Below are 461183 nucleotides of genomic sequence, written 5' to 3'. Positions count from 1 at the left end.
ATGCATTTTCATTGTGGATATCCTGAAAACCAGATTGGCTATAGGGGCCCCAGGACAGGTTTGGGAAGCCTTGCCTTTAGGGTTTCTTTGAGGTCTTCTGCAATAGTCCAGAAAGAAAACACGGACACACAGTGGCTGCTATTCAAAATTAAAATCATTTTACTAAAAACTTGATTGCAGGTAGAAGAGAGTATACTTTGGAATTCAATATAGAAACTATTAAATATTAAATAATATTAAATATTAAAGAAACTAAAGCCACTCCTGCTATACAGAGACTTCCGCATGGTACTTCAAGCCATCATACTTCCCAAACTGGACTACTGTAACTCCCTCCTACTAGGCCTACCAGCATGCACCACCAAACCACTTCAGATGGTCCTAAATGCCTCTGCAAGAATCCTCTCAAACGCCAAAAAAAGAGACCACATCACTCCAATCCTTCATTACCTCCACTGGCTTCCGATTAAATACAGGATCCAATTCAAGTCCATAATGATGATACACAAGGCACTACACAACATAGCTCCTCTCAACTTAACGTTTCAAATTCAGCTACACACCTCCATGAAACCGACGCGAAGTGCGTATCAGAACAGACTAATCACCCAACCGGCTAAATCCTCCCTGAGGAAACGCGCGCTTTCCACAGCGGGCCCTTCACTATGGAACTCGCTACCTCCAGACCTCCGCCTTGAACCTGACCACGCTACATTCAAAAAGAAACTTAAGACTTGGTTGTTTAAACAAGCATTCCCAGAAAGCTAAAAGCAGGAAGAAAGTCATGTTTCAGACTATTCGCTCTCTCCCCATCCCACAGCATATAACTTCACAAAGAGACCAGTTGAAATAATCGGGTCATTTATTTATCTTATACCTTTATAATCATATATATTATATTCAATCATGTTAGAACCTTATAACCACGCTATTTATTTATTAGGTATTATTTATTAACTGTCAGCAACATATACTAATTCGTTAATTTAATTAATATGTTCAATGTTTATGTTCAATGTCCAATGTTCAATGTTAATTAATATGTTCAATGTTCAATGTAAACCGCTAAATGAAGCGATAGTTCTTGTTTCTTGTAAACCGGGGTGATATGTATTTTATACAGGAACCTCCGGTATATAAACCCTATAAATAAATAAATAAATAATATAGAAACAAAGTTCCAGAAAAAAATCACAGACACTGGCCTCAATGTAATAAGACATGAGTAAAAAAATGTATGCTGAACTTCAAACACTTAGTTTATTCATTCAGTAAATTAATGAATCAGGAAAGATGCACAAAACATTATTTATGCACGTTGTTGTGTGCTGAAAATAGGATCAGTGCACATAAGAGTTTTACTCCTAAAAGTTGTGTGTACAAAACAGGAGTTGGGAACATAAAAGTTGTGCTCATAAACAGGGTATTATGACCATAAAGCACATTGAAAATCAAATCCAAAGGTTAGGGGCGCAAACATTGTGCTCTTAAATTGTGCACATAAACAGGAGCAGAGCACAAAAAATGTTTTATGCACATAAAACACAATTTGTCCACAAAACTTTTATCTGTGTATAAAACATATAGTCATGTTTTATGTGTATAAATCCCAAACTACAGAACTGAACTGCATCATGAACTACATGTTCAGCCTCACAAACTAACACCAGCCCCAGCAACTTTACTCCATCTCTGACCAGGAGTACATTTCCACCTTTAAGGAAACATGGGTTAAGTTTATGTCCCTTCTCTGCACTGGGGAGGCAGAGCTAATGCCTTCATTAATATGGGATTTGCATGAAGGCAAATATGGGATTAATATGGGATTTGCATGAAGGCACATTTGTGCACAGCTTGCTCTGGTGCTGATGTAATAAACTGAGCTGTAAAACAGTGCTAAAATTCAGTGCACAATTTCTTAATACACAAGCTAATTTTTTTTTTAGCTCTTGCTGCAGTAAGCTAATATTATGTTAATGCATCAGGTATTAAAAAATGCACACAAACCAGAAAATAAACACATAGAAAAGGCCTAATTGCTATTCCAGTCCCTTATCTCACAGACAGCCTGCAGGGAACAGAAGTGGAGAAGTGAAGGATGAAGCAGATGGCAGAGAGAAGAGACACTGCTCCTTAATCAAGCCCCTCTCCTTCTGTCCTAAAGGAAATGGAAGGGAAGGGGTGAAGAGGGAGTTGAATATGCAAGCAGTCAAAATGCTTGATCCCTCAAAAATCTCTACCAAAGATTTTGATTATAATTCCTGGATGAAGTGATGCTCCCTTTAGAAGAATTTAATTTTTATTCAAAAGGTACTTGCAACTACATAAATAGCCAGCTGGAAGTCTACAACTGCTAGTGTCCCACAGCTGGCAAAGATACCTTGACGATTGGTGCTGCTGCTCACACGTTTCAGACTTGTGCTAATTCAGTCCTTTTTTGTATCTGTTACCAATATCTAATATAGCCAATTTATGCATACATATTTTTCTGTGCAATTAACAGCAAGACAAAGTGCTGATGCTGAAGGAAGTTCCAGCATACATAAGCTCATATTCCTGGAAAAGATGACAAGGACTTTCTCAAGGAAACATAAAAAGAATGGCTGCATTCTATTTCAATTCAAAAGTGACATTTCTCAAGTTAAAACTTTGTACATGTTAATTGATTTTTGCTCTTCCTAAATTTTGTATTTTAAAGTTTCACATTGTTTTTACATAATATTTATTCAATAAATTAGGATTTATTTTTTTTTTGCATAGTGAGAAATGTGAAACCAATCAAAATTGTGGAAATTTGCTATATAATTGTGGCATAATTTTGAAAAATCTGCTCCACAATTTGCTGCTGCTTGCCACAGAAACTTGATAATTCTGCTGCAGGAAAACTGGCAGCTCTGATTATAAATGTGCACCAACCACAGAGGCAGATCCACTGTGGAAGCCAAGGTGATACCAGCTGATTGTTACAGGATCAGTGATGTGCTGCCAGTTTGCTATCAAGTGGATCTCACCAGCTCTGTTTCATTTGGTAAGGCATGCTTTGTTTTCACAAGTTATCTGACCCTTTACAAACATTCTCTATATCAAAAACAAATTATATACACACACATAGAATATATAACGACTTTAATTCTGAAAATTTATATTCCTGTCACAGGATTCTTGGCAAACTAACGTTTTACTGGATCATTATAGGAAATGTATAAAAATATTATACCTTAGCTTTGGACACCAAATAGGTCTCTTCCTCAGATGACAATACTTTTGCATAAAACTCCCTCCTCCAGAATTATACAAACAATGATATTATAGTTATTGTTCTATCTACTTAACCCTCCTCAACTAGGTCACCTGACCATTTTCCACTACTCTTCCAAGTTTTTATATCCCTGTTACATGTAACTTTATATTTCCCTCTGTTTCAATATAGTTATCCCCATTGTTATGTGTAAACCGATGTGATATGTCTATGAACGTCGGTATATAAAAGTTCTTAAATAAATAAAATAAATTAAACTTACCGGTATATTGATCCAATAAAAGCTATTACAGCCAACAGAGAATCCAGTTTGTTTGTTTGTTTGTTTGTTTGTTTATTTATTTATTTATTTATTTATTTATTTATTTAATAGCTTTTATATACCGACGAACGTTGGGAACATCTCGTCGGTTTACAGAGAACAGAACTGAGCAACAGGCTTTACAATTATCATATAATTATATAAGGAACATTAAAAAACATACAATTAACAGTGTAGAATATACAAGGAACATTAAAAACATACAATTAACAGAGTAGAATATACAATAAATAATTAACTAAGTGGTATGCATGATAGAGGTTATCCATCTAAACGGGGGGGGGGGCAAAGAAATTCTGATAAATAGGAAGGATATCAACATTTGTAGGCGGCATATAAACACATGTTTGGGAATAACAATTTCTTATGTACAATATGCTGTCCTGGTAATTTCACTTTATGGGGTGTAGGGGAGATGGGAGAGTGTCAGGTGAAGTGGAGAGGGTGTGGATAGGAGGTGGAAAGGATGGGGGGGGTGAGGGAAGAGGAGGGAGGTAATGAGTTGGAGGGGGGGGTGCTAGTGACTGTGTGCATGTTAGGTGTATGAGTGTTTGAAGAACCAGGTCTTCAGGTTTTGCCTGAATATTTTTGGGCAGGTTTCTTGGCGGAGGGAGGTAGGTAGTTTATTCCAGAGTAAAGGACCTGCTAGGGAGAGGGCCCTTTCGCTTGTGGTGAGAAGTTTAGTAAGCCTAGGTGATGGGGCGTGTAATGTTGCTAGATATTGTTTTCTAGTGGGTCTATTGCTGTTGTGAAAGGAGAGGTGTTCTTTGTACCAGTTCATGTTCTGGTTGTGAAGAGATTTGTGTATTAAAGTGAGGGCTTTGAAGGTAATTCTAGATGCTACGGGTAACCAATGTAGATGTTTGAGTACCGGGGTTATGTGATCATTTTTGTGGGTGTTGGTGAGTATTCGGGCAGCTGCATTTTGGAGGAGTTGTAAAGGCTGTATGGTGTTTTTAGGCAGGCCTAAAAGCAAGGAGTTGCAGTAATCTATTTTTGATAGGATGAGTGCTTGTAATATATTGGAAGTTTACTCCAGAAGCCAAAAAAAAACAGCACCAAAGCGAAAGAATGATGGCAGCTGCTCTGCTGCTAAAACAGATATTCTGCCTGGGGAGGTGGCAAAGGTGGTGGCAGAAGCAGGACAGGATGGGGAAATGCTGGGAGGGAGGAAGGGGTAGACAGGCATATTCTGGGGATAAAGGAGAGGGTTAACAGGTGAGAAGATACTAGGGCTGGCGGGATTTAACAGACAGAGGAGAGGATGCTAGGAGAGGGGAGTCATGTGAGACAGAGAGAGGGAGACAACAAGTTTCACAAGGTCCTCCTCTAAACAGGTTTTCTTTGTGTTTTGACAACCTGTGAGCTAATGCTGACAAGCAGCTGACCGAACTCTAGTTATCTGGCTTCCAATTAAAGCACTAAAAACCCACCAGATGATTTCAGAGCCATTTTAAGGTGGTTGCAAACTGGTACGACTGCAGAGACCTAAAGATTGGCCTGGATGAGAGATGGGGGATGCGTCTCTCTTTCTTTCCCTGTTACCATCTTTCTATTTCCATGTTTCAAACCTCCCCTCCTTTTAGTACCCTGTGCCCTGGCCTATGTTTCATTACCTAACAAAGCAAGGTGTGCCACCAAAGTAGGTGGTGTTCCAATTATATCTTCAAGGTAGCAATTTATTTAAAGCTTCAAAATCAGTCTCGTAGAACACAGTCCCCCCAGACGGCTGCGTCAGGAGGGACCCAATGGAAACAAAAATCCATACGGTTGAAAACATCTTTACAAAAACAGAACTAAACAATCAGAACAGCAGCAACCAACACTGAGAAAAATGCATGTTTTATCGCTAATTAGAGTGCATTCTAAGGTAAAATATATTGGTTACACATGAGTAATGTAAATAGAGTCGAGGTGCCCTAGAGAACAAGAGAACAATGAAAACAATAAGCACAGATGGCACAAATTTTCAGAGAAGTAAGGGTATTATATAAAAACTGAGAAGGACGGCTACTTCAACTATATGATATCCTTACGTTTTCTTTGAGGTCCTTTGATGTTCCTACTTACAGGCTTTTCTCCTCTTTCTCAGTATTGGTGGGTTTGTATCATGGGACTCTTCCAGAATTGGACACTGAATTTTGGCGGGCTTTTTCCATCATCCTTTTAAACACTTCCACTTCTCAGCAGTTTCCTGATCAATATTCTGACTTTGTAACAAATAAGTGGGAATAAGAACATAAGATATGCCATACTGGGTCAGACAAAGGGTCCATCAAGTCCAGTGTCCTGTTTCCAGCCATGGCCAATCCAAGTCACAAGTTCCTGGCAAGTACCCAAACATTAAATAAATCTTAAACTACTATTGCTTGATTAATAGCAGTTTATGGACATCTCCTCTAGAAACTTAACCCAAACCTTTTTTAAACCCAATTACACTAACTGCTGTAACCACATCCTCCGGCAATGAATTCCAGAGCTTAACTATGCGCTGAGTGAAAAACGATTTACTTTGATTTGTTTTAAATGAGCTACTTGCTAACTTCATGGAGTGCCCCTAGTCTTTCTATTATCTGAGGGAGTAAATAACTGATTTACATTAACTTGTTCAAGTCCTTTCATGATTTTGTAGACTTCTATCATATCCCCACCTCAGTCGTCTCTTCTCCAAACTGTGCAGCCCTAACTTCTTTAGCCTTTCCTCAAAGGGCATCTGTTCCATGCCACTTATCATTTTGGTTGCCCTTCTCTGCACTTTCTCCATTGCAACTATATCTTTTCTGAGATGCAGCGACCAGAATTGCACCCAGTATTCAAGATGCACTCTCACCATAGAGCAATACAGAGGCATTATGACATCCATCGTTTTATTTGCCATTCCCTTCCTAATAATTCCTAACATTCTGTTTGCTTTTCTGATCGCCACAGCACACTGAGCTGACGATTTCAATGTATTATCCACTATGACATGTAGATCTCTTTCCTGGTTGATAACTCCTAATGTGGAGCCTAACATCATGTAACCACAGCAAGGGTTATATTTCCCTATATGCATCACCTGTTATGATCCCTCTTGTGGCTGCCTCTCAGGAGGCATCTTACCTTTTCCTTTGGAGGCCGCTCTGAAGCCAGGGCCTCGCTTGAGCAAGTGTCCAGGATTTGCTCCAGGGCCTGGGAGGCCTCGTTGTTCCAGGGGCCTGCCTGAGGCTGCTTGTGTTTACTATTGTGGGCGGGGAGGGGGCCCCCTTAAAGAAAAAGGGAGAAAAAGGACAACTAAAGAGAGGGAAGGAGTATTCGCATTTCTCCAGCGCCCCCTAGCGAAGGCGCTGGAGACAAGTAACAATGGGACAGAGGGAGGGAAGGGGGGGGGGGGGGTGAGAAAAAACAAAAGGCCACTAGATGGGATGTGGCCGATGTACCTCACTCACCACGTGCCTCTAGTCCTGCTGAAGGATACCTCTAGTCCTGCTGAGGGATGCCTACCTGCTGGGGACCTGGAGAAGCCCACCGTCTGGGAGGTCACCACAACTGTTTTCCTGCCATGAGGCGCCTTTGTCGGAGCACTGGCCACCTCCGAAAACCTGGCGTCGCGATGAAACAACTGAAATGAGGGGGAAGGGAGGGGGAAGGGCCGACAGCCTCGAGGTAGGGGGCCCGCAGAATCCGCCAACAGGGCGGGGGATGGGGCAAGGGAAAAGGGGGGGCTGCCGACCAAAATAAGGGAGGGGGGATCCCTACTGAGACCAGGGAAGGGGGGGGGCCTTCACCCCCAACGCTGTGTTCCTTAGCGGGGGGTGAGGGGAGGGAGGGACACCCAAAACGTGCACAAAGCAAAGCATAATCCAACACAACGAACTCAAATCTTAAGGATTAACTCAAAAAGGGGAGGGAGGGGAGGGGAGCAGAGCACTCCGTCCACTGCCCACCAGCGGGCAAATTCCTCTACCCGCTGGGTGGACAGCGCTCTGAAGTGCTCCGCCTCCAGCCGGGCGTGCACCGTGGCCCGGAAGAGGACCTCGCATTCGAGGGACCGCCCCTCGGCCAACATCTCCTGTCGCGACCGCCAGACTGAGGATCTGGCGGCGGACAGGAGATAGTTGACGAGGTCGTCCCTCTGGCACAGAGGTCCCCTCCGAGGCGCGCGCCTGTAGATGAGGAGGTGCGGGGAGAAATTTAACCAAAAGCCCAAAAACAAATCCTTCAAAAAGGCTAGGAAGGGGGTCAGCCTGGGACACTGAAGCCCCAGGTGGAAAACGTCCTCCTCCTGCCCGCAGCCGAATGGACAGGAGGGGTCCTCCCGGAACGCCCGCGCCTTGAACCGGCCGGTGGCCACGGCTCCATGCGCCAACCTCCAGGAGCGGTCACCCTTGTAGCCGGGGATCATCTCGGAATAAAATGACCCCCAGCTGGGGCCGCTCCCGACCCCGCTCCTCGGTCCCAATACCTCCCACCAGGGAGTGTCGGGCCTCGGAGCGAGGGCGAGGCGGTGCACGTATGCACCACCAGCCGGCTCAGGACTCTCCGGGACACGGTCAGGAAGTCCGCTATGGGCAATTCCCACAGTCTGCTAAGGCTGTGGGCGCAAGGAGGAGCGTCAGCTTTGCGAGGGGGTCCAGACTGGTTGGCAAACCTGGGCCCTATGATCAGCGCCGGGGGACCAGGGGGTGCGGTCGGGCGGGGATCCCCTGGCTGCCGCGGGGCCCCCTCACTCCTGGCTCTGGCTAGAAGTCGGAGAGCGGCGGGCTCCTTCCGCACGAGGAGCCCAACGACGTGGGGCGGGGTGTATAGCAGGTCCCCGACCCTGGTCACCCGGGCACCGACCAGGTAGCGTCGCAGGTCGGCGTTTCCCTCCAGCTCCCCCAAACCAAGAGCGCAGTTATGCAGGAGGGGCTCCCCCAGGAGGTCACCCGGCCTGCTCGGCAGACCCCTGGTCAGTCCCAAGCTTTCAGCGCTTCGCGGTAGAATCCCGGCAGCTGCCCGAGCCTCCGGGGGGTGAAGCCGCTCGGGTCGAGGACCAACAGCTGCCAGTCGTACCACAGGTTGCCCGTCTGGCGGAAATAGTGCGTCGCCAGTGGGCACCATCGCGGAGCGGGGTCCGCGTACAAGTATCTCTGCAGGGCCTGGAGGCGGAAGGTGTGTACCTGAGACTTCAGGCACACAACTCCCTGACCTCCCTCCCCCTGCGGGAGAGTTAGGACTCCGGCGGAGACCCAGTGCTTCCTGCCGCCCCAGAAGAAGTCCAGCAGCTTCCTCTGGGTGCGGGCGAGGAACTCCTGGGTCGGGCTCAAGGCGGTGAGGCGGTGGTACAGCATACTCGCCAGCAGCTGGTTCACCACCAAGGCCCGACTGCGGAAGGACACCAGTCGAAGCAGACCCCCCCCACGCCCGAGGCGAGCTTCAAGTTTCTCACCGAGCTCGCTCCAGTTGACAGTGGCGGTGGCTTCCGCGACGGAAAGGTGGACTCCCAGATACTTCAGGGTCTCCCTGCCCTGACCAGGGAGAGCGTCCACCCTCTGCGGTCCTACCAGAAGGCCGGAGCTCTTGGCCCAGTTGACCCTGGCCAAGGATGTGGTGGAATAGACCTGCTGGCAGTCTCGCACCTTCTCCAGGTCAACCGGGTCCTGAACCGTCAAGAGCACGTCGTCAGCGTAGGCCGAAAGGGTGACCCGCAGCTCGGGCTCTCTCAGCACCAGGCCGGTGAGCCGCCTGCGCAAAAGGCACAGGAACGGCTCGATGGCCAGGGCGTAGAGCTGGCCCGAGAGGGGGCACCCTTGACGCACTCTGCGCCTGAACGCCAGGGGCGCCGCCAGGGACCAGTTGATTTTGACGAGGCACTCTGCCTTCGAGTACAAGAGGCGAAGGTACCCCATGAACCCGGGGCCGAAGCCGAACGCTCGCAAAGTACCCATGAGATAGTCGTGATCCACCCTGTCGAAGGCCTTCTCCTGATCGAGGGACAAAAAGGCCGCCGACAGATCGGACCTACGCACCTGGTGGATAAGATCCCGGACTTAAAAGATGTTATCAAAAATGGTGCGTCCAGGGATTGTGTAGGTCTGGTCGGGGTGGATCACCTCCGCCAGCACGGAAGCCAGCCGCAGCGAAAGCACCTTGGCCAGAATCTTGTAATCCGTGCAGAGCAGGGAGACGGGCCGCCAGTTCTTGAGGCAGCGCAGGTCCCCCTTCTTGGGCAAAAGGGTGAGCACCGGGCGCCTGCAAGAAAGGGGAAGGCAGCCCGTCTCAAGGGCTTCGTTTAGGACCCGCAGGAGATCGGGTCCCAGGACGTCAAAAAAGAAAGAGACTAACTCGATGGTGAGCCCGTTGATGCCCGGGGACTTCCCTCTTGGCATCCGGCCCAGAGCCTCGCTCAGGTCTCCTAGGCCCAGGGGTTGGTCGAGCCAGGCTCGGCTGACCTCGCTCACCACCAGAAGGCCCTCCCACAGGGTTTGACAAGCGTTCGGATCGACGGGGTCCGGGGAGAAAAGAGCCGAGTAGAAATCGCGGATCTCCGTCCGGATCCTGCCCGGCTCCTCGAAGGGGGTCCCGTTGGCAGCCAGCAGGCACACTATCTGCTTCTGTTTGCCCTTCCGCCTCTCCAGCCCGTAGAAGAAGGGTGTGCCGCGGTCCATCTCCCGCAGGGATCTGGACGCGTGACCTCACGTAGGCCCTGCCGCTCTTCGAGGTGACGCAGGGCCGCCTTCTTCTCCTCGTACTCTCGAAGCAGAGCCTGCTCGCCGCCTCCCGGTCCCCGAGCGTCGCCGAGGCGCTCTTCCAACTCCATCACCTCCCCCGAGAGGCGACGGAGCGTCCAGCGCTCTTCGGTGTTCATGCCCCTGGCGCGTTCTTGACAGAGAACCCGGAGGCGGACCTTGCCCACGTCCCACCACTGAGCGAGGGAAAGGAAGTCCGCCTCCCGGCAGCGCCAGTCCACCCAGAACTCCCGCACCGCCACCACCAACTCCTCGTCCTGCAGGAGCGAGTTGTTGAAGTGCCAGTGGGTCGACCTGGGCTGCGCGGGGTTGAGCACGACCCTGAGAACCACCATGTGATGATCCGAGAGGGCGGCCGGCACCACCGTGCACTCCGTGGCCCGGCGCATCAGCCAACGGGACAGATACCACCGGTCGATGCGAGAGCAACGCACGTGCCCCTGCACCACCCGAAGCCAGGTGAAGCTGGAGCAGGCGTCCAGGTGCTGCTCACGCCAGACATCCGCCAAATCCAGACGCAGGACGGCCTCCCGGAGGAGACCCGCCTGCGCGGACCTGCCCTCGCTGGTGCCCTTCCTATCAAGCGGGCCGAGGGTGAGGTTGAAGTCCCCCCCGAGCACCACTTCCTCGTCGGGGTCCGAGTCCAGAAAGGAGGACAACCGGCGATAGAATACATTCTGCGTGGCCCACTGGCAGGGGGCGTACACGTTATCGCAATTGAGCACCGTGTCGCGACTCCCCTCCGCCCGCAGCCTCACGTGCAGTATCCTGCCCGGCACGACAGCCTCGACACCCAGCACCTCCATCTGCGAGACCTTCGAAATCAAGACTGCCACCCCGCCAGCCACTCCCGAGGCGTGACTGAAGGCCATCTCGCCGTCCCACTCCAGTCGCCAGGCCGCTTCGGCGTCCGGAGTGGTGTGGGTTTCCTGTAAAAAGGTCACCGAGTACTCGCCGCGCTTGAGGGCGGAAAGGACCCAATGCCTGAGGAACCCGGTCTGGCAGCCATTGGCATTAAAGGTGCAGAACGTGAAAACCATTCTCTGTCAAGAGGGGGTTTCAGGCGATACGCGCATGACCGGCCCCATCACAGAGCCGGCCGGAGCGTGCACGGTTTGTAGTGACCTGCGATGATGAAGAAGCTCTCCTCGCCGGGGCGGGAGACGGTCGGGGAGCGGTACAGCTGCCCTTTCCGCGTCTCCCCCCCCCCGACTGAACCAGGATGAAGCATCCTCCATGACGATGGGAGGGTTTTTAGAGCTGACGACGACGACGGGGGAGAGCGGGGGCCGAGAGGCCAGCGAGTCCCGTGCCGACGCGCGGCCCTCTTTCCTCAGCCACACGTCCACTCACACTTGCCCCTCTCCCCCTCCTCCTTGCTGCGGAATCCCCAGGAGCCGACCCCGCGGGGGACCGGGACCTGTTCCCACGCGTTTCGGAATGAGCTCTCCAGGACCGAGAGCTCTTCCGGCGGTTCCTCCGGGAGGAGGACGACGACTGACTGTCCTCACCCTCCCTCCCGCCCCCCGCACGACTGGGTGCCGGGCCACCCGGGGCAGGGAAGGAGGAACGGGGAGGGTGAACGAAAGAGAGGAGGGAAGGGATGGGGGAAAGCAGGGGACCGAGAGGGGCGGGGGTGGGAGGGAGGGGAGTGGAAGGGAGGCGGGAGATGATGGGAAGAGGGGGACGGATGGGGGTCCTGGGGACGGGAGTGGAAGGGAGAGGAGAGACGGGAGGGGGAGGGCAGGAAAGCGGGGTCTGGAGGATGGGGGCAGAAGAGAACGGAGCGGGGCCGACGGCCGCCCACTCTGAGGAGGAAGAAGGGGACGGAGGTGGAAGGGAGAGGGGGAGAGGAAGGGGTAGGAGGGGAGGGGGTGGAGAATCCCCGTCAGCAGCTCAGCCAGGGACGGGCCGGAGGGCTCCGCGACCCGCTCGGGAACCCGTGGAGACGGGACCCCTACCGGGGGCGGAAGCCCGGCCGGTCCCGCGCCCTGCGGAGCCGGGGCAGGGAGGGAAGGGGAAGGGTCAGGGGGCACTGAGGCTTCCTACACGGCCGGAGGTTCCTTCGCCTGGCCCACCGGGCTGTCCCCCTCTGCCTGGACAGGAGGGGGAACTGAGGTGGAGACAGGTGGCCCAGTGGGGGGCGGCGGAGGGGGCTCCTCGGCCGGGGGTAGTGCCGGCGAGAGTGGATCGGGGGGGGGGGGGGTACTGAGGCCTCCACGGCCAGAGGTTCCTCCGCCTGGCCCACCGAGCTGTCCCCCTCTGCATGGACGAGAGGGGGAACCGAGGTGGAGACAGCGGGCCCGGTAAGGGGCGGCAGAGGGGGCTCCTCGGCCGGGGGCGGCACTGGTGATGGCGGGGGTTCACCCGCCTCCTGCTGGTCAGGAGGGGGTAGCGGCGGTGGCGGGGACTTTTGCTCAGGGGACGGGGGAGGGGGAATTTCCACGGAGGGCGGGGATAATCCTAACTCTCCCTCGCCCTCGGATCCCACCTGGAGCCCGCCTGACGGGACCCCGGTGTTTTCCACGCTTCCTGGGGAGGTCCTGCCTTCTTCTTGGCCCTCGGGGCTAATCCCCGGGGCTGGCTCCAACTCCCCGCCCGGGACGTCGGGCCGAGGCGCCGAGGGCCCATCCCCCTCGCTCAAGGCCTCCACGGCGACGACGACGACCGTATTGTCGACCGGTGGCGGTCTCGAGGAAGGGGGAGGGGGTGCCTCGGACGCCCCGCGGGCAGGGCGGGGTTCCCCTGAGCTGGCTGGGGGTGACAGGGAGAGGGCGGGCTCCGCTCCCGGGCTCCTCCTCGTCCGAGGAGGGGCCCGGCCCGGCTCTTTCCTAAGTGTACCACTTTGTACTTATCCACATTAATTTAATTTGCTATTTGCATGCCCATTCTCCCAGTTTTGCAAGATACTCTTGAAATTTCTCACAATCCTCTTGTGATCTAACAACTTGAATGATTTTCTGTCATCGGCAAATTTGAACACCTCACTTGTTCCCATTTCCAGGTGGTGTAGATAATGTATTTAAAAGTAGTGGCCCCAGCACGGATCCCATGGGTACTCCACTATTCATCTTTCTCCACTGGGAAAATTTAACATTTAGTCCTACTCTGTTTTCTATCTTTTAATCAGTGTAAAATCCACAATAGGACACTGTCTCCTGTCACTTTTTAATTTCCTAAGTCTTTCATGAGGGTCTTTTTCAAATGCTTTCTGGAAATGTATTTATTTCAATTTATATACCGGTGTTGAAAGGAAATCATACCGGTTTACATTCTAAAACAATAAGTTTCATAAAAAAAACCCAATAAAACATTCATAAAGGTATTAAAATCCAATATAAAATAACAGCATCAGTAAAGATACTAACAACAGTGGTAATCTAGCCAATTTCCTTGTCCTTCATTATTTTGCTCTCTAAATGCGAGATTAAAATAAATGTTTTTAATTTCTTTTTTAAAACTTGAAAAGATTGGATCTAATATCAGATCGCTTGGTAGCTCATTCCATATACAAGGGCCAGCCAAAGACAGAGCTTGTTCACATACTTTACCGGTAAGTGTGCTAGTTTTGGTGATGGAATTGCTAGTTGTCCTTGGTACTCTGCTCTTAAACTACGTTGTGTCATCTCTAGCCGGAGCGAGGCATTAAACCATTTGTTTTTAACATTAAAAATAGCTTTATGAATTAAACATAGACACTTAAACTGAACTCTAAAACAGTGGTTCTCAACCTTTTTCCCATCGTGACACACCTGACAGGCTACGCTCACATGTGTGACACACTGCTCATCACAATTCACGGCGGAAATAAAAAGTAAAGGTCCTGTAATTATTTTTATTGTTTAAAATGACAAAGAAAAGATACGTATTCTGTCTGAACAGAAACTGCATAAATAGTAAACATCCCACACCAAAACAGCACCAATTTCCAGCACTTAAACAGTAACTACCTTACCTAAGAAAAGGCAACACTGAAAATATTACACCAGGCCTTAAGACACCAATACATCTCCTATTAGGAAAACGGACCAAGTCAGGCTGCTATAGAGCCCTACACAGAAACTACACACCAGCAGAAAACCTCACCTAAATCACACGCGTTGACCCTCACCTAACAAGGAATAAAGAGACCAAAACGCATAACTAGAAGCATGCAGAAAAAACTGAATTGGCAACAAGCCAGAGTCTCTGTATGCAGTGCAACAAAGGAAAAAAAGAAACATCACCCATCCTTATAAAACAAATCAAGAAATATAAAATCAGTAGCAGTAAAACCATACTAACAAAAATAACAGATTATTTCGAAACAGCTGATGAGTGGAATATCCAATAATTAAAAACTCATATAAAAAATTCTAGATACCAATAAAATATTTCAAAATAGCAGACACAAAGACCAAGTAATGAAAAATAAGGATACAAAATGTTTTTTCCTCTGCATACCTGGGAACGTTTGATATCCAGGTCTCCTGAGATTGTTTTGAATTAGCAGGAGGAGGGGTGGTTTGCTTGGAACTTTCTCCCCTCTCTCAGTTACATACCAGCGCTCTCTCTCACACTGGCTCTCAATTACACACCTATACACACATGCTCTCAGTCACTCACATATACACATGCTTTTTCTCTCACTTATATAGGCTCTTAATTACACATTTACACACATGCTGTCTATCTTTTCACGCTTACACACACAGGCTTTCAATCACACACATACATGCTGTCTTTTTCTCTCACACACAGACTCTCATTCACATGCTTACAAACATGCTCTCTTTCTCTCATTTACACACAGGCTCTCAATCACATACTCACATGCTCCCTCACCTAAACCAGCTCTCAATCACACACAGACACACATGGTCTCTCTTTCTCTCACTTTCACACAGGTTGTCAATCAAATACTCAGATGCTCCCTCACCTAAACCAGCTCTCAATCACACACAGACACACATGGTCTCTCTTTCTCTCACTTTCACACAGGTTGTCAATCAAATACTCAGATGCTCCCTCACCTAAACCAGCTTTCAATCACACACAGACACATGCTCTCTCTCTTACTTATACACCCAGGCTCTTAATCATACATACACATGATCTCTCTCACACACAAAGGATCTCAATCATACACACATACTCTTTCACACAAACAGGTTTTCCATCACAAACTTACACATATAGGTTCCCAATTGTAAACTTACAGTCATGCTCTCTCTCTCACAGGCAGGCTCTCAATCACACTCATACTCTCTTTCACATATACAGGCTCTCAATCATTCACATACATGCTATCTCACACACTCACATATACACACAGGATCCCAAACACACATGCTTGCTTGCTCATTCACTCTCTCTCCCTCCCTCCCCGGAACTAGAGGCAGCAGCAGCCTCCTCCCAACCCTAACCTCCTTCATTTTCAGCCCTGGCAGAGCAAGGAGTCCCATCGGCCGCGGGGGTTGATGTTCTTCATTTTTCTGCGCGCTGCGCCTGTCTTCTGTTCTTCGGGCCAACGCTGACCACAGTAGCATGGTCTCTTCTTCTCGCGCACGCACCCGTTGCTCACCACTTCCTCTTCGCGGGGGGAGGGGAGGGGGCAGAAAGAAGAGACCATGCCGGTGCTGCTGACGCCACCTGTTCTGCCCGGGCTGACAGCATTTTAAGTCCGGGCGGAGGAGGACCGGGGAGCAGCCGGGTCAGCGGGGTACCGGGAAGTGTGGCGACACACCTGCATGTTCTTGGCGACACACTGGTTGAGAACCACTGCTCTAAAGGTACTTGAAGTCAATGTAATATGATCATACTTTTTCAAACTGAATAAAACCCTCACAGCTGCATTTTGCAATAATTGCAATGGTCGAAGAGTGCATTGTGGGAGACCTAAAAAGAGAGCATTCCAATAGTCTATTTTTGCAAACAGTAAGGACTGCAAGACAGATCAAAAGTCCTGTTCATGTAAAAACGGTTTTAATCTTTCTAAAATTTGTAATTTATAAAAAACATCTTTCGTAATGTTTGCTATTGATTTCTTCATGTTGAGCTCGCTGTCTAAAAAAAAATCTCAAGGTTTCTCACTTCCAAGGTCAGACTAAAATCTCAACTGGTTCATCTTTATCCATGTTTATTTACGCCCTCAAATAAAAGGGAGCAGATTGGTGAGGCAAGTCTGTCCTTTGCTAAATCCATGTTGGCTTTGTCCCATTTAACTATTCCTTAACTTTATATTCAGCAATTTTGCTTTTTAAGATAGTTTCTACCATTTTGCCTGGCACAAACATGTCTTACTGATTTGTGATTTCCTGGATCACCCCTTGATCCCTATTTAAACATTGGTATTACATTGGCAACCCTCCAGGCCTCAGGTTCTATAGACAATTTTAATGATAGCTTATAAATTACTAATAGCAGGTCCACAATTTTATTTTTCAGTTCTTTCAGCACTCTGGCATGTTATATCATTTATTTATTTATTTATTTATTTAGGATTTTTATATACCGACCTTCTTAATACAAGTATCAAATCAGGTCGGTTTCCAAAGAACAAAACTGTCGCGGTTAAGGCGTTACAATAAACAGAGTTTCTGAACATAGGAACATCAATAAATATTACATAGGCAACAGTAACTCGACAAAGTAACGTGGATAAATATGGGTACTGGCTAAATAGGGGTAGTGTAACTTGGGATATACAGTTAATAGAATAATGTGTAGATGGGCGCAAACATGAGTAGTGCAAGAGCTCGACGAACTAATGCATCAACAGAAGAGTGTATTCAATACAGGTGGACTGTCCAGATCATGGGTGGTCGAGGAGCTTGTGGTGGACTATTTTGTTCTTTGACCGGTGTCAGAATGTTCTTGTGATACTGGATAGGCTTGCCGGAAGAGCCATGTTTTTAGGTTTTTCTTAAAAGTTAGATGGCAAGTCTCTTGGCGTAGATCCGGCGGTAATAAGTTCCAAAGAGTGGGCCCGGCTGTGGAGAGTGCTCGTTTTGTAAGTGAAGTTTTCATCGGTCCAGGTGATTTGCTACTACTCTTTTGCCATATTACATCATACAGGTACACTGAGATTTGTTTCAGTTCTGCTGAATCATCACCTCTGAATATCATTTCTGGCAAGGGTATATTTCTTACATCTTCCTCAGTCAAGACTGAAGCAAAGAATTCATTTAGTCTCTCTCCTATGGCTTTATCATCCCTAAGTGCCTCTTTTACCCCTTGATCATTTATTTTATTTTATTTATTTATTTAAGGTTTTTATATACCGGCAATCATGAGGACATATCTTGCTGGTTTACATGAAACGGGGTGCATTAAATACATCAAACTAAAACTGTGGTGATCGAAGGAAACAATTACAATTAACAAGGGTCACAGAACTTGGAGAAGAAGGAAGAGATAGGAAAGAATAACTGGTTAGACAAAATACAAATTAAATTAATTAAATACTATGTACAAATGGTATTGTTAATGGTTGAATGTTTTGGGGAGTCCTTGGATTATCCAACTGATAATTAGATGGATAACTGATAATTATCCATCTAATTATCCAACTGAGTCCCTCGCAGACTTTTTACTTTGAATATTCCTGAAAGTTTTTATGAGTTTTTGCTTCCATGGCAAGCTTCTTTTCCAATTCTCTTTGCCTTATCAATACTTTCCATTTAACTTGTCAGTGCTTACACTATTTCCTGTTTTCTTCATTTGGATCTCTTTTGTTAAGGTGTGTGAACCCTTGTGCTGTGGTTCGACTGGCACTGCCCAGCTGGTGACCCAGCTGGTCTCCCACTGACAGGAGGCAGACTCTCAGGGACCAGAACTGAGCTTCACCTATACCAGCCTCTTCCCCCACAGGTTGAGCCATTGGGTTCTAAGGCCAGCTGGACTTAGGCAAGAGTCCCTCTCCTTTTACCCACATAGCTAGTCAATTAGCCTTCCTTCCACCTTTTCTAAATCATGAATACATCTGATCTGGGCTACCAAGATGGTATTTTTAAACAATCTCCACCCCTGATTTAAACTCAACCTTTGCAGCTGCTCCTTTTAATATTTCCTAATCATTTTCCTCATTTTATTATAGTCAGCTTTTTGAAAATGAAATGCTGTCACAATAGATTTCTTTAGTGCCCTCCCTCCAGTTATCGAATCAAATTGGATCATGTTGTTAACACTCTTGCCAAGTGGCTCCAACACTGTTACCTCTCGCACCAAATCTTGTGTTCCACTAAGGATTAGGTCTAAAATATTTTCCCCCCTTTTTGGTTGTTGTACTAGCTGCTCCATGAAGCAGTCATTTATTTCATCTAGGAAATTTACCTCTCTAGCATGTCCTGATGGGACATTCACTGTCAATACTGGGGTAACTGAAATCACCCATTATTACTGTGCTACTGATTATGTTAGCTTCCTTAATTTCTTTTAGTATTTCATAGTCTGTTGGTTCACTCTGGCCAGGTGGACGGAAAAAGCAAGTTTGCTTACCGTAAACGATGTTTCCGTAGATAGCAGGATGAATTAGCCATGCTGTCATGGGATCTGTCAATCAGGCCCGGGAGGTGGAGCTTGTCAAAGCAGAGTACAGAGCTTTGCTCTCTGCGGCTGTGCGTGTGTTCCCGCGCAGGAAAGTAACTGAATCTCCTCAGTCTGTGATTAAGCTGTAGTGTAGTCGAAGACTTGGTGACTGCCAGGGAGGAGGGTGGGTCAGCATGGCTAATTCATCCTGCTATCTACGGAAATATCGTTTAAGGAAAGCAAACTTGCTTTTTCCCGTCGATAGCAGGGCTGAATTAGCCATGCTGTCATGGGAGTCCCAAGCTCCCAATCACGTGATTTATGATATGTGTGTTTGCACGTGATCTTTGACAGTGTGGCAGTCACCGTGGACAGGAGGATAGAGATTGCAGTATTGCTTGCCCTATCTTCGCATCAGTGGCTGCTTGTTGGTCAAGGCAGTAGTGAGATGTGAAGGTATGCAGTGATGACCATGTAGCTGCCTTGCAAATGTCTATGGGTTGCACATTCTTCAGGTGTGCCAAGGAGGCTGCTACTGCTCTGACTTGGTGAGCTTTAGGAGTAGAATGTAATTGTAAATTCTGTTTGTCATAACAGAATTTGATGCATTGCGCTATCCAGCTGGAGATGGTGCGTTTAGCCACTGGTAATCCAGGTGCCTTCGGGTCAAAGGAAACAAAGAGTTGAGAAACACGGGAGTCCGAGTTTGTTCTTTCTTTGTAGTGTGTTAAAGCTCTTTTACAATCTAGTGTATGCAGTAGTTTTTCCCTATCGTTTGCGTGCGGTTTAGGGAAAAAAGTTGGTAATTCCATTGTCTGATTGAGATGGAATGGGGTAACTACTTTCGGTAGGAAGGAAGGGTGAGTTCGGAGAACTACCTTCTGTTGATGAAATTGCAAGTATGGAGGATAATGGACCAAAGCCTGTAACTCACTAACTCTTCTTGCTGAAGTTACTGCAACCAGGAATACCACCTTCCATGTGAGGTATTTAATGTGCGCTGAGACCATGGGTTCAAATGGGAAGAGCATGAGCTGTTCCAAGATTATGTTGAGGTTCCATGGAACTGGAGGTTTGGATACCGGAGGACGAATGTGCGTTAACCCCTTCATGAAACGAGTCAGTAATGGGTGATTGGATATAGGCATCTCATTGATTGGTCTATGATAGGCACCTATGGCGCTGAGGTGAACTCTGATGGATGATGTTGCTAGTCCAGCTACATATAGTGTATGAAGATAATCAATAAGCAACTCCGGTGAACAGTCCAATGGTGGTACACCTTTGGAAGTGCACCAGGCAGAGTAACGTTTCCATTTATAGTTATCATTTTTCCTGGTTGATAGTTTCCTGGATTCTAACAAAATGAGTTGTGCTGAAGTGGAAACTCCTTGTTCTATTAGAAGGAGCCTCTCAATCTCCAAGCTGTCAAGTGTAGAGATGAGTGAAGCGGGTGTAGAAGTGTCCCTTGGTCTTGGCAGAGAAGATCTTGTCGATTCGGTAATGGAATTGGATCTTTGATGGATAGACGAAGCAGGAAACTGTACCATGGCTGCCTCGGCCAGGCCAGGGCTATGAGTATCAGTTGAGCTTTGTCCGCTATACACTTCTGAATTGTTCTTGTTATGAGAGGTATGGGCGGAAAGGCATACAAAAGGCCTGTCGTCCACGGAATGAGGAAGGCATCTTGAGCGATCCTGAATTTGCTTGGTCTTATCGAGCAGAATTTGGGAACCTGAGCATTGATCTCTGTTGCAAAGAGATCTATCGAAGGTGTCCCCCACTGCAGAAATATTTCCTGGACTATTTCTGTGTTGAATGTCCATTCGTGGGGATGAAAGTTGCAGCTTAGTCTGTCCTCTCTTGTGTTTGCAACTCCCGGTAGTTAAGTTGCTTGGAGATGTATGGAATTCTGGTGAGCGTGTTCGAAAATTATCAAGGTCTCCTTGCAAAGGGACCATGAACCGGACCCTCCTTGTTTGTTGATGTAAAACATCGCTACTTGGTTGTCCGTGTAGATCATGACCCTGCGTCCTTTTAGGTGATCTTGGAATACTCGTAATGCATTGCGAATCGCTCTGAGTTCCAATAAATTTATTTGCAGATTTTGTTCCGAGATTGTCCATAACCCTTGTGTTTCGTAAATCTCGAGGTGTGCACCCCAACCCTTGTGAGACGCATCTGTGGTTAGGACTGCGTTGTGAGGAGGAGGGCTGAATAACGCTCCTTTGGACAGGGTGGAGTGTAGGAGCCACCATGTTATATCTTTTTTCATTTCGTAGGTTAGCGATACCTTCTGCGTCAATGGTTGTGAATGCTGTTTCCATTGGCGTTTTAGTCCCCATTGCAGGCGTCTCATGTGTAGCCTGGTGTTGGGAACCGTGAAAATCGCCGCCACCATGTGACCCAGGACTACCAAAACTTGTCTCGCTGACGGTCTCTGAGTAAGGTTCAATGTATGTAGAAGATGATGGAAGTGTGATATTCTGTCTTCTGGGAGGTATGCTCTGTTGCACGTAGTATCTAGGCGTGTGCCTATGAACTGTAACTGTTGTGTCGATTGTAGGTGTGATTTCTGAAAATTGATCACCAACCCTAGTTCTTGTATACAGTGTATCACCTGATGGAGGTGATCCAGTAAGATGTTTGGAGTTGGCCCAAGTATGAGCCAATCGTCCAGATATGGAAAGATGGTTATACCTTGTTTCCTGAGATGAGCCACCACCACTATCATGCATTTGGTGAATACCCTGGGTGCAGCCAAAAGTCCAAAGGGAAGAACTTTGTACTGGTAGTGTTAATGTCGGTAGCGAAAACAGGTAATGCCACGAGGATGGATGGATTGGAATGTGTGTGTAAGCATCCTTCAGGTCGATGGAGCACATCCAATCGTTGGTTTGAATGAGAGGAAGAATTGACTTCAACGACCCCATTTTGAATTTTTCCTTGGTGAGAAATTTATTCAATTCCCTTAGGTCTAGTATGGGGTGAAGGCCCCCGGACTTCTTGGGTATGAGGAAGTACGGGGAATAAAATGCTGCTGATTTGGAGTGTGGGTAAATTTGTCGAATTGCTTGTTTGAGAAGCAAAGCAATTTCTTCCCCCAGTTGTGGATGGGACTTGTGAATCTTGAGTGTGGAAAGATGAGGCAATATGGGTTTTGTGACAAATTGGAGTTGGTAACCGTGACGTACTATCTCCAAAACCCATTGATCTGATGTTATTCTTTCCCAGGCTTCCAGGCAAGAACGAATTCTGCCTGGAGGGGCTTGATATTGTGGTGGTGGCTGAGTAACTAAAAAGACGAAGTCGCTTTCGCTGTAGTAGCTGGCTGTTGTGCCTGCTGTTTCTGATTGCGTGGTTTGCCTCTACGTTGATTTGATGTATTTTGTTGTGGAGCAGGACGCTGGTAAGAAGGCTATGGTTGGGTTCAGAAAGATTGATAAGATCTATAGGGTCTTCTGGCATATGATTGCCTACGAAGAGATCCCATATAATGACGTGCAGTTGAATAAATAGGGTGTGAGATTAATGACTGTACTGCTAGAGCTTCTTCTTTCAATTTACTTACTGCGTCCTGTAATTTGTCTCCGAACAGGTTATCTCCTGTACATGGGAGATTTGTTAGTTTCTCATGCAAGTCTTCACGTATCGAACTTGAACGTAACCATGCCAGTCTGCGGGCTGCAATGGCTTTTGCCGATGCCCTAGATGATGTTTCATGTGCTTCGTAGATTGACCTCAAAAGGTATTTGATCCGCCATTGTGGAATGTATACCCTTCATAGCTTGCATGCACTTATAGAGGTATTGTACCATGTAGAATTGATGTTGCATAATTTGTGCAGTCAACATCGAGTTATAGTATATTTTTCTGCCAAACTCATCTAAATATTTGTTGTCTTTCCCTGGTGGGTAAGAGGAATGCGACTTTGTTTTCTTGAATCTTTGCATCGCAGACTCTACCACAATTGAAGCGTGAGGTAACTGTGGTAGAGTGTATAGAGATGCTTTTCTCATACGAAATTTTGTGTCTGTTTTCCTGGAAACGGCTGGAATTGCATAAGGCATATCCCAGGACTTTTGTAAGACTGAATGCAGGATCTCTTGTGGCAGAAGAGATGTTGGTTCCCCCGGAGTATCAAAAACCTTTAGAAGACCTAGGGTTTCTGCTCTAGGGTCTGCTTCTTTTGTACCTCTAGATGCAGTATTGTACCCAATTTTTCTAGGAATTTTGGGTATGTAAGGTCTTCCGGAGGGGAGTATGGTTCTTGTGGTTGTTCCTGCGGATCAGACAGAAATCCCATAGATGATAATGGGGATGTTTGTATTGAAGGAGAATCAAAAGATGTTTCCTGTGTATGAGCTGGCGAGGTTGGTTGGCTGTGTATGAGTTGGCGAGGTTGGTTGGTTTATGATTGGAGACGTCGGCGGTTCAACCGACGGTTCTCTATTAGGTTGTGTTTTGTGTTCCGGTGAACTGTCATTAGCAATGTTAGTCATTCTGAATGATGACTGAAGCGTTTCATAAAACCCTGCTAAAGACTGAGACAATTGAAAAAATGCCTCTCTTGTATGAGGGGGCATTGTCATACGATCATCTTGTTCTCCTGAGACACCTGTTTTAGGGTGCCTTGAGTTATTTTGAGGTGAAGTTGAATGATATGTTCCTCAAATCTTCTGAATCTGTAGTAGTGGAAGAGGAAACAACCTGTATTACCTCTCTTTTTGAGAAGGTATTGGAAGGTAGCCTATGAGATGATTTAGAAGTCGAAGGACTTATTTCCCATGTAGCACTTCTCTTTGCCAATTTTTTATGGTAAGAGCGGCGTGCGTGCTTATGGTATTCATTAGATGACAAGTTTGTATGACTTTTGCTTGATGACAGTTCTGTGGTATCAGCTCCAGAAGAAGAACTTTGTGAAGGAGAACGTCGTCGTTTCAATTCGTTCCTTAGTACGTGAGTTGAGTAGTTATGCCATCTATGCGCGGATTCATTTTTATGCGCAGATGTAGATTTATGCGCTGATGGAGATTTGTGCGCGGCTGTATCTTTGTGCGTGGCTGAAGAAGTATGCGCGGCTGAAGATTTATGAGCGAATGTAGATTTATGCGCGGATGTAGCTTTATGCGCATGTTTTTCAAATTCTGTGCGCGCAAGGGTTACAGGCTCCGATGTCTTCGGCGCCGTGCGCATAGATGCTAGTGAAGTCGGCGCCGTACGCACAGATTTCAACGGCGCCGTGTGCATGCGTGATCTGCGCGGTGGCTTCTTCTGCGCCGATCGCTGCTCCTGCGCCAATACTTTTTTAAGCGCAGACAGCGCCGTATGCGCAGGAGGTGTTGGCGCCGAGATCCCTGGCACCGATCTGGTAAGTTGCGGCTCTACAGGCACTGCGGATTTCTTAGAATCCATTGGCCTTCGTCGTTTCGCACTCCCTATACCTCTCATGGAGGACTGAGGATCTGGCGACAAATTTCTCTTTTTTGATGGAGCCGATGAAGTTAACGGGCCAGGCGATGAATGAGCCTTCGACGGGTCCCTTGAGGCAAAAAGTTCCTGAAGCCTATAGGCCCTTTGTTTCAGTGCTCTAGGTGACATTTTAGAGCAAAAATCACAATCTTCCCTATTGTGATCTGGTCCTAGACATCTGTAACATCGGTCGTGTCCGTCGGTGACCGACATTACTTTACCACAACGACAGGGTTTAAACCCCGATTTTGACATTTTAAATTTCAGCACTGAGGAGAGGACAGCTCCGCGTGCGTTCCCACTCGCGGAAAAAACAGACTGAGGAGATTCTGTTACTTTCCTGCGCGGGAACACACGTGCAGCCGCAGAGAGCAAAGCTCTGTACTCTGCTTTGACAAGCTCCGCCTCCCGGGCCTGATTGACAGATCCCATGACAGCATGGCTAATTCAGCCCTGCTATCGACAGGAAATATATCCTCTCTGCTATTTTATTTCCCTTTTCACCTGGAATTTCTATCCATAAAAATTCAATATTGCATTTTGTTTCCTGCAGAACTTTTATCCTGTTTGATTCCATGCCACCCTTCCACCAATTTGATCCATCCTGACATTTCGATATAATTTGTACCCGGGTATGACAGTGTCACATCAGTTATCCTCCTTCCACTAGGTCTTTGAGATGCCAATATCTACCTCTTCATCCAGCACTATACCCTTGAACTCTCATTTTTTGGACTTCTAGCATTTGTGTACACACATTTCAAAATATGTTTTTGTTTGTCTTAACCTGCTTGTCAGTTCACAGTGGTAATCTGGAATCTTTCTATTGTCTGCTCTTTACTTAAAGGCACCTGGTCCACTTCAGCATTTATTGCAACCTCCCCACTGCGAAGCCGTAATTTCCTTGTTCTCTTAGCATCCTTCAAACATATATCATTCTGAACCATGTGCTTGTGAGCGACTGACGGCTTTGCCCCATCATCTATTTTGAAAGCTGTACTCTTTCCTTTTTAAAGGTTAGTGCCAGCAGCTTGGTTCCACTCTGGTTAAGGTGAGGCTCATCCTCTTGCCTTATATATATGTATAAAGCACAACACACTCAGCAAAAATTGGTATATGCCAACCAGCTTGCGCTAGCAACCATCATAACATTTGTTTGTGACATTGATCTAGGTTTGATTATTTACACAATTCATTTATTAGAACAAGGGTGGCTTACTCAGTGGGGGTAATTTTGTAACTGTCCACATAAATTCAGTTAATTACTTATAGACTTTACATCGATTTTCAAAGGGAAAAGTATGCGTGTCCGTTTCCTTTGAAAATTCTCTAAGAAAATCTGCTCACATCTACACCTGGTAATCTGTGCAGAAAAGCAAGTTTGCTTAATGTAAACGGTGTTTCCGTAGATAGCAGGATGAATTAGCCATGCTGTCTCGGAAGCATCACAACCCCAAGTAGGCGGAGTTTCCTCAGTTAGTCACAGAGCTTTGACTCTGTGCAGCTGCGTGGTGGTGTTCCCGCGCAATTCCCTCTCCTCTTCAGTTTCTTTGTAGCTAAGCGAGAGGTAATAAACAGAACGTGTCCTTTGTGGGACTGTCTAGGGAGGAGGGAGGGATCGCATGGTTAATTCATCCTGCTATCTACGGAAACACCGTTTACGATAAGCAAACTTGCTTTTTCCTGATGATAGCAGGGCTGAATTAGCCATGCTGTCTGGGAGTCCCAAGCTCCCGGGTTGTGTCCATGTTTATATGTCTTTGAATGTTATTACACAACCCTTGCGGTAGTAGACAGTCTCATCCGTTTTGAAGTGTGGATAAGACCGCAGTGCTATAGACAATAGTGAGATGTAACGGTATGGATAGACGACCAAGTTGCCGCCTTGCAGATATCTATTAACGAAACTTTGTTCAAGTGGGCAACTGATGCTGCTGTGGCGCGTATCTGGTGCGCCTGAGGCCTGCTTTGGAGTTTGATAGAACGTTTGTTGTAACAAAATAGAATGCATTGTGATGACTAACTGGCAATAGTTCTCTTTGAGACAGATTGACCAGGATCATTTGGATTAAAGGAAAGGAAGAGTTGACAAGGCCTCATGGTGGATTGAGTCCTTTGTTTATAGTAAGCTAAAGCTCTTTTACAGTCTAGGTAATGTAGCTTTTCTCGTTCATTGTTATGAGGTTTTGGCATGAAGATAGGTAATGATTTGATTAAGATAAAACATAGAGACCACCTTAGCAGGAAGGTGGGGTGAGGGCGAAGGGTTACTTTGTCGTGGTAGAAATCTAAATAAGGGGAGTAGTGAACTAAGACCTGCAATTCATTGACTCTTCTTGCTGATGTGAAAGCTACTAGGAAGACTGTTTCCAACAGGCCGATACAGAAAAACGCGCGGGAGGGCTGGCGAGTGCCCGCTCTCCCAGCACACGCACAGGCCACTCTCCTGGGCGTGTGATTCAGGAGGGTGGCCTATGCAAATTAGGGCCCGCGGTAAAAGGAGGCGCTAGGGACACTAGTGCGTCCCTAGCGCCTCCTTTTTGACAGGAACGGCGGATGTCAGCGGGTTTGACAGCCGACGCTCAATTTTGCCGGCGTCCGTTCTCAAACCTGCTGACAGCCACGGGTTCGGAAAACGGACGCCGGCATAATTGAGCGTCTGTCTTCCGACCCGATTTTTAATTTTTTTTTTTACTTTTGGGGCCTCTGACTTAATATCGCTATGATATTAAGTCGGAGGGTGTACTGTATAAGGGGTAAAGCTAGCGCATCGAAAACGCATGTCCAAACCTGGGCTAACAGTGCGCTCCACCGGAGCAGAGAGCTATGCTGGATATGCGTGAAGTATCAATTTTTCTTCTCCCCTGCCGTTGAAGCAGAGAGCTATGCTGGATATGCGTGAAGTATCAGTTTTTCTTCTCCCCTGCCGTTGAAGCAGAGAGCTATGCTGGATATGCATTGAAAGTGAAGTATCAGGCTTATTTGGTTTGGGGTAGTAACCGCCGTAACAAGCCAGCTACTCCCCGCTTTGTGAGTGCAAATCCTTTTTTCCACATTTCCTCTTGCTGTTGAAGCTTAGAGCGATGTTGGAGTCACAGTAACCATGTGTATGTTTATTGAATAAGGGTATTATCTCCAGGCAGTAGCCGTCATTCTGGCGAGCCACCCACTCTTCATTGACGGCCTCTTGACTTTATGGATCCACAGTGTTTATCCCACGCCCCTTTGAAGTCCTTCACAGTTCTGGTCTTCACCACTTCCTCCGGAAGGGCATTCCAGGCATTCACCACCCTCTCTGTGAAGAAATACTTCCTGACATTGGTTCTGAATCTTCCTCCCTGGAGCTTCAAATCGTGACCCCTGGTTCTGCAGATTTTTTTCCTACGGAAAAGGTTTGTCGTTGTCTTTGGATCATTAAAATCTTTCAAGTATCTGAAAGTCTGTATCATATCACCTCTGCTCCTCCTTTCCTCCAGGGTGTACATATTTAGATTCTTCAATCTCTCCTCATAAGTCATTTGATGAAGACCTTCCACCTTTTTGGTCGCCCTTCTCTGGACCGCCTCCATCTTGTCTCTGTCTCTTCGGAGATACGGTCTCCAGAACTGAACACAATACTCCAGGTGAGGTCTCACCAAGGACCTGTACAAGGGGATAATCACTTCCCTTTTCTTACTCGATATTCCTGGAGGAGATATTACTCGATATTCTTGGAGGAGAAGTCCATTAATGGCTATTAATCAATTATACTTAGGGAATAGCCACTGCTATTAATTGCATCAGTAGCATGGGTTCTTCTTAGTGTTTGGGTAATTGCCAGGTTCTTGTGGCCTGGTTTTTGGCCTCTGTTGGAAACAGGATGCTGGGCTTGATGGACCCTTGGTCTGTCCCAGCACGGCAATTTCTTATGTTCTTATTCCTCTCTCTATGCAGCCCAGCATTCTTCTGGCTTTAGCTATCGCCTTGTCACATTGTTTCGCTGACTTCAGATCATTAGACACCATCACCCCAAGGTCTCTCTCCTGCTCCGTGCACATCAGCCTTTCTCCCCCCATCGAATACAGTTCATTCGGATTTCCACTCCCCATATGCATGACTCTGCACTTCTTGGCATTGAATCTCAGCTGCCATATCTTCGACCACTCTTCCATCTTCCTTAAATCCCGTCTCATTCTCTCCACTCCTTCTGGCGTGTCCACTCTGTTGCAGATCTTAGTGTCATCCGCAAAAAGACATACCTTACCTTCTATCCCTTCCGCAATGTCGCTCACAAAGATATTGAAAAGGATCGCTCCCAACACCGATCCCTGCGGTACACCGCTTAAAACCGCTCTCTCTTCAGAGAGAGTTCCATTTACCATCACACATTGTCTTCTGTCCGTCAACCAGTTTGCAATCCAGGCCACCACCTTGGCACTCACTCCTAAGCTTCTCATTTTATTCACCAGTCTCCTGTGCGGGACAGTGTCAAAAGATTTGCTGAAATCCAAGTAGATGACATCGAGTGCTCTTCCTTGATCCAATTCCTTGGTTACCCAGTCAAAAAAGTCAATCAGATTTGTCTGACAGGATCTTCCAATGGTGATTCCATGCTGCCTCTGGTCCAGCAATTCTCTCGACTGTAGATAGTTCACTATTCTCTCTTTCAACAGTGACTCCATTACTTTTCCCACCACCGAAGTGAGGCTAACCGGTCTGTAGTTACCAGCCTCTTCTCTGTTCCCACTCTTGTGAAGCGGGACCACCACCGCTCTCCTCCAATCATTCGGCACCACTCCCGTTTCTAGGGATCTATTGAACAGGTCACACAGTGGGACCCGCCAGCACATCTCTGAGCTCCCTCAGTATTCTGGGATGAACTTCATCAGGCCCCATGGCTTTGTCCACTTTCAGTTTCACCAGCTCTTCCCATACATTTTCTACTGTAAATGGAGTTACATCTACTCCATTCCCCTCCAGTTTCTTGTTAACTAGTGACGGTCCTTCTCCAGGGTCCTCTTTAGTGAACACAGAACTGAAGTATTCGTTTAATATTTCTGCCATTTCTTCGTCTCTCTCCACACATTGATCCTTTCCACCTTTCAATTTCAATATACCACTTTGAACTTTTCTCTTTTCACTGATGTATCTGAAAAATGTTTTGTTACCACTTTACCTCTTTGGCAATCCTCTCTTCCGCTTGACTTTTTGCCATCTTGATTAATTTCTTTGTCTCCCTCAGTTCTACCAGATATTCTTCTTTGTGCTCCTCCTTTTGCGATCTTTTATATTTCTTGAACGCTGTTCTTTTAGCCTTTATTTTGTCAGCCACCTCCTTTGAGAACCAGATAGGTTTCATTTTTCTTTTGCTTTTCTTTACTTTTCTAACATATAGATTAGTTGCCTTGGTAATTGCTCCTTTTAGATTGGTCCACTGTTGATCCACATCTCTCTCGTTCTCCCAGCCTTTTAGTTCTTCCTCCAGGTACTTCCCCATTTCATCAAAGTCTGTGTTTTTGAACATCAAAACTTGGGTTTTTGTGCTTCTTTTCCGTGTCCTTTTTGTGATATTAAACCATACCGTTTGATGATCACTGGTGCTGAGGTGGGCACCCACCTGGACGTCTGAGACATTATCTCCATTAGTGAGCACTAAGTCGAGTATAGCTCCTTCTCTCGTGGGTTCCATTACCATTTGTTTGAACAAAGCTACTTGCAGGGCATCTACTATTTCTCTACTATTATTAGATTCTGCAGATGGGATTCTCCAGTCTACATCTGGCATATTAAAGTCTCCAATGATCACCACTTCTCCTTTCTTTGCTATCCTGTGGATGTCTTCAACCAGATCTCTGTCCAGCTCTTCCTTTTGGTTTGGAGGCCTGGTTTGTTCATGGCACAGATGGTTTTGGCATCGATGGTCGGAGTCGAAGCATGCTCTTCATGAATCTGGAGATCAACAGATGATTAGAAATTGGTAGATCGTTATGAGGGTAATGAAACGCTGCTATAGCGCTATGTACTCGGACTGATGTGGTGGCTAAACCTACTTCGTAAAGTGTGTGAAGATACTATAGCAGCTGAGTGGCAGTGGTTGAGAATGGATCTATATTTCTTAGCTTACAGCACTTCTGTTAGCGATGCCATTTTCCAGCATAGTTACGTCTGGTTGAAGGTTTCCTGGATGCCATAAGGATATCTTCCATCTGCATAGGTAAGCCTAGGTGGTTTAATATTTGCCTTTCAATCTCCACACTGTGAGATGAAGGGATTGATGCATTGGATGGAGGAGAGAGCCTCCTTCCTGTGTTAAAGGTTGGGGATGATTCCCCAGTGGTATTGGTGGGCGTGTGGAAAGTCGCATGGTTGTCTTGGCCATGCTGGGGCGATGAGGATCATGTCCGCTATATCTTGAATGCATTTCTGAATTGTTCGTGAAATCAGTGGAATGGGAGGGTAGGCGTACATTAACCTTGGTGTCCATGGAATGAGAAAGGCATCTAGAGCATATCGAAGTTTGCTGGGATAGATTGAGCCAAAGGTCTGAGTCTGTCAGTTGAGTTCCATGGTGAAAATGTCTATTGTGGGGAATCCCCACTGTTGGAAAACTGTTAAGGCCACTTCTGGATTTAATGTCCATTCGTGTGGCTGACGATCCACCGACAGCCGCCGCTTCTGTCAAAAAGGAGGCGCTAGGGACGCGCTAGTGTCCCTAGCGCCTTTTACCACGGGCCCTCATTTAAATATTTTTTTTTTCTGTATTGCACGCCCAGGACAGCAGCAGCTCGCCGGCTCTCCCGTGGATTTTTCTGTATCAGCCCGTTAGTCTCTACTCTGAGAGCACGCTGCCATCCTCCTAGACTCCCATCCACAGCCGGAGAATGCTGGCGAACAGATACGAATGCTGCAATCATCTCAATGATCCAAAGCACTGCACTTCCCGGCTTTTACAATCTTTGAAGACTGGCGTGACATAACAGCTTTAGAATATCAACATGCTGATGTGCATATCTCCTCCATAAATGGGAAATTAAAGACAAGCCACAGTACGGTTGTGACCACGCACCTCAAACACTAGCCAATACAGCGAGCCACTGCATTCCTTCCGAGATGGAAGAGCAAAACCGCACGAACTTTGTGGTTGACAGATATACCTTCGCATTGATATTTAGCACACATATAGGTGACCTCAGTTTAAGGATTTTTAATCTGACACAGTTTTAGGAATACGTCAAGAATTTCCAATAAATGATTCCAAATCAGAGTTGTCAGTTTAAACCTTCATCCTTTTTCAGTCTGTCCACAATGAAGAAACTGCAAAGTGCAACTAAACCACATTCTTCCTCTCTTTTAGAGAATATAAAATACATCCTAGCAATCTCAATCTGAAAGCGTTCTAGGCTAAAGAAACCTTTGCCCCTAACCCCTACACCTAATGCTGCGCTCCACCTGCTCCCACGACAATCTGCAGCCGCAATTTGTGACGTCACAACCGCGCGCGAGAGATAGCGATCCTCTTCTCTTTTCCGCTTTTCCAACTGCTCCACGCCAGTGGCGTCAGTAAGCGACGTCAGTTAGCGGCTCGCGATAGTTTGTTTTGGAGGAGGGCGCGGGAAGCTTTAGGTGCTGGGGCCACGGCGCGATCTGGGAAAGTGCAATGCAGAGGTACAAAAGAGGGATCGGGGATTTCGGGAGTGTAGCCTTTTATGGTTGCAGCGTGGTGCATAGAAGCGTTTTGTGTTCGAACGTATTTCAGTTGCTTGCTCAGAGTTGAGCCGTTTTGTATTTCTGCCTGCTTGTGTACTTTGGATTGCTGAGCTCAGTTCGATTGCACTTTTCTTGCATGGCAGATCGTATAACAGCTTTTGCTCTTTCTTCATCTCTACCAACTAGGAGACCTCTTCAGGAAGTCCCTGCTGCCAGCAGCAACATGGTGACTAACTTCACTTGGGCTTGGGACCCACTCAAGAGCAAGGATCTGCTGTCGGGGATGGGGGTGTCCGACATGGAGAACCTCCCCCTGGACATTATCCGCAGCAGATCCCCGACTCAGAAACGGCAGAAGGTCCACGAGAAGGAGAAAGATCAGTTTTTTGTAATAGCACGGAGGCCCAAGCCAAGCAGGGAGCCTATCCCAGGTACTAGTCTGTACTGCAGAGGAGGGGAGAATTTAAATTCATGTTTGAAATGCGTAGAAATCGGGTGTGTTTGGTATTTGGGATTAGGGAGCAAGTAGCAAACAGATATATGTGAAATAACACAGGCCCCCTCCCTCGCTGTCATATTACCGAGGACTGCACTTATGGATTTTACTGCTTTTTAATATGTATTGATGTTTATAGTTTAATCATGTCTGTGTTTATGATGTAAGCTGTTAGAAATGACTTCTCCAGTGATTATTTATTTAAGAGCTTTTGGTTCTTTCCACGTGACTTCAGATAAGTGCTCAACAGCAGTCAAGCCAAGGAACTTGCAGGCCGATACAGTAAGGACGCGTAAGAAAGAGTGCGGCAGTGCCGGGCGCACCCTCGTTTGCCACGCACACAGTTTGGATCACATACTGCTCGATACAGTATTCAAATGAGATGCAAATGCAAGCCGCGTCCATGAAGCGGTAGGCATGCGCATTCCATTTTACTGTATAGAATGGTATACAGCGCCTATACAGTATCCTGGGTGCGCTGGTACCTGTCATTTCAAATGTCATTCCACCAGGAAAGTGGATGGTTCTCCTACAGACCCTGCTGCCTTGAGCGCCCGGTGCCAGCAAGCCCCAGCAGCCGGCGATCGGCAGCAGGGAGCGCAACAAAGCACCTGTGCGCGCAGCTCCGATTTTCCGCCTCCTTCGTACGGGCAAGAGAGAGATGAAATTTCACGGGCAAACTTTCCCCCAGCAGCAGAAGAGCGTCCATGGGTGCCGGTCTCCCGTGCGGGCGCGCTGGGCTGCCTTGAGCGCCCGCCTGTACATCTAATTTGGGCGCTCAAGGCAGCGAAGGTGCATGAACGCACGCTGTGACCTCGGACGTCCAGCTGGGCTCTCAGTCCCGACGTGCGTTCATGCACCTTCGCTGCCTTGAGCGCCCAAATTGGATGTACAGGCGTAACAGGCATGCGTTCATGCATCCTTCGCTGGTGGGGGCTGCTGGAAGCCGCCCCATATGGGGAGCGCCCGATCCTCCCCGGGCTGCTGGAAGCTGCTCTCGCCGCCGGCTTCCCCTGGGAGGCAGGGGAGCCACGGTGCGCGCCTCGGGAGGAGGCGAGAGAGGACTGGGGCTGCTCCAGAGCTGTTAGCGTGCCCGCACGGGAGACCGGCACCCATGGACGCCCTTCTGCTGCTGAGGGCTTGCGTGGCCGTGGCCAGGACAGGTGGTGGGGGCAAATTTCGTCCCTCTTGCCCGTCTGAAGGAGGCGGAAAATCGGAGCTGCTCACACAGGTGCTTTGTTGCGCTCCCTGCTGCCGATCGCCGGCTGCTGGGGCTTGTCTGACTGACGCTTGTCAAGCTGGCAATCCCCGATGCCCGAGCGTAATACAGGAATGATTTTCGCCCTGCGCCTTGCATTATTTTTTGTAATAATTTTTCCCCCTTGTGCGAGAAGCATTTTTTTTCTGTGGATTGGGTTGGTTTGGGACTGAGCGGCTAAGTTCACCACATTAACGCCAAGGTCAGGGTAGGCGGTAAATTTGCAGGTTAAGGACGCGGCAAAATAGCTGGTTAAAAAGGCGATAATCTGGGCGCACGTTACTGTATCGGAGAGAATAGCTAATCCGATCATTAACATATCATATACATGCCGCGGCGGAAAGGGATACGCGTCGATTTCAAGAAGCGGTAAGGACGCGTAAAACCGGATACTGAATCGCGGGTTAGACATACGCGTCCAAATTGTGCGTACAAAGCGGTTAGAAACAGGGTAACCGCGGCCGCGCTTTACTGTATCGGCCTGTTACCGTTCCATGCTAGTGCACTTTCTAAAAACTTCTCCGATGACTATTATCCCACTAAAACTGCACTGCACCGCACCATTTATTGTTTGACTTATTTTTCCATTTGGCACAATTTCTGGTGGTCACTTCCACAGGCACAGGCAAAAATACAGACTATAAATACCGGAACTCTGAAACTATGAGTGACAAAGAATAGCGGAGGCAGATTAATTTCCTCGTTGTCTTTGCCTTGCTCTGCTCGTGCTGCATACTATTTCAGGGGAGGAGGGGGGGAAAGTTCGAAGACAACAGGGGATGTTTGTATTTTGCATTGATTGTTTAATATCATTAGTGTGAACCATGCTAAAATCCAATAAAGAAATATTAACAAAAAAAATTCTCTCAAATCTCGGGCAACTTCCACTGATGTAATATTAGCATTATCAAATTGCAAACAAAAGGGAGCTTAAAATTTTATCTGCATACATTCAGAACTCAGTTCCTTCTTAACTAAAAACATAAAAGGGGACATGTACATATTGAACAGCACCGCTAACAGGCAAGAGCTATGGGAATTCCAGAGCGCAAAGGCGTCCAGTCTGAGCATCTAACACCTATCCTTACTTGTACATGCTCAGTTAAAAAAAAAAGATGAAAACCACCTCCCACTGCAGCCACGAATCCCAATATCAGAAAGTTGCTGAAGCAAAATAGGATGGGATAAGGAATCAAATGCCGCAAAGACATAAAAAAACAGTACTGAATGTTTTCTGATCGAATTCGATCTGACTTGACAATAGTATTAACTCAATACTATTCTCAATGCAAAATCCACTCTGAAAAATCACTAAGAATATTATTTTCCTCTAAGAACAATGTTACTTGTCCTAAGACTATTTTTTTCAATGACTTTATCAATCGATGGTATAATCGACATAGGCTGATAATTCGATGGATCCAAGTATGGCTTAGAGGGTGACTTCTGGATTGGGAAAACTATAGCTCTCTTAAACTGATCAGGAAAAATAACTTTCTTACATCGAAAGATTCAGTAATTTAGTCAGAGGGTCTATAAAACTTGTCAATCAGGCTATAAAGTAGCCAAAAGGACAAGCGTCTAACAGACTGCATGATGCTTTTTAATTTTGCAATTGTCACTATTAAACCTCTGTAGTAGCTACACAATCAAACACCATTTAGCATCAACAGTATTTTCAAAATTAGGAGCTGATAAAATATACAATTCTGATGCAGTAGAGGACACGATTTTTCAAAATTTTTTTTTTTCAAATTTTATGTTTATTGATTTTTAAATAATTACAAAACATTTCCATCTTTGTACAGAAATCAAGCATTATGCAGTTATCATAATAAAATATTTCAAGAAATCAAAAATCTTATTTAGTTCCCAAATATTTTTAGGGGGAAAGGGTACTTAGGAAATTATGTTGGAAGCTTGATTATACAATTTTTCCAAACAAATAATCAAGGAAACAGTCCCAATAACTTGCACTCGTCATACCCATTTTACTATGCTAGGTAGTTGAACCATCAGTGGGCCGTTGATGTTATCATCGCCCTTCTATGGGAATTGAGCCAACGCTTTCAGTTGTTCAGGGATTAAGAACACATAGGTATTACTATTATATTTGATGATACACTTACAGGGGTATCTAAGCTGATATATAGCTCCCAACTCTCTAGTTTCTTGGCACAATGCCAGGAAACCCTTCCTCCTTTCCTGCGTGGTCTTTGCCAGATCAGGAAATATCTGGACAAATTGGCCCATAAAGTTGATCCCCATGTATTGGAAATAGTTCCTCATAATTATACTCCTATCTTGTTCATAAATAAAAGAAATCAGAGTAGCTCTTTTGATGATATTAGCAGTAGAGGATTCAAGAAAGTCAGATTCCCTAAATCCATTTGATTCCGAATCATCCTTTCTCTGGGACAAGTAAAAGGCAAGAAATAAACTTTATTGAAGGATGGAATATCTTCAAAGGGAATCTGTAATTAAGGTATCTTCGCAAAGTTACTCTTAGTTGTTCCCCCCCCCACTATTTTGGGGAAGTTTAACAACCTTAAGTTAAGCCTTCTCAACCGATTTCTCCTAAAGCTCTGTTTTTTTATTCAAGATAATACAGTCCTGAATTGTAGCAGTCTGTACCCTCTATAACTTTCATTTGATTTTCAAGTAATTGTATTTTATTGGATTGCTCAGTCATTCTTTTATCCTGTTCAAAGGTTGCTATTTCCAACCTTGCTGAGATCTGAGTAATTTGATTCATACAACCTTGTAGGGCCAAATTTTGATGGGCTAATCAATTCCCATAGGGAAATCCAATGTTACCACAGCGGATTTACTAGGAGGAGTCAGCTCAACCCGTTGTTCTTTTACTGTCGGGGAAAAAGCAACGAAGAAACAGTTGAAGTAGGAATCAATACAGGCTTACCATTGCTGGTATCGCCTGATTTTAGAATGTCCACCGACATCAGGGCTTGTACCTCCTCCTTGTGTTGTTTCTCCTCCTTTCTATACCGGCCGTTACTTGCTCCCCTCCACGGCTGCATCTGGGCCTGTGGGATCCTGGCATCTCCGTTGCAGTTTCCACCGGCAGTTTGTCGAAATTGCTTGTGGAATCCTAGGTGTGGGGAGGGCTCAGTGAAAGATCCCCAGGTAAGGTGGCTGCTTCCTTGCCTTCCTCACCAGCTGGGCACGGCTCCTCCCAATTTTGGTAGACGCGAGCGCACTCGGCGATGGTTCTTTGCCTTGAGGGAAGTAGAGAGTTAGAGGGATGTACTCTCACTTTCCCCTTTCTTTTTGGGGGCATGTTAGGCAGTGAATTTCATCCTTAGTAAGAAACTTCTGCAGGAGCTCCTCCCCTGGTTGCATCAATCCAATTTTTTTTTTTTTTTCAATTTTGTCTGACTCATCACCGCTGAAAGCCATCTCCGGAACTGGTATCTCCCCAACATCCTCATTAGTAAACACGGAAGCAAAGAATTAATTTAGTCTTTCTGCAGTGGCCTTATCTTCCCTAAGAGCCCTTTTAACCCCTTGATCATCTAATGGTCCTACGGACTCCCTCACAGGTTTCTTGCTTTGGATATATTTAAAAAAGTTTTTATTATGAGTTTTTGCCTCTATGGCCAACTTCATTTCAAATTCTCTCTTTCCTAGCGTGAGGCAGATGGACTCAGGACCAATGGGGTATAGTGTACTCCTGTTAGCAGTTGGAGATGGATCAGATTTCAATCTGACGTCGGCTCCTAGTACAAATACCCCTGCAGGAAGTGCAGCTCTTCAGTATTTTCCGTCTCCATAGCAGTTAGGGACTATCTGCACGCTCTCGCAGCGTTTGAACCAAATCCAAAAAAGAAAACCAAAATTAAAGGGGAAAACCTACCTGAAGACGAGCCCCGCTCTCCTGCGGTGATACCCTCGGGTCCCTCCCCCAGTTGAGATTCCCGAGGTGATTTCCGTGGTCCCTCGGAGGTGAGCCTCGGTCCGGCGGCTGAATCGCGGCGAGAACCTAGCCCCCGATCCTCGGGCGCGGAGGAGAGGCAGCGGGTGCACCCCTCGAGCGCGGTGGTGAAGGTATTTGCCCTCTCACCCCGCAGCCAGAGACCGCCCGGAATGAAACCGGGAAGCGCCGAAGACAAGGTAAGGTAGAAATCTTCTGTTTGAATCCGGTCTCCGAGGATCGAGGAGGAGGCACAGGTCACCTATCGGAACCAGTGCCACCGGGTTGATCTGCCCTAGCAGGGCCAGACCCCGGCTATTTCCAAGGGTCTGCTCTCGTGGAGACCCCTCCGAGGAGGTCGCCATATTACCCGCTCGCTGCGGCCGCCCCGCCATTCGATCCCAGCGCACAACCCGAGCTAAGCGCACAAAAATCCTTGTGCGCATAAAACTTACGCGCACATAAAACCTTGCGTGCATAAGTTGCATGTACAGAGCCGGGCGTATATCTAAACGGCTAGGCGCCTATCTGCGCGCACATCTCAGGCGCAATTGAGGGGCCTTACGCGTCCACAGACATGGCACTTCCAGAAACAGGAATAAAAACTCAAGGCCTCTGCCCTACATGCCACATCAGAGCCACACAGAGTGAGGAGGCCCTGGAGGACCCAGGTCAGGGCCAGTCCCACCCAGGGCTCAGTGATAGCTCCTCAGGGGGTACCCCGGACCTAGCAGGCCTCAGTGGGTCCGCCCCACAGACGGGGACCCCCAGGGAACCTGCGCCCCTCAACTTAGACCCAGCGTCGATATCTTGTGGTGGAGTTATTCAAGGGGGATTCACGCCTTTGTCAAAATGCAAACTGAACCTCTGGCTGATCAGCCACATGCTCCACCGAAGGACCCTCATGCCCCAGGACCCTCAAGGCCTAGGGACAGGCTCCCACCACCCAGAAGCCCCACCTACGGGGACACTGATTTCTCCGAAGAGAAAGTCGAGCCCCTGGAGGAGGGGGGAACTCCCCTCGGGGACAGAGCCACACCGAAACATGAGACACTTCTTCACAAAGGACGAGCTCCCGGACCTCGTATCCCAATGTCTAATGGAACTCGCTATCCCGGGCCAAGGCACCTCGGGGGAACCTAGAACGAACCACCCTGCTGGAGGGCCTTCGCCAGACGTCTCTCCATTTTCCTCTCTTACAGGCAGCACAACAGCTAATTGACCTAGAATGGAATGCTCCGGAGTCCACATTCAAAGGGGGACAAGCTTTGTCAGCCATGTACCCCCTGGACCCAGCGACCAAGGAGCTTCTGGCATGCCCTAGAGAATGGATTACAGAAGGGTCTGACCTTCAACTCCATCAAGGTACAAGTGGCAGCATTGTCATGCTACGGCTCCGGGAGCGAGGGTGACAGCATAGCCTCGCACCCAGATGTATCACGCTTCCTGAAAGGAGTCAAACACATCCGCCCACCACTAAAGTGGCCAGTACCTCTATGGAACCTCAACCTCGTCTTGGAGTTCCTAGCGGGATCCGTCTTCAGACCCCTCCAAGGCCCGTCCCTCCATCTGTTAACCTTAAAGACTGTGTTCTTGCTGGCCATGTGTTCGGCCCGCCGCATCTCGGAACTACAAGCACTGTCCTGCCGTGAGCCTTTCTTCAGACTCACCCCGGGGTCCATCCAACTACGCATGGTGCCCTCCTTCCTCCCCAAAGTGGTCTCACACTTCCACCTTAACCAAACCATCTCACTACCAACGATGGATGGCTTGAATTCGGAAGAAGCCCGTAGTCTACGCCACCTCAACATCGGCTGACTCCTATCCAGATACCTGGAAATGTCGGAACCAGTACGAAAGACGGACCACCTTTTCGTCCTTCACAGCGGAAAGAGGCAAGGAGAAGCGGCCTCGCGGGCAACCATTGCCCGCTGGGTCAAAGAAGTCATCAAGGCAGCCTACGTAGAAGCTGGAAAACCACCACCTCTACAGGTCAAGGCCCATTCTACCAGAGCCCAGGTTGTATCCTGGGCAGAAACTAGAATGCTCTCACCTGCCGAGATTTGCAGGGTGGCAACGTGGTCCTCTATCCATACTTTCTCCAGATTCTACCATCTGGATGTGCAGGCTCAGGAGAACACGGCATTTGCAAGGGCAATTCTAAGTGGACCACGGGCAGCCTCCACCCGGTTCGGGAGTAGCTTTTGAACTCAGGACCAATGGGATGTATATCTGCTACCACGCTAGGAAAATGGAGAAATTATTACCTGATAATTTTGTTTTCCTTAGTGTAGACAGATGGACTCAGCACCCCCACCCTTGGCTGCCGTTATACATGGTTTTTTGTCAATGAATCAAGGGTAAGCCATGTTTTCATCTACCTAGGGCATCCACCCTGCCGGGTGTTGACAGATGGACTCAGCATCCCACCCTTGGCTGCCGTTATACATGGTTTTTTGTCAATGAATCAAGGGTAAGCCATGTTTTCATCTACCTAGGGCATCCACCCTGCCGGGTGTTGACGCTTTCCAGTTGAGTACACTGGCGGTCTCCAGCTATAGTCAATCAACCAGTTCACGTTAATCAAGTTAATCAAGTTAATCAAGTTTTAAACGTTCTAACAAGTTATGAAGTTATTTAAGTTAATCATATTATTAAGTTAATCAATCAGTCAGTCACACAATGCTTTTCGAGGAGAATACTGAAGAGCTGCACTTCCTGCAGGGGTATATGTACTTGGAGCTGACATCAGATTGAAATCTTATCCGTCTCCAACTGCTAACAGGAGTACACTATACCCCATTGGTCCTGAGTCCATCTGTCTACACTAAGGAAAATGAAATTATCAGGTAAGTAATTTCTTCTCCGTTTGCCTGTCTTATCAATGTTTTAACACTTGACAATGCTTATGTTTTATCCTATTTTCTTCAATGGATCCTTCTTCCAATTTTTGAAGGATGTTTTTTGGCTAAAATAGCCTCTTTCACCTCACCTTTTAACCATGACGGTAATCGTTTTGCCTTCCTTCCACCTTTCTTAATGTGTGGAATACATATGGACTGGGCCTCTAGGATTGTATTTTTAAACAATGTCCAAGCCTGTTGAACACTTTTAACCTTTGCATCTGCATCTTTCCGGTTTTTTTTTATTTTCCTCATTTTATCTAAGTTTCCCTTTTGAAAGATTTGCTTATTGTCCCCCTTCCATTTATTAGTTTAATTTGATCATGTTATGATTGTTGCCAAGTGACCCCACCACCATTACCTCTCTCACCAAATCCTGCATTCCACTAAGAATTAAATCTAAAATAGCTCCCTCTCTTGTTGGTTCCTGAACCAATTGCTCCATGAAGCAATCATTTATTACATCCAGGAACTTTATGTCTCTAGCAAGTTCTGATGTTACATTTACCCAATCAATATTGGGGTAATTGAAATCTAATATAAACAATATCTCTTAATTCAAAGACACCACGATCAGTGTAACATCAAAACAAACAACGTGGTTCAAAATATTTTTCTTGTTTGAAATGCTGCGATACTATATATTGCTGTATATTATATCAAAGAAATTTTTTTGAAGTTAGGGACCATCATCCCACCCGCTGTGCTTCCAATTTAGAACTTGTGTATTTTGCACTTTATCGGGTCATCTTTAATCATCGGTCCAAATGATCCAACATCCAAACATGCAAATTTTAACTTTTTATAACTTTTTAAACTTTTGTAAAAGATATGAAAGGTATAACTTCCCTTTGGAGTCAGTAGTCCGCGCGCGTTTCGCAACACTGCTGCTTCAGAGACATACGCTTTTTGACTCTCTGATCCCGCACTCCCATGCGTTTTACAGATGGGACGGTAAACAATGCTTCTTCAATAGTACTTCTATTGGAATTGCCAAAAATTACTATAACAACTTGCTGGGAACCGTAGGTCCACTGTTATTTCGGACCCGACGCCATTCCTCCGTGCAAAAGTTTATTTGGCGGTGGTAATTGAAATCTCCCATTATTATTGCACTGCCAAATTGGTTTGCTGCCCTGATTTCTCTTAGCATTTCATCATCTGTCTGACCATTAATCCTTTTTTAGATCATGAGGCACTGGAATCTGTGGCTTATGCACTGCTACTCTCGCTACTTAATCTTTACAGTGCATTGTTTCTGGCTCTCCTAGTTAGATCTTGTACGAAAATTGCGAGTGATTCAAAATATGACAGCAAGGTTAGTGACAGGCGGGAGCAGTTCATTGGCTCCCAGTTGCAGAGAAATGCAAATTTAAAATTTTGACATTGGCCTTTAAGAGCAGACGAGACATTGGCGCAAAACAGTTGGAAAATCGGGATCATGGATATGGCTCAAGTAGAAGTTTGCGCTCGGCAAATAAACATCTGTTACAGATTCCCGTAGTTAAGATCTTTCACCATGTGTGTTTGTGGAGCAGATTATTCTCTTCATCTGTCCCAAAATTTTGGAACAAACATCCATTGAATATAAGGGAAGAAATAGATCTTTTAAAGTTCTGAAAAATGTTAAAAACATGGTTAATGAGAAATCTGCTTGGTTAATAATATAAGAACATAAGAAAATGCCATACTGGGTCAGACCAAGGGTCCATCAAGCCTAGCATCCTGTTTCCAACAGTGGCCAATCCAGGCCATAAGAACCTGGCAAGTACCCAAAAACTAAGTCCATTCCATGTAAACCATTGCTAATGGCAGTGGCTATTCTCTAAGTGAACTTAATAGCAGGTAATGGACTTCTCCTCCAAGAACTTATCTAATCCTTTTTTAAACACAGCTATACTAACTGCACTAACCACATCCTCTGGCAACAAATTCCAGAGTTTAATTGTGCGTTGAGTAAAAAATAACTTTCTCCGATTAGTTTAAATGCCCCCTAGTCTTTCTACTATCCGAAAGAGTAAATAACCGATTCACATCTACCCGTTCTAGACCTCTCATGATTTTAAACACCTCTATCATATCCCCCCTCAGTCGTCTCTTCTCCAAGCTCAAAAGTCCTAACCTCTTTAGTCTTTCCTATAGGGGAGTTTGTACCATTTCCCTTATCATTTTGGTTCCCTGCTCTGTACCTTCTCCATCGCAATTATATCTTTTTTGAGATGCGGCGACCAGAATTGTACACAATATTCAAGGTGCGGTTTCACCATGGAGAGATACAGAGGCATTATAACATTTTACGTTTTATTCACCATTCCCTTTCTAATAATTCCCACATTCTGTTGCTTTTTTGACTGCCGCAGCCACACTGTACTGACGATTTCAATGTGTTATCCACTATGACACCTAGATCTCTTTCTTGGGTTGTAGCACCTAATATGGAACCCAACATTGTGTAATTATAGCATGGGTTATTTTTCCCTATATGCATCACCTTGCACTTATCCACATTAAATTTCATCTGCCATTTGGATGCCCATTTTTCCAGTCTCACAAAGTCTTCCTGCAATTTATCACAATCTGCTTGTGATTTAACTACTCTGAACAATTTTGTGTCATCTGCAAATTTGATTATCTCACTCGTCGTATTCTTTCCAGATCATTTATAAATATATTGAAAGTAAGGGTCCCAATACAGATCCCTGAGGCACTCCACTGTCCACTCCCTTTCACTGAGAAAATTGCCCATTTAATCCTACTCTCTGTTTCCCTGTCTTTTAGCCAGTTTGCAATCCACGAAAGGACATCGCCACCTATCCCATGACTTTTTACTTTTCCTAGAAGCCTCTCATGAGGAACTTTGTCAAAAGCCTTCTGAAAATCCAAGTATACTATATCTACCAGTTCACCTTTATCCACATGTTAACTCCTTCAAAAAAGTGAGCAGATTTGTGAGGCAAGACTTGCCCTGGGTAAAGCCATGCTGACTTTGTTCCATTAACTAATGGATTTCATGGTCCCCTCCCCCATTTAATTAATGAATATTGTTTTATTGTATAAATCAATTTTAATGTTGTACATTGCCTAGAAAGATTCCCTGTACTTATCTGGATCAGTCCAGACACCTGGGTTTCATCTCCCCCTATCCAGCAGATGGAGACAAGAGGAAAAAAACCTCGCTGACACTGCATCTAAGCAACCATGCCACCTGCAGTTCGTCAGTATTTCTATGTCCTCCAGCTGATGGCAGGGCTGTTAATCCTGCAATTCTACAATTGGCTAATTTTTTTTTAGCTAATATTTTTCTTTGAGCCTTCCTCCCGGGGTTTTTTTTGTTTGTTTTTAGAATCCTTAGGATTCTTTCCTGTCCGGTTGAGGCTGCCAAGCCAAGGGTTGGTACCGTTGTGTGTGCTTGGTCTGGGTGCCATGAGGTGTAAATCTGGTTGTCCGGATCCCTCCTTCATGAGGCCGCTGAGGCAGCTGCAGGCTCTTTACATACTATTTTACAAGAATTTTTGGCTATTTTTGCCTATTTTCAGGGCAGGTTGTTCATTTTTAACTAAAGCTAATTAAACCACCCCCCCCCCCCCCCAAAAAAAACCCCAACAAAAACCAACTGTGTTTGCACCGGAGCACTGCTCTACAGACGAGTGACTTCCCCCCCCTTAGGTAGGAGCTTTTGTGGGGCTCTGGCTGTTGTTTTGGGGGACCTTTTCTTCTGTCGTGGTGAGTATTTCAGAGAGAGGATTTTAATTTATCTCTACCTTATGGCTCGCGGAAGGGCATGCGTTCATACTGGCTGATTCTTCCCGGCTTAATAGGTCGGGGTATGCACTAACTGTGCCGACTGTGGGGAGGGTTTTGTCTGTGGCTCCCTTCTCCCGCTAAAAGCGTTTAGTATCGTTGTCTTTTGGACCGGCTGTTAACTTCTTTTTTACCTCACCCGGCCGGTGTAGGATCGGCAGCCATTTTGGATTTTGCCACAGCAGTTTCCCGTGTCGGGGGAGGGTCCTCCATCTCTGTCCTCCGGCCTATTCCGGGTTGAGGAACGGGCAGGGAGGGCTAGAATGGGAGGGAAGATCTGTTTTTGCTTGTCTTCAACCAGACCATGCTGGTTTTGATGCAGGGAGGCTTTTCTCTACAGACTTTGTTTTGTTACTTCATGATGCCTATATGGCTAGACAGAAAGCGGCTTGAGGGACTACACAGCCACAGATTCCACCAGTCCAGCCCCACTGAGGGTCCTTTGGGGTGGGGGTGTTCTAGGAGGGTCTCTTATGCCTGGTAATAGGGTTCCCTTAGCACAGGGCCTTGATTTTTCGCCTGCAGGGTGATTCAGCTAGGGTGGTTGACTCCGGAGGACGCTATCATAGCTCCTGGTGGTAATGGCTAATCTCCCCTGGTGGCTCCAGTTATTCCGTCTACTGAGGATGTGGATCAAGGGGATGACCTGGTCTCTTTTATTCATGAGGCAGAGGATCCTAAGGTGGTTCGCCTTTTAAAAGGGGAAGAGCTGGGAGGTTTTGCTTCCTTGGCTTACCCAGGTTCTTGGGGTTAAAATCCTCAGGAGAACCAGGATATGGACAGCGAGGACCCGTACTAGGTGCCTATCTGAGATCCTCCAACTTCTTTCCCTTACCACAAGTTGGTTAGGAAGTTAGTAGAAGAGGAATGGGGGACTCCTGATTCTGGTTTAAATGTTGGCAGAGCCATGGGAAACTTTACCCTCTACCAGAACAGGATTTAGAATTTTTTTTCTGTCTCGAAAGTAGATGCAGCGGTGTCTGCTGTGACTAAGCGCACCACGTTCCGGTTATTGGTTCGGCTGCTTTAAAAGATGTACAAGATCGTAAGATGAAGTTAAACCTTAAAAGGATTTTTGAGGTGGCATCCCTGGGTTTGCGTGAAGCGCTTTGTTCACGTTTCTTGCAGCGTGCTTGTCTCCGGTGGGTATAGCAGCTTCAAGGTAATTTGTCTCAATCAGGTGTGGACATGGATAGGGCTGAGCGTGTGGAAGCAGCTGTGGCTTACAGTGCGGATGCCCTTTATGATTTGGTGCGTACTTCCTCCAGAGTAATGGCATCAGCTGTGGCCGCCTGAAGGTTGCTTTGGCTTTGCAATTGGGCGGCGGATGTTTCCTCTAAGGCACAATTGGCATCCTTGCCTTTCAAAGGTAAGTTCTTGTTTGGCGAGGATCTAGAGCAGCTGATCCAGTCTCTTGGAGACAATAAAGTCCTCAGATTACCTGAGGATAAACCTAAGGGTAAGAGATTTTTTCAATCAAGGTCTTGTTTTCACTCCGACAGAAGATTGCGGCCTACCCGTGGTATGCCGGGACATAGAGACAATATTTTTCGTGGGGGCAAGCATGGTGACAATCCTTTCGTGGAGCCAGAAGGTCCTTTAGGGGATCCTCTGGTGGCTCCTCAGCAGGAGGTAAGTCTACCCAATGATGCCAGGCTGGTCCACTCCGTCGTTCCTATTATAGGAGGTCACTTAACGGCACTACGACGAGTGGGCCAAGATCACTCGGGACCAGTGGGTTCTCAATGAGATAAGAAACAGTTACGTTTTAGAATTTTCTCATCCCGTACGGGAGCTTTTTCTAATTTCCTCATTCAGCTATCCGGTCAAGCGGGCAGCGGTACAACTGACTCTAGACCGGTTATGTTGATTAAGTGCAGTAGTACCAGTTCCCAGAGCGGAGCTCCGTCAGGGGATATACTCCATTATTTTCTGGTCCTCAAAAAGGAGGGCTCGTTTCGGTCGATACTCCATTTTAAAGAAGGTCCATGCAAAATTCAAGGTGCCACAATTAAGGATAGAAACCCTTAGGTCAGTCATAGTAGCTTTATGCAAAGGAGAATTCCTGGCTTCTTTGGATCTCATGGAGGCTTATCTACATCATTCCCATCCATCAGGACTCTCAGCATTTTCTCCGCTTCATGATTCTGGGTCAACGTTTTCAGTTTCAGGCTCTTCCGTTTGGTCTTGCCATGGCTCCGCGGACTTTCACCAAGGTGATGGTGGTGGTAGTGGTGGTGGCAGCTTTCCTTCGAAAGGAGGGTATTCTAGCTGACCCATATTTGGATGATTGGTTGATCAGAGCCAAGTCAGAGTCCCTATGCCGCAAGTTAGTTCATCGAGTTCTCTGTCATACAGTCCCTAGGTTGGGTAGTGAATCACGACAAGTCAGCTATCACCAATACAAACTTTGGAGTATTTAAGAGGTTGGTTCGATACTCTTATAGGCAGAGTCTTTCTCTCTCAAGATCGAACCTTGAAACTTCAGGCCCAGATCCGCCGCTTTTTGCAGTTGCAGGTACCCAGGTCTGGGACTACTTACAAGTACTCGGCTCGATGGCCTCCATGCTGGACTTGGTTCCCTGGCTTTTTTCCATATGAGACCACTACAGACGCATTGTTGTCCCGCTGGAAGTCAGTATCGGAAGAATATCCTATCCGCTTCCTCTCGAGGGTTTGCCGAGAGACAGTCTGTCATGGTGGCTTTAGATAGGGAGTGGACCTCTACGTTCTTGACTGGATGGTGGTTACTACCGATGCCAGTCTCTCTGGATGGGGAGCAGTTTGTCAGTCCCATTCGGTTCAGGGATCCTGATCCAACAAACAGTCTACGTGGTCTATTAACTGTCTAGAGACCAGGGTGGTTCGCTTGGCCTTGGAGTTTCTGCCATTACTACGGAATCATCCGGTTTGAGTTCTATCTGACAACGCTATAACAGTAGCATAAATAATTTGTCAGGGCGGAACCAAAAGCAAGCAGGTGGCTCTAGAGGCGCAGAGGTTGTGCTCTGGGCGGAACGAAATCTAGAGAGATTAGCAGCATCCACATCGCAGGAACAGAGAATGTTCAAGCGGATTCTTGAGTCGCACACACTTGGATCCAGGTGAATGGGAAACTCAGAAACTACCATGCAGTTTATTCGAGATTGTTGGGGTCTATCTCACGTTGACCTTATGGTGACCTCTCGGAATGCCAAGGCCTTCGGATTCTTCAGTCGCTGAAGACAGTACGGGGCCAAAGGGGTCGATGCTCTGGTTCTACCATGGCCTCAGGGAGTTCTACTATGTGTTTCCTCCGTGGCCGCTGGTGGGCAAGGTTCTAACGTCGCATAGAAAAGCATTGCGGAGAAGTAATTCTGGTGGCTCCGGAGTGGCCTCTGTGTCCGTAGTTTGCGGATCTGGTTAACCTGGCGGTGGACAGCCCGCCTCGCTTCGGTCACCTGACGTGTCTTCTTCGACAGGGTCCTATATTTTTCGACAGGCTGCTCGCTTTTGTCTAGCGGCAATGGCTGTTGAGAGGAGGTGTTTGAAAAGGAAAAGTTACCTGGACTCTGTAGTCACCACTTATTACAGTCTAGAAGGAAGTCTTCTAATCTCTCTTATGTTCGGGTATGGAAGATTTTTGAGTCCTGGTATTCCGTCAGGGGAATTCGCCCTCTTAGGGCCTTAATTCCTGAAATATTATCTTTCTTACAGGATGGCTTCACCAAGGGCTTATCTCTTAGTTCTGGGCTCTCTCCATGGCAAAATTGAAAGTTCTTCTATTTCGTCTCATCCGGATGTGGTTCGTTTTCTTAGAGGTACAATGAATCTTTGTCCTCCAGTTCGTAAATCTTGTCCGTCCTGGAATCTTAATCTAGTTCTTAAAGCTCTGTGTTGAACCTCCCTTCGAGCCACTCCGAAGGGCTACGTTAAAGGATTTGACACTTAAGGTAATTTTTCTTGTCGCCATTTGTTCGGCTAGAAGAATTTCTGAGTTACAGGCGTTACCTTGTCGAGATCCTTTCCTTCAGATTTCGGAATCTGGAGTTTCTTTACGGATGGTACCTTCCTTTTTACTAAAGGTGGTTTCAGCGTTCCATGTCAATCAGTCAGTGGAACTTCCGGCTTTTCCTAACTTACCGGCGTTGGATCCTAATGCAAGGGAGCTCAAACATCCAGATGTTTGGAGAGCTTTATTGCGTTACCTCAAGATTACTAATGACTTTAGAGGTCCGATCATCTCTTCGTGCTGTGGAGTGGTCCCAATAGAGGCTCCAAGGCTTCCAAAGTCTCTATTGCACGATGGTTGAAGGAGGCTATTTCTTCCGCTTATATTACATGGGGTCGTCCAGTTCTGGAAGGCTTGCGTGCTCACTTCACACGTTCGCAAGCGGCCTCGTGGGCGGAATCTCAACTTGTTTCCCCACAGGAAATTTGCAGAGCAGCGACTTGGAAGTCGCTGCATACTTTTGCAAGGCACTATCGCTTAGATGTCAGGGCTCTGGCAAACCCTTCCTTTGGTGAGGAGTGTTTTGCAAGCGGGACTCTCCAGGTCCCACCCTGGGTAAGGGCTTTGGTACATCCCAGGTGTCTGGACTGATCCGGATACGTACAGGGAAAGGAAAATTGGTTCTTGCGTGCTAATTTTCGTTCCTGTAGTACCATGGATCAGTCCAGAGCCCGCCCAATTAGAAGGGGGTTATATTAAGGGGAGAATCGTCTGCTCAGCTGTAAGATTGATCTCTGTTGCATTCCATGTTTTGTTAATTGTTTAATGGTTCCATATTTTTTGCTATTATATGCTTTGATATAGATATATACTGACGAACTGCAGGTGGCACGGTTGCTTAGATACGGTGTCAGCGAGGATTTTTTCTCTGTCTCCATCTGCTGATAGGGGGAGATGAACCCAGGTGTCTGGACTGATCCGTGGTATTACAGGAACGAAAATTAGCAGGTAAGAACCAGTTTTCCTTTTTATCAGTTAGGCGATTGATAAATAATTTTTAAATAAATATATGTGTATCCCTAAAATAAAGGGTCAAATATAGTGTGCAAATGCTATTTTTTTAAATGAAGAATAGTCCTTGATAAATTGCTAGGGAACACAGTAGTAGGAAGTAAATGGATTTCCTAATACCTTTTTCTGGACTTGTATGTGTGTGTATTTCAGATTTTTCATGGAGTAATCTTCCAGATGAGCTAACTGCTAGGCATCTTCTCGTATTTACCCCTAACTGATCTGCTGAAAGTGTCTCAAGTCTGTAAACGATGGCATCGCCTTTCGTAAGTGATTCATCCATTTGTTATTTCAGTGGTGTGCAATGGTTCTGCCTTCTCCATGATACCTACAGTAGCCCAGATACCAGGTCTGGGTCCTCCATGCCAACAGGCAGAGACAGAACAAATAGGCAGAGGGACCTCTTTTTCTATGTATAGCTGTAACTGGCTCCTCTGCTCTTGTTGCCTCACCAGCAGTGGAGATAAAGGTAGTTTCCTAGTGGCAGAAGGCTTGGGATGTTGCCAGATGTGTTGGAATCGCAACTGAGGCTGGTGCAGCATATTTTATAGTACATCTATGCATCTTTCTGTGTTTTTGCAAGACTTTGGCATACACTTGAACTGATTCTAGCAACCATAACTGACTTGGTTGAAAGCCATGAGTGGGCAATACATACGAATGTATTTTAATTTGATCATGTCATGTTTTATTGTCTAGTTGTAAACCGATATGATGTCCCCACGAATACTGGTATACAAAAGTGAATGAATAAATACATTCGCACATTTTTTCTAATGTTCAGACAGACTGCAACACTGCAGATTGCAGTGTAGCCATTGTTTCAGTGTCTTGTCACAGGCTATAATCCTGGAGGTAATAGTATAGCCGTCCTGCATGTCTGCTCCCATGATTACTGTGCCAGAATACAGAGGATAGCAGCACTGTAACCACGTCACTTTCAATGTCACTTTAGAGGAGAGAGATTGGAAGCCGGACGGTTGTGTGCTGTTGCCATGGAACCTCTGCAAGGAGTTTGTGTAAGAACTAACATACACAGTCGGACCAAGGGTCAATCAAGCCCAGTATCCTGTTTCTGTCAGTGACCAATCTAGGTCACGAGTACCTGGCAAGATCCCAAATAGTAGATAGATCCCATGCTGCTTACGCCAAGGGATAAGCAGAGGTTTTCCCCAAGTCTACCTAGTTAATAGTTTATGGATTTTTCCTCCAGGAACTTATCCAAACATCTTATGAACTCAGCTATGTTAACTGCCTTTACCACATCCTCTGCCAATGAGTTCCAGAGCTGTTTTTTTAAAATGAAAAATAATCCTTGATAAATTGCTACTTACTATCTTCATGAAGTGTCCCTTAGTCTTTTTGTATTTTTTGAAAGAGTAAATAGCTGATTCGCATTTACTCATTCCACTGCACTCATTATTTATAAACCTCTCTTACATCTCTCCTCAGGCCGTCGCTTCTCTAGGCTTAAGGGTCCTAATTCCTTTAAACCTTTCTTCTTAAGGGAGCCGTTCAGACCCTTTATTATTTTGGTCACTCATCTCTATACCTTTTCTAATTGCGCTATTTCTGTATGTTTTTTGAGATGTGGTGACCAGAATTGCACATAGTACTCTAGGGAGCTTGCCCATCCCACAGGCAGCCCCAGAATTGTCCTCACAAGGTCTGATTGGTGTTCCCTATAGATTTAGTAAAGTGAGTGAAGCTCAGGAGGAGGTGGCTTTACATCTTTTTTTTTTTTCCCCTAGCAGCCTGGAACATTGTGCTCTGCTGCTCTTCCATAGAATCCCGAGAGAGTGTCAAAGTGGATGCAGCATGTCAAGGGTTTCAGTAGCTCATTTACCTGGCTACAGATGCGGGGAAGAGTAGATGGGAAGCTCGTCCATGGAGCCTTCAAATCGAGGCACCTTACTCTTCCTTAACGGAGCTGAGAATGACCATGTACCAGCTGCAAATGAGCTAGGGCTTCAGTTCCAAAAAATGTATTTGGAAAGCAGTATAGTTTGGGATGGACTAGTGGGAGAATCTGTGCGCTGTCTGCAGTGAGCCAGTGCACATTTACAGTCTAGAGTATGTAGTTTCCTATCATTATCATTGTGACGAGGTTTTGGATGAAATGTAGGTAAGGTGATAGTCTGGTTAATATGGAAACTGGAGATCACCTTTGGAAGAAATTTCGGTTGTGTCCGTAAGGTCACTTTGTCATGATGAAATTGAAGATGATGAGGGTAGTGAACCAGGGCTTGTAGTTCACTTATCCGTCTCGCTGAAGTTTAATGCCACCAAAAAGAGTACCTTCCACGAAAGGTAACGAAGGTGACAAGTTTCTAAAGGTTCGAACGGTGGAAGCATGAGCTGTTCAAGAACTGTGTTAATATCCCATGGCACCGGTGGTTTCTGTAAAGGTGGACATAGGTGCAGTACTCCTTTTATGAATCTCGAAACTAAAGAACGACATGAAGTAGGTTCTCCATTAAGAGGAATGTGGTAAGCTGCAATAGCGCTTAAATGTACCCATAAAGAGGAAGTGGTGAGTCTGTCACTGTATAGCAAGATGAAGGTACGAAAGTTGTTGTTCTGGTGAGCAAGTGAATGGGTCTGTTCCTGTGGATAACACCAGGAGTTATAGCGAATTCTATTTTCTCTGGTAATTGAGCCTTGTGGAAAGTTTCCTTGAGGATAGTAATATGTCCTGGAGAGCTGGAGATATGTTCAAATGTTGGTATGTGAGCCTCTCAATCTCCATGCCATGAGGTGTAGGGAAGAGTGGAGGGGATGTAGCAGTGATCCGTTGTCTAAGAAGGCGATCGCTGTCTCCTAGAGGCATTGGATCGCAATTTGATAGGCGTAGGAGGTAGCTGTACCATGGCTGTCTTGGCCATGCCGGCGCTATGAGTATTAGATATCCACTTGGTCTTAGATACACCTCTGAATCATTCGAGCGATGAGAGGTATCTGAGGAAATGCGTACAATAGATTGTGTCCAACTGATTAAAAAGACATCTGGAGTGAGACTGTGTGGGCTCGGGTAAATGGAGCTAAAGGTCTTTAGTTTTGTGTTGACTTCTGTTGCAAAGAGGTCTATGGATAGGAGACCCCAAATCGAGAATATGTGGCTGGTCACTTCTGGGTTTAGCTCCCATTCGTGGGGGTGAAAAAATCCTGTCTCTCTTGAATTGTGAATGCCTGGCGGATAAGTCGCCTGTAGGGAGATGAGCCTGTTAAGAAGGCAATGAATGAATATTTCTGCAGTGGGCCCATTCCAGAATCTGAACTGTTTCCTTGCATAGGTTCCATGAACTGGACCCTCCTTCTTTGTTGATGTAAAACATTGTAACTTGATTGTCTGTGTGAATCATTACAATTCTTTACCGAAGGAAGTTTTCGAAGGGCGTAACGTACCGCTCGCAGTTCCAAAAGATTTATGTGCAGTGTCTGTTCATATGAAGTCCACTGACCTTGTGTCTGTAAGTGGTTCAAGTGTGCTCCCCATCCTGTGAGGGATGCATCTGTGATTAGTATGATCTGATGCGTAATGGGCGTAAGGGGGAGCCCGCTTGCAGTGTTTAGAAGTATCCACCACTCCAGATCCTGTTTCATGCTGTTGGTTAATGAGATGGGGGTCGACAATGGTTGGAGAAATTGGTCCCATTGATGTTTCAACCCCATCGGAGGTGGCGCATATGGAGGCGCGTATTTGGAACCACATAAACTGGATGCAGCCATATGTCAAAGAACAGTGAGGACCTGGCGCGCTGGCACAGTCGTAGTGCGAAGAGGTTGTATCTACCGTTGAGAGAGTTAATGCCCTCTGATGAGGCAGGAATGCCTGGTCTTGGATTGTGTCTATGAGAGCTCCTATGAACTGTAAAGTCTGAGTGGGTTCCAGATTTGATTTTTTGTAGTTGATGAGAAGACCAAGATTGTCTAGGCACGAAATCGTTCGAAGAAGATTGTCTCGTAATAGTGCTTGATTGCCTGCTTCTGTGTTAAGTGATAGTCCTTTGTTCTGTTAAAATCTTACTGGTCAAGATAATTAACACATCTGTGGCTGTGTTGATGTAAAAACTCCTGAGAATAGTGCCTGAAGCTCCTGCCGTTGGTTTCTTCTTTGTGACCCAATGAATAGGCCTCACCTTTCTGGTGCTAGCTTGCCTGCCTGACCAACTGAAGTTTGCAAGCCATTCTCAGCAAGTCATTTTGAGTTCATTCAGCCAAAGCAGGCTAAGGAAATCCGAGGATTCTGGGGGGGGTGTTCTTTCACCATGTTGGTTTTCTGTTCAGGCTCACTCATCAACTATCAGACAGTCGTCTAGATAAGGGAATATCTGCACCCCTGTAGTCGAAGGTGTGCCACCACCACTGCTAGGCATTTGGTGAATACTCTTGGGGCAGAGGAAAGGCCAAATGGAAGGACTTTGTATTGGAAGTGTTGATTTTCCATCTGGAAACACAGGTAACATCTGGAATTGGGATGCATTGGTATGTGTGCATATGCATCTTTCAGGTCCAGTGAACACATCCAATCCCTAGGTTGAAGAAAGGGGAGAATGGATTTGAGAAGTCATCTTGAATTTCTCCATTTGAAGATATTTGTTGAGTGAACGGAGGTCTAAGATTAGGCGTAGTCCTCCTGATTTCTTGGGAATTAGGAATATTGGGAGTAAAACCCTAGATGTTTCTCTGGGTAAGGTATCTTCTGAATACAATTGTTTTGTAAGATAAGCTGTATTTCTTGCAGAAGATGAGATTTGTGAGATGCGAAAGCTATTTGGTGTGGAAGGGTGGGAAGGGAGGAGAAATGGAGAGAATATCTGTCTGGTATTATGGATAGTACCCATTGATCCGATGTTATCTTGGTCCAAGCTGGAAGAAAATTGGATAATCTCCCCCCCCCCCCCCCCCCCCCCCCGGTGGTAGTGGTGGCAGAACAACCTTTAAAAAAACTTGATGTGGGTTTTGCTGGCTGACTAACAGTTTGTCTAGGTTGATGGGGGTTTCTTGCACGCTGACGAGATGCTGGTGGTTGATATGGTTGTTGCCTTGGTGGATAATACGTTTGAAGTTTATAATATGGTTTATAAGATTTGAAAAATGGTTTCCTGTAAGAAGCAGGAGCAGTGTATTGACGTTGAGTTGTGGTGGAATGCTGAGGTGCTGTAAAAGAAAGGACCGCCGTTTTTTGTTCCTTAAGCTTTGTAATGGTAGCTGTAAACTGGTCCCCAAACAAATTATCCGGGCGACAAGGTAAATTTGCGAGCTTGTCGTGGACGTCATCACGAATAGCATTAGAGCGTAACCACGCAAGACATCGTGTTGCTAAGGCATTTGCTGAAGATTTAGCTAATATATCGAAGCCCTCATGCACCGATCTTAAAAGGTGTCTTATCCCTTCTTCCAAGTTATAATATGGAATAGGTAATGTCATCTGGAGATGCTTGTTGTAGGTGTGGTTTTAGTGCCTGTAAGCTCTCAAATAAGTATTGGGCTATATAAAACTGATGATTTTGTATCCTGGCATTGAGCATTGCAGATTGGAAGGATTACTTAGCAAATTCATCTAGGGACTTATTTTCTTGTTGGAGGAGTGTTAGAATGTATCTTTGCCTTCCGAGCTTTCTGCATCACAGATTCAACCATGACTGATTGGTGTGGAAGTTGAATTGCAGCATGAAAGGCAGAATCCTTCATCCGGTATTTGAGATCCACTTTCCGAGATGTTGGAGTGGATAAAGGATTGTCCCATGCTTTTTCCATTAAAGTTCTTAAAACCTCGTGTTGTGACAAAGCCACTGGCTCATTGGGAACATCAAATATTTTTAGGATGCCCAACATTTCTTGTCGGGGGTCCGGGATCCTCTTGGTTTCAACGTTCAATATCTGACCAACTTTCTCAATAAATTGAGAATATGAGAGGTCCTCCGGAGGGGAAGAAGGTTGTGGAGGTAAGTCTGGTGGATCAGAGGGGTAACCCGTTGATGAGTTTGAGCTAGTATCTGAATCCGAAATGTCCTTTGTAATTGGTAACTGAAGGTGGGAGGCTTTTTGGCGCTGTACTAGGTAATGCTGGATCTTCCGGAACAGATAATGGTTGTTGTGGAAGACCAGTAGGTGGTACTGTGGATGTTGCTACCGACTGTAACAATTGATTAAGAATGGTGATCTGAGACATTGCTTGTGTTGCTAATGCCGACGAAGATGGTTGTTGAGATGGTGCGGGCCTTAATGGTGGTTGTGAAGGCAAAACATTTCCTGGAATCTGTGTACCAATGGATGATACAGAAGCAGAAGACTATGATCCAGATGATAGAGATGTGTCCGAAAGGCGTATTGTTGATAACTTGCCCTCTGATTTACCAGCAAAGGTGTTGAAACTTGTTTCTTCCCTTTATGACCAGAATGATGCTTCTTTGGAAGTTTAGGAGTTGGCTGCATCAGGGGAACCCCCAGTGCATTGACAGGAGTGGGTTGCATCGCAGATGCGTCGCTTGAAGCAGATTGCATTGCAATATTGTCTATGCGTCAACGTCGAATGCGTCTGATGCGTTGGGGTCGATGCTTCTTTGATGCAGTATGAGGTTTGCGTTGATGCTTCAATGCTTCGACACGTCAGTAAGACCACGCTTCAATATGGCGTCGGCTCTCTTATCTCCAAAGCGTTGATGCGTTGATGTAGTCGAATGTGTCAGTGAAGCACGCAGCCACGTTGCCACCGATGCATCCCCCGCTCCTTGAACCGATTCTCGGCTAGCAGTCACAGCAAGGTGTCCTGACCTGGGGGAGTCAACTGAAGAAGCTCTCCTCGATGACGGGTACTTCTGTCTTCGCTTAGGACCTGGAGAGGAGCGAACAGAGGCTTCAGAAGTGGTATAAGAGCCTGAAGCTCTGGACTGCAAGTCTTGGATCTTTGCAGCTCGCTGTCTTTGAGCTCGTGGGGACTTGCATCTGCAGTCCATACAGTTCTTTTGATCATGAAGAGGTCCGAGACAGAGGTAACAAGATGAATGGCCATCTGTGGCCAACATAATTTTGCCACATGAGCAAAATTTAAAACCTGGATGAGGCATAGCTCAGCAGATCTCCGAGATGTTAAAAACTGCTGGTTTTTTGTGATCTTTTCTTTAACTTTTGTCAAATTTAGTCAAACTTTTTCCTCACAATTTTCAGTTTCTCTCAGGAGAGAGGAGCTCCGTGAGGCTAACTGTCACACGGAAAAAATCTGACTGAGGAGCCTGAGGCAATACTGGCAACATGCAGGAGGGAGCTCCTAGCTGAAAGATTTTACTAGACTTACAGCTCCGCCACCTAGTGGCACGGAAGACGTACCCAGACAGCATGGCTAATTCAGATGCTTAGCTACGTGAAAATGCATAATCATCAAAAGCAAATCCATGATGCTGGAAGCAAGCAAAGTGCTGCAGTGGGCATATCGGTGATTTGTGTCTCAGGTTCACTAAATGCCAAGGTTGACTATTTTGAGAAGGAACAAAGTCTGCCAAGACTTTGCGGCAGTATAAAGCAGAGTATGTCAGAAATGGGGAATGTTGGGGATGAATTTAATAGCATACAAACAAAATAGTGGGCACTCGAAGATCCCAAAGCATTGTCAATGGGCACAGTGGAAGCTGGGGCAGATTGGCCTCCATCTTCCCTCTTGTTCCCTTAATCCTGAAGGTGTTAAAGATCCTCGATGCAGAAGTGCACCTATTAATTAGATAGAGAGGTCTTGGTAGCAGCTGTTGTCAGTGTATCTGTAGCTTAGCTGTGGCGTTTACTTGCAAGAAGAGGCTGTCTATCTGATTACTGTTTCATCTCCAGGGAGACCATCCCTAATGCACATTAATTGGAAGGCAGAAATTAAGATGTAAGGGTTCTCGCAATGTTACAGTCGCGAGAGAACTTGCCATCAGTCTTGCCTATTTTGAGGGTATCTTCATCCTATTGTGAATAATATCATGGCTCCTTATAATGCATAAGATCTGTTCCTGATTTGTTAAAGGTTTGAAGAAAAAGGTTTAATTGTAAGTATGCATGGGGTGTGGAGATCGTCTCTTAGGGTAAACTTGAGTGAAGTGGGGTAATGAGATGAAAACAAAGGAACAGGGCGCATCTTTTCATTTGTTTTGTATCCTTGCAACATTGTTTGAACGAGGTGTTACTATGTTCTGCAGCTGGGGAAGAATTTGCAATGGAGGCTGAGAAGTTGGACGTGGCAGTTTATAGGAAGAGGGGCCATGTGGAGTTTTTTTGTTTGTTTTTTGTTCTGTCTCCACCTGCAGGCAGGATGGGCAAAATTCCAGTTAATAGGTGAGCAGCTTTCCTTTTGCTGTCTAAGGCTTTAATTTTGTCAGCATGTCCCACTCTAGCCAGTAAATGTCTGATGCAGAAGCCTCAGTTAACACGTACTGGCCTTGGCAATGCTTGGTGGTGCTGCAGCAGGACGGTTTAAATAATTTTAACGGTGCAGAATTTTCATCCTGTGAAAACACCGTTGGCATTTGCAACTCTCCGACACGCACGGAGATCTCTCCCCGAAGTGTGCTCAGCATGCTGACCTTGCTGTCTCTCTTCTGCCCTCCAGGTTTGACGAGTCGCTCTGGCACAGCCTGGACGTGTCGGGCAAGACCTTGCTCTCAGGAGTGCTAGGTCAGGTGCTCTCTGCTGGCATCGTTGCCTTGCGTTGCCCGAGGGCTTGTGTTGGGGACCCTTTATTTAAGAACTCCAGGTAAGAAGATCCAAATGTCAGTCATCCCTACAGTGATCAAATACCTTGCTCCATGCCCAGTGCTTGCAGGCTGAACCCTGTGTTCTTGCTGTTAGTGTCTAGTCATCTTCTGTCCCCTTCTGCCACATCTTATGGCAGAGGGGACCTTTGCTGTTATATTGTCTCCCTGGTTACCAGTTGTCACAAGCTTAGAGTAACCGTCTTGGCTAAGTCGTTTGGGGGGGGGGGGGGCGCTTGGTGGGTAATTTTCAAAGGCATTTGCATGTATAGAATCCAGTTTGAGGCACATAAATGGCTGTTCTAAAACTGACCTGGGCTTAGTGCGGGTAAAAGAACGTGAGGAACTCGTTTTTGCACATAGTTTTATGCGCACTGAGAAAAGGCATTTTGGGAGGAGGCGCAATGTGCAGAAGTGTCCAGATGCAAGTTACGCCCAATCCCGAAGAGGAGTTGTAACGTCGCACGTGTGAATGTGTGCATGTTCTCTGCCGACTGCTGGGGAATTTTCAGAGCTTCCTCGGTGAAGTCGGTGCGTACATTGACTTTACTGCTGTGTGGGCCATGCCTGCTGTGGATCACCCTGCCGGATGCAGTTGCTTCTCTGTGCTTTCAGTGTGAAGCAGCTCTGCAATGGGGAATGCTCTTGCGCCAACTCTTACTGGGGCATCTCTCTTCTGTTTGGCAGCAGTTTATCTGTATTTTTTTTTTTTTATTAGAGATTTCATTAACAATAAATGAAATAATAAGGAACATAGAAATAAATTAAGGAAACAAGATGAGAATATCTTTAATACAACAATAAATAATATACCTGTTTCAGTCCATGTTAAATGGGGGCCATCAAACACATTAAATACAGATAATACGAATTGGAGTATACTGCTTTATTTTTTCTAAACCCTCTAACCAACTGTCTTACCCCTAATAAAAGTCTCAAGGTGTAAAGGGTCAGTAAACACAAATCTCATCCCTTGAAAGGTAACCAAACATTTACATGGATATCTAAGAAACAAAAGTAGCTCCTAATTCAATAATTCTATTTTTAACTGTAAAAATTGCTTCTGATCACCTTGCATTATTCGGGAAACATCAGACTGAACATATGCTGACCACAGAACAACCTATCTTTATAAGTGCAAAATTTCTGAAAAATAAGATTCTTATCCTGCTCTAGTGCACATGAAACAAGGAGAGTAACTCTAGAGGAAATAACATCAATAGAAAATTCTGAAAAGTCAGAGAGATTGAGATTCTCTACCACTAGAGAGTCTGCAGCTCCTTCATCCACTGTTACTACTCTCTTGCCTTTAGGAATGTATTAAATATTTGATGATTGAGGTCATTTATTTTCAGGAATAGCCGAAATTTCTACTAAATACCTTTTGAATAATTCAAAAGCAGAAAGTAATCTTGTCTGAGGAAAATTTGAAAAGCTAAGTTTTTTCCTCCAAACTGACTTTCTAAATTTTCTATGAGCAATATTAGTAGCTTGCAGCATACTCTGTTGAGATTTCACATTGGAAATTGACTCATCTGCAGCTTTCAAATGTAAATCCTGCCCTTGTAATTTAACTCTAGTATGTTCAGTTATTTTATATAACTACAACATTGACATGGATAAAGACTTGTCAACCCGAGTACCATCTGCCAGATGTCCAACAAAGTAATGTCCCTAGTATCAGAGGGATCGCCCGACGTATCTGAAAAAGACAGAATAGCAGGTAAAGGAGACCTTCCAACCAGAGTCAGGGCCACATCCACAATAGGAACTGGTACCAAATCCACAGTCATAGGTGAATTGACAAAGGAAGGAACATTACCAATGAGTTGAGCATCAGGTCCACTCAGCTCTCGTGGGGGGGGGGGGGGGGGGGTCTCCACCTGTTCCCTGTTGTAGAGGGGGTAGATTCATGCGAAGACTTGAGGAGGCCCCCAAAATCAAAGAGGATTCCCCATCACAGTCCAATGTGGCTTCCTCAATTTGCCAGGTTAGATGTCGATCCATCGGCCCGTGGATGGTGGAGGGTGTTAAGAAGAACTTAGCCTTCGGTTTCTTCCCCATAAGAAAAGAAGCACCCAAGAAAGAAATCCATGCTAAAGGCACGCGGCTTCAGTAGTGTGCTAGTGGCTGCATACAACTACTGCTCAAAAAATATAGGTAGGCAGGTAGGAACTCCCACTGACATCAGCGCCTCTGTAATGGTATGTAGGTAGGGGAGGGGAATCTCACCCACTGGCTCCTGGCTCTCCTCTCGATCCCCCTCAAGATGCTACTGCCACCTGGATGATATAGGCAGGCAGGCAGGAACTCCCACTGACGTCAGCACCTCTGTGATGGTATGTAGGCAGGGGAGGGGGAATCTCACCCACTGGCTCCTAGCTGTCCTCTCGATCCCCCTCAAGATGCTACTGCTGCCTGGATGATATAGGTAGGCAGCCAGGCAAACAGAAACTCCCACTGACGTTAGCACTTCTGCGATGGTACATAGGCAGGGAAGGGGAATCTCACCACCGGCTCCTGGCTCTCCTCTCATTCCTCCCCATTTGTGTATTTTTATTTTTGTAAGGCAGCAGGATGCTTACCCAATCTGGACAAATCCTAGTCCAGATCTAAGAGCCAGCTGCAAAATATAAGCATTGGAAGGAAGATGAGAGCAGCAGAAGCATCGGGAGCAAGGATGGGCAGGAATGAGACAAGGGAGTGACAGCATGGGCAGGGAGGGCAAACTGGAGAGAGGCAGCATAGAGAGGACTGGCAGGAAGGAGACAAAAATATTGACAATATTATATAGCAATCAATGCTATACGCGAAGCTTTTTGGGTCACCGTGATTCAAACTGTGTACTATAGCACATTTTAAATACAAAATGATTAAACCTTATTGTTTTTTTCTAATTTCCTGTGTTTGGAGTGTTTCTCTGTTTTGTTACTTGTTTCCTTCTCTTCCTTTCTGGTGATAAGGAAGTGCTGCAGGTAAGGCGAGGTTTGTTCAGACTGACTTAGTGGCCAGACTGGGACTTCCCCAGTCCTTGTTTCCTTTCGCTGTATTCCAGTGCTTCTCAACTCAGTCCTCGGGGCACACCGGTGATTGTGGGCAGGTTCTCAGGCTGGCGTGGCCCACTGGGAGGAGGTGGTGGTATCTGATGTGAAGAGTTTCAGTTTAGAGCTTGAGAGAAATTCCAAGCAAGCTGAGATTTCCTCCTCACTTGTGACGTTGGATGCCAGTGTCTGCCCAGTTGTATATAATTAGGTTCTCCTGTTTTGTGGGAGGTGGTATAAAGTTTTGTTTTTTTTAAATAAAAAAATCTGGAAGAATGCTCCAAGCGGTGAAAATTGAGCATGAATACAACAATAAAAACAAGCCTGAAAGTTCTACCTTCCTTCTTATGGTTGGAAACTGTCAGACAGGTTAGTAGAGCTGTAGATGTGTTAGCACACAGCTCAGACAAGCAGATTTGTGGTCCCACCCATACCCTGATCCCTGCTCCTCTCTTCCTCCATCTCTTCAGTTTGATCCCTAGTCCCTGTTTCTCCTTTCCCCTCTCCTCTTCAGGACTCTTCCTGGATTTTCATCTGCTGCTGGCCACACTTGTGCTTAAGTCATTTTTTCTGCTCCCAAAGTTCTTCATGTCCTGGACAGCTGCTCCTCTTGCCTACTCCTAGTTATGGTTCTACAGATCAGACATCAAAACCAGTATTTCCCTGTATGTACCCAGATCAGTCTAGACTCTTGTGTTTTGCCTTCATTCCAGCAGATGGAGCAGAGAAAGTTTTGCTGATGCTGCCACATAACCTGGTGTGCCACCTGCAGTCTCTCAGTATTTCTGTCTCCAGCAGATTAAAACATGCCAAACTGAATCAGACCAAGGGTCCATCAAGCCCAGCATCCCGTCTCCAACAGTGGCCAATCCAAGCTACAAGTACCTAGCAAGCACCCAAAAACTAAGTATATCCAATTCTACTGATGCTAGTAATATCAGTGGCTATTTTCTAAGTCAACTTAATAGCAGGTAATGGACTTCTCCTCCAAGAACTTATCTAAAACTTTTTTAAACCCAGCTACACTAACTGAACTAACCACATCCTTTGGCAACAAATTCCAGAGTTTAATTGTGCGTTGAGTGAAAAAGAACTTTCTCAGATTAATTTTAAATGTGCTACATGCTAACTTCATGGAGTGCCCCCTAGTCCTTCTATTATCCGAAAGAGTAAATAACTGATTCACATTTACCCATTCTAGACCTCTCATGATTTTAAACACCTCTATCATATCCCCCTCTCAGCCATCTCTTCTCCAAGCTGAACAGTCCTAACCTCCATTCCCTTTATCATTTTGGTCACCCTTCTCTGTACCTTCTCCATCGCAACTATATCTTTTTTGAGATGCGGCGACCAGAATTGTACAAGGTATTCAAGGTGCGGTCTCACCATGGAGCGATACAGAGGCATTTATGGCATTTTCCGTTTTATTCACTATTCCCTTCCTAATAATTCCTAACATTGTTTGCTTTTTGATTGCCGCAGCACACTGAGCCGATGATTTCAATGTATTATCCACTATTATCCATTATGACGCCTAGATCTTTTTCCTGGGTGGTGGCTCCTAATATGGAACCTAACATCATGTAACTATGTCAATACCTGCAGTCTAGAAATGAATTAAAAAAAAAAAAAAAAAGAGAGAGAAATAGAGAAGAGTATTTGGAAGATTTCCTCCCAGGAGATTGGCAGGTCCTGGTTGGACCATCCCTCCTGGTGCTGAGGTGGTAGAGCAGGGGGTTGAGGACCCTTATATAGCACGGTCTTTTTGCCGCTAGTCAGCTGGTGGAGCCAGTTCCTCTCCCCCAAGAGGACTTGCGGAGTTTGCTGCTCTTTTTCATAGGAAGTGACTTTAAAGTTAACTTTTTAATTTTTTCCCTAGCATGTAGATAGATGAACTCAGGATCAGTGTGTTTTTGCTCCCCTGCCAGCAGATGGAGACGGAGCAAGCTGACATCACAATATATATATAACCCCAGCCTGCCAGTATTCTCCGTTTCCAACAGATGGTGGATGTGCATCTCCCTATGGGGATTGCTTTGAGCTTTTTGAAAGGAGAAATTTGAAATTTTTAAGTTTAGGAAAAGAAAACCCTGCTCTCATACCTAAAGGTCCCTCCCCCAGTTGAGAATTTGAGACTATTGCCTTGGTCCGGTAGCTGGGTTTCCCACCTTTATTTATGTATGTATTTATTTATTTAACTTTTTTTTTTTTTTTATACTGATGTTCGTTGGGAACATCTCATCGGTTTACAATGAACAAAATGCAGCAACAAGCTTTACAGAGAAAATGGAACTGAAAAGGGGGGGTAGGGAGGAGGGGTGGGGCGATCTGGAGGAATAAATTAAACATTAACAATTAACAAAGCATATAGATGAGAATAAAGCTATTTACAGGAGGGAATAAAATAAGATGTGCATAGATGTGGAATGAAGGGAGAACCGTTGTCAGAGCAGTTTCATCTGTCACTACCTCTTACGGAGATTGTCAGGTCCAGTCTCTCATGGTGGCTTGGTCAGGACCAGTTAGGTTGCGGAGTAGACTTGGAGTTCCGAATTGAATAATATTTACCACTGATGTCAGTCTGTCTGGATGGGAGCTGTATGCCAGACTCAGTCAGCGCAGGGCCAGTGGTCAGCAGAAGAGGTGTTATGGTCTATCAATCAGTTAGAGACGAGCGGTGAGGTTGCATTGTGTGCTTTTCTACCTCTCTCTTGCGTGGATGGCCAGTAGGATCTTGTAGGACAATGCAAGGACGGTGGCTTACATCAACCGAAAAGGTGGTGCCAAAAGTTGGCTCAGGAAGCCCAGGTGTTAATTCGCTGGGCAGAGAAGCATCTGACGTTATTGGCAGCATCTCACATAGCTGGGATAGACAATGTGCAGGCAGATTTTCTCAGTTGACAACAGCTGGATCTCAGGGAGTGGGAGATGTCTGAGGAAGCAATGCATCTTATCCGTTGCAGATGGGGCATGCCCCACATGGACTTGATGGAGACTCAGCGAAATACCAAGGCAGTCGCAGAAGAGAACACGGAGCAGAAGGGGTTGATGCCTTGGTGCGTCCATGGCCGTGGGATATTCTCCTGTATGTGTTTCCGCTGTGGCTGCTTGTGGACAAAATATTGCGGTGAGTAGAGATTTATGTGGGAGAAGTGATTCTAGTGGTACCAGAGTGGTCACAGCGGCCATGGTTTGCAGATCTGGTCAATCTAGTGGTGGATGGGCCGTTGCGGCTCAGTCATCTACCAAAGCTTCTTCACCAAGGTCCCATATTTTCAGATCAGGCAGCACTTTTGTCTCACGGCTTAGCTTTTGAGAGGAAGCGTTTAAGATGGAAAAGGTACTCTGAGGATGTCATTTCCACTCTGCAGCAAGCTAGGAAGATTTCCACATCCTTAGTGTATGTGAGGCTCTGAAGAATTTTTGAGTTTTGGTGCGCAGAGCAGGGGGTTGAGCCTCCTCGGGCGTCCGTGACACACATTTTGAACTTCTTGCAAAAAGGGTTGGTGAAGGGTTTAGTCTTTAACTCCCTCCGAGTTCAGGTGGCGGTGGTGGGCGGTCTTTTGAGGCAAGGTGCAAGGAATGACCTTTAGCTGAACATCCTAATGTAGTTCATTTTCTCCGGGAGGTGAACATTTTGTGTCCTCTGGGGCGGAAGTTGTGTCCCTCTTGGAGCCTTAACTTGGTCCTTAAGGGGATGTGTGCGGCTCCGTTTGAGCCTTTAAGAAGGACAACTATGAAAGATCTCACTTTAAAGGTTTTTTTCTGGTGGCAATTTGTTCTGCTAGAAGGATTTTGGAACTTCGGCTTTGTCATGTAGAGATCCTTTTTTGAGAATTACGGATTCTGAAGTCTCATTGTGTGTGGTTCGTTCTTTCCTTCCAAAGGTGTTTTTGTCATTCCACTTGAGTTAATTGCTAAAGCTTCCGACCTTCCCATATCTGGATGCGGCAGCACCTCATGTGAGAGAGTTGAGACTCTTGGATGTAAAGCGGACATTATTGCGGTATCTTTATTTTATTTAAAAGATTTTATATAACACAAATACATACACAAAGTAGATCTATGCGGTTTACAAATTTAAAAGGAACATACATAGCAATAAAAACAAAAAAAATGACACAACATTTGAGCAATTCACATACAAAAATGGTAGCAGAATCAAAAGGAGGAGAATCGGTAGTAGAGGTTTGGTGCTAAGTTAGGTTTGTGGGTTAGGAAATGCTTGTGAAAAGAGGTTTTAATTGTTTGTTTGAAATCATGTTTTGTGGTTAGTTGAAGAATATAGTTGGGTAGAGAATTCCACAGTTTGGGTTTTGCAACAGAGAAAGTGTGGTGGGGGGGTTAGATTCAGTCTAGCATTTTTAACTGTGGGGATTTGTAGATAGTTTTTGTTGGCAGATCTTAAATGACAGGGAAGTTGGAAGATTCGAAGAGTAGAATATAGCCATATTAATGAACAGTTGTGTAACAAAGTATGAATTAACATTAGGATTTTATATTCAATTTGTTGTTGGATGGGTAACCAGTGTAGTTATATGAGAATGGGAATTATGTGATTTCTGTGTGGATTATTGGTATGAAATCTTGCACAGTTTTGAACCAATTGGAGTGGATGTAATGTGTAATCAGGAAGGCCTATGTAGAGGGAATTGCAATAGTCTAGAAAATGGTAACGGTTTGAGGTTTTTGAGTAAATGAATTTTGTAGAAACACGATTTTGTAACAGATGCAATATTTGTTGATATTGACAATTTGGAATCTATAAAGACGCCTAGGTTGCGAGCGTGGGTGCGTATGGATATGTGGCAATTGTCAAAAATAAATTCAGGTAGGCGGGGTGCAGGTGGAGTCTGGAATAGTGGATAGGTGTACAATTTCAGTTTTTGCTGCATTGAGAATGAGACAATTATGCATTAACCAAATGTTTATTGTTTGGAGGTAGAGTGTGGCTAGGAGAAGGTATGTTTCCATGAATTATCATAGGGGAGGATAAATTGAATGTCTTCTGCGTAAATTTTATAGTTTATGTTGAGACTTGATAGAAGGTGGCATAGTGGAAGGAGGTATATGTTAAACAAAATGGCAGAAAGTGCAGATCCTTGCGGTACCCCAGAATCAGTATAGTACCAGTCAGAACAATATTGTTTGAGATTTATTTGCTGAGGACGATGATGTAAAAAGGATTTAAACCAGTCTAAAACTTTACCAGTGTTACCAATATTTTCTAAATTGTTTCAGAGAATGATGTGGTTTAGGGTGTCAAAAGCTACGGCGATATCCAAGAGGATGAGGATGTAATCCATATTGGAATCAAAGCCTCATATTATAGTGTCAAAGGATGAAAGAAGAGTTTCGGTACTGTGACCCTTCCTAAAACTGTGCTGATTCGGGTGTAAAATGTTATTGTCTTCGATGTATTCATTTAGTTGATGTAGGATGATAGATTCGAGTAATTTAGCCGGGGTGGTGAGAGATGCAATTGGACGGTAGTTACTTAAGAGGTTAACATCGGTTGTCTTTTTCTTGGGAATAGGGAGAATTGAGGTCTGTTTGAGTGAGGTCGGAAAAATGCCTGCATTCAAAGATGAGTTGATTAATTGGGTTATGGAAGGGGCCAGTGATTCACGGACATCTCGTAGCAATTTGCCAGGACAGGGATTGAAAGGGCTATTTGAAATTTTTATTTTTGAAAGGATTTGAGTAATTGTGTCTTCTGAAATGGTGGAAAATTCGGACCAAGAGTAGGATGGAGAAGTTTGGTTATTATTCAGAATAGGCAGGTGGTTGAATTTTGATGATAGATTTAAAATTTTGTCTTCAAAGTTGTTCGCAATATTGTTACAAAAGAAATTTGAGAGTGCTCCAACTGGTCAAGAATTTCACAATGTTAAGTAACACATGGGGAGAGCGCCTGCTCTCCTGTGCGAGCGATTTAGTATTCAAATGAGGGCCCGTGGTAAAAAGAGGCACTAGGGACACTAGCGCATCCCTAGAGCCTCTTTTTTGACAGGAGTGACGGCTGTCAGCGGGTTTGACAGCCGACGCTCAATTTTGCCGGTGTCGGTTCTCAAACCCGCTGACAGCCACAGGTTCGGAAACCGGATGCCGGCAAAATTGAGCGTCCGGTTTTCAAGCCGCGGGCTGATTTAAAATTTTTTTTTTTTTAATTTTTAATTATTTTTTACTTTTGGGACCTCGGACTTAATATCTCCATGATATTAAGTCGGAGGGTGTACAGAAAAGCAGTTTTTACTTTCCCGGTGCCGGCAGAAATTAACGCCTATCTTTGAGTAGGCGCTAATTTCTGAAAGTAAAATATGCGGCTTGGCTGCACATTTTACTTACTGAATCACGCGGGAATAACTAATAGGGCCATCAACATGCATTTGCATGTTGCGGGCGCTATTAGTTTCGGGGAGGTTGGACGCCCGTTTTCGATGTGCTATTACCCCTTACTGAATAAGGGGTAAAGTGCGTCAAACACGCGTCCAAATGCGGGTTAACAGTGTGCTCCGCTGGAGCGCACTATACTGCATCAGCCTGACATTGCTATTACCATCTACAGCAGAGATTGTTTTTGCAAAGTAACATTTTTTTGCTTAAATTAATTTGGTTTTTATATTGGTTGAGGCATGTGTAATAGGCGTTTTTCCGCTTGGGGATTGGGTTTTTACACCACCGTCATTCGAGGTGGCGTAGTTTAAATTTTAAATGACGTAATTCTAGAGTGTACCATGGAGTGTGGTCACGTGAGCCTGAGAAGCAGAGTTTCTCAGGTGCTAAAGTATTATATGAATTGGACAGTGTGTTAGACCAATTTTCAAATTCATGGTATCTTAAGTTCCCTGTACGTACCCGGATCAGTCTAGACAGTGGGTTGAGCCTCCTGTCCAGCAGAGGGAGACAGAGAAAAACTGAAAAGGTATCCTATATCAGGACAGTACTCACCCTGCATCCCTTCAGTATTTCTCTGCCTCCCAGCAGAGGCAGGCAGTTGAACCTGCGGTTCCCTAGCTTTCTCTGTTTTCCCCACTGTGGTGATTTCTTTCTTTCTCCTTCTGATTGTTTCCAGGATCAAGCAAGTATTGATTAATTTCTATATGTAAAAAAAAAAAGAATTTGAAGGAAATCAAACTTCTTGTCTATGTGAGACAGCTCTGTCTCACAGCTCTTACGTGGTCCCAGGGGGGATTTTCCCCTTGAGTACTCAGTCTGGGACCCCTCTTCCCGGTGACCACTTGCCTGGCTTAAAGGGGTGATACTGGTGGTCCAGTCACTCCCCCTTTTCGCGCCTGCCTCAGGTCTTTTAGCAGAGAGGCTCCCATTCCTCTGCTCGTTTCTTTGAAGAAAAAAAAAAAAAAAAAAAGACCATCGGAGGCACAGCTTACCCATACTTTTCATTGCAGTCTCCAGCAAGGTAAGCAGCCAGGGAAGTGATTACTAGTGGTCCAGTCCCTCTCTTCTCTCGTGAGTGTCTGAGCACTGTGTAAAAAAAAAAACAACAAAAAAAAGTTTTTTCTTTTTTGGTCAGCTGCAAGCCAGGACCCCTGCCCACCTGAATCGCCGTGTTTTTGACCGATTTTGTGTTTTGTGAGCTGTTCCCCCCCCCCCCCCCCCCCCACCATGCCGTGGCCATCCTGGTGTATAGCATGTGAGGAATCGGCCGCGCGGTTTTCTTGGACTGGGATTTGCTCGAGGTGCCTTCCAGAGGGGTGGGGGGGTGGACAGCTCTTTTTTTCAGGGTCTGCAGTAACAGCCAAGCCTTGTGGGGCTCAAAAATGTCAGGCTCCGCAGGAGCTCAGAGCTGATCCTTTCTCCCTTAGTGCAGGGACGGCAGCCATCTTAAGCACAAGTGCTGCAGCTCAGGCAAGTGCTGTGGGGGAGGGGGAGCTTCCTCCAACATTGATTCCATTCCCTGTAAATCCTGATGAGAATGCAGATCAGGATCAGGTTTTTTTTTTACAGGAGGACCCTGCTTTTCCAGGATATCAGGATGTTGATTCTGATTCCTTTTCTTCTCCCCTGCCGTTGAAGCAGAGAGCTATGCTGTATATGCATTGAAAGTAAAGTATCTGGCTTATTTAGTTTGGGGTAGTAACCGCCGTAACAAGCAAGCTACTCCCCGCTTTTTGTGAATGCAAATCCTTTTTTTCCACACTTCCTCTTGCCATTGAAGCTTAGAGCAATGTTGGAGTCGCATTAACTGTGTGTATGTTTATTGAATAAGGGTATAATCTCCAGGTAGTAGCCGTCATTTCCGTGAGCCACCCACTCTTCATTCATGTCCTCTAGACTTGATGGATCCACAGTGTTTATCCTACTCCCCCTTTGAAGTCCTTCACAGTTCTGGTCTTCACCACTTCCTCCGGAAGGGCATTCCAGGCATCCATCACCCTCTCCGTGAAGAAATACGTCTTGACATTGGTTCTGAGTCTTCCTCCTTGGAGCTTCAACTCGTGACCCCTGGTTCTGCTGATTTTTTTCCGACGGAAAAGGTTTGTCGTAGTCTTTGGATCGTTAAAACCTTTCAAGTATCTGAAAGTTTGAATCATATCACCCCTGCTCCTCCTTTCTTCCAGGGTGTACATATTTAGATTCTTCAATCTCTCCTCATAAGTCATTCAATGAAGACCCTCCACCTTTCTGGTCGCCCTTCTCTGGACCGCTTCCAGCTTGTCTCTGACTCTTTGGAGATACGGTCTCCAGAACTGAGCACATTACTCCAGGTGAGGCCTCACCAAGGACCTGTACAAGGGGATCATCACTTCCCTTTTCTTACTTGATATTTCTCTCTCTATGCAGCCCAGCATTCTTCTGGCTTTAGCTATCGCCTTGTCACATTGTTTCGCTGACTTCAGATCATTAGACACCATCATCCCAAGGTCTCTCTCCTGCTCCGTGCACATCAGCCTTCCCCCCCCCCCCCCATCGAATACAGGTCATTCGGATTTCCACTTCCCATATGCATGACTTTGCACTTCTTGGCATTGAATCTCAGCTGCCATATCTTCGACCACTCTTCCAGCTTCCTTAAATCCCGTCTCATTCTCTCCACTCCTTCCGGCGTGTCCACTCTATTGCAGATCTTTGTGTCGTCCGCAAAAAGACAAATTGTACCTTCTATCCCATCCGCAATGTCGCTCACAAAGATATTGAACAGGATCGGTCCCAACACCGATCCTTGCGGTACACCGCTTAAAACCGCTCTCTTTTCAGAGAGAGTTCCATTTACCATCACACATTTACTATAGAATGGTGCAAAAAAGGGGGACATAAGGCTTCATTCAAAATTCACCTTAGAGTGGTGGTTGAAGGAAGCAATAGGTGTGGCGTACATCTGTCAAGGTCGTCCTATCCCTGAGGGTTTAAGGGCCCACTCTACTCTATCACAAGCAGCGTCTTGGGTCGAATGTCAGCAGGTATCGCCACAAGAGATTTTTAGGGCAGCTTCTTGGAAGTCATTGCAAACGTTCACCAGGCATTATTGTTTGGATGTCCAGGCTCCAGAGGCCATGGGCTTTTGTGAAAGTGTACTTCGAGCGGGACTCTCGCAGTCCCACCCTGTTTAGGGAAGCTTGAGTACATCCCAGAAATCTGGACAGATCTGGGTACATATAGGGAAAGGAAAATTGGTTCTTGCCTGCTAATTTTCGTTCCTGTAGTACTATAGATCAGTCCAGAGTCCCGCCCAGTTGATGTGGGGAGAATTAGAGAGCCTGCTTGATCTATTATTGTAAATAGGCTGAAGAAGGGCAGAGGTTTCATTTAGTTTCTCATGTTATTAAGGTTGGAAAGACTTTTTCATTATAAGGTTCCACTTCCTACTGCTCGTTCAGGGAATGTGATTAGGTTGTTTGTGGTTGTGTTCATTGGTATCTTGGCTTGGGTCCAGGTCAGTACTGAGGGATTGCAGGTGGCACACCAGGTTATGTGGCAGTGTCAGCAAAACTTTCTCTGTCTCCATCTGCTGGAAGAGGCAAAACCCAGGAGTCTGGATTGATCTGTGGTACTACAGGAATGAAAACTAGCAGGTAAGAACCAATTTTCTTTTGGCTTTCTACCCTAGAGATGGTTGCATGTAACTTTCTCATACAATTACATAATATGTTGAGCAGAAAAGTTTTGTATACATTCAAATTATGACCAGAACTCAGATTATTCTGTTTGTAAAGTGTGCACATTCTTTTGAATTATATATGTTAGGAATTCAAACCAGGGGGCTGCAGGCTTTAAAAAAAATTTTTTTGAAGGCATTGTCATTTCACACAGTTGTTCTTCCTGTCATAGACCTCTCAGAGTGCAACATATTGATCTGTCCAACTGCACCATAAGCGTTGCCGCACTGCAGAGCATTCTTTGTTGTTGCCACAGAATACAGAATCTCAGCTTGGAAGGGTTGGTGCTTTCTGATGAGATCATCAGGTAAGTGTCCACGGTCAGGTAGAGAAAGCCATGTAGGATCTCCATAGGAGACGAGAACAAATAAAGGGAAGGCTACACAAACAGCAAAGCATGAAAATAAAACTCCTTTCCCTTGGGATTGAAATCTCTTGCATAGTTTGGTCATATTCTGATGATTGACCCAAAAATGTCATTGAGGGCAACCAGCTTGGTTTCCATGAGCCACAAAATCCCATGATGCACTACAGGCGATATCAGAGTTCAGAGCCACAGGAGCTGCATATGAATATGGGCACAGGTGGAGCGCACACTAGAGACAGGAATGGATTTGGTGCAGCAATTGATGGAAGCCAGGCTATAATATTGAAAAAGGAGAAATCTATCTTTCTTCCAAAGGGAGGATATAATCTGCAAAGTACTTTAGTACAAGTGACAGGAATGATTGTGTCTGCCTGCTCTGAAGCAATATGAGTTACTATAATTTTATCAAAGGCTGCCCATGACCAGCAAGGCCCTGGAGGGAGGGGGAAGTGCCTGAAACGGAGCCAAGAGCGGCAAAACACCAGGAGAAAAAAAAGAGGGGATTCCATTTAGTGTTCCACAAGCAGATCTCTCAGAGCTTGATTCTGAAAATTAAGGAAATTAATGGGAATATAGTCTCGGTTAATGCCAGTATACAGAATAGATTCGTTCAGTTTTATAAGGAGCTATACACTACTGAATAAGAAATATTAGTTTCTGATATTGATAGCTATCTGGCGGAGATATCCCTACCCGTTCTTTCAGAGGAACAAAACAATAAACTCTATGACTTGATTACCCAGACAGAAATTTATGCAGCTATAGCTTCTCTTAAAAGTAACAAGGCCCTGGGTCTGGATGGCTATACAGGCCTCTTTTTTATTAAAAAAAATTTGGAGATCTTCTCATTCCGTATCTGCAGAAACTGTATAATGAATTACTGCTTACACCTGTACTGCCCCCAACCATGCAACTGGCAGGGGTAACAATTCTACTGAAATCTGGCAAGGATAAGTTAGTGTGCGGTTCCTATCAACCCATCTCTTTATTGAATATAGACCTAAAAATCTTAGCGAAAATCCTGGCTGGTAGATTGAATTGTGTACTTATTTATTTATTTAAAAAATGTTATATACTGACATTAGTATGGAACATCATTCTGGTTTACATAATAACTGCGAGCAGGTGGAAATTACAATGAACAGGATGTGGGGAGGGGAGAAAAAAAAACCAAACAAAGAGGCCGAAGGGGCTGGAAGAAGAACGAATACATATAAATTTAAATAAATTATGTGGAGACAGTAGAACAATAAATAAGTGGAACAAGGTAACAGTATTATACAATGAATTCAATACTTCCTGACTTTGTTCTATATGAACTATCAGGATTTGTGCCAGGACATCAGGCAGAAGATAACATCTGTAAAATTGTTAAGTGGATGGGACCCCAGCGGTGCTACTAGCAATTGACGCAGAAAAAGCTTTTGACAGCATACATTGGGGATTTTTGTTGAGGGTCCTGCAGAAAGTAGGTCTAGGCCAAAATTTTCAAACCTGGCTGCATCCCCTCAAGCATGCATTAAAGTTAACGGCTCTTATTCGGCTGCATTTGAATTAGGAAGGGGCACACGTCAGGGTTGTCCCCTATCCCTATTGCTGTTTGCCATTTTTATGGAACCCCTAGCAACAGCAGTTCGATGCAATGGGGGACATCAGGGGACTCAACGGGGGAAATGCTCAATTTAAGATAATTTTTGCGGATGATATTTTATTCTCCAAAGCAAATCCACAGCTTTCACTACTGGTATTAATTCAGGAAATGCACCAGTTGAGCACAGTTTCTGGCTTCAAAGTCAACATGAGTAAATTCGAGATCTTAAATATATCCTTGCCCAGGCAAGAGATGAAATGTTTAAAAGCAGATTTCCCTCTCACATGGGCAGCCCATCATATTAGGTATTTAGGTATTCAATTATGCACTGATTGAAAACAGTTATATAGTATAAATTATCTTCCCTTATTAGAAAAAACGGCCAAAGATTTAGATATTTGGACCTCATACCAGCTCTCTTGGCTAGGTAGAATAGCAGTTTTAAAAATGACAGTATTACCTAAATGGCTATACTTGTTCCAAACCCTACTAGTGGATATCCCCGTAAAAATGTTCAAAGCCCTGCATGCTAAGGCCTTCCACTTCATATGGAAGAGACGGCTGCCGTGCCTGAATAGACAGGTTATGTTCTTATTGAAGCAAAAAGAAAGGCTGGCGGTTCCAAACTTCACTCACTATTTTGAGCCGCACAGCTTAAGGCAGTTTATGAATGGTCCTCTCACTCACCCAGCAAACAATGGATCTATATAGAAGTTGCAGACCCAAATAGTTCTTTATATACCAAGTTCTGGGGTATGAGTTGCAGAGGCGTCTGTAATGTAGACTACAATCCTTTTACAAGCTTGACTTTAAAAATTTGGAAGAGGTGGAGATGTGCTTTCAGGACCTGGCTGGTACACCCCTTTGCTGCCATTGGATCTATATAAGGATTTTCAACCAGTACCCAAATCTGGGGGGGTTCTTCAACTCTTAGATTTTTAGGGGGATGTGGTGTTGCGGCCAACTAATCGAGGACAACAATGATCTCCTTCGAGGAAGCATGGGTGAAGTTTGACTTGCCCATTGGTGAACAGTATAGGTATTTACAATTTACACATTGTTTGACGAGGCCACAACTATGGAAGCATAGGGAAAAGGACTCCCTTTGAAGATATGTGCTTCAAACAAAAAACTACTAAAGGTCTTATTTCTAAGATTTACACATGGGTCATGCCGCAGCAACTTCCTCGCTTTAAGCATCAGATCAGATAGGAGACAGACTGGGTGGGGGTATAAATGGTCAGAGAAGCAATGGCTTAGTTGCTATAAAGCTATAGCGAAGAGTTCTGTCTCTGCTAGTGTAGTAGCGACTAATTATATATGACCCCAACCAGATTAAATAAGATCTTCCCTGATCAATCCAATCAATGCTGGCGAAAGTGTAATCAGGAGGGGACATTCTATCATGTATGGTGGATGTGTCCAAAGATTACTCCCTTCTGGAGATTGGTAACAACGGTGCTCTCTGAGTTAATAGAACTGAACATCCTATTTGTATCTGAGATTTTCCTTTTATCTACGAGTAGCTACCCAGAAGAGTGGCCTAGAGACCAGTTCGCTCTAGTTAACCATATACTGTGTGGGGCCCATCAGGTACTGGCAGCCTACTGGAAATGTGAATGTCTTCCTACGAAAGAGTCATTAATCAGTAGATTGTGGCAAGTTCATTATTGGTCATACCTCACTGCCATACAGAGGGATACTGTTGCTCGTCATGTACGGATATGGGAACCTTTTCTGAGATGGTATAAACAATAGGATCATGCTATAGCTAATCGAGCTAAACCATAAGGGGATCAGAGTATGATTAGTAAGAGCTGAAATCTGTCTTATCGCGTTGATTTCTATATGGTACATGTGATGGTCTTTATGCTGTTAGCAGTGTCTTCATGGCCTTACATTCTCTCACACCTCAGGTTGATTTCTGAATGGATAAATGAGGAAAAAGGATTGATGTTAGTAATTTTATAAGTGCTTTGGCCTGAATGTGCTAATTGTTGATGATAGCGAAATGATGTTATCTGAAGGCTAATGCATATGTTGTCACTGTTATGCTAACATTAATAAAAAATTTAAATATAAAAAAAACCCATTTGTATACTTATTGTGATACATCAGCAGAGGTGGGGAGGGAATGTTTACAAAACTTGGCTCCAGCCAAAACATGTGAGGAGCCAGAAACAATTATTTTTTGGCTTATAGTTTTACCTTTTTTATTTTCCTCATTTATCTTTCTTTTCTTGCTTTTACTGTTTTACTTTTCATTGCTGTCCCCTTCCTGTCCATGTTTCCATCCAGTTTCTCTTCCCCCTCCCCATGCCTTTCTCCTCTCCTTCTACATCCAGCCAATATGTCCTCCTGCCTTGGCTCCTCTTGGTGGCCAAACACCAGGGGGCTGTCCCCAGCCCAGCAGCCGGTGCCAAGAGCCAAATTGTACGTTTTCTGGCAACTGGAAAGCTTCCACCCTTGTGTATTAGTATATGAAGAAGTAATGCATAATCTCTATACCCCTCCTGCTCCCAAAACCTCAAATTTGAATTGTGGGTTATAACCTGTTTCCTCTGACCAGTGTGTTGCTGGATCATGACGTGTGTGATACTCTCTCAGTTGCAGGACTGTGGACATGAAACTTTAAAAAAACCCAATAAAACTGCAAGATTTTTGTAGAAAAAGATCAATCTGTAGGTATGAGGTTGCAGTGCAGGGAAATGTAACTGATGGCCATACTGGGGGCTGGGAGGAAGACTTCATTGCTGCAGAGATGGCTATAGACAGTGGCATTTGTTCCCTACCCTGGATCATCACACAGAGTTGCTGTTAGACAGTGAGAAGAGGCTGGGACTTGGGAAGGAGGTGATGAGACACCCATGACTTTATTTCAGCCTGACTTGCTATGTAACAATCACAATTACGAATAATTACAAACAAGCTATGTTACCGTAAAATCCTGGCACTTGTTTAGTGATAGAATCTTCCTAATTACCTATATTAATATTGGTGCCTTCCTGTAAACCGTTATAATGGTACTTAACTTAATAGAAAAGTTTTAAAATAAATAAATAATAAATAAATAAATAACAGTTTAAAGGCTGCTGCCACTGTGAACTTGACAATTTGTCAACGTATTTTGTCTTTTCAGATCTATTGCTCAGAATTTAGATCTGGTACGATTAAACCTCTCTGGATGTTCTGGTTTCTCTGCAGTGGCGCTGGAAGAAATGTTGAAGAAATGTAACAGGTGAGGCGAGGTTTAATTAGATTGATTCCCTGTGACTGCCCTGTCTAATAAACCTGGAAATGCTTTCATAAGCTCAAAAATTTGTTCCTAGAGTAAATCTGTTTTTCTCCAAGGACAAGCAGAATGATAGTCCTCACACATGGGTGACATCATCAGATAGAGCCCGATGCAGACAACGTATGTCAAAGCATACCCTATACCATGCATCCACACAGGGTCCCTCTTCAGTTTCCTTTTTACCACGGAGATATGAGCCTAATGGTTTGACTGAGGTCCAAACTTGGCTTTTTGCCTTGTGGAAAACTTTGTTTTTTGCAAAAATTTTTTCCCTGTACGTACCCGGATCAGTCCAGACAGTGGGTTGAGCCTCCTGTCCAGCAGAGGGAGACAGAAAAACTGAAAAGGTATCCTATATCAGGACAGTGCTCACCCTGTGTCCCTTCAGTATTTCTCTGCCTCCCAGCAGAGGCAGGCAGTTGAACCTGCGGTTCCCTAACTTTCTCTGTTTTCCACACTGTGGTGATTTCTTTCTTTCTCCTTCTGATTGATTCCAGGATCAAGCAAGTATTGATAAATTTCTATATGTAAAAAAAAAAAAGAATTTGAAGGAAATCAAACTTCTTGTCTATGTGAGACAGCTCTGTCTCACAGCTCTTACAGGGTCCCAGGGGGGATTTTCCACTTGAGTACTCAGCCTGGGACCCCTTTTCCCGGTGACCTCTTGCCTGGCTTAAAGGGATGATACTGGTGGTCTAGTCACTCCTCTTTTAGCAGAGAGGCTCCCATTCCTCTGCTCGTTTCTTTGAGAAAAAAAAAAATAAGACCATCAGAGGCACAGCTTACCCACGCTTTTCATTGCAGGCTCCAGCAAGGTAAGCAGCTGGGGAAGTGATTACTGGTGGTCCAGTCCCTCTCTTCACCCGTGTGTGTCTGAGCGCTGTGTAAAAAAAAAACAAAAACAAAAAACAATTTTTCTTTTTTGGTCAGCTGCAATCCAGGACCCCTGCCCACCTGAATCGCCGCGTTTTTGGCCGATTTCGTGTTTTGTGAGCTGTTTTTTCCCCCCACCATGCTGCAGCCATCCTGGTGTATAGCATGTGAGGAATCGGCTGCGGAGTTTTCTAGGACTGGGATTTGCTCGAGGTGTCTTCCAGGGGCGGTGGGCAGCTCTTTTTCAGGGTCTGCAGCAAAAGCCAAGTCTTTTTCAGGGTCTGCAGCAACAGCCAACGCTCAAAAACGTCAGGCTCCGCAAGAGCTCAGACCTGGTCCTTCCTCCCTCAGTGCAGGGAAGGCAGCAATCTTAAGCACGTCTTAAGCACATGTCATGCAGCTCAGGCAAGGGCTGTGGGGGAGGGGGAGCTTCCTCCAACATTGTATCCAGTCCCTGCAACTCCTGATGAGAATGCAGCTCAGGATCAGGTTTTTTTTTACAGGAGGACCCTGCTTTTTCAGATCAGGATGTTGATTCTGATTCCTTTTCTTTAGATTTTGTCCTCCTTATGCATAAAGCTTTTTTCCCTGTACATACCCGGATCAATCCAGACTGTGGGTTGAGCCTCCTTTCCAGCAGGTGGAGACAGACTAAAACTGAAAGGATATCCTATATGAGGATAGAGCCTATCCTGTAACCCTTCAGTATTTGTCTGTCTCCAGCAGGTGCAGCACGTCTCCCTTCGGTCTCCTGATCTAGGCTAGTCAGCCTTCTTTCTCTTCCTTCCTTCTGGGATCAAGCAAGTACTTATTCCTTAGGGATTTTGTAGTTGTTTTCTTCCTGTTATTCCATCATACTGCTTACCTTCTTTCCAAGGCTGCCATGTGCATGACTGCGAAAAAGTCCTCCATGCTGTGGACTGTAAAAGGGCTTTAGCATATTACAAGAAACAAATTCAGCCACATCGTTGAACCTCCCAACTGTTCATCTCATACGAATCCAAACACTAGGAGTAGTGGTCACCAAGCATACCGAGGTCAATATTCAAAGTGCATCCAGTGCTATTTAGCCAGATAAGTGGGAATTATGCAGCTAAGTAGTGGCCACTGAATATGCGCCCACATTCAGTGGCCACCAATTAGCTGTTTAAGTCCCTTATATGGCTAAAACGTTAGCCGTATAAATTGTGAGCGGTCAGATCAGAGCGGATTTGGACTTATCCACGTAAGTTGTATGGCTAAGCTGGATGTGCCGTGGTTGCTTCTAATTGTACATCTTCGAAAAGTACCTATCAAGGATATCTGCAAAGCGGCAACTTAGTCTTCAGTTCACACATTTACACCCCACTACTGTCTTGATAACCTCTCAAAGACTGACAGTAAATTTGGACAAACAGTTTAGCAAAATCTGTTTTTACTGTAGTCTATACTCCACAATGGGGCCAGGTTGCTTATTAAGTAAATGCTCCTCAGCTTGAGACTCCCCCCATAGTCTGCTGATTGATTGAAAAAAACAAGTTTACTTCCTGTAAATTGTGTTTTTTGTTGATTAGCAGGATGAATTAGTCATAGAATAATCACCTGCCTCCCTGGAGATCAGACTACATAGCTAGAATTTAGATAGGATGTAGACTGAGGTAGCTCATGAGACAACACCCATGTGGGAATTCTGCACATGCTCAGTAAAGTTCAAAGCTCTACTAGCTTGTAGAGATGGGTATGTTTGGTGCAGCCAGATGATGTCACCCAGATGGCTAATTCATCCTGCTGTTTATGGAAAATATCATTTACGGTAAGCAAACTTGCTGACTCATGTCACCTTTTGATATTTAAAGTGGAACATTTATTCAGAGTCAGATAATATGCAGCTTGAGGTTCGTGCAAGTTTGAGGCCTCATTAGCCAGCAATATTTCCTCTTCACAGCCATGTCAAACTTAGCTGGAGCCCTGCAGCCTATGGGAGAGCAGTTCTGCAGGTCTGATTTATGTACTTTGCTGACTCATGCTTCCCTTTCCTGATTTTGGTTTTCCTTAAATGTGTTTCTCTTTTGTGCTTCTCTTAGATTGGAAGAGCTGAACTTGTCCTGGTGTGACTTCACGGCAGATCATGTTAACGTTGCAGTGCATCACATTCCTACCTGCATAAGGCAGCTAAATCTGAGCGGCTACAGACAGAACCTGCTGATATCAGGTAAAATACCCTTCATGATCACTTCATGAACCACAGAGATGGGATGCATACATCGTCCTCATCCCCAAAACCTTCTGTTTTGGGGAGGATCAGACATTTTTGCAGTTCTGTATTCCTGTTTTAGTTTGCATCTCTACCATTCCTTCCCTCATCAATAATCTCCCAAGAGTTACTGCACAGTAAATATAGGAAAACCTGAAAAGCCTCCGATCGTAATTATTCAAGCAAGGGCAGACTGTTGTCATCTTAAGAGGCTTTTGATTGGCTAAACAGAAATAAGCTGTTAGGGGTTAGCATTGTAAAGCTCTTGTCTACATTCACACAGTTTAAAGCTGCCTTATGCGGTAAGACCCAGAAAACACAAGGCAAAAGACTGAGTGGATACAGCTGCCGGGAAGGATTTATTCTTTTTTTGTCTCCATAGTTCTTCCTTTCTCCTTTTTCTTCTGGCTCATTTGGAACCAGTGCTGGCATTTTGTCACCAGGAGCCTTCATTCCCAAGTGCCTGGGGATTTCCCCCCTATTTTCATAGACCCTCCCACTGTTCCTAGTCTGATCATTGCAGGAGCAGTCCTGATGGCGGGGAGCCAGGCGTCAGGGCTGCTTCCAGAACATGTGCATCTTCGGCTGTAAATTCAGTTACCAGGTGTCACCCTTAACAATGATCATGGCTCTTCCCCCACCGCCCCGCTTCTGGCTGTGAACACTGCCCCTGCAGTGTGAAAGACCCAACCCGGGAATCGAACCAGAAACTACCGAGGCTCCAGCATGGGCCCCCACCCTACTGGGAAGGATTTAAAAGGAGCAAAGTGATATGCATTTGTTTCGGCCTCCCTTCTCTTGTTCAGTGCCGTGCTGGGACATGCACACCATACTTTAAAGTTCAAACATTTCAGATGGAAGCGAAGGATGGGTGAAAGCTTTCGCAGGCACTGCGTTGGCTAAAACTGGTTGACTGGATTCCTCCTGATTCAGAGATGATAACCTGGAGCACCGGGAAATGAGTTTCCAGTAAGACTCGAGAGCTTGTACTATTGTATGGGCCCAGAAGACCTTTTGACGGCTGACTTTGTCTTTCTAGATCTCAGTGCACTAGTGGGAAGATGTCTGAACCTCATCTGTTTAGATTTAAGGTAAGAATTTCAGTATTATGGGTAAAGCATATTTTTGTAATTAGAGGGCTAGAAATTGGATTTTTTTAAAAATATAATTTAATGAGCCCCACCTGCCTTCCCCCACTCCAAATACTTTGTGGTCCACTTCTATTGGCAGTAATAAAAATGGCACAGCTGGCACCAGTGATCTTGAATGGAGAGGATTAAAAGAGAAATTCTAAGAAACAAATGCCCCTTTAATCCATTAATATTTCACAATGAGCAATTGAAGGAGGTCTCAAGAAAACATAAGTGTCTTCTAAAGAAACCTCAATGGATCCACCCAGTATTAAGACCAATGCTGCCCTGGGGATACCCCTGAAAATTCACCATGTTGCACTCATGGCTGGAAAGAGGAAAATCCCCCGGCAGGTCACTAGTTTCACATGTTCAACTTATTACAATATGACTTTTCTTCCTGTCTGCCTCTAAGGGCACATGGAGAGTAGAGCGTGTCTGACCCAGGCCCTGCTTATCGAGGGCAGATCATGGTCCTCACCTTGTTCTTCTATGCACTGTGATCTGTTTTAATGGGTTGGGGCACACACTATTATGGAAGTCATGAACTGACAATTTCCTTTCCTTTGCTTATTGATCTTTCTAATTTTGCATTCCTGTACCACTGTTGGTGCTTGGTGGTAATCAGCATTCAGTTGCCCTGAGAATCATTTCCTTCTGCCTGGTCATAATGCAAAAGTTCTGCTGGAATAAACTTCAGATGGGAGCTGGTTGGTTCATGTGTGCATGTCATGCCACTTATCATGATGTAGCCAATAATTAAAATTTCCATCAGAATAGCCCAGTCAATGAGAGAGATCCTTTCAGCACACAAATTCAGCCAGAAGGGCTAATCACATGCCTCTAGCTTCTATTCCTCTGTTATGAAATCTTCTCAAACTGCAAAATTTAACTTTGGCTTGCTGGGTAAATAATATATAACTACACCTCTAAAGAAGAATCGGCAAACCAAGCTGTCCTAAAACAAGGTGTCAAGCAATTGTATTTGCATATGGTTCAGGATCTGGGTTTGGGTTATTTAGCTGGTAAGAAAGTTTCTTTATCTAAGATAAGTTGTATTTGTTTTTCCCTAAGAACTGGGCAGACCATTACAAGGTTGCACATGATCAGCTAAGATGTTACAGTCTAAAATGAATTAATACTTCAGTTGGGATGATAGGAAGGGTAATTTTATTACATGGGTAAAGCCCATGTATACCTTTAAACATGCAAATTTCACCCCAAATTTTCAAAGCGAACTTATGAGCATGAATTCGCTTTGAAAATTTGTGGGTAATTGGCCCGTTACATAAAATTACACCTCTTCAGAGGACATAACTTGTGTGGGTTAACTTGCACATATAGAGGTAGATATTCCAAAGATAGCTGGCTAAGGAAGTTAGCCAGATAAACATATGTGGCTAACATGGCCAAGATATTCAGTCGTACCACTGAATATACCCGGACAATTTTTAGTAGCAGGTCTAACTTATCTGGCTAATTGAGCTGGATAAGGTTGAATATTTTCTCTTATCTGATGAAGTTAGCTGAATAAGTAGCTCCTCCCCATTAAGCCCCATTCCACCCACCAGCTACAAGTATCTAGATAGTTAACTAGCTAAGTAGTTGCTGCTGAACATGGCCGAATATTCATACCCGACTACTTATCCGAAGAAGTCCTATCTTATCTAGCTAAGTGTTGCTAAATATCAGCCTCATGTTTTTTTAAAATTAAGTGTGTACATAAGTTCCAACTCCATCTCCTGTCGCGCTTTTGTGCAGTTCACGTAAAAGTACATGCAAAACTGGTTAACGCACATACCTAAACATGCAAAGAGCACTGGATATTTTCTAAACAACCATTTACGGGCACAGGAATGGCTTTGAAAATTCCGTCCTTAATCTTACTGTTCCGAAGTTGAAAAGGCTATAGGTATTTCTTCTGTTTTAGCTGAGATTTCTGGATTCTTCGTTAAAGAGCTCAAATAAATGTTGCAATAAATTCCTTTCAGAGTCTTCAGAAAATCTCATTTGCTCTAAACCAGTGTTCTAAGGTAATGTGTGTTTTAGTTGATATTACTGTGGTTAGGAGAATTAGTAAATTCCGAGTGTTTCCCGTTCTCTGCCCATCTCTTGACTTTGCAGTGGTGATAACATGTGATACTTTTACCATTACCAAACATTATTTTACCCCCTAATACTGCTAGTATGGTAATAAGTGGCTTTGCAAATGAAACATACAAACGATGGCAGAAAAGGATCAAATGGTCCATCCAGTCTGCCCAGCAAACTTATGGTTGCCGCACACATTACCCCTATGCTTATCAGTTTCCCAAATCGTAAAAGTCAGGGCTCTCATTGGTTATTGGCTGAATCCAATTGCTGTTGAAGCAGAGAGTAATGATGGAGTTGCATTATCAGTATGTAAGCTTATTGGTTAAGGGTAGTAAATGCTGCACCAGCAAGTTACCCCCATGTTTGTTTCCCCAGACCATAAAAGTTGGGGCCTTCGTTGGTTGCTGTCTGAATCCCATTTCGCTTCTCCCCTGCCGTTGAAGCAGAGAGCACATATGGAGTTGCATTAACAGTATGTAGGCTTATTAGTTAAGGGTAGTAACCGCCGCAACAGCAAGTTACCCCATGCATACTTTTCTTCATTTCCATCCTCTAGTTTTAGGGATTCACAGTGTTTATCCCATGCCCCTATGAATTATTTTACTATTTTAGTCTTCACCACCTTCTCCGGAACAGCATTCCAGGCATCCATTACCCTCTCCATGCAGAAATATTTCCTGAGTTGTCCTCCCTGAAGTTTAATTTCTTGACCCCTAGTTCTACTGATTTATTTCCAACAGAAAAAGTTGTGCGTTATTAAAACCTTTCAGGTAGCTGACAGTCTGTATCATATCTTTCCTGGACCTCCTCTCTTCTAGGCAATACATATTCAGATCCTACAGCCTCTCCTCATAGGTCTTCTAATACAGACCCCACACTATTTTTGTCGCTTTTCTCTGGATTGCCTCCATCCTGTCTTTATCCCTCTTCAGGTATGGACTCCAGAACTGAACACAGTACTCAAAATGAGGTCTCACCAAGAACCTGTACGAGGATATTATCACCTACTTTTTCTTACTGGTTATTCCTCTCTATGCAGCCCAGCATTCTTCTGACTTTAACTATCACCTTGTCACATTTTCACCATCTTAAGATCTCCAGACATTATTACCCCAAGATCTCTCTCCTGGTCAGTACACATCAGTCTTGCATCCCCTATCACATATGGTTCTTTTGGATTTCTGTACCCCAGATACATGACTGCACTTCTTGGCATTGAATCCCAGCTGCCAAATCTTCGACCACTCTTCCAGCTTTCTTAAATCTCTCTTCATTTTGTCTACTCCTTCAAGCTTGTCCACTCTATTGCAGGTCTTAGTATCATCCGCAAATAGGCAAATTTTAACTTCTATCCCTTCCGCAATGTTACTCAGAAAGATATTGAACAGAACCAGTCCTAACAGTGATCCCTGTGGTACTCCACTTAACACAGTTCCATTTACAATTACACGCTGTCTCCTATCAGTCAACCAATTTGTAATCCACACCACCACCTTGGCGTTCACTCCCAAACTTCTTGTTTTATTCACAAGCCTCCTGTGTGGGACCTTCTCAAAAACTTTGCTGAAATCCAAATAGATCACATCTAGTGCTCTTCCTTGATCCAATTCTTTAGTCACCCAATCAAAACAAATCAATCAGATTTGGCTGGCAGCACCTTCCTCTTGTGAATCCATGCTGCCTCTGGTCCGGCAATCCACCGGTTGCTGGACTACAGGCAGCAATCAGTAGGTTGCTGGACCTGAGGCAGCATGGAATCACATTTGCTTTGCAAATGCATATATAGCAGCTCATTTCTTAGTGACCAGTTAGATGAATCCAGAACAAGTGGGTTATGCACCTTTGCCAGCAGATGGAGATGAAGCAAGCTAGCGTCACAGTATATATACCCCTGCAGTGACAGCTTGCCAGTATTCTCCACCTCCAGCAGATGGTGGACATGCATCTCCCCACTGGGGATTGCTTCGATTTGAAAAGGAGAAATAAGGAAAATTAATTCATCCTGCTCTCCTGCGGTCCTCCCCCAGTTGAGAATTCCTGAGGTGATTTCCATGGTCCCTCAGAGGTGTTCCTTGGTCCAGTAGCTGGTTTTCAGCTGGCGTAGACTTAGCTGTTTAAACAGCTAAAAGGCAAGGGGTGCAGGAAGCAGAGTGCGGCGGTGACAGCACGTGCCCTCTCTCCCCGCAGCTGAAGACAGTATCTGTACTCAGCCAGGTAAGGCTGAGCTCAGGTAAGTTTAAAAAAAAAAATATAATAAAAATACAGAGAGGATTTTTTTTGTAGGGTTTCCTCTTTCCCCTGGTCTCCATGCTCTGTGCGCCATTCTGATGTTCGTCCCGCTCCGTGGAAGGTTGAGGGATGTGGGCAGCCTGGCAGGTTGAGCAGTCTCTGTAGGTTAGGCCCAGCTTTGAAGCTTTTTTGCTGCGCGACACTTGGTAGACCTCAAGGGCATTTTGTGCACTTTCTTTAGGTTCCCTCTGCAGGATTGTCTGTTCAGTGTGTGTATCTAAGTATGTGTCCAATTTTTGGATGCTTAGGCAGGCCTCATAGTCTGTGTGTCCAAATTAAGTGGCGCCTTAAGTGGCTGTCCGCTTACCTGTGCACACAAGTTGAGCTTTGTTGTGTGCTTAAGTTTTTATGGCGTCTATCCTAGGGGTACCTAAGTCTTGGATGCCTAGGCATTGGGACGCCTAGGTGTGAGACGCCTCAGGGTTGGATGCCTGATTCCCTGTACGTACCTGGATCAGTCCAGACCGTGGGTTATGTCCCCAATCCAGCAGATGGAGTCAGCCAAAGCTTTGAGGGGGCGTATCCATAAGTAGAACTACCCCCTCTGCAGGAGTTCAGTATCTTCTGACTCCAGCAGATGCGAGTAGGGAATTTGGAGTGCTCCCAATTCAGCATAAGCTTTTACCTTTGTCTTTGGCTGATTTTTCTTGGGCTATTGCCTATTTATTTTGAATCAGGTTTGAATCAAGTTTGTTTAAAAAAAAAAAAAAAAAAAAAATATTTGATTGGGTTAATTAACTAATTGAGGGGTTCAACTTTGGGGAGGCGTGGCTTACCCTCTGTTTGTGTCTTCTCTTTTCTATTCTACAGACTGGGTAAGTTGGTGTTTCTTTTGCCTTTCAGCTCCCCAAAAAAACCCCTGGTACCTCGCGGAGGCCGGCAGCACCGGCCTCTCCGCGCTTGCCACACTGACAGCGGCCATCTTGAGCGCCTCGTGGGCGGCTCGAGAAGGCAGGCAGGCAGATTTTTGTTTTTGGCGGGTAGTGCGGCCAGGAGGGCCCCCCCCGCACCGTCTTACTCCTCACGTCGGCGGGCAGTGCAGGCCATCGGGCCCCCCCGCGGCGGCAGCGTTTCGACTCGCGGGACCCCGAGCCTCACTTTTTTATTCTTTTTTGAGAACTTTCGTTTTTCGCGGTTTTTTTCGGCGATACGATGCCGCGGCCGACGCGCTGCGCGGCTTGCGGCGAACCGGGGTCCCGCATCTCCAGGGAGGGCATCTGTGCCCGGTGCCTTCCCAGGGGGGAAGGCACCTCACAGCCTGTCGCCGATTTCTCTTTTCTCGCTCCTCTGCCCGGGCGCCGGGGGCGGGCCCCTCCCCCAGGCCTGGCGGGAACGGCGGCCATCTTGAACACTCGGCGCCCCGAAGTATCTCAGGAGAGGTCGACTGACAGGGAGTCGGAACCGGATTCGCCCCCGACCTTGCTGCCGGAGCAAGGCCCGCAGGGGCGGGAGAGCGCGGACGTGCCCCCCTCCAGAGCCCCCGCGGCGAGACCGGGGTTTTCCCCGGAGTTTGTCCTGCTTATGCACACGGCATACCTGCAGGGTCTGGATGCACCGGTGGACCCCCCCCTGCCAAGACATGCCGGACCTCGCCTTCGGCTCAGGCCCCCCCGTTGCGGCGGGAGCGGGGGCCCCGCGCCTTCCCGCACGTGCTCGGGTTTCGCCAGCGACAGGGGGAGCAGCGCCGGACCCAGTGGACCCTGACCCGGACGTCATGGATCTGGGGCAAGGGGACGCCACGACGGAGGGGGACGACCCGCGTACGCTGCGCCTCTTCCAGAGGGAAGAGCTGGACGAGCTCATTCCACGCATCATTCAGGAGCTGGATCTGGATCCGCCGCCTGACCCGCCTGCTCCAGTAGCGCCGGCGGTGGTCACATCCTCGAAGAAAGGAGATCTGGTCCTGGCGGCCCTGCGCCCGAGGGCGCGGGCTTTTCCCATTCACGACTCGTTCCTGCAGCTCCTCACGAGGGAATGGGATACCCCCGAAGCGTCTCTGAAGGTGGGTCGTGCCATGGAACGGCTGTACCCGCTACCACAAGATTTCCTGGACCTCATCAAGGTTCCGAGAGTTGACTCCGCAGTCTCGGCGGTCACGAAGAGGACGACAATACCGGTGACAGGGGGCACGGCCTTGCGGGATACGCAAGATCGCAAATTGGAGATCTTCCTGAAAAGAGTCTTCGAGGTCTCTGCGCTGGGTATGAGAGCAGCGATGTGCAGTTCACTCGCCCAGCGGGCAAGCCTCCTGTGGGTTCAACAACTTCTCACCTCCCAGGATCTGCCAGCGGCGGAGGCCGCCCAGGCGGACAGGTTAGAAGCTGCAGTGGCGTACGGGGCGGATGCCTCGTATGACCTGTTCCGCGTCCAGGCAAGGGCTATGGTCTCGGTGGTGGCGGCCAGGCGGCTGCTGTGGCTTCGCAACTGGGCGGCAGATACGTCTTCCAAGTCGAGTCTGGGCTCCCTGCCCTTCAGGGGTAAGTTCCTCTTTGGGGAAGATCTGGACCAGCTCATCAAGTCGCTGGGGGAAAATGCGGTTCACCGCCTCCCGGAGGATAGATATCGCCCTTCCCGGGCGTTCGCTTCGTCCCGGACTAGAGCCAGAGCGCAGCGGCGTTACAGGAACTACAGGCCGGGGGGCTCCAGGCCGCCCGCTCCCCGGTCCCAGCCCTGGTCGCGCTCCTTTCGCGGCCGCAGGCCCGCGCGCCCCGCTCTCGGGACAGGTAACCCCTCCCCCAAGTCCTCACAATGATGCCAGAGGCGCCCACTCCGCCGTCCCCAGGATCGGGGGGCGGCTGAAGTTTATCTACAGGGAGTGGGCGCGGATTACCTCAGACCAGTGGGTCTTGGACACCGTAAAGCAGGGTTACGCATTGGAATTTGTCCGGCCACCGAAAAGTCGTTTCGTATTTTCCCCTTGTGGCTCGGCCCTCAAGCGGCAAGTGGTTCAGTCAACGCTGAACAGGCTTCAGGAGATAGGCGCTATTGCGCCCGTGCCCTTCGGAGAGGTGGGCTTGGGCCACTATTCAATCTACTTCGTTGTGCCAAAGAAGGACGGGTCCTTTCGGCCCATTCTGGATCTCAAGGAGGTCAACAAGTCCCTCCGAGTGCTCCGTTTTCGCATGGAAACGCTGCGGTCGGTGATCGCAGCAGTGCATCGGGGGGAGTTCCTTGCCTCCTTGGACCTCACGGAGGCTTACTTACACATCCCCATTCGGCCGGATCATCATCGTCTTCTGCGATTCAAGATACTGGACCAGCACTTCCAGTTCATAGCTCTCCCGTTCGGACTGGCGACGGCACCACGTACCTTCACCAAGATCATGATAGTCGTGGCTGCGGCTCTCCGGAGGGAGGGTATCTTGGTTCATCCCTATCTAGACGATTGGCTCATTTGCGCGAAGTCGTTCACCCAAGGCCAGGCAGCCGTGTCCAGGGTGGTACAGTTCCTGCATTCCCTGGGATGGGTGGTGAACTTTTCCAAGAGCTCCCTCGTACCCTCACAGCGCTTGGATTTCTTGGGGGCGACCTTCGACACCCGGCTGGGCAAGGTCTTCTTGCGACAGGACAAAGCGCTCTCTTTGCGGGATCACATACGACGATTCTCTGCGTTACTGGAACCCACCTCCTGGGATTACCTGCAACTCCTGGGGGTGATGGGATCCACCATCGATATGGTCCCCTGGGCGTTTGCGCATTTCCGGCCCCTACAGTGGGCGCTCCTCTCCCGTTGGAAGCCGGTCTCGCAGGACTACCAGATGATTCTGCCACTTCCTCAGAAGGCCAGGGACAGTCTGAGCTGGTGGTTGGATCCGGCGAACCTAGCCCGAGGAGTGTCCCTCGACTTACCGGATTGGGTGGTGGTAACCACCGATGCCAGTCTAGCGGGCTGGGGCGCGGTCTGCGATCGCAGCGCCACGCAAGGAACGTGGTCGGCGGCGGAGGCGACGTGGTCCATCAACCGTCTGGAGACCAGGGCGGTCAGGCTCGCCCTGCGGCACTTTCTCCCGCTCCTCCGAAACCGCGAGGTCAGAGTGCTATCGGACAACGCGACCACCGTGGCCTACATCAATCGCCAAGGAGGCACGCGCAGCCCACAGGTCGCGCTGGAAGCAGCGCTGCTCATGCAATGGGCGGAGCATCATCTCGTCCGGCTGGCAGCGTCACACATCGCCGGAGTGGACAATGTTCAAGCGGACTTCCTCAGTCGCCAACGGCTGGATCCCGGGGAGTGGTCTCTGTCCGACGAGGCGATGCAGCTCCTCGTCCATCGGTGGGGGGCCCCCCACCTAGATCTGATGGCATCCGCTCTAAACGCCAAGGCTCCCCGCTTCTTCAGCCGGCGAAGAGAACGCGGTGCGGAGGGGGTGGACACCCTGGCACTCCCATGGCCGGCACATCTGCTGCTCTACGCATTTCCGCCGTGGCCCCTAGTGGGACGGATGCTCCGCAGAATAGAAGGGCATCCGGGGGCTGTGATCTTCGTCGTCCCGGAATGGCCCAGGCGACCCTGATTCGCGGACCTGCTGCAGCTGGTGGTCGACGGCCCGGTCAGGCTGGGGCACCTACCCTTCCTCTTACACCAGGGCCCGGTATTTTTCGAGCAGGCAGAACTCTTCTGTCTTGCGGCCTGGCTTTTGAGAGGCGACGCCTCCGGCGCAGGGGCTACCCGGAGGCGGTAATATCCACGCTGCTGCGGGCGCGCAAGACGTCCACGTCGGTGGCCTACGTTCGCGTCTGGAAGGTGTTCGAGCTGTGGTGCGCCAGCCAGGACACCAGCCCCACGACGGCTTCGGTCCCTCAGATCCTTCAGTTCCTGCAAGACGGGGTGGACAAGGGACTAGCCTACAACTCGGTGAGAGTCCAAGTTGCCGCTCTTGGTTCGTTGTTGCGTGATAGAGGTTCTCTCTTGCAGCACACGGACATTGCTCGGTTCCTCAAGGGTGTCAAGCACCTCCGGCCTCCGCTACGGGATCCTTGTCCCTCCTGGAGTCTCAACCTGGTGCTGCGGGCCCTGTCGGGGCCTACGTTCGAGCCTTTGCGCACCGCGACACTCAAGGATCTCACTCTCAAGGCGGTATTTCTGGTGGCGATCTGTTCCGCTCGGCGTATATCAGAGCTACAAGCGCTGTCGTGCAGGGAACCCTACCTCCGGTTCTCCGACTCTGGGGTCTCGATCCGCACCGTTCCTTCCTTCCTACCGAAGGTGGTCTCTGCTTTTCATGTGAACCAGACGGTGGAGTTGCCGTCCTTCTCCGCCTACGAGCCGAAGTCTCTCCGACTCTTGGATGTTCAACGCACGCTGCGTATATATCTGGAGGCTACCAACGAGTTCCGGGCTTCCGACCATCTGTTTGTCCTTTGGTCCGGTCCGAAGAAAGGCTCCCAGGCCTCCAAGACAACCATTGCGAGATGGCTGAAGGCGGGTATTGCCGCTTCCTATGTTGGGGCGGGGCGGATGCCTCCGCCTGGCATTGTAGCGCATTCTACAAGGTCTCAGGCGGCCTCCTGGGCGGAGGTTCGCTCGGTCTCATCCCAGGAGATCTGTCGGGCGGCTACCTGGAAGTCGTTGCACACGTTCGCGAGGCATTACCGCCTACACCTCGCCTCTTCAGTCACGGGACATTTTGGTGAACAGGTTCTCCGAGCAGGCCTCGCAGGACCCCACCCGATTTAGGGAAGCTTGGGTACATCCCACGGTCTGGACTGATCCAGGTACGTACAGGGAAAAGAAAATTATTACTTACCTGCTAATTTTCGTTCCTGTAGTACCATGGATCAGTCCAGACGCCCACCGCTTTTGGGTTTCTACTCCTGCTTCACCTTGCTCGTGGGAACGGTAAGGGTATCTGTACTTCACCACTTGTCAGTTTTTCACTGTTGTCCCAGCGCCTCACAAGTTGACTTGTTGTCTCTGCAGCCTCCTACACGTTGTAGGACGCCCACTGTTAGTCTGTTGTTACAGTTCCATGGCTGGTTGTTGCCAATTTTCTATAAACTTGATTCAATGAGGGGGTTCGGGTTTTTCTACTCGGGCTTTGATATACTCGATACTGAACTCCTGCAGAGGGGGTAGTTCTACTTATGGATACGCCCCCTCAAAGCTTTGGCTGACTCCATCTGCTGGATTGGGGACATAACCCACGGTCTGGACTGATCCATGGTACTACAGGAACGAAAATTAGCAGGTAAGTAATAATTTTCTTTTTGTGGACGCCTAGAATTTTGAATGTCTTACAAAAAAAAAAAAAAAAAAGCTAGACATATGCTTCTGGTCGCTCATCAGCTTGCTGCTGGTCTAATGGCGCCTATATCTAGGAAACCTAAGCGCCTTTTCTCTTTGTACTGCCTATCATATTTGGGCAAATCAGTCTGGAGTGTCCGCTGACTTCGGCCGCTGCTGTTTGGAGGCTCAGGGAGATTTATTTTCCTCTGATTTCACTAGGCCTGGTCCTTCCCAGCACGATGTAGGTCTGGGTAAAGACTATTCAGGTGGGTACCTGATTTTGGACCTCCCCTAACTGATTTATCAGCAGGGGATGGTGGCTCAATAAGTGCACCTCAGGTACCTCCTAGTAGAATTCTCCAGGGATTGCAATCTTTTCTTCAGGCACAGTCCTCAGCCCTGTCTAATGTACCTAGGGCAGAATTGCAAGTAGGAACCTTGCCTGGACCTGCTGTTAAGTGCCAGAGTCCTGCTAGAGTGGAACTTTCTGATAGAGATCCAGATGGCATGAATGATGACGCCGATCCTGACTCTTTTGAGGATGGTGAAATTCCTCCTGGACTAGAACCGAATAGGACTATTTGACAGTTCTTTCATAGAGATGAACTACCTGCTGTGTTTTTCCAGACCTTGAAATTGCTCAGGGTTCCTGGGGCAGATTCCATATCTGAGCCAAAGAGAAATCCCATTTTGGTTTCCTTGTTGCATCCGTCGGTTGCAGGCGGCTGCTTGGGCAAGATGGCTGCCTCCAGTGCCGAGTGCCTCAGCGTCTCCAGCTCAGCATGGGTGTCCCAGTCCGCCATGCTCATTCCCGTGGCCTCCTAGAGCGCGCGCATGTTGCCTACACTCAAATACACGTCATGGCGGGAACCTCGGGGGTGTCCCCACTGCATGACGTCAATACCTTCGGGTATTTAAAGCTTCCACTTCGCTACCATCATTGAGTTAGCAAGGACTTCGGTTTAGCTACTCTGACCGCTCTAAGCTGCACGCTTAGACGCCTCGCTACCCTCTGGGGATCTCGCTCCTTACGAAGCTCTAGGCACCCGCTCCTCGGGGGCCTCTCGCTTCCAACCACCCTTCGGGGTTTCTACTAACGAGACAACCGCTCCTCTGAGGTCTCTCTCTTGCTCTTCTATTTTTATTCAGGATCTCCTGGACTACCAGGTACTCGCTCCTCAAGAGCCTGTGTCAGTCTGTGTATTCTGCACCACGGACCTTCTGTCCTACCATCTCTACTGCCAGGAAGACGTCTGCACTACGCTCCTGTGAGTACCTCTACAATCCGGTGCTCCAACTCCACCCACCAGGCTTGGCCTTACCCGCACTGCGGGTTCCCATCTATCTTGAACATCTGGGTGAGATTTCTACATCTGAGACTGTCTGAACTTATTGGCACCTTGCGGACTTCAGTGCCTTGCCTTCCTGCTTCATACCATCTATCTGCAGCAGTACAATAAAGCTTTCTATCTACTACGTGTCTGCTATCTGAGTTTAGCCTATTGCTGTGGTTCCCCACGGGGCCCCTCCCTGTGGGAGGGTCATCTCCACAGCGACTAAGGGTCCACACGATGCCACAAACTCAACACTTGTGTAAAGCAATGATGGAGGCCATTCAAGAATTGATTTTGAGTGGGGCACCCCAGAGGCTAGTTTCAAAGGGGGTCAGATTTTGGAAGGCTTGTACCCCTTGTATCCAGTGGTAAGAGAGCGATTTCCAAAAGTAGATGCATTTGTGTGTGCAGTCTCTAAGAGGAACACTATTCCCACGGAAGGAGGAACGGCCTTGAAGAATGATCATGATAGAAGGATTGAAACTATCCTTAAGCAGGCATTTGAAGCCGTGACAATGACTTTGTAAATGGTTTCTTGTTGTTCCCTGGTGGCTCACTCTTGTTTACTTCTCTGTCAAGAGTTACGGAGCCAGCGGTCGCCTTTTTGGTAGATGCAGACTGCGATTTAGTCCGCACTTCAGCCAGAGTAGCTTCGGTAATAGTGGACAGGTGTCAGTTATAGTTGAGAATTTGGTCAGCTGATGCAACCTCCAAGGCTAATCTTACGAAATTGCTCTTTAAAGGCTCACTCTTGTTTGGAAGCGAGTTGGAAAAACTGACCAGTAAGTGGGGCAAATCACCGGTTCTTCGATTTTTGGAGGATAAGAAGTAAACGCCACGCTCCTTTAGCATGAGAGGTCGTACAAGGGGATCTAAGAGTTTTCGACCCTTTAGAGGAGCAACCTTCAGAAGACTCGACCTTTTGGTAGGTCTCTGTCCTTTCGTCCCAGACAGACCAGAAGGGGCATGGGTTTGGTTAGTGGATCCTCCCAATGAAGGTTTGCCAATCCACCCATGGAAACAGGAGATAGGGGGATGCCTCTCCTATTTGAGGTGGGTTGAAGTTATCTCGGATCAATGGATCCTAGAGGTGATACGAGAAGGATATTCACTGGAGTTTCGCAGTATACCTCGGGACCTATTCAGATTCTTTCCTTGCCACTCCCTGTAGAAGAAGCAGGCAGTGGAGGATACATTGGCAAGGCTTCTCAGTTTGAGGGCTGGGATTCCACCGTTCATATCTCAAGAAAATACAGGGTGATATTCAATTTTTCATTGTGCCCAAGAAAGAGGGATCGTTTTGCCCATCCTGGATTTCAAACGTATCGGTCGTCATCTGCAGGTGATACATGTTGGCATGGAGACCTTGCGCTCGGTGATAATGGCTGTACAGTTGGGAGAATTTCTGACCCCTTTGGTCTTGTCTGAAGCATATCTTCATATTCCCATTCGACTAGAGCATCAGCGCTTTCTGCGTTCACAGTTCTGGGACGCCATTATCAATTTTGGGCACCGCCTTTTGGTCTGGCCACTGCTCCAAGGACCTTTTCCAAGGTAATGGTGGTAGTTGCGGCAGAATTGAGAGAGGATGGGATAGTAGTATACCTGTATTTGGAAGACTGGCTGATTTGAAGACAAGTTGCTGGAAGAGAGCCACCTGGTGACCCACAAGGTGATCTCCCTGTTGCAGGAGCTCAGTTGGGTGATGAACCTGGCCAAGAGCAGTCTTCAGCCGTTTGAATACCTTTGGGTTCGTTTGACATGAAGCAGGGCAAGGTTTTCCTGCCAGAAGCTCATATTCAGAAGTTGATGGCACGGCTATGCCTATTGATAAACAGTCTGCTCTTGACGGTATGATCCTATCTGCAGGTACTTGGTTTAATGGCGGTAACCCTAGAAGTGGGTGACAGCGCATAAGCGTCCTCTTCAGCGCTCACTGTTGTCTCGGTGGAACCTGCAGTTTCTGGACTATTCAGTTCAGCTCCACCTGTTGATGGAGGTCTCCTCCCGACTGCAGTGGTGGCTACAGCTGGATCATCTAAGGAAGTGAATTTCTCTAGCACCACCGGACTGGCCAATACTGAAGACAGATGTGAGCCTCCATGGTTGGGGAGCTCACTATCAGCTGATGGTGCAAGGGTGCTGGAATACAGGAGAGACTCTCTGAAACATCAATCATTTGGAAGCCAGGGCAATCCAGCTAGCATGTTTACAGTTTGGCGACAGACTGCAAAGTTGAGCGGTCTGGATAATATTGGACAATGTAACTACTGTGGCTTACATCAATCAGCAGGGAGGAATCGAGAGCCATCAAGTGTTGCAGGAAATAGATCAATTTATAGAGTGGGCAGAAGTGCATCTCCAGATGATCTCAGCCTCGTGCATAGGAAAAAACAATGTAAGCGAAGACTTCTCAGTAGGGAGAGTCTGGACCCAGGAGAACGTGCATTGTTGGACGAGGCGTTTCAGCTGATTCTGGATCGCTGGGGTCTCCCATTCCTAGACCTGTTGGCGATGTCTCAAAATGCAAAAGTTCCATGATCCTTCAGTTGCAGGAGAGATCTGAAGTTATTGGGGATCGGTGCTGTAGTGGAGAAGTAGCTAGAAGTCAAGTTGCTGTATTCCTTTGCTCCATGGCCCATGTTGGGCAGATTGATTAAAAAAAAAAATCAAACGCCACAGAGGGTAGGTGCTCTTGGTTGCTCCGGATTGGCCTAGGACACCATGGTATGCGGATCTGTGGCAGCTCCTGGTGGATTTGCCCCTTTGACTCCTGGCGCACAGGAACTTGTTGCGACAGGGACTGGTTCTTCACGAAGTTCTGACTCTATTTTGTCCTGCAGTATGACCCTTGAAAGGGCTCGCTTGCTGAAACGTGGATACTAGGTGACCGTGTTTTCCACCTTGCTAAGAGCTAGAAAGTTATCTACTTTCTTGGCCTATGTGTGGGTTTAGCAGGTGTTTAAGGCCTGGTATGAAAATCAAGGTGCTCTTCCTGCTTCGGCCAAAATCCCATTCATTTTGGAATTTTTGCAGGATGGTTTGAATAAAGGCTTGGCTGTTGATTGCTTAAAGGTAGAAGTAGCGGCCTTTGCCTAAATTCAAGGGTCAAGTGAATGGAGATTTCTTATCTGCTTATCCTGATGTGGCCCATTTCCAGTAAGAAGTGAAACATCCTTGTCCTCCTTTGTGGTTTCCGGTGCCCTTATGGAGTTTTAATTTGGTGTTGTATTTCTTGGCAGGCCATATGTTTAGTCCACTGGTACCCTGTCCTTGCAGTTACTGACCTTTAAAAACATTTTTTTTTCTTGGGGCAATATGTTCTGCGCATAGGGTTAAGAACATAAGAAATTGCCATGCTGGGTCAGACCAAGGATCCATCAAGCCCAGCATCCTGTTTCCAACAGAGGCCAAACCAGGCCACAAGAACCTGGCAATTACCCAAAAACCAAGAAGATCCCATGCTACTGATGCAATTAATAGCAGTGGCTATTACCTAAGTAAACTTGATTAATAGCCGTTAATGGACTTCTCCTCCAAGAACTTATCCAAACCTTTTTTGAACCCAGTTACACTAACTGTACTAACCACATCCTCTGGCAACAAATTCCAGAGCTTAATTGTGCAATGAGTGAAATAATTTTCTCCGATTAGTCTTAAATGTGCTACTTGCTAACTTCATGGAATGCCCCCTAGTCCTTCTATTATCCGAAAGTGTAAATAACCAATTCACATCTATTCATTCAAGACGTCTCATGATCATAAAGACCTCTATCATATCCCCCCTCAGCCATCTCTTCTCCAAGCTGAACAGCCCGAACCTCTTCAGCCTTTCCTCATAGGGGAGCTGTTCCATCCCCTTTATCATTTTGGTTGCCCTTCTCTGGACCTTCTCAATCGCAACTATATCTTTTTTGAGATGTGGTGACCAGAACTGTACACAGTATTCAAGGTGTGGTCTCACCATGGAGTGATACAGAGGCATTGACATTTTCCATTTTTTTAACCATTCCCTTCCTAATAATTCCTAACATTCTGTTTGCTTTTTTGATTGCTGCAGTACACTGAGCCGATGATTTTAAAGTATTCACTATGATGCCTAGATCTTTTTCCTGGGTGGTAGTTCCTAATATGGAACCTAACATCATGTAACTACAGCAAGGGTTATTTTTCCCTATATGTAACACCTTGCACTTGTCCAAATTAAATGTCATCTGAACTGCAGGAATTTTCTTGCCAGGAGCCTTTCCTCTGGGTGACTCCAGGGGCGGTAAAACTACATACTGTTCCTTCTTTTTTACCAAAGGTGGTCACTGACTTTCACTTGAATTAGTCCATCTCCCTACCATCACTGGACAGAGAGATGAAGAGGTGTATCATGTGTTCTGATTCTTGGATGTCAAGAGACATATCGTCCCAGAACTAGACTCATTCACGCATTTCATAATCACGTTAACCAGATGTCTGATGCCGCTACTCTTAATTGTATTTCTTGGTCTCATATTCCCAATCGTTAAATTTACAGCATGCTACACCAATACCTTTTAAGTCAGATGTAACCTCAGCTTTGAAGTCTACAAACCTTGAAGATGTAACCGTTAGTTCTTGTAGATTTAAACATTATTCTGAAGATGTAAACTTAGATTTTGAAAACTGTAATCTGTAAGCATTTGTATTTATTGTAAGAATTTGTATTTATTATTTAGCTATTTACATTGATCTGTTACCACTTGGTCCTGTTCTCTCCTTTACCTCAAGTTCTAAGTTCCTACAAAGTTAGCCTTGTTGTTTTATACCCACTTGTTTGATGTAATTTTCCAATATTGGTTCTGTGTAAACCAAAGTGGTATGTACTAGTACATGAACTCCGGTATATAAAAGCCTTTAAATAAATAAAATAAATATTGTAAGGTATCTGGAGGTCACTAAGCCTTATGGAAGATGGATCGCCTGTTTGTCCTTGTCCTTGGTACTAGGCAGGGAGAGCCGGCCTCGTGGACTACCATAGCTCACTGGATTAAGGAGTTAGTTACGGCTGCATTCGTTGCTGCTGGGAAGCAGTTATCTAGTCCAGGGATCATTCCACAAGGGCTCAGGCAGTGTCATGGGTGGAAGTGAAATTGTCTCCCATCGACATTTGCCGAGCTGTGATATGGTCCTCGTTAAATACCTTTTCCAGGTATTATCGTCTGGATGCTCAGGCCCAGGAAGACGCAGCCTTTGCAATTTTGACTGGACCGTGGGCAGCCTCCCGCCCTATTCGGGAGTAGCTTGGGTAAATCCCACTTATTATTTATTTTATTTATTTATTGTGTTTTGTATAACGTCATTCGGTTTCGCCATCAGAACGGTTTACAGTAATTGGGAAAAGTTAGATAAACATCATTAACAACGTATTGTCATAAAGTCTGTTTACAGTTTAGGGATTTGTTAGTTATTACATACAACATGTTCTAATAAAGCATAGGTGGGGTTACAAACTAAGGTAGAAAGGTAGATATGTAACTGGGAGGAGTTATATACTTAGGTCAGTAAAAAAACAGGTTTTCCAGTTTCACGGTATACTTAAGAGGTTGATAGATATACGATTTGAGGTTAGTTGCAAAATGTCTTAGAGTTTTGAATGGTGTTAGTTATTTTGTTGGTCGTGAGATGGAGGTTTCTTCTTGATGTTGAGTTGCGTGGGTGTCTGGCAGTGTGGTTGATTGAGTGAGTTTGAGTAGGCTCTGATGAAAAGCCAGCTTTTCAGCTCTTTTTTGAAGGTTTTTATGTTTGGTTGAGTTCTTTTTTCTATTGATATTGAGTTCCATAGTGTGGGGCTGGCAATGGATATGGCTCTCTCACGGGTTGTGTTTAGTTGTGTGGTTCTGGCATGAGGGATTTTGAGGAGGCCTTTATTCGTTGAGCATAGGTTCCGTTTTGGAGCGTGGATTTCGATGGTTTTGCTTAGCCAGTTGGTTTGATGTCCTATGATTAGTTTATGCAGAATTGTTAGTACTTTGTAGTCTGTTCAGTATTTTATTGGGAGCCAGTGTAGTGAGATGAGAGTTGGGGTAATGTGTTCATGTTTTTTTGTTCCTGTTAGAATTCTGGCGGCTGTGTTCTGTAGGATTTAGAGCGGGCAGATGGTTGCGAGTGGTAGGCCAAGTAGAAGATGAGTAGTTGCAGGACTGTTCTGAAATCATCCTGTGCAAGGAAGGGCTTAAGATGTCTGAGTTAAGTAGTTTGTGATATCCTTCCTTTATCTTGTTAGGTATAATGATTTTGAATGATAGTTCGTTGTCTATGGTGATTCCTAGGTTTCGAGCATGCGTGTCAGGAGAGATAGGAAAATTAGTTCTTACCTATTAATTTTTGTTACTGTAGTACCAAGGATCAGTAAGGGAGGCATAACCCAGCAGTCTGGACTGATCCTGGTACGTACAGGGAATAATGTTTTTGGGTTTTCCATTTTGAGTGGTTGCATGGGAGAGTTGATTTTTTTTTTTTTTTTTTGTCTAGGATGATTATTTCGGTTTTGTCTGTTTATTATGAGTTTTAGGTCAGTTAAATGCTGTTTGATTTCTGTAAGATAAATGGTTGTTCTATTGTATGTTTCTTCTAACGAATTCTGTATAGGGACCAGTATGTGTATATCGTCAGCGTATAGGAAGTGGGTCAGACCAAGGCGTTCTAGTGTGTGACAGATTGGGAGAAGGAAGCGTGTTGCTGATAGGGCAGATCCTTGTGGAACTCCTGTGTTGAGGTTTACTTTATTCGAAAGGGTGTTGTTGAACATTACTTGGAAATTTCTATGTGATAGATAGGATGTGAACCATTGTAGGGTTTTACCCGTGGCTCCTATTTCAGATAGTCTGTTGAGGAGGATGGAATGGTTGACTGTATCAGAGGCGGCCGATAGATTCAGGAGGATTAATAGATAGCTTTGTTCCTTGTCGAATCCTCTGAGTACTGTCATTTAGTGGAAGGAGTAGTGATTCTGTGCTTAAGTTTTTCCTGAATCCAAATTGTGAGGGGTGTGAAGTATGTTGTTCATATCGAGGTAGTCAGAGAGTTTGGAATGGACGATTTTTTCTATAATTTTTGCAATGAACGGTAAGTTGGATATAGGACGGTAGTTTTGTATGTTCTCCGGGTCTAGGTTGCTCTTTTTTATTAATGGTTTAATGATTGCTGATTTTAAGCATTCCGGGTGTGTTTACCTTCGGTGAGGGAGAGGTTAACTATGTCTGTTTTGGTTATTGAGTTTTCGATCAGTTTGTTTGTATGGGGATACTGTCACTGGGATGGTTTGCTGGATTCATTTTTTTAATTATTTTTTTGGATTTCCAGCGAGGAGGTGAGGTCAAAGTGAGACCAGGTTGTTGGCAGTTTCTGTGACATTTTTGAGGTTTGGGTGTGTGTGTTGGTGGTGGTGTTTATTAGTTTTTTGATTTTTTTCGGTGAAGAATTCTGCAAATTCGTTGCTTTTGTTTGTGCTGGATGGTATTCTTAGTTCGTTTGATGGTTTGGTGAGGTTTTGTACGATGGTGAATAGCATTCTGGGATTATCCACTCGTTCTGGATTCATCTGACTGGACGCTAAGAAATGAGAAATTACTACTTACCTGATAATTTCCTTTTCTTTAGGACAGTCTGATGAATCCAGCTTCCCTCCCTTGGCTGCTGAATTGTAGTGTGGTCCTCCTGCGTGGCCATGTTTTACAAGGATTACTGGTAAGTGTTAGTCTAGTCCCTAGATTAGTGTTAATACATTCTTGTCTGAACTCAGTATTGCCTGTTGGCTGAGTATTGAAATGTTTATCTGCTTTTAATCAGATTTTGCTAATCTGTTCACAGTTGCTTTAGAAGAGAATACTAGCAGGCTGATATCACTGCAGGGATATATATATATATATATATATATATATATATATATATATATACTGTGACGTCAGTTTGCGCCATCTCCATCTGCTGGTAGAAGTACATGACCCATTTGTTCTGGATTCATCTGACTGTCCTAAAGAAAAGGAAATTATCAGGTAAGTAGTAATTTCCCATTACTAGACAATTTAACGTTAATAAAATAATACGGGCATAAGATGTTAAGTGGGAGGCCGGCACCATTTTTTTCAAGGACATTGAAGGGTCTGGAGCCTAGAAGGTGCTCCGAGCCCTACTAGGTTGCCAGGATTTTACACATATGTCCAGGGGGTTGGTGTTTGGGCTGGTCTGGAGCCAAGGGGGTTGAATTTTGATAAAGGGGCAGGTTTGGCAAGGGAGGGGAGGGATCTGTGCCTTGCATGTTAAAACACATATTTACATTTTATTCACTTTGGAGCTGCCTCTAGAGCTGGTGGGATGGGTGGAAGAGGGTGATCTCACAAGACCCCAAGTTGTGTTTTGTTTTTTTTTTCCACATGTTTGGGAGGGATGGGGTTTTGTTTGGATCATCCTGACCCTTTAACAAGATGGCAGCCCCAGGCAACTAACCTGTGGTATTTTACTGCCTGAGAAGATAGCAGGTGGTTTCCTAAGCTGCAGTACTAAATTTAGTAAATAGACCCCTCGGTCTGGTCAAGTCACTTCATTTTACAAATTGAAGTGAGTATCCTGAGAATGGGGCTTGAATGGACTTTGGTTCAGGAGTCAGATGAATGTGTCCATTTTCTTTACCCTGATAAAGAATGATGTCCTGGATGTAACTCTTGGTACTACTTGCTTTTTTTCTTTCTTTCTTTTATTGCGCTTGTGGGAGACCCTTGCATAAAAAAGTCACTGCTGAAGAACAGACCCAGAGGAGACAAATGGCACAAAATTGCAGCAATGTCTGGTGTCGTCATGCCCATGTTTTTCACTCTGTGCACTGAAGGAATCTCATAAAACATTCATGCCGATATCCCATGCATCCGTTACTGGTTAGTGATGGTGCATCCGCTCTCTTCTTCTTCAGAGAGAAATTGGGTGCTGTGCCCTGGGCAGCATGCGCTATGGCTTTTTCTACTCAGTCCTATTTGGAAGGATTGTATGTGTATTTTTTAGGAACATGGAAGTTGCTGTCAAAGCTCACAGGACACATCTGAGCTGTCCATTTTCCCCTACCTGCTGCAGTACCACAGTCCCTATGTGATCGGTAGCTTTTCCCCTACTTCCCAACCACTAAAGATGTCCTGTGGTTTTTGGAAATCTTTTATTAGTTTTCTTGTGTCACTGTCTCACCACCCCACCTCTTGAAGCTATGTCCTGCTTCCTTTAACTTTTCTGTGAAGTTAATCTTGAGTCTGTCGCCATCCAGAATCCTATGACTATTGGCGAGGGAGTGTTGGAATAATGGGCTGGAAACAAGAGTTCATATCCAGCTTCTACTGGCACTCCCTGTGACCTTGAGAAGGTCACTTAATTTCCTTTTAGCTGAAGTACCTTCTTAGATGGTAAGCCCTTTGGGACAAGGACCCCACTGTGCTTGCATCTAATTTGTTAAGCAGTTTGATTTAGGGCACTGCATAAATACCACAGTAAAAAAAAAATAATTTTTTTTTTCTCATTTCATGCAGTGACAGTGTAATGCTCACTTCAGAGTGTTTCTCAGACCTCTGGCAGCTCGTCCACCTCCAGGACTTGTCCCTCAGCCGATGCTACCAGATATCTCCTGCTACCTTGCTGTGAGTATCCGACATCTTGTTGGCAGACCTCACAGCTTAGCACTTAGTGGGATTTCCATGGGGGTTTTCCTAAGCTGCTGCTTGCCTGGTCGTACATTGGAGTAGAGATGTGAAACTTTTGCTGCTAACATTTGTCAAAATATTAAAACATTCTGGCTCACAAGGCATGCTGCCTTCAGAATAATTATATGAAAATGCATCAGTTTAAAGATGAGATATTCCTCATTCTAGCTTTGAAATTAGTTTTCAGTCATTGCAAAAATAGTGACTTACTAGATGTGCACTTGGTCTGCTTTCACACATATTTAAAGTAGTTGTATGAGAAACATATAACAAGCTAGAACAGTTTCATAAATTTGGAAATCCATTAGACTTTTGTTTAACTCAAACATAATCCTGATGTAATTTAATTTGATATAACATTTATGTTCAGATTTGAATATGTATCCCCAGATGAATTAATATTTTGTTCATTAATTGATAGTTTGTTATATTAATGTGAAAATAATACAATTATTTGAAGTAAAAAAAAAAAAAAAAAGGCCCAAGGGGTATGGCTATAGGCACAGAGCAGGAAAAGGCCCTTAAAGTAGAAGTGAGATTGTACCACTGAAATGAAATGTGACTTCCCAAAGCTTGCTAAGTAAAAACCAGCAGCTGTATACTTGAATTTCAGGAGTTGGGTGCTTGTGCCATGACAGAGTCTCTGATGTCACAATATTATGTAAAAACCCGTGAAGTGAAAAATATAAATAGTACACACAAAGGGGTAGATTTTAAAAAGCCTGTGTGCATAAATCAGGTTCCCTGCACGTACCCGGATCAGTCCAGACTCCTGGGTTTATTCATCTCTGTCAGCAGATGGAGACAGAGAAAAGTCTCGCTGCTTGAAAGCCCTGGTACCACCTGCAGTAGCTCAGTATTTCTCTGTCTCCAGCAGATGGCTGGTGCATAAACCTGCAGTCCTTCTTTACCCTTGCTTTTTTATAGATTTTTCGGGTGAGCCTTCCTGCCAGGGGACTGGTTCTTTGTGGGAAACATTCCCTGTTTGGTCGAGGTGGACCAGTTGAGGTCCAGTTTGTTCCATGGGGTGTACATCTGGTGGTCCAGATCCCTCCCCTCATGAGGCTGGCCATGCGGCTTTCAGCCCATCATTTCTTTCAGGGTTTTTTTCTCTCCTTTTTGTTTGGGGGCTGATTTGAGCTGGACAGCTCCTTTCAGCTCTAGGAGAGAAGCTTCCCTCTCATTTTTTGTTAGGTTTGTTAAAGTTAAAAAAAAAAAAAAAAAAAGTAAAGAAAGAAGTCAGCTGCTGGTAAGGCTCCGAGACTCCATATTCTTACAGATTTGCAGGCACTGAACATCAGAGTGAAGCCAGTATAAGGGGAGTTTGACACAAGTGAAAAAAAACCCTCTTCTGTCGGCTAGAGGGAAAGACGAGGGTAGTGGTGAATGTGGGGATGAAAAAGGGTAGTGGTGAATGTGGGGATGAAAAAGGGTAGTGGTGAACGGGGATGAAAAAGAGGAACGCAAGAATAGCAGGTAGTTGAGTGGAGAGGGAGGTAAGAGGATCACATGGGATGAGAAGGTGAGGATCATATGGGGGCAGCGGGAGTGAAAGGATGGGGATGAAAGAGGATCATGCAGTGTTGGGGGGCTGAGAGAGAATCGGGAGGAAGAGAAGTGTGGTGGAGAGAGGGACATGGAAGAAGAGTTGTGTGAAATTTGATTTGGTGTGCTGTGAAATTAAAAAAATAAAAATAAATTGAGAACCACTGTTTAAGACCAGGAAATTACAGTATTTTATTTAATTATTTATTTGCGGGTATATACTGTCCTTCCAAACTTGATCAGAGCGGTTTACATGATTAGCACATACATATATAACACATAGAGAATAAAAACACATTTTAACTACAAACACAAAACAGTGATAACAGGGGATCAAAAAACCTATAAGCAACTCAATTGACCTCAGTAGAAGGGGCCATGATCTGTACCGGACTTCCTGTGTCCTCAGGATCTGCAGCCAGCTTTGTAAGTTATGTGCTCCAGTGCTGCAGGTGGCGTTCAAAAGGAGGGAAGTAAGTTCTCATGCTGAATGCCAGTGTATTTGCTGGTTTTGTGTGCTTCCTCTCTCTGAGGTGGGAGAGCTTTAATTGTTGCTTGGAAATGAGCTAGAACCAACTGGTAACCCTCTGTGGTAGACATAGGGCAGGTAATTTTATAAAAATGTACACATGCAGGTAAATTCTACATGTACCTTTTATATGCGGACTTTACTCCTGAATACTCAAAGTGAAGTTAAAGGCCTAAATTTGCTTGAAAATGTGCAGGTAATTGGCCCTGTACGTATACAGATTTAATTCTCACAAAGTTACATCTGTTCATCAGAGGGCGTGACTTGTGCAGATTAACCTATATGTGTACTTCTTAAAATCAGAGTGTGCGCGGTAACGTCTAACTGCATCCCTGGTTTCTTTAAAAGTACGCGCATAACTGGGTTACACATCTCCTTTCCTAGCGTGTAGCAGATGGACTCAGGACCAATGGGTATAGTGTACTCCTGATAGCAGTTGGAGACGGATCAGATTTCAGTCTGACGTCAGCCCTAGTACATATACCCCTGCAGGAAGTGCAGCTCTTCAGTATTTTCCGTCTCCATAGCAGTTAGTGACTCTATGCATGCTAGCACAGTGTTAGAGTAAATTTTATCAAAGACATCCAAATTAAGAAGAAATCTTACCTCTACAGACGAGCCCCACTCTCCTGCGGTGACACCCGTTGGGTCCCTCCCCCAGTCGAGATTCCCGAAGTGATTTTTGCGATCCCTCGGAGGTAAGCCTCGGTCTGGCGGCCGACCGTCGTTGGGGACCTAGCCCCTGACATCGGGTGAGGCTGAGAGGCAGCGGCTGCAACCTCGAGCGCGGTGGTGAAGGTATTTTCCCTCCCCCCCCCCCCCCCCCATAGCCGGAGACCGCCCGGAACGAAACCGGGAAGCACCGAGACAAGGTAAGGTAGAAATCCATTTAAAAGTCTCCAGTCTCCAAGCTCGAGGAGATGTACAGGTCGCCAGCCAGGACCGGTGCCACTGGGTTGATCTGCCCTAGCAGGGCTAGACCCCAGTCAGAGCCGAGGGCCCTTCCATGTGGAGACCCTCCGAGGTGGTTGCCATATTGTCCATGTGGTCGCCGTAACCATTTTGGCCCTGTTCGCCGTCTCAATCCGTGTGCACAGAGGCGAGCCGTGCACACAACGTCGCACGCACAAGTGCTGGGCGCACAAGCGAAGTGCTTAGCCACGTGCTCACTGTGCTGGGCGCATAATTTCGCCCCGTGCACACAACTACGTGCACATCGCTCTGCATGCGCGCACCAAACCTATGGTCGCATCTTCGACGGCACAGCTGTATTGTACGCGCACAAACCATGGCACTGCCTGAAAATAAACTCAAAGCTCAGGGCCTTTGCCCAGCATGCCACATTAGAGCTGCACAGCATGAGGAGGCCACGGCCCTGTGTATACAGTGCAAAGAGGCCCTAGGGGACCCAATTCATGGCCCTCCCCAGCTGGTACCGGACCCCAGCCTCTCGAGCGGTATGCCGGACCTAGCATCACATAGCGGGGACCCCCCCCTCAAACGGGGCTCCCCAGGGACACGGTGCCCCCTAGTCTAGATCCAGCCTCTTATCTCCTGGTTGAAATTCTTCAAAGTTCTGCATACCTTCGTCCACATGCAACTGGGACCTCCTACAATGCAGTCACAGGCCCCACCAAAGGACCTCAACATGCCAGGACCCTCTATGCCCAGGGACGTGATCCCACTGCCCAGAAGCCCCACCTTCGGGGACACAGACATCTCAGATGAGGAGTCAGAACCCCTGGAGGAAGGGGGAGCTCCCTCCGGGGACAGAACCCCATTGAACCATGAGACGCTTCTTCACCAAGGACGAACTTCCAGAACACAGCTTAAAAGAGCTTGCCATCCCGGGCACAAGTGCCTCAGGGGAACCTAAGCTGAACCCACTTTTGGAGGGACTTTGTCAGACCTCCCGCCATTTCCCACTATTACAAGCTGTCCAGCAACTAATTGACCTGGAATGGGAGGCCCCAGAAACCACGTTCAAAGGGGGCCGGGCTCTGGCAGCCATGTACCCTCTGGACCCTGCCACCAAAGATCTCCTGGCATGTCCGAAAGTGGATACCATGGTCTGTGCGGTCTCGAAGCACACTACTATCCCGGTGGAGGGAGGATCAGCACTCAAGGATGCTCAAGACAGACGTCTTGAATCTATCCTCAAACAGTTCTTTGACGTCTCCGCTATGTTTTTACAGATCACTGCCTGCTGTGCCATGGTGACACGCGCCTGCTTAGCACAGACCAGGAACAACACTCCTGGGGAAGCCCTGGAACCAGCCGTATCATTCCTCGTGGACGTCGCTTTGGATCTGGTATGCACAGCAGCTAGAGGAGTCTCATCCGCCGTGGCAGCCAGAAGACAAATCTGGCTCCGAAACTGGTCAGCCGACACATCCTCCAAAACGAGACTCACAAGGGATGCCTTTCAAGGGAACAATCCTGATCGGAAGCGAACTAGAGAAACTAGCCAACAAGTGGGGCGAGTCCCCACTGCCGCGGCTACCGGAGGACAGGAATAAGAGAAACCAGCGATCCTTCCCCCGACCCTCCGGGGGCAGAGGATCACAGCGCTTCAACCCATATAGAAGCTCATATCAAGCGGCCCGCACAATAAAAGGGGAGCCAGCTCGGGCCCAGGCCCCAGTCGCACCCCACAATGAAGATCAGCCAACCCATCCAAAGGAAGAAGCCATAGGGGGCAGACTGGCCCTATTCTACCAAAGATGGGTCGAGATAACTTCAGACAAGTGGGCCGTATCCATCATTCGAGAGGGATATTACCTGGATTTTCACCACCCCCTGGACAAGTTTGTGGAATCTCCCTGCCACGACCCTTCCAAGAGAATGGCAGTGGAGCAACACTGACCAGATTACTAGCCTTAGAGGCTATAACACCGGTGCCTCCACAACAAATAAATACTGGCCATTATTCCATCTATTTTATCGTTCCAAAGAAGGAAGGAACGTTCAGACCTATCCTGGACCTCAAGGCGGTCAACCGTTACCTGAAGATTCCCTGCTTCCGCATGGGTACCCTACGCTCAGTAATAAGGGCGATAAAACCAGGAGAGTCCCTTACCTCCCTGGATCAGTCGGAAGCCTACCTACACATTTCCATCCATCAAGAGCATCAGCGTTTTCTACGCTTCTCGATCCTGGACTGTCACTACCAGTTCCGGGCACTACCTTTCGGATTAGCCACTGCACCCCGGACGTTCACCAAAATCATAGTGGTGGTGGCAGCAACACTGAGGAAGGAAGGAATCCGCGTGCACCCTTATCTAGAGGTTTTACTGCCTGGATGTTCAGGCTCGGGAGGACACAGCATTTGCAAGGGCAGTACTAAGTGGGTCACGGGCAGCCTCCCACCCGGTTTGGGAGTAGCTTTTATACATCCCATTGGTCCTGAGTCCATCTGCTACGCGCTAGGAAGTGGAGAAATTACTTACCTGATAATTTTGTTTTTCTTAGTGTAGACAGATGGACTCAGCATCCTACCCACGGCTGCCGTTACTCATGGAATTCTCGGGGGACATCCCCGGGAGTGAGTGAATTCATGGGTAAGCCATGCTTTCCTTCATCTAGGACACCCATCCTACCGGGTGTCGATGTTTCTCGGTTGAGGGCACTGGCGGTCTCCAGCAATAGCCAATTCAACCAGTTCAAATTAATCAAATTAACCAAGTTATAAAGTTAATCATGTTTTTCAAATTAGTCTGTCACCCATATATCCACAATGCTTTTTGAGGAGAATACTGAAGAGCTGCACTTCCTGCAGGGGTATATGTACTAGGGCTGATGTCAGATTGAAATCTGATCCGTCTCCAACTGCTATCAGGAGTACACTATACCCATTGGTCCTGAGTCCATCTGTCTACACTAAGGAGAACGAAATTATCAGGTAAGTAATTTTACGCGTGCAGAGCCCCAGGCTTTGGTCTAACAACCATTTCTGCACATAAAACACAATTTTATGCATGCACTGGCTTTAAAAATTCAGTTCTTAGACCTGTTAGTATTCCTGTGAGTGCTTGCAAACCCTGAGAAATGTACAACAAAAGCTAATTGAGTCTCTTGTACTCATGGACATATGAGGCCTTATCCAGTGGCACCCTAAGAAATTGCTCTTGTGGTAAAGGTGCTTCAGCTTGGGGTATTCATTCAAGCCTTGCTGGTGGATAGCTTTCGAACACCCATTAATATATATATACATGTATTTTATATATGTGGGGCATCCTGCTGAGCTACAGCTGCTAGTGCTCCTCCAGGGGTGCTCTTAGCTGTATGTATCCACTCTGCAGCCTACTGTAGGAGCACTAGCAACTGTAGCTCAGTAGGATGCCAGAGCACCACTAGGAACAGAACAAGAATGGCCTCTGTGCACACACCTACTCGATTTCCGAGGAAATGTATTGGTTACAATGTTAAGAGACTGATTATTTTCATGGACACATAGAAAGATGGATCATTTAGTTCTCACTCGTTGTACTGTCTGATACACATGTTTATCTAATTGGCCGTTAAGAATCTGCAGTGACAGAGTGTAATGCTATACACCTGCAGGGAGTGGGGATTGCACCTTGTCTGAGTGGGCACCAGGTGAAAGGGTCTGTGTAAATGACTTGGGAAGGGCAGCAGCATGTGTGGGGTGAGGGAAGGAGAAACCTGGAGCGGGGCATGTGGCCTGCGCAGCTCCTCAGCCTGGCTGCACTGTCACTCCAGGTCCCACTGTTTTTGTGGTTTTTTTTTTTATGTCGCACTTGCATGTTCATTGGCTGTTGGATGTACAAGTTGATTACTTTTCAGTGTGGTGATTAAAAATTTGGTCTTTCCCCTTCGTTCTCAGCGATCTGGGAGAGATGCACGCTCTAAAGAACCTCAGTGTGTTTGGAATTGTGCCGGACAGTTCGTTGCAGCTCCTGATGGAGAGCCTTCCTCGCATAAAGATCAACTGCTCCCCTTTCACGAGCATCGCCAGACCAACCATGGGCAGCAAGAAGAGCAATGACATTTGGGGCATCCGGTGCAGACTGAGCCTCCGGCCTTAGGATATCCGCCTTGTGAGCCGGGGGACCCGGCAGGTTCCTTTTTTGTTTTAAGATGCCTTTCTCTTCTTTTTTTGGGCCATTGATGGAGATGTTTGAACACTGGAGCTCCTCTTTAGAACCGTACATGTGTGGCTTGGGATTAGTAAATTATGTTGAATCCAGGCAATCTTTTCAGATATACTGGCCTGGCATTTGTAAAGAACTGTTTTTTATTTTAAAATAATTTGACCAAAATCATTGCAAATGTAGGGGGAGGGATTTTTTTTTTTTTTGAGTGGGGGGAAGTAATAGAGAAACAAAGCAGCAATCCTCTATATAATGCCCAGCCGCTGCCCTGGTATTGGAGGGAATTACAGTTCATAGGCATTCTTCTGTGCAAGAATGTCGCATTCGGAGGAAGCATCCGTTCGTCTGTGAGCTCATATTAGAAGGGAAAGCCAACCGAATGAGCTTGTATCTGCCACTTTGGATGACTAGAACATCATCAATGAAAGTTTGTCAGAGAGTCTTTTGGCTTTGATTTATGTTAACTTTAGTTTTTTCTCCGTGTGCGATAATGTTCTTTGGTGCATAAAAACCCGTTCTTGCGCCAGGAAAGGGTGTAGTAGTATGCGGTAGGTAGCAGAGAAGGTCTGTACTTTTTAGGTTGGTTTCTAAAGAAGCTGTATATAAGAATGTCGCACCCTCCTTTGTGCAGGCCCGGTGTCATGTAATAGTTAGAAAGATACCTTTTCAATTTGAACTCTGCGATATTTCTCTTCTGCATTTGCCCAGCGGTGGTAGGGGCTGAGTGTCATCAAAAGGAAAGTGCCTTGTAATTTTAAGGTAAAGAAGGTTACTGTAACCACTTGCCGTGTGATCTTGGACACAGCTTTTATTTAAGAATCTGTTTCTCTCTCTCTCTCTTTTTTTTTTTCCTTTATTGATTCCGGTATTGCTGTCATAGCAGGACCAGGCTTTCTGATATCACTTCAGGAATTTCATGCACTCAGTAACAGCAGAAGCCAAGTTTATACTATTGCAGTGCCAAATGAAAGGTTAAAAATACAATTTGTTTAAACAGATATTTCCAAAATCATATCCTCTAGTGGGTAAGTGATCACTGTAGTGATGAACAGTAATGTTACGTGAAAATCTGCAGTAGTTCTGCTTCAACAGTTTCTGATGGCTACAGTCTGATTTTTGCCATGCAAAAACTCTGGTAGACAATTTCCTCCTTCTGTCGGGCTTCCAGCTCAGCTGGGGCCAAGGCTGGGCTTTCGTTTGCAACTACTTGGGACAGTTTCCCCCTCTTTTTATATCCCTTCTTCCAGTTCCACCCAGCCTTCGCAGGAATTGGGCTAGGGCTCTTGCAGCGGGGCACAGTTGTACCACCATAGAAACATAAGACAGAGGGTGTCTATGTAATTATAAGCCACTAATTGAGTGTAATCAGAACAGTAGGTGAGGAACACCAAGGCTGCCGTTCACAGGGACCCTTTGGTGATGACTGGCACTGCGCCAGTTACCTTTCAGAGCACAAAGATGAAGGGTTGAGTTCTGTAGCTAGTATCTCTGCCATTTGTTGATGCTTTTGTTAGATGTGGATTAAGGTTAGTATGTAGCCCCCCTCCTCCCAAAGACATTGACTGGAAATTGATGAGAGACATGCTTGGGGTTTGGATCTTAACTGCTCCAGACTTCTCACAGGCTAATATCAGCTGATGGCAGACAGACGCCTAAGGTCTGGTTAGAAGACAGAGGATGTCCGTTCGGATCCAGGGCTTCCTCTGGTGGTTTGGCTGCGCTCCTTTGGTTTCTATGAGAAGCTGTGCCAGAGTACACAGTAAATCTATTGTAAAAGGACCAAGCTCTAGAAATATGAAATTTATGAGGGTGTGCGAGGACTGGACCATTACAACTCCCTCCACGGGATGGGACTAGGACTGGCTGAAGGTGTCCCTTTGAGCCTGGAGCCATGCGGTAGTCCTGTATGATGCTCATTACTTGCCGCATGGCACAAGAATCCAGCATCCTTTACATGCTTACAGGTGTCATGAATGTAGTCCTTTTAAAAACAAACAAACACATTTTCTCATGTTTGTGGATAGACTGTTGTTTTTTGGTTATTTTAAAATGTTATTGGACTATAAAAAAAAAAAAAAAAAATTCAGTAGTGAATTTGCTCTTTTTTTAAAAATAACTTTTTGTTTTCAGAGTCAGTCACCAGAGTTAGAAACCACACAAAGATTTCAACTGTGTAAGTGTACAAACAATAATGTGTACCATTTGATCAATTCCATTGCCCCCATGCTGGTACTGAATATTTCTTGGGGCCAGAGCACCCCCATAATCTCTCTGACCTTTAGTGAGCTCCAGCAGTTGAGTTTGTAAGTGGAAGTTGTTTACTTTGAGGTAGTTGGGGAAATGAGTAATAGTCTCCAGCGGAGACTTCCTATTCCATTATTTTTCAAGGAGAAGAGCAAGTCCAGCCATCTTTTTGAGGATTCCCCAATGCTGCTTAAACTCAAGAGTGTGGTTCAGCTGAGCCTTAGTTTTGGGTAAAGAAAAACATTTCCTGGTGTTTAAATTTTAAGTTTTCTCAAGTATTGTGATTTTTTTCTTTTTTTAATTAAAATAGTGACACCAGTTTTTTCTCTCTTAAAGAAAAGCTGTGTGGAAGGGCAGCTATTTTTAGATTCGATTCTTGCCAGTAAAATGTCCTCCTCTGATGCTTTGTCAGTATTTTCTGTACAGCCAGGCTGGTTTGTGTGCCATTCATTTTACTGACCTCCTCAGGCTAGTTCCCTGTTTATAAAATCTTGCTTTGCACTCAGGCAGCCCAGTCCATACCGGTGGGGTTATGCACTTCTAACAGCAGATGGAGAAAACTGACTTGCTGATGTCACAGACATATAGCTTTGCCCTGACATCAGCCTGCCAGTATTCTCCATCTCCAGCAGATGGCGGGCATGCATCTCCCTAGTGGGGATTGCGCATGTTTTAAAAAAAAAAAAAAAAGAAGAAGAAAGGAAGAGGTTGAACTCCTGAGGTGACACCAGGCTGGTCTCTCCCGCAGTTGAGCCTCAATGCCTGGCCAGGCTTAGCTTAAAAAAAAAATAGAATGTTGGAGGACAAGGGAGAGTGCAGTGGTGAACACTTGTGAATTCTCCCCCCCATAGCCACTGACCCAATCTTGCTTTCAGCCGGGGAAGGGCGGAGCTCAGATAATAGAGTAAGGAGGGAAGTGATAAGCCCCCTTTTTCCTTCCCAGGCCATTTCTTTCCCTTGGCGCTAAAGAAGACTCCCCTCTCCACTCCAGGGAGTTAGTGGAGAGTGGAGGCATCTTGAGTCTGGGGGTAAAGCAGCATTTACTTCGAGGTGCCGCATCATTGGCCTTGTTGGTCGGCCGTGTGGTGGAAGACTAGGCCACAGGGAAGTGAGCTTAGGCTGCGGTGGGTGTTGTTTTCCTGCGCATGGGTATGCATAGTGCAGCTGTGACTCAGAGTAGGCGCATATGTACATGAGCATGTTTGCACACAAGCCCGTGGCCTAAATTTGAGCATGTAATTGCACTGGTGTGCATGCGGAATACCGCGTGGACAGGAGAGTGGCCTTGTGGTGACAGATAATGGTGCTGGGGCTAAAAAAGTCTAAGTGCCTTTCTGTTTGTATGGCTTGCCATATAAAGGCAATCCAGCCATTGCTTTCACTTCACCTGTACCAGTGCTATTTGGAGGCTCAAGGTGATTTGCCTCCCAAGGATTTTGCTACTGTTGGGGCATCCCCCCTACCGTTATAAGTCTTGGTGCAGGAGGACACAGGAAGCAATACAGTGGACAGTTCCCCTTTCCCCTTCTTCCTGATGAGAGGGACATCCCCGGGAGAGGGTACAGAGAGTGTCATGTTCGTTCCTTTGGGCCCTGGTATGGATACATCCTCCTCTTGGGTGGCGTTTTTCCAGGGGTTACAGATTTTTCTGAAAGGGCATCTAACTGAGGCAAAGCAGCCCGTAAGGAGATGACGCAACATAGATCTTCCTACTTGATGTCCAAGTTGGGCAAGCTTCGTGAAGAGGTTGTCATGACCCAGTCAGATGATTCCGGTGGCGACTCGGATTCTGCCTGACTTGGAGCCACATAGGACTCTCCACTTCTTTCACGAGGATGAGTTACCGGGTCTGTTGACTCAGACCCTGAAAATGCTTGGCGTAGACAAAGGTGACGCTATGGGATTGCAAAAGAAAGATCCCATCTTGGTTACCTTGCGTAAGGTATCCTATTTCTTTCCACTCTTGGAACCAGTGCAAGAGCTAATTGATCTTGAGTGGAACGCTCCGGAAGCGAGTTTTAAAGGTGGGTGTTCCTTGGTGGGCCTGTACCCCTTGGATCCAAAGGCAAGAAAGTAGTTGTGATTCCTGAAGGTTGGCGCCTTGGTATGCGCTGTCACCAAGTGAACCACTATCCCGGTCAAAGGGGGAGCAACACTGAAAGATGCCCAAGATAGAAGAATTGAGGCCATTTTCAAAGTAGGTGTTTGAAGCAATGTCAATTTGTAAATAACTTGTTGCTGCTGCCTGGTGGCACAATCAAGTTTGCATCTCACTCGGGCAACTCAAGGAGTAGGAACAGATAGTGGGCCGGCGATGGAACCAGGAGCCGCATTTTGAGCTGGATGCAAGCTGTGACTTGACGCATTTGGCAGCTGGAAGTGTGGCTTCCGTGATAGCGGCAAGATGCCCACTGTGGCTGCGAAACTGGTCAACAGATATGATTTGTAAGTCAAATTGACAAGGTAACGCTTTAAGGGTTCTTTCTTGTTTGGAGTGAGTTGGAGAAGATAGCGAGTCAATGGGGAGAATCCAAGATTCCCTTATCCTTCTGCTCCACCCGTCAGGAACCAATGGGTTTAGTCCATTTACCTAACCACTGGAGACAGAATTCTTTTAATAACATCACTAATAGCATATATACTTAGCCCAGAACCAATATTGTCAATGTTTTCTGTCTCCAGTTCCTCAAGTGACTGTTGAGCTTTAGCACACATCCTTTTTTGTTTTACAGTTGAGAAGGCTAAGGAAACCATTATTGAGAGTAATTCTGGTTGAATTTGGCCAAGCTCCAGCAGTCACTATTATATGCAGTGAAGTGTGCCATTTAATCAGGAGGCAAATTTGGCCAAGTTCCTGCAGTCTCTTACCTACAGTGAAGTGTGCCGTTTAATCAGCAGGCAAAAGGGGATTGACTTTAAGCTTCGCTACAAGGAGGTAAGAAGGCTGGTAAACTCCTTAGTAAAAAAAAAAAAAGCCCTTACTAAACAGGAAAGTTGTAATTACTTAGGGGTTGATGTAATAAACTTGCATAGAAAGCAGGATGCAAGGCTGTTTCAAAGAGTGGGCCCAAATGATGTCAGATCATTGGGTTTGGACATCATAAAGAATGGTTACAAATCGGAGATAGCCAAACCCATAAAAAGATGTTTTGTAATCTCCCTGCCTTTTATCTTCAAGGAAAGTTGTTGCAATTCAATCTACCTTAAGCAAGCTGGGAATGCTAGAGACTATTCATACAGTTCCAAAAGCAGAAGAAAAACAGGGCACTTATTCAATAAACTTGTTATTCCTAAGAAAATGGAACATTCAGGCCAATATTAGATTTAATGACAGTAAACTGCAGCTTGATTATACCTCTTTTCCATATGGCAACTCTATGATCTATAATTACTTCAGTACGAAAAGGTGGGTTTCTAACATCGCTAGATTGAAAAGAGGCCTATTTTCATATTCCGTTAAGGGAATGCAGTCAGAAATGTCTTCGATTTAGCATAATAGGAAGACATTACCAATTCAAAGCCTTGCCATTTGGTCTAGTGACGGCACCAAGGACGTTTTCAAAGGTAATGGTCATTGTGGCTGCATTCTTTAGAAGAGAGGGAATCAAGGTGCATCCATATTTGGATGATTGGCTGATAAGGAGCAAGTCCTTTGCATAGAGTGTGGAGGATACAAATCTGGTGGTTGTTACTACAGCGACTAGGCTGGATCATCAATTTTTCAAAAAGCAATATTCAGCCAACGTAACAATTGTAACATTTAGGGGTAATAGTCAATACTGAATTAGGTCAGGTGTCATTAACACCAAAAAAGATTGAATATCCAGGTAATTAAATTGTGGGTGCAGCAAGCCCCAAAAGCATGGGGTTACCTGCAACTACTAGGTATTATGGCTTGTACTCTGGAGTTGGCTCTCTGGGCTAGAGCGCATATGAGACCTTTACAGTTAGCCCTTTTAACAAGATGGAAGGCCCAAACTCAGGGTTACAAAGAACAGTTACCTCTATTGGAGGAAATAGGTAAAGGTCAGTCTAAAATGGTGGGCTTGAATAGAAAATCTTCAAAGGGGGATTCCTTTCAAGGATCCAGAGTGGATTTTGTTAATGATAGATGCCAATGTACAAGATTGGGGTGCCCATTGCAAGGGTCAATATGCTCAGGGTCTTTGGAAAAATTAAGAGATTTCATAATCAATCGTCTAGAGATGAGGGCAATAAGATTGGCATTATTTCATTTCCAGTCTATGGTCAAAGGGAGGTCAATAATGTAACTGCTGTAGCCTATGTGAACAAACAAGGCAGTGCACGAAGACAGGGCACATACAAAGAAACAAGTCTTCTGTTTGCATAGGCAGAAAAAAAATCTAATTCAATTAGCAGGTTGAGACAATGTTCAAGTTGATTTTCTAAGCAGAGATATGCTAGAGCCCGGAGCATGGGAGTTGAGCCCTTTGGCTTATCAGGAGATAGTGTCAAAATGGGGAGAACCATACATGGATTTAATGGTAACCTATAGGAACAGGAAGGTAGAAAAACTTTACAGTCTACACGGAGTTCAGAAGCAAGGCTTTAGATGCCTTAGTTCAGAAATGGCCGAAAGGGAAAATGATGTATGTGTTTCCACCATGGCCGATTTATAGTATGCACAATCTATACTAATAAACGAAGCTTGACCGACGTGCCGCAAATGCGCAGTAGAGACCAGCTCTACCGCGCATGTGCGGGCGAGCACGTCAGTCTGAGCCAGCGTCAGAAAAAAAGAAAAAACAATGGCGGCGTCCAGTGGCAGCGGCAGCGGCGTTGGGTGGCGGCGTCCGGTGGTAGCGGCGGCGGGTGGCAGCGGCATGGCGGCATCCAGCGGCGGCGGCGGCGTTGGGTGGTGGCAGCGTCCGGTGGTAGCGGCGGCGGCGGGAGGCAGCGGCGGCGGCATTGGGTGGCGGCGGCGGCGTCCGGTGGTAGCGGCATGGCGGCGTCCAGCGGCGGCGGCGTTGGGTGGCGTGGCGTCCGGTGGCGGCGGGTGGCAGCGGGGGCGGCGGCAGCGAGGGAGGACAGAGAGAGGGAGGGACTGAGTGAGAGGGGAGGAGAGAGAGGGAGTGGGGACTGAGTGAGAGGGAGAGAGGGAGTGGGACTGAGTGAGTGGGAGGGGAGGGAGATAGAGAGGGAGTGGGACTGAGGGAGGGAGTGGGACATAGAGGGAGGGGAGGGGAGGGAGTGGGACTGAGGGAGAGTGGGACAGAGTGAGAGGAGGGGGGGAGAGGGAGAGTGAGAGGGAGGGAGAGAGGGGGGAGGGAGGGAGACTGAGAGGGAGGGACTGAGTGAGAGGAGAGGGAGGAGTGGGTGGGAGGTAGGGGGTGGAGGGGAGAGAGAATGAGGGGGAGGTGAGAGACAGAGGGATGTAGCCCTTTTTAACGGGTGGCAGCGAGGGAGGAGAGAGAGAGGGAGGGACTGACAGAGAGAGTGAGGGACTGAGTGAGAGGGGAGGAGAGAGAGGGAGTGGGGAGGGAGTGGGACTGAGGGAGTGACTGAGGGAGAGTGAGAGGAGGGAGAGAGGGGGAGGGAGGGAGTGAGACTGAGTGGGAGGGAGGGACTGAGTGGGAGGAGAGGGAGGAGTGGGTGAGAGGGAGGGAGGTAGGGGGTGGAGGGGAGAGAGAATGAGGGGGAGGTGAGAGACAGAGGGATGTAGCCCGTTTTAACGGGCTTAACGGCTTGTAAAGAAGATAAAGAAAGGAGTACAGGTGATTCTAGTAGCTCCGGATTGGTCAAGGAGACCATGATACGTGGACTTAATAAGGTTACAGGAAGACCTTCCACTAAGGTTACCAAGGGTCAGGGACCTTCTACATCAAGGACCTGGCTTATGAACGCAAGGCGTTAATAAAAAAAAAAAAAAAAAAAAAAAGAAGTTATTCAACACCTGTAATTAGCACAATGTTAAGATCTAAAATAAGATCAACTTTGATGACATATTGGAATTTGATGAATTTTTGAGCTGTTTTGTAGAGAGAATTCTATTTCACAGTTACATGCTCAGATAGGAAATATTCTAGATTTTTTACAGAATGGTTTGGAGAAAGGATTATCCTTAAATGTGTTAAAGGTTCAGGTGGTGGCTATTTCAGCCTTTAGAGGGAAAGTTAAGGGTCTATCTATAGCTATGCATAAGGATATTTCTCGCTTTTATAAAGTGGGGTGAAACGTATTCGTCTACCAGAGAAGCCTATAGTTCCATAGTGGAGTTTGAGTTTGGTTTTATAGGTCTTATTTAAAGTCCCTTTCAAACATTTAATTGAAGTAACTGTAAAGGATTTGACCTTAAACACTTCTAGTAGCAATAACATCAGCAAGATGAGTTTTTGAATTGCAAGCATCATGTAGGGAACCATTTCTGTATTTTAGCAAGGAAGCAGTAGTATTCAATCCTGTTCCTTCCTTTCTGCCTAAGGCGGTTTTGGTCATTCATTTAAATCAGAAAATTGTACTACCAGTGTTTAACAAGAAACATTGTAGAGGACATAGCAAGAGCTTGAGAAGTTTAGACATGAAACGTAGTCTAAAACAGTATTTGGAAGTTACAAGTGAGTTCTGAAAGTCAGATCGCTTATTTGTATTTTTTGGAGGATCTCGTAAAGGGGATGCAGCTTCCAACGCAACAATTGCAGGGGGAATAAGGCGGCAATAAATTCAGCATACTTACTACAATGTGAAAAACCTACAGACTACAAAATCACAGTCTGCTTCTTGGGCAGAATTTGGTGCAGTTAGTCCTAGTGAAATTTGTAATGGTGCAACGTGGACATCTTTAAATCCATTTCCAAAGCATTACAGACTGGATGTTTTCACAAGACAGGAGGCTAATTTCGGGTCTAATGTCTTGCAAACAGGTTTGAAATTGGTCTCACCCTAAATGAATGGGCTTTGGTACTTCCCATTGGTTCCTGACTGGTGGTGCAGAAGGATAAGGAAGGAGAAATTATGACTTAGATGTTAATTTCCTTTCCTTTACTTCTGCGACACCAGTCCGGGAAATCCTCCCGTGGAGTAAACGTTTTCTTAATTATAGTTCACACAATATTTATGTTCTTGAAGGAAATCAGAAAATAATATTTTAAATATTACAATATATTGTTATACTAAAAATAGGTTTTAAAAAAATATGTAAGTTATTTTGTTTTCTGTTTTTCTGGCGTTGACTATTTTTGTTTCCCAATTATTTTTTAATTGAAGGTAGTGTTGTGAGTGTGACGGGCGTTTGAGAGTGTGAGCCACTGTGCTGCAGTGCGATCTTCACAACCATGGGGCTGGCCATGGTCCAGGCCCCTTGAGAGCGAACACATCCAGGCACGGGTTGACTGAAACAGGAATACCCTTGTTTTGGAACAAGGAACATACTTGGCTTGGAACAGGAACACTTGGATGTCCAGTACGCACCAGGAAGGGAGACCCAGCAACGCTATGCTAGTCCCTGGGGTAGCCCTCCAGCCACTCCGAAAGCCCTTTCGGACTTGCTTTTTGGGAACAGCTTGTGTGTCAGGACAGACTAAAAGCGAGGGCAGAAGATGACTCTGGAGACTTGGACATGAAGGCACTGAAGACTTGGAAACATGAAGAAGCTCTGGGAGAGCCCTGCGCAGCCCCAAACTGGCTGTGGACCACACCAGTAGCGGCAAAGACTCTGCACTTGGAACTTAATGAAGACTTGGCATCGGGACTTGGAACATGACAAAGGCTCTGAGGAGGTCCGGCACTGCTGCGCGCTCTGCACAACTTGTGGGCTGGTCACAGACCATGACAATAGCAATGCAGGCATTGGATTCAGGAATAAGGCGGAAGCTGGAACAAGAATTCAGGAACTCAGACTCTGGTATTCAGGACTAGGGACAGGACCTCACAATTCAGGAACTTGGAACAAGGCTGTAAAAGCAAGGGACTTCTGGAGACTTGGACCAGCAATGAAGATTCTGTTGACTCCAGACAGGAATCAGGAAGACTTTGAATTAGGAACACATCATGGGAGTCAGGAATGAAGATGCTGAAGACAGGACCCAGGAACATTCACAAGGAACGAGGAAACAGCAAAGATCTTGAAGGTGCTAGCAAACCATTGCGAAAGCAACAAGGAACTGACTGAACCCTTTTATGGGGCTGAAAGAAGATTGTAGTCAGGTGGGGCCGCGGGGCTTTTCCCACCAAGGTCCCTTTAAATCTTGAAGAGATTTGCATGTGCTTAGGTACGCCAGCAGTAGCAGGAGCTGTTGTGGCATTCCAAGCTGCAAGGATGGCAGAAGCGGTGCAGTCGCACAGAAAGACAAGGTGGTGACAGCGGCACAAGGCTGTGCTGGGAGACAGAAGCAGCACCCTCCAGCATTGGGAGTCTATGGCATCTGGGAGTCGGGAGGTGAGTGAGCCGCTCGCAGGCCTGACCCACGAGCGGAATCACAAGAAGTTGCAAATATTCTGTTAATATGCCATTCAAAATTATATAATTATTTTAAAGAATTTTATATTTTTGGAATTAAAGATTTGGCAGTAGTACACTGATAATACCGGTTCTGTACTAAGTATATATATCATTAAAAGAACTCTGTCTTCAGTGGATGAATGAGTGGACTAAACCCATTGGTTCCTGACTGGGGTCGCAGAAATGAGAGGAAATTAACAAGTAAATTGTAATCTCTCTTTCTAAGCTTGCTGGAGGAGAAGAAAGCAGTATCATGTTCTTTTGGGGTGAGAGGCCACTCCAGGGATTCTTGTTGTCTTCGCCATTTCAAAGGGGCGGCAAATCAGAAGTCGCGTCCCTTCAGCAGATTTCAGTCCTTTCGGCCTAAAAAGCCAATTAAGGACGTGGGCTCTGGGACTGCAGCATCTCTATCTTCACAATGAATATGCGAGGCCTCACCTATCTGTTCCGAAGACAGGTGAAACATAGAAACATAGAAATGACGGCAGAAGAAGACCAAACGGCCCATCCAGTCTGCCCAGCAAGCTTCACACATTTTTTTCTCTCATACTTATCTGTTTCTCTTAGCTCTTGGTTCTATTTCCCTTCCACCCCCACCATTAATGTAGAAAGCAGTGATGGAGCTGCATCCAAGTGAAATATCTAGCTTGATTAGTTAGGGGTAGTGGATGTCTATCTCGCTTTTATCTCAAGTAGGCCCAAATTACAATGAACCACTGGATCCTGGATGTAATAAGAAATGACTATGCTCTAGAATTTTTCCAAATTTCTCTGGATGCCTTTATGGTCTCTCCATGCAACTCTTTAATGAAGAGAGTGGCAGCAGAGGCTAAGTTATTGAAGCTGTTAGACCTCAGGGTTGTGATTCCAGTTCCCAGATCGCAAAAAAATAAGGGGCAATATTCAATTTTGTCCTTCCCAAGAAGGAAGAGGGTTCCTTCTGATCGATACTGGATTTGCATCCAGCATTTGCAAATGATGCACTTCAGGATGGAAACTTTAAGCTCCGTAATTATGGCAATACAGAAAGGGGAATTCCTCACATCTCTCGATCTGACAGAAGCCTATCTACATATCCCTGTTCTTCAGGAGCATCAGCGGTTCCTTTGTTTTGCCATTCTAGGATGCCATTATTAGTTTCAAGCCCTACTGTTCGGTCTGTCTACAAGTCTGTTCGGTCTGTCTACAAGTCCTACAGAGACCCTGCTTCTAGTGGCAATGGATTGACCACGAGACCGTGGTGTGCAGACCTCCAACGACTTCTAGTGGACAGTACTATGAGGCTGCTAGTCAGGGAGGAATTTCTGCATCGGGGCCAAGTCATTTTTATCTTACGATTTGGCCCTTGAGAAAGCTTGTCTGCTGAAGTGTGGATATTCTCCGGCAGTGATATCTACATTGATTTGTGCTAGAAAGTTTTCTACCTATCTGGCTTATATTAGGTTTTGGACAGTATTCAAGAGCTAGTGTGGGGTGAGAGGTTCTCACCCCTTTTAAAGTAGATATTTCAGATTTTGGAATTTTTGCAGGAGGGTTTTGTTAAGGGCTTAGCCTTTAGTCCTAAACACCCTTAAGGTGCAGGTGGCAGCTCTCGCATGCTATAGTAGGTGGATTAATGATAGGTCCTTGTCCTCCCATACAGATGTAATTAGGTTTCTGAAGTGAGTCAAGCATCTATGTCCTGCCTTGCGCCCACTGGTGCCTCTTTGGGACCTTAATCTGGTATTGAGATTTTTGGCAAGTCCTACTTTTCGGCTGCTGCGTGATCTCTCCATACAGCTGCTTACTTTGAAAAAGTTTTTTTCTGGTGGCAGTCTTTTTGGTGAAGCATATTTCTGAGCTACAGGCTGTTTCTTGTTGTGAGTCATTTTTACGAATAACTCCGGGTGCGGTTCAGCTCAGGACTGTATCTTCCTTTTTGTTGAAGGTGGGATAGGAGTTCCATTTGAATCAGCCTATTTCCCTGCCCATACTGGACAGGGATCAAGATGAGCAGTATTCTGTTGTTGTATGCCTTAGATGTAAAGCAGCACCTGATGCAGTACTTGAAGGATACTCTCTCCTTGAGGAAGACTTACTGTTTTTTCTCCATGGTTGAGGTAGACAAGGAGAACAGAGGTTGTGGGTGATAGTAGCTCGTTGGGTTAAAAAGGTCACCACGGCTGGCAATGTGGATTCAGATTGTTCTGCTGCCTAGGTAGGTAACGGGGCATTCTCCTAGAGCACAGGTGCTCTCATGGGTGGAGATTCAGTTGTCTCCTGTCTAGATTTGCCAGGCAGCAGTGTGGTCATCCTTACATACTTTCTCCAAGCAATACTGCTTGGAAGTTAAGGTCCAAGAGGATGTGACCTTAGCGAGGAATATGTTGATGGGAGTGCAAGCAGCCCCCCACCTGTTTAAGGAGTAGAATTGGTACTATCACACCGGTGTGGCTTGGCCTGCCTGAGTACAGAGGAAAGTGAAATTACTTCTTACCTGGAAGGCAGGCCAATCCACAACGCACCCTGGGCTGCCTTCTTGGGTTTGTTCCTTGTTCAGGGACAATGCAGAATGTTCTTTGTTATGAGTGATTTGAAAGTCTGGTAAGTGAAAAACCAGCTCCTAAGGTCTGTTGATGTTCAATTTTTACTGAGCTCTGTACTTCCCAGTTGGCTGGAAGTAATGATCCATTGGCTGTTCCCTGTACGTACCAGGATCAATCCAGACGGTGGGTTATGTCCCCCGTCCAGCAGATGGAGTCAGACCAGAGCTCGAAGGTGTCACTAGATAGACCAGAACACCCTCTGCTGGAGCTCAGTATCTTTCTGACTCCAGCAGATGAGAGTTGGGGGACCCAGTAGCTCCCCCAGGGTGACAGGGTTTTAATATTTCTTCTCCTTTCTCTTACTTGTTCCTGTCAGCTTGTGTTTTAGACATCTTGGATCAGTAAAGTTGACTAAAGTTTAAAAAAAAAAAAAGTTCAATTTTTTTAAAGGAGGCATGTTTCTACTTGTGCTGCCTCTCTCTCGCTTTCTACCGTACCTCTCTCCTTCGGTACAGAGGGTAAGTTTCAGATTTTTCTTTCTTCACAGGTACAGGTTCTGCTTGGGGGTTCCGTGGATGCTGGTGGCGCTGGTCTCTCCACGCAGCTTTGAGGTTCCCGCGGCCCGATAGCTCTCACACTGGTTGCTCCTTTGGAAGGGGTCCCTCCCCCCCGAAGACTAGACTTCTCCGGCGGGTTGTGCAGGCCGCTCCGGGCCCCCCTGTGGCACTCCTCCGCATCTTAGGCCCCCCCCCCCCGAGGCGTCTTGCAGCCGGCGAATTTATGCCGTGGCAGTCTATTTGCGCTGCCTGCGGCGAGCAGGGGGTGCATTTTTCAAAGGAGGGGGTGTGTGACCGGTGCCTCCCGGAAGGGGAAGGCACCTCGCGGTCTGTGACCCTCCCTGCTCCCCAGCGCGGGCCGGCCACGTCGCTGCCAATGGCGGGAACGGCGGCCATCTTAGGAGTGCACCCTGAGGAACTTAAGTTCTCAGCAGGAGATGGGATCTCCAGGGAGTCTTCTCAATCAAGTTTGCCCCCGGAGGGGATTTTGCACGTTCACAGCCCACAGGAGGTTCCCTCCTCAGGGACTCCCAGCCCCGCGGCGTTTTTCTCCCCGGAATTCATCTTATTGATGCACAATGCGTATCTTCAGGGACGGGGGGGCCTGGGGGGATCTCCCTCGGGACCCCCTTCCCCCAAAATTCCTAGGATTTCTTCCTCAGGTCAGCAGGACCTTGGGTCTGGTTCGGGAGTCACGGTCTTGCCACCCCGGCGCACCACGGGGGCGGCCTCACAGACAGGGGATGACTCCCCGGATCCTCCGGAATTGCACGCGGACGGCCAGACGGATGGGGACGATCCACGTGCCTTACGGATTTTTCATAAGGAAGAACTGGATGAGCTTATTCACCATATCATCCAGGAGCTAGATCCGGACCCTCCGGCTCCAGTGGCTCCGGCCGTCGTTACGTCCTCGCGAAAAGGGGATCCTGTCCTTGCCGCGCTCCGACCTAGGGCGAAGGCTTTCCCCATACATGAGTCTTTCCTCCAGCTCCTCACCAGGGAATGGGACGCGCCTGAAGCATCCTTGAAGGTCACCCGTGCCATGGAGAAGCTGTATCTGCTCCCGGAGGATTTTTTGGATCTCAGAGTTCCCAAGGTGGTTTCAGCGGTTACGAAGAGGACAACCATCCCAGTTACGGGCGGCACAGCCTTACGGGATACACAGGATCGCAAACTAGAGGGTTTCCTCAAGCGTGTCTTTGAAGTCTCCGCCCTAGGGATGCGTGCTGTAATGTGCAGTTCGCTGGCACAGCGGGCCAGTCTACTCTGGGTGCAACAACTCCTCACTTCCCAGGATCTGCCTCCCGAAGAGGCTGCCCAGGCGGACCGTCTGGAGTCGGCCATAGCGTACGGGGGCAGATGCTCTGTACGATCTCTTTCGAGTGATGGCGAGATCCATGGTCTCAGTGGTTGCCGCTTGTCGACTCCTCTGGCTCTGTAACTGGGCGGCGGATGCTTCCTCCAAGTCGAGCCTTGGCTCTCTCCCGTTCCGAGGCAAGTTCCTCTTTGGGGAGGACCTGGATCAGATAATCAAGTCTCTAGGGGAAAATTCGGTCCATCGGCTTCCGGAAGATAGACAGCGTTCCTTTTAATCTTTTCCTTCCGGCAGAACCAGAGCCCGGGCTCAGAGACGCTACAGGGCCTCCCGACAGCCTGGTTCTCTATCAACTCCGTCCAGGGCCCAGCCCTGGTCGCGTTCCTTTCGTGGGCGGAGAAGGTGCAGGGCAGGGGAATCCGCCCGCAAAGTCCACACAATGATGCCAGAGTAGCCCACTCCTCCATGCCCCGCATCGGGGGACATCTCACGGAATTCTACGAGGAGTGGGTAAATATCTCCACGGACCAGTGGGTACTGGACACCATAAGGGACGGCTACGCTTTGGAATTTGTCCGTCCCCCAAGGGACAGGTTTCTCTTCTCCCCCTGTGGTTCAGACCTCAAGAGGATGGCCGTTCAACAAACGCTCGACCGATTACAGGATATAGGGGCTTTAGTTCCCGTCCCTTATGGCGAGGTGGGCTTGGGACACTATTCCATTTACTTCGTCGTTCCAAAGAAAGACGGTTCCTTTCGGCCTATCCTGGACTTGAAAGTGGTAAACCGGTCCCTGAGGGTCAGTCGTTTCCGAATGGAGACCCTTCGCTCTGTGATTGCCGCGGTGCACAAGGGGGAGTTCCTGGCTTCCCTGGACCTGACGGAAGCGTACCTGCACATCCCCATACTTCCGGCGCACCGGCGGTACCTTCGTTTCAAGATCCTCGGTCAGCATTTTCAATTCAGGGCTTTACCCTTCTGCCTGGCGACCGCGCCTCGGACCTTCACCAAGATAATGGTCGTGGTGGCAGCAGCTCTTCGCAAGGAGGGAATCCTAGTACATTCCTATCTGGACGACTGGCTGATTCGCGCGAAGTCCTTCTCTCACGGGCAGGTCTCAGTGGTCAGAGTCGTACAAGTTCTCCGATCCCTGGGCTGGGTGGTGAACCTCTCCAAGAGTTCCCTAGTGCCCTCGCAACGCCTGGACTTCTTGGGAGCGAGTTTCGACACTCAGCTGGGCATGGTGTTCTTACGCCCGAACAAGGCCCAATCCTTGAGGGAGCATGTGCTTCGGTTTGCAGCCCTGGCAGAGCCCACCGCTTGGAATTATCTACAGCTTCTGGGAGTGACCATTGCAGGCGTCTCTTCTGTCCCGGTGGAAACCAGTCTCGCAGGAGTTTCAGGTGATTCTTCTCCTCCCATCGATTGCCAGGGAAAGTCTGAATTGGTGGTTGGTGCCGTCGCACCTGGCTCGCGGTGTCTCGCTCGAGGTGCCCAATTGGGTGGTGGTGACCACCGATGCCAGTCTCGTGGGATGGGGCGCCGTCTGCGAACGAAGCGCCACGCAGGGGACATGGACGCCAGCGGAGGCAAGGTGGCCGATCAATCGCCTGGAAACAAGAGCAGTGCGCCTCGCTCTTCAGCGTTTTCTGCCCCTGGTTCGGCACAGGGAGGTACGGATTCTCTCCGACAATGCAACCACCATGGCCTACATCAATCGACAAGGGGGAACAAGAAGCAAGCATGTCTCTCTCGAGTCAACGCTCCTGATGGAGTGGGCAGAAAGTCATCTCATTCGAATCGCAGCCTCCCACATTGCCGGGGTGGACAACGTTCAGGCGGATAACCTGAGTCGTCAACAGCTGGATCCCGGGGAATGGGCGCTCTCCGACGGGGCGATGCGGCTTCTCGTCCGCCGTTGGGGGCCCCCGTGCCTGGATCTGATGGCAACCCCCCCCTCAACACCAAGGCGCCGCGCTTCTTCAGTCGCAGGAGAGAGCGGGGCGCGGAGGGGGTGGATGCTCTAGGCCTTCCGTGGCCTTCAGATCGGCTGCTCTACGTCTTTCCACCTTGGCCCCTGGTGGGAAAGGTCCTTCGCAGAATAGAGCGCCATCGAGGTCCGGTGATTCTCGTGGCCCCGTCGGCCATGGTTCGCAGACCTTCTGCAGATGACAGTGGACAGCCCAGTGAGACTGGGTCATCTTCCTCGTGTGCTGCACCAGGGCCCGGTATTTTTCAAGCAGGCAGAACTCTTCTGTCTTGCGGCCTGGCTTTTGAACGGCGCCGCCTCCGTCGCAGGGGCTACCCAGAAGCAGTGATCTCAACCATGCTGCGGTCCCGTAAGCCTTCCACATCAGTGGCCAATGTCCGAGTCTGGAAGGTCTTTGAACTTTGGTCCTCCAATCAAGGGACTCGCCCTACGGAGGCGACAGTGCCAATTATCTTCCCGTTTCTACAGGATGGCCTGGATAAGGGCCTCGCCTATAATTCACTCCGTGTCCAGGTGGCAGCCCTGAACGTCCTGGTGCAAAAGGACAGTGCTCTCCCTCTTCAGCCGGATATCGCACGCTTTCTAAAGGGGGTCAAACACCTGCGACCACCGGTCAGGGTCCCTTTTCCTTCCTGGAGCCTCAACCTGGTTCTACGGATGTTGTCAGCCGCACCTTTTGAACCTCTTCGTGGGGCTACCATTAAGGATCTTACGCTCAAGACGGTCTCTCTCGTTGCCATCTGTTCCGCTCGCCGCATCTTGGAGCTACAAGCTTTATCCTGCAGGGAACCGTATCTTCGTTTCTCGGACTCGGGAGTTTCCCTGTGCACGGTACCCTCCTTCATCCCGAAGGTGGTGTCGTCCTTCCACTTGAATCAGACAGTGGAACTACCGGCCTTTGCTCTAGAGGAACCACGGTCTCTCCATCATTTAGACGTCAAACGTTCTCTGCTCCATTACCTAGAGGTTACCAATGACTTTCGGATCTCCGACCATTTGTTTGTGCTATGGTCTGGCCCGAAGAAAGGGTCACCGGCCTCGAAGACGACAATTGCGCGTTGGATAAAGGACGCTATTTCAGCGTCTTATACCGCAGCGGGTCAGGCTCCGCCACAGGGGTTTTCAGCACACTCCATGCGCTCGCAGGCGGCGTCCTGGGCGGAGTCGCGCTCTGTTTCTTCCCAGGAAATTTGTCGTGCGACAACGTGGAAATCACTGTACACCTTCTCCATACATTATCGGATACACTTGGCGCCGGAGACCTCGGGGCACTTTGGTGCTCAGGTACTCCGAGCAGGTCTCTCAGGAACCCACCCGGATTAGGGAAGCTTGGGTACATCCCACCGTCTGGATTGATCCTGGTACGTACAGGGAAAAGAAAATTATTCCTTACCTGCTAATTTTCGTTCCTGTAGTACCATGGATCAATTCAGACGCCCACCACTCTGGGATTTTGGCCTCTGCTCGGGTTCTTACGTGTAGCTGTCTGTCTGTCTGTCCGTCTTCCTTTTCTTCTTCAATGCGTACTTATTGTTGTTCACAGCTCCTCACAAGTTGGCTGTTTGTAGCCCTGTTGGCTAGTTTTATAGTTTCTTATATATTTCTGTTCCTTCATGTTAAGGACTTTGATCCAAAATGTCTCTTGCTCTTTTTGGGCTTTGCTATTCGTGATACTGAGCTCCAGCAGAGGGTGTTCTGGTCTATCTAGTGACACCTTCGAGCTCTGGTCTGACTCCATCTGCTGGACGGGGGACATAACCCACCGTCTGGATTGATCCATGGTACTACAGGAACGAAAATTAGCAGGTAAGGAATAATTTTCTTTTAATAGTCATGGTTCAAGAATAATCAATTTGTCCACAGTTTGGCATTTGTAGAGATACTGGCAGGCTGATGTTGGGGCAGGGCTATATGTCTGACATTAGCAAGTCAGTTTTCTCCATCTGCTGGTAGGAGTGCATATCCCACTGGTGTGGATTGGCCTGTCTTCCTAGGAAGAAAGGAAGTTATCAGGTAAGAAATAATTTCACTTTCTAGATTAGACCTGGTCAGTTTTAGTTGAGCTGTTTTTATTGTGCAAAATTGAAAAGGTGTGTGCATCATGGAGTACACACAATCTCCAAAGCCATTCTCATTGCCTCCAGACTTTAAAGAATGCTTAAAGCTGCACTTTCCTGTACATACCCAGATCAGTCCAGACTAGTGGGTTATGCACTCCTACCAGCAGATGGAGTCAGAGAGCAAAGCTTCGAGGCACTGATATCCCATATATGCCACCTGCAGCTCATCAGTAGTTCTCTGACTCCAGCAGCTGATGGTCGTGTATACCTGCAGCTCTGTGAGAGATGGATTTTTCTTGCTCCCTGAAGTGCTAGGTTCAGTGTCTGGGCCATCCCTCAGGTAGAGCCGGGCGGTGCTAGCCTGTGAGGTTCCAGGTCCCCTGATAGCCAGGGGACTGGTTCCCTTAGCGACCCGAACGCTCCCCCTCAGTGTCTGCGGTACAGGGGAGTAGCCTCTTTGGGATTTTTTTCTATTATTCTTAGGTTAGGCTTTATTTTTTTCTATTACTAGAAGTTAAAGTTTTTGTCTTTGTCCACGAGAGGGAGAATGCATCTCTGGGCCGAGAGTGCTGACTCCGAATGAGGGAGCAGTAATTGTCCACTTTGTGGTTCTGAGGGGAAGCAAAGAGGTCTATGTGGGGATAACCCCATTGCTGGAAAAGAGAGGTCGCTACCAGTGGGTTGAGCAACCACTCGTGTGGTTGGAAGACACGGCTCAGCTGGTCTGCCAAGACATTGTCCACCCCCGGCAAGTAGGTGGCCCTGAGGTACTTCGAACGGGAGAGGGCTTCTGCCCAAATCTGTGCAGCTTCCTGACAGAGAAGGAAGGAGCCTGTGCCTCCCTGCTTGTTGATGTACCACATGGCCACCTGGTTGTCTGTCTGAATCAAGATTATGTGATTTGAGAGGTAATCTTGAAACGCCCTGAGAGCATATCGGATTGCTCGAAGCTCCAGGAAATTTATCTGGTGTTTGGCTTCCTCTGGAGACCAGGATCCTTGAGTTTGTAGACTGTGTACATGGGCTCCCCAGCCGACATTGGAGGCATCGGTGGTGAGAATTATTTGAGGATCTGGTGGGTGAAAGGGCAAGCCTTGTAGGAGGTTGGATTGATTTGTCCACCAGGTTAGGGACAAACGGAGTGCATCGGTGATGCGGACAATGGTCGACAGAGGCTAAGTGGCTTGAGTCCATTGTGATTTCAGAGTCCATTGCATGACTCTCATGGCCAGACGGGCCATTGGAGTCACAGAAGACGCCATGTGTCCCAGCAGAATCAGGAATTGATGAGCTGTTGCTGTGCGTTGAGTCTGCAAGTGGCAAGCTAGGGCCACAAGGGTTTGGACTCGTTGATGAGGAAGGAAGGCTTTTGCCTGTAAAGTGTCCAAGTCTGCCCCAATGAAGGATAAGGTTTGAGATGGGACTAAGTAGGATTTCTCGTAATTGACAAGAAACCCTAGAGAAATTAGAGTTTGAATGGTCAGGGAGGACCGAGCGATTTGCTGGGTTGGGGTCCTGATTAACCAATTGTCCAAGTAGGGGTAGACGTGGACACATTCCTTCCTGAGAAACGCTGCAACCACCACGAGACATTTGATGAAAACTCATGGTGCAGATGCTAGGCCAAATGGGAGCACTCAATATTGATAGTGGTTTTGGCCTACTAGAAACCGGAGGTATTTGCGGTGAGCCTGAGCTATCGCAATGTGGGTATAAGCGTCCTCTCTTTGCAGCAGAGGGAGAAGCGAGCCCAGGGTTACCATCTTGAACTTCTCTCTGTGAAGGTACTTGTTGAGGGCCCGTAGGTCCAGAATTGGACGAAGTCCTCCTGACGTTTTTGGGATTAGAAAGTACCTGGAATAGAACCCCAGTCCTTGTTGTAAGAGAGGAACAGGTTCTATAGCGTTTGAGTGGAGGAGAAGGGAAACTTCCTGCTCTAGAAGAACAGAGTGATCGGTATGTTTCCACGCTTGCAGAGTGGAGAATCCGAAGGAAGAGTTAGGAAGTTTAGGTGGTAACCCTGTGCAATTATTGCTAGCACCCATTGATCGGTGGTGATGAGATGCCATTTTCTTGTAAAGTGGCTTAATCAACCTCCTACTGGTATGCTTGGTAGAGGGATTAGGCATCTGTTCTCTAAGTGGTAGTCAACACCCCGACGCAGGTCCTGGCTGTGGAGCTGCTGCAGGCTGAGGTTTATGATAAGGCCTCGTTGACCTGGATTTAGTTGGTGGGGGATAATACTTCCGTGGACGGAAGAAGGACTTTTTAGTGTCCTTCTTAAATGGTTGTTTAGAAGGGAAGTCAGAAGGAATCGATGAGAGCTGTTTAAGGATCTCATGATGATCCTTTAATTCAGCAACTATTTGCTGAATTTGCTCACCAAACAAATTATCCCCTAAACAGGGCAGGTCAGAGAGCCTGTCCTGAACTTCTGGACGAAGATCAGAAGACTTAAGCCAAGCCCAGCGTCTTGCTGAGATGGCCGTAGCAGACACCCTAGTAGAAGCATCGAAGATGTCATAAGCTGTTCTTATCTCATGCGTCCCGGCTTCAACTCCCTTAGTTACCAGGGCTTGAAGTTGTTGTTGGAATTGTTCTGGTAGGGTATCTGAAAAGTCCTGTATCTGCTTGAAAATGACCCTATTGTATAGAGTCATGTACAGCTGATAAGAAGCTATCCTGGAAATGAGCATGGCCCCTTGGTATACTCTTCTGCCTATACTATCTAGGAACCTGTTTTCCTTAGTAGGAGGTATAGAGGAGTATGGCTTCATCCTTTTAACTTTTTTTTTGAGCTGACTTTACCACTACAGAGTGGTGGTCTAGCTGAGGTTTTGAAAGCCAGGTGCCGACTGTACAAGGTAAGTAGTCAGCTTTTTTGTTTACTGGAGCAACAGATCCAGGAGTTTCCCAATTTTTCTTTAGAAGGTCCAGAAAAACCTGATGAATTGGAATGGAGGTGATGACTTTAGGGGCATCCAGAAATTGGAGTAGCTCCATCATCTGGTGCCTGTCATCTTGCTCCGACTGAAGCTGAAAAGGGGACCAATTCCGACATTTCCTTCACAAAATTGATGAGAGGTCCTCTGGGGGAGAACGCTTTCTGCTTTCAGCAGGAGAGGGTGGTGAAGGTAAATCATCGGTGTCTGTGGAGGTATCATCACCCCAGGTGTCATAAGGAGCAGGTAGCTGGCCTGTAGAACCATGAGGGGGTTGGATACCCGAAGGTCCCGGTTGAGGCTCCGAGAAACTCAAAGGAATCACCGGGGGCATCGAGAATACTTTCAGAGGCATCGGTGCCGGCATCAAAGGCATCTGTGGAGCTGATGTGTGTATCGCCCCCGAGGAATGTATTGGTGGCGAGGGACGACACGGCATCGGTGGAACAACTCCCGGAGGAATTAGATACGGTGTTTCTCCACCAGATGAGATTGCCATCGGAGAGCGCACCGGTGCTGTCTGTGACCCAGGTATCACTAGTGGAAGGGCGGTCATGAGCGCTTCCATCTGGGCAAGCAGCGGTGCCAGCGCTGCTGGAATCGGGTCAGTGACCGGGTCCACTCTCGGTGCCGGAATCAATGCCGAAGGAATCTGGAACAGTTGCATCGCCTTGTCGATGGCCTCCTGGACCAGCCGGTCCAGTTCTTCCCGGAGACCTGGGGTAACAAGACCCTGCTCCGCGGAAGAGGGAGGCTGAGCCGGAGGGACCACCGTCACCGGTGGAATCGCGGCTCACAAACCCCGATTGGGTGAGGGTTTCCTCGGTGTCTCAGAGACAGAAGTGGACGGTGCTGCTTCTGATCGAGACTTCTTTGGTGGAGGCTCGGTCGGTACCGAGGTAGATGACTTCGATTCCTCGACAGTCTGAGACTTGCGATGTCGATGACGATGCTTTTCCCTCCGATCCCCTCGATCATCGGGCGAAGGGATGGGAGTCTATGGCCGTGGAGACGTCGATGGCAGGCAGTCACCGGGAGGTTGTTGACGATGGTGTGACTTTGACGGTGCCGGTTCCGAGGACGTCGATGCGATGGACGGCGGAGTGTGAGCATGGAAGAGGAGTCCCATCTTCTCCATTCTGGCTTTGCGACCTTTTGGTGTCATAAGGGCACATTTGGTGCAAGTCAGGACATCATGCTCACTGCCTAAACACATTACACAGACTCTGAGAGGGTCTGTGATGGACATGGTGCGCGAACAGTCTGGGCACCGACGGAACCCTGACGCCATGGCCATTGACCAAAAATTTAGCCGCGGGATGGTCGACGGCCAGCAGGCCGCGAGGGCCAAAGTCGACAGTAATAGACGGAAAAAGACGGCAAAAACTTACCGGACACCGCGGGCTAAACTTAGAGGAGGGACCCCTGTGGGGCGAATTTTACTTCAAAGAAGTCCGTGCAGAAATTCCTGTCAGGAATGTGGTAAGAGCTCCTTAACCGCGTGGCTACTGCTGCACGGAAAAAAGAAGACTGAAGGGGGACCCCTACTGGCTGCAGGGTTGGTGCCATGCTGGGCATGCCCAATAGGGGCCAGTCAAAGTTCTGGAAACTTTGACAGAAGTTTTCCGTGATTGGGCTCCATCCTGATGATGTCACCCATTTGTGAGGACTACCATCCTGCTTGTCCTGTGAGAAATTTGAGTAATTAATTCATCAGCTGTTTTGAAACTTTTTATTAGCATGGTTTACTATTTATTGCTTTATATATTTTCTTTAGATTTGTTTTTCCATTGTGGTACTGCATACAGCACCTGGCTTCTTGTGGTTTCCAGTTCAGTTTGTCTACATGTTCATATTTATATTTTATTCTGCATTTGGTGAGGGTCTTTCAGGATTCCACCTGTGTATCCCAGATAATGTATGCTGCTAGCATATAGTTTCTGTACAGAGATCTGTAACAGTTTGGCTTGTTTTATTTTCCTTGTGTATTAGGGCCTGCTCTGATTTGAGTTTTGCCTTTTCATAGGCAGGGTGACCTGTTTAGGTGCTGGCAGTTAGTGCGGTTTCGATATGGGAGGCTTACTATATTGTAATGGCAATTCCATTTGTGTCAAGCCCACCCCCAACACATAATTCACTTAAGGTGATATGGGTTCCATGTGTCGTCTTTGGGCTAGAGTAGGGGGTGACTAAACTGAGCTGCAGCCTCCCTTCTGTTCTTGCAATTTGGATGGGGGGTGTTTATTCTAAAGAATCGGTGGGAAGGAGCGGGGGAGGTGCACAAATGCATTGGCCACCAGGCACCCGGAAAGCCTTCCTATGCCACTGCTGCCGTGCTAGCAAAGTAATCTTATTGACTTTGATATGTTCAATCTCCCCTAGTCACAAGCGTGGGAACCTCTGCCCCTGTCAGACTGTGAAGTCATTTATGGACAGTCTCTGGTTCTAATAGCCAGGATTGGTGTCACCTGGATATTTGAGAGACTGGGGGTATTACCTCCAACAGAAAAAATAGTATTGGCCATTTTGTGCTGTGGTGGGTTAATCAGTCTTATTTTGCTCCCCCCCCCCTTTTTTTTGTTGTTGTTAATTTATGGTAATGTAAAGGAATTTGGTTTATTTACTGCAAGTTATTTGAAATGCTAATTAAAATAAACATTCCAACAGACAAAAAAAAGAAAATTACTCAGTTAAATATTTTTTGCAGTGTAAAATTGGTCAAATGACAAGACATGGGCAGAACAGCTACAAATGTTGGCTTTTATTGAAATTTCAAGTATCTTAACTCAAAGCATACTGCTATACAAAAACAATGGCAAGTACAAAGTTTAACAAGTGTTGAATCTTCCCCCTCCACTTGTTTCATAATCTGTTCTTAATCATATGTTTGCTGTTAATGAAAATGTAAATTTACATATAAAAAAAAAGCAATGAGCAGGTGCTGGAGAAACTCAAGCACTCAACCCACTTGTTAATATCACCCCATCATAAAGCAAGAGGCACTGAAATCTGCATAGCAGAAGCTCTGCAAGGTTGAACCTCATCGCCCAGTGAAAGTTCACAGCTTTTACTTTGGCAGCCACTTTTTCACAGCATGTGCTATTCTAAGGGGATGCAACTAAGCACAGAGAGACATTTACTTCTAGTAGTAGTCATTACCAGGATTCACCACCTTCAACTGTTAACAAGTACTTGACCTTCAGCTGAGAAATTGATTTATAGATGTTCAGAGCTTCTGCATGCACTTTGATTTGAAGGTGTGACTACATGGTGGTTTTGCTTTTTCCATTTCTGTATCACGAAGTTGCTGGAACGAAACCCATGCATGGTGACCAACTGTAACTGATCAGTTCTTGGTGTCAAAATGAATCCCAAAACAAAGCCACCTTCCCATCACTGTTCCAGAACCACTGGGACCAGCTGCAAACACAGCAGACTTGGCAAAAAAAAAAAAAAGAGAGGGAGGGGGTAGGGTGATCAGATGGCAAAGTCTAGCTCCCACCGATTCTGCACTCATGGCCCTCAGCAAGAACAGGGTAGTGTTATCTTTTCTCAATGTCCAAGCCACACTACTTATTCACCAAGACTATGGGCAAATTTTAAAATCATTTAGAAAAAACCCGTAAAATATATTAAAAGAAAAAAAAAATCTTGCTGTAACTCTCAATCCATGCCCAACAATTTAATTCCATTTATGCAGCCACCACCAACTCTTTCACTTCCAATGTAGAATTAAGGAACTTAAAACCATTCTAAATTACTTTCGCTGGGGTAGATGGCCTTGCAGCATATTTATAGCACCTGGATTACCTGAAAGCATCCAAACAGGATAGGGAAGAAGCAATAGTTATCAATAGCCAATTTCAACTGCACAACCTGAAGAAAGGGAAAAAGTAATTTGGCCAGGGTGATGGAAAGTCAGGGCTAGGACACTGGGAGATCTTGAACTAAAGACCAAGATTTAATTAGTTCACAACCCAACTCCTACCCCCTGAGACGGACCCCAATATTCTTTACTGATTCCCTGGATTCCCTTTTCAGTCTGGCTAAGGCTGCCTCTTAACATTGTTTGCATAAAAAGTAGGGGAAAGGAGAAATTGCAATGAGTTTCACACTGGTGTACAAACGGATTCAAGTTCAGCAAATGATATAGGTTTCCTCTTCTGCATATGGCAATATATTATCTGTGCATTTTATTTTTTACTCAATACTACCAAAAAGTTAAGATTTAGGATTTTTTTTTTTTTTTATCTTAGTCTAGAAAAAATGTGTTTACAATGCATATATGTACATCTCCCTCTAGAAAACTGGGAAGGAGTCCTTCTCAAGGTAAGCTAGCTCACACTCTACTTCAGTGTTTAAAAAAACAGGATGGACCTGTTTACCTACCTGTACAATAAACCACCATAAAATCTAAGCAAGAAAGTTTCAGAAGAGTGACTGTCTCACTGACATACTTCTGAAAAAATCTTTCCTCTATTTTACTACCATTTTATTTCTAAACCCCTGTTTTGCAGAAGACCTATCAAGCTCTTGGCTCAACATTATTCCAACATGTTCAGAGATCCTATGCAACAATGATGCCTGGGGTGGCTAGGCCCTCCCCCTTACACACAGCAAAGCCAAATTAAAGTATTACAAATTAAAAGATAGGTTTTAAGACCTGCGCGCATGTTATAAAATTGGCTACCTGTGGGCACGATTTTACATTCATGCGTGCATGTGCATCCTGTTTCGATCACGTAAGGGGAGGGGGATTTTAGTAAGTACGCGCGGTGACATGATAGTCCCGATTCCCTCTTCCCTCCCAGTTCACCTGGAATCGCTGCAGCTAGGGCTTTTAAACTTAGCCCTCCAGTTATCAGAGGAAAATGTGACTAACTTGCAAAGAAAAGAATCATGTTATTTGCAATGCTGCTGTCTCTCCCATTTTGTTGCAATGGCATTAGCTGGCTCACCCATGCCCCAGGGGAGTCTAAACACTGGTCTGTCACATAATGCCACGTCTGTGAGACACGGGCTTTAGAAATAAAACAGATGAGCCAGAACAAAATCGGACTATTATAAACATTCTCCATTTTCATTACAATTTTTAACATTCTAATATTCTTCCTAAAAATGTGACTATACACTTTCTTCCATATTTCAAATACCAAATGGTTCAATAAATGTACAGTTGAAGCCCCTAAATCTAACACCAGCTAATTAAACACAAGTCAAAGCCTGAGATTAGCTTTCTCTACTTGTAAGCAGCTCTATAGGCACTGCCTGTATAATGTTTGCTATCCTAATACCATGCAAGAGGAATGGGCTCAATTTCTGAGAATTGTCTTCTACATGTAATCATGAGGTAATCAAAGAAAAATATTTAAGTATAAAGTTTTAACTAGGTCAGTCATCCCATGGCACGTAGTCTCACCAACATTAAGCTGCATTTCTTTTCTGTTAAGTCTAAATTAGCATTACCAGTTAAGGTAACTGAGGGAAAAGGTAGGTTTGGTGTAGTAATTATTGGTATGGTAAAATGTTTTTTTTTAATAATTTGAGTTACTCCAGTATAGAAAGAGAAGATTAACCAGAAAAACTCCAGAATACTGAGTGTAAAGTGCTACCAAATGAGAGAGAGAGATAAAGAGCAGCCTCAATCAAATAAAGTTTATCCATTTAAGATGGTGTATAAAGAAACTCATACCCTGAAAACACAAAAATTAAAAACCCTGCTTGGCCAAAAATCAAGCTACTAAAAAGTAATGCTAGACTTCACAAATCTCTTCTCTTTAATAAGGTTGATATAAATATCCGAAAGAGCAAAACAGTTTTAAAAACTTATTAAGATACTCAGGAAATAATCTCAACATATGTTTCTGTTTATTAGGACACTTTAGCTTCTATGAACTTTAAGGTGAATTCTTAAAAAAAAAAAAAAAAAAAAAAAAAAAAAGGGGGGGGGGGGGGGGGGGGGGAATAAGCCAGTATAGAATAGGGGTGTGCGTTCGGTCCCTACGTATTGGCAATCCGCAACGGATGTGGCCATATTCGCTGTATTCGTGGGGAAGCGAAATGTATCGCGATTCCCCACGAACACACGAATCTTCGCCGAATTATTCGGCCGCCTAAAGAAACCAATTTAAACAAACCCCCCACCCTCCTGACCCCCCCAAGACTTACCAAAACTCCCTGGTGGTCCAGCGGGGGGGTCCGGGAGCCATCATGGTAGGAGCACAAGATGGCGCCGATGGCCATGTGACAGGGGCTGACCAATGGCACCAGTAGCCCCTGTGACATAGTAGGTCAAAGGCTATCTGCGCCATTTTGAAACCGGCACCGAGGGTGTGAGTGCAGAGGATGGCTCCCGGACCCCCCGGGAGTTTTGGTAAGTCTTGGGGGGGTGTAGTTAATTTAATTTTAGCCAGGGAACGAATAGAAATAGACGTATTAACGTATCGGGGGCGCCATACAGCCGATGCAACGTATCTGCCCCCCGACGAATCCCGAATGCAACGTATGGCGTCCCTCTGCACATCCCTAGTATAGAATATAAAAGATTTTATTTTCAGTTTGGGGTAAAGGCAGTTGCTGCTCTATTTAGTGGGCTTTACAGTACATACTAAACTGCATTTCACCAATAGAGAAATCTGAGGCATGACATTAAATATTAAAAATTGGTCTCTAAAGGTGGTTCCTAACAGCTCTGAAGTGTACATAGGGATCTTTTCAAAGTACTACACTGAATTAAAAATTTTTTTTGGCTATATTGGATATTTTTGAAGGATAAATAAAGCAAAGGGTTTTGTGACTTCTACACTACCTCTTAATGTAAAATCAAAATCAGGCCATGAAAATTGGCTGTGGAGGGACGGGGGGACCATTAGTATCAACTGGAACTGTAGTTAGACTTTGCACATTATGGCAATTGAATCCAAATACAAAAAAGCTATAATACTTGCTACCTTTTGCTTGCACACCAATGAAAGATGAAGAGAAACCTCCCATTCCTCCCCCAATACAGTTGAACTGACTGAAAAATTGTTTCAGCTGGGACCAGAATCAGCAGCTCTACTGATTCAGCTGTAAATTGACCAATACACCTATTAATGGGACACGTAGAGATGTTGTTAAAGTGTGGGGAAAAACAGGTTCAATTAACAAAAACCAATACTGGAAAAATAAAGTAAATGTGCAGAAACAGAAAAGGACTGTTTGATACAGACTAACATGCTGCCAACTATAGCAGTGCAGTTGGTGTCCTGTACCTCACAGTCCCAGGCTCAGCACCGTCCCGTGACCTGTTGGGCCCTCCCAGCATGGCTCCTGGTGTTCTGCATAAGGGCTGCAACACTAGATGCAAGGGGCCAGTGCCTAGGACTTCCTGTGGCACAGATTGATGATATCAACACTGCTCAAACATAAAAGGAAGCTCACTCCTCTGGGTAGATGCCTGATCCTTTGTTCGAGTGTCTAACTGTGCCTGATCCTACCAGTTGATACCCTGCCTAGTTCCTGACCTTGCTTCAGTCTGCCCTGATCTTTGCTCATCTCCTATTTCTGCCTCACATTGCATTGTGCTTTGGCCATCAGTCAGTGTCCTGGGGACCACTCTTCCAGGTCTATGACACAAATTATTTAATAAGTAAATTTCACTTTCCTTCTTTCCCCTCCCCCATTACCTAATGAATAATAAAAAGGCAGACCAGGAGGAAAAAAGTGAACATGAAATGAAGGAAACCTGTCAAGCCAGGCCCATAACCAATTATGCTTTAAAAAAAAAAAAAAAAGTCAGGGTGTTACCAATGTTTCTCTCATTTCTGACTCTGTAGGAATGGCTAATAGCCTAATCTGGTCAGTAATCTCTGGGTTACATAGTGTAAACCCTACATTGGTCACTAAACTATCAGGTTCAGAGATTACTTGAGCATAAAGCGCCCTGAACAGCATGAAACTGTCCAGACTAGGCCACCTGTAAGCACAGTTCTGCACTACTTCAGAAGTAAAACAGTATAAATCTGAAGGACAGGGAAACCTACATATACTTGTTGGATCACCTGATGACTAAGGTTGGCTATTAGACAGCAGCCAGATATGCTCTGTTAGCCCAGGCAAGTAACTTTGCCCAAGACAGTCAGTTCATAGAGACAGATATTGTCATTTATTTCTGTGGCATTCAAGTACCCATAAGTTATGCAGCTAAAATTACTGGTAAAAAGATGAAAGGGATTTATAAAATCATCTCCAGAATGAAGCATGAAACTAAAATGTACGCACCTATCACCTCAGTGTGGCAACGGGACAGCTTGAAGACAAAGTTTGGAATTAAGCAGATATTGCATGTGAAATTCAAAATCTCTTTAAATATGTGTGCAAAGTCAACACTGTAACTTCTGTGTAGAAGTACAAACACTTGGCACTAGTTTGTGTGTTTGGTTGACCTTAGTCTTCAGCTTCCAACAAAAATACTATACAATATCCAAGCCTAATTTGTTTAATTTGAACATGTCGTCCTGTGTTTTGTAAAGCAATACAATGCTGCTTGCAGCTCCATGGTTACATTAAAGGTTCAGTGGTCTGGTTCAAACTTTTTGCAGTACATATAAGATGATCCACTGCTCACATTGCTTCTGCCGCCCCAGCTCAAGGATGGGAAGGTTGCCTCAGACTCTCTTAGTCAGAATGCTTCCTTCTACACGATGAGAAAACCACTACTTAAATGTCAAAAGAATAGTGCTGTGCACTGCAGTCTCGAGCTTTCTCCACCTCTGCATTTCACAGTTTTCATGGGATTTATCCAGCAAATTCCATCATTCATCTAGGAGCACGGTGCAAAGTGCATCATCTGTGTCCATCATTATGGAAGCTATTGCTCCATCATTGAACTCAAATGAGGTTCCTCCATCCACCACCATACAAGCATCCCAACAACGAGAGCGAAGGGAAATCCTGAGAACAGAAGAGGAAATACATTTTAGGTTTATAATTTATAAGATAATGCAGCACCAAGGTTATTTAATCTTTGCTCATATTAATGCTAAGTACAAGATGGACAAATGTGATCCCTAAAAATTGGAAACAGGTCTGAATTTTAGAATAACCAAAATATAATAATTTACCTGGAATCATAAACTCTATTTGCAACTATGTCTGATCAATATTTTTTTTTATATCCTGAAAGCAAGACCTATTTGTGATTCTTGAGGACTAGAGATGCCCATCTTTGGAATAAGTCATCTAGTGTGGGTAATTTTTTGATAAAAGGTAAACACACAGATGTGAAGACTGTGTGATCCAAGATACCACTAAGAGCCAAATTAATCCTTTCTTGACCTTCAAAAGAAGACACATTGTAGTGTAGGCTGCTACTAGAAGCCATCTGTAATTCTGCTTGTGTGTGATCCTTAGGTTACCATTCGCCTAGGCCTCCATTTACCCAATGGTAAGTTGACAGTAAGAGTGGCGCTTCTCCATTCCCTTCCTCTGGAAAATTTTCCAGTAGTCTCTCAGTAACAAAAAGATATATAACCAGAACATTATTCATCCTAGAACTGGCTTACATTCTTATATGTTATGTTCTTAAGTAGTAAACTTATAAATAATAAAAATACTAGAATGTGGTGGTTTCCAATAAATAATTTTGGATTTAAATATTGCATCTATGTATTTTGTTATCCCTTATGCATGCAGCCTGAATAGCAGCCTGGTCTGATAACTGAAGTTACATTTTTTTTTTTATCAAAGAATTCTAGCATTTGCTGTTTTCTTTTATTAGTACTAAAAGGCAGGACTACAAAGCCTAGGATATTCTAAGATAACAACTCATACACACACTGGCCCAGATGACTTGAAGTTAACAGGCAGGAATGTCAAGGGCCATCTCTGCCTGAACTGATCTAACTTTCAAACCTTTAAAATGGTCAAACATTTATGCAAGCATCTTGCTTTGGTACATCCTCATTTCAAGATTTTTTTTTTTGTTTTATTAAAACCACATTACATCTCCCTTAGTTTGCTATATAACAAGTGTGCTGAGAAAAATATGGATAATCAATTCAGATGTCAGCAAACATTTTTCCCCGCAGCGGACCACCTACACTTTGTTCTCACTTACTTGGAGGAGAAGCCTCTTTGGCGGCTGCTTGAGAAAACCCGGTTTGCGATGGGTTCTCGTATACTGAATAGCATCTTTGGCTCTTCGGGACTGTAGAGCAGAGAGTCATTGTATGCCTTGTCACTAGAAGAACAAACAACTTTAAGGAACATTTTCAAGGTCAAAGGTGCACAGCACGTCAGAACTATCACAATGGCATTTGAGCTAGTTAGATTCCTTCTTTAGGAGAAACACAAAAAAACTGACAGTTGGGCAATATAACTGAAGAGTTAAGTAAGGGAAAAGGGGAGTAAAATTTTAGACATTTATACCTATATAAAAATCTCTGAATGGATTTTAGTGGTATCTCTCTACATTCAAGCTTCACAGCACATAAAATTAACTCCACAAATAAAGTATTTAACAGCATATTTAAAAAAAAAAAAAAAGACTATTGACCCTTTCAGCAGCAAGGTCTTTACAACATCCATATCAAAGGAATTCTGCAAGTTTGCACATGGGAGTGGTCTGTTTCAATACAATTTTAGCACAATAACATAGCAGAGTTGTTTACTTGTAACAGGTGTTCTCCGAGGACAGCAGGATGTCTGTCCTCACACATGGGTGACATCATCCAATGGAGCCCTTTATCCTATACACTGTTAGTTTTACTGTTGGTAGGAGGCAGTATACAATCTGTAGACAGCCTATCTAATCAGGCTCATATCTTTTACACATGTCAAAGTTGTCTTCAGTTTCAAAATCTACCTTTATCTTAATTATATTAGTGCATACAATTGAACAGTTTGCATCATCACTATGAAAAGCAAGTTAAATGTGATCTCCTGGTGCTGTTCAACTGAATGTTTATTTGCGAAGGCACTTCAAAATGCAAATAAAGAAAGAATATACAAGTTTGCCTCAATGAAGGTGATACCTTTTTGAAGGAAAAGGAGCTTTTGCATTTTTTGACACAACGAGCATGTCCTTAATTTTGGGAAATACAAGCAAGGAGCAACATTTGAATTGGATGGACTGCCAGAGGAACACCATCATAAATATTTGGGTTGTTGTAGGCTATAAAGGCAACCGCAAATTGTTTTATAATTGGGATGTTTTAGGATTGTGATGAATGTATGAGGTTGCATGGAAGGGATATGAATGAGGGAAGTTGGGGGTTGGGGAAAAATTTGAGATATTTTGATATAAGCGATGATGCAAACTTTAACTGTATGCACTAAAATAAGAATATGGAGTAAAAATAAGGTAGATTTTGAAATTGAAGACAACTTTGTGACGTGTAAAAAAGATATGAGCATGATTAGATAGTTTTACTATCTGTAGACCAGCCTATCATCCAATGGAGCCCAGCACGGAAAACTTATGTCAAAGTTTCTAGAAACTTTGACTGAGCCTCAGAGCATGCCTATGGCATGCATTAAAACTATGTACCCACACAGGGTCCCTTTTCAGTCTAATTTAGCTAACAAAACACAAAGTAGAAACCCAATTCCATGGTGAGGTGGGTAGGTCTTATTAGGACTGCCATCCTACTGTCCTCAGAGAACACCGTTACAGTTAAGCAATTCTACTTTTTCCAAGGACAAGAAGGAATGGCAGTCCTCACACAGGGTGAATCCCTAGCCACAGGCAGTCCCCAACAAAAAGGGGAACAAAAAACCAATGTCAACAGGTCACCAAAATATTTTTGTTGTCAACAGGCCTTTTTTATATGTATGCCCTAAGAAGGGCAGCCTGGAACAAAATAACATGCCCTAGGTGGGAACAGAGTTCGGAGGACAGACTGGCCAAACTTGCTGTTGTGTAGACCATCCCTATCCAAACAGTAGTGTGATGTGAAGGAGTGGAGTGAATGCCTCGTCACAATCTTAGAGATCTGTATGGAGATTGATCATAAGTAAACCAACTACACTGCCATGACATGGTCCACCAGATTCAAGCCTGCCTGGATGTAACAAAGGAGATGCAATCTGCCAGTGAATTGCAGAGTGTTTGACAATGGCAATTCCCAGCTTGTTCTGAACAAAGGAAACAAAAAGCTGGGTGGACTTTCTATTGGGGGCTGTCCACTCCAAATAGGCAGCCAAGAGCTTGTTCACCTTGGTGAGATTGAGGCTTGAGGAAAAATGTTGGAAGGGCAATTGCCTGGTGAAGATGGAATTCAGACACCACCTTAGGCAAGAATTTAGGGTACATATGCAAAACTACCCTATCATGCAAAAATAGGGTGTACAAGATAGATAAGTTATTTAAGGCCTGAAACTCACTGACCTTCAGCGTGAAGTGACCACCACCAAAAAATATGATCTTCCAGGTCAGGTACTTCAGCTCACAGGAACATAGAGGCTCAAAGGGAGCTTTCATCAGCTGGGACAAAACCACACTGAGGTCCCACAACACAGCAGGAGGTTTGATTGTAAGCTTGAAATGAAGCAGATCCCACATGAAATATACAACTAAAGGCTGAACAGAAATAGGCTTACCTTCTACATGGTCTTAAGACCAGCTTTAGAGAGACATAGAAGGTAGTCAAGCAGTTTTTGTGTAGAGCAGAAGGGATCTTATGCCTAGCAATCATTCCACACAGCAAACCTCCTCCACTGCAATCCATAGGACATTCTAGTGGAAGGCTTTCTGGAAGCCATTAGGACATGAGAAATTCCTTGAAAGGCCAAGTGGTTGCAGAATCAGCCTCTCAATATCCAAGCAGTGAGCGAGAGGGACCGGAGATTAGGGTGGTACAACCTGCCTTGAGCCTGAGTGATGAGATCTAGAGAAAACCCCAATCTGAACAGTTCCTGAATGAACATTTCCTATAGGAGTGGAAACCAGATCTGTCTCAGCCAATGAGGGGCTATGAGCATCATGGTCCCCCCCTGTTCTCCCAGAGCTTCAATAAAGTCTTTAATATCAGAGGAACTGGAGAATACATGTACAGAAGTCCCTAGCCCCACTGAAGAGTGAAAGCATCTGGGGCTAGCTTGCTGTGCACGCCCTGTGTGTGCAGTAGAAGAGAGGGACCTTTCTGTTTCAAACAGCCAATTTCATATCCACCTCCAGGATGTCCCAGGAGGTGGAAGATTCACAATTTGCTACTCCATGATCCAGGGACCATTTGTGGAGTCTTTAGGACCGACAATCTGTCCACCAAGCTGTTTGCCACACTGGCCAGATAGGTGGCCCAAGTCTACAACTGGACTGTCCCATGACACAAGAGGTACGAGCCTGAATCTCCCTGCTTGTTGATTTAATACATTACCACTTGATTTGTCCTGCTCCAAGCAGACACTCTGTTGGACAGCCAATCTGAAAGCCCATAAAGCATACCAAATTGCCTGGAGCTCCAGGAAGTTTATCTGGTCCTGAGGTTATGGGTGGACCAGAAGCCCTGGGCGCAAAGCCTATCTACATGAGCCCCTCAACCCAAGTTGGAAGCATCTGTGGCTGGGACCATCTGAATTGAAGAAATCTGGATGGGAACTCCCTGAGCCAGACTGGAATTGTCCCAAAGTGATCTGGATGCAGTGTCGAAGATCCTGAGTGGCTTGTAGCCACTGCAACCTCAAGGTTTGTTGGGCTCTTCTTATGTACAGATGTGCCAAGGGAGTAACATGAACGGTTGTGACCATGTGGTCCAACAACTTCAACATATGCCAAGCTGATGTCTGCTGACTCTCTTCTATTTCTTCCATTATGGCCATCAAGGTGGTGGCCTACTGCTGTGAGAGGAAGAATCTGGTCTGAGTCATGTCTTGCAGATCTCCAACTGAGGTGAGTGACTGAGATGAAACTTGGAGTAACTGACAAAGAACCGAAGTAACTCCAGCACCTAGATGGTCATGCACATTGATTCCTTGGCTCCTGCCTGAGATGGGCTCTTAACCAATCATCCAGATAAGGAAATACGTGCACCCCTAGCCTGTGTAAGTGCACTGCTACCACAGCTAAGCATTTCATGAAGACCTACGAGGCAGATAAGAGCCCAAACTCCAGAATGCAGTGCTGGAGGTGCCCGTTTCCCATGATGAATCTGAGCTACTTCCTGTGATGAGAGAATCTCTCAAAGTGAATGTAGTTATCCTTTAGATTGAGAGCATAGCCATGATCACTTCCTTTTTTTTCTCTATTATTTAAGTGAGCCTCTCCCTATGCATCCCAGCAATCTTCTGACTCTAGTCACCACGTTGTTAAACTGTTTCGCTATATCTTGAGATCATCAGACACTATCTCCCCCAAATCTCTCTCCTGTCAAGTAAACATTGGCTTCTCACCTACGGTCTCATATTGCTCCTTTGGATTTCTGAACCCCCAAAGGCATGATTCTGCACTTTTTTTGCATTGAATCTTAACTGCCAACCATTTGATCACTCAAGTTTTCTTAAATCACTTATTTTGGCTATTCTTTCAGTTGTATAGCAAACAAAAATTTGTATAAATTTTATAAAGATTTCAGTCTATTGTAGATAGACTGCAACTCTCTTACAACCCAAAGTATGGAGAGCTGCTTTACCCCTTCTGGGCATGTGGCCCAGGGAAGAATGTTGGCAAGACAGCTTGACACAGTGGGAGACTAATTGCAGCAATCCCTGCATGAATCTGACAAATAACTAAAGGCTATATAGAAACAGAATTTTCTTCTACATAGCAATAGTCAATTTCAGGGAAGTGAACCCTAAAATGATTTTTTTTAGGTCAGACTTCGCTACAAAGAAGTCCTTTAAGTAGTTTTTGTGTGGAACAAGTAAGAGAATCTATAGCCCTACTCTCACACCAAATAGCAAACTCATTTAAAACCATATGGTCTCTTAGTGGATTCCTTTCTAGAATACAGAAAGACTTGAGATCTGAAAAATCAAGTGATCAAGTTACATACCCTTCAACATCTATGCCAAAAGATTTAGAGATTGGATATAGCGTAGCACAGTGATCCCTGGATTTGCATGATTAAGATTGGTGAGAATGCAAACATGATTGGTTTCCTGAAGGATGGTGTGGATATATTAAAAAAAAAAAAAAAGTTATGAGTTTTTGCCTCTACAGCCAACTTCATTTTAAATTCTCTTTTAGCCTGTCCTATCTATATTTTTCACTTAAATTTTCAATGCTTATACTTTTTCCTATTTTCTTCAGATGGATCATCTTCCAATTTTTGAAGGATTGTTTTTGGCTAAAGGTCTTTCATATCACCTTTTAACCATGCTGGTAATCGTTTTGCCTTCCTTCCACCTTTCTTAATGAATGGCATATATCTGGACTGAGCTTCTAATATGGTATTTTTAAACAATGTCCACACCTGTTGTATACTTTTAAACCTTTTCAGCTGCACTTTTCAATTTTTTTTCTATTTTCCTCATTTTATCAAAGTTTCCCCTTAATAAAATTACTTCTTCCCTTTTGTCAGAAATTTCCAGTCCCAGAGTAGCAGCAGCAGCAAACTTTAGATGGCACTAATGTAAAGTTTACTGCTGCTGCTCTGGGACTGAAATTTCTTACAAAAGGGAATTAATAGCTTTATTTGCACATAAGAGTCAAAAAAAGGACTATTATAGGATTATCACAGGACTGATGAGTAAATGTGACCAGGGAGAAACATGTACAAAAAAGTTTGTCACTTACGAGTGGTATGATGGTCCTTAAGCAGCTAGTATTGCATACATTGTGTCTACACTGATTTGATTTTTTTTGCTGAATGCTTTCTTCTATATATAGTGTATCCACTTGCTATGTATTCAGCTATTTGACTACCTCATAGAGACATGCCATAGAAATCACATGCACTGTGGAGGTCATAAGATGTAGTAATCTCAACATGGATCAAGCTGATATCTGATGACTGCATTCTCTCCCCCAATGCAGCCACAATCTCAGACTATGTTCATGGCCCAAGCTGCATCTAGATGAGCCCTAGTGAACTCCAATTGAGGTGATTGGTTCAGATAAGATGTAGGCTAATTGATGACTAACCCTAGTGACTCCAGCACCCAGGTGGCAACATGCATGGATTCATTTACCCCTGACTGACTAATCAAGAACACATACCAGTTATTCAGACACAGAATTCACAAACCCCAAATTTTTCATAAGTCAGTTCAAACAGCTAGGCATCTGGCAAAAATTAGTGGAGCTGATGCCAAGCCATACTACTACAAGTAGTATGTAGTACTGGAGATGTAGTGCTCCTAGCAAATATGAAATATACCCAAGTCACAGGATATAGTCTATGTGGCTGTGGGCCTCCCGCTCACAGTCAAGCAACTAACAGCTGGATTTAGGGCCCAAGATTGCAAAGTTCCAGAAGACATCTAGCTGAGGGCTACTAACTGCCAATTCCCCTCTCAGCCACTGTACATAGTAAGTTAAATTAGAACATATTACTATTAGAAAAGTTATTATGTAAAGCAAGTTATATGTACTCAGTTAATAAGTTAATCTGTTATACTGTATCATGTCATTATAAAGCCTGCCTTAGACATCCTGTTGTATGTAAACCGGCGTGATATGTCAAATCGAATATCGGTAAAGAAAAATAAATAACTGAGTTGGCAGGGGATATAAAATAGGAGAAAATTCCTGGGTAGTTGCAAATAAAAGGCTCATGGTGCCAGATCTTGTACTGAATGAGCTAGAATTCCAAAAGGAGCAGAGTGACCTTGCCATGCACCAAAAATGTTTAAACTCTTCAACCTCCTCCACTCTCCCTGCCCCAGTCCCCGTCCCCCCACCCCACCCCAAAAATTAAAATGGTGGGTTCTTCTAGAATAAGGACTGGAACACTGCTTTGAATGAGTGGCTTTATAGGGATTTGAGTTCTTTCGATTTTTTTTGTGAATTCTTATGTCCTATTGACAGGAGAGAGGGCCCAGGGAAGCATCACTTGAAGAAGAGACTACTTCTTCAGGAATCCACTCTGGTGTCTTGCGCTGAAATCAGCTCAAGATGTTTCTACATCTTTGTGTAAATATGGCAGCAGAGGTGGTCTGAAATATGGCATATGAATCTTATGACATCCAACACTTCTTTCAGCTCATTTTTAAAGAGATTGTCCTTGAAGCATGGCACATTAGCAAGCCTTCCCTGAACATGAAACTCATAGCCATTACAATATGAGTGTCTATGGCCACTGTAGAGGCTCTTGATGCCTATCGGAACTAGATATTTATCGCATTCTTTGCTTTTCACCTTAAAAAGAAATAAAATTAATCTTATAATCTTGACGATTGCCTGGTAACTTGCCTGTCTGGTGAGAAGGTGGAAGACCTCACGCGTCACCTAGATAGGATTATAGACAGTGCTGGGGAGGAGCCGGCTGACATGGTACATGTGGGCACTAACAACATAGGAAAATGTGGGTGAGAGGTTCTGGAAGCCAAATTTAGGATTTTAGGTAGGAAGCTGAAATCCAGAACTTCCAGGGTGGCATTCCCTGAAATGCTTCCTGTTCCACGTGCAGGTCCCCAGAGGCAGGCAGGCAGAGCTCCGGAGTCTCAATGCGTAGGAGGAGACGATGGTGCAGGGAATAAGGATTCAGTTTTGGAAGGAACTGGGGATACTTTTGGGGAAGGGGGGGGAGGGAGACTTTTCCACACTAACTTTCAAAAAGGAGATAGAGCAGCTTTTAAACTAGAAAAAGGGGGAAAGCCAACAGTCACTCAGCAGTGCATGGTTCAGAGGAAAGTATCCTTGAAGGATACTAATGAAACAGGAGAGTTAGGGCATCCCAACAGAGAGGTTCCAATAAAAGCAAACGTAGTCCACGTGCCTATATGTAAAAAATTACCTGAGCTAAGATTTCCAAATTATCCCCTATCAACTGAAAAGCAGGTTGTTAAAACAAGCAAAAACCACACTTTGAAATGTCTGTATGCCAATGCCAGAAGTCTAAGAAGTAAGATAGGAGAGTTAGAGTGTAGAGCAGCAAATGATGAGATAGACTTAATTGGCATCACAGAGACTTGATGGAAGGATGATAACCAATGAGATAGTGCTATATCAGGGTACAAATTATATCGCAATGATAGGGAGGATCAATTTGGTATGGGTGTGACACTTTATGTCTGGGAGAGTATAGAGTCCAACAGGATAAAGATCATACAAGAGACTAAATGCTCAGCAGAATCTATATGGGTAGAAATCCCATGTATAGTGATAGGCATATACTACCATCCATCTGGACAAAATAGTCAGACAGATCAAATACTAAGAGAAATCAGAGAAGCTGACATTTGTATTTTCTGTTCTCAAGGTATGAAAACTTACCTTGAGAACAGAAAATTCTCTGTTAAAATAGGAAAATCAGAATCCACACACTTCCCCCTCACCTAGGGAGTCCCCCAAGGCTCCTCCCTCTCGTCCACCCTCTTTAACATATACCTCCTGCCCTTATGCCAGCTTCTCTCCGAACTCTGCCTTAAATTCTACATCTACGCAGATGATGTACAAGTCATCATACCTATTCAAGATTCCATTAACGCCATGCTAAAATACTGGGAGAAATGCCTCTCTTCCATCAACTCCTTACTCACTAATCTCCATCTTGCACTAAATTCATCAAAACACGAACTACACCTCATCCACAACCATCAAACGCACAAGCTCTCACCTACTGACTACTCAGCCAACTTGGGTGTATTAATTGATCAAAACCTAAGAAAAACATATCAACTCTGTCTTAAAAGAAGGATTCTACAAGCTAAATATCATAAAAAAAACTGAAACCCTTACTCCACACCCACGATCTCAGAACAGTTATTCAAGCCTCCCTCTCAACCAAATTAGATTAATGTAATTCCTTGTATTTAGGCCTCCCCTACTCCACAATCAGACCCCTGCAAATGCTGCAGAATGCCACTGCTAGAATCATGAACGCACGTAAATCAGACCATATCACACCCCTATTAAAAGACCTCCATTGGCTCCCTATCCCTTCATGTATCCTTTTCAAGATCCTCACCATAATCCATATTCAAAAACAACTCATCCTGGCTCAACGAACCCCTACGACTCAATCATCCCGCCCAACCAGAGCAATCCGCAAAGGCACTCTGCACATCCCACCACTTAAAAGTGCCCACCTCACCTCGGGACCACACCCTATCAACTGCTGGACCCACTCGATGGAATGCCCTGCTCACCAGCCTCCGCCTAGAACCCTGCCCCTTCAAATTAAAAAAAAATGCTCAAGACCTGGCTCTTCCATCAGGCTTACCCTGACTAGACTTTAGCATGCCCCCACTTTGCCAATTGTGGACCCCGTCTCTACCAATTACCTACCAGTTACCTCTCTGTTATTCCTTATTTAACAGCTTTCTTACTAATTTGTTTTAATTACTTTTCAGTTATACCTCTGTTACCTATCAGTTATCCTACTAAATTGTTAACTTTCTAGTTTGATTTTCAGGCTCCCTTATAGCCTCCCTGTACTGTAACAACCTCTGTTGTACAAATTTCCACCAGTTGTCCCAGTTCCCCCCGCTCCCTGTTCTTTGTACCTTTCCAAACTAGAGTTTTAATGTAAACCGACATGATGTGCCTACTAATGTCGGTATAGAAAAACTTAAATAAATAAATAAATTTGGCAGTGCAATTACCCCAATATTGACTGGGTAAATGTAACATCAGGACTTGCTAGAGACAAAGTTCCTGAATGTAATAGATGACTGCTTCATTGAGCAATTGGTTCAGGAACCAAACGAGAGAGGGAGCTATTTTAGATTTAATTCTTAGTGGAACGTAGGATCTGGTGAGAGGTAACTGTGGTAGGGCCACTTGGCAATAGTGATCATAACATGATCAAATTTAAACTAATAACTAGAAGGGGGACAATAAGTAAATCTACAGCTCTAATACTAAATTTTCAAAAGGGAAACTTTGATAAAATGAGGAAAATAGAAAAAAAACTGAAAGGTGCAGCTGCAAAGGTTAAGTGTGTTCAACAGGCATGGACATTGTTTAAAAATACAATCTTAGACGTGCAGTCCAGATGTATTCCACGCATTAATAAAGGTGGAAAGAAGGCAAAACAATTACTGGCATGATTAAAACGTGAGGTGAAAGAGGCTATTTTAGCCAAAAAAATATCCTTCAAAAATAGAAGGATCCATCTGAAGAAACTAGAATAAAGCATAAGCACTGTCAAGTTAAGTGTAAAACATTGATAAGACAAGCGAAGAGAGAATTTGAAATGCAGTTGACCGTAGAGGCAAAAAAACTCATAATAAAAATTTTTAAAATATATCCGAAGCAAGAAACCTGTGAGGGAGTCGGTTAGACCGTTAGATGACAGAGGGGTTAAAGGGGCTCTTAGGGAAGATAGGCCATTGCAGAAAAACTAAATTAATTCTTTGCTTCCGTGTTTTCTAATAAGGATGTTGGGGAGATACCAGTTCCGGAGATGGTTTTCAGGGGTGATGAGTCAGACGAACTGAACCAAATCACTGTGAACCTGGAAGATGTAGTAGGCCAGATTGACATACGAAAGAGTAGCAAATCACCTGGACCAGATGGTATGCATCCCAGGGTACTGAAGGAACTAAAAAATGAAATTTCTGATCTATTAGTTAAAATTTGTACCTGTCATTAAAATCATCAATTTTACCTGAAGACTGGAGGGTGGCCAATGTAACCCCAATATTTAAAAAGAGCTCCAAGGGCGATCCGGGAAACTATAGACCAGTGAGCCTGACTTCAGTGCTGGGAAAAACAGTGGAAACTATTCTAAAGATCAAAATCGTAGAGCATATAGAAAGACTTGGTTTAATGGAACACAGTCAACATGAATTTATCCAAGGGAAGTCTTGCCTCACAAATCTGCTTCATTTTTTTTTTTTGAAGGGGTTAATAAACATAAGGATAAAGGTGAACCAGTACATGTAGTGATTTGTCAAACGCCTTCTGAAAATCCAAAGTCCCTCATGAGAGACTTCTAAGAAAACTAAAAAGTCATGGGATAGGAGGCTGCGTCATTTTGTGGATTACATATGATTAAAAGGAAACAGATTAGGATTAAATGTTCAATTTTCTCAATGGAAAAGGGTAAGCAGTAGAGTGCCTCAGGGATCTGTACTTGGACCAGTGCTTTTCAATATATTTATAAATGATCTGGAACGGAATAAGATGAGTGAGGTTATCAAATTTGCGGATAGAAAATTATTCAGCGTAGGTTAAATCACAAGCAGATTGTGATACATTACAGGAAGACCTTGCGAGACTGGAAAATTGGGCATCCAAATGGCAGATGAAATTTAAGGTGGACAAGTGCAAGGTGCTGCATATAGGGAAAAATAACCCTTGCTGTAATTACACAATGCTAGGTTCCATATTAGGAGCTACCACCCAGGAAAAAGATCTAGGCATCATAGTGGATAATACTTTGAAATCGTCGGCTCAGTGTGCTGCAGAATGTTAGGAATTATTACGAAGGGAATGGTTAATAAATCAGAAAATGTCATAATGCCTCCGTATCGCTCCATTGTGAGACTGCATTTTGAATACTGTGTACAATTCTGGTTGCCGCATCTCAAAAAAGATATATTTGCGATGGAGAAGGTACAGAGAAGGGCGACCAAAACGATAAAGGGGATGGAACAGTTCCTCTATGAGGAAAGGCTAATGAGGTTAGGGCTGTTCAGCTTGGAGAAGAGAAGGCTGAGGGGGGATATGATAGAGGTCTTTAAAATCATGAGAGGTCTTCAACGAGTAGATGTGAATCAGTTATTTACACTTTCAGATAATAGAAGGACTAGGGAGCACTCCATGAAGTTAGCAAGTAGCACATTTAAGACTAATCGGAGAAAAGTCTCACACTCAACGCACAATTAAGCTCTGGAATTAGTTGCCAGAGGATGTGTTTAGTACAGTTAGTGTAGCTGGGTTCAAAAAAGGTTTGGATAAGGTCTTGGAGGAGAAGTCCATTAACTGCTTTTAATCAAGCTGACTTAGGGAATAGCCTCTGCTATTACTGGCATCAGTAGCATGGGATCTTCTTGGTGTTTGGGTACTTGCCAAGTTCTTACGGCCTGGTTTAGCCTCTGTTGGAAACAGGATGCTGGGCTTGATAGACCCTTGGTCTGACCCAGCATGGCAATTTCTTATGTTCTTAAGGAGATAGTCAACAAATTCTTCAGCATCTTCATAAATGGTATGCAAGTATTTGACCACAAAGAGTTGGTAAGACACTATATAGGGGATTGTGGCATAGCATTCTGATAAATCAAACTTCCCAATAAGCTCCAAGGTCTTAGTTTCATAACCTAGGGGCACCAATGGCATGGGTCTTAGAAATACTGGTCATTTTGAGGGCAGATTTGAGAACTATACTATGATGTGGCGGCTGTGACTAGTCAAATCCCATAACTGCCTATGATAGAGATAGAGACAAGTGCTGAGTCTCTTGTGCTATGACAAAGTAATACCCTTTATCAAAAGAAGCAAAAACAAACAACCCCCCCCCCACCTCTTACTTTGTTTGCTAATTACATTTATACATAACAAGTGGTAGACTTCTTTGTAAATGACTGGCATTTTCAGGGCCCATTTCAGCTTGTGATGCTCAATAGGACAGAATTGTGCGTGCTATGTCTGCCAATGTGCTGGTGACATTTGTATGAAAAAGAACATAACCGCAGTAATCAAAACTGCTTGGAAAATACTATAGGTAAGTGCTAAAGAAATTAAATTTAAAAATGTAAAAAGATACTAACCTTTTTCAATCAACTTCCTGTCCAATGGAACTTTCAAATTCTCTTGTATTTTAGCTGTAAATAAGAAGGCAGTATTATCATAAAATGTTTGTTTTCTTACAAAGGAAGCATGCTTGCAATAGTTTGATACTCACCAATCTTGAGCACCTCATCCACTGCCTGAAATGCCATTTTGTTAATATTGTAGGACCTAAAGAAACAAACAGTAAGATTCGTATTTCTAATTCCAAAATTCAGAGAGTCTCTTTCTGGTATAATAAAAAGCTAAGAACACTGCTTAGGCAAAAGTTCCTCCTTTGGGTGGCTGGTGGGTGTGAAGATTGCCTGGTAACATGTCTGCCTGGTGCGGATAGCGGACCTCACACGTCACCTATATTAGATTTTAGACAGTGCTGGGGGAGGAGCCAGCTGTTGAGATACATGTGGGCAGCAACATAGGAAAATGAGGGAGGGAGGTTCTGGAAGCCAAATTTAGGGTTTTAGGTACAGGGAACATTTCAGAGAACGCTCCCTGTACCTGTTCCATACTCAAGTCAGAGGCAAGAGCAGCTCTGGAGTCTGAATGCATGAATGAGATGATGGTACAAGGAAGAGGGATTCAGTTTTGTCAGGAACTGGGGAACGTTGGGGGAGGGGGGGGGGGCAGTCTTTTCTAAACAAACGGGCTCCACCTTAACCAGGGTGGAACCAGGCTGTTAGCGCTAAATTTTGAAAAGGAGATTGTTCTAGTTTAAAAACTGCTGTAAGGGGAAAGTGACAGTCACTCAGCAGTGTTTGGTTTGGAGGGAGGTCTTTAATTACTTGGCACACATCAAACTCCGTAATTTGTTAAGCCTCTCCCTCGCTTCCCCAGATAACGTCAGAAGATTTATACACTCTAAATATTTTTCACTAGCCTGCATAAAATTTGCATTTCAAAATCATACAACTTCATAGAACTGCATACCGGTAAATCTTTTACTAATTTCCGCTGTTGTGTACAAAAATTTACCAGATCTTAAATCTTTTGAATCGTCTTTTCTCTCAACCTCCTTGCGAGCACTTGCCCTGCCTTATTACCAAACTCAAAGTGCCTCTGTTTAAGTAAGTCCAATTGAAAGGCTATTTTGGCTAAATCCAATTCGTGCAATTCCTTTCTAGCTTCCTCCAGTTTCTGCAACCTATGGTGCTCCAGGGACCTCTTGTGACTCAGTTCAAGTTTAGCAATCTTTTGCACAAGCAAAATTCTTCCTCTCCTTTTTGAGGAATAAGACTCGCAAGATCAATTTACCCTAGTCTCTCCACTTTCAGGACACTCCCAGAGAGTGCCAAATGTTACCTCCTCTGAGCTATTGATAAGACATATTCTCATATATGTTCTGTAAGAAATTCATTAAATGTTTTATCATCTAAAAGCCTATTGTTTAATCGCCAATAACTTACCCCCTCATCTCTACTATTCATTTGCAGACACACCCAAACTGGAGCATGATCTGACCACGTCATGTTCCCTAGATCCGCTTCACCTATATGGCTCACTAACGCTTTATCTATTAAATAATCTAATCGAGAATATGACTTGTGAGTTTAAGAGAAATATGTAACATTCTGAACTGGATTTCTCAGCCTCCAAAATCAACCAAACCACGGGCCACAATCAGGTTTTTAAGAGATTGCCTATGTTTCTTCGTCCGCCCAGTCCCCGAGCCTATGTTGTCTATATAAGGGTACCTTGTAATGTTAAAAATCACCCCCGATAATAAGGTGCCCCTGTCCACTGCTCCAGGAACTTTGAAATGTTGTCTAGGGAAGGTCCTTGATTGGAACTGGAAGCATACAAGTTAAACATTGTATACAGCTCATCAGCCATGAGGACCTTAAGAAGAATATATCTACCCTCAACATAGCCCGAATATCTACCACCAGAGAACGAGAGAATATGCCCACCCTGCGAAGGAAAATGTTTTTATCTGCTAATTTTCATTCCTGTAGTACCACAGATCAGTCCAGACTCCTTGGTTTTGCATCCCTGCCAGCAGAGAGAGTCAAAGTTTCACAGATGCTGTACTTAACATGTCCCTATGCATTGACCTGTATCCAAGCCAAGATAAGAATCCAAACTATAAGTACTAATTTTACCTCCCAACGAACAGAAGGCCGGTGATGTAACCAACTGAAAACAGATCCATAAAGAGGATAAAGAACAAAACAAAAAAAAAAAGCATGGTACTCTCAATAAAACTGCAACATATACACAGCAGAACGAGTGGAAGACTCTCCCTTCCTCAAGACTGGGTGGGTCTCTGGACTGATCTGTGGTATTACAGAAACAAAAATAAGAAGTTAAGAACCAAACATTTTTCATTCCCTGTACAAACCCAGATCAGTCCAGACTCCTGGGATGTACCTAAGCACCTGGGTAGAGACCCAAGAGTCCCCTGGAGCACCATCAGGGTCTATATCATCCATGTCCCCTTGAGGATTCCTGGGTGCTGAAAACAGATCCAGGCCCCTGCAAACACCCTTCATTCATCTCTTCTTTCAGAGAATTGCCTCTTCCATGGTGAACCAGGACCTGGATTCTACTCGCCCCCCCCCCCCCCCCCCCCCCCCCCCCCCCCACTAGCTTTGCACCCAACTGCCCTTTTGGCCAAATACACCTTCTGTATTAACAGGAAAATTAGTGGAAAAAAGCTGGGAATCCTCCTCATCCCTCCCCCCCCCCCCCCCCCCCCCAGGGGAAAAATCACCTGCACCCAAATCTGCAGGATCAAGAGAAAAATCCACCCCTTCAGAGTCACTTCTGGTTCCTGAAAACACAATAACTGTAGGGGAAAGCATTGGAGTGGATCTCCCTACTGGTTGCGCTGCCATCGCCTTTACTGTGCTTGACAAAATGGCCACCATTCCAGCGCCCAAAATCGCCTCCCTCGCTGAAGGGCCAGAGTCTCGGGATGCTGCAGCCAGTCCAGGTGCAGGGAGAGAAGTACCAGAGGAGACCTTCCCTACTTTTACACACCCGGAGCAAAGCCCTTGCCTATTAAGCCTGCCATGTGATCCCCCACAGGAGCAGCAAGAAATGCTGCGTGCCACACCTCATGCTCTGAAGTCACCTGAAGCAGAAGAACCTGTGCGTGATAAAAGTTAATCTCATTGGTGAGCCTGTCTGGTGTTTCCATCTGCCAGTGAACTCTCACCTGCTTGGCAAGCACAGCATGGCAAAGACAGAAAATTCTGGTTTATTTTTTTTTTTAAACTTCAATAGCAAACAAAAATTAAGGAATTTTCCCTTGTTCAGCTGGGTACATGCAGAGCCATCAGACAGGACCACCGCTACCTCATGGGGGATGAGGGATTTGAACTACCAATTGTCCACCCCATGACACCACCGGATGAGTTAACAGAAGAGTCACCAAACACCTGCTCATCCACCTCTAAATCAGAGGGGGTGGCCCCTCTAGGACTTCACAACCCCCACGAGAGGATAAGGAAAAGTTCTCTGTTTTACTCTTTTTTTTTTTAGATCTCTCCAGACTGCAGGATTTTGCACATCTATCATCTGCTGGAGACAGAAAAATGTTGAGGGGCTGCAGGTGGCACATGATTTTAAATACAGTGTCAGTGAAACTTTGTCACCATCTGCTGGCAGGGATGCAAAACCCAAGAGTCTGAACTGATTTGGGTACCTACACGAAATACTTGCTACCTCTAATCGCCAATGAAAATTATTGTTGTGAAAACGCCTTGCCCCATAATGGTTATTCCTTGCGCTTAGTCAACTGTAATTCCTGACAAAATACCACATTGGCTTTGAGCGTAGACATTTCCCAAAAAAACAATGAGAAATTACTACTTAACCGATAATTTCCTTTAATTTAGGTCAGTCAGATGAATCCAGAACAAGTGGATTATGCACCTCTACCAGCAGATGGAGACGGAGCAAAGTGATGTCACAGTATATATATTTCTGCAGTGACATCAGCCTGCCAGTATTGTAGTCAAAAGCAACTGTGGACAGACTAGCGACTTGATAAAAAAAAAAAAAACAAACCAAAAAGATAACCATTTCAATACTCAGTCAACACTGAGCTCAGACAAGAATGTAATAACACTAGTCTAGGGACTGGAGTAATGCTTACCAGTAATTCCTGTAATACGGAGGCACACAGGAAAATCAATATCCAATCATTCGGCAGCCAAGCGAGGGAAGATAGATTTATCTGACTGTCCTAAAGAATAGGAAATTATCAGGTAAGTAGTGATTTCTCATTTCTTAGCATCCATTCAGATGAATCCAGAAGAAGTGGGACGTACCCAAGCTACTCCCAAATAGAGTGGGAAGCTGCCCGAGGTCCAGTCAATGGAGACAACAATCTAACTACTGCCCATGACACTGCCTGACCCCCTAGTGGAATGAGCCCTAACCTGACTAAGTAACAGCTTCCAAGCATCCACAAATGCAGTCGTGACTACCTCCTTAATCCAGCGAGCTATTGTAGGCTGGCTCTCCCTGTCTAGTACCGCCAAGAAGATCAGGCTTCTGCAAAGACTTAGTAACCTTTAGATACCTGACAATACGTCTCTTGACATCCAAGGGTTTCTCCAGGCAGTTTGTCACCGTTTCAAGTTGCGTAGTCTCCAAGCCAGCTGCTCATTATATCTGCCGCCTTTTTTTTTTTTTAACGCATAAGGTCACCTCACTGATTGTGAAACAGACCAAAAGGGAATTGCCATCTATATTTTATATTATTGTTATGGAGCTGCTTAACTATGTCCCTGAATTTCCTCCTTTGACAAATGGTGGTCAAGGCCAAATCTTGATATATCTGAATCCTATTACCTTTCCAAAATTAGTGGCCAGCTTTCCTAGCCACATTTGCCACTTTTTCCTTTAGCAAGAATCTGTGAACACAGGCAACGATGTCTTGGGGCTGATTATTGTAAGGCCGCCCCAGGGATCTGTGGGTTCTTTCCAATTTGATCACAGGCGCTACCTCTGTTCTTCCATCCAAACTCAGCACAGGTGCTAGCTACTACTTGAAAGCAGTCCAAAATTGCAGAATCCTCTGGCCCTCCCCTAATTCTCAAATTCGCCCATAGAGATCTATTCTCCATGTCCTCCAGAGAGGATGATAGCTTGTTTTCCATCAGCTCTTTCTAAGCCTCCCTCCAGTGTTTCATATCAGAGGCCTGCATATCCAGATGGGATTCTGACTCCTCCACCCAGAAGCCACAGATCGGAGACATCGCTCCTCATTTCAGCCATCTCCCCAATTTCTTTTTTGAGGCCCGCCACATCAAGATCAAGGAACCAGGCAAGAAATTTCGCACGCAGTGTGCCGTCCTCAGTCACATCGCCGCAATCGCAGCCTATCTCTGCAGCTTCTTGTTCCTGCGCCATTTTCTCTTTGGGCCCGATGACGCCAGCTGCTGCAGCACATGTAAATAAGCATTTCAAATCTACTCGTTTTTTTCTGACACACAATCCACACTTCAGACTCCAGCTAGATAAGCATCCCAGCTGTAATAGAAACGGTCCAGGTGCTAGATAAAATGGGGATTATAGCAGATTCAGGAATAGAGCCTCAGACATAAGCAAACATCTCACCCAATGATGTCACTTCCCCACTAAGGCCCTTTCAATTGGGAGGAATGCTTGGTCTCAAACTGAATCTATCCATGCTCCTAAGGATGGGAGTGAGGCTTCATTTGGTGAAGCTGATCAGAAAATCCAGGGGCTGTAGGAGTTGGTTGGTTTTCTCCAGGAAGTTCAAAATTCCCAACTGGTAGGAGAAGACATAGACCCCCATCCAGTGCAGTTAAGCTGCTACCACTGCCAGGCACTTGGTGAACACCCTTAGAAGCACTTAAATGCTGTTGAGGGAACATGACAGCAGAAAAAAAGAATTGCAATGAAGCAGAAGAATTAAAGAAACAGACATATGAATCCCGCTGGATAATTTTCTGTATAAGTGGAAGTTCGGACAAAATTGGACTGAAGGGATCACAAGGCAGCATGCGTGCAGAAATCGCCATGCATACTCAGCTTTTACTGAGATCTGAAAAGATGGGTCCCGTTTGGTGCCTTGAATGTCGTCACCTGCACATGTCATGATTGCTCAATGGAAAAATAACCTTTCCCTGTTTACTCATTCTATCGCACTCAAGATTTTATAGACCTCTCAGCCATCTCTTCTCCATGTTAGAGAGCCTAACCTGTTTAGTTTGTCCTCATAGGGGAACTATTCCACCCCTTTTATCATTTTGGTAATCTTTCTCTGTACCTTTTCAAATTTCTCTATATTTGTTTTGAGATGGATTGACCAGAACTGCACGATACTCAAAATGTGATTGCACTATGGATCAATTCAGAGGCATTACAATATTTTCTGTTTTATTTTCATTCTTTTCCTAATAACATTCTTTTCACTTTTTTCTTTTTTTTTTTTTTAGACATTACAGCATATTGGGCCAACAATTTCAAAATATTACCTACATTGACTGTTCTAGAATTGCCCATGCTTGGGACAAATATAATCCAGTGGGAGCACAGAGGAAAGGATCACCTTGCTGGTGGCTGAAAATAATCAGTAAGTAGTGCTTGGGGAAATTTTTAAAACTTAAAAGTGGAAATAAAATTATTGGGGTATATTTAGTGCGTTTATGTGTCTGTATTGAATAGCTAGTCAGAAAGGCAGGCAAAAACAGAAGTTTGTGTTTCCCAAAACTCCCACCCCTCTCCAAGCTCATCCTTTAATTTATAGACAGGTGACACTTTCACACACAAAAAAAAAAAAAATAAATAAAAATCTGCCTTTTAATTTAAATTCAGAAATTAAACTCTTGATAAGGTGTAGGGAATCATTCCCTTGTAGGTCACTACCAGAAATATAGTGAATACACCAATACATGTATACACCAATACATGTAAAGGACCCTAATTGTATGCAGTCCTACTCCCACAGCAACCTAAAACTTAACTAGGAACTGAACAAATTTAAGATGAAGGCAGCAGTCCAGCAGCAACAGGGGTGCCTCCCAGTCTTCTGCATAGAGTGTCACATGTATGATTTTTACCCGCCTTTGAGAAATTGTACGTGTGCATCTGATGCAAGGAGCTCCTGTCTCAGGGAACGAGTCCAATCTCTGGAGGCTAGAGTGGCAGACCTGGAGGAGATGAGGCAGACTGGAGTTTGGGACTTGGCTATGATGTCCCTGAAAGTCTCATGTTTATATCTCTCTGTCTGGCAGCCCAGGTGCTGCCTTGGAGGAAGAAGGTCTCATGATCAGAGAGCATCAACCTGGTGCAGCAGGAAATAATCCTGTTGCTAGTACCTGCTCTCCAGGTGGTGCATTGTCCTCTTGCACAGAGGATGTGTCTCCCAGAGCTACTGCCCAAGAGGGAAGGTTAGGTCGGTCATTACAGTTGGTGATTCAATTATTAGGAATGTAGACAGCTGGGTGGCTGGTGGACATGAGGATAGCCTGGTAACATGCCTACCTGGTGTGAAGTTGGCGGACCTCACATGTCACCTAGGTAGGATTTTAGACAGTGCTGGGTAGGAGCCAGTAGTCGTGGCACACAAGCACGAACGACATAGGAAAATGTGGGAGGGAGGTTCTGGAAGCCAAATTTAGACTCTTAGGTAGAAAGCTGAAAACCAGAACCTCAAGGGTAGCATTCTCTGAAATGCTCCCTGTTCCACGCGCAGGTCCCCAGAGGCAGGCAGAGCTCCGGAATCTCAATGCATGGATGAGACGATGGTACAAGGAAGAGGGATTCAGTTTTGTAAGGAGCTAGGGAAATTTGGGGGGGGGGGACGACAACTCTTTTCTGAAGGGATGGGCTCCACTTTAATCAGGGTGGAGTCAGACTGCTGGCACTAACCTTTAAAAAGGAGAGAGAGCAGCTTTTAAACTAAATCAAAGGGGAAAGCTGACAGTCGCTCAGCAGTGTATGGTTTGGAGGGGAGGTATCTTCGAAGGATACAAAAAGAAAATTATTCCTTACCTGCTAATTTTCGTTCCTGTAATACCATGGATCATTCCAGACGATGGGTTATGTTCCCTGTCCAGCAGATGGAGTCAGAACAGATTTCTGGGGGGAGGTGCTACATTACCTCACCACCCACGTCAGCATCCCCAGTCTCTAGCCTAGCAAAGCCAAGCCCAAGAGGAAGAGAGGGATCAAGTAACTGTATTGAAGTAAACATTAAAATTTTAATTGTTAAAGAACCAGAATGATAACCTCAACAGAGAAAACTTGCTAACACATAAATATTGAACAAAACAACTCTGAGTGCTAGAAGGAGCAGAAAAATGAGAAGAGCACAGTCGAGCAGAGATAGCCCACCCTAATTAAAACTTTCAATAGTAATGGGAGGGTGTCTGGAATGATCCATGGTATTACAGGAACGAAAATTAGCAGGTAAGGAATAATTTTCTTTTCCCTGTACATACCAGGATCATTCCAGACGATGGGATGTACCCAAGCTTCCCTCCTATGGGCGGGCCGTGGATAGCCCTGCTCGGATGACTCGATCCCCAAAAGAACCGTCTGATGGTGTGGAAACATCCAGACGATAATGCCTTGCGAAAGTATGGAGAGACTTCCACGTCGCCGCTCTGCAAATCTCCTGGACTGAAACAGAGCTAGACTCTGCCCATGACGCCGCCTGTGCGCGAAGGGAATGGGCCTTAACCCCCAAAGGAGGTTGCTTACCGACCCCAATATAAGCCGAAGCAATTGTCCCCTTCAGCCAGCGAGCAATAGACGTTTTGGATGCCATGTGACCCTTCCTGGGGCCCGACCAGAGAACGAAGAGATGGTCGGAAAGACGAAACTCATTGGTAACTTCCAAATAACGCATCAGGCATCGCTTTACATCCAAAAGACGTAAATCCCTGGGTTCGTTTGATTTGAAGGAAGGCAACTCAACTGACTGATTGAGATGGAAGGCCGAAACCACTTTAGGAAGAAAAGATGGGACCGTGCGGAGGGACACACCATCATCTGAAAAACGGAGATACGGTTCTCGACAGGATAGCGCCTGTAGTTCTGAAATGCGTCGCGCTGAACAGATTGCCACCAAGAAGATAGTTTTAAAAGTCAGATCCTTAAGAGAGGAAAATCTTAAGGGTTCAAAAGGTGAACCGCTAAGTGCTCGTAAAACTAAGTTCAGATTCCAGGACGGACAAGGAGGACGTAACGGAGGCTTCAAGTGACGCACCCCTTTAAGGAAGCGACCCACATCCGGATGAGAGGAGAGACGCGATCCTTCGCCACTATATGAGGGCGCCCAAAGCCGCGACCTGTACTCAAAGTGAGTTGTAAGAGAGACCGAGATCTAGTCCTTCCTGAAGGAAGGAGAGAATTTGCGATACAGAAGCATTGGTGGGCTGAATGTCGTGAGATCCGCACCAATTTTCGAAGACCTTCCAAACTCTTATATAAGTGACTGAAGTAGATCTCTTACGAGCAAGCAATAGAGTCGAAATGACCTCCTCCTGGTAGCCTCTGTACCTCAGTTTGCGCCTCTCAAAAGCCAGGCCGCTAGACAGAAGCGATCGGCCTGCTGTAAAAATATGGGTCCCTGCCGGAGTAGGCGTGGAATGTGGCTGAGACGTAGAGGGCCTTCCATGGTCAGGAGAAGAAGATCCGCAAACCACGGTCGATGAGGCCACTCCGGCGCCACGAGGACCACTGGACCGTGGTGATTCTCGATTCTTCGAATCACTTTTCCCACAAGAGGCCACGGTGGAAAGACATAAAGAAGGATGTTCCGCGGCCAAGGCAGGGCTAGAGCATCGATTCCTTCTGCGCCGTGTTCTCTTCTGCGGCTGAAGAAACGCGGAGTCTTTGCATTGCTCGCTGTGGCCATGAGATCCAGGTGGGGAGGACCCCATCGGGAGATTATCAAATCCATCGCCTCCCCCGAGAGTTCCCATTCTCCGGGATCCAGGCGTTGACGACTTAGGAAGTCCGCCTGTATATTGTCTACTCCCGCAATGTGGGAGGCTGCCAAACGCAACAGATGCCTTTCCGCCCAGAGCATTAATTTGTCCGCTTCCAAGGATACTTGAAGACTTCGTGTGCCCCCCTGTCTGTTGATGTAGGACACCGTGGTCGCATTGTCGGAAAGGACCCTGACAGCTCTGTGAAGCAACCGAGGAAGGAACCCTTTTAACGCCAGACGTACCACTCTGGTCTCCAGACGATTGATGGGCCACCGGGCTTGTTCCACCGTCCATTGACCTTGTAGAGAGCTCTCCTGACAGACCGCCCCCCATCCTGATAGACTGGCATCCGTGGTGACCACTATCCATTCTGGTATGTCCAGAGAGACTCCCTGAGCTAGGTTTCGGTATTCTAGCCACCAGTGAAGACTGTGGACGGTATCCATCGGAATTGGGAGTACCATCTGGTAGTCTTGTGAGGACGGCTTCCATCTGGAGAGCAGAGACCTTTGAAGAGGGCGGAGGTGGGCAAAGGCCCAAGGAACAAGATCGATAGTGGAGGCCATCGTGCCCAGGAGCTGAAGGTAATCCCATGCTGTGGGTTCTTGAAGATCCAAGAATCGGAGAACCTGATCGCGAAGGGACTGAGCCCTTTCTTTTTTGAGGAATACCATGCCCTGTTTCGTGTCGAAATGTGCCCCCAGGAATTCCAGGGACTGGGAAGGAACTAGGTGACTCTTGGCATAGTTGACAATCCACCCGAGAGACCGGAGCATGCGGAGTACTATACTGACCATCCGGCAACCCTGGTCCCATGACTTCGCTCGTATGAGCCAATCGTCTAGGTAAGGGTGTACCAGAACGCCCTGCCGGCGCAATGCAGCTGCCACCACTACCATGATTTTCGTGAAGACTCGTGGAGCCGTCGCCAGACCGAAAGGTAAGGCCCGGAACTGAAAATGTTGACCTAAGATCTTGAATCTTAGGTAGCGCTGATGATCCTTGAGAATAGGAATATGCAAGTAGGCCTCGGTGAGATCCAAGGAAGCTAGAAATTCTCCTCGATGTACCGCTGCTAGAACCGACCGAAGAGTCTCCATGCGAAAACGGGGAACTCAAAGAGACCTGTTCACCATCTTGAGGTCCAGGATGGGACGAAAAGTACCCTCCTTCTTTGGGACAACAAAATAGATGGAGTAATGACCTCGACCCCAATCGTAGGGAGGAACTGGTGATATCGCTCCCAGTGCGGAAAGTCGGTCGAGAGTGGAAGCGACAGCTTCTTGCTTGTAACTGGATCCGCAAGGAGAGAAAAGGAACCTGTCTCTGGGAGGATGGACAAAATCCAATGCATAGCCGTGCTTTAGAATATCCAGGACCCACTGGTCCGATGTAATTTGGACCCACTCGCTGTAAAAGAGAGAGATCCGGCCCCCCAGCCGGGGAACCGGGTCGTGGGTCCGACTGGCATCATTGGTTTGTCTTGAAGGAGGAGGAATTAGAGGAACCCCATCCCTGACCCTCCCTGCCGGGACGGCGCCCTCGAAAGGGCCGGTTCCAGGAACCTGAACGTGAGGATGGGTTCCGAGGAGCTTGTTGACGAGTGTTTCGTGTCCTCCGCTGATTCCTGTATCGAGATCTGGAAGAAGAGTAGGAAAACCTTGAGGATCGTGGACGATCTTCCGGAAGCTTATGCACTGAATTCTCATTCAATGATTTAATGATCTGATCCAAGTCTTCTCCAAAAAGAAACTTACCCTTGAAGGGAAGGGATCCCAGGCGCGTTTTAGAGGATGCGTCCGCCGACCAGTTTCGCAGCCAGAGTAGGCGTCGAGCTGAGACTGCTGCTACCATGGAACGGGCGAGGACTCTGAGTAGGTCATAAAAAGCATCCGCCCCATATGCCATCACGGCCTCCAGCCGATCCGCCTGTAGGGCCTCAGCATCTGGTAACTCCTGTGAGGTAAGCAACTGCTGTACCCAGCGCAGACCTGCTCTCTGTGCAAGAGCACTGCAAATGGACGCTCGCATACCTAGTGCGGAAACTTCAAAAATCCTTTTGAGGAAGACTTCCAATTTTCTATCCTGAGTGTCCTTCAGAGCCGTACCTCCCGTGACCGGTATGGTAGTGTGTTTGGTCACTGCTGATACTGCCGAGTCCACGGCAGGAACTTTGAGGATGTCCAGAAAATCCTGTGGGAGTGGATAGAGCTTCTCCATAGCTCTACTAACTCTGAGGGTGGCCTCAGGAGTATCCCACTCACGGGAAATGAGTTGGAGGAAAGAAGGATGGGTGGGAAAAGCCTTGGCCAAAGGTCTTAGACCAGCAAGGAGAGGGTCACCCTTCCTAATGTTTGGTTGTGGACCAACCGGCTCTGGTGGAGGGTCGATGTCCATTTCCGTCAAAATATGAGGAATCAGGTCCTCTAATTCCTCAGAATGAAAAATGCGTAAGGTCCTTGGATCATCTCCCTCCAGATGGGAAAGCAGAGTGGGATCATCTCCCGACGGATCTGCCAAAGGGTCCCCCTCTGGACACCCAGCCAGGGCTGGAGGATCTTTGGAAGGTTGAGGTGGACCCGCAGAGGGAGAAGAAGTCCCTTGAGAGGGGGACCCCCCTAGACGGGCCAACTTCGGAGGAGGGGGAACAGGAATGTCCGAAGAGGCATCTCTAAAATGAAGAAAAGCTTTGTGCATTAAAACAATAAACTCCGGAGAAAAAGCAGAGAAACCTTCGGAAGGGGCCCCCGAGGCTTCACCCTCCCGGTGTCCAGAGTCTGCCAAGTTCCGCTGAGTCCTCGGAGGGGGTGGCGGAATAAGCGGGGAATCCTCTTCTGATAACCCCGCTTCGGAGTCTGACATTAAAATGGCCGCCGCTTCTGTGCTGATCGGGAGCGGGGCGTGTCGTTTTCTTGAGTCGCGGTCAGAAGTTCTCTCGGCGTCCCCCTCAGTCGGGCATGTTTCCCCATCAGGGAGGCAGTCCGAACAACGCCCCTCCCTGGCGATTTTAACTCCCTGCCGGCCGCAGGCTATACAAGCCGCCGGGCGCGGCATTGAAAAAGGCTGAGGGGAGAGGGGGAGGGGCGAACAAGAGCGGCAAAAATTGCCTCGCGCTGAGGAAAACTGCAAAAGGTGAAGAAAAAACTCCCCCCTGTCGACCCGAAGGACTGCCGAGGAATCTCCTTCCCGGCAGCCGGCGGCCCCGGGGAATGAAACTTCGCGGGACCGCGGGTCAACTAGAGAGCGTTGTGGAGGGAGGAGGGGGAAGTGTGGGGAGAGGCTGGACCACCAGCATGCACCCTCGGACGAAATTTCGACGACAAAACACGCTGAGGTAACCTGCAACTTAATAAACAAAGAAAACACCTACCCCAGCCGAATACAAAAAACGGGAGAGAAGAAAAGAAAGAGAAAGAAGGCTTGTAAGCAAGCCCCGGTGAGGTAAATAACCGTCACTCCACCCGTAAGTTTTGTTAAAGAAAAATTTTTTTTTTTTTTTTTTTAATTTTCCAATTAAAGAAATTAGAAACAAAATATATATCTTTTACTTGATCCCTTATAAAGAAAATTAGAGAGAAAGGTAATAACTAAGGTAAAGTTGTGGGGAACTCAGGTTCCCCCACCCGCATCTGCTGGAGTCAGAAAGATACTGGGGATGCTGACGTGGGTGGTGAGGTAATGTAGCACCTCCCCCCAGAAATCTGTTCTGACTCCATCTGCTGGACAGGGAACATAACCCATCGTCTGGAATGATCCTGGTATGTACAGGGAATGAAGCATTAGAGTTAGGGTATCCCAACAGAGAGGTTCCAATAATAAGAAAAGTAGTCCAAGTGCCCAGAATAAAACTCACCTGAGCTAAAAGATTCCAATTTATCCCTGTCAACTGAAATGCAGAACGTTAATACAAACAAAAAACATACTTTGAAATGCTTGTATGCTAATGCCAGATGTCTAAGAAGTAAGATGGGAGAATTAGAATGTATAGCAGTGAAAGATGACAAATTGGCAACTCAGAGATATGGTGGAAAGAGGATAACCAATGGGATAATGCTATACCAGGGTACAAATTATAGCACAATGACAGAGAGAAGCACCTTGGTGGCAGGGTGGTGCTTTATGTCCAGGATTGCATAGAGTCCAAGAGGATAAATATCCTGCATGAGACTAAATGCACAATTGAATCTTGCATGTTGGGTAAGAGTATAGTGATGGGAGTATACTACCATCCACCTGGCCAAGATGGTGAGACGGACAGTGAAATACTAAGAGAAATTAGGGAAGCTAATCAGATTGGTAATGCAGTAACAATATTGGGGTATTTGAAATCTCCCATTGACTGGATAAGTGAAACATCAGGATGTGCTAGAAAGATAAAGTTCCCGGATGGAATAAATGACAGTTTTATGTTGAATTAATGAATGGAAGGGGGACAGTAAGTAAATCCATGGCTGTAGCACTAAACTTTCAAAAGGGAAACTTTGATAAATTGAGAAAAAGTTAAAAAAAATTTAAATTAAAAGCTGCAGCTACAAAGGTAAAAAGTGTGCAACAGGCATGGACATTGATAAATATCATCCTAGAAGCACAATCCATAAGTATTCCTCGCATTAAAGGTCAAGCAATTGCCAGCATAGCTAAAAAGTGAGGTGAAAGAGGCTATTTTAGCCAAAAGATCTTCATTCAAAAATTGGAAAAGGATCCAGCAGAAGAAAATAGGATTAAACATAAGCATTGGCAAGTTAAATGTAAGACATTGATAAGACAGGCTAAAAGAGAATTTGAAAAAAAGTTGGCCGTAGAGGCAAAAACTAGCAATAAAAAAACTTTTAAAAATATATCTAAAGCAGAAAGCCTGCGAGGGAGTCGGTTGGACAGTTAGATGATCGAGGGGTTAAAGGGGCACTTAGGGAAGATAAGGCCATGGCAGAAAGATTAAACAATTTCTTTGCTTCGGTGTTTACTGAAGAGGATGTTGGGGAGATACCCATTCTGGAGATGGTTTTCAAGGGTGACTCATATGAATTCAACCAAATCACGGTGATCCTAGAAGATTTGGTAGGCCAGTTTAGCCAACTGAAGAGTTTACTTAGGGAATAGCCACTGCTATTAATTGCAACAGTAGCATGGGATCTTCTTGGTGTTTGGGTAGTTGCCAGGTTCTTGTGGCCTGGTTTGGCCTCTGTTGGAAACAGGATGCTGGGCTTGATGGACCCTTGGTCTGACCCAGCATGGCAATTTCTTATGTTCTTAAGTCACCTGGACAGGATGGCATACACCCCAGGGTTCTGAAAGAACTAAAAAATGAAATTTCAGACTTATTTCAATTAATTTGAATCCTATCATTAAAATCATCCATTGTACCTGAAGAATGGAAGAAGGCCAGTGTAACCCCAATATTTAAAAAGGGCTCCAGGGGTGATCCAGGAAACTATAGACCAGTAAGCCTGCCTTCAGTGCAGGGAAAAGTCATGGAAACTGTTATAAAGAATAAAATCACAAAACATTTAGACATGTTTTAATGGGACACAGCAAGCATGGATTTATCCAAGGGAAGTCTTGCCTCACAAATCTCTTTTTTATTTTTGAAGGGGTGAGCAACATGGACAAAGGTGAATCAGTAGATGTGGTGTATTTGGATTTTCCAAAGGCATTCAACAAAGTCCCGCATGAGAGGCTTTTAAGAAAACTAAAGTCATAGGATTTTTATTTATTTATTTACGGTTTTTTTGTATACCATCATTCGTAAAACACATCACGACGTAAAACATATCACGACGGATATAAAATCATAAAAGCAAATCAACATAAAACAAACAATACTTAAAATACATTAATGTTTCTAATATCAAATAAAATTAGTTAATAAAACATAAGAGAATAAAATTGCATTTCCTCATACTAGCTATTCCTTTTCTCAAGGTGATCAGTATAGGTCTGCTCGAAGAGCCATGTCTTTAAAGCTTTCTTAAAAAGCTTTTTCTTAAAAGCTTTAAACTCCGATTCTAGACGTAATTCGAGCGGCATTGTGTTCCAGATACATGGACCAGCAATTGAGATGGACCTATCTCGGACAAGTATAAGATGAGCTGAGTTTACAGATGGAATTTGCAGGATAGGAGGCGATGTCCTTTTGTGGATTGCAAGCTGGTTAAAAGACAGGAAACAGAGTAGGATTAAAAGGTCTGTTTTCACAGTGGAAAAAGGTAAAAGTGGAGTGCCTCAGGGATCTGTACTTGGACCGGTGCTTTTTAATATATTTATAAATGATCTGGACAGGGGTACGAGTGAGGTGATCAAATTTGCGGATGATCAAATTATGCAGAGTAGTTAAATCTCAAGTGGAATATGATAAATTGCAGGAGGACCTTGCAAGACTGGAAGATTGGGCTTCCAAATGGCAGATGAAATTTAACATGGACAAGTGCAAAGGGATGCATATAGGAAAAAATAACCCTTACTGTAGTTACACAATGTTAGGTTCTATCTTAGGAGTTACCACCCAGGAAAGATATCTAGACATCATTGTGGATAATATATTGAAATCACTGACTCTGTGCTGTGGTGATCAAAAAAACAAACAATGTTAGGAATTAAGAGGGGCATGGCAAATAAAACGATGATGTCATAATGCCCCTGTATTGCTCCATGGTGAAAACAGCATCTTGAATACTGTGTGCAGTTCTGGTCACCACATTTCAAAAAAGAAATAGTTGCACTAGAGAAAGTGCAGAGAAGGGCAACCAAAATAAGTGGCACAGAATGGTTAGCCTATGAGGTAAGGCTAAGGAAGTTAGGGCAGTTCAGTTTAGAGAAGAGACAACTGAGGGGGGATATGATAGAGGTCTATAAAATCATGAAAGGACTTGATCAAGTTAAATTGTTTATTTACTCTCTCAGATAACAGAAGGACTAGGGGGCACTCCATGAAGTTAGCAAGTAGCTCATTTAAAACAAATCGAAGAAAATTCTTTCAGTCAGCACATAGTTAAGCTCTGGAATTCACTGCCAGAGGATGTGGTTACAGCAGTTAGCTGGATTTTAAAAAGGTTCGAATAAGTTCCTAGAGAAAAAATCCAGAAACTGCTATTAATTATTAAACAATAGTAGCTTGAGATTTAATGTTTGGGTACTTGCCAGGTACTTGTGACTTGGATTGGCTGCTGTTGGAAATGGGATACTCGACTTGATGGACCCTTGGTCTGACCCAGTATGGTAATTGTTAAGTTCTTATGTTACATTTGCAACTACTCCATTTTTTTTTTTTTTAAAGTTAAATGTTACTGCAGCAGCTTTCCTTAATGTCTTCCCTTCACTGATGTTAAATTATGATTACGCTGCCAAACACCAGTTACTTCTTGCACCAAATCATGCATCACAATGAGGATTAGATCTATAGTGGTCTCCCCTCTTGTCGGTTGCAGGACCAGCTGCTCCATATAGGAGTCATTTATGGTATTTCATACAGGAACACCGGTATAAGAAAATCTATAAATAAATAAATCTAGAAATATTGCCTCCTTAGCAAGTCCTGATGAGACATTTACCCTATCAGTATTGGGGTGATTTCTCATTATTACTATGTTGACCAATTTGTTAAGTTTCCTTATTTCTGTTAGCATTTCACTGTTTCTCTTCATCCTGGCCATCCTCTCCATCACACAGGGAAATCTAATCTATAGAAATTTCACAGTGCACTTTGTCTCCTGCAGACTTTTATCCTGATTGATTTTATGCCATCCTTAACATATAGTGCCACCCCCTCCACCAATTTGAACTATTTTGATATAAATGTTACCTTTTATCAGTGTCCTATTGGTTATTCTTCTTCCACCAGGTCTCCGAGATGCCTATTATGTCTACATCTTCATTCAGTGCCATACATTCCAATTCTATCTTATTTTTCAGATTTCTGGATTTCAAATTCAGACAATTCAAAGTATGTTTTATAATTGTGTTTACAGCCTGCCTAGTAGTTGAAATGGATATCTTGGAATCATTTCTCTGTATGCTAGTTAAAAGCACCTAGACTACTACTACTTCTAACACAACCGCTCTATCAAGATATTCTATCTTCACTATTATGACAGTATCCATTCAAGATCCCTCACCCCAAACCAAGGCTCCCAAATGACTGTCTGCTTTTCCTCATGATCTTGTTTAAAAGCTACTCTAATCTCCTTTTCAAAATGTTAGCAGCAGCTAGGTTTTGGAGCCCATCTTTTCACAATAGGCTCACTCGTCTCCAAAAATGTTGCCCAGCTGGTAATAAGCCTAAAGCCCTCTTCCCTGCACCCTCGTCTCACTCATGCGTTAAGACTCCAGAGTTCTGGATTTCAACTTTCTACATTTGGCTTCCCAAACCTCCCCTTCTCTACCTTCCTATGTCATTGGTGCCCACATGTTCCATTGACAGCGAGCTCCTCCCCAGCACTATTTAATATCCTATCAAGTTCACACAAGTCCATCTTTGCACCAGATAGGCATCAAAAGATCTTCATGCCCACCGTCATCCAGCTATCTATAGTCCTAATGATTGAATTACCCACTATAGCTGCCATTCTAACCTTTTCCTCCTAGGCATATGCCCCTGGAGATGCATCTTCAGTGCAACACCTGGAGGGCAGATTCTAGCTACAATATTTCCTGCCTCACCAGGGCGGTTCTCTCCTTCTAGGTGACCTTGTTCCTCCAAGACAGAGCAGGGGTTGCCAGAATGGCAGTGGGACTGCTCTATTATGTCCCTGAAGATCTTCTGTGTTTGACTCCTGGACCCAACTGCAGTTCCTTGGGTGGGCTGAAGCTGGGGATGCTGCATTTACAGGCCCCAGATGAAGGCAAGGGCAGAGAGAATTGCCATCATTGCCCAACAATGACATCTAACAGCCACACACTGGGTAATACATGCACCTGGCTCCAGAAGGAGTTACTGTCTGTAGACCCTAGTCAAGAATGGTTGATGCATTGGCTGGAGGGCTGAAATATGAGAAGAAACCCTGAATACTTGTGAATGAAGACTCATAGTACCACAGCCACAGTACAGGCCGTGCCAGGCCAAGAAAGGAAATATTTAACATGAGCTGCTTCCAAGTGTGCAGACAGAACTGTAGAGTAGGAGTTTGATTTTATCTGGAAACCACAGAGGCATTTTCAAAGGGACACATTAAAATTCTCCTTTCAGTAAAAGCAGTCGTTAGGAGTCAAGTTATTACAGTATACCTGGCAGGTGCACAATAACTTTAAAAATCAACTGAAAATTGTTTTCCAAAGTCTGGTAAATGATAACGTTAACGGTTCCATTGCTCTCACTTGTGACCACACAAAAAGGCTTTTTTAAAATTAAATTTATTACTTATGAACAGAAACTTCACAGAAAAATCATTTTACATCTGACAGGAAATACTCATAAGGAATAAGAGGACCCTTCCCCTCCTCCTACCCCTAACCAATACTTCAATTTCAACTTCTTAAAAGTATACAGAGCAAAATAAAAACCAAAACAGAATGGAACTCAAAACCAAATAAGCATAAAATAAAAACAAGTACGGATCACACGCTAAATCTCCCTTTCGTTACCATATTCCGCCAAAAAATCTGCCCAAAGTCCTGTGTTTAATTGCGCTAAGCTTACCCAAACTGAACACTTGCTCCCGGTATTGCTGAACCACTTCCAGTATTGGTGCAGACCTCTTCTTCCAACAAAAGGCAACCTCACAATGAGCTGCTAAAAAGATCTGTTGTATGAGAGGCCTAGGACACTGGTAGGCCCAGCAACACACACTTAAGGAGGGGCAACCCTACTTCTCCCCAGTAACAGAACCCATCCATGACAAGCGCTCAGCCCAAAGGCCACGTATGCATTGAACATTCCCAATACATACACTTCTCCCCACATCCCCTCCAATACCTATCATCAGGATGTGGGGACATTTTACAGAGCCTTTCTGAAGTAAGGTACCTTCATAGTAGCACCTTATAACCATTTTCTATTAAAGATAAAACAGAACACTTCCCAATATTCATAAAGGATAATTCCCACACTTTTTTTCACTTCAAGGATCCCCAAGATCAGCTTCCCATGTCTTTTATATGGCTAAGTTTCTCCTTTAGGTCTTGATTTAGTAGAGCAGGGCTTCCCAAACTTTTAGCCAATGTGACTCCATTTTAGCATGTGAAAATTCACTCGACCCCAGAGGACAACCAAACCTAATTTGCGGGGGGTGTAGTTTGCCTCCAAAATTCCCTCCACTCACCATTCCTGCACTCCAACTGATCCCCTCTCTTAACCTCCATCCCCGTCCAGATGGCCTCTCAACCTTTGCCCCTCCAGCTGATCCCCTCTTACATCCCTCAGTTCCTCTACCCTTCCCAGCCTAACCTCTCACTCACCCACTCTAGCTTTTTACATCCTCCCCACTAAATCTCTCACCTCCAAGCCATTTTTGTAACCCCAATTGATTATCTGGCATCCCTTCTTCTCTTTTCTCACATACCCCCCCCCCCCCCAGTTGATTCTCTCACCCCTAGCTCCTCTCTTGCATCCCCCCTCTCACCTTCCACAGCCAATCCCTCTCCCACTGATCCAACCCTCAAACCCTTCTTGTATCTGATCCCTCCCTTCAAACAGCCCCCATCCACACATCCCCTTGACTAGGATCACAAGCGACATTTTCCTTTAGGCCTCAAGCGATAAATGGAAGACAACTAGTGGGAAGAGAGAGTAGGCTGATGACAGGAGCAACATTTTCCTCTTAGGTAAGTTTAGTGATGGGAGAGGATAGAGAAGAAGTAGTGACAACCTGCACACTCTTCCCCAATGGCTGGTCCAATGCCTGATGTTGATTTGCCTGATGTTGATTTGCAACTGGCAGCAGCATTAGTAATGAAAGTCAGCACAGGATCTGTGAGCCAGTAAAAGCTCACAGGCCCTGCAGTGGCCCCAGTCCCTCCTCACACATGGCTTCCTGTTAATGTGAAAACTCAAGCACGGCGGGACCATTGCAGGACCTGAGAGTGCATGCTAGCTCAGGGATCCCATGCTGATTTCCACTACTTCTGCTGCTGGTGATGTCTGGAGAGGACTGCCCTTTGAGGCATTTGTGACCCCATTTGGGGTCCCGACCCACAGTTTGGGAAGCTCTGTAGTAGAGGATAAATTCTAGAAATACAGCCTTTAGCTTTGTTGGCTGACGCACAAAGGTCCTCTGAGTTTTGACCCTATTGAGATCATTAGTAATGGCAGGTTGTCAACATAATGTTTAATATGAGAACCAATCACAAAATTTGTTACATTTTTTTCTTGTAGTGATTCAAAAGTTTGCACAGATCTGCCCCTCCCCCCCCCCCAAAAAAAAACCCCAAAACAAAATCAAAAAAACCCCAACATGCTCCATCCTCATAATTCCCTATGCCTTCCAACACCTCAGCATGGAAGTGATTAAGCCTGGTTGAAGGTCCTTATTGTGAAATTAAGGTGAACAATAACAATCTCTTTTCCCCACCATGCATTCTTTCCACCTCACAGAAAGGCTTCTATGACTGCATAAACTTTGACTTGCACAGTGGATTCAGTGAGTTCCAACAAAAGAAATCTCCTTGGAGAAGGGCTGAAGAGTCCAGTTCTCTCCATTATCCCCAGAACCTGGCAAAGAGGTACCCCAAGCCTGGTCAGTAGCTGGCACTCCAGGCCCTACTGGTTTGAGATGCAGGAACCAAAGCTCAGCTGTTTAAACCTGCATTTCCTGCACAGATTCTGAACTAACCGGCCAGCTCCAGCAACGTCTCTTTAAATTAGTGCCATAACAGTGGTGATTTGGCATGCACAGCAGTTTATAACCACCAGCGTTACGTTTTGCTGTGCAATGCTACCCCAGTCAGATGCATGTTGCAAGAGCAACCACAAAGGCTTTTTTTTTTTTTTTAATACATAAAAGCAGCCAGATCAAGTGGATAAGTTCATAAACAGTCCAACCACATGTTTAAAACTGACTCTCCTGCCACCTCGTTCCAGCATGCATCAGGTAATTCATCTCCACTGCCGTGCGAGTGCCTGCATTGTAAGGCTACATTTGTAGAGTTTGGGGTTTGGGTTTTTTTTTTTTAAAGATATGTTAGCATGTCTAGCCCTCCCGAACAGAAGCTAACAAATATTCCAGCAATGAAGGTTTAGTGGGAGTTTCTGGTGAGCAATTAGAGACAGCAGGGTTCTTCCCCCAAAGGGGATGGGCAGAGGGGGATTGCAAACAGTGCCTCCACCAGGGACGGGGAGGAGAGCTCTAGGAGTTGGTGTGTTGCGTTTTGTTGGAAGCTGAGAAGAGCAAGCAAGCACCCGTGCCCTAGCTCGGGCTTCAGTTTTGGGTCTGTAGGAGAGAAAAGATCTCTTTTGCAAGTGGCAGACTATCAGAAGGCAGTGGGAAGATTGGTCTTCAGCCAGCCAGTTTGAATACTTTTGAGAAACTGCATGAAACACTTGCGTTTTTCCTGGCAGGCTAAGCAGAGAAAAAAAAAAACATTGGGGAGAAACTGTATGGTGTCCAGTGTTTTGAGAAGGTTTAAGCAGCATAAGAAGTGCAGCTGCACAAGCATATTTGACGGTTCTGAAAGAACAGCAAGCTATTTTCCCATTTCTGATATTGAGGAATTTTATCATTGCAGGTCTCTTGTATATTCTGCAACTTTTAACTTTTTTTTTTTTTTAATAGTAAAAACTTTCCTTCTGTTCTGGAATACAATTTTTGGAGTAGACATTTTTTGGACTGTGCAAACCTTAGTGGCCCTGCAGGTTGAATTCTGCCCCCAATCTACAGAACCCTGGTCCCCCACCCTGCACAGAGTGATCTAGTGCTCCACAGGACTGGAAAGTGTGTTCCCCTCCTCTCCCGAGGGGGCAAAGTGCCTACTGCATATCCATTTGCTGTTCCAAAGCCCATTCTTTTTCCACCAAGTAATGTTTCCATGTTAAAGGGAGGTGCTTCTGGATGAAACTTCTCTCCAGTTTGTTAGCTTGGGAACTTATTTTGAGATTCATAATGAAGTCTTGACCTACTGGAACAGAGGGCACTAATCAGTACCATCTCTATGGGTAGAAGTGTGTCCACCTGGTTCTTTAACCTCCACAGCCATGAACAAGTTAGGTTTTTACAGTTTCTTCATGAAAGGAAAAAAAAAAAACCAAAAACAAACAAAGGCCAAAACCCCTGTAGTATGCAATGAAAATTAAAAACCACAGAACTGGAAGAAAATGGTATATCTGGCCAAGCTAGCTTATAGATGAAGATATTCTGATTTTGTTAACTGTTTCTGTGCAGGTAGTGATACCATTGAATACTTATTTTTTATTCTACCTTTTTTCAGTACTTCAAAGCGGATTACATTCAAGTACTGTAGGTAGTGAAAAAGCTGTTATAGTACATGGGGCTTCTGAGACCATACAGGTCCCTTCTTCAGGTATGTTACACCTAGCAAGTCTCCCGTTTTTTCAAGGGCTACTAAAACTGCACTCTCAAGGCACGTAGTTCAGTTTATCAGCTTCTTTCTTATAGTGTGCCTAGGAGGGATCCCTCAGAAATCATGTCTAGTATAGTTTAAAAAAAAAAAAAAAGGGTCTCCCCATTACAAAGAATGTAATATCTAAGAACAGAACAAAATGTAATACCAAAAGGGCTAGTAAACTGATGCTAGGACCAGAATGCAAAGAGTCCAGGGGCTCACCAGGCTTTCGATCCAGTCCCTGTGCACACGTTCAGTCCAGAGCTCTTCTGCTTTTCCCAAGGACCATCATCCACTGAAATCTCATAATAAGAGGCCCTATGAAGCGAGAAGGTAAAACGGGGTTTGCAGGATTTATAGTTCACCCTAAATAAGACAGAACATATTCCTGCATCAGCTGTGCAGTACTCAGATGGGCTTCAGGCTTCCAACACAGCAGAGAAACTATCAACAGTTCTAGAAGTACAGGCAACAGCAAGCTGGGTCAGCAAGGAATGTAAGGTTGATAAAGAGGACAGGCTACTGTTTCTCCTTCACCCAAAATCTCGTCAAGAACCAACAGGTGAAAGATACTGCAAGCAAAAAAACACTCTGCCTTTTGGGGGCTACATCTCTCTGATATAATTAGAACAAGATATACTGAATTAGATGTTATGTGTAACTAGATCCTCACTTACTGTATGGGGCATGGATAACACAATAAGTGAGAATCTAGTTAAACATAACATCTAATTCAATGTACCTTGCTCTAATTATATCAGAGAATCGTAGCCCCCAAAAAGCAGAGAGTTTTGCTTGCAGTATTTTTCAAGATGCTCCAATTTGTCTTAAGAAAATTTGGAAGGGGGGTTGTTGGGTTAAGCTCTACAAGCAAATATCCTTAGATAAAGCAAACGTAGAGCAGTTTATAAGATTGCTCAGTTGGTTAATGCCCCTTACTGGATTTCTAAACCCACTGTGGGAAGCAGCATAGCAGATAGAATCTTCCACTGTACATAGAGAAAACTTCTTACTATACAAACATTAAAATTCACATTTAATAATCTTTTAGGTGAGGTGTAAGTCATGGGTACACTCCAATTAATAGGCGATATGTACAATGCCTATTAATTGGAGTGTACCCAATTTGATATTCTGCTTTCTTCCATGAGTGGCCTCAAGGCAGACTGCGAACATTTTAACGAATAGTTAATAATACATTGATCAAAGGTAATTTACAATCACAATCACAACTGAATCACATTTACAATGAATAGCATTGGGAGGCCAGGGTGTATAACTTATAATCCTTACTTCACGGTTCAGGTAGATAAGTCGGAAAGACCAAGTGGCTTTAAGGGAAGGTATGACCACAGTGCCATGCCTTAGCTCTTTTTCTGAAAGTGACGTACAACAGCTTGAGGCGTAGGGGTAGTGGTAGCAGTACCTGGTTCCATATTTTTGGAGCATAACAAATGAAGGCACAAAGTCTAGCTCAGGGGTGGCCAACTCTGGCCCTAGAGAGCCACAAACAGGCCAGCTTTTCAGGATAGCCACAATGAATATGCACGAGATAGATTTGCAAACAACAGAAGCACTACATGAAAATCTCTCTCATGCATATTCATTGTGGCTATCCGGAAAAGCTGGCATGTTTGTGGCTCTCTAGGACTGGAGCTGCCTCCCCTGGTCTAGCTGAAACTAGAAGAGGAGAGGAGAGAAAAGCCTCACCCTGCACAAACATGAACTGTCAGAATCATTTGCCTCATGGTCTTCTCATTCAAGGTTACTTGTAATAATTATTATGCAATAAGAGATGCCCATACATTATACCTATTACAGGAAACAAGCTTACCAGTTCTAGAAGCTGTGTAACTGATGTAGTTTGTAACATTTCTTTAGTCTAGGTGTAACCCTGGTGATACTGAGCATTAACTTTTATAATACAGCTGGAGGCTTAGAATTCAGGCTATCATGTACATTCCTGGCCATTAACAGTCAGGGGGCATCTAAGCCACCCATGACTAATCCAGCAGTCAATCAGAAATAGCCAGCATACAGCAAATGTTCCATTCATTTACAGTACACAGCTGTTAAGAGTGTTCCTTTTTACCAGTTACCCTACAGAATTGTAAAATCATTGTAATAATGAAAACAATTAAACCTCAATTACTTCTTACTCAGAAAAGAGATTGGCACATGCTACTCACAGCATGGTTTTGCTTTCTCTATGCTCCATTGTGTGCAATAATTCACTATTAAAAAAGCAGTATAGAGATAGGATGCAGCTCGGATTGCCTATGGTTCATGTAGTAAAATGAGAGTACGTGAGCCACCTTCTACTGCTATAAGTCAGGAAGCCACAAACCAGCAAGGGATGTGCTGAAGGGCCTCCCATGGGCACCTGGCCCTTTTATGTTATAACAAAAGAATGGCTGAGCTCGAGGAGCAGATCAGGCAAGGGCCCTATGATAAAACACACTGGTTAGGAAGCAAGCTCTTTGACATGAAAATCGACAGCACATCACTGCACACCAGCCTCCGGCACTGATAAAATTAAAGGCCATGAAATGCCCAATAGCTGTTGCAGCACACACCGAAACCTTCCTTTAAAAGAAAACCAATTTTACAAAGATATAAAAAAGTTTTGTTATTGTCATATGATGGTGTGTAATGAAAGCATCATTCATGCTGAACTAATATTATGGTAAAATTGTCTTAATACACATAAATAAATAAAACTAACCACCAAACAAACCACACCTGACAACTGGCAGCTCAAAAAATAAAATTCTAAATATGAGAATGGTTCCCACTGCTCAATTTGTCACATTCTTTTCACAGTAATAAATCTGGGGCCACATTAATTCCTAGACATCAGCTCATTACATACACTTTTCAGCGTGTACCTTTGCATAACACAAAATCAGCACATTAAATCGTACAGCCATGCCATGTACCTGGATGAAAGAGACTCTCCAATGAAGACTTCGTTTAGCGCCCTGATGGGTAAAAGATATGGTCCTGAAACCTCTGCAGTCGCTGCAGGTAATGACAGAAAAAGCCAAGACATGTGAAAACTGCTCCTTACCAAATGAGACACCTAAAACACCTGACTGAAGCCTGACCTGCAAACATGCATTGCAAACAAGCCACATCTATAACAGCCTTTAAGAAAAACAAGATAGAGGGGGCAACTTTCAAAAGCCATTTCCTCATGTAAAAGGGCATTTGGGTGCAGGTAAAAGTATGCACACTGAGCGGAGGTGGGATTAGGGCCTAATGAAAGAGTATCCACAGAAATCTCTACAGTTGCCTTTTCCCCCAGGCACACTTTCCCTTTGGGAACTGGTGCAAAGCCTACAGGTAAAGGCACTCATGCACTTTGCATCAAAAAAACCTCACAGCTTTGAAAACACCCTCCTCCCCCAATGTACGTCGGCTATTTCATTTTAGAATGCTTCTATAAGAGGTTTTTGGACTTGATCTAATCCATTTTCAATGTTTCTGCTGACTAAAAATACAATTGCAATACTGGATTTCATTTCATTATCTTTATAGATCACTTTTTAATAAGCAAAAATTGAGGCATGTCAGGCTTTAAAATATACAACAAAATACAGCACACGGATTAACTGAAATAAAATAAATATAAAAATATCATGGAAATGTGTGTATCTGCACATACTGTTCGTAAAAAAGACTCACGAACTGTCAAGATAATCAATAAGGTTACAAAGCCTGTCTGAAGAGCCAGGTTTTGGGACTGTGCCTAAAATGAAACAAAAAAGCAGCTAGTCAAATCTCTAAAGACAAGACCACAATCATGGAGCAGCCACCAAAAAAGCCGTCTCTTGCAGGTCCCACTGATGGAATGGACAGTAATGGTTTTTTGAGCAGACCTTAAACACATGCCTTTAGTCATGAAGGACCAATTAGTTCTTCAAATATTCTGGGCACAGATCACACAGTGCTTTAAAAAACTGAAGTGAGAAGTCTGAACTGGTTCTGATAATATACCAGCAATCAGCGCAAGTCTCTTGGCACAGGCGCTTTGTTGTCTCTATCACTGGAATTAGTAAGAAATCTCACTGCTGAGTTTTGACCCCACTGCAGCCACCTGAGATGCTTTCAGGGAAATCAACAAACTGAATACAGCAGTCTTGTGTGGGCCATCCCTATTTATTATTTAATTAAAAAAAAAGTGTTCACTTAATTATCAAAGCAGCTCTAAGTGAAGTACAATAAAATCAAACAGGAAACAAAGCAGACAAACCAATACAAACCACCTATACATACAATCCAAATCCGTACAAAATAAATCTTCATTACCTTTTTGCTCTACCTTTAAAATAAGAGATTTGGGGAAGCACTTACAAACAAGCTCCTGCCACTTCACACCCTTTCCCCCGCCCACCCCAGATCTGCTTTTCTTACATAGCATTCCTAAGGCACAAATCCAAGGTTCTTCAATTAAGTGGTAAGCAATACATTTTACAATTCTTTACCAAGACAAATCAGCATAATGATTATTCAATATAAAATTGTGTTGCCTTAGTTTTAAGTAGGGCTTCTATTCTTAGGTGTTTATAAATTGTAAGTTTAGGTTTGGTTTTTTTTTTTTTTTAGTACAGGCTCTTTGAGAGAACCCAAAATCAGAGTTTATTGGCATTTTCACAGTGCAAGTTCTATAGCTTTTCTAGTTGAATTAAATACATACATTTGTACAATATGAATTACTACATCCGGGCAACTACACATGCTCTCTAAAACTTTATTTCACACAGAGAGAGCGCATGTAAAAATAAAGATTAGTATGTAGTAATTCATATCAAATGCAGTGGATTGAGTTGTCTGTGTTTTATACATAATGTGATTTAAAAGTTTGGCAGATTATAATGTAGAGATATGCAACGTTTTGGCTGCAATTTTGTTCTCAAGTAAGTGTAATATAAAAAAAAGCTTGAGAATCCGTGGTATCCCGGATGTAGGTAACCATAAAGTTTATTCAAAATGCCCGGATTTATTCAAAATGCCCGGATTTAGTGCGTCAGACTTAAACTGTGTATTGCACTGGTTGAAAGGGGTTTAAAAACTTGAGGTATAGCAGTGCAGAGAAACACAGCATTTTGATGACAACGTTCTTTTTTGAATAACGGTGAACAACTTAGCGAAAATTGATAAAATTTATGGGTACGTATTACTTGGAGAACTGTCTTCACTTTAATGTTTGGTAACGTTATGTTTGTTTTCCAATATATATTTACTGCATTTGTAGAATATAACAAACTGTTTGGGGAACGCCGTGAACGGGTAGCTGTAGGCAATTGAAGCTACGCCACAAAGCACGAAGATGCAGTATGTGAAAAGTGCAGCTTGGTTTAAATGATCTGGATGAAGGAAGTATGGGTAAAGTCTATATGAATGGTAATTAATTGTTATTCTTGTGTCTGTATTTTTATGTAATATGATGTGAATCTTCCGTGATTTTGGTATAAAAGTTCCAGCATTGTAAACTGATGGGAGAAGTATTAAGGTCTTTTTGAACATTGTTTTGCAATATTTTACATGTAGGTAAAAAATTTTTTGATGACTTCACAGTGAAAACAGGACCTATGGATACGTGAATCAGTATGTTAAAAAATTTTCTTTGCAAGAGAAGTCCCTGAAGAAGCCCTGGAATACAGGGGGAAACGAGGCTCTCGTCGGATCGTATTGAGGAATACATTAGAGAAACACTGGATTGGGTTTGGAAGATCTGTTTAAAATATTGAACCAATTGGACTTAAAATAAGGGAATGGTGGGTTGTAAAGTATACTGATCCATTGTATTTGTTTAGCAATACATAAGGAAACAAGTGAATGTTATAAGGCAATGTAATTATTGTCAAAATAGGAGAATGTTAATGTTTTTACATTTGTATGTTTTAGTGTGAATGAGAGTAAGATGATATTGGGTTAAAGCATGTAAGTGTGGTATGGGTATGAATGGTGTGTGAAGAGTAGTTTGTATGGGGTGATTTTTTAATGATGTTTCACATAGGTCCAGTGTAACTGGATAATAAAGTATTAGATTCAATTGGATTCAGACATGGTTTTGATGGTTATTGAATTACCTCCATTTTCCTATGATAGTATTTCCTAAGTTTTGGAGGGTATGCACAATGATTGTTTACTTGAAATAAGGCTGCAGAGAAATTTGAAAATATTCAAATCTAACCTGAAAACTTGGCTCTTTAAACAAGCTTTTTATAAAGATAAAAAGAGAAGGAGAAAAACAGTTGACTGATAAGGACTCACAGAGAAAACAGTTGGTTTTTTTTTTAACTTACAAGTGCATTTTAATGTTAAATTTGAACTGCTTAACAATTTCCTAACAAACAGATAAGCTTAACTTAAACAAATAGTTTATTGTACTAAAATGTTACCATACTATGATGGCACATGTTTAATTTGTAATCTATACCACTCATTTTTCTTTATCATTCCTTTCTGTAAACTGTTGTGATGGTTATCTAACTTAACGACGGTATAGAAGAGTTTTTTAAAATTAAATCTGCATACAATTACAGACCATAACTCTTGTTCAGAGAGTGACAGGACTTAGGTCATCAAGACCATGAAAAGTTTTCCCCTATGTTTATTGAGATAGGCTCCTATGAACTCTGTAGATCCAAAAGTTAATTTAATATGTAGTCATACGGCAACTCCACTGTTCTGTTAAATGTATTATTCCAATACAAAGTAGGGGTCCCCCAACACGGACCCAGTGTTTCACCCACTGGCTGCATCGGGAGGGCCAACACCGTGAAATCAAGTGTTCTTCTCAATATGTGGGAAAAAAAGTTAATATGAATAACGAGAAATGCAGAGTAACTTTTTAAAGTGCAGCACTAGCTCGTGTGGTGTTGGATTTTTGCAAATTGATGATGAATTCTAAGGATTGAAGTATTCTCTTCATATCAAGAGTAGAAGAACAAACTATAGATGGGCTCAACTTGATATGAGCCGGTTATTTAGGCAGGGAAGACAAATATGCCGAGACTACTGCAAAAGCATTTCATGAAAATGAGTTACTGAAAGACTGAAAGGGAGAACTTGATAATCATTCTGTATGGTAAAACAAAAATGTCCTGTAATTTTTGTGATTTGGAATATGCAATGATGCATCACTGAGTTCTAAAGTAGACAACCAGTCACTGACATCCAATTGCATGAGGATACACTTATTTTTCAGATAATTGATGTTCCCAAGCTCCAGGACAAGGCCGAGACTCCTGTCATTTTTTAGAATTAGAAAGTACTTAAAGTAGTTCTACTGCACTGACTGAAAATGGATTGATAATTCTTGTAAACATAGCAAATGGTGGCAGATAAAGATCCAAATGGTCCATTCAGTCTGCCCAAGAAAATGTTAGGGCTATAACTGCTGCTCCATGCAGGTTACCCCCATGCAGAAATGTTACATCTAAATTTACCACAGATCACCCCATTTCTTCATTTCCATCCTATAGCCACTAGTGATCCTCTGTTTATCTCATACCCTTTTGAACTCCATTACCATTTTTGCCTTCACCACTTCTAGGAGATGAATGCATGGAATACCCATTCTTTCTGTGAAGAAATACTTCCTGACATTGCTCCTGAGTTCTACAGCTTCTTTTCCATCATAAGAGAGGTTTGATTCCTGTTCTTTCAAGTAGTTAAAATATGTATATCTCCTCCATCTCTCCTCCAGAGAATACATATTTAGGACCTCCCATCTCAATTCTTTCGGTGCAGACCCCACACCATTTTGGTTGTCTCTCTCTGGACCACTTCTATCCTGTTGATCTTTTTTGAGACAGTCTCCAGAACTGAAGGTGAGGCCTGAATACATCACCACCACTTTTTCCTGCTGGTTAAGCAAGTTTGTTTACTGTAAACAGGGTTCTCAGTCGACAGCAAGATGAATTAGCAGTACAGGTGGGTGACATCAGAAGGCACCAAATGGACCCATCTCTCAGAGCTCAGTAAAAGCTTGAGAATGCATGGTGGTTCTCATGCATGCGCTCTCTCACAATGCCCTCTGTCAATTTTAGAGCATAGCAAGCTTTAGCAAGGTAACTGACACTCCAGGAAGGCAAGCAGGAAATAAGCATGACATTCATCCTGCTGTCCACACAGAACTTTATTTACACATTAGCCAACTTGCTTTTCTGTTGACAAGCAAGGCTGAATGAGCTATGATGTGTGGAAAGGCCCAAACTGTTTACACAGTGAAGCAAGTGAATAAAGCAATCTGGCCCCACTGGTGGAGCATGGCCTACTGGGTGAACAGGTTGCACAAAACTGCTTGTCCAAAATTACTGTTGTCCCTTGCATGCTGTCCAGACATTAGTGGGATATGAAGGTATACATAGGACAACCAAGTCACATCTTTGCAGATGTTTTCAAAATAAAGTCAGCCCTTAGGTGTGCCACTGAGTCGCCATGGCTCTTACTTGAGCCTTCAGAGAGAATGTGATTTCTAGTCCAGCTGGCACACAACATGTGCAATGCAGTTTGCTAGCCAATTTGACAGAGTTTTTTTGACAACTGCCACTCCCAGTCTATGAGGATCAAAGGCAACAAACTGAAGCCTTTTGATGAAGCAAAGTCCTTTTCAAATAGTAGGTTAAGGCCCTCTTACAGTCCAATGAATAAAACCTTATCACCTTCATGAATATGCGGCTTTGGAAAGAAAGCAAGAAGAACAATGGCTTGGTTTATGTGAAAAGACAACACCACTTTAGGAAGGAATGTAGGATACGTGCGAAAGAACACCCCCCCCCCCCCCCCCCCTTTTATCATGGAAGAACTGGAGATAAGGTGAGTAGTGCACCAAAGCTTGTAGCTCACTGACCCATCGAGCAGATGTGACTGTCACACTAGAGACAACACGTTCCACATGAGGAACTTCAAAGAAATCAACTCCAAAGGGTCAAATGGAGGCTTCACAAGTTGGGTCAAAATTACCTTAAAGTCCCAAAGCACTAGAGGCTTAGAGTGCCACAATCCTTTCATAAATTTGGATACCAAAGCATGTGTAGAAACTGAAGCATCTTCAGAGAATGTGCAGAATCCTGACAAACAAAAAGGAAAACAAGTAGCAAAGCAGGGCCCATAGGCTGCATGCGCACAAGTCCAGAGATCCAGAGTGGCACTAAACTGAAAATTTCTTCAGTTTGAAGTTGTAAGCCTTCCACAAAAGCTTCTTGGCTGAGATCACGATATCTTTCACTTTTTTAGGAGGAAGCATGAAAAACTATCATGCATTCAACATCCATGCCATAAAAGGGCAAGAGTCAGCAGATTTGGATGTCAGAGATGACATCCTACCCAGAGTGAGGAGGGATGGGGATGTGCCCATATCCAGTGAAATTGAAGGATGTTCCTATAACCTGAAGAGAAAGAGGAATTGCACTTGTCTTAAAGGTCAGGCTAGAGAAATGAGAATCGTTCTCACACAATTCCACAGTACTTTCTGAATTGTCCTTGCAATTAACAGGATCGTAAAGTAGGCATATAGAAGATCTGCATCCCAATGTAGCAGAAAAGCATTGGGAGCTGAGCTTGAGCTACTTGAAAGAAGGGAACAAAAAAAAACAAACAAACCCACAAACACTTTCGAGTTTTTTATTTTTTGCTCTTTGCAATTAAGAAAATTATCAGATGACCCCAAAGGTTGAACAGACTGCCCGCCACACCTACTTATATGGCAACCACTTGTGAGAAAGGAGGACTTGACTGAAGGGAGTCTGCCGGAATGTTTTGGGATCTTGGAAGTTATGTCGCTTGAAGATTAGCTCTGTTGTGGATAGCTCATATCCAGATTCAGAAAGCTTCTTGACAAAAGACTAAAGGAACCAGTTACTCTTACTTGTTTATGTATAACACAGCAAACTGTTTGAATCAAGAATCTCTTTCCTGCTAGAAGATAAAAGAAAGCTTTCAATGTATTCTGGATGGCACATTGCGCAAAGTTGATTTCAAGACAACACTCAACTAAGGACCATATTCCCTGGGTTTGAGCCATATCTGTATAAGCTCCTCACTCTCTAGTGGAGGCACTGGTGGACAGTCACTTAAGGAGATGGCATTCTTAGATGAAGCCCAACACCCAGAACTAAAGGCTTCAATCACCAAAGAGCTGACTTCATTCTAGCTGACACAATGAAGAAGTCTAATGGTTGTCACAGCTGATCCCCCTGGCACGGAAGGCCCCACTGTATATATGTCTCTCATATGCAATTGAGTGACTAGGACGACGAACTGCTGCTGCCATGTGTCCCAAGATGATAATGAATGATCCTGACAACTTAATTCCACTGCAGTAGGGTCTATAACAGCACTAGGACCCTTTCATATGGAAAGCAGAGTTGCTTACCTGTAACAGGTGTTCTCACAGGACAGCAGGATGTTAGTCCTCACATATGGGTGACATGAGGAGGATGGAGCCCAATCACGGAACACTTTTGTCAAAGTTTCCAGAACTTTGACTGGCACCTACTGGGCATGCCCAGCATAGCATCAACCCTGCAGCCAGCAGGGGTCCCCCTTCAGACTCGTCTTTAGTAAAAGTACATGCGAAAAATAAAATAAATTGTAAGTGAACCTAACTCCGCGGGGTGGCGGGCGGGTTTTGAGAGGACTAACATCCTGCTGTCCTGTGAGAACACCTGATACAGGTAAGCAACTCTGCTTTCTCACAGGACAAGCGGGATGGTAGTCCTCATATATGGGTGAGTATAGAGCTGAGGATGCCTGAGCATTGCACCAAATGTACCCAAAGACATGCAACAGGCACAAGAATTGGGGTGGAATTTGGTAGAGGGCATCCTGAACCTTATTACCGGGTTGGTGGAAGGATGTTGGTACCTCAGTTTGCAAATAAGTTGCACAGCACAGACTGGCCGAAGATGGAATCTTGTCTGCCAGCCTTGTCTAAACAATAATGGGCTGCGAAGGTGTGGAGAGAACTCCAGGTAGCAGCCTTACAGATGTCAGCAAGCAGCACCGAGTGTAGGTGTGCTACTGAAGTTGCCATGGCCCTGACAGAGTGTGCTTTAACACGGTCTTGAAGCGGAATGCCTGCCTGTTGGTAACAAAAGGAAATACAGTCCGCTAACCAGGAGGAGAGAGTCTGCTTACCCACAGGTTTGCCCAATTTGATGGGATCAAAGGAAACAAACAATTGGGTGCCTTCCTGTGGGCAATTGTACGGTCTAGATAAAATGCTAGAGCACGTTTACAGTCAAGGGTATGCAGAGCCTGTTCTCCTGGATTTGATTGGGGCCTGGGAAAGAAAGTGGGTAGTATAATGGATTGATTGATATGAAACTCCAATACTACCTTAGGCAAAAACTTAGGGTAGTACTCCGCACTCACCCTATCATGCAGAAGTTTAGTGAAAGGCGGGTAGGTAACTAAGGCCTGTAAATCACTAACCCTGCAAGCAGAAGTGATCGCCAAAAGAAAAATCACTTTCCAAGTGAGACAGCAGAGATCACAGGATTGGAGAGGCTCAAACAGCGGTTTCATGAGCCTTCACAAAACCATGTTGCAGTCCTAAGAAGGGGCCGGAGGGCGCAGTGGAGGTTTAAGATGAAGCAAGCCCTTCAAAATGTGTGTGACAAGGGGTTGTACTGAAATGGGTACATCCCCCACACCTTTATGGAAGGCGGCTACTGCAATGACATGTACCCTGATAGACGAAGTTTGGAGGCCTGACTCTGACAGGTGCCAGAGATAGTCCAGAAACCTCGGTGTGGGACAAGTGAAGGGATCGATGGACATGAAGTACACCATCCCGTAAACCTGTTCCATTTATGATAAGGCTGCCTCGTGGAAGGCTTTTGTGAAGCTACTAGGACATGGGAAACTGGCTCTGAAAGGTTAAGAGATTGAAGTATTAACCTTTCAACATCCAGGCAGTCAGGGAGAGGGCCTGGAGGTTGGGGCGACGTAGGCATCCGTCATTCTGAGTGATCAGAAACTGGTCCTTCCCCAGAGGAATGGCCGGTGTACTGATAGGTCGTGAAGAATTGGAAACCAGACCTGGCGTGGCCAATGAGGGGCTATGAGAATCATTAGCCCCCTGTCCCTTCGCAACGTCACGAGAGTCTTTGAAATGAGTGGAAGTGGAAGGTACCCATAAAGGAGACTGCTGGCCCACGAGAGGGAGAAAGCATCTCTGGGGTGGCAGTGTTGGCTGTGAGTGAGAGAGCAGAAGTTCCCTACTTTGTGGTTGTGAATTGATGCAAAGAGGTCTATGTGAGAGTAACCCCAACGTTGGAATATTGAGTCCGTTACAGTGGGGTTGAGGGACCACTCGTGCGGTTGAAAAGTGCGACTCAGCCTGTCCGCCAACACATTGTCCACTCCCGGCAAGTAGGTGGCCCTGAGGTACATCGAGTGGGAAAGGGCTTCCGCCCATATCTGTGCAGCTTCCTGACACAGGAGGTAGGAGCCCGTTCCCCCTTGCTTGTTGATGTACCACATGGCCATCCGGTTGTCTGTTTGAATCAGGATGACCTGGTTGGAAAGGTGATCCTGAAAAGCCCTGAGAGCATATCTGATTGCACGAAGCTCCAGGAAATGTATCTGGTGTTTGGCTTCCTCTGGAGACCAGATGCCCTGAGTTTGCAGGTTTCCAACATGTGCTCCCCGGATGAGGTTGGAGGCATCTGTTGTCAAGCTTATTTGAGGTTCTGGAATCTGAAATGGAAGGCCCTGTACCAGATTGGATTGGTTTGTCCACCAAGCTAGCGATAGCCGGAGCTGTTTGGTGATGCAGATTGCGGAGGATGTTGGCTGAGAAGACTGAGTCCACTGCATTACTCTCATGAGGAGGCGAGCCATAGGAGTGACATGCACCGTGGAGGCCATATGACCCAATGATATCAGGAAGTGACTTGCAGTTGAATGTTGTCGAGGCTGCAGCTGAAGGGCCAGAGAAGCGAGAGTGAGAGCTCTATCCTGAGGCAGGAAAGCTTTCACTTTTAGAGAGTGTCCAAGTCGGCCCCTATGAACAATAGAGTTTGCGAAGGAACTAGCCTAGATTTTTGATAGTTTATGAGAAACCTTAGGGAGATCAGGGAATGCAAAGTGAGGCGAAGGGACATTAGTGCACCTTGCCGAGATCAGCCATTCGTCGAGATAGGAGTCAGTGTCCATGTCTATCCCTGAGGTAGGCTGCTACCACCACGAGACACTTGGTGAAGACGTGTGGGGCAGATGCTAGCTCGAAAGGTAACACTTGATATTGGAAGTGTTTTGGGCCTACTAGGAATCGCAGGAATCTGCAATGTGACGGAGTGATTGAAATGTGCATGTAGGCATCCTGAAGGTCTAGAGAGCAGAGCCAGGTCTCCCCTTTGAAGAAGGGGAAGTAGAGAACCCAAGGTCACCATCTTGAACTTTTCTCTTTGTAGGTATTTGTTCAGAGTGCGAAGATCCAATATTGGGCACACCCCACCTGACTTTTTTGGTATCAGGAAATACCTGGAAAAGAACCCTTGCCCCTGTTCTGAGAGGGGCACTGGTTCTATTGCTTGGAACTGGAGGAGGAGGGAGACTTCTTGGTCCAAGAGTGGTGAATGATCGGATGTTCCCCACGTCAGTCGAGGCAAGGAATCCGGTGGGACAGACAAAGTTAAGGTGGTAACCTTTGGACACTACTGCAAGTACCCACTGATCTGTGGTGACTGTGTGCCATAGGCTGGAGAAGTGGCTCAACCGGCCGCCGACCGGAATGGTTGGAAGTACTGCTCTCTAGAAAGGAGTCAAAAACCTGCCGCTGCACCTGGTTGAGTGGCTGGCTGAGAGTTCTGCCCTCTATGCTGCCTAGGATGGCCTTTTTGGTAAGGCTTAGAAGGCCAATCCCTGGATGCTGGGGGATAGTATCTCCTCTGCCGGTAGAATTGTCTCTTAGAATCCCTCTTAAAAGATCTTTTGGATGAAGAAGAGGAATCAGAAGGCAGTAAGGAGAGCTGGCACAGAGTCTGTTGGTGATCCTTGAGCTGTACGCCACTGCTTCTTGAATCTTTTCACCGAAAAGATTATCCCCCGCACAGGGCAAATCAGCTCATCTGTCTTGCACCTCTGGTCTGAGGTCTGAAGATTTCAGCCAAGCCCATCTCCTTGCACTGATACCGGCTGCTGTCACCCTGGAAGCGGTGTCAAAGATGTCATACGCTGATCGTACTTCATGCTTGCCAGCATCTAAGCCCTTTTGTGCTAGGGCATGAAGTTGGTCCTTGAACTGCAAAGGTAAGGCCTCAGCAAAGTCTTGAATCTTCGTGAACAAGGCCCTATTATATTGGGTCATGTAGAGTTGGTAGGATGCAATGCGAGAGATGAGCATTGATCCATGGAATACCCGTCTTCCAAATGCATCCAGGAACTTCTGATCTTTCTCTGGGGAAATGGATGAATGAGGTTTGGAGCATCTGGCCCTCTTCTGGGCTGACTCTACAACCACAGAGTGATGATACAACTGAGTTTTTTGAAGCCAGGGGCTGACTGAACTAAGTAGGTGGCATCTGCTTTTCGGTTAACAGGTGCCACCGAGTAAGGTTGCTCCTAGTTCCTCTTCAAAAGGATGTCATGAATAGGGATGGACAAGATTTCCTTTGGAGCATTGAGAAATTGTAGAAGCTCTAGCATCTGGTGTCTAGAGTCCTCTTCTGTCTGAAGCTGGAATGGGACTCTTTCAGACATCTCCTTTACAAAATTAATAAAGGACAGGTCCTCTGGAGGAGAACACTTCCTTTCATCAGGAGGGGAGAACTGAGAAGGTAGATCATCAGAATCCTCTGACGAATTGTCGGTCCAAGGATTATAAGGGTTATCACCAGCTCCCAAATGCTCTTCAGAAGGAAGTAACGGAGTTATTCCTGAAGGCCCTGGCCTGGGCATCGATGGTCCCAAAGGTGGAATGAAGAGCGGAGTTTCTTCATCTACTTCTGATGACAAGGGAATCAGCGAGGAAGGAGTCTGGTCCTCTGGCGAAACACGGGAAAAACACGGAACGATGGCAACGAGCATCGATGCAAGATGGGCCTCGAATCACCACCACAGGAGAACTGACTGCGAAAGGAAACTTACCCGAATGCCAAAAACTCTACTGGGGCATTACAGGGAGGCACCAAGAGGGTCCTGGCAATGGACTGAAAAAAAGACAGCGAAAAACTGCAATAAGAAAAAGTTTTTCATGAGGCAAAAAGCCAAAAGTTTTAGAACTCAATCAAAATTGCGAGGCTCACACTCTGTAGAAAGAGAGACACTGAAGAGGGACCTCACATGGACACGTGGTATAGGGCATACTGAGCATGCTCAGTGTGCCTAGTCAAAGTTTCTAGAAACTTTGATGCAAGTTTTCCGCATCAGGCTCTATCTGATGTCACCCATGTGTGAGGTCTACCATCCTGCTTATCCTCAGAGAAACACTTGTTTCTCCTCCAAGGCAACATCTCACAAAGATGACAGAGTCTTCCTCACTGAGCTCCCCAACTGTAGTCAAAGGCTTGCCTGAATGTCAAGGGCTATCCTCTATGGCCGATAAGTCTACCCCCAGTATAGAGCTGGGGGGCACCCATTTTGGATGGAAGAGGCATCAGAATCCCTCTTCTGTCTTCAGGGAGGAAAAGAAGTTCTACAACTCAGTAATTCAGTTCACCAACTGTTGAAATCTTTGGGCTGATGTTGGGAAGAGACATCCTCTGAGACCAAAATAAGGTCCTCATCTGGTTATTGAAGAGCTTAAATGCTTGGCGCTAAAGAAAATGAGGGCTCTGAAATACGCCACACCAATTTTGCAGGGCTCCGCTGTCAAGGCTATGGCCTCCTTGCTGGCAGAATGACCTCTGGTGTGTCTTGCTTCAATCCATAGGAATAATGGAAGGAATTGGGGCTGTTTCCAGCATTCTGCACTGAAGCAACTAACAGTTCTAGATGCACAGGGATCAAGGAGGTTGGGAATGGTATTCCAGCACCGTATAGAATGAGGAGACTTTGGGTGCAGCAACAACCATTAACAGTACCAGAGGGCCCCCAACCATGGTGCCTTGTAATTATTTCCTCTTCAGCTCCAAAGAGCTATGCCTCAAGGACAAGCCCTGCTTAGGCGCCGAAGATCATGTCTTTATCACTTTATCACAGAGCTGCCAGCACAGAAAAAGGGGGCATCTTCATCAAAGTATTGATGGGAGGAACAGCAAGAACATAAGGAGGCCTCACTTCAAGAAGAGGAGCAGCTCCAATGTCCAGGCTAGAGGATGTATTCCTTGACAATCATCTGAAGGATCCTACTTTTTCCAGGCCAGATAATACTGGTCCCTGGAAGTGGAGTAGCAGCCTAGTGGTAAGAGAAGCAGCTACGAACCAGGGAAACCAGGGTTCAAAACCTGTTGCTGCACCTTATGACTTTGGGCAAGTCACTTCACACTCTGGTGCCTCAAGTACAAACAAATTGTAAGCTCTCTGGCGATAAGGAAATACCTACAGTGCCTGAATGCAATCCGCTTTGAAGTGCCGAAAAGCAGAAAAATAAAACAAAAAATTCTATGGCAATTGTAGCAGCTTACCACTTTGTGGTCTGGGCACAAGCACCTATAGCAGATCTCACAGCTTCAGTGATGGCCATCTAGCACCCAGAGTTAAAAGAATTGAAGTTGATCACTGGCTTCTTCTTGGGACTCTCGCCAGAATTTGTGCAACTCCATATTATCTCTACCTCTAAATAGATATATCTCTCTATATAGATATATATATAGATTATATATATAAAATTTGTGGAACTCCCATCATATATATACATTTTTTATTTTATTTTTTTTAGTAGCACTGAGTACTGTTGAAGGGCTGCCTAGGCAGACAGAAAAATTTATGAAAACTAATTTGAGAGGGTCACATGTCCATGCGGAAGCTCAAGAGAATCTGAAGGGTTCACGAGGCAGAGCGTGTGGGAATCACTGCACATGCTTAGTAAAGCTTTTCACTGAACTCAGATAGGTCTGTTTGGCGCCATCAGACGTGTCAGAGCTAGTTCAGCCCTGCTTGTCGATGGAGAACTATAGTGGGAAAAATAAAGTTATTTAGCTGCATAACTAGAAAAAAAAACCAAAAAAAACTTTAAGCAGCCATGGATCCCAAAGAGCAAGTCTGACAAGGCCAACAGAAAAAGCCTAACAAAGTAGTTGCAGGGCTGCTACAAATGTGGGAAGCCCCATGCATTCTTAGTAAAAACTTCAAGATTTTACCACATAGTTTTAAAATACGTGCTGACTGGCTTCAAACATGTTCATGTGTCCCAGTTCGATAGATGAACCACTTGCCTTCAGAGGCTAACCCAAATTTTGTTCCATGAATGAAATAAATAAATAAAAAAAAGCCGCCCAACCAGCATAAAAACAGATCTTAATTTTATTTCAGTTACTAATGGAATAAATAGCTTTTCTAATTTGCTTTAAAAGAAAAGAAATTTAGTACACATCCAGGAAAAAAGTTAACTTTTTATGCATACACTTGACTTTTCATTATAAAGTGGCAGAAGAAGGGTACAGAATAAGACCTCCATCTCACACTTTATCCGGTAGTTTGCACACAAAATTCTTGGGAGACTGTGGAACTAATGTATGGACTGGAGAGGGGGAAATCCTCTTTATTGTACTTGCCTAAACCACATACCCTTCCATCCATGGCTCTTTAGTTTATAAAAAAAAAAAAAAAAAGTTTAAAAAGGAGAAAAATGCTTTCCAAAACAAAGAAAATACAAGCGTTCAAAAGTGAATGACAACAATTGTGTATCTTCAACTTACTATGCTCATGGAGAATCAAATGAGCCCTGCTATGCTGTTCCAGGCTTAGCTGCTGTTCATGCAAATCCACAGGGGTGAGATTTATACCAGTTCCTTCAAGATAGATCCGGATTCGCTGACGCCACTGCCACCTGATATCAATATAAGAGAATAAATTTCCAGCCACAATGATTTAGATATAATGTTAAATTAGGCTATGCTTTGTACACTTAGCTGGTTTACACATAGGAGAATAATGAGGCACGGGCTGTGAGTTATTTACAGTAGTGAAAATTTATTTTGAACACTTTACCCATGTAAACCTAAGTATTCTGATTTTACATTTTAAGCAACTGAAATTAAAGATTTTCAGTGTCATTTACCTTTGACTTGGTTAAGTAGAATGTTTAATCTGCCAAAATCTAGTCAATGCTAATACAGTAAAGTGTATTATCTAGACGTTTATGGCATGACAGCAGCTGCAGAAAGCAGCATAGGAGTTTGCAGAGTTTTCACAATAGATAAGAAAAAATCCATCAACCATGAGTTTTTATTTATTTTTAATAAAGACAAAATCGGGGATGGATCCAGTTTCTTGGTACAGCACAATCTGCACATGGAGGATACTGAGGATCAAAGAAATAAGAACATGCCATACTGGGTCAGACTGAAGGCCCGTCAAGCCCAGTATCCTGTTTCCAACAGTGGCCAATCCAGGTCACAAGTATTTGGCGGGATCCCAATCAATAGATAGATCCCATGCTGCAAACACCCAGGAATAAATCAGTGATTTTTCACAAGTCTATCTGGTTAGTAATAGTTTATAAAAATTTTCCAAACCCCCCCCTTTTTTTTTTTTTAAACTCAGCTACGCTGCCTTTATCACATCCTCTGGTAATGAATTCCAGAGCTTAATTGTGCACAGAGTGAAAACATTTTCTCCAATTTGTTTTAAATGTTCTACTTGCTAATTTATGGAGTATTCTGGGAAGACTAGATGGATCATTGGTCCTTTTCTGCTGTCATTTCAAATTTTCTATTTATATCCTCTAGCTTTACATTTTGTGAAACAGTAAATAACAGATTCACATTTACCCGTTCTATTCCATTCATGATTTTAGAGACTTCTACCATATCTCTTCGCCCCCACAAGCATCTCTTCCCTAAGCTGAACTTCTCTAAGATGAACTACCCTAATCTCTATAGCCTTTCCATTCCCTTTATCATTTTGGTTGCCCTTCTCTGTACCTTTTGCGGTTCGAATATATCTTTGAGATGTGGCAACCAGAACTGTACAGTGTACTATAGGTGCAGCCTCACCATGGAGTGACAGGGTATTATGACGTCCTCCATTTTACTCTCCAGTCCTTTCCTAATAATACCTAACATTCTAATTGCTTTTTTTTTTTTTTTTTTTTAAAACACCGCAGCACACTGAGCTGACAATTTCAATGTATTGTCCACGATTATGCCCACATCCTTTTTCCAGGTGGTAACACCTAATATGGAGCCTAACATTGTGTAACTATAGTATGGGTTATTTTTCCCCATGTGCAACAATTTGCACTTGTCCACCTTAAATTTCATCTGCCATTTGGATACCCAGTCTCAAAGTCTCGCAAAGTCCTCCTGCAATTTCTCACAATATGCTTGCAATATAACAACTTGGAATAATTTTGTGCCATCTGCAAATTTGATCACTTCACTCGTACCCTTTTTCAGATCATTCATAAAATATATTAAAAGGCACCGGTCCTAGTATGGATCCTCTAGGCACACCACCGAGAAAACAAACCATTTAATCCTACTCTCCATTTCCTATCTTTTAACCCAGTTTGCAATCCATAATAGGACACTGCCTCCTACCCCATGACTCTTTGTTTTTCTTAGGAGTCTCTCAGGAGAGCCCTTTTTCAAACTCCTTCTGAAAATCCAAATACACCATATCCACCAGCTCACCACTATGCACATGTTTATTAACCCCGTCAAAATATATATCAGACTGGTGAAGCAAAACTTCCTTTGTGTAAACCCATGTTGGCTATGTCCCTCTAAACCATGTCTTTCTATATGTTCTGTGATTTTATTCTTTAGAATAGTTTCTATGATTATTCCCAGCACTGAAGTCAGAACACCAGTCTATACTTTCCCAGGACAGCCTGAAGCCCTTTTTAAATATAGATATCACATTGGCCACCTTCCAGTCTTCAGGTACAATAAACTATTAATGATAGATTACAAATTACTAGTAATAAATCTGCAATTTCGTTTGAGTTCTTTCAGAACTCTGGGGTGTAAACCATCGGTCCAGGCAATTTACTACCCTTTAGTTTGTCAATCTGCTCTATTATATCATCCATGTTTAGTGTGATTTGTTTCAGTTCTTTCAAATCATCACTATTAAACATTGTTTCTGGCATGGGCATCTCCTCAATATCCTCTTCAGTAAACACAGCAATAAAATAATTTAGTTTTTCCATTATGGCCTTGTCTTCCCTAAGTGCTCCTTTTACTCTTAATCTTCTTAATGGTCCAACTGACTCCATCACAGACTTCAGTTTTTGAAAAAAAAGTTCTTTTGGCTAAAATAGCTTCTTTCACTTCACCTTTTAACCATGCTGGCGATCAACCTCTTCTAATGCATAGAATACATCTGGTCTGGGCTTCCAAGATGGTATTTTTAAACAATTATTATTTTTAATCTTTATAGATGAAACTTTTTTTTCTAAATACTTTCCTTATTTTAACAAAGTTTCCCTTTTGAAAATTAAATGCTAGAGCAGTAGATTTAATGTCCTTCCTCCAGTCATTAAGTTAAATTGGATCACATTATGATCACAGATGCTGAACAGCACCATTACCTCTTACACTAAATCCTGTGTTCTGTTAGGAATTAGGTCTAAAATGGCTCTCCTTGTTGCTTCCCAGGCCAACTGCTCCATGAAGCTGTCATTCGTTACATCTAGAAAAAAAAAAACCTTACCTCTCTAGTATGTCCTGATTTGAACCTTCCCCATCAATTTTGGGGTAAGAGAAATCTCCCATTATTATTGTGCTGCCAAAATTTGTTAGCTTCATTAATTACATAAGAACATAAGAAATTGCCATGCTGGGTCAGACCAAGGGTCCATCACGCCCAGCATCCTGTTTCCAACAGAGGCCAAAAGAACCTGGCAATTACCCAAACACTAAGAAGATCCCATGCTACTGATGCAATTAATAGCAGTGGCTTTTCCCTAATGGATTTCTCCTCCAAGAACTTATCCAAACCTTTTTTGAACCCAGCTACACTAACTGCACTAACCACTTCCTCTGGCAAATTCCAGAGCTTTATTGTGTGCTGAGTAAAAAATAATTTTCTCCGATTAGTCTTAAATGTGCTACTTGCTAACTTCATGGAATGCCCCCTAGTCCTTCTATTATTCGAAAGTGTAAATAACCGATTCATATCTACTCGTTCAAGACCTCTCATGATCTTAAAGACCTCTATCATATCCCCCCCCTCAGCCATCTCTTCTCCAAGCTTAACAGCCCTAACCCCTTCAGCCTTTCCTCATAGGGAAGCTGTTCCATCCCCTTTATCATTTTGGTTGTCCTTCTCTGTACCTTCTCCATTGCAACTATATCTTTGAGATGCAGTGACCAGAATTGTACACAGTATTCAAGGTGCGGTCTCATCATGGAGCGATATAGAGGCATTATGACATTTTCCGTTTTATTAACCATTCCCTTCCTAATAATTCCTAAAATTCTGTTTGCTTTTTTGACTGCTGCAGCACATTGAGTCGACAATTTTAAAGTATTATCCACTATAATGCCTAGATCTTTTTCCTGGGTGGTAGTTCCTAATATAGAACCTAATATCATATAATTACAACAAGGGTTATTTCCCTATATGCAACACCTTGCACTTGTCCACATTAAATTTCATCTACCATTTGGATGCCCAATCTTCCAGTCTTACAAGGTCCTCCTGTAATGTATCACAATCCGCTTATGATTTAGCTACTCTGAATAATTTTGTATCATCCGCAAATTTGATAACCTCACTCGTCGTATTCCTTTCCAGATCATTTATATATATATATATATTGAAAAGCACCGGTCCAAGTACAGATCCCTGAGGCACTCCACTGTTTACCCTTTTCCACTGAGAAAATTGACCATTTAATCCTACTCTCTGTTTCCTGCCTTTTAACCAGTTTGTAATCCATTTCAACATCCATCTGTTCATTTTGACCAGGTGGAGAGTAGTATATCCCCATGGCTATACTCTTCCCAATCATACATGAATTTTCACCCAGAAAGATTCTGTATATTTAGTCTCTTGCAGGATCATGTTGTATTCTATGCCATCTGTAACACAGAACAACCCCCCCCCCCCAACACACACCAAGCTGATCCACCCTATCATTGTGATATAATTTGTACCTTGGTATAGCTTTGTCCCATTGGTTACCCTTCTACCAAGTCTCGTGATATGCCAATTATGACTACCTCTTCATTCAGTGCTATACATTCTAAGTCTCCCATCTTACTTTTTAGACTTCTGGGATTAGCATTCAGACAATGCAGGGTATTTTTTTTTTTATTTGTACACACAATTTCCTTCACAGTTAACAGCGATAGTTTGGAATATTAACTCAGGTGGTTCTTTACTTATAGGCACATAGGTTCCAATAAAAGCAAAAATAGCCCATTTCTTTAGTTTCCTTTGAAGATACTTCCCCCGAACCATGCACTGCTGAATGACTGCCTACCTTCACCCCATTTTCTAGTTTAAAATCTGCTCTCTCTCCAACAGCCTGATTCTACCCTGGTCAAGGATAAGCCCATCACTTTGGAAAAAGGTTCCCCAGTTCTTAAATATTAAAGCCCTCTTCCCTGAGCCACTGTCTCATCAAAAAGGCAAGAATAAAAGAGGAACTGTTTACAAGGGAAGAAGGCTCGTATCCCGCTGACATGGTTGAGAGAGGGCTGGGGGCAGGGAGGTATGAGGATTCCGGACTTGGCTTTTATAATTTGGCAGAGAATTTGAAGATCATCCGGGGTTGGATATTAGGCCATTCGCCCTATGTTAACATCGCTGCTGAGCAAGTGTTGGTGGCACCCCTAGGGCCTTCCAGTTTCTCTGCAGAATCTGGAGTTGCTGGAATCAATTAGGCGCACCTGGCTCCGTATTACCAGAATGCTGGGTGTTCCCCATGTGTGTGCTTATCTGGTGCCCATTCGGGGTAATTCCACCTTTCCCCCTGGCTTACACTCACAGGCCTTTAGACTCTGGGCAGATAAGGGTGTCACTCAGCTTGGGCACATGCTGGATGGGGAGGGGGAAGACGCTCACCTTTCCGGCCCTGAGGGATTTATATAGTTTACCTAGCTCCCAAGTGTTCGCGTATTTACAGATACGACACTACATCCACTCGATCCTCCCCGAGGCCCGTCAGTCGACAGTTTTCCAGGCACTGGATAGGCTTCTTTTATTTGACAAGCCTGGTCCTGTGTCATTATCTTTGTATCACAAGGGACTTAGGAAACTGATATGGCCGGATGCATGTGCTATATTAGCGGAGTGTTGGAGCAGGGAAGGTGTAATAGCCCTGGCTCCTTCCACTCTGTCTTCTTGTTTTGGCCACATATCAGTGGTGACAACTAATATGTACCATCAGGAAATGCAGTTTAAATTTTTACATAGAGCATATATTACTCCTAATATTATGTTTCTGGCTAAGTTATCAACATCAGCAACCTGTGTCAAATGTCAGGTGGCTACTGGGACACTATTTAATCTGTTCTGCGAGTGCCCCCTGATTAAAGCCTTTTGGAGATACATAGCCCGGTATTTGGCGGACCTTTTGGATATGGACATTCAGATCTCTCTAGAAGTCTCTCTTCGATTGCATTTCCCCATTGACTATTTGGGGTGTTGGACCTAGTTTGCTCGTCAGTAAAGCTGGCTTGGTGGGGAAACATCTCAGTCTCGTTCATTGGAAGGGATCCGACGCACCTACATATTGGCTGTGGCAGAACGGTTTGTATCGCATGATGTCCATGGATCATATGATCTCTGGAGCGTCCCCAATATACCGGCGCCATTTTCTGCAGATCTGGGACTTATCTTCACTCATTGCTGCATCGTTCCCGCAGTCTTATTTGAATGCCTGACCAGTCTTTGTATCTATATGGCACGTCCTTATAAGCTTTTCTGGTATAATCGGGTTAGCCTGGGGGAGGGGAGGTCAGCTTAATTGTTGTATTGTATGCAAAAAATGCTGTCTGTGATGTGATGACCTGCAGGGTAGCAGATTACCTGCTCTGCAGGAGGTTCTGTTGTATTCAATACAATAAAAACCGTTGAAACTAAAAGAGGAACTGTTTATTCACTTTCCCCATCAATACACATTTTTGAATTTTTTTTGTCCCTGATGCAGAACATATGCATAGTACTGACAAACATTAATACTTTAATGCAGTATGGCACAATGTTGTCTGACAACACATAAAAATTATAAAGATTGAGTGAATAAAAGAAATTATTAAAATATTCAAAACTCGATCAATAAACCCCAATCTAGGAGAGTGATATCAAAGCATAAAATTTCTAAAGTTTTAAATCTGTCTCCTGCTGACAATGGGCTTCATACAGTCTCAGACAGAAGCACAAAATATCAAATCATTTATCAAACTCTTTTACTATATAAAATCATTAAATATATTAGAAAATTCAGAGAAATCAATACCAAAAAATGAAAACTTAAATCTCCTGTGCTATATCATTTGGAGACAAGTTTGGAAGAATACTTGCGTTATAACAACCCTACATGGACCATGTTTTGGCACAGTTGTTACCTGCCATGTTTCAACCCAAACCGGGTGCATCATGTAGTATATTTGTGTGTGACTCCTGATGAAAGCAATAACTGTGCCGAAACATGGCCCATGTTGGGCTATTGTAACGCGAGTATTCTTCCAAGCTTGAGAGTGGAATTGATACAGCACAGGAGATACGTTTTTCATTTTTTGGTATTCTTGATTTGTGTGAATTTTGTAATAAAATATATTTTATATACTGAAAGGTATATAGCAAAGGAGTTTAGTAAATGATTTGATACTTTATGCTTCTAAGACTGTCTGAAGTCCACTGCAGGCAGGAGACAGATTTAAAACTTTAGCACTTTTATGCTTTGATACCACTCTCCTAGATTGGGGTTGATTGATTGAGTTTTGAATACATTTTAAGAATTTCATTTTCTTGTTTACCTCATTCTTTGTGTTTTTAAATTGAGAGGCATTTGCTCTTTTAATTTAATATAGAGGTAACTGACAACACATTGCATTAACTAGAAATCATTTTTCAGATTCTTCTAGTTGCAGTAAATTGTTGTGCCATATGACATGACTGTGTCCGATTTGCAGTTTTAACAGAAATTGCTATCATACAGTTACATTTCATTACTGCAACATACAATATAAATATTATCACTTGTTGTGAGACTTGAGGTGTTCCATCCTAGACTGAAGTTATGCAGCATAAAGAAATGCACTGCCCCCCATTTCTAATACAAAAGCCTGTATGTAAATCCTTAAAATAGGTTAACACTGTTTAAACAAAGTGACAGCAGCTGAAATTCCAACATTGGGACCTGTAATCAGGATGTATGTGCAGAAAACATGCTTTGCACGCAAAAAGCACATTTTCTGTGCATAAATGCTTTTTGCGCTGAAAATTGTGGGTATGTAAATCATATTTTATGCACACAAATCATGTTTTGTGTGCATAAAAGTCTTAAGCGCACAAAACATGAGTTGTATGTGCATAAATCACAGTTGACAGAAATGCTCCCCGACCTTTAAAATGTTCACTCAGCCTGTGCAGAGTGTACATTTTCCAGTCAGTGCACTTTTTTTTTTTTTTTTTTAGACTCGCAATGTTATTAGTATACCAATAGCTTACTGCATCAGGAACTTAAAACATTTTTTTTAAACCTGTGCGTTAAACTGCGTGCTGGGTTTCAGCACACTGTTTTAATCCACGTTACTGCAGCAGGCTCCAAGTTAGCCAGATAAGTTAGACCTGCTATTGAGCAGGTCTACAATTAGCTGGATAAACGTATCCGGCTAACTCAGTTATCCGGGTATATTCAGCAGCACAGTCACGCCACTGAATATCCTGGACAAGTTAGCTAGTTAAGTTTATCTGGCTAATTTGCTTAGCCAGATAGTGACTGAATATTGACCTCTGTATTCAAATCACTTCTTTGTTCTGGTTCGATGATGGCATTTCACCTGCAGAACACATTAAAAAGGATGCTTTAAATGACAACAAAATCCTACCTGAACTCACCACGATAGAGTTTCTGCAGTGCTTCAGGAAAAGCATATGTGTATCGCACAGGCAGACAGAGATGGCCTTCAGACCTTTTTTGTGGGTGGGAAAAGGAAACTATTATCAGTCTTCAAAGCACAGTGCGCATGAACACAGGAAGAAGCAATGAAGAGCAAAACTTGTCACCAGAAGTTACTCAGACCTCATAAGGCAATTTCTGGAATTAAAAAAGAAAAGTTACTGAGCAGCAAGCGAGTGGCATGAGACTTTTACAATGCTATGTTCCACGTCATGTATATCCATGACAGAGTTTAAACCAAACCAAAAAGTATCGAGGCAAGCATAGCCCACATGTTATCAGTCTACCCTACTTGTGTTGTCTAGAAGCTAACCATAGAGGTGATTTGTTTACTTTAGATTTAGCTTGCACCTTTTCATTGATTGCTCAGAGCGAGTTACTGTACCTGAATTTATTAGTGCTATATCCCTGCTCATCAATTTTAATCCTACTCTTCCTGCATTAGATTCAGTTCTCCAAGGAAACTGCCTCCTGGGGAACCTGGTTTTCCTTAATGATACTAATAAATAAATACTTAATGAGCGAGCCACCAGAAAGGGTCACCAAGCCCCTGCTCATCCACCTCAAAACAGGGAGGATAGCTCCACCAAGACCTCAAAACTCCCTGGGAGGATCAGCAATCTTCTATTCTTCCTTTATTTTATTTCTCTCTCCAGACTGCAGTTTTGACATCATCTACCATCTGCTGGAGATGGAGAAATACTGAGGGGCTGCAGGAGGCACATTAGGTTATGTACAGTATCAGTGAAATTTCTCTGTCTCCATCTGCTGGCAGGGATGCAAAACCCAGGATCTGGACTGATCTGGGTATAAACAGGAAAAGTGAGGTTTTACTTGCATTTAAAACATGCTTATGCAAAGGAAAAATACAACACTATGAATGGATACCACATAGATAGATAAAACAAAAACACAGGCTTATAACACTTAATATCATGTCAATGAAATGTGATCTATTTGTGCTGTATACACCATTGTTTTGATGCTGAACAGTTTTAATCATTCTGCTCACAATGTATACACCACAGTCTGTTCTCACTTCCCTCACACCCCTTTGACAGCACAAGGAGTCTGGGCAGAGGATAGAAGAGAGGAGATAGTCTGGGCAGAGGACAGAAAGGAGACCCACTTGTGGCCCTTTAGTGTATTCTTTTTAGTATGAGTCATTCATAAAAACGTTCAGCAGGGCCGGAAACTAAATGCCACCAGACCAGAAATTCATATATGCAATAATCCGCACTGTAGCATACAGTACCAAACACTAAAACCAGAAGTTAATCCATGACAATTTTAAATACATAATATTTATTTAAAAACATTTCTATACCGTCTTTCAAAAGCGAATAGCTGACCAAAACGGTTTACAATAAAATATAAAAAATAAAGAGTTTTTTAAAAAATATAAATAAAATAATAAAATAGTATCAACTAAATTAAGTAAATAAAAATAAAATAAACTGAAAACAATAAAAGCTATAAAGCAAAAATAGTAGAAGTAGGAAATTCATTAAACCCTAAATCTAGTAATTAAATAGACAATAGCAGGAAAAAGAAGGGACTATCCCTTACTGTCAATGTCTGGTCTGCTAACTCATAGCACTTAGGACCTGTGGGCACTATTGCTCATGAAGTGCAACCAAGAACAGCAGATTCAACAAAGTTGCATAATACTTTCTGTCCTCAAACCTTCTGTAGAGTACCGGTAGTCATCCTACCGTGTAATGCATATCACAAAAGTGTTCTTTAATACCATTAATTCATTTAATATACTAATAGGTCCTGTACAGGCAAGCAAGGGCACCCACACCATCTCCGGAAAGTCTGTCCTGACTGCTCTGAGCTAATAGAACTGGAATTGACAATATTGATAGAAAGGAGAGACTTGACAAAAAACGAACATATTTAGTACGCTACAATAAGATATCAGAAAGTTGCATCTTCCATAAAATGACAAAATGAGATGAATTAGCACAATTTTGAAACTTGGGGGTAGAAGCGCCAGTTGTCAAGGCTTCACCCTGGATATCAAACTTGTGCCAATTCATCTCCTTTTTGTGCCCATTACCAATATGTTCGATAAATGTGCACACATTTTTCTCTATAAAAACGAGAAGCTCACACATTGGAAGTCATATAAAGCTAGAGGAAGGTTAAAAAAAAGAATGTGAGTCTTGTTCACTGAAAGGTTGGTGATCACCGGGGAACACTTCCAGGAAAAGTGCTAGAAGTCAAAACAGTAATGAAATTCATACAGATTTGGGAAAGCAAAAAGGGACCAGAGACCTAGTAAAATTGGCAGCACAGACAGCAGGTATAAAATAGACATATCGGACAGACCAATTCATTTATTTATTTTATTTAGATTTTTATATTCTGCTTTTCACACTTTTTTCAGCATTTCAAAGCGGATTACTTTCAGGTACTGTAAGGGAGAGGGTGATCATGGGCATTTAAGCGAGGATTCAAATGGAGCCCTATTACAATCTAACAGGCCGATACAGTACAGTGCGCTCCGCTGTCAGTGTCTCTTCTTCCCTCCTCCTGGAGCAAGGCTGCTTTTCGCGCCCTGCTCCGGGAGGAGGGGAGAGAGATGACAGCGGCGAAGCAACTTACTTTTGCATCCGATCGGACCCGACTTCCTGGTATCTGTCATTTCAAATGACATTTGAAATGACAGATAGCAAATGTTGCTTACCTGATGTAACAGGTGTTCTCACAGGACAGCAGGATGTTAGTCCTCACAAATGGGTGACATCGAGGATGGAGCCCACCACGGAAAACTTCTGTCAAAGTTTAAACAGAACTTTGACTGGCCCCTACTGGGCATGCCCAGCAAGGCACTGACCCTGCAGCCAGCAGGGGTCTCCCTTCAGTCTGATTTTCAAAGCTACAGGCAGTGCCTAGAAAGTAAAAACAAAACGAACCCAACACCGCGGGGTGGCGGGCGGGTTTCGTGAGGACTAACATCCTGCTGTCCTGTGAGAACACCTGTTACATCAGGTAAGCAACATTTGCTTTCTCACAGGACAAGCAGGATGGTTGTCCTCACAAATGGGTGAGTACCGAGCTGAGGATGTCCTGACTTGCACCAAATGCACCCAACGACGTGCAACAGGCAGTACAAGTGGGGTGGAATTTGGGAAAGGGCATCCGCACCCTACCGGGAAGGTGGAAGGGTGTTGGTACATCAGGTTGGAAAAAGGTTACGCAAGACAGATTGGCCGAAGATGGAGTCCTGTCTTCCAGCTTTGTCCAAACAATAGTGGGCTGCAAAGGTATGGAGAGAACTCCAGGTTGCAGCCCTGCAGATGTCAGGAAGCGGCACCGATCGAAGGTGTGCCACTGACGTAGCCATGGCCCTCACAGAGTGTGCTTTGACACGGTCTTGGAAAGGAATGCCAGCCTGCTCATAGCAGAAAGAAATGCAGTCCGCCAACCAGGAGGAAAGAGCCTGCTTACCCACAGGTTGTCCTAACTTGTTAGGATGGAAAGAGACGAATAATTGAGTGCTCTTCCTGTGAGAAACTGTACGGTCTAGGTAAAAGGCTAGAGCTCGTTTACAGTCTAGGGTATGCAGGGTCTGTTCTCCAGAGTTGGAGTGGGGCCTGGGAAAAAAGATAGGTAGTATGATGGATTGATTGATATGAAACTCAGAAACTACCTTAGGTAAAAATTTAGGGTGAGTGCGGAGTACCGCCCGGTCCTGCAGGAGTTTAGTGTAAGGCGGATAGGTAACTAGGGCCTGTAATTCACTAACCCTGCGAGCTGAAGTGATAGCCAAAAGGAATAACACTTTCCATGTGAGATACTTTAACTCACAGGAGTGCAGAGGTTCGAAAGGAGGTTTCATTAGACGACCAAGAACCAGATTAAGGTCCCAGGATGGGGCCGGAGGCCGTAAGGGTGGCTTCAGATGGAGCAAGCCTTTAAGAAAACGTGTTACTAGGGGTTGTACTGAAATAGGGACACCCTGTACACCTTTATGGAAGGCGGCTACCGCACTGACATGCATCCTAATGGAAGAGGTTTTAAGACCTGATTCAGAGAGATGCCATAAATAGTCCAAGAATTTGGAAATTGGACAGGAAAGGGGATCAAGGGACTGAGAAGTGCACCATGATGTGTACCTTTTCCATTTGTATGAGTAAGACTTTCTTGTGGAAGGCTTTCGTGAAGCTATCAGGACTCGAGAAACGGAATCTGAAAGGTTGAAAGGCTGAAGGACTAACCTTTCAACATCCATGCCGTCAGGGACAAGGCTTGGAGGTTGGGATGGAGGAGGCATCCGTCGTTTTGAGTGAGCAGATGCGGGTCCTTTCCCAGAGGAATGTGCCTGCGGATGGAGAGATCCTGGAGTATTGGAAACCATACTTGGCGTGGCCAGTAAGGTGCTATCAGGATCATGGTTCCTCCGTCCTGGCGTAGCTTCACGAGAGTCTTTGACACAAGAGGAAGTGGAGGGAATGCATAGAGCAGACCGGTTGTCCACTTGAGGGAGAATGCATCCCTCGGCCGAGAGTTCTGGCTCCGAATGAGAGAGCAGTAATCGTCCACTTTGTGGTTCTGAGGGGACGCAAAGAGGTCTATGCGGGGAGAACCCCACTTGTGAAACAGAGAGGTCGCTACCAGAGGATCGAGTGACCACTCGTGCGGTCGGAAGACACGGCTCAGCCGGTCTGCCAATACATTGTCTACTCCCGGCAGGTAAGTGGCCCTGAGGTACATAGAGTGGGAGAGGGCTTCCGCCCAGATCTGCGCAGCTTCCTGACACAGAAGGAAGGAGCCTGTGCCTCCCTGCTTGTTTATGTACCACATGGCCACTTGGTTGTCCGTCTGGATTAAGATTATCTGATGAAAGAGATGATCTTTGAAAGTGCGGAGCGCATAGCGGATTGCTCGAAGTTCCAGGAAATTGATCTGGTGTTCGGCTTCCTCGTTGGACCATAACCCTTGGGTTTGAAAATTGTCCACATGGGCCCCCCAACCGATGTGGGAAGCGTCGGTGGTTAGGATAACTTGCGGATCCGGTGGAAGAAAGGGTAAGCCCTGAAGGAGGTTGACCTGAGTCGTCCACCAAGTTAAGGATAGGCGCAGCGCTTGTGTGACTGTGATTATGGAGGACAGAGGCTGAAAAGCTTGAATCCATTGTTGTCGTAGAGTCCATTGTGTTACCCTCATGGCTAGTCTGGTCATGGGAGTGACTTGAACCGAGGATGCCATGTGTCCTAGGAGAACTAGGAATTGGCGAGCTGTGGCAGTGTCTTGAGACTGGAGCTGGTGAGCTAGGGACATGAGAGTTTGGACCCGTTGTAGCGGAAGGTAGGCCTTTGCCTGTAAGGTGTCCAAGTCTGCCCCAATGAAAGATAAGGTTTGAGATGGGACGAAGCAAGATTTCTCGTAATTGACAAGAAACCCTAAGGAAAGGAGTGTGTTGATTGTCAATTGTAGGGAGGACCGGGCAATCTGAGGGGTGGAGGCCCTGATCAGCCAGTCGTCCAGATAGGGGTATACGTGGACACCTTCCTTCCTGAGGAATGCTGCTACAACTACGAGGCATTTGGTGAAGACCCGTGGAGCAGATGCCAGACCGAAAGGCAGTACTCGGTATTGATAATGGTCGCGGCCTACGAGAAACCGCAGATATTTGCGATGGGATTGTGTTATCGCAATATGGGTATAAGCTTCCTTGAGGTCGAGGGAGCATAGCCAATCCCCTTTCTGCAGCAGAGGGAGCAACGTGCCCAGGGTTACCATCTTGAATTTTTCTTTTTGAAGGTACTTGTTGAGGGCTCGAAGGTCTAAAATTGGACGTAGCCCTCCTGATTTCTTTGGAATTAGGAAGTATCTGGAATAGAATCCCTTGCCTCGTTGAGAGGGAGGAACGAGTTCTATAGCATTTGATTGCAGAAGAAGAGATACTTCCTGTTGTAATTGAGCCAAATGGCTGGATAGACTCCACGCTTGAAGCGGCGGGGAGTCTGCCGGAAGAGTTATGAAATTGAGGTGGTAACCCTGTGCGATAATCGCCAGTACCCACTGGTCTGAGGTAATCCGTATCCAATGCTGTAGAAAGTGGCACAGACGACCCCCTACAGGGATGTGGGGGAGTGGGATATGGCATGTGCTCCGAGTCGGGAAGTCAAAGGCCTGCCGCAGGCCCGGGGGGTGGGGCTACAGCAGGTCTTTGTTTCCGAGGTTGGCGTGGCTGAGGTCTGGTGGAGGATCGAGCCGGACGAGGCCTAGTCGACGGAGGGTAATAACGACGTGGCCGAAAGAATGACTTTTTGGAGTCCTTCTTAGGTGGTGGTTTGGAGGATACCTCAGATGGAACAGACGAAAGTTGTTTCAACGTCTCGTGGTGATCCTTCAATTCCGCCACAATTTGTTGAATCTGTTCTCCGAACAGATTATCCCCTAAGCAGGGTAAATCGGCTAGACGATCCTGAACCTCTGGGCGAAGGTTGGATGATTTTAACCAAGCCCAACGTCTGGCTGAGATGGCAGTAGCTGAGACTTTCGTGGAAGCATCGAAGATATCGTAGGCCGTTCGGATCTCGTGCTTCCCAGCTTCAAATCCTTTGTGAAGGAGGGCTTGAAGCTGTGGCTGGTATTGGTCCGGTAAGGTGTCAGCGTAGTCCTGCATTTGTTTAAGGATAGCTCTGTTGTACTGAGTCATATAAAGTTGGTATGAAGCTATACGAGATATCAACATAGCCCCATGATACACTTTCCTTCCCACACTATCAAGAAATTGGTTGTCCTTGATAGGGGGAGTGGAAGAGTGTGGCTTTAAACGCTTGGCTTTCTTTTGCGCAGACTCAACTACAACAGAGCGATGATCCAGTTGAGACTTCTGAAATCCTGGTGCTGACTGAACGAGGTAGGTTGAGTCAGCTTTTTTATTGACTGGTGACACAGATGAAGGTGATTCCCAGTTTTTCTTTAAAAGATCCAGAAATACTTGGTGAATGGGGATGGAAGCGATGATCTTGGGGGCATCCAGAAATTGGAGCAGCTCCATCATTTGGTGCCTGTCATCGGTCTCAGATTGCAGCTGAAAAGGCACAACTTCTGACATCTCCTTTACAAAATTTATAAAGGAGAGATCTTCAGGAGGAGATCGTTTTCTACTCTCTGTAGGAGATGGTGGGGATGGTAAATCTGTATCTGAAGATGAATCATCACCCCAGGTATCATAAGGATCATGTAAGGTTTGCTGTCCTGAAGGACCTGGTAGAGGATCCAAAGGCATCGATGGAACCGGTGCTGCAAGCGGAACAGTGAACGGCATCGAGGGCTTCGGGGCCACCGATGGAATCGGTGCCGATCTTGGAATCGATGGAGCCGAAGGATAAATCGGTGGAAAGGTATGTGAAGGCACCGATGGAACGACACCGGACGGAGGAATCCGGAACGGTGTTTCTCCTGTCGATGAATGTCCTTCCGGAGATGATGGTGTAGTCGGTGCTAATGAAATCACCGATGGAAGGGCGCGCATAAGTGCCTCCATACGATTTAGTATCGGTGCCAACGCTTCCACTATAGGCTCGGTGGTCGGTTCCATCCTCGGTGGCAGAGTCGGTGCTGAGGTCGGTGCCTGAGGCGGTGCCGGAATCGGTGCCGGAGGCGGTGCCGGTGGAGGCTGGAATCTTCGCATCGCATTCTCGATGGCCTCCTGGACCAGCCGGTCCAGTTCTGCCCGGAGACCAGGGGTAAGCATACCCGGCTCGACGGGAGAGGGAGGCTGAGGCAGGGCCGGAGGGACCACCGTAACCGGTGGGATCACGGCCCCCGCACCCCGGGAGGGTGAGGGTTTCCTCGGTGCCTGCGAACGAGACGTGGACGGTGCCAGGTCCGACCGAGGCTTTTTCTTCGGTGGCTCGGCCTGTTCAGAGGTCGATGGTTGCGGATCCTCGACGGGCCGAGACTTGTGCCGTCGATGGCGATGCTTATCCTTCCGATCTCCTCGGTCATCCGGGGAGGGGACAGGAGTCGACGGCCGAGAAGTCATCGATGGTGGACGGTCACCGGCGGGTTGGCGATGGTGGTGCAACTTCGACGGTGCCGGTTCCGATGACGTCGATGCTATCGATGGCGTTGGGGTGGGTGCATGGAAGAGGAGCCCCATCTTCTCCATCCTGGCCTTGCGACCCTTAGGTGTCATTAAGGCACATTTGGTGCAAGTCAGGACATCATGCTCACTACCCAAACATAAAACACAAACCCTATGGGGGTCAGTGATGGACATAGTCCGGGTACAATCCGGACATCGACGGAACCCCGTCGCCATGGCTTAAGGCCAAATTTAGGCGCGGGCTCAGTAAGTTCCCACAGGCCTCAAGGGCCAAAATCGACGGCCGCCGATTAAAAAAGGGAAAAAACTTACCGGTTTCCGCGAAAGTGACAAAAATTTGTCGAAGGGAGACCCCTGAGGGGCAAATTTTCTTCGGATAGAAAAATACCGAATTCCTGTCAGGAACGTGGTTAGAGAGCTCCTTTCACCGCGTGGCAACTGCTGCGCGGAAAAAAGAAGACTGAAGGGAGACCCCTGCTGGCTGCAGGGTCAGTGCCTTGCTGGGCATGCCCAGTAGGGGCCAGTCAAAGTTCTGTTTAAACTTTGACAGAAGTTTTCCGTGGTGGGCTCCATCCTCGATGTCACCCATTTGTGAGGACAACCATCCTGCTTGTCCTGTGAGAAACCAGCGTGGCGTGAAGCCTTAGGCCCGCGTACCCAGGATACTGTATAGGCGCTCTATCCAGTAAAATGGGTTGCGCGGGCCTAAGGCTTCACGGACGCGGTTTACATTTACATAAAATTAGTGTTCAGGATCGAGCGGTAGGTGAGCTGCACTGTGCGTGCGGCAACCGCAGGTGCCCTGGGCACTAACGCAGCTCTTCCTACCGCTCGGTACTGGATAGACCTGACTGTGTTTTTATGTGAGGTTCTTAATCTTTTGTTTTTATTTAATTATATGTAATTGGTCTGTTTTTTAGTTATTTTAATTATTTTATGATTTCTTATGTATTTATGATTTATTCTATTTATATATGTTTACTTGTAGCCCCTGAGGCAGCCACTGGAATGTGGCGAAACTTGGCCTGAGTCGGGCATTTTTAATGAACACGTCTCCACCCAATAAAGATTTCCTTGGGCATTTATTTCTTTGTTGTAACCTAAGTCAGTGCAGCCCTGGGTGAAATGCACAAGGGTTTTTCTCACGAGCTAAGAAACTCATTGACTATTTAAAACATAGACACTAATTACAAATAAAAAAGGCACAGGTGTGGATACTGTTTATTGCCTCAACATGTGTGTGTCAACTTGAGCATATGTTATCAGCCCAAACATTTAAAAAGGTATGTAAACTTTTGAACAGGACCATTTTATTTTCTTTATTGCTATGGTCTGTTTAATGATTGTGCTATTCTGTGATACATTAAAAATAAGACATGTTTTGTCTGATCACTCATGTTTGCTTAAAATGCTACACATCTTACAAATTCTGCAGGGGTATGTAAACTTATAAGCACAACTGTCACAAAAAAGAGAGAAGTTGAACTCTTATTCAAATGGAGGCCCATAAGCACATTCAATGCATTATTAAAACTCCAAAGTGGCAATGGTTTTCATATTTTAAGTCCTTGCAGATGATTCTTTAATGATTCTCAACAAGTGACACAAAAGCAAATACCAATTGAATCTCTGACACAAACCCCAGTGCATTAAAGATTCAGATCTAAGTCCAGGTCCTGAGCAAAAACAAAATAAAAACCAAAACCTGACAGACTCTGAGGCTCTGAAATGCCTCGAAACACAGAAAACAGCAGCAGACATAATACAGAAGAGGATGACAGAGAAAGTCCAGCTGGCCAATCCAGATTGCCCAGTTAATCCTGTCCACACTGCCGGCCATACAAAACCTCTCTCTAGGATAGTTTGTCTTCATTTGTACTCCATCTTTGGTAGATTAAAATACAAGCTCTGCCACTTAGCTTACACCCAGCATGCCACCCTTCCCATCTCTATTAAAAAAAAAAAAAAAAAAAAAAGCTGTGAAATATTTTAAACAGCTACCCATGCCAGTGCAGCTGTTGCCCAATCATCTGATCTCCTAGGTCCCCCTCAACAGCCTGCTAGAAAGACCTGGCTATGTGAGCACTGAAGAAGTGATTTGTGAGACTGCTGGTCAGCAAAGATTAAGAAGAAAAATCAAATTTTGAGGAGAGGCAATCATGTGTCCATGTTGATGCACAGATGAAGAGAAAAAAAAAAAAAGGCTGACGAGAATTCTAGAATGGCCGTTCATGCGGGAAGCCCCACCCATGCCCAGTAGGCCAAAAAACTATTGACTTTGAGGGACAGCTCTGCCTTGTGTGCCGTAGAAGACATCATCCAATGAGCATGGCTAATTTAGCCTATTTAGTGATGTAAAAAAAAAATTTGAGATTTTTTTTTTTTTTTTTAAGAAAACAAGCCACAAACTTTAATCATCACTGATTAGACAAACTATTTGGGAGTGTCGCTCTTCTCAATCTGGTAAGATCACAATCTTCTTGTGCTTGCTCCTTCCTCCTCTCCTTTACTTTTTTCTAAATGACTGGTTTACACTGTCCTTTTTCTGAAAACATGACACCTTTTTTCTGGTTTCAGCTTCTACAGAGCTTATAGATATTTTATTTATTTAAAGGTTTTTTTTATATAACCGCAAAATAGTCAGGGGATGACTTTCTGAGCGGTTTACAATGATAAAAACATACATAATTAAAAATACTAGTCATTCATTCTTATTTGTACAGCAGAAGTAAACAGTGACATAGAATTTTAAATCTTCATTCTCTGTGCATGATAATCAATTTACTGAAGCTTATAATACCAGTTAACAGATCTGTTTTCAATTGTTTTTTGAATTCCTTTATATTTTGAGTTAATTTAATTTCTTCCGGAATAGAGTTCCAAAGTCGGGGACCTGCAACTGAAAACGCTCGTTCATGTGTCATATCAAGTCTTGCCATCTTTAGTATTGGAACCTCAAGAATACATTTATCCATTGATCTTAATTGTCTAGTTGGTTTGTAAATCCTGAGAAGAGAACAAAGCCATTCAGAATTGTGATTGCATAGTAGATTGTGTATTATTGTCAAGATTTAATAGGAAATTTGATAATGGATGGGAAGCCAATGAAGTTGTTGTACTGTTGGAGTTATATGGTCTTTACGTGATAAATTATATAGAGTACGTGCTGCAGAATTTTGAATAAATTGTAGTGGACGTATTGTAATATTGGGAAGACATAAATATAAGGCATTACAGTAGTCTAAACTAGTCAGTCTAAGCTACAGTAGTCTAAGTTAGTCAGCCTGAACTACTGATCGAAAATAGATTGGAAAAAGTAGTGGTTTTAATTTTTTTTTTTTTTTTTTTAACATATGGAGTTTGAAAAATGAGTTTTTCCACTAATGTTGATATATTGGATGTCATAGATAGTTTGGAATCTGATAACACCTACATTTTTTGCATAGGCTTTTAATTTCGATTGTGTGGTCATTGAATACGAAGTTTTTCGGAGGTTGAAAAATTGATTTTTATTGATGTTGGGTAGAGATGCAATAATGAGAAAGTTTGCTTCCAAGAATTAATATATGGGACTAAGAATTGAATGAAAGGAAGATTTAAACCAGATAGAAGATGGCATACAGCTGTAGACTTCACCAAACTTGTGTTTCCTAGCAACTCTTCCTCCTTTCAGCCAGGGGTATTTCATTCTTTACAAGAAATTTACAGTCAAGTTTTTCCCTTACAAAGTTTTTTTTTATATTTTCTCATATTTTTTTAAGTTGACCTTTAGGTTCAATCTCCAGATCCATGAAATGGTCAAAATGAATTTCTTAATATTCAACTCAAGATTTCTAACATATGTTCTGGCAAAGGCTACACATCTTACCTGGTTCCTGTTTTGGCTAAGTTTAACAGTCTATGGAATTCCAAATGTTGGATCGCATTAAAAAGTTTAGATTTCTTTTAAAAAGTTTTTTGTTTTTTTTACACTAAATCAAGCATTTTATTAAGGACTTCAGCATTGACTCTTAAACAATGTGGCAGCTTAAATTTTATTTTGTCTTTTGTTTTTATATGTTCTTTTTATGAATGTTTTATTTTCTGCTTGTTCATCACTTATGCCTTATGTTAAGTAATTAATACATTTTAATAAATGATAAATAACTTTATTCTGTATTTTTCCCCAATATATTTTGCTTGAACACTCCTGTTTAATCCCTCCCACCCCTAGAGTTTTTCCTTCTTAAATATTTCTTCCAAGGATTTAGGATAACTGAAGTGCCAATCCCTCAACATGTTTATTAGTCACAATTAGCAAAGTGTCCTTTATTCAGTACAATTGTGGAGCTTATGCCCCAAGGTCTATCATTTGGAGAATTAAAGATGATCTAATTTGCCTTCAGCTGTCTACCATGAATAAGGAGCTAATGCATCTGAAAGACTATACAGAGTTCAAATAACCTCCCCTTCCTTGCAGTATCCAGAATCTCTCTCCTAACTGAGGATTCAGAAACCCAGGTTTACAATGGGCTCTGGTAGCACTAAAAATTGCTTTTGTGGGATTGCTAGTCAGCGAAGATTGAGAAAAATTTTTTTTTTAAAGAGAGACAATTGATGCACCAGTGTTGATGCGTGGATGAAAAAAAAAAAAAAAGACTAAGGAGAATTCTAGAAAAGAAAATTAGGTCTTACCTTAGTTAATTTTCGTTCCTGTAGTACCACGGATCAGTCCAGACTCCTGGGTTATGCCCCCCCTCTAGCAGATGGAGACAGAAGTTTACAAACAAAACTCCGCCTTATCTAGGCTGGTGCCACCTACAGTCTGGCAGTCTTACTTAATGTCAAAGCAGATGAAGCCCCAAAATTAACACAAATGAACTATATACAGTAATCAACCAACCAAAACTAGTGGCTCAACTATCCCCCAAGCGGGACCCGAACCAGAGAAAATTGAAGAAACCGATACAAAACGGAAAGATAGGAAACCCCACCGTCTCGCTATCAGACTCACCTTCATCACAGCAGACTCGACGGGTGGGACTCTGGACTGATCCGTGGTACTACAGGAACGAAAATTAACTAAGGTAAGACCTAATTTTCTTTTCCCTGTACGTACCCGGATCAGTCCAGACTCCTGGGATGTACCAGAGCTACTTTAAACAGGGTGGGAACCGGAGAGTCCCGCTCAAAGTACCCCAGACCCGAAACTGCCGTTACCTGATGCATGAACATCCAGGCGATAATGACGAGCAAAGGTATGCAATGACTTCCAGGTCGCCGCTCTACAAATATCCTCTGCGGAAACCTGGCTGCACTCCGCCCAGGAGGCTGCTTGAGAACGCGTAGAATGAGCCTTCAGGCCCACTGGAACAGACTTGCCCTGGAGCAAATACGCGGAACCAATTGCCTCCTTCAACCAACGGGCAATTGTAGTCCTGGAAGCCGCTTGGCCGCGCCGTGGACCGCCCCACAGGACAAAAAAGGTGATCCATCCTACGAAAGGGGTTCGTTACCTCTAGGTAACGTAACAGGGCTCTTTTCACATCCAGCCTCCGCAAGTCTCTATAATTTGGAAGAGACGTATCAGCTTCCGACAACGAAGGCAGATCCACCGTCTGATATAGATGAAAAGTAGATACCACCTTAGGCAAGAAGGAAGGCACAGTACGAAGCGACACTCCCGAATCCGTAATTCTCCAAAAAGGGTTCCCGACCCGACAATGCTTGAAGCTCCGATACCCGTCCTGCGGACGCAACAGCCACTAGAAAGACCACCTTCAGCGTGAGATCCTTCACGGTAGCTCCGCGGGCAGGCTCGAAGGGCACGGAGCATAAAGCCTTGAGAACCAGATTCAAACTCCGGGATGGACACGAAAAACGGAACGGAGGACGCAATTGCTTAGCCCCTCGGAGGAAACGAATGACATCCGGGTGCGAAGACAAGGCCATTCCTTGGACCTGTCCTCGCAGCAAACCAAGGGCCGCCACCTGCACCCTAAGCGAACTGCAAGACAAGCCCTTAGCCAAACCATCTTGTAGAAAACACAACACCTCGGGCACCGAGGCCTGCGCTGGCCGAATATCCTGCGCCAGGCACCACGACTCAAAGATCGACCATACACGCACACCCACCAGAGACGTGGAAGGCTTGCGCGACAGCAACAGAGTCGTGACCACCGCATCCGAGTATCCCCGTTTCTTCAACCTATGCCTCTCAAAAGCCATGCCGCTAGACAAAAACATCCGACCTGGTCGAAACAAACGGGACCCTGATGCAGACTGTCCGGCACATATGGAAACCGAAGAGGAGCTTCCACCCTCAAGTTCTGAGACCCGCGAACCACGCCGACGCGGCCATTCGGGGCGCGACTAGAATTATAGCGACGGATGAAGCTCTATGCGCCTCAGCGTGCGTCCGATAAGGGGCCACGGAGGGAAGACATAAAGGAGTACCCCTGTCGGCCAAGGCAACGCGAGGGCGTCGACCCCTTCCGCCCCCGTTTCCCGGCGGCGGGCAAAGAATCGCGGGGCCTTGGCATTTTTCTTTTTTCTTTTTTTTTTTTTTTTGAACGTCGCCATCAGATCTAGAACCGGTGTTCCCCACCTGGCACAGATGCTCTGAAACAATGGCTATTCGCACAGGAAGCAGTGTGCATGCCCAGTAGTCACAAGACCTGCGACACGGACACCCAGTTCCCCCAACTTTAAAGCATCCTAAGTATCTGTCCCCACTCCTAAAGAGAATTCAGACATCCAGGATTCAGAATCCCAGGAATAACTGAATTACAGTGCTCATAGTCCTGGCAACAAAATCCCAGAAATAAGGCCCTAATGGTGGAGGCAGACTTGAACAATGTTACTGTTCAGATGTAGTTCACCCATTCTCATGCTTGGGATACAGCCATCCCGGGCTATAACTTCTAAAGAAAAGGCAGAGGATAGAAAAGTGGGAGGAGCAGCTCTTATATCCAAGCAACTGAATTGCAAAGGATGTGAGGTAGAGAAAAAGCATTAGGGACTTTCCTAAAAAAAGAAAAGATGGTGCTTCCATTTTTACTGGTGTGATCTACAGGCCACCAACTGAAACAGAACTGGACAGAGAACTCAAAGATCTACAAGGTTGGAAAGAAGGGAGACATGTTGCTTGTTGGAGATTTTAATCTGCCATGGAGCGATACAGAGGCATTATGACATTTTCCGTTCTATTAACCATTCCCTTCCTAATAATTCCTAACATTCTATTTGCTTTTTTGACTGCTGCAGCACACTGAGCCGACGATTTTGAAGTATTATCCACTATGATGCCTAGATCTTTTTCCTGGGTAGTAGCTCCTAATATGGAACCTAACATCATGTAACTACAGCAAGGGTTATTTTTCCCTATATGCAACACCTTGCACTTGTCCACATTAAATTTCATCTGCCATTTGGATGCCCAATCTTCCAGTCTTGCAAGGTCTTCCTGTAATGTATCACAGTCTGCTTGTGATTTAACTACTCTGAATAATTTTGTATCATCCGCAAATTTGATAACCTCACTCGTCGTATTCCTTTCCAGATTTATATATATATTGAAAAGCACCGGTCCAAGTACAAATCCCTGAGGCACTCCACTGTGAAAATTGACCATTTAATCCTACTCTCTGTTTCCTATCTTTTAACCAGTTTGTAATCCACGAAAGGACATCGCCTCCTATCCCATGACTTTTTAGTTTTTGTAGAAGCCTCTCATGAGGGACTTGTCAAACGCCTTCTGAAAATCCAAATATACTACATCTACTGGTTCACCTTTATCCACATGTTTATTAACCCCTTCAAAAAAATGAAGCAGATTTGTTAGGCAAGACTTCCCTTGGGTAAATCCATGTTGACTGTGTCCCATTAAATCATGTCTTTCTATATGCTCTACGATTTTGATCTTGAGAATAGTTTCTACTATTTTTCCCAGCACTGAAGTCAGGCTCACTGGACTAGAGTTACCCGGATCACCCCTGGATCCTTTTTTAAATATTGGGGTTACATTGGCCACCCTCCAGTCTTCAGGTACAATGGATGATTTTAATGATAGTTTACAAATTTTAACTAAAGAGTAGCAGCGCGGTTCACGGCGCTGTGACCATAACCAGGGGAAAAGCAGGGGAGCGGGATTGACAGAATAGAAATAAGGGGAGGTTAGAAGGTTCGAGAAAGAGTAGCAGGATAGCAACAGGGGGAGGAGTTCAGGAGCAACCGTTGGAGTATTCAAACCCAGGTTCCGGATAGGGTAGAAAGGTAGCGAATCAGAGGCAGTTGGGGCAGAAGCGGGACAGACAGCAGAGGGAAAGGAGCTCACCAAGTTTGTCCCACCCGCCCGCGTCTAAAAATGTTCATGGTTACGTTTATTTGTCGCAGTTTCGCGGAACACCCGAGCCTGGTTGGATGTATTGTGAGGAGGAGGAGTTGGAGGGGGCAGAGGGGGAGGACCCTGTGTAGTCTGAGGGGCTGCTACATGGGAAAACCGGAGAACCATGGAGTGTAGGTTCTCGGTGGAGCTTGCTCTCGTGGGGTGGAAGCAGAGCGAGCATAAGGGGGGGGGGGGGAAAGGAGGGGGCGTTGTGGGAAGATATTTTTTGTTTACTTGTTAATGTTAAGAAGGCTCGGGTGGTGGTAATAATAAACTGCGGTCTATTTTAACGTCATTGCGGTGTCTGAGTGGTTATTTGGGAGGGGGGTAAGGTACAGAGCGAGCCTAAGTCTTTTCTCCCTGAGTTATAGATCAGAATGTTGAGATTACTACCTGATAATCTCCTTTTCCTTAGTGTAGACAGATGGACTCAGAACAAATGGGATAGTATCCGCGTGCTAGCAGTTTGAGACGGATCTGACGTCAGCACGGGGGTGTATATATCCCCACAGGAAGCATAGCTATTCAGTAATCTTCCTTGCAAAAGCTGTTATAGGTGTGTGTACTGATGCTCAGTGAAAAAGTGAAACAGGATTCCCCTGACCGATTGATAGTAGCTGGAGACCGCCAGCATTCCCAACCGGAAGGCGTGGACACCTGGTAGAGTGTATGCTCTTATGGAAACAGATGACATGGCTTGTACGCAGGCAGTGGGGCGGGATGCTGAGTCCATCTGTCTACACTAAGGAAAAGGAGATTATCAGGTAGTAATCTCAACATTTCCTGGCGTGTAGCCAGATGGACTCAGAACAAATGGGATGTACAAAAGCTTTACTCCCAGCCTGGGCGGGAGGCTGCCTGAGGCCCATGTAGTACCGCCCTCGCAAATGCTGAGTCCTCCCTGGCCTGGACATCCAGACGGTAGAACCTGGAGAAGGTATGGAGGGAGGACCACGTCGCCGCTTTACAGATTTCCGCAGGCGATAGCATCCTGGATTCTGCCCAAGATGCTGCTTGTGCTCTGGTAGAATGAGCCTTGACTTGTAGAGGCAGAGACTTCCCAGCCTCTACGTACGCTGCTCTGACAACTTCTTTAATCCAGCGGGCGATGGTGGGCCGCGAGGCCGCTTCACCTTGCTTCTTCCCGCTGTACAGGACGAACAGATGGTCCGTCTTTCGTAGGTCTTGTGTAAGTTCTAAATATCTGGGCAGCAATCTGCCAATGTCGAGATGGCGTAATAAACGCCCTTCTTCAGATTTCTTCAGACCCGCCGTGGTAGGCAAGGATATGGTTTGATTAAGATGAAACTGTGAAACCACCTTAGGTAGAAAGGAGGGAACCGTACGAAGATGGATAGCCTCCGGAGTGATTCTGAGAAAGGGATCACGGCAGGACAATGCTTGTAGTTCTGAGATGCAGCGGGCTGAACATACAGCCAGCAAGAACACCATCTTCAAGGTTAGAGAACGAAGAGACAGGCCCCGAAGGGGTCTGAAGGTGGATCCCACGAGGAAATCCAAAACAAGGTTGAGGTTCCACAAAGGCACAGGCCACTTCAGTGGCGGACGAATATGCTTGACTCCTTGCAGGAAGCGAGAAACATCTGGGTGCTTGGCGATGGTCTTGCCATCCCTCCTGGGACCATAGCAAGCCAGCGCAGCCACCTGAACCTTGATGGAGCTGAGGGAGAGACCCTTCTGAAGTCCATCCTGCAGGAAATCCAACACAATAGGGATTGTGGTTGCATGTGGATTGGTGCCGTGAGCTTCGCACCATGCTTCAAATACTCTCCAGATCCGGATGTATGTGAGGGATGTGGAAAACTTGCGAGCTCGGAGGAGGGTATCAATCACGGGCTCCGAGTAACCCCTCTTCTTTAATCTAGCCCTCTCAAGGGCCATACCGTAAGAGAGAATTGAGCCGGATCCTCGTGAAGAATGGGACCTTGATGGAGAAGGTCCCGGAGAGGAGGCAGGGGAAGAGGCTCCCCTGCCAGTAGTCTTCTCATGTCCGCGTACCAGGGTCTTCTTGGCCAGTCTGGCGCCAATAGAAGAACTAGGCCCCGGTGTCTCTGAATCTTGCGGATGACAGCGCCTAGCAGAGGCCACGGAGGAAAGGAGTACAGTAGAGTCCCTGGAGGCCATGGCTGAACCAGGGCATCGATTCCGTGTGAGAACGGGTTGCGCTTGCGGCTGAAGTATCTGGGTACTTGAGCGTTGGACTTGTCCGCCAGTAAATCCATGTCCGGAATCCCCCAATGATCCACAATCATCTGGAAGGCCGTGGGGGAGAGCTGCCACTCTTCCGGATTTAGGCTCTCTCTGCTGAGGAAGTCTGCTGTGGTAATGTCCTTCCCGGCAATGTGGACGGCGGAGATGTCCTGAAGATTCACCTCTGCCCAAGTCATCAGAGGGACGATCTCCAGAGATACCTGTCGGCTTCTGGTTCCGCCCTGACGGTTGATGTATGCCACCGTGGTGGCGTTGTCGGACATCACTCTGACTGCTCTTTTCTTCAGTCTGTGAGCAAATCGAAGGCATGCCAATCGGACTGCCCGGGCCTCTAGACGGTTGATGTTCCACGCTGACTCTTCTTTGTTCCACCGCCCTTGTGCGGTGAGTTCTTTGCAGTGTGCTCCCCAGCTGTTCAGGCTGGCATCTGTGGTGAGCAAGATCCACGTGGGTGAGGACATCTTCGACCCCCTGTTCATGTGGTTGGACTGCAACCACCACCGCAACTGGGTCCGCACTCTGGCTGGTAGAGGTAGGCGCGTGGAGTAGTTCCGTAGACGGGGGCTCCAGCGAGAGAGCAGGGCGTGTTGTAGAGGTCTCATATGGGCCCTCGCCCAAGGTACCACTTCCAGGGTGGATGCCATGAGACCAAGAACCTGCAGATAATCCCAGGCTGTGGGCTGACTGGCTCCCATCAGATACTGGATACGCTGCTGAAGTTTCAACTTTCTCTTGGTTGTGAGACTGACCGTGTCTGCCCGGGTGTCGAACAGTACTCCCACGTATTCCAGTGACTGGGAGGGCTGAAGGCAGCTCTTGCTGAGGTTGATTACCCAGCCCAAGCTTTCCAGAAGGGCTATCACTCTGTCGGTTGTCCGAAGGCTCTCCTCTCGTGATTTCGCCCTGATCAGCCAGTCGTCTAGGTAGGGATGGACCAGTATTCCTTCCCGCCTGAGTGCCGCCGCTACCACTACTACCACCTTGGTGAATGTCCGTGGCGACGTTGCCAACCCGAAAGGCAGAGCCCGAAACTAGAAGTGGCGGCCGAGAACCTTGAAGTGTAGGTAGCGCTGATGATCCGGATGGATCGGGATATGCAGGTATGCCTCTGACAGGTCTAATGCCGTGAGGAATTCTCCTGGCTGTACTGCGGCCTTGACGGAGCGTAGAGTTTCCATGCGAAACCTCGGTACCCTTAAGTATTGATTGACTGACTTGAGGTCCAGGACAGGCCGAAAGGTACCCCCTTTCTTGGGTACCATGAAATAAATGGAATAATGTCCAGAATTCACTTCCCAGGCAGGTACTGGGATGATGGCTTTCAAGGACAGGAGCCTCGCCAGGGTAGCTTCCAATGCTGCCTTCTTGTGTATGGGACAGGAAGATTCCACAAACTTGTCCGGAGGGAGATGATGAAAGTCCAGATAATATCCCTCCTGGATAACGGCGAGGACCCACTGGTCCGATGTAATCTCAACCCATCTGGGGTAGAAGAGGGTTAACCTGCCCCCTATGGCTCCGTCCCCCAGATGAATCGGCGGATTCTCATTGGGAGGCGCGGCCGGGGCCCGAGCCCGGGCCCGCTCCCCTCTTGCGCTGCTTGGTCCGAAAGGACTGATTCCTGGCCGGAAGACGTGGTGCCTGGTAGCGACCCCTGTAAGGAACGAAATGCTGGGAACTCCTGCCCCTGGAGGGCCTTGGAAAGGCGCGCTGGCCCCTTCTGAACCGATCTTCCGGCAATCTGGGCACTGGAGAGGCACCCCATGCACTGGCCAGTTTATCAAGGTCGCTGCCAAATAGAAAAGAGCCCTTAAAGGGCAATCTGGTGAGGCGTGTCTTAGAAGGCGCATCAGCCGACCATCTCCGGATCCAGAGCTGCCTCCTGGCAGCTACGGAGGATGAAATCCCTTTAGCTGTTGTCCGGACCAGGTCAGATGCCGCATCTGTAAGGAACGAAAGAGCGGATTCCATGTCCGCCGCTGGAGCATTGTTTCTAACCTGTGACAAACAGGCACGCGTCACTACCGTGCAGCAGGTGGCGATCCGCAAAGATAAAGCTGCCACCTCAAAGGCCTGTCTCAGAATGGTGTCCAGTCGCCGGTCATGAGGCTCCCTGAGGGCCGTCCCCCCTTCAACTGGAATGGTAGTGCGCTTGACCACAGCGCTAATCAAGGCGTCCACCTGAGGGCACGCCAGCAGGTCCTGGATAGCCGGTGCCAATGGGTACATGTTCTTCAGGGCCCGACCCCCTTTGAAGGCAGCCGCTGGCGCCGCCCATTCTAAATCGATCAGTTGTTGTGCCGCTTGTAAGATTGGAAAATGGCGGGCTGTAGGATGAAGACCTTCCAGCAGGGGGTTCTGCGCAGAGGGTACCGAAGCGCTGGGACCTGTAATATCCAATTCCGCCAAGCACTGAGACACCAGGTCGGAGAGATCCTCTTTAGGGAAGAACCGCCTCATGGTTCTATATGGCTCAGTCCCTGGGGGAAGGTCCCCCTCGTCCGGGAGTTCGGACTCGTCCTGTGAGACCTCCTGGTCTGACTGATCCGGACTGTCCAGCAGCGGGAAGTCCTGCTCGCGATAAGGGCGTGAGGGTCCAGGAGCCGCCCCCGCAGCAGCAGTTGCAGCAGCCGCCGCAGGCGCAGCCACCGCAGGAACTACAGGGCCTGGACGGGAAGCCGTTTGCATCTGTACGAAGGCATGAATCCCCATAAAGAGATCCACCCAGGAAATGGAAGCAGCCTCTAATCGCCGGGGTACAAGCTCCCCCGGGATTCCTGATTGGTTGAGACTGCCCCCTAACTCCGGGGTAGCCCCTAGGGAACTGTCCACAAATCGTGGCTGAGACCGGTCCTGGCCTGAGGGCCGCACAGCCTCCGCACATTGGGCACATAGAGAGTCTGGCTCATCACTGCGCGTGGCCCTGAGGTGGCATGCAGAGCAGAGGCCAAGGGCTGCAATGCCTGAAGCAGGCGGTGCCGTCGCTGAAGACTCTGCAGTGTTCTGATCCATTGAACAATATGCGCTGAATGCGACAGGCGCTCAATAAAAGGATGCGGTAGCAAGAGGCGCTTAATACAACAGGCGCTCAACAGTAATATGCGGCAGCAATAGGCGCTTAATACAGCAGGCGCACAGCAACAATATGCGGCAGCAATAGGTGCTTAATACAACCGGCGCTCAACGTGTGCACAGCAATAGGCGGCCAAGAAACCAGCTCAATGGTATGCAATAGGCACTCAGCAATATGCAGTTAGCAATATACACTCAATGGCCTTCAATAGGCTTTCAGTAATAAGCGGTTAGTCATATACGCTCAATTGTCATCCAATAGTCGTTCTGTAATAAGCGGTCAGCAATATACGCTCAATGTGCATTCAATAGGCTTTCAGCAATAAGCGGTCAGCAGTATATGCACAATTTACATTCAATAGGCTTTCAGCAATAAGCGGTCAGCAATATATGCTCAATTAGTATTCAATAGGCTGTCAGCAATAAGCGGTCAGCAATATATGCGCAATTAGTATTCAATAGGCTTTCAGCAATAGGCGGTCAGCCATATACGCTCAATATGCATTCAAAAGGCTTTCAGCAATAGGCGGTCAGCAATATACGCTCAAATTGCATTCAATAGGCTCTCAGCAATATGCGGCTAGCGATATACGCTCAGTGGCATTAAATAGGCGCTCAGCAAGTCACCGAAACAAAGCCATATACGCCAAAGGAGGAAGAAATCCGCGCCTATTACGGGCGCAGAGTACCTGAGCAAGGCCCCACAATGGCGTCCTCCACGGCGTGCCACGCCGCCGATCCTCTGCGCTTCGGAGACCCGTAGGAAGAGATGTACTCCTTACCAGCTTCGGCGCTTCCCGGTTGAACACAGGCGGTCTCCGGCTGCGGGGGAAGGGACCACCTCACCACCGCAATTGAGGATATGCACCCGCTACCTCGTCCACGCCGGGACCAAGAGCCTCGTATGCCTCACCCGAACTGCGTCCGGGGGCTGTGTCACTGTCACGCTTCGGCAGGACCGAGGACTTTCACCGCCGGGGGAGCACGGCAATCACCCCGGGAGCTCGCTGGGGGAGGAACCCTTGGGTATCTACCGCAGGAGCGCGGGGCTCTAAGTCGAATAGACAGGAAAAACAAAGTAGAATCTAGAATGAGAAGAAAAAGAGAAAAATTAAAGTAGTCTTGGAAAGCACGCTCAACTAGCGTACAGGCACTCCAAACTGCTTTGGAGACGGAAATTACTGAATAGCTACGCTTCCTGTGGGGATATATACACCCCCGTGCTGACGTCAGATCCATCTCCAACTGCTAGCACGCGGATACTATCCCATTTGTTCTGAGTCCATCTGGCTACACGCCAGGAAAATTTCATTTTTGAGTTCCTTCAGAACCCTAGCATGCATACCATCTGGTCCAGGTGATTTGCTACTCTTTAGTTTGTCAATCTGGCCTACTACATCTTATCCTACTTCATCCTACTACAATCTGGCCTACTACATGTTCCAGGGTCACAGTGATTTCATTCAGGAAGAGTGTGATATTCGATCTAGTGCTCACTAATAGTGATAAAGTCTCTAATGTTCGGGTAGGGGTTCACCTGAGCACCAGTGATCAGACTGTATGGTTCAATTTTGCAAATAGGATACAGAGTAATCATACAAAGACCAGAGTTTTGAATCTCAAAAATATTGACTGTCAAAATGGTGACTTATCTGGAGGAAGGAAGACTGGAGAAAAAGGGCAAGGTCAAACAACAGTGAGCCAAATTAAAAAGGAGCTATTACAAAGGCAACAAATCTATAGGTTTGAAAAGTAAACAAGAGTAAGAGATAAAAGAAACTGGTTTGGTTCTCTAAGGAGGTGGCTGAAAAAAAATAAAAGCAAAAAGAACCAAATTCAAGAAGTATCAAGGATCCCCAACAAAAGGAACACAGGGCAGAATCTGTTAAAATTGAAGGAGATAAAGAAAAAGAAAGCAAAAAAGATCAAGCAGAAGAAAGGATTGTCAGAGGTAAAGCGAGGTGATGAAACATTTTTCAGATATACTGTATTGGCGAAAGAAGGGAGGCCAGAATTGGTATAGTGAATTGAAAGGAGATAAGGAGAAATGTATGGAGAGAAATGGCAGAAATATTAAACAAATACTTCAGTTCAGTGTTCACTAATGACTACCCTGGAGAAGGACAGTTGTTGGTTGAGAAGACCATAGATGGGGATGGAGTAGACGAAATTCCATTTACAGAAGAGAATACATGGTAAGAGCTAGGCAAATTGAAGTGGACAAGGCATGGGGCCGGATGAGACATCGCAGTATACTGAATGAGCTCAGAGATGTGCTGGTGGATCTGCTGAAGGATTTGTTCAATAGACCTCTGAAAATGAAAGGGATTGGAGAAGAACTGTGGTGGTCCCACTTCACAAAAGTGGTAGCAGAGAGGAGGCTGGAAACTAGAGACCGGTTAGAGTACCTTGGTGGTGGGAAAATTAATGGGGACTCTGCTGAAGGGAAAAAAAATAATCTACAATCCAGTGGGTTGTTGGACTTTAGGCAGCACGGATTTACCAGGGGAAGGTGCTGTCAGAGAAATCTGATTGATTTTTTTTTTTAATTGGGCGACTAGAGAATTGGATTCAGGAACAGCGCTCATTGTGATCTACTTGGATTTCAGCAAAGCTTTTGATACAGTCCTGCACAGACAGCTTGCGAATAAGATGAGAAGCTTGGGAGTAAGCACCAAGTTGATGGCATAGATTGCAACGGTAAATGGAACCTACTCTGAAGAGAGAACTGTGTTAAGTAGAGTACCACAGGGGTCTATGTTGGGACCGTTTCTGTTGAATATCTTTGTGAGCGACATTGTGGAAGGGATAGAAGGTACGGTTTTCTATTTGCAGATAATACTAAGATATGCAACAGAGTGGACATGCCTGAAGGAGTAGAGAGAATGAAATGTGATTTAAGAAAGCTTGAAGAGTGATCCAAAACTTGGCAGCTGGGATTCAATGCCGAGAAGTGCAGACTCATGCAATATGGAATGCGATAATCCAAAAGAACTCTATGTGATTGGGGGTGTGGGGGTGTGAAAGACTGATGTGCATAGATCAAGAGAGGGATCTTAGAGTAAGTGTCTGGTAATCTGAAGATGGCGAAGCAATGTGACAAAGTGACAACTAAAGTCAGAAGAATATTGGGCTGTACATAGAGGAATAACCAGTAAGGTGATAATGCTCTTGTACAGCTCCTTGGCAAAGCCTCACCTGGAGTACTGTGTTCAGTTCTGGAGCCCATATCTCAAAAAGGATAGACACAGGATGGAGGCATTCCAGAGAAGGGAGACCAAAATGGTGTGGGGTCTGTACTGGACAATGTACGAGGAGAGGCTGAAGGATCTGGCTCCTCCTAAAAGCCTTCCCACCAGAAACTTAGCCCCATGCCCCTGCTCAGAAATGAATCTTCCCCAGTCCGCCGTCAACCACCCCTGTGGTTCCCCTTGTAAAGTAACTGTACATATTTAATCCTCTATACCAGCGGTTCTCAACCTGTGGGTCGCGACCCCGGCGGGGGTCGAACGACCAAAACGCAGGGGTCACCTAAAGCAGGTCCCCAACCACTGGTCCGCGGACCAGTACCGGGCCGTTGGGGTTTTTTGCCGGTCCGCGGTGCCGCGGCTGCTGCGGGGAGGCGGGGCGCAGGGCCGGCGGAAGCACTAGGCGAACTAGGCGGTCGCCTAGGGCGCCAGCTTCCCGGGGGCGGCACTGCCCCGGTAAAATTGAGAGAGCCGCGCTTTCAAGCATGTGAGTCCTTTGCTGTCAGCCCGGGCGGAACGCGGCAGGACAGCTGGAGTCAGCGGCACCGGGCGTGCTCTCTTCTTCCCGCCCCCCCCCCCACGGTCCGGAAGAGGAAGTGGAGAGCATCGGGTGCCTGCGCGGGAAGAAGAGACCACACTAGTGTGGTCTCTTCTTCCGCGCAGGCACCCGATGCTCACCACTTCCTCTTCCGGGCCGCGGGGGAGAAGAGAGCACGCTGGGCACGACTGGAGTCAGCCGGGTGCCTGCGCGGGAGTCATCGGGTGTCAGCCGGGTGCCTGCGCTGGAGTCATCGGGTGCCTGCGCGGGAGTCATCGGGTGTCAGCCGGGTGCCTGCGCGGGAGTCTTCCCGCGCAGGCACCCGATGCTCTCCACTTCCTCTTCCGGGCCGCGGGAAGAAGAGAGCACGCCAGTGCCACTGAGTCAGCGGCACCGGCGTGCTCTCTTCTTCCCGCGGCCCGGAAGAGGAAGTGGAGAGCATCGGGTGCCTGCGCGGGAAGAAGAGGCCACGCTAGTGTCCGACGGGAAGAAGACTGCAGCGCGGCTCGGAGGAAAATGGAGTTTCAACCGCGGCCGATGGGACTCCGCCTCCGCGAGGGCTGAAAATGAAGAGGTTAGCGTTGGGAGGAGGCTGCTGCCGCCGCGAGTTCCCGGGGTGGGGGAGAGAGATAGTGAATGAGCGAGCAAGCATGTGTGTTTGAGATCCTGTGTGTGTGAGTGAGAGATTGCATGTATGTGAATGATTGAGAGCCTGTGTATGTGAAAGAGAGTATGTCTGTGATTGAGAGCCTGTGTATGTGAAAGAGAGTATGTCTGTGATTGAGAGCCTGTATATGTGAAAGAGAGTATGTCTGTGATTGAGAGCCTGCCTGTGAGAGAGAGAGAGAGAGAGCATGAATGTAAGTTTACCATTGGGAACCTGTATGTGTAAGTTTGTGTGAGAGTATGTGTGTATGATTGAGATCCTTTGTGTGTGAGAGAAATCATGTGTATGTATGATTAAGAGCCTGTGTGTATAAGTAAGAGAGAGATCATGTGTGTCTGTGTCTGATTGACAGCTGGTTTAGGTGATGGAGCATGTGAGTATGTGATTGACAGCCTGTGTTTAAATGAGAGAGAGAGATCATGTGTGTCTGTGTGTGATTGAGAGCCGATTTAGGTGACTGAGCATGTGAGTATGTGATTGAGAGCCTGTGTGTAAATGAGAGAAAGAGAGGACATGTTTGTAAGCATGTGAATGAGAGTCTATGTGTGAGAGAAAAAGATAGCATGTATTTATGTGATTGAAAGCCTGTGTGTGTGTGTAAGCGTGAAAAGATAGACAGCATGTGTGTAAATGTGTAATTAAGAGCCTATATAAGTGAGAGAAAAAGCATGTGTATATGTGAGTACTGAGAGCATGTGTGTATAGGTGTGTCATTGAGAGCCAGTGTGAGAGAGAGCGCTGGTATGTGACTGAGAGAGGAGAAAGTTCCAAGCAAACCACCCCACCTCCTGCTAATTCAGAACAATCTCAGGACACCTGGATATCAAATGTTCCCAGGTATGCAGAGCAAAAAAAATTTTGTATCCTTATTATTTTTCATTACTGGGTCTTTGTGTCTGCTATTTTGAAATATTTTGTTGGTATCTGGAAATGTTTTATATGAGTTTTTAATTATTGGATATTCCACTCATCAGCTGTTTCGAAATATGTTCTTTTTGTTAGTACAGTTTTACTGCTGATGATTTTATATTTCTTGATTTGTTTTATAAGGATGGGTGATGTTTCTTTTTTCCTTTGTTACACTGCATACAGAGACTCTGGCTTGTTGCAGTTTCCAATTCAGTTTTTTCTGCATGCTTCTTGTTATGCGTTTTGGTCTCTTTATTCTATGTTAGGTGAGGGACAGCACGTGATTCAGGTGAGGTTTTCTGCTGGCGTGTTGTTTCTGTGTAGGACTCTATAGCAGCCTGACTTGGTCCGTTTTCCTAATAGGAGATGTATTGGTGTCTTAAGGCCTGGTGTAATATTTTCAGAGACTTATTGTACTTTAAATGTGTGATCTTACATAAAATGCACACATTTACTTGTATTTAGTTTTAAACATATTGTATGGCTCTCATGGAATTACATTTTAAAATATGTGGCGTTTATGGCTCTCTCAGCCAAAAAGGTTCCTGACCCCTGGTATAGAGCTTAGCCACTACTGCTGCTTCTGGTGTGTACTACAGCCTGCATGAAAGAAGAGTAAGAGAGCTGCTGGAGGGGGTAGAAGAGGCGCTTCAGCAGAAGAGGAGCAGCGGGGCCGGGAAGACTAGGGCCACTGCAGAGCCCATCCTGTGGCAACCCGTAAAGAAGAGGCCCAGAGGTGAGAGAGAGGTGTGTGCGAGTATGAGATGAGTTGAGAGACTGTGTGTGTTTGCAGAGACAGCATGTGAGAGCCTCTGTGTGTGTGAAAGAGACAGCATGTAAGAGTGAGAGCCTGTGCTTGAGCAAGGCAGCATGTGGGGGTGTGAGAGAGCCTGTGTGTGAGACTCAGACAGCCTGTGCCAGTGAGAGCCTGTGTATGTGTGTGTGAGAGAGAAATGCATGTGAGAATGAGAACCTGACTGTGTGTTTGAGGGAAGAAGACAGGTGGAGAGAAAAGAAATAGAAAAAAAAGGCAATATAAAAGGAAATGGCAAAAAATTAGAAAGGGAAGCAGATGTAAAAAAAAAATAAATTACTTTTTACTGATTGGCACATGTAATCTTTGGGAATGTGCAAGAGTAGCACTTTCTCTATGGCGGATCTCACAATGTACGAGATCAACATGGAGGAAGTGGAAACCCACGGGGCCTGCACAGAGGAGGCAGCAGAATGGGCTTCAGTGCCAATAGCAGCAATGAGTGCCTCCCCAATAGCCACGTGGCAGCAGTGGCAGTAATTAGATTAATTGTTTGACTCAGCTGGAGGTGACAAAGTATGAAGTGGGATGTGAAATCAGCTTGATCTGGTGGAGAATTAGGATTGCTGTTACACATGAACTGTATTTGGCAAACATAAAGGGAGCCAGGATAATCAATTGATGCCTGCAGCTGAGGACTGATTCATTATGACTCATGTAGAAATTAGTGCATTTTCCAGATTAGTCTGCATAACACAATTCTCAACATTCAGCATTATTTCTGCTGCATAGAGTTTTATCTGAGAGGCTCTGAGGTTGTGAGGGAGCCAGTAAGAGAGCATGAGTGTGTATGAGAAAATCCAGGGGAGTAAGAGTGTGTGTGGGGGGGGGGGGGGGGGAGAGAGTGTCTTACACCCTGAGAGTGTATCAGTGTCTGTGAGAGTGAGAGGTTATGGTGGGTATAAGAGCATGAATGTGTAAGTATGTGACAGTGTATGTGTGAGAGAGAATGGACATGTGAGTGTATGTGTGAGAGAGAGAGGATAACCTCCTAATCCTCGACAATATCAGGGTGACTGGAAATCAAGAGCTCCCATGTATGGACAGCAGGGGCTTTTTTAAAATCCTTATTAGTTTTAATTATTGTGTGTTATTTGATATATGTGCTGTTTTGAAATATTATTGGTGTTTGGGAAATTATAAAAATGTATATGATTTTAATTAATAGAAATTCTATTTATCAGTAATTTTAAAATATTCTTTTATTAGTATGGTTTTACTATTATAACTGATGCTTTATGTTTCTTAATTTTATTGTTTTATGAGGAATGGTGGTTCTGTTTATAAATGTCATAATAAATAAGTATGCACTAAAATATAACCCCGCCCCCATATGACCAAAGCCCCACCCTCACCCCACCCTCACCCCGCCCTCGCGGGGCGAGGGGTCACCGCAACATGAGGAACTGTATTTCGGGGTCACGGCATTAGAAAGGTTGAGAACCACTGCTCTATACCACCCCATCCCTCTCTCTATCTTCTCCAACTCACATGTTTAATATTATTTCTCTAAGTTACTATGTAAATTAACCTTTCAAAGTTAATATGTAAATCTTCCTAAATTATTTAAGTTACAATGCTACAATGTAAAATAAGCAGCTTCTGCCTTATTTCTGTTCAGTTACATGTAAACCGATGTGATATCTCGATCGAATGTTGGCATATAAAAACAAATAAATACCCTAGAAGAGAGAGAAGGGCAGTGGAGATAGGTATCTGAAGGTCTGTATCTAAGAGATTTTGATGACACACTAACTTAGAACCTTTTCTGTTGGAAAGAAAACTGAACTAAGGGTCACAAAATGAAACTCCAGGGGGACAACTCAGAACCAACATCAGGAATTATTTCTTCACAGCGAGCGTGGTGGATGCCTGGAATGCCCTTCCAGAGGAGGAGGTGAAGACAAAAAAACAGTCAAAGAATTCAAAGGAGCATGGGATAAATAGTGTAGATCTCTAAAGGCTAGAGGATGTAAATGAGAAAAGCACACAGGGGTGTAACTTGTTTGTGCAGCGGTTAATACCCTAAGCAGAAGGCACAGAGATTACTACTCTTAAACCAATATGATCTGATGCTTTTAATACAACAAACATTGCTCCTCACTTAGAAGGCAGGGGGGGGAAACGAGGAACTAGATTCAGACAACAATCAAGGGTCCAGACTTCCACAATCTGGGTTACTAATAAGCAGGCATAAGGGAAAAAGCATAGGACTGCTTCTATGGCCAAGTCCATAAGCAAAGCACTTCAATCAGCAATGTCTGAATTTTCAAAAAAGCTCTTCACCCAGTAAAAAAAAAAAAAAAAAAAAAAGTTGCTAGCTGCAATTTTTATGATTTATCATAAGGCTTGGAGACAACTGCATGGAGTGGCAGTTACTACCTTAAGAAGCTTGCTGGGCAGAATGGATGGACCATTTGGTCCTTGTCTTCCGTCCTTTATATGTTTTAATGCTCTTCATTGTAACTAACACACTTTATACTTCAATTACAAGGAGAATCACATTAAAGGACATTTGCATTTTGGTAGAAGAGCAAAATTGGTGTAGGCACAACAATAACTCCAGAGCGCAACAGCAGTACAGAAGCAAGAAGCTCAGAAAAGACCAATTCCAAGGAAAGAATCTTAAAGGAGAGGCAGAAAAAAACCTGCTACAGTGGCTCATAACCCACTTTCACACACGGTGCAGTTCTGCCCTCTCTTGGGAACCATGCTGCAGTCTTTACAAAGGGACCCCTGTGTGGGGCCTTCTACCATGGTGCAACTGGAAGATAGGAACGACTGACTGAGCTCTTTGTGCGAGTACAAAATGTCTGTGAAGGGACCTGAAGCCCCCAAACACTAATTTCCAAGGGCCAGGCATATTTTTAATTTTCTTTAAAGTTAGTTCAGATTCTATATAGAAACATAGAAATGACGGCAGAAAAAGGCCAATCGGCCCATTCAGTCTGCCCAGCAAGCTCCCACACTTATTTTCCCATACTTATCTGTTTCACCAACCACCAAGTTCAGGGCCCTTGTTGGTAACTGTTTGATTCAAATTTCCTGTTGGAGTTGCATCAAAGGTGAGCATAAGGCTTAATGGTTAAGGGTAGTAACCACCGCATCAAGCAAGTTACCCCAATGCTTGTTTACCCAGACTGCATAGATCAATGTCTTGTTGGATGTTGTCTGAATGTAAATCCTCTTTTCCACATTTCCCCCTGCCATTGAAGCAGAGAGCAACGCTGTATATGCATTCAAAGTGATTCAAAGAGACAGCTCTTGCCAGGTGGGTCCTTAACAGCAGCTCCAGAGACCCATGTAAAATAGACCTTCCCTGTGTTACCTATAGAGACCTCCAGGAACACACAAAGACCTTCCCAGGCTCAGCAGTGTCCTGCCCACAAGCACAGACCTCTACCTTGGAGCAGACTGGACTGTGCTGTTAATGATGCAGGGTCCCTGCCAGTGTTTGTCCTTTTCCATCACAGAGCAACACTTATTCTGGCATTTATATAGCACCCTAAGCCAGAACACTTCAAATAAATTATATACAGGTGAGAGGAGTCCATTTCCAAGATAGGTTACAATCTAATTGGGTACCTGAGGCAATGGGAGGTAAGTGACTTGGCCCACATTACAGTAAGAGTCAAAAACAAGATTTGAACATAGTTCTCTCTAAGCTGAGCACATGAGCAATTGCTTATACATTTCAAAGCAATTTATATAGCACACATTTTTCTTTGTGCTATATACAGAAATACAATACTAATACTGGCACTCAAAAATTGTTGGTTTATAAAAATTGTTGCTCACATGAAAAAAAAAAATAAAATTTGCACACACCTCCTTGCAGGGAACATTTGAATCCAGGTTTCCTGGCTCCTAGTTAAAATTATTCCACTAACTAGACTAGTGCTGCTCAAAGCAATATGGTCATTCCCTGCTGAGATCAAAGCAAAAAAACTGGAAGGAAAAAAACAGTGCTGCTGTTGATCACAAACTGAAGCAGAAGTCAATGTTTTGCTCCCTGCTGGACTCCAGTAGTAGCCCAGTGCAGTACATTTCCCAGGCATACCAATTTGAAGAAACGTAACAGAATTTTCCAGTTTCCAATACAGACCCAAAATAAGGCTACTGTATTTCCACGACAATAACCCGCCCACGTATATAACCCGCCCACACACATAACCCGCAGGTTTTCAAGATTTATGTAAGAAAGTTTTAATATACCCCGCCTCCTCATATAACCCGCAACGCCCGATTACCGTTATATTCAACGACGAAGCCATACCGATCGCCCCATTATAACCAATCGTCGTTATATGTTTTGTTAAATATGCTACCTTTTACCTTTAAGGTTTTTTGGGAGCAATCACGATATAGTGTGCAACTAAGACATACAAATAAACAAAAGATCGAAACCGGGAGAATTCATAATCAAATGGTTACCCATTCATAATCGGTAACCATTACTTAAGCGCTGTTTCATCATTTGACCTAAAGCCCAACCGTTGGCCTAACAAAGTCACATGCTTTTCCTTAGAAAATAGTGGGAACCGTTGATACGTACCCTTTAGCAAAAGCTCAGGTCGTCGCGTACCCCTTCCTAGGTGATCTTTTTTTACGTAGAGTCCATCAAATAAAAGCATCATGCTTTTAATCAAATTACATCATGAAAAAGAGCGCAGCAAAAGTACAGACGTACAGACTAACCAGACTTACGTCCCAACATTGCTGGATCTGCAGAGCTGAATCAGGAAATTTTTGCTCAGTGGACGTTGCTGAGAGAGTGGAGCAAACAGTATGCCGGCTGCAATTGACAGAGTGAGCTATATATAGCGGCTGCCAAGGGGCTTACGCTGCAACGCTGCACCCAATAGCGTTGCTTAACTATTGCGCGCGTGGTGTAGTATGTGTCGATCGAGTTTAGTTCACAAAGTTCTTCGCACCGCCGCTGAATTCTAAGAGGTATGTTTAGTTTCGTTGCACTTGAATAAATTATAAAAAATGAACAATATGACTTTAAAATTCTACTGACAAATTAAAATTTCTCAGAAATGTTAAAGATTATTAAATACTTAAAAATTCTAATTACAAATAATTTTTTCTTTAGAGAACCATGCCTAAGCGAAAGTCATACACGGCCGAATTCAAACTTAATGTAGTTGCACGTGCTGAAGCAACCAACAACAGATCAGCTGCCCGAGAATTTGAAGTTGACGAAAAGTCTATAAGAGAATGGAGAAAAGATAAGGCTGCATTAGAGAAAATGAATCCGAGAAAACGCGCCAGACGAGGTCATGGAGCGAAATGGCCGCATTTAGAGGAAGACCTAAAGAACTGGGTTTTAGAAAGGAGAGTGAATAACCTAGCCATTTCTACATTGGCCATCCAAATAAAAGCTAGGCTTATTGCCGTAGAACGAAATATACCCGATTTCAAATGTGGCTTAACCTGGGTGGCCAGATTTATGAAACGGAACAATTTATCCGTGCGTATGCGCACAACAGTTGGACAACATTTACCGAATGATTGGGAGCAACTAGTCACTAATTTTAGAGATTTCACAATTGAGAGCATTAGAGAACGTGGAATTTTGCCTTCTGAAATAATTAATATGGATGAAGTTCCGATGGCCTTTGACATTCCTGCTACGAGGTCAGTCGCTGAAAAAGGAATTAAAACGGTGGCCATATCGACTACCGGTCATGAGCGGACCTGCTTTACTGTGGTTCTGGCATGTACCGCAAACGGTATAAAACTTAAACCAATGGTTATATTCAAACGAGTCACGATGCCCCCGCGAAAAATTTCCACCTGGTGTATTCGTACACTGCAACAGAAAAGGTTGGATGGACAATGAAGTCATGCTGTTATGGATAGATAAATGTTTTCGAACCCGACCTGGCGGATTCTTCTCGAAGAAATCATTGGTAGTATTTGACAGCATGGCAGCACACAAGTGCGAAAACGTTAAAAAAAAATTGAACGGACTTGGGGCCCATGTTTCTGTTATCCCTGGTGGTTTAACTTCTAAACTGCAGCCACTTGATATTGCAGTAAACCATCCGTTTAAAACCTATGTTCGTGCCGAATGGGACAAATGGATGCAGTCTGGGACTCATAGTTTTACACCGGCTGGTCGTTTACGCCGTGCAACCCATGCAGAGGCCTGCAGCTGGGTGCTTAATGCATGGAACAAAATCTCTCCTGATACTGTCCAGAATGGATTTAAAAAGGCGGGCATCATTGTTGACGAAAAAGAAGACGCTTCAGACCTAAGCTCGGCAGACGAAGATGACGACGATCTGATAGAAGATGCTGTGACGGCCGAACGACTGCAGACCGTTTTAGCCGCCCTTAATGATGATTCAGGCGATGATGACTTCGAGGGGTTTTCTTCAGCTAGTGAAGAAGAGGACAATTAAAGTCTTTTAAATTAATTGCTAGTTATAGGACAAGTATTTTATAAAGTTTAATTTAGGTTGCTTATTTAGGGCTCTTTTATATTGATGTATAAGAACTGGAGATTTATTTAAAAATTATTCATATTTTGACTTTGTTTATTACTACTGTTCGGAGTTGAATGCGTTTATAATATGAAAATGTTTTCTAATTAAATGTTTTCTTTTTATTTTAATATTGCCATTTGTTCAATTTTCATACAAACATTCTGTACACTAACGCTTTACCTATAAATGCGCTATATAACGTAATTACTATTAACTTCCCGTAGGGCTTCCGCTAAGTGATAAGATTCACAATCTGTATTAAAAGTAGTGAAGTAATAAAGTAACAAAATACCATATAACTTTGTTTTAATAAATAAAAATTACAAATAATGCAGCAGATTCTGAACAACAAAGATAAGAATCTGAAACAATAATGTTAAACAATAACAATAAAGTTGATTCATGCTTGTTTACCGATATACTGGTACGTCTCCCTTTGGTTAGGTATTCTGTTAGTCGTTTTCATGTAAAATTTTTTCTGGATAACCCGCCCACGTTTATACCCCGCGGAGGCATGCGGGGTAGGTAAAAACGCACATTACCCGCGGGTTATATGCGTGGAAATACGGTACTCAAAAACTCTGGGGAGGCAGACATTGCCAGGGGTCTTAATTACCCACAAACTTCATGTCTTAATTTAGTTAGCCTAAGAAAAGAGCCCAAAATGATACTGCATAAGTCCAGTTGGCAATCCTGCAGCTTCATGTAACTAAAGTTAATCAAGATAGGTTCTCTTTACAAAACGTGTGTGCTTCTTTAAAAAGATTTCAGCTTTCCTACCTTTCTGGGTCAGTGTTTATACCAATAACTGGTTTGGACCTGTCCAAAACCTTACTGGCAGCCAGCAGCATTGTGCCATCACCTAGAGGGAAACAACAACCTACATCACCTGACTGCTTCTCTTTCACACCAAAGTATTCACATACTAAAATAAGAAAAGCACTTCAAGCAAAGAATCTCATAGAAACATCCCTTAGTAGGTCACACAGTGCAATACTTATCATTCACACACAACCCACAAGGCAGGTTTGACAACTAAACTAGAGCAAGTGTCCCTGCACCACACTCCCAGATCAGTTTTGCCCAAAAAAAACAAAAAACACCATACACACAACATATATACACACACACACACACACACTTCTAGCATACAACTGTCCCATTTCTTAAAACATTCCTTCTGCATTCCTGAACTCATAAGAAATATGGAAAAACAAAGTTGAGCAGCTACTTTTGAACTAATCTCAACTTTTCCTGAACTATTTGGTGTACAAACCCTTTTTCTGCTGACCACATAAAGGGGAAGAGAGGCAGACGTATTTGTAACCTGTATGACAGCATTACATCCAGAGAGGATTCCAAGGAGATATACAAGCCCAGGAACTCCAATACATATGCAGTCACTAAATGAGAACCCGTTTTAAGGTTCGGCTCTAACTGGGAGGAGAAGTCCATTACCTGCTATTGGAGGAGAAGTCCATTAACTGCTATTAAGTTCACTTAGAGAATAGCCACTGCCATTAGCAATGGTTACATGGAATAGACTTAGTTTTTGGGTACTTGCCAGGTTCTTATGGCCTGGATTGGCCACTGTTGGAAACAGGATGCTGGGCTTGATGGACCCTTGGTCTGACCCAGTATGGCATTTTCTTATGTTCTTATGGGTAGTCTGAAGGTGAGGGCAGTAAATGTTATCAGTCCTAACTCCCCTATTGGCAATGAAAGCTCTCTAATGCTGGTCACTGCTAGAAGCAGATCTTTTGAAATGAAAGGTTATTTGCATTCCATACGGAGCTTGTAAAAAACAGATATTACCATCAAGGGGACATGATTTAGGTGCACGGGGATCCATAGTCATCGGTAAGTTTTAGTTCCCCCCCAGAATCTGTAAACCCTATGGGCCCAATTTATCAGACTAAATTTCACTCACAGACAGGACAGAAGATCACCTTGATAGATTAGGACCCATGCACTCTGTCTATTGGATTTGCAAACCTAACAAAAAAAAACCCAACATATATTTAACCAAGACTTAATCCTTGTTTACCTCCTGCTGATATAATGGCATCTGCCCACCGAACTGTTTCTTCATCATATTCTCTTCGTTTCACTAACTGAACATCAATTCCTTCCTTCCTGAAAGAAAAGCAGATATATTAATGAAAACCCATTCCCAAGAATGGAGGATTTTGGCCAGCCTTGCACAGACACTGGAATCCTCTATTCAGTAGCATGCTCCCCTCATTTTGTATGGACTGAATGTAGCAGTTAAGTTCTGCAATTAGACGTTAGAGATGGGCAACTATAAGGTATTCTCTTGCATATGGCAAAATGTTCAGGAGTTAAATAATGGCAATGACAGGAAAGAACGCCCGGTGGAAGCTGCAGTTTTGCTCCTCCTCCACTGAAGGAGTGCAGAAAACAGTGGCTCACTGTACAGAGCAGTGTTTAGGTCACAGTCACAATAGCACTGTGGCTTGCCCTGGAAGAGATGTGCACACTGACCTAAAGAAGTCAACAGCACTCCAGCATTTGAGGAATGTTAAATCTGGGAGGTAGGATGTTTGGGTGGATGATGGTAGCCCACCTGTGTACTTTCAAAAACTAATAATGATCAGGAGATATGGATGGTACTAATAAGGAAATGAGGTGTACATATTCTTATACATGTAGTTAGCAAATATTAGTCATACCTATATATGAAACAGAATTTAACTGAATGCATGCAGTTAATGTCAATTTTTCAAAATATTTAAAAATCAGAACGATTTGCAAGGTTCAAAGAATCAAAATAATTTTGAAGACAGAAGTAAAACAATAGATTGTGCCACACTACAGACACACATAATAGACTGGCCCTGCTCCATTGAGCCTGCAATTTAGGCAAGACAGAGACAAAATAAATACATAAATACACACACACACTTTCAGGTAAAGCAAGTTTACTTATCATAAACAGAGTTCTCCATAAGACAGTGGGATGAATTAGCTTTGACACATTAGTTAAGTCATTCGACAGCACCAAACAAACCCATCTGTCTAGCTGAGTAAAGTTGTGTCACAGAGGATCTGTGGGTGTTCCCATGTGCACGCTGCCTCATGAGCCCCTCACTCGATTGTAGAGCTCAGCTTCATGACTAATTCATCCTGTCTTAGAGAATTCCATCTACAGTAAGTCAACTTGCTTTCGCCGTCAACAAGCAGGGCTGAATTAGCAATGACGTGGGAAGTCCCAAGCTGAGGGCTACAAGCAACCCTAACCCCTCCCCCCCCCACCCCCGCAGGGTGGACTACTAGGTGAACAGGCTGTACAGAACTGCTTGCCCAAAGCTTCTGTTGCTTCTTCAGATATTGCTCAGACAGTAATGGGTCGTGGAAGTGGGAACTGATGACCAAGTTGCAGCTTTGCAGATATCTTCAATGGACATTGCTCTTAGAAGAGCCAATGAGGTAGCCAAGGCTCTTACTTGATGAGCCTTGACAGAGTGAGAGCTGGAGGCAAGCCAGAACATAGCAGTATATGTCTGTCTGTTACAGTATACAGTCTGCTAGCCAGTTAGACAAAATGCATTTGGCAATAGCTACTCCCACTCCATTAGATTCGTATGAAATGAAAAGTCAAGAAATTGATGAATCTGAGTTCTTGACCTCAATGAAGAAGTTGGTGATCAGGGCGGGAACACTCCCAGAACATGCTGCCATCCTCAGAATGGCTAGATTCCTCCACAGACAGGGATGGTGTGCCCAACTGATGAGGTCTAGTTCCCACTATTTGGACCTCTGTGCAAGCTCCCAAGGTATGGAGGAGCAGACCCCCCCCCCCCCCCTCCCTTGGGGGAAAACATCCAACATTCTGGACAAGAGAGATTGAAGGATGCCTTCCTTGTCACTGGCTGTCAACCAAGTAAAGAAAATCTTCATCAATTTAGCCACATGGTTGTGTCCTTTGATTCAGATTCAAGGGAAAAAGAAAATACACACACACACACACCCTCCTCTGAAACTAGTGCAGGGTCATCCTTCTGAGACACACATACCAGATTCCAGGAAGAGACTCCCTTCTTTAACTGCACTGGTGGCCGCAGAGACCAGAGGCACAAAGGAGTATATTAGCTCAGGTATCTCCAAATGAAGCCCATGGGTGCTTCATTTGGAGATGACAGAGAAGCACCATGGGTGCTTCATTTGGATGACAGAGAAGGGATTCAGACTGAGGAGGTCTCACAGAGTTAAGGGCACTGATGTCTGTTCCTGCACTGAATGCGTCAAGTGCGGCAACTGTGCCTGCTTCAGCACCAACAACCTCTGCTTTGGCTGAGCATATGGCTCCAACAAATGGTGTTTCTTTTGTGCCAATGAGGCTCATGAAAAGAGGGAAGTGGCCTGCAGGTGTCTCACTGGCTCCAGTACTCTGTGCCTCCGTATCTTGCTTAACCCCTGAACTATGGCAAATCCAGCACCTGGTGCCACAGTTGGGAGAGCTCCTGCTCAACTCAGCACAGAAGGAGTTCGAAGAAGCCCCACTAGAAGAAAAAGGAACAGCTCAAGCTTTTCACCAACCTGCAAAGTTCCTCCATTTTCTAGGCCCTTTCCTCAGGAATCTTAATGACATCTGACCACAGTCATAGCTGTGAGCTGAATCGTGATCAAATCCCAGGCATCTGTAACAGATGTGGCCATCTTTCAGCCACAAATGCAGTCCTTGAGCCATCGGAAGTGGTCTTCTTGGAGCCTGACATCTCAAATTATTCCGGATTTTGCTTTTTTTTTGTGTAGCCCTGAAAAATTCTGTCAAGGGGCTGCCAAGGCAGCGAGGCAATTCAAAAAGATTTAGTTTAAGAAACGTCTTCAGATAGTTGAAAAAAGACAAGAAGTAGAGAGAAAAAGGGCATGCACATGGGAACTCCTGCACATGCTCAATGGTAACATTTTTACTAGCTAGAGAGATGGATCTCAGTGCTGTCAGATGATGCCACCCATGTGTCATTAGTTCAGCCCTGCTTGTCAGAGAACAATGAAGGTATAAAAAAGGAAATAATACTTCTCCTCCCTTTGTTCTCACAAGTTAATTGAACAACAGTGTAAGGAATCACTTTATCTAACATGGTGAATCTGTTAGAAATTAAATCTTTGCCACGTGGACGCCTTCGCCTGCCCCACCGCCGGACCCGACCGCAGGACCACACTACAGGACTCACCTAAGGACCGCCGAGGCCCGCCCCAAGACCCGCCTCCCCTGCGACGTCAGCAGAAGAGCCGGGTAGGCTCTTTAAAATTAGTCTGCCCTTCCTCCGGCGTCGCGCGACTAAGGGGCAGGAGCCTTAGTGCACCCCTACGGCTACTCTTGTTGCTCCGTCTGCCTTCGCTCCCTTCAAAGCCTACAATCACTCTGCTGTCACACTCCGGAGAAGGCCCCCCCCCCCCCCCCCCCCCCAAACCTTCCTTCAAACTCTACCTACAAGATTAAGCCCGGTCCCCTCCAACACACGGTCCCTACAAAGGGCTCAGGCATTCGGCACCTTTCTGCCACAAGATTCATAATATATTAGACACCTACTGCCTGAAAATTGCTGTGTCTATCACCACGACCAGACCCTCCTGCGTCTGGACAACCCCCCAACAATACCTGCATGTGCTCCTACCCAACCAATTTACCAGCCACCAGACAGGACCGCCATCAAAAGGACAAAACCAACTCCAAGAAGCAGCGTCTGTTTAATATAATAAAGGCTCGTGCATTCGGCACACACCTACCGGGGTAAGAGCAGAGACCCAGCTAGATATATAATTGCTCATATTATCCACTTTCACACCTTTCTTGTACTCCTCTTAAACATGTGCAACCACCCCATTCCCATTCTCAGACGCCATCACCCCTATTCCAGCAGACATTCTCTCACAGACGATAACCATCTCGCACGGCAATTACTACCCATCAAGCTCACCCCACTCACACAACTCTTAGGCCTCACAGCCCTCTCTATATTGCTCTTTAATGCACAGTCTATAACCAAGAAAATCCCCATCCTCTGCGACCTACTCCAAGATGAAGCGCCAGACATATGCACTATCACTGAGTCCTGGCTCAAGGACACAGACACTGTCCTCCTCAATCAACTTCCCAAACATAGATATGATATATTCTCCATCCCCAGACCCAAAAAAAAAAAAAAAAAAAAAAAAAAAAAGAGGGTGGTGGGCTTCTCCTTGCCACAAAAAAAAAAAAGAACTGAAACTAATCATACCACCCCAAAATTCGAAATAGGACTTTTCAAATCCCAACTACAACTATGTATAGTCTACATACCGCCAGGTATCCTTGAGAAAAACCCCTCCCCCATCATAGAATTCCTCACGCAAAACATTGATTAATCACCTCTCCGGCCATCATCATGGGCGACTTCAATATACATGTCGATGCCACGCCACTCTCTCCTGCTTGTGAACACTCCTATCAACCCTCAAGGCATTAGGCCTCAATCAAATCCTCACAAACCCCACTCACAAAGCTGGTCATACCCTTGACCTCATTTTCATAAACGACTCCATCTCCGCTGGTGCCACCTCCTACACACCCATACCCTGGGTCTAACCACCACATCATCAAAACTACCATCTCTCTCCAATATACCTCCCCACCAATACACAAAATTTGCAACACAATCCAATTCCATAAATCATGCTCCAGAGACGACATTACTACTGCCCTCAACAATGACCTACATAAATTAGACCTGACCAACACCTGCACAGCCAGCACTTCTTGGAACGCACTCACTAGCAACATCGCTGAGCAACATTGCCCCCTTCTCTTTAAAACAATCAACCACTCCAAATCCTCCAAAAAGCCCTGGTATACCTCTGACCTAAAAAATATGAAACATACTCTGAAAAAACTTGAAAAAATCTGGTGCAAAGACCCCTCTCCCATCCAACTAACCATGTACAAAATGGCACTACATACCTACCATAAACTAATTCTCAAAACGAAAAGAGATTTCCATGCAAAAAAATCCATGACCTCCAATTTAACTCAAACGCCCTCTTTAGCTATGTCGCTGAAATGACAAAGATCACCCCCCCCCCCCCGCCCATTCCAGATGAAGATGCAATAACCAAAAGTGAAGAAATAGCACAATACTTTCATGACAAAATTGCAAAAAATACTGACACGCTTCCCCACAACCCCACCCTCCACCAAGACTATACCACTCTCCCACAATGCAACTCTCAACAGCTTTGAATATACTACCACCACTGAAATCAAATCCATCCTTAAAAAAATAACTTGCCACACACCCCAGCGATGCCATCCCCACCAAAATACTCTTGACAATCCCAGAAATCATAGCACCCCCCCTTGCCAAAATCAACCGTTCCCTATCACTAGGTGAAGTCCCCCTCCCTTAAACTAGCCATCATCAAACCCATACTTAAACCCAAATCCGACCCTGCCATTCTTGCCAATTACCGCCCCATCTCCAACCTCCCCTTTCTAGCAAAAATCTTAGAAAAAGTAACACACACACAACTTTCTGACTTCCTAGAAAAACACAATATCCTCTCACCACATCAATTTGGCTTTCACAAGCACCACAGCACCAAAACACTGCTACTCACGCTAACAGTCACTCCTCACAGGAGTGGACAAAGGCCACTCCTATATACTCGCAATGCTCGACATATCAGCCGCCTTTGACACTATAAATCACTGCACCCTCTTAAACCGCCTGAAAGAAATAGGCATCTCTGACATGCCTCTACTCTGGTTTGAGTCATACCTCAAAAATAGACAATATAAAGTCAACTTTAAGAACAAGGAATCTCAAATGCATAACTTAACCCATGGTGTCCCACAAGGATCGGCCCTCTCATCAACTCTTTTCAATATATATATGCTTCCTCTCTGCCATCTCCTAGCTGAACTTGGCCTCACGTATTTTATGTGTGCGGATGATGTGCAAATAATCATCCCCATCGCTGACTCCATATCCAATGCCCTCAGAACATGGGATAATGCACTTAACCATTAGTACTCTTCTCACAAGCATCAATCTTGCCCTCAACACAGATAAAACAGAACTCTTGATTATCTCGCCACTGCGTAATCACACTAATACCACAGCCCCCTCTACACAACACATTAGAAACCTCGGAGTCACCTTTGACATCCAATTAAACTTTAAAAAACATATAAATACAATAAAAGACATTTCAAATTACACACACTTAAGAAATTAAAACCTCTCCTTCATCAAGGTGACTTTCGCACCGTCCTACAATCACTAATCCTAACAAAAATAGACTATTGAAATTCACTCCTCCTTGGCCTCCCTAAATCAACCGTTCTCCCCCTCCAAATGCGACTGCACGAATACCTACCAACATATCACACCCATCCTCAAGGAACTGCACTGGCTCCCCATCGCTGAACGGATAATACACAAAATACTAACCTTAATACATAAAACACTTCATACTGAAGAAATGCAATGGCTCAACAAGTCTCTATTTCCATAAACCCTCTAGGACACCTAGATCGCAACATGCTGCCATTTTACACATGCCATCGCATTTATTTATTTATTTATTTATCTATCTATCTTTATACCGACTTTCAAATCCATTTCAAGGCGGTTTACAATAAATTGAGTTGCAGTAGCAGCCTCAGATACATCAAATTAAAAAAAACATATTAAATCATCTTACATCATCAATAAACAATTAACCAACCATTTTACATACACCATAATAGAACCTCCATTACTTTCCTATTGTTCAGCCCTTCATCCTAATATTCATTTCCTTGTCTCTCCCCCTTCTATTCTACTCTAATACTCATACATTTACCCTCCTCCACAATCAATAATCCATCTGGATTTCCCCTTTTAGCCCTTTACCCACCTTCTTATATCTACTAAATCTATATATTTAAAGAATTGATTCAGTTAAGTCACAAAAGCCTGTTCAAATAGCCAGGTTTTTATTTGTTTCCTCTCGCCACGCTTCTACAAAAGAACGTACTATCTCCATAGCTGGACCTGCAACCTGAACGCCGTGCCCCCCGATCTGCGGCAAGAAACTTGCATAAAGAAATTCAAGCAAAAAGTTAACATGGCTCTTCATGCAAGCCTTCCCCCAATAAAAAGCTACCTACACACCACACAGTAAACAGCCCTCCCTGGCTATTTACCCCTTTACACCACTCTCAACCCTGTACATTGTCTTCAATATTTTAATACCTCCTACATGATTTTATAGTTTATTCTCCCCATTTTGTTCATTACCCCTGCCCTCCCCTTTTCCTTCCGCTCTTCCTCTTCTATTTTGTTCCCTTATTTACCTAGTTTTTACACAATTATGACTACTCTACCCTTGTTCACCACTTCTCCTTTACGTTAACCGTTTTTTTTTTGGTTCATCAACTACTATTGTAAAGCACTGTTGCTAATTTCAAGTTGTCTGTAAACTGATGTGATGTTATTAAACGAACATCGGTATAGAAAAACCTATAAATAAATAAATAAAAAATATGGGGTGGGGGGCGGGGTGAGAGGAGGACTGGATTACAAAAAGTTTGTTTTGTTTTAACTATTCCTGCACTTCAGATTGTTTTGTTCCTAAGATATACAAGGCTACAATATAAATTGAAGCAACCTCTAGACATATATACTACATTCTGATTTTTCTGGTTTTGTTTGTGGAGATTTTATATTTTCTTTAGCATGCTAATCACAGGTCCTGCCAAATCACTCAATCTGCAATTCATCCAACACCATGAATATCAGCAATCTACAAATACATTTCTGGAGCCTGAAACAGTTACCAATGTCACAAACCAGGGCACTCCTTAGGACTCACATGGACATTCGTGTCTGAACATGGAAGGATTTTCGAAGGCAAAGCAAGACCTAATTGCCAACCTGTGCATTGAATGGGGGTGTCAATTTCTGTGCCTAAAAGCAATCACCCCCTCATACCAGAAATGGAGCTAGCCATTGAAAGGCCTCACAAATAATAAGGAAGCATCATATGTGATAAGCCCAGTAGGTATCATCATCAACAGAACTTCACTTACTGAAAACATTAAGGCTGTGTCAGTCAATTTAGAAAGAATTAATTGCATCTTTTCATATACCATAAGAACATTTTACTTTCACTAATTTATTTCTAAATTATCTGGAAAAGGGAGTGATAAGCAAAATTTGTAGATGACAAAATTATCACTCGTTAAATCACAAGCTGACTGTGAAAAATTGCAAGACAACTTTGTGAGACTGGGGGACTAGGCATCTAAAAAGGCAGATTAAATTTAATGTTGACAGGTGCAAAGTGATGCATAGAAGAAAAAAATAATCAAAACCAGTGTTTCCCAAACCTTTTCATGCCCAAAGCACATCTACATGAACAAAATGTGTGGGACATCAACTTCCATGGACCAGGCAGTAAAAACATGGAGAACTCTCATACAGCCAAAAGAAGTGCTAAGAAGGCACTGAAAGTCCTACCAGTCTTTCAAATTTTAGAACAAAGGGAAAGAGGAGGCAAAGAGACACATGAATCAGTCGCAATGGACAAGCTTCTTCTATACGCAAGTGCAGAAGAAGGAAGAAGACTGTGCAGTATGGGCAGCTAGTTCAGTTACCTTGGCTGCAGAATGCGGCTACCAAGCTACTTCAATGCTGTGGCTCCCAACCAAGAGTGAGTCACATCCAGGGCTCAGTGCATGATCTCCCCGTCTCACTCAGCCTGGGGATAAGACAGAGGTTAAGACAATGTGGGAAAGATGGAGGTCTTGAGTACAATGCATGTGCTGCACCAAGTGGTTCCCAGCTATCCTTGCCCTGCATGCTGCTCATTAATTACCACACTCTAGGGGCTTATGATGTAGTTAGCAATAGCAGCATTCATATTTACATATTTTCTTAGAAAGGAATTTGTACAAGTTTAAGAGCCACCACTGATGTCTCTTGATTCTGCAAGCTTCTAAGAGCAGAGTCCAGGTGCTGGCCCGGATCTGAGCATCAGGTAGTGATGACTTTTCTGCAGCACATCTGATCAGGTCTGAAGGCACACCAGTGCACCATAGTACACTGGTTGGGAAACACTAATCCAAACTATAAGTACATGATGCTGAATTCTGTATTAGGTGTCATCATCCAGCAAAAGGATCTTGGGTGTCATTGTGGACAATACTTTGAAATCCTCAGCTCGGTGTGTAGCAGTAAAAAAAAAAAAAAAAAAAGCAAACAATTAGGGTCAATTATCAAAATGTGTTATGGCGTTAACGCACGCGATAACACATTAACACATGCGATAAGAATATTAAAGCACAGCGTGAATGCAAGTTTTTGGGAGGGGCGAGATCAGGGAGGAGTTTGAGATTTAGTAAAATGAGGGGCAGTATCGCATCATGCAATAGCATAACGCATGCTATTGCACGGTTTTAAACACCAGAAATAACTACACCTTTTTTCCTGGCATTAGGCTGTGCAATATGCCCGAAATGGTCGTAAGACAATTTGCAATAAATTTTTTTAATTGTATTTTGGCCATTTCTGGGCTTGGGAAGGGAGAGGGGGAGAAGGAGTGAAGTAGAGAGAGCCTCTGGGGAGGTCCTGGCAGTATGCAACTATTTATCTCTCTATAGGACCACCATCTAATAGGTTGAGGTGAGGAGTTTGTGGTGCTTTAGGGTTTAGAGGACAAGTTTATCATGTAGAGTGAGACGTACACAATATTAAAGATGCAGTCACAACATGGATAGATACAGATATTTTTCTGTTTGGTGTTCTATTCCTTTCCATTTAATACCTAATATTCCCCTAGATTTATCAAAATGCATTAACACATTGATAACGCCCACATTAAGAAAAAGGGTCGCGTTTAGGGAATTTTAGAATTACCGTACCAAGTGGTAACTTACCACTTCGCATCTGTAGTATCGCATTGTGCAGTAAACTTAGCCCTCATAGTAGTGAGGTCTTTAGATCTTTATAGGAGGTCCATCTAATAGGTCGAGGTAAGGTGTTGGTGGTGGTTTAGGGGCCAGTTTCTCATATGGAATGAGACGTACAAACAGCACAGTACCCCTTGGTGAAGATTTGATGTCATTTGGAGTGAGGAAAGTATAGCATTTCATGTTTGTGAGACTATGTTATCTCACCCTAGCTTGATGGTACCCTGTTATAGAGTCCATCAAGTTAGGGTGAGAGAACATAGTAGAAATTTCATCTTTGTGAGACTTAATTGGCATCACAGAGACTTGGTGGAAGGAGGATAACCAATGGGACAGTGCTATATCAGGGTACAAATTATCTCTCAATGATAGGGAGGATCAACTTGGTGGGAGTGTGGCACTTTATATCTGGAGGGTATAGAGTCCAACAGGATAAAGATCTTTTAAAAGAGTAAATGCTCAGTAGAATCTATATGGGTAGAAATCCCATGCGTGTTGGGTAAGAGTATAGTGATAGGAATATACTACTGTCTACCTGGACAAAATGGTCAGACAGATGATGAAATGCTAAGAGAAATCAAGGAAGCTAACCAATTTGGTACTGCAGTAATAATGGGAGATTTCAATTACCCCAATATTGACTGTGTAAATGTAACATCAGAACATGCTAGAGAAAGTTCCTGGATGTAATAAATGACTGCTTCATGGAGCAATTGGTTAAGGAACTAAACAAGAGGGAGCTATTTTAGATTTAATTCTTAGTGGAACGCAGGCTTTGGTGAGAGAGGTAACGGTGGTGGGGCCATTTGGCAATAGGGATCATAAGATCAAATTTAAACTAATAACTGGAAGGGGGACAATAAGTAAATCTACAGCTCTAACACTAAATTTTCAAAAGGAAAACTTTGATAAAATGAGGAAAATAGAAATACAGTAAACTGAAAGGTGCAGCTGCAAAGATTAAAAAGTGTTCAACAGGCACATTGTTTAAAAATATAATCCTAGACGCACAGTCCAGATGTATTCCACGCATTAAGAAAGGCAAAACGATTACAGGCATGGTTAAAAGGTGAGGTGAAAGAGGCTATTTTAGCCAAAAAAACATCCTTCAAAAATTGGAAGAAGGATCCATCTGAAGAAGATAACTTGACAATGCTTATGCTTTTTCCTAAGTGTTAAATAAACACTGATAAGACAGATGAAGAGAGCATTTGAAATTAAGTTGGCCGTAGAGGTAAAAACTCATAATAAAAACTTTAAAAAATATATCCAAAGCAAGAAATCTGTGAGGGAGTCGGTTGGACAGTTAGATGACCAAGGGATTAAAGGGGCTCTTAAGGAAGATAAGACAGTTGCAGAAAAACTAAATGAATTCTTTGCTTCTGTATTTACTAATGAGGATGTTGGGGAGATACCAGTTCCGGAGATGGTTTTCAAGAGTGATGAGTCAGATGAACTGAACCAAATCATTGTGAACCTGGAAGATGTAGTAGGCCAAATTGACAAACTAAAGGGTAGCAAATCACCTGGAACAGACGGTATGTATCTTAGGGTGCTGAAGGAACTAAAAAATGAAATTTCAGATCTATTAGTTAAAATTTGTAACCTATCATTAAAATCATCCATTGTACCTGAAGACTGGAGGGTGGCCAATGTAACCCCAATATTTAAAAAGGGCTCCAGGGGCGATCCAGAAAACTATAGGCTAGTGAGCCTGACTTCAGTGCCAGGAAAAATAGTGGAAGCTATTCTAAAGATCAAAATCACATAGCATATAGAAAGATTTGGTTTAATGGAACACAGTCAACATGGATTTACCCAAGGGAAGTCTTGCCTCACAAATTTTTTTTTTTTAAAGGGTTAATAAACATGTGGATAAAGGTGAACCGGTACATGTAGTGCATTTGGATTTTCAGAAGGTTTTTGACAAAGTCCCTCATGAGAGGCTTTTAAGAAAACTAAAGTCATGGGAGAGGTGGTGACGTCCTTTCGTGGATTACAAACTGGTTGAAGGACAGGAAACAGAGAATAGGATTAAATGGTCAATTTTCTCAGTGGAAAAGGGTAAAACAGTGGAGTGCCTCAAGGATCTGTGCTTGGACAGTGCTTTTCAATATATTTATAAATGATTTGGAAAGGAACATGAGTGAGGTTATCAAATTTGCAGATGATACAAAATTATTCAGAGTAGTTAAATCACAAGCCCTTAAATAATGCAGAACAACTTAAAGAGGAAGTGGATCTCGCACGTTTACTTTGCTTCAGGTACCACTAAAAGTAAAGGTGTTGCTATCTTAATAAATAAAAATGTTTCCTTTAAAAAGGAAAAATTGACTGTGGATTGAGTAGGGAGATTCATTATCTTGCTTGGGGGAACTATTTTCTCAAAAAAAAATCACTTATGTCTGTGTATACACCCAACCAACCAATATGACCATTGTTTTTTTCAGTAAAACAGATAGCTCAACTTTTCCGCATGGGTAGTGTTCCTATAGTTCTAGGTGGAAATTTAAATTATATTGCAGATTTGGAACTCGACAGACAGCCATAAAGGAAAGGTAGTTCACTGGGCTCAAATAAAGGTGTACCCTTTTTATGTTCACATTTAAACCTCCCTGATTTGTGGAGAATTTTGAACCCAAACTGCCCAGAACTATACACATCATGCTAGGGCTCATGATACTAGTACCCATATTGATTATATTTTAATCTCTGAATCAGTGTTTAGTAAAGTAAATACCTAGAAAATTGAAAATATAGTTATATCAGATCTTAGCCCTGTCTCCTGAATGCTTTTAAGTGGTATGACTGATGTTAAAACTTCCATATGGAGGATGCCATCTTAGTGTCAGATAAAGATTTTCCTGATATTTTAGTGAAATATTGGCAGGACTATGAAAAGCACAATGTTATTCATAAAGAAGACCCTATACTATATTGGGAGGCAGAGAAAGCTGTGATGAGAGGTAACATTACTAGCTATGTAATTGGGAAAGAGAGGAAACTAAATGCGGAGATTCTGGATTTACATAAACAAGTCAAAAGTAAAAATCTAAATTTGGATACAGATGCCTTCTATGTCACAAACAGGATTATTTGATTGCTAAACAGAAACTGAATGTCTTTCTTCACTGTAAGGCTGGTTATTCGTTTCAATCACTTAAGATCACTTATCTTTATGGCAACAAATCTAATAAGTTATTATCCAATGTAATTAAGGCACAACAGGACTCTACATATATATCTCAGATATTAGAGACCAAGGAGGGCATATTATCACTTCTCCTGCAAAAATGTTTGATATTTAGAGATTTTTATGCCGCATTATATATTCAGCTAATCCTGAGAATCCAGTTCCAAGGGAGAAGTTTATGAAAGAAGTCAGTCTCCCTTGAATATCCAAAATTTGATATCACTGTTACTATTTGGCTTTACATGATGTACGACAGGTTTACATGAAAGACATTATAAAGTGTTGAAAGATCTTATTGTAGAGTATATATGTAATTTATTTGAAAAAACATTGTGTAAAAAAAAAAAAAAAAAAGTGTCTCCAAGCCCAAATCCATTCAAATTGTGATTGCTGTATTATCTAAACCAGGAAGGAATCTTTAGCTAGCTCCTATAGGCAGATTTCACTGTTGAATCAAGATGTTAAAATCTATGCTGCAGTAAGACTGCTTTGTACATGGTAGAAAATACAGTATTCGTAACTATTGCTAACTTTGGAACACTGTCACAAGTAAGAGACCACCTTTTGGTAGGATCTGATGCTGAAAAGACCTTCGATAGGGTCTCCTGGACTTTTAAGGCTACTTTGAAGGCTGTGGAACTATCTGGTCGTAGGTGTGATTGTATTTGTGCTTTATATTCTAAACCCACCACACAAATTCTAATAAATGGACTTCTTTCAGACAAATTCGACTTAGCAAAAGACTAGGCAGGGCTGCCCACTGTCCCCTCTTATTTGTGTTAACATTGGAAGCCCTGGTATACCATTTGACTAATCATCCTCAAAATTACTGGTATTGGAAAAGGTTCTGCGTTTGCAGACGATACCCTGATACTCCTTTCGAATGCAAAGACTTCAGCCTGCAGCATTAAACTTATTTGAAGTGTTTGGATCTTTTTCAGTGTTGAAACTTAACTTGGATAAATCGGCGGCATTAAATGTGATAGGTAATCTGTGTAGTAGATGGCCTGATTTTCCTCTTAAGGGGAGAAATCATTCTCTCAAATATATGGGCATTCAGATTCATATACCACCACCGAGATAAATCACTGTCTATATTATGCCCATCCTGAGGACTTTCCAGAGAAAAATATCTGCCTCGTTTAATTTTCCTCTTTACTTGCAGGGGCGTATAGTGTTAATAAAAATGGTGTTACTGCCTAAGCTTCTATGTGTTTTGCAAATGCTCCCCATTGTTCTTCAATCACAACATTAGTATTTTATACAGAGCTGGTTCCCGATTTGGAAGGGGAAAAAAACCTAGGATCTCTTTGGTTAAGTTGATGCTTTCGCAAGAGGAAGGGGTTTAAACTTCCTAATTTCAAATTCTATAATATGCCCTGTCTACTGATGTCCATGGGTAATTGGTTTTTCAATACTAATTTATATACAGATATAGATTATGAGAAACAGTTGTTGAACCCTCTCAATTTGCATCTTTATCTACATCAGAAGAGATTGTGTACAGCAAGAAGTGCAAAAAACAGGAGGAAAAAGCTACCCTCTCTCACTAACTAAATAATGTTGGGAGATATCCCATATTTTATCACTGAAAGCACAGAGTAATAGCCAAAAAAGTATGCAGTCAAATACTGACAGGCCCCAAAAACATTGTCACAGTGGAAGAGAAGAAACTGTGGCCAGATTAACTTTAAAACAGCACTGAAGGATATTTTATCTAGATCTGCCTGTTTGCAAGTGGCTGTGTAAACAGGACCAAGGCAGAGGGACAATGCAGCAGCTAAGCCCTAAAGCAGGAATTATGGACAGACCAAGCAAGTCCCGAGGTTAGAAAGACCCCCACCTTGGAAGAAGGGGGAGCAGTTTGAGAAGGAGAAAAAAAAAAAGCACTCTTGGCATACATACATGGCAGTACTCCCCCCCCCCCCCCAAAAGAAATGGGGAGGGGAAAAAGACCTGCAATGCAACAGGACCCCCCTGGAGAAATGGGGAGGGGGGAAAGACCTGCGATGGGGCAAAGACCCTCCACCCAGCACATGATTATGCATGAGCTTATGCATATTTATCAGTATACATAAGTACTGGAAAGTATAAGACGGGGGCGGGCAAATAAAGAGAAAAAGTAGGGGACCCTGAGAGCAAGCTTTAAACCAGTAGAGAAACCCCTGAAACAAAAAGGAACCAGACGAGCGAAAGGGGAGCCCGAAATAGACCAGCTCCCCCTGCTATTGAGGAGGGAGAAGTCTGGGGAGAGGAGACTGGAGAAAGGAGATACCCTACTTAGGTGCGGAGAGTGACATGGACAAAGCCAGAAGCAAGCCTTCTCTCCTGCCCACATTCTCCATACAGCATCTGCTTCAGAGGTGAACAGAGAGATATCGCCTGAATTTGGGACTAAGGGTAAGTTTGTTATTGCTTATGGCTGTTTCCACAATTTTTCCTGGCACTGAAGTCAGGCTCACTGGTCTATATTTTCCCGGATCACCCCTGGATCCCTTTTTAAATATAGGGGTTACACTGGCCATCTTCCAATCTGGGGACCAGAGACATTGCGTTTGCAGATGGTCTAAATGAGCTCCCCAGCCCTTGCGAGATGCATCGGTGGTAAGAACTATGTTGTGGGAGGGTGTAGTGAACAATGCTCCCTTCTTGAGAGTTGGTTCCTTGAGCCACCACGCTATATCTTGCAGCATGGATTGAGTCAGCGTCACTCGGGATGTTAAGGCCTGTGAGTGCTGTTTCCACTTCGCTTGAGTCCCCATTGTCGTCTACGCATGTGCAGTTGCGTGTTCGGAACAGTATGAATGGCTGCCATGTGACCAAGGATGATGAGGACCTGTCGCGCTGAAGGTTGTTTGAGCAATTGGATAGAGCGGAAGAGTTGCCGCATCTCTAGTCTCCAATCCTTTGGCAGGAAAGCTCTGTTGCGGATTGTATTCCGATGCGCCCCAATGAATTGAAGAGATTGCATCGGAGTCAGACTGGATTTCTGGTAGTTTACTGGTGAAGGCAGTCGTTGAGAATCTGTGGTGTGGACGCCACTATGAGCCAGTCATCCAGATAAGGACAGATGTTGATGCCTGTCGAAGATATGCCACAACCACTGCCACGCACTTGGTGAAAACCCTGGGGGCTACTGAGACTCCAAAGGGTATACTCTGTATTGGAAGTGCTGTTCCCGAAACTGGAAAGACAGGTACCACCACAAGGAATGGTGGATAGGAATATGGTTGTAAGCATCTTTCAAATCTATTGAACACATCCAGGCCTTGAGTGAAGAAGTAGTAAGATGGTTTTTAGGGACACTATTTTGAACTTTTCCTTGACTAGGTGTTTGTTCAACTCTCGTAGATCCAAAATTGGTCGCTGCCCACCTGTTTTCTTGGGAATCAGGAAATAAGGTGAATAGAATCCCTTGTTTCGAGCATGTATGGGAATTCGCTGGATCGCTCATTGATGAAGTAGGGACGAAATTTCCTGTGCCAACTGAGCTTGCTGGCCTGGAATTCGATTGGGCATTAGGTGGGGTAGATTGGGTTTGTTGCTGAAACGAAGCTGGTATCCCTGTCTTACGATTTCTAGAACCCATAAGTCTGTAGTTATTTTCTCCCAACATGGCAGGCATAATGTGATCCTCCCTGGGGGGTGCAGTGGTAGTGATGATGGCGATTGTATTAAAAGATGGGGTAGCCTTGGTCACCGGTTGAGGCTGCTGTGCTTGAGTTCTGTGGCCTTGCTCTACCCCTTCTCGCTTGAAGAGATTTGGGGTGCTGCTCTTTGCGGTGGGTTGTACGGAGTAGGCGAAACTGTTGATATTGTTGCCTGTGGTTGGCAGAGTAATATCTTTGTTGTGTGGCAAAGGATGTTTGTGTCAACGATTGGACAGCCACTGCCTGGTCTTTCAAGTTTACAACAGTTTCTTGAAACTTTTCCCCAAAAAGATTGTCGCCTCTGCAGGGTAAATTCGCTAGACGTTCACGAAGGTCTTCCCTAATGGCGCTGGAGCGGAGCCAGGCCATTCGGCGGGCGGCAATGGCCAATGCGGATGTGCGAGTCGACGACTCGAACACTGTTCGGAGCATGTGCTGAATGCCTTCCTCTAGGTTTTGTATCGGTTGAGTTGTGGATGGTGACTCTGGAGTGGGTAATGCCGCCTTTAACGTCTGCAGATTTTCGTATAGATATTGGACCAGGTAGAATTGATGTTGGCTGATTCTGGAGGATAGCATAGACGATTGATACGACCTTTTTCCAAAAACTCATCTAGGATTCGTTGGTCCTTTCCTGGAGGTGCCGACGCGTGCATTTTAGACCGCTTGGCTCGCTACATTGCAGATTCCACAACCAACGAAGAGTGTGGCAGTTGTGGTGTAGAATAGAATTGTGACTTCTGCATCCTAAATTTAAGGTCTGTCTTTTTTTGAGACCGGTGGAATAGTGTAGGGTGTTTCCCACGATTTCTCCAGGACTGAATCCAATACCTTGTGGGATGGTAGTGAAGCGGGTTCAGCTGGTATGTCGAATATCTTAAGTAGTCAGAGCATTTCCGATCGAGGGTCCTGTAGTTTTTGGACCTGCAGGTTGAGAACTCCCCCCCATCTTATCCAGGAATTTTGGATGAGAGGTCTTCTGGGGGTGAGTATGGTTCTGGTGGATCCTCCGGTGGATCCAATGGGTACCCCGTTGATGATGTGGGAGGGGAATCTGAGTCCTTCCTGTTTGGCGATTGGGCCTTGTTCAGTTCCACGGTCGTTTATCGGGCTGGAACTAGTGAAGATGGGTTCCTTAGTTGTTCCGGCGAAGAGGGTGGGCGAAGTGACGGTTGTGTGCTTCCTGCGGGAGATGAAGGAAGCTGAAACGTGGATTGTAACGTTTCAAAAGAGTCCCGACAGGGCCATTGATAATTGGGAAAAACGCCTCTCGGGTTTGTGTCTGCATCTGCGGTTTTCCCTGTGTTGCCGATTGAGGCGGCGATGGATCTCCCTTTCCCAAGTCAATCTTCCTTTTCTTTCAGACCGGTTGTTGTGATGATGTTTCATCCAACCCTTGAGTTGGATGAGATTCTGGTGAATCATGGTTGGACCTCCGTCGTGGGGAAAAGGAGGAGGAGGACGCAAGTCTGACGTACTCCTCTTCCAATTGCGGTGTCGATTAACGATGAACCTCGCTTCTCGGGGACATGGATTGGTCTGAGAGGCGTGACCCAGAAAACCTCTTGCTCGTATGGTGTGAGGGAAAACCCACTCCCTTTCCCGTGGATGGAGAAGAGAGCAGGTTGCTCTCAACCGACTTCATCCGGTGCTTTCCTTGCCGTTTTCCACTTGCCGAGTGGGTCTCCCTTCTGGAGACCCGAGTAGAGATGTGTCTCGAGTTGCAGTGCAGATGTTGGTTGAATCTGCCTAGCTATTTTATGCATCGATTTAGATGTCTGTGACATCAATGGTTTTGTGCGCGATGTCAATGCTTTATGCGGATTTGACGAAGCTTGCGTTGTATCCAATGTTCGATGCATCGATCCCAACGCTTTCTGTCGTGCCATCGACTTCTTCTGCATCAACATCGATCCCCTTGCGCCAGACACACCCTGTGTCTGCTTCGACGTTTTGTGCGTCGATATAGAGTGTTGACGCATGCGCCGTGGAAGGCGTCTAAGTGCATTGATCCCGGCGCCGGTGAAGGTGTGCGCCTTGATTTCTTTTCCAACTGGCGCGGAAGTGTGGACGTTGACGCCCCTGCGGAGGTATTAGACGCAGTCCTATACGAGTCGCCCGCTCCGTGCATCCTAGACTCTTGTTGTGGCCTCTGCAGATTATGCTCCATCGAGTCGTGGCTATCACTGCCTTGACTCCGGGCTTAGCCTCCTTAGATGGATGCTCCAGACCTGGAGGTGAAGGGTTTTACGGATGCTGCCCTCCTTACCTTCGGGGTCTTGTGCTTCATGGGACCCGGTGACAAGGGAGCCTCAGATGGTGGTGCATATGACTCAGATTGCATCCCTCGGAGGGCTTCGACCTTTTGGGCCCTCTGATGCCTGGCTCTCAGTGACATCCTGCCACAGTATTTGCATGTGGCCTGTTGGTGATCGGGTCCGAGGCACCGATAGCAGCAATCATATCCATCTGTGATGGATATGATTTTGCCACAGTCGCAGGGTTTGACCCCCGAAGGCCACGGACCTGGTTTTTCAGCCATAATTATTTCTGTTTTTGTACAGCTGTGAGGAGAATGAAGTCCCATGTGCGATCCCACACGCGGAAAAAAACAAACTGAAGAGAGACTGTTTTTCTGCGTGGGAAGGCACGCGCAGCCGCACAGAGCGAAGCTCTGTATTCTACTCAGAAGCTCCACCTCCTGGGCCCTGATGGACAGTTTCCATGACAGCATGGCTAATTCAGCCCTGCTATCAATGGGAAATCATTCAATGCTACACCCTAATTCTCCCATCTTACTTCTTAGACTTCTGGCATTAGCATACAAAAATTTCAAAGAGTTTTTTGTTTCTGTTATTAACATTCTGCTTTTCAGTTGTCAGGGATAAATTGGAATCTTAACTCAGGTGAGTTTTTAAATTAGAGGTACTTAGATTACTTTTGTTATTAGTGAAACCTCTCTGTTGGGATCCCTTAGTTCTAATGCTTCATAAGTATCCTTTGAAGATATCTCCCTCCGAACCAAGTGCTGCTGAGCTAATGTTGGCTTTGCCCTTTATTCTAGTTTAAACGTTGTTCTCCTTTTTAAAGGAGAACGCCACCAGCCTGGTCCACTCTGGTTAAGGTGGAGCCCATCCCTTCGGAAAAGGCTCCCCCGTCCCCAGTTCCTTATAAAACTGAATCCCTCTTCCTTGCACCATCATCTCATCCATGCATTGAGACTCTGCCTATCTCTGGGGACCTATGCATGGAACAGGGAGTATTTCAGAGAATGCTACCCTGGAGGTTCTGAATTTCAGCTTTCTACCTAACAGCCTAAATTTGGCTTCCAGAATCTCTCTCCCACATTTTCCTATGTCATTTGCGCCCACATGTATAACAGCCAGCTCCTCCCCAGCACAGTCTAAAATCCTACCTAGGTGACGTATGAGATCCGCCACCTTCGCACCAGGTAGGCATGTTATCAGGTGATCTTCACGCCCACCAGCCACCCAGCTATCTACATTCCTAATAATCGAATCACCAACTATGACAGCCGACCTGACCCTTCCCTCCTTGGGAGACACATCCTCAGTGCAAGAGGACAATGCACCTCCTGGAGAGCAGGTTTCTTGCTACAGGATCATTTCCTGCTGTACCAGGTTGATGCTCCCCGATCATGAGACCTTCCACCTCCAAGACAGCACCAGGGATGCCAGACTGGAGTTGGGACTTGGCTACTATGTCCCTGAAGGTCCCATCTATATACCTGTCTGCCTCAGCTCCTCCAGGTCTGCCACTCTAGCCTCCAGAGATCGGACTCGTTCTCTGAGAAACAAGAGCTCTTTGCATCACATGCACACATACAACTTCTCATCGGTGGGTAAAAAAAAATCATACATGTTACATTCAATGCAAAAAGACTGGGAGTCCCCCCCTCTTGCTGCTGGACTACTACCTTCATCTTAAGTTTGTTCAGTTCCTAGTTAAGTTTTAGGTTGCTATAGGTGTAGGATTCCATACAATTAGGGTCCTTTAAATTTCTTAGTGTATTTACTATATATCTGGTAGTAACCTACAAAGGAATGATCAAACTTTGGATAAAGTATGCGGAATTTCTGAGTTTAAATTAAAAGGCTGATTTTTTATTTTCAAGTGTGAAAACACCACCTGTCTATAAATTAGAGGATGAGCTAGGGGTGGGCGAAGAGTTGTGGGAGGGTTTGGAAATACAACACACACAAAATTCTGTTTGTTGCCTGACTTTCTGACTACCCTATTTAAAACAAAACACTAAATAAAAGTACCCCAATACTTTTAAGTTTTAAAAGTTTCTCCAAGCAGTACTTACTGATTCTTTCAAGCCACCAGCAAGGTAATCCTCTCCTCTCAGTGCTCCCCACTGGATCGTGCAATGAATTCCAGAGTTTAACTACACGCTGAGTGAAAAAGAATTTTCTTTGATTTGTTCTAAAATGAGCTACTTGCCAACTTCATGGAGTGCCCCCTAGTTCTATTATCTGAGAGAGTAAATAACCAATTTACATTAACTTGTTCAAGTCCTTTCATGATTTTATAGACCTCTATCATATTTCCCCCTCAGTCATCTCTTCTCCAAACTGAACAGCCCTAATTTCTTTAGCTTTTCATCATAAGGCAGCAGTTCCAAGCCCCTTATTTTGGTCGCCTTTCTCTGCACTTTCTCCAATGCAACTATATCTTTTTTTGAGATGCAGCAACCAGAATCGCACACATTATTCAAGATGCAGTCTCACCATAGAACGATACAGAGGCATTTTGACAACCATTGTTTTATTTACCATTCCCTTAATTCCTAATATGGTTTGCTTTTTTGATCGCTGCAGCACACCGAGCTGATGATTTCAATGTATTATCCATTATGACACCAAGATATCTTTCCTGGGTGATAACTCCTAAGACAGAACTTAACATTGTGTAACTACAGCAAGGGTTATTTTTCCCTATATGCACCACTTTGAGCTTCCAAATGGCAGATAAAATGTAACATGGACAAGTGCAATCTTCCAGTCTCACAAAGGTCCTCCTGCAATTTATCACATTCTACTTGTGATTTAACTACTCTGCATAATTGTGTCATCCGCAAGTGTGATCACCTCACTCATTGTACTCCTTTCCATATCATTTATAAATATATTAAAAAGCACCACTCCAAGTTCAGATCCCTGAGGCACTCCACTGTTTACCTTTTTCCACTGTGAAAACAGACCATTTAATCCTATTCTCTATTTCCTTTTAACCAACTTGCAATCCACAAATACTTTTTAGTTTTCTTAGAAGCTTCTCCTACGGGACTTTGTCAAACGCCTTCTGAAAATCCAAACACACCACATCTACTGGTTCACCTTTGCCCACGTTTGATTATTCACCCCTTCAAAAAACCATAAGAGATTTGTGAGGCAAGACTTCCCTTGGGTAAATCCATGCTAACATGTCCCATTAAACCATGTCTATCTAAATATTTTGTGATTTTATTCTTTAACAGTTCCCATGAATTTTCCCAGCACTGAAGTCGAGCTCACCGGTCTATAGTTTCCAGGGTCACCATTGGCCATCTTCCAATCATCAGATACACCAGATTTTAATGATAGGTTACAAATTAATTGAAATACGTCTGTCGTTTCATTTTTTTTAGTTATTTCAGAACCCTGGGTTTATGCCATCCAGTCCAAGTGATTTATTACACTTCAGTTTGTCAAGCTGGCCTACCACATCTTCCAGGTTTACCATTTGGTTCAGTTCATCTGAATCATCATCCCTGAAAACCATATCTCCCCAACATCCTCTTCAGTGAACACCAAAGCAAAGAAATTATTTAATCTTTCCGCATTGGCCTTATCGTCCCTAAGTGCCCCTTTAACCCATCAATCATCTTTGTATTGTAATTCCAGAAGTCTAAGAAATAAGATGGGAGAATTAGTGTGTATAGCAATGAATAATGACATACTTAAATTGGTATCTCAGGAACATGGTGGAAAGAGAATAATCAATGGGATAGTTCTATACCAGGGTACAAATTATATCGCAGAGACAGAGAGGAGCATCTTGGTGGTGGGGTGCTGCTTTATGTCTGGGATGGCATAGAGTCCAACAGGATGAAGATCCTGCATGAGACTAAATGCACAATCTAAATCTTTATGGGTAGACACCCCTTGTATGTTAGGGAAGAATATAGTGATAGGAGTATACTACCGTCCACCTGGCCAAGATGGTGAGATGGATAGTGAAATGCTAAGATTAATTAGAGAAGATAACTAAACTGGTAGAGCAGTAATAATGAGAGATTTCAACTACTCCAATATTGACTGGGTAAGTGAAACATCAAGGCATGTTAGAGAGATAAAGTTCCTGGATGGAATAAGAGTTTTATGGAGCAATCTGTTCAGGAACTGATGAGAGGGAGCAATTATAGATCTAGTTCTCAGTGGTACACAAGATTTGGTGAGAGATGTAACTGGTGGAGCCACTTGGCAATAGTGATCATAATATAATCAAATTTGAATTAATTACTAGAAGGGGTCAGTAAGTAAATTCACAGCTCTAGCACTAAACTTTCAAAAGGGAAATTTTTGATAAAGAGAGAAAAATAGTTTAAAAAAAAAAAGAAAGGTGCAGCTACAAAAGGTATAAATGTGCAACAGGCGTGGACATTGTAAAAAAAAACAAACCCCAAAAAAACCACACCTAGAAGCACAGTCCATATGTATTCCTTGCATTAAGAAAGGTGGAAGGAAGGTCAAATGATTGCCAGCATGGCTAAAAAGTGAGGTGAAAGATGCTATTTTAGCCAAAAGATCTTCATTCAAAAATTGGAAGAAGGATCCATTAAGAAGAAAATAGGATTAGGCATAAGTATTGGCAAGTTTAAATGTAAGACATTGATAAGACAGGCTAAGAGAGAATTTGAAAAGAAGTTGGCTGTAGAGGAAAAATCTCTCACAATAACTTTTAAATATGCCCGAAGAGGAAAGCCTTTGAGGGAGTCTGTTGGACCATTAGTTGATCGATGGGTTAAAGGGTCACTTAGGGAAGATAAGGCCAATGTGGAAAGATTAAATAATTTCTTTGCTTTGGTGTTCACTGAAGAGGATGTTGGGGAGATACCCATTCCAGAGATGGTTTTCAGGGATGATGATTAAGATGAACTGAACCAAATCATGGTAAACCTGGAAGATGAGGTAGGCCAGATTGACAAACTGAAGAGTAGTAAATCACTTAGACCGGATGGCATAAACCCAAGGTTCTTACACATCAGAATCGTGAATCACGATCACACTCCCCCCCCCCCCTTTGTCTGCTGGTTTGATGACCAATTCTTCACAGCTCACTAAGGATTGTAGTGCCTCATTGAGTAGCTGATAAATTATAAAACATCTTTGATTGCTTAAAAAACACAAACACCAAATTTTTGAAGATCAATATATGGGGGTCTATAAGAGAGGGTTACCTGTCTCAATTCTTTAGAATTAAGCACATTTGTTCTTCGAAGAAAGAGTTTGAGGAACAAGCGTATATGCTGACAGATTTAAAAATTGGGGATATCCCTCTAAAGTGATAAGACAAGCCTATAAGAGAGCGAAGTATAGTGACTGGGCACAGCTTCTACAATACCGGGGCCGAAGAGAGCAGGACCGGTTAGTTTATGTACTGCAACAAAGTACTGCATCTGCAGCCATAATGGCCTCAGTTTAAACACATTGGCATGTGTTAGTATTTCACAATGCCTTTAAGGAGTTGCCCTTGTTTGCGACCACGTGGGGTCCTAATATCCGCGATATGGTAGTAAAAGCAAGTGTGAAGAACAACAACGCTATGGCTCTTTTGGGAGGGGGACATCGGAAATGTGGTTTGTGTACAGTATGTGACAACACGATTGAAGGAGAAATGTGGGTGGATCCAAATACCAGTCGAAGAGTGAGGCATAATCATCTGACAGATTGTATATCCAGTAATGTAATTTACATAGTCGTATGCAGGACGAACAAAAAGCTGTTAAATTACAAATGATGGAACATAGGTCTAGAATTAATAAAGTCCTGTCGGCCCTGTTGGAGGGTCATGGTATGGAACAAGGACACAATTTTGCTGATTTAATGTGGACAGTGATTGACATCGTGGTGATCACTACTGGTTTTGCAGATACAGCATCGCTTCTCAATTACAGAGAACAACTTTGGATTCATAAGTTGAATATAAAAGCCCTGGCAGGATTGAATGACCAGGTTGACTGGCTATCATTGCTTTGATGTTCCGATTGATGCGGCAGGTTTAAAAAGGGAAGCACATGATGTTGTCCCTTTAAAAAAAAAAAGGGCGCTGTGAATGGGAACTTAGGTTTGCCATTTTTCAAGACGGTTGTTGCAGCGTTAAGCGATTAAGAAGAAATACGAAGGAAGAATTGATGGAATAGTGTATTGGTGAGCTGAGAGGTGGTGTGGGTAAGCGGTTTCCCCTGAAGATGTTTCGAAACCTGGCCATGTCAGGCTAAAACGTTACCATGAATGATTTTTCTCAGCGGCTCAGTTTACAACAAAGATTGAGTACCTTGCGACTGGTTAAGAACTACTAAGATCACTAGATTGAGCTAAGTACTTTGCAAGTCATGAAGAACATAAAAATGGGAAGTAATGAAAAGTTTTGCTTTCTAAACACTACGGGACGGTGCTAAGTACTAGTGTGTTATAAATGAGAAGTGGTTAACAACTAAAGAAAAAAAAAACTTGTTTAATGCCTTCACAGTGATTTTTTTAAGTTTTTGAGAAAATAAATAAAGAAATAGTAAGGTGGTCGGTGCTTTGTTTATGATTAAAAACAAAAGTAAGGGTAACCTGGATGGTACTCTTTGATGTTTATGAAACAACCACTGTCCATCACAAAACATTTTTTTGAAAAACTATTTTTGTCTAGATATAAGATTTTTGAATTTTTTTTATCTCTGGTTTAGAGACACAAGTCTTAAAGAAAAAAGAAAACAAGAAGAAAAGAAAAATACAGATATGTGGGTGTAGGTTTATGGATGTTGCAGTACTCAGATACCAGCAAAAAAAAAAAAAAAAAAAAAAAAAAAAGCAGCCCTGGTCTGCCATAAGGCAGCATGCTCACACCATTCCTTATTTAATATTTACACCAATGAGTCAGTCAGTCAATCCAGACACCAAGGGGTCGAATTTTCCCCAAAGTCACTGAACGGATAATATAGCCAGCTAAGTTACCCACTTTTCTTTAGTAAGGTTTCATATGAATTCAAGAAGACACAGAACAAGCACAGAGGATTCCCTGAAGGAGAGGAAGGGATTAAAAAGAAGAACAGGAGATGGACAAAATGGATGGGCCATTTGGTCTTTATCTGCTGACATTACTATGTTTCAACTGAAACTTTTCTAATTCTAGCTGATTCAAATCTAACTGGACTACCATTTGTGCAACTAAGGTTACCTGCCTAACTTAGCAGTTCAGGTAGAAAATCAGCACTAACCAGCTACTCATAAAGCTGCCATGGGAATGCCCCTGGACTAGTCTCTTCTTCTTGGCTGAATATAGCCACCTTGTGAATTCAAGTGATTAAAATTTAGCATTTCAATGGGATGGGGGGGGGGGGGGGGGGGAACGACATGTTGGACCTTCCATAGATTACTATTAATAGTCTCTTACTATTATTGCATATCTAAGAGACCTATGACCATATTTTAAACTGTGGGCACAGTTGGGCTGAAAGTCCAACATTAAGCTTGTCTCTTCTATAGTGCTGTCCAACTTACATGAAGGTCTCGTCAAAAAATATCTATATTGTGTGTAGCAGAATTTACTTATGATTGACAGTTTTATTACCATCATAGAACCTCTCAGCTCATCTCTGGGAGCACATGGCTTCATTTAGCCAAGGCATGACTGCAAGTAACATCAGCAGCTAATGAGACTACAAGTAGCAGAGACTTTCTTCAGGGTTAAAAAGAACCCTAGGCAACCTGGCACAGCTTCAATGTGCTATAGGAAGAAGGAGCAGATATACAGACTGTTACACTACATCTATAGTTACCTCCTATTTAATACTACATTCAATAATTCAAGCCCCCTTTTGTCCTTTATCAAAACAGAGCTGGCCCAAGTAATTGGATCTCACGTTAACTTCTCTCCAATGCTTTGTTTGCTGGGTTACTGGGAAATAGTCCCAGCATCAAACCATATTAAAAACTTAACTGACTAGTTCAAACAAACATGTTCAGCATACAATAACTTTTGGAAGTTAAAAACTGAAGATAGATTACTGAAGAGATAAGGTTGCTGAAAAACTGTGGTAACTGAAAAGTTTACATACACATCTAAAGGAAAGACACTTATAAAATATGGGTCCCATGCTGGATAAAATGGAAACAGCAAGTTTAAAAACAGGAATATATCCTTTTGTCATCTATATTTAATAATTATCCTTCTCCACCTCTTGGGGTTTTTTTTGTAATGCATGTAATGAATAAACATTCTGATTAATTGTTTATGACTCCGGAGCAGTATTCTGATCTTATGATATATAAGAAAATAAAGCAATGTAAATTAATATATGTGGACCTTATATTAGCTGCATGTTCTTAAAGAATTTTAAAAAATGCATTAATTTAAATGACTTGGGAAAGCAACCAAGAGGGAGGGAGAGAAATAGGCTTCTTTTAATTTTCGTTGAGACAAGCACAAATCTTTAGTGATGGGGAAGCGAGGATATAGCTGAAGATCGAGAAAGGTCTGCAGTATTACAGCAGAAAGTGAGAATTGGTAGATGAAATAGGCCTTTAAATCATGCTCTACTACATTATGTTTCTAAACAGTGATGCAAAAGTATTATGGTTGCAGTTAGTTCACATAAACATGTAGAATTAAGGGTCCACCAACATATTGTAGGAGACTCCTTTTTATTGGACTAACTCAATGTATTTGTGATTAGCTTTAGCGAGAACTGCTTCCTTCATCAGGTCAGCACATTGTTCTGGATTTAGCAGGCCTAGGACATCCTGTTACATGTTGAAGCACCAGAAACTAGGGAAAACCACCAGTGCTGCGACGGCAATTCTGGCCAGTCAAAGCTACATGGAGGTTAATTTTTGTCTGGACATGCCATCTGGAGTCTGGGGAGGGGGGAAACAAAAAAAAACTTAACAGGATTTGAAATGCAATTTCTAATCTGCAGCTTAAAAAATTTAGCTCCATGGAGCAGAGAGACTGTCTCCTACACTGCCCGAGACATCTAGTAGCGCTAAAGAAATAAGCAGTAGTAGCTGTCAGCAAGAGACAAACTATAGTGACTGATGCCCCCAACACAGTAAAGTAAAAGCAATGAGCAGCTTCTTACCTCAAGCTATGTACAATGTGCTCCACATTCTTTGAATGGATATTATGCCTCTCCAGCAGGCCGTTGTAACTGGATCCCTTCAGGGCAAGCTGAAGAATAAGCAGAGTAAGACATGTGAGGAGAAACACAACCAATATTCATGATAAACATACAAACGCCAACTAGAACAAGGCAAAAACGGATATACTCAACGTGCAGGCTAAGGGGTGGCTTTTCAGGTTTAATGGACACTTTTAGAACGGTTCCGTTAGCCTGCGGATATACTTATAAGATTTTAAAATCTGTTTAGTCAAGTTTTCAGATAAATGCACTGACCATTGTAGCCACTTTTTAAACTTTCTTGTAAGTTTCCTGGCTCTCTCTCTTTCAATCCTATTCAAATCTCTTTGCCCTAATTCACTTAATTTTCATAATTTTTTGAAATCAAAATGGGGAGGGGGGAGGGGACACCTTTTATGATGGTAATGCTTTATTTTCAAAACATACTCCAGTTTTCAGTTCACACCACATGTTCTTGTAAAGATTACTGTAAATGATCAAAAGTGCCATTTGCCAGAGGACATCAGTGTGTTCTTTCATGCTGTAACATGAGAAGTTAGCTTCCTAGTACTGCAGTATTACCTTAAAAAAAAAAAAAAAAAAAGACCGATTTTTAAGAAACCTAAGTTTGGTTTCAAAATTCACTATGTTGTGATAAAGAGTGAAAGCAGAATTGCTTACCTGTAAAAGGTGTTCTCAGAGGACAGCATGTCAGTCCTCATACATGGGAGGCATCATCTGATGGAGCCCGGCACAGAAAAGAAAAAACAACACTTATGTCAAAGTTTCTAGAACTTTGACTGCCTCACTGAGCATGCTCCAGCATGAAATATACCACATTTATTCTTAATTGATATTTTTTTTATGTACACCTGAATTCTTATTGACTGTAAAGCTTGTTGCTGATTTATTGTTTATTGTAAACCGAGGTGATGTTATTAACGTGCCGCGGTATATAAAAAATCACGAAATAAATAAATAAAATAAATCTATGCGGGGGTCCCCTCAGTCTTATAACATAGAATTAAGAAGAAAATAAAGAACAAACCCTTAATGTGGAAACCCATTTCCACTGGGGGGGGGGGGGGGGGGGGGGGGGGGGGTTTACATCCTGCTATCCTTGGAGAACATCTGTTACAGGTAAGTAATTCTGCTTTCTCGGAGGATGAGCAAGATCACAGCCGCACACATGGATGAATCCCTAGCTACATGCTGCCTTCCCCCCTCAACAGAAAAGGGGACCAGCAAAACAAGTGCACAGCAATAATGGGGGTTTTTTGGGTAACAGGAGAGGCACAGCTGAACAGAAGGAATGGGCCCTAAGCGGAACAGAGATGGGTTCTAATCCTCAAAGAAGTTCCAATGGTTTAGAACAGAAATGGGTTCTAAGCCTCCAACCTGCTGTTATGTTGGCCATCCCTATCCAAACAGTAATGAGATGTGAATGAGTGGATGGAACTCCATGTTGCAACCCTATAGTTCTCCTCCATGGGGATTGCTCACAAGTGGGCCACCGATGTTGCCATGGCTCAAATAGTGAGCCTTGACAGGACCTCCAAGATGCAATCTCACCTGAGCATAACAGAAGGAGATGCAGTTTGCTAGCCAACTGGAAAGTGTCTGCTTGATAAAGCGATCCCCAACCTGTTCTGATCAAAAGAAACAAAAAGCTGGGAGGACTGTCTATGGACTTCTGTCCGCTGCAGATAGAAGACGAAGGCTCTCTTGCAGTCCAAACCATGCAGGTGCAAATGGAATCTAAGAAAAAGAATGTTGGCAGAATGATGGACTGGTTAAGATGGAAATCAGACACCACCTGAGGTAGTAACTTAGTGTGGTCTTGCACACACACCCTATCATTAACAAAACAAAACAAAAAAAAAAAAACCCCAACTTAGTATAAGGTGGATAAGTCACCAAAGCCTAGAGCTTGCTGACCCTGCATGCTTAAGTGACCACCACCAAACATAAGACCTTCCAAGTCTGGTATTTCAGCTCAAAACGGAACACAGTGGCTCAAAAAAGGAGCTTTCATCAAGATCTCGTTGAGATCCCAGAATATAGCAGGAAGCCTTAGGGAAGGCTTCAACTGAAGCATCCCCCATATGAAACATACAACTATAAGCTGTACAGAGATGAGCTTTACACCAGCGATTCTCAACCAGTGTCCCACTGCCCCAGTTGTGTTTCCCTTCTCTCCAGGGGCGGATTGGCCTATCGGGGGATAGGCCAATCCACCCCTGCAAGTGGACCTATCCCCCAATCGGGGGATAGGTCCACTTGCATTGGACCGGTGGGCCAATGCAAGTGGTTGCAGAGTGACTCTGCATGCCACTGCCAGAGTGGAGGCCAGGCTTATTGGGCCAAACAATAAGAGACGAGACTCCACGTGACAGAGGAAACGTGAGAGAGCAGTCAGGGAGGTGACTGGTGTGTGTGAGTGACTGGTTGTGGGCCCTAAGGAAGAAGACCGTGAGGACAGAGCTTCAGCAGCCATTGCTGCTTCTGGCGAGTGCTATTGGCCTGCAAGGGAAAGGAGTAGGAGAGTTGCTGGAGAGAGTAAGTAAGGTGGCTTTTTAAGGTTTATTTTTCTTGATTTACTGCCATTTTAATTATTGGGTATTATGTGTCTGCTGTTTTGAATTATTGTATTGATATTTGGTCAATTTAATAATTTTATGAGTTTTTTAATTGTTGGATGTTATTCTGTTCATCAGCTATTTTGTAACATTTATTAGTATAGCTTTACAATTAAGAACATAAGAAAATGCCATACTGGGTCAGACCAAGGGTCCATCAAGCCCAGCATCCTGCCTCCAACAGCGGCCAATCCAGGCCACAAGAACCTGGCAAGTACCCAAAAACCAAGTCTATTCCATGTAACCATTGCTAATGGCAGTAGCTATTCTCTAAGTGAACTTAATAGCAGGTAATGGACTTCTCCTCCAAGAACTTATCCAATCCTTTTTTTAAACACAGCTATACTAACTGCACGAACCACATTCTCTGGCAACAAATTCCAGAGTTTAATTGTGCGTTGAGTAAAAAAGAACTTTCTCCGATTAGTTTTAAATGTGCCCCATGCTAACTTCATGGAGTGTCCCCTAGTCCTTCTACTATCCGAAAGAGTAAATAACCGATTCACATCTACCCGTTCTAGACCTCTCATGATTTTAAACACCTCTATCATATCCCCCCTCAGTCGTCTCTTCTCCAAGCTGAAAAGTCCTAACCTCTTTAGTCTTTCCTCATAGGGGAGTTGTTCCATTCCCCTTATCATTTTGGTAGCCCTTCTCTGTACCTTCTCCATCGCAATTATATCTTTTTTGAGATGCGGCGACCAGAATTGTACACAGTATTCAAGGTGCGGTCTCACCATGGAGCGATACAGAGGCATTATGACATTTTCCGTTTTATTCATCATTCCTTTTCTAATAATTCCCAACATTCTGTTTGCTTTTTTGACTGCCGCAGCACACTGAACCGACGATTTCAATGTGTTATCCACTATGACACCTAGATCTCTTTCTTGGGTTGTAGCACCTGATATGGAACCCAACATCGTGTAATTATAGCATGGGTTATTTTTCCCTATATGCATCACCTTGCACTTATCCACATTAAATTTCATCTGTCATTTGGATGCCCAATTTTCCAGTCTCACAAGGTCTTCCTGCAATTTATCACAATCTGCTTGTGATTTAACTACTCTGCACAATTTTGTGTCATCTGCAAATTTGATTATCTCACTTGTCGTATTTCTTTCCAGATCATTTATAAATATATTGAACAGTAAGGGTCCCAATACAGATCCCTGAGGCACTCCACTGTCCACTCCCTTCCACTGAGAAAATTGCCCATTTAATCCTACTCTCTGTTTCCTGTCTTTTATTTCTGTGTGGGGATCTACAGCAGCTTGGCTTATTCTGTTTTCCTATTAAGAGGTGTTTTAGTGTTTAGGGCCTGGTTTAATATTTGTAGTGTTGCTTTTTCATAGATAGATAAGAGTTGTTACTGTTTGAGTGTGTTCCATAATACAGATGTAACTTTGTGTGGATTATTGCAGATCCTGGGACTATGTTAGGTGCTGTATTTCTCTTTTCACCAAGAAAGCCACACTGCATTCAGTGAAAACCTGGTTTTCCATTCCAGTTTGTCTCCATATTTATAATTTGTGATCTTTCTGTACTTGAAGGTCAGTTCTGTGTATGTGATAAAGGTGAGGAATTTTACTAGCATGTAGGCATTTGTATCAATCTTATTTGTTATGTTTTCTCAATAGGACATGCATTAGTGGTAAGTTACTGTCTTTTCATAAGGAGGGCTATTGTGCCTGGTAGTAAAGGGAGTTTGTTTTGCTTTTACTGAAATGTCATCAGAACCAGAATATCTTTCTGGATGAGGAGTTGTATGGGTAATGCCCTAGTTCTGCTCTGCACCCATTGTTGAGGGTTGAAGTGGCTCCTGAGGATGCAGAGTGTATGTTTACACTTAGCCCCATGAAGGTCACATGTTCAGTGTGTTTCACATGAGAACCATCTGTTAGGTGTGTCCTGACCGAAAAATGTTTGTGAACCACTGCTCTACACCATGAGGATATGTGCCAACTGCACTTAGAAGAACTCTAATGGAGTTGGTTTTGAGACCATCTTCAAAGAGGTGTAGAAGGTAGTCAAGCAGTTTTATTGTAGATCAAGAGAAAATATCTAGGGCCTTTTGCTCACACCTTCGCCACGTCAGTCTATAAGACTTTCTGATGGATGGCTTTCTAGACACTATTATGACACAAGACATATCATCCAAGAGATGGAGGTGGTGTAGAATCAACCTCTCAATATCCAAGCTGAAGGCGACAGAACCTAAGGACTGGGAGATTACAACCTGCCCCAATCCTGGAAGATGAGATCAAGAAGTCCCCAGTCTGATCATTTTCCTAATGGATAACTCCCAAAGGGATGGAAACCAGACCTGCCTCAGCCAATGGGGGAGCTATGAGGATCATAGTCCCCTCATCCTCCCTGAGCAAAGTCTTTGCCACCAGCAGAACTGGAGGATCCACATACAGGAGACTTTTGCCCCAATGAAGGGCAAAGGTGTCTGAGGCTAGCTTGCCCTTCACTGGAACTTTCCTGTTTCAAGGAGCTGCAGACAGACAGATTCACCTTCGAACTTCCCCAGAGGCAGAAGATCTGATTCACTACCCCTTGGTCCAGAGACCATTCTGGGGTCTCCAGGAACAACTCACTGTCCACTATCCCATTCTCCAAATGGCCAAATGCATAGCTCTGAGCCCCATCAAGTGGGCAAGGGCCCAGGACCTCATCTAGACCACCTCTTGACACAGGAGCTAAGAGCCCGCACCTCACTGCTTGTTGACGCAGTACATCGCCACTTGGTTGCCCATCTGGATCAATACATTTTTTTAGATAGCTGATCTCTGAAAGCCCACAGAGCATACCAGATCATCTGGAGCTCCAGGAAGTTGATTTGATAGAGACTTTCCTGGGCAGTCATAGCCATGGTTAAGGCAATTTGGAAGGATACCCCTCATTGCAGGTTGGAATTTTCCCACCACCAGGACAAGGAGTCCCAGAGAGACAGAATGATTCGCATACAGTCTTGTAGATCCTGAGTGGCCTGAAGCCACTGAGATCATAAGGTCATTGGGCGCTTCACAGATGCATGCGTGCCCAGAGAGTAACGTGTACTGTGGCGGCCATGTAGCCCAACAATTTCAACATGTACCAAGCAGGTACCTGCTGGCTCTGTTGAATCTCTGCTGTGATGGACATCAGTGTAATGGTCCGATGCTGTGGTAAGAAAGCCTTGGCCCTGTTAGACACAGCTCCTACAAAGTCCAATTGAGATGACGGCCCAAGATGGGACTTGGGGCAGGCGACAACGAACCCTATCAACTCCAACATTCCTTATTGAGTGGCACTTTTAACCAGCCAGTCATCCAGATAGGGGAAAGCGGACTTCAATCTGTGAATGTGCACCACCACAGTGGCCAGGCATTTGGTAAAGACCCACAGGGCAGATGCAATTCCAAAAAAATGGCAAGATGCGGTACTGGAAGTGCTGTTTCCCCACCACAAATCAAAAGATACTTCTGGGGGCTAGGGAAGATCTCGAAGTGAGTGTATGGGTCCTTCAAAATCAAGAGAGCATAGCCAGTCCCTTTTTTGCAGGAAGAGGATCAAGGTGCCCAGAGAAACCATTTAGAACTTCTCTTTTTAGAAATATGTTTAAAGCCCTTAGATCTAGGATGGGACGGAGTCCCCTTGTTTTCTTTGGAACCAGGAAGCACCAGGAGTAGAATCTCTGCCCTGGTGGAATGGGCTGACCACTCTGGCCATAAAAAAGGGAAGAGAGCTCAGATAAAGGCACTCCTGATATACTACCAGTCCCCAAAATAGACTCGGGGGGGGGGGGGGGGGGGGGGCTCTCAAGAGGTTTAATTTGTACCTTCCATGGACACTGGCAAGGACCCACTGGTCCAAGGTTATACTAGGCCACTGGTTCACATAGAACCATAGCCTTCCCTCAACCGGAAGTTCCATCGCCACAGATGGGGAAGACTTGGCTATGCTCCTTTTGATCTAGTTAAAACCTCGTCCCAGGAGTTGACCGAGGCACTGGCTGGGAATATGGAGGTCTCCATTGCCTTGGACAGCTACAAGAGGGCCTGTTGCTGCTGATATGGCAGAGGTGGCAGAAAACAGTATCTCCTCGGATGGGGGAAAAAACCAAACAAACAAAAAAAAACAAACAGACTTCCTGTGGCTAGACCTCTAAGGTCTCCTGGATGAGGTGGACAGGTTCTGACTACCAGGGGAGAGCTGCTAAAGTGTCGCATGGTGGTCCTGAATTTGGGCCACCACGTCCATCTTATCTCCAAAAATCATTTTCTCCTGTGCACGGCATGTCAGCAAGTCATTCCTGCACCTCCTGACAGAGATCAGAGGCCCGCACTAGGTGAGACTGCAAGCGCCAATTCCTACTGCAGAGACCATTGATGCCATCTCAAAATCATCATAGGTCAAACAGACCCTGTGTTCCTCGCATTCGAAACCCTTGTGCACCAGTGACTGAAGAGCGTCCTATTGCTGAGGCAGCTACTCAGCCACTTCTTGCACCTGCTTCCTGATGTGGACAGGCCGCTATGTGGAAGATGATCATAGCACCCTCACACACCTTTCTCCCAAGATTATCCACAGCCCTCTGATCTTTCCCCAGGTGTGCCAAGGAATGGGTCAGAGCGTGCTTGGCTTTTTTAAGAGTGGATTTGACTACAAACGATTGGTGTGGCAGCTGTTACTTATTGAATCCGAGAGCTTCTGGACGAGATATATTATGCCTGCCTTCCTATTTATGGGAGGTACCGAAAATGGGTCAACCCACATCCTCATTAGTAACTCCATAAGGATTTCATGCACTGGGACTGCCACGATCTCCTTAGGCTCTTCCATTTGTAACTGAAATGGGCTGGCTTCTGCCATCAACCTGATAAAACCTGCAAAGGAGAGGTCTTCCGGAGAAGACTTCCTTCTGTTGTCCAGAGATGGGACTGAGGGGGGGGGGGGGGGGGGGGGGGGGGGGGGAGACCATCAAATGCATCGGGACCTAAATCATATGAGGAACCATCCCCCTAGGAATCGTAAGGGTCCTTTGTGCTCACTGTCGTAGGCAGGGGATGGGCCCTAAGGTGCTCAGTCCCTGGCCAGCAGTATGGGAAACTGGCACCTGGCTATGTTGGCCTGGACACCAAGGCAGTCCCTGTCACCAGAGGAGCTTCCTCCGTTGAGGAACACCACAAGATCGGTCAGCGGTGGCCCCGATGCCCTGCTGGGTATCAATGCCGCCCTGTGTTCAGACACTGGTGAAGACGTCTAACACAGACACCGTGCATGGATTCGAACAATGGCTCTAGGAGGGATGGTGCCGGGTCTGGTGCCGTTTGTGCCCCCCCCCCCCCCCGGCAAGGCCCTACAAAGCCCTCTACACATGCTTCTCCAGCTCCTCAAAGATCACCAATGCCAGGACTAACTGGTATCCAGGAGGCGTGACCAAATTCTCTTCGGAGGACTGATAGCTAACACTGGGACCAGTGGAGGCTGTGGTGAACTCCTGGGATCCATGAAGGACTGGTGCTCCTCACCATGGTGGGGGGGGGGGGGGTGCTTTGGGGCTTCACAGCCAACCAAAGCTGGTAAATCAACGGGGACCAATACAGATGCTCTGGCTTCCCTCAATGCTCATAAAAATAAATAAATACAATCTATATTTCCCCGATGCTCAGGCTGAAGACAACAACCCCCAATAACTGATGTAAAAGAGGGGTGCAATGGCCTATCTCCAGCAACCCTAAAGCCATCAACGCTGACAGGCGATGGCCCTGCTGATGTCTATGCCTCTGAAGCCAATGCATGTGTCTCGCCCGATCCGAAAAGCCAGACCATTTTGTCGAGCTGGGCCTGGCATCCTTTCTGGGTCATCTGGGCACACCTGCTGAAATCCCAGACATCATGCAATACCCCCAGGCAGAGGATACATCTATCATGAGGGTCCGTGATAAACATAGTCCTCGTGCACTGGGGGCACCACTTAAAAATTGGTTGATGTCCCTTTCCAATCGCAACAACATGTCACGTCTAAAATCGATGGCGGTGGCCATTACTGGCCAGCAGGCACCAAACACTGTTACCCTGGGGGGGGGGAGGGAGAGAGATCAACTGTGAAAGGAAGTTTACCAAATCAAAAACCCCTGACTGAGAAAGGGAGAACATGGGGGACCCCCATGTCATCCGTGTGATCCCAACGTATCAAAATTACTGCGGAAAAAATACCAAAAAAAAAAAAAAGGCTGAACTTCACTGCGAGATACTGGGCTCCATGGAAGAGAGACTGAGGGGACTCCACGTGGACACATGGTATATACTGCATTCCAGAGCATGCTCAGAAAGACTCTGTCAAAGTTCTAGAAACTTTGACATAGGTTTTCTGTGATGGGCTCCATCAGATGATATCATCCATGTGTGAGGACTGCCATCCTGCTTGTCCTTGGAGAATCACAGTAGCTGCTGATGGATAAAGTGTACATGGCCCCCCACATTTGCTCAACCCATTGGATATAGTCCTAGGTCGATTTCAGGTCATTTCTTTCTGTCCTCGTTACCATAGCCCTCTGCAGGAGTGGAAAATACTTTTTTAAATCTTGATGTCAGCCAAAAGTTTTAGAAGCCAGGGAAAAAAAATATTTCCTTGTAACCTTTAGTTTTGGTCCATTTTTCAGCCTTTTTTTTTTCCTTTTAAGATTTTTCTTAAATTTAGTCTGGGTTGTTTTTTTTTTTTTTTTGCTTTCTTGCTTGATTTGAGATCTTTAGGGTTTATTTTGATCTAATTTGATTTTCTGGTTCAGCTGATTTATTCAGATTGATTATGGTGGGACTGGTCAATCACGTGACCCTCAGAACCCAAATGTAAATATGACAATTCATGCAAGGCACAAAGAACTGGAGTATAATGAAAATTTATTTTTATTTATTAATTTATTTTTATTTTTTTTTAACACAAAACAAGTTATATCCCTTATATATTCCAATAAAGCATTATTTATTTTTTTTATTTTTTATACCGACATTCGATCGAAATATCACATCGGTTTACAGGAAACTGAGAGATAGGGCAGGGTCCGCCCTATTTACATTATAACATGGTAACTTAACTATTTACAAGGAATATTATAACTATTTTACATTATAACATGATAATATTCACAATACATGGTAAGCATTTAGTTATGTTTTAAGTAACAAGAGGGATTTAAGTAACAAGAGGGATTAGATATTTGAGAATAGGGGGGGGGCGGGATAAATAGTTTAACCAAAATAGAATATATGTACAGGTTTCAGGATTGCTAGTATAAATAGTGTATAAATACTGGTTTCGGGATTGCTAGAAGGTGAGGCAGTGGGGAGGGTGGACGTAGGACGGGAGTAGTGTAAGGGGGGGGGAGCAGGGGGTAGGACGGGGAGGGTAGTGTTCGGGAGGGTTATGTGTCAGGTGGAAAGGCTTTTGTAAACAGCCATGTTTTGAGATGCAAGAAATAATTCAGAAAAAGGAAAGAGCTAGGAATAAGACAAGGGGTAGCAAAAGAGCCAAGAAAACAGGCAAGTTGATATTCTGAGTACTGAATCCCAAAGATACATACAACAGCCTTCCAACTTGCTCCAAGTGCTACTAGATGTATATAGTGCTGTTAAGTGCTGTTAAGTGTATGTAGTGGTGTTAAGTGCTCAGAATCAATACCTCCTTCCCCCAAGAACTTGCAATCTAATAGGCTAATGTACTGAAGTGTGCAGAACTGTGCTATTTGTTTTAGTGCTTGCTATTTTGCTATCAGGACTTATGTGCAAATATACCTGGTAACTGGGATGTAGCTTGTTTTATCCAGTTTAATGTGCACCATTAGGCCATTATGCATGCTAAAATTGCTTTCTGCAGTTCTGCGAACTATAATATATCTGCCTCTAAGTGAGTATCTGAGACCAAGAAAAATAAAATGATTTGCCCAAAAGTCACAAGTAGCATCAGTGGTGGAAATGGGATTTGAATTCTGCTTTTCCTGTTTCCTAGCCCAGTGGCTCTAACCACTAGGCCAGGGCTTCCCAAACTGTTGTTCATTGTGACCTCATTTTAGCAATTGAAAATTCACATGACCTAAGAGATCAAACAAACTAGCTGGGGTGCAGTCCCCCTTCAACAATCACTCCATTCTCACCCTCCCGCTGATCCTCTCAACCTTCACCGCCTCCAAAAGACCTGCTCTCTCAACTTGCACCCTTCCAGCTGATCCCTTCTCTCAAATTCTCTCTCTTTTTCCTTGTTGTCATGAGAGGGATGGGGCGACATCTAAGATCCTCACTTGTGCCTCTTTTGGCTGCCTCCAGTTTACTCACTCAGATTCCTTGGGATCCCAGAGTGTCTGGAGTGGTACATCATTTTGGGGCCATTGGGAGGAGTAGAGGTTTCCTTGCCTTCTCTGGGTCTCCCATTAAACATTATGAATTCATTCAAGCCTTGTTACAATCTTTGTTTCTCTTTCATACACTTGTGCTGAGATATTCTGCAAATATTTATTTATTTTATTTGTACGTTTTTATATACCAAAGTTTAGCTAGATGCTTTCACTCCGGTTTACATTTGAAATATATTACATTTGTAGAGGTCATTAGTAAAAAGATAAAACATGACAGTAAACTGGTATATCTATGCGCTTTGAGTTACATAAAAACGGTACAGCTTGTTGTAATGTCTTTCCAGATGCATGCAGCCCTCTAATATTCCATTTTGTTCTCCTTCATGAAATTTTATTCCCTCTACAGATGCTTGATCAGATCAGCCTCTAATCATCTCTCTATGTAGAAAAAAAAAGCTACTGAAGATCACACTTTGTGGAGGCATCAAAATTGTGTATTCTCCCGATGGCCTCTGTTGGGGCCCCACTGGATTTCCAGTGGCCTCTTCCACCATTCTGCTTTCTCTTGCTCACCTGGCTGCTAAGGCCTACGGATTACACCCACACATTTGAGTGCACCCTTCCAGCTGATCCCTGTAAATAGATTTTATCTTGATACCACAAGTGTTACACAATGAATATACATTTTGATTGTTGCATGTTATAGTTAAAAAAAAACAACAAAAAAAACCACACACCACAGTTAAGAGGTCATACCAATATTTGGGATTCCAGAGATAACTGAAAGTGATAAGAGATGCACTTTACAGGTCATGTGATACAACAGGTTGGGAAAGCCTTGGGGACAGACCACAAGCATCAGGCTTTACTGAACATTTTAACCAGGTCCTGAAAAATCAGTTGGCTAAACTGATTCATGAAACTTCTCTGAAATAGGCTGATGCCATTTCTTTGATCCTTATGAGTATGAGAAACATGCCACATTGCATGCATGAACTTACTCATGAGAATCTCATAGGAAGGCCCATGGCAATGCTTTTCATGTCTTAAGCTACCGGTTGTCAGACTTTGCTCAAAATGAAATTTTACATTGTGTTTCCCAGAGGGTCAAAAAGATTTATCAAAAGATTTCTACAATCTTCCAAGAACCCATCTAATCAAGCTTCCCTAGACATACAGTTTGGTGACTGTGAACTTAAGGTATTTCAGCAAAAGAACTCTCTGCTTTCTAGGTGGAAAGGCCCATAACAAGTACTGTTGGTAAGCTATTTAGCATTGAGCTTACAAGATCACTTGGTATATGTCAGCAAGAAGGCCTATGATCTAAGATCAGTGATGATGCTAGACGGAAGTGAGGCATACCTGAATCTAACTGGGAAAGAGCTACTGAAACCCAGTGAAGTAAAGGCATCATCTAGTTTACACTGATCCCCTGTCATACCCAGGCATCTCCTGGAGTCAGGATGATGCAGTTCCAGCTATTGCTACTGGTTCTTCTGCCTCCTCATGAAGATCAGAATGTCTAAATTCCTTTGACTCAGACCATCCCATCAGGTCTCAACCTTCAAACTACTGCATTTGTACCCCTCTTCCTGGCATCCACACTACCCAATCAATCAATCTTACCCTAATATAACCTTGGGGTGAGTTCTTCAGCAGATAGAGGACTAAAGAAACCAGTACCAGTTTCATTGAACCCAATGACACTGACTTGGCTATTGCCCACAAGATTGATTAGTGTTTCTATTTCATTAGTGATTCCACCAAGCAACTACATTGTTTCAAAAAGGTAGTTATGGATGTGCAAATTGAAGCCTCACTCTCCCTTCTGGATGGACTAAAAATTACACCTGCAGTAAGTGGTTATTATCAGATGCCAATAGGTGGACCTCACCTTCCATTCTCTGCTCTCATCCCAATTGATATCTATCAGAATCCTGACTTTTAGTTTGCATCCCTTGAGAGCACCAAACTATGTTTTTGCCTAATACTACCACGGCTATTTATAATTGCACTATCCAGGCTAACATTTCCCTTCAACCCCTTTCCGAGAGTCCAGTACCATCCTGACATTCATCCATATGGACAAGTCCAAAAAAAAAAAAAAAAGGAAGAATTACTCCTCTCAACCCTGGTGGATTTCACACGTTCATACACATCTTCCCTGGCCTAGGAGTTTATGAACTTGAAGCTTTTGTACTCAGCCTTTCCTCACCAGTAGAACAGATTATAAATTAGATCAGCATGGCCATTTTTGTCTTACAGAAAGACGTGTCATCTTTAGTAAGAATGGTTCTGAACAACTGAATGGCACCTGACATTTTATTAACTTGAGACACCCCATTATTTTCCTATTAGCACCTTTTGCTGTACATATATTGACCAAAATGGGGTTATTCAAAATTCTCTCATTACATTGAAAGATCTTGCAGATCAAGCCCATGATTTGAGTACAAACTGTGGTGGGAGAAGAGGAAGTTAGATTGGAATTTTCTGGGAATTGGTTTATGGTTTAGAGCAGCGCTTCTCAACCAGTGTGTCGCAACACAACAGTGTGTCTCCAAACACCGGCAGGTGTGTAGCATCTCCCGGTGTCCCACTGCCCCATTGTACTTTCCTTCTCCTTTTTCCAGCCCCCAAGGGCCAATTGGAAGCTTCATTTCTTCCTACACCCACTGCACAATGGGAAGCCTCCATTCTGTCTGCCCCCACGCAGGCCAATTGGAAGCCTCCTCCTTTTACCTGGTGGGAGTAGGAAGAAAGGAGGAAGCCTTTGATTGGCCGGTGAGGCAGGCATCGCATAGCCCGGGGGTGGGAGGAATGGCAGTGTTGAACCCTGACCAAGCAAGGCTGCCACGGGAGCCCATCCCAGTGGCGGCGAAAACAGAAGGCCCACCAGAGTAAAGCCATGCTGGAACTGGAGCCCATCCCTGCAGTAAAGGAAGAAGTTTTTGGTAAGAGCTGGTGTGTCTGAGGGTGTGCATGGAAGCCAGGGTGAGAGAGCTGGTGTGTGTGTGTGGTGTGAATGGGTGAGAGAGCATGTGTGTGTGATTGAGAGCTTGTATATAAGAGAGCATGAGTGTGATTGAGAGAGAGAGAGAGAGACTGTCAGAGAGGCGATGTGTTTCTGTGTGAGAAAGAGAGATTGGTCAGGAAGATGACTGGTGTGAGAGAGACAATGGTGGGGTCTAATTGGGGTGTGAGAGTGACTGGTTGTGGGCGCTAAGGAAGAGGACAGAGCTTCAGCAGCCCTTGCTGCTTCTGGTGAGTGCTATTGGCCTGGAAGGGAAAGGAGTAGGAGAGTTGCTGGAGAGGGTAAGTAAAGGTGGCTTTTAAAATTTATTTTTCTTGATTGCATAATACCCAATAATTAAAATGGCAGTCAATGTCTGCTGTTTTGAAACATTTTATTGATATTTGGACATGTTTTAAAATTTATGAGTTTTTTTTTTTAATTGTTGGATATTATTCTGTTCAGCAGCTGTTTTGTAACATTTTTAGTATAGCTTTACAATTATTTCTGTGTTAGTATAGCTTTACAATTATTTCTGTGTGGGGCTCTATAGCAGCTTGGCTTATTCTGTTTTCCCAATAGGAAATGTATTAGTGTTTAGGGCCTGGTTTAATAGTTGTATTTCTTAGATGGGATTGTCACTGAGTGTGTTCCATAATACAGGTGTAACTTTGTGCAGATTAGTTTGTGTGCATTATTGCAGATCCTGGGACTATGTTAGGTGCTATATTTCTCTTTCCATTTCTCCAGGTTCGCACTGCATGCAGAGTGGCTTTTTTGGTTTTCCATTCCAGTTTCTGTCTCCATATTTATAATTTGTGGGTTTCTGTTCTTGGTGAAGGTCAGTTCTGGGTGTGTGACCGAGGTGAGGTATTTTACTAGTATGTAGGCATTTGTATCAATCTTATTTGTTGTGTTATCTCAATAGGATATATATGCATTTGTGGTAAATTACTGTCTTTTCATAAGGAAGGCTATTGTGCCTAGTAGTAAAGGGAGTTTGTTTTGCTTTTACAGAGCTGTCATCAGAACCAGAATATCTTTTTTGTATGACGAATTGCACAGGGTAATGCCCTAGATCTGCTCTGCACTCATTGCTGGGGGTTGAGAGGATTCTTGTGGATGCAGAGTGCATGTTTACATTTAGCCCTGTGATGGTCACATGTTCAGTGTGTCACGCATGTGAGAACCATCTGTTAGGTGTGTCTCGGACAAAAAAAAAAAAAGTTGAGAACCACTAGTTTAGAGGACTGGGAAAGAAAATTGCTTATTTTTAATTACTGTAGGATTAGTTTGATATTAGTAGGTTGTTTTGCTGTGCTATGCTTTTTATATCTGCAGACAGTACGCATCGACTGCAACCACCCCCCTATTATGGCCAAGACTTCATATTCCTACCCACAACCTAATAGAGGATTCCATCTTCACCTCTGAATCTGAAATAGAGGGCCTTCATGACTATTTTGGAGGGGGATGCAGGTTGAACTTCCTAAGGATTATTAGAGTCGTCAGTACTAATGCATGAACAGGGTGGGATTGTCGGATTCAAAGGGAATTTCTAGTTAGATTCTATAGTGTAGTGATGCATTATGACTGGCAATACTGAAGCTATGCAAAAGGGCTTAATATCCCTTCATGTAGTGCAGTCATGACTTAACACAGTACATGAGAAAGCAGGCTAAAGAGCAAAGCATAGAAGAGTTGTAAAACTAGATTGGTTTTAGCAAGTAAATATTAATATTCACTAGTTTAATAATCATGATAATAGGTAAGAAACTTGACATTTGTTAGTTCTCTGAAATTAACCCTGTATGGAGCAAAAGCATAAATACATAATATAAAAGTTGATATTTTAACTGCATAGGTTAGAATTGCTTATCCTATCTGCCAAGTCAACTTTCTGTGTATATACGTAGTTTAAATAAATGAGGAACTTATAAACTGCAGCAGTTTTTGGCGAGACTTATTTTTCACTCTAATGGAGTGTCAATATCCAAGCAGGTGCCACCTTTCTCACTCACTACTGAACTTTCTAAACGAAAAAAGGGGAAGCCCTGTCCCTACAGCATCTGGCATTATATTCAGCAATGATAGTTTCTGCTCTTGACCTACTGAATACATTCTTCCCAAACAAGAATCTAGCACAACAGGTTTGTTCTGCATTTTTGGGCTGAATCAGAAGACTAGTTGGGCCTCAAAGTCCTCATTTTCTGTCACTTTCTATACTTATGTTATCTTCACATTATTAGCTGAGAAGTCTAACTACCAAAGTGCTCATTTGTATTTATTTCTCCCCCTGATATTATCTATGTAGTAGATTACTCAGAAATTTCCACTAAGTTTATACTTTCACGAGATGTATTTCCCATCTGTATCGGCCTATTAGTGGGATTGTGGGGCCACTATGGCTAATTTTATTACTGTGCTCTCTGACCATGGAACGTATACAATGGGTACCGGCGTTTTGTCTGGTTTTAAGAGACATCTCTCCTGAAAGGGAAGGCAGACAAATTAGAATTATGTTCCCAGGCTAGGACTGGGCAAGTCTAAGCAGCTGACATTAGCTAGTTTAAACGTTAGATTTAATTGCTCAAAGTTTTTTGTTTGACTGAACTCAGGTTGAGCTGCATATTTTGGCCATAACAAAGAGCTGTCAATAAAGGACGAAACTTCTATCCCAAAGTACGTCCACCTAGATGCAATTATTTCTCCGGTCATAGAGTGAAAGGAAAAGGAGATGTGGTTTTTGTTGTAAGTGACTTCTTGGGTTCCTGCTTAGGTGGTACTCAGGTTATCCGGAATGAAATGTTACATAAGAACATGCCATACTGGGTCAGACCAAGGGTCCATCAAGCCCAGCATTCTGTTTCCAACAGTGGCCAATCTAGGCCATAAGAGCCTGGCAAGTACCCAAAAACTAAGTCTATCCCATGTTACTGTTGCTAGTAATAGCAGTGGCTGTTTTCTAAGTCAACTTAATAGCAGGTATTGACTTCTCCTCCAAGATCCTATGTTTATTAAGTTGTGAGTCTCAAGCTTTTGTTTGTTTACTAGGCCTCCCTAAAAAATGCCTAGTCTACATTTCAGGACCTATCCCAACTAATTTTGACTAAGACTTGATAGAAATGACCTTATACATGGCAATTTTAAAATTTTCCTCCAGCACAAGATTCCAGCGATTTGGTTACATCTTTTATCTTTTCTAATATTGCAGGGCTATTAAATTATTCAACCCCCTACATATGTGAAAGTAATATTTTAGATTAGATTTTTTTTTTATATATCAGAAATGATTTTATTGTAAGATAAAAAGTTTATCTGTATCACTCGGGTGGGGTGGTCAGATCACTTTATTTTCATTTGTGATTATTATGCAGCACCCAATTTTATTAAATTCTCAGTTAATTTTTAGATATAGGCACAAAAAAAAAAGATCTGACAGCTATTTTAAATGTATCTGATACAATTGATGGCTGCAGCAGTGAATCTGACAGTTCCAATCAAAGACAGACAGGGTAGAGATCTTGAATCTTCCGCTTTGTATATTAAAGATTAAGTGGTGGAAAGTTAGAAAACTTTCAGAGGGCTGCTCGGCATAAGAAGGATGATAAACTATAAAAACTTCATTTACCTTTCCATTCTTTATCCAAGTTACTGTTCTCCGTGTCTCCTATTAATGCATTTTGACTAGAACAGTGTTTCCCAACTGGCGTGCTGTGACTGACCTGCAGATGTGCCATGAGGAGACTAGGCACCAGCAGTCTTCCATTTTTCTCCCTTCTTCATCTGCATGTTCTTCTGCCAGCAGAGGGCGCTGGAAAACAGCACCTGCTAGCTCACTCTTGCAAGACCTACTGGCCTCATGTTGTTATTGCAGAGGCAAGGCAGCAGAGGAGGAAACAGCAGCAGGTAAGTGCTCTCAGATTTGTGCTGGCTCTGGGGGTGTGGGAAGGGAAGGTGATGATACCGGGGAGAGGGAAGATTAAGAATGATGTCAGAGGGGTGGAGGGTAAGGAAAGAAAAAAAAAAAAAGTTGTGATGCCAGGAGGTTGAGGGAGAAGGAAAGAAGGAAACGAGGTGAGGTCATGAGAAAGGGAAGAGAAGGTGGTGATAATGCCATATGGGTGGAAGGAGAGGGATGGTAATGATGATGCTAGGGGGGTTGAAGGAAGAGAAAAGAAGGCAATGATGCTAGGGGTGGGAGGGGATGGAGGAAAGAGTGATGATAGCAAAAGGTAGTGGGAGAGAGAAAGTTATGATGCCAGACATGGGGTGACAGGGAAGTGAAGATGACTGAAGATAGAAGTGTGGCACAATGAAATGAACCCTGTACCGGGAATGCCATGACACAAAAGTTGGAGGGGGAAATCACTGGACTAGAACTAAGACTAAAGCATTTTCCATAATAGGACCTACTTATAAGGAATTCTATACCGCTGGAGATTCAAGGGGAAGAAGATTAAAGTTTCATGAGAGTTAAAATGTATCATTAAAATGGAAAGCTTTATGATTGTATATTACGTAAGCTTATGTGCGTGTATGTATCATACTTGTGGAATGATGTTAAAATATTATGTATGTGAATTATAATCCGCAATGAATATAAAAAATAGAAGGCTATCATCCAAAAGATTAAAGATGCTAAGTGGAATTATAAAGGCACTAATTAGTCAGGCCTAGAGTCAGCCAAAGGCATAATTTACAGCAGTTAATGAATGGATAAAGCCAAAGTCATGATTACCGTTATGAGAACAGATGCCAAGTTGCAATGTGTTTGCCTTATATTATAAGAATAAGCTTGAAGTTATTCATAATGAGTTACTTAATGGCTCTTCTGAAACATCTTCAGCTATACAGACTTCACAAATCAATGTGACAGCATTTGATCTGGTTTCTTGTGATGAGCTCACTAGGACAGTTAGTCAAATGAAACTTAGCTCATGTTGTCCTGATCCCCGTCTTTCCTTTCTGGTTAAAGTAAGTTTAAATGTATTAGAGTATTTATGTAATACTAACGGTACCCGGCCATGTGTTGCAGTAGCAGAGTCAGGTTCTTTACCCTCCCTCCCCCTTGCTCATTTACCTCAGTCCCTCATCCTCCTCCCCCTTGGTCACTCCCCCCCCCCTTTCCCTCCCCTGTCCCCACTCCAACTCTCTCCCCTCACACTCACCTCTCCTCCGCCTACCCTTCAGATCAGAAAACCTTTGTCTTTCTATTTCTGTGGGAACCCCCCCACCCCAAAAAAAAACCCCAATCCCAACCCTTTAAATCAAATAATTACCCCCCACCCTCCTGCCCCCTCCCAAGACCTGGGAAATTAAAATTGTTGGTGCTACATGTGGTCTGTCCCTGGGCGTCTGTGCGCGTTATGTAGCCAAAAAGGGGAGTGCCTAACCAAATTTGCACTTCCAAATTTGTTTTGTGGTCTGGGGAGGGCTATTTTGGTGCATTCCTGAGATCGTGCAAGTTTAGTGTATATATCTGTGTGTGAACCTCCCCCTTCCCCCAAAAAACAACCCTATGAGAAAAGTTCTTTTAAACTAACCACCCTACACTCTCCTGCCCCTTCCCCCAGCCCTGAGAAAAACAGTAGCCCCCCCCTGCCCCCCCCCAGAGTTGCTGAATGAATGAAACCTGCCCCCCCCTCGTGACCCCTCCCCAAGATGTTCGCAATAAATTCATTACCACCCCCCACCCTCCAGACCTGATAAAAATGTCAGTCGGTGGAGCGGGCGTTCAGAAGCGGTCCGGGAGTGATGTATTGGCGTTGGTCCGTCGGCTGCAAGCACTGAAACGGGTTCTGACGGCCCTTTGCCCTTATTATATCAGTGGGGTGGAGCAATGGCAGCGGTAGGTCCTCTGAATAGTAAGGGCAAAGGTCCGCCGGCTGCCAGTCCTGAAAATGGCGCCGAGGGGCCCTCGCCCTTACTATGTCACATGGGCTACTGCCGCCATTGGTGTCCCCGAGTGGCATAGTAAGGGAAAGGGCCGTCGGCGCCATGTTGATTGCTGGCAGCCGACGGCCGTAGTACAGGAGATGTGTCCCGGACCAGACCTGGCCCCCCGCTGGAGCCTCCCGGACTTCTGTCAGGTTGTGTGTGTGTTGTGAGGGCCTGGGAAGTAAATCAATTTGGCATGTGTGTGGGGGGTGTGAGGAGGGTGGTGGGTGTATTTTATCTGTAAAGGAAATGGTTATCTTCCGGCGAAAAAAGTGCGCGAATGTGTTAAAATGGAAGTGAAACGTGGACCTGGACTGGCGAAATGATTAGTGTAGCCTGTGTTAGTGTAAGGTGTAACAGTTGGCGCTTACGTCCAGCAGATGTTGCTCTTTTCTCGAAACAATTTTTAAACCTATTTTACCTGTCACAGGTGTGACATATCTGTAATGTAAGTACAGAAGAACCTTCCTGTATGCGAAATGAAGGTTGTGTCCAAATTTGAAAGCAATCGGTTCAGTGGTTTCTGAGATTAGCGATTTTGTCCAAACTATTTAACATTTTTATTTATATAGATTGTGCATACCTCACTGCCCTTAGGAAAGTTTCCAGGAGCACCGAAGACGACCATTATCCATCCATTAAGAAAGAAATCTGATGCATCTCAAGTTGTTAATTTCCATCCCAACTCAAACCTGCCTTATCTATGTAAAATTACTGAAAAAAGACAGTTATAGTTTAATTGTAGCCATGGTTAGAAGAATGTTACTTTAATATGATCATTAGTCAGGATTTCAGAAATCATAGTACCAAGACCTCTCTTTGCATTGGTGGATGATTTAAGATAAGGGCTAGGAGGGTTGGATTCAGTCTTTGCATCCTTACAATTAACTGCTGCTTTGATATCCTCAATCATGGTTTTTTGTTAAACCAATTGAAGGAAATTGGTATCAAAGGCATTTCCCTCCTTGGGTTTGCATTTTTTTTTTTTTTGGGAAAAAGAACTTTGAGATTGAAATTAGGGTCATCTCTTTCAGAGCCTTGAGAATTGTATTGGTGGGCACCCAGGGCTCAATCTTGTCTCCCCTTCTGTTTAATGTTTATATCCATCCTTTATGTCCTGAGACTGATATGCTCCGCTTCAGCAAGGGTTTAAAACTTTTTTTTTTTTTTTTTTTTTTTTTAAACTTTGGCCTTCCCTAAAGCTTCGTTCTAGTGTATGGCCTTTATCTTGATTATCTGGGTTCCTTACTATCTACATAATGCAGGATGTATTTAGAGTGTAAGCAAGCAAGTAGTTTTATGTTGTCAGTGAAATGTTGATATTATGTATGTTTTGTAATATGCTGAGCATGGTGGATCAGCGGAATATAAATGGTTGAAATAAATAAGTTATGCAAATAGAACATTGCACTTACAGTTTAAAAATTCATGCAGATGATCTTCAATTATACTATGAGAATGGTTCTTTGCATCTGGATGCTACTGAGACTGTGCCATGGATTGTGAGAGGCTGTATCCTGGTAAATGACTAATAAATTAAGAGTAAATCCATCTAAAGACAAGAGGTTTTATGGATTAGGAAGACAGTTTTAAAAGAAGATATTAAAATCCCCATACAGCAGGAGGTTCAAATATTAGATGTAGTGTTGGATTCTGAGCTGAACTTTCAAGCACAAATTTGAAAAGTGGGGCAGTCCTGGTTTTTTATACCTTCGAGAGATCCAAAATATTTGACCTTTTGTCATCTCGAGACAATTTGGCTTCACTAATTCTTGCTAAATCACCAGTTGATTAGATTTTTGCAATACAGTCTATGCTGGTGTGACCAAGGTCCAACTCCATAGATTAGAGTTTATCAAAAATACTACCGCTCATATTCTCTTGGGTCTAAGGGCCAAATCAGAATTCTTCATACTGGTTACCTATTTCTCAGAGAACTGAATTAAAATTCTTAATGTTAAAGGCATTGCATGGACTGGCCCCCAAAGTTTGTTTTTAACTCTAGCTTTTTAATAGAAATATTTATGATATTGGATATTTAATTGGGATTTCAGAAATGGTTCCAAATTTTGTTTTATACTAGTATGGGGAGAGGTGTATACACATCTCCCTTACCCCCACCCTAAGTGTGTGTGCTTTGAAGGGGTTGGTATGATTGATTTGGGGGGGGGGCTACGTAGTACCATTCTCCTCCTGCATTCTCTACTCTGTCCCCGTCCCCCCCCAGGGGGTGTGGGTATCTATGTTATAGGGTTGATGTGTATGTTGGGAGCACCCACTTCCCATTCCACTCCTCCTCCACTGTGTGGGTGGGTGGGGGTGGCATCCTTCCCCCTCATGCATGTAGGTGGGGGTAAGAAAAAGGTTGGCGATTATTACTTTCATTTATATACCATGCTTTCATGTAAGGCTCTAGATGGATTACAAGACATTTAAAATTAAATTTAAAAAAAAAATCCACAATAAAATCTAGCATAAAGAAAAAACCAAACATGACAAGAAAACAAATCAAATCACATCACCTTTCTGAAGCTGCTTTAAAATCCTACCACTTCTCTGCAGTAAATGCACTTCCCATAGACTGTCGTATGTTTCTCTTAAACAGACTGTAAGCTCCATAGATCAGGGACTGTCTCCTATGTGCATCTTATCTGTACAGCACTGCATGTGTCTATTGCTTTAGAAATAACTAGAAGATTTACTAAAATCTTTTAGAATTAGTTCTGTGTCATTCTATTAAAAATTGCTAGTCAGTTTTTCTGTACATAAATCTGAAGCTTGGAGCATTTATGCATTTATAACAACTGCACCTATTGCTTTACTGTCATTGCCGGATCCTCCACATTCTTTCAATAACAGATTTTACACCTTTGTCATCTCACAGCTCCTAGACATATTCCTCCTAGCAATCCAGAATAGCTTTGTCTCCATTATAGATCTGGGTTTTTTTTTTTTATGTAGCCTGCTGAACCATAACATCTTATTGTTGCTAATATCTGTATTCTGAAAAATCTCAGTCTCCTCAGCCTTACTGCATTTCCATCTGCCTTCTCTGTTCAACGTATATTGCCTTAGAGTCATGGTTAGCTTTCTTTCTCTCAGCCATCAAATAGAGTATGTATGTCGCCCATTTCTTCCTTTGTCTTTATTTTGGAAGACCTTCTTCTGTGCTTGTTATATTATCTTGAAACTGCTGCTCCATTGTTATTCCGAGCGTTATTTTGAAATTTATTAAAGGAAACATACAGAATAGTCACAGAAAATATAGTTTCATTTCAATGTTGGCTCTCAGTAAGTCCAATTGTAAATTCTTTGCATTTCTTCAGCTGGACTTTCACATAGCATAGGAAAAAAAAATGCATGATTACTGGTACACTCAGTACTCAGATATCCCCTAACCTGAATTACAGCATTGCTTAATTATAGCAATAAATCGGTATTGTTGCTGGACTCTACCAAATCTGCGGGCATATTGGGGAATTATAAAAAGCATGTGCTTGTCAACACCTGTTAATGCTCTCTATTAGGTTCATCTGCTGGCAGGACAGACTAATGCTCCATATCAAGGATTTGGGAACCAGGCTAAACCCTCAGTACAAATGGTGATTTAGGTGATTTGAGGGAACAAACTATTTATTCCAGGGCCAGTAACCATGATCCTAAGGAATCAAAGTGGCTCACAGGCCCTTGACAAGAGGTTGCTGGAAACAGGTGCCCTCAGCAACTCGAAGGTTACTTAGCCCCATGCCACAGAACTGATGCTGCCAGTGTGCTAACCTATATCTGGTTTTACACCTGTTCCATCAGTCTTGCCTATGCACATTCAGACCAAGGCCAGATCTGCTGCTATTCTTCAGACTGGCACCTTGGCTGGCTCTCAAACATTACTCACCATCTGGAAAGGGCCTGAAGTTCAGTGCATCTGGGAACCTGAATTGTGTACCATTCTAACCGTCTTTCATTGATTAAAAAACTAAAATGACAAGATCACATGTCCCACTGCATCAATTTTTGCATTTAAATCATCCATAACAACTTTCTATGAATTACATTATTTAACTGTCAAAATGCTTACAAAAAAACCCCACACACACTTGTCTCTGTCTTGCTCAGAATGATCCATTCTAGGTACATATAAACTTATAGAAGTGACCTATTACTCGTCTTGCATCACCTCCCTCTCCTCAACCTTTTCTACATGAGGCTCCTCCATGCAGCCCAGCAGCAATGACTTGTTCATGTCAAGGGACTAGCCCACCTTTGTATGCCACTATTTCTGATGTATTAAGGCAGTACAAAAATCACATTAACTTTGATTTGTCATTTTAAAAGGGAAAGCATAGGCTGGCCCGGTGCCTCAGTACTGCACTGGTATGTGGAGGACCTGGCTTTAATTCCCTGGTCAACTTTTATTGGAGATGCTGTGGAGACAGCATTCACAGCTCCTGGGATAAGAGAGATACTAGACCATCTCTAAAGGTGGTTATCTAGTTGGCCGGACTTAGGAATCATGCACAATGGGTTCTAGGAGGAGCCGCAGTCTGTGATCCCTGGCCAAAGACAGTCATTGCAATAGTTGGGTTAGTTGGAGGTAGTAGCATAAACACCAGAGTGGCTCCTGCAGTACAAGGAAGCAAGGGGCCCACTTGAAGTGGATCTCCCCCCCAGCCTGCTGTGGGGCCCCCATTATCAAAACAGTCACTTGGGGGTTCTTAATTTGAACTTATTCCCCTAGGTAGGAGGGATTTAAAAAAAAGGAAGGAGGAGCAAAATCCAGATAGCTGCAAAAAAAAAAAAAAAAAAAAAAAAAAAGTTAAATGATGCTATAGTCCAACAGAGGCTGGTTCTGGCTGAGCTAGAAGTCCAAGGAAAAAGTAGAATACTGCCAGGACAAATGCCAGCGGCAGATTTTCACTTTGCATCGCTTCCTGTTTTCCTGTTCTGTATTGCTAATGAGCAAGTTGTAATAACACGATCACGAGTTGAAAGAAATAAGCTTTAAGGGAGAAGGAGATGTTGACTCAAATAACAGGGAAAATGGATGCATGGAACAGGCAGCCAGCAGATTTGGCAGAAACAAAAAAAACAGTAACAGAATTTAAGAGAACATGGGGGCAAGCATAAAATTCCTAACTGCAAAAAAAGTGAAGGAAAGGCCAGAAAATCAACTGAAGTCTAAGCCACTACACCAGAAATAAAACTGGGCAGACCAGATGGGCCTAAAAGTCTATCTGCCATAATCTATGGTGGTAAGAGGGTGACACTCAAACCAGGGCTGTTGAAAGGAGCAGAGGTGATCTCCGAGCTAGTACTCCACCCTGGACCTTTGAGTCAGTCTGCACGCATGCAAAACCAAAAATGAAGGGGGTACAAAAAGCAACTCCTGTCTGGACCATCATTTTGTCCAGGGACTACCATGAGCTCAATTCATGCATCTGGCCAAGAGAACAAAAAAGCTTAAGCTGACCAATCCATTTCCAGCAAACAGAAACTGACAGCAGAAATTGCTCAGAAAAATGGAGAAGATAATCTGGAATGTACCAAGAAGGGACCTGCTAATCATTTTGTAAAACATGAGGCAACCGAATAGAAATCTTTCAACATGCTATGTCAAAATAGCCATACAAATATAAACAGCACAAGACCCATCTAGTCAGCTCCAGTACTACATAGTAACATATTAATGATGGCAGAAAAAGACCAAATGGTCCACCTAGTCTGAAAGCTCGCTTCTTATGGCAATAACCGCTGCTCTGTGCAGGTTATCTCCACACCTTATGTTAAGGGCAGTAATATTAAAAATCAATACCAAGCAACTGTCAAACCCATAACAAAATTACTGCTAGCAACATTTTTATAGAGTGAGCAGCCTTCCTGATAATTCGTACAATGCTGCTGCTTGAACATACTCTGCTTTTGGACTTGGCTGTACAAGCAGTCCTGCGCTTTTTCCTAGTGTCTGCATATCAGCATCCTAGACCATAAAAGTCAGGGCCCAGCACTGGTTGACATCTGAATCCAATCCCCCCCCTCCCCCCCCCCCCCCCCCAAAGTGGAGAGAGCTGCTGCAGTTGCATCAAAGTCATGTAAGCTAAATTGTTAAGGGTAGTAATCCCCATGCCTTTCCATTAGGGACAGAAGTTGTCATTCCATGCACCCTTTTCTTAATTTCCAACTCTAGTATTTATGGATCCACAATGTTTATCCCATGACTTTTTTAAATTCGTTTACTGTTTTGGTCTTCACACCTTTTCCAGAAGGGCTGCATTCCAGGCATCCACCACCCTCTCAGTGAATAAATATTTCCTAACATTGGTTCTAAGTCACCCCCACCTGAAGTTTCATGTTGTGACCTCTAGTTCTACTGTTTGCTTTACTCCAGAAAAGGTTCAAGGAACATGCATTATTAAAACCATTCAGGTATCTGAAGGCCTATATCATCTCTCTCCTGCACCTCCTCTTTTCCAGGATATACAATACATATTCAGATCCTTCAGCCTCTTATCATAGGTCTTCTGGTACAGACCCCACACTATTTTGTTTACCCTTCTCTGGACCGCTTTTGTCCTGCTCTATCCTTTTTCAGATACAGTCTCCAGAACCGAACACAGGACTCCAAAAGGAATTATCACTTTTTTTTTTTTCTTACTGGTTATTCCTCTCTCTATGCAGCCCAGCATTCTTCTGGCTTTAGCTATCGCCTTGCCACATTGCTTCACCGCCTTCAGATCAGACACAAATCACCCCAAAGTCCCTCTCCCAGTCCACGTACATTAGTCTTTCATACCCCATCACATACAGATCTTTTGGATTAATCGCACCCCATATGTATGACTCTACTTCTTGGCACTGAATCCCAGCTGCCAAGTTTTCAAGCTCTCTTAAATCACTTTTTATTCTCACACTCCTGCAGGTGTGTCCACTCTGTTGCAGATCTTAATATTATCCGCAAACACAAAAAAAAAACAAAAACAAAAACAAAAACACAACTTACCTTCTATCCATTCCACAATGTTGCTCACCAAAATATTGAACAGAATTGATCCCAATACCAATCCCTGTGGCACTCCACTTAACACTGTTCTCTCTTCAGAGTTTGTTCCATTTACCATTACATGCCGTCTCCTGTCAATCAGTTTGTGGTCCACTACACCACCTTGGCACAGAGTTCCAGGCTTCTCATTTTATTCACGAGGCTCTTATGTGGAACCATATCAAAAGCTTTGCTGAAATCCAAATCCAGCGATCTGCCTTGGTCCAATTCTCTAGTCATTCAATTAAAAAAAAAAAAAAATCTGATTTATCCAACAGGATCTTCCTCTGGTGAATCAATGCTGCCTTGGGTCCAGCAATCCTCCAGATTGGAGCTAATTCACTATCCTTTCCTTCAGCAGCATCTCCATTCATTTTCCCACCACTGGTCTGTAGTTTCCAGCCTCCTCTCTGCTACCACACAGCACCACTCCCGTTTCCAGGGATCTATTGAATAGGTCTTTCAGCGGATCCACCAGAACATCTGAGCTCCCTCGGTATCGCGTCTGGCCCCCATGGCCTTATGCACTTTCAGTTTTCCTAGCTCTTCCCATATATTCTCTGCTGTAAACTGTTTCATATGGTCTTCTCAACCCACAATGGTCCTTCTCCGGGGTTTTCTTTCATGAATACTGAACTGAAGTATTTGTTTAATATTTCGGCCATTTCTTAGTTACTCTTCACACATTGCTCCTTGTCACCTTTCAATTTCACTATTCTTCTTCCAGCCTCCTCTCTCTCATATCTGAAAAAATATTTTGTCACCTCACTTTACCTCTTTGGAATTCCTTTCCTCCACTGCAATGCCCATGCCTGCTGTGGTCCACTAACAGATCTATGTCCCATTAGAGCACATTTTCTCACCAGAAGTTCCCTCCAATTGAATTTTAAGCTAGAAAATTCTAGGCAGATCAAACTGTCCAATTTCAGTTCATCCTTGCTAAAGAGCTCACGCTGTGTTCTGTCATATTTATTGATCTGAATAATAAGAACAAAGATTTTGATCACTTCTTGATATAAATGTTGCTGGTACTGCACATGTATTTTCCTTTAGTTTTTTCTCATGCATATTGTGAAAAATTCAATAAAAAAAGATTGTTTATAAACAAAGTTGTATTCATTTATTAAACTGGATATTGTATGTCATAATATGTTAATTATGAATGTTTGACTTGTACACTGCTGTGATCTTTGGAACAGCAGTAGATAAATGCAATACATAAAGAGAAGCCTCATTTTCTGTGTCATATCATTAAGATTCAGGAGTGCTTTGGAAATTTCTTCTATGATAAATCTGATAAATGATAAAACTTAATCAACTTGCTGACAAAAAGTTCTTTTCTAATTTAATAAATAAAGTACAAAAAATAAACAGGATATCAAGATATCACATATCTTAATGTTTATATAATGAAATAAGATCCATGATCAAAACAAATACAAAAAAAAAAAAGATAAATATTCAGTCTCCTGTGTTTCCTTTCCCACCTCCCAACCCATTCTCCCTCCCCGATATGGGCAATCCCCTTATAGCCACTACGATGCGTGTACAACTGTCTACAATAGGTCAATGTTTTGCACTCCGATCCTGACTCCAGAGCTTCCCTACAAGTAATGTATGGTGCCCAAGATTTTTTAAACTTCATAACTTGTATCATGTATATATTATACATTAACCTTACACCACCATGCTAATTCAAAATCTTGCTGCACTTAAAGTGTATAAAATCAAACACCCATCTTTCTCATCCAATTCAATCTCCATGGTCACCAATAAGAGTTAGGGTGACAAACTCCAATAACCAGTAATCTCATATTAGGTCAATAATCATATCCCAATATCTACCCACCTTTGGGCATTCCCAGCATATATGTAGAAGTGTCCTTTCCCTCCACATCTACACCAGCAGAGAGCCAAGACATATGGAAACATTTTATTCAATTTAAACAGAATCAAATACCACCTATAAAGAACCTTATATCCATTTTCTAAAATTTGTGATGAAACAGAACACCTCCCCATCATTTGAAAACACAAATCTCATATCTTCTATTGTATCTCCAAAATTGTGTTCCCAAGCCAAGATTGTCTGTAACAATCCTAGAGCGAACAATGCTAACTGTAAATAAAGGGAACCTATCTTTTTCCTCCAATAAGTGTTTAGGACATAACTCTTCAAATGAGCAAATATCTCCTCTGTCCTAGATCTATTCCAGTCTCTCAAGTCCCAGGTCTAGCCAGCACGATATCATTGCACTCTCGGTTCCTGGAAGGAAATCTCTATTAGAAATAAAAGAGGTTTGAAGCCAAAACTGTTTATTCCCTAGTAAAGGCTTTCTATATTTTGTCCAAATCGCTAATGTTAATTGGGTAAAATTTGCTGTAAGAGCTGAAAATAGTCAAAACTTAGTTTTTCCAGGTTTATTTTGTTTATCCTGTTTATTTTGACCAGTAACAGCAGTACATACCTCTAATTTTCCTGCTGAAATGGTCCAGAAATGTTTATCATGAACCTGCTTCTTTCTCCCCTCAATATTCTGTTACTCAAGGACTGATGTAATAAAGTGTACTCAGCAGAGTACACTTTATTACACAATTGTGTGCAAATTTTACTGCCAACGCAAAGGATTTTACACCAAAACTTGCTTATACAACAACCAGGCCAATCCAATAAATCAGAGCAGAAAAACAGGCACTCAGTGTTGAGCACCCGCTTTCCTAACCCACACCCAGTCACCTCTCCTGGGCACAGGATCAAATATTTAAATTAGGGGTAACTCTGCCAAGGAAGTGCTAGGGACAAATGTGTGCCCCTAGTGCCTCCTCAGCAGTAGGCACCCAGGAGAAGTCAGCTGTCAGTGGGCTAGGAAAAACAGATGTTCAATTTTATGAGCATCTGTTTTCCTAACTTGTGCACAGCCAAAGGTTAGGAAAATGGACGCTCATTAATTGAGCATCCCTTTTCCTATCCTGACCACCAGCAAAAATGTTTTTGCATGTGATTATCGCCATTAGTTTTGCAAGGGGGTGGGGGTTTGGAACACATTTTGGACACACTAATCCCCTTACAAAATAAGGGGCTGTGGACATGGTCCAAAACCCGGATCCAACCATGGGTTAAACGGTGCGATCGACTAATGCACTGTATTGGATCAGCCTGAACGTGCATACAGGTTACTTTACTCCCATACAAATCCCAAGCTAATGAAGGCATTGGCTATTACCCTCCTTCTCCCCCCCCCCCCCAAATCAGAGAGGTTCGCTGATTTACTTCCTGTATTCTTAGCACTGGAAACTTTACTCCACATGGGACTAGGTGTTAAGTTTCCAGGGCTAATGTTAGTCTACTCTATAGGAAGAAGCTAGAATTCCAGTGACGGAACCTGTAGTCAGGATTTTATCCACAGAGAGCATTTTTTGTACCCATATCTTCTGCACATAAATCATGATTTTATGCATGTTAAGCATTTTTAATGCACATTTTCGGGTCTAAACACTTTTTAATTTCTAATGTGCTAGCTTACTACATGAGAAATTTTAAAAAACTTTTATCATATGTATTTAAGAAAACTGCGCTGAATTTCAGTTTTAAGGGTCAGCTAATTACTTTGCCTTCTCTGAGCTATGTAAACTCACGGATACACTGCCCATGTGTAAATGCCCAGAAAACCTTGAGCTGCTCATCAATTTGAAGAGCCAGTTTCAGCTTAACCAAAAAAAAAAAAAAAAAAGTCATTTTTCTGCTTTGACCTAAACATTTATAGTCTATTGCAAACCCCCGAGCCGGACTCACCAGCTCCTTGAGGTCCTGCTCCGAGAGCCCCGCGTACCGGTAGCGTTGTTGCTCGAACTCGTAGCGGGTGGTTTTGGTCACCACAGCCACCTTGGAAGGCCGGAAGGCGGTCGCCTGCTGCGGCTGCAGCAGCTCCTGCTGCTGGCCGGGGCGCCCCTGCTGCGTCATTATGCGCCGTGCCCCGGGGAAAAGCGAGGGAGGGCGGGGGGCGGCAATCGCCGCGGCACACTTACAACAAAACAATCGGCGGTAAGAGATCATGGTCCCGAAAGTGTGGGGGGGCGAAGGGAGGGACAAAACCCCCCAACAAGTCCTCCGCCTGCTCGGCACACTTCCTTCTATTTGACGCCCCCTTGCGTGATGACGCTATTACAGGGCGTTGATTGACGTTACCGCCTGAGAGATGGGTGTTTTCTAGACCCTCCAATAGGAAATTAGGGCGATAAGATAGCGAGGGGGCCAAAAAAAAAACGGAGATGCAGGTAGGAGGGCGGGGCCTATTCGGAAGGGAGAACTTGCGCCTGCCGTTTGAACTTTGGAGTCAGGGATGAGCGGTGGTGATGGTAGTGGTACTTGGGATCCTTGCTGCATTCTGTTTCATGTTTGTATAAAGGAGAGACGTAAAAAGGAGAGACGTAAAAAGAGAAAGTGGAGTAGAGGGACCTGCCAAAAACCTAAACAAGTTTATAGGCAGGTTTCATACAGTGCCGGATTTAAGATTTTCAAAACCAGATATCACCTCAACATAATTTTCAAGAAATATTTCTAATATATTGTAATAAAGAGAAAAAAATCTCTAAGTGATTCAAATAAGTTCAATCCAATTTTCTATCCACCATCACAGTGGAGAAAATTTTTTGGGAAAGATGAGGAAGGTTTCATATAACTTCATGGCATTGCATCCAGCAATGTATACTGTTTCTAATCATAAACCAACCTCCTCCAACCCGTGATTAATTTTTGTATTTTTAGCGTGATAAATTTAATGAAAAAAATGACTTAAAAATATTTCCTTGAAGTGTAGCTTTAAATCCTTTACCCTCAGTGGGGTTTACACTCAAAACGGTTCCAGCACAATTCTGAATGGACGCTGAAAGGAAGTTATCAATTTGACTAGGGGAAAACCCCGTCACTCTTTTACATCCAAGAAATTCGTTGATCAAAAAATGATTCTTGATGAACGGCGAACAAACATTCTACAATTTTGCTAAGCTGACAGCTCATCACATGTTCGTGTCTGGAACCTTTCGTAGAAAATTCATTACATGATTGAGATATCATTAACCTCACATTTTTAAACAAACGCAAATAATTCTCAATGAACGCCGATGCTGAATCTTTGAAGATTTTATGAGGGGAACTTCCCCGTTACTTATCTATACACGATCAAACTTTTGGCTCCATGTCCCTATCCCGACAAGGCCTCGTTTCGAATCGTGGATTCTTCATCAGGGGACAGTAATTTTCAATCCTCTGTTTGAAGGCTTTACGGCGTCTTCACCAATTTCCACTCGCCACATACATGGTCGCCATTGTTAAATCTAAAACCACAGGTAGCGTCTCTCTTTTTATTCACATCGGGCTCCTTCAAATTCGACCAATCACTGAAGAACCCTTTACAACGTCATTACGTCGGTGCTACGGAGAGACCTGATCTCACAACAAGGTGTTCCATTCCAATTCTTCATTTAATCCCTTAGGGGATTGCGTACCCAAAGTGAAAATCCAGTAAGCTTCTCTCAATTCCAACAAATGTTTACGGTCACCACCGCGAGGAGAGATGGTTACATGATCAATAATAGTCCATTTTATTTGAGAAAATACATGATCATTCTGTACACAATGTGCAACTATAGGAGCAGTCAGCACACGCATCTGTACTCGAGATTTATGCTCATTCAATCTGGTTTTTATATTCCGGGTTGTTCTTCCAATGTATACTTTAGGGCAACTGCACCATAAAGCGTATACTACATACCTGGAATTACAAGAAGTGTGAGTTCTTCTCTTAATCTTGTATCCAGACACTGGATCTTGCCATTCTTGACCCTCTATGCATGTGTTACAATGGTTACATTGATTACATTTAAAGTGATTACATTTAAAGTGACCAGTAATGTCATTACTCAATGATGTAAATGACTGAGCATGTACTAAATAGTCCTTAATGTTATTGCCCCTAGAAGTAACAATCCAGCATAGCTCTCTGTTTCAACAGCAGGGGAGAAAGTCTGATACTTCACGTTCAACGCATATCCAGCATAGCTCTCTGCTTCAACGGCAGGGAAGAAAGTCTGATACTTCACTTCCAACGCATAGCCATCATAGCTCTCTGCTTCAACGGCAGGGGAGAAAGTCTGATACTTCACGTTCAACGCATATCCAGCATAGCTCTCTGCTTCAACGGCAGGGGAGAAAGTCTGATACTTCACTTCCAACGCATATCCAGCATAGCTCTCTGCTTCAACGGCAGGGGAGAAAGTCTGATACTTCGCTTTCAACCCATATCCAGCATAGCTCTCTGCTTCAACGGCAGGGGAGAAAGTCTGATACTTCACTTCAATGCATAGCCAGCATAGCTCTCTGCTTCAATGGCAGGGGAGAAAGTCTGTTACTTCACTTTCAACGCATAGCCAGCATAGCTCTCTGCTTCAACGGCAGGGGAGAAAGTCTGTTACTTCACTTTCAAAGCATAGCCAGTATAGCTCTCTGCTTCAACGGCAGGGGAGAAAGTCTGATACTTGGGTTGTCTGCGGACTATTTTCTGGAAGATATTAATTACCGCATTAAAGATGAATTAACAGCCCATGAGCTCCCTGATACCTTGGAATCCCTCATTGATGTTGCAGGACAAATTGATTGTCGTCTGCATGAGCGCTCACAAGAAATAAAGGGTCCCAAGAAGATGACACCGAGAGTTCCACGTCCTCGTCCTGCACCAGTTACACAGACCACTTCCATACCCAGTACAGAAGAGGAAAAACCCATGCAATTAGGCCGCAGCCATCTAACAGCCAAGGAGAGGTGTTATCGTAAAAGGTTAGGCCTCTGTATATATTGTGGACAGCCTGGCCATGCAGTCCCCTCCTGTCCTATCTGTCCGGGAAATTCACAGACCTAGGATCCGCCAAAGGACTCCTCCTAGGTTTAACCTCTCCATCTCCTCCACTGACTCTCCCAGTCTCCATCATATCGAATACACTTGAATTCCACACATAAGCTATAGTGGACTCCAGTGCCGGGGGAAACTTAGACAACTCGTAGAGCACCTACGAATTCCCACTGTCCGGACACCTATGCCACTGCTGTTATCTTCCATACACGGCGAGCCACTTCCTGGTGAGGTCACTTATTCTACTCAATCCATTCATCTCCACATGGGGTCGCTCCACTCGGAGACCATCTCCTTCCTGGTTTTGGATAAAGCTATTCACCCGGTTGTACTTGGAATACCCTGGTTACAGACACACTCACCCCAGTTTGACTGGAACATGGAACTATCCCAATGGGGAAGAAACTGTCACAGGAGGTGTCTGTAAGAAGTCACCCCCATACTGTGCCTAACCACAACCACCTCACTTCCGGGCCTACCTCAGCAATATTCATCCTTCCAGGACGTATTCTCTAAAAAGGCAGCAGATACTCTGCCCCCTCACTGGTCCTTTGACTGTGCCATTAATTTAGTACCTAATTCCGAACCTCCCAGAGGAAGGGTGTACCCACTTTCTCTGTCAGAGACCCAGGCTATGTCAGCCTATATTCAAGAGAACTTGGTGAAGGGCTTCGTTAGGCCTTCTAAATCTCCAGCCGGGGCCGGATTCTTTTTTGTGGGTAAGAAGGATGGATCCCTTCGCCCATGTATAGACTACCGCGGACTAAATTAGATCACCTTGAAGGACCGCTACCCATTGCCACTGATTTAAAACTTTTTGATTGGCTCCAAGTGGCCAAAATATTCACAAAGCTGGACCTCAGAGGTGCATAAAACTTGGTCCACATACACATGATATTTTCAGGGACATGTTGTACAGTTGTGTGGTAGTATATCTCGATGACATACTGGTCTTCTCCAAAACCTACAGAACCATCAAGTAGACGTTGCCAACGTTCTCCAAAGACTCAGGGATAATCAACTATACGCCAAATTAGAGAAATGCTCCTTCCATCAGGAATCCGTTCCATTTCTTGGCTATGTGGTATCCAGCCGGGGTTTCCAAATTGACCCACAAAGGACCAAAAGTATCCGGGACTGGCCCCAACCTACTGGTCTTAAGGCGTTGCATAGATTTCTCGGATTCACGAACTACTACAGGTCCTTCATTCATCACTGCTCCACCTTGACCGCGCCTCTTACAGCCATGACGTGGAAGGGAACCAATCCCTCTAATTGGTCTGAAGACGCCATTGTCGCCTTCCAGAAACTTAAAGAAGCATTTATCCAGGAACCACATCTACACTATCCCAATCTCCGACGACCATTCATTGTTGAGGTAGATGCTTCGGACATCAGAGTTGGTGCTATCCTTAGTCAACACAGTGACACCCATACACTACATCCTTGCTTCTTCTCTCGGCGGTTCTCCCCTGCCGAGCAGAATTATGGGATAGGAGACCAGGACCTACTTGCCATCAAATTGGCGTTCGAAGAATGGTGCCCATGGCTCGAAGGTGCACAACACCAGATAACGGTCTACACTGACCATATTTCAGAATATGATGAATGAGATGTTCAGAGACATGCTCTACAGTTGCATTGTGGTCTATCTGGACGACATCCTGATATTTTCACAGGACCTCCAGAGCCATCACCAGGACGTCGCCAACGTCCTGCAATGCCTACGGGACAACCAGTTATATGCCAAGCTGGAGAAATGTGCTTTCAACCAAGAGTCTGTCCCTTTTCTAGGCTATGTGGTCTTGAGCCAGGGTTTCCAGATGGATCCGCAGAAGACCAAGAGTATTCGCGATTGGCCTCAACCAACGGGCTTTAAGGCACTCCGAAGATTTCTTAGTTTTACGAACTATTACAGGTCATTCATCCATCATTATTCTACACTAACCGCCCCACTCACAGCCATGACTCATAAGGGAGCAAATCCCTCTCAGTGGTCAACCGAGGCCGTGACCACCTTCCAGAAGCTCAAGGAGGCGTTCCTACAAGAACCATGCTTGCATTATCTTGACCCCCGATGACCCTTCATCGTCGAACTGGACGCTTCGGATGGCGGTGTTGGTGCGGTTCTCAGCCAGCATTCAGCCAATCACACCTTGCACCTGTGCTCTTTCTTCTCCCGACATTTCTCCCCGGCTGAGCATAATTATGGAATTGGGGACAAGGAATTACTGGCGATTAAACTGGCCTTCGAGGATTGGTGTTCCTGGTTCGAGGGAGTGCAGCACCAGATCACGGTATATACTGACCACAAGAACCTTGAGTACCTGCACCATGTTCAAGCCTTAATCACAGACAGGCCCGCTGGTCCCTCTTTTTTACTCAGTTCCACTTCCTACTACGATACCGGCCAGCCAATAAGAACGCTCGAGGCAACGCACTCTCTCGTTCATTCACCACTGAAGATGTTCCGGATGTTCCACAGCACAACATTGATCCAACTAAAGTTCTCCTTTCCACCACACTCACAGTGCCATCTGGGAAGATGATGGTTCCTCGACCACTTCAAAAGAAAATCCTCCGCTGGGCTCATGATTCCTTGCTGGCAGGCCACCCCGGACAAGCTAGAACTCTTTCCACTCTCAAGAGATTCTATTGGTGGTCAACTATGAAGAAAGATGCTCAAGCATATGTGGAATCATGTCCCACTTGCGCTTGTCAGAAGCCAACGGTGGGCCATCCTTGGGGTCTCCTACAACCTCTTCCTGCACCCAGTGAGCCGTGAGCCATAAGAGTATAGTGATAGGAGTATACTACCGTCCACCTGGACAAAATGGTCAGACAGATGATGAAATGCTAAGAGAAATCAGGGAAGCAAACCAATTTGGCAGTGCAATAATAATGGGAGATTTCAATTACCCCAATATTGACTGGGTAAATGTATCATCAGGACTTGCTAGAGACATAAAGTTCCTGGATGTAATAAATGATTGCTTCATGGAGCAATTGGTTCAGGAACCAACAAGAGAAGGAGCTATTTTAGATTTAATTCTTAGTGGAACGCAGGACTTGGTGAGAGAGGTAACGGTGGTGGGGCCACTTGGGAACAGTGATCATAACATGATCAAATTTAAACTAATAATTGGAAGGGGGACAATAAGTAAATCTGCAGCTCTAATACTAAACTTTCAAAAGGGAAACTTTGATAAAATGAGGAAAATAGTTAGAAAAAAACTGAAACATGCAGCTGCAAAGGTTAAAAGTGTTCAACAGGCTTGGACATTGTTTAAAAATACAATCCTAGAGGTGCAGTCCATATGTATTCCATGCATTAAGAAAGGTGGAAGGAAGGCAAAACGATTACCGTCATGGTTAAAAGGTGAGGTGAAAGAGGCTATTTTAGCCAAAAAAACATCCTTCAAAATTGGAAGAAGGATCCATCTGAAGAAAATAGGATAAAACATAAGCATTGTCAAGTTAAGTATAAAACATTGATAAGACAGGCGAAGAGAGAATTTGAAATGAAGTTGGCCATAGAGGCAAAAACTCATAATAAAACTTTTTAAAATATATCCAAAGCAAGAAACCTGTGAGGTAGTCAGTTGAACCATTAGATGACCGAGGGGTTAAAGGGGCTCTTAGGGAAGATAAGGCCATTGCAGAAAGACTAAATGAATTCTTTGCTTCCGTGTTTACTAATGAGAATGTTGGGGAGATACCAGTTCCAGAGATGGTTTTCAGCGGTGATGAGTCAGACAAACTGAACGAAATCACTGTGAACCTGGAAGATGTAGTAGGCCAGATTGACAAACTAAAGAGTAGCAAATCACCTGGACCGGATGGTATATATCCTATGGTATTGAAGGAACTCAAAAATGAAATTTCTGATCTATTAGTTAAAATTTGTAACCTATCATTACAATCATCCATTGTACCTGAAGACTGGAGGGTGGCCAATGTAACCCCAATATTTATTTAATTTATTTATTTATTTATTTAACATTTTTCTATACCGAACTTCATGACAAGCTTCATATCAGGCCAGTTTACAAGGACCCAGGGGCAATCCAGGTAACTATAGACCAGTGAGCCTGACTTCAGTGCCTGGAAAAATAGTAGAAACTATTCTCAAGATCAAAATCGTAGAGCATATAGAAAGACATGATTTAATGAGACACAGTCAACATGGATTTACCCAAGGGAAGTCTTGCCTAACAAATCTGCTTCATTTTTTTGAAGGAGTTAATAAACATGTGGATAAAGCCGAACCGGTAAATGTAGTGTATTTGGATTTTCAGAAGGTGTTTGACAAAATCCCTCATGAGAGGCTTCTACGAAAACTAAAAAGTCATGGGATAGGAGGCGATGTCCTTTCATGGATTACAAACTGTTAAAAGACAGGAAACAGGAGGACGAACGAGCAGGAGAGAGGGAGCAGGAGACGCAACTCACATCTCTGGACCCGGGGAAAGGACCTTCCCCGATTACCAGCGCGTCCACAGCGTCGGAGGGTGAGGCAGGAGGCGGGATCGGAAGCAGCCTTAAAAATCGGCCACCCAGCACTCCCTAACCCGAGGACGAACGAGCAGGAGAGAGGGAGCAGGAGACGCAACTCACATCTCTGGACCCGGAGAAAGGACCTTCCCCGATTACCAGCGCGTCCACAGCGTCGGAGGGTGAGGCAGGAGGCGGGACCGGAAGCGGCCTTAAAGATCAGCTAGCGCGTGGCACGCAGCAGAGCCAGCGTGCCGCTGAAGCCGCACGCACGCAGAAGCACGCTTTGCCGGGCTTCGCCGGATTCGCCGGACTTCGCTTTCGATCCAAGTAAGACTTCTTCTTTCTCCTGCTTGTTTGGGGACATCTAGTTTCAATATAAATCTAGCTTAGAGGTGAAACTTTTCTTGTGCGTGTTTAAGGGCAAAATGCCCCCAAAACGGAAGGGAAGAGTACGAGTTTTTCCTGCTCTTCCGGTACCATCATCTCTCCAGCAACAAGAAATTACAAGTTTCATGGCCTCGCCTATATTAAAAATTAAAGGTACCGAAGACTCTGGTGAGCCGGAGGATCAGGGAGGATCCACTGTGCCTGCAGAGGAGGCATCCTTGAGCCCTAACACCGGGCTACCACCTGAGCAAAGAGTACGGGGAAGTCTCCCTGAGGTTGGGGACCCTACTTCTGTAACCCTAAATTCAATAAGGGAGACAGAAGGAAAACCCCAGGAAAATCTTTCAGGTAGACAGGAAGATTCCTTGTCTACCAGTATCATACCAGGTATTCTCACCCATCCAGCTCTTGTAACGATGGACACACTGTGGGACATGTTGGCAGGAACTATGTCAAGTATTAAGAAACTGGAAGGGAAAGTTGATTTATTATGTGAAAAAAATCAACAGGAATATTCAACAACGCAGAAACAAATTAAAGACTCTGAAGAGAGGATAAAATATTTGGAAACACAAGAAAAGAAATCTTTGGATTTTAAGGCTATGGTGGTTAAGGATAAGGAAGTGCTGTCTAGGAGGATAGAGATACTAGAAAATAATGCTAAGCGATTAAATTTAAGAATTTTGAATTTTCCAAGAGTAGTTGGGGAGGAATCCCTAATAACTCTAAAGAAATTCTTGGTTGAAATTCTTGGTTTCTCTCTTGAGTATTCTCCAACTATTAATAATTGTTATTTCCTTCCAAAAACTAAAAATGAAAATGATAGATCAGAAATGCTTCAAGGGGACTTAACAAATTTCCTGGAGAATTCCTCAGCCAATGTTATTGACTGGGGAACTTTATTGGTAAATTTTTACAATATTTCTGATATTAATTCAACCATGAAAAAATACTTTAATAGATATCCAATAAATTTCCTTGGGAAACATTTTCCGGATCTGGCAATTTCAACTCAGCAGCGGCGTAAACAGGGCCGGCGGAAGCACTAGGCGAACTAGGCGATCGCCTAGGGCGCTGAGCATTAGGGGGCGCCGAGCCGCTGATGGCCAATGGCCGCCGGTGGACGTCATCCCAATAGCGGCTGAGCGGTGAACTACTGCTATGCTGCGTGCCGAATACACACAGCAAGAAGATCGGCGGGGCCGTGGTGGAGCTCAAGTCACCACGGCCGGAAGAAAACAATCGCGTCTAAACATGCTGGTGCTCCAGCTCCTTCCTGCTCGCGGCGGCCCCGGAAGAAAAATGTTGCCGGAGCCGCGCGGGCAGGAAGGAGGAGGAGCATCAGCCAATGCAGGAGCTTCTCCTCCTTCCTGCCAGCGCGGCCCCGGAAGAAAAATGTTGCCGGAGCCGCGCGGGCAGGAAGGAGGAGGAGCACCAGCCAATGCAGGAGCTTCTCCTCCTTCCTGCCCGCGCGGCCCCGGAAGAAAAATGTTGCCGGAGCCGCGCGGGCAGGAAGGAGGAGGATCATCAGCCAATGCAGGAGCTTCTCCTCCTTCCTGCCCGCGCGGCCCCGGAAGAAAAATGTTGCCGGAGCCGCGCGCGCGGGCAGGAAAGAGGAGGAGCATCAGCCGCGTACAGAAGAGGAGCAGCGCGGCTCGAGAAGTCCGGGTCCGCTGCAGAGCCCATCCTGCAGCGGCCCGTGAAGAGGAGGCCCAGAGGTGAGAGAGAGACTGAGGGTTTGTACAGTGTGTATGTGTGCGTGTATGAGATGAGTTGAGAGACTGTGTGTGGGAGTGAGGACCTGAATGTTTGCAGAGACAGCATGTGAGAGCCTCTGTGTGTGTGTGAGAGAGACAGCATGTGACAATGAGAGCCTGTGCTTGAGCAAGACAGCATGTGGGAGTGAGGGAGAGCCTGTGTGCCAGAGTCAGACAGCATGTGCAAGAGAGAGACTGTGTATACATGATTGTATGAGAGAGAGCATGTGAGAGTGAGTGCCTGTGTATGTGTGTGTGTGAGAGAGAGAGAAAGCATGTGAGAATGAGAACCTGACTGTGTGTTTGAGGGAAGAAGACAGATGGAGAGAAAAGAAATATGTTATAAAAGGAATTGGCAAAAAAAATAAGAAAGGGAAGGTGGAAAAAAAAAAAGCCTGTGACCAACTGATTAGAAAACTAAGATCAGACAGCAAATGTAAAAAAAAATAAATTATTTTTTACTGATTGGAACATGTAATCTTTGGGAATGTGCAAGAGTAGCACTTTCTCTATGCGGATCTCACAATGTACCATGAGGCCTGCACAGAGGAGGCAGCAGAATGGGCTTCAGTGCCAATAGTAGCAATCAGCACCTCCGCAATAGCCATACAGCAACAGTGACAGTGGCAGCAGAGGAATGAGAGAGGCTCTGAGGTTGCTGGCAAAAGAAAGAGAGGGGGGTCTCTGCCTTTAGTGTGTGCATGTGTATGAATGGGAGTTTGCCTGGCGGTGTATGTGTGTGAATGCATGGGTGCCTGCCTGAGGGTGTGTCTGTGTATGAGAATGAATGGGTGTCTTCCTGGGGTTTGTATGTGTGAGAATAGGTGCCTGCCTGTTTGTGCTGTATGTGTGTGTGTGTGTGTGAGAATAAATTGGTGCCTGCCTGGGGGTCTGGGTGTGAGAATGAATGTGTGCATGCCTGGGGGATGGGGAGGGAGTGGTGTGAAAATGAATGGGAGCCCGCCTGGGGGTCAGTGTGAGAATGACTGGGAGCTTGCCTGTGTGTGTGTGTGTGTGTTTGTGTGAGAACGATTGGAAGCTTGCCTGGGAGTGTGTGTTTGTGTGTATGTGAGGGAGCCAGTGAGAGCATGAGTGTGTATGAGAAAATCCAGGGGAGTAAGAGTTTGTGGGGGGGGGGGGGGGTGTGGAGGGGGAGAGAGTGCCTTAGAGCCTGAGTGTGTCAGTGTCTGTGAGAGCGAGAGGTTATGGTTGGGTATAAGAGCATGAATGTGTATGTATGTGACAGTGTATGTGTGAGAGAGAATGGACATGTGAGTATGTGTGAGAGAGAGAGGATAACCTCAATCAAGAGCTCCCATGTATGGACAGCAGGGGCTTTTAAAAATCCTTATTAGTTTTAATTATTGTGTGTTATTTGATATATGTGCTGTTTTGAAATATTTTATTGGTTTTAGGAAATTGTAAAAAATGTATATGATTTTAATTAATAGAAATTCTATTTATCAGTAGTTTTAAAATATTATTTTATTAGTATGGTTTTACTATTATAACTGATGCTTTATGTTTCTTGATTTTATTTGTTTTATGAAGAATGGTGGTTCTGTTTTTCCATTGTTAATACACAGAGTCTGGCTTCTTGGGGTTTCCATTTCAGTTTTTTCTAATTTGTGCTCCTTTATTTTGTATTCTGTATTTGGTGAGGGTCTGTCTCTGCTCTGTGTGTGTGACCATGATGAGAGATTCTGCTAGCATAGGGATCTATAGCAATCGGGTTTGTTTTGTTTTCTCATTAGGTGGAGTATTGGTATTCTAGGACCCAGTGTAATATTTACCCTTGCTTATTCACAGGTAGGGTTATTGTTGTTTGAGTCCTTGGTGTTATTACTGTTATGTTATGATGGGATTGCAGTATAGATTTTGAGTGTCTTTTTTGTGGTGTTTTGTGTTAGTTCACAATGTGCCTGGCAGTGGAAGCTGTTTGTGCTGCTGTTACTGTGAAGTGACACCAGAATTTGAAAATATCTTTCAGTATGATGAGCTGTAAGGGAAACATCCAAGCTCCATTGTTTGGGGGAATTTCAGTGGATGCACAGAGTTACAGAACTGGAGGTACAGGATTTATATTGACATTCTGTTCCTTCCTATATATTCCTGACTTCACTCTCATAGCCACATAGAATCAGTTGACTGAGGCTATCAACATAATTTTATAGTGTGAAACTGGCCAGCTTTTTAAAATAACGCAGAGGACCCTTTGGACTTTTTTATTAACACTTTTTTTTAATAACCAATTTTAAAGCAGGATCCATGCTATAGAGGTGGGTGAGATGAAGAAATGTCATTTTGGCGCCCCCCCCCCCCCCCCCCAATTCTTCTGTCTGGAGACACCACTGATTTTCTGTGACCTTAAGCATTAGTACAAGAAGGATTAAGGGGGGATGCTGGAGAGGCACACACATGCATTGGCCCCCGGGCACTGGAGACCCTTGGTACGCCACTGGGTGCGAGCCATATGGAGCCGCAAGTGGTGGCAAAGAGGAGTGGAGTTTGGCAGGCCGCAAGCAGTGCCCAACCTGCTTGCGACCCAGAAAACCCCAGTCAGCGGGCGTGATCGAGAATGAGGTAAGGGTCGGGCGCCTTCTCCCTTGCGAGAATGAGGTAAGGGTCGGGCGAGCCTTCTCCCTTGCGCCCCCCCGAGACCGGGGGGGCGCAAGGGAGAAGGCTCGCCTAGGGCGCCAAATCCCCTTGCACCGGCCCTGGGCGTAAAGCCTTCCTAGCTCACTGCCAAGAAGTTCTTTCTAGGGGTTTTTCATTTGCACTACGTTTTCCTTGTAAATGCATAATAAAGAGACAGGAAGATATGTATATATTTTTCACCCCGGACCAGTTAAATAATTTCTTAGAATCACTGAGAGTACCTTCATCAACCCCAGTGTCAACTTAGAAATGGAAATGGCATATAGGCATGTTAGATATTTCTTGAAAATATTGTTTCTCTTTTTTATAATACTCTCCCAGTATCTGATGAAACTAAAATATTCCTCCATGTTGATTGATGTTTAAAATAGTAGTAGTTTAATTTAATGGATACGGAAATATGTTGCTTAATTGGAAATTTCAAACTATACTATTGTATTTCATATGCAATATTTGATTTATTGTATTGATTTGAAAATTGAGAAATAAAGAATTAAAAAAAAAAAAGACAGGAAACAGAGTAGGATTAAATGGTCAATTTTCTCAGTGGAAAAGGGTAAACAGTGGAGTGCCTCAGGGATCTGTACTTGGACCGGTGCTTTTCAATATATATATAAATAATCTGGAAAGGAAAACGACGAGTGAGGTTATCAAATTTGCGGATGATACAAAATTATTCTGAGTAGTTAAATCACAAGCAGACTGTGATACATTACAGGAGGACCTTGCAAGACTGGAAGATTGGCATCCAAATGGCAGATGAAATTTAATGTGGACAAGTGCAAGGTGTTGCATATAGGGAAAAATAACCCTTGCTGTAGTTACACGACGTTAGGTTCCATATTAGGAGCTACCACCCAGGAAAAAGATCTAGACATCATAGTGGATAATACTTTAAAATCGTCGGCTCACTGTGCTGCAGCAGTCAAAAAAGTAGAATTTTAGGAATTATTAGGAAGGGAATGGTTAATAGAACGGAAAATGTCATAATGCCTCTATATTGCTCCATGGTGAGACCGCATCTTGAATACTGTGTACAATTCTGGTCGCCGTATCTCAAAAAAGATATAGTTGCGATGGAAAAGGTACAGAGAAGGGCAACCAAAATGATAAAGGGGATGGAACAGCTCCCCTATGAGGAAAGGCTGAAGAGGTTAGGGCTGTTCAGCTTGGAGAAGAGACGGCTGAGGGGGGATATGATAGAGGTCTTTAAGATCATGAGAGGTCTTGAACGAGTAGATGTGACTCGGTTATTTACACTTTCAAATAATAGAAGGACTAGGGGGCAGTCCATGAAGTTAGCAAGTAGCACATTTAAGACTAATTGGAGAAAATTCTTTTTCACGCAACGCACAATAAAGCTCTGGAATTTGTTGCCAGAGGATGTGGTTAGTGCAGTTAGTGTAGTTGGGTTCAAAAAAGGTTTGGATAAGTTCTTGGAGGAGAAGTCCATTAACGGCTATTAATCAAGTTTACTTAGGGAATAGCCACTGCTATTAATTGCATCAGTAGCATGGGATCGTCTTAGTGTTTGGATAATTGCCAGTTTCTTGTGGCCTGGTTTGGCCTTTGTTGGAAACAGGATGCTGGGCTTGATGGACCCTTGGTCTGACCCAGCATGGCAATTTCTTATGTTCTTATTTCATTGTGGACCTCCCTTCTTCCAATGGCAACAACACCATTTGGGCTACTGTGGACTGATTTTCAAAGATGGCTCACTTTGTGGTATTACCTGGTCTTCCTTCAGCCCCAGAATTAGCCAAATTGTTCATTCGACACATCTTTCGCCTCTACGGACTCCCGAAACACATACTCTCTGACCGAGATGTACAATTTATGGTCAGGTTTTGGAGGTCACTATGTAAAATATTCATTATTGCCTTGGACCTCACATCGGCCTATCACCCGCAGACAGACAGAGAGGACGAACCGAACCCTGAAACAATTTATTCGGGCGTATGTGAACTCTCGGCAGAATGACTGGTCCGACTTACTACCCTGGGCTAAATTCACCTTAAACTCCCACCAGTCTGCATCCACCAGGTCATCACCCTTTCAGTTGCCTCCTCTTCCACTACCTCTGTTGGTGTCTTCTCCAGCGGCACAGGCTACTGCACAAGAGTTACATCAGCTTTGAGATCACACCAAATAACTTCTACAGCAAGCCGCCCAGAAGTCAAAGAAGTTCTACGATGCTCATCATCGGGCAGCTCCACAGTTTAACCCTGGAGACAAGGTGTGGCTCAGCACTCGCTTTATTTGCTTGAAACTACCTTCAGCCCGCTTCGCTCCCAGATGCATCGGGCCTTTCCCGGTACTTCGCTGGCTAGGTCCAGTCACTTACAGTCTTCGCCTGCCCACATCGCTCAAGATTCATAACGCCTTCCACATCTCACTACTAAAGCCTCTCATCTTGCCCGAGTTCTCCAAGAAACCACCAGAGCCCCAACCTCTGGCATCAGAGGAGTACATTACGTTTCAAGTACAGGACATCCTGGACGTAAGGAAGTGTGGGAAGAATGGGAATATTTGATCTCCTGGGAAGGATTCGGCCCTGAAGAAAACAGCTGGGAGCCTGCAGTCAATATTCTTGACAAAGAACTGATCAAGCAGTTCCATGCTTCTCACCCTAGAAAACCCAAACCCCCGGGGAGGGGCCTTAAGAAGGGGGGTACTGTTAAGCCCGTCGGTCGCAGATGGCTGCGACCGCTGTTGCTCACCTTATGCCTCTCCTCACTATCTCCGTTGGGTAGTCTTGCGACCTCCGCCAGCTACCGCTGGCCTGCCTACTCCTGTTCTTGGGCCTCCCGGGACGGCTTAGATGCTGCCAACCGCCATCTTGCCCTCGGAGTTCCTTAGGCGCGTGCGCGCTCTCGGGCCAATCTTATTCACGTCATGGCTGGAACCTCGGGGGCGTCCCCCCCCGGATGACGTCACCCATCTCCTAAGCCAACTGGTCCTTTCTGCCTACAACTTGGCAAAGAGTTCCCTCATTGCTGAATCCGCTTCGCTCACTACAGACTTCCCGTTCCAGTTCCTGCTTCCTCGGCGTGAGACGTCTTGGGTACCCACTCCTTGGGGGCCTTTTCCTCGTCTCTGGCTATCCACTCCTTGGAGGGCCTTGCGCCTAGCCTGCTTCATTCCCCGGGGCTTCCTCTGGAACTTTCACTACTTCTATTGTGAGTACTCTGCTTCGCGGATCACTTCTGTTACATCCCCACTGAGAAATCCTCATCGGCATACCCTGCTCTGCGGACCATTGCCGTATCATTTCTACTGAGGAACCCTCATCGGCATACCCCGCTCTGCGGACCATTGCTGTATCATCTCTGCTGAGGAACCCTCATTGGCGTACCCCGCTCCGCGGACCATTGCTGTATCGTCTCTACAGATGACTCCTCCTTGGGTGTACCCCACTTCACAGACCCCGTGGCACTTCGGTGTCTGTGTGACTTTCTTGAAAGACCCCCGCTCCACAGGCAGTGTCACTCTCTCTCTCCAATACCTGCTGTTACACACACACTGCAGCTGAGACCTGGCCTCCCAATGGTGAGGCTCATGGGGCTCCTCTCCGTGGGTGGTACCATCTCTCACCTTGGCCCAGGGCCCACATACCTACAAATCCTAACACTCAGCTTCATCTCCTTCCCTATCCAAGGCAGGCAGAGAAATGGACTGATTCAAATGAAAGTCTGAAACCACTTTGGGCAAAAAAGAAGGCATAGTCCAAAGTTGAACCACATCTGGAGTCATAAGGAGAAAAAGCTTACAGCAGGAAATAGCCTGCAGCTCAGAGACCTGACGTACCAAACAGATTGTTACTAGAAAAACTGTCTTCAAAGTAAGCAGCAGTCGGATAAACCGGGCTGTCTGTTAGCTAGAACAATTAAGAGAAGGGCAAGTAAGTAGCATACAGGGGCAGATGGGCCTATCGGGGGATCGGGCAACCCCCGGTGGGCCAATCGCTCCAGTCACGTGGTCTGCCGTGAGCGGCCGTGACAGAGCCGACTCGGCAGACCACGTGATGTGTCCTGGGCCAGCCTGGGTGGCGAATACCTGGGCCGGTCCGACATCATGAATCCGCCGCTGGTAGCATATTATTTCTATTCGCAAGACTTCTGGTGTGATTACTACAGACCTTCTGGAAATAGAGCGGAAGTTTCTTTACTACTTTTCTACTCTTTATGCTGACTCTGGTTCTGCCTGTAGGTATGATATCAGAAGTTTCTTGGATGGTCATGACCTTCTCCAATTACGAGAAGTGCTCACAGTGGCACTCGGAGCCCCGATTACTCTTTTGGAGATACAGGATGCTATAAAGGCTCTTCCGAGTTGGAAATGTCCCGGATCAGATGGATTCCATATGGAATTCTATAAGAAATTTCTGTTGGAGGTCTCTCCTTTTTTGCCACCACTTTTTTCAGGTGGCAGGAGAGGTGGAGAGGTGGAGACATATAAGAAGGGGAGGGATGCCCAAGACTGCGGTTCCTATCAACCCATTTCTTTGTTAAATTCAGATATTAAAATTCTGGCGAAAGTGCTGCAAGTGCGAATGAAATCTGTTTTATCGAACTTGATACATGAAAATCAAATTGGATTTGTGAAGGGAAGGTTTCCACAGGTCCTCGGCGAGCTATATGAGTGGAACAAACTAGACAACTGCAAATACCTGGCAGCTCTTTAATGTTTTGCAAATGGCTAAAAAAGGGGTTAAACCGGCCTTGATTCTTTCACTTGACACAGAGAAGGCCTTTGATAAGTTAGAGTGGTTTTTCCTCTTTGATCTATTTATTGGCTGGGCAAAAGCAATGTACCTCCGTCCCAGAGCACACTTGTTATTGAATGCTTCCCTATCCCCATTTTTTGCCATAGCTAGGGGAATATGTCAGGGCTGCCCCTTATCACCTCTCCATTTTGATTTAGCTATTGAACCTTTGGCTGTGGCTATACGACAATATCTGGGCTTGCATGCTATTAAGTTGGGTTGTCGTGAGCAAAAGATCTCTCTATATGCAGACAATGTGTTGCTCTATATGTCCATCCCTGCTGTGTCTGGGCCAGCACTGTTGGATCTTCTTATGGTGCTCTTTCCGGTTACAAAGTAAATCTTGATAAATCTGAGGATTTCCCATTGATTATAAATTGCTTATACTGGACTGTTTGTCAGAGTTCCAGGTTGTGAAGGAGGGTTTCAAGTATTTGGGTATATATGTTTCTAGAGATACCTGTTGTTTGTTTTCTAAAAACTATAATGGTTTAATTGGTAAGATTATTAATCTTAGATTAAGCGAGACTTGCAGCCCTGGAGTGAGCTGCCTATCTCATGGCAGGCAGAGTCAGTTTATTAAAGATGAATATTCTTCCAAAATTGCTATACCTCTTTCAGCATATTCCCTGCACTATACCTCATTAAGTGCTTTCTGATCTACACAGCCTGATGGGTAAGTTTATATGGAATTATAACCCGACAAGGATTAAGTTTAGTCAGTTGTGGATGGGTAAGCGATAGGATGGCATGGCCTTGCCCAATCTTCATGTTTATTATTGGTCAACTAGACTGGTTTGTCTTCAGACCTGGATATGCAGATCACATTGTACATGGCTGTCTCTAGAGCAAGAACAGGCTGATATCATGAACTTGGCTGTGTTATCTTTTTTACCTCCAGCTTCCCCGCCATGTCATAGGATCTGTAAATGTAGTCCTATGTTGGCACACACACTTCATGTTTGGCGGCAGATTATTAGATTTCTTGGGCTAGACGGGGAAGATATAATCACCAGTTTCTCCTATATATAACAATCCGATGTTATTGGGATGTACTTTTTCCTAAGTCTTTAAATAATTGGAAAGAACGGGGTTTAGTTATCTTAGCTCATTTGTGGGATGATAATAGTATGCAGGCGTTCCAGTCGCTGGTGCAGGACTATGACATTAACGGCTCAATATTTGCAAATACGACAGGCCTGTTGAACTGTATAAATGTAGAGAATCTTTTGTGTCTGTTGAATGGATTGTAGAAATATATTAGTGACCCTGATGCATAAGTATGTAGTGTTGCATTAATATGCCACGGTCTCCTGGAAGGTAAATATGATAATGTGATGTCCCAAGCTCTCATAGACGTGTGGAACATTTGGGAATAACACTTGTCAGTTGGGACTGGAAAATTATCTGGTCCTCTGCTCATCATATTTCTATTTGTGCATGGTGGATTGCTCTAATGATCAGACTCTTACATAGAACATACTGAACCACTGTATTTTATTCCAAAACTTTTCCTACCTCTGATATTACTTGCTGGCAGGGCTGTGGGGAACCTGGTACATATCTACACATGAGGTGGTATTGCCAAAGCACTCAGTATTTGTGGTCCCAAGTTACACAAGAAATTGCTGATATAATGGGTTTCCCAGTTCCAGTGTTGCCAGATGGGCGGTTTCCATTCCCAATTGGACTACTTTTCAATGAGCTCGTGCAGGAAATATTTTTATTTTTTCAGCTGCAGGATTTTGGGCTACTTTTTTTTTTATTTGGGCGTCTTCTGCCTGGTCTCTGGAAGCACTTTTCCTGATGCATCACCAGCTATTGCCCGGCTTTGTAGCTGGCTGTAGAGAGCAAGAAAGGTTTGTATCTAGAAACAACGTTGTACTCGGATGAAATAATTTGAAAGTGGTAAAGCTTTTCAAGCATCTTTATTGCCGATACTATTAGTATTTTTTAGAGATGTGAATCGTGTGATCGATCGTCTTAACGATCGATTTCGGCTGGGAGGGGGAGGGAATCGGATCGTCGCAGTTTGGGTTTTTAAAATATCGTGTAAATCGTGTAAATCGAAAACCGGCACACTAAAACATCCCTAAAACCCACCCCGACCCTTTAAAATAAATCCCCCACCCTCCCGAACCCCCCCAAAATGCCTTAAATTACCTGGGGTCCAGTGGGGGGGGGGGGGGAGGGCGGGAAAACCGGCACACTAAACAACCCTAAAACCCACCCGACCCTTTAAAATAAATCCCCCACCCTCCCGAACCCCCCCCCCCAAAATGCCTTAAATTACCTGGGGTCCAGAGGAAGGGTCCCCGTGTGATCTTTCCCTCTCGGACCTCCTTGCGTTGTAGAAATGGCGCCGGCGCTACCTTTGACCTGTCATATGACAGGTCAAAGGTAGCACCGGCGCCATTTTGTTTTTTTGTCCCCCGACGTCAGGAGATTAGGAGATCGCTCCCGGACCCCCAGGGACTTTTGGCCAGCTTGGGGGGGCCTCCTGACCCCCACAAGACTTGCCAAAAGTCCAGCGGGGGTCCGGAACGATCTCCTACCGCGAATCGTTTTTCCGTATGGAAAATGGCGCCGGCCATACGCTGTATGGCCGGCGCCGGCGCCATTTTGCGCAAAATGGCGCCAGCCATATGGCAACACGATTCGACTGCAGGAGGTCGTTCCGGACCCCCACTGGACTTTTGGCAAGTCTTGTGGGGGTCAGGAGGCCCCCCCAAGCTGGCCAAAAGTCCCTGGGGGTCCAGCGGGGGTCCGGAACGACCTCCTGCAGTCGAATCGTTTTTCCATACGGAAAAACGATTCAACTGCAGGAGGTCGTTCCGCCCTCCCCCCCCCACTGGACCCCAGGTAATTTAAGGCATTTTGGGGGGGTTCAGGAGGGTGGGGGATTTATTTTAAAGGGTCGGGGTGGATTTTAGGGATGTTTTAGTGTGCCGGTTTTCGATTTACACGATTTACACGATTTACACGATATTTACACGATTTACACGAGATCGTTCCGGACCCCCGCTGGACTTTTGGCAAGTCTTGTGGGGATCAGGAGGCCCCCCCAAGCTGACCAAAAGTCCCTGGGGGTCCGGGAGTGATCTCCTAATCTCCTGACGTCGGGGGACAAAAAAACAAAATGGCGCCGGCGCTACCTTTGACCTGTCATATGACAGGTCAAAGGTAGCGCCGGCGCCATTTCTACAACGCAAGGAGGTCCGAGAGGGAAAGATCACACGGGGACCCTTCCTCTGGACCCCAGGTAATTTAAGGCATTTTGGGGGGGTTCGGGAGGGTGGGTGATTTATTTTAAAGGGTCGGGGTGGGTTTTAGGGTTGTTTTAGTGTGCCGGTTTTCCCGCCCTCCCCCTTCCCCTCCCCCTTCCCCCGATTTACGATTTTTTGACGATAAATCGGGGGAATTGTTATTGTATCGCGGCTCTAACGATTTTTGACGATTTAAAATATATCGGACGATATTTTAAATCGTCAAAAAACGATTCACATCCCTAGTATTTTTTATTTCAGGACTGTGCTGTGCCACACTGACTGAATGCTACTGGGAAGAAATGGGGCAGTTAACAAGCTAGTAGTGGAACCTGGTTCATACACTCACGATGGCATGAACTGTAACTAATGGGAGTGTGAAGCACAAGCGTGCCACTGTGGCTGTAGTCACAGAAGCATAGGTGTAAGTGGGAGGTGGGGGTGCCCCCCACCACTAAACGCTGTAGAAGCTAGTACTGAATCAGATCCCCTTTCCACCCCTCCTATATGCTCTTCCTATCCGGTGGGATCCCTCCCCCCAACTAAGCAATCAAAATACACCTATGCACTTAAACTTACTCAATAAAGTTACTGAATCTCTCAGATCTTGGGCACTATCAGTGAAGCTGGTTTTAGTTGCTGAAATTCAATAATATTTTAGTTTGTATGGAATTACAAAAGATCCAAGCAGTTACAGCTTGATTATTGGAAGTATGGAGAAACGAGAAACTGCTTTGTATATAAGATGACGTATTCACACTAACTTAAAGCTAGCCACAGATGCATTTAGTCCATTAAAAAGGTATTGCCTACGACTTGTTTGCTTATCTTTTTTTCTACTTAACAACAGAAAATATACCTCCTGTACACTATAATTAGGGACTGTCGTTTTCAGCTGTATGCTAATTTCTGCATTTCCCAGCCCTACTCCCTTGATTTTTAAGAGCAGCAGAGAGAAAGGAACTAGGGTGCCGGCGCAGGAGTCTGCTATCTTCTCTCCGACAACCTAGATTTCTAGGCTTTTCTAATCTTGTTTTTAAACTTTTTTATATCCATAGGTATTTTTGTCAATTTATCTGCATGTAATGTAGGACTTTGTATAGAATCGTCTCATCCTCTCTGCCGGGGCTCCCGAGGCCCAATCGGGGCAGGAGCCCGCCCGCTTTCCAGCAGCAAGCCGTGCAGAGGAGGCAGAAGGGAAACGTAAACAAATTGAAAAAAAAAAAGAAAAAAGGGAAGCGACGCACAACACACGCGGTGAGTCTGCCGCGCCCCAGACAGGCTCCCGGCCTATCAGAGGGCGCCATCGTGGGCTTTAAATCGTACGGACCTCCCAGTGGCGTCGCGCACCCGAAGGAGCGCAACCTAAGGGGCCTGCCCCTTAGTGCGCCCCTTGGTGTGCCTTAGTGAGGTTGCAAAACAAAATAAACGCCTTCCTTCACTTCTCAGCCTTGCCTCAACAGTGACACGCTTATCAATACTACACACTTGCAATCCTTCCACCTCGGCCTACCACTGTCCAGCTCTCATCCAACCACTAAGGGCTCATCCTTCCACGTCCTGCTCTCGTCCAGCTCTCATCCATCCACGTCCAGCTCTCATCCATCCATGTCCAGCTCTCATCAAGCTCTCATCCATCCACGTCCAGCTCTCATCCATCCACGTCCTGCTCACATCCAACCACTAAGGGCCCATCCTTCCACGTCCTGCTCTCGTCCAGCTCTCATCCATCCACGTCCTGCTCTCGTCCAGCTCTCATCCATCCATGTCCAGCTCTCATCCAACCACTAAGGGCTCATCCTTCCACGTCCTGCTCTCGTCCAGCTCTCATCCATCCACGTCCTGCCCTCGTCCAGCTCTCATCCATCCATGTCCTGCTCTCGTCCAGCTCTCATCCATCCATGTCCTGCTCTCATCCAACCACTAAGGGCTCATCCTTCCACGTCCTGCTCTCGTCCAGCTCTCATCCATCCATGTCCTGCTCTCGTCCTGCTCTCGTCCAGCTCTCATCCATCCATGTCCTGCTCTCGTCTAGCTCTCATCCATCCACGTCCTGCTCTCGCCCAGCTCTCATCCATCCACATCCAGCTCTCGTCCAACCACTAAGGGCTCATCCTTCCACGTCCTGCTCTCAACCAACCACTAAGGGCTACTTCCCTCTCAGCTTTCATTTTCTACAGGGACAAGCCTCATTCAGACATCATTAATTCTTCCTCTTCTTCAATACCTTTGTGGGGCTCCAATCTTGCTCATGTTCCCTATCCCCACCATAAAAAACCTATACCATAACCGTATAAAACGTTCGGATCCTACAGTCCCCCAACTTCAGTGTCTGATACCAATTATGACATCCCCACTCACCCAATTCCTTGGGCTTTCATTTTTCACACTAACACTCTTTAACGCCCAATCAATTTCGAAAAAAACTCATCTAATGAACGACTATCTCCTGGATTCACAACCGGATATATGTGCAATCACTGAAACCTGGTTGAAACCCACAGACCTAGCTCTTATAAATCAACTACCCACTCACCTCTATGATATCTATTCAATTCCTAGACCTAAACAAAGAGGGGGGGACTCTGCTTAGCTGCTAAAAAAGAGCTGAGTCTATCCCTACAGATCTCCATACATACCTCACGACTGGAATTTGCCCTCTTTAGCTCTAAACATCTCCAAATTTGTTTACTCTATGCTCCGCCTGGCCTCCTAGATTTGGATCCATCTCCTCTCATCGAGCTTATTGCCAAACACATAAAAAATGACACCCCAGCAGTCATCCTGGGAGACTTCAACTTGCACATTGACGCGATCCCCCTATCCTCCAACAGCGAAATACTATTATCTTCCTTCAAGGCTATGGGCTTCTCACAAATCGTTAAAAGCCCCACGCACAAAGCGGGGCACACACTGGACCTTATTTTCATAAACTCTGGCCTCACACCTTCTTCCCCCCCTCTTTGCTCCCCTATCCCATGGTCAGACCATCTAATGATCATAAAGACAACCCTTTGTCAACAACCACTAAAACCACAATCCACTATAGGAACTCTTGCTCTATGGAAGACCTTACCTCTCATCTTTCATCGGAACTCACTAACCTTGACCTGTCTGACGCAGAAGCAGCCATCACTACATGGCACAGAATCACAAACAAGGTGGCAGAAAAACTTTGCCCCTTAAAAACTAAAGAGCTCGACCCAACCCATAAAAACAAAAAAACATGGTTCACTCAAGAACTAAAAAACATCAAACTAGAACTGAGAAAAAAAGAACACACATGGCGAAAGAGACCATCCAACGCTACACTAAATGAATACAAAACCCGGATGCACAGTTACAGAAATAACATCCTTCGCACAAAGAGAGATTTTTATGCCCACAAAATTCACAATTTTTCATTTGATGCCAAAGCACTGTTCTCTTATGTCTCAGAGCTCACAAAACCCACCTCCCCAGTTATCCCTGACAATCAAGCTCAATCCAGATGCACTGAACTTGCACAATTCTTCGAAAACAAAATCCTGAAGTTAATAGCACCTTTGGCTATGCTTAACATAGAACCTCCATCTCTCTTCGTTCCCTCCTCCAGCCAGAAAGCTAACCTAGAATCCTTTGAACTCACTTCCTCACTCGAAATTGAATCTATTCTCAAAAAGATGAAACCATCTAATCATCCGATAGATGCCATTCCATCCAAATCTCTACTCGCCATCCCAAACATCATTGCAAAGCCCTTAGCAGAGATCATCAACTGTTCGTTAACCCAAGGAGAAGTACCAGACACGCTAAAAATAGCCACCCTCAAACCTCTCCTCAAAAAACCCAACTTGAACCCAGCAGACCCAGCCAATTTTCGCCCCATCGCTAACTTACCGTTTATCGCCAAAATCATGGAGAGAATAGTTAATAAGCAGTTGTCAGAATTCGTTGAAGACCACAAGATTCTCACAATTCGGATTCCGCAAATCCCTCAGTATGGAATCACTCTTAATCTCACTGACAGACAGAGTCCTCTCCGGACTGGAGAAAAAGACCCCCTTCCTCCTGGCTCTTCTAGATATATCTGCAGCATTTGACACCGTAAAGCACTTGATCCTCATCACCCGGCTCTCAGACATTGGCATCTCTGGATCAGCCCTCGAATGGTTCAGATCATTCCTTACCAACAGGACATACAAGGTTAGAATAAGCAACAAGGATTCTCACCCGGTGAAGTCCACTCTCGGAGTCCCTCAAGGATCCTCCCTCTCTCCAACCCTGTTTAACATCTACCTGTTTAACATTTACAAGTCCCTTTCCAAATATACAACTCCTCCAGACCAATTAGAGACACACTCAGAGGATCTCTTCAAGTACCTCCTACTAAAACCACCAGACACATCACTTTAAGAGATCGGGCCCTCTCAACAGCCGGCCCCACCTTATGGAACTCCATCCCTCCCGACCTCAGACAAGAACCTAGCCTCCCAACTTTCAGGAAAAGACTTAAGACCTGGCTGTTTAAACAAGCATTCCCGGACACCAACTAATTCTCACACCATCAACCAAACGTTATCCAGCCAGTCCTACTAGACGTTATCCAACCAGTCCTACCGCCTTCTCCATGTAAATATCTATAGCTTATATTATAGATATTGTAAATATCTTATCTAATGTAAATATCTTTATCTAATGTTATCCTCTCCTTTTTTTCTTCTCTTCTCCCAGTTTTAATTCCCTTGTTATTTGTAACTGCTCACTTCCACAGGTTACTCTGTTGTTCATTGTACACCCCTGTTATATGTAAACCGGCATGATGTGATTGTATCATGAATGCCGGTATATAAAAATCTTAAATAAATAAATAAAATAAAAATACCTTCTCCTCCTTTGTCATTTGCTCTCAAGCCTAAAGATCACTCATTTTATATATGCCGATGACGTCCAGATTCTGCTGCCAATCACTGAATCTTTATCCAACACCATCAACTTCTGGAACAAGTGTCTACAGTCCATAAACTCCCTCCTCACTAGCCTCAACTTAGTTCTCAATACTTCAAAAACGGAACTTATGCTGATCAATTTCGATGACAACTTTCAGGCTGCCAGCAATCTAATCACACCATCTTGGATCCCACCCATACATGTCAGAGACCTTGGCGTCACCATCAACAATAAGCTGAATCTCAAACAATTTGTCAAAAACACAACGAAAGAATGCTTTCACAAATTACACGTATTGAAAAAGCTGAAACCTCTCCTCCATTTTCAGGTCTGTTGAGATATGTGTCCATGGTTTAGTGGGAATTGGTAATGGTTGTAAAAGGCCCCAAGTTTTCCCTGTAGGAACCTTATGTTGCGCACACGTTGGGCATGAGTCTACATACGCACATATATCCTTACGCATCTCGGGCCACCAATAGTACTGTTGGAGGAGTGTTTGAGTTCGTACTCATCTGGGATGACCAGCTAACTGGGAATCGTGACCCCAAGCCAATACTTTATTACTGAGTCTTTTAGGCACCACTGTTTTACCCGGTGGAATCGTGAATGTAGTAGAGAGAATAATGCGGGCCGGGTCAATGATGTGCTGTACTGGCTCCTCAGTATTGTCCGTGGAGAATGATCGGGATAAGGCATCAGCCTTAATATTCTTATTGGCTGGTCGGTAGCGTAGTTCAAAATTAAAACGTGTAAAAAAAAGAGCCCAACGAGCCTGACGGGGGTCAGATGTTGAGCTTGTTGAAGATATGTCAAATTTTTATGATCAGTGAAGATGGTTATGCAGTGTTGTGCTCCCTCCAACCACTGCCGCCATTCCTCCAATGCCAACTTAATGGCGAGAAGCTCCTTATCCCCGATGGACTAATTGCGTTCTGCCGGAGAAAATTTCTTGGAGTAGTACGAGCAAGGATGAGATGTTCCAGATGTATTGGTCTGACTTAGGACTGCTCCAACTCCCTCTGCCGATGCATCTACTTCAACAATAAATGGAAGTCTGGGATCGGGATGTCGGAGACATGGTTGTTGTAAGAAAGAGTTCTTAAGCACCTGAAAAGCTTCCTCAGCCTCTATGGGCCAAGCCTTGATGTTCACTCCCTTACGAGTCAGAGCAGTGAGAGGTGCCGCTAATTTAGAGAAGTTCTGAATAAAACTACGATAATAATTCGCGAATCCAAGAAAGCGTTGAAGCGCGCGTAATCCATTAGGCTGGGACCATTCCTTGATGCATTTCAACTTGGAGGGATCCGTTTGAAAACCCTATTTAGGGATAATATACCCCAGAAAGGGTAGTGATTCTTTTTCAAAAATGCATTTCTCAATCTTAGCATACAGTCTGTTTTCTCTTAGGCGTTGTAAAACCTGAATGACATGTTGCCGATGTAACTGAAGATCGGAAGAAAATATCAGAATGTCGTCCAAATAGACCACTATAGAGACATACAGTAGATCTCGAAAGATTTCATTAATGAGGTGTTGAAAAACTGCAGGGGCATTGGTCAATCCGAATGGCATAACGAGATATTCATAATGGCCATCTCTAGTATTAAAAGCTGTTTTCCATTCATCACCTTCATGAATCCTGATTAGATTATATGCTCCTCTGAGATCTAGTTTAGAAAATACCCGGGCTCCTTGTAGACGATCAAAGAGTTCAGCAATTAAGGGCAGTGGGTATCGGTCTTTTATGGTGATGGCATTGAGTCCACGGAAATCAATACATGTGCAGAGTCCCATCTTTCTTTCCCACAAAGAAGAACCCGGCTCCAGCTGGAGACGTAGATCGTCGAATGAACCCCTTCTGTAGATTCTCTTGAATGTATTTTGTCATGGCTTGGGTCTCCGAGGTGGATAATGGGTAGACCCTACCTTGAGGGGGAGATGCCCCCGGAACCAGATTAATGGCACAATCAAACTCCCGATATAGAGGTAAGGTATCAGCAGCTGTTTTGGAGAAGACGTCAGCAAATTGACTATACTGAGCCGGCAAACCTTCAAGAAGACTAGTACAGATATAACTGTCAGCTGGAGTAGTTCCTTTCAGGCAGGTTTCTTGACATGCGGGACCCCAGCGAAGAAGTTTTAATGATATCCAGTCGAACTGAGGGTTATGACGTTGTAACCAGGGAATGCCCAAAACCACGGGATGTATGGCTCTCTGGATGACGTAAAATGAAATCTGTTCCGAGTGATTGGGAGCAATGTGACAAACCAGAGGAATAGTTTGGTGAGTTATCCTCCCCGGCAGAGGATCTCCGTGGATAGAAGATATGATCAATGGCCTAGGACAGAGGCGAAGAGGAATGTGTAGCTGTTTCACAATATCTTGGAGGATGAAGCTCCCTCCTGCCCCTGAATCTACTAAAGCCAGTGTAGAAAATCGGAGAGCTCCAAGAACCAAGGAGACTTGTAGAGTGAGTGGGGGAGCCGGAGAAGTGATCCCTAGGGTTACTCCCCCACAGGAGCCTAGGCTTGAGAGTTTCCCGGATGTGTTGGGCAACGAGCTATGAGATGCCCCGCTCCTCCACAATACATACAGAGGCCCGCTCGGCAGCATCTTTGCCGTTCCTCTGGAGAGAGGGGACCAAGTCCCAATTGCATAGGTTCTTCACCAGTCCCTTCACTTGTGGGCATTGTTCGTGAAGCAGGAGCAACCGGGCGAAAGGGGGTTACTGCGGTGGACCTTCTCATGTTAGCTCCCTCGCGAGCTCTTTCTTGCAGTCGGCGATCGATCCGGGTTACCAAGTCCACAATAGAGTCTGATGATCGAGATAACTCTTGGGCTGTCATCTAGTCCTTTATTCTGGATGACAGGCCTTCTAAATATATAGATCATAGACAATTCTCCTCCCAGTGGAGTTTGGATGCCAGTGTTCTAAATTCAATGGTATAATCCGCCAGAGATCGACTTCCTTGCCGAAGTTGTAAAAGCTTGGAGCCAGCGACCACCTGTTTCCCTGGATCATCGAATACGGCTTGGAACAATTCCAAAAATTTCTGAAGATCCTGTAGGACTGGGTCTGACTGTCGCCAATAGGGAGAAGCCCAAGCCAGGGCTTTACCCTCTAACAGAGACAGAATATATGTAGTCTTAGGAAGGTCATCCGGGAATAGAGAGGCTTGAAGCTGAAAGTGCATGCTGCACTGGTCGAGGAATCCCTGGCACTGGCGAGGATCACCTGCGTAACGTGGAGGGATAGGTAGCGGAATAGTGGACCGTGTATTGCTCGGCATCACCAATGGCACTGGAGGAGAGACTGCCTGGGCAGCTGCCATTGAATCAAGACGTGCATTAAGTATTTCCAGCGAAGATGCCATGGACTCCAGAATACGTTGTTGTTCCATGACCTTCTGGGCGAGTCCTGGAATGGCTTGTCGAGCTGAGGCCTCTGCCGGGTCCATGGCCTTGGTATTCTGTTATGAACCTGAAGGTGAACCCCTGTTCCGAGGTAGAGTAAGCACCACCTGAAAGGGAAGCGATCCCCTTAGGTCTCTACCGTCGAAGGGCGAGGCCGCAGGCTGTGGTGGTTGCACAAATACTTCACCCTGGAAGCTCGAGATCCCCCCAGGAGAAGCCCGTAGGGATCCGGCCGCTGGGACTTTAGGAGACTCCTTTGAAGACTGAAGAGAGGTCTGGATGCAGGCATCTCCTGCAGGTCGTGGGTTCCAGACGGCTGGCGCCTCCAGCAGATTGTAGTAGTCTGAAGATGGAGTCGCAGAATAGTCCAAGCCGGTCCGAGGGTTCGTTACACAAGAGGGGTCGAAGTCCAGTCCAGGATCCAAGCAGGAGAAGGGTCCGAAGCCAGTCCAGGATCACGCCAGGGAAACACGAATGCCGGTCCAGAAGTCAGAAGCCAAGAATCAATCCACGGAGCAGGGAAGCAGAGCGGGATGAAGAACCAAGACCAAGGAGCTCAGGAACACACTCAGCTAGGAACCTTGATACCAAGGCAAGGTCTGAGGCTCAGACCTTGCCTTAAGTACAGGAAGCCAGGGGAGGAGTCTCAGGGGGAGCCATGACTACTTCCTGTCATGGCTTCTTTAAGAGAATTCACCAGCCGCGCGCACGGCTCCTAGGGAAGCAGAGGGGGAGGAGCCGAATCATCGCGGGGCCATGCTGCGATCCTGGCCGTGGCAGCGGCCGCTGAAGGAAGGAAGAGAGGGCTGACTGCCCCCGCAGGAGCCCGGCAATACCCGACGCCTCGGGTAATTATAGCTTGTGCGACTGCCGGCCCTGACTTGATTGCGGCCGGCCGCGGCCAGCAGCCATGACACCCGGCCCCGGTTGCGGCTTGCCGCAGCCGGCGGTGCTAACAAGCCCAACTTATCCTCTGTCATATCCTCCTTCGCACCCCATCCCCAACTCACTCTCCTTCTCATCCTTTCACCTCCCAGCCTCCCCTCCTCCCATCCAACTCTTCTCTCACATCCCCCCAGCTGATTTTCTCTTACCATCTGCTTCTCTTTCATTACCTGTTGATCAAATATCATTTTTTCCTTCTCTCATCCTCCACAGCCAATTCTCTCCCCACCCCTACAGCCAAATCCTCTCCAGTTGATTCATCCTCAAATCTCCTCCTCTACTTGATCTCCCGTCTGAAATCCCCTGCCAGCTGATCCAACTCTCAAACCCCTCCCACATTTCACCCCTTCCTTCAATCAGCTCCTCCTTCAAACATCCCACTGGCCAAAGTCAGCAGCAACATTTTACTTTGGGCCATGAGCAAATGGTGGATGGCAACTGTTGGGAAGACAGGGCAGGCTGATAACAGGGGCATCATTTTTCTCAAGTAAGTTCGGTGGTGAGCGAGGAGAGAAGAGCAGTGACTACTTCCACCAGCCTCTCCCCTCATGGCTGGCCTTGAGACTGATGGTGATCTGTCAATAGCAGCAGCCTTATAATGAAAGTCAGTGTGGAGCCTATGAGCCTGTTCACAGGCCCTGCAGCAACCCCCATCCCTCCTCGGGAAGAACTTCCTGTTAACTACAGAAACTCATGTGCAGGCTAGCACTGCTGCTGGTGCCTGAAGTGCACTGCCATTTGAGGCACTTGTGACCATAGCTGAAGGTTTTGTGATCTCATGTGGGGGTCATGACCCACAATTTGGAAAGCCTTAATTTAGGAAAATAAAATATTATAAATGTGACACCTGCAGAGAGGATATTAGTTACATGTTAGTGTTTTTGCCTTGAAAAGGTTGACTCTTTCTTATATTCCATCCATGTAGGAGTCCCTTCTCCCCTTCACTGTTTTCCATCTCTCTGACATAATTAACACATTTTGTTACATGCTCTGACCATGTAACCCCTCTTCTCCGAGGACAAGCAGGATGGCACCCCTCACAATTGAGTGACATCATCCTATGGATCCTGGCACGGAACACTTATGTCAAAGTTTCTAGAATTAATGGAACAAAGTCAGCATGACTTTACCCAAGGCAAGTCTTCACTTTTTTGAAGGGGTTAATAAACATGTAGATAAAGGTGAACCAGTAGATGTAGTGTATTTGGATATTCAAAAGGCATTTGACAAAGTTCCTCATGAGAGGCTTCTAGGAAAAATAAAAAGTTATGGGATAGGTAGCGATGTCCTTTCGTGGATTACAAACTGGGTAAAAGACAGGAAACAGAGTAGGATTAAATAGACAATTGTCTCAGTGGAGGGGATTGGGCAGTGGCGTGCCTATAAGAACATAAGAAAATGCCATACTGGGTCAGACCAAGGGTCCATCAAACCCAGCATCCTGTTTCCAACAGGGGCCAATCCAGGCCAAAAGAACCTGGCAAGTACCCCAAAACTAAGTCTATTCCGTTACCATTGCTAAAGGCAGTGGCTATTCTCTAAGTGAACTTAATAGCAGGTAATGGACTTCTCCTCCAAGAACTTATCCAATCCTTTTTTAAACACAGCTATACTAACTGCACTAATCACATCCTCTGGCAACAAATTCCAGAGTTTAATTGTGCGTTGAGTAAAAAATAACTTTCTCCGATTAGTTTTAAATGTGCCCCATGCTAATTTCATGGAGTGCCCCCTAGTCTTTCTACTATCCGAAAGAGTAAATAACCGATTCACATCTACCCATTCTAGACCTCTCATGATTTTAAACACCTCTATCATATCCCCCCTCAGTCGTCTCTTCTCCAAGCTGAAAAGTCCTAACCTTTTTAGTCTTTCCTCATGGGGGAGCTGTTCCATTCCCCTTATCATTTTGGTAGCCCTTCTCTGTACCTTCTCCATCGCAATTATATCTTTTTTGAGATGCGGCGACCAGAATTGTACACAGCATTCAAGGTGCGGTCTCACCATGGAGTGATACAGAGGCATTATGACATTTTCCGTTTTATTCACCATTCCCTTTCTAATAATTCCCAACATTCTGTTTGCTTTTTTGACTGCCGCAGCACACTAAACCGACGATTTCAATGTGTTATCCACTATGACACCTAGATCTCTTTCTTGGGTTGTAGCACCTAATATGGAACCCAACATTGTGTAATTATAGCATGGGTTAGTTTTCCCTATATGGATCACCTTGCACTTATCCACATTAAATTTCATCTGCCATTTGGATGCCCAATTTTCCAGTCTCACAAGGTCTTCCTGCAATTTATCACAATCTGCTTGTGATTTAACTACTCTGAACAATTTTGTGTCATCTGCAAATTTGATTATCTCACTCGTCGTATTTCTTTCCAGATCATTTATAAATATATTGAAAAGTAAGGGTCCCAATACAGATCCCTGAGGCACTCCACTGTCCACTCCCTTCCACTGAGAAAATTGTCCATTTAATCCTACTCTCTGTGTTCTGTCTTTTAGCCAGTTTGCAATCCATGAAAGGACATCGCCACCTATCCCATGACTTTTTACTTTTCCTAGAAGCCTCTCATGAGGAACTTTGTCAAACGCCTTCTGAAAATCCAAGTATACTATATCTACCGGTTCACCTTTATCCACATGTTTATTAACTCCTTCAAAAAAGTGAAGCAGATTTGTGAGGCAAGACTTGCCCTGGGTAAAGCCATGCTGACTTTGTTCCAATAAAACCATGTCTTTCTATATGTTCTGTGATTTTGATGTTTAGAACACTTTCCACTATTTTTCCTGGCACTGAAGTCAGGCTAACCGGTCTGTAGTTTCCTGGATCGCCCCTGGAGCCCTTTTAAAATATTGTGGTTACATTTGCTATCCTCCAGTCTTCAGGTACAATGGATGATTTTAATGATAAGTTACAAATTTTTAGTAATAGGTCTGAAATTTCATTTTTTAGTCCCTTCAGAACTCTGGGGTGTATATCATCCGGTCCGGGTGATTTACTATTCTTCAGTTTGTCAATCAGGCCTACCACATCTTCTAGGTTCACCGTGATTTGATTCAGTCCATCTGAATCATTACCCATGAAAACCTTCTCCATTACGGGTACCTCCCCAACATCCTCTTCAGTAAACACCAAAGCAAAGAAATCATTTAATCTTTCCGAGATGGCCCTATCTTCTCTAAGTGCCCCTTTAACCCCTCGATCATCTAATGGTCCAACTGACTCCCTCACAGGCTTTCTGCTTCGGATATATTTAAAAAAGATTTTACTGTGAGTTTTTGCCTCTACAGCCAACTTCTTTTCAAATTATCTCTTAGCCTGTCTTATCAATGTCTTACATTTAACTTGCCAACGTTTATGCTTTATCCTATTTTCTTCTGTTGGATCCTTCTTCCAATTTTTGAATGAAGATCTTTTGGCTAAAATAGCTTCTTTCACCTCCCCTTTTAACCATGCCGGTAATCGTTTTGTCTTCTTTCCACCTTTCTTAATGTGTGGAATACATCTGGACTGTGCTTCTAGAATGGTATTTTTTAACAATGACCACGCCTCTTGGACATTTTTTACTTTTGTAGCTGCTCCTTTAAGTTTTTTTCTAACAATTTTTCTCATTTTATCAAAGTTTCCCTTTTGAAAGTTTAGCACGAGAGCCTTGGATTTGCACACTCTTTGTTCCTCTTCCAGTCATTAAATCAAATTTGATCATATTATGATCACTATTGCCAAGCGGCCCCACTACCGTTACCTCTCTCACCAAGTCCTGTGCTCCACTGAGAATTATATCTAAAATTGCTCCCTCTCTCGTCGGTTCCTGAACCAATTGCTCCATAAAGCTATCATTTATTCCATCTAGGAACGTTATCTCTCTAACGTGACCCGATGATACATTTACCCAGTCAATATTGGGGTAATTGAAGTCTCCCAATATTACTGCACTACCAATTTGGTTAGCTTCCCTAATTTCTCTTAGCATTTCACTGTCCGTCTCACCATCTTGACCAGGTGGACGGTAGTATACCCTTATCAGTACAGTCTTCCCCGACACACAAGGGATTTCTACCCATAAAGATTCAATTTTGTATTTAGTCTCAGGCAGGATGTTTATCCTGTTGGACTCTATGCCATCCCGGACATAAAGCGCCACACCTCCTCCCGAGTGCTCCTCTCTGTCATTGCGATATAATTTGTATCCCGGTATAGCACTGTCCCATTGGTTATCCTCTTTCCACCATGTCTCTGAGATGTCAATTAAGTCTATGTCATCATTCACTGCTATACATTCTAATTCTCCCATCTTACTTCTTAGACTTCTGGCATTAGCATACAAACATTTCAAAGTTTGGGGTTTTTTTGTCTGTACTGGGTCCTGTGCTTTTCAATGTATTTATAAATGATCTGGAAAGGACTATAACAAGTGATGTAATCAAATTTACAGATGATACAAAATTATTCAGAGTAGTTAAATCACAAGCAGATTGTGATAAATTGCAGAAAGACCTTGTGAGACTGGAAAATTGGTCATCCAAATGGCAGATGAAATTTAATGTGGATAAGTGCAAGGTGATCCATATAGGGAAATGTAACCCATGCTATAGTTACACAATGTTAGATTCCATATTAGATTCCATATTAGATTCCATATTAGATTCCATATTAGAAATATGGAATCTAACACAATGTTAGATTCCATATTTCAGCTGTATATATTTCCATATATATATATATTTCCATGTATATTTCCGCTGACTATAATCCATGTTTCTGTACTACTAATTTATTGTTTTATGTTAATTTATAGTTTGGAATTTTTGTTAACTTATTGTTTGATTACTTAATTCTGTCCTATCTTCCGACATCCATGTTTTTACTCTCCCTGTTTTAATGTAACTTCTCATTTCCACTTATACGTTAATTGGTTTTTTCCCCTTGTTCTAATGTAAACCGGTACGATAAGACCTGGTCTTGAGTGTCGGTATAGTAAAAGAAGTTAAATAATAAAATAATAAATAATATTAGGAGCTACCACCCAAGAAAGAGATCTAGGTGTCATAGTGGATAACACATTGAAATTGTTGGTTCAGTGTGCTGCGGCAATCAAAAAGCAAACACAATGTTGGGAATTATTAGAAAGGGAACGGTGAATTAAAAGGAAAATGTCATAATGCCTCTGTATTGCTCCATGGTGAGACCGTACCTTGAATACTGTGTACAATTCTGGTCGCCGCATCTCAAAAAAGATATATTTGTGATGGTGAAGGTTCAGGGAAGGGCGACTAAAATGATAAAGGGGATGGAACAGCTCCCCTATGAGGAAAGGCTGAAGAGGTTAGGACTGTTCAACTTGGAGAAGAAATGGCGGAGGGGGGATATGATAGAGGTCTTTAAGATCAATAGAGGTCTAGAATGGGTAAATGTGAATCAGTTATTTACTCTTTCAGATAATACAAGGACTAGGGGGCACTCCATGAAGTTAGCATGTGGCACAATTAAAACTAATTGGAGAAAGTTCTTTTTCATTCAAAGCACAATTAAACTCTGGAATTTGTTGCCAGAGGATTTGGTTAGTGCAGTTAGTGTAGCTGGGTTTAAAAAAGGATTGGGTAAGTTCTTGGAGGAGAAGACCATTACCTGCTATTAATTAAGTTGACTTAGAAAATAGCCACTGCTACTACTAGCATCAGAATAATGGGATAGACTTAGTTTTTGGCTACTTGCCAGGTTCTTATTGCCTGGATTGGCCACTGTTGGAAACAGGATGCTGAGCTTGATGGACCCTTGGTCTGACCCAGAATGGTATGTTCTTAGCTTCTCTGGGTATGCTCCAGCATGCAATATACCATGTGTTCATGCGGGGTCCCCTCAGACTCTTCTTTTCCATGGATCCCAGTGTCTTGCGGCAAAGTTTAGTTTCTCTCTAACTTTTCTTCTTCATTGGAGTGTTTTTTGGTGTATTTTGCAGTATTTGCATTGCAGGATCATGTGGTCGACATGCTTCTCCCCTCAGTTATTTCGTAAATTTCCTTTTGTATTCAATCCCAAGGGACAGCAGTGTGCTTGCTGCCCAAAGGCCATTGATAGCCACTACCATCTATTTCAATATTGCATCTGTTTTCTTTCAATATGGCATGTCATCGACTGGTTTTAAGCAATACCCTCGGTATGCAAGGATTATGTCTATCATGAAACCCCATGATGGATGTGTCCTCTGCATGGGGGCATTGCATGATGTCCAGGGTTGCAGAGAGTGCACACAGCAGACCCCAAAAGGACACTGGGCCCAACTAGACAAGATGGACTTGTGCTTTAAGCCCAGGAAGATTAATCCATCAACATTGAGGAACCTCAGAGCCATACCAATGGCCATAGAGCCATTGAAATCAGCAGAGCCATAGGCTCCAGTGTCGACGGCTTCCAGGATCACCCACTTCTTCCAGGTCAAAGACATTGATTTCATTGTCTTTGGCATTGGCACAGGGAAAGACCGAGCTGTGCATCAAGGGAAGCTGAAGAAGCATTGGCATCAGTCCTCATTGATGCACAAGGCTGCACCTGCCTTGGCTGTGATGTCTCTGAAGCAACTCCATGGTGAGAAATTCTAGTCCTCTGTGGTTTCCAAGGGTTTGCCATGGCTTCCACCAGTCTTGAAGTTGCCACTGATCCTCCTCTTAGTTCCAAGGAGGATCTGGCCATATCTTCTGGATCTCAGTCAATGTTGGAGTTGGTGATCTTTGAAGAGGAACTGAAGAAGCGCATGCAGCCAGCCATGAAAAAGGCGCTGCAGGGTCTCGGCGTAGGGGCACTGCTAACACTGGGCCCAACACCATCCCTCCTTGAGCCACTACTCTTAACCCTGCACATGCTCATTGGAGTGCTACCAACACCGGTGTCAGTGCCCAGGACTGACGCCTTTTGGGGCATCAAAGCTGCCACCAACCGAACTGGTGGTCATCCCCAGTTGCTCAGAGTAGGAAGCTCCCCCCGGTGATGGGGCAGTCTCAGGGTCCAGGCCCCCATGGTCAGTCAAGTCAGTTCTTTTACCACTGGCTGGGGACCAAGCACCATGGGACCTGACCCTTTTCTATAACAGTGAGGACAAGGACCCTTACAACCCCTGGGGGGAAGGCTCATCAGGTGTTCTGGATCCTGATGCATTGAATGGCCTCCTCTCTGACCTGTCTCTTCTCGACAGCAGAAGGAAGTCTTCCCTGGAAGACCTCTCCTTGCAAGCTTTGTTAACTTGATGACCGAGACCATCCCATTTAATTTATAGACGGAGGAGGATATCCAGCACAAGATGCTATATATCCTCCAGTATATGGAGCCTCTTATGGAGATTGTGACAGTCCCAGTGCATAAGATCCTTATGGAGTTCTTGATGAGGATGTGAGAAAACCTCCTCTCAGTGCCTCCCATGAATAGGAAGGCAGACGTGATAACTCTCACCCAGACAAGTGGCAGCTTCCACACCAATTAGTTGTGGTCAAATCCGTTCTCAAGAAAGTCAAATGTACTTGAACCCATTCCTCAGTGCCCTCTGGGAAGGATCAGAGAGCCATGTATACTTTTGGGAGGAAAGTGTTTCATGGTGTTATGCTTATTGCTCATAATGCAGCCTACCATGTCTTCATGAGCTAGTATATGTGGGACATCCTGAAACGGGTGCAAGAAATGGCCAATCAGCTGCCTGAACTGCAACAGGACACCCTCCAGTTACTGGTGCACAAAGGTCTAGAGTGTGGAAAACACAGGGACTGCTTGTCCTAAAATGTTTTTGAGGCAGCGTCGAAGGTCTTTGGGCAGGGATAGGTGTCCACAGACTCACCTGGCTGCAGGCCTCAGATATTCATCAGGAGGTGCAGGAATGACTTGATGATGTGCCGTGCACAGGAGAGAATCTCTTTGGAGATAAGGTGAAGGATACAGTAGCCCACATTCATGAACACCATGTGATACTCCAACAGCTCTCCACTAGTACTCAAGATCTGTCTTCTTCATCCAGGAGGCCTGTGCGGTCTGGCCCAGGAAGTCTTTCTTCCACCTGAGGAGATACTATCCTCTGCCATTTTGGTTCGTCAGCAGACTCAGGTCCCTTATAGCCATCCATGGAAACAGAGGGCCATAAAGTCCCAACTGGCACTTCAGTCAACTCCGAGGACAGTCTTTTGACTGGATTAAAGAGAGTGAAGCCAACACCTTAGTATCCGTGGTGATGTACCTTCTGGTCGGGGGCAGGCTTTGGTTCTTCGCGAAACGGTGGCCCAGTATAACCTTGAACCAGTGGGCACTCACCATCATTTGCAGAGAGTACAATTTTAATGTAATTTTTATTGAAGCAACACAGTAAGAACCAATACAATGTATGGCAATTCTAATACAAAGTCCAACACTTTCTCCCAAAGCGTAAAATAACTTTTCAAATATAAAACACTGTGCCTATTACCTAGCTCTTTCTTTCTCATATGTTCTAATGTTGCAAAGTGGATCATTGCTTGCCGCCAGTCCTGAAAAGCCGGAACTAGTGCATCATTCCAGGTAGACAAAATCACTTTTTTTTGCCAAAGTTAAAGAGATTACAACAAACTTCTGACCTCCGCCAGGCAATGTAGGCATCTCCTCAAACAAATACAAATAAATTAGGCCACTATTCCATGGGGCTGGTCTATCCAGTACATGTGTGATAGCCGAGCAAACCTTATGCCAGAAAGATTGAAGCCTCAGGCATTCTGTAAATATGTGACAAAAGTCCCTTCGAAGATGGGAACATGTCAGACATTCATCAGATGCCCACAAGTGTAATCAAGCACCTTTATCTCTAGATAAGTAAAGACGGTAAATAATTTAAAATTGAATCTCCTGCAGGATAACAGGGACCATACATCAATAAATCAAAACAAATGCTCTGCCAATATCGGATGCATCGATCTCTAGTTACAAGTCCTCACTCCATTGCTTAGCCAATTTTTGCAGATGTGGTGAGGACTGATACTGGGACAGAAAATGTGCCCATATGCTAATTTTATTAAAGCGAGGAATGGTTTCCAAAAAAGTTTCCTCCGCATCTGAAAAAGCAAGAAGCGCAACATTTATTTGGCAGATCTCCAGGGCATAATGCCTAGCTTGCTGTTGAAAGGACCAGGGCATAATGCCTAGCTTGCTGTCGAAAGGACCATAACATTTTTCTTTCGCATCCCCCCAGATGTCCAAGGCAAGACAAACTTAACTCCTTCCAGGTGTAAAACACAGAAAGAGTTAGAGGTAAAAAAGGAGAAACAGAGGCGTTCTGAAACACCCCTAACCAGAAAGTATTAAGATGTAAACTCCAAAGGGTGGATTTAGGGAGATGGAGCAGATACACCCCATGACAGGGGTTGGCCCATTCGTCCAGTAACCCCTTTGAGTCATACTTGTGATGTTGAGGCCCAATCCTGTACATAGCGCATAAAGCAAGCAATGTTATATAAACACAGATCTGGCACTGCCAAACCCCCATACCTTTTTTCGTGTATGAGAACATCCAGCCTAAGTCTCTGCCATCTCCCATGCCATAACAAAGCAGAGACCATAGATTTAAATTGAAGCACTTCAGATGTTTTAGCCAGAGAGGAATCATTTGTAGTGGATAAAGCACCTTCAAAAGAATAACCATTTTTACCATGGCACCACAACCCATCAAAGATGACGGGAATGAACGCCAGTGTTCAAGCAAAGCCTGAACCTTCCCCAAGGTGTGAGAGATAAATCCTATCTGATCCAAGGTCACTGTAGTTTGCATAATCTTATTGACCCGAGTGGCAAGCACAGCAGAGAAGATTTTGACATCCTGGTTCAAAAGAGAAATGGGTCTATACGACCCAGGAGCCACAGGGTCCCTATCTGGTTTTAAAAGAAGAAGAATCGTTGCCAAATTATTCTCGGATCCCATACTACTCTCAGTAAAAGCCTGCCTAAACATTCCCTTTAAAGGCTCAAAAATCCATGGCCCTAAGATTTAAAAAAAACCAAAACAAAACAAAACTAAAAAAAACGGGACCAAAACCATCAGGACCTGGGGGACTTACCTAGCTTAAGCCCCTGCATCACTGATTGGATCTCTCCCAAAGAGATGAGTCCTTTCAGCTTTGATTTATCCACTAAAGACAATCTGGGGAAGGTTATCCCCTGAAAAAGTCTTTGACGATTAGACAGATCTGGTTGTTTACTGGTATAGAGATCCCGAAAAATCCCTGAAAAACCTTAAGGATGCCTCCAAGGTGACATGATCCATATTACGAAAGCACAAAAGTGGAACAAAGGCTTTTGGTCCCACGTTCTGAAGCAGTTGTGCTAACAACTTGCCTGACTTATTGCCCCACTGAAATAGTTTGTTGTTGAGTAGCTGGGTTCATTCAATTAACATGGTTGTTTAGACAATTCCAGCTCTTTTTGAGCAGCTTGGCGCTGCTTCCTAACCTGGTAGGCCAGAAAATGACCCTGAAGCACAGCCTTGGCAGCATTCCAAAAGGTAATGGCTTATGAATCCTATGAGAAATTAAATTCTTTATACTCTTCCCACTTGGCACATAAAAATTAGACAAATATTTATCTTGGTAAAGCAAGGGGGACATTTTCCAAGAGGGCCAGTTCCTCCACTCATCTGCAAATGCCAATGTACAAACTAATAAGGAGTGATCAGAAAAAGGAACGTCATACATTTTGCACTTGCGCAGCTGAGAGAAACAGGACTCTGATATCAAAAGTAATTTATTCTCAAGTACACATTATGAACATGAGAATAGAAAGAATATGGTGGCCCAGCTCAGGAACCACAATGAAACCCTCCAAAAACTCTCCACCAGCACTCTCTTTCTCAGCTAGGATGTCGGCGAGATCGTGGCAGAAGAAATCTTTCTTCCACCAAAGGAAGTACTATCTTCTGCCCCCCTCAATCCCATCAACAGCATCAGGGCTCCTGCTGCTGTCCCAGGCAGAAGGAAGCCCCCAAGACCCAGGGATGGGGTTTTGACTGGGTCATAGAGAGCATAGTCCAGTCATTAGTACCCAGGACAATGGATCGCTGGTCAGGGGCAGACTGCAGTTCTTTGTGAACCAGTGGCCAGTATAACCTCAGACTATGGGCTCTTTCCATAATTCATCAAGGGTACCAATTGAACATATTGGGTGCCCTGCCAAATTGCCCTCTGAGTCCGTTTTGGGGGCTGGTAGCACATCAGGAGGTACTTCTAATGGAGCTCTCCTCCCTCTTAACAGCCTGTTCCACCAGGGCAAAGAGGGTGGGGATTTTACTCCAGGTACTTCCTGATTCCAAAAAAAAAGGAGGACTCCGTCCCATTCTAGACCTAAGGACCTTGAAAAGATTTTTCAAAAAAGAAAAGTTCAAGATGGTTTCCCTGGGCACCTTGATCCTCCTTTTACAAAAAGGGGACTGGCTATGCTCCCTTGATCTGAAGGACATATATACTCACATGGAGATCTTTCCCAGTCACCGGAATTATCTCTAATTTTTGGTGGGAAAACAGCACTTCCAGTATTGCGTGTTGCCAATTAGGCTAGCGTCTACCCCATGGGTCTTCACAAAATGTCTAGCTGTAGTGGTGGTGCAACTTTACGGACTAGGAGTTCATGTTTTCTGCTATCTGGACAATTGGTTGCTTAAGAGCACCTCTTGGGCAGGAGCCAAAGGGTTCATGCATTCAACCATCTGGGCGTTGGAGTCACTAGGGTTTATCATCAACTACCCCAAGTCCCATGTCAGCCCATCACCTCAACTGGACTTCATGGGAGCCCTGCTAGACACATCTCGGGCCAAGGCTTTCTTGCTGTGGTAACAGGCCATCAACTTGATGTGCATCTCGCCAGAGATCCAACAGACCCAGCAGGTATCAGCACAGCACATGTTGAGGCTGTTAGGCTTTATTGCCACCACAATACACATTATTCCCTAGGCATGCATGCACATGTGATAAGCCCAATGGACCTTGCAATCCTAGTGGTTTCAAGCCACTCAGAATCTATAGGACTACATCTGAATCACTCCATTCTTCTGGGACTCCTTGTCTTGGTGGCATAAAATCTCCAACTTGGAATGGGGGAGTATCCTTCCAAATTTCTCGGGTCCAAATTGTCCTGGCCACAGTTGCATCCACTCAGGGATTCAGCACCCAGGGACTCTGGAGTTCCAGACAATCAAGTACATGCTGTGGGCTTTCAGAGATCAACTGTTCAACAAAATTGTGTTGATCCAGACAGACAACCAAATGATGATGTAATATAATCAACAAGCAGGGAAGTATGGACTCTTAACTGTGTCAAGGGTTGGTCCAGATTTGGTCCTGGACCCTCTCCCATGGGATGGGGCTCAGAGCGAGATATCTGGCTGATATGAAGAATGGGAAGCGGACAGACTGAGTCACTCCTTCAGACCCCACGAATGATCTCTGGACCAGAGAGTAGCAAATAGGATCTTCATCCCTAGGAAAGCCCATGGGTGGATCTGTTTGTAGCTCCTTGGAACAGGAAGGTTCTCACTTCTGCTTCATGTACAAGGACATACGGCAAGCTGGCCTTGTAAACTACTGGGAGAGAAACCCTGGTGAATTCTCTTTAAATTCACCCCCCCAAATCTTTTCATCTCAATTGATTTGGTATAAGACTACCCTAATAAATATCTCCTTGTTTATCTCAAGGCCCTGCCATACACAAAATATAACAAAAATAACCACAATGTTCAGCACACAAAATAAGAATTGACCCAGATTTATTAATAAAGCTTCCTAACAATAAACAAAATATATTTTATAATAGCAGACAAGATATATCATCACACATCTTTATAACATTTTTTCAGCAACTCCAGTTTGATTTAAAAACCTTGTCAATGGCCACAACAATTCACAATCTTCTCAGCAACTCCAACTTTAAAATCAAACATATCTCTGAAAACCATAGGTAAATTTTGGTATTCTGTTACCATAAACTTGTGACTGCCTTTTAAATGTGTTATCAGCTCTTTTTTAAAATAGAAAACCAACATTTACAAATCCCACCCTTTATGGAAATTTCTCACCCAAAAGTGGCTGCCTGTCTCTTCCCAAATGTTCTGAAGTTCTCTCATGCAGATCTTTCACTCTCTGTAACGTATGATGAAAACATTACTGTTAGACTTGTCATTAGTGCTGTAAATCTGCCTTAAAGCTGGATGTGTTGCACTGATATTATAGTAATTTATTAATGTAGTTATGCATAGCTGGTGAATTGGTTAGTAAATGAATAAGTGTTCAAAGTGAGTTCTGCCAGCGACTGTTTCTTACTTGCTTATACTTTTCCAAATCAATCAGTGGAAATCATGCCGTGACATAATACCAGCATTGTCCATACAAGATATTGAAACCTTTTCTCACTTCAGCAGAGGTTACTTGCCATATGATAGCTAGTATTTCCGATGTCCAGATTTGAAACAGTGCACTTACAAAAGTCACACATTCAGCACTTTGTAAGACCAACATTTTTGATAAGGTGATGACCATTGATGTATTGATTACTATCTAAACCAGTATCTGCCTTAAGAAAACTGGTTTTTCCTCTCTTCCTTATCGCACAGTACAGAAAAATAGCAGGAAACTTAAGATAACAGACAATAAAGGTGAAAGGTCAGCTGGACAAAGGAAACCAGGACTTCTGCTAGAAGTCAGCAGAATTCAAAGAAAGAAATGGGAGAAAAACAAGATTACATGATCTACCTATAAAAATTAACTACTAATGTCTATATAAAAAAAGGAACATATAAAAATTAGGCCAAAAAAGGAAATATATGTTGGCTCTTAACTTACAGCCTCAGATGCCTTTGCCCTTCATTGGGGCTAGGGCCTCCTGTATGCATATCCTCCAGTTCCACCGATGACAAAGACTTTGTTGAAGCTCAGGGAGGACAAGGGAACTATGATTCTCATAGCCTCCCCATTGGCTGAGACAGATCTGATTTTCACTCGTTTGGGAGTTGTCAATCTGGAAACCCATCAGACTGGGGAATTCACCAAATCTCACCACCCAAAATTGGGGCTGATTGTGACATCCCAACTTTTCAAGCCCTGTCGCTCACAGCTTGGATGTTGAGAGATTGATTTTGCAACCCCTCAATCTCTTGGATGATGTATCTCGTGTCCTCATGGTTTCTAGAAAGACTTCCACCAGAAAGTCCTATGGATTGAAGTGGAAGAAATTTTCTGTGCAGTGTGAGCAAAAGGCTCTAGACCTTTTCTCCTCCTCACCGAAAAACTGCTTGACTACCTTTTACAATGGAGAAGGTACAGACAAGGGCGACCAAAATGATAAAGGGAATGGAACAGCTCCCCTATGAGGAAAGACTAAAGAGGTTAGGACTGTTCAGCTTGGAGAAGAGATGGCTGAGGGGGGATATGATAGAGGTGTTTAAAATCATGAGAGACCTAGAACAGGTAAATGTGAATCGATTATTTACTCTTTTGGATAATAGAAGGACTAGGGGGCACTCCATGAAGTTCACATGTGGCATATTTAAACTAATCAGAGAAAGTTCTTTTTCACTCAACGCACAATTAAACTCTGGAATTTGTTGCCAGGGGATGTGGTTAATGCAGTTAGTGTAGCTGGGTTTAAAAAAGGATTGGATAAGTTATTGGAGGAGAAGTCCATTACCTGCTATTAATTAAGTTGACTTAGAAAATATTCACTGCTATTACTAGCAACAGTAACATGGAATAGACTTAGTTTTAGTACTTGCCAGGTTCTTATTGCCTGGATTGGCCACTGTTGGAGACAGGATGCTGGGCTTGATGGACCCTTGGTCTGACCCAGTATAGCATGTTCTTATACCTCTCTGAAGCTGGTCGCAAGACTAACTGTTAGAGCTCATTTGAGTGCAATTGGTGCACTTCGCCATGGTGTAGGGGTTAAGCCCATCTCTGTACAGCCTATAGTTATACATTTCATGCAGGGGCTGCTTCATTTGAAGCTCCCCTAAGGTCTCCTGCTGTATCCTGGGACCTCAAGGTGGTTTTGGCTCAGCTGATAAAAGCTCCTTTTGAGTTACTGCACTCCTGTGATCTGAAATACCTGACCCGGAAGGTCATGTTTTTGGTGGTGGTCACTTAAGCAGCAGGATCAGCGAGCTCCGGCCCATAGTGACTTATCCACCTTACACTAAGTTTTTCATGATAGGGTGTCTTATGGATGCACCCAAAGTTCCTGCCTAATGTGGTGTTGGACTTCCATTTTAATTAGTTCATTGTCCTACCAACATTCTTTCCCAGGCCCCATTTGCGCCAAGGCGAGCATGCCCGCACAGTTTGGTCTGCATGAGAGTCTTAGCCTGCTATCTGGAATGAACAGAAGCCCATAAACAGTCCACCCAGTTTTTTGTTTCTTTTGATCAAAATAGGCTGGGGAACACTGTTGCCAAGCAGACACTTTCCAATTGGCTAGCAGACTGCATCTCTTTCTATTATGGCCAGACTATATTGCATCTTGGGGATCATGTCAAGGCTCACTCAGTTCAAGCAATGGCAGCTTTAGTGGCCCACTTGCAAGATGTTCCCATAGAGGAGATCTACATGGCTGCAATCTGGAGCTCCAGCCACTCATTTACATCTCATTACTGTTTGATAGGAATGGCTGGCAATAGCAGGTTTGGCCAATCTATTCTTTGGAACTTGTTTGAAGTTTAGAACCTTTCAGGTTGCCCCTCTCCGGTTACCAACAAAATGTTGTTGTTTCTGTTGTACCTGTTGGCACCTGTTTTGTAGCTAGAGATTCACCTGTGCGAGGACTGTCTTCCTGCTTGTCCTTGGAAAAAGAGTTGCTTCCCTGTAACATGTGTTCTCCAAGGATAGCAGGCAGTCCTTACGAGACCTGCCCACCTCCCCGTGAAATTGGGTCTTCACTTCATGAGTTTTATTCTTTATTATTTTCTTCTTGATTCTATGTTATAAGACTGAAGGGACCCGACATGGACACATGGTATATTGCATGCCGGAGCATGCGCAAAAGCTAAGTCAAAGTTTTAGAAACTTTGACATAAGTTTTCTATTCTGGGCTCCATCTGATGATGTCATGCATGTGTGAAGACTGACATCCTCCTGTCCTTAGAGAACACCTGGAACAGCTAAGCAACTCTGCTTTCTCAAGTTGCTACATTGGTTCCCTCTCTGCTTCCACTATATACTTAAAGCTCCCCTTCTAAGAGCCTTCATTCTGCAGCTCCTTATCTGTCATTTCGCTCTCACTACACCCTTCCTCAAACTCTGTTCATCAGGCAAGTCACTTTTATCTGTGCTCTTCTCTTCCACTGCAAATTCCCTACTCCACGCTTTCCACTTTGCTGCGCTGTAAACTTGGAATAGACTACCTGAGTTGGTGCATCATGTTCTCTCTGACCATACTCAAATTCAGTTTAAACACTCACATTTTTGAGGCTGCATTTAACTTCTAACCACTTATCTACAATAAATGCACTTCTCATTTGCTCTTGTGTGCCATGGATGTTTGTCTTGACAAAATTGTAAGCTCCATGTAGCAGGGACTGTCTCTTGTGTGACTCTGTGCAGTGCTGCATCTGTCTTAAAGTGCTAACTTTATAAATGATAAATAGTAGTAGTGGTAGTACTGTTGTTTAACAAAACTCTTGCAATCAGCCAACTGAAGTCCAGAGATTTTTGTCTTTGTAAAACCAATTGAATCGTCTTCTGAACAGCCAAGGTTGGCAATGCAGCATTGCCAATAGGGAAAATGATCCTGCAGCCTGTGCCCTCCAGCTCTCAGCTATATGCCTTCCTGCAGGTGCAACTCAGGCTTGGCACACTTAATGCTGTCTCAGTCAGCTCCACACTGGAACTGGCCAGGCATGGGAATGTAACAATAAGCAAAGTTTCATCTATGGCACCACAGGTTGGGACGGTGACAATGAACCACAAGCAATGCAACACCTTCTATACAGTTAACTGCGTGAAGATGAGTGTTCTGCCAGTGAGCTGGTGGGAAACTAATGAACAAACCACTTCATTGACAGACAGTGAAGCAGGGCTTCCCAAACATTTAGCCAGTGACCCCATTTTAGTATTTGAAAATTCATATGACCCCAGATGAGAACCATTAACAAATTAGTAGGAGGGCAGCTCCCCTCCAACCATTCCACTTTCTCCACCTTCCGATGGATCCCTCTTCTCAACCTCCACCCTCTAGACAATCCTTTGTCTCACCCTCTAATTCTTCTAGAAAACCCCTTACCCTTCTCCCCTCCAATGGACCTCCTGGCTCAACCTCTGCTTCTCCAGCCTATCCCTTTACTCCCCTCCAGCCCTTTTTACATCCCCCAGCTGATCCACCCTCATCCCCATTCCCTTCCTATAATCCCAGTTTATCTAGTCATCCACTCGTTATCCCTCATTCCTTTTCTCACCTCACCTCCTCAAACTATATCTCACATCCTCCTACTCGACATTCATCCCCCAATCTTGTCATTCCCCCTCTCTCATCCTCCACAGCCATTCCTATCCCCACCTGAACTCCCCTCAAATCTTCTGTCAACTGATCCTCCTTCTGAAACTGACAGCTGACCCAACATTCAAATCTCTCCTGCATCTGATCCCTATCTTCAAACAGCCCCTCTAAGCACTCCCCTGGCCAGGGTCAACAGAAACATTTTCCTTTGGAGCCCAGGCCAATAGTCAATGAAAATTGGTGGGTATCTGATGACAGCAGCAACATTCTTCTCTTTGGCTGAATACAGGAGTGAGTGAAGAGAGAGAAGCAGTGGCAATTTCCACACCTGTGCACTCACTGACCCTCTCCCTTCATGGGTGGTCTGGAGTTCAATGGTGAACTGCAAGTGACAGTGGCATTAATGACGACTATTAGCATGGGGCTTGTGCTCCATTGCCAGCTCATAGGCCCTGCACCTATCTCATACAGGGCTTCCTGTTACCACAGACACTCATGTGAGAGTAGGATCACTGTATGGCCTATGGGTATGTGCTGGCTTACAGGCCCCACCTTGACTACTTCTAATGTTATTGCTGCTGATGCCTGAAGCTCACTGTGATCCCAGTTGGCGACTGAAGATTTGGGACCACATGTAGGGTCACGACCCACCGTTTAGAAAGTCTTGTGATAAAGGCTGGTGGGAGACTACAGGAAAATGACAACCCTGCAAAAGAAATTCTTACAATCATACAGTCCCTATTTACAAAGGGAGGCATTTCTTCTACTTTAATACAATTTTATAAAGATTTTGCAGTGCATCTATAGAACCCCACCTGGAAAAGAATATTAGGGTTGTTCAAGTCAAGAATAAATAAGACACATAAAAACATAAAGATAAATGATATCTTATTTTATTGTGCTGTTTAAATAGCATGCATAAGCCAGCATTTAGTGTGTATTCATTCTAGAAAGGGAAAAGATGTTTTCTTGACTGTTCTGTAGGTGGTAGAAGTAAACCACCAAATGGCAACAACACACTTGCCAGGACTCTGAAATATGTCAGTAAGAAAAAATGTTTTAGCAGCACAATTTGCTAATGTGGGCAAATATTGTCAATTTTATCATAAACATACTCCCCAAACAAAAGATGGCAATCAAACATGAGGATGCAGCATACTGTGTTGCATGCTCATGTTTGATTGCCATCTTTTCCTTACTGAAAAACACCCCATTTCAAAATAAATTACACCTTTACAATAAGTAAACAAACCTTTACAGTATGAAATAACTCTGGGGAGAGGTCTGATAGATCTGACCTCTAGAGTTCCTGCATTTATATTTCCACAGTAACAAGTAAAAACATTATAAACCCTTAAATCTATTCACGGAAATTTAACAGAGTTGAAGCCATCACCTCTCTTCTGTGGTGCAGACAAACTCAAATTTCCTGTAAAACATACCCCATTACTGTCAAAGATTACTACAACCAATCCAAAATGCTCTGAACAGTTTTCCCAGATAAGGCAGAAAGGCAACCGGTAGAAAAGATGCCAAAACAGTTCTGTTGGGATGCCACTGTGTGAGCATTGCTCATGGCAGATTTTCTGTTAGCCCTAAGGATGTCTCATCAACACATTCACTTAATTTAAGAGGAAGCTTAACAGTGCTGTAAGAAGGTCTTTGGTCTGCTGCAGAAGAACAACACTGAACTGCTTTAAAATAAATTTAGTCATCATCATGGTTGGGGTTTGTTTTTTTTTTAAAGTAGATAATTTGGGTCTTGCGTGAGGGAAGCCTAGATGAGAAAAGCTCAGAGGATCATGTAGACATGCCGGCTATGGGCCAGTCCTTCACCCCTGCCGTGCCTTGTTTCCTGACCACAGGCTTGCTTAGCTGAAAGTATCAGAATACTGCTCCTGTGACTTTGGCAAGGTTGGAATGCAGGTAGGAGGGAAATCAGAGCCTGTGGAAAGCTGACACAAGAGGGGAGATTTTGCTGTAATCCTGTAGACATTTGGAATTTTGGGATCCTGAATGTTTCTCTCTTCAATTATAAAGTGGAAGATTTATAGAACTTGATTCCCTGAATGATATTATTCAGTACTAAAGGCTTGAATTGCTTTCAACACCTCTGTCAGAATCCATGAATATGCAATTATATTGTGTGTGATTACTGTCCTGTTATACCCTGTGGGCCTTCTTTTCATAATAAATTCTATTCTATCAAACTGAAAGCTTGTCCCCAGAAGGCCAATCTTGTACAGTGTGTTTCAGCAGCTAAATCCTGCTATATTAGTACCCACTGCAAAAGAAATCTCCTAGCATGCTTCTAATAAAGAGGAAGGACAATAAAGCCACAATTCTTGTGCCATTGCTGCAGGCCTGTCTCAGGAGTGATGCAGATGCGCATACATTTCAACTCAACCTCTGCTGACAGCATCACTTTCTAACAAATAGATACGAATGCTACTTGACAGTAGGAATCCTGACAAAAGGACAACTGCATTTAAAGAAAGAGAAACATGACAGCAGAAAGAGACCATATGGCCTATCTAGTCTGCCCATCCACACCAACTGCCAAATTCTCCAATCCCTACCACTCAGAGATCCCCCTGGCTCTTGTCCATTACCTTCTTGAATCCAGATACTGTTCTCCTCTTCACTACCCTTTATGCTAAAAAAACAGCCTTCCGATCCATGTTTTTGTAGTAAAATATCTGCTAGCCATTGAACTGTGAATGCATTGTTATCAGAGACTTTTGTTAATTTAACTGTGATTTCTTCAGACTTATGTTGCCGATTTTGGATTATGATCAGCTAAGCCCGCCAACAGGCAAATTACCTAGTTCTGGACATGGTTAGGATTGCAATTCAACCTCTCTCTAACAAAGAGAAAGGTAATTCAGTGCCATGGTCACAGTTTTATAACTAAATCTGCTTTACTGAAAGTACTTTTCAGTTCTTCTGCCAGAATAAATTGCAAGGACTCTAGTTAAAGATAAAATTAATTTTAAAAAATTTAAATCTATATTTCTTAAACTTTGAAATTATGATTTTTATGACAGATAGTATGCACAATAATGTACAAGGTAAACATTCAAATATCAATAGAAGAATATCATAAATGATTAGCACAAGTAATATATGTACAAACAGGGAATTTCCTACCCCAGTGAGCATACAATGCAAATAGAAATTGATTTAGTGCAATAGTGCTAAAGTAGCACAAAATTCCAATGTATTAATATCATTCAAAGACTACACAAATGATAACAAAAATCATTTTGAATTTTTGGTTAGTGGGTCTACTCTTGGTAATACAAAATATAATTGCTCTTGTTAAATACACATTGCTCATGTCACAAAAAATCCTATTGCGACCCCAAATATCACACAGTTTGAAAGAATGTTTAATAAAACAGTATGCATACACCTTTCTGCTTATAACTAAATTTATAAAATGTATACATTTATGGAAAAATATAATTACTGTACATGAAAATAAATATTGCTTTACATGATTCACATCTCCAAAATATAATTATTGCTAAAAGATTTTACCCATCAATATGATAAGTAAAGATTAGTTTTAGCATCCTTTATTGATTAATGGTGTGATGAATTCCTAATTCTGAAGAATTTGAGAAGACAGCTGGAACATTGGAAATCATCCCATTGTTTCTTTCCTACTGCTGTAATACAAGGCCTGCCCAAAGGCCAATCTCTGGGGAGCAGGAATCTTAAAGTGCACCTGAGGTCTTTACTTCTGAGGTATAGAGAAATGGAAGCGCTTCCTGATAAATCGGTGGGTTGTTGCCTCACTGCAAATCAGAAGAAGAGCATAGATAACTAGGCAAGACAAATAGCGACAGTCCGGAATTTTCAGCAAGATGAGTTTGTTGCATACTCTGAATCACCAAAATCCCAGGCTGCTGTCAGGAGTAGAGGATGGGTTGTCTGCGAATCCATCTTGAATGATCTGGTGTAATTTGAGAAAAATCAGTTTAATTCTGTTTCATCCTGACATACTTAGCCACATACCAAACACTACACGTTCTTATTCTTGTTAAATTTCTATCGTCTTATTCTTCTTCTTTTCCCAGTTAGAACCATCCTTGTTTTATTGTAACTGATTTTTTCTGCGCACTGTTATAACTTGTTATAATTTGTAAATATATAAAATGTATACTCATGTTATATTTATACACGTTTATAATGTATTGATCCACCCCTGTTTTATGTAAACCGACATGATACGAATCTCCGTGAATGCCGGTATAGAAAAACTCAAATAAATAAATAAATAAATAAATAAATAAATCTCCCTTGCTATGCCTATGGCCCTTTTATATTAAAATAAAATATCCTAGCAAGTATCTCATCTGGCCCCACTGCTTTGCCCACCTGTAGCTTTCCTAGTTCCATAAAATCTTTTTCTTCTGTAAATGGCATGACATCTCCCTTCTGCAGTGAGTATTTAACAAAATTATTTGTTTAAAAGCTTTCCACTTTTTTCGTATCTTCCACATATGCCTCCTTTTTTTTTGAATTTTTCAATCCCACCTCTGCTTTTCCTCCTTTCACTGACACGCCTGAGAAAAGTCTGGTCACATTGTTTTACTGTCTTTTCTCCTGCTTTCATCTTCACCATCCCGACTGCTTGCCCTGCTTCTTTCAGCTCTGCTCAATGTTCTTCCCTGTGCTCTTATTTATGAGATCCTTTTCACTTGATTTACTTCCTAACATGAAAATTTGTAGCTCACTGTTTTTCTGCTTCACAAATCCCTTTCCCACCCTGCCAACCTCTCTTAAGTCCCTTCCCCACTATAACAAAGCTGGTACTCCTACAGCCCAGGACTTTGACTTTTGTGTGACCCCTCTTTGCTTTAGCTCTTATAGCAAACCATGCCATTTTCATGGCTACCAGAGTTCAGGTGACCAGCTAGTTGGACACTAGAAACACTTCCTCCTGGTCTGGTATTGCTCCCCCCTCTCGTGGGTTCTGTGAGGAAAGCCCAAGGAAGGATGTCCAGGATCTGTCTTAATTTTAAGGGATCCACAGATGGAATGTTCCAGTCAACATCTGGCCAATTAAAATCTACTATCAGTAGCACGTTCCCCTTCTTTGCAATCCTATGTGTGTCATTGACTAGATCTCTCTCCAACTCTTGTCTCTGCTGGAGGTCATTTTAATGTAAAAGGAACTGCCATCTCCCCTTTCCAAGGTAACCCACATCACCTCCTCCTTTTCCCATACCTCCAGCTGTTATTTTAACATTACTGTTTATGTGAAGTGCTACTCCTCCCCCTTTTCTGCCTGCCCTGTCCTCCTTGAAAACATTATAGCTAGGTAAGGCTATATCCCAATCATGGGACTTGAACCATGTTTCAGTGTCAGCCTTAATATGGAGATCTGCCTCTGCCATTAGGACTTCCAAGTCTGGAATCTGATTCTCTAAACCAGGGATAGGCAACCGCTCTGTAAGTGCCACAAACAGGACTGGTTTTCTGGAGACCCATAATGAATATGCAGGAATTATATCTGCACGCACTTCCTCCACTGTATGCAAATATATTTCAGGCATATCCATTGTGAATATTTCTTTTATTTAAAGTTTATTTATATACCACCTTTTGGCCCTAAGACCAATCAAAGCAGTTTGCTATCAATAATATTTGCAAGTATAAAGAATTTTGTGGTATTTAAGGAAAATAGACTTTCAATTAATTTTCTAGTCAGTAAAAGTTAGTGTTTGTAAGTATTAGGATTGTGAGTTTGCAAAGGTCATTCACTTGATCTGAAAAAGTATGAGTACTGGTTCCTAGGCAGCTAGTCACTAGTTTAATTCCCACCACCTTCCCATCTCTCATCCACCCCAGTCCCTTTTTTTTGTTATATTGATTCACCCCTCCCCCAATTAAGAGGAAAGTCTTCAAAATACGAGTCGGTTAGTGATTTAGAACATACAATTAATCCTGATTTTCACGATTGCCTAATTTTAGTGTTGTTGCTGGTCATTGACAATATAAAACATAAGTTTTATATAGTCGTTCTACAATTCTTCCCCTTTCATATCCAAGTTATTTTTCCATGTTTTTTGTAACTTTCTCACATCCAAAATATTGTTATAATATTTGTTAAGTTTCATACTATATTTGTTCTTGTATTGGGAAATGTTCTTTACTTTGTTACTCTCTGCCTTTACTCACATTGTTAATTGTAAACCGGGTTGATGTGATTCCTATCATGAAACTCGGTATAATAAAAATAACAAATAAATAAATAAATAAATAAATAAATAAATAAATAAGTCACCTTGTTATTAAATTTAAAAACCTTAGATTTAAAAGACATCAAATAAACAATTTAAAACCCTAATCAAATTAAAAAAAAACCCTTAAATTGATAGACATACTTATTCCTTAATCAGCTTTTAAAACTTTAGCAAAATTAAGAGGCAGGCCGAAGTGCAGCAGCGAGTTGGAGGGCCATCTAGTGCCACGTGTATGATTATCTACCAGCTGGTGAGGGGTTGTATGTGTGCACCCAGTGCAAAGAGCTCCTGGCTCTCAGAGAACAAGTCCAACTTCTGGAGGTCAGTGGAAGTCCGGGAGGAGCTGAGGCAGACAGAGGGACAAAGCAGAGCAGTCCCAACTCCAGTCAAGCAGCCCTTGTGCTGCTTTGGAAGAGCAAATGTAATTCTGGCACCGTTTTGGGTGCCACTACCTCTGCCGGGAGACTATTGCAGACTTCCAGTACTCTCTCACTAAAGAAGCATTTCCTCTGAACCTTTTCTCCCTGCAGTGTCACTTCATGACCCTTGTCTTTGAATTTCTTTTTCAATGGAAAATGTACCTTATTGAAACCTGTCAAATATCTATTTCTATCATCTTCCCTCCACCCCGCCACCCCTCCCCCCCCATCCCTTTTCCTCCAGTGAATACATACTGAGCGTCTTAAGCTATTCTTTGCAGGGTTTGGGTTTGCATGCCTTGTATCATTTCAGTGGGCCTTTTCTGAACCACTTCTGTTCTCTCTGTGAAACCGTGTATGGGGTGCGGGGAGACACCAAACACCATGCAGGGTCAATTTTAGCAAACTCAGGGTTTTCAAGTAAAAAAAAAAAAAAGTGTGATGATGTCACAACATGCTCCGAGCTCCCCGATATTTCCATTTTTCTTCTTTGGAGAGAGATGGCTTCCATGGCATGTCATTGTATTTCAAAATTACAGACACTAACCAAGGGCTCGATGATACTGCAATATGCTCCGATGTGCTTGAGATTACAACTGAACCGAATTGTTTCCCTACAGGAAATCAAGTTAGAAAACAAATACACGCTGCTTCTAAGTGTGTATGTGTGTAGAGGGTGTGGGTTGGTCACTGGCACATGAAGAAGATAAGCCAGGTGTTTGGGTGGAAGGGGCGGGGGAGTTTATAGGACTCTCTGTCTGTAGAAGAAATTTAAATTACCGTAAATTGGGCAAATGGTTCTACAGTTATTAGCGACAGAAATGAGGATTTTATAAAGCCTATTTTTCTGTAGGAAAGTAGAGCAAAAATACAGGTCTCTGCACAGTCCTTGTTCACCAGTTACTTTGTGCAAATGCTCTGCCAGCATATTACTGGCTGGGTAATGACCAGCCTCATCATGCTCCCTGACCCTACTCCCCATCCCAAGACTTTAAATGTAGCCAACCTGCCAGGCTGCTGCCAGTTTGAGTAACCTCCTCATCCTCCTCATCATCACTATCATAAGTCAGTTGCTGAGATCCTGCTTCCGGCTCTGGGTCCATCTGGTTGGAATCCGAATCTTGCCCTGTGGAGCTTTGCAGCGCAACAAGACGATGATGTATTGCTGCGTACATGCGCCCGATGTCTTTAGCACTAGCCTGTGGAAATGAAACGTGTATATAAACAATAAGCAGGATCACTCCTGGCCATATCTGATGGCATCACAGAGACAATGAGCATTCAAGAAACATTTAGGTATCATGACATAACATGTTCAATACGTCAGCCAGCGGTCTACTAAGTTTATCATCGAGGGTTCTTGCCAGTTCTACTCCACTTGGTCAGATGCTCCGTTTAACAAGATGATTTAATAAGTTCCTAAGCGCTCACAAAAGCAATCTCCAGCCCATCACTGACATTATTCAACAATCAGCTGAACCTTTGTCACTCAGGAGGCACCTGGTGAGTAAAGGTTTATTATAAATCTGAGTTAGAGATATTTAATTTGAGTAGAAGCTGATATCTCTCTCTCTCTCTCTCTCTGAAGATTAGAAAAAAACAATATGTAAATTGTACTGGGACAGAGTGGGAGCTAGGCATAAACATCAGGAAGTTTTTCTGGGCAAGTCAAGGCAGTGAAGACGCAATTCATGTCTGTGCTTTGGAGGACCATCACTGCAATGATGAGACTAGGCATGTTGGAGGCGGTGGGAATATAAAATAGGGGGAAAATCCCTGGGTAGTTTTAAATGAAGCTTCATGGTGTAAGAATTGGCTCCAATTCAGCTGAAAGTTCAAAGGAGCAGGAGGAAACTGCACAGTTTAATAATAAAAAAAAAAAAGCCAAACCGCACACAACATATCTAATTCAGAAGTGTTACTGGCTACACTAACATGAGCCCCCAACGGATGCTCCCTTATGCCTCTCAAACCTTTGCCTCAACTCAAAAGACCCTGTGGGCTGAAGATCTCTTCCCTGCCTCAAGTCAACATCAAGTGTCCCAAGAAAGAAAGTGCCCAACCCACCCCCAAGCAGACTTCACAGATGATCCGCAGTGGCCGAGCGCACCTCCCACCTACACCCCCCACCCATCAATATCCTGAACACGGGACTCCAGGACCCCAAACCACACCCTGGGACCCCTTCCCCTTTGAAGATCTTCAATTGGTAAGTTAAAAGCAGGAGGAAGCGCCGTTCATCCCTCTGCTGTTGCTGCTGAATTTAAAAAAAATGTAACCTGATGACCTCATACGCTCCTTTACCCTCCAGCAGCACATGCAGCTCATGTTTGTCAATGGATGTGGAAGAGGGCATGGGGGTCTTGGATGGGTCTGCAGCCTGCATGTCTTGATGGCTGCTGGCGGGGGAATCAGGCCGGTGGGGGCAGGGGACGGAGGAGGTTACTCAGGTCTCAGGGCCCTTGATGTTGAGTCAGAAGAGAAGTGGGGATCTTCAGCTTGCATTAAGATTTAGGAGTTGAGTCAAGATGGGGGATGGGAGGGAGATGTAGCTTCCATCACAGCCCACGTTAGCAGGCATCAGATAATGCTAGAACTTAATTACATCCTCCGTACAGAGGTTAAATTATAGCATTAGCCAGTGGGTTAATACAAATTCACCTCATTATTCAGTTTTTACAAAAGATATCCAGTATGGGGTCAAATTAATTAGTAAAATACAGTATAAGTAACATAATTAAACTAAAATAAGAAATACATATAGACCACACATACCCAACCTGAAACCAAAAATTCCCCACTTTTCCCTCTCCCAGGCAAAGGGCCATTCTCTAATGGGATAAACAGCCTCCCAGTACTAACTTCCATGGGACTAGCAGAGTGCCACTCACATACAACTTTTCTCACCCTGTTAAAATCTGAAACTCCATTCACTAAAGCAACAGAAAGTCCAGAGCCACAATAATTCTGAATTATAGCTTTTGAATAACCTGGGCAAAGCCACTGTAATAGCTTAATGTCACAGACTGCGAGTCCTTGGGCTGTGTTATAGGTAGTACTACCTGACAGCTGGAAATGACTGGGCCCACACCAACAGTAGGCAGACCCACTATGGGCTGGGACAGAGAAGGCTTCACCTATACTAGCTCCTTCCCTCGCGGGTTGAATTGTTGGGTTCTGAGGCTGGAAGTACTTAAGACAAACCTTGCAGCAGGAGGAACGATCCACGAGACAGGCAGGCTGCATTCAGACAGAGTCTGTAGCCAGGCAATGGATCAAGGCAGGAGGAGGTCAAGACAAAGTCAGAATCCGAGCTGAGGGTCAATGCAGGCAGGAGGCAGACAGGCAGAATCTAGCCATGTTCCAAGTCAATAATGAGAGATCAGTCAGAGGAGAAGAATAGGAGTTGGAGGTAGGGAACTGGAAGGCCTAAGCAGAAAGGAGAAAAAGGCAGGAATAGAGAGATATTGGAATAAGACAAGGTGGGAGCTGGAATGAGGCAAGGTAGACGGACTTGTTGCCGAGGCATCTGCCAGCTGCAAGAGAAAGGCTCAAGTACCAATGCTCCATTGATGTCATAGTGCTATTGATCCTCTCTTGCCACGGGGCCTTTAAAAGCCAGTAGGTTGGGTGTGCATGCCTAAGGGAGGCTGGAGATAACGTCTGAATGGCAGCGTCCTGCCACGTGACAGCGGAGGTGTTTCAGGACCTAGGCCTAGCAGCAGGTAAGTTGCACTGGCTACAGGATAAGCCTCATGGTTGGCACGAATTGATGCAAACACAATTCTTGCATTCATTGGTAACTAGTGAAGACTAGCTAAAATTGGGAAAATATGTACTGATCATGTGGCATAGATTACATGTACAGACTCTGTATAAAATAGGGTCAAATTTAACACAATTAACATGTTTCTACTGCTTATGTCATTGCCACTAAAGATATTTGTGTGTTCAGAGACAAACCAATGTCAATGATAAACCCAAGACTATGGACCTGGCCTTTAACATCAATGTCAATGTCCTGAAGCTTAATCGCTAGATGTGGACAGAAACTGTCTCCCATATGGATCCATAGGGTTTCAAAATTTCCTGGGTTTGCCTCAACTTGCATCCACAAAGCCAGTCAGAAACTTGTTGCAGACACAAGTTGAGATGTCCTTTAGTGTGACTTAATGTAGTTTCTGGTAACTCATTTGAAAATTCACGAGCTACTTTGCATGCGATGGAGCTCATTTCAATATTCTTCAAGTTATATCAGATTTTTGCATTTAACGGTAATACATGTGCTTGTATCATAATCATTAATGAATGTTAATTTGATAATACAGCTGTTTAATGCACATTTTTGCTTTAATGATCTTTAGTGAATGGGTATAAGCTTTGGCTTGTGTATCAATAATTTAAATAGTAACGTTATTTACTGTTTATAGAATTATCACAGCATTTGCATATATTTTTAAGGATGTGTTCTGAAAGCTCAGTAAAGAAATACTAAATGTATTTATTTATATCAAAGGGGTAGGCTATAGAGCTCTAATCCTAATTTTGCCCATTGCTGCATGACCTTGGGAAATCACTGTTATTCTCTTAAGAGGCGAAAGGAAAATTGGTTCTTACCTGCTAATTTTCATTCCTGTAGTACTATGTATCAGTCCAGACTCCTGGGTTTTGCCTCCCCATCAGCAGATGGAGACAGAGAAGTTTTGACTGACTCTGCCCTATATTCTGAGGTGCCACCTGCAGTCTGTCAGTATTTCGTTGTATCAAAGCAGAACACTATATAAGAGTAGAATAAACCACTAACATCCCCCCACAAATTGGGGGAAGAGAAACCTCGCCATGTTAACTATCCTGCTTACAAACCTCAAGTAGGAACAGAACTCGCGACAACTGTGAAACAAGTAAAAAAAATACTCTGCAGGGCCAATCAATGGGAACAGAAACGAGCGGACTCTCAACTACACCCATAATGAAAAAAGGGCGGGACTCTGGACTGATCCGTGGTACTACAGGAACGAAAATTAGCAGATAAGAACCAATTTTCCTTTCCCTGTATATACTCGGATCAGTTCAGACTCCTGAGATGTACCAGAGCTCTTCTAGTTGGGGTGGGACCCTAAGAGAGCCACTCGGATCACGCCTTCGCCAAAGTCGCCGGTATCTGGGGCCTGGACATCCAAACGATAATGTCTAGCAAAGGTGTGCAAGGACTTCCAAGTGGCCACCCTACAAATCTCTTGGGCAAAACCATCTGACATTTCGCTCACGATGCTGCCTGTGAACGGGTAGAATGTGCTCGCAGAACAACTGGAATCGGACGACCCTGTAACAAGTATGCTGAATCAATAGCCTCTTTCAACCAGCGAGCGATTGTTGCCCTAGACGCTTTATGTCCTCTTCTTAGACCACTCCACAGCATGAACAGATGGTTCGACATACAAAAAGAATTAGTAGTCTCCAAATAGTGTAATAGAACGCGACACACATCCAACTTTCACAAGTCTCTCGACTGAGGATCGGAGCGATCTTAAACTGGAAATGAAGGGAGCTCCACCAACTGATTCAGACGAAAGGAGGACATGACCTTTAGGAGAAAGGAGGGAACCACCCATAAAGAGACCCTCTGAATCCGTGATTCTCAAAAAGGGCACCCTGCAGGATAACGCCTGAAGCTCAGACACCCGGCGAGCTGAGGAAATATCCACAAGAAAAACCGTCTTTAGAGTAAGATCCTTTAGCGTCGTCCTCTTCAAGGGCTCCGCACACAGCGACCTAAGAACAAGATTGAGGCTCCATGAAGGACAAGGATTCCATTCCTGAGGGCATAAATATTTCACCTCTCGGAGAAAATGCGCTATGTCCGGATGCGCAGCTAAAGCTACCCCCTGAATTTTACCTCGGAAGCAACCTAGAGCCACCACCTGCACTCTTAGAGAGCTGCACGATAAGCCCTTAGACAAGCCGGCCTGTAAAAAGGATAAGATATCAGACACCAAAGCCCAAGAAGGGTTCACTTTGTGTTCTATACACCAAGACTCAAAAATCCCCCACACCCCGACATAAGCCAGGGAAGTAGAGGGTTTCCGTGACCGTAAGAGGGTAGTTACTACTGCATCTGAATATCCTTCGCTCTTCAGACGTTGCCTCTCAAAAGCCATGCCGCGAGACAAAAGCAATTCGCCTCATCCATACAAACAGGTCCCTGGCATAGAAGATTGGGAAGCTCCTGAAACCTCAAGGGACCCTCTATCACCAGGTTGACCAGGTCCGCAAACCATGGATGCATCGGCCACTCCGAAGCTATCAGGATTACCTCTGTTGGGTGAACCTCTATTCGCCTCAGCACCTTGCCGATGAGAGGCCATGGTGGAAACAAGTACAGCAGGACGTTCCTTGGCCAGGCGAGAACCAGGGCATCCACTCCTTCGGCTCCTGGCTCCCTGCGTTGACTGAAGAATTGAGAAGCCTTGGCATTGCGAACCATTGCCATCAGGTTCATACTCGGAGTGGACCACTGGTCGCATATGAGCTGGAATGCTTCATGAGAGAGCTCCCACTCCCTGGGATGGAGCCTGTTGCGACTGAGAAAATTGGCCTGAACATTGGTCAACCCCGGCGATATGGGAGGCCACAATCCTGGCCAGGTGCTGCTCAGCCCAGCTTATCAACTGTTGAGCCTCGATCGCCACCAGTTGGCTCTTCGTTCCTCCTTGGCGACTGATGTAAGCCACCGCAGTCGCATTGTCGGACAGAACTCTAACAGACTTCCCCTGCAGGAGTGGTAGGAGAGCCTGCAACACTAAGCGTATTGCTCTGGTTTCCAAACGATTGATCGACCACCAGGATTGCTCCGCCGACCACTGCCCCTGCACTGACTTCTCCTGACAAACCGCTCCCCAGCCATAGAGACTGGCGTCTGTAGTAACCACCGTCCATTCAGGAACCTCCAGGGGTACCCCACAGCTCAAACTGTCGGCGAGGAACCACCAATCGAGACTATGACGCGCAGAGTCTGTAAGAGGAAGGTGAAACAGCTCGGACACTGGGTTCCAATGGGAGAGTAATGCTGATTGCAGAGGTCTCATATGAGCAAAGGCCATGGGACTAACTCCAGAGTGGAAGCCATCGAACCAAGGACCTGCAAATAATCAAAGACTCTGGGAGGATGTTTGGATAACAAATCCCGGACTTGCTCCTGTAGCTTGATGATGCGGTCCCCCATCAGGAAAACTCTCTCCTGATGTGTGTCGAACAGGGCTCCTAAGAATTCCAACGACAGAGGGAACCAGGTGGCTCTTGGCAGGGTTGATCACCCAACCAAGGGATCGTAACAGTTGAAGTACCCGTTGAACTGGCAGAGAGACTCTGATTTCGCTCGAATCAGCCAATCATCCAGATACAAATGAACATACAGCCCTTCCCATCCAGAGCTGAGCTGCCACGACAATCATCCACAAGATGGTAAAGGTCCTGGGCGCTGTGGCCAGACCGAACAGCAGGGCACGAAATTGATTCTCCCATGATGGAGAACCTCAGAAACATCTGGTGGTCGGACTGGATGCCGATGTGCAAGTACACTTCGGTTAGATCTAGAGTCGCTAGGAATTCTCCCTTAGGCACCGAAGCAATGACCAATCTCAGGGTCTCCATGCAAAAACACGGGACCCGAAGGTATTTGTTGACTCTCTTTAGATCGAGGATGGGGCGAAAGGTGCCTTCCTTTTTTGGTACCACAAAGTAAATGGAGTAACGACCCTTGCGGCGTTCCGCAGGAGGAACTTGGCAAATTGCTCAGAGATCGAGAAGGCACTGTAGGATGTCTCACACCACCCGCTGCTTCTCCTCTTACGAGCACGGAGAGATGAGAAATCTGTCTTGAGGGTGCTGAACAAAATCTAACGCGTAGCTATGTCTTATTATATTGAGGACTCAATGGTCAGACGTTAGTTTGACCCATTCCTTGTAAAACAGAGACAACCTGCCCCCTACGGACAGAACCGAGGAATGAGCCATCCTGGCATCATTGGGAAGACTTAGGTCCTCCCGCTGACTGGGGAGCACCCGCTCTATCGAAGCGGTGTCCCCAAAAGGGCTGGAACCAGGACTGCTGTTTGCCTGAGTTCTGCTGAAAGGAAGAACCCGAAGACCTTGAGGACCGGGACCGCCGATTCCCTCAAGAACATGACCTAGGAGGAAAGGAACTCCTCTCCCTGGGCTTATCTTCAGGAAGCCTATGGACCTTATTCTCCCCTAGGGATTGAATCATATCCTCCAGGTCTTTCCCAAAGAGGAGTTTGCCCTTGAATGGCAGAGAACCCAGCTGAGCTTTAGAGGAAACGTCCGCGGCCCAGTTCTGTAGCCAGAGTAATCTGAGAGCAGAGATCCCGGATACCATAGTCCTGGCTGAGGTTCATAAAAGATCATAAAGAGCATCCGCACTATAAGCCATAGCCGCTTCCAGCCTACCGGCGTGAATGGTCTCCTCCTCCGACAGAGGGGCAACTTTGTAGCTGTTGGACCCAGCGGAGTCCTGCTCTCAAGGAGAAACTACTGCACATGGCTGCCCGGACCCCCAGCACCGATACTTCGAATATCTTCTTAAGCTGGATTTGAGGACTGTCGCCCCGTAACTGGAATAGTGGTCTTTTTGGTGACAGCTGATACCGCTACATCCACCTTGGGAACCCATAGGAGGTCCAGAGCTTCTTCTGGCAAGGGGTACAGATTGTCCATCGCCTTACTGACCTTTAAGCCCAAGTCTGGAGTATCCCACTCCCTGAACAACAAGTCTGTGACTGAAAGATGAAATGGAAAGGACCTGGTCAGACCATGGAGACCAACCATGACCAGATCGATCGACCTCATGCGGGAGTCCTCCTGAGGTGAATCAATACTTAATTCCTCCAAAATTGCGGGAATAAGAGGGCAGAGCTAGTCTTTTCGAAAGGGACGGACCACCTTAGGGTCATCACCTTCCACCACGTGGGAGCCGGGATTGGAAGAAAGACTCTGGTCCTCCTCTGCAGCTGCACCTTGAGGAGGCCGGGCCCGCTACTCTAGATCCTCCTGCTCAGAGGCCTCGGAGGAAGAATCCTGCCGTGGACGGGAGGAGCTGGTTCGGAGGGGGCGCTTGGGTTTCGAAACCACCATGCCCTCCGATGTCCTTGTTCTCTTAACATCAGGGCTCCCGATTTTCACGAAGACGGGACTGCGCGAGAGTGAACGCTGTCTCCTGCGTGCTTCCTAGCTGACCTTCTGGCCTTGAAAGCTCTATGTAGCAGAAAGATGAAATCTGAGGAAAAGGATGATGAGTCTGAGGCCCCCTCAAGGCTCTCCTTCGCCGCCCCAATGTTTCCATCGCCTAGGCCGCCCCCCCTTGGGGGCTGTATGCTGCGGGGAAAGGGGAGGAGGGGATTCCCGTCCCCCCATCGCTGCTTGCATCACCAAGCAAAACTAAGACAAAATGGCTTCCGTTCCCGTACTGAGCGGGAATGGATCTGTGGCAGCGAGCCACGAACGCTCGGGCCTCGCAGGCTCCTGGCGAGATCTTGAAACACCACTCCCAACTGCTAAAGAAGTGCCTTTCCCCCCACGGGGAGGCAGGCCAAGCCCAAGCCATCGCACGAAACGCACTCGAATCACCACAGACCTGGCAGGCCACACTACGCGGCATCTGAGCAGATTAAACAGAGCCGACAAGCGAAATTGGCAGCTGAATTAGAGCCGTGTTGGCAGTGGAAACAGGCACAGAGAAAGGAAGGACGATGAGAAACTGTTCGGTTTTTGTTTTTTTTTACAATCTGGTCGGCAGCGCTGGAGCGCGGGTCCTGTCCCTTGTGAGGAGAGTGAGCTGGGCTACCTGGTATCACCTCAGTAGATTAGGAGAGCTATGCAGCAGGATCCTCGACCCCTGGCTCCACTAGCCTCAATACCAGGGGGGATGGTCCCCTCAGGACCTGCCAACCCCTTGGGAGGCTGAAAACTGAACTCTTCTTCTGCCACAGTTAAGTCTAGTTTTTTTTGTTTTGTTTTTTTAAAAGAGATAATACTGCTAACTAAACTCCCTCAAATGTCTTCTTTCTATTGCTAATACCTTTTTTTTTTTAAACTAAGGAATAACTACAGACTGTAGGATTTTGCACCTCCACCATCTGCTGGAGACTCTGCCCTATACCCTGAGGTGCCACCCACAGTCTGTCAGTATTTCTCTGACAGACTGTGCCACCCACAGACTGTGGGTGGCACCTCAGGGTATAGGGCAGTCAGTCAAAACTTCTCTGTCTCTATCTGCTGGTGGGGAGGCAAAACCCAGGAGTCTGGACTGATCCGGGTACGAACAGGGAATTGTAGTTACTTGCTGTGTCGCCTACCCCTGAGCATGTACAAGTCTGTAGTTTGCATAATGGTACTGGTGGTATTACATAAATTGTTATTTTACTGGTTGAAAACTAGTAGTACTACACAATGCATGAATAGTTTTGAGGTAGAAGTTGTGGTCATTGCCTATAGCTTCATTCCCGAAATTTTTGTAATACTCATCACATTACAGTACAAGCTGTAAACAAACCTGAAGCATTGTGCCAAGAAGTCAGTCTGCAAAACTATTTCTTCTCATACAAAGAACTCACAGTTAACAACATGCAGTACTCATCTATCACAAAGCAACAGATTTTCTCCAGTGAATAACTCTAAGAAAACGGAACTCTGTGAGTCATACAATGGAAAGAAATCTGGCCTTGTGGCTGAAAATGTTACGCCGGAGGTGAACCCTTGGCTGAGGGGGGTTGACGCTACCCGTAGGAGGGATCCTACGGGTCTCCACCGTCGGCAGGTGGAGAGGGCTGATGGACGGAGGCCAGCTGGCGCTTCAACAATACCAGCCCTCGTTCCCCGTGGGTTGAGCCTTTGGGTGCTGGGGCCGACAGGACTTAGGTGGCCTCCGTCAGTGATCATCGATGGATGGATCGAGGTCAGCCCAGAGGCAGCAACAAATGTAGTGATCAGTCTGTATTGGATGAGGCAGAGTCCCGGAGACCCGGGCACCAATAGGAACAGTCTGACAGAGGGCGCCCGAGCAAGAGCAGGCCGAAGCCGGAGTGAACCACGTCCAGGACAAAGGCTGAAGAGGCATCTTGAAGCAAGCTGGGATAAGGGCTGGTGGCAGTCTGGAAGCAGTGGCAAGCAAGGCTGAGGTCTAAATGAGGAGACAGTCAAAAGGATGGTCAGACGAAGCAGAAGTCCAGGGCTAGAGAGAGGCAATGGAGTAGTCAGGAAATGCAGAGGTCAAACCAGGTTAGCAATCCAAAGGAGAAAAAAAGGAACAGGAACTCAGAAACAAGCAAACAGGAATGAAGGCAATCAGGATCAGGAACAGGAGAAGCAACAAGAACTTGACTAGCGAGGGGACCTGTTGCAAAGGCAATTTGAGAGAGCGGAGCCCGGGCTTATATACTGGAGTTCAGCCGACGTCATCATCTGGGGCCGTGGCCAGGTTCCCGCTGCGGGCCCTATTAAAGGATCAGCTGCGCACGTGCCTAGGGAGGGGCGCGGTGCTGGTCGGGATGGTGTCTCTCCGCGGAGCATCAGGAACTGTAGCAGAGCCGGAGGCCCCAGGGGCGGCCCGAGGATGGAGCCGGTGGCCCACAGCCGCCAGAGACGAAGGACCAGGTGCTGGATCACTTTGAGAGTGGTGAGGGGGCCGAGCCGCGGGTTTGCCGCAGCTGGCGCGCGTAACGGAAAATGCTTGATCGTGGTACACTTCCATTGCCATCAAACTGTCTATGCACAGCAGAGAACACCAAGCCATGATTCATCATCAGACTATTTCATGGTCAGCCATGTAACTTGTTCTTGTAAGAGTGATTACTAACATTCCAGGTCCTAAGCCAGCATTTTCTGGGAAATAAATGAAAAGCCGATAGCCTCTTTTCCCCAAGTGCTAGTTATCAAGAAGACTCAACCCAGCTTTCACCAGGCACTTTCCTTTGCCTTCCATTCACCAAAGAGCACTGTGCTGATTTTGGATAACACACCATTTGCATTTTCATTGGTCAGTTAAGTCAATGGTTAAATATTGTAAGAAAAGGTAGTTGTTGATTTTGCTGATGAGGCAGCTGCTTAACTATTCCCATGTATTGTCTACATCTCTCATAGATTCTATAACTTCTAATGGCTTGCTAGCAGACCAATATATGTTTTCATTTGCTGACTGGGAAAACCAGAGTAAGGCAAATGCTTCACTGTTATTTGGCTCCCAGCTGCAGAAGACAATAAAGCGACTTGGTCAAGGTCTTAAAGAGTTGGCGGCACAGAGGGAGGTCTAAATCATAACCCAAACTTCAAACCACTAGACAATTATTTCCTGCTGCATGAATAACATCTACATTTTATTCACTTAGGACAGCATTATATTGTGCTTTAGCAATGGTACCTCTTGACAGAAAAATGGACAAAAAATGGAGAGGAAATGGACAAGAAAACTTAAGTACTTACTTTACTGGCCTGTCAGAACTGAATGAAAACACAGTAAAGTGGCTGTTTTTTCTGAAAGTATACTGGTATAAGAGATTCTTCTTACCTGTATTAGGAATACTTGGACAGAATGATTCCCAAGGTCTGTAGCAGTCATACACAAACACTTTCTGTTTGCTCTGTCTATTTTCATTTGAGCCCAAAGTTTGGTATTGAAGATCAACCTCAAACTACCCTGGTGTCGCATAACTAAGAGAGAAAAAGGTGATATAAGTTGAAGATTTCAGGCAAATTCAACTAAGCAACAATCTCTCTTGCTGGCTACTACAAATTATGAACCCCTCACTATAGCTATGATAAATCAGCTTTTCAACCATTTACAGGTTACTTTGAGTGTACACTCGGCATACAGTTTATTGCCTTGGATTTGGATCAGTATTCATGGTTTCAACTATAAGCCCATGTATGGAATGAGTAAAACAAAAACAAAACAAATTAGAGACGTATGTGTATCAAAATACACTAATAAATCACTTGCTATTGTCTCTAGTATATGTAAACACTGGCATGTGTTGACAATGAACCCTGTATTTCAAAGAACCACTGTTAACAGCCTATTTACAAGGTGCTAAAGGATCAAGCGATCAGAGCCTTTTTTACCTAATACCTTGAATAATGTTGAACAAAAACGAGGAAGTCATCGCGCATGTCAGCAGTGCCACATGCGCACACAGACGATAGAGGGTCAAGTATGGCAACACCCAGATCTGGATTATAAGACTACCCTTAGAAGCAATTCTGAATGTATAATATTTAATAATTTATGTAATCCAGTGTCTTTGTCCACAGTTATATATTGGATACACAAAAAGACCAATGCAAATACATCTTAGGGGACACTTAGGCTGTAGGAATACATAGAAGGAACAAGAACCTATGGAAAAAGTCACTGTTTATTACATAACCATGTTTTCAGTGAGTTATGCTGGTCTATCATAGAGCAGGTTGAGACATTGGAACATAGAGACGATGTGCAATCATTGGTGAATTACAGAGAACAATTTTGGATATTCATACTGAATACTGTAATACCCTATTGGATAAAACGAGATCAAGTGGACCAGTGTCATTTGATAATACCATCTCTTTTTTCATTGGTATATGAGAATATTGTACTTTGTCTGGATCCAAGTTTAATCTGATTGGTACTTGCAGATACGTGATGTATAAAAATGGCGGCCTATCAATGTGATGGGGCCATGTAAGCCTTTGGATATGAAAGAACCTGTGGAGAACAAGTACCCCTGAAGTAGATGTACAAAACATGGGGCCTGTGTTGGATTTGGAACTTTGGGTCTGGTATTGCTGGAAAGTGTGCTAAGTACATTCTTATAATGGACTGATATTTCGTATGGACTGATGAAGCAACAAGGGAGGCTGTCTAACCAAGCCGTGGAGGCAACAAAACAGAGTTAGAAGCCAAATGTCCGATCTGGATTCTTTATTGGACAGAGACAATATCTTTTAACAAGCCCAACTCAGGCCGAGTTTCGCCCTCTTACAATGGGGCTGCATCAGGGGCTACAACATATAAACAAATAAGACATACTAATAAAGAAATCATAGTCATAACAACAAATAAGTAAGACATATGAAAATGTGAATATGGGAAAATATTGGATATACATTTTTAACATCATACATCCAATATTTTCCCATATTCACATTTTCATATATATCACTTTTCAGGTTTACATGTTACATCACACATATATATGTATATGTTACCATTCTATATGTCCATTTTAAATTATGTTTTATTATGATTTCTGTTTTATTATGATTTCTTATTAGTATTTCTTATTTGTTATTATGACTATGATTCCTTTATTAGTATGTCTTATTTGTTTATATGTTGTAGCCCCGATGCAGCCCCATTGTAAGAGGGTGAACTCGGCCTGAGTCGGGCTTGTTAAAAGATATTGTCTCTGTCCAATAAAGAATCCAGATTGGACATTTGGCTTCTAACTCTGTTCTGATATTTCGTATGCCAAAAAAATTATTTTAAAAAAGAAAGAACATAGGAGACTAAGGATTACAAATGAAGAGCTGAATCTAGCTTAGTGCTTCTAGTTCGAGTTTATGAATATGAAGATCTCTTTTCTTCACACTTAGTTGATGTGTTATTTTAATTCCCTCTAAGCCAGTGTTGGCTAACTCCAGTCCTCGAGTACACAAATAGGCCAGGTTTTCAGGATGTCTACAATGAATATACATGAGAAAGATGTGTATGCACTGCCTCCATTGTATGCAAATCTATTCCATGCATATTCATTGTGGATATCCTGAAAATCTGGCCTGTTTGTGGCACTCGAGGACTGGAGTTCGCCATCACTGCTCTAAGCTGAGTGCATGAGCAATTACTCATATACAGGTAAATTTTAAAAACGCAGAAGCATGCCAATACCGGGAGATACACGCATGTCTGGGCTGCGCATGCGCCGTGGGAATTTTCAAATTACACGCGGAAGAGCCAGCAAAGTAAAAAGGGACGGGGTCTGGTTGGGCAGGCCCGCACAACTTACTAGTGCTTGGGAGAGCAGGTAAGTATTTAAAAAAAAAAAAAAAAAAAAAGATAGAGGGGTTTTAGGGGTCAGGGAGAATAGGGGAAATTGGAAGGCAGTGTACGTAGGAGTTTTAGGAAGTTCCCTCCCAGTAAAGGAGCGGACTGGGAGGGAACTGGGGAAAGGCCCTATCAAGTCGCCGCATGTTTTACAAAATTCCCCCTCTCCCCTTATGCGCGCGAATCAGCACTTGCGTGCATGCAGATATAAAAACCGGGCGTGCATGTGCGTGCGGATAGCAGTTTTTATAACATGTGCGGGTTGGCGCATGCATGTTATAAAATAAGCGCGGCCATGAGTGCACGCCAGGAACTGAGCCCACATGGACGCCCACAAGGTTGTTTTAAAATTTACCTTATATTTCAGAGCATCGCTCACCTAAATTTTTCTTTGTGCTATATACAGAAATACATGCCAATACTAGTGCACAAAAATTTTTAAAAAATCGTTGCTCACATTAAAAAAAACATTTGCACACCCCTAAGTCATTCCTTGGAGGGAGCATTGGTTACGTTATATACTAAATTGGAATTTTCATTGAGATTGTGTGTGTGTGTGCGCGCAGAGTTGGTTCATATATTTGGAGTGTTATTACTTCTACCTAGTCGTGACTGCAGAGTCCCGCATTTATTGCTTGATGTGTCATTAAGTCTCAGAGATCCTCTGCCTCGTTCAGTCCATGACTGTGTGAGTTTGTTAAAAACAAACAGCTTGCAGTTGATCTAAAGGAGAAGATGAAAAGACACTGCTGTGAGAATTATCAAGCAAGATGAATATTTCATTTCAACTATTCACTGAATTCGACCTCCTAAAACTATTTTATAAGAGGAGGAGAACAAAAGAGAAACAACTCACATTTTAAAGACTGTAGTGAATCATGGTGCTTCCTGGATAGCACAGAGAAACCTGCACGGAGCAGCAGTTGCAATTCTAAAGGGACGCAATGGACATGGGGATTGGGTTCCATGGGGGAATTTGATCTACTTTGGGTAAAATGCATAAAATTGTTGCTGGGCAGACTGGATGGGCTTTTTCGACTTTTATCTGCCATCATTTACTATGTTACTAAAGCAGAAAAACAGTTTTCTCAAAATCAGCAAGCCACAAGTTTCAGGGAAATACAAGTTAGTGTCTATGAATGCCCATACAGGGTATTGGTGTCTAAAGGTGCATGATATGCAATCATGCACAATGGGGATCTTTTGGCCTTTCCCTAGCTGCTCTGCCATTCTTTAGTGACCTTTCTGCTGTGATAAATGCAATTTACACAGTGCCTCAAGTATTCAATTCAAAGAAAAAAAAAATAAAAAGATGGCAGTTAAAATTAGATTTTTAATATCTTTTTAAGTTCAAATTTCTAATGAACTCGTGGAGATATTAATGACTTTCATTCTTAAAAGTTCCTCCTACTTAGTCATTTTTACCATTATGAATAATAAATTAGGTAGCAAACTATCCTCAAGTTCATACATGTAAAGCTTGAATACAGGGAACACGATAGGAAGACAGGAAGTTTGACCATGAGAAAAAAAGTGCACATCTTTATTTTTAAAAAGTATGAAAATACCAGAGCAAGCTCTCAGATTCAGAGATCTGAAATGTTAATACTTTTTTTCTTCCACTTCTCTGGGCTTTCAGCTCAATCAGAATCCGCTTCTATTAGGGTTACAATACCCTGTGCCTTCACTTACAACTCCCTGGGGTTATTCCTAATTTGTAACCCTCTTCGCATCTCATCTAGCCCAGCCTTTACATTGATAGTCCTCAGACAGGGGACCATAGGTCCATCTTAAATATGAGATGTATGCATGGAGTCTGGCCATTAGGAAAATTGTGCAAAAAAAAGTTAAGTATGCATGCCAAGCCATTTAGCACATACTTAAAGCAGCTATGTAATAATGACTTAGGATGCACACTAAACCAGGATCAGAAGATCTTAGTGGGTACTTGCTGAAAAAAAATAGCATGCACATATTAAATGAAGGGAAATCAAATGCAAAAGAGGTTTTAGCCTATGCATGGAACACAGCATGGTATGCTCTCCTCTACCATCTAAATTAGTGTGTACTCGCTAAAGCCAAAAACGTAACACTTGCCTCGGGTGAAGTGTTAACCTTTTAGCATGTATGCTCCTGAAAGGACACAACTATCAGTATGCATTATTGTGGATGAAAGATGAAGGTGATGTAACGCTCCACAATGCAGCTTTTTATTGGGTCTAATAATTCTACAAGGTCATACAGAATGGCATGATTCTGACCATCATTGTTATGGTTGTGGATAGTCTGATTAAAGACCACTGTAGGTCTTCTGAGTCTTGACCTGCAATTGTAGACTTGGTGCTGAGGTCTTCTTTGAAGTCAACATAAGAAATTTTGTTTCAAGTTTTCATTTTATTACTTTTGTCTTGTTTGTTGTTTATTTAAAACAAAAGAAAAGAAATGCAAAACAAAAATGAAACATGTGATCCAGGCCTCGCTGCAACAAACCTCCCCGAGGCCTTCTCCCCTTTGCTCCGTAGACTTCTCTTACTCCATCTCTACTGTGAAATGGGGGGGGGGGGGGGGGCAGCAGCAATCCCCATTACTCCTGCTCCATCGGTCCCTACTATAGAATGGCATTAGCTGGCCTGGGGTCAGTGCCATTTTCAACGTTTGCAATATAACAAAGCAAAATTAAATTAAATAAAGCAGGAAACAATTCATTTAGTTGATTACAGAGCTCTCTTCAGAGAGCTTTGAGGTTCTCCCAGATTGTGTTACCCTGTTGTTCTACCTACAGTCAGGCCTAGCATCACTTAGGGACTCCCCCACTTCAATTCTGAATTCTCTTGGGAGGCCCCCCCACCGATTTCTTCCTCTTGCCTGCACAGGGTATTATTTGGGCCAAGGACTGCCCTGGCTCCAACACTACAGTATGCTCTCGGAAGGTGAATGGTTGGATGTGGGTACCCCTCTGAGTTAGGGCTGGCAGATTTCCCTCCCTAGTATCAAGCTGATGGATGTGGTGGGGCTGGGATATTTTGTAAGCAATGTGGCTGCTGCAATAGGAGGCATTATGGGAAATGTGTCATAGAGGACAGGAAAGAGATGATGGAAAGGGATAGAGCAACAAAAAGAGAGAGGAGGAGGTGACATAGAACAAAACACTAACACACACTAGAGCACTTTAGAAATATATCCTCTGATTTACACACTGCTCAAGTACTGCCAAACAATAGGTTAACAGAGGACAAAGGTCTTTGCCATCATTGGCATTGTTGGGGTGACCAAAAATCACAGTAAGCATTTCAAAGCTAGAGTCTCAACAGTAGTCTAGACCTCTTAAGCTTTTTTGAGCTCAATAGTTGTTTTGGTTTGAGTGAAGAACACTTTTCTTTCAGCTTTAAGGTCCTGATTGACTGTCATTCAGCCACTGTACAGCTTACATTACACAGTGCTTGTACAGGGGGGAAATGATCAGAGGTCACTGACCTTCTGAGTCAAGACAGCCAGATTCCTCCCTGGGTCGCCCCATTCTATGTTCCCTTCTCTCACGTTACTCTCTCAAGACCATTCCTGACACAGAAGACAGATGTGCAGAAAAACCACACACTCACATCCTCTCCTGTAAATATCTGTTCTCCTTTAACCTCCTCTCCTGTGGTCCAGGAGCTCTCCCCTCAATACTGACAAGCAACTGCATGTGCTGGCCTTACTTTGGAGCTAGGAGCTGGAGTCAGAAAAAGAATGCACTGAGCATACTCAATTTAACATATCCATGCTTTCCCAATACTACGTACATGCTATTAGTATAGACACACTATTGGGGAAATGTTTTGCTGGTACATATGGAAAAGCTTATTGCATCATAAATTACGTGACGTTATAGCTACATATTATATTTTTATTAGCTCACATTTTATTGCACAGGCCCCCACAGTGTTGTGGCTGTGTGACCACTGGGTTTCCCTCCATCTTACCTCTAGGGCAGTGAATGCTGCCTTCGCAGCATCTTCATTCTTGGTTGGTTCAAGAAGCAGAAGTCAGGACTGGAGACCAAAGCCAGATCCCCACATGGCAGAGTGAAGCGCTCCCACTGAGAAACATCAGGCCACCACAGCTATGATACCTTTTGTAAGAGCAACGGAAGAGCAGTCCAAAGACAGGGGTCATACATGACCTTTCCAGACCACCCAAGTGCCGCCTTTATATCTCCGAATAAGAGACCTATATAAATCTCGAAAGCTCATGTACTGCAACATCTTTGAACTAATCTTACATTGCCCAAAGAAAAGATACTATAACCTATAAATAATCCAATAGATATATAACAAATTACATTAGGTCAAAGCAAAAGGATAGTGAAGACTACAACCAAAAGCAGAAGTCAGGCTGATATTTTGAAGACTCTAAATAACACTGCTGCTTTCATATGCTGATAGCACTTAAAATTTAATTACATTTTTAATTCAAATGTGCTTTTCCTAATCTAAAAGGTAGCAGCTCCTCGGGTGGAACAAGAGAAGAGCCTTCAAGAAATGCCCTACCTGTAGAACATTGCGTTCTGCTTCCTCCCCTGTTAGGACATCCACTTTTTTTAGCATACAGTTGTGGCTGGATTTGGAAATATAAGCAGCAGCTGATTCAACCAAAGTTATATTTTTTATTGGGATGATTTCTTCTGAAAGGAAACAAAAAAAGTAAAAATTCATAAAAACAGTCTTCATAGCAGTACCGAGGCGTGCTGTTCCTTAGTTACTCCTTAAGAGACTGGTTTCTTCACTGAGAAGCTGCTTGCAGAACCACTCTTACTTCTGCTGCAATATTAATTAATGTTTTTTTTATAACGAAGCTCTATCCATTGCTATCTTAGGGCCTGATTTACTAAGGCTTTTCTCCCATTCTATGTCTATTGGAAAAATGCTTAGTAAATGAGGTCTTTAGTTTGTGGGAAAAGGCAGAAAATTATTTTCTGTAATTATCACTGTAACTCTTCTGTGACCTTTTCTGTGGTTTGAATAGCAAGCTATAAACCAGGAGCTCTGCCGATAATGCAGCCTTCCGCTTCCAGTAACTAACAGGTCAATACAGTAAAGTGCGGCCGCGGTTACCCTGTTTCTAACCCGCCTTTTACTCACAATTTGGCCGCGTTAGCCCAACCCACGATCCACTATCCCCTTTAACCCATTCTTACCGCCTCTTTAAATCAACAAGTAACCCCTTCCGCCCGTGGCATGTATATGAGATGTAAACGATCGGATTAGCTATTCCCCCCCATTCAGTAACGCGCGCCCCCGACTATCGCCTTTTTAATCTGCAGTTTAGCCGCGCGTTTAACCTGCTAACTTACCGCCTACCCTTACCCCTGCGTTAGAGGCAGGGGTAAGGGTAGGCGGCAAACTTTCCCCCAGCCCTCGCTCACCTGCCTTGGCTGGTGAGCGAAAAAGGGCAGCCCAGTCCTCTCTACCCTCCTCCCGAAGCAACGAAAGCGAAAAAGGAGGCAAGGCACAGGGCAAAAGTTAAAACAAAAGTGAATAAAGAGTATTAAAAGTAAACTTACTGGCGGGAGCGCGTTCATCAAGGGAGGCGGGAGCGCGTTCGAGCCGGAGGGAGCCGGCAGCGAAAACGGCCTCCAACAGCCCCCGCCGGTGGCGAATGAATGCACGCCTGTATACGCCTGTGCAATTTGGGCGCTCAAGGCGTGACGTCACGACGTTTGGCGTCACGTGTGACGTCACGCCTTGAGCGCCCAAATTGCACAGGCGTATACAGGCGTGCATTCGGGGCTGTTGGAGGCCGCTTTTGCCGCCGGCTCCCTCCGGCTTGATGAACGCGCGCCCGCCAGCTCCCGCCTCCCTCGATGAATGCGCGCCCGCCGGCTCCCGCCAGTAAGTTTACTTTTAATACTCTTTATTCACTTTTGTTTTAACTTTTGCCTTGCGCCTTGCTTCGGGAGGGAGGGAGTGAGAGAGGACCATCCACTTCCTGGTACCTGTCATTTCAGATGTCATTTGAAATGACAGGTACCAGCGCACCCAGGATACTGTATAGGCGCTGTATAAAGCGCCTATACAGTAAAATGGGTTGCGCGGGCCTAACCCTTCTCGGACGCAGCTTGCATTTGCAAGCTATTTAAATACAGTATCGGGCGGTAGGTGAGCCGGACTGTGCGTGTGGCAAACGTGGGTGCGCCCGGCACTAACGCAGCTCTTCCTACCGCTCCTTACTGTATCGGCTCGTGAGTGAACAAGGGAAGATCACTTTCTCTCCCTGGATCTCTGTGCTTGGAAATAAACAGTAGTAACATTGCTCCCCTTGTCGAACAGTCATACAGACTGGGCATCAAAACCAATGGGCATATGACTTACATTCCAAACTATTTAATTGCAAAATGCTTTGGGATGCATTATTTTATACCCAGAAAGCTTCAGTAACCACTTCTTACTTTGCAGACCTTCTCTTCTGTGCACCAGAACAGAGAATGGGCAGAGTGTTGCTTCTTTTTTTTATAGCTCTGAATGAACTCTGCCTAAATCAGATTGTGCAAAGGTTCTTAGGTACGTACATTAATAGTTTCTCTTAGTCTGCGCTCAAAGGAAAGCACTTTTGAAGTTGTAAAGAGCTATAAAAATGAATTACTACTGGACACCAACAGGCTATGGTGACCTTGGCGATACGGTACACCGCAACTGGTGTACTCAATTCCTGTAAATGTGCTAGAAGAGAGGTCATGCATTTTTATGCAAATGCATGAAGTCTTACTTGGCTGAGTGGAGCTCTTCTGGCAGGGCTCTGTGCATAAAGTTGCTTCCTTCTTGCATTGATATGTTTCAAAAGGAGATTCTGAAGACTTTTGAGGACTCTAGAACAGCATATAAAAGTAGTTAAAAAATGTTCACCTTTGTTTTACATTTGAATACTTCCATTAATTTATTAGATAGATAGGAATTACAATAGCATGTAGAAATAAATAACCAGATTGGTGCAGATTAGAAAAACAGTAGCTTTGGCAGTTTTTACATCTCATGTTCATCAGATATGTACAAACAATTTGAACTTGAACCAGATGGATTTCAGAGTTCAATGGAATTTTTGGATTTCCAAATCCTTTCTCTTCCCCCCCCAAGATCCACTGGGCAAGAACATCGGACTTTTACCAGCATATCTGGGGAAAATCTGACAGAAGCCATTTGGAATTAAAAAACAAAAACAAAAAACCCCCCAAAAACTTCAAAGTGGGTCCATCAACTCAACAAAACCTGGTCTGGATTTTCAAAAATCCACAGCAAATTTGAAAAATGTGCTTCAGATTACTTTAGAAAAGTTTGTGGAACCAATTTGACAACCCATCAGAATTGTTTCCAATTCAAAAAATAGTTGAATGAACCCATTTTGAAGAAGTTTGTGCATCTCTGGTGTTGGCAAGAACATACAGCTAGCAACAAGACCCAAGTCCAAAAAAAAGGCCTGTAGAACAAGATCTGTCCCCTGACTTGGAAGGAAATGTTTGACTATAAACATGCAATGAAAGAGCAGAATGCCCAAATCTGACCCATCAGATTAGCAGACTAAAAGGAAAATTGGTCCTTACCTGCTAATTTTCATTCCTGTAGTACCACAGATCAGTCCAGACCATGGGTTGAGCCTCCTGTCCAGCAGATGGAGACAGACAAAAACTGAAAGGGTATCCTGTATCAGGACAGAGCCTACCCTGCATCCCTTCAGAATAAACGTTTTCAAAGCAGATAAATATAAAGATAACCAATTGAAGATCAAGCAAGCAACAAGGAACTGATAATTTGAACAATTTGAAACTCTGTATATAATTGCTCTTGCTTCCGATGCCTTAAAGTTATGATAGGAAGTCGAGGCATCCAATAAACTGTAAAGAAAAGAACTTTGAGCGGACGTAGCAGACAGTACACGGGAGGTAGTTTGGACTGATCCGTGATACTACAGCCCCATACGCCATTGCTGCCTCTAGCCTTTCTGCCTGCTCCGCCTCTGGAGACGGGAGGTCCTGGGTGCTGAGCAATTGTTGAACCCACCTGAGACTTGTCCGCTGCATGAGACTGCCGCAGATTGTCGCCCAGACTCCTAAGGCCAAGACTTCAAAGATGCACTTGAGATAAAGCTCGAGTTTGCAGTCCTGAAAATCCTTCAACGCCGTGGCTCCCACTACCGGGATGGTGATGTGTTTGGTAACAGCGGAAACGAAGAATCCATTTTGGGAACTTTAAGCATCTCTAAGCATTCATCAGGGAGGGGATAGAGCTTGTCCATTGCCCTACCCACTCGGAGTCCCGCCTCGGGAGACTCCCATTCCCGAAGGAGCAGCAGCTTATGCATAGGATGGAATGGGAACATACGTGGAGGAACCCTAAGTCCTGCCAGGACCAGGTCCACGTTAGCTGGCATAGAGGCTGTAACAGTATCCTCAGGTGGCACTTCAATTCCCAGGTCCTGCAAAATAAAGGGAATGAGTGGATCCAGCTCTTCCCTTTGGAACAAACGGAGCACACACGGGTTGTCACCCTCGAGTGGAGGACCTGGAAGCAGCAAATCAGAATCCTGATCAGGATCAGGGACCATGGACTGTTGAGGGGGGTGGACCCCCGGCAACACTCTGACCCTGATGGAGCCCTGCCCATCTGGCACCGCAGGAGGCTGCGGAGCAGGCATCTGAGGGATTTTCGCTGGAGGGGGACCTGGAGGGAGGTCATCCTCTTCCAACAGGCTAGCCAGATAGGATTTGTGCATTAAAAGCACAAAATCTGTAGAAAAACAAGACCTAGACTTCCCGGGAAGAGGAGGAGGGGAGGAAGGGTCAGGGATCCCCTCCAGGGAATGCACGGGACTTAAATCGGGAGGGAGAAATAGGCAAATCGAGCTCTCCTCCTTCCTGCAGCCCCGATTCAGAAGAGAAACCTGCTCCCAAAATGGCCACCGTTCCCGCGGTTTGCCGTGCAGGGAATGGCCTGGCCACGCGGTGAGAAGCCTGACCCCGGGTCGCTGGTCTCATTGCTGCTGCGGAGGGACCATTCCCACCCGGCAGGCACCCGGAGCAAAGCCCATCTCGGGAGAGCTGCGAGGCAGGCTAGGCACACATTTGAACACGGCATGATAAAAGAACAGAGCCGCTGCGGAGAAGGCAATCAGCTGAGCTAGGCTGCACCGGTGAGCGAATGCAGGCGAACGAACCCTGCTCACTACCTTCCCTGAAGCAAAGCAGGGGGTAAAAGTACGGCTGTCTTGCTGCCAAATCGGTCTTTATTTATTTATTTTATATTTTTAAAGCAATTGCAGGGGCATGAGCTTTCCTGCCCAAAGACCCGAGGAATTAAACATCTCGGGGTCAAAGCAGCCAGAGAGGGGGAGTGACTGGACCACCAGTATCGCCCCAAACAATCAGGTCACCGGGAAAGGGAGCCTAGGCTGAATAATCAAGGGGCAAGCCCCCCTAGGCCCCCAGAAGAGCAGGGAGACAGAGCTGTCTCCGTGAAAGTAAACAGAGTTTTTTTTTTAATTTAGAAAAGATAGGTTAATACTTGCTTGATCTTGCCAAACTATGAGGAGAAAACCCCCATAGGGAAATGGAAACTAAGGAAGAAAGGAAACCGCAGGTTCAGCTGCCTGCATCTGCTGGCGACAGACAAATACTGAAGGGATGCAGCGTAGGCTCTGTCCTGATATAGGATACCCTTTCAGTTTTTGTTTGTCTCCATCTGCTGGACAGGAGGCTCAACCCACTGTCTGGACTGATCCGGGTACATACAGGGAAAGATACATTTTCAAAAGTTGCACATGTAAAAATGAGCAGTTATGCATATAAAATAGCATATCTGTGAGTATATTCTATTTTAGAATCCTCCACATACACTTATAAATCAGGGTCTGTGAGTACATTTGGGCATGTAAAAAAGGGGCCGATATTTACATGAAGTAGTTGCCATTTTATAAGCAACATAAATTTGGCAGCTTTGCGTATATTTACTCCTGCTTAATATCTAGAGTAAGTGATTGTTAACATGTTAAAAGTGAAAAAAATAATTGGGTAAGAGGTCTGGCTGAAATGGTGAAACTTTAGGATGAAGAGCCAGGAGATCTTCACGAGCTGCAGATGGACTGGGTGAACTGGTAGACTAATTGGTAAAACTGGTTACTTTACTGTTGCATACATGTTAAGAAGATCCCTCAACCTGTGTAAAAACCAACATACTTGGGGGGGGGGGGGGGGGGAGAGATGCATATAAATAACTCATGTCAAATCTATTAGTATATTCCTTTAAAATTTGAAGTAAAAATATGTGGGTATATCATTTGCACATACTTAGCTGAACAAATTCCAAATTATCCAGCTAATAGTGTTAACATATTGTGCGTTTTTATGTTCTTTGGATTTTATGTTTGTAAAAAGCTGTAATCATTGTTGAATGTATGGCTCATAATCCTTAAAGGGGTACTTAGCTCTGAGGGTGACTGCTAAAGCTGGTGATGGATCAGAAAATTTGCTGCTGACATGTGACCAATCCTCTGAGCTGCCTACCTAGCTCGACATCAACAGAGGTCGGGTTTGAAATGTTAGCATATAAAAGAAGATATGTGCAACACTAAGCCAGCCTTTGATGTTGACATCAGATTGCGGGCTGTCAGCAGTCCAGAGCAGGAACAGAGCTTTACTTTATCAGTAACTAGTGCCAGCATTCAGGAACCGCTCAAGGCAATCTGGTGCCTGAGGCGAAGGATGAGATGAGATGGCCCCAGCCCTCCTAAGGTATCCAAAAGAGATATATTCTCTAACAGGCCTATCCTGTAAAGTGCGGCCGCGTTTACCCTGCTCCTAAGCCGCTTTTTACTCACGTTCCGGCCGCGTTAGCCCTTCCTGCGATCCCGAATCTCCTTTAACCTACTCCTACCGCGTCCTAAATTCCCCGGGCAACCCCTTCCGCCCGCGGCATGTATATTGCATGCAAACGAGCGAATTAGCTCGATATTGCATGCAAACGAGCGAATTAGCTATTCCCTAGCATCCCGTAACCCGCGCCCCGACTATCGCTAGTTTTCCCTGCCGTTTTGTCGCGCGTTTAACCTGCAAACTTACCGCCTACCCTGACCCCGCCTACCCTGACCCCTGCGAAAAAAACGTTGCAGCCCCCCTCCGATGTCCGGAGGGGGGCTGCAACGTTTTTTTCGCTTTTTTTTTGGCTTCGGGAGGAGGGGAGAGGACTGGGGCTGCCACGGAGACCGCTTTCCCCCGTGCAAGTAAGTTGCTTCGCCGCTTCAGTTCTTCCCTCCTCCCGGAGCTGCTTTTTCAGCCTTGCTCCGGGAGGAGGGGAGAATAGACACTGACAGCGGCGAAGCGAAAAAAAAACCAAAAGCAATTTTGGTTTTTTTTCAAAAAGTTAAAAGTAAGTTGCTTCGCCGCTGTCAGTGTCCCCCCTCCTCCCGGAGCAAGGCTGCTTTTCGCGCCCTGCTCCGGGAGGAGGGGATAAGAGATGACAGCGGCAAAGCGAAAAAACCAAAAGGGGACCCGACCCGACTTACTTTTGCAGCCGTCCGGCATCGCTGCTCCCCCGCCTCGTCCGGCATCGTTGCTCCCCCGCCTCGTCCGGCATCGTTGCTCCCCTGCCTTGTCCGGGAAGATGGCTGCCAGCACGGGGGAAAGCGGCCCCTGTGCATTCAATTGGCTGCTCAAGACGTGACGTCACGACGTTTGGCGTCACGGCAGCCAATTGAATGCACAGGGGCCGCTTTCCCCGTGCTGGCAGCCATCTTCCCAGACGAGGCAGGGGAGCAACGATGCCGGACGAGGCAGGGGAGCAACGATGCCGGACGAGGCAGGGGAGCAACGATGCCGGACGGCTGCAAAAGTAAGTCGGGTCGGGTCCCCTTTTGGTTTTTTTTGCTTTGCCGCTGTCATCTCTTCTCCCCTCCTCCCGGAGCAGGGCGCGAAAAGCAGCCTTGCTCCGGGAGGAGGGGGGACACTGATAGCGGCGAAGCAACTTACTTTTAGCTTTTTGAAAAAAAACCAAAATTGCTTTTGGTTTTTTTTCGCTTCGCCGCTGTCCATGTCTATTCTCCCCTCCTCCCGGAGCAAGGCTGCTTTTCGCGCCCTGCTCCGGGAGGAGGGAAGAGTGAAGCGGCGAAGCGACTTACTTTTTGCTTTTGGTTTTTTCGCTTCCTGGTATCTGTCATTTCAAATGACATTTGAAATGACAGATACCAGCGTGGCGTGAAGCCTTAGGCCCGCGCACCCAGGATACTGTATAGGCGCTCTATCCAGTAAAATGGGTTGCGCGGGCCTAAGGCTTTTCGGACGCGGTTTACATTTAAATAAAATTAGTGTTCAGGATCGAGCGGTAGGTGAGCTGCACTGTGCGTGCGGCAACTGCGGGTGCCGTAGGCACTAACGCAGCTCTTCCTACCGCTCGGTTCTGGATAGACCTGTAAGAGACAGGCCCTCATCGACTCACTGTGCTCAAATAAAAATTCAGATTCTGGTGTTACCATGGTAACAGCCACAAACACACCTTCTACTGCCAGAAACTTTGTGAAGTAAAGCAAAACCCTTAAAAAAAACAAAACAAAACAAAACCAAAAAACAAAGACACACTGAACCTATATAGAAAACCTGCCAAGCCATAAACTAACTCCTAGGACTCAAACTGCAGCAACTATACCAGGGAAGAGGCAGCACTACACATGTCTAGAGGCCCTAGAACACCAATTTACCTTCTACTGGAAAAACAATAAGCCAGACACCACATGCCAGCAGAATCCCTCACCTCATTACACAAGCTGATCCTTAGCTAATACAAAATAAGGTACCACAAATTAAGAACAGAAAAGTGCACTATAGATGCTACATTCCTGGCTCTGAGTGTGGTGCCTCCTTAAGATACCATCCCTCCCTCTCTTCCTCCCATATGTTCAGCGGGAGAAACGTCTCACTGAATATCGCTGTTTAAACTTATCCAGCTAATGGTAGCCGGATAACTTTACAAATAACTGGCCATATTCAAGTAGTGCTGTTAAATAAAAAAAAGTAAAACAAAATAGATCATGGGCCTATAAGCTCTATCCAGATGCCCTACTCCCTTTTATTTTGCGTTGCCTAGCAGTAGTTGCCAGGCAATGCAGATGCAAACACGCTGGGCCCGGATCGCTGTAGAAAACTACTATTTCAGGTATAAGGGGTTGGAAGGGAGTGGGAGTTGGAGTGGGAGAGGGGGATCCAACCCTGGAAAAAAAAAAAGGGGGGGGGGGAAGGGGTTGAGGGATGCCCACGGCCCTATTTTGTTGATAAACTGAAATATAAGGAGTTGGGGGGGGGGGGGGGGGGGTGGGCGGGCAGGCTTGGCCCTTTGAAGTTGAAATAAAAGGGAATAAGGGGCATGAATAGGGCCAATTTTTTTTCTTTAATTTAACAGCACTACTTAACCGACTATATATATATTTTTTTAATATAGCTGGTTATTTGTAAAGTTATATGGTCATACAAGGCCGGGTAACTTTAGACCTGCTCTGAAGCAGTCCCTCCCTGGAATGCCTCCAGAAGCAAGAATTTTCAGTAGAAAGGAAAAGGCCCATATTCAAAAGAAATTTAGACGGATAACCTGAAAGTTACCCATCTAAATGGCAAATATGGCCTGTTCAGCCAAAAAAGAGGTGTTCTTGTGCATTTATACTTTTGAGGCTCTGACTCGCTATCATATTTCCCCCTATATCCCCTCTTCTTGCATGGTAAACATAATAAGGCCCTCAAATCTCATTAAGACTTTTGGTAGTACTTCTCGGGACTCCCTCTATCCAATTTATATCCTTTCAGATATACAGGCACCAGAACTGGTCATAGTTCTCCAGGTGAAGTCTCATTAAAGACCTTTACAGAAATATAAACGCCTTTTTTTTCTGCTGGTTATGGACAAATGTTACTTCTGCACACCACCGTGGTCTTCACTGGGAATGACGGGATATAATATAAATAAATACCTCTCCCTAGGCACCCCCAGCATTCCTCTAACTCTGCTCTCTGCCTTGTTGCACTATTTTGTTAGCTGGAGATCAGGTAGGACCAACTGAGGTCTCTCTCTCGATCAGCACACATAAATTCTCAGCTCCAGTCATACCGGATTTCTGCACCCCAAACACACGACACACTATTTTTGCACTGAATCTTAGATGAGAAACGTGTAGAAAGCATAAGGCTGTTTTAGCATATTAAGAACCTCCAAAGCATTAGAAACCTCCTCATTCCCCACCGCCCCCCCAAGCCACAGAAGACCCACTGGCAAGGAACGAAGGACCCACAATAGTCCTTTCTAGTCTCCCTACCTTTCCAGAGCCATTTTACAGATGAGACCACATCAGCTAAGAACCAGGTATAGTGAAGGATCAAACTAAAACAAGCAAAATATTGTAAGTGCATGTATCAAAGTTAAAAGTCTGCACAAAATAATCCTTCACTCTTCACCAATATACTATAAAAAAAAAAATTCATTGAAATTGTTCAATTCCAAAACTAAGCAAGTGTGGCAGAAGGCTGACATTTGGGGCTCGATACTGAGCGCTGGCCAGTTAAATAACTTAGATGGATAAATCATATCTGGCTTAGTTACAAGGGATATTCAGCAGCATAGCCATGCCGCTGAATATCCTACTTATCTGGTTAAGTTAACTGGATAAGCAGGACCGTCCTGATCCACCCACTGCCCGCCTACAAATTGACCGGCTAAAAGCTAAGAAAGAACATAAGAAATTGCCATGCTGGGTCAGACCAAGGGTCCATCAAGCCCATAACCCGATAAGTCCTACTTAACTGGCTATTGAGCGCTGAATGCACTTTCAATATCAGGCCCTTGGTGTTTGGCAACAGTTTTCACAAAAAAATAATTTATCTTAGGCTAAAAAGGTATGCAGAAAGCGCCATAGGACTTTTACTTTTATCCATTTCTTAATTCGAGCTTTCAGCATTTTATCATATGAATAAATCAGTATTTGCCTACAGAAGCCAACAAAAAGCAGTGAAGAATTCCACATAAACCCTGATGGGCTTCAGGTTTCTATTTTCTGTGCTTTAAGTTGCTTAGCTATTGCCCTTTAACCATATCTAAGAGGCATATCTACCTTAACGGGGCCTATAGATAAACAACGCATAATCACAGAGGAAATGCTAATAACCAAAGCTGTGGCAGAATTCCAGCATGTTTGGGATAGGTACAGGAGGCAATGCCAAGGATGAAGACGGGTGATAGAGGAAGGTCTGCATGGCAGCACAGTACTGCAGCTTGGATGCTATTACGTTAAATCCAAGGCAATGCTAGAATAGTTTGGGGAAGGAAACGGGTGGCAGCGGCCATCTCTGGGAGAGCCAGGATTTTGTTACACACGTTTTACAGAATGAGTAATAAACTGAGGGAAGAAGAACAGAAGGGGAAACAGGAAATATTTGCAGAAAGGAAGGGTGCCCTGCAACCCCTTGCTAACTCTTCACATTATCATTGTGCTAAACAGTCAGTAAATATTGTACATGAAATCATTTCTTTCCTCACATTAAAAAAAAAAAGCAGATTCAGTAAACAAACACTTTCTAAAAAAAAAAAAAGGAAGGTTTTTTTTGGGAGGCTTATTTACTGATTAAGAGAATTTCTAGAGGGGGGAGGGATAGTAAAGCTGAGCAGGAAGTGAGAATGGGCAGAAAGGATGGCTCTTTTGGTTTTTGTGTGCCGTCATATTCAAGGTTTGTTAAAAGACACTGACATTCGGAGATAGATGCTTAGACAGCCAGTGAGCAAGTAAGTTAGCTGGGTAAAGTTACACACATAACTTTACCTGCATATTCAGGGGAGACATACATCACCACTTCCATAGTGCTACCAGACACGGCACTGTACAAAAACACATAAGAGACCGTCCCTTCTCGGGCTAAGACAAACATTCAGGACACAAAAGGCTTGGGGAATTTCATCTATTAAGAAAACTGTTAAAATCAATAAGACTGTGAGCATGAAAAGTCTGCCGTTGAATGTACCCAAATGAATTTACCTATTTTTCCTGACAGACTCATGCATGGAACTTTTGCTGCACAGCACTCAATAGAGGGTAGATTTTCAAAGCTGTGTGCACGCTTCCCGGCGTGTGCACATGGACGCGCCAATGCACGCATGCTATAAAATCCGGGGGCCGCACGCGCAAGTGCGGGCGGCGTGCGCAAAGGGAGACTAATGCAGTTTCTGCACGGCGACGCATCCCGGCCTTCCCCAATTCCCTACCCCCTCCGGGACAGCGATCAATGGCGTTGTCCTGGCCCGCCCCAACCCGCCCCTCCCTGGTCACACCCCCCCTCCCCCGGTCCGCATCTCCAAAGAGGCCTGGCACTTATGTGCGTATCGGGGTTTGCGCCCGGCGTGGGTGAGGCCTTTTGAAAATCTACTCCTATGTGTGCTCACCGGCTAAATTTAGCCCTGACCCCCCTCCCCCCCCCCCCCAACCTCATCCCAGAAAGTCTTCGTCAATGCCTCTTTTCATCCGGGGAAATTTTGTGGGCTCTCAACATTTATGCAGTCGGTGGGGTAGGGCAAGGCATAAATATTAAAAATCTTGGTTTCGTGCAGGCAACTCCAAAAGTTACCTGCAGAAAAACCTTTGAAAATTGACCTTTCAAATGCTGCGTGCCTATTGAAACTAAAACAAAAAAGATTTAAAAAAAAGTCTTACCAAAACTCTCTCCAGCATGTTTTCTCCAAACACAAAGCCCAAGCTGCTGCCGTCCGCTGGGGCTGTGTCTTCAGCTGGCTGACTCCTGGAACACAGGGAAAAAGGGGCAGAAGACTTCAGAGGGGGAGATGCATTCACAAGCTTTCCCAACTTCACATAGTGCAAGGGGGGGAGGGGCCAGGGCCTTTGGATTCTCCTTTTACTAAAGGTGGGCTTTGTATTCAATGCTGCTTGGGGTAGAAAATAAAATACCATTGGTAAAATGTCACCATGGCGCGCGCTCACCACAGAACCGCTGGAAATCTCCGTTTCGCAGTACCTCCAATCTATAAATCTCATGGCTAGTTCCTTCTGGAGAGACTCGGCTCTTGCCGCTGCAGGACGCTGACTTGTTGTTGGGTGAAACCCAGTGCCAGCTCCTAAGTTCTTTCTAAAGCTCGGCCACTTCTCGGAAGGAGAAGCGGGACATCTTCCACCCTTTCCTAAGGGATAGGCATGGGGGGGTGCATGAAGGTCTCCAGTTTGTCTTCGCCCGGGACAGTGCATCAGAATAAGGAGCTCTCATTTTTTGCAGCTGTTCTATCAATAGCAAATTAAACCTACAGGTTTCAAAACTGTGCCAGAAGCATCATGAAATATCCACTTCCCCTTATTCAGCTACAGATGTCCCCGGTTGCCCTTGCTGCTGCTGCTGCTGGTGCAATTTGCCTTGCTTTTCAGACCGAGCATCACACACTCCACCTGAATTTTTTCAATGTGAGCAGGAGTCATCAGCCGCCATGTTAACACCCAGGGTGGGCAAATGTATATTGTGCCCCCACCGCTACTCTGATCTGGGGCCAGATTTGGGACTTCTGCGTCCACAGGCACTCTTAGCAAGGTGAGCCCTATGCACTGAAGAGCATGGCCCAGATCCTCCCCTTCTGCATATCACTCTCCCCTCACGGCCTCTTTTTCTGCCTGGCCCGTGGCAGCAATGGAAAGAAATTAGCGCATGGCATGTGAGCAGGTGTGCACTCATGTCCTACAGCCGCCTCACCCCCCCCCCCTCTGCAAGGGCTTCCTGTTACTAAGGAAACCCATGTGAGACGAGGAGGCTGCCGTAGGGCCTGTGAGTGTGCATCTGCTCACAAGCCCCCGTACCAACTTCTATTGCTGCTGCAGGCCAGGCTGGAGGAGAGGGGCACGGCACCATCTGGAACTCTGCTGGCATCCTTAGTTCTAGGCCGGCACCGGAAATGGGATCTGCATACCTAGGAACGTTTTAATTGTTGTCATCCTGAGACTGATGTTGATTAGCAGGGGGTGGGGAGGGGAAAGGGAATGCATATCGACGTCCTTCCACCTCCACCTCCCCCCTCTCTCACTCACACTCTCTCTCCCCTCTTCTCCTCCAGGGATGACCCCAGCCCCTTGTTTTACCCCAACGTTCTTCCCTCTTCCCCCCCCCCCCATCTTGTTCCCAGCACTCTTCTTCCCTGCCCCCCTCCCCCAAAAATCAGTCACGGTTCCCTGACTTGTACTCTGAGATGTCTCCTTCCTCCACTCTGTTCTCAGCTGGGATCATAGAGAACTGCAGGACAAACTGTGCCTGCTCCAGCCCTCCTCTCCTGTTTCTCCCCTCATGCTGCAGCTTTCACAAAGAAAGGGAAGGGTGAAGCTGAATATTTACATCAGACTAGAAAACAATGGCACTGCTCCCTTTTCAGCCCCTCCCCTCCTATCTCCTCCCATGCTGCCTGTTTTAGAGAAGTTACAGAGCAGAAAACAATTGCTTTGCTCCTTCTGTGCTGACTAAAGGGGCCTAGAACAGTAAACAGTGAAATCCCAGGTGGGGACCAAATGACATCTTCAAACCTTGGTGCCAGAGGCATCTGCCTACATTGCCAATGCCTAAAACTGGGCCTGCCCTTATCCTCGCTCCTCTTCTCTTTCAACTGTCTTCACTTTGATTCTCAGTTCTTTTTCGCTCTTTCCTCTCTTCTGACCCCCGACTCAATTCTCCATTTTCTTATTCTTGATGGTAGGAGGAGGGCAGTGCACTTCCTGGCTTTTCGTCCACTGCTGGCCCACACCTTGGGGGGCATTTCAGTCATTTTTCTGCCCCCCCCCCCCCCCCCCAAGGGTTTTGCACCCTAGACCTATGCCCCTCTTGCCCATCCTTAGTTACAGCCCAGGTGCGAGTGATACCTTTGGCTTCCATATTTGCTTTACCTTTGATTTTTATTTTATTTATTTATTTATTTTTAATTTTTATATACCGAAGTTCTTGTATCAGATACAAATCACTCCGGTTTACATAAAACAGTGAGATGCCCAAACGGGAGGGGCTTTACATATAACTATAAGACAACTTTACATATAACTATAAAACTATAAAACTATAATAACAACGTACAACTGTAACAAGGTATGGAGATAGTTACAAGAGAAGGAAAAACTTTTGATATCGATATCATATTAAGATATGATGACTTTTAAACCAAGTGCTGATCACCTTCCTCTTTGAAAGGCTGTGGAAAGCTTTTTCTGCACCCTGGTCATGTGCCAACCAACAGGATGTGCTTGAAACTCCTCCATAGCTGCTAAATTATGAACCTACATGTTACAATCCCCAATACTGACACACCTTTTTACAGCAGCCCCCTCATCTGCTCCTTCCCAGAACAGCCAAACCAATGCCGTTTGACAAAAATGGCCTCCACAAGGATTTAAACTATCAACAAAAAAAGTATTTCATCAAAACCAAAAGGTCTGCTCTTTCTGCAGTTACTGGATTCCACTTCCTATGGCTACAGTCTGTTCTTATTTGTAGTGAAGTTCCCTGGAGCTTGTTTTAAATTTTTGCTCACAAAAATTGTCATCCTCAGAATATCGGTCTCAAGTTCATCCAAGGTGATCTCCCAGATGCTGTTACCTACTGCCCGGGAAGAATGGGACACTTTGCACTGTACTGCCCTCTTGCAAATTATAGCAAGACAGAGCCTGGCTTACTGCACAACAGACTGCACTATTCATCCAAATATCAAATTCAGAACTAAAATTATTGGCAAGAATAATGGTTTCTGAACTAGCAGTCTCGTGCAAGACAGAAAAAGGCCCAAAGCACAAGCCGCTGACCTGGGAAGCGCAGTGAGCACAAGCTCTGGCAAGAAAGCACAGCGAGGCGAGTGCTTCCTCGCGGCAGCTGCTCAAACGCAGGACACCTGCAGCTTAGCAGGGAACACGAGCCGCTGCTGGATGGAGAATCTCTACAGTTATTTACAATAAATTAAAAAAAAAAAAAAAAAGATGGGTAGCCATTCAACACAGAATACGTACACTCAGATCAGGCTAGAATAGCTACCACCGCTCAGTAGCAAGTGCATGCACTGGTCAGTTATGGATTTGTTAAAGCTATTGACTTCCAAAGCAAATTTAACATTTCCCATGACGTTTGGATGAACAGAAATTTTGCATGACTTCAGAGCCCCGTGATGGGCCAGATGGACTACAAGGGTTCTCCTCGCTTTGGGGGAGGGGGAAACTTTTAGTAAGCCTGCACAGAGACAAAGTGTGCAGGAACATTTGTACCTATAGTCAAAAAAACTAGCTGGATAATTTCTCTTTGAAAATTAGCTCAAGGTACGCAAATACTTACTTTCCCCCCTTTATTTGTGCAGCTGGGGTTCCAGGGAAGAAACTATAAACGTAGAACTGAAAATTCAATTCTATGCGCAGACTCCCTCTATCCCTCCAACCCAAATATGTCCTACCTCCCCCCCCCCCCGAAATAACTTGGGTATATTTATCAGCTCTTCCTGGGGCAACTTTCAAACCCAGGGATCTAGGCGCCTAGGATCCTTCTGTAATTGCCCTCTCTGTGTCTATGGGGGAAAAAGCTTGGTATACTTGGTTCTAATAGCTGAGATTTACCACCACCCTGGAGAGTTAAGTGCCGAGGCAGTTCTGAAAGTCTGGCTTTGCACTGCACCTCAAGGCTTTTCCTTGCTACACATGACTTTAGTGTACAGGCTGAGGAACAGAAAGAAACGGACGCTAAATAAGGGGAGTCCTGATTTATTAGCTTACCGCACCTTAGTCTTTGCAAGTTTGAAACGTCGAGGCAAATATGCGGTCCCATGGCCTTTTCTGTGGTCACCGAGGAAAACTGAAAACAAAAAAATGCAGAAAATCCATCAGGTACTCTGGCAAAAGTTAAAGGAACCTCAGCTATGGCACTTACTTCCTTGGAGACATGTAAAGGGCAACTTCCAGTGCTACAGGCATTTTAATGTAGGAGGGTGCATGGGGTGGCGTACTGATGACCTAACAAGGGCTTCCAACTGCTTCTACAGGAGACACTCTGCTCCCACTTTCTTTTACATTCAGTAGCCTTTTTAAAAAAAATGAAAATGTCTTTATTGCACAGATTCCACTAGCCTATAAAAGACTGTTACTTTAGTAACAGTAGAAACTGGGAGACTGTAAAGCAGAGCTTTCCAAACTTTTCATGTTGGTGACACATTTTAGACAAACATAATTTTGCGACACAGTAATTCAGTCTACTAGCAAACCAGAGGTTAAAGGTTAAACGAACAAAACATATTTCGACAATTTATGTATGTTTCCTTAAATATATTACATACATTTTTGTGGATTACATAATGTTACACCCACACTGACCCCCAGGCAGCTCCCATTCATTCTCACACCGCTCCCTCCCCACCCCCAGGCATGCACACATGCATTCTCACACACACACACACACACACACACACACACAGACCCCCAGGCAGGCACCAATTTATTCTCACACACACATATACCACACACATGGGCCGATACAGTAAAGTCCGCGGGAGAGCGGACGAATGCCCGCTCTCCCAGTGCGCGCACCGGCCCTTCGTCGGTGCGCGCGATTCTGTATTTAAATTAGGTGACGCGGTAAAAACGGGGAAAAGGAGGCGCTAGGGACACTAGCGCATCCCTAGCGCCTCCTTTTTGACAGGAGCAGCGGCTGTCAGCGGGTTTGACAGCCGACGCTCAATTTTGCCGGCGTCGGTTCTCGAGCCCGCTGACAGCCATGGGCTCGGAAACCGGATGCCAGCAAAATTGAGCGTCCAGTTTTCGGCCCGACAGCCACGGGACGAATTCAAATTTTTATTTTTTTTATTTTTTACTTTTTGGGACCTCCGACTTAATATCGCTATGATATTAAGTCAGAGGGTGCACAGAAAAGCAGTTTTTACTGCTTTTCTGTGCACTTTCCCGGCGCCGGAAGAAATTAGCGCCGACCTTTGGATTGGCGCTAATTTCTGAAAGTAAAATGTGCGGCATGGCTGCACATTTTACTTTCTGTATCCCGCGCGCATACCTAATAGGGCCCTCAACATGCATTTGCATGTTGAGGGCGCTATTAGGTGCTGCGGGTTGGACGCGCGTTTTCCTCCCCTTACTGAATAAGGGGTAAGGGAAAACGCGCGCCCAAGAGCAGGCCAAGAGCAGTACAGTGCGCTCCATCGGAGCGCACTGTACTGTATTGGCCTGACAGGCAGGCACCTATTCTCACACAGACAGACCCCAGGAAGACACCCATTCGTTCTCAAAAACAGATAACAGCCTCAGGCAGGCACCCATGCATTCACACATATACGCCCCCAGGCAGACTCCTATTCATACACTGAAGGCAGACCTCCCTCTCTTTTTTTTGCTAGCAACCTCAGAGCCTTTCTCATTCCTCTGCTACTGCTGTCACTGCTGCCATGTGGATATTTGAGGAGGTGCTGATTGCTGCTACTGGCACTGAAGCCCATTCTGCTGCCTCCTATTAGGAAAACAGAAAAAGCCAAGCTGCTACAGATCCCTACACAGAACCTCCACACTAGCAGTATATGTCAACTCAGTCACAGATGCAAAATACAAACAGACTCTCACAAAAATGCAGAATAAAGTAACCATAAACTAAAATGCAGAATAAAGTAACCATAAACTAAAGTATTATTACAAACATTCAGACAAAAGTTGAACTGTTAACTGCAACAGGCCAGACTATTATGCAGTGCAACAACAGAAAACCAGAAATATTACAATACCTGAAAAACATCAAAATCAGTAAATATAAAGGATCAATAGATGTAAAACCATGCTAATAAAAAGAATATTTCAAAACAGCTGACAAATAGATCATCATCCAATAATTGAAAACTCAAATAAATTTTCCAGACCAATAAAATATTTCAAACACTATGCAATACTTAAAACTTAAAAAGGATAAAAAATCCCTGGTTGTTCATACCTGGAATCTTTTGATTTCCAGGTACCCTGAGATTGTCGTGGTTTAGCAGGGGAGAGGTGAGGGGTTGTTCCTCCCAATCTCTCTCTCTCTCATATAAACACACATGCTCAATCATAGAACATGCTCTCACACACACAGCCACAAACATGCTCTCAGACACAGCAACACACACACACACACACAGAGGCCACACACATGTTCTCACAGATACACACACAGACATGCTCTCACAGACACACACACATGCAGTCATACAGTCATGCATGCTCTCACACACACACACATGCACTCACAGACAGATATGCTCTTTCACCCACACATAACCTCACAGTCACACACACACGCTCTCACTCATTCACTTCCTCCCCCCTCCCCAGTAGAAGTACAGCAGCAGCCTCCTCTTTCAGCCCCCATAGCAGAGGACCTCTTCATTTTTCTTGAGACCGTAGGGGCTGATGCTGCTCTGTTTTCTGCAGGGGGGGGGGGGGGGGAGGGAGGTGACGCTGTTGATTTTCCTCTGGCCCTTGATGCCTCTTCTTGCAACAGCCCGGGGAATGCACTTGCGTGGAGGTGGAGGCGGAGGCCGAGGCAGGAGAGGTGTTACTGCTGCTTCTTGGACGCAGCGCGATCTTGGAGCCAATGCCTGCAATGGCCAGCGCTCTTCTTTTTCCTGCAAGGCCTCTTCTTCTTCCCGCCCACGTGGACCCACCACTTCCTCTTCCGGGCCGTGCGGACAGGAAGAGGGAGAAGTCATGGCATCGCCGCCCCCAGACTGGTGGCGCACCGGCCCTGCACGGACGGTCCACTTCAGCAGCCCCGCGGCTCTCTCTTCACGCCGCGGCAGGTTGGGCTCTTCAGGCACAGCAGAATGAGCTGTGATGCAGCCCACAGGCCTCACTTCAAGCGCGGCCTCATCGGTTCTACTGCGACTTTGTAGATCTTTTTTTGGGCCGCAGCAACCCTTCTTATTTCCTTTGGTGGGAATCCTTGTTTAAAAAAAACAAAAAAACAAAAACACATGATGGGAGTGACCGGCCCACCGGAGGAAGCCCGATCCCCCGATAGGCCAATCCGCCCCTGTCCTCCTCCTTCCTGCCCGCGCGGCTCCGGCAATGTTTTTCTTCCGGGGCTGCGCAGGCAGGAAGGAGGAGGAGTGAACGTGACCCTTTCCTTCGGGCCGTGGTGAGTTAAGCTCCACCACGGCCCCGCCGATCTTCCTGCTGTAGTTCCCTGCTGCTATGTGGACCAGGCGACACACTAATGTGTCACGACACACACTTTGGAAAGCTCTGCTGTAGAGGGCTGCTTTCTTTTCATTTTAAACCACAAAGTCCAAAAGGCTTACATTTTCAAAGGCTTTGGCCGCCTAACTTCTAGAGTCAAGCAGCTAGATCAGCCCTCGCAAAACCTACTGCCACCGAGTGGCTCTACTTAGCTGCTCAAAGTCTGGGCAGTTCATGGCTGTCACTGTGCACAGGGATATCTGGTTTAATTCTAGCTGCCTATGTTTTAACTGGTTAGATTTAAACCTATTTTAGGCCGTAACCTAGTTGGCTAACTTGGGAACTCAGTTGCAGGATGATAAGGCAACCAAGGCTGCAGCAAGGGTGGAGCTGGATAGACCACTTGCTTTAGGCGCCTCTCTGAGGGGAGTGACAAAGGGGGCAAATATACAATCTTTAAAATAATAGATAACTAAAGAGGCTGGGAATGCCCAATATAACATCACATGACAAAATGTCTCACTATGGCTCTGCCTACTGTGTGTTTAAGGGGGCGGGATGAAGGAGAGGGCACAAATGTTATATCATCAGGGACGAGGCAATGGTTTACTTTCAGCTAGGTTTTTACTTACTTTTGTTTACTTATTTACTAGTACTAGTTAGTAGCAGAAGCAGGATTCTGAACGGATACATTTATATATTTGGAGGTCCACATTGGGTCCAGATAGCAAAGTTAGCCAGATAAGACTTTTCCAAGGTACAGTTCTTTGGCTCAACCAGACTTAGCTGACTAACAGAGTTAGTTGGATAACTTTAGCACAGCTAGCTCAGCTCCCCAGAACACCCCTAACTTAGCCGGCTAAGAATTTAGCTGGATAAGTGCCCAGATCCGAGTTATCCTGCTAAATGCTTTTGAATATGGACCTCATTGAGTCCTGTATTCAAAAACCTGCTGTGCAGGTGAAATAACCGGTAACTTTATCCAGTTATCTTTAGCTGGATAACTTTAAGCCAGCTATTTGCGCAAACCGACATGTGCACACAAATTTGGTTGGATGAATCTTCAGACCTACAAGTGATCAACATGTCTGCAAAGGGTGAGTGAGGTACAAAATATATTTCGAGAAATTCAAAGTTAAAATATATCTGCATTATAATTGGGCAATTTTGTTTTTTACCTCATTGTTTGATTTGTCTTTTACAGATATGTTCTCAGAAACCTCTGTCTTTACTTCCTCACACAGTAGAACTTGTAATGGCAACTGCAAGACGGCAGGTCGAAGGACTTTCCGCTCTTGCGTTTGTGATGAGGGTTCTTAAAAACACGGCACAAGAAGACCAGTATTAGTGAGCTGTAATCCCACGCTTAAAAAAATAAAAAAATAAATAAAGTGCTTCGTCTGGGTTTCCCTATTGTAGAAAGGCAGTTTTTGGTGCTCTTAAGATGCAGTGAACCTCACAGCTATCATCACTCACCTCTTTCTGTATTTGTGCTGCTGACACTCATTTGAAACAGTGTTGAGGGCATAAATATATTATTCTTTGTCACTGCAAAAAAAAAAAAAAAATATTGCAAACACTGAATTGATCTTTAGTAGGTAAGAGGTATTCTTTGCTTGGATATGTACAGTACGAGTCTCTTAAAATACCCACATGCTTTTGTTTAAGAGACAGGGCTCAAAATGTCCAGCAATTATATAAAGACCAGCGTGAAACAATCATGTTGCCCGCACTGACTGACAGCAGCTCCTCCTGCTTGGATGGAACAAGACTCAACGGAGCATGCAATGCTGGGCAATCTGCCACCACTTTCATGGGCCTGAGCTCTCTTGAGTTTCACAATTTGGAAAAACAGAAGTGGGGAAAAAAAATTAAAGGGCTTAGTTCAGGAAGCAGATATACACACACACATCTCAGTCTAGCAATATAAGGTAAACCCAGAATCCACAAGCAGCACAGGCACCACTGGGATGGGTCCTTGTCAGCGAGGGAGGAAATATGCAGACTATAGGTATCCCCAGGACAGGCTCCTATCAGGAAAAGGCAGATCGAGAGGCACTGCAGCTCTGCGAATTAGGAGCACTCTCTGTATTTTGTGATTTTCTTTTGACAGATTGTGTGTCAGCCTTCGGCAGGAGCTCAAGCCAGTGCCCCAAACCCAGATAACCCACGTTTGTAATGGTGACATCAAGAACTGGCAATTGCAAGCAGACTTGGGAGCTGAGAGTATCAATAGTACAGTGGAATTCAGCATTGGTACAGATTGTGTGTGTGAGTGAGGGGACATATGGCACAGGGCAAAAAAAAAAGCTCCTTTTTTTTTTTTTAAATAAATCCCATTTCTCCCCTACGCCTCCCTTCTACCCTCTTTATCCCCACTCTCCCTCTATAACAAGGCTTTCTTTATCATTATTTTGCCAGTCCTACTCCTCCTCCATCTGGTACGGCTGGCGGCTCCAGACACAACTGCTTTTTCTGCTTGGAGATAGCTGCACACTCGCCTCTTTTTGAAGCAGCCAGCTCCAGACATAAAAGCCCCTTGCTCTCTGCATTTTCTAGTGTTTCCTTCTTTGAGGTGGGAGAGCAAGGCAGACTCCCAGGGTACGCAGGATACCTGAGCCATCTTCCAAACCTCTGCTGGACCTGTCAGGAGTGGTGGCACTTCTTCAGCGGCTGCCTGACGGGCTCAGCAGAGGGACAGTGGGCTCTCAGAACACAGCCCTAAATTATAAAGCAAATTGGTTATTTTCAGCTCCTGAGGTTACAGAGGCTAAGGAACTGCATTTTAGCTGTATACATCCTCAAAGAATAGCTGAGCTAAAGACCGTCTTTAAGGCAGCGAGAAAGTCAGACATTATTGTTAAGAAGCAAGAGGAAGCAACCCATAAGCAGGGCAGGGGCGGGGAAGGGGGGGAATTAACAGGGTTCAACTGGAATAAAATTATTCTTATGGCACCTTTCTGTGGTGAGGCAAGAACATGGCGGGCTGGCACCCCATGGAGTCTACATGTCACAGCCTGCTCTAGGGATGTGCTAGGGGATAATGTTATATCTTTCACTGGAGCGAGTATTGTATGATGGCAGAGAAGCGGAATCTGACAGGAGAGGGAACAGCAAGGCACAATAAGCCATGCAATCGTATCCTAAGCTGGCAGGGATCTCTATCCATGGCAGGAAAGTCTGCGTCAGCAGTGAAAGATCCTTAATCTGAGCTTCCAAATATTTCAGGCACAAAAACACTTACCTAGCTGAGAGGGGGGAAATGTAGGAAGCACGGTGAAGGATGATGACCTCACTCTTTTCTCAGAGCCATTTCCATCTGAAAATGTAAGCAGCAATGAAATCAGTGAGAAGAGGCACAAATCACGTTCACTTAACATTTTTCATTTAAAACTCTGAATGCCTTTTTAAAAGGAGTCAGTGGGCATATGTTGTTCTTAGGAAGAGATATCGTGTCCTTCCTATTGCATTTGTGTACATGATAATGATTGTCCTCATGCTGTGATTTAAATTCATTCTTACATCTATCTGCAAATTCTGAGAAGTACTAAAATTGTGCCCATGGGTTCATCAGGGCACTTACTGACTCCTCAGAGCCTGCATTAACGTTTTTAAACGAAACTGCAGGCTTGGTTTGCTGCATGCTGTACATGTGTCCATTATGGTTTGCCTTGGTCAGAAGAGCATATGGAGCCTGAGGCATGAGATCCGTGTGCAGGACCAGTGCTTCCATTAGGCTAACTAAACTAGGCAGTCGCTTAGAGCGCCAAGATTTTGGGGTGGCAAACTCCTACCAGCATGAGATCCCGAATGCTGTACCGGAGCCAATACTACCAAAGACGGGAGCACTGTGCTGGAGCCACTGCTGCCAACAGGAGGCAGCACTGTGCTGGAGATGCCACCAATAGTTAAGTGGGGAGGGGGTTTGTATGAATGACCAGAAGGTTTGCCTCGGATGCCAAATGTTCTTGTACCAGGCAGAGAAAAAAAAAATAAAAAAAGGAAGAACCTTCTATCACCGTGCTCGCATGTCAAGGAGGCTGTGCTGTAAGTGAATAGTTCAGCTGAGCCCTAGAAGGTGGGTCGATTGGATTTGGCATCCATAAATAGCTGGTTCAGGCAGATCATCATGTTTATGTGTGTGCATTATAGATATGCCTGTTCACGTGTGAAGCCGATAAGCCTCGTTTCCTCACTCCCTATCCTTCAGGCCCCTAGGTTATTCTGTACAGCAGTGGTTCTCAACCCAGCCAGAAGCGTTTACAGGATACTCACAATGAAGGCACATGAGAGAGAACTGCAAACGGTGGAGTCCGTGCAAGCAAACCTCTATCATGCATATTCACTGTGAGTATCCTGAAAACCCAACCGGCTGGGTGAGTCCCTGAGGACTGGGGGTGAGAAACACTGCTGTACAGTACAGCTCTGTGCTGTAAGAGCATACTCTTTTAGAAGAGGGTAAAGAACAGACAAACTTCAGAGCAGAAAAAGGCTGGCACTTGTGAGTGAAGGGATTGCTCCTTGTTGATCTGCCAGGCTACTAAATAAACAGTTAGCCCGTGTTTGGCCGTGCGTTTCGACGCGCTATTTTTTACCCCTTATACAGTAAGGGGTAATAGCGAGTCGAAAACGCGCGGCCAACCCCCCCCGAAACTAATAGGGCCATCAACATGCAAATGCATGTTGATGGCCCTATTAGTTATTCCCGCGCGAAACAGAAAGTAAAATGTGCAGCCAAGCCGCACATTTTACTTTCAGAAATTAACGCCTGCCCAAAGGCTGGCGTTAATTTCTGCCGGCACCGGGAAAGCGAACAGAAAAGCAGAAAAAACTGCTTTTCTGTATACCCTTCGACTTAATATCATAGCGATATTAAGTCAGAGGCCCCAAAATGTAAAAAAAAAAAAAAAAAAAAATTTAAATCGGCTGGCGGCCCGCGGGTCGGAAGACGGACGCTCAATTTTGCCGGTCCGTTTTCCGAACCTGTGGCTGTCAGCGGGTTTGAGAACCGACGCCAGTAAAATTGAGCATCGGCTGTCAAACCTGCTGACATCCGCCGTTCCTGTCAAAAAGGAGGCGCTAGGGACGCACTAGTGTCCCTAGCGCCTCCTTTTACCGCGGGCCCTCATTTACATACTCGATTGCGCGCCCAGGAGAGTGGCCAGGGGCACGCGTTGGGAGAGTGGGCGCTCGCCTCGGAGCGCTGGTTCTCCCGCGAATTTTACTGTATCAGCCCGAAAGTGAGGAGGGCAAGATCAGGAGTGGAAAGGGGAAGCGATTTTATTTTTCCTTTTTAAATTTTTGCATATATGTGAGCCTTTGTTAACTCCTACATAGAACTGTCTAACTTCCTTCAAATTATGGCAGTGTTTTTCCATCAAAAATGAGAGGATTCAATTTTCCACCATTAAATCTTACGGGCTTGGTCATATAAGTACTCTTATATATACACATTTAAATGTGGCAGTCTTGTGACTAAAGTGTGGGGAAGCATTTTTGGTCATGCCCAAGGCACTTCCTCTGCCCAATTCCAAATACTGGTGAAGCCAGTTTTTGTGCACTATCAGGTACATTTTCAAAGGAGTTACACATGTAAATGCAACATACTACTGTAGAAATTTTCAAAAGCCACTTACCCATGTTAAGTGTACTTAATGGCATATTACAGCAATTTTCAAAAGTCCACTTAAATAAAGTGCATTTGCACGTGAAAAACCTCATTTTTGAAAATCAGGCCCATTTTTTTTGCTACACTTTTCTGTTAAACAGGGCGTAAAGCCACATGTACAAAAATAAGCGCACAACTACTAGTTACCATCAGGCCGATGCAGAACAGTGCGCTGGCTGAAGTGCATGGCTCAACGCGCGACTGGATGTGCATTTTGGTCGCACATCCATAACCTCCGATGCAAAACGGGGGTTAGCGTGACCAAATCTCGCATCCAATAGCGCGCGTAGGTAATAGCCTCATTACATGCATTTACATGTGATGAGCACTATTATCTATTTCCCCCCGATGCAAAAAACAAAAAAAATAAATAAATAAAAGTGCGCCCAATGTGCACATTTTTACTTGCCAAAATTGGCAGGCTTTGGAGGAGCCCCAAAAGTGTACAGAAAAGCAGAAAATACTGCTTTTCTGTACTTCCTCCAACTTAATATTTCTGCTATATTAAGTCAGAGGACCTAAAAATTTAGGGGTGCTCAATTAATGGAGCATCCATTTTCCTAACTTGTGGCTTTGCACAGCTTAGGAAAAGGGACTCTTGTAAATTGAGCATCCATTTTCCTAACTTGTGGCTTTGCACAGCTTAGGAAAAGGGACACTTGTAAATTGAGCATCCATTTTCCGCTGACAGCCACCTCTCCTGGGCGCCTGCTACTGAGGAGGTACTAGGGGTGCACAATTTCCCCTAGGGCTTCCTTTTTACCATGGCAGCCCATTTGCATTTTAAATTGGATGCCCTGGAGAGGTGGACTGGCGCGCGTTAAGGGAGTGGGCACTCAATCATGAACTCTCGTTTAACATGCACCGATATTGCATCGTCCAGCATGTGCGCACAGTCGGGTACACATTATTTTGACCTATCAGTTTTGACCTGATGAAGGGAGTGTAGCTCCCAAATGGTTGTCAAGAAATGTACTGTTAGTCCGTCAAAAAGGCATTATCTTATACTATTTTGTTTGTTAAGCTTTATTTCCATGCATTCAACTGGACTAACATGGCAACTGTATTACTTGATTGTTTCTGTGCAAACTCAGGAGCAGAGATCTAAGCAACAGGCAAATCTGGAGATGTTTTTAGCTACAAGACGAATGCTCCACCAAAAATGAGAGAAATCTGAAAGCCGGGAGAAAAACCAAAGTCTCTTTATAAATAAGTTTTATATACAACAGTACTACAGACTGGAGGTTTTTTAAATTTTTTGTTTGTTTCTTCTGTAAATAAGTTTTCCTGAGAATCCAGAGGGGGAGACAAAAAAAAAATCTGAGTCCTTTTGTTGCCCACTTCCTGATCTAGTGAGGCTTTTCTCCCATTCTCTGTCTATGGGCAAAAAACCTGAATGAATCAGGCCCTGAATATTAACAAGCCTTGATCTGAGCTCGGGGATGGTAGATGTGGCACAGCAACGCCCATGGGTGAGTCTGGCTTACAAGGATTCCCCGCAGTCCCACTCACTGTGATTACTGAATGCAAAACTTCCCACCCTCAGCTTCACCAACCAACCCAGCACACCTCACAGACCATAATAAAACCAAGTGAATTAAAGGCAATCAAAGCACTGTACCTGCAGTGGACTGAGAATAAGAGGGTCTGTACGTGAAAGAGGAGGATCTCGCACGCTTTTCAGGGCAACCGCAGAAATCTACAGGAAGCAAGGTATATGACAGGTTATCCTCCTGTGTCAGGATAGTGCATGCGTAGTTGGCGTACCATTATAATGACTGCAGCCCCATGTCTTATTTCCAAATAGATGTAGCACTGACAGTTCCTCAGCAGATTTTGTTTCCCAATGCATAAAGTGTAACTGAGAAATGTTTTCAATATACAAGTAAAGGCATAATTCTTTAACATTTCATGATCATCACTTTTTTCCTAACAGAACAGTGGACAGTCCACCTTAGCAGCAAAGCACTTTTCTGAGCATCCTGTGACTGCTGAAGATTGGCATAGTCTATTCTGGGCAGTCTGAGCTAATTCTCCCTGCAGCTGTTCCTGAGCGAAATCCTAACCAGTGTTTTTGTGGCTGTGGAATGGCACTCTGCATCGGTGGCTTGGTTTGCATTTCTTTACTGTTCTTCTGGTGACTTACGGAGTATCTCTGTAGTCACCCCCGGCTCAGTGTGGGTGCAAATGTGGTACCTCTTCATACAGGCCACTTCTGCACAACTGTATGCTGAATGCAATACAGGTGTGGCAGCAAAGATCTCTGCTTCACCTCTGCATTTGGTATCATGAAATGACAGCAATCAATTCAGTATATTGCTGAAATCCCCTTACAAACCTTAACCAATACAATAGAAGAAGCACTCTATCCTTTTGCTTCTTCTGATTATTATGGCTTTATTCACAATGCACTGAACTGACCAGACTCAGCACAGCTGTGGCAGAGATAAAGTGCAGACAGATACAAGGTCCTCATCTGCTTCCTCGCTCTTAATATACATTTCTTCTGCCTTGGTTCCTTCTGTTGCCAAGATCTCTTCTTCACTTTCAAAGTTCCTCATCTCCTCCTTCCTCCATTCCCACTTGTTCTCACTGCTTTGCTCCCTAAGTTCAAGCAGCTTCTCTTACACTAAAACTAGTTTTCTGATTAGATTTTACCAAAATTACAACAGATACTGCTCATGCTAATTAGTACAGAGAATGCTAGAATCCAAAGAACATCCAATCTAGAACTAATTACAGCAGACAATATCATCAGGGTCCTTTCCTTAGAGACTAAATTCCCAACATTAAGAGCCTGCTTACAGTCTATCTTCAGGAGCCTAAACTAGGCACCAAATTCAGCTGCCTATATTCAGCCAACTATAAGAGCCTTAATTTGGGGCTTAACAGAAGCACTAAATGGTATTAGAGGTACTAAAAACAGAGGCACCTATAATTTACATAGCAACTGATGGCAGATAAAGATCAAAATGGCTCATTCAGTCTGCCTAACAAGGAGCTCAGGGCTGTAAATGCCATGCAGGTAACCCCCTCACCCTTTCTTAGGGTTGTAGCTGCCGCTCCGTGCAGGTTACCCTCTTTCCTTCTGTTTAGGGGTGGAACCGCTGCTCTGTGCAGGTTACCCCCATTCAGAAAAGTTACCACAGGTTACCCTAGTACTTCAGTTACCACAGTACCCTAGTACTTCATTAACAACCTTTTGTTAGTAAACCGAATGACGGTATACAAAACACGACAAATAAATAAATAAAGATTCTGTTTTTATCCAAATGCCCTTTTGAATTCTGTCACTGATTTCATCTTCACAGCTTCATCTGGGAGGGTACTATAGGCACCCACCACCCTTTCCTTGAAAAGATATTTCCTGACGTTGTTCCTGCCCCCCTTGGAGTTCATATCATGACCTCTAGTTCTACAGCTTCCTTTCCTCTGGAAAAGGTTTGGTCCTTATGCCTTTAACACCTAGGCTTGCCACTGATTCACCTCACTTCAGGCACCTAAGTTAGGTGCCCAGAGCTCTTAATCAGAGGTGAATACCCCACTTCCCTCCTCTGACCTGGCCCCTCCCCTGGCTCCATCTACTTTTAAGGCACCTACATTTAGGGGCTCAGATAGGGCATAAATTCAATTTTCCAGATCTAGGCACCTAGATCCTTATGACTGTAACAGGTAAACGTTAAAAGGAGTGCGCATGCAAGCAAAGATATGCTTAATCTTATATCGTGTGTGCAAGTACATGCGTATCATTTACAATACCCCTGCCGCGCATGTGTGCACATCTTTACGGGCATACTCGCACAAGTGACCATATTTGGAAGGGGGGTGTGAAAAGAGAAAGAGAAAAAGAGAGAGAGAAAGAATCTGACATTCTATATATCTCCCACTGAAGAGGGGCACTTTCAACTCGGGGTGGGTTTTGGGGGAGGGTAGTAATACAAGGGTCTACAGACCCTTGTGCCCTAGGCAAATCAATGTAACACTGCCACCCCCCAAAAAACAACCCACCCCGAGTTGAAAATGCCCCTCTTACAGTGGGAGATACATAGAGTGTCAGACTGGCTCTCTCTCTGGAGTACGCTGTCATGTTCAGCTTTGCAAAAATCAGGGGTTATGCACGTAAGTCTTGGCCCCACCCCAGAACGCCCATTCCCTGACCTTTTTCTGCCTCCTTATTCTTGACGCATGCACATGTATGTACACACATACTTCCTGCCTTCTTAAAAACTTGCGTTGCTCGCTCATGGCCCACATACGCGTGTACGGGGCTGTTTTTGTACGAGCAACGCTTTTAAAATCTACCTGTAAGGCTCCAAGGGATTTTCCATCATTTAACGAAATATCACCATGACCGGTGGGCAGTCAATGCAGAAGCCAAACAAATTGGTTATGTGTTCTGAAGATTTGGCATTCACTTTCATATTCAGGTTGTTCCCTTTCAGTCTGCTTCATGGCTTTTAATTCTGTTAGCCCTGTCACTCCTTCAGGGCTATGTATGTGAACATGCTCCCACATGCCACCATTCTTCATCTGAAACCTAGTCAGCACGTTCTCTGTCACACCTCAGACAAGCTTAGGGAATCTCACCTATCCTTCCCCAGAAAGAAGGCTCACTTCGTCGTGTAGGGAATGTGTTACAGGGGTACTCAAGGCTGTCAGCAGCATGAAGAAAACTAGATGTGGTCTACATTTGGTGGAGTTCCACCCCAAACTAAAAGGATATGGCCACAAATAACCTCACCCTCTCTAGAGCTCTGTACATCTTCTGAAAATGATCGGTACAGGTTAACCTTATTACAGCTTGAAACAGACAGGGAGGAAGCACTGCTAGAAAAGGACCAGTTTCTTTCTCCTAATCAGATCAGAATAGTAAAGTCTCATGCTGTTAAATCCCAAGTACCACTTTTGAAATGGATCCCTGGCACTGGGTTAGAGGAGCCTGCTGTGACATTTGCAGATGTGATGGAATTATTACAAGGGAATGCAGGACAAGGGATATATAATCTCGAGCTGGCACAAGCTACCACTGTAGCACAAATGCCAGGCTAAAAGCCAGGGTGCCGTTACTGCGGGCTGACTCATGCCAGAGGAATGTTTCTAGCCTGAAAAGTAAAGTATTAAAGAAGCAACCCTCTACACACCACTCATTATTTCACTTTCAGCAAGTCATTTACTGAACTGAAACTGAACACTACGAGCTCTTTTGGGCAGTGACAGCACAAGCATGGTCTCTATTCTGCAAAACTCAGAGAGGCACAAAAGAATTATGCGTGCAAATCGACCTCTATTGAAAAGGCCCAGATGTTGATTGCATGGACCGTGATCTCCTTTTTACACCAGGTGACAAAATGCTGGAGTCACCCATCTCCTCATAGGAAGTCCTTTACAGAGCTCACCAACTTTGTAGAGTAGTGGCCTGTAGTGAACTACTTTGCGCAGCACTGTGTATACTGCTAGGGCAATGAAAATATATTTCATAGCACTACCAGCCACTAGCAATCAGGATATTACAAAGAAGCACGTGTTTATTTTATTTTTTTTTAGTTAAAAATGATCCCAATACTGTCCTTTTAAACTTAAATATAGGCCTGCATAATCCAGAAAAAAAATCCTGTAGATTGAATTCACTTCTGGATTGAAAAAAAGCTTCCAAGTGAAAAGCTACACACCTGCTAAATGTGTTGTGTTGTGTGTGACTAAATACTCTGAATCTCAAACATTATGCAAGTACAGTGGTATCATCATCATCTCTTCCCCAAGCATATGGATTAAACAGTTGCAGATGACTTAAGCATGACTGTATTCATGAACACTCAAATGTACTTTATTACCATTTTCTGCCTTCTGACTGTGAGCGAGGTCTTCTGCATGTCTCTAGAAGGAAAGACGACAAGCAGCAATGAGACAAGAACGGTTGTCGAGAGTTACATATGTAGTTCAGCATGCAAAGCTTAGCACCAGTCATTAGGTAGCAGCAGAGTGTTTTCCAGCTCAAAGCACGCTTTGTCTGTTCATACCCAGCTGCAGGGGGCCTTCTCTGCACTGCATGTGTCGATGTAACAAGTCGGAGGCGATAAACCCGCATTGTTCCAGCTACTCTTCTTCTTCTCCAAGTTCTAATTTTCCCTTGTTTATTGTAACTTTCTTCGCTACATATCAACACCAGTTTTCGTTCAATGTTATCACTCCCCTGTTTTCTGTAAACCGGCATGATATGATTTTATCATGAATGCCGGTATAAAAAAAGCTTTAAATAAATAAATAAATAAATAATCACACCTTTTGGCACTCCTCACTCACTTTGGTCAACAATGGCATAGGATGACCAAATAACCTCTTGTCAAGAGGGACAGGCTGAGCTACTCCCAATTTTAATCTCATTGCATTTTCTTAAGAAACTGGATCTACCATCTGCCAGCCCAGTGGCTTGGTGACAGAACTGCAAAGTGGAAGACCCAGATTAGATTCCTGGGCTTGGCTTCTGCTTTCTAGGCCAACCAGGGCTGGGGTTGCTGTGGAGGCAGAGCTCACAATTGCTGCGATGGAGAGGGGGGTCCCGGCCATTGCCCAAAAGGTGACACCTACTGACCAGACTTAGGGTGCACAGGTCCCGGTTTCTAGAAGGAGCTGTGGTTTGGGGCCCTGGACAAGGATTATCCTGCAATTGCAGGGGTGAGGGGGAGGTTATAAGACAGGTGAAATACTTCAGGTCAGAGACGGGCAACTGCAGCCCAGGAATGCAATGGAGGCAGTGCATGCAAATCTACTTCATACATATTCACTGTGGATATCTTGAAAAGGCAGACCTGGTTGTGGCACTCCAGGACCGGAGTTGCCTACCCCTGCGAATGAAGGCTCATGGCACCACCGCCCATAATGAGGCCCACTCCAGCTGAGCTGGAAACCTAAAGAAGATGGAAACTGCTGGGCGGAGCCAACTCCCCATTCTCCTCCCCGGACACAATGGGGCCGATGTAATACCGTGCGCAAGCCACTGCGAGCGTCTTTAACGCGATTAGCCTCGCGTCCGTAACCTCCGACCCAATACGGGGATTGGCACGTCCAAATCACCATGTAGCTAATAGTGCTCCTCATATGTAAAATTCATGTGGATGAGGCTATTAGCTAATCCCCGCGAGCCAATAAAATTTTCCGCGCGGCCAATGCACCCTTGCAACGTGGTAAATTTTATATGCCAGCCCAGGCTGGGGTAAAGGTATGCCCTGCTCAAAGGTGCATTGAATAAAAAAAAAAAAGGGGGAAAATAATCCTGCTTTCTGTAATTCCTCCTAATAGTATCGTCATGATACTAAGCAGGAGGAATCAAATAAAGCAGTATTTAGTTTTTAAAAAAAAAGTTTTTTGACAAAAAAAAAAAAAAAAAAAAAAAAAAAAAAGATTCTGGGCACCCAATATACGCAGAAGATACACGGTCCAGGCCCTGTATCTTGTGCATGTCTTTGCCGGTAGCAGGAGAAAAAAAAAAAAAAAAAAAATCGATGCTCGTAGATTGAGCGTCCATTTTCCCCAACCCGCTTGACAGCCACCTCTCCTGTGCGCCTGATGCTGAGAAGGCACTAGGGGCGCACATTTGACCCTAGCGCCTCCTTTTTAGCGCGGCCTCTCATTTAAATATTGGATCGCGCGCCCAGGAGAGGTGCCTGGGCGCGCATTAGGAAAACAGGCGCTCGACACCGAGCACCCGTTTTCTGCGCACAAATATTCATTGGCCCCAATTAAAGGTAATCCAGAAGGGACTCAGCCTTTCCCCTCTGACATGAGATCATGCAATTTTAAAATTAAAGAGGCAAAGAGTGTGACAATGACTACAGATTTTATGGGGTAAATTAGTGCATGCTCTGTGCGGGGGTGGGGATAAGAGGATTAAAAAAAAAAAAAGACACTTAAGGGAGGGGGTTCTCTTACCTTGCATGCTCGTTCTCTCTTTTCAAAAACAAATACTGGTTCAGCAATCACAGATTTCTCTGGATAAGAAAGTAAAAAGGAAGGTGTTCAAGCAGCATACAAACAAATAAATGAAGCCTGGGCAATATGGATAAATCTGAATAAAAATAAGAATGTTTTAGAAAACAAGAGCATGGTGGGATAATCAGAGACTGTGCGACATGCTCTTAGATTTTTAATGAGTGCCCTACGGGCATCAAACAGCCACGTGTACATGCTTACTAGAAATATACACTCATACTATGGTATGGAATAGCATGCACACGGGCAAACGCAGGGCGCTGTTTACTAAGCTGTACCACAGCTCTGTAAATCCCATGGGATTTTTCCCAGTGGGTAAGATATCACTGGGAAAGATACCGCGATAAAGCGATCCCCTAGTGTGCAGCGCATGATGGCAGCCCCACAGCCCAAGTGGCCCGAATATGTCTCATCCCCCCTCCCAGCCTCCTGAAAATCCTGGGGTTTGAGAAACTCCCTGTCCCAATTCCCTGACTCTGCTCCTTCAGGTAGCCCCAGTAGTAAAACTATGCAAAAAAAAAAAAAAAGTGTAATAATTAAAATGTCCCATCCCTTGCTCCTGCCCACTTTTGTCAAAAAAAAAATAAATAAAAAAATTAAATTAAAAATTACACTCCTTCCTCCTCTACCCTCCATCTGCTTGTGTTACCTTAAGTTCCCAAGAAGTCTAGCAGGGCCTGGCTTGCCTCCTAGGGCTCCAGGCCCAATGCAGCCATTTTCAAAATGGTACTGGCCGGCCTATTTTATACTTTTGTCCAATCATGTATGCAGTTGGCAAGTTTTCAGGAGATCATATATTTGGGCTACTTGGGCCTTTTAAGGTGAGCCCTTAGGAGCATTGGAACATGCGTTACTGTCCCATTGCTCCTGGGGAAAGCTTATCTTCACCGCTTGAGGTCTAGCTAATCTTTCCTCAAAATAACTGCTACTGTTATTTATCACTGCTAAAGTACTACTGGACATACACAGCGCTGTGCAGTCCCTGCTCCATGCAGCTTGCACAGTCTAGTCAAGCCAAACACACATGATGAGCAAGTGAAACCCCCCTCCAAGGAAGAGGGGGGAAAGGAAGTGCACACTGCAGCAGGAAAAAAAAAAAAAAAAAAAGACGACAATGTAACATGATTTGCCAGCCTGGGAAAGCTACGACAGGACTGAAAAGGTTATCAGACCCTTTACTGTGAAGGTGTTTTAATGACTATTGAACAGATGAGACAGAAATTCAGGTAGGGGATTTGCATGCGACAGCCCCTTGACCGCTGCTATTAAGCTTAAAGCGAAAAATTACAACAGAAACAAAATAATGGCAAAGTCCTCGGTTATATAGAACTTAAGACTATAAAAAGTCTTAAACTGCAGAGCTCTGACGGAAAGCGGGATTCATGAGAGAAATGTACTGAAAAAATCACTCCTACCAAACAAATGAGTCAGAAGCCTTGGGTACCTTAGTTCTCAGAACACAGGAAAAAAAAGGCCAGGCAGGATGGAAAAGCTTGCATGTATTTTCTCTTTCTATCATACTGCCTGGGTCTTGCATGTATTTTCTCTTTCTATCATACTGCCTGGGTCTTGGCCTTGTGGTTGAAAAGAAGTGGTTTCCCCAGGCTGGATAGCAGAGAATGGCTGGCCATGGATTTACTTAGCTAGAGTTACTGAGAGCTGGAATCATTAAGAGCTAACATCAATGATGATTGAGCAAGCCATTGGCCTAGTTGAGTTGTAAGTCTGAAAAAAAAAAAAAAAAAAAAAAAAGACCCACTGAGGAAGAAAAGCCCCAGGACATTGGCTGTGCAAAAACTACTTCAGGTCCCTCAGGAGGACATGGACCCCCCCCCCCCCCAGCAGATACTCCCAGGAAGATGGGGACCTCAACGGCAGATTGGAAAGCAATGTTGGGTTACTCCAGGAGGGCGCAGATCCCAGCGACAGGTTGGGGGTGGGGAGGGGGAGAAAGACATCAGTTCCCCCCAGGAAGGTGCGGATCATAGCAGCAGGACAGGGGTGATTATCAGGTGCTCCCAAGGAGGGTGCAGATCCCAGAAGCAGGTGTGAACCCCAGCAGCAGATCAGAAGGAGATGTCAGGTTCCCCAGGAGGGCATGGACCACAGCAGGAGATCAGGAGGTGATGACAGGAGGGCTCAGATCCCAGAGGTAAAGCAGGAGGTGGAACTGGGTCCTCCAGGAGGACACAGACTTGTCAGCAGAGCAGAAGTGGAGCAGAGGAGACCATGGATCCCCTCCCCCATGACCAGCCATGCCCACCAGCCCAATTGCATCTTTTCACATGGGTGAGACTTGGGGTAAAGGGGGGACTTGACTAAGTGGAAACACAAGAGATCCCTCCTATTCTATATGGTGGCATTCTGTGCAGATTAAACACCCCCAAATAGCAAGAACATTTAACATTTAGCTATCTTGTAGAAATGCATTTAGTGGTTGAGTCGGACACTAACAGCCAAGTGTAGTTGAATGTATTGTTTGATATCCTGTTAACGATGAACATAGTCATGTAGAAGTGTTTGTAATTATATAGTCTAATTAACTTGGTATTACATTTGTAACTATTGATAGTCCTGTTCACAATTCCATTTGTTTTCCTGGGAAGGAAATTCCACCCACTAACACCTTCTTCCCTGGTACCAGGCATCAGGAATACAAGGAGCGATGGAATCTGCCCAAGGGGGAACTCCTGCCTGGTCAGTCCTAGATCCAGGAACGCCCTACAAGGTAAGTGGCCACAGGCACATTACATACAGGTCGATCCAGTAAAGTGTGCTCCGTCGGAGCGCACTGTCACCCTGCTCTGGGCGCGTGTTTTCCCTTACCCCTTATTCAGTAAGGGGAGGAAAACACGTGGCCCACCCGCGGCACCTAATAGCGCCCTCAACATGCAAATGCATGTTGATGGCCCTATTAGGTATGCCCGAGCGATCCAGTAAGTAAAATGTGCAGCCAAGCCGCACATTTTACTCTAAGAAATTAGCGCCGCCCAAAGGTCGGCGCTAATTTCTTCCGGCGCCAGGGAAGTGCACAGAAAAGCAGTAAAAACTGCTTTTCTGTGCACCCTCCGACTTAATATCATAGCGATATTAAGTCGGAGGTCCCCAAAAGTAAAAAAAAAAATAAAATAAAATTTTGAATTCGGCCCGCGGCTGTCGGGCCGAAAACCGGATGCTCAATTTTGCCGGCGTCCGGTTTCCGAGCCCGTGGCTGTCAGCGGGCTCGAGAACCGACGCCGGCAAAATTGAGCGTCGGCTGTCAAACCCGCTGACAGCCGCCGCTCCAGGCCAAAAGGAGGCGCTAGGGACGCGCTAGTGTCCCTAGTGCCTCCTTTTCCTCGTTTGCACCGCGTCAGCTCATTTGCATACTGGATCGCTCACACCGGCCAAGGGCCGGTGCGAGCGATCCAGTATTGAGTAGACTGGCTTATCAATCACTTGAGTCTGCCAATATTTATTTCTATTGATTGATTGCAGGAATGGGTCAAATTAACATGATTCAAGTTCACAATCAAAAACTCTACCCATAATTTGTGTATTATTGGATGGGAGGGCTTTTCTGGCTTGTGATCCTATACTGCATAGAAGCCATCTGAGAAAAAAAACTGGAAGAAAAAATCCAAGTCTCCAATGCAATCAAGGATTTTGTTAATTTTCTGTCCGTTCTCCCAGATCATTTCTGTGCAATCCTAAATCCCAAAGTGTTGTCTCTTCTTTAATTACTTCATTGATATTATGCTGTATGCTTCTTAATTTGCTAAATACATGGAAATTTACAGTCTCAGGTTTTATACAGAGATTTATTTATTTAAAATCTTTATATTCTGCTGGTTTCCAAATAGAATCATTTGTCTACAGCAGATTACAGAATCATATTCACAATAAAATCAATATATTGAAACAGACTATGGCTATGCTGCTGAATACCCCTGTAGAAATCGCCACTTAGCCAGATAAGTCATGGCGCCTAAGTCAGACCTGCTCTATGGCAGATCTAAGTAATCCGATTAACTTAACCGGATAAATCTGAATATCAGCACTTATCCGGCTAAGTTAACTGGATAAGTAGCATTGCCAGCCCACAAGATATGTTTTTTACTTACACAGATAAGTACTTATCTGGCTATATAGCGACTGCTGAACGTAGCCAGATATTCAGCGGCTGCCACTTAGATGGATAACTCCCTACTTAATCAGCTAAGTAGTGCTGAATATCAGCCCCACAGAGGACAGACACTAATCTTTTTCATTCCATGAGTCACACTAGGAGTAAATTAACTTTTTAAATTAAAAAAAAATCTATAGCATGGATCCAAGATGGCAGCAAGCAGCAGACATGCTTCTGATGGCATCTCTCATTTTCTTCAAAATTTCAGAAGTAGTTATTCCCTTGCCTTTTTTAAGCTATGGTAAGAAGAAAGGGCAAGACTCATTTTTATCCCTTTTTAAATTGTTTCTTCTGCCACCACTGTGGTGGGTCCAGTAGATTGATTGGTTTGTTCTTTAGTGGCAGGCTCAGAGCCGCCCCACTCTAGTGCCAGTGTACCCATTGGATCTCCACCAATGGCCAAGATTTCTTTCAGCCCTGAACCGCTGCTTCCGCTGTCCCTATTGGGACATCTGGGAAGGATAGGTCTCCTGGGAGTATATGGTGCCTGTGCCATGGGAGCGCTCATTCTTTTCTAAGAAGAGAGCTGGCTTTACCAGCCGAAGGGAAGATGTGGAGGGGTTGGAGGAGAGTAGGTCATTGGAGTACCTGCAATAGGAGGTTGTGTTACTCACTTGAGCACTTCTTCTTTCTGCCAAAAGCTAAATGCATTGGGGATCAGGGGCCAACAATTGATTTGTAACAGAGCAGAAGAGTCTATGGCTTCAATAGGTGAATGGAAAAGGGCCTTGGATACATCTATAATAATTACCTTAGAGTCCATCTGGCGGGCTAAGACATGTGGAAAAAGAACGTGAGGGCCATATTCAGCCGCCAGCCAGCTAGGAAAGTTTGCTAGATAGACTCATCTGGCCAACTTTGCAGGGATATTCAGTGGCGCCGGCACATCACTAAATATACTGGGCTATGTTAAAGTTAGTTGGATAAGTTTATCCAGCTAACTACAGGACTGCTCTTAGGCAGTCTTACAGTTATTCAGCTAAGTTAGCCAGATAACTGGCATTGAGCGAGTTCTCTTACACTACTTACAGGTCACTAATGATTTCAGAGTTTCCGATCATCCCTTTATTTTATGGAGCGGCCCTCATAAGGGGCAGAAGGCCTCTAAAGCTACTATAGCTTGCTGGCTAAAGGAAGCTATAGTAGCTTCTGCCGGGGCCGGCTGGTTCTGGAGGATCTAAAGACCCATTCATTGCGTTCGGAAGCTACTTCTTGGGCGAAGAGCCAGCTGGTTTCCCCCCAAGAAATTTGCAGAGCGGCCATTTGGAAATCCTTACATACGTTTGCTCTGCGTTATCGTCTCGACGTTCAGGCACCTATTTTTGGTTTCTTCGGCAGACAGGTACTCCGAGTGGGACAGTCTCGGTCCCACCCTAACTAGGGAAGCTTTATCTGGCTTAGCCAGATAGTTGACTCTGCCCTGGGATGTCCCCACATTTCCCCCAAGCTATCTGGATAACATTTTAGTTGGATAAACAGTTTTTCCAGCTATCTTGAGGCCAGTCGGCACAGCAGGATTTTCAAATCCCACCTTGTGTTCAGTTAAGTCCGAATTTAGCCATACAAAAACACGCAACCATATTCAGTTGTATAAGAGCTCAGTCTTTTACTACCAGGATTCAAAGGTTAAGTTTAAAAGTTCTGCCTAGAGAATATTTTGCAGGTATATATTAAAAAATCTATTGGCACAGGTTGCTGCTTTTCAGGAAGTAAATAATGTCATAATGAAAGAAAATAATTTCCTCCAATGCAAAATTTGGTGAATGTGGCCAACTTGAATACATTTTTCTAATATTTATACAGTTTTCCCTTTAGATCAAACATTACTTGTTGGAAATGCTTACAATTCTGAAATCTGCATCTAGAGGTTTGTTCCTTTTTTAATTTGCAGTCTTCAACCTCTGGGTCTGTTTAACAAAAGCAAAATACTCAGATCTGCACAAGGACTTAGATTTAACAGAGGAATCGGAACTGGTTGAAGACATAATTGTGGGGAAAGTCACATTCTTGGTTACGTTTCTCCTAGACTCTGCCAGAAATTGGATTATGAAATCCTTTTTTTTTTTTTTCAGGTCAAAGGATTCATGCATTTCCCAATGTATCTTGGCCTAAATAAAGTAGAAGTAAGGAATTTGTTTTGATATACTTGGAGGTGATCCAATATGGGAGTGAATTTAATTTAAAAGAGCTTTGTAAATAAATAGGGAAATATGATGGGAATAAGTATTTGTTCTTTGATCCTAACCAACTTGCTGCCTTCCTGAAAGGGAAAGCCAAGGCACTGGGTAATGGATCCCCTAAGTGGACTTTTAATCCCTCAGTTAAGGAAATTTATTTTAAATTACATGCTCTTTGTTCTGCTGGTATCTATATGTATTTATCTATACATGCACACCCACACACAGACACTATGGGGGGGGGGGGGGGGGGAACAGACATTGTTAAACTGTTACCCATGTAAAAACATGATCTGATTATTACCCCCCTCCTCGCTACAGTTAAAGGTAAGCATGCAGACACAGTGTGCATACTCTTATCTGCCAAGAAAGAGACTGAGAAAGGCCGGGAAAGGAAGTTACACACTGAGGGGTAGATTTTCAAAAAGCGCGATTTGGCGTACTTTTGTTGGCGCATCAGGCGCAAACAAAAGTACGCTGGATTTTAGTAGATACGCGCGTAGCCGTGCGTATCCGCTAAAATCCTGGATCGGCGCACACAAGGCTACCGATTCCGTATGGCCGGCGCGCACCGAGCCGCGCAGCCTACCTCCGTTCCCTCCGAGGCCGCTCCGAAATCGGAGCGGCCTCGAAGGGAACTTTCTTTTGCCCTCCCCTCACCTTCCCCTCCCTAACCCACCCCCCGGCCCTCTCTAAACCCCCCCTTACCTTTGTCGGGGGATTTACGCCTCCTGGAGGGAGACGTAAATCCCCGCGCGCCAGCGGGCCACTAGCGTGCCGGGACGCGACCTGGGGGCGTGTCCGGAGGGCGCGGCCACGCCCCCGGACCGCCCTGGCTGTAACCACGCCCCCAGACCCGCCCCGAAAATGCCGCGCGAATCGGGCCCGCCCCCGACATGCCCCCCTCGGAAAACCCCGGGACTTACGCGAGTCCCGGGGCTCTGCGCGCGCCGGTAGGCCTATGTAAAATAGGCGCACCGGCGCGCAGGGCCCTGCTCGCGTAAATCCGGGCGGATTTACGTGAGCAGGGCTCTTAAAATCCGCCCCTGAGCTTGTATCATCAAATCTTCGCTTGCGATTTCCAGTGCCGTAAAGAGTTTCCTTTTGAAGTTGAACCTGCAGTCCCTCAGAGGTGTGCATGTGGGTGGTACCCACAGTACCTGAAAGTAAATCTGCTTTTAAGTGCCGAAAAGCAGATTATTTTTCATGGAGTGAAAAATAATCCCAAATACAAGTACATGGTGCTGGGTTCTGTGTTAGGAGTCGCCACTCAGGAAAAAGATCTTGGAGTCCCTGCGGACAACACCTTGAAATCTTCAGCTCAGACTGCAGTGGAGATCAAAAAGGCAAATAGAATGTTAGAAATTAGTTGGCAAGGAATAGGGAACAAAACTGAGAATATCAGAATGCTTTTCTATAGATCCATAGTGCGACTGCACCTTCAGTATTGTGTGCAGTTCTGATTGCCCCATCTAAAAAAAAAACCCCCCCAAAAAAAAAAAACATAGCTGACATAGTAAAGGGACAGAGAAAGGCAACCAAAATGATAAAGGGAATGAAAAAGCTCCCTTAGGGAGAAATGCTAAACAGATGAGAGCACTTTTACTTGGGGGGAAGGGGGGGGGGGGGGACACACACAGTTGAGAGGAGATACGAATGAGCTTTATAAAATCATGTGGGGTGGGATGGGTAAATAGGGAACAGTTATTCACCCTTTCAAACAACACTAAGACTAGGGGACACTCCAAGAAACTAGCAACTGGAAGATTTTAAACAAATGATAGGAAAGCATTATTTCACTCAGCACAGAATAAAAGCAATGGAATCCATTGCCAGAGTACGTGGTCAAGGCAACTAACAGTGTGGTTCAAAAGAGAGTCAGATAAGCTGCTGAAGAAAAAGTCCTTATTAGCCAGTTAAACTTGGGAAAGCCAGGCTTTATCCCTGGGAGCAAGAGGCAAGAAACAGATCAACCACTGGGGAATTGACAGAGACTTCTGACCTGGACTGACCACTGTTGTCGATAGAATGCTGGACTCAATGGACCTTGGTCTGAACCTGCATGGCATATAGTATGGGGGGGGGGGGGGGGGGGGGGAAATGCCCCCTTGTTTTCATATGTGTTTGTCTAATAGAAACATATAAATGATGGTAGATAAGGACCAGATGGTCCATCCAGTCTACCAAGCATGTTTATGGTAGAATCTGCTATACCGAGCAGGTTACCCTCATGTTTATCAGTTTCCCAGACCATAAATATCAGGGCTCTCTTTGGTTGCTGTTTGAATCCAGTTCCCTGTTATCCCTTGCCATTGAAGCAGAGAGCAATGAAGGAGTTACATCAAAATATCAGACTTATTGGTTAAGGGTAGTAACTACCACATCAGCAAGTATGGTTTTTCCAAACCATAAAAGTCGGGGCCCATGTTAGTTGCTGTTTGAATACAATTCCCTATTCCCCCTGATGTTGAAGCAGAGAGCCAAGCTGGAGTTGCATCAACAGTATGAAGCATAGTAATCCCATACCTTCTGTTAAGGGTAGGAACTTCATTTTCTTTAGGGATCCACAGGGTTTATCCCATGCCCCTTTGAATTCTTTCACTGTTTTCATCTTTACCACCTCCTCTGTATTCCAGGCATCCACCACTATCTCTGTGAAGAAATATTTCCTGATGTTGGTTCTGAGTTGTCCTCCCTGGAGGTTCATTTCATGACCCCTAGGTCTACTGATTTCTTTTCAATGGAAAAGGTTTGTCATTAAAACTTTTCAGATATCTGAAGCTCTGTATCTCCCTGCACCCCTTCTCTTCCAGGGTATACATATTCAGATCCTTCAGCCTCTCCTCATAGGGCTTCTCATATAGACCCCCACACTATTTTGGTCGCTCTTCTCTGGATCGCCTCCATCATATCTTTGTCCCTTTTGAGATATGGACTCCAGAACTAAACAGTACTCCAAGTTAGGCCTCACCAAGGTCCTATACAAGGGCATTATCACTTCCATTTTCTTACTGGTTATTCCTCTTTCTTTGCAGCCCAACATTCTTCTGGCTTTAGCTATTGCCTTGTTGCATTACTTTGCCATCTTCAGATCACCAAACACTATCATCCCAATAATCCTCTCTCAGTCTGTGCACATTAGTCTTTCATCACCCATCACATACACAATTCAGATGCATGACTCTGCACTTCTTGGCACTGAATCCCAGATGCCAAATCTTTGAACATTCTTTCAATTTTCTTAAATCTCTTTTCATTCTCTCTACTCCTTCAGAGCCAATTTTGTATTAGCTCTTTTTTCGCTTTATTTTTGTGACTTCTTGGATTAATCTCTCATTTACCATGGACTAATCTTAGTATGTTAATAAAAAAATTGAAAAATGTAATTTACCTGTTTAACTATTTCTTTAAGATTGTATTGCTCTATGTTCTTGCATCTCAGGATGTAGCAAGTCCCAAGTCTTTTAATCTTGTATACAGCTATTGTATAAGCTAGAGAGTTTACTCATCTTCACCTGGAATGCGACAGGCTGCAGCTTTAATTCATCCCTTCATTAAAAAACAGCTTGAACAGCAGCGATGCCTCCGGACAAGGTGTGAATATCCTATGTGCCCAGCAGCCCTTGGCAGGTTGGATCTGCCACGGGCTGGTTTAAGATTTCCCAGATTGGTGTGATGGGCACTGTTCTGTTTCTTTTGGCTAGGGTTGCGAGGGAATGAGCACATAGCACAGTTAAAGGACAGAGGAGATGCCCGTTTGAAGGGCCAGGAAATATAACTAATCACACAATACAGTACTGCCTTTTTAGACCCAAGCTGTAATTAGCTGTAAAAGGCTTTAGTAAAACATTTTCTTGCCAGTTTATGCACAGTTCTTCCATCGTTTCTTGCAAGTTTATGAGCCAGTCTGTGCCACAGCTACCATTTCAAAAATGTTATTGCTAATGGATGCCTGTGCAGCAAGGGCATAGATGCTACGTGAAAGCAATCAAACCTGCTCTCTGGGCTCATCTGCCTTCATGCAGTACGACAGCCAGAAAGGATCAGGTGTAGATGGGCCACAGGGGCAATGGCCCGACCAAAATCTGGCCCTTCCAGCAGAAATCGCTATGAGAGACCAAGGGCCAGATCGGGCAAGCAGCATCTGTAATGCAACAGGAAGACAGCAGCAGTGCATCTGCCATGTCCTTCACCTCTGCAGTTCTAGGCCCAACTGCTGCTTTGAACTGCACGGGACTCTGTACAGTCCCTCAGTTCAAAGCAGCAGATGGGCCAGGCAGAAGAGGAGGAGGTTGCAGCCTCCAGCGCCATTTTTCGCCTCCTCCATCCGCTGATCAGTATGGGAGGAGGGCTTAGGGGGCAGAGAGAAAGGAAGAGGGAGAGGGCAGGCCCCCTACCTTTGCGGCCAGTCGGGCCGCTGACGCTGCTCCCCTGAACGCGACAGTCTGCTGCCGTCCTCCGCGGTCTGGAGACCGCGGCAGTCTTCTGCCCTGCGCAGCAGGGCTGAGCCGCTGGGAGCCTTCCCACGCGGCTGGGACCGCTGCTGCTGCTCCTGCTCTCCCCAACGAAGCTGGAGCCGCTTCTGCAGCCTGCCTTGCTCCTCTTTGGGTCCTTGGAGGCAGGGACGCCGTCCTTGCTGCTGCCGGGGTCCTTACCCAGCAAGTAATTCGTCCCTGTCAGTGCCTGCAGCCTTCCTACTCTTCCTGCTTCCTCTTCGCGGCATGGAGCCGCTCCTGCAGTCCGTTCCTCTTCCAGCCTGGGCCCTCCACGTGGCTGAGGATGCCACCAGCGTGTCCTCTCTTCTCCAGCTTCTCCCTAGGTGCGGGTGCGTGCCTCTCCTTGCCTTTTAAAGGGTCAGCCAGGTGTGGCCCCTGCAATCTCCTCCCCGGGCGTAGTCCTCTGCAGCCCTACAAAAGGGCTCAGCGTTCAGTCCAGCTTTGCCTTCGCAAGGAGTTAGACGCTCCTGGAATCTTCCTGTCCTTCGCTCCAGGAGCCTCGCTGTTCCATCGCTTCTTCAAGGCCCCGTGTTCCTTGTCTTTGTGGGAGCTCCTTGTCTTGTCCTGATGTCCTTGATCCAGTCCAGATGTCCGTCTTCTGCTCCTGATGTCCACGGTCAGTCTTGATGTCTGTCTTCCAGTCCAGATGTCTGTCTTCCGTTCCCGAGGTCTGTGATCCAGTCCAGATGTCTGTCTTCAGTTCCCGAGGTCCGTGATCCAGTCCAGATGTCCTGAACCCCCTGGTTCCTCGTCGCCACCTTTCCTGGTGTCCCATGTCGTGGTCGGCGACCTGTCCCATGGGCGGGCTGAGTAGGGCGCCTCGTGGCACATTGCCTTCCTCACTACCTCAGCACAAGCCTCCGGGAGACTTCCGCTTGAATCCTTGTCCCTGGTCTATGGAGTTCCTTGCGCCTGCTCTGCCTTCCTCACTACCGCAGCACAAGCTTCCGGGAGACTTCCGCTTGAATCCTTGTCCCTGGTCTATGGAGTTCCTTGCGCCTGCTCTGTCCATGCTAAAGACTCTGCCAGAACCTATACCGTACCAGCGTGGTCCGTGACCAGCCACTGGCGGCTGTGTAGGGCGCGCCCTGGTGCAGGCCTCTACAGTTTCTGCAACATGCTCTTCTCAGTTATTCCACTATCTCGTCTACAGTCTACGTCGGTTCCAGCGTGGTCTGTGACCAGCCCCACGGGTGGGCTGTGTAGGGCGCGCTGCGTTGCAGTCTCAACCTAGCTCTTGAACTTTGCTCCTGACTCCTTGTCTTCAGAACCTCGCTCCTGACTCCTTGTCTTCAGAACCTTGTCCAAATGCCCTCGCCTGAGTCTTTGTCCAAGTACCTACTTCTTCGCCTGAGTCTTCATCTGAATCTTCATGTTCTGGTCTTCGTTTGCCCCTGACCTCCGTCCGGCCTGCTGCTTCTTGCCGTTCCCAGCGGCAGGTCCGAAAGGGCATGGAACGGTCGGAGGACTGTTCATAAGATCACCATTGCATTGTTGGTCTTCCTGAAGCTTGCAGGTCCGGTGGAGGCTCAGTACCTTCAGACATCCTTGTCTTCAGTCCAGCCTTGCTCCTGCTCCAGATTCCATCGTTTGTCTTCAGTCCAGCCCATGCTTGGGCATGCCTCATCTGCCTCGGCATCTCTTCGGAGATTCTCTGGGGTCGAGCCGTGGTCCAAGAACACACAATCCCCTGGAAAGCGGAACCGCTCTCCTAGCACTTCCTAACACATTTGTTCATTGCTGGGTAGTGGTTAAAAGCTACTTCACAGATCATTGCCTAGTGTGAAACTGAAATGGACTAAGTGCTACCAATCACTTCTTCCTTGCATTTGTGTCCTATTTATATGTCCAAACATTATGGTGTCAAGCATTGCAGAAAAGGATTACCAGCATGATTAATATTATTATTTGTATGTCGAGAGAATGCTTTCTTCATTTTAACACTGCTATGTGCCTGATCTATAAAAGATTTCCTCATCCCAGACACTAAATAGGATAACATTCTTTATTAAAATCAGGCCCTATGAAGCAAAACCTTACTACCATATACTGACAGATCAAGAGACTCAAAGGACAGATTTTGGACTGTGATGATGTCAAGGTATTCTTCGTTATCACCACGGTATTTTTGTTCATGATCCCTAAAAAATCTGCATTTTTTAAATCCATCGTAATGCACCAGATGACGGCAGAAAGACCACCTGCTCCATCTAGGTTTGCCCAATTATCTTGGCTACATCCCAGCTGCCCACCACAGAGTGAGGCCACCTGCAAGGTTTCTCCTTATGCAGGACAATCTTTTCGTCTTTCTCCTTTGTACTCCAACATCCTGGATAGCAAAACATGCAAGATCCGTGCTTAGTTCCCCCAGTGCCCATCTTTCCCATGTCTGATCACAAAGCTTTGCAACAATCTAAATAGCCGGGAATACCAGCGTGGCTATTGTCCAAACATCCGGCCTCCCTGGGTCTCCACCTGCATTTCTGCTAGAACTTCTAGTTAACTGCAGAACTTGCAGTCAGGCTGACAGACACAACTCCTAGTTTGCTTCTAGTATTGGCATGGTATGATCTAAATAACTACCCTTAAATAGTGATCTCACAGGTCCCTCGTGCAATCTGGCCAGGCTGACCCAGCGAAGTGAGCACCTGCATCTCTAACAGTTCTTCTAGTTATTAAAGAACACGTAACCTGCCAGACAGACCCAGCTGCCAGTCAACCCGGCCAAGGGGGTGCATGCATTACCGTGATGACTTAACATTTCACATTAACCTCTTCACTGTACATTCTGGCAACCCCCGTTGTTGAATCAGGTAAGCACAGTGCCAAGAATTCTTAAATAAATTTTGCCAGGTCGTGATTTCCGCTCTCTCTACTTTTAGCAACTAAGGATCCTCTGCGCTTATCCCATGCCCTCTTATAGCTGCTGCCGCCTCCACCCTCCCCAGGAGGGCATTCCAAGTTTCCACCACCCTTTCTGTGAACTCGTGGTACTTTACTATGCTATATGCCCGATTTACAACAGATTTTTCAGTTTTAATAAAAAAAAAAAAAAAAAAAAAGATCAATCTGTGTAAAAAGATAGAATGCCCTGATAAAAAAAAAAAAGTTCCTAATTTTAATATTTTGGCCCAGTAGTTTCTTCCTGCTCCTTTATGCTTCCAGCCCAATCAAAACTAGAGCTGAGATATGGCACCATGAGCCTTCATTTGTAACTGCAGAGGGCGGTTTTCCTGTATTTTATTAACCCATCCCACCTCATTCTAGCCCAGACATTGCAGCAACAGCCCTCAGCCGAGGACTGTGTGCCTGGCCTCCTGCCAAAACTCTAAATCCAGCCATTAAATGTTCCATTGCCCAATAACAAGGAAGATTCCTCCTCCCCCCCGGGGAGAAGGTGGCCTAAGCTACCAAATGAACCCAGATCTCTCTGTACAAGCACCACCATGGAGCCAACAAGCCAGCCAGATATCAAAAAACTCTTGACTTGAACAGGAAGAAATTAAACCTGAAATCATGATGCAAGAGTCATGCCAAGTGCTAACAGAAAGTGTTACACACTGTAATGGAAATGTGGCAAGAGCAGAATGATTTGATAAAATATGTAGACAAGAAAGGAAGCACAGGGTGAAGCTTCTGAGTTAAAAATACAGCGTTTAGAAAGAGCATCGATACTCTTGCTAGGCCTGCTGTATTGGTAATTCATAATCAGCACGTACACCACTAAAAACCATACTAGTTTTATCCAATGATAAATCTTTCTTTACAAAGGCAACTGTGGTACTCCATGCTCAAATGAACCTAAGAACATAAGAAATTGCCATGCTGGGTCAGACCAAGGGTCCATCAAGCCCAGCATCCTGTTTCCAAAAGTGGCAAAACCAGGTCACAAGAACCTGGCAAGTACCCAAAAACTAAGAAGAACCCATGCTACTGATGCAATTAATAGCAGTGGCTATTCCCTAAGTCAGAGCTTTCCAAACTTTTCATGTTGGTGACACACTTTTTAGACAAACATAATTTCACGACATGGTAATTCAGTCTACTAGTAAACCAGAGGTTAAAGGTTAAACGAACGAAACATATTTCGACAATTTATGTATGTTTCCTTAAATATATACATAAATAAAATGTTTCACGACACAACCTATCTCATGAAAACCTTAAATTTATATTAAAAATATATATTCCAAGATTCATGTTATTGTTATAATTTATGAGAAACAATAATAAAACAAATTGTCTGTCCCCCACACACTCATCTCTCTCCTTCCCCCAGCACATGTCTGGCCCCCACACACTCATATCTCTCCCCCTCAAGCACATGTCTGTCCCCCCAGCACGTTTGCCCCCCACTCACTCATCTCTCTCCCCCCAACACATGTCTGGCCCCCACACTCATGTACCTCGTCTTTTTGATTGTTGCCAGTTAAGTGCTTCACTCCCTTCCATGATCACCAGACACTGCTGCTTGCAGTCAGTACTCCTCATGGCCAGGCCTCATCGGCAGCAGCAGCCAATGCAAGGATGGCTGGGCTCGTTCCACCCACCAAGCCCCCCCAAAAAACGCGATTGACAGCAAAAATCACCCAATAATAAGCAACCCATAAACTGAAAAAAAAAAGTGAATCTCTAGAAAAAAAAAAGCCCAAACTCGCATCAGAGTTGACCGGGCTTGCGCGACACACCTGCACACTGCAGGCGACACACTAACGTGTCCCGACACACAGTTTGGAAAGCTCTGCCCTAAGTAAAACTTGATTAATAGCCATTAATGGACTTCTCCTCCAAGAACTTATCCAAACCTTTTTTGAACCCAGCTACACTAACTGCACTAACCACATCCTCTGGCAACAAATTCCAGAGCTTTATTGTGTGTTGAGTGACATAGACACTATTCCCACAAGCAATTATCAAAGGCCCAAGTATTCCTGGATCTAAAGACATTTAAGTTTATTGTTACATCTTAACAAAATTGGTTTAAATATCCTTGGAAGACTGGATGGCTTTAAGGCAGAGGTGGCCAACACCATTCCTCAAGAGCCACAAACAGATCTGGTTTTCAGAATATGCAAAAGAATCATTTGCGAACAATGGAGGCAGTGCATGCAAATCTCTCCGATGCATATTCATTGTGGATATCCTGATAAAACAGACCTGTTTATGGCTCTTGGGGCTACATTTGGCAACCCCCTGATCTAAGGGATTGGTACAGGATTCCAGCGCTGGGCCAGTGTAAGAGTGCTGTAACTGCTGCTGTTCATTGCCTCCCCACAAAACATGCCACACTAGGGGACCTAGTCTGCCTAATGGTTTGACCAGTCCTATTCTAGTCTTTCACCTCCAGCACATTGTTCAGATATGACCAATAGTTATTCCCAACCAAAAGGGTTTTGGAAAATCTATGCAAAATTAGTTGGGCTGTCTTAGTCCATTTCCAAGTGGAGAAATAGCCACATTATTCTGCCCACCATCACAGTTTGGCACCACTGTTGGCAATTTCAGCAGGCAGGCCAAAGATTGCACGGACATGATATTGAGGTGGTTCCCTCAGAGTAGGGTTGAGGTACACAGGAAGGGATATAGAGAGAGAGGAAGCTTGTACTGCTGTTGTCCAAGATATGGACAACAAGATATGTCATTTTTTTCCTTTTGCAATGCACCTTAGTTATAATGAAACATAAGTCATAATCCTGAAAGTAAATATAGTATGATTTTGAGTACAGCAGGGATTGATCATACCTGAACACTTAACACCCTTGTTCAGTGCTACACAATCCGGTAGAGTTATAAAAATAAGTATTATTATTATTATAATCATATTCTGATTACAAGCCTGCTTCTCATAAGAGGGCAACTGTGTTTTTTATAGAGAACTTACAAAATAAGCGAAAAACATGTCGTTAGTTTGGAAACAACCAGAAGTTTGACATCTTGGTAGTATTTATGGGCAATTAATTACATAAATAATAATCACTGTGATTAGTAGGCACAATTCTGCCACATGCAATCATTTATCTTCTAGGATTCTCGCTGGGCAATCAGACCCACTGCCTTGGATTTGTCTATCTTCCTGTTCACGGAGAGCACACAATTTGGATGTGGATTTTAGATGTAATTACTTGCCTTTCCAAATCTGAGCTCAAACTAAAATTAACATCAGTTCCTTGCCCAAGAGGGCTTACAATCTAAGGGCCTATTTGCTAACGGCCTTCTCTCTGTGTGTCTATGGGGAACATGCTTACTAAGCAGGGTCCTACATTTGTACCTGGGACAATGGTGGATGAAATGACTTGCTCAGTCACAAGAATTTACTAGCGCACATGCCGGTAGAACCCGACACAAATTTGGGGGACCAGAGACAGGCGGAGGTCTGGCCTAGTGCAGCAGGCAAGAACCAAGGAGATTTCAAATCCTACATCCTTTTCTATCTTTGAGCTTTCCTGTGGATGCATATAACCCAGCATGCTTGTTGGGCATCATTTAGATAAAACCATTACATCATTCTTTATGTGTCCTAACACTTCAGTTCCATTCCTCCTCATGACTTACCTAAGCAGCCCTCATCCAGTTTTTGCTTACACTCAGGATCAGGACAAACCATTTGTTTTCATTTGACATTGTAAAGAAGCCATATATATCATTGGGAAATCTTTCAGAAACCACATCAAGGTTATGCAGCAGAAAGGTGCAGTTTTTGACAATGATAAATGCTAGTATAAGTGAAACCCTCTTATTCCTTTAAGAAAGCTCTTGCATTCAAGTTACTGATTGTATCATGGACTACCTATTAGAAAAGGTATAGATCGGCACTTTCTGGACCATCTGCAGATTGCCAGAGTTTTTCCCTTTATTCCTTTTACTGACCCTCCTAATCAGTATCTTTTTATTTATTTTTTTTGTTGCCGAAACTAATCTTTATATCAAGAGAATGTAAGATCATTCCAACAATGATGATGTTCTCAGGAGCATAAAAATTATCATACCAAAGGACCATCAAGCCCAGTGGCCAACAGTGGCCAATCCAGGTCAAAATTACTTGGCAGGATCCCAAAAGGTGGATAGATTTCCAAGCTGCTTATCATCCCAGGGATAAGCAGTAGATTTCCCCAAATCCACCTTAATAATGGTTTATGGACTTTTCTTCCAGGAACTTGCCTAAACCTTTTTTTTTTTTAATCCAGCTACACATTAAACTCAATCACAGGCTGATTTGTGCAAATAAAGATACCAAAATGTGATATCCTAAGGAGAAAAAAATAATCATGCATTCTTCCAACTTAATTAAAAGCTGAATTATTTTAGACTTTCTGCCAATGGTAGACATACAAGGATCGTAACCATGTTATACTCCCTCCCCCCATTATTAAGCAGAAGGAATGATATTTTGCCAACACTTCTTTCATTACTCCCTTTTTCTGCATTTCTGCTCTTGTCGCTACAAACTAACAGAACGGGACATATGTAACTGTTCCCTAGAGATCACTTTCTTCCTGCCTGCTTTGTTTAACAAAGTCACATTCCTACATCTGTGACAACAGATGTCGAACGTCGCATCAAAAGGTTAGGAGGCGGCGGGGCAGAGAAGATATTCTTTAATGGCTTGATTTTCAAAAGGATTTACATGTATAAAACCTGGCCAATGCGCAGAAATCGCCCTTTGAAAATCAACCAGGGGATGGTGCATATAAAAAAGTGCAGGCATAACTCAAAACAAAGTTTTTAGACACCCTCGCAAGAGGCATGCGGTGGGGGGGGGGGGGGGGGGGGTGGGGGGGGAGAGAGGGGGGTAGAGCTGTGCGCCAATCTTTTCCCTGCCTCACACTTTCAATTTTCAAAAGCAAGCAGGTAAACCCCACATGCACAACGTTACACCTGCTCCCATAAGTTAGCGTTCGTACTACAGACACCTGCAGATTTTCAAAGCACTTGCAGACTTTAGCCCTATATGGGCTATTTGAAAATTCCCCTCCAAGAAGGCGTTTACTCAGATAAAATGGCTGGGCTGAAAGTTGCCCTCCTCAAATGGTCCTTATTTGCTGTCACATTCTATAGTTTGTTCCTTTTTTTTTTTCCAGAAAAGAAAGGATAGTAAAATAAATAAAATCCTAGTATGGCCACCTCCCGGTCCTGATCATCACTGAGCCATCAACCAGCAACCACAATTACACTGGCATCTTCCACTACAGTGGCTTCTATGTCAATGATTCTGTTAAGACTACAAACGTTTGCACACCTCACTTTTCCAAGTGGTTTTTCTACTTCCCTCTCGTTTCTTATCTGTTCCTTCTTTTTCATTCTGTGAAGTGACCCAACCATCCCTCCTACCTTCCGTCGCATGGCTTCTTCCTTTATGCAGATGCTGCTGCGGTTTTATTCCCGCAGGATGCAAATATGCTGTCTGTGTCCCTCTATCCTGTCAAGCTCGGCCTAGCAATTTCACCGTTCCTTCCACACTACCACCCCCTTCCCCCCGCCCCCACTACCATATGGGTCTTCTTCTTCTCCCCAGTCTGCACTACTTTAAATTATCTCCAATGTAAAGAATGGGCAAAATGTTCATATTACCTGGCATAGAGAAAAGAATATTAAAAAAACATAAGATTTATCAGTACTCAAAATTCAATACAAAATGCAAACATAGATATGGAACCATGTCACCCAAATTCTTGGGTACCACACACACACATGGAATCAGATAACATACACCTGGTATTGCCTAATAAAAATGTAAAACAGCTGAATCTGTGGGCTCATTTTTACAACTGGCAGTAACAAAAACCCAAATTGCCCATGGCGAAGATACAGGGACTACTTAGCCTGGTCAGGGTTGAAGAATCTAGCACATACTGGAAATATCTCATACCCTTTTGGCAGCTTGGGCATGAATTACTTTGTTAATAATGAGACAAACAATAGCTTTTAAATTTTAGCCCTATGTATAATTTGGCTAGAAAGTAGATGAAATCCATGCCTGCACTGGAAAAGGGTGCATTCCAGCAAGCAGGAGGAGTTAAAAGAAAACCAGCACAGCATTTGGGCATAAACGATACCTTCAGAAAGCTAACGGCAATTTAAAGTAGGAAACTTTACGGATTTGGACTGCCTCTTTCTCAAGCCACACACACACACACACACACACAGACACACACACAGACACACTGAGCGGATGAAGCCCACCAAATTCTTTGCAGCAAAACACAAGTTATTAGACCACAGCATGTTTGTGCAAACACGGCTAAGCCTTTAGAATTGCACCTGATTATTCTCATGTGCTGCTAAGTGTGGCTTCATGAATCTGGGGTGTGAGAAATGCTCAGATTCACAGAACGGCGGCAAATAGTTCTCTAATCAGTGTGCTGCACACAAAAAGGACATGTACCTTGCAGCTCGGCCAGCGATATTCCCTCGCTGCAACAGATGAGACAGTGTATAACTTAGGTGTGCATTACTGCACGCCCCAGATGAGTTGACAGTCTTCTGCTTCCCAAGAAATATTAGCTGTTTTTGCTACGGTTGGCAGCAAAACAGCATTCAAAGAAAATTAATTGCTTTTCACACTTAAATACCGGTCAAACAAGTCGAAGGTGTTTACTGGATTAACAAATACATTTCTCTCTTTCCAGAGCTATGCGCTCTTTCATCAGATCAGTGTTTTATGGACCTTTATTTCTTTGCATCAAAGCAGATGAACAGTGCAAGCCAGCTTCACATGAGCTGGAAAGGCCTACTCCAGGGCAACCTGGTGTCAATAGGCAGGGTGTGAAGCCATCCTAAACCTAGAGACCAGATTCAATTTCTAGACCACTGGAGAACAGCAAAAAAAGACTGCTATAAGGTGAGAAGTTGTTTCCTTCCATTTTTCATGTAGTGTGTCAGCAGTGGCCAGCTCCAGTCCAACCAGAGCCATAAACGGTTCTGGTTTCCAGGATATCTCCAATGAATAGACATGAGACAGATTTGCACGCACTGCCTCCACTGTACGTAAATCTCTCTCATTCATATTCATTGTGGATTACCCTGAAAACCCGAAGACAGTTTGTGGCTGGAGGATTGGATTTGGCCACCCCTGCAGAATGCTAACGAGAGCATGAATGAAAAGATCTGGGAGTCTCTGCTCTCAACCAGCCATTAGTTTTGTAACAAACTCCTCAAAGAACATAAAGGCATTAAGTACAGCCAGTTTCATAGCAAACAGCAACGGGAATGAGGTGTCTGGAGTACCGCCACACACTAGCTTCTCCACTTTAAAACGGAGCGACAGTAGCGCTAGAAACATTACAACAAAGCCAGATCAGATGAACAGGCCGTTTGCCATAAACCAGAAATCTTTATATTAGAGAGGAGTAAGAGATGCGATTTCCGTTTACAAATACACAGAAACTCAGCATCGAGTTAACATTGGGTAGTATGGAGACATAACGTGAGGGCTTTATTGAAACTTCGTACTCTGAAATTTAATTTGATCTTAATTGTACCATGCACCCATTAATTTCACTGCAGTTACACCGGTGCTAATGGACAGTATAAATATGTTGTTAGGGAAAACATGGTCCAGATCACTTTCACCACTGATTATATTGAAGTGATTATGTTCATGTCAATACGTTTGACCTCCAGATGATTGTCCAGTCCCAAAAAACTTGGATGCCCTGAATCAGAAGTGCTGGAATCTAATAAAGATGGGCAGGGAACCCCACAATTTCTGGATAAAGCCCACAACTAGGGCAATGCTGCTATCACAAAATGGAATTGAACAAAATATGTTTATTTTTTCAACTGGCATCTTTGTTTTGTTTAATAAAATGTGGCAAGAATTCATTTGCAGATATCCTAGTTCACCTACTCATAGTCAGTTCAGAATAAAAACAATTTCACCTGGCTGGGTGAAAAAAGATTCCCTGTCCCTAGTCAACCTAAAGAGCAGTAATATTAAACCTTAAAAGTTGGGAGCCATGCCTGCCTCATTCCTGGCATATCTATCAATATCTATATTTATGTATATGGCATATTTTCCTATGTCACAAAATTCCCAAAGTGGTACTCCTGTCCTGGCCAATACTACTGCATGCCCTCAAAAGGATTTTCAGAGTTATGGTGGAGAATTGGCACAAGCCAAGCTGGAAAGGCGTCGATTTTTCTAGGGCCTCAGATAAAAAAAAAAACCAAACAAACAAAAAAAAAAAGCAAATGCTAAAAGTTGGAAAAAAACACGCAGGAGACTTAAGGAAAATGAAGAATGAGGACGTAAAACTTGCTAGCGAAGCCACCTGGGCACTGAAAAGGCTATGCGGAGACACAGACTCCGGCACTGGGCTGGCCCAGCAGCAGAGAGGCACAATCCGACTTCCTCCGTCGGAATCTGACTGCACAAAGCCAGAGGAGCTAGTCTCCTCCCACCCCGAGCAGCCAGATCAAAACTGGGTTGCACCGGCTCCCAGCAGCCCGGGAAGGAGGGGCCGCCAAATCCATGTGGCCCGTGCGGACCTCAGCGGTTCAACCGCACAGCTCCGGTGCCAGGGGTACATGCATGCACACTGCATTGCACCGGTCCCAGGAATGTGGTAGGATGCGCACATGCATTAAAAAGAAGGTATTCTTCCAGTCACAAAGACAGGGGGTGCCAGGCTCCAGTCGCACACTCTTCCCCCCACCCTTACAATGCACAGGCTCAGAGGTGCACCCTGCCAGGGTTTGTGGCTAGCACAGGAGCGTTGGGCGCAAGCCTTGTGTGCTTCGGAAGGTTTTAAGTTAGAGATCTAAGGGTGTTTTTTTTTTTTTTTTTTAATTATAAGCAACTCTTGTCCAAATATACAAGGAACATACAGGAATAGGACTATACGTAATCTCTATGGAGCTACATGCAACAGATTGCTGGCAACTTCACAATCAGATGTGTAGTTTCTGCAATCCTGGCAACCGTAGATGATTTTTGCTTCACCTACTGTTTAATAGCAACCGTAGATGATTTCCATCAAAGGATTCTAATTGTATTAATTGCAGTCGTTGCACATTTCAGGATCTTTAAATGCATAACTAGGGGATTCCTCCTTTCTGAGGTTTCAAAGCTGTTTCATTCAATGAAACTGGATTTTGGTGTATTGAAAAGGTGGTCAATTCCTAATAACCAAGAGAAAGCAACTTGTGACAGATATAAAGCAAGCATAAATGTCCTTGCCCACATATAATTTCCAAGTTGTTTTCATATAAAATACTTTTTTTGCTTTGCAGACTCAGAGAATTATTGGTGAATTGCTGCAATGTACAACTAGGGTGGCCAACTTTTCCATGGACCATAACTGGACGCCCCACTAAACTTCATGCTTTGGGAGGGGGGGGGGAAGGTTACAGACTATTGTCAGTTGTCAATCCACTCATTACATGGCTTTCAAGCACCCCCTCCCCCCAATATACTTTGTTTTATAAAATGTTATTTCAGCTATCCTCAAACACATCAGCCTCTCTCATGCAGTTTTGCTCTCTATCACAACTAAAGCCTTTCTAATACACACCCACCTCCATACTTTTCCATAAAACCATAGCCTCCTATTTTATACACAGACACACTCCCAAACACACAGGAGCAGATTTTAAAAGCCCTATGCGCGTAAATCCAAGAGGATTTATGCGCATAGGGGGTTACGTGCGCCGTGCCTATTTTCAAAAGGCCCGGCAGCACATGTGTAAGTACCGGAGCTTGAAAAATGGGCGGGGGCGTGGTCAGAGGCCTCTGCAAGGCCGCAGGGCCGGCAGGCATAACTTGTGAAATAAAGGTATGAGGGTTTTTTTTTTTTTTTTTCGGGTGGGGCAGGAAAGTTCCCACCGAGGCCGCTCCGAACAGGGAAAGCCAGCTGGTCTCCCCGAGGCCTCGGCGCGCGCAAGGTGCACTAGTGTGTGCACCGACCCCTGATTTTATGACATGCGCGCGTGCATGTTATAAAATCGGGCGTACATTTTAAAATCTGCTCCACAGCCTCCTATCTCAGACACAAGGTGGTTTGCTCTCCCTTTCCTTAAAACCTTCCCAGCCTTTCATCTCCGTCTCCCTTGTGCCACTTGTTTCTCAATATGCCCTCCTCCTCCTCCTCTCTTGTGCTGTTCTCCTGTCTCTAATCCCCTCCCTCCCTATGCTTGTCTCTCTCCCTCTTCTCCCCAGTGCCTTCCCCTCTTTAATCTCCTTGGTCTCTTTCTTCCCTTCCCCCATCTATGTCTCCTGCCTTCCCTCATGCTCCCATTGTGCCTCTCCCCTTCCCTGTGACTTTCCTTCTTCAATATTCCCTGTCTCTTTCCTCCCTTGCTTCCCATGTGTCTATCTTCTTTTCCCTCCCCTATACTCTGTGTCCCCTCTGTAGCTTCCCTTTCCCCACAGTGTGACTGTCTCTTTCTCCACCTTCCCCTCCTGGCTCACTGTAGCCCCCTCTCTCAGGTCTTGGCCCAGCACTCAGTGAGGGAAAGGGGGGACGACGACGACCCAGAGGGCATTGCTGCAAAGATCTGTGGAGCTCTGGGAACTGAGAGCTGTGCTATGCCCCGCCTCCTTTCCCCATCCCATCCAATCACAACACAGGAAAGGAGGCAAGAAGGTGTGTCTTTCCTTACAACCAGGAAGCTGTGGGAAAGAGGAGCCTCTTGCAAAAACTGGATTTTCAGTGTCCTGTCCGGACGCTGTGCAGCTGAAAACCTGGCTGTGTAGTCCAAAACCAGGCAGTTGGCAACCCTATGTACGACACCTGATGCTGCCTTGTTTCACTGCAAACCAGTTACAGTATAGGACTCAGCTGGGGCAAGCTGGAGCTCCGTGAATGATGGCTTCAGCTGCAGTGTATATTTTAGTCACCTCTGGGAATTTCCACAGTATGTTTTGGGAGAGTTTACAAATTAAAAAAAAACACAAAACTTTATAATAAAAATTGAAATAAAAAGGTAGATGTCAGCAGAGCCTTTGATACTGCCCCCATAGGAAATTCAAAAATAGACTGAGTGACTTGGGATGTTGGACCGGATTAGAAACTGGCTGAATGATAGGGAATGGAGAGTAGTGTAAACAGAATTCACTTGGAGGAAAGAAGAATGATTAGTGGAGTGCCCTAGGGATCTGTCCTGGAGCCCGTTCTGTTCAGTGTCTTTGTGAGTGGTATTGTGGAGGGGTTAGAGGGAAAAGTCTGCTTTTTTGCTTATGACACCAAGATCTGGAACAGGGTGGGCTTCTCCAAAGGAGAAGACAGAATGAAAAGCAATCTAAGTAAGCCTGAGGAATGATCAAGTGCTTAGCAGATAAAAGATACAATGTGCCTAACACTGCATTTGGGGGGGGGGGGGGGGCAGCAGAACATAAAAGGGTGGAGGGGAGGGTGTAAAATATAGAAAGCAGAGTTGCTTACCTGTAACAGGTGTTCTCCTAGGACAGCAGGATGTTAGTCCTCTCATGTGCATGACAGATGACGCCCGGCACGGAAAACTTGTCAAAGTTTCTGGAACTTTGACTAGGCACTCTGAGCATGTCACTAACCACGCGGGGTCCCTCTTCAGTCTCATAACAGAGTTATGAAAAAATAAAATAAAACACAGGAGAAACCCAACTCCGCAGGATAGCGGGCGGGTTTTGTGAGGACTAACATCCTGCTGTCCTAGGAGAACATCTGTTACAGGTAAGCAACTCTGCTTTCTCCTAGAACAAGCAGGAAGGTAGTCCTCACATGTGGGTGAATCCCTAGCTACAGGCTGCTCCCGAACAACAAGCATGACCAACTTGCACCCAACCAGGTGCCAACTGGCACAACAAAACTGGTGCTGTTGGTTACAGAGGGAGTCAGCCTGAACCCAAACAAAGGGCTTGAAGTAGGAAGAGATGGGTTTCATGACTAAAAATGATTCCAGAGGACTGACTGTCCGAAACTGCTGTCGTGTTGGTTGTCCCTGTCCAGACTGCGATGCTCTATTATCCATGTTTTAAGTGTTCGCATAGTCTTGCCTATATACAACAACTGATGCGGACACTATACAACACAAACCACCTTACTTAAAGCAAATGTAGTTTGTACTTTTAGTTTAAAACTCCATAGTTTCTCCAAAGGTAAGTCATCATTATATGAGACTGCTCACACACTGAGCAAGAACCACATGGGGAATGATCCTTTTCACTTGAAACCAGTTTTACATTAGTCTGCATAAAGTGCGACCTCCTAACCTGATCTTTTAAATTCCATCCCCTTTGATATGCTATCAGTGATCTCTCTTGAAATGCCAGGTGCAATTGTAGAACACGCCAATGTTTATAAATATTCCTCGCCACTCGATATATAGATGGAGAAAAAGGTAGAACACTCAGTTTCTGCAAAGGTTTTTGGCACTGAATATTCAATAATGTGTCGTTCCAGCATGCTCTTTTCATAGCCCTCTTCACATAATATGGAGGATAACCCCTCTCAACAAACTTAGTTGACAGTGCATTGACCTTACTTTTATATTCCTGCACGGTTGAGCATAACAGTGTGAGATGCAAAAATTGACCAGAAGGAATACTGTCCTTCAAGCCTTGTGGATGACAATTAGTATACCCCAAAAGTGTATTGCGATCTTTTGGTTTTTGAAAAATAGAAAAAAAAAAAAAAGAAAGTATCAAGTTGCTCTGAAATAGTGATATCCAAAAAAGGCACCACTGAATCCCCATAACAAAAAGTAAATTACAGGTTCAGGTCAAACTGTTCAACCATAACATAAAATGTTCAAATAAATTACAACCTCCTGACCACAGAACTAAAATATCAAATTAATCTTCGCCAGCAATGGATAAACTGTAGAAATGGACACTTCAAAGGCTCCTACATATAAACTGGCAAGACTAGACGCCATCGTTGCCACCACAGACGTACCACCAACCTGTTTGCAGAATTGGCAAACAAACAAAAAGTAATTTTCTTTTAGGGCCAAAGTGGCCAACTGAATGATGAATTCAATTGCGGTGCGCAGGCAAACTTTGTCTGAAGACAAATAATAAATCAATCAGTAATCATACCCAACGCAGCATCTTGTGGTATATTAGTATAGAGGGACACGATATCAATAATCACCAATGAAACATTAAAAAATGGTCTTTTATAACTCTTGCAAAGTCTTCATAATGTCCCCAGAATCTCTGATGGAAGATGGCAAACGAGGGACTAAAAGTCTTAAAAAAAAGTGTTCACAAAAATAAATAGAGGCTCCAGTAATGAGCCTCTCATTGAGATGATCGGCTGTCCAGAAGGATGACTTAATGACTTGTGTATCTTGGAAAGATGATAGAAAACCGGTATGGTAGGACACTCTGTCAAAAAATGAGATTACTTTTGGGTGATCCATTCCTGCTCCAAGCCCAACTTTAACAAACCATTAATCAGAGATTCCAAAACTGGAGTTGGATCATCTGATAAGACTTTATAAAATCTGTGATCCGATAACTGTATTACTCCTACTCCACCTTTATTTGCTGCCTTTACTACTATATCTGGATCATTTTGCAAATCTGTTAAAGCCATTTTCTCCTGATGGGTGAGATTGTTAAAAGTACGGGTTGGCTGTTAGCTAAGGCGTAGACTTTAAAAGATGCGCACGTACGTAGACATGCCAAGTTTTACGCATGCAGGCCTTTTAAAATCCATGCTTAATTATGTACAGATCCTAAGAACATAAAAACTACCATACTGGGTCAGACCAAGAGTCCATCAAGCCAGGATCCTGTTTCCAAAAGTGGCCAATCCAAGTCACAAATACCTGGCAAGTACCCAAACATTAAATAAATCTCAAGCTACAATTGCTTATTAATTAAGCAATAGCAATTTATGGATTTTTCCTCTAGGAACTTATTCAAACCTTTTTTTAAACACAGTTACACTAACTGCTGTAACCACATCCTCTGTCAATGAATTCCAGAGCTTAACTATGCACTGAGTGAAATAGAATTTTCTTCAATTTGTAGAGAGTAAATAACTGATTTACATTCTTTTCAAGTCCTTTCATGATTTTGTAGACCTCTACCATATCCCCCCCCCTCGGTCGTCTCTTCTCCAAACTGAACAGCCCCAAGTTCCTTAAAGGGCAGCCGTTCCCCCAGCCCTCTACTCTTGATGTTTGGAATGCTGTTGGAGATGAGTTAATCTATCCAGAAGATAAAATTCCTTCTGATTCAGAATCTCTGGAACATCAGCATTTTTTAAAATACTCGCAGCAACCGGAAGGACAGATTCCAAACAAATATTAGGAATAGAGGGCCTAGGGGGGGGTGGGGGGGCCTGATTCCAGAGACGCTGGACACCATCAAATACAAGACGTCAATTACGGAAGGAACAGCAGTAGTTAGTTAATTTGTCTCACAAGGTATTGTCTGCCCATTACATCAGTGTTCTCAATAAAGGGCTTTCCTTTGTTTCCACTGTCCACTTTAATCTGTTAAGTATGAAAATCTTTTGAGAGGTTTGTAGGGGTTTTGCAACTTCAAATGTTTTTTGATACTAGAAATGTTGATAACACAGGATAAGTCTGTGATTATACCACATTCTAGATGGTGCCTCTGTCTCTCCTTCTCTATGCATATCCAAAACACTGCTAAAGCATGTCATTTCTTTCTTTCTAACATTGCCAAGATCCGTTCTTTCCTTTCTCAACACCTACCAGAACACTTATCCACTCTCTCATCTCCTCCCGCTTAGACCATTGCAACCTGCTTTTTACAGGTCTCCCGGCAAGCCATCCCTCTCCTAAATTCAGCTGCACGACTTATCTTTCGCCATGTGCCCTCTTCTGAAGTCACTGCATTAGCACCCTATCTACCCCCGTATACAGTTCAAGCTCCTCTTTCTCACCTACCAATGCCTCCACTCTGCAGCACCTCACTACCTCTCCTCTCTTATCTCTCTCTACACCCCTCCTCAAGCACTCCGCTGGTCAGTTAAGTCACTCTTATCCGTGCCCTTCTCTACTACTGCCAATTCCAGACTCTGTGCTTTCCTCCTGGCTGCGCCATGTGCTTGGAATAGTCTTCCTGAACTAGTGCGTCATGCTCCCTCTCTTGCAATGTTTAAATCCCATCTAAAGACCCACCTTTTTGAAACCACTTAAATCTTATGACTGATTGTCTGCTTTTAGTTTTGCCTAATTTTCTTTTCTTTTAACCAAGTCTCTTGTCCTGTCTGTTTGGCTTATTAGATTGTAAGCTCTATTAAGCAGGAATTGTCTTTTTGTGTGTTTGTACAATGCTGCTTATGTCGTTTAGCGCTACAGAAATGTTAAGTAGTAGTAGTAGGTGAATAAGGTCCTCATTCATATGATACTAGTTGTAGCCCGTGGCGAGCAAGAGCCTGTAGATTACAGTTGAGAGAGCATGCTGGAGTCTTCCTGAACTAGGAAATGTGGAAAAAAAGGATTTGCATTCACAAAAAAACCAGGGAGTAGCTTACTTGTTGCGACGGTTACTACCCCAAACCAAATAAGTCTGATACTTCACTTCAATGCATATCCAGCATAGCTCTCTGCTTCAACGGCAGGGGAGGGGGGGGGGGGGGAGAAAAAGAGGATTTATATTCAGGCAACAACCAACAAGGAATGAATTACATAGTCTGGGCAAATAAATAATTATGGGAGTAGCTTGCTTGTTATGGCGGTTACTATCCTGAATCAATTAAGCCTTATACTTCACTGGGAATGCATACCCAGCGCAACACACTGCTTCAATGGCAGGGGGAATAAAGAAAAGAGGAATTATATTCAGACAACTAACAAGGACTGAATGGCACAGGCTGGGTAAACAAGCGTGGGAGTAAGTTGCTTATTGCAGCAGTTGCTACCCCTGACCAATTGAGCTGGATGTTTCGCTTGGATGCAGCTCCAGCGCTGCTCTCTACATCGATGGCGGGGGTGGAGGGAAAGTGGAACCAGGGGGTTGCTGATGGGGGGGCCAAGAGTAACAGGTAAGCATGAGGGAAAAAAAAATAAAGTGGAAAGCTTGCTGGCCAAACTGGATGGGCCGTTTGGTCTTCTTCTGCTATCATTTCTATGTCATTTCTATGAGTCTGATAGTCTATTCCATAAAAGTATTTGATTAGTCCTTGTCTCTTTGATGTTATATGCGGGACTAGTTTGCTCATTATTTTAAACAAGCCGTTAAGCCCGTTAAAACGGGCTACATTACATTTTGTTTTCAGTCCATTTTCTAACACAGCACCCTTCTACACTTTTTCTCCCTCTCTCCCCCTTCCCCTCGTTTACTCCTCCCCTTTCCTCCACTCAGTCTTACTCACCCTCTGTCTCCCACTGCCTTCTTCCCCTCACTCTCACCTCCCTCCCCTTCCCTCAGTCACTCCCACCTCTCTCAATCCCATCCCCTCCCCCTCAGCCCTCCTCCACTCCCTTTTTCTCTGCTCCACAACTTCTTACCCTTCCACTTACTCACATCCCTGTCTCTCACCTCTCCCTCATTCTCCCTCTCCCCCTTCCACTTACTCACATCCCTGTCTCTCACATCTCCCTCATTCTCCCTCTCCCCTCACTCTTCCCCACCCCCTACCTACCTCCCTCCCACACACTCACTCACTCACCCCTCCCTCTCACTCAGTCCCTCCCTCTCACTCCCTCCCTCCCAGTCCCTCCCCCTCACTCAATCCCTCCCTCCCTCCCTCAGTCCCTCCCTCTCACTAAGTCACTCCCTCCCACTCCCTCTCTCCATCCCTCCCACTCCCTCCCTCTCACTCAGTCCGTCCCTCCCTCGCTACTGGCCGCTGCCGCCGCCCGCCACTACCGCCCGCTGCTGCCGCCCGCTGCCACCGCCGCCGCTACTGCCGCTACCGCCGCCATGTTTTTTTTTCCTTACCTTGCCTAAGACCGACGTGCTCGCCCACACATGCGCAGTAGAGCTGTGCATGTGCTCTACTGCACAGTAGAGCACTGCGCAGTAGAGCACTGCGCAGCTCTACTGCGCAGTGCTTTTTCTTCACTACGTGCACTGGGAAACTGTTCTATGCATTCATGACTCTTCTATGAAGAAATATGTTCTGATGTTGTTCCACAGTCTGTTTCTCTGGAGCTCCATAGTGTGAGCTCATGCTATAGAGTATTTTTTATGCTCAAAAGTGCACAGGAAGCAAACCCAAGTTACACCTTTGAAGTACCTGAATGTCTCTATCATAAACACCCGCCTTCCCCCGTCCATCTGTTCTCCTCTTGGGTATATACATTTGGTGGACCCAGCACTATTTTGGTAGCCTATCTAGCTAGCTCTTCCTATTAAACTATTGTATTCCCATCTTTACAAATCTAAGGCATCCATGCAAGGCCTCATGCTGACACATGGAAATCATGAAGATAAGCATGAAAAGTGCACTTAGCAGAAGAGTGTAAAATGTGGTTAAGAAAGAAAGAAAGAAATATGGAGACCTAGATAAGGCCAAAAGAACTGGTACTGTAATAGTGCTACTGCTCTGCAGCAGGATTCCTCCAGATAGATAATGTTGGTATTAGAGCATGAAAAGTTAAGAAAGACAGCAATCATTAATTCCTAGTCACTCCACTTCCATTAGGCACTGCTTTCTGGATGACTGGTTTTTTTTTTTTGTTTTTACGTTTCTTTTTATCTGTTTTAATTTACTTTGTTACTATTTGATTTAAAAAATACATCAAGACAGAATTTTTAAAACAAAAAGAATGTTACAAAAAAAAAAAGGGGATCCTCAGATATAAGGGAAAGAACAAGGCTACAATCCAAATTCCACAACTGAAATAAGAACCAATCCAAATTCAAATCCAGGAAATAGACATAAAAGATTAATTGCCTACCTCTGCTCCTATTTCTGTGTAACTAAATACCCATCCTTTCCTGTTGCAACTATGCACTCAATTGGGCAGGGTCCCTAGGAAACGTAAGATGTTCCCAGAGGGGGGCAGATCAATGAAAATTTAGCCCACATGAAAACCACATCATATTTCATTGCCAAAAATGTTCTTCCTCCTCAGCTGTGTAATCTGGGAAACATGCAGGGTAGAGCCAAATTTTATATCCAAAAGAGTAAAAAGAGCCCAGCTTCTTTAACAAAAAACAACCCCCCCCCCCCCAACATCCTTAAATTTGGTCAGACTATGAGAAAACGTAACCAGCGGCCAGAAAGCTGTCCCTTCAAAATCTGGAATTTTGAGTTCCAACCAGAAATTAAACATCGAATCCTCTTTATCCTCTATTTGTTGTGGCACTTATCGGCATAAAATAAGCCTTCGGCATTGGCAGAAAACGTCCCTGTGTTATCTGTATGCATTCAGACAAGTGATCCTTAAAGAGTGCTATAGGCAAAATATTCTTCGTCACTGGAAAGTTAATTGGTCTTAAATTTTCCATATTTTTGAACTTCCTATGAATTCCCACATTATCTTGAATTAAAAAAAAAAAAGTTTTTTTTCCTCCTCAATGATCTCAGTCGTTGTGCTTAGATTCAATATTTACCCATCACAAACATCTCCATAATCAGAGGATTGTGTGGTGGCCTGTCTCTTCAAGCCAGCACCCGATTTTTTCATAAGAATTAATTTAGGGGAAAAAGCCTGCTTAACCTCAAAGGCCACTTTCCCAACGAGCTCCAAGTCACTACATCAGGTTCTTCTTGCACAAAAGGTTCAGGGGCAACCATCCCTGAATCCAGAAGGGAAAACTGGAGAACCCACAGTCGTTCCAGGTAGGGACTCCCATCTCTGCATCTGAACCCAACTCTGGAACTCCTGGGCTAACTCCAGGGATTCATTGACTTTGGGCTGAAAAGGCTGGAAGGAGAGCATTAGGGCTGGACATCTAATCCGACATAAACAGTCATTTTTCTAGAGCAGCAGCTATGTTTGTCTCGCTACTGCATATACCTCCAGAGTTCTGCGATAAAAAAAAAAGAAAAAAAAAGCTGTCTATAAGGGGGTTCCTGCGATATCTTGCCCCTCCCTGACAAAATATTGTGGCAGACTTGCCATGTGAGTTTTTCTTTTTTTTTTTTTAAATCTGGAGAAACAAAAAAAAAAGAGGTACTCCAGCTGGCAGGTTTAGGTTCAGGAGAAAGTCTGCATGTATGATTTACAATAAAACATCGCGCTGTGAAATAGGGCCTATATGCACGATGGTAGTCTACCTCGGCCAGGGTCATCCTCACTTTAAAGGGCTCGAGGCCCAAAATTCAACCCCCCACCCCCCGCAAAGGGGCAAAGTCTCTACCAGGGGGTCTTGGCAGACCCCACCCAGCCGCAGTTCCACAATAAAGTACAAAGAATTTAAAATTGTGCAGCGATGGCCCAAAACCTTTCCCTTTACATTAAACCCCTAGCCACCCATCTCCCCGGAAAACCCCTTCCAAAAACAAATATGGCCTGGTGGTCTAGCGCTCCTACCAGACCCCTTATCTTAAAAAGAATGAATGGCAGGGCAGTGGAGGCCTGGAACACCCCTAACTCTGGGCACAGTCAATGTCTTTTTCCAAAATGGCACCAAAGCTTCAGTAGTGGTTCATCATTGCTTTAAGTTAAGTGTGATGATATAATATATATAAATGTTGAAACCTTCCTGTCAAAAAATGTCATCATAGAGAAAGGAAAAAACATTGACGAAAGTCCTTATGTACTAAAGAGTTTTTCCCATTTATAGGCTTTGTGCAAGTGGCCATGCAACTGCACGTAAGGCCACCCTGGATCCTGGAGGAGCAGCGGTAATCCCGCGACGCCACCGCGGCTGTGCCAGCACTGCAAGGAGGTTTAAAAGTGGGGAGCAAGAGGAGCAGCTGCGGGGTCTAGGCCCCCGCCGCAGCTGCTCCTCCCCTGAAAGCATGTTTTATAGTCAAGAGCTGGCGGGGAATGAAGGGTTAAGAGGGGAGGGATGATGGGAGACCAGGAAACGCGCCTTTGAGCCATGCTTCTAGCAGGCATTTTCCAACTTGTCTGTGGGGAAAATGACATAGGACCAACAGACCCCTAAGTAAAACTTCCTGAGCTTCAATCCTGAATTGTACAGTATACTGAGCAAAACGATGCAAATATTTGTAGATAGGCAAGGCAGTTAGCAGATCTGCCCTGGACCAAACGTAGTAAGGTATCACATGGAGAATGTCCATATGGGTCATTTTTCAGGAATCTATCTGTCTCCCGACAGTATACACAGTATTCCCTGTGAAAATGTGCTTAAGCTTACAGGGGGGACAAAAGTGCCTGCCTGCTTTTCACCTGCTATTTCTGAAGATGACTTATGCAGCGGAAACTGCTCATCTGCATCTGAAAGTTAAAAAATCGTACATGCAGACTTTCTCCTGAACCTAAACCCGCCAGCTGGAGTACCTCTTTTTATGCAAATGTGCATGTTATGACATATTAGCATACATTTTACTTGCCAAGAGGGAGCATATTTACAAATAACCAGATCTACTTGTGTAAGTTTCTAAGTTACACGGATAGATCCTTTGGAAGTTCACCTCAAAGCAAGAATGGCCATCTCCAGCCCTTGACAGCCACAAACAGACTACGTAGGTTCCAGGACATCCACAATGAATATGCAGGAGGTAGATTCGTATTCTCTGCCTGCATCTCTCTCATGCATATTTATTGTAGATATCCTGAAAATCTGGTCTATTTGTGACTCTCGAGAACCAGAGTTGGCTACCCCCGCCCTAAGGTGTTTCATTCTTTCCACGGGCACAAATTGTATTGTTTAAATGTACTTAAACTTTAAATGCTTACAATAAAGTTCCAGAGATTATTGCTGTTATTATATGCAAATACTGTTTTAAATTATTTTTCTATCATTTTTAAAACAGCTTCAAAAGCCTCTATTATTTTGAACTATATAATTATATGGGGGGGAAGATGTTTCCAGAGTCTTTTCTAGATAAACATTTTATGCAGTTTACAGCTGGGTTTGAAATATATTGAAAGAGAATCACAAAATAGAAACCGCACAGCATATAAAAACATGTTTCTCTAACACAGCCTCCCTCCCCTTGCCTGCTTTTAACGTCACCTTTGGGTTCTAGCCAGGGCCAGATTTAAGATTATAGCGCCCATAGGCAGAGGACTGGGGCAGGAGATTTTTGCTCCTGGAATCAGGGAGCAGCGGGGGGGGGGGGGGGGGCGGGAAGGAGTCCCAGTTTTTGGGGGTGCCTTCACAATTTGGCCCCCTAGGCATGTGCCGGTGCTACCTAGGCCGAAAGCTGGCCCTGGTTCCAGCATTCCTTGTGCCGGCCCATTTCTCGGAATAAGCTTCCACTTAACCTGCATAAAATGCTCAACGTTTAGTAGCCTTAATCTCTACTAGATAAATCTTTGATCATTAAGGCTCTTTTACCAACAAAGTCAGGGGTGAGAAATAAGTAGTAAGGGAGGGAACAAGGCATGCAAGATAAACTACCTGGAGAATTTTTAAAAATAAGTAAAGCAATTTCCCATAAAATCTTAAATGGTATGGGGAGCCAGTAAAGTCTGCAGTGGGCAGACTTATTGTTGTAAGCATTCAGACGGTGGCATTTTGTATCCATTGCGATCTCAAGAGATGGGACACCAGAACACCTCAGAGGAGGGAGTGGTACTAGCCGAGGCTTAAGGAGACGTACGAAAGGATGGGTATTCTTGGCAGAAAGAACACATTTTCTACTGCTTTTCCTCTACTGATGTTATACCAGATCCTCTCTTGGGAATGGCAAGTACAGCATATGGGAAGGCCACAGCACACCTGTCCTGAACAGGTCGGAAATCAAGACACAGCATAGGGATCACATAGCTTATGCTTTGCCCCTTTAATTAAATTAATCTCACACTACATTTTTGATTTTGGAAATCAAAAATAAGAACACATTTATAAGGAAGAAAGCCATTGTTTAAGTCAAATATCTCCCACCCCCCTCCTCTAATTTTTGGAGGAATTTTCTGAAAATAAAATACTTCCAAATGAAGTTTTCCTGAAGCCCTGATCCCAAAGAACCAACTTCCATTTATTTTATCTGATAAGTGCATACTGGGAGAAAACCTGCATTAAAAAAGAGCGTAGTGTATCAGAAACCTCTGAGCGTTTCCAAAGCTTGCGAATTGCCCAGACTCTGCACCCTCTTCAGATTTGGTCCAGTTCCCCTACTGGGGAGGAGGAATGGCGGGGGAGGTTTGTGATTTGGGGGATTGTAATACTTTATGATTTCAGCACACAGCTGAGTCTGACGTAGATTAAGCTCTGCATGAAATGAGCAGCTCATTTGACATTTTACTCCAGTTACGGAGGACAGAAAAGGCATTCTGAAACAAAATTTTAAAAAAGCCTAACATGGCACTTATGCCAGTACAGTTCTAGCTGTATGTTTTTATTTGCAGGTTATTTTTGAGAACATTGCACAATCCACTGCTTCAACTTGCAAAGAGCTTTCATTGCATAATTCAATATGCCTCTGTCAGGAATCAAATAGCCAGTGTCCAAACTAGGACCTCAGTTTTGGAGGTAGGCAAACAATTATGCATCACAGTAAATCTTCATGGGACAGAGATGATTTGTCCTGAAGCAACCTGAATGTCTTTCATACAACATGAAAAGGGGAAAGATATCTCCTGATATTAGGTTCATATATGTGGCTCAGGAATTTTGCAGAATTAAAAGTTAAGGCTTAATATCTCCCATTTATGAAGATAAACTATTAACATCCAAGCTCAGCTGGCACAGACAGGCAGACTAGCCTTTGTGGTTTTGACTGGAAAGGCTCATCAGAACAATCCCATATGCCATAACCCAGTGATCATCACGCTTTAAATGCAGGGCCATTTTGGCCCCCTCCAATGATGTGGCTGGCCCAGCTGTTCAGGCACACAGAGGGCAACTGGTGTAACTAACATGCCGTCTTCTCCCTTAGCCTGTCTCTCACCAAGCCCATGTCAACCCACACACTCTCCCTCAATCTCATCTTCCCCAATGCTGTCTCTCTCTCAGCTCCACCCAATCGGACTTAATCCCCACCTGCCTCTCCCATCAGTCAGCCACCACTATCCTGTCCCCAGGCCTATCCCTTCCAAGCCAACTTTTCCCTCCAATTTGTTAAGCTCCTCCCCCCCCCATCTGCTCCAGAGGCTTGCTGACTGGGCCACCTCCAGAACCGTTAATCTGTTTTTCTTGGCTAATCTCAGCCACCTGGTGCCCGAACTCCCATGCTGGTCTCATCGAGAGAACTGCTTAATAGAGGACTCAGCGACAGCTATGCAATGCCAGAAGAAAACAGAACTGCTCTTCTGCAGGCGAGAAGGGGGGCGGAGAAGAGAATCAGGGAGCTGCACTTCAATGGCTTGTTGACCTTACAGTGAAGAATACTGCCATAAGCCATCAATTTGGAGAAACTGGCATATTATAAGAACAAGTACATTTAACTGTTAGTCAACTTGATACAAGTGTATTACATTTAATTGTGGTAACAGATTTTGGGTACCTGCTCTGAACTCAAGAAAAACATCCCCTCCCCAGTTGTTTTGTGACCCACATCAACATTTGAAACATGTTCTATCCCAGAATATAGGGCCCAAGCCAGTTTTCTGAATGGCTCTCCTTGCACACAAGTGCCATTCCAGATCCCAGAATTCCTCATGCTAGCTGACCACATGACTAGGTAACAAAATGGCTGTCCTGCTACCCAAAATACCTAGCGGAGGTGTGTGTTCTGTCCTGTTTCAGCCCTCTGGCTTTCTTCCTGTTCCTAATGCCCAAGATGGGTATTTGAGGAACTATGAAGGGTCTCGTCTTGCTTTAAAAATGCTGTCTTTGCTATCAGAGGGAATATTTTCGCTCTGGAATTACAAATATTTCCTGTAAAGAAAGGGCATGCCTCGGGAATTCCACTACTTCCTTCCTTCAGAATTGATAGCAAGGAAATAAAATCCACTACTATCTACCATTTAAAAGTCCTCTCGAAAGGATCATAAAATCCTTGAACTTAAGACATGCTGAAGAACCATGTCTTTAAGGTCAAAAGGCAACTCAAAATTGATTGTCCCATAAGAACAATTTTACAAATGAATGACTTATTCCAGCACAGAGGTCAAATACCCTATTTTCACCAAAATAACTTGGAATTTAGTAATATAACAAAATAAAAAGCATAGACATCTTTAAAGTATTAAAATTTGTGTATGTCTGAAGAGGAGTGTGCCAACGCTCCGGCTACTGACATTGCTGGGCCTCACAGACCCAAGGAGTCAATCATGCCCTGTAAGTTGAAACATTGAAAAGTTGAATAATGATTGCCAGTTTAAAAACACTAACTTCAAATCATTGTTACTCTACACACCTTAAGTTAAGGACTGCCTGAATTAAAAATATTACCATAGGGTGAGCTCTGTGGTTCAGACAGAATGTTCTCCATCCCGGGACGAGATGGAAGGCGGCTATTGCTACTGCGGTGAATCCTGCTGGCCAAAGTAGCAACACTGAGCATAAGTCTCTTTAAGAGACCTCTCTGTTCAGATCTCCTGGCCAGTGAGGCTACATGCAAGTCCCCAAGGCATGCCGTCTGGAGTGAGGAGTTTTATGCACCAAAGAAAACAAGAGAGATTCATGTCATTTAAATAAAAAAATGTTTAGAAATTATTGGCATCTAGATTATTGTTTAAGCGTATCTGAAATCTGCATATTGATGTTTCTCAGAGCTTCACTGCTGCATTAAAAGAGCAACCAAACCTAATGAGCTACTGAATATGTGGATCAACTTCATTGAAACATGCAGCACAGCCATAAGTCTGAAGCTCTTACCTACTTAAGACAACTATCCCAAAAGTGCAATGGCATCTGTAGTTCTCACCATACACTGTCAAAAGATAGCAAACAGCTCTCTGCCAAGTGGCTGCATTTTAGGGACCTATATGTCCATGCCATTACTCCTGGAAAAAAGTATTGGCAATAAGTTTTGCTGTTAGTGTCTCAGACTGATATGAAGCTATAAATAAATAAATACTACCAATATATGTGTGTTTAATCAATTAAAATGACTATTATATACCAAACGTTTACTAGTCTTTTAGGCATGATACAGAAGTCCAAAAGATCAAATATTTGTGTAAAATATTTGTAAAATAAATAGCTGCATAAATGCTACTTATGGAAGCAGAGAAAACAAAAGAGAAAAAGGACTGGCTTTCTTTCAAACTACAGTAGCAAGTGGTGTGTAAGTATTTTGGGAGCTAAGTGTCATGTTAATGACATTTAAGTGGATCTGCTGTGCCTCTAAGCCAAGCACCCTGCCAAGACGGGGAGCCTTTGGAACAGCGTGTGTTCTTGTGCATAGCTGCCCTTGCTAATATTAAAAAATAAAAAAAGACAAATTTTTGCAATATATCAAATATGAAAATGTATTTCTAATGCAAATATGCTGCCAGAAACCATACTGCAGTTATAGTAATAAATACAATTAGTCCAATTAATTCTTGAGTAGTATAAAGAGAGATCGACGCAGGGGACAAAAGCGAAAAGTGCAGTAACGCGATTCTACAAAAGCAATGTTGCCCGACCGCTTTACTCCCGCCAGGCAGCTGTGCTCTGGGGGTCGGCGCCCGCCCGCTCACCTTTCTCGCAGTCTTCGCCCGTGCCGCCGCAGCTCCGGCGCCTGCAGGGGGCCTCAGCAGGGCATTCCCGACTTTCCGCAGGGTAAAGCCGCTCCTTCAGCGGATGCAGGGGGCTGACTGGGGCAGCCCCGCAGAACAGCCCTAGCCCCGGATACAAAGCGTTCGCTTCAGCAGGAAGAACTTGGTCGTTTCTCATAGTTTTTTCTCCCCAGACCGAAATGACCAATGCCTTTGGTCTGCTTAGGCGTGGGGGTGCAGCTTTCAAGGCTTAGTGTTAATTAGTATGTGATTGACCAGTTAAACTGAAAATATCCGAAGTTCCTACTTCCTGCAGTTACAAAGGGCACCGAGGCTTTGCGTCCCAGATAAATTCAAAAATCCCAAACTATAGCCGGTTCCTATGTTGCATTCTTTTTTGCTAGTCCACTACCCCTAAAACGGAATGTTTTCTGCAGTCATAGTAAACTCAGATCTAAAAAGCAAAGGCGTGCAACCGAACTGAGAAGCAGCAACGGGGGCTGTCAGCGGGAGGAAGCGGCGCTGAAAAGTGCCTCAACTCAGAGGGAGGGAGCTATGCAAAACTCGGCAAATTACCATAAGGGGCAGGCAGAAGGAGGGCAAGACAGCAGCTATTTAGACAGAAAATGTACCCGAGAAAGCAAGGACTAGGAGGAGCCGCCCTGCTCACTTACGTTTTCTGCCCTGATAGGGCACAGTGATCAGTTTAAAAATATAAGAGGAGAATATTTCCCAAATCTGACAGGGAAACTACAAGATTCCCCACATAATCCCACGAAAGAGTAGAGGGGAGGAGGAGTGAATCTCCACATTGCTTACAGTCCCATGGATATTTTCTACCTGCGGGCCTGCAAACCAATTTTGAAAGGGAAACTCCCCACAGACTTCACAATATTGGCTTTCCAAAATACAATCCACCCTCATTTATTTATTTTTATAATTTAGATTTTTTTTTTTTGGCTGCACATTAAAGATCCCGGAACAGATTACAATAAAACACTGTATTTTCATACGTTCTCATTCTCCAGTTTTTTCTGTCCTTTATTTCCTGGCTACCCTAGCCCCCAAGTTCATTCTCCCTGTTATTTGTATCTGCGCTTCGGCCTTCCTGTTACATGGTTATGTTCAGTTAATCCCTAAGTTTGATGTAAACCGGCCTGATATGAAGCTTGTCATGAAGTTCGGTATAGAAAAATGTTAAATAAATAAATAAATAAATAAATAAATAAATAAAACTTGGTATTAAAGTACAAAGTAACACAGCTAAAAAAAACAAACAACTTTTCGCATAAAAACATTATAACTATCATTCTCATCATTTATCATAAAAACAAGCAAAATACCTGTGAGAAATGACTCCAGGTGTTGCTATTTCAGTAATATGGCAGGAGATTAAAATATAATCTTAATGATTTTATACATGCTGCAATTCCATTACCTGCTGTTAAACACAGTGTAAAACATTGACAGACAGCCATTCCTTCCTCTTCTCTTTTTCCTTTAGCAAACCACAGAATGCCACTGCTAAGAACAGACAGCTAGAGCTAAAAAAGAAGAAGTGCATATCTCTTCCTGGCAGAGCAAAGGTGGAAAGTAGCCCCCCCCAACCAGCTTTTATGCAAACCTTTTGCAAAATAGCCCCTTCTCTCCCCCTGCTTCTGGCTGAAGAACAATAACCATAGAGCACTGGGTCAAGAGTCCATCTCCCCAGCTTTTGTAAGGGCAGTTCAGCCAGAGTGCCGGGCTGCCCGAGGCTAACAGGCCAGGTTTTTATGGCCTGGATTGGCCACTATTGGAAACAGGATGCTGGGCATGATGGACCCTTGGTCTGACCCAGCATGGCATGTTCTTATGTTCTTAAGTTCCGGCAGCTTGAAGCCGGAAGGGGCGGGTGCGGGGGAGGGAGGGAGGAGCCCGAGTCCCCGGATCAGTCTTTGAATACTCCCTCGTGGCGCGATCGGATTGGAGAGCGCCGCGGTGAGTATCGGGAGTAGGGAGCCCTATTTAAGGGCATGTGTACTGGCTGCGTGCCTCTTGCCCGCGGGATCCCTGGACGAGCAGCATGCAGATCATGGCTGAGGAGGAGCAGCTCATAGAGGTCGCAGTCAGCGACCATGAATCAGATGGAGAGCACCCAGCTTGTCCGTTCGGAATGTGGGGGTGGGGGGGTGGAGTCTGGTGATCTTCCTGCAGACTCACTGGGCCCGATGGCATTGGGGAGTGCAAGGGTTCGGCCCAGGGGGAGTGTGTCTGTCTCACCAATTGGTGCAATTGCAGCTGTGGGGGCTGGGCCGGCGAGAGGCGGGAGGAGCAGAAGTAAAAGTAGAAGTTTACTGGCTGCTCCAATAGAGGCCGGTCCTGGGAGATTTTTTGATGGGGAGAATGTCCCTAGCACATCCAGCGGCGGGGTAACAGTGGCTGTACTGCGCTCGGGTGGGGGTCCATGAGGTGGGCTGGAGCGTCTACCCCTAGTGGCTCGCAACCTGCTCAAACCAGGGGTGGCCAGGCACAGCGGGGGAAAACTGCACCCGAAAAGGCTTTCCCCTCCAGCAGCGTTCTGGGGCAGGTGGAACACAGTGTGCGGACCCAGGGAGAGGAGTGTGTTCAGAGACAGGGTGCATCTGGGTTAGCGAGTGGGACTGGAGCTGCTTGGGAGGGAGCTTTTGACCAGGCGGGTCCTAGTACTGGGGCTGACTGGCTGGGGATAGTAGATGAGCAGGGTTTTGTGGGGGAGGGATCGTGAATGGCTCAGGATTAGTCTGGGGGAGCGTCTAGGACATCCTGGCCGGGATCGGCCCCTTTTCCGAGTGAGTGGGGCCCCTCAAAGGGATACAGACAAGAGTTAATGTTGCATAAGGGGTCCCTTGTGGTTTTGGCTTGGGAGGTGAGGGCACCCCTGGAGATGGCCCCCCGCGAGGTGGGGCTACGGAGGACCTGAAGGAGGCATGGGGTACATACCGCCACGCAGTGGGGGAGAATGGTTTTCCTCTGTTGTCTCGGCTCGGGGGAGAGGTTATCCACCCGGTGCCTCCTTGAGCTGGGGTTATCCATATCGTTCGGATTGGGTTTCTTCTCCGGTGGCTGCTGCGTTTTCTGCTGTATTGCAGGTCAGGTGACCCGAGCAACAGGATGTGAGGATGACCCCTGGCAACCTGGCAGAGACCTCCCATACTGGACGTGGATCGGTTTCGGTGGCAGCGGCTGGGAGAGCTATGGATGCGGCAGCAGCTAGTGCCTCCGGTATGACCTCGGCCCCCATGTCACAGGGTGAGTTAAGCGCAGTGGGTGTCCCTGCGGGTGAGGTCACGAATGAGGACGGTGGGAATACGGGGCGGTCTGAGGGGGATGAGGCTATTGCGCAAGAACACGTCCGGGACAAGCAAGGTGGAGGCGAGGAAGGTCGAAGCATAGATGCAGGTGGGGAAGATACAGCTCCCCTAGTTCCTCTTTTTCCTCAACCACATCTTCTAGCTCCTCATCTTCCTCGCCCACTGGTAAGGCCGCCGTAGCAAAGGAAGGGGGAGCGCAGTTGCTAGACAGGGGCGCGCCGGTGTTAGTAACCCTTTCGGAATTGTGGGAGGACGTATCGCGCTCCATGCGGCGGAAAATATGGAAGCGAAGGTACATAGATATCTTTAAGCTTTTAGAAGGTCGCCGGGGTGGGAAAAAGGAGGGTCGGAAGAGAAAAGATCGCGAGCGTCCGCAGGGGACACACAGGAAGGTTCCTAAGATGATCCTGAATTGGGTCCGCTGTTTCTTAAGAATGATTAGTGTAATAGGGCATCAGAACGCCTCATAGTAGGGTCCGATGCTAGCCTATGCTGATGCTATATTGGCTGCGCACAAGGACTACGAGGGTTGGGCATGGCTTAATTATGATGAGCCCTTCCGAGACAAGATGGAGGAAAATAAATTTATGTCTTGGGGTACTCAGCATGTTGGGTTATGGCTAACTCAAATGGCTAACCGGGCAGTTCCGGCGAGTCTGAGTAGCGTTCCTTTAGGGACGACCAGTGGCGGGTTAGGTGTTAGGCCCTTTCGATCAGGGCATGCGCCAGCCGGTGCGGGAAAGCTTGCGGCCGGAGTATCCGATGTGTGCTGGCGCTTTAACAAGTCTGTCTGCAATTTCGCAGACTGTAGATTTAAACACCTCTTTGACAACTGCGGTGCTGGTCATCCGGCAACCAGATGCGCGAAGAAGGGACCCTCTGGGGGCGGGAGTACTCCTGGTCCTGGGCAGGCGGGAAAATGACGTGTTTCTGAAGGTGCCATCCCTGGTGAGGGCTGAGGCCATGGAGCCTTGGCTTAGCATTTATCCTAGGGCAGGGGCTGCGAGGATAGTCAGGGAGGGATTTTCAGTAGGTTTTCACATCCCTTATACAGATGTTATTGATCGATGTCAGGTAAAGCGTTCTGCTGCGGGAGTTAAATGGAGGGAAGTGATTGCTAAGAAGCTGGCGACTGAGTTATCTCTGGATAGACTGGCTGGACCTTTTGAGGAGCCTCTGTTTGCGAGAATGATTCTTTCCCCGTTGGCAGCGGTTCCGAAAAAGGAACCGGGCAAATTTCGCCTCATACACAATTTGTCCTTCCCCTCTGGCACCTCGGTCAATGACTTTGTACCAAGGGAGCTGTGTTCGGTGTCATATGCGCCTTTTGACTTGGCAGTCTGTGTACTTACTCAGTGTGGGCCAGGGGCGCTTATGGCGAAAGCAGATATCAAGTCCGCTTTTCGCCTGATGCCCATACATCCTGATAGTTTCCCACTATTGGGTTTTCAGTTTTCGGGTAAGTTTTACTTTGATAAGTGTTTGCCATTGGGTTAAGAACATAAGAAATTGCCATGCTGGGTCAGACCAAGGGTCCATCAAGCCCAGCATCCTGTTTCCAACAAAGGCCAAACCAGGCCACAAGAACCTGGCAATTACCCAAACACCAAGAAGATCCCATGCCACTGATGCAATTAATAGAAGTGGCTGTTCCCTAAGTAAATTTGATTAATAGCCGTTAATGGACTTCTCTTCCAAGAACTTATCCAAACCTTTTTTGAACCCAGCTACACTAACTGCACTAACCACATCCTCTGGCAACAAATTCCAGAGCTTTATTGTGCGTTGAGTGAAAAAGAATTTTCTCCGATTAGTCTTAAATGTGCTACTTGCTAACTTCATGGAATGCCCCCTAGTCCTTCTATTATTCGAAAGTGTAAATAACCGATTCACATCTACTCGTTCAAGACCTCTCATGATCTTAAAGACCTCTATCATATCCCCCCTCAGCCGTCTCTTCTCCAAGCTGAACAGCCCTAACCTCTTCAGCCTTTCCTCATAGGGGAGCTGTTCCATCCCCTTTATCATTTTGGTTGCCCTTCTCTATACCTTCTCCATTGCAACTATATCTTTTTTGAGATGCGGCAACCAGAATTGTACACAGTTTTCCAGGTGCGGTCTCACCATGGAGCGATATAGAGGCATTATAACATTTTACGTTTTATTAACCATTCCCTTCCTAATAATTCCTAAAATTATGTTTGCTTTTTTTACTGCTGCAGCACACTGAGCCGACGATTTTAAAGTATTATCCACTATCATGCAAAGATCTTTTTCCTGGGTGGTAGCTCCTAATATGGAACCTAACATCGTGTAACTACAGCAAGGGTTATTTTTCCCTATATGCAACACCTTGCACTTGTCCACATTAAATTTCATCTGCCATTTGGATGCCCAATCTTCCAGTCTTGCAAGGTCCTCCTGTAATGTATCACAATCCGCTTGTGATTTAACTACTCTGAATAATTTTGTATCATCCGCAAATTTGAAAACCTCACTCATCGTATTCCTTTCCAGATCATTTATATATATATTGAAAAGCACCGGTCCAAGTACAGATCCTTGAGGCACTCCACTGTTTACCCTTTTCCACTGAGAAAATTGACCATTTAATCCTACTCTGTTTCCTGTCTTGTAACCAGTTTGTAATCCTCGAAAGGACATCGCCTCCTATCCCATGACTTTTTAGTTTTCTTAGAAGCCTTTCATGAGGGACTTTGTGAAACGCCTTCTGAAAATCCAAATACACTACATCTACCGGTTCACCTTTATCCACATGTTTATTAACCCCTTCGATAAAATGAAGCAAATTTATTAGGCAAGACCTCTCTTGGGTAAATCCATGTTAACTGTGTTCCATTAACCCATGTCTTTCTATATGCTCTATGATTTTGATCTTGAGAATAGTTTCCACTATTTTTCCCGGCACTGAAGTCAGGCTCACTGGTCTATAGTTACCCGGATCACCCCTGGAGCCTTTTTTTTTTTGCATTCTCTGTTTTATTTTCAAAGAAAATTACAACAAATTTTACAATACAATCGGAAATACAGTCCTAACTGGTCAGAAAAATAAGGAAAAATTAAAAAAGAAAACATTATTTGCTTGAAAGGCAATATTTCCTGACTTTTATAGGGCTTATTTAAGGCAATAGAAGTGTCTTCTCCTTAAGTGAACGGAAAAAAGGAAAAAAAAGACAACATACCATGAAACTTATGCATTCAATCCCAATACATTTCCTAATCCGATCATTACATTGCCAATAGATCCTTTAATCCCACAGGATCCGTGAATGAATAGTTGTTACCATTGAGTTTAATGATGCATCTGCATGGATATTTCAAATTGAAATATCCTCCTTTCTCCAAGACTTTTCCCCTGTATTGTAAAAAATTCTTTCTCCTAATCTGGGTTATCTTTATCAAATCTGGAAATATCCAAATTTTTTCTCCATAATAGGTACTTGACCTATTTTGGAAAAAGGATCTCATTACAAGATCTTTATCAGTGGAAAAAGCCAGCTGTACTAATAGTAACCCCCTGGATTTTATTACAATCTCATCTTGAGATTTTTGTAATAGATCTGACAAATCTATGGAGTTACTAACCTCTTCCTGTTCTTTATCTACTTCTTGTTTCTGGTTCTGATCTAATTTATTCATTTTTTTCATTTTCCCTCCTAGGTAATATGCCTTTATGATAACAGGGAGGCATTTCTCAGAAATTTTTAAAATTTGTATCAAGTAAGCCCTGAATAGTTCAATGGGATTCATCTTTCTTATTATTGGAAAGTTATTGACCCGTAAGTTTAAAGATCTCACGGTGTTTTCTAAAACCTCCAATCTTTTATTCACATCCTCTCCAGATACTATCTGTTGAGTTTGAATTTTTTCTGTTTGCAATACTCTTTTTTCTAATACACTTAAATCCTTTTTTTGTTGTTGAAGTTCAGCGGTATTTGATACTGATGAAGTAGATGTCTGCATTACTACTTCTGTTAATCTATTAATTGAAGAATCAAGTTTTACCATACAATTCCATAATGTTTCTAACGTAATACATGTCGGTTTTTTTAAAACTTTCTCATGGTCAATAACTACTTTGATACCTTCTTTCTTATCTTTATCAATTTTATCCTCTTTAGGTGTACTATACTCCTTAGGGGGACTTTGCAAGAAACTATCTTGAGGTCTAAGTATCTTTTCTATTTCTGATATATCATTAGACTGAACTATTCCATTCTCTACCTCTGGTGAATTAAATATGTCTATTTGACAAACCCCTGTCTGTATTGGGGTTGCTACACCCTCTCTAGCAGGGGGAGGTGGTGGTGTCGGAGCTCCCGAGCTTATAGATGCCTCAATGGCCAGAGGAGCAGCACCCCGTTCCAGTGACTCTCCTACAGCGGCCAGCCCTCCTGGGAGAATTTGGGGATCAAGCCATTCCAGAACTGTTTTCTGCCCACTCTCTATATTAATCACATCACTGGGAGGCCGTGTCTTGGCCTTCCTTTTAGTGTGTGGCATATCAACGGTAAGATAACAATACTTAGGGCAGAATAGGTAGTGGAAGTTGCATAAATATATATTAAACAAAGAATAAACACTTCTTGAAGATAGGAGAACGTCCGCAAACTTCTGCACTTGAGAAATCTTAGGGCTAAGTCCAGCAATCCGGCAAGTCCGGCGAAGCCCGGCAAAGCCTTAATGCGCGCGCCCCTTGAGCGCGCGCGGCTTTAGCGGCGCGCCGGCTCTGCTGCGCGCCGCTGTTATGTAGATATTTATAGGCAAGAGTCGGGGTCCCGCCTCCTCCCGGAAGCAGGAAGCGCCCCTCGTCCAGCAAACAGCGAAACAGCAAAGTTGTTAAAGTTCCGTTGGGGCAAGCCACCGCTTACCCCCGGGCAAGCTGTACAGGTAATAAAGATTGCTTTCTCCTCCTACCTCGGTGGAGCTCAGCCGCAAACTAGCTTTTATGGGTAAGAGTCCGGGTCCCGCCTCCTCCCGGAAGCGCCCCTTGTCCAGCAAACAGCGAAACAGCAAAGTTGTTAAAGTTCCGTTGGGGCAAGCCACCGCTTACCCCCGGGCAAGCTGTACAGGTAATAAAGATTGCTTTCTCCTCCTACCTCGGTGGAGCTCAGCCGCAAACTAGCTTTTATGGGTAAGAGTCCGGGTCCCGCCTCCTCCCGGAAGCAGGAAGCGCCCCTCGTCCAGCAAACAGCGAAACAGCAAAGTTGTTAAAGTTCCGTTGGGGCAAGCCACCGCTTACCCCCGGGCAAGCTGTACAGGTAATAAAGATTGCTTTCTCCTCCTACCTCCCCTGGAGCCTTTTTTAAATATTGGGGTTACATTGGCCACCCTCCAGTCTTCAGATACAATGGATGATTTTAATGATAGGTTACAAATTTTAACTAATAGATCAGAAATTTCATTTTTGAGTTCCTTCAGTACCCTAGAATGCATACAGTCTGGTCCAGGTGATTTGCAACTCTTTAGTTTGTCAATCTGGCCTACTACATCTTCCAGGTTCACAGTGATTTCATTCAGTTCATCTGACTCATCACCCCTGAAAACCATCTCCAGAACTATCTCCCCAACATCCTCATTAGTAAACATGGAAGCAAAGAATTCATTTAGGAGTACATTTTAAAACACAGCGCGCGCCCGTACTTTTGTTCGCCCAGCAGGCGGGAACAAAAGTACACGGATTTTATAAGATACGCACATAGCCGCACTTATCTTATAAAATCTGGGGTCGGCGCGCGCAAGGTGGGTGCACATTTGTGCAACTTGCGTGCGCCGAGCCCTGCACACTCTGCCCGTTCCCTCCGCCTCCCTCCACCTTCCCCTCCCTTCCCCTCCCTTCCCCCCCCGGCCCTATCTAAACCCCCCTACCTCTGTCGCACAAGTTACGCCTGCTCGAGGCAGTCGTAACTTTGCGCGCGCCAGGCCGGCTGCCGCGCGCCATGTTCTGGCATGGGGGCTGGTCCGGAGGCCGCGGCCACGCCCCCGGGCTGAAACCACGCCCGCGGCACCGCTCTGGATGACGCGCCGACCGCGTCATGCCAATGACACGCCCCCCGATGACGCGCCGACCACGTCACCCCAAATGTTTCCCCAGTTTCTTACAAAGCTGAATCCCTCTTCCCTGCACCATCGTCTCATCCACACATTGAAACTCTGGAGCTCTGCCTGCCTCTGGGGACCTGCACGTGGAACAGGAAGCATTTCAGAGAATGCCACCCTAGAAGTTCTGGATTTCAGCTTCCTACCTAAAATCCTAAATTTGGCTTCCAGAACCTGTCTCCCACATTTTTCTATGTCGTTGGTGCCCACATGTACCACGATAGCCGGCTCCTCCCCAGCACTGTCTATAATCCTATCTAGGTGACGCATGAGGTCTGCCACCTTCGCACCAGGCAGGCAAGTTACCAGGCGGTCCTCACGTCCACCATCCACCCTGCTATCTACATTTCTAATAATCGAATCACCAACTATGATAGCCGGGCTAACCCTTCCCTCCTGGGCAGTAGCCCTGGGAGACTTGTCCTCAGTGCGAGAGGACAATACATCACCTGGAGAGCAGGTCCTTGCTACAGGATCACTTCCTGCTACACCAGGATGATGTTCTCCTACTGGGAGACCTTTCTGATCCAAGGCAGCACTGGGGCTGCCAGACTGGATTTGGGACTTTGCTACTATGTCCCTTAAGGTCTCATCACTGTACCTCTCTGTCTGCCTCAGCTCCTCCAAGTCTGCTACTCTAGCCTCCAGAGATCACACTCATTCCCTGAGAGCCAGGAGCTCTTTGCACCGAGTGCACACATACAATCTCTCACCGGCGGGTAAAAAATCATACATGTGACACTCAATGCAAAAGACTGGAAAGCCCCCCTCTTGCTGCTGGACTGCTGCCTTCATCTTAGTTTTATTGAGTTCCTAGTTAAGTTTAGGAATCTAAGGGAGTTGGAATGAGAGTACTTTAAATTTACAGGTGAATTTACTAATTAATCAGCTAGTGTCCTACAAGGGGATGATTAAACTTTCAATAAGGGCTGGTACAATAGTATGATTTAGATAAGATCCTGATTGATTTTTAATCAGAAAGTGTCTCGTGCCTAAAAATCAAGGGTTGAGTGGGTGGGAAAGACAGAGATAGAATTAACTATCTCTGGCTTGCTTATTACTTCAGTCACACACAAACTCTAAAGAATATATCCCTTAATTTCACCTTTCACCAAACTTTTATAAGCCCAAAAATTTCTGAAAACTATACTTACCAATCCTCTTTAACCACCTATAAATTAATCTTCACTCAGTTAACGGAAGGGTTTGAGATTCGGTGCGTGCTTCCGATCCTCCTCTACTGCAAAGGGTGCAGAGCCTCTGGAAGCTGGGGCTCTGGATGTCAATCCCTGGATTGCTTGCAGTGATTTCTGGACTCCTCTCCTGGGGGATGCTGGGAGCAGTAGGCAGATGAGCCTTCCGGTCTATCTCCTGCACCTACTTTGAGTTGTTTAGTTTCATGCATTGGGTAGTGGAGCGGAGATCGGGTTTATCAAACATAGTGCACTATCTGGATGATTTTTTGTTTATTGGACCAGAAAATTCAGAAACTTGTCGGGAACTGCTAGGTTGTTTTCTGAGGACCGCTGAGGAATTCGGTATCCCAGTGGCGTCTCAAAAGACGGAAGGGCCGGGTACTTCTCTTACATTCTTGGGGATTGAGTTGGACTCGGTGAATATGGTGTCGAGATTGCCGGAGGACAAGCTTGACAAGTTGAAGGAAATGGTGGAAGGGGCTCGGGGGTGTCAAAAATTGACCTTGCAGCAAGTACAGTCGTTGCTCGGGAGCTTGAACTTTGCGTGCAAAGTTATCCCCATGGCGAGAGTCTTTTTGAGGAGATGGTCCCGGGCAATGGCAGGGGTATGCAGGCCTACGTATTGGATTCAAAGTTTCAAAGGCATGAAGGAGGACTTAGGAGTATGGCAGACATTTCCGGCGGAATTTAATGGAGTTTGTTTAAGGCAAAAAGAGACTGTGTCTAGCCAGGACTTGGAGCTTTTTTTGGATGCTTCTGGGGGAAAGGGTTTTGACATATATTTTCAGGGCTCCTGGTGCGCGTCTGCGTGGCCAGAGGAGTGGATGCAATGGGCAGTTACCAGAAATATAGCCTTCCTGGAACTGTTCCCAATAGTAGCTGCATTACACATATGGGGGCCACGAATGTGTAATAGGAGGATCGTTTTTTGGTGAAAAGTCCTAACCTCTTTAGTCTTTCCTCATAGGGGAGCTGTTCCATTCCCCTTATCATTTTGGTAGCCCTTCTCTGTACCTTCTCCATCGCAATTATATCTTTTTTGAGATGCGGCGACCAGAACTGTACACAGTATTCAAGGTGCGGTCTCACCATGGAGGATACAGAGGCATTATGACATTTTCCGTTTTATTCACCATTCCCTTTCTAATAATTCCCAACATTCTGTTTGCTTTTTTGATTGCCGCAGCACACTGAACTGACGATTTCAATGTGTTATCCACTATGACGCCTAGATCTCTTTCTTGGGTTGTAGCACCTAATATGGAACCCAACATTGTGTAATTATAGTATGGGTTATTTTTCCCTATATGGATCACCTTGCACTTATCCACATTAAATTTCATCTGCCATTTGGATGCCCAATTTTCCAGTCTCACAAGATCTTCCTGCAATTTATCACAATCTGCTTGTGATTTAACTACTCTGAACAATTTTGTGTCATCTGCAAATCTGATTAACTCACTCGTTGTATTTCTTTCCAGATCATTTATAAATATATTGAAAAGTAAGGGTCCCAATACAGATCCCTGAGGCACTCCACTGTCCACTCCCTTCCACTGAGAAAATTGTCCATTTAATCCTACTCTCTGTTTCCTGTCTTTTAGCCAGGTTTAGGTTCCACGGTACCGGTGGCTTGGAGGTCGGTGGTCGAAGATGGGATAGACCCCTGAGAAATCGAGATATCAAAGGGTGAGTAGAGCTCGGTTGACTGCTGTGTGGTTGATGATATGCTGCTATGGTGCTAAGGTGAAACCTGATTGAGGAAATTGCTAGGCCAGACGTATATAACATATGGAGGTAGTCCAGGAGCGACTCAGGTGAACAGTCTAATGATTGAACGCCTTTGGCCGTGCAACAGGTGGAGTAACGCTTCCATTTAAAACTGTAATTTCTTCTAGTGGATGGTTTCCTGGATTCCAGAATAACGCCCTGTGCTGTGATAGAGATACCCTGTTCTGTCAGGAGGACCCGCTCAATCTCCATGCTGTTAAATGGAGGGATGCATGCATTGGGTGGAGAAGGGTTCCCCCTTCCTGCACTAAAAGATCCGGTCGATCCGGTAACCGAATTGGTTCTTCGATGGAGAGCTATAACAGGTCTGGGCCAAGCCGGAGCTATTAGTATCAGTTGAGCTGCATCTGCTATGCATTGCTGTATTGTCCTTGTAATGAGAGGTATGGGTGGAAAAGCGTACATTAGGCTCTCTGTCCAAGGAACGAGGAAGGCATCCTGTGCTGTCCGTCGCTGACTGGACCATACTGAACAGAAACGAGGAATTTGTGCGTTTGTCTCTGTATCGAAGAGGTACATCGTTGGAACTCCCCACTTGACGAATATCTCTTGAGCCACTTGCTGGTTGAGTGACCATTCGTGGGGGTGGAATATGCGGCTTAATCTGTCCACTCGGGTATTGACCACTCCCGGTAGGTATGTCGCTTGTAGGTGGATCGAATGTCGATGTACGTGATCGAAGATGAGAAGCGCCTCCCTGCAGAGGGACCATGAACTGGACCCTCCTTGTTTGTTTATGTAGAACATTGCTACTTGGTTGTCCGTGTATACCATGACCCTGCGGCCCTGCAGGTGAAGTAGGAAGGCTTGTAAGGCGTTTCGTATTGCTCTGAGTTCCAACAAATTGATCTGTAGATTCTGCTCTTGGTGAGACCACAGACCTTGTGTTTGCAAGAGATCCAGATGTGCCCCCCATGCCCTTGCGAGAGGCATCGGTGGTATGCACCACGTTGTGCAGGGCAAGACTGAACAACGCCCCTTTGGATAGTGTTGATTTGCTGAGCCACCAATCTATATCTTTCATCATTTCTGAAGTGGGTACTAGACATGTCATTAATGGCTGTGAGTGTTGTTACCATTGCTGTTTCAAACCCCATTGCAGATGACGCATATGTAACCTGGTGTTGGGTACCGTGAAAATGGCTGCTGCCATGTGACCCAATTATGCTAGGATTTGACGTGCTGAAGGTCTCTGTGTAATTTTGAGGGAGTGCAGTAGCTGCTGCATCTCCCATTTTCAGTCGTCCGACAGGAATGCTCTGCTCCTTGTGATGTCTAATCGAGCTCCTATGAACTGTAGAACCTGTGTTGGGTGTAAGGTGGTCTTGTCCAAATATTCGATCACCGGTTGAAGATGCTCGATGAATGCTGTGTGAGTCGAGGCAACTAGAAGACAATCGTTGAGGTATGGAAAGATCCTTATGCCCCGTTGCCGGAGGTATGCCATCACCACTACCATGCACTTGGTGAAAACTCTGGGGGCCGCCGATAGGCCAAATGGAAGAACCTTGTATTGGTAGTGCTGATCCTTGTATCAGAAACACAGGTTTCGCCATGACAATGGGTTGATAGGAATATGGGTATAAGCATCCTTCATATCTACTGAGCACATCCAGTCGTTGGGTTGAAGGAGTGGTAGAATGGATTTTAGGGATACCATTTTGAATTTCTCCTTGATGAGACACTTGTTCAACTCACGGAGATCCAGAATTGGACGAAGGCCACCGGATTTCTTGGGAATTAGGAAATACGGTGAGTAGAAGCCTTTGTTCCTGGCACCATATGGGATGACTTGAATTGCCCATTGGCATCGTAGTGATGATATCTCCTCCCCGAGCTGGAGTGTGACATCCTGGCTTTCTGAACTGCAAGGTGAGGGAGGGTTTGTTTGCAAATTGGAGCTGGTATTCCTTCTGTATGATGTCTAGAACCCAACGATCAGTTGTTATTGCTTCCCACGCCGGGAAGTGGGAGATAATCCTTCCCGGGGAAACTGGTTGCAGTGGTGGCAGCAGTATTTCTAAAAAGATTGGGTTGGCTTGGTGGAGGCTGCCGGTTGTTGGCCCTGCGGCCGTTGGTTTCTCAGCCTTCCTTTCCTGTTCTGTGTTTGTTGTTGATGTTCTTGATGCTGATATGTTGGAGGTCTGTAGTGTTGATAAGACCGAAAGGGTCGGCGGGAAAATTGTTGACGGCGAGAGGACGTGAAGTAGCGGCGAGAACCAGAGTAAGCGGTTGGTGCCGTTAGTGATTGCACTGCCACCGCTTGATCTTTTAATTTGGTGATGGTCTCTTGAAAGCGGTCTCCAAATAAATTATCGCCATTGCATGGCATGTTGGCCAATTTATCTTGTAGGTCTTCCCTTATCGAGCTCGCTTGGAGCCTCACCATCCGCCGAGCCGCTATGGCCGATGCTGAAGCTCTGGAAGAGGTTTCAAAGCCTTCATAGATAGTGCGAAGCAGGTGTTTGGTACCCTCTTCCATGTCTTGCAGTGGTTGCGGAACAGGGTCTGCAGTGGTGGTGAGCATTCCCTTTGTTGATTGTATACACTCGAACAGGTATTGTTACGGGGAGCGCTGGAAGAGCGATCCCCTTTAGAGGGAGTGTGCCCTTGGGCCCCTGGCACGATCCCGTGCCAAGGGTAGGTGTAGCGTGGGTGGCAAGAGGCAGCCCGACCCCCAGCCAGACCTGCATGCCTCTGGAACCTACTGTGGATGTTGGTGATGAACAGTCCTCCGACCGTTCCCGGCCCTTTCGGACCTGCCGCTGGGATGGCAAGAGGCAGCAGGCCGGACTCAGGGCGTGGGCAGACGAAGGTTCAGAAACAGACGACGAAGACTCAGGAACCGTAGACTGTAGACGTAGACTCTGAAGCAAGATACTGTAGACGTAGACTCTGAAACAAGTAGGGACTTGGAAGGTTGAGTCATTGGCACGGTCCCTCAGGGTGACCTACATAGCCAGTACCACTGGTCTGGTCACGGACCACCCTGTCCTACATCCGTGGGAGCGGAACCAGCGCAGGAACTGAAGAC

At 44.8% G+C, this 461183-nt stretch overlaps 3 protein-coding genes across 9 annotated transcripts; 1 reads left to right on the top strand and 2 right to left on the bottom strand.

The window, feature by feature from the left end:
• The first annotated feature begins 31796 nt into the window (after positions 1-31796).
• On the top strand, positions 31797-111649 carry SKP2 (S-phase kinase associated protein 2). Its single transcript, XM_029578827.1, is given in 11 exon segments — positions 31797-31915; positions 32144-32388; positions 49502-49533; positions 49535-49614; positions 57933-58076; positions 71409-71543; positions 76334-76432; positions 79426-79553; positions 80635-80686; positions 102205-102312; positions 109296-111649. Coding segments are annotated over 11 exon segments (1233 nt in total). The 5' UTR covers positions 31797-31907; the 3' UTR covers positions 109498-111649.
• Positions 111650-140119: 28470 nt separating this feature from the next.
• Positions 140120-299823, bottom strand: NADK2 (NAD kinase 2, mitochondrial). 5 transcript variants are annotated; one of them, XM_029578776.1, is made up of 13 exons: positions 299454-299823; positions 268655-268743; positions 240544-240632; positions 239277-239358; positions 204204-204218; positions 204010-204093; positions 195697-195827; positions 180817-180898; positions 178100-178243; positions 154588-154643; positions 154454-154507; positions 141756-141878; positions 140120-140590 (listed from the first exon to the last, which is right to left on the bottom strand). In XM_029578776.1, the coding sequence occupies exons 1-13, from the start codon at positions 299712-299714 to the stop codon at positions 140508-140510; spliced, it is 1293 nt and encodes a 430-aa protein (XP_029434636.1). In that variant the 5' UTR covers positions 299715-299823; the 3' UTR covers positions 140120-140507. The 5 variants fall into 5 exon arrangements, with proteins under 5 accessions (XP_029434636.1, XP_029434656.1, XP_029434673.1 ...); XM_029578796.1 differs by having other exon boundaries at positions 178100-178195; XM_029578813.1 differs by lacking the exon at positions 204204-204218 and adding an exon at positions 148761-148768 and having other exon boundaries at positions 141756-141871.
• A 47720-nt stretch (positions 299824-347543) lies between these two features.
• RANBP3L (RAN binding protein 3 like) lies at positions 347544-446287 on the bottom strand. Of its 3 annotated transcripts, none has more exons than XM_029578745.1 (15): positions 445696-446287; positions 406235-406293; positions 404140-404182; positions 399930-400007; positions 395885-395959; positions 394117-394188; positions 393819-393955; positions 389217-389290; positions 385141-385225; positions 375187-375286; positions 372972-373105; positions 369045-369165; positions 365926-366068; positions 354355-354547; positions 347544-350633 (listed from the first exon to the last, which is right to left on the bottom strand). In XM_029578745.1, exons 1-15 carry the CDS (start codon positions 445889-445891, stop codon positions 350590-350592), a joined length of 1554 nt encoding a protein of 517 aa, XP_029434605.1. In that variant the 5' UTR covers positions 445892-446287; the 3' UTR covers positions 347544-350589. The 3 variants fall into 3 exon arrangements, with proteins under 3 accessions (XP_029434605.1, XP_029434614.1, XP_029434622.1); XM_029578754.1 differs by having other exon boundaries at positions 372972-373102; XM_029578762.1 differs by lacking the exon at positions 445696-446287 and adding an exon at positions 444461-444515.
• Positions 446288-461183: the final 14896 nt, after the last annotated feature.

Source organism: Rhinatrema bivittatum, chromosome 1, assembly GCF_901001135.1.
Source record: "Rhinatrema bivittatum chromosome 1, aRhiBiv1.1, whole genome shotgun sequence".
Classification (NCBI taxonomy): domain Eukaryota; kingdom Metazoa; phylum Chordata; class Amphibia; order Gymnophiona; family Rhinatrematidae; genus Rhinatrema; species Rhinatrema bivittatum.
Note: the sequence above shows the minus strand (reverse complement) of the source record. Positions and strands in the feature narration are given on the sequence as shown.

Bases quoted from the DNA above. Each gene is read 5' to 3' on its own strand.
- NADK2 (XM_029578813.1), bottom strand. From the start codon at position 299,714: ATGATCTCTTACCGCCGATTGTTTTGTTGTAAGTGTGCCGCGGCGATT. The intron at 268,744-299,453 runs GTGAGTCCGGCT...CTTATTCTTCAG, and splicing joins AGCAGGACCTCAAGGAGCTG to CTTGCCCTGAAGGGATCCAG. The intron at 154,644-178,099 runs GTGAGCCCCTGG...TTGTTTCTTTAG, and splicing joins GGGACTGGATCGAAAGCCTG to GTCCTACAATATTAACAAAA.
- RANBP3L (XM_029578745.1), bottom strand. From the start codon at position 445,891: ATGAGAAACGACCAAGTTCTTCCTGCTGAAGCGAACGCTTTGTATCCG. The intron at 400,008-404,139 runs GTAATAAAGTAC...TGCTTCCTGTAG, and splicing joins CAGTCAGAAGGCAGAAAATG to ATTTCTGCGGTTGCCCTGAA. The intron at 373,106-375,186 runs GTAAGACTTCAT...GTTTCCTTTCAG, and splicing joins GAAGAGCTCCACTCAGCCAA to AAGAAATCATCCCAATAAAA.